The sequence below is a fragment of the Molothrus aeneus genome, chromosome 5 (assembly GCF_037042795.1).
Source record: "Molothrus aeneus isolate 106 chromosome 5, BPBGC_Maene_1.0, whole genome shotgun sequence".
Taxonomy (NCBI): Eukaryota; Metazoa; Chordata; class Aves; order Passeriformes; family Icteridae; genus Molothrus; species Molothrus aeneus.
This window is the reverse complement of record NC_089650.1, coordinates 17,464,616-18,041,331: the sequence shown is the minus strand read 5'-3', so window position 1 is coordinate 18,041,331 and position 576,716 is coordinate 17,464,616. Positions and strand designations below refer to the sequence as shown.

Sequence of the window (576,716 nt, the reverse complement as noted above, 5' to 3'; positions counted from 1 at the left end):
TTGAAAATTTAAAAAGGTTTATTAAACCTTGACAAAAATACAGCAAAAGACTACATAAGGAAAAAGCTGCAGTACTGGGAACTGCCCCTCATGGATACCATATAGCCAGTTCATCTTCAAGATGGATGCTCAGTCTTTTATACCCCTGGGGGTTTGCATCAGCCAGCCCTGGCCCCTCCCAAAGTCCATCAGTCAGCTCTTCTTTGCCATTTATTGGTGGACACTGCTTTCTTGTAACTTGGTTGGAGGTCAGGTGTTGCCACGCCGCACCCCCTAAGCACCAAGCTTTTCCATTCCCAACTGCCTGCAGCAAGGGACACATGTGCAGCCTTCTTTGTACCTGTCCTAGACAACCCAGGCTGTCTGATGGCAACAATACAGGGGGGGAGAAAGGGAACTATGGGGAAAACAGAGGACTACAATAACATAACTATACATCACTTGTAGCTTTTTTAAATACTCACACAATAGTTATCTTTTAATTGCGAGAGCCAATCATCTCATTATCCATCTATAACAATGGCAAAGTATGTACTTTTTCTTTAAGCCAGCCTAAGCAACTGCTATGGTCGTTGGAGTCACCAAAATAAGTTTCTTTACTTAGATCAGCTTTAAAATTTTTTGAGTTTCACCAGTTTCCTGGTTAAAGATGAGGCAGTTGAAACTCAGTTCCTTGCTCTAGGTAATGCTGTGCCCAACTGCTAAATTGTTTTATGCCTTACCTTTTTAGCATGTAAAAGAGGGAATGTTATATGAATAAAACCTATGATAAAAGAGGGGTGTGATGGAGGCAATTTTAATTATTCAGCTTTGCAATGCATAATGACAGTCTCATTTTCTTTATTTCTTCAAATGTCACTCAGACAGCAACAATGAGCAGCAACAGAGCTGCATGGATGAAAAGCATCTGACTTATTCAGCCTTTGTCTGGCACATCAATAGGACTTTCCCAGGACTGCTTAGAGAAGAGACATAGGTGTTTTCTGTGTTCACCTTCCATTCCTTGGAGGAGCTGGTCTGGGCCTCATGCAGTGTAACAACAGGTTTCACAGGTGATCCAGGAGAGCAGTGCCTTTGTATAACTGCTCAGAGCAGCAGGGTGACTGGGATTGCAGGGCAGAGCCTGCAAATTTGCCAGGATGGAAATTGCACAGTCTCTCTGGAAGATCCATTCTGGTGCTTAACCCCCCTAATTGTTAACTCTTGTTCCTTATCTCTGCTTGCACACTTTCTTAGTTTCAGGTAACTTATTCAGGGTGGCAGGACTGCCAGTTATCTTCAAACTCAGGACTTAAGTAATGTTTTCTTCCTCCCCAGAGGTTTGTGCATTTCCAGGCTGTGTCCTTTTGCTGGGATATTACATGTGTACAGGGCAGAAGAGTGATACCATGAGCTGGAGCTGATCAGGCACCAGAACTAGATTCATGGACTCATCAGTGAGGTGCTCTGGAGCTAGTAGTGTATCTTGTACAAAAAGAGTGAGAGACAAGATTATGGTGAGTCACCTTGGCCCGGAACAAGTCTTCTCTCAATCTGGCTGCTTCCCACAAAGCTCTTGTGCCACCCTGAGTCTTATTCCCAAACTTTGTCCTCTTGTACTGGTAGAGAAAAGCTTTTGTTCTCCAGTTTCTTGACAGGAGCATCTTTTTTAGAAAGACCTGATTTTTTTATATTTGTTGCCGGTGGTTAGGATTTTTCCTTTTGTTGTTTTTTTTCCTCTCATAGAATTTTGTCCCATCTGTTGCTAAGCAATAACAACAGGTACTTAAGAGAGACAAAAGAAATGGCCAAGGTGGGGGACCGGTGGAGCTGGCTGCTCTACCACCTGCGGGTTTTTCTCTTGGGAAGGCCGAGGTTTTGGCCAGATGTGAGGGGCGGGGCTCCAGGCGCTGAGGGGCGGGGCTGTGGGTTGTGAGGGGCGGGGCTTCGGGTCGTGAGGGGCGGGGCTGCAGGTGTGAGGGGCAGGGCTGCAGGTGTGAGGGGCAGGGCTGCGGGTTGTGAGGGGTGGGGCTCCAGGCAGTGAGGGGCGGGCCTCCAGGTGTGAGGGGCGGGGCTCTGCTCCCCTCTCCCCTCCCGCCGTCCCTGTGTGAGGGTCAGCCGGCCACGCTTGCGCCCCCTGTCGGCGCAGGGAATCAGCGCACCCGCCCTGCCTGGCCGCGAGCCCACAGCGCCCCTGGCGGCTGGGACCGGACCTGCAGCAAAGGGAAAGCGCCCGTGGCCCAGAGACGCCTGGGGCTGGTCTGTGGTCCTGTGTGCTCGCCTTGCTATAACATGCACACCAGTAAAGAACTGTTATTTCTTGTCCCAGATCTGCACCTGAAACCCCCTTAATTTCAAAGTCATAATAATTCAGAGGCTCTTGCCTTCCTTGGCAGACACCTGTCCTTCAAACTGAGATATTTGTCTGTAATGTTTTCAAGCCATCAACTGAAACACTTAAAATCCACACCATTTCAGTGGTTGCATGCCAGAAGTTTTCAAGTCTCTCATTCAGTAATCTGCAACCAGATGGAGAGGAAGGGAGAGGAAAGGATCGGCAGAGCAGAAAAGTCACACTGGGGCATCCCTGAACATCTATACAGAGAAAACTCAGGCTGAGCTTATCTCAGTCTTGTTGTGAGGGAATAAGCAGGATCTCTGACAGGAAACTTAGAAGTACCTCATATTTTTGTGATTGATTGTACACAATCTGCACTCATCCCTTCAATACCTTGCAGCCTCCAGAATATTACGGTTGGTTCCCTAATCAACTGTGTTAGCTTTAGCTTTGCACATACCATTTTTCCTACATTACCAAGGACCTGATTTTTGAAACAAGTTCTCTTTCCTTTAATAAAATCTGAAAATGACATTGCAAAAATAAAAGGACTTTTATATGCAGAGCTTTTGCACTTAAGGGTTTGACCAAGGGCTGAATGCTATGACAACGAGAAAGTTAGAGTCAAGGAAACAATAAAACTAGGAAAAGTGCAAGAGTATGGTTACAGAGTTTATTAAAGTACATGCCACTTGGACTTAATCAGGAAATTTGTTTATTCAGGACATCTCTTGGAGCAAACCTAATTTAAGCCTAATGACATTTAATTGTGCTAAGTCTGGCTTGGTGAAGATGACAATTTCATTTAATTGGGATGCCTCCAGGTGATGCAATGGTGTTTGTGTTTGTCTGTGACAACTGCAGGCTGGTTCTGACTGTTTATATACCCAGCAGCAGCCTTCAGTCTCTGTCTAGCTGCCAGGCACTAAGGCAGCCCAAGAAAAAAGGTCTGAAATTCCTTCAATGCAGCTCTAATTTGGTAAAAAACATAACGTATTCACTTGCCCCCAACGATGTTAGTTGGTCTCTTGGCTTCTGTCTCCCTGTGTGCTTCTCCCCAGGAGTGCTCTATTCTTGGCCACCTTCACAGCACCCTCCCCTAATGTCCCAGGACCCATTCCATGCGTGTAAGCTTGCTGCACAGCTTCCTGAAGAGTGACATGAATATTGCAATAGCATCTGGTGTCAGATGGCAATTCAGGCTCATCAGGATGAAGGCCATCCACAGGGGTGTCCTAGAGAAGAGACTTCTAAGACAGATTGCCAACAGTCTCTGTTTTAGTAATAGAGACTTTAACCTTCATAGCTCTTTTGGAGCCACTGCTGTTGAATTAACAACCTCTGTGTTTGTCTGTGCTCTCTCTGCAGCACCAGCATCCAGCTTATTACTGAAAAGCTCTTTGGAATATCTTGAATAGGAAAGTGTCCAAGAAAGCCAAATTTCAATCTTTTATAACTCTTTTCTCAGTCCCAGTGGAGGGTGATTGTGAGGAAAATTGGCCATTTCAGTACCTTCAGTAGGACTTGCTACATCCACAAAGCATAACACTTAGATCTTGTCTGCACACAGAAGTGGTGCTGATTTAAATAATCAGGTTTTAAATTAATTTAACTGAACTGGTGCAACCTTTTTATGTGGACTTTAAGTCAATTTAAAAAGAGCCTTTTATCCTTATTGCTCAAGGGTAGAGTCAGATAATCATAAGTGATTGAGTTAGAGTGTGTCAAGAAGTTATTGTCTCTTCAGATGAAGGCTACTCTCCTGTCTGCTGGAAATGTCATACTACACCTCCCCAATCCACCTTAGCTGGAATTGAGCCTCTCACACATTGCCCCCCTGACTTTGAAGGTGTTCTCAGTTCCCTGTACTACAATTAAAAATTAAAGCTGGTGGCTCTTCCATGACTAAATCATTGGCTTTCTGGCCTCCACGGTGAAGCATCATCAAAAAGAGCAGGGGGAGTGGTTTCACTCTGGGAAGCCTGGATAGCAGCAGTAGGAAGAGGAACCTTAAAACAAAAAAATATATAAACCAGAACAAATTCTTTAGTGATATAAAGAACTGCAGATGTCTTGATTACAATGAAGTTTAACTCATTTGTATTGGTAGAGAATATTCTATAAAAAATTTTCAACATAACATCCATGAGGTGCAGGAGGGGAGGAAGCCAAGAGAAAAAGACATGCAACCAAAGATGTCTGTGCTCATTCTGTGGGTGTTTTCTTTCCTCAGTACTTGGGTACCATTTGAAAGGGGGCATGATGTTCATAATGCTTATGCTCTTGAATTAGTGCTGGAAATGTCACTGCATACAGTGCAGAACTTCTGCTGAGAGAAAGGTGTCCTGGTAAAACACAGGCAGAAGAGTACTGTGACTAGAGAGACATGTGCGGTTGAGTAAGAATTTTAATAACATAATGAAAACTGGTAATAGTGGTTACAAAGAAAAAAATTAATAGTGGTTACAAAGAAAAAAAATGTTAATGCAGTTGAGTAAGAAGAATTTTAATAACATAATGAAAACTGGTAATAGTGGTTACATGTCCCACCTCATGTGAGACATGATTTGAATTTTCCATGTGTTCAGTTGGATGAGTGAATGGATCTCTCCTGAACTTTTTCAAAATACTGCATTTTTAAATAGGTGTGTAATTTCCCCCATTTTTAAACTAAAATTTACTTTCTGCTCTAAACCAGAAAGGACATCTTGACCTCTTAAATAAAATATTTTGATTGAAAAGAAGCCGCCATGTTATGCCAAAGGAAAATGCCAGAGGAGCTAGCCATTTTCTGCAAAAAGCTTCATTTTGATGAATCAGCATGTTCTGACAAGAATTTATACAAAATGTGCCTGCTCTGCTCCAGGCCTGAATGCTGGTTCTCCACTGCAGCTTCTCCAATGCTAATATAGTAGATCATATCCAGCCTGCTGGGTGTATTTGGCTGATAGCTAGCAGTGTGCTCCTGTAATAAGTCAGATACAAAGGGGAGGCTTACACAACCTTCAACATGGGGGGACATTCATCTGAAATATAAGGGGACACAGGATTTTAGTCCTATATATGTGTGTGTATATACACACACAAGTGCATATGTATACCTGCCTCAGTATGGATATATATGGGTGGATTGACCTGTCTCTGCACTCATGGTATAGTGTCTACAAGAATAATGGAACTGCCTTCATTTTTTTCTTTAATTTGCCTGAACAAAAGGAACACCTGCATTCTCACTCCAGGGTAGGAAACACCAGAAATACTAGAAACTGTCTCTCCCAGCATCTGAAGAAGAACCTCCTAACACTGAAGAAGTTCTCATTGGATGTGATCTCCCTGACACTTAGCAGCTCTGTCAGAGCAATATTTCATTGGTATATTATTATGCACAGAAGTGCACACTCAAGCCATTTCTGTTTACTCAGAATAGTGTTTACTGAAATATGTTCTGCAGTTTGCCGTTCCTTACGGAAGATAATATTGTATATACAAGAGCAAATTGAATATATGCTGTGCAGTAATTGCCATCATGCCCAGCAATTTGATGTGTTTGAATACTCAAGATAGATAAGGTTTCTCTAAGGATTGCCCCTCAGCACATTCACCAAATTTAATTTTGTATTGTTACTTATATTTTCTTCTAGCATATTACTCATAAAAGGAAAAAAAATTGCTGTGAATACATTCTTTGAAAAAATGTTGCACATGCTTCCCACAGTCTCTACCCTTGGGATCTTTGGAAAGCAGTTTTATTTTTCCTCCATGCAGTAATGGGTTCTGTCACTGAAGAGCAATCCAGGGCCATTATTCTAGAATGGGGCTTGGGGGAACCTGAATGCTGACTATGCAAATCCACACCCCTCTTGTACTTTGAATACCCTGATGTATTTGTTCAGTATTTGGTAAAAGAATTAGGTGCTAAAAAACTGACCTAGTTACCAGATCCTGCTGGGAAACAGTTTGAAAAACAGTCAGCATTTAAATGAAGATATGAAGGAGTATCTATGTGAAAGGAAAGGCTTATTAAAAAAAAAAGAGAGAGAGAGAGGATTGCTCTGTCTGTGATTCTTACGGATTCTGATACATCATGGCAGGAAGCAGAGGCTAGAACAAAACACAGTGAAAAAGATATAGATAAGTTTGTCTGGGCAAGGGTTGTGTTTCAGCCCTGGTGTGAGTGTACTTGCTATGCATACGCATGTACTGACCTCTCCAGCATCACTCACAGCTTCCCCATGGCCCTACTTGTACTCCTCCCTCAATACCCCTCACACTTTTTTGGAATTCCCATTCTGTTGCTTCCTCCTTTTCACACAGCCTTCCATCTCTCTGTCTTTTCATCCTGAGCCCCAGATTTACCTGAGGAGTTAGCACTATGAATGAGTACCTGTTACAGAGTGATATCTATTAAAAACCTTCTCTTAAAATCTAATCTCTTAAAATCTAGCTGATTGCAGCAGTGTAGGTGTCAGTCTATGTAAAGCATAAAATTTAGTGACCCAACGGAAGTATTTCTAAATAACACTGTGTACTCAGTGTCCACCATTTCTTTCTGGAGAGGATGGGAGAAGGGCAAACTGCAGATAACAGGCAGACAACGTCATCTGATGGGCCACCAGGAGGGACTTGAACATCACTGTCAGAGGGATGTAAGAACTGTATGAACTGGAAAGCAGAGGGGAAGTGCCACTTGCCCCCAGTTTCCAGTAGTTTCTACGTCCCTTGTGTTTTGACCCACTGATCTGCACTGTTCTTGCACCACTGCTTCATTATCAGGAGGTCCTGCTTGGGCCTGCTCCATCCAGGATGTTAAGACAGTACCAGAGTTTCTCTCTCTTGTCCTCCCTTCCTCCTTTCCTGATTCAAGTAAATCCACTTTCATGTTCCTTCTGGTTCTAGCTACTGGCTTTGAAGTCCCCTTCTTTCTCTTCCTCCCTCCCCTCTCCCTCCTCCTGAGCCTTTCTGACAGGAAGAAAAGAAGAGAAGGCTTTTACAATAAACAGCAAGAGAGTTTTGTGGCACTAATCATCATTTGCAAATGAAGATTAACAAAAAGTGCAAACAAGCCTATGTGATAACTCCACAGTCTGACCTAATCTTAATGAAATCTACCAGATCTATTTATACAAATAAAAATGAATTTTCTTGCTTTCAACGTGGTGCAATTTGCGCATGTAGATTACAAGTGACACACACAATTGTTTTCCCTGCGTAAGTTCCCCAACTTTAAAGAGCTTACTGACAGCTCCCTGCAAAGTGAAGACATGCAGCTGACAGAGCTGTCTCAACTTTATTCAGCTCCAGCAGGAGGGCTCCCTTGCTTTTCTTTTAAAAATCCATTCCATTTAATTCCTTGCTTCCCTGAGGACATCAGGCAAGACTAAATGCTGAGAGGAGGGGGATGTCTGTAAGCTGGCCTGATGGCATGCAGTGGAATAAGGACAGAGAGGGATAATATTGTCTGAAGAGCTGTGGGATTTCCCATTTGGAAGTGTGACTTGACCTCATGTTTTTTTGCATATTACCGACATGGGCTGAGCATTGTGCACATAGAAATTTAACTTAAAAACATTTAAATGGGACAATCTAGCAAAGCTCTGACACTCTGGCCACATATGAGGCAGAAGGACCACAAGGGAGGAGCTGGTAGCTAAATCAGGAGATGTCACCTTGAGGGAAGATTCAGTTTCCTTGTGCACAGAGTTTACATCTCATGTTGTGGGAAACTTGCTCATTAAAGGTGTCCATCTACCCAAACAAATATATTATAAGGTGAATAGAGAGCAAAGTTTTCAAACTGAGGGCAAGGAGGTCTCTGAAGACAAGAACTTACATGTAACTGCACAATTCTTTATATCACTCTTCCCCAGAGGAACTCCACAAGCATATGAAAGTCAGACTTCTCTGGTTACTTTATCTCGATTCCACATGTTTGTTACAACTTCAACTGTAGTCTGCTTATCAGAGTCTGGGGATAGTGCTTAAAAGTGTTCTTTAGTTCTACAGGGGAAAAAAAAGGCCCTTACCCTTTTCTCAGCCATATCACGACTGACAGGTACCAGCAAATTAAGTAGGAAAGACAATGAGTAGTAAATAAGGTGGTTTCAACCTTTCCCAGCAGTTACTTTTGACTGCTGACACCTTAATATCTTATGAACCAGTGAATGGAGGTCAAGGGGAAGGAGATGGTGGTAAGAGAGCCATGGGAGGCAACGATTTCACTGCAGACATTTTAGCATCTTGCCTGCTGTTCTGCCTGCCCATACGTGGCAGACTGCTGCTAATTTAGTTTGACAATAAACTTTGAGAACTGTCAAGTGCTGAGATATCTCTGTGTATCTGCATTCATGTTTGCTCATTGTAACCCGTCAGATAACTTTCCATCCCACGGGTTAAGAAGAAAACCTACTTTTCTACTTGGTATTGCCTTTGCATCATTCATGATGGGCTTTCATGGCAAATTAAATTTTGAAGAGTCACGAGTCATTTACCACTGCATTTGCCTATCTTTCATAGACAGCTACTGCTTACTGCTGTGGGCTATCCATCTGTTTCTCTAGAGATCTGCCTGCCATATATTTTCCCCCTATCTACATCTGCAGTATTTATGTTTACCATTTTTGTGCATTTGTTTATCTATTTCTATTCCCTCTGTCTTTTCTCATGTATGTGTGTTTATCTAAGGAAAGAGTGGTATGTCACTATCTGTCTTCATGCATCAGCAAAACCAACTCAGTTCCTTGAGAAGAGAAACATGAAGAAACAAAAAGTCTTGGAAATCATAGGTACACATACAATTTATTCAAACACTCATTAAAGAGACCAGCTGTGGCCCTCAAGGGGAAGCAGGTGTCTAGGTGACTTTTTGTCCTCATGAAAACCTGTTTCAGGGTCTCACTCTTCCTCTGAAGACACCAGGGGCCTGAAAGTCTCTCTCAATGAAGAAAAAAATGGAAGCATCCACCTGCCTAGCTGCTCCATGGGAAGGTGGAAGCAAAAGAGGCAGTTGGACAGGACTACCCAGCACAGCAAGGTGCTGAGGAGATACTTGGCTTCAGGCCCTTTGTGAGAAATATTTCATATATCTTTTGCCTGTGGGAATTACAAAGTAAGCAAAAAGCTAATTTTGGTACTGATGTCATCTTCCCCTTAAAATCCAAGGTCAGTCCTAAGATTTCAAGTCAAGAGAAGGAACAAAATGAAAAAAAAGCCACTGGCAAAGACTGAAGTGGTCACTAAAAGCATGAAGAAGCTATCTTTTCACCAGCTCTGATGAGCATTGTTATTTCATGTTTATTGGTTGTTATGGCTTTAATCATATGCTGACTGTTCACAGACAGGTATTTCTGCCTGGAGGTGGATAGTACAAACTCAAGAGAAAGAAGAAAATCTGAGCTCTCTATTCAAACATATCCCATAGCAGAAGATGCCATTTATGGAAGAAAGAAGATAAATTGCTTGGTTTTATTGGCCTCCTTGAATGAAAGCAGAGGATGAGGCAAAACAGTGGGTAGCAAAGAAAAGGGAGGATGCATGAGATTTCACCCTGGTTTTTGGTTGCATCCTCAAGCAGTTTATATGAAGCTGTTTAGACCTACAGATGACAACTTCTACACATTTGTTTCCTTGGACACTGTGGTTTTTCAGGCTATGTATCTCTGATCCCTAGCAAATATAGTTAATGTCTCTAATACAGGGGATGTAAGAGTTGCTTATACACCTAAAAATAGACCAGACATCACAGAATACAGATTGAGAGCTGCTGCACAAATACATACTTACATGTAATATCCAACATCACTACTTTGTAGAAATAAATGAATGTTAAGCCTCCTCCCTGATATCTCTGCAGAGTAAAAAGAAATGATTTAGTTCTTGTTTTCAAGTTTTCAAGAAATGGAAGGTAGATTTAGAAGACACAGTAAGGAGCTATTTCAGTGCAAACCCAGAAGAAATCTGTTACAGGAAAATTGCAAGTTACTGCCTTGGGCACAAGAATCTGACATGTCACTCTCCAGAAATGAAAACACACTCCTGACATTCAAGCTTTTCCTGAAACACACATAGTGAGATTTTATCTAGTATTAACAACATTTTTTAAAGCTTAATGTGTTACAGAAATAATCACTTGCCTTGTAAAGAGAATTTATACTAATTCACTACTGAATTATTTCTCACTAATTCAGTATCATGGATGCTGGTTTGTATCAGTTGACACTAAATGGGACAAAAATATATAACATCAATGCAAAATGAGTGATTAACTACTCCAAATAGCACTTACAGCTACTATACTCAGTATAGAGCTTCTCATTTAACAATCAGTGTGTACTTCAAAGCTTTCAAAATATACCTGCACACCAGCAGATTCATGGAACCAGTAAGTAGGACAGAGAAGCACACCTCCCTTTTTCACTGAAGACTAGAAAAATATAACTGCAATTTGGTTTATTTAAGGGCAATTTTCAACAGCTAAAAAATTGAGTAAGGTGCAAAGGTCAGGAACAAAAGGTTATAGTGCATAAGGTGACATCAGACTAGGGACCTGTCACTAGTGGGGTTCCACAGGGCTCCATTCTTGGCCCTGTGCTCTTCAACATCTTCATAAATGGCTTGGATGCAGGACTGGAAGGGACACTAAGCGAGTTCACAGATGATACAGAACTGGCAGGAGCTGTTGCCTCCATTGAAGGCAGGAAGGCCCTGAAGAGAGACCTGCATAAATCAGAGGGCTGAGGAATCACCAGCTGTATGAAGTACAGAGATGGAAAGTGCTGGATTCTGCACCTGGGATGGGACAATCTTGGATGTACAGACAGACTGGGAAATATGATGCTGGAAGCAGTGACATGCAAAGGGAGCTGAGGGTCCTGGTTCATGACAAGTTGAACACGAGCCAGCAGTGCCCTGGCAGCCAGGAGGGCCAACCCTGTCCTGGGGGGCATCAGGCACAGCACAGCCAGCCAGGCAAGGGAGGGATTGTCCTGCTCTGATCTGCACTGGGGCAGCCTCACCTCCAGGGCTGGGGGCAGGTTTGGGAGCCACAAGAAAAATACTAAACTATCAGAAAGCACCCAAAATAGTGCCACAAAGATGATGAAGAGCCTTGAGGGGAAGCCATATGAGGATTGGCTGAGGTCAGTTGGTCTGTTCAGCCTGGGGGAAACTGAGAGGAGACCTCACTGCAGTTACAAGTTCCTCATGAGGGAAAGAGGAGGGGCAGACACTGATCTCGTCTCTCTGGTGACCAGTGACAGAACCCAGGGAATGGCCTGAAGTTGTGTGAGGGAAAGTTTGTGTTGGATATCAGGAAAAGGTTTTTCACCAGGGGGTGTTTGGGCACTGGAACAGGCTCCCCAGGAAGTCGTCACAGCACTGTGCCTGAAAAAGTTCAAAAAGCATTTGGACCATATTCTCAGGCACAAGGTGTGACTCTTGAGGATGGTCCTGTCCAGGGCCAGGAGTTGGACTTGATGATCCTTGTGGGTCCCTTCCTACTCTGCATATTCTGTCATTCTGTGAAGGTTGCTGATGTTTTGTCTTCAATTCAAAAGTCACATTAAATGAAAGGCATTGGAAAACTTCTTTCTCCCTCTCATCTCTTCATCATTAAACTGAAGTTCATGAGGCTCGTTTATATTCTGGATGAGTCAAGAATTTCTTGTAGAAGTGCAAACGGGGAAAAGTCCATGTTTGTGTTTAGAGAGAAAAAAAGTCAAAGACCAAAGTATTTTGGCACAAAACCAAACAATACATACTATTTTTGCCAAGTCATCTGAGAGGTGGTTTAGATCCTTGATGTCCCCAGCTTCTATGTAGGAAGCTCACTTCTTGAGCCACGCCTCTTATCTAGTGTCTGTGGTTGTGGAATTATAGAAGCAAACTTCTTTTGTGAATTAGATAATGACAAAAGGAGAGCAACTACAACATGAAATATCACATGAGGCTACTCAAAATTCAAGAGAAGCTAGCTTTGAAGGTATTTCATACACACCCCTGGCATACTCCCAGAAGCAGATGTGGGTATTCTTACAATATAAAGTCCTATATTTCTGCTGAAAAAACCTCAAACATTTTGCGATACAACTTCTGACCATTGGTTTCAGCCATTGAGATGAGTCATCTGCTGTGGTGGGATTTCAAGGTTTACCTCAGAAACCCGGGTCCCTCCCCTGAAGATTCCCTCCCAGGTGTGTCAATCACCTCTCTTTTCCCCACCCTGACCCCTGCCGAGCACTGTTTGTCAATCTTGGAATTCCAGAAGGGCATGATTTGCAGATTCAAAAGATGCCTCCTATGCCCCAGGGGAGCATTGGGCCATCCAGGTGTCCTTTGTCCCTTAAGACCTCCTCTCAGGTACCTGGTTGGTGGGCTTCCTACCCCTTCCCTCTCCCTCTCCCCGGGGTTAAAAGAGGCAGCAACCACGCAGTCAAGAGTTCTGTTGGAGCTGTTGCTGGATTCAGCAGCCTGTGGGCCAGAATAAAAACTCTGGATTGAAACCCTCCAGCAGAATTGACTCCTTTCCTTCACCATCACCTTAAAGCTTCCTTGCCAGAGGTAAACCCGAGGAGCAGACCCTGTTACGGGGCGAAAGCTCCATCCCGCAGCCACCAGAGCATCTGCGTGGCTGGACTCGTCTCCAGATGTGCCCAGCTGCAACACACAGCTAGCCAAAGGTGTCTCTGGGGTGAAAACACCACAGTGCTGCTATTTGGTTCAGCAGCAAGGGCCAGACAAGCTCAGGTACGTTCCTTTCAGCAATATTGGTAAATTCCAATAGTCATCCATCTCATACACAGATATCTATTAATATTTAAATTTATATAAGGACTATCTATTAATATTTAAATTTATATAAGGACTATTTGAAATGCAAATGAGCTGGGAGGCATGTAACAAGCTTCTATTTACTTATGTTGAGACCTAGCTTTATGGTTATCACATTCTTCTACTGTTTTTTTTTTTTTTTAAGTGGTGAGGGAGTAAATTTTGCATGAACACTGTCCTCAATCACAGATATTTTAAAAAAGCATTTTTTGTGTAACATGTTCTTGAAATTTTCAATGTAGGCTCACAAAAGTAAATGAATGACGTTTTCTATCATAATGTGTTTCTATTATTAGAATGTGTTTCTAATAAATATCTCAAGAAATTCACATATGCAGCCTACAGCATAAAGCTCTGTAATTATCTGACAGCTACCTTTTGGATTTTTTTGTGTATTCCTTCTTGCTAAAGCCACAGTTGCCTGTTATCACTGCTATGCTGTTTGCTTTGTTCAGTGAGCTTTTCAAGCCGGATGGCATCAACATGGTGATGGTAGAAGATGCATCATAATGAAAAACCCCTTTTCTTCACTCCTAAATGTCTCTTGAGTGCTCCCCTGATGTTATGAGACTGGGAGACCAACAAGAACAAATCAGAAAATGATTGTGTGTCTCAGAGCATGATGGAGTTAACAGAGGAGTCACAGACTCAGAAGCTCCACGCACCGGTGTAGTTTGTGTGCCATGGTGATTATTAATAGTCCCTATGTATTAAGAGACTAATACAGATTTGGTGCTGTGTTGTGGTGTGTTTTATGTTTGTTCGGTTTCCCCCCATTGTTCTCTCAGAAGGTCCTGCCCTGTTACCAGTTTGTGTCAATCCCCAAACCCCTCCCCAGTTGTCTTGGCGACTAAATGTATCTTTCTTGTTTCCCACCCCTGGCTGCCTGCCTGTCACTCGACACCCCTGCCTCTTTTTCTAGAAAGTTCGGGCCAGGGTGTCGGGTGATTGGGTTAGGGGCCAGGGTCCCCCCCACAACTGTGTTTGATTGGTTCTCCGATTATGCCAATCCTTAATGTATCCTTCTCTGATTTGCTATCTTTCACCCCTCCCACCATCTTTAAAACCCGAGGCTTTTCCTGCCTTGGGGCTCTCAGCTTCTTTCTCTCTACCCTCTGCGTCACCTACCAATAAAACCTCCTACCCCAAAGAGACTGAGAGTCGCCTCTTCCTTTCATCCTGCGACCTTGGAGAATCACAGCGGCCAACGTCCGCAAGGCTTGGAATCGTCTTGGGCACAAGGCCCTGACTTCGTGTTGGGGAAGTGCCTTACTGGCTGGAGGTTGGCTGGACACTTATCTAGCCTGGGTTTTTTGCTTTTTATTCGGCCACTGCTCCAGTGCTGGCTTGTGACTAAAAGAACAGCTGGCTGCAAGGAAGCCAAGCTCCCTCTCCAACAGCAATACAGCAATACAGACTGTTGCTGTCTATTCTCATATTTTGTGACTACAGAAACCCATAGTGTCAGTGACAAACTCAATAAGCTATTTCAGATCCCATCAGGCAGCTCTGCTGTTTCCAAATTTCCAGGGGATAGCTTCCAAGTTCACCAACCTTCTCCTCTTTTTATGCAGAATGGGAGGGGTGAAGACCTTTTGAATAAATCATATTTGAAGTTTCTAGGCCAAACCATTCATGAGCTGTTGCATGACAGAAAAGCAAGAATTACTTCATATTGTTCCAGATATGATTGACATCAAAAATTTCAAGCGCCCTATTTTACAGGCTGTTTCTCTGCTTTTCTTTCAGTGTACCCACAAATAAATTACCCCCCTTCTGGAGACTATACACGTGACAAACTTTTCAGAATATGAAGTGAGGCAAACTAAATTCTCAGAAATTCTGCCAGTGAGTGCTTTGGAGGTGCCTTCATATATTATCTAATTAATGGACTATTAAATTAAACTGGCTCAGAATAAATAAATTCTCACTACAATCTTAATTATGCAGAGGTTACTTCTTCTCACTAATCAAAATCTTGACTGAAGCCCAAGTATTCACAACAGGTCATCATGATCTGAATCAGTGAGTTGTCACAGGTGGGATGCTAAATTGTCCTTCCTTCATTACATTTAATGAAAATGTGTGTGCCGAGGAAATTGCTTTGAATAGAGATGAACAATTAAGAGAACCAAATGTATATAGGCAGGGGGGAGCAAAAAGTGTTCCTGCTGAATGTGTTGGATGTGTTTAGGCAAGCTTCTCATTTCAAAGCAAAATTCCTGTTGCTTTGGTTTCTAGATTGTAACAGCAGAGCAGAAGCAACTCTGCTGGGATACAAACCTTCAGGGAGGGAGGAATAATAAAGATATTCCCAAGAGAAAAGTAGGGTAGGAACAGGGAGAAAGAGTTGCAACAGTGAAATGAAGATTAGAGGAGAAGGGACAGCAAATTTATGAGAAGGGAAGATGAGAAGAAAGAATGCAGAAGGGTCACAGAATGATTGTAGTTGCAGCTGCCAACTTGGGAAATTCTTTATTTAATTCTTTTTTTTTTTTATATGTACACAGAATGCACGTAGTCTGTCTGTATGACTTCAAATTCCTTCCCCCAATGACTGTTGAACCTGCTGTCTGGTTTCAATCCAATTTAATAAAAAATGAAAGAGACATAGAGGATAATTAAGTTCTTAATTTTTAAATGCAAATAGCTGCTAAGGAAGAAGAGACTTTGAGAGCCATAAATGTAAGAATAACTGAAAGAGAAGTCAACATTTTACTGGAGTGTAGAGAATCCATGCAGAATCCATCATGGATCGATTACCCAAACACATGCAACTCTTCAATCAGAAGTTATATTCCCCTGGAAATTGCAGCTGAGCACAGTACACAAATCCAAATAGCTTTTTCTGGTATTCATTTCTTTGTTATCATAAATGAAAACTCAAGTAGCCTCTCTGGGTTTTTGAAATTATGTTGATAGAAGGACTAAGTTTTTCAGGGTTTTAGGCTCTACAATGAGTGTGTAGCCCAGGAATTCTTCCTCAGACATAGAAACTACCTTTTGGATGTGATTTCTGCTGACAATGTACAAAGGAGTTCCACATACCTGTGTTTAGGACTGCCATAGCATATATCTACTTAAAAATGCAAAATTGCAGACAGCAAAGTAAGCTCTCAAGTTGCTGACACTTAAATGGCTACATATAAAGGAATACATAGCTTAACATGAAACCCAGGTGAGGTATTTCTCTTTATACTTGTATAGAAACACTCCTGGTAAATTCCAGTTGAGTTAATTATAAATATTTACAAAAAAGCTTGCAATTTTCAGCCAACTACTACGTGATCATAACAGACACAAACCTTGCACTAATTTGGTTTACTTTGCTAGAAGAGATTTAAGCACTCTGGATGAGGTTCTCAGGTAGTGAAAACCACTGTTTCTGTGCTGATTTTCATTAATGATGCCAATTAACATTAGCAGAGAATGTCCCTTCTTTTGTTTATTCACCATGTCTCTCATTATCCCTCATCACGGCTCCTAATATGGATACAGCCTAATGAAAAATATTCAGTTCATACAAAACAACAAGAGAAACCCACATACCCACCAGCTGCATTTCTTTCCCTCTGCCCTTTATCCAGTTTTAATTTTCATAAAGGAAATAAACTATAAAACCGTGAAAGGAGTCAGGGCTTTCTGCAAAGAAAACACTGCTACAAGCACACTGTATGACTGCTAGATAATTCATACAAACTTTCAAGGCCACAGGAGTATATTGGTCCTTTAGCTCCAAAAGAGCTACACAGTTCATCATTCTCTCCTTCCTCAATTTACAATACCCAGAATCCAGGTTTTTTCCCTCTCCCAGCTTCTAAATATGCTTGTAATTACTATACTAGCCCCTTTCCTATTTCTAGAATATTGTGTCTGGGGTTTCAAAGACATAAGGGAGTTAGATGCATGACTCTCTGAGGCTGCTTTAAAACTTCAGCTTATGGCACTCAGAGATTATTTATTAGGCAGTGTGTACATACATCCCATATAGGCTCATAAAACATGTGCTAAACCCAAACTTCCATACATGAACTCTCCCTAAATTATATCTTCTATGCATTTCATAATTCAAATGGATTGGATTGATCACTCTAATAGATATAGTATTGTGCTGCTTCACCACATAATACTGTACAAGATTTGACCATCCTCTGACATAACCAAAATAATCCTCTGATTATAGTCCATCCAGAGTCCTTTACAACCTCTTTGAGAAAAACCTGTAATTGAAGTCCAATGGTGTACTTCTTTCAGAACCAAACAAAGAGCAGCAGAAAGCTTATAAAGGAAAAATAAATTAAGAAACTGTGGTGGTAAATGATGGAGGGTTATGTAGCAATGGGGTACATGGTGACAGATTGCAAACTGTTCATCTTCAGCCATTCTGACTTTTTTGAGCAGTAGAATGTCTGTAAAGAAAGCAAGATAATGGTTTTCTGATCACTAGCTGGACTGTAGCAAAATGCATAACAGCCATAACTCTTCTAGTGAAGCTTTTTGTTTGGGAATAATGCAAATTATCCTCATTACAATCAGATGGGATGGTTGTTAATATCTTTGCATAATTAGAAGCTATTTTCCTTAAATACAGTTTATGCATGAACTTTCCAAGGAGATTTATCTACTGGGGTAACACTGAGTCATTTTCATCTGGAGGGACATGCTGAAGGTTACACAATTCAACATTTTAGTTTAGTTTTAAAGATGAACCACCTCACACCCTACTTAAGGTAAGAATTTTGATCCCAATCCAGGTATGTGCAAAGGGCACTTTGCTAAATTCAAGTGCATGAGTGGTCCCAAGGGCAAACACGCCAAAATGAATTTCAAAGCCATAAATGATCAGCACCCAGCACGAATTATGCCCCCTCACTGCAGTATTGAAGTGCTTCCTATGCAATTGAGTTCACACGAGGTGTCAGGTGGAGTCACTTTCTTGTTTTGCAGATAAGCCCCCCTTTGCTTTCAGAATAAATCACTTCTAGGACTAACTATGAAGAATAAAAAATTATTGGTGAGAGAGAATCTTAAGGGATTTGATCCAACCTCTGTTAAAATATTCTTGAGCCATATATTGTGTCCACTTTTGTCCCAGCAAAGCCAGTGACAATAAAATATTTTCAAGGCTGTATTTCCCCTATTCTGCATTCAAGCAAGACCTAGGATCAAAATTGCAATTCTGTGCCTCTCTTGGCTACTAATTTTTGTGCAGAAGAGCACAATTCTGCCTGGGGCCTCTGAAATGCCAAGACCAAAGAGTAGGTCTGCACCCAAGTAGTTGTATCAACTTCAGGGGTGCTTCTGAGCATAAGACTGGAGGGTAGAAATGTTTGGGATTGAAACAGGGGATGTGGGTCAGTATAAAACAACAAATCTCAGCATAAGCTAGACGCAAAGAAAAGCTTTTCAGGACAATGCATGCTCTGAGCAGAGAGCCCATCAAGTGACAACAGACAAGACAATTGCCCCTACTACTCGTCTTGAATTTTGAAATCATCATTGCTCAGCCATGCTGGTGAGACCTCTCTTAGCCAGAGCTACCAAGATCAGTGTGATTTTATTTGGTTTGGCATTTGTTTTGTGGTTGTTGTTTTTTTCTTTCCCATATAAATGGCTTCAGCTGTCCATGAGACTGTAGTTATTGTTTGTTATCCTTGCACAGCTTGTGCCTAAGTACTTCTAAGGACAAAAGAATGTCTACCATAAGGCAGGAAGATAAAACAAAATGGTGTTCTTTAAAATAACAAAAAAGGCCTGAAATAGGGTTTGAGATCTCTTGTGAAATCATCAACCTTGACTGTGAACCCTGCAATGAAGTGAGTTTTTGGTAAGGGTGGTGAACACAAAGTATGGCAGCAAAGGAGGGACAGTCTGCCTTCTTCCCACATGGTGCCTTGGGCAGGGGGACAAGCTGCTGCAGACAAGCACCCAATGATGCTTCAAATGTGACAACTCACCCTTTCTGGGAAATAAAATGTCCCAACTTGATCTTCAGAGGGAGAAGTTTCCCTTTGTAATGGACCAAGAACAGTCAAAGAAGTTGAAAAAATAAAAACAATAGGGAAATCACAGCAGTTAAGAAGGACTGTGGAGGGAGGGGATATTCATTCAGGGAAAATTAGATGAAAGAGTGTGGGTGGCTGCTGTGAGATCCTGATTATAGTACCTTCTTCTGGAATGATTGGCTGCAGATCTATGAGCAGCTTTTATGACATAGTTTTCCCAGTCATTTTCTTGATCTCACGATGGCCTCAGGTTTGGGAGCATAGTGGCAAGTAGAATCTGTGCTGCTTTCATTTCAAGGAACAGGAAATTTTGCTACTGCCTATCTGCTGTTCAGAGGAAGTAGACTTTGTCACTCCCAATTTCTCCACAAGGGTTTTGGTAGAACTGTGATGCAGAGGTATCTGCCACAGGGAGTGTGCCATGTCCTATCCCTTCCTCTGCCAGGATGCTGGTTGGGATGAGACATTTCTTGGGAGCAAGAGGCTCCAAAGATATGACAGGGCCACTGAACCTGCTAGGAGGTCCTGCCTTTCCTTTAAGCTCTTGAAGGTATGAAGAAGGCCTCCAGAGGTGAGAAAGGAAAGGCTCTCTCACAGAGTTTGCAAAGCATGGTTTTCCCAGTGGCCCCAAAGGGAAATTTGAACCTCTGAGCTGGAGCATTAATTGCCAGAGTTAAGACTGGGTAAGATAAAGAAAGATATGACATTGTATATTTAAACCTGTCTTTTCATATCTCTCTGGACATAATGTGACTTGACATCACATCCTCATCCAACAGAGCACCCAGAGATGGCAGTGGAAATAGCTTGTGTGAGCACTTGGAGACACTGAAAACCCTAAGTACATCAGGGGCTCAGCAAGTTAAAGGGCAGCTCAAGATCCCAGCACACGCACTGCCCACAGCTGAAGTGAGATGAAGAGGCTGCCTTCTGGGGATGTCATTCAGGGTCATGAGGTGGCATTCACACAGAAATCAAGAGGCCTTGGAAAATCTTCCTGCTGTGACCAAAAGCACTGGACAGAGTTCGAACCCTTTAGGAGCCAGACATGGCCTTATGGGACACAAGAGATGGCAGGAGGTGCTGGCAGCTGCCAAGGTACCTGTGGTATAGCAGGAGCTGGGGTTGGGGCCAGACAACATGGCCAGGACTCATGTCACTGCTTCAAAACCTGCCACCTATCTCCAGCCTGCCTGATTCCTGTGGAACATCAGGCAGCTGTGAGATCTGGTGCATGGTTATAGCTTACATCTCTCTGCAAAAATGGACCACTGTATAATGGGTATTGAAGGGAAAAACTGCACCATTCATGTTTAAAGTAGCTTGGTACTGTGACAGTGTGTTGTTTTACTTAATGACATGTAATTAACTGCCAGTCAACTATATATTCAGGATCAATATCAGCAATACAATGGGTAAATAAGATCAGGCTCTTAAAAATAGTACTGTGCAAACTCGATTTTGCAGCATCTTTTTACAACTAGTCCTAATTTTCAAACTATGCATCCGCCGGTAGGATCCCTCATCACACGAAGGACATGCAAGTTTCCCTCTTCCTTTGGGGGCTACAGGTGCTTGAGTGTTTAGATGTATCCTTATCCCTCCCAACAATCTGTAAGTGCTGATGCAAAAGCGCCCCATGAGGCCACACACCTTTGAACCCCTATGTACCAGGCTGCTCCAGGGGTGCTGTGAGTGTGCAGCTCTCTCTGGCATGGGATGAGGTCACAATCCCACAAGGGTCAACTCCATGCACAGTCAGACTAAGTTGTTCTGCCATCAACTGTGCCTTGTACAAGCTATTTTGGTACAGTGAATATGCAAGATGATGTAATGTGTTTTGTTTGCTGACTTGTTTCTTTTAACTACTCAACAAATGTTTGCACTCTGTTGTTTTGCAGGTTCAATTTTTAAAGTTAATAGGGAAAAGCTCACTTGGCTAAGTCATGTTTGTGGTCTCTCCTGCTCACTGGCTAAGAGTGCAGTGTGTGTGAGAGAAGAAGAAATCATGTGGGAGAGAAAGAACTTGTTTCTTTTACAGTAGAGAGGATATTCTCTAAATCATAGTTGTATTTTCGGTGTCTGGAAGAAAAGATGCTTCCTTCTATGGCAGTTCTTCCATATGAATGTAAATATTTAATTCCTCATAATCTCAGTACCTGTTTTTTTAAAATGTGACTTTAATAAAAAGATATTTTCCTTCAAGTGGGTTGTTTAATCTTAAGTGAGAAATTGAATGGATGTAATATAGAATATAGTAAGGTAATGATTTTAAAATAGCCCCATCAAACCAGTTATTGTCCTGAGGTGTTAAAAATAAATGAAAATGAACTGACTGTGTAATGCTCATATTTACTGTCTTCTTACTGTAACTGCTAAAGGTTCCTGTGTCTGTATGGTCTTCTGGTAACCCTCTTTGCCCCCTGACTTAAGAAAGCCAAATATATGTGTTCTTATTCAAAATCCCAAAGCAGAGGAGTTTTATGAACAGGAGAAAAAGGGAAGGGGCTGTAGTCACAGTAGGGATAAAGCACTGGGGGCACATGACAGACCTCAGGTGAAACGTGCTCTTCCTCCCATTTCCAGTGCGTGATCCCCTACAAAGTCCCACATCAGGGCCTGGTTTCACTCACACATGTAATGTTGGACAAAGTGAGAACAAGAGCTGTTAGAAATACCATGTCTCCTGAGCTTTTGGGCCAAAGCTATCAGCTACATTTTAGCTATTCAAGGGGATAGTTCCAGATGCAGCTCTTGGAATGGTTCTGCTGCTTATAGTGCTGCTCTGTGCCCAGGGACTGGGGCATGTGTTGAATAGGCTTGCAGTAGGCATCTCTGAAAGCCAAGATGCAATCACTTTGTAAAATTAAAGCTCATTTCCTCCACTGTTAAAGACAATGTACACGATCACTGCCACCAAGTGATTATATTTAATGTCAAAGGATGCAGAGGGAATGCCAATTCTTTTGGTCTGCATTCAGTCACAGCTGCGAGGGATTAAGGGTTGTTTAAAAATCTCTTAAATGCCTGCCAAAAGTTGCCAATCACTAGAACCAATAGGTGCTTATCATTCCATGCATTGTTTGAGATATTAGAAATTACACAGCCATAAATGACCGCATTCTTCACACAAAAGAAGTGTGTGGGAAGTCCAGCAAAAAGGATTTGAGGGCCTTCCATCCACTTTTACTATGTTCATTGCTGGAAGCCTTTTCATCTGCATCTTCGAGCATCTGCACAGGAGCAAATATTAGCCCAAATTGTTCTGTGGCTAGACCCAGCAAGCCTGTGGAGCCTGAGTTTAACCTGGAAAAATCTACAGAGAAAGTGAAGAGTAGAAAGAAAGTTGTGTTCCTTTCCCTTTACCTCTTTATAGATGTATATGCATCAGTGTCTATGTGTTAGGCCGCAGCACTTCATATTTTCTTTAGAACCCATTTTCTAAAATGTGCAGTTTTCAAGCAGACCATCACTTCTCTCTGCAAAACTTTGCAAAAATTAAGTTTCTTCTTTTAAGCAAGATGAAGGGAAAATTGGTAGTTTTGCAGAGTAGATAAGCAAAGTAAAGGTACATAGCACCAGAGTAACTGGCAGTGCTGAGTAGAAATTACAGGGTTCATGTGAAGTCATATAGCAGACTTCAGGATTCAAAGGAGTTTCAATTTCACCCCTCTCTTTTCTCTTGGTTAGCCTTCTCCATAACAAGCTGCATTTTCAGGTGAAGATGCTTTTCCACTTCATTGTTGGCTGACAGGTGTATTTTTGTGAGAACATTTGAGGAAAATCTGTTCAATTTTCTCAGCTCTGGGAGAAGAGCCCTATTTACTCATCTCACTGGGTTTTGTGTCACTTCCTGCAGCAGGCAGAAAAGAACTCCCCTCAGCACGAAAAGAAAATCACCACAGTTTCTTTCCCTCCTTACGTACAAATAATTAAAAAACTCCTAAATCTGCAGCTCAGGGTGTCTGTTGTGAGGTTGCATAAGGTGCACGTCCATGTTCAGCCTGCAGAGAATGGGCTAGATAAGGAAATCTGAAAGACTTAAATGTTGCTCACAGTCAATCAGCATCAACCAGGAATTTCGGCAGACCTAATCGACCTTTTGTGACACCACAATGAATATAGCTCTGCCCAAAATAGCTGCCTCTGGGACAATTTGCATGATAGATATGCATGCATTCACATCAAACTGAGCAGCTTCAGATGGAGAAGCTTAAAAGCTCAAGTGGTGAAACTTTTAATAACTCATTTCAGCTTCCTGCCCCCAACTTTTCCATTAATATTCCCACATTCTCTCCCCTTTAAATAGGAACGTTAAGTGCAAATAAATAAAACATTAGGCTGATAAAATTACTTATATTGTGGCAGCAGCTGGAGGCCCTGATAAATACCTCGTGATTCTAGGTCCTGTATGAACAGGCAGCACAGAGACAGTGCTGGCTCCAGAGACAGAAAGCTGAAGTTTCTGACAAGGTGCAAGCAGCCAATGGGGACGGAGGTGAGGAAAGATGGAACAGAACAGGCAGCTGTATTTTCTTCCATTAGTAAACATAGAACACTTTGGGGGTTTTCACTTTATGTTCTTTATTTGTATAAGTAGACGTAAGCTATTATTTATTGCGCTATATATTGTAATTGAAGATTCTTTGAACACACTGGGTGTTATGAAAAATGACTCTTTAGAATTACAGGTTGGGTGCCAGAAGCTTAATACTACTTTGGACTCCTGTTTGCTATTTGTCAACAGGGGAAGAAATTTCTGAATGTAGCTGTTCAGAAAAGCTATTAACGTGACTTCTGGACTGTGTTTTTAATTATCCAAGTAGAATTTGCATAAACAAGCTGGACAGTCAGTGAAAGAATTGTCACAGTAACACGGGTCAGAGTATTGCAGCAAAAGGCACAGTTGCAAGTGTTCCAGGGTGCTGGGAGCAGGCAGTCAGTGCTGGTCACAGAACCTGACAAATTGGATTTGTAACCCCATATTCTGTTGGAACACACACAGGGAAAAGAGAACATTTGAATTTTTATGCAACCTAATGTTTCTGGATGAAGAATTCCATCTTTGTGATCTCTCTTAACTGCACAAGTTGCAGAAGGAGCCTTCTGTTATATGGTCACTGTAGTACATGGTAGAGATAATTCATGCTATTTATGTATAAAATATTGTAAAATCCAAGCTATGTCTTTGACCACCCGACCCCAGACATTAAGATAATATCAAGTCTGTTAACGTATGAATGAAACCTTCCTGAGCCATGATCACTGACTTCCCTGCAATGCCCGGGCCACTCAAGAGTGATCTGCTCTTGGAGATTGCATCTACTACTGGGTGCCACCCTTTACATGTGAATACTGACTTCTCCGGAGCGCTCTGACATCATCTAGACACCTGGAACCGGACTTTTGTCTACCCCTGCACATGTATGGCCCCGGTTCTGCATGTGAAGGGACACAAAGGAACATTCTTTCTGCCCCAGGCAGAATAAACTGTGTATAAGCTCGCTGGGAGAAGCAGTCGGTGTGAACAGGGGCAGACTCTGACATTCGGGGCTCAGATCCATTTGTTCACCCAGTGCTGAAACCCGGGCTTGACGCTGACTCTTGGCTGTGGTGGTTGTTTTTCGAAATTCTATTTTGCTGATGATCTAATAAATCATTGCTACATTTTCTTATAAATTTGGCTTCTGATTCGATCATTTATAACAGTCAGTAGGAAAATGTATATAGGCTGGTGGTTGGAGTAGAAGAGAAAAGTAGAGTATTTGTCCTTTTGCTTAAGAGAGGCATTTCTACAGACAATCTAAACAGAGTAATATATTATAATCATTGGTACTTGACAGTGGCTATTGCTATTATCCAGTATTAACTTGCAAAGAAACTTGCATCAATCTTTGGCCTGCTTTGTAAAATAAAAGAAATGTCTCTGATTACTCTGTCAGTCCATTCATACAAAAAAAAAAATCCAGAGCCATTCTCTCTTAATGCATCTTACTTTGAGAAAGAGGTCTCAGCTATGTTTTGATCATTCAAGCTTCACTAAAATACATGCTCAGAAAGAGCTTTTCAGTGTTGCCTATGAGCAAATCTGCCATGTGAGCCCTGTCCAAAGAAGCACACCCTCATCCATGCCCTCCAGGGCAACAAAGGCTTCAGTTGGAGGTTTCATATTCTGAAATTACTGTAAATCCAGTCACGAGACACGAGTCAGTGAAAACCCAGGCTTTGTTAGCCATACTGCCCACAGGGCCAGCTTGATTTTTAATAGGAGGATGAAAAAAAGCTATTAAAAACCTGACTTTATACTCTGAAATTGGTTCTCTTCTGTGCTGTGTGAAAATTTGCATGTGGTTATGCTAATCTGGGTTTCCCAGTATGGGAGCTGCATATCCTGCTTAATGGTAACCACACATAAGAACGAGACTCTGAGTGTGATCTCCTCAGTGCTGAACTCCTTTGAAAAACTGCAGACTTTTATTTTGGGAGCCTAATAAAGACTTAGAAGTCCAACTCCTGGCACTTCTTTGTGCAGATTTTTGTCCTTCATGTGTCAGTTATAGTACCTGGGGGCTCTATGCCCTTGCTGTCAGGGTATTGTAGGTACACACTGCAGGTGGCTTTTCCTGCGTGGTCCCCTTCATGCAATTCCTCCAGAATGAATTTCAGGGCTTGGCTAGAAGAAAACACAGGTGGTGTGGAGCAATGTGTCTGCATCAGGGAAGAGTGCTGCACTTCTGCTTCTTAAAAAGCAGCTTCTGCAGGAACCCTGCCTCCCTGGGTTGTGACTCCTCAGCCTGGCAAATCCCACACAACATGAATTCACTCAGCCCTTCTGGTTGGATTTCACTTTTGTCCACTTCTGGCCCCATCTCTCTGCACTAGCATGCTCCAAGCAGTGAGTGACAGCTGGGTTACTGAACTACAACAAAGGACCTCTTAGGGAAATTGGCCCCTCTTTCCCTCTTCTTCTTTCTGACCAGAGAGATACTCATTAGTTCAAGTGATACTGTGAGCTTTATCACTTTAATGTATTGCCTCCTCTTTATGTTGCAGTAGGAAAAAATGATGCTATCATTAGAAGCCTATCTATTATAAAAGAGCCACAGAAGAATCACTTTGGAAAACTTAAAAAAAACTAACCAAAAAAATCTCTATTCCTTTTGACATGAGTTAAATTATGATTCTGAAATATCAATAGAAAGCTGAGACTCAAACAGAGCATTAGATTTCATTGCTGATGTTGGAAACAACCGCTGAGAGCATAAAGCCTTTTCTCCTGCAAAGCTAAACCTCTGTCAAACTCAGAACATTCAACAACAGCATTATTTTGTATGGGGTGGAAGAGCAACAGGATAGGTTCTAATGTTGAAACCCTGTGACACAGCTTACAGCAGTGTTTTGGGCTGGTTTGCAAGCCCTCTTCTTTAAGTAGTACAATGACAAGGGGTAAGAAGTTGCAGCACCACCAGCTCTTAGGGTATGTTTGTGAATGGTCACTCACAAAGAAAGGAGCAACCTGAATGCTCCATGTGTGAACCTTTCAGGCATGCAATGATGCTGTAGAGCAACATCAGGATTTGTGCCACAGCAGCAGGGATCATTTTACAGGTGTTATACCCTGAAGTGCCAAGGACAGCCACCCTGAAAAAGGAGAGATCTGATTTCAAACCACTACTGAGAAGCTTGCTCAACTTTGAAGGTCAGCTCCATCAGGAGTGAGAAATAAACTTGGAGAGGGGACAGAAAACATTGAGTATCTGTTTCTTGCAATTCTCTTATAAATAATGAGGAACGGGGAGAGTGAAGTCCTGTCCTTGCAATAAATCTTGAATTATGGATGGGCCGAAAAAAATTAGAAAGTAATAAGGAAAAAGCAATATTTGTAAGCACAGTATATTAAAGAGGAAAAATCCAACATTGTAATGGTAAAGGAAAGGGCAAAACAATTAAGTAATTTTATGGAATCAAGATTAACTCCCATGTTTTTACATGTGATTCTTCAAGTTCCTAATATGCCAAAACTTGATTTTTATAAGCACCTGTTTTAGAAAGCCCCATCCTTATGAAATATGACATGAAAGTGAAAAGCAACCAGTGAAGAAGGCACTGTATTTTGTATCTTGCTCAGGTGTCCAAGCCAAATGGTCATCATGCTCCTTAGAAGAATGCTGTCCAATATGTTTGTCTTTTGTTTATGTATTGCTTACAAGCTAACATAAAGACAAATTCAACAACTAGTTTCTTCTTCCCATAGGGTTTTCTGAAACCTATCTTAACAGAAAAGTAATGCATAGAAAGTCGAAATCAGGAGCAAGGAGGCTGGAAACAGACTAGAGAGGGTAGGAAACATGAATGTTAGAAGATGTGTCTTGAGAGGCTTATCAAGGGTGTCATTTAACAGGGTGCCCATGATACCAGGTTATGGGGCTCTCAATGACACAGTGCTAAGGTCCCAAGACTCTGGTAATGATCTCTCACGTTTCTCTCCCTTTAATTTCTCTCCTCCTCTGCATTTAGGAAAACAGGAGGCACATCAGCTCACAAGAACACTTCCAAGAGATATTTTCCCTAAAACAGACCTTCTTCCTTGAAGGACTCAGTGTTTTAACTGGAGGATGGCTTTTACCAGAGGGCACTTTGTATTGAAAATATACTGAATTTCTAATATATGCTCTGATGGAGAGAAGCTCTAACTCAGCTGACACAGAGAACATTCCAGATTGTTCTGGCACAACATTAGGTCCACTTTTCACAGTAATTAATTGATTTTCTACAGGGGAAAAAACTTTGTCACTTGGTTTTGAGTGAGTTTCATCAGATATACTCTCCCCATCACTGTCTCCATGGCAAAGACTGAGCTGTTCTGCAATTACTCCTTTCTCCATCACAATCTCAGTGAAACAGACAACTTAAAGCTGCTGAAGCTGAAGCAACAACTTCAAGCAGACAAAGCTAAGTTACCACAATTTTCCTTCCCCTGATCATCATTCATGTCAATGACTGTTTTTAGGAGTCAGGGAGGGAACTTCTTAAATGATGCAAAGGCTGAGAGAATGAGTTGGAGGAGTAAAGGAAACAAGATTTAGATTTTGGAAGGAAGAAAGGTGTTATTCAGAGAACCTGATTACTCGTCTCTGCCACATTTCATGCTTTTTTAACCTGCTGCTTTAAAAAAAGATGTAAAGTGCTTTTAAGCTACTTTACGAGCACTAAGCTGACAGCAGTGGAGGCCAAAGCTTTCTCTTTAACCTCTCAGTGCTGAACAGGCTGTGGTAGCCTGTCTCTTATTGTGCCAAATCATCTTTCCAAGTCCACTCATAATGTTTAGTGATGGCTTGAAAATGTAATGTTTGGCCACTGGAACTTGTGTCTAGTTGGCAGCTCCTCTTTTTCCTGGCTTTTTCTGATGCAATAGTTGATGTTAGGACCATTTGTGGTGTTAGTAAATATAAAACTTTAGAAGAATAAGATCTAGGGCTATTCTTAACAATTTTTCCATGAAAAATTTGGTTTCCAAAGTTCAGCATACCATCTTGTAAATTGTGTCTTCTGAATAGGAGGAGAAGCAAAAGTGCTGCTATTCTGAAGATTTTAAATGAAAAGAGACTGTTTCACCTCCAAAACAGCCATGTGGTGAGCTGAGGAACAGTAGTTCAGGACCCCACACTCTACATTAATCCTCTAGGCTGGGCTTATATGGTCCCGGTTCCCATTTTCCACTAGGATGATGCAACTGGCATGAGGCATCACCAGCTTCTACCAAGTTGGAGAACATGATGCATGAGATCATGAGATGTCATTCTTGTAGGAAACTCTGTGTAAAGTGAGAACTACGCAGCAGCAGGTACCTGAACTACAGTTTCCATATCATTTCATAAAGAAAACATTTGAATTTTGAAAAGATATCCTTCATGTGTTGATTTATTTGAGTTCAAAGCACTAAACCTCTACATGTTTTTGACAAAGCAGACTTGTTTGTACTCATTTCAAAACTTTCTGCATTGTGTTTTCTGCTGAGGCCTGGCAAGAGGCAAGCCATGAGCTCTTTGCATGTACACTAATAAAACAACAAAAACTCTCTAGCAGGTCAAATTCACCAAAGCAGACAGCTGATTTTTCCTGTCTTAAGAAAGTTGCAATTGAAAATAGTATGAAATAATTATCACAATCAATAAAGTCCACTTTTATTTTTTTCCCCAAAAGATTACCTGCAATGGAGCAGATACAAGAGATTTAATCTAGCAATACCTATTAGGGCAATTTGCTGAGAGCTCTTTCAGCAGAGAATGGTAATTCAAAACACTTCAGTTCTGGCTTTTCCTTATGCTTCATGCTTTAATCCTTGCCCACATGTTCATGCTCCTATGTGCACCCATAAACTTTCCTTAGATGTGGACCCATATTTATCTTGGGTCTGATTCACTTCCCACATGAAATGTACTTAAAAAACCCAGGAATGTCGAGGCTGTGATCAAAATGAGGGAGTCAGGCTTTTCCCACTGTTAGAGTGCCTTGTCTTCACTCTGTGGGTAACACTGCTTTTAAGGAGCATTGCCCAAGCCAGGAGTTCTGAAGCAGGGTTTTAATTCCCACTCTTCCATAACCACAGGATACAAAGCTTGATCTGCCATAGACCTGAGGAAGGAGTAAGATTCTCCTCTAAGGACCTAAATAAAAAGGGGAAGAGATGCCAGCGACTCCTCCACCATTCTCTCTCATGGGCTCACTGCCATTATTCCCATGGCAAGGGGAAAGAGGGGTCTTGTGACTCATTTTCAGAAGGAGCTTGTTCACATATTCAGTGACAGGGCAACCTTCCTTACTTGCCCAGAATGTGAAATCAGTGGGGGAATCACAAGAGGATGCAAAGATTTCCAGGATTAGATCTATGACTGAAGGTCATAGATCCCAATAGTCCATAACTTAGGACACTTTGTAAAATTCCTAAGAAAAAATCAAGGGATTCCTGTCTGGAGCAAAGACCCGTGTGTGTGTGTGACCCATGCTTGCTCTTCCTCCATTACTTCCTCCTGCTGCAGTGAGGATCAGATCTCTGGGCTGCACCTGGCATTGATGGCAGAAGTGGTCAATCTATGTCTGGAGCAGCGGCCAGGGAATGAGTGAAAAGCCCAGGCTAGGAGAGAAGTCCAGCCGGTCTCCAGCCAATAGGGCACTGCCCAGACTCGAAGTCCGGACCCTGTGCCCAAGCGATGTTAGGCTTGAGGGCAGTTGGACGCAGGTGGAAGGACTCCAAAGCTGCAGGCGCGGAAGAAAGGGCGACTCAGATCTTCATAGGGAGGAAGGTTTTATTGGAAGGGGTAGTGATGGGTCGGGGAGCCGAAGTCTGAGCCCTGAGGCAGGGAAATGCCTCAGGTTTTATAGGGAATGGGTGGAGCCAGGAACAACAAATCAGAAGAGGGGTACAAAAGATACATTGAAGACTGACAAACATAAACAGCCAACTGGAGATGGTTGCGGGTGGGGCCTTGGCCCCTGAACCAATCACGCAACACCCCGGCCAGAAGCTTCTGGAAAAGGAGGCAGGGGTGCCGAGTGACGGGCAGGTAGCCAGAGGAGGGGACATAACAGGTAACTAGGGGAACAGGGGAGGGGCACAATGACTGACAAATACCCGAACACTGGACTAGACCATAAACCTGAACCAGAGGGGGAAACCAAACAGGCAAACGCAAACCACAACATCTCCCCCTTTTTTGTTTTAAAAAGAGAAAAAGAAAAGGGGGGAACAAACGAGTCTTTTAAAACTAAATGGCTGTCATCTCGCGTGCTGTCTCAGAGTCCAAACTTCCGTTGCTCGCACTGTCAGAGCCCACCGTTGAGGCAAGGTCCTCTTCGACCTCCTGGAGCTCCAAATGATTTACGTTGATTGTTGGTGCCTTTAACAAGAGTCTCTTAATCAGTCCCCACATTAAGGAGCAAGCGGCAATAATTACAGCCACAACTAAAACTAAATACAAAACGGATTTGAGCACGGACCCGGCCCATCCCGACAGTCCCCAGCCTTTAAACAGATTCCCCAGCCAGTCCGATGTTTCATTCTTAATCTCGTGGACGAGTTCTTTTATCTTACGTATGGAGACCCTCGCATCTTCGGCTTTAGATGATAGGTTCAAACAGCACAGGCCCTCGAATTCCTCGCAGCTATGGTGGTGAAGCAGCAGGAGGAAATCGATGGCCGCCCGATTTTGCAGAGTCGCCTTCCTAGTGATCTCCTCGTCTGTGAGGAGGTCAGTCAAAGCAGCTGAGGTAAAATTTGCTTGCTTCGCCACCCAACACTCTAGGCGGCCCAATTCGCCCAGAGACTTTGCGATTGACACCCATGGCAGAAAGATGGTGAGTGCAATCGATTTTGGTCTGGCCCAATGTTCGATTTTGGAATCACAGTCTGGGTCAAAATCTTGGAGATCTCTTTTAGAAACAGCCAATTCAGACTGTGATTTTTTGTACTTCCAATCTCTAATTTGGGTAACGTTGGGGGAAAGCAGCGTCAGCTTGCCGAAAGTACAGACGCCTCCGGCCAGACGAGGGGGGATGCCTGCCCACGCCCGGTCTCCGCAAATAAAAAAGATTCCTCTGGGCAGCGCTAATGGTTTTACGCCAAGGGTGGAAGCCAGCGGCAATCTGATGGTAAAATTGCACCATCGCGCTGCCTGGTACTCCGGACTAGATGGTCTGATGTCCGAGTATTTCGAGGAACCGAACAGGGGGGCATACTGAAACCAAATACAAACAGAAGACTTTGCGGAGCCAACTAAATGAAGCTCTGGAGGGTCAGACTGCAGGGGGGTCAATTTCCTGAGCCCGTCCCTCCAGGCGTTCTGGGCATCAACCATTAGGGGCGGATTACGATGAAGCAAAGAACCTAAAGTAACGTTAAAGGGGTAAGGGAACTCAAAAAGCGGGAGAGGGATCCCCACTAGGCAAGACGACATCGGGTCTTCAGCCAAGCCAAGGTCCAGGCAGATGTGCTCCTGGCCCATGGCCTGAGCGAGGGTCCTCCACACGTTCGCCCTTGGCTGGGGAACAATCCAGGGACTCGCAGATGGTGGTAGAGTCCCGACGAGGAGGACTATCGGGAGAGCCACGATGACCATCGGGTCCATGCGGGCGGAGAAACAACTAAAAGCAAACAGAGATCAAATATGAGAAGAGGCTGAAATAAGAGGTGTCTAGTCCAGGATAACGGAAACTGAAATCAGGGTGGTCCCTTTCCTACGGCTTCCGCCGCCGCCGCCGCCAACACGCTTCACTGACTTGATTCACCTTTTCTGGTTTCGGACCCCTCTCAGGGCGGAAGGGCTTCACCCATTTAGATGGAATCCATTTCGGACCCGAGGGAGTGGACACGCAAGCGTACCCCCTTCCCCAGGTCACGAGATCAAAGGGCCCTTCCGTTTTCCAGGTCTCCGGATCCCTAATGAGGACAGGAGGCCTGGCCCTGGGTTGCAGCTGCTCGTGCTTCCCGAAATGTCGCACTATGGGCGGATTTAAATTTTCGAACGAACAATTTAGGAAATTGATCGTGAAAAGTGCCCGTGCGAGACGGATGTGGGGGGACTCCACCTTCACAGCCGAGCGTTGTTGCTCTAAAACTCTTTTTAGGCTCCGGTGGGTCCTCTCCACCACGGCTTGGCCTGTTGGGGAATAGGGGATGCCGGTCTTATGCTCTATTCCCCATTGCTGCAGGAAGCTTCGCAGCTCCCTGGATTTATACGCTGGGCCATTGTCAGTTTTAAGAACCTTCGGGATGCCCAGGACAGCGAATGCTTGAAGCAAATGCTTTTCACAATCCGCTGCCCTTTCCCCTGTGTGGGCGGAGGCGTAAACTGCGCCAGAGAAAGTATCCACCGATACATGAACATATTGAAGACGGCCAAAGGAGGGACAATGAGTAACATCCATCTGCCACACCTCGCAGCTGGATAGGCCTCGGGGGTTCGCTCCAAGGGGGATGGTCGGGAGCTGGTGGGACTGGCAGTGGGGACATGTGGCCACAATGGCCTTGGCCTGTTCGCGTGTGAGATGGAATTGCCGAACCAGACCAGGCGCATTTTGATGGAAACGCTGGTGGCTGATCTTCGCTTGACCAAAGAGATCAGGAAGCGGGGCGGCTTGAACAGGAGCGGCAAGGGTGTCAGCACGCCTGTTGCCCTCCGCAATGAACCCCGGCAAGTCAGTGTGCGACCTGACGTGCATCACATAAAACGGTTGCTCTCGGTGGGAGACTAGATAAACAAGTTTGGAGAGCAAGTTGTATAAAGGGATGTTTGCCACCTCCTGCAAGATAGCATTTTCAGCTCTGGATACCACACCGGCGACATAAGCCGAATCAGTAACTAAATTGAATGGTTCAGAGAACCTCTCGAAAGCCCTGACGACTGCGTCTAACTCGGCAACTTGAGGCGAGCCCTCTACTTCAGTGACATCGGCCTCCCACCTCCGAGTTCGAGGATCCCTCCAAGTCATTACTGACTTGTGGGATGCTCCAGACGCGTCTGTGAAAATGGTCAGAGCCTTCAAAGGGGCTCTGCTCTGAACAGATTTTGTAGATAAAGTAAATTCTTGGTTAAACAATTTATGGGCCGGCCGATCAACTGCAACCCGGCCGGTGTAACTATCCAAAGCTAGCTGCAACATTTCGTTGGTTTCCAGGAGATGGTCAAGCATTTTTTGTTTTAGTTGGCCCGATTCGAATTTCAGAGGGATGTGAATGCACTCAAAATCGACACCTGCCAGCTCCCTGATCCTTGATCTAGCTTTTCTGATCAGTTCCGCCACCAGCTCGGCGGGCCGCGTCATCCTTTTGGACCTGTGATGGCTAAGGAACACCCACTCTATGATCAAGAGGGGATCCCTTAAGCCCCGGTCCTTGCCCTTGATGTTATTGTCCCATTGAAAGATCACCCTGTGGAGGTGCGGCAGTCTTCCTAAAATAACAAATTTGAATGGCAGGCCCGGGTGACATCTGTGGGCCTGCCTGGCCGAGATGGACTTTTGGATTTTCTCCAGAGCAGCTTGGGCCTCTGGGGTGAGGGACCTCGGAGAACTAAGCTCCTCTCCCCCTTTCAATAAATTGAAAAGGGGGGCCAGGTCTTCAGTTGGTATACCCAGCCAAGGCCTCACCCAATTCAAGGACCCACACAGCTGGTGGACATCCGCTAGGTTTTTTATGTTTGTTTTAATAGTCAATTTTTGGGGAACAATGGTCCGCCTGGTTATCTCAAGACCCAGGTATTTCCAGGGTGGCATCCTTTGAATTTTTTCATGCTGGAGCTCAAACCCTGCAGCAACCAATGCATTGATTGTCAGGTCAAGCACGTGTGTAAGTAGGTCCGTGGTCGGGGCACACACCAAGATGTCGTCCATATAATGGTAGATAATTGCGTCTTTTGCGGCTGCGCGAATTGGGGACAGCAGGGAAGCGACGTACCATTGGCAGATCACCGGGCTGTTCTTCATGCCTTGCGGAAGAACCCGCCAATGGTAGCGCTTGCCTGGGGACTCACGGTTGATGGCGGGAACCGTGAACGCAAAACGCGGGGCATCGTCCGGGTGTAGGGGAATTTGAAAGAAACAATCCTTAATATCTACAACCGCCAAATTCCAATTTTGGGGGAGCATCGTTGGGGACGGCATCCCTGGCTGGAGAGGCCCCATGTCTTCTATAATATTATTAATTTGGCGGAGGTCGTGAAGGAGCCGCCACTTATCCTTGTTGGGCTTTTTGATGACAAAGACTGGGGAGTTCCACGGGGACATGGTCTCCACCAGATTGCCCTTAAGTAACTGCTCCTTTACGAGCTCGTTGAGCGCCGCCAATTTTTGTTTGTTGAGCGGCCACTGTACTACCTGTACTGGTTTATCTGATCTCCAATTCAGCTTCCAGGTAGGGCGCTCATCAGTGACCGCTGCCCGAAAAACCTGGGGAGCCACTGGGAGGTCGATTCGGGCTCCCCATTGGGCCAAGAGGTCTCTCCCCCACAAGGGCTCCGTATAATCTAAAACGAACGGGCGCACTGATGCCAATTGCCCATCTGGCCCCGTAATTTGCACGATGCTCTTCGATTGCTTAGCCAATTGTAAACCCCCGACACCGCGGACGTGTCCTGGCGCGTTTTGCAGCTCCCAGTGTGACGGCCATTCCCGAGAGGGAATAATCGTCACATCTGCCCCTGTGTCCAACAAGCCTTTGAGCGGCTTGCCTTCTCCCCCTTTTGAAATATAACAACTAAGGTGTGGTCTCTCTTGCCCCAAGACTTGGGCCCATGCTACCGTAAGACTTTGGTCAGGTGGTGGATGACCAATGGCCCAAGTCACTTCAGGGACAGGGATTGCTTGCGCAATCACCTGCCCTTTGGGTAGGAAGACGGGGGGTTGGACACAATGCAGCCCGACAGCGAACATCTCCGGGTCCGATGGCAAGAGACCCGGGATGATGTTCACTGCCAGTGGTGTGTGCTTGGTGTCGCCGACCACGACGTACTTACATCTGATCCGTCCCCAGTTACCTGGGCATTCCGGGTTCACAGCAACGAGGTGAAGATCGGAGTTCTGAAGGTGTAGCGACTCCGAAAGCTGCAACCTGAAAGGTCCGAAAGCAGAAAAGGTGGTTAGGATCGGCTTAGCTTGAAGTGTGTTTGCAAAAGTCACGTCCGGTAAAGAAATGTCTGATTTTGCGGGCGGCGGTCCCTGATTCCTCCCCGCCCTGCGAGATGTTATCTTTCCCGCCTTATTTATGTCCTTGCGCAGGGGGGAACTGCGCTCTGCTTTTAGTTTTTTGGCGGGAGTGTCCCCCTCTGTCCCCTAGCTCTCTTGAACTCGTAAAATTCCCGCCGCAACGGGCAGTCTGGCATCCAGTGCCCGAGCTGGCCGCACAGATGGCAAGGTGCGGTGGCAGCGGTAGCTCCAGGGGTGGGTTGACGGCTAGCGGCTCCGGCGAAAGCGTCTCCCGGCGTCTCCTCCACAGCACCGACTCGGGGCGGTGGTGGTCTTCTCCTCTCTCCTTCTCTAGCTGGTATGATGTGGACCTTCCAGGCGCAGACTTCGAGCAGGTCATGCAGCGAGGGGGCCGGATGCACCGGGAGGCTAAGGATGGCGTCCCTACACGCGGTGTTGCAGTTGGAGGACGCCACCTCCCTGATGATGTGTTCCCGGGCACCTTCGTCGGCTACCTGCTGCTCGACAGCTCTCCTCAACTTCTCAACGAAGTCGAGGAATGGCTCTTCTGCGCCCTGGAAGATCTTTGAAAAGGAGAGAGAGGGGGCCGCCCCCGGCAGCGCCAGGAACGCTTTCTCGGCCGCACGGGCCGTCACCCGGAGTGCCTCCTGGGGTAGGGTACTCGCCTGCGAGTGCCCATCCTCCCAGTTCCCGGTCCCCAAGAGCTGGTCAACAGCCAGGACATTGCCCATGAGGTCCACCCCAGTATGGGGTTGACCCCACAGGCCCGGGAGAGCCTCTGTCACTCCCCTCTTCCAGGCGACCTCCCACATAGCCCGCTCGGTAGGATTGAGCAGGCATGTGAAGAGGCGCCGGATGTCATAGGGGGTGACATCGGCCTCGGAGAGTGTCGCCTGCAACACTCCCCGGAAGTACTCGTTGTCCCGGCCATAGTCTTTTTGGGCCTTGACCAGCTCTTTGATTTGAGTATGGTTAAGGGGGACCCATTGCCTGCGCACCCCACCGTCCCCCTCAGGGTGGTAAACGACCGGGGCTGCCGATGGTATGGCAGCAGACCCCGGTCCCTGGTTCCCGACCCCCCCCCCCCCCCGGACCCCGGACTGTGGGAACCGGAAGAGGGAGCGTGGGAACCGGAAGAGAGGGGGGCAGGGGCGTGGCTGGGAACCTGGGGAGGGCGGTCCGATGTTGAAGGACCCTCCCAGGAGGCGGAGTCAGGAGGTAGGACAGGGTGATCGACAGGAGGCGGAGAGACAGGGGGTGGAGTCATGGGAGGTGCCAGGGGAGGAGCCACGGTGGGAAACGGGGGAGGAGAAATGGGTGGGTAGGTGGGAGGAGGAGTGGGAGGTACGGAGGAGGGGTCTGGGAAGGAGGAGGGACTAGGAAAGGGGCAGGACAGAAGGGCGGGACTATGGGAGTGGCTGAGTGGCAGGAAGGGGTTGGGACTCTGTAGGAAGGGGTTCTGGGAAGAAGAAGGGGGTTTTCCCGCCAACTCAGCCATGCAGTCGCCTCCATCTTGGGCTCCCTGGGAGCCATTTTGAGTCATTGGAGGCAACCGGGGATAAACTGGGGATTCAGCAACTGGGGAGCATGAACTTGGGGATCTAACAACCGGGGACTGTGAACACGGGGGTCCAGAAACTGGGGATTTCGGGACGGGAACTGGGGAAACAGGAGAAGATGAGGAGCCCCTAGGAGTCTGGCCAGGACTCCTAGGGCGGGGGGACGGGGAATTCCGAAAGGGGCCAGGGGACGACTGAATCCCCTGCGCCTGGCTGGAAGGGCGAGCTGCACCCTTCAGAATCCCGGACTTGCTTTTAGGGTGATGGGGAGGAGGGTTAGGGGTAGAGGGAGCCGAACTTGAACTGGGGAGACAACTAAACGTAACTCTTGGTCTCTCTGAGTCCCCTTTTGCTCTCAAAATGTTTTTAATTTGAGCTGCCAAAAATGCCAATTGGGAGAGCGAGGCGTCCCCTGACCTAACCAACTCCGAGAGTCTCTTAGAGACTCTCCGCCAAAAGGCAGGATCTTGGATCAAGGCAGGGGAGACCTCGGGGAACTCAGAGGAGATCCATTTAACTAATTTCTTAACTTCCTTTTTATTAAACGAAACACCCCCCCCAACAAGGACACCCGCAACTTGGAAAAAGAGCCCTTTCTGGGCTGCTGAGAGCTTAGCACCCATAGCTCTATAAGGGATTACAAATCAGCAGCCTCAGCCAAGCCTTCCCCGCACCAGTTAAGGAAAACGAAAAAGCAAAAAGGGTGCCACCCACCGGCCCCTGTCTGGAACACTAAAGGGAAGGTGACAGAACACCGGGGGAGAAAGGAGGCGACAGGGAGAGAGACGGAACACTCACCAGTCCGGGGGGTGGCAAACAGAAAACCGGGGCGGAGAAGGTCCTGCAGCAGGGACGACTCCGGGTGCTGGAGCTGCCGTCCGGGGTCCCCGGGGAGCGCTGCCTCAAAAGTGAGGTCTGCTCAACCTCGGGGTAGTTCCGCGACCAAGGGATTTTGTAATCCTGCCCGTGGGGTCCGCAGGCCGATGGTCTTCTGAGCTCTACTGACCCGGAATGCTGGTCAGGAGCTGTCTGACGAGGGGCCCCACGTTGGGCGCCAGAACTGGAGCAGCGGCCAGGGAATGAGTGAAAAGCCCAGGCTAGGAGAGAAGTCCAGCCGGTCTCCAGCCAATAGGGCACTGCCCAGACTCGAAGTCCGGACCCTGTGCCCAAGCGATGTTAGGCTTGAGGGCAGTTGGACGCAGGTGGAAGGACTCCAAAGCTGCAGGCGCGGAAGAAAGGGCGACTCAGATCTTCGTAGGGAGGAAGGTTTTATTGGAAGGGGTAGTGATGGGTCGGGGAGCCGAAGTCTGAGCCCTGAGGCAGGGAAATGCCTCAGGTTTTATAGGGAATGGGTGGAGCCAGGAACAACAAATCAGAAGAGGGGTACAAAAGATACATTGAAGACTGACAAACATAAACAGCCAACTGGAGATGGTTGCGGGTGGGGCCTTGGCCCCTGAACCAATCACGCAACACCCCGGCCAGAAGCTTCTGGAAAAGGAGGCAGGGGTGCCGAGTGACGGGCAGGTAGCCAGAGGAGGGGACATAACAGGTAACTAGGGGAACAGGGGAGGGGCACAATGACTGACAAATACCCGAACACTGGACTAGACCATAAACCTGAACCAGAGGGGGAAACCAAACAGGCAAACGCAAACCACAACATATGTCAATCCAGAATGGTCCAGAGCCTGCTGGTTAGAAATCTCTCAAGAAAGAAAGGTTCAGTTCCCATGTCTTATCAAGTTCCTCACTCCAAGGAATCCAGGGACATTTAAAAGGTTATGAAAAGGTTATCTGCAGTGAAACAGATGCAAAGAGAGGGGCAAATTTTAGGATGCTCCTGTCCTGAGAATTACCTGTAACCTAAGTCTAAGTCTGGGCAACCTGGGCTTAGCTGGAGTCATGGATAGCAAACCAGTTCTTCCATCTCTTTCTCTGGACATGCTGTTTTGGATCTGAAGGTCAGATGTGTAAAGGTTAGACTTCTCAAGACCAGATTTTTGTCCCTGAATCCTTTCATAAAACGTGTTGGGAATAATGTTTCATTTTTCTTTTCTTTCTTTTTTTTCTTTTTTAACCTAGCACACAAAAAAACCCTCATTTCAAATTTCATTTGGTGCACAATAAATAAAGTGTAACATTGCAAATCATGAAGTTCAAAATTCAGGTGGAGGCTTCAGAACTACACAGGTGGCCAATGAGTCAGCACTGGCCAAAAGGACACTTACATACCATGCCTTTGTCTGCTTGTTGCCATGAGCCAAGAATTAGGACCCCTGAATAAACCACACCAGAATTATGAGGCACCAGTGCAGCATGACAATGCAGACATAGTCTCTGACAAATTGGCTTGCTCTCTGGCAACCTGAATTAAACAAGATGTAGCATTGGGGAGACATTTTTGTTTTGTGGCTTTGTTTAAAGTGAGGTTATGCTGAGGAAAGTGGTGATAAAAACAGCATTTCATGCACTAGGTCCCCCTGACTTAATGGCAACCCTTATTTTTACTGACACAAATAAAATCTTACTACTGTCAGCACTGTAGTCAGGCAAAAGTGAGTTCTGTTCCATGTTGCCACATCCATCATGAAAACACACACTCCTCCTCCTCTTTGACCCCAGAATCATTGTTGCTAGTGATGATGTATGAAAGAGAAGGAACATAACTTGATTGTGAGAAATTGCTTTGAACTTATATTTGCTGGCAGGTAAAAGCCTTATTTTTGAGTTTTAAATGAAGCATGTTTCATATGAAAGTCACTGAGAGGGAATAAATAGGAAACACTAAGAATTCATTTTACAGACTCACTTTTCAGACCGTAAAAAGGAAAATGGCCTGAATTTAAACTCTGATGAAGGGCCCTGGACTGACAGTCCTGTGGAATAATGTTCTTGAGAGACACTGTACTCATAACTTTTGCCACAGTAGGAGTGTGCTAATTACCAGCTAATTACCATCCAGTCTAGGGGCTGTTTCCCTTCCCTTCAAACTCCCATGTCATGTCAGAATGCCATTCTCAGGAGTGAAGTCCAGAAATGGTGACAGGCGAGGCCAAGACTGTAAATGGGTGTGTTAACTTACCTGTCATATGCTCTTGTAGTGCAGTGACTTCAGATAATAACAACAGCAATCTGTGCCTCTCCCTAGTGGCCATTTGAGCTGGGAGGTGAGCTCAATGTTAGTGGAACCACATGCCTTGCTCTGGTCAGCAACCTATTGCTGGTCAGCTTGTTGGTCCAGCAGCAATAGGCTGGGACAAGCAAGGCAGCCACTGCATTTTCATCCTGTCTCATTGCCCTGATTGTTTTCTGCAGACAGAGGGAACTGAAACTGTGGCATTTCTAAAACCTCTGTCTACAAAGAAATTAATTTGAGACAACCAGCTTGCTCAGGGCTGATACAGAAATGATTTACAATCACCTCATCCTGTTTGCTAGGGCTGCTGGGGAATGGGGAGCAAACACAAATCTTCTCAGAGTTTGCACTGAACAGTGTCTCCAAGAAAGGAACTGCTGCCAACCCTTGTGGATGAGTTGAAGGACATCTATATCTGTTGACTACTTGGAGATAACCTCTGTGTTCATGAGTCATGCAGGTGACACCCTTTGATTAACTAAAAAGACAGCATGCAGCTAAGAAAGATCAAGATGTCACCAGTAGAATAAGCACAGGTCTACAAAATAACATGTGTACCTGCATGAGAAAGGGAACCAGGGAAGCTAATTTTCAGTATAATTGGCTTTTTTGAATGATTTTTTAAAAATGGACTTCCTAATTTCTCCATTTAAACCTGCAGTATTTATTTTCTCCATTTTTTCTTTTTACCCAAATAACCACATTTGCCTTATTTACATTGGAAATCAGACTAAAATATGTTTATAAAATGGGGCATTTCTTCTACCCTGTGAACTACTGCAAATCACTGCCAGATGCCACAGTGAAAGAGCGATACAGACAAACCTGAAATTCCACCAGATCCATTTGTGACGTCACTGTTCTGACTGCTGTTAGATGAAACAGTGGTGGCATGGTACTCTTTGACATGTGCACACAGCCTTGTTAAAGCCTGAAAAAGGACAGGTTCCTGAGGGAGCTATCAAAGGTGCAGGGTATGTGGTTCTTCCAAGACAGGCAGACAGCAGCCTTCCTGGGACGTAATCCTTCTGACCCTTCAGATGTAATTTTATGTTGCTGCATAGTACTTCCCTTTTTACTTTTTTCCTTCTCTTTTTCCCCCAAGGTTTAACAAATACTGTTTGTGACTTTTGGGTAAGAAATGTTTCTCTTATTCTCTCAGAGTCCAAGGGAGTAAAATTCTCATGCATTTTCACATTTTGGATACTGCTGGGGGAAAAAAAATCGCTTCTTCCCTTTTTCCCCTCATGATTTATATGGCTTGTCTCCTCTGGGTTCTAGCTGTGCATTATGCCTCTCATTTTCCACCTTTAGTTTATGACCACTGAGTCTGTCTGGCAAGTGTACGCCTTACATTTGTATATTGCAGCACACAGAGGTCTGCTGGTGTCATGAATCTGCATGGGGATCTGTGGCATCCCACAGTCTTTTACAGAGTTTAATGAGCATTTCCCAAAGATTTGCATTTTGGTTCAATGCCTGGGCATTGTGTGTGTTTCTCAGCTGTGTTGATATTCTGACCTGCTCTACAATGCTGCCATGGATGTGGATAGACTAGGTCTCCTTCGTATGTAACCCTTCTTACGTCAGACCAATGATTCCCCAAAGAACAATTTGGTGAGATTTTGTATGTGGCTCTGAAAGATGAAAAATTTGGGCTAATCTGGAAGAACAAAGTACAATGTTGTCTAGGGTATGCTCAGAGCCAACGTAGCACCACCAGGCAAGGGTCCTGCTTTAGAGCTTTAACACAAGGAAAGTATCTGCTGCTGCTGCCCTTGCCGAGAGAGACCAAACATATTTTTCCTTCAATGTATTCGGTATCTCAGGAGGCTGAATCAATTCAAAAACATAACGGTCCTAGCAGTTTAACAGCAGTTTAGACCAAAACTTCCTGGTGTTTTCACTGGAGAATTCAAAATATACAGGTTGTTTTCCTCATCAAACCACACAGGCAAAAGCTTGGTACCACCTGAAAACAGAATTATCCTGGTTTTTAACAGGGAGACATGACAAACTCTCAGGTGGGTGACTGTACTCCAGAACAAATGGCAGAACTTTTGTTTTTAGGGCAAGAGCTGTTCAAGGTTAGCTAACAAGTTGCTCATAGCTAGACACAAGTGATTTGAGTTGAAATTACCGGTAGAGCTTAATTTTTAATAAGCTTTTAGACTTTCATTTTTTATTTTACATGTGTTGCCTACTATTGCATTCAAACACCATCCCAGCTCTGCCCACTAGTTTGACTTTCTAGCAGAAAGAAGGACCAGATGGACCCTATTTAAGAAAGTCTGTGAAGGGGAAAATAACTCCTTAATTTTGTGGATAAGGTGGGGGAGGTTAAAACTTTTGTTAATGGTATCTGTAAGGTGAAGATGTTGTCCATGGTTCATTTTTCAGGAGGGAAACTAATTTGGCTTTTATTAATTATGTTGTTAGTGGCCACAGACGGTTTCATTCTTTATCAGAGTAATAGTCTAGGGGAACAGATTTTTGAAGGAAAAGGACAGAATCATCTGCTCATGTAGCTATTAATACAAGTATCTGTGCAATTACTTTGCTTGAGAGTATCTCTGCTTGAATATATTGGGCAAATTAATCTGCTGCACTGTATTTCTGAAACATGTTAGGGCTTAATGTTTAGAATAAATAAATCCTGTGTTTATTCAGGCCCACGTTTCAAAAGCTCATTTCAGATGTTGCCGACATCACATAATTTTAAGAGTTTTAATTTGTAGAAGTTGCCCTTTTGTTCCTGTAATACATCAGCGGTGTCAAAGATGACATGACAGTCATTACTGGTCTTTTCAAGTTTGCTCTTTTTCTTTAGGAAGCTGGTATTTTTATTTGGTGTTGGAATTCTAGTTTCACAGTTGTCCTTCAGGTATTCTATCTAACTTTTACCATTCTGTATCTTTCTCCATTTAAACTCTTCACAGCTCATGCCATTTATACTGCTGCAGTGTGTTCTGTGTTGCTAATTTGATGATATGGGGTTGTATCTAATGAGACTTTTGGAAAAAAAAATTCAGGCAGAATATAATTCCCCATATTGCATTTGAAGTGTCATGTTAAGCTGTTTTTCACTTGCAAAACAAGTATTCTAAGTAACAAATATATTTTTCACTGGAAATAAAAATCACAGGATGCTACTGAGAAATATCATTAAAACAGTTTGAATACATGTTTTTTACAATTTTACATGATTTTAGAAGTTCCTGAATCAAACATATTAAAAAGGGTGGGAAATATTCCTAAAATCCACAGTAAACTTTTCAGATAGGCATGCAATGCTTCTGGCATATTGTTTTTAATTCTGAATATATTATCTCTTAGCTTAACAAAGAAAAGAACATAATAATGTACATTTTTTGCCTTGTGCCAGACTGCTTCCCCTCTTTTACAAGGAAGTTTCTCATGTCTCATGTTCTTCCTAATTTTTCCCATTTATAAAATTGTGCTATGAAAAAACAAAAAAATGTCAGGAGAACTCATTAAGGAATTACATATGTGCAAATAAGTTGTAAAGCAGCACACCATAAACTGCTCTCACAACTATCTTCAAGAAGTATTTGGGAAAGAGATTTGCATCTTAGATTAATGTTGCCAAAATGGTAGTCCAAAGTTTAGGCCTAAATAGTTTGGGCCTAAATAATTTGTTCTGCATCATCGTCTTTGTTCTCTTCCATTGTGACCTGCTGTGCCCAAGCACAGATAGGGCAGAGAAGTGGTGGGTACAGATGGTGTGTATTTGCCTTCATTTGATATCAGAAATAGTTTCTGAATTGGCAACAGGCTCAGGAAATTGCAATGAATGGATCAGAGACAATCCAGTGCACAAATCAAGGAAACGTTGCCTGTGCTCTTGCAGGCATCTGAGGGAGTTATTCACTGGCAATAGGAATATTTCTAAGTTTTTGCTGACTTGAATGCTACTTTGGAAAACAGCAACTGTAAAGAATTATTACTTTATCCGTCTGTAGTATGGGCATGGCCTGCTTCTAGGTTTGCCAAGAAATTCCAGTAGAGAAGAGCGTGATGGAAATGCACATTAAAACACTGCCTGGCTTGTTTGCACATCTGTGGGTTCAGAACTGCCAGAATAAACAGTTATTGCTTCTTATAGCCATGATGATGCAAACCCAAATTTTGAGTAAAATCTGAGAGGCCCCTGCTGCAATGAGATGGTGCATTTGCTGAGGCTGCAGTTCACTCACGGGCTGAGAAGAGCCCGGCCACACCAGGAAAATAAAGCTCAATTGACATTTTCCTGCTGGGACCATTTGCTACCCCTTAGGGCTGCTGAACTCCAGAGCTATTTCTCTCTTCTCCTGTAACAGCCATCTGTTAATAGCATGTTTAGCACATTGCACTGGGAACAAGAGGGTGACAGGGTGGTAGTTGAACTGTGTATATGAGGAACGCAGCAGTATCATGTGCTTCCTGCTCTCCAGAGCCTGACAACAAAACAAAACAAGAATGCCATTGAGAGCTGTTGTTGCAGTGGAACAAAGCATAATAAAATCTCTTCAAAGAGCCATCTGGACTGTGCTAAGGATGCTGCTCCATGCTAAATGCATGTCTTTTAGCAAGCCTGTGTTATGATCAATGTCTAGGGTTCTTTGATCTTTTCAAGCAGACTCAGGCTGGAGAGCTGCACAAGTTGACAATAACTCTTGCAGATTATCTTGATGATAACCCTTGGAGGTTTGATTGCAGACTGTGCTGACCTGGTGTGAGAGGGCTGAGTGTGAGAGGAATGTTCTTAATGCCTTTTCACATATTTATTTTTGAATTTTTTGAAGACACTCTGTAACATATCCTTGTGTTTTTTCTATCCAAATGACTAGGTTTGGATGTGAGGCATGGGCTTGAGGAGGTTGGATGACAGACTACCTTTAGTCAGCATAGCAGTCAAAGTCATACAGACTGCAGTGAAGAAGAGGTTTTACCTCTATTTGTAAAGGTCAGCAGAAAGACCAATAGTAACAGAGAATAAATCATCCTATGGCTATTTTTCCTTCAGTGATGAAATCCAGTTACTCTATAATCCATGCCTGCTGAAAGGTGACATTTTAAGTACTATTGTTCTCTTACTGTCTTGAAATCAATTGTCATAAGCATTTGTTGACAGTTCCTATTCCCTACAGCAGAAATAAAATAATAAATTATGTTTAAAGTCATTGCCCTTTTACCTTGGGCTAATCCAACCATCCCTTGTGTTTTCTGCCAAGCATTCAATGTTGTGGTTCCCGTCCTCAGTGCTGCAGAGTCAGCTCTCTCACTCCTTCATTCTTGTGCCTCCTTACCATGGAGAACACAGACAAAGCCGAAGGAACTAGAGTGTCTGTGATATTCCCACTTCACAGCAGTTCTTGTCCTGCACACAGATTTGTTGGAGCTACTGGCAAGGTGACATGGCCTGTAAGAAAGGTTGTTCTGGATTTTTCAAGGGAAGCTGGAGTCAAGGCAAATAAATCTCAGGATCAAGAAGATTTGAGAAAGTGTTTGTGCCTTTGAAAAACTTTTTCCTCAGATGGTTCTTCATTTCTGCCAAATGAAGTTCAGTGTTAATCCAAGTCCAGGTGTGTTGTCTGTGGAGCAGGAGAAGGCCTTGGTGGGAATGGTACATTACATGTCCTGGATGTGAAGAGCCAAAAGTTAAATGTGTACAGTCCCAATAGCCAAGTGTGAGAAAAAGATGATGCAGTTTGCCTCTTTGAGTTTTGACATTGAAAGAAATAAAAATAATTTCTCTCCTCTGGTCTCTCTCTTTAAGTGAAGCTGATATACAAATCATGCAATTACTGGCTTTTTTATCCAGACTGCTTTCCTTAAAGGGAGATATTATACTTGCAGCTTTGAAAGCCAAATATTAGTTATGAAATGAATACAACAAATTGAAAACATTATTAACATGAGAATTAATGAACCTTATTATGTCTGTCAGACATCCAGAAACCCAAGGGGTATTTGCACTGATACGAGCCAGTGACCTGAAAAGATTAAGCATTACCAGCTAATTATGATGTCCTTATAGCAGGGATCCTTTGCATTAATACTGAGACTTTCCCTTTTTTTGCCACAGACCTTATCTGGGCCATCAGAACTCCAATCTGTGAGTGTGTAGTTACTGCCTTTTCTATTTGCTGAAGAGTAAATCCCTGTGCCAATAATAGTAATTGCCTGTATGGGAAAGAAACATCATGAGAGCACTTAAATGTATTTGTAACTATTTCTAACTGTTGGAAGTGAAGAGAAGGAGCCAGAAACATGTGAGGAAGCAGCTGCTGTTGGCAGCCAGTCCCGTGTGCTCTGTGGGACACAGTCTGAGAACCTCTGTGTTGGAGGAGGAGGCTGGGTTGCAATTGCAGCCTGTGTTGAAAAATATTGCCAGCAGAGCTTTGCCCACTGAAATGACACCAGAGAAAAGTAAGGAAAAGCTTTACTACAGAGTAAAGTAGTATTACTCAGTATTGAGTTAGTAATACTCAGTTAGTATTACTCAGTTATGCACCTTCAGGTGTCTTGAAGCTTTAGTCCAGACTTTTTTTTAATCACAAATAAATTATATTTTCTAAGCTGACTGCAATGAATCCTCTCTGGGACAGCTGATGAATCCAGTAATTAAAAGAACTGTTGTGTTGGAACAGACCAAGCAAAGATTTCTCTCTCATGTAATCCTCCCTCCAGTATTGCCCCAAGATGGAAGGAAAGAATATGAGAAACAGTACATGTGGAAGGCGTGTCCTCCTGCCATACCCTTCATTCTTCCAGAGAAAGGAAGCTTAGGAACTCAAAAAATCAGCTGTTGAAATCCACCACAAACACATATTTGATTTGTGTTTCACTCCACTCTTGGCAGCAGCAATTGCCTCAGTTGTCATTCAATTATCCAGGAAAATGTCAATTTTGATTAAATCTCTTGTTGCATTCTGCAAAGCTTTGCCCTAATCCCAGAACATTTATATAAGCTTCTGTGATGTTGCTGTTCCAGTCTGAATGTCACAGCACTCCCTCCCTAATCTGACATGCTCTGTGGCCTGGCGCATCCCCGTTGTGCTGATTTTGGCTAGGGGAGAGTTAACTTTCTTCACAGTGGCTGGTGTGGGGCTGTGTTTTGGATTTGGGCTGAATACAGGGTTGATGATACAGAAATGTTTTTGCTATTGCTGAACAGGGCTTACACAGAGCCTGGCCTTTTTTTACTTTCCTACTGCCATGCTGGTGGGGAGACTGGGGATGCATGGAAGGCTGGGAGAAGACACAGCCAGGACTGGTGACCCCAACTGACCAAAGGGATATTCCAGACCAAATGACATCATGCTCAGTATATAAAGTAGGGGGAAGAAGGAGGAAGGGGGGGACATTTAGAGTGATGGTGTTTATCTTCCCAAGTCGCTGCTATGTGTGATAGGGCCCTGCTCTCCTGGAGGTGGATGAACACCCACCTGCCCATGGGAAGCAGTCAATTAATTCCTTGATTTGCTTGTGTCTATGGCTTTTGTTCTCCCTATTAAATTGTTCTTATGTCAACTTACAAGTTTTATTTTGACTCCCCTTCCCATTCCTCTGGGTTGAGGGAAGAGCAGGAGATTGAGAAAGCAGCTGTGTGATGCTTCATTTCCTTCATTTTAAGCTGGGCTTTAACCACAACACACTTCCAGCAGGACTTTCAGGGTTAGTCACACATCTTTGTAACTAGCATGAGGAAATCTTGTCAGTACTTCTTTTATCACTACCTTAGGTCAAAACTATCATATTAGGAGGACTTTGAACCAAATAGGCTGTCCCTTTTTTTTTAGCAGGAACTTCTCTGAAACAGGGTAGATGTATATGAATATGTGCATCACAAAACTTGTAGTTCTCCCTCTGCTGAATGGGAAAGGCAAACAGCAGACTCAGTAATGAAAGCTAATTCCCTACTCCAGAGGCAGGAGGAGTTCAGTGACAAGGACACAGACACAATTAGGAAGAAGATGATTTCTATTTAGGTATGTCTGGGGGACCATCTAACCAGTGCAAAACTAAAATAAAATTTATTACACTCAACTTTCTTCAAACTAATGTTTTTTACTTTGGCATGAGGAAAACAGCACGCAGGACTACATTCCTCCATTTTATTCTGATTCATGCATACTCAATCACCCTGAAGCCTTTTTGATAAAGGTGTCATCACTGTATGGAGTGGATATTTCACAGGAGCAGTAACTCTCAGTGGGTCCCATAGCCCTAAAGCTTGTTCAGGGAGCAATGCAAAAGGTCAGAAGAATTGAGAATCCTTTAAAGAATGTTTAGAGAAGATCTTTAAAGAAATAGCTCTTCTTTCCATGAAGTTTCCTAGAAGCTCTCCAAGGCAGAGCTGGGAGGGATGGGAGCACTAAGAAAGTAGAACAAGATTATAGATCAGTTGTCAGACTGACAAAAAAATCTTTCCTTCTTTGGACAGATTGTTTGCTGAGGATCATTAAACATTTAGGACTTTTTTTTCCTCTTTCTTCCCTTAATTTTTTTTGTTGCAATTCCTTTCAGACCTAGTGATATAAATATGAAACACCATTATGGCAAAATAATATCCCATTTGTTTTCTGAAGCCAATCTTTCAGTTCTGATTAGAGAGAAGAGGTGTTGGAATTTAATATATTCAGTCGCTCTGAGAGCAGACTGCTCTGTAGAGGCATTTCAAGGTCTCAGTAAACAAACAGAAATGTAAACAGTGCTCCTGCCATTTAAACTTGAAGCTAGCCCTATATTTCCAGTCAAGGATGTCCTCAAGCTTAGCAGAGGAAGGAGAAGGAAAGAGGGATCCATCTCTTCTCCAGTGAAATCTGTCCAAATCTTGGAGCTAGGTTCAGTGTGATTAGGGCATTTATGTGCCCATTTTCGACTTCAGTCATTGCCAAATGGTCAAAATAGAACCATCATTTCCACCACCTACCTCATGATGAGTTCTCTATTCAGTGTCAGTAATGATTAAGTTATTTTTGGTTGTGAATGTAATTTTTTCTTATGCAATTGCTACAGCAATACAGTCCCTAGAAGGAACAAGCCTGAAATGGGGTAGGATTATTTCTATCAGTACAAAGTATGAACATACTGAAATGGATATTTCTGTATCTCCATAAACAAAGTGATAGCATTGTGCTGATTTGGAGAGGGGTTTAAGTTGTATAAACATGGGAATCTGACCCAAGTGGGTGAGGGAATAGAAGAAGGTGTTGGATGACACAGGAAAAATGGGAAAATGTAAAATCAGTACTGCCTTGAATGTAAAGAGAAGCCTGTATGAAAGTCAATGAATCACAGACATGAAGATGCAGGAGCAGGAAGAAGAGCTGATTGGAAAATCGTTTTTTTACTCATATATTTTCTGGTAGAAAATGAACAAACCTTGAATAAGGATCATTGTTTGAGACTTTAACTGGAAAAAAATGAACCACCTACCACATTTAAACAAATGCTGGCTGTCACTATTGACAAACAATAAATGAAAACTGAACTAACATCTCTGCCCCCCACCTCTACTTTTGATGAGAAATGAACCTTTCCACAGAAATGCATGTGGTAATAGAAAAAACCAAGGCAGGGGGACAGACCACAATGAATAAAAAATTTCAGACACTTTGGGTTTTCCTTTCTGCTATGCTTCCTGAGGCTGGACTGGTTGCTTCCTAATCTTTCTTGAGGTCCAGCTCCAGAGCACAGTCTGGACATTAGCAAACAGCCCTAAGGATCTTTTCTGTGCTCCTGCACTGGGTGTGCACAGCACTTACACTCTAACAGGAGCTGTGCAGGCCTTCAGGAGCTTCAGAGACCCCATGAAACCCACAGCACAAACAAAGGTGCCTCAAAGCTGAACTGTACCTGAGCCTGGCAAAAATATTATTCCAGCATTTCCCATTGATGATGCTGTTACTGAAGGAGCACATCTTCCCATTGCAAACCCTTCTCTTAAGCTGAATGCTTTCTAGTGAGGCTCAAGTAGGCCATATTGAGAATATATGGGTTAGTTCCTGCCCAGCTAACACCCAGAAACAGGGTTTCTTTCCCAGTTCTCTATATTTTCTCACTACTGAAGTGAGAGAAGAACCTCCAGAGGTGATCTGCTGCATCTGTGAACAAGTTTTTAAACTTTCTTCCTAACAAGCAGGAAGAAGGCCCTTTTAAGAAGATTCAACATAGTTTGCACTACACGTTTGCACAGCCAAAACCTGCCAAAGTAAATCCCACCTGTATTGTTGGCTAACTCCTGATGTTGCACTCCTTGGATTTAGTAAGTCCATGTGTTGCACTCTATTTTCAAAATTAGGAAAATGCTCTTCACACATAGGAACAGGCTCCCCAAGGAAATGGTCCCAGCATCAAGCCTGACAGAGTTCAAGAAGCATTAGGACAATATTCTCAGGCATATGGTGTGATTCCTGGGGTTGCCCTGTGCAGCTGGACTCAATGATCCTTGTGGGTCCCTTCCAACTCAGCATATTCTGTGATTCTGTGATTGACAGAGTTCCCAACCTCCAGGAGCCCAGAGCATCCTTCCCCAGCTCTGCAGCTCCACCACACGCCTGCGCAATAGACACAGCCTTTTGGCCATCTCTGCAGATAAGTCGTCATCCCTGTCCCCCTGTGTTGTAGGGCCTTGTTCATGAATGTAGGTTGGATTTGGAAATGTTCACGTACCTCTGCTGACTTCCAGAATTAGAATTAACTCTGTTTTTTGTAAAGAAGGCAGGTTAAATGTTACACTTGCTACACCCAACTAGTGCATGCCATATTCCTGCTCCTCCTCTGCTCCCAGGTGACCCACCAACCTGGAAGGGCCAGGTCTGAAAAGCATGCTTACCAGCTGTGACCTCCCTCAGAAAGCTGAAAATCACTCCCCATTGCCAAGAGCAAGAAGATAGGCTGCAGCTTTGAGGCAAGCTCCTATTTGCATAAGAAGAATAACCAGTTTCCTGCTATGTCAATAGGAGGCAGAGGCTTCTATTGTCCAGCTAAAAGCAAAAATAAAAGGTATTGCTTGGCTGTGACTGGGTCATAAACATCCTGCAAGCACTGCTGGTGAGCTGGGCAGAGCCAATGGGAAGCAACAGCCCTTCCTGCTCCCCTTTCTCCCAACACATCTGTGCCCAGCAGGTGTGTGAAGAGAAGGCACTGGGCCCTAACTTTCCTCTCATGGCCACTTTACAGGATGGTGAAGTTATTCTTGGTTGCAGTACTGGTCCTGTGGCTTGTGAATGAGTAGTGCTCTGCAAGGATTCTTTTTTTATCACTTCATAGCTAATGGGGTGATTTCAGAGTGTTCTCGTGTACAGTGGCTGCAGTCTCATTATATATTTAAGTGCAATTACTGCCTTGGTTCCATTCTCACACAATATCTCTCCTCAGGCTGCATTTCTCCCATTCTGTTTTGTCACGTTTGCTAAGCAAAATCAGCAAGAGGCTAGAATTGTTACTAGCTGTGCAATAGCCCTTTGGAGCTCAAGATTCCTGTAAATTTAGCTTCACCCCTCCCAGGTGTGAAATTGCTTGTTAGCTCAGGTTTAGTAGGACCCTGGGAGAATGGAGGGTAAGAAGAAACAACCAAGACAGGTGTAAGACGATAATGAGGGAAGACGTGACACAAACTGATTGGCACATGGGAGTAGTTAAAACAAGAATGAGGAAGACAGGCATACATACATACATATGTGTATATATATATATGTATATATGTATGTATGTATGTATGTGTGTGTGTGTGTGTAACAGAACCATAGACTTATAGAATAATTTGGGTTGAAGGGACCTTAAAGGGACCTTAAAGATGCTCTAGTTGCAATGTCCTTGCCATGGAGAAGGGACACCTTCCACTAGACCAGGTTGCTCAGAGCTGCATTCAACCTGGCCTTAAACTCTTGCAGGCATATATATTTACATGTTTCTTCCCAGGGAATCTCATGATTTTAAGACAAATCTTGTGGACCCTACGTGTTAATATGCTTCTGAAAGACTGACACAGAAAGCAAATCAGTTTGAAAATATTACAAATGTTACAGAACAGCAACCTGGTAAATTGACAAGACTGAGATGAACCCATTGTTTCTGCTTTAAGTTACTGAATGTCTTATATAGAAGGTACCTTATAATTCCAAGAGTTAAACTTCAACCAAAATACAGTCTTCAATATAACAGGATTTTCTCTGGCCCACCTCAACCACACCTGGAAGCAGGTTCCAGCAATGCTTACCTCACAGGTAATTCCCAGCTTCATTGAAATTAAAAGGTTGCTATAACAACACGATGCATTTGTTTCCATATAGCTTTCCTTTGCTTATTTCTCATCATCTCTTTTTAAAATATCAGTTGCCATAACAACAGAACATAGTATCTTAAGTGCACCTTTCATGTATATTTATATAGTATAATTAAAGGTATGGGATTGGGTCAAGCTTTGGGTTGGTTTAATTCAAATCTCTTGCATGAAACATTCCAACACTCCCACTCTTAGAAGTAAGAGTAAGTTCAGATAGGCCCAGATTTGCATTGACACTGCCTCTTGCAGCTGTAAATATACTTAATTTTTCAATGCCTCCATTGTTAATTAACTGTTGATGAGTCTGCTAAGTTATAAGCTACTGGCATGGCTCACTCTTTGGGTCTTTGTCTAAGCAGCGATTTCTACTAATTATAGTTGTGTTTCTGTTCTTACTAGCTAAGCTGATCACTCTCAGAGGAATATGAGGCTTCCCTGAGTGAAGCAGAGAGCTGAAATAACCAGCCTGCTGTCTCGCTTTTGGAAGGAGACTGACAGGCAATTCTGGCTCTGCACCCAGGTTTTTTTCACCACTATAGTGGTATGACCCAAAATCACCTTGAAAAGAGAATGGTGTCTCCTCATGCAGATGGAGCTATGTCCCTGAATTTTCTTTCTACACCAGAATATTCAGAGAAAGAAGTCATGATGAGCTGGAACAGAGCACCCAGCTTCCACATGCTGCTGTACTGGCTGCGAAGTGCTGTGAGCAAGAGCAGCTCCAAGTTACTTCATTCAGAACTGTATTTGTCAGTGGGGTGAGCACCACCCTCCATGGGGACACAAGCCATATCCAGTCTGTTCCTTTCGGACCTTGTGAATTCCCCAAGGACACATTACAGGGCTCACTCACCTAGAGGAGGACTCAGAGAGGAATAGCACAGGAGGAAGCAAGGAAGACACTGTGATAACTGCATCTTTCATTATGACTGTGGGGACAGTTACTATAAAAGGAAAGTAGTGATTTCTGGTTTATGGCCAATATCAGTACTTTTTTCATGGAGAATATTGTGTGATCTGGAGTGCTTTAAGATACAGGGCAAAAGCTGTATGAAAAATGAGTTATGGAAATGATCTCTCTGACCTCCATGCTAACTGTTAGTATGAACACGAAAATAATCATTGAGGAGGGGAATAGTAAAAGATAGAAGTACTGATACTTTCAATTTTAGTCTTTTAACATTGACACAGAGTCACAAGTGCAAATTACTGCAATCACTGCTCTGAGTGGCTAGGTCAGGTTGATCCCACACTATTCACATACTTCTTTAGAGAGAGCTCTGCTCTGGATACCAGAGATTACAAGGCACCACAGGCTATAAGCTCTCTGCATGACTATCAGAGAGATCCAGAGTCCCTGCAAAATCCCAGCTGGAACATTCTGTGATTATCAAAATGCAAAGGATAGGTCTTTATTATTTCTATTCTGCTCTTTTTCAATAAGACAGTAGGGCTTTGACTGAGGTAAGCCAGGACTTCTATCAGCCCTTCAGCCCCTGCTTCAACAGTTTTCGGTGTTCCCCTTGACACCTGCTGGTTTCCCAGGCAGCTGCAGTTCCAGCTGTTTAGCAATGAGGGCAGATGAGGCACAGCTCCCCTCAGGAACACCCTTGGTCTTTTCACTCAACCATGGCATTCTGCCACAGGGTCATGGAATGGGGCATCTTGAGGACGCCTACACAAAACCCACCATTAACCCCAAATGCCACCTGTGGGATGTCTCTAGATAAAATGGAGCTATAAAAACAACCCAGTCTTAACATGGACAGCACTCAGAGAAGTAAGTTCATCCTCTACAGGCCTGAAAATTTATAGGGATTTTTCAGGCACTTAGTACTTATTTAGCTTCTACTACACCATTCAAAAACATAGGCACATCTGTGTCCTTGTCAAACCCATATTAGTCACACAATACTCAGTCTGTAATGTTTTAGTGGGCACATCAATTCTTCAGACTCCACTGTGGGGTTGGTGCTTCCTTGCATCCACATTGAGGTTGGTATTAGAGGATTACTGAGAAAACTACAAAGCATTCCCACCTCACTTCCCTGAGCTATTGGCAAGAATTCTTTCAGTAGCAGATTCCCTAACAAGACAGATGGATTTGTCCATTAACATGATGGTTACAGATCTGTGACTTCTTATTAATAATCAAAAAAAATTGTGCAATATCCTCTCCTTCTCTCCCACACTCAGATTGCCAGGACCAAGTGCTCTTTCATCACTGTGGTTAGTACCTCTGCATCTGTCAAGCTGAGCTTGATCCTGGAGGTCATTAGCAAAGGGAAGCAGCTGTGTAATCAGGTTGTGCGTTAATGATCTATGGCCATATGTGACTATTAAATGGATGTAGGCATGCACCAGACAAATTAGGATTTCAAAGTTTTTCCGGGGGAGAGAGAGTGCAGTGTCTGCTGGTCCAAACCCCTGCTGGGGTGCAGCAGGACTGTGTGGCTGCAAATCTACAGTGCAGTGTCCTGTTCATTGCAAACTGCTTGACCAAATGTGCTTCGTTCTGACCACACACACTTAAGTATTTGTCAGTCTTTTGTCATAAGGCCATCTCTGCATTTTGAGTGTAATCCATGTCCAGCATGAGCAGGCTGCTCTTAAAGAGAAGGGGAGCCAGGAGTGGTGGGAGCAGGGCAGAAGGGACAGTAGCCTCACAGCAAGATCACAGTCCCCCAGTAGTGAAGCAAAGCAAGCAGAGCAAGTCTAGTGAGGGCAACCAGGATCATCCTCCAGCTCAGCAATCATAGTGACAAGCAAGGTCCAAAGCCAGGCCAAGAAGATAATTCAGCACATCAAGGTCAGGATTAGCAACATATGAAGATCCATGTAAGTGTACTTACAGTAAAGCTAACAAAAGAACAAGTGCAACAATTTAAATATGAATATGAGTCTAGAAGCAAAGGAAATAGCAGAGTTTTTACTTGTCACAGCTATTCAAGATTAGGGTGCTTTTCCTTCTTTGGAAACACTGGTCTTTATTAGTGGCAGACTTTTTGTCCCGCTGCAGAAATGTTCCATAAATAATCAAGAACCATTTGCCTGACAAAGCTGAGTGCTGGCCCTCAGGTAGAAAGGAAAGCAGTGAAACCTACATAGTAAGAACTTCAGTGATGGGAGTGGCAGGCTGAAATCACTTTTGTTTCTGACACTGACAGAAAAAAGCAAGTTCTCCTGGAATAGACTGTAAACCAGTTCAGGTTTCAGGTTGCTATGGTAGACGCCTGGGATATGTGTCACAAAAGTTAGTGTCTGCCTCAAGTCCCTTGAAAAGATGAGTCACTGTGTTTGCACTTTGGATGCAACTGGAGGTGAATCCACCTGCTTCTCATGAGCATGTGCTGGAGCTTAAACACTCTTCATAAGCAAGTATCTCCTTCATGTAGAGGTGCATATTTCAGCAGCACAGCTGAGCAACTGGTCACTTTTTTGAAAATTGTAGCCCTGTGAAAGAAGACAAGAAGAAATAAACATGCAACAAATCTGGGAAATATTTAAATTCCATAAAACTGATTAAATAAGTGAAGACAGATATTTCATCCTGATTCTGCGAGTTGATCAGTCATGCTGGGAAATGTGACCACTGTTTCTTAGGATTTGGTCTGTGGCAAGAAAGTTAAAGACAAGGAGAAACTGTTTATTCGTGTGCTTGGTCTTCATATGTGTGGTCTATTTTTCTAGCCAAAGAACTTAAGGTATATATGTGTCCACATGCATATGTGTATATATCTATTTATCTATCTCACATAGCTAAGGAGATCACAGTTTTATCGAGTTTGAAGGTACTTCAGAAGGTCATCTGGTCCACCTTTTAAGTAGGATTAGCATTGAATTGAGGCCGGGTTGTAATATATCCTCAGCTTTCCATTCAGAAGACAGAAAAGGGTAGCTCATGTGCCAGCTCTTTAAACTTTGCATTTTCAGCAACTATTTGTTCAGTGCAACTCCTTGGTCACCTGTAGAGCCCCAAACAAACAACAGAGTAGCTACTCTTCAGAAAAGCAAAGTTAAACTCTCCTCAGCAGCTGCAGAGCCATCCCTGAATTATGCTGGGTGTTTTAGAAATGTTACTTGTCATTCAGCCTCTCTTCTCCTTTCTCAGCTTGTGGAAAGAAGGGGAAGTGAGGGTGCTGGGCTGTTAGAGCAGATGAGATGAAAATGACCTTGTCATCATCTGAATTCTGCTTTGAGCAGTGCTGTGTATCCCTTAGAGGTGGATTAGGTTTCCGCTGACAGGCTCTGGGAGACAGAATTTCCATTAGAATTAAGGGAAGAATATCTATTAGATAGATACAGCTCCTTATCTACACCTTGTCTCCTTCTCAAACTGTCTGTGTGCTATCTCTCATTCTCCTTGCCTGCTCTCACAGTTCCTCTGCTCATCAGATTTGTCTTGCTCTCTTCACCTCTCCCTGGGCTCTTCCTGCAAAGATAAAATAGTTCCTTTTGCCAGACATGTTGTGCCATTGCTCGTCCTTCACTTTCTGTCTTTATCTTCCAAACTAGGGGCTTCTCCTGCTGCAAGACGACTGGACCAAGCTGCATGCAGACTGTGCAAACCCACAACATGCCTCTGTTTCCAGCAGACACAGTGAAGTGCTGGGGTAACTTCTTGTCCTGAGATCATCCCAGCTCCATACCCAGCACCATTAAAACTTCTTCAAATTAGGCCAACAGGTAAATGTAGGTTTGTACTCCGATATCACACAGGGGTCCCAGCCTTGTTACACGAGGTCATCTACTAGTGCTTAAGCAGAAGGGGGCCTGAATCCTGGAGCTTTTTGCACTCTAGTTGAGAGCTGTACTGGAATAACAGAAGTAGCCACAAGGACATATGCAGCCATCACTCAAAGCTGTGTTCTTATTCCTGCAGTCCCTGTTGGACTCTTCACTAGGAGTGCTTCTTGTGCATTGAATACTTTTTCCAAGCCAGAGAATTCTGTTGCCACCAAACCTAGGAAAAACTGATTTTACAACAATACCCATAGCTGAACCTGAATAACTCAACCTTCAAAATTTCATGCAAAACAAGACATACTGTTTTAACTTTACAGAAAGCCAAGAACCAGTGAAGATTAAACCACTCTTGTCCTGACTTTTGCAATATGTAGAAATATTCAGCCAAATATTGACACTAAATGCCAAATAAAAAACACTATCAAATGGAAAATTATAATGTTCACTCAAGAAAGAGCCAGGGGAGAATTTCTCACACTTAAAAAAATAAACTCTCCTTTAAATTGACCCATTTGGGTAGAATCACAGAATCCAGAATATTTCCCATCAGTACCACTTGAAATTTTTCTTGTGGGCAGGCTGATGTCTGCATTCATGTTCCTATGAAAGTCAAAGTACATTGTGAGTAACTGTGAATTTATAGGGCACCACACACCAGTTTGCACCTTGATCTCTTACGTCCACAGGACCCTTTAAAATATCTGATAGCTATGCTTGATAGAGCAGTGGGGCTACAGAATAACAAATACCATCAGCATTGCTTCAAAACACAACATTTTCTGAAGCCTTCCTACTGGGATTGGCAACCCTAAACATAGCAATGTTTTATAATAAATATCCACTCATGGATATTCATGCATGATAATTCTGGCAGGCTGAACAGTTATTTTGCGTTTGTGTTCTCCAGCCACTTGCAAAATAAAGTCTACCCTCCCTCCCATCCATATGTTTTCATGACTAAGATTAATTCCTGCACAGCTCTCACAGTCCCTCAACTCTCATTCTTCACTGATCTTCCAGAATTGTTGTCTTTTGAGAACTGGGAGCTCCTGGAAAAAAAAAAAAAAAAGGTATTTTGAACAGTAGCAGTATCAATGATGCAAAAAGCTGGAAACTTGAAAGCAAAAATACTTTCATGTGAAACAGAACATTCAGATAATTTTGTGGTAAAAGAGGATGCTGCATTAAACATGTCATTGAAACCTCCTTTCTAAATACCAACCATATTGCACTGCTTTCTCCTTTGCACTGCAACATTCAAAATTCATTAAAGTTTTCACTTGGGAAAGCTTGCTAGTTTCTCTCTCCATTGTATGCCATTTATGAGTCCTCTCTTTGTTTTTCCAAAACAAGCATGGATTTGGTACCATGGGTTTGGTAATTGATCCTCATCCCCTGGGAACCTTTTCTGTCAATAAGATACAATTAGGAATGCCAGCCTGCCCTGCTTTGCAAAGGAAACTAGCAATACCTGTGGGTAAACGTGCCATGTTCATAACAAGACCTGGCCTCATCAGCTGCATGGATTGAAGCAACTGCTGCAGATAAAAAATATCCTCCAGCTCATTCATGATGAGTCAATGTAGAACTAAGTTGCAAGTATGGGTATTTTATAATACTCGATTTAACTGTAATGTTATTCCCCCACCCTCTACCCTCAAAGTTCTATTGGTACCACAAATTAATGTCTTATTTCAGAGAGGAAGAGCTATAATACTCTTTTTTAAAATACAATAATACCTTTCTTGAAAATGCATCAGATAAAAAAGATAATTGAGCCATTATAAAAACACCAGAGAGAGAATCTTAATATTCACAGGCAAACCTTACAAATTAGGCAGAAGACTTAATTGTGGCATGCTGTCTCCAGATGCATTGATTTATTTTTGTGCTCAGAGAAGCAGGAAACTCCATCATGCCTTTTGGCCATTTTTGGCCATTTCTGTTGTCTTGCAATCAAAGGGATGGAGTATTTGCTTAAAGCCATGCAATGGGACAAGGAATGTAAGAACAAACAGAGTTTTCAGGATTTTAGTGGGCAACGCTAACCAAAAGGACATATCTGAAGTACTTTGTACTTTGCAGTATCTCAAGGGTGAGAGACTGATGAGTCTCCCTGACAAGAGGTTGATTCCTTGTACACACAAGAGCCACACAGTAGAGATCAACTTTTATTGTCTTCTGCCACCTCTGAAGCCACATAATGGCAGAACTGCATGTTGCATTTGGGATACTTTTAACTTGCTGAACTTTTATTTCAGTTGCAATTGACTACCAAAGCTCCCTGAGGCTGGGAAACAGAGCATGGTGTAACCCTTGCTCCAGGGTAAAGGGGAGAAGGATGTAACCAGTTCCTTTTAACAGCCTTAGGAAATGCCAGGCACAACAGGGTCTGGCTCAGTTAGCTAATTGAAGCACCAGTTTCTAAACTGTATTCTTATCCTGCAGGTTTCCCCCAGAATTTAAAGTATGTCAGAGTGGGCAAAAGCCCACCCGTTCTCAAGAGAGGGTCTGTCACTGGTGAGGTGGAAGTGCTTGGTTAAAAAACATTTAGTAATGTTATCTTAGTAGACTTAAAACCCAACATTATGACCTCATCACAGTTTAAAATAGACTCTAAAGTAACACCAGGAACATCTCTTTTCCCAGACAGAGATAAACAGAAGGGCAAGATAAGTGCATGCTGTATCAGAGCGAAAGGGAATTGGCAGGTATAAGGTGGCCGTATGGACAATCTCTGGTCTTGCTGATATTTTAGAGAAGATTCAGTACCTTGCCTGGGAAAATATTTTTGAGAATTGTTATTGATTTGGAGTCTTGGCTAGAAGTTTTTTAACATGTAGGATAGCCCTGAAAATGCAGAGCTGCTTTCCTCAGAATATGCCAGGAAGATAAGGAAAAGAGAAATGTTTTGCCCCCACCCACCATCTGCAGGATTTAGTTGTTGTGAACAGAATGCAGTATCAGAGAACCATACCTTTGCCAAATATTTTATGTACAAAAGATCCCCAGTCCATAGAGGGGTAACTGCTGGACCTGAACCTTTCTATTTCTACATGTCTCAGGAAAATGCTTATGAGAGCTTAGTTTCCATCATCATTAAAGTTTGATAATGTTGTGATATTCTTCTCTCAGTCTTTGTAAATCATGGTTCAGATATCTCTGTCTTTCTTAGAGTAGAAAAACAACTATAAATTTGGTTTAACCAGTGAGACAACTTTAGCTTATGGCTTGTTGCCTTACAGTAACAGCACAAAGCAGCCAGAGGACACAAGAAAATCTGGCCTTATATATCAACTGAAAAGGATGATTTAAGGTCTGAAGCTAGCACAATCACCAGGGCTATTAGATGCATCCCTGGTACCCTAAGGTTAAAGATATTATTCTTTCCGATTCTGTCCCTCCAGGTCTCCTTGAGACCAAGGCCCTCCTTGCTGCTGTGAGAGTTGGACGGATCTTGTGCTAATGTCAGATGGAGATTCAATACAGAAAGTTCTGAGGGCTCTGAATTCCCATTAATGGTTTGTAAAAATGTACAGTGTACTCTGTGCACAGAATTAGCTCAGCAAAGCCCACCTTATGTTCTCAAAATATAGATTAATATCTTCATCTTTTAAGAGTCAAATTGCAGTGTGTGAAATCATGATTTGTTTTCAAAATGCAGTTTAGCTCAGTTTAATTCAATTCAATCAACCTGGTCTAAACCAGAGGGCTTTTTGTGGGAGCCTAATGCAATGTTTTATCTGTTACAGTACTGCAGACTGGAGTTTACATTTTGAGATCTGCTTACTGCTGTCTTTGCACATCCTGACTCAGGGCACCTTTCACATGAGCATCACATTAGTATAAACCAGCCCCAGGCTTAGTTATGTTCCATCTAATTATACTAACTTAGGGCAGCTTTATATAGAAATTTGCATTCTCCCTGTCTTCTTCCTTACCATCACCCTTAATGCTCCCAAATGCCCCCTAAGTTAAAGAAGGTCTGGAGGAGAAGGAGTCTGGCCAGCTGTGCAGCAGCTGGTTCTTGCAGGCCATGTCCTCATTGCCCAGGTTAGCAGCAATGAATATTCTGTGCTACAGATGCTGCACAGGACCCCAAAAATGATACCAGGGATTCAAGAAAGCAAAAGACTGAAATTCAAGTGGCCAGGTTCTGCTGCCTGCCATTTTGTCTGATTTCCATAAACTGATCATTTCCTTGTAGAAGTAAAACTTTTAAAAGTAACCCCATTCTACACAGTTCAGATCATTTTGAGCATCAAAGTTTGAAGTCTTAGGATTAAACTTTTCATTGAGATCACATGGTATTTTGCAATTGAGAAAAGTAAATCCTGTTTAATCCACCAGTAATTCCAATGATTTATGTTGTTTCAAGAAGCTCTGTTGGTAAATTTCACCAGTAAAAAATGCTGGCCCAGAATAAAACTGGACGTGCCAGAAGATATTTCACATTATTTTTGTGATGTTTGTTTGCTTAAATTTAGGGAAACTGAAAAACATTTGAAGTGCTACATAATACAAATTCAGAGCTTTAATTTTTGTTTAGTCAAAGCTTTTCTTCATATCAGAATTTCAGATTTCAGGCATGAGAAAGTTTCATTTCTGATGCTGAATATTTCTACATATTTCTAAATATTCAGCATCAGGTCATTCTCCCCCTCTGCTTTGCTCTTGTGAGACCCCACCTGGAGTTCTGCATCCAGGTCTGGGGTTTTCAACACTGGAAAGACATGGACCTGTTAGAGCAAGTTCAGAGGGGACCAGTTAGTTGATCAGAAGGCTGGAGCTCCTCTCCTGCGAAGACACACGGAGGCAGTTGGGGCTGTTCAGCCTGGAGAAGAGAAGGCTGCAGGGAGATGTTATTACAGCTGTCAGTAACTAAAAGAGGCCTGCAGGAGAGCTGGAGAGGAGATAGGTAAAGACTTTGAACTGAAAGAGGAGAAATTTAGATTAGATTTCAGGAAAAAAATATTTCTTGTGAGAGTAGTGAAGCAGTTGAACAGGTTGCCCAGAGAGGTTGTGGATGCCCCATCTCTGGAAGTATTCAAGGCCAGATTGGACTGGTCTTTAAGCAACCTGGTCTAAGGAAAGCTTCCCTGCCAGGGCAGTAGGGTTGGAACTGGATGATCCTCAAGGTCCCTTCCAACACAAGTCATTCTGTGATTCTATGACTGTAAATGAATATACCAAGCTTATAATCAATGTTTAAAATATAAAAGTGAAATGCTCTAGAGCTATTTTATCATTATCACAGCTTAAATTTCTACCCCAAATAATAAGCAAATTATAACTTGTTTCAAAATGAACTATTGGAATCTAACTGCATAACTATTTTTAAACAGATTTTTTTCCGTATAAAAATACCTTTTTTGTCCCGTCTTTCCCTCTGTCCCATTAGATGATGTTCAAATCTGCATTTTCTTATGAGAAAACATTAGATTACAAAATTTCTGCTCAGCTCTGTTGATTAGACCTTCACGAGCACAGTTCAGTTTTTGTCATTTGAAAACTAAGATGTTTACTGACCTCTGGTATTCAGTTTTATCTTGTTGGGGAAGTTTAAGGAGGGTAGTGAGTCAGGCAGGCAAGAGATGGAGAGTGAGGAAAAATTAAATATAACCCCACCAATTTAATTCTATTTACAGGATTCTGGTTCAGTAAAGACAAGGTATTTTAGGATTTTGTGTTCCAATAAAAATATGAATTAATATTTCTACCAAGCCTGTGCTTTGCATTTCTCATTATTTTTATTTTGATCAAAGGAAAAACGTAACTCTAGCACAGAGCAGGAATAAAAGCTGTCAGATTAAAGCATGTTCAAGCAAAATGCACTGGGCGTATTATTATTGAGCTTACCATGTGGCACTATTTCCATATTACTCATCAGAGCCTTTTGGAAATTAAGCCATCTTTTTGATATGTGTCCTTTAAGCAGCAGAGCAGGAAAATGTTATATTAACCAACATTTGCAAAAGTGTGAAAGAATGCAGTGGCAGCTGGGGGCATCAGGCAATGGGTATTGCTGAACTTTGCTGAATATAGTTGTAGAGAGGCAGCTATAGTGCGTAGAAGCCTCCTGTGTAATCACTTCTGACATCAGTTAACTTTTCCATTATCATCCCTTCCAAACATCCTTTCAGCCTCTTTCTTCCAGACATAGAACTTCCTTTTGTTTCCAATCCACTGCAATTTTATGTTGTGCTGCTGCAAACAAATGTGAAATCTATTTTGTGTTTTTCAGCTTGTACTCTCCTTTTTGTCAGGCATCAGCAAAACTAACATCAATTCCAGGGTGGTTCAACCTTATTTAAAATATTCACCACTTAGAAATTGTACTAGGCTCTGTAAAAGGGGTGGAGAAGGTAGCCTGGAGGTGGTAAACACATGAAGCATCACCTGAATGCAGTTAAGTACTACTATTAATATTTCAGAAGTCATTCCAGACCGGACCAGCAGAATTATTACAGAGAACACCAGACAGTTTCCAGGGTACCTCAAGTTGTCTGTAAGACCTAAAATAGATAAAAATACAGAGTGAAGAATAGCTGTCCATGACAGTTACTGTTACCTGTACACCACCTACCTGGTACTTATCCTTGGCTTTTAGGTGCTTTCCCAGACATCATCAGACAGATAATGGTGTGACAGAAGACACAGAAAAGAGTTTCTGTCTAGTGACAACCAAAGTGCAGGGCATCTTTCAACTACCTTAAGACAAACCACAGCCAGTCTAACTTAAACTTGGTTTATCAAGAAAGGAGAAAGAGGAGATGTCAGCATAGAAATGTTCTGTGGGAAGTAACCAGCTATAGACATTTTAAGTGAGAAAGTCAGACTACTGAGGTGCACCCAGTTTAGTAGAGAGAAGAAAGATGCCCAGCATCTTCCAAAAGAGAAGAATGTATTCTTGTAGGGTTTTTTTTTTGTTTTGGTGATATATTTTATTTTTCTTTTAAGCCATATCTGGCAGGGCATTTAGGCAGGTCCTGTGAGGTCCATTAATGAGTTTTATCCTTCCTGTCATTAGGTTTTGATTTTACTTCTTAATTTTTAGATATATAATTTCACTTTTGTTGATGTGCAAAACTCTGAGTGCTTCTTACTTCTCCCCTTCTTACATACTACCTTTGTCTCATCTTTTGTCTCTAAGATACATATACCACCCCCCCCACACACCTTTTTGATCTATTTTTGCTTTGCACTGACATCTCCTTCACACAGCATGCAGCACTAAGTTCCTGCTCAGCTTTGATTTCTAGTACTTTTCCATCTTCCTTTGTCTTCCCAACTCTGAAGACCCACTCCTGACAAGACCATAGAGTAGGGTCTTCCAACTTCTTTTTTTTAATTTCTGTATAAGAAGAAATCTTCTAGATGGGCCAGACAACACTTTCCTAACTGATCTCCAGATGAGAGAGAAGCTACTGAATTCAGTTCCACTCTGAGGAGTCAGGTTTACATGGTTTTCAACTCCCCATTACAATTATTGCACTTTATGCTAAGCACATGCTATTGACATCATATCTGTCATGTTTACCATAGAATAGTAGAAAAGAGAAAGCACTCTTCTCTGATTTACAGGATATTGACTATACCAGAAATTTAATCAAGAACACATTTGTAATGAGGCTGAAAATGGCCTGTCAAATGCTAGCTGATGATTTCTTAATTAAAAACAACAATCAATCTTCTATATGAGAGGTAAGAATATTTTATTAAGGTATCAGTGTGGGACCACATAGAATACATAATGAAAAACAAAAGGAAGAAACCTGAACATCTGCCCTACCCTCAACCCCCCAAACAGCAGAAAAATCCTCATTTTAATTCTATTTTTAAAAACATGCACAAATACCAATCTAAAAGTAATAAACCAGGCACGACCAGTACCTTGGAGGGACTACTCAATAAATTGCTGTAAAAACATCACCATTCCTGGTCTGATGTTTATTGCTAGAACTCAGCTCTTGTTTTCATGCCTTGCTTCAGCAGTATGCAAGCTCAGTGGCAGCCCTCCTTTAACAGCTATCGACTTCGTACTTTTAAAAGGAAAGGGTTCTTAGAATTCTCCCAGGGACTGAAAAGTGAAGTCCAAGATACTTAATTCAGGCAAGGAAAAAGACTGGGTATCTTGCATCAGTCCTTCACATGCTGTCGATGAAACTGATCACAAATATTTATGTTGTGGTTTAACCCCAGTAGGCAACTAAGTACTACAGCCCCTCTCACTCCTCTTTGTGGGATGGGGAAGAGAATCAGAAGGGCAAGAGTGTGAAAACTCATGGGATGATACAAAGGCAGGTTAATGGGTAAAGCAAAAGCTGCACGTTAGATAAAGCAGAATTTGCCTACAGGATTTGTTCATCATTTCTCCTCAGCAGGCAGGTGTAAGCCCGCTCCAGGAAAGCAGGGCTCCATCATGTGTAATGGTGACTTGGGAAGAAAAGGTGACTTGGGAAGAATCATGGAATATTCTGAGTTGGAAGAGACCCACAAGGATCATCAAAGCCCAACTTCTGGCCCTGCTGCTACTGAAAACATTCACCCTTCCTGCTTTTCCCCGCAGCTTTTATTGCTGAGCAAAATGTCATATGTTGTAAGTTAAAAAATCTCCATTTTTTCCATTGGGTTCAGCTGTCCCAGCTGTTTCTCCTCCCACCTTCCTGTGCACACCCAGCCTCCTCCCTGGCAGGCCAGTGTGAGAAGCAGAAACAGCCATGATGCTTTAAAGGACTGTCCAGCAATAGCTAAAGCATTGGGGTGTTGTCAATGCACAAATCCAGAATACAGCACCCCACAAGCTACTAGGAAATTAACTCTATCCAGGGAAAACCAGTATGATTAATTATCTCTTCTCTTTGCACCCAATGGATCACTATTCTACTTGTTTATCTTTCCCACAGATGTCTGCACAAAGCACACATATTTTCCCAAAGGAAAAATGCCTAGTTTTGACTATGCTTCCCATACAAATCTAATCTGGGCCCCAGTGGGGCTGTTCTGTTCACAAGCAAGACCACAATATACAGATAAGATTTGTCATACACAGCCAAATCAAATTTACAACTACCATACAAGTCCCACAGGCATGGGCTGTGCGTGTCAAAACAAGACTCTGAGCCCCCTGTCTCCTCAGCCATATCCCTCCTGTGCTGTTTATACAGGGTAGGGATTGCCACCTTCCAGTCTGAGCCATCTTCTAGACTAAAGCACCGCCTGCAGGACCTAGAAACTCTTTGAGAATATCCAGCTCCAGATGCCTCCAAACACCACACAGGAGCAAGTCTGGGGGCATACACACATCCTTACCTCTGTGCCCTGATGTCTTCAGAAATGAAAACTGCTCGCATTGTCCAAATGAAATCTGGGGTACACATCAGCCAGCTCTCCAAGAAAGGGGATGGGGACACTGGGATTCCAGGACATACCACAGTTCCCTGCAGAGCCTCTCCTGCAGAGCCTTCTCACTGCCTCTTCTGCTTTGGAGGTAGAGACCACCTCAGTCATAGCCAGGAGGTTAAGGGAGCATTCCCCTTTACTTGGCCTGAGCCTGCATGTACAGCATTCTGTCCAGTTCTGGATCCCTGTTGGAGAGAGAGTGATAACTACATCAAGTTTGGCAGAGTGTTATGAAGATGGATAGATGGCTGGAGAACACAGTCTGTGAGGAAAGATGGATGTGGCTGCATTTCTTCATGCTGGAGAAAGGATGGTGGAAAGAGATTTAATTCCTGTCTGCTACAACTGGAAGTAGATTTATAGGGAAGATGGAGCCCATCTCTGAGGTACACAACAAAAAACAAAAAAATCAATGATCAAAAGTCTCAGAAAAAGTAAATCTGACTGGATATAAGGGAAACAACCTTCAATGTTGAGAGTGGTTCAGCACTGGAACAGGGGACCAGAGAGGCTATGTATTGCCCATAAACAAACTGGAGAACTATTCACTGAGTTGATGAGAGGATGGAAAACTTGTGGGGCTCCAACAGTAGCAATCCACAGTAACAAGTCCAGCTGATAGTCTTATCAGTGGCATCCCACAGGAACTAGTACTGGGACACAATAATTTATTATTATTGTTAACAACCAGAGTGATGAGAGAGAGCTCACTCCTGGCAAGGCTGCAGATGATGCCAAACCAGGGGGAGCAGTTTTCATGAAAGAGGGTGTGATAGCTACTCAGAGGGACATAGGCTGTAAAAATGACAGGACCATGAAATTCTAGAGAGGCAAATACCAAGTTCTGCATGAGGGGTGGAATAACCCCATGAAACAGTGCAGGCCAGAGACTGAAGGGTTGGAAAGCAGCTTTGCATAAAAAGACTGAGAGAACGGAACATGACTCCACAGTGTTTCCTTGTAGCAAAGGCAGCCAAATAAGCACTGGGATGTTTTAGAAAAAGGGTAATCAGCAGGCAGAGGGAAGTGATTATTCCATTCTGCCTGGTACTTCTGAGACTGCATGTCCCTAGTGCAAGAGCTGTTGACATATGGGAAAACTTCAGATTTCACTAGTCAAGACATTTCCTCTGCATTTTCTTAGCTTCCGCAGGTCAAATCTTCCAGAAGTACCACAGGCACCCAGGAATGTCAGCTTGACTGACTTTCCATTGGATGTATTCCTTAGGATACTTAGGTGGTTCTGAAACTGTTGCATTTAAGAAGGAAACTGAATCACTCTGCAAGAAAAGACAAAACAGGTTGCAGAGCTGGCAAAGGAAACCCAACTGAAAATATGTTGTATCAGCTCCTCGCCCATATGCTTTTCTTAATAGAGCTGAAAAAGGTTTTGTACTCCCTTCAGCTAAACTGCTCCTGTCCTTAGCTCATCAGTGTAAGGAGATCCTCTTGCTGACCAGGAGTAATTCTCCTCTTTTCTTGGCCCCTGCACTTGTAATTGGAGAGAGTGAGACAAGCAAAAAAAGAAAAAAAAAAGTTTTTTATTATAGAACAAAATTTGAAGATGAGACAGGGAAGGGAGATAGGCTGAAAAGATCTGTAAATTTTTTTCATATGTTTCTTGGTGTAGAAGGCACTTTATAAAACCCAAAATTCTGCACTAAATGCCAAATTGAGATGGTTCTTTCCCTTTCTCATATTGGTTTCTCTTACATGCAGTAAGTATTTACCCACATTAGACATGCAGTCCTGAAAAGACAGTCTGAGATATAATTTCAAAAGCCATGTGTTGCTTCCAAATCATTTATAAAAAGAGACTTTATAAATATCCAGAGACATCACTACTCTGCTATGCAACAGTAACAGATATGTTCAATGCACCTAATGCAATTAAAGTGCACAGGAGAGGCAAAGATACAGCAGTGTAATAAAAGTAAATGGCTGCCAATGCTTAGCAAAGTATATAGTGAAATTATAATATAATAAATAGAGTAGAGAGAGTCCAAAACAATGATGGTTAGAAAAAACTCATTGTAAATAACCAATTAATTATATCTCACATGAAATGGGTACTGGTGCTTGGCTCACTGGTGCTTTCTAATCTTCCTTTTTGGAAGTCCTGTATGACTTGGTGGTTTTTCTCCCATGAGCAACTCAAGCACACAAACAGGAACAAATGCTGCATTTCTAGGTCTGCCAGTAGCTCCAGCAGGATAGTGACTTTGGGAGAGTATCCACAGGCAGGTGATACCAGCACCACTTGGCCTCTGCTAGAGGTCCTGCTGATGGCACCTGTGTGAGTGGGAAAAGAGGAGAGCACCCTGCCATGAGATGGATGTTGCACCATGTGAGCAGAGCACATACCGCCCGAGATGTGCTGTGAGGAATGGATGCAATCCTCCAGCTTCCCTAAGGGAGTCTGCTTCCACACTCACAGTGCTGTTACAAAGAGGAGGGATGAAGTCCTGACACCATCAATGTTAGTAATAAGAACAGAATCCACAGAAAGAAAAGTGAGAAACCTGCACTCTTTCATCCTATTCTCCACCTGCTCCCACATAAACTTCAACACTTTCTTTTTATTAAGCTCCACTGTTGCTGCCCCTGTTCTTGGGGTGGCTGTTGCAATGTGCAGTCTGGGGTGTAAGGCCATAGTCCCCAAAATTAATGAACATGTTGGAGACACAGAAACATCCTACATGTCTGGCTATTCCTGTTTCCCACTGCCTTTTTCTAGATTATCATATCTTGACATTATTGTAACACTGCTTTGGAAACATAGGACAGAATACACTTAATTATACATTATATTTGTAGGCTACCAGGATGACAGCTTGTTTTTAACAACCAAACACTTCATGACAACCAAACATAATTTTTGAGTTTAGCTGACAAAGTGCCAGCCGGAAGAAGCCCAGCAATGCAAAAGATGTAGGGACTTCTGCAAACATGGAAAAACTATCCATCCACCTGCCTGGCCATAAGGTGAGGACCCCAGTGTTGTGCTGCCCACCAACCTCTACCAAAGTGCCGTAAAGAAGATTTAGTTTCTGGAAACTTTATTTTGACAGACTGTTGAGAGACAATAACTCCATTTCTTTTCCTTTTTCATAACCTCCTGTGAGAGCCCTCCATATTCCCCTACTCCTGATTCAGCATCCAAATATTCTCACTGATGTTTCTTACCTGGTAAAGACTGAGCAAGGACTATCATCTGAACCACCCACAATGACTGGAAGATTCTGAAAGATCATGACAGAGAAGCAAAAGCTCTCTCTATGGAGATATTTCACCTTTGTATGATTGCTAATCTCAGATAAATATCACATCCGGTTTTCTTTCCAGACAGATCTGAATTTATCCACCTCTCTATACTGCAGTGCTTATAAAAGCAGTCTTTCACATAAACCCTGCATTATATCCAGAGCACAAATGGAAACTTTTCTGTATCTCCTAAGAACTTTCAGCATATTCCTAGTGCTTTTTGTAGCCTTGGTCAGCCTTTTTTTCTCTGGTGGCCAAATACTGGCTGCAAAATCCCAGACTTTTCCATAGATGCCTTTTATCTCCACTGATAGTCAAAGCTCCAGGTACAAACACCTCCAGGCTCTCAGCTTCACAGTCTTTGGAAGCAGCCTTCTGTGTACATGCCTTCACAAGCCATGCCTAGAGACCTCTCTCAGGGCCTGAAGCTAAGATGCTCTTCTGTGACACATCCCACACTGACAGTGCAGTGATACAATGGAAATTATGTTTCTTGTGACTGCAGACCATCGCTGGACAAGGAAATACTGACACAGTGAAGAATTTTTGGAAGCATTAAAATCAATTTCTCTCTATTCCTCTCACCACCTACATGAAAAAGTAGTTATTTCATTCCTAAGAAGGAAAAAAGGAAAGTGATTCTCTGTGATATCTGAACCACAATAATCAGAACAACAAAAGATGGAGAACAGTTGAGAGAGAGAGAGAGAGATTTGTCAGTACTGCAAAATTATTTACTCTGGTTTATGTAAAAACAAATACTATATTATGCAATCCTCCACAGGAATGAAGACTCTTTCAAAAGCCTCTCTGGACCTCCCTTCTCTCTATAGGTTCACTTCCTTGTTCATTCCAGATGGGCTGCTTTCCTGTGCTCTTGAATTTCCCTCTTTCCTCCTCTCAGAGGACAGCATTCCTGGATGACTTTTCCCTGTCTAAACTCCTGATGAATTGCTAGCTGACAGGTCACTGAGTCTCTGTAGGAAGCCAGAGGATGAGAAGTTGAGTTCCAGCTCTTCCCATGGCTTTTCCCTATGTTATTCATAAGAAATCAAATTGCCCCTCAGCCAGTTACTCCCAAGTCCTGTTGTAGCAACAAAGGTCTGTAAAACCTGGTGGGGGGGTGCTCCATTCCCTGGCACCAGGTGGTGATGCTGGCGTGGACAGGCTAGGTAAGTTTGAAAGCTTTAGGCATGGTTGGTGTGAAGCTCCCCTTGGCAAAGCCTCCATAAGCACAGCACGCACTGCCTCTGCTGGGGGGGCCATGGGAACTTTTCTCTGCCTCTCTTCACTGGATGCTCAATGCTCAGCCCTTCTGCACAAAATTTGGATCAAGGTCTCCAATGGATGAATCATTCTGGAGTAATATTTTTGTCCAATTTTTCCACTGCTCAGCCTTGGAGTTGTGATAAAGATCTAACTATAGCATGAAAAAAGTACAAATATAGTAACAGTTCAAAAAACAGTTCCAGTGACAGCCCCACTTTCAGGGGAGAGGAAGTAAGTTAAGACTGAGGTACGTGTCTCACATTTACCTTGTAACTTGACAGCATAGGAGGACTATTTGTAGTACAGTTGTGATATTATTTAAATAAAGTAATTTTGAATCTGAATTATAGATGATGTTTTGTACTTTAACAGATCTCAGTGGCTAAATATTTATCTTTTCCTCTTTCAGGTGTCTCCTTTTGCTGGCAGATTTCCCGTTCTCTCTGCATTGCTTCTCTCCTTTGGAAATAAGGCACTGAATAAGGATCTCTCTTCTTTGGAACTTGACTCCTCTTTCACTTGGCTCCTGGAGTGAAAGTAATTAAGAGCAATTGATTGCTACAGAAATATTAATATTTATTATTGGTACTGCAGCAATATCCTGAAGCTTCAGCAGCTGTGATATAAATATATGTGAGAGCAATAATTGTGGTAGGGCAGCTGAGGATTATTACATTGACCACAAGGTCAGTAACTCTATCACATAGCTGGGCTCTGAAAAAAGTGAAGTAAGGAACCTCCCAGAAAAAAATGCCACAAAACATAGTTGCAATCATTTGCAAGCAACACAAATGCAATCATTTTCAGCCTTATTTCTCCTAAAAGGATGTCTGGGAATGGATATCTATGACTCAGTCTTTTGAGAAGTCAATGAATATGAATTGAAAGAAGAAGAATCCTCCATTTAAACTTCTTTACCATGGGTCTGCCTAGCTTCTGCAACTGTGCCACATGCTTCATTCTGCTTAAAGTTTCTGCAACCATCAGAATAGTTTGCCATGACATTAGCACAGTAGAGAAGAATTTCTATATTGCTGTGCCTGGACTACCAAAACACCATGTTAGAACATTAGCTGCTAATATTTCCTCTGAAATGTGTCCTATACTATCTTCCTTTTGAGGAAGAATAAGTTGGTGACATTTGTGAAAGCAGACAATATTCATCCCACCTTTCTACCACTTCTAGCTGCAGTATCTCTGACTTTGTCCAAGAGTGAAGCAATTTTCAATGTTCTCACTCCAAAATGTTATTTTGTCCACAAAGTCAGCAAGAAAATCATATAATTGCAGTAGGTCCCAGATGATACAATTTCAAGGTACCACAACAGAAGGGTTATGAGAAAAACTCACACATTAAAAAAATAATAAAGAATGTTTGGGATATGTTTAGTTTTTGAAATCACGATATAATAGTTTGAAGAACATGAGACATTTCTCCATGAAAATTCCTATGCCTTATTCCTTTGTCTGGCAAAAAACCACTTTAAATAAAATTTCACCCTATAGTGCATTGGTATATTCCTATTTATGTACACAGAGATTAAGAAGATGGACACATCAGGTATGTGTTTGAGTGAGTTTTTAGCAGTTTTATCTACTAATCCAGAGTTGAGATGATCATAGTTAGATCATGGCATGGGATGACAGTGCACTTTAAATATATAAAGACATTTTATAAAAATGACAAGGGCAAATCATTCTAATTAGCCAAGAAAGAGAGAACAAAACGTAAAAGGATTAAAGGAACATTGTCAAATTACATTTCTGAAACCAGCTAATTGTAAAAAGTCCGTATTATGACAACTTACACTTTTAATAGCATGTCCTGGTTTTGAGATTATTTAAAATTCTCTTGAGAAGGAAATTTCCACTTCCTGTTCATTTTTCTAAGAAATATGAAAACTGGTTTCTCGCCATAGATGTCTCATAAGTAATTATATGTTGAACAGTTTATTGGTTTTTACATAAATAAGTTAGAATAAAATAACTTCTTCAAATCTGCCAATTACAGCCAAATTTTCATCTTAGTTCCATTAAAATACATGGGTTTTTTAAAGAAATGTGGCATTTCTCTACCAGACAAAGAGAAATATATAGTGCTGTCTCTGCTATGCTACTGCCTGTGTTCCAGTAATACAATTTAGAACATGTATTCAAAAAGAAATATTAGTTCTGGGAATCTCCTTTTTCAACTTCCAATTTGGGACAACTAAAAAAGCCCATTTTTCAAAGTTGTAGTACTTAGCTCTTTCTGAAAATGAGGTTCCAGCTCAATGTCTCAGAAAATGAAGGTCCCTGAAACAAACAGCTTCGAAAAACTTTGGAATTTTTTAGAATTGCATAAGCTTTCCAGAAGTAGCATGTGAGGGAGTTAAGACGTATTTGGTGTCTTTTGGTATTTTCCTTCATATGTGTCATCTTGTGACAGTAATTCTTCAGAGGAGTGATGGACTAACTACGGTATGCTAACACAATTGCAAATATCCTCTTTCTTTTTCCTGCAGAGATACAAATCTAGATTTAAAATTCTGTTATGTAAGTGTATTAGCTAGTCTGCCTTAAAAACATTGCTGACAGTCTTAAATGTCCCAGTTCAAAATATTTTTCAGTGACATCAAACATTTTGTGGATAATTTCTTGTTTCCCTTGCTTTTTACTTCTTCTGCTGCTTCTTTTTATTTTTTTTATGCCACAGAAATATCCCACATGTCTAGTTAAGTACTAAGATAATTTTTTCTTTCAGGATAAATATTTACTATTTCCTAGCCAGCCAAAATGTTTTCCTAGAGTAGCCCTGCCATGGGATGCTGTAAAGTACCATTGAGAACTGCTTTCCATTCCAGGCCCTGCTATTAAAATCGAAAACTTACTGAAAAATATGAAGAAGTGCAAAAAAGTGCAGTAGAAAGCAGATATGCTGGGATAATAGGAGAGCTGGGGATGAGCATAATGAGTGCAATGAGAGCCAAGGATCTTTTGGATAACTGAATGACTCCATGAACTGGCTTACAGACAAAGATGAAGGAAGCTTGGCACAACTAGGTTGTCTAAAAAAATGAATGGTCATTGGCATAATCTGTTACATGTATTCATAATAAAGAACAAATAATAAAGAGAGAAGAGTACTGTTTAGAGGGACATAACTGGTCATGACTTGACTATTGCCATAACCTGAAGATCTTCACAATGCAAATCATAACAAGGGAAACTTCCTGACAAGATCTTCAGGTTGTTCAAAATTACAAAGCAGGTCAAGGAAGCTGAGTGCCTTAGGCTAGACTGGGCAATAGTTCAACCTGTTGAGTACACATTTTACCATTTCTTGAATTTCCTATCAGGAAATTCTAGAAATGTGTTTTAGATGGCAAAGCCAAGGTACAAACAAAGAAATGTTCTTTGGAGTTATAACTGCTGACCCTGTTCCACTAAAGCTCTGCAGAAAACTTTCAAGAAAGGATCTTTCTGTGACTCTCAGCTTCTGTCACTGGTACAAATAGACAGTGCAGCCTTAAGCCTTTGGAGGAAAGATGAACTAGATGATGCAATAGATCTTATTCATCTCTATTTTTCATGAGCGCACAAACAAATATTCATGCCTGGGAACATTAATCACTGTTGGGTAGAGGTCTAAATCAAAGAAGGGATATAATGTTTTGTACATGCTCAGCACACACTGTTCTAATGTTTATAAGTATGTCATTTCCAGACCAAATTTCTTCAAACACAGCAGTGCATCATTCAGGAGTACGTTCATTTTCAAGGGTGAAGTTTCAAAACAAAGTTGTTTTGAGTTGCTGGGGCTGAAAAGCATATGAAAAATGCCTTAAATGGTGAAAACAATTTTTTCCCTCCTCTTCATTGGATAACTTTGAAAAAAATATATAAACAGCTGGATTGATGTTTATGAAAGTTTCTAAAACCAATTGAGTCTTGAACTGAGACTGAGCATGAAAAATTTGAGACCCAAAGGTAATATTTTTTACAGAAAGTTATAAATGGCTGTGATTTAGAATTGAAATGTCATTTCCAAGCTTGTCAAGATCATCACAACTGCAATGCTACATTAACTTGTGTTGTGCAAAGCTGTAGCAATAATAGAAAAACAAATTCTCCTAATTTCCACTGACCTGCAGCAAGTTCTCTGTCAGAAATCTGTCACAAAACCAGAAAATGGACAGTAAGAAAGAGAGTCAGTAGAACTAAAGAAGAGAAGGAGAAAAGGAATAAGAATAATGATAATTGGGGGAAGGAAAAACAAAACAGAAAAAAAAATAAAATGGAGCAGAACAATTTATCTTCAATTCCTCTATTTCCCCAGGGGAGGATAAGAGTTCTTTGGTCAATGTTCATTTATCACCACAGAGTGGTGAAAACCACAAGACATAGAGGTGGTAAAGAGGAAGATAAAAAGAAGATGAAAATTAGAGGGAAGGTAGGAGAAGTGGATAAAATAGGCAGCTTAAAAGAGAAATGATCAAGGAAAGTAATTTTGGAGGTATTGCCAGAATTCCTTGAAGAGTCCTGGAATGATTCTCTCAGTTAGAATTCAGTGAGAGCTCCACTTATAACCATTTTTAGAAATCTGCAAAAGCAGGGCAAAGAGAGAATTAAACTGTGTGGAGCCTGGGTGGAGAAAGAGACAGCCTGGAATTGTCCAAGGCTGCCAAACCATGCTTTTTCTTCCTACCACTTGCTCTAACAGCATAGATCTGAAGCCTTACCAGTTTTCTGCTGATATCATTTTCACTCTTCTCAGATGCAAAACGTGCCCTATATTCTGCATATTCTACTTGTCACCAGATAGTATTTTGTCCTAGAGTGACGTTATGATGCTTGTATCCCCATTCATGTGCTCTGTTTATGCTGGATATTATGTTCTGTGCCTTCAAGACTGGCTCTGAAGAGTGAAAGTTTTGTGTTCGCTTCTTATCAGCCGCTCCCCCATGGCTGGCAGGACACAGAGACAGGGCAGTACATGGTGCTGCTTTTGTTTTTTGCTTTTGCTTTTCTGCTTTTGCTTTTCGCTTTGCTCTCGCTCTTGCTTCTGCTTTGCTTCTGCTTGCTCTTGCTTCTGCTCATTAGCTAGTTTAGCTAAACAGTCCAAATTCCTTCCTGGACTGTTTCTCCTTTCCTTTTTTTTGGACCTACTCGAACCTGCTCCGGACTGGGACCTGGGACACACCGAGAGTTTGCACCTTGTGGCTGCAGCAGCTGCCCCAGCGCTGGAGGGACTGATAACAGAGCGACCACCCCCAAGAGAGACTTTCTGAATTTGTCGTGTTTTTCAGAGTGGTGAAAGAGTGGTGTCACCTGGTATTGTTCATTCTGTGTGCTGGGGAGTGCTTTGCCTGTTAAATAAACAGGTTCTTTCCACTTCTCTCCAAGGAATTCTTCCTGAACCAGTTGGGGGGAGGGGCCATGTGGGTTTGCTTTCTGGAGGGGCCCCCCTTTGGAGATGCTCTTCCAAATTTGCCCTAAACCAGGACATATTCAATGAAGGATTCCTCCATGAGTTTGAGACACAGCCTCCACTTTTATCTTCTTCCAAACCACCCTCAGGGGTTGAGCATCATTCCTAGTCTTTCCCGGATAAACCAGTTGTCACATTACAAACACCCATTCAGGTTCTGATTTGTATAGTTAAGAGTGAACTAACTGTTTGCTGCTTTGTGACCATAACCTCATATGGACAGACAACAACAGGAAAAAGCAACCTCCCCTCTCCTCTGACTACAAATATTCTCTCTCCTTCCCCTACTCTTATTTTAAACTAGCCATCCTTGCTCCCTAGCCAACAGCAAGAAAAGTTCAGTGACTCATTTCACCCATTCTGGTCTTGCTGACATTTAGAAACAAATGTCAAGTAGATAGCTTCTCTGGGAGACAAGAGAGAGACATTGTCCTCTGCCATTCAAAGAAGCTTGATGCAACATTCTTAGCACTTTGTGCAATATTCTACATATTACGTATCTTAAAAGGTATAAATGATATCCAACTTCACCTTTATTTTAGCAAATTCTGAGCAGGTAATAAAAGAGTGTATAGCAGGCACATCAGAATTAAGGTAATAAAGCTGATAAGAGAGTGCTTTGATCCATATTTCTTTCCTTCCTTTTGGGAACATATGCGTATGCTTATTTTAGGGACATTTTGTACCAAATATAAGAAGCTTCTCTTAACCCTAAGGATGCCTCATGAAATGGGTGTCACATAATAGAGCCCACAAGCAAGCATTAGGTGTGGTGTGAAGGTGATGAAAGGCAGGTATCTAGCAGCATAGATTCAAAATTCTGCTATTTGAAAAGTTTCCATTGGGAAACTTTTTCGAAGACAAATATCTCTGACAAATGTGTGCACATAAATATTTTGATCTGGAAAATGCTGATTCTGTAGAAAAACAAAGCTCCTTAAAGCAGAACACATCTATAAATCTCTATCCACATCTACATCTAAATAGAATGAATTTTGGTTCTGCCATACATCAATAACCATAAAGATGCATTGTGGGACAGACTCTGGTTTGTTGAAGTTCAAAATCTCTGTATTAGTTTGAAGTTCCCTGGAGAAAATGTATAATTTTAAGTCTTCTAAGAGACTGTGAGGCATTCCACAGGCAAATAGCTCTATAGTGCTGTGGTATGGCTCTGTTTTATGCATCTCTGAGACAAACAATTTTTGCACCAAAATATATGGGGTTCAATTTTTCACAAATACTTAACAACTTACTTCAGAAAGCAAAAATAATATTCAGCTTAATTCTTTAGAAAACAGTAACATGTCTAGTAAATGTGAGCTCATACACAGGAGTTTTCAGCAATGAGAAGACTTAACATGAAAGTTGGTGTAGAGGTTACTCTGCACCCCTAGGGGGAATGGGTAACAGGTACAAAACTTCACAGGACTGTGGTACTTGTTGACTCCCTGATGTAAAAAAAGAGTGAGAAGCCTCTCTGTAGTGTAAGTCATTCCCATAACATGGTTTTGCTATTTTAAGGACAGTTAAAAATTCTAGGCATGCTTTATACTGAGAGATATATAAGGATAAGATGGAATTTCATTTAGAGGGAAGCTTTTAAGGATAATTAAATCAGCTCTTACATAATTTAGGTGAACGACCTAGGCAGGCAATTAGAAATGTATCCCAAGCTCAACAGCTCTATGACAAAACATGCTAAGACAAAGTGGACTTAATTGCTTTTTTTTTTTGCATTAAAATTCTGCCAGAGGTAAAGTCTAAGAAACATTAAATAATTTGTCCAAAATGTCCCCAAAGTTGATGGAAACACAAAAATGGCATCTGACACAGATTCTATAAGAATAATACTCTATGCAAACTAAGTATGTCTTCTGGGTAGCAATCACAATGGTTCAAGTCTGCCTTGATCAAAGCCAGGGTCTGATGGTAGGATGAGACCTGACAGCCTCATATTTAAAAGATTTGAAGACTGTGCAGTTAAAAGTTACAATGGTTATCTACAGCAATGGGATCTATGTATCTTGGAATGAAAACAGGGTCTGTAATGACATCTAGTCACTTCTGGTTTTAGTGAAAGCCAGAACAGCTAATCCTTAACTTTCTCTTCAAATGGTGATACACTTTTGATCACAAAACAAAGAGGAAAAAAGAATGCAGAACATGCACTTTTTAAGTTGGTTTGTTTTTTGGTTTTTTGGTTTTTTTTTCTAGAGAGGTACAAAGGTTCTAGATGTTTTCAACAGATACTTTGGATCACTTAGTAAAGGAAAATATTCTGGAAATACCAAGAGCAGTACTCCATGTGATAGCCTTCAGCACAAAAGATGGCTTAAGATCTTTCTGCCCACTGCCTTCTTTCCTTCCTCCCTCATCTCCAACACTCTCTTGGTGCTTATCAGTGCCTTACCGGTGCTCTGTTCCATATTGCATCTATGAGTACAGTTTTCTTTAACAGAAAGGAATCTCTTACAGAGAGAGAGTTTTGGGTTAAAAACACAGAGGTTTGTGTATGCATGTGTGTGAAACAGATTTTTCCGTATCTTTAAACCAATCCCACACAAGCAGTAGGATGGAAGGAGGTGAAGGAGTAACGTTTGTCAGGATGTAGTTCACTTAAAATAGCTCTGCCACCAAAGGGTTCTTAACATGAAAAAAATATTTGTAACACTGCTCACAAGTAGAGCAGCATTTTCCAGTCTTAAACAAAACATGCTTCTCCACACAGACTGATAGATTTTTATTGAGCTTTCTGATTGTTCTATTTTATCACTAGAGGCAAGCAACAAAGCTATTAGAGCTTTGTTTTAATTGTCTATCAGGTACTATTGCAGTCTTTTGGGCCTGTTTGTGCTACAGCATTTTTAATTAAGAGGTTATGGACCTGCTCACACCCATGAGACTCCATTAAATGCAGCTGGATGGTACATAATGTTCACTGAATTACAACACAAAATCTGTGTGACTGTAAACGTGCTGTCTTAAGACATGTCCAGCAAAAATGCAGTGAAAAGTTTAATGAAGCTTGTCAGCTTGTCTAATAAAGAGCCCTGCCACTCTGTAAAGAGCTGGAAAGCACAGAAAATTTTGTCACAGTCTTTTTGTTAGACAAGATGAGCGCTGAGGCCCAAGCTGAAGTATAGACTAGAAATAATTGCTTTTCATTTGATAGAGTTATGTTGCTCCCTCAAACAAATTCAGAAAAGATGTGGAAAAGGGAGAGCTATGAGTCTGGAAGGAAAGAGAGAGAGAGAAGGAAGGATGTAGTTTGCATTTTGAAATAGGTCGGTAAGAGGTAAAATGAAAGGAGGGCTGCTGGTGAACATCTGGTGAGTCCAAGAGTTCTGAGTGTTAGCAACAAAGAGTTTTTGGGTGATCAGACTTGGAATGACTGCTTTGTTGGAAGGGCCATCCATTCATAACTGGGTCCTAGTCTGCTCCAGGAATTTGTTGTGCTGTGGGGTGCTTGTTACAGTCCACTGCATGGTATTCGTTTCAGTCTGAGAAAAGCAGGGATTCATGTATTTCATTATTTCTACTGTAGGATCTCTGAAAATCTTACGAATATAAGAAACCAGTTGTTTTTACATTTGTTTCTCTAGCACAATGTGATTGTTTCTTTAGCACTATTTATTGTTATTTGCCACACTCACTTAGTGCTCTTTATAGGTGACTGGTTTGTGGAGGAATAAGTGGCTGTGCTGGGGGTTTTGAACATGATTGTTCAAAATACATTTATTTTGTAATGTTAATCATGATAATTAGAAAGTTGAGGTTGGTGAAATCCATGGACACTCTAATGGCCTGGTGGTTAATAAATTGTAGAAGAAAATTGCTATAGGATTCTTAGGTTTTAGGTCAGATGAAGAAATTATCCTCATACAACAGAGATGTCCTGCTATATACAACTTCTCACAAACCTCTTAAACCATGATTTTCTCTGATTATTATTCCTTCAAGAATAACTGCTTGTATCTTTCCATGGAAATTGGTGACACTCCAAGTGAGTGAGAAATAAATGAGCTATTTTGCATTATGCCCAGTTTTAAAATCTGCATGCTGCTGTGTTCGTCAATGTCAGATTGATGGTAGAGGATCCTGGTAAAATGCATGGAATGCATCATATACTCTGAATGATCAGAGAGGTTTTATGCTGAGAAATTTTTGAGGTATAGTTTGTCTGAGAGAAAAAAATGCTGTCTGAGTAAAAAAACTGACACAGACATTCTATGTATCCGACTTCTATTGCAACTGTGGTTGTGTGTGATGCAACTACCTGAGTTCCAGTATTCATCATTATTGAGAAATGTGTGGAAAGGTGTAGGGAACAGGGGTGGAAAAAGAGAGCTGGTAGTGCAGCTTTTTGTTGGAACTTCCTGAGAAGTCATTAATAGTGTCTCTGAGTTTAAAGACACAGAAGTCTATGTCTTTTTGCCTTGAGTTCCTTTTTGTTCTGAGTATCAGAAAATCGCTTGGTTGTCTTGCTGATGCAGTCTTGCCTGATGCATCATTTCTGTAGCTCTTACAGAACTTAAAGATCCTCATTGTTTTCAGTGAGAGGTAAAATATAGCTTGAGTGGAGATTATTGGTTACTCTCATCCATCTACATGAAGATAAGGTCAGATTTTGGGCTTTCAGATGTGTGATTCCCAAAGCAATCTAATTGAGCTTGACAAGAGGAAGAGTGTCTAAAAGCAGAAAATATTGTTCCAGGAAAAGAAGTTATTGATATGTAGCTATAGGAAAGAAGACTAAAATCTGTTGTACCATAAAAGTCCCACCAGCTGGGCTGGCCATCACACACCATGAAGGATATCAGGTCATCCATCCTCATTAGCTCTCTTCCTTTTCCTACCACTAGCTGTCTGCAGAGCAGGGAGCATCTAAGACAATATGGGCCAGAGATTTGGTGGAAACTCCCCATTTACTCAATCTGTGTGAACAAAAGAAACTGTGTTGGAAAGATAAGAATGGGAAGGACAGAAGTGTGCTGGACAGTTCCTCATCAGTTCCCCTTAGCCCACTGTTCTCCCACCTTCACAGGAAACAGAAATGGAATATTTTTCAAGAATAAATAGAGAATAGAGAGAGGTCGTGCAGGGGGAAAAAATGGAGCGGAAGGAGAAAAAAGCAGCAAGAAAAATACTGACATTTGCTACACTGTGGCATGGCCTGAAGGTCCCATTTTGTTTGTGTACCCTTCTGTACGCCATTATTTCAAACATCACAAAAATATAGCCATTACCCTGGGAGTGTAAAAATAAACAAATCCTGCAAGAAACAGGGGAACCAGATTTACTGTCAGAGGTCTGAAAATGCTGGTAGCAACAAAACATGTTATAGGGAATGGATATAATAAAAGAGAACTGTACAGTTCTTAGTCAAACCCACATAGATTTCAACAACACCCTGCAAGACATCTTTCAACACCTTCAAAAGACAAGGAAAAAAGTTGTCCTTACTGAAAATAACTTTCAATGTGCTCAATGGCACAAAACATCTTTTGGTTGCTGGGACCCAGCATACCAAAACCTAACTGCAGAACTGTAAAATATTTTCAGGTATCAGCAACGATTTAAGAGAGATGGAATCAGGCTAGTCTATCATTGTGGGATATGCCACCATGACAAAATCAAAACCAAGTCTGCTTTGAACAAGCAGAATGAAAGAGATTTTGAAACAAGTTATTTGAGCTTTTTTGTCCCCCAGCTACTTGGGATCTTGAATTCTGATATGCCATACCCTGGGAATATGTGTGCAGTTGCTGGAGGAGAGGCTTTGTGCAACTGGAGTCCAGTCTTTGGTAAAGGTAGGAGGAAAGACCAAGCATCTGCCAGCAGCTGTGCAAAGATCACATCTCACATAGCACGTTGGTCTTTCCAGGCAGCTGGTCAGAGTTCACCTCTACTCACCTCACTTTTGGAAAAATGAGGGTTATGCTTGCTCACTGGAATTTTTAAGCATTTTTCCAGGAACATTTAGCCCTCATATGCAAACACATTTGTCTGAAAACCTGAAGGAAAACTTTAATTTGTTCAGAAAACTCCAGCAAGTTTTTTTAATGCATCTGTTAGAATCTCTAAGAAAGCCAATGAGGAGAAGAGTGAATAAGCAAATAACAGCTGATTCTAAGGTTTAACTGTAACAGGGAAACTGATATACAAAGCAGGTACTAATGCCCTTGGAGTAACAGTAATATCATTATATAACAGCCAGAGAGAGCAGTAATGCTCATTGCTATACACTGTGCACCAGTTACTATGCTAAATATGCCTTTTCTTTTCTGTTTAAGAATTTATCTATGTAAAGTAATATGCTCAAAGACAATTAATATTTTCTCTAATTGCAGCAAAAGGTGTTTCAATCCTTTTAAGGAAGGTGAAAAGGGAAAATACTCTATTCCTTTGTTTTTCATTAATGAATTAGTTCCATTTTTATTTTTTTAAAACAAATTTTCTAATGCTAAACACAGACATGACATTTGCTTGCTGGGGGAACTGGGAAATAAAAAAAACCCCTTTGTTATGACTGACAAAATTTAGTACATTTTGTAAGTCAGAATTTTTACACTCATTAAAAAATCTCTGTAGCTACCAAACTCACTTTACATTTTCCCTATCTATTGTTCATGTTTCTAAACTCCCCTAAATCATCTCTTCTGTGTATTTTGACTCTCATAACACTAAGCCTTCCCACCTGCCAGAAATATGAAGCAGCATCCAGAGGTGTGGAATCCCCCACTGCAGAGACCTTGCCCCTCCAACAAATAGTTTTAGGTCACAGCTGTGAAATGTGTGTCAGCTTCCACTCCTGTACTTAGGTTTCACAGACAACAAAGGTCTACTGACAATATCAGTTACTCCATTAGCTGAAAAAACAGGGATTCATGTTGGCACCCAGCCTCCCAGGGAAGGAAAGGGTGTTGTTCCACTTGCAACAGTTTTTGTGGAAAAACCAGTGTGCAAATCCAGTGAAAAAATAAGCTGGCATGCCAATATTAAAAGTCTGAAGAGGCAAATTGTGAAGCTGAGGAAATGTCAGAAACAAGCATACATTGCTCTCTACTCCAGGATTCTTGTTCAACACACAGAGTGGATAATGAAGTAGATAGGAGCTGGCGAGAACAGAAGAGATGTTCTCTGTTTCAAAAGCTGGATGGCTGAGCTTTATTTCAAATTCAGCTGCCACCTTTGTACAGGATGATGGATAAAAGTGTAGCAATAATGGATATAGGAAAGGTTGATTATGTTGTGCAACTCACTTTGACTCAGCTTGATTGTCATTTCAACCTCAACCATCTTTTAATACATTTCTTTCAAAAAGCATTTTAATGCACTTTAAAATGAGTCTGTTTCTTACACCCTGGAGGGCCTGTTGGCAGGCTGTCCAATGCCAATCTGTTGCTTCCAAGGATCTGTTTTTCATTCTACTGCAGTCCTGTCTGCAGGAGTCCTGCCATCTCAGTGCCTCACTTACCCTGACACATATGGCAGTGTGTCTTGATGACCATGTGGAGCTGTTCATGGGCAGGCAGAAATCGAGCAGGTTTTAAGCCACTGTAGCCAGTGCTATGATTTTAATCTAGTTCTCACTCGTTCTTCACTAGAAGAATTATGAAAACATAAAATCATCTGTATTGTCCATCTGGATAAACCGCAAAAAGTCTGATCAATGGTAAAAAGTCTGAATAACAGTAAAAAAAAGTGCAACCAGGCTATATGCATGCATTGTTTGGAGATGTGTATGTGTGCATGTATTCATGATGTATTACAGGATCATGTCATAACCTTTCTGCAAGAACACTTCATAACAACATACTGCTTTTTACCTTGTAGTTGACTGAGTTTTGCCATTTTGCAGAATTATCAAAGAGGAAAACACACTTTTCCTTCAGTTGTTTTTCTCCTGATATTTGTGAGAAGGCTGGAATCAGCACTGACTTGTGCTAATAGGAATCACTAGCCAAAACACCACAGCTGAAGAGATTGACCTTTGCCAAAAGTAAATTCGTTTTGTGGAAACCAACGGACAGGGACAGAGCAAGAGAGCAGGAGACAGCTCCAACAGTAATGGGCTGTAATTGAGTTCTCAGCCTTTCTGTAAGTGCCTTGGTGCTATTGTGTGTGAAAGTTGCTCTGTTTTATGCTCTTTGTTAGGTTCTGTTAAGCCCCATTTAAAATAATGAGGCACCTTCACTCACTTTCTCTCCATGTAGTTCGTAGCAGACAAGAGAACTTTCAAAGGAAGAACAAAAACTTATCTGCAGAGAAGAGGAGGATGTTGTTAATTACTGATGCCCAGGATTCTTGCAGAGGCAGTCAGCCAGGTGTGACCTTGACAAAGGGCAAATTAAAAACACATTGTCCAGTACTTTCAGCCAACACCTTCTGTTCCCAGGAGGTTCAAACTCACTCTGGATGCCCTATAGAGCTCATGCTCTCTAGCAGCCTATCACACATCACAGGGGCAGGATGGATATAAAGAATAATGGGTCTTAGAAGAACCTTTATGAAAGTCGTGTTTGAATTCAGTGCAAAGGCCATGTGTGGAGAGGTGCTGAGCACTCACAACTATGCAATTCTCCAACAGAGCTGAAATGCCCATAGTTCCTTTGCATGTAGGACAGCTCTGCTGTGAATTGATTGATCTCATGATCAGGTGTGTGTTGTAACTATACACAACTGTTCAGGGTGCGATAACCTGCATGTGACACAATATCCATTAGCTGATCCTGCTACAAGTGGCACTAATGAAAAGATATCTTAATCACCTTTGAACAAAATGTAAAATATTAACCATTGTTCTGAGATGAAGGTGGGCACAGGTTTAATTACAGCTTCCTTCCCTTGTACTAAGAGGATGGGAAATCAGACTCAAATCCAGCTGACTGCATGATCTTTACTGATCAAAGTAGGAGCTTAGGGCTTGAAGGTGGAATGGTCTATTACTTCTGGGCTGAGGAATGGAGATCCACTTGGTTTGTCTCTATCACAGCAGCACCAAATTTCAGCATCTCTCACTTTATAACCCTGTTTTGAGAAAGGGGTAAATACATAAAACTCTAAGATACAAGTTTCTTTTCTTCTCCAGAATGGGAAGCCAAAATAAATTAGGTGATAGAGTGAAAGCTCTATGGAAAAGACATAAGTATCTGGCAAGCAGAACCTGGAAAAATTCATCACATGACACCCATTCTAGCACTGGGTTTGCTTGCAATGTATGAACAAACCATTAGATGTCCCTTTGCGACTTGCAAAGCTCCAGATAGGGCATAGTCCCTAGGTAAAAAAAACCTTCAAACAGGAAAAAAAAAAAGCTGGAGCTCATGCTGTGCAGAAACCTTTCTGCCTTTTTTGCCTGTAGTGGTGCCTTTCAGTAAATTCCATTCATTCAAGAAGGAACATGCTTCATGGTATAAACAAACTACAGGCATTCTCCACTCTCTATGTTAAGCATATCCTTCTAGTATGTTGGCCAGTGTTGAACTTCAAAGGTATTGGAGCAGTATGTTGCTATTGGAGCTATTATCTACCTCCGCTCTGGACAGGTAGATAATGTGCTCTTGCAAAGTTTAAAAGGAAGTCCAGTTCTGGAGCTTTACTTTGCCCTCCTGCAGGAGGAAAAGTTATCCTAAAATACTGAAACAACAGCAACAAGTGCATCTGCCAGAAAACATGGCAAGCAGCATGTGGCTAGGAGGAAAGGTTTCTCAAGGTTGCTGTGGTCCAGAAGAGGGACCCTCTGTAAGGTATTGAACAACATCCTTTCTTCACAGGAAGCAAGAAGATGAGTTGTCTGTATTCTGGATGCTTGCCTCTTAACCCATCTACTTCTGTGTTGTCAGTAGTTTACCACATTCAGCATATGCCTTAGGTATAAAGAAAGGAAGCACAGTTTATTATTTAGTCATAAGTGTAATTTTATGATCTCTAAATTGGTGAAAAGACAAGGATTGTTTGCTGTTCCAGCTCTGATCACATGTAGAGCTGCAGAAAGAGACACAAGGCTGAGTCTGCAAGAAACCTTATAACTCATTGCTAACTATCCCCAGAGCTGCTGCTTTTCTTCCACAATATTGCTTTTCAGAATTCATAATGTTTTCTTCCTTCTTTCCTTTTGAACACTTTCCTTTTGTATTTTCTCAAAGATCCCATTACCAGTATTCCCACCTTGCTTCTACCTATCTCAGAATCAGGTAATTTATTTTTATATTGGGTTGGGGTTTTTTCCCTCCTTTTTTGGTGTATAACTTTGTTCTTCTGAGTATAAGAAGACTTAGACAAAGCATTATGAACTCCAGTCTTTAAGTCTGGTGTTTATTTGCTTTCTGGTTGGTTTTATCTTTAGAGCTATTTATTATTGGCTGTTCTCAATAGAGAAGTCCATATATTGCTGCACCTTAGACACTTTCCTGACATATTACTTTCTAGGTCCTCAAAAGCTCCAGTTCAATGGCCTCTGCTGTTCCCTCTCAACTTGCCTCTGGCTGACTTTCTTGTCTAGCATGCAAAAGACTCTTCAGATCCTGCCAGACACAATATTTGGCCAGGTCCCACACCAGAGCTTTGAAAAGGGAGCATGACTTTCTTACTTCCACAGAATGAGACTAGCTTAACAGGGAGAAGATGGTGACAAGATCTACTTGGTAAAGCTTTCCTCATATTTCAGCAGGTCTTTTCTAGCTACTGATATAACCTTCTGGTCAGTGAGGCGTGACCGACTTGACTATTGTGGAAAGACTTAAAGACTACGTCTCCCTTAAAAGAGAAACAGGACTTGTCTGAGCCTTCAGTGATGATGCTTTGTGGGGTGTGTGGGACGCTTTGTGGAGTGTGTACCTGATGCTGTGAGGGACTCTGGGATGTCAGATGTGATGTCCCTGGGAGCTGAAGGTAGCAGAACCCAGATGCACCTCTCCAGGGCTGGGAGATGTGAGTGCTCAGAGAGTTAGTGGTGACTGCAGTCACCAGTCCCAGGTGCATGGGAAATCCCAACACCACATTACAGACCCGTTCTCCCCAGGGCTTTTGATGATGGCTGTGGGAATATATCAGAGAAATCACTGATTGTAATTGCATACTTGGTCACTGGTGCCCTCCCTTGCCCACTCAGGACCTTCCAGTGCCTTGTCCATTTGGTCTCCAATGGCTTTCACACTTCAGTGCACCCCTGGGACAGACCAGAACAACCCAGTGCCCCCACTTAGAGGAAGCATTTTTCTGGGGGCTTTCCCAGGCTTCTCACTCTGTCCAATGTCCTCTCACAAAGAAGTCCATAGGGGGCACCAAGCTACCCTAAGACCTGGGTGACTGGAAGCCAGGCTGGTGGTTTTGGTGCCATCCATGACTCTCCAGCTGCCTGCTCCCCTACCTCTCCTTATCTGGCAGAGTGTGCACTCTGCAGCAGGTTACTCACAGCACAGCGTGATTAACGTGGCTGGGAACTCTCTGGCACAATGTCCTGGGAGATTTTAAGTGCCAGAGAGTCTAATACCTGCAAATATATTTATCTTCCTTTGAATATTTCATCAACTTGGAATTCATGAACTGGATCGTTTAAACAGGAGTTTTATGAATTATGTACCAGAATCGATGATTCTTCCTACTTTGCCCATATTTTACTTCATCTCAAAGCCACTGTGGGGATCACAGCCCATCAAAGCTGCTGCAGCAATTAGAGATGAAATGGCATTGAAGGAGGCAGGCATGTGAGGCCCAGAGTATTCCCCCGATTCGTGGCCCAGGAAAAAAGCTTTTCTTAGTGTAGTTTCCCATCTCATTTTTCTGTATTTCAGCCTCCCTCTCCTGTCTGCCTCGCTATCGTGGTGAACATGGGGTCACTGGGAGCTGACTCACCACTGCTACTCATCAAACACACCTATCTGGCCTTTACCTCTCACCTGTGACACTGACAGGGATGCCAGCTGTTCCTGTTGGGAAATGGCTCTTGTATCTTCCCTGCTGGCACTAACTATGCTGGTAGCTTTCTAAAGGTTAGTTTTTAGTGTTTTTCAATGGAGAAATAAGTGCTATGGGTGAAGATCACATATGTTACACCACGCTGGGTTATATTATGTCATATTCTATTACATTGTCAGAATGCTTCTGGCTTAGCCATTAACAACCCACCATCTTCAGTATCAGGAACTGAAGATCTATAAACTTCTAGTTCTGCATTTAAAGTGTTTAGTTGAAACCACGATCCCCCTGTGCACAGTGGAGGTGGGAGGGAAGAGAAAGAGGCACAGTTACAAGATGCTAATTGTGCAGCTTGTTGTGCTAGTGGAAGGCATCCTGGTACTGTGCTGATGAGAGCAGTATAAAAATAGCCCAGATAGAAGTGAGACTTTCATCACTCTCCTGCTCCTCACCTTTCACCTGAATCACTTTTGCAGGCTGTTGCATTGCCTCTTATGAGAACCTCTATGTGAATGGAGTTTAATTAAAACTGAGATCAGAGGCATGAGAAGCTCTTGCAGGCTGGCACATAAAGAAGCTTGTGCCAAGTGATTTGTAGCAAAGTGAAAGAAAGCCTTCCCTCTAGATATTTTTTTTTGCATCCCAGGTTTTGCTGTTGGGAACTCAAATGTTCTTTCCATACATTCCCCAAATATCCAAGTCAAACAAAGTGAAATCCAGATTACAGTTAAAGAGTAAGTGGATTCCTTATAAATATTTCTTCCCATATTCTTCTTTCTTCCTAGAGCTATGCCACTCATTGAATCCCATCCAGCTCAAGGGGACCTTGTTGACTTCTTCAACTATCTGCCTAAGTCCTGTTTCTCACAAGGAACAGCTCTTTATATTACAGGGATTCCTTTCTCCTCCAAACTCTAATGTGGAATTCTGACTTCCTGCAGTGCTGGACCAGTAATCATAGGAAGGCAACTTCATTGCAGCTTCAGACCAACCAGTTTTGCAAGAAAGTGGACCTTTCTGGATGTTGCACTGCCTCACAGGCCTGAAAATCAGCTTAAGCAAGAGGATGCTCTAGTACTGAGTCATAAAATCTCACTGGAGCTCGAGACTGTCAGCAGAGACTTCCCTGCTTTTAAGATTGAGTTGAGGATCTCAGCATGGATTTCATATTTCTGCAAATGCTGTACTATTACTAGCATGGCCCAGCCACCTAACTTCTGTTCTTTTGCTACTGACTTGGCTACAATAAAGGAGAGAGGATGATCACAAATGAAGGTGGGTGGTTTTTTGCTTAAAATGCAACATTTTTCTTCCTAGAACAAATCTTTAAACAAAGAACGACAAAAGTGCAATCCATCTGCAGTTACAATACTAATGAGTCTTGTAGGAATTGGAGAATTGGTTCTTAGATGACCAAAGTCAAGCCACTTCTGAGAAATTACTGTAAATAGACAAAAGCTATTTACTTAAATAAAACTTAAAAACAAAGCTAAAACTTAAGGTGAGTCCAATAACAATAATATGACACTGAATCTCTTCCCTAGGGGATGATGCTGCAAGCAGATGAGTTAGTCTCCAAGCTTCTGCTTGGCTACTGCAGTGAGCACCCACACTGAGGAATATCAGAGACTCATGGCAGAGCATGTTACTTGGTCAGCTTTTCAGACAAGCCTCAAGTTAGGGTGTGGTTCAGGTAAAACAGAATTGACAACCTGTCCCCAGACCCTGGACAGTTTTTTTCAAATGTAACTCTTAAATTACTGGTGTGGCACTGATTGTACTGCAAAAATTTCCTCTGGGTATTTTATGTGTGCTTTCTGCCTTGAGCTTGGGGTGTCTGCTTGGCAGGCAGCCCCTGTTGTGCTGTTCTGTGCATGTACCTCCAGAACATTATTGCCCTGTAGTCCTACACTACCGCCCAAACCAAGTTCCTAAAATTTAATGGATGAGGCTATGTGAGCACATAGTTCCCAGCTCCCTAGTTCTTCCACAGACAGCCTTAAGTCATAGTCCATGTGCGTCTTGTGCTGCAGAAAGCCCTGAGCAGCAAGACGAACAGCAGTTTTAAATGTACATGAGCAACATAAGCAAAGTAAAAAATAATAGCATAAAACATTGTCTTAGTAAAATGCAACCAAGCAGTTGACAGTAAGCTAGTCAGAAAGATGAGGAATGTAAAGTTTTTGTCATTGCAAATGCCACTTTCTGTCTCAAATCTGGTGGCTCCAGAACTATATCAACAACACCAGTGCCAAAGAGACCTTCTAGGCTGCTAATAAACAGACAGCACAAGATATCTTCCCTTCTTTATACTGTTATTATGAGAGAACAGTGAATATAAATTTCAGCTGGTGTGTATAATAAAGGAACCTGAGTGCCACCACTGAGAAACACCAAAGAACTTAGCTTATGAACTACTGTATTTTTGGAAGGAAAATTTTAGATCTTGCCTGGAATAAATATTCACTTGTCCAATTTTATATATGTTTTAGCTTTATAGCTCAGAGTTTCAAGAATATGCATGTAGCTGTTTTCTGTTTGCTCTTCCTGGATGTGAGTTAAAATCTCAGATTATATGATGGCAAGAGGCAAGGCCAAGTCCCTGCAGTGATGACATCAATGCAATAATATTTTAATGTTTATAATAAGCATGAACTTCTTACTCAGTATATAAGTGTGTGGCTGAGAAAATAGGAGTCAAAAAATAGAATTCATGGGAATTCAGCAACACTGCAGGAGAAAAACAGCCAAAGATAATCTAAGAAATATTTTGCAGTAATCACCACTGATTGGTAGCGTGCCCCAATAATGAATTTCTTTGTATGCTTCTTGGTAGGTTTCCTAACCAGTGTTGGAAATGGCTTTCCACTGTAATTCTGGGCAGAAATCCATGAAGTCTCAGAAAGGTGTCCATATGCTCCTAAGCAGTCACAGCCATATAAATGTAATTACAAAGGTAAAACAAACCCAGCTGGTGAGCCAAGGAAGATGTGCTCTACCTCTAAGAGTCAGTCACCCAGTGCCCACAGTGATGGCAATCAGATCATCCTTTCTTCTCCAGATCAGTGAAGACTGAACAGTTGATATTTGGTACAGAAATGTCAACTTTCCCTAATCTTCAGATTCCAACCCTCAGGACAGGACAAGTTTGTCTAAGGTCAAGAATCAACTGTTCCAGAATTGCAATCAATGTCTTCAGGAAGGCAAGGACTGTCTTAGTTTCTATTTTCTTCTCTTTCATTATTAATGCAGCTAATGGGCCTAGGGTAAATAGGAGCAGAAAATATTGTTGCCAAACATCTTAAAAGGTTTTCAGCTGGAGTCCTGAGAGCTATTACATTTCCAGAGAGCACAGAATAATTTGTTTATCTCTTCAGTAGCTATACTCTTTCATTCAATGCAGTTGTGAGTTGTTTTATTTTATTATACTAGTGCAAACAGATCCATAGAGAGACTATTTACTTTCAAAATGAAGTAACCTATGTGTGTACATTAAGATACGAGCATGCAGACTGAAGAGTACTCCAAAAGGCTAATTTAGGTAAAAAATAAAGAAAATCAGCCTGCTCAGTCTTTTTCCACAGTCAATGAAGTGAGAGAGTTCTTCTAAGCAGGGCAGCTCATGGCATTTAACATTACATATGTAACCATTATCTCTCCACAGGCTGTAAAGTGAGGCTGGCCTGCCCCATATTATCATTATTCTCGTAAATACCCCTATGGCTGGAGCATTTATTGACACAGTGACATTGACAAAGGTTAAATCCAGCTTTAAAAACCAAGTGCATTTATAATGGATTAGATAAACTGCATTAAATCCTTGCACAGCCTCTGGAAAATGGAAATAAACTGAACTGAATAAAAGCTACATTTGTTCTGAAGAAGCATCCATCACAAGGTTTGAATGGAGTCAAATGGGCTTTAAATTTTTTTTTCTGAATATTACTATATGGACAATATTCCTCTAAGTGTCAGCACAAAGTATATCACCTGCTGTAAGTTTATACCCTGATTTGCTGTACCCTGCTTTTTCCACAGACAGACTTGAGAGTCTAATGCATCCACCCTGGAACTGCTCATCTGATTCCTACAAAGCTATTGCTATTGCAGAGGGATCTCAGTTTCCAGACTTTGCTGACTGACCTGGAAAGACCTAGACAGGGTAACAGATTATCAAGTGAAAGCGGTCGATTTTTTTACCTCTCTTTTTATTATTTCTTACACAGCATCTTCTTTGGCAAATTGTGCCAGGTGATGTTTGTCTGCATTTGCCTCAAGATGTGGATTTTACTTTGTCAAAACTTTTCCCTTGTTATTCTTTATTTGTGGTCTGGAAGCATTCAGTAGGTACAGATGAGCATTATCTCAATATCTCACTTGTGATTTTACAAGAATTATGGCTTTGACTAAAAATACAAGTGAAATAAAAATTCCCAAAGAACACTGCAGGTGGTGCATGAAGAAAGATGTTTTTGAAACAGACCTAAACTGGCATAATTGCAGATGGTTTCCTAGGTCAGAAATGACGTGTATCATCAGAGCCATCAGGCACAGTTGCAGACATAGGAAAAGAAGGAAAAGTTCTGGTGACTGCCTGATGATGGTCTCATTTGCTTGCTCAGAGTTTGCTTTACGGTATTCCTTCCTTGTCTTCTCTTCCTTTGGCAATCTGATTATGGAGGAGTATACAGATGTTCACTGTAAAATTTGCAGAAGCATATTTGCTATCTTAATCTTTGAAAGATCTAAATTGCTGTGGAGACAAAAAATGCTATTTGAAATGGAACTGATTTAGGATGCCATAAAGTAGACTTTCTTCCTCGTGCATTCCACACCCCTTTTTTCATCAGAAAAATATGGTATATGAATAAAATGAACAGAAATACCCCTGATCACAGAGTATGGGTTGATAGAGCAGATTTGTCTGCAGAAGATTGCAGGTGGAAAAGATCTCTTCCAAGTTGAGAAGCATCACCCAGGAAATTTCTATAAAATTAATTTAATGCTGTTGTTTGCCTGACACTTGAACTAGACTTAGCATTAGTGGCCAGTGTCTCACACAAGAATGTGCAAAATGCAGTCACAGCAGGGCACTTACTGGACTTTTCATGGACAGACAATGTCTCTCTGTTTTGCTTTAAGTACTTTAATTCTGTGATGGGCACAAACAAGATTTAGTACAGAACTGTCAGTCTGGCACTACAGGACACAAAGGAAGATTGAAGTTCAGTTATCTTGGGATGAACAGCTACAGTATCAAGTACCCACTGTGTATCAAGGACCCGCTCTTGAAGGAGACTTTTTGAGATAAGCTAAGTTTTACAAACCTGAGCACTCATCAGTTGCATGCAAATAAATAAAGCAGCAAATCTCCTTTCAAAAGAAGACCAGGAACATCATAAAACATTTAACAAGGCAAACACAACAAGGTTTAAAGTGAAATGAAAAACTAAATTATCTGCTGAATGGCACTTCACCAGCTCAGCTTTTTCAGTTCCACACCAGAGATGGCTACTTATCAAAGAAAGGCAAAAGATTGCACCTGTACAATCATAGGTCAGATAAGAAGAAAAAGTGAGACCTGGCTGACTGTGTGGTTAGATAGAAACAATAGCATCAGTGGACCCAGCAGTTCAGTGTATTTTCCCCACTACCATGGCCCAGGTCTCCATGTCCTCTGTCTGACATTTTGTGGCACAACCACAAGCATGGCTGTCCAGAAATAGCTAGATTCACAGACAAAGCAGAAATTACACAAAAGGATCAAATAAGGCCTTAGTTTTGTGCCAGCCCTGATGATGTGTTTGTGTTTTCATAGAGGCTTTGTTATAACCTTGGGGAATGTCATGCTACTTTTAATTCCACACAGGATCGAGATGAGCTGTCAGTTTCCACCACAAGACACAGTGAATAGCTTTAGAGGGAAAAAGTTCCCACTGCAAATTTGAAAGACCAGCCAAGCACAAAATCTGATGGTTTATATCTAAATAGTGGGGAAGGAGACATTATGGACAGATTCATCTCACCTAACTTCCATGTGACTAAAGACCAGTGACTGTGATGCAGTAGGATATATCTGAATTAATGACCTTGGCTTCCCTTCATAGCTAAATGAGACCTCATCACTGTAGCCAGTAGAGACTGGACAGCAATTCTTCCTTTTCCCAGCTTTTCACAGAATATTTTCTGGTAGTCCCAGAACCTGTGTTATGTAAGGTATTGACCAGTGTGAACAAACATGCTAAGAATCATTACTTTTCCTAGAGTATTTCTAGTTTGGTTAGTCAAGACAGAAAAAAAGTGAGAGAAAAGCATTATTATCATGTACTACAACTGTGCTATTTCTTTCCCCTTGTTCCTAAGTGACACAAACTGCATACAAATTAAATTTAAACCAGGGAGCATCAGGGGGATGTGAAATTGCATTATTTGGAACAGAATTCTGAAGGAAAGTGTGCAATGCATCACTAACTGTGGAGAGATGCAGCCAGACCTTCAGATCACCTTTCTTGCAGGGCCAAGCATACATCAAACTGCTTCATGGAAAAATACAAAATACAAATACTGTTTCTTTCCAGCAAAACACATTGATGGCTCATGCAAATGGTCACATTTAAGCAGTGTAAAAATATTGTGGAATGGCAGATGGTCCACACTTGCAGACTTAAACTCTGGCTAATCCAATGACAGTAGACTGAGGTCTGTCATGGTGGGTTTTTTAAAATAAGGTATGGAGAGGCACACAGAGAGTTCCAGAAATTTCACAATTCAGTTGGCCAGCAGAGGTTGATCATGTGTCTGAAAATAAGATTTAGGGGGGATCTACTCTAATTTGTGAATATTGCTGTTACTTTGCACAGACTAGGTCTTATTCCAAGAGTATTCCCATCAGGCTTAGGTGCAAATTTTGCCTCCATTTGCAAATATGCAAAATGTGAGTAGAACAATGAAGAAAAGACAGCATGTTGCTGCATGTCTGTGGAGGAAGTAAAATTGCTTACACAGGAGGTAAGACAAGATGTCCTGGTGATTCCTAATGGCCTTTTAATCCATGAGACCTGAATGTCTGAGAGGGATAAGGAAGATAAAAATCAGAAAGGAATGTAAGATTTTGCTCATAAGTCTTGACAAGGTTAATTTGTTTTTAAATTTGAATAACAATAACCACCCACATGATCATCAGATAAATCCCACTAAGAGGGTATTTTTTTCTACAGTGAAGATAGGATGTGCCTTAGAGTATCCCGACTGAAATTTGGCAAGAAAAGCATCAAATTGACTTTTTTTTTTCCCAACACTGTTAATTCATCTTTCATAAAAATCAGCAAACAGCAGAAGGAATATAAGTAAAGTTGACTATCCCACCTTTCTTTGGATAGAGCCAAAATTAACCTTTCCTGAGTTTCTTGCTGATGGAGGTGAGAGTAAACAAAGTAAATTTTGCATTCATAGTAATTTTCCTATTTGCATTCATAGTAATAAGCTCAAATGACAGAAATCTAGCTTGAAAAGTGTTAAGAACTGAAAAGGCATATGGCTATATTTGTGCGTGTATACATATATAACTGGAATTACAGCTGCCTTATGGAAGAGTGTAATATCAGACACAAACTCCATACCCATAGATGGTATTTTGAGAAGACACTCTATACTTATTCCTAGAATGAGTCATTACCTCCAGATAACTTATAATTGCATAGAACAATATATTAAATGGTAGAGAAAAGAGGTGCATGTCTTCTTCACTCCTTGAATTTATGCTTTATGAATTGGCTAAAACAAATTTTAAAAACACATTTCAGCACTAATTTTATAACCCAGACATCTTTATCAAGAGAATTCAGGAACCTCTATTCCACTTACTCTCAATAATCTCTTAAGGGCCTCTTATTTTGAACATGGGACTTAACTCCAGATCCTCAAAGATATTCAGTCCTGTAGCTTCTGGTCATTTGAATGGAAATACCTTTGATAATATGAACTCTAATTCTAAGAAAGTACATGTGAAAATGTCACTCTAGCATTATGGACGTATCTCCAGCTAAAAATTAAACCACCTTCAACTAGAATGTACATTTGAAGTGTAAGAAATATTCTGGAACAAATCTGTAAATAAAAATGTATGATCCACCACCAGCAACCTGTGGTATTTTAACAAACTGTTGACTTATGGTCACACTAACACTCCAGTGGGGCAGTTTGTGCACTTGCTGCTTGTGAGGCAATGAGGTTTGATATGGAGCATCATCTGACAATATGAAAATTAGTAATTTTTTCCCCCATAATCTGGACGTGGGTAAGCTTACTCAGTGTTTTGCTTTCATTCCACTAAATTCACTGTCCAAGCAGACCACATTAAAGTGAAGTGGCACACTGTTACTCTTGAGTATGTCTCTACCTAAATCAGTCTTTCAGGTAAAACCAGGCAGTTCAGCCAGGCGTCTGGAAACTTAGGTTTCTTCTAGAGCCCATAAAAGTGGTGGAGAGATATAACCATGCCAGAAGGCAATTCATCCTATTCAAACACAGCATCTAAGAGCCTCTATCGGCTGGAGAGCAAATCTAGGCAGCCAGGCTGCAGAAATCATTTACTGTTTAGAAGGCAAAGGTAAGAAACATTAATCCCATCACAAATGTCCAAATACAGAGCTGTTTGGAAATTGCAGAATTGGGTTTTTCAAGTAATGCACAGGGTAGCTTTAAATCTTCATAAACTAACCACAGTGATATGTGGAAGACCAGATACAACAACCAGTGCATTTCTATTCTAAAATCCTGGGGGGGAAAAAGGTGGTGCTGTTGCCTACCATGTAGTATGTCAGGAATAAAAGTAACTGAAATAGTTTAAAATTTTCTGGAAAATGCAGCACTTATATTATAATGCAAAGATTAGAATGGGAGGTGAGATTAGAATGGTCCATCCCTCCATGATTTTCTTGCATGCCAAAACACTACATTTTAGGGTGGAATTTCTAAAAAGGTGGCTGAAATCATCATCATACAAAATTATTTACTTGTGATATTTTCTCATTAACATAGTGTATCTCAGCTTCAGACTATAGGCTTACAAATGAATTAATATGAGCAGTTTACTGAAACATCTAGTCTGTGTCATATCTTTATCCTGGGATGATTCACACATAGTAGTTACCCAACTGAAAAGCAGATCTTTCATTATCAGCTAAGAAAGGTTAAAAGCTCTGGAGTTAAGGTCTTTGTTCAAGGGATCAAGCAAATAGTTAAACTCTATCTGCAATTCATTACAGTCACGCTCTTTTTGCCACTGTAAGAAAAACACAAGTCAGTTCTTTTGAGTTCTGCTCATCAATATGCAATGCAAGAAGGAATTTATCTTATTTTTATCACTGAAAAAGCAGAGCTGTGTAACTTTACGAGGATACCCTGATTTTCACAGTGACCCAATAGCTTCAGTCACATGGTCCTGGAAGCAACTTAAAGCATTTGAAAGATTGTATTTTTGTGTGTATGAAAGGCCAGAACTCTTCGTGATCCTGTGCAAGTAAAATTCAACTTCCCTCATATTGGGTTAATAAAACTATAAATGTTGTCAATGCTCCAAGAATCATTCATTCACTTTTAAATCTACTGCATTTGGTTTGATGACCTTGTCTGGCAGTAAACTAACTCTATAGATCATTAATTTTTATTGGGAAATATTTGTATATGATTTCAAAGCTGCAAATAATGCCTCACAGGTATGAAAAAAAACACAAGGAAAAAAGGAAAAAAATACAACCAAAAAGGAGAGAGATTCCAGTTCCATGGTTTCTTTTTTTTTTTTTTCTCCCTCCTGTCATGCTGCAGGGAATTTTCTCTGATGTGCAAGGCTTTCCACTAGGGTACTAGGAACTCTGAGGCTGGACAAGGAACTGGCCTGCATGACTCACACCATCTCTTGGAGCAGACCACACTATGTATTACTTACACTCAAAGCAGGCCTTGAAGGCAAAAGCAAATTAAAAATATTTATTTACAAAATCCAAGGGAGACCTTAGTTAGAAAGAGATATATAGACATGGGTGACAAAATGGAAAGAAAACTGTATTCAATCTATTTATCCCAAGATGAAATCTAAACTTTGTTGTCTTCCCTTCTGTGTAGCTGACAAGCTTTTAGACAAGCTTTTTAAACCCACATGGTTAGGGAAACAGTCCTTGGGGACAATCTACTCCTTAACTTATATTTATAGGACATATATACTTGAGCTGCAAAAATATGTTAGATTTTATGTCTAATCATTTCTTTCAGTTTTACTTGGAGGTCAATGTAGACTCTTAAATCCCTTTCTCTCTTCATTTCTTCCCCTTAAGGATTACTGATCCTTAATTAATTTCATATAAATATGTCAAATGACATCTGCATTTTATACAGACTTTTTTCTTTTCCTTATTAAGCCTAGACATAAGATTAGCCAATCACACAGAGATGATGGCAAATCTGGATGATTTTTCTCCACCTTTGTTTTTACAGGATAAGGAATAGACCCACTTTTTTTTCTTCGTGTATATTCTATTCTGCTGGTTGTGCTGAAAGAGCAGCACTGTTTCCTTTCGTTCAGTGAATGGGAAGAAAAAAGAATGTCTGTGTCTAAAGCATTCTGGTTAACATGACCCAAAAGTTCATGGACAAGTCGCTGCAAGAGAATGAGTGCTCACCACTGCTGTTCCACCTGGGGACCCCTCTGGTACCCCTTCACCCTGGCCCTAGGCTGCAGTAATCCCCTACAACAAAGGTGAGCTAGCACTGCAAATTATACCCTTGTTCATAGTGTGGGACCCTGGAATGGAGGGAAAGGTGCTGCAGGGAGGGAAAGAAGTCTATGCCAATTCCTTTTACAGAGGCCTCCCAACCAGCTTCATGAAGAAAGGCTCCAGAGCTCTGTTCATCTCTCTCACTGCAGGCATCTAAAGCCATCTGAGATGCCCTGCAGTATTCTCCCTGGCTTCTAGATGCTGCTTCAGGGTGTCCCACAGGTCCTGGGCCATGTCTGTCAGACCTCTGGGAATGTTTCACTTACTCCTGGGGTATTTCAAATGTTCCTAATGCTTATGCTTGGAGGGAGTCAATTAAGTGTTCAATATCTATGATCACACCACTCACTCAGAACAATGACATTTGCTATTTGTATGCTCCTCTCACACCTCTTGTTCTGAAGTTAAGGACCTTCACCAAAATCAGTGTCTCTGTGTGCCAGGAGTTCTATACAAAGCTAATGAGAAATAGTCCCAGACCTAAAAGGATGGGGGGGAAAAAGCAACATGCCTTGCCCAAACTTACACAAGTGATGTGCTGCAGAAAAAGCACATCACATCCTCAGAATACAGAGAATAGCAACCCAGTCCAGACTCTCCTTTTGTAGGGTACTTTTGCAATATCTCCTTTATCTTGTCTGCAAGAAATCTAACACCTTGCAACCCAACAGGGTCAGTGAAGGAGGATTGTCTGAGTCTGTAAAATATAAGCTGAATTAAGACAAAACCAGGCCTGCAATGCAATTATCCCTTTTCTGTTCCTTGAAATATCTCCACTCTCCCTGCCTTTTCCTACCTTCATTTCATGCCACTTGGAGTAGGATTTATTTTCAAGCAGAAGTAGTGAATTATGTCCATTGTGCTGCAGCCTCTCATACCCTATATATCACAGAAAGCTCTTTACCAGCAATGTATTGCTGAGAGTATTTTTGCAAAAACTTCAGCTACTCCATGGGGATTTCCTTACACCCACACAACGGGAAAAGCAGTTCAATGTTATGATGCTTGTATCTTTTATTCTTGTTCTGCTTTCTCTGTTCAGACTGGAGGCTGTATTTTGGGGACCTAATGGGTGTAAAACGGGACTGGATTTCTTGGCAATGACTCATAATCCCTGCCAAACTGGAATTTTGAACACAAAGGACCACTGAGAAAACAACACAACCCTAAATCTCAAATAACTTTGGAGAGCCCCACATTGCCTTGCTTAAGGCAGAGTTCTCATGGATTCACTCCCAGTTTTACAAGAGAAAGAAGAAAATGTATGCATAAGGGACTGACCTGTTGGGCAGTTGTGAGATTCAGGTCTAATGCTGTGACTCTCAGGGTACCACTTGCTGGTAACGACTTTGCCCTGCATCATCTGGCCTTTGCTGCACAGATCAAGCTCAAAGAAGCACTGCAAAGCTCTGAGCTTGCCTCAGGCTCAGAACAGAACCATTCCTGGCACCCAAACACACAACATCCATCACCAGGTAGTGTTCCACAGAGCTGAACCACGGGTTGGCAGCCTGCTGTGTGTGGATGGCACAACCTTAGCATGAAGGATTAAGTGTGAGCTTTGCCCTTGTCAGTGTTGAGGTTCCATGTGCTTCTGTTTCCATTTCCCTCTAAAACTATGGGCACAGTTTTTATTGTCCACTCACTCATCACTGGGAGATGTTCATTCACAGGTCTCTCCACCCAGCACATCCAGCCAGCCACCACTTCCATAGTGAGAAGGAAAGAGGTTGAAAAAGAGAATGGAGCAGAGTTCCACTCCCATTAGGAAAATATGGAGCAAATGTTTCATAAAATTAAGGAGGCAGGCTATAAAAACGAACAAACCAAACACCTTGCCCCACTTCAGTTAAACTAGCAGCAAACATTCAATGAAATGTTCTGAAACATGTATCAGAATAAACAGAGACAGATAATAACTCGGGGAATTGCTATATAATGCCAAACCTCTTACCTCCACTTAGTTTTGATTTGTTACCATTTTTAAGCAGCTAAGTGCTGCAAAGACTAGGAGACCATGCCAGTTAACACTGGTTTGCATTGCCCTAGTCAAACTCGTAGTGAAAAGGCAACCTTGTGACAAAACACTCTGATATAGATTGCATTTCTGTGGAGTTTCCATCAAAAATAAGTTGGTTTTGTAGCTTCTCATTCTGAGAAATGGTCTGATCAATCAGATATTGCTGGGGAGTGCTGGCGAAAGGATTCTTGTGCTGCATAATAGAAAGTACTCTATGGACACAGCAATTAGTCTGACATCTTCACTAGCATATGACTGCCAAGAGACTGCCACATTTCTAAAGGAGTCTGGATGTCTGTGTACTTCAGTGTTGTGAAGTTCTGCTGTTTGTTGTAGTACTTCAATTGGAGATAACCTACTTTGGAAAAAATCTAGTGCTAAAGATTTAGTCCTTCGAGTCTTTGATTCTGGCTGTTGGAAATAACTGCACTTAAAAAAAAAACTGAAGGAAAAGGTTTATTTGCCTGATGAATCCCCAGCAGGGAGTTGCAGACAGATGTAAATTAGAATCCTTTTTAAAAAGAAAAGAAACAAAACACAAAAGAAAAAAATCAGTACTTGCAAACCAACCTCAAAAAGCCAAATTGAAAAATCAACTAACTGCAAATCAATTACATACAAATAGATAAAGAAAAGAGAGAAAGAAATTGGTTGTCTGGTTGGTTTGCTTTGCTTTACTGTCTCTTGTCGCAGTGGATATGACATGCACATTAGCCCCAGATGGATTTGTTAATGATCAACACAGTCATTACATGACTTAACAAATTAATAATTAATGAGTGAACAGAGAGTAGAAAGCATCCCTTAAATCAAGTGGTGGTCAAGGGTTCAGCACACTGAATTGCCAGGAGGGAGCAGCAGTGCAGTTGCTGTTCCCAGCCTGCAGCTTCCCAGAGAATAGGAGGGACCATGACCCAACATTGCTTGGTTAGTGTCTGCAAGGAAGGCAGCTCTTGCACACCATTTAGAATAATCTTCCTCCCTAACTGAAGACTGGCATTTTGTGGCTTCATTCAATGTTTGCATCCCCTATTCAGAAAAATGCCTTTGAGTAGTACAATATCACAAAGAGGAAAATGATGGGACAAGGCCTCTGAGCTCATTAGCAGGCACTCAGGCACACCAGGATCAACAAGTCAAACAAAGATACCCGGTGTGTCAACCACAACCTGAAAGAAAAGAAGGCATTATGAAAGGAACAGTTGGTTTGCTGGAGCCACCCAGGTCCTTCACTGCCTGCAAGAGATAAAACAGCTCCCACCTGCTCTTCCAAACTGTCTCCCACGTCTCCTAAGCTGGCTGCTGCCAGCTGGATTCCTGGGGCCTGGAGCTCCACTTTCACTGATCCCTACCACCACCTGTGGGACACAAGCACTTTTGTACTGTGGGGCTTTAAGTGGCTCTGGAGTTAGCTCAGAAAAGGTTCCCAAGGTTCACCAGGCAATAAACACAGCTCCATTCTTTAAACAAGCAAGAACTTATAGAAGGCCAGCAGAGACAAGTCTGGGAGTTTTATTTTGTCACAGGCACCAATGTGTCTTCCTTCTTGGATAACATCTTCCTTTTTCCCCCTTCTTAAGGGAAAAAATTAGAGATGTTTGCAGAACAGTGTGGAGGAATACTTCGGGGTTGTTTCTTTGTTGAGGAAGTTTCTGCTGGAACAACCTTTCTGCTTTCAACAGTGGTTATACAAGGCAAAGAAAATAGAGATGCTGTCATCCCTCAATTTTCCTCCCTTGTGTGCATCAGACTTTTTAGAGTTGTGTCAGGAAAGAGTTTGGAGTAATTTGTTTAATTTATATCTCATCTCCTGGTGCTTTAAGGATTCCTGAGGTTTAGATTTCCTGAGGTCTTAGTGAGCAAATTAATATTTTGTTTTCTTCCCTTTTCCATTAGGTCAATTAAAAAAAAAAAAAAAAAAAAAAAAAAAACCAAAACAAATCAAACCCACAAAACCTCATTGTAGCAGTAATACATGGTTTTCAATAGGTAGCAAAGGCAGTCAGTCAAATCTCCTTTATTAGCCACAAAGGAAAAGGACAAGGGAAGATGCTGTGCAAGGGCAAGGGGATTGACCTGGGAAAATGTGAGACAGGGGACCCAGAGGTTTTGGGAAAGGGAAGGGAGGGGAGGACTCTGCCCACATGGGGGCAAAAGGGAAAGAGAACAGCATGATCTGAGGGTGGGAAGGCAGACTGGGAACCATGGGGGAGCAGGGCTCCTTCTGTGACTCAAAGCCCTAAATGAAGGGACTCACATGTTTCACTTAAACTGGAGAGAACAGCAGTTCTGTTGCCAGTTAACTTGATACAGACATGCTGTCAAAGGAATATTTGTGCTCAGGGAAAAACCCCAGTGATGGCTGCAGCTGCGTTTCTAAACAGGGCTCTGTTTCATCGGTGTGAAAGCTGGACTCTGCATGGAGGGATGGCACAGGCAGGGAGGATTCAATTCCAAGGCAGAGGTGCCCTCACTACCTCTCTGATTTGTGCCTGTCTTAGCCTGCAATGCAGGGCTGTGGCTGGGGGTTGCTGTCTCTTCGCTCCCTCATATGTTAGTCCAGCACCCAGAGAGTCAGCGCTCAGCAAAGAGCAGCTCTGCTTGTTTGATTTGCACCCCACTGACATGAGAGAGGTCACAGAGCGCTCGTGTCACTGGCCTCTGAAGCTCTCTGGGGTGGAGGCACGCCCCAGAGTGCACTGGGAATCACACATCCCTCATGGATGGCGCATGGAGGGTGGCACAGCCAGCCCAGGCAGCAGGAGGGTCAACTCCAAATGCAGGGGAAGGAGAGGCCATCGCTGTTTAAGTGGAGATGTCTCTGATGTGGGTACCACTGGTGTCAGCCCAGAAACAGGTCTGTCAGGAGACCAGAGCAGGGGATGGGCAGCTACTCCCTTGTCTTTGGACCCCAGGAGACCAGACCATGCTAAGGGGAGACAGCTCCTCAGAAACCTTCATGCTCTCCCACAAATCCAGCCTGAGCTGTGGCTGGTTTTACAGGCTGAAGCAGCAGCCTGACTAGTGTGAACTTTCTCCTGGCTTTTAAACACCCCACAGGTGATGAAGAGACATTACTTAAGCCCAGTTTAGTGTGCTCAGCTCTCAACTCTTTTCTGGCTGCACTCACACTGCCATGCAGAGACAGGAAAGACATGGCTGGAGAGGGACTGACCAGGCAGCTTCAAGGCCTGGATGCTGAGAGCTTTCCTGGGAGCTTCCATGTGAACATTTGCCCCCATTACAGGGTTTCATAGCTCACATCTCGCACAGATTGTATTTTTCCAAGAAGGAAGACTCCAGACTCAAGCACCTACAAGATGTACTGCGTGGCTCAGGACACTCCAGGAGATATGAAGTGTAGTTTTTTATTCTATTCTCAATTCTGCTGCTACTTTTCCTTGGTACCATCTTTCAAAGGCCAGCTTGTTCTGTCTTAGATTTCCTGGAAAAGGATTGAAGAAACAGACCAGGAAGGTGATGAGGAAAAAAATAGATGAGACCCTCTCAGTCCTTGCATGGCAGCTAAAGTCCTTTCAAGTCAGGGAGGGTGAGACAGCAGCTGGGTTGGACTTATTATACTCCTGGAAAAGTTCAAGGAACACCCCTTTCTCATCTTGCTCTGTCTCCAAGTCTCTTGAGAAACCTGCTGCTGCTGCTGCAGCCGTGTCTCCTGGCCAGACCTGATGGAGTTAGAAGGATCCAGCAGTGCAAAGAGAGGAGTCCCACAGTTTCCAACAGGAGAAATTCTGAGTTGCTGCCAGTCAGTTCAAGAGACAGCAGCAGGCAGTCATTTTACTGCCTTTCATCTGGAGCTGTTTCAGTATTTGTATTTATTTTCTTGCTTTCTTTATGTCTTTCTCCTTATTAAAAAAAAAAAAAACAAGAGGAGAAATAAAAGAAAATGGGATAAAAGGGAACAGTTCTTGTCTTCTATTAGATTTGAAGGTAAGGAAATGAGGATGCAAATTAGCAATAACACATCAAAACAGAAACGATGATAACATGTAGTTAAGTCTTTTAAATTGCTCCTTCAGCTCTGGGGGTAAGACAGGAGTGTGGCAGTTCAGAAGTCTGAAAAAGAACTAAGATTTGTATTTAACTTTCAACTAAGCAGCAGAAATAAATACTCAGGAGGCACTTAACTGCACCCCTGGAAACCCATGCTAAGGGCTTGTGCTCAGGAAGCATGTGGAGGGGCTGAGGGATGCTCCAGAGGAGGCTTTCTGTGGATGTTCCCTCTTCCTCCACAGGTAGAGACAGAGGAGGGAACATGATTTTTTTACTGTTCCAACTTTTAACAGTAATGAGAAAAACTTATAACTCTAGCCAGGGTATTTCACTCTTATTGTGAGCTTCAATTAAGAGTCTGCTCCCTCCGTCCCCCTGTAGCTCACCCAGAGCAGCATGCACTGATCTGAGCTTCAGGTGCCAGCAAATGATCACTGCCATCCTCAGCTGCTGGATGCTGCTGGGGCCAGGGCTGCCTCATTATTGAACTCTCTTTCTAGGTGCTCAGAGATGGCTGAGTTGCCAAACTGCCCTATTATGAAAGCCACATATCAAGAAAAAATATTGTGCCAACTTATTTTTGCCTCCTTTAAGACCTATTTTCTCTCTTTGTTTCTGTCATTTGCTTCAGCTACTACTGAGTTGCCAGTACATTGTCTTTTCCCTGTCAGAGATAATCTGCATTCTTACAGAACTGCCTGTTTCTTTCCATCTCTCATTTATCACTTCTACAGCTGCATGGATAGCAAAATAATGTTTTCATGTCCAATATCTAGAGTAGTAGTTTTCAGCTATTTGGCTTATAGATGCCTATCAGGTCAAGTAGATGCACAAACAACTTCAGAAATTAAATAATAATCCATTTCCTCCACATCTTTTTTTCAGTGCCTGTGAAACATCCTACAGACAACAGACATTTTGCAAAAAAAAAAACCAAACAAACAACCAGTTCTCTAGAAAGACCTAAATCCTCTTTGGGTACCTATGTTCCACATTTTTTCCTTTTTCTTTAATTTTCCTTCCTTTTATCTTCTTCCTCTTTTCTCCATCTGGTTCTGGTTCCTTTTCCCTCTCCTTTACCTACTCTTTTCCATACCTACTGATATTTATCTTTTCCCTTTAGCTCTGTTGTCAGAATGGTGGAAAAACTCTTCAAAAGTTCTACTTCTTTGCTGGTTAGTGTCTTCTCCCATTGTAATATCAGGAGTGTTCCTGATGATCTGAATACATTTTTCCATGCAGCAAGGAGATATTAATATCATGTGCCAAGACTTGTGCCTAAATCCATTTGGATCACACCAATATGGCTGCTCTTGGAAAGGCAATAGCTCACACCACTCAGTTCCCTGTGCAGAAATGGGCCAAGCAAAAGGGTTTCTCTTTAGGACAGATTTTCAGTATGTATTGCTTGTTCCTGCCATAATGCCAACCATCTGTGGGATTTAATTAAGCTCAAAAGTCAGAAACGTGTGAGAAGAAAAATTTAAAAGGAGAATCTGATTCCTGCTGAAGTTTTCTCTGGAATACTCGCATGCACTAAAATTGCACAGCATTCAGTTTAGCTATCTGGGTAGATGTGGATCTGGATTGAGGTCCTTAGGACTTTCAACTAGCAACTTCACAATAGGAAAGGCTAATCTAGATGCAACACTGCCAATCCAAAACATTCAGATAAATCAGGTCCATTCCCCAAAACCATGAGATTACCCCTGCAAAAAAATTATAAATCTCACATCTGAAAACAATAATTTCCTCATTTCTGTTTCTTTGAATCACAAGCAGGAAGTAGGAACAAAGCCCTGCTGGACAAGACCTAGTGTGAATGCAAGATATTTAATAATCTGCAAGTGAATTGCCCCCCATAGAGGAATGATTGGAAAGAGGATTTGGTACCCATGTATCTACCACTGTACTTGGTTGGCCCCCATATCTCAGCTAACAGTTGTGTGCAGGCTAAGTCTGCAGAGATCAAACCCACGCCTCATTATTACAGCCACGAGGTTTCTAAACTGGAGCTAGATTGCATCCACATCTGTGGGCATGGCCAGCTCAGCCTCTCCACATCTGCCTACATGAAGGTGCCCAGAGATGCCTACAACCTTTAAGCTATCCCACATCCCTTCTTTTCCTGACAGTCATGTTCCCACATGATTTACTCCTTCCTTCTCTCTCTGTTGCATATTTTTCCTTCATCTCTTGCTTTTTCTCACCAGGTAGAACTTGGAGTCAGAAGTGGTACATGTTTCAGGGGAGCTCTCCACAATACAGAGATCCATAGCAAAGGGAAATTCACAAGGCTGTAGCACTTGGCCTATGACTAGTCAAAGTCTTACCTGTATGCGTTTAACTTTAGGCACTGTGAAAGTGCGCTTCAGGCAGCACTGAAGTCAACTGAACTGCTCACAAAGCACAAGGCGCACCGCATGCTGAATGCATTGTGTGAGTGGAGCCTGAGGCTAGAGACACTCTGGGGCAGGACCTTTCTCCTTGCAGTTATTTCTATCAGAATGCTATCCCACTCAGACAATATGTTTCCCTTTTCCCCAAGGTGCATTACAAAGGAAATCAGCACCAGGTGCATTTTGCAGCAGAAGCAGCAGAGGAGCAGGAAGAGCATGCGGCACTAATGAGTCCTCTCATGTTTGCCTTTTAAGCCCTGTCCCTGCAAAGTGCCTTGAAATTTGAAGGTACAAGGTGCTCTAAAAAGCTGTCTTACTTCCAGTCTTGCTAGTTTATGTGACAGATATGCTACAGCAAAATATGATCTTCCAGGACATGAAATGCTGCTTTATTCCATGAGTGACCCAGCTTGAGAAGCAGGCCAGTGTTCTGGGATGCTGGGCAATTGATTCTGTCAATATTACACATCATGTCACTGCAAAATGGCCTCTCTTACTGCCAAAGCTTGAGAATGCCTCTGCTAATTAAAAAAAAAAAATTAAAAATATTACACTGGATTTCACAGTTTCTCCAGGAGACAAATGTTCCCTTCAGTTTTGGCTTAATTTTTTTTTCTTGTAGATGTGCCTTTTTACAAATTGAATTGCTTTGTAACTGCATCAAGCAAAAGGTGGCTGAGTTTTCTTCAATGTTTTGGAACTGCTATACAATTTTTAACCTCTCTTTTCCATATTCCCCTTCCCCTCAAATGAATTAAATTTTAAAAAAAGTGCAGGAGGCAGAGGTCCTCCCTAGAGATATAGGAGTAGAGCCTGCCTTTTCCTTTGCAAGTCTGAGCAGATAGTATAATCTGAACACACAAATCAGAGTTATTATGCACTTTATAAAAAGGTACATCTAGTCTATGAATAAATTTAGCATAAAATTCACTGTTCTCCTGAAACCTTAGGAATTAGTACAAAATCCCTTGCTGATTCCAAACAAATAGTCATTATAAGTTTTTTTAAGTGATGACCATGTTTCCTTGGTGAAGCATCTGGTGAAATTACCTAAATCAGCTCCCACTGCTTAGAGTTGTAATATTGTCACCATTCTGAAAATCTTTTTAAGGAGTTTGGGTGAGAGTGAAACTCCAGGTATGATTTCATTCTCCATCAAGCAAAATGTTTCCTGCATTGTTGGAAACTTGGTATTGCCAAATTCAATCAACTTTGAAGTCTTGGGAAGCTCCAAAATCTTTGATTGTATTAAAAACTTCCTAAGATTTTTAAAGAAAAAAATAATGTGATATTTTTGTTCCTTTATTTTGCTGCCAAAGAATAACCCAAGTTTACTCAAGTTTTGTGGCAGTGGTGGGAAATTGAATCTTGCCATCTGAGCTGAGATAGACTAAATTGCTTATGTCCCAGAAAATGAGACTAATGAGAAAAATTCTATAATCCATATGTTTCATGTGTCAGAGGTCTTACAGAAAGTCCATTGGTTTCCTATGGACAAACCTCTCATTGCTTCCTGTGGGCTGCCATAGGATATAACTTTTGTGTGCCATACATTTGCCTTCTCTAATTGTCTAATTTTACCATAGTCAACAACAGTACCCTCAAGAATGCTCAGGTAGGACCAAGGCATGTGAAAATAGGACCTGCCAGTAACCTCTGCATTACAGATCTATACTACAGATTTTCCAAGAATTATGAGGACAATTATAACAAGTACAGTACATTGAGAAGAATTGGCAAGGAGAGGTTAATTTTAAAGAAGCAACCTGAGGACAGGTTTAAAAATTTATGTTGAAGCACAGACTCTGCACAGGTAGTCTGAGGCTTCTGTGCATGACTGGCCATAAGGGATATGGCTCAGAGGGCTTACTGACCCTGGGAAAGGGAGCTAGAAAACAGATCCTCCTTTCCTCCTTTTCCCTTTCTCCCCTACTCCAGCTTCCAACTCTGAGGCTATCCTAATGATGGCAGAAAACACATTGAGAAGAGAAGGAAGTAACTACCCTTTTGTCAGTTCATGGAGCTGAATCAGGTTGCTGATGACTTGGAGGAGAGCTGGACAGGACACAAAGTAGAGGATGGGCAGGGATGAGCAGGACAATCACTTCACAGAAGTCATACAGTCAGCACAGGCATTTTTGCCTACTACACCTTCATTGTAAACCCCTGGCTGCACTAATAACAAAGCATCATCAGTGCATATTTCCAACGCAGTCACCAGTAACTTGTTGGTTACCTACTACCTACCCATAGACAGACTCCTCCTCCCACCTTCATGACTCTGCTTTCTGGAATATATTTTCGTCAAGTGCCACACTCAGTGAGCAACAAGCCTCTTATTGTAGCTAATTGGAAATTCCCTGCTTAGTTCAGTTTTTCCTTCCTACAGAAGAACTGCTTATTCATCAAAAATAAAATTATTCTTTGAGACAGTTTAATTGCAAATGAAGTTGCTGCAAAACCACTGACAGGCTTCCAAACCTGACTGGAAACTTCATCTGGCCTGCTACCAGCCTGCCTTTCCAACTGGAGAACAAGAAACTTCATTTTTTGGACTCCCCTCTGCTTGACAGTTCACTCTCCTGTCAAGCTGATAAGGGATGGAAAGCCCAGACCCTGTGGGATACTGAGTTTACAAGCTTCAAAGTCCTCAGCTCCCCACCTCCTGCCTTTCACAAGGCATTTAGGCTTTTATTACTCCTGGGCTTTAGGAATGCTGGATTGCAGCTAAGAACTGGAGCTGACAAGGAACTGAGAACCTGGAGGCTCCTTATTCAGCAGATACCGTGAATAATTTCTTGTTTCTCCTCCCCAGAAGAAGTTGGATTTCAGTAGAAGTGGGATTGTTCTCACTTACCTCATGAATTTGAAAACTTTTGATTTTCTAGGTTTAAAATGAAGACAGCAGCCAAACCCTGGCATAAAATTTCTGTGTAGAGTTGCATCTACTAGTATCCTTTGTAAATAAACAATACAAACTCCTGGAACCTCTCTTGGGTAGAAGTCTACAACCTGTCAGTCACAGTTTTTAGAAGCATTACTGCCCCACGATAATTATAAAAATAGTCATACTCATCTGTTTAAAGAAGACAGAATTCCTCTCAGAAACTACAGTTATTTAACCAATAAATGATTCATTGTGGATCCTGCAAGGATATTATTTTGCATTCACTTTTGTCACAGCACATACTTATTGCAAATGCACAACTCATGAAGGAAGCCACAGGCTTTACAATTACTTATGGGGTTATTTTATTTTATCCTAATTTCTTTTTCTTTGCTGTCACTGTGCTGTTAAATGTAATATTATTACAGCTTAAGCAAGGCTCCTCTCTGCTAGGTCAGTTAACAAAGCAGAAAGCTCAGATGTGTCTAGAGAGTATTGCCCTAATTACTGAAAAGCTACCCTTAAATGAAAATCATGAGGATCAGAGATAAACATAGGAGTAATGAACACTCCCCAGAGGGCCACCTTGCTTGAAAGATGCCATGGTGTCATCTGTATTATGCAGAAAAATGTTTCTTCCATAATGGAAGGTCCATTTTCAATTCTTTAATGGATCCAGAGGAAATATCTGTACCTATAAAAATGTAATCAAATCAATATAAAAGTGCAACCACACCAAGCAAAACAGCTGAAACAAGAAAGGCTTTGCTATTTCTATTTGATCCCATGCCAGTAGCCCCTAAGGCACCTGCATCCATGGACAACTTGAGAATTCCAGCCTTGCCAATATCACTGCTTGCATGAGGTTGATTGCTCAAGACAATTTCAGAGATGGCTGCCATGAATACTGATCATGTAGTGACAAACCAAGTTATGTCCCTGACAGCAAGTATTTCAATATAACAAAGACCGAGACATAATGAAACATTTGAGAAGACTGAGTTTGGACATAGGGCTGACAGTAGAAGTTTATAATGGAAGTAAATTGCAAATCAGATTCAACACATCAGAAATGTTAGTACAGTAGGAACAGAGAAGCCTCAAAAAGTCCTTCATCTGGGTCTGAGAACAGTTTTACTTTGCTGTCACTTCCTCTTGTGAAGAACATTTTCTCTCCCTCCAGACTTTGCTCTGTGGGTCTGAGTAACAGGTTTTTCATTCTGCTGCCTTAATTCTTCTTTTTCTCATATCTGTCTAAGCTTTGGTTTTTATCTCCATGTCAACTTTAGCATTTGAAAAGTAGGCCACATACTACCATGTAGAGACTTATTGCCCTCTGCTAAAAGACAGATATTTCTGTGTTCCTTTGTCTAGTATGTGTTAGGCATCCAGGGTCCATTACATTGAAGATAACACCAGAAGACAGTTGATTCAATTGACGCTGGGAAGTCTCTGAAAAGGGTGGAGGCCAATCTGAGGGGCTGACAGCAGCCTCTGTAGCTAAGAACTCAACATATGAGGTGGCTGAGATCCAGTGCAATGTAATGGAAGTGTGAATGACTGAGCCCACGGTTCACTGACCAGGAGGACCAGACAGATTCTGCTACCCAGAAAATATTACTGAAAACAAATCACAAACGTCAGTATAGGTCAGTTTAGTACAAGAGGCATCTAAAAATATTCCTACAGTATCAGCTGAACTGGTGACTCTTGGGTGTGTGCATTCAACTCCTGTGACACCTGCTACTGTAATTTGCTACAAATACAACAAAAATATCAAATTTATTAACTAGTACCTGTCTTTCTGGAGCCAACACGCAAAGAACTGTTTGAAAATACAGTCGGCACTTGACCTGGGTAGTAGTGTAGCCATAAGTGTTAACAGCTGAAGAAATACCTCCAACCTTGTAGCAGACCTGGTCCTGTGTGATCACCAAATGGCTGCAGGTGGATTTGAGAAGCAACAAAGGCAATTGTCACCTGTGGTATCTATGAGCTCTAAGTATGGTTCTATATCAAATTTAGGAGACCCCAACATCTGGGAATGATTGGCATCTGACTCCATGATTCAGAATGCTGAACAATTGCTTTATTAAAACTATAATATATTACATTAATACTATATCATAACTATACTAAAGAGATACTATGCTATACTATACTATAGAAAAGAAACTAGTAAAGAAAAATCCATGACTGTCTGTGACAGTAAGGACACAGCTTTGACCCAATTGGCCAAGAAAACAAAATAATCCTCAGCAGAATCTAATTGACAAATCACTTCAGGTAAACAATCTTCCTAATACATTCCACACGTGCAAAACAACAGGAGCAGCAAGCAGAGATAAGAATTGTTTCCTCTTCTTCTCTCTGCGCTTCTCCAGGAAAAATGCTGAGACAGAGAATTATGTCTCTCTCTGTTCAGAGCATGTGAATGCCACAGTTCTAGAAACTGAGAGATGCATCATCTTGGCAAATTCAAAAAGGCACTTAACCATTAAATAAAGATAAGGAATGAGGACCATGGATGACAATGAAATTAAGCTGGATCATATTCTGAATCAAGTTTTATACTTGGAGCTGTCTTAAACTACCCATTTTGCCGAAAACTGAGGATTAACAGAAAAATACTTCTCTGTTCAAACTGAAGTTGTCATTGTAAGAACATCAGCATCTCTATGAAATTTTTGTCAGAAAGGTTTCCAAAGCCCAGGGTAGGACTTTAGGTCACAGCCAGAAACAGAGCGAGTAGTTTCATCCTGATGCAGATGAGGAAACAAAATGTCAGTCTTTGATATTTGATGATTCTTTATGGGCAAGTCTCCAAACCATGATTTTTTCCTCATGAATTTTTAATATCTACACAACGTAGAACACATTAAAAAACAGGGTCTGATTTTCTACTGTCATTACCCGCGTATTTTCCTGGGTTAGTCCAGTTTCACATCCATACTCTGAACTGTTAAAAGCAGAGGACTTGATTGTTGGTGTTCTGGGGGAAATTTGAGTTCTCAGAATATTTTCTGAGAGACAGACAAAGTCATGGATTGCTTTAAGCACCACCACTGTCTCCTGGTTAAAACTGGAACTGCGCAAATAACATGTAAAAACATAGTATTGTTAACTGTAAATTAACTTTCTCCGGAGCACTTTGATCTGTGCAGATCCAAAAGTGAGCCATGAAAGCTCTGCAAAGCAAGGCATTAATGACAATTTTTAATTCTGTAGTAGAAAACTTGCTTCAGAATCCCTATAAATAGTAGCTAATGACTCTGTGAAATAGCTGTAATAGTATTCTTGTTTTAGGAGAGGGTATGATACTTTTTTGTTGTCTCCCACCACATAAGCTATACTGCTGTGAGAGGGACTCATGTTACCACTCACATGCAAACACTGGGGCAAATACAGTTTAAGAACAGTGGTCAGGTCCTTAAGCTAAATCTGCTTAGCTTGACCTAAATTCTCCATCATGATTCAGTTGCTCAAATACAGACTAAAAACAGAGAAGGTTTTTCCACTGCTTTGGCTTGTTAAGCAAAGAATGAGAGAGGATAACTCTGCCTCTAGACAGGAAAAATCAGGACTCCGTTATCACCAAGTATTGGAGATACATCATGGTACCATTAGGGTATCCTTTCCAGCTCGTCATTGTGGTGCTGTTACACCAACACTATCACTTCTCACTGTAAAGACTTGCTCACAGGAAAACTATTTGTATTTTCACCTCATCAGCAGCTAGAGTTTATCATCCTTGCTATTTCATCCTCATTAGTATTATCTTTTGTTAACCTTGGATATATAAATTTGATAGGGCTTCAGGAAGATATCTCAAAAATATGATGAAAACTTGGCCAAAGCTTATCATCTATTACAAAACATTAAGACTTCCTCGTGTTGCTTGCTATGCTCTGTGCATAAAATTTGCCCAGAGCCTGGTCCTCAGACTGGGAGAGAAGATTTCCTCTACTGACACCACAATCAACCTGTTTTGTCTCATGGCTGTGGTGGCTGCCAAGAATCCTACATTCAAATGGGTATATTTCTCTCCTCTATCTCTGGGTGTGTGTTCATAAACTATAGAAGTAAAATGTGCTGTCATCCCTGGAAAAGGTTTAAAGGAGAGATTCATGAAGTGTTGCACGTGGCTTATCATCATTTATCACACAAAGGAAAGTTGACTTCACGGCAAGTTACTGCAGCATGCGTCATAGCTAAGCAGGGGTGCATGAGTAAGGCACAGCTCTGCTTGCAAGCATCCCTTTGCTCTCAAGGTGCAGGAAGGACTGGAACATTGCCAGAACTGCATCATTTTCTCTCCTAAATACCAAGAATGCCAGGGGAGAATGTGGCTCTCTGCTCCCTCCGACAGGAGGAGCTGTCAGGGGTCCCTTGGTCTCTCCATTTCTGTTCACAGGTCTTTTGGTTTTTCAGCACTGAATCTCATTCCCCTGAAGCTTAAATCTTCACTCCTATGGCACAACAAGTATTGGAGATTATGCTTAAGTATCTCATTAGGATAATGAATGAGGTAAACAATGGGAGATAAATTATGCAAAGAGGGTCAGTCTGAAGAAACCAAGGAAAGCATTGACTCTTTGACTAATAAATCTTCAGCCTTTTGTGTTATTATCTTTAAATGTATAAACTAAATAATTTTTACTTTTCTTGAAGAGGCTGTCTTTGAAGATCTGCACCTCTGTATACATCTCAGGAAATGGGTAACTTACAATTCATATGACCTTTGTATCCTATAAGTACTAATTTTGTGTGATATAATGAGGTCCTGGCTGGGTATTTACATAAAGCCCAGTTCTGCCTTTTGGCAGCTCTACATAGTAGTTTACATTAGCAGTAATGTAAGCCCTTCACATCCATTCAAGACCTTAATTTAGCCCTAGGTAATATCACATAATTTCATGGTAAATTATTTCTGTCTTTTAAGGCACAGAGCAAATTGCAGGTAAATTATTAATAATAGTACTTAGATCTTATCTTCAAAGGACTTTACTAACAGTAATTAATTCCTGCATTGCTTTGAGGTAGGGAGTTGCATTATTACTTACATTCTTTACAGAAGGGGGAATTAAGACAAAGGCAGGGTGAGATCCACCTGCACATGCTATGGGATGCTGGCTACCTGGCAGGGGTGGGCGAGCATGCAGGACCAGATAAAATGCTCTGCCTCTAGCAATTTGCCATTTTACCCTGCTGGAAGTCACTGCTTCTAAGACAGACTGAAAGACAGGACTCAAAGTCAGACCCTGTCCCAGCCCCTTCAAGTCTGGCACTGTTGTATTGCACTAAATAGTTTATTTAGTAGTTGTTCTGCACTGGGTAATGGGAATTTTGTACTGAGTGTGGTATGTCATGTAGATTATTCCCCCTTCCTCATCCCATGGTTTCTCTCCATGCACTCCTTCCTACACACCTGGTGGTCTGCCCCATGGATCCCCTACCCTCGCCCCTCCCCAGTGGCATCCCATTGGCCACGGTCCTCTTTCCCCGCCCCCTTTCCCCTGGGGGATAAAACCCCACTGCAGGTAAAGGTTCGGCCTCTTTTGCCACCTGGGTGGTTGCTGGGCCCAGCAGTGTCCCATCCCAAGCCAATAGACAGGACACTCGCTCTCATGTGGGAAGAGCCTTCTCGTCTTTTATCTTCAGTCCATGCAGGTCCGTGTGGGCTAAGGGTTCGAACTTGCCAGGTCGGACTTACATAAAGCCCAGAGGACCACAGATTACTGCATGGCACCTTTAGGTAAGCGTCCCTTTTGAGGAAAGCAATTAGGGGGCTGCACAAAGTTCATTGAACCTTACTCTGAGGCTGATTATCTCAATCAGTAGAGAAACAATGCAGCTGGGCTAGCATCATTTTAAACCATTAAAGCCAAATTTACTGTAGGTTACTCACTAGCAAGCTCAATTTCAAATATAGAAGTAGAATTCCAGAAAGAAGAGAAAATGAATCAGACTTCCAAAAGATTTCTTTTTTTGATCTTCCAGTATTTCTTACCTGGCTTTCAAAAATAATTCCAAATTTTGTGTGGGTTTTAAAAAATCATTTTAATTAAGACCATATAACATTTGTTTCTACTGCTGATGGTACATCAAAGTGAATGCAAGTAGTCATTAAAATATCCTGGTATTTGTCTGCCTTCAATTATTGAGGGCAATCACATTGAGCTAATTGGAGTGTCAGCTCTTTTTGTGAATTGGATTAAATCCTGGCTTCATTAATATCCAAGAAATTGCTTTATTGTACAAAAATTAAAATGAGAACATTTCAACAGTGATCTCATGAAAGAAGGCATACACAAAACAGAAATATGAAAAATGCATGGAAAAGTAGTACCAATACAATTCCCCTGTTTCAAACCAAAATTTTGAAATGGGATCCTAAATCTATTTTTATTTTAAAAATGTTTTCTCCTGCAGGAATTCCACAGAAATTCATATGGTTTTGCAAAAAAACTATAAGACTTAATTAAAGGCTTCTTTTCTAATGAAAACTGTCTGGGAATTGTTATCTAATCAGCCTGACTCCAGATAGCTTCCAGGATTCTGCTCACACCTCCACAGCAAGCTTTGTTCTCCTTTGAAATTACATGGGCCTGTATCATCTCCTTCCATAATGAAACCTCTGTTAAATAGCCTCAGGAAAGGAAATCTACACAGCAGTGCCCTCACAGAATTATAATATGTGCACAAATCAGAGCTTGTCTACTGCTGGGGTTGGATTTATCCTCCCAAAATTCATCTGTCAGCAGGTACAGAAGAAGAGCTGCTGGGTTCTGTAGTCAGGAGTGCTGCTTGCACCCATTGCCCTGTGTGGTGCAGTCTGCTCCACCCCAAACCATGGGCTGGAGATGCTTAGCTCTATAGCTCTGTCCTTTGGCAATGAAAGAAGCCTGGGACAACTTTGGTCATGCAGATAAATGCCTGAAGTTGGGACAGCTCTGCTATAGCAGCTGTGCAGCTGAAGGGATTCAACCGTGGCCATGGGGAAAATATATAAAGTATTCTCTGAACTAGAAGTTGATGTGGCCCACCTGTGTTAAGGATTCAGGAACCTATTCCAGAGGGTCTAATTCCTCATAGGTATCTGCTGACTATTTACCATGGAATCAGAGAATGGTTTGGGTTGGAAGGGACCATCAAGCTCCATCTGCTCTACCACTAGACCAGGTTACTTGAAGCCCTGTCCAGCCTGGCCTTGAACACTTCCAGGGATGGGGCACCCACAGCTTTTCTGAGAAACCTGTTCCAGTGTCTCACTACCCTCACAGCAAAGAGTTTCCTCCTAATAACTGATTTAAACCTACTCTTTTTCAGTTTGGAACCATAATCCTTGGTTCTATCACACATGCCCCTGTAAAAAGTCTCTCAGATCAGAAAACCAAATTAAAAGAAGTTCCCACCGGAACACCAGTAATTAGGGATCTAGGATGTGGTGCTTTTTTCAGATGTTGGTGCTTTACAGAGTGTGATCTGCTAGTTGTTCCAGCTCTAACTAGGGAAATCACTCAGCACATACCTAAACCCATCCTTCTTCAGCTCAGGCTTTAGTCCATGCCCAAAATGTGAAATTATTTGTTTGGAATAGGTCACAACAAGCAAAGCCAGCCTGGTAACAGCTAGGGAGACATCCATCTCCTCCAGTGTTGGTCCAGACAGTATTCCAGCACTGGAGACTAATCATTTTCAGTGGAGGAAGTCCAGGGATCTGTTATGAGGACAAGCCAGCCACTGTCCCATCCATCTGCACCCTAAAAATGATCTAGTAGCAAACCAGAAAAAACTGTGCCTGATTCTTAAGCAGTTATTTAAATTCCTGTTGCACTGGAAGCAATGGAGCTGTAAGCAATGGAGAGAACACAGCCCTGCTGTTCTTAAATGCATTTTTTTTAAAGTTTAGTTTTACTTTTTCAGTTTTCATGCACCAGGAGACCTTCACGTCGTGTATAATTCCTCATTTTAAGGGGAAAGCATGTGACTGTGTGCCTGCACACACACTCAGTGTCTATAACTACCACTGGGAAAGAGCCAGGAAATAATAAAAAAAAAAGCCCACAAAGTTTTACTTTCCTCACACTCTCAAGCACATTTTAAAGAGTATTTTTATAGGACAGGATTTAGGACTGTTTAATACCATCAGCAACAGACTGTCAAACAAGGGCAGTGAAATTTCAGTTTCCCGTTGTGCCCTGCCTGGGCCTCTGTTGAGCAGTGGGAGAGCAGCTGCCTATACAAGGCACTTTATGTCTATGTCTAGATAGGTGATTCAGACACCAAATGAACATAGGTTTGGTGCCACCATCTTTTACCAACTCTTGAAGTTTAGTTTTGTTACATACTTTTTATTGGTGTCTCCAGCAAATCACACCATTGTCACCCCCTTCCCTTTTCAACCGTTTTTAAGACAGGGAATATGTGTTTGGTTGCTGACAGCACAAATGAGGTGATTAAACACTGCTTCTAATATTAAAAGTGGAATGTTTAGCTCTGGACTTCTCATAATAAAACCAGCTGAAATAAATATCTAGCTTGGTAATGTGTAGTCTTGAAATTTTTTGTTGTTGTTGTTTGCCCAATAGCTTCGACTATGTACAAAATCCATCCTAAACTGCATTTACTTCTCTGCAGGTGCCAAGCCTTTGAGGAATGGCACAGATCTCAGACGGACATCCCAAAAGTCTGACTAGATGTCCACCTACATACTTTACTGTTTTTACAGGAAGGAATAAAGAAATAAAAACATCTATCTATATTGAAGCTGAGGCTATGTAAAAAGCTTTATGAATCTGTGTAGCTATTCCTCAGAGTCACTTCAAATTTAGTAGTACCTGAGGTATTAGAAGGCAGATTGGTACTTTGAGTCTCAAACAAGCCAGCAAAAGATAAATTGTTGAAATGTGGATCCATATCATCTCCATTTAATGCCCAGCATGTGGTGTAGGCTGTTCTTGCATGGCATTGCAAAGAGAAATAGCAGTCACCTGGGAGAGAGGGATGAGAGAGAGAGGAAGAGAGAAAAAGTAGAGACACATGGTACAAGGAAAGGAAAACATAAGCTTCCAAGACATTCTTCTGCCTTCTGTTTATGTTTCCAGGGCTAATGTGCTTGTGGGAGCAAGTATGCCTGGAAAAGGCCCTGTTCTTGACCGGCTCCTTTTGTGTAGCAGCTGCTGAAAAGAGCAATGCAGTGCAAGATTTTTGTATTGCACTAAATAGTTATTTAGTTGTTTTGCACTGGGTTCTGTATTATTGCACAGAATAGTATGTTTGTATCCTCATGGAATTCCTCTTTTATATCACATGGCTTTTCCCTGCCCCAGAAGCCCTGGTGGTGATGGTTTGTCCCAAGTTTACTCCTCCCTGAGCCCCCTCCTCACTTGTATCCCATTGGCTGTGGTCCTCTTCCTCCGCCCCCCATTCCCTGGGTATAAAAGTCTCTTGCCATGAGGCGTCTGGTCTCTTCTTTTTCTTGCCTGGGGGGTAACCTGGATGATCTGGTGTCCTATCAAGGAAATAAATTTAGGACTTTGCCCCCACGTGGAGAAGAGCACTTCTTGTCTTTTGCCTTTTGTCCTATGTAAGATCATGTGGGCTGGGGTCCAGAGCTAGCTGGATTGGACTCGAACTGCCTGCCCAGACACAGATTCTTACACAAGATGAGATCAGAACTCTGATTTGTCTCCTATTCTCAGCCTCAGTACAGGCTTGAGTGTCCTGTCTCCTGCACATGCAGCCTCTCAGGTCAGTCCTGCTTCAGCAAATGAGGTGTGAGCATGGGTTGGAGGGGGAAGAGAGAGCACAAGGTGCAGCTCCAGTCATACTCAGGCAGGATGATCTGAACCCGTTCCTGACAGCTGAGATCTGTTTGGGCAAAATAGCAAACTGTGTGAAGCCAAAGCCCAGGGCTCAAGTCTAGGATGAAAAAACAATATAAATATAACCATTCAGAGCTGTGGAGCATCTGGCATGCTTGGGAAATGCCAAGGGCATTGCGCAAAATCTCTGAGTGCAAGTATTGGAAAAATTTCAGGGGCATTAGCTGTGGTCATGTTAAAAAGGCAGGGAAAATAAGGTCAAGTAGAACTCTTATTGGGATGAGTGTCAGAGCCAGTGTGGGCACTTCTGAGCTACACTGTGCTGTGCTCCATGGTGGTTTTGATGTTTTGGTGCCTTATCAAAAATGCAGCCGCATGCTTGCAGTTCACCAATCCTCAACACAGCAGGGCAGCAAAGACTGAGACCCTCTGAAAGCACCATAGGAATATTCCTTTTCAAGCAATTCTATAATCTACAGGAGTATTCTTAAATTTTCCTTCAAGTGATCAGGACAAAGAGGAGTCTCTCTATTGGTTTATTTACATGAAAATAAATATTTGAATATAAGTGACCATGTATCTCTAGTCCTTTTCACACAAGCTTGAATCCAATATTTTTACCAGGAATACCTAATACAAGCTAAAAAACAGATAGATTTATTCCCACTAGTCTCACTCTAAGGCAGGTAAATGAGACAAAGATTGATTACATGACTGGGCCAGGTCAACCTGCAAGCCAGTGACAGAGCTGAAAGCAATGCTGTCATCTCCTGAGCCTCATCTGGATCCATCAAACCACAGCATCACAATGCACAAGGCAAAATTCTCATCTTGTTTAAGCTAGAATGACAGACTACACTCAAGTGGCCAAACATGATGCCTTGACAAAGACAAAATAAAAAAAGGAAGTTGCTTCAAAGCCTAGCAGAATAGAACTCTCCTATTATAAAAAAGAATTCCTTTTCCCAGAAGGCATGTATTTTCCAGTCACTCTTTCTCTCCATACCTTCACATACCCAATCAAGACTAGGGCTTCCCTCCATCCTTCTTTCCTTACTTACATTTGTATAAATATTCCTCTCACCTGTCTTATATAATAACTTATTTTTAATTCAAGCAAGACCCTATGTCTGGGTCCTTTTACTACCATAAACCCATTCTGATCAGAGAGACATTAATAAAACCTTCCTTTGCTTTGCTTGGTTTTCTTTTCTTGCTGACAGGGTGCATTGAGCTACATGACAAACATTTACAGCCAACAGTAGAAAAGAAATGAGGACTGTAATAGGGTCTTGCTTTCTGTGTTTCACTCATAAGACTTCAGCAAATATAACTCAGGCTGCAGGTACTTTGGTGGATTGGGTCCCCAGTTCACCCTTCTGTGGTCTCTAACTAAGATCAGCCCCATACTGTACCTCCCATGGGGGAGAATCTCTCACCTTCATTTTCAAAGTCACACAGGTTATAAGCACCAGAGAGGATAAGCAGTGACAGAGGGGAATGGTGGGAGAAGCTGGCAATGCTTTCTGCATAGCAGCTGGCAAAGAACCAGTGGTGATTCTCCCAGTCCTCAGCACCCATCATCACCTCCTTCTTCAGCTCCTGGTGGGTGTGAAGGGTCAGGAAACGAAGGGAATGTGCAGGGTAGCACAGTTAAGGCATACTTTAAAGCAGTTTCCATAGCTTCACAATAGATTCAGCTCTGAGATGATAATGACTATGTCTAGCAGTTTATAAAGCTGGAAGAGGGAATTGAGACATCTCCAAGCATGTCCCTAAGCCTTGGGAAAGAAGCTTCATTCAATATGGTTTTGTTTGCTTTCTTTTCTTATTGCTGTGGGATTAGGAGCCTCAGTATTTGTTGAGGAAGAATGAGAGGAATAGTCAAGCAATCACAATGCAATATTAGATCTGACTCAGGGAAACTCAGGTGATGATGGTTGGGCAGGGAATCATCTGGAATACTGGAAAAGAATTGGAAACCAGAAATCAGGGTAACAGTAATGCTAATGGCAAGCAAAGTTTAGAAGGGACAGTGGGCTATGGGTGAAATCAGCATGCTGGCAAGGAAGGCACTTTTAAATGCTGATGGACCAAAAGAAACTCAATGGTGAAGAGGGAACGTGCCCTGTACTGGAACCAGGTCTGGTGCTGTTAACAGAGTACTTCTGCTGCTGCCCAGGTTCACTGGGCACCTTGCATCTCAGAAGATGATCTAGCATTTATTCTCTTTTTCAAACTGCCTTTCAATGGAGCGACTCAACATTCATTTTAGGGTTTGTTTCCTTCACTTAATACTAGAATTGGAAAGACTGTCCAAACCATGAAAGATTTGTATGATACAGTGAGAGTGAAAAGAGCAATTCTTCTGAAGTTCTTAAGAGTGGGAGATACCTGAGAAGAGATGCAAGATCACACATAGAGCTGAAGGCCTCTTTATAGTTAGATGCCCTGGTAGAGTCCAGGAAGGAACTGAGCCTGTACAGAAGACCAAGGACATTATATTATGATTTTTTTGTTTTAATTGCAAGGAAATTATGAGGAAAATGGCAGAACCCTATCACTTGGAACTACTTGAATAAAGTCTTAGTTAATGAACCAAGAACAGCTCTACATTAGGAAGATGTACTGGGTAATTATTTAGTCTCCAACATGTTTTTTTGACAAACTGCTTGGACAGATCTGTTATTTAACCTCCTGACTCTGCAGAACCACCTCTCTACCTCTTTTAAACTGCTGCAGTACTATTGACTTTAATGAAACAGGGCCAATTTTACCATCTGGATTGGCTCATGACTACTTTTGAGAAAGGAATTCTTTTCATAAAGAAAAAAAAATCCCCAATATATATAGTAGATTCATGTGCTTCTCTCAGCTTAACAAAGCACGTGGATGAGAAACAAGTTGCATATGCACAGTTCAATCACTGTTGCAACCTACAAGGTAAAATCAAGAGTGGAATATTAGCAGGACACCATTCTAGCATAGGTAAAAAAATAGAAGGAGCAAAGATTCTCCTAGACTCATGTGTGTGACAGCTGCACAGTAAAAAATTTCTCTCCAGCATATTTGCTGCCATAGGAGAGCAAACGATGGTTGAACTATGTCTGCTGATTTATTTTAATTATGACACATTAGTTATTCTCCACCTGCCCACTTGATTTCTTTTAAATCCCAGTGGGAGGTGGGGTGATGGTCAGCACTGAGACAAGGATGTGCAGACTTCAGGCAGAGATGAATAGGAAGCAGGGCTCTGCAGGGCACACTTTCTGTGACAGCAGAGGCAGGTGTGAGGACAGACTGCTTAGCAGCTCACTGTACAGCACATCCCTGTGTTTACCCCTGAGAACCATTAAAGCCCATGAGGCTCTTGGATAGCATTAAATTTACATTATTTAGGAATACAGCCTTCTTGGCATACAGCATCAACAAGAAACTGAAAGAAGGAGAGGCTAAAGGCATTCTTAAATTCTTAAAAGAATTCTTCAGGTCCTGAAGATTTATCCCCTATGGAGAAAAACTCCTCGGGTGTTGCTCTGACATCTGTGCTAGCAACTCCTCCAGGTTTCCCAGGTTTCTGTAGTGAACTTGTCTTCCTGGAAAGCCTTGCTGGGAAAAGACAAGCTGCAGCCTGACCCCTGACAGCCCCAGGGAGTGCATAGGAAAGCTTCACCATCACTAAGCAGCAAGGCATACTTTGAGTTTGAACCATAGCATTCCAACTAGCTATCTTGCAGGAAGCAAAAGGAGTGGGAGATAAATGGGAGGATGCAGAAATAGCTTTCTTTACAGAAAAAATCCCAAGTCCAAATAACAGCATTTGAGAAACTTCCAAAACCATTTTAGAGCCACAAAAGTACCTCTTTGAAATTTCAAAGGAGAGGTGTCTCCATGCTGGCACCCGCTATTTACATGTAGTACCTGCATATCCCATTAATGCAGATAGTGGAAATTCAGTGCTTAATATTTTGTCACAAAGCAGAACAGTAAGCAGGCTTGAAATTCTTTGAGCCAGCCATAAAAGTGGAAAATTGGCAGATGGAAATAGAGTATTTTCATAACCGCATCACTGCAAGGAAAGAAATGGTAGCTCTTCATTCAGTGCTTAAAAGACCAAAGATGATGTGCATCACAGCAATCCCCACCATTGTGGAGCTGAACTCTGTAGGGATTTTCCATGGGAACCACACACAGCAAAGGGAACCTGCACAGAGCATCAAACATGTAGGAGAAATTAAAAACTGCAGAGGTATTTCAGAACACTCTCTGTTCAGGTCCTGACTTCTCTCATGCCTTTCCTTCCTGTGTTATCTTCAGACTATAAGATTGCCAAAGAAAAAACCTATTATATCTATCTACAGAATTGCTTTTACTTGTTCGGGCCTTCTTAAATTCAATGAGAAAGTATTTTTACTGCTTTTATTTTAATAGGGAGGCCAGACACTGCCTCATCTCCAGGGATTTCATTTCCCACTTGCCCTGTGATGGGCAATGAAAAAAGAGAAGACACAGTACACTTTGCTACCCACTGTAGGTAAATAATTCTCCAGAGCTATTAAGACAGTAACTTTCACTGGAAACAAATTCATGAGTTTGTGAAGTTTCCTTTTTTCTATACATTTTGCAGTCACCTTTAGAGAGGTGGCAGAAGACAGTTAGCCCTGCCATGCTGGCAGAGGGCCAGAGTGGGGACTCTGTAGCAGATACCTCTCAGCAACCTGCACATGCTCCTCAGGCCTTTCAGTCTCTTCAGTCACATCGAAGCAGACTAATGTTGCCCTCCAAAAATTTTAAAACATCTTTTACTAAATGTGGAGTCACTGTATTGTTAGGCTCATTCGATTCTCTGAGATGTGAGAACTTCCATAGGGGACTGAACCCTGGTGCACTGTGAGACACCTCTCCCAGGGTTCATAATTCAACCCTGTTTCTTTTCCAGGTTTTGCTATGCAAATTCAGATACATAAACCTATGCCAGGTCAAGCATATGAGCTCTGCAGTTTCCCATGACATCTCAGGCACAATATTTACTGTGACATGCACATTTCTTATTGTTCTGCCTCTATGGTAGAAATTAATGTGCCATTTAAATCTCTTGCTGGCATTATGGCAAAATTGGTTTAAACAGCTGCATTGTCAGTTTAGGAGTTTCTTTTTTTTTTTTTTTTCTGTGTCGTTGCAAGCAGAGGAATGAGCGGACAGGTAGATACATCTTATAAATGGCCTTGTTACCCTTTTCTTCCCTGCTGGCCAATTTGGGGTCCTTTCTGCATGGAATGAAGTGTCCTTGTGGTAAGTAGCTGAGAAAATCTCTTGGAAGATTACTTTGCAATTGTGGCTGGCAGTGAAGAGATTAAGCAGATACACAAGGAGTAGAGACAGGTCTGACTGGAACTCTGCGGCAGAAATCAGGAAGGAGGACTAGCATCAGCACTGAAGTGAGAATAAAATCTATTTTAAGAAGCTGTTTTTAAATAGCTGTTCTTTGAACTGATGTGCATTTTAGTCAAGCTGAAACTGGTTACAGAGTTATACAGAAAAAGAAGGGGAGAATGATTTATTTACTTAAAGGCAAGAAAAGACCTATCTGCAGAGTTTTCTGACTCTGTATTCTGTTATGTGGAGGTTGTGCCTACAATATAATTGGCTGGGAGGGAGGGCTCCTGGAAGTGGGCAGAGCCGCTCAGGTATGAGCTGGAAGAATGGAACGCCATAGCACTGTGGGCACACGAACACTCAGGTACATTACACAGAATACTCTTAATAATTTATTTTTTCTTCTATTTTCATATACAACTGTCCTTGTCCTCCTACTGAATTTCCCAGGAGGGCTGAATTTGGATCTCCCATAGCAAAAATGATGAGTGAATCTATTATTGATTAGGAGCTAGGGCACCTCTGGGGTTAATGTTAATCTCCTGTTTAGGCTACCAGTGGAGAAAGGCAAAGGCTGTCCCTGTTCAGTAAGAGTTGCCACCACAGGGACCCAATTCCTTATAAGTGATCATCATAGAATTCTTCAGGTTCCTTTATGGAAATTCCTGTACTTGAATGCTTACTCAGTCGAATGAAGTCAAGAGTGCTGTCTGGAAAATGGACCCATGCACAAGAAGAGCTGCAGCATCATCCTCATTGCTGCTAATGCACCACTGCATTCCCTTCAGCAGCCACATCTGGATTTCACCAGTGGTGTGAGCTTTTCTCTTTTTCTATTTCCTACACATTCAATCTTTCAAATGCTCCTCTCTAATCAAGAAAAACAAACCTTTGCTATGCTAAATGCTCAGTACATGCACTGGCTGGTGGAGCAGTTAAAACACCTAATTACAGTTAAAACTGTAATTAGACAGTTTTCAAAGCTTTTCTTTTCCTTCTGTTCTTCCCCATCCCACTCTGATAAAACCACTCTTTCCTTTCTCACTGAGGGGGAACAGAGTTCTCCTCCCAGGCATGCATTGCTTCCCATTAGTGGCTGTGGGAGTCACAAGAGCTCATCAGGGGAAGAATAAACCCTTAAGCAAAAAAAACCTTTGACGAAATCCAGCCACCCTATGCTAGGTCTCTGTATGAATTCTAAGAAGTTGGATGTAAGGAAGATGAGGGCATATTTGCCCAATAATTTCTCTGAAGTACAGAAAAGTCTGTTTTACTCTGTTGTGGCTCTGAATGTGATGAAAACCTCAGATAAGGTTTTCATCATACCAGTGCTCAGGACTGGTATGTTGCAAGTGGCAACCTTATCCAACTCTGGTAAAAACTGGAGAGAATGTAAAAGATAAGTTGATCCCTTTCCTGTGGTTTTGCCAATGTCATCCTGGCCTGTGTCAGGAAAAGTATGGCCAGCGGGACGAGGGCAGTGATTGTGCCCGTGTACTGGGTCCTGGTGAGGCACACATCAAATCCTGTGTTAAGTTTTGCACATCTCACCACAAGAAGGACATTGAGGTGCTGGAGAATGTTCAGAGAAGGACAATGAAGCTGGTGAAGGGTTTGAAGCACAAGTCTTACCAGTAGGTTAAACAGAACCAGATGTGTGTAGGCAACAGCAGCCTAATAAATAGCCTAATGTATATCTGAGTGAAATATTTACTTTTTTGAATCATCTCTGTTAGTAACAAAACACTGATGTGATTCCCTTCTCCTAATTACCTCTGGTTCCCAATTAACAGAAGAGTTATAACCTCTGTAAAGGCTATTCACACAGCAGCCCATTAGGAAGAGGCCAATGATCCAAGCAAAGGAACCTCATTAGTTAAACCACACATTAGTCAGCATTCAGTCACATGCAGGGACCAAAGGGAGCCAATCTCATAGCCTTTCTCCTTCTGAGAGAGAAATCAGGCAGTACTTTGTGTATTTCCTTACTGCATCATATCTCTGCTGTCTTATGCTGGAGACTGGCTAACTCTCTTGACTTCTTTGGAGTTCTTCCAGATTTACATCACACAGCTCTGGATCTCAGCACTCCTTTTCTAGATTAAATGGAACAACACTTCTGATATTTGTTAATTTCTTTCATTATAAGAGGATAGCTTTGTTGTGTAATTAACATGCTGATAATTAAGGATGCCATGTTGATGTACTAATTTCCCTCTCTCTCTCTCTCTCTCTCATACACACACTCTTTCAAAATGTTATCAGCAGTAATTGCATTAACATCTTTTCTTTTCCTCTTGCCTTTGGGAGTTTATTAAGCTTTCACTTAGTCTTTTTCTCATTTCACAAATATACACATTTCCTTCACTACTCTGAAAATTTGCTTCAGACTTGTACACTTTTGAGTAGCTTGACCCACTTCTGTCGCAGACATCTTTTCATTAAAATCCTTTCATTAGGATTTTTCCTGCTGAGAAGTTTCAGCAAGAAGATGTAAACAATGGTTATCTGCTGCTGTGGAATGCAACAGGTCCATCTGTGATTGGCCAATCTTGGATGTTTATAATTAATGGCCAATCAAGGCCGAGCTATCTTGGACAGAGTTCGAGAGAGCTGCCTTTTGTTATCATTCTTTTCCTATTCTATTTTTAGCTAGCCTTCTGAGAGACAAAACCTTTACCTTCTATTTCTTTTTAGTATAGTTATAATGTAATATATATATATCATAGGGTAATAAATCAAGCCTTCTGAACATGGAGTCAACATTCTCGTCTCTTGCCTCATCCAAGAACCCCTGTGAACCCTGTCACACACTTCCTGTGCAAATACAGGGGAATCTTCAGTGCCATTCATTTTTTCAAACTTTTAAATGGAAGATGAAAACTTGAAAGTTATGCTCTGGTTTTTTTTCCATGGATAGAAGTTCAGATAATTCTTGTGATAGCAAGATCATTCATGTAGACACACCACATCTAGCAAGTCAGCAGAAATTGAGATGGATTTATGACTGTGGATTACTATCATGAAACTCTAAGGAAGTCTTAAAACTGTCCTATGGACAGTTCATTGCTTGTGGATCTTAAGTCAAGGTGTAGAGGACTGTAAAATAATCAACAGTTTTTTCCCAGTATGATAAAATGCATAAAACAAAGTAAGCTAGCAGACAGCAGAGGATGGTTCATCATAGTTCTTATTCATTTTCTATCATTTCCTTAGACTTTTAAAATATTTTATTCCAAGTTTGAACTCTATGGCTGAAAGTTACAATGGGGAGCTTAGTCTGGGTTGGTAGTGAGTTTAAAAGCTAAAGCATAAGCCCACAATTTTTGTGTTCAACCTTACAGCAGTTGTCCCCCCCACCTTGGTACCCATGCAGCAGCATTGCTCCTATGGTTGTAAGTTACAAGCAACATAGTCTTTTGCTCTCACTGTTGGTTTTAGCTTTCTCTTTTCCAGCTCTAACACATTCCTAGGACAATGATGTTAGGGATCCAGCCCTGGTAAATCCTTGGTGGTCAGTTGGACATCCTCCTTCAAGCTCATTAAGGTGTAGCTTCACTTTGTTTCTTGGAGTTTAAATGTGTGTGGATCCCTTTAAAAACAGTCCTAGTTTCTAAGGTGAGATATTAATATTTAGTATTGCCCTACTGCCCTAGCTGTGAAGAGTGAGGAGGAAACATGGTCCAGACTTTGAATAATAAGCTTGACTCAGGTATTGACCTTGACCTGCAACTTCGACTTGTCCAAAGTCAATTCCCAGTACATGCCTGAGTCTGAAAATAATAGCTACCCATTCATCACCACACTCTGACAAGAGTGCTCATTCTTTTTCCCTATCCCTTCACTTTCTGCTGCATTTTATCTTTCATCTGCATTTATTAGCCTGTCTCTGTTTGTCTGGGGAAAACAAATTTGCTGAAATCTATGACCATAGTGGTAAAATCACAGTGTTTGGTTGCACGCCAACTTGATGCTGCTTAGATGATAAAATGGGCTGGGAAAGAAACAACTAGCTTTGTAGCTCCCTTATGTGTATAAGTTTAAAAAGGAGTAAATCTGCATTTTTTTCCTCTTCTATGACTTTGAATTTTGCCTGAGATCACAAATGTGATCCCTGCTTATGTTCCAGGCCAGAAGGAAGGGAGGAAGAGTTACTGTCACTGCCAGAGCAAACCCAAGATTCTGTTTCTGGGAGGTGAGATTTTGCTGTATGGTTGGAAGGACAAACTTGAGGCAGCTGCAGTTTTAGACCTTTGCAGAGAATGCCCACCCTGTACAATGTGGGGGAACACAGTCATATCCAAGCTGTTTCAGGGATGGAAGTGATCCAACTGTGGTACCACAGAACTAATGCCAGGTGGGCTAATGCCTTCTTTTGTTATCTCTTTGCTTGAGGTAGGAAACCTCTCATGCCGTGGTAACCTGTGTTACACAAGTATTTATGCAAACTATTTCAAGTGCTTGGGAGGTAAGAAATTACTAATGTTGATGGGATAGAGCCTGATGAATGGCCTTTTGTTTTGTCAGGTGAGATGGCTGGTGCTGATGCCAAGAAGAAAACTACACCTAAAGCTCTCCTTGCCCATGCTGCCTAGAGATGAACCTTTCCATTTCCACTGACAGGCTGCAGTGGGAACTACATGCTAAGCTGATATTTGGTTGCTCATTTTTCACATCTTAAGATTTCAGTTTCAGGAGTAGACTGATTTCCTTGGGAGGGTGGAAGGACAGCATATGAAATACCAAAATACCATCTTAACTGAGCCACACAAGGATCCTGTAACTAGTGGAGAAGATTACAGGACAGGGGAAAACCCCAAAATTGATACAGAAAAGCTGGATATATCAAAGAAACATGTAGTTTGTTATACATGATTAAGCTATCAGTCCTTTAATTTATCTATTATGTATTTAATGCTATTTATCCGGGAATAAGGCTCTCTGTGGGATCCAGTCAACTGAAATAAAGGCTGTATGTAGGACAAGGGTCTCTCTGCTGAAGCAGAGGTGGGGAAAGAGAGAATCTATGATAAGAACATTTGGGATTTTTAGTCTGAATAAAAAAAAAACAACTTACTGCCTTTGCAGCAGCCTTATTTTGTTTACTTTTATACAAATTACAGTGTGCCCTCCATTACTCTGACATGGGAGAATGCCCTCGAAACAGCAGGACTCCATTTCATTTAAACTCTGATGCCCAATTTCCCTGTCAAGCGGAAATCAATGTGTTGGTAACAGGAGACCCATTCAGAGTATCATTTAGATATGTTGCTTGTGCAAAAGTCTCTGGAGGAGTGCAGTGATCTGCCCTACCCCATCACTCTTCACCTGGGCATGATCCACTGCTTCACTCTTCTTTCCTTTCTTTCTTCTATTTTGTCAGCATTATCTTCAGTTGCATTGTTCACTTTCTCTGCCTGACCTCATGTAATTATTATCCTCCCTGTCTGGGGGGTTATACAGAGAGAGGGGGAATTGGCAGTTCCCGGGTAAGTATCCCGGTTCTCTACCCAAAATCAGGAGCATTCATGTAACTGGGAAGTGAGGCTTATTTATAAACTGGAGCAAAAAAATCTAAAAAAACTGAGAGGCAGACAGAATTATTTAAAGACAATTTTTCATGTCCAGCTGAGGGGGGAGGGAAGAGAAGGAATGAAAGAAAAGGAAGAGCCATGAGTTCCTTGCAACACATCATAGCCCAGATCTTTTTTCATTTTATCATCTCAAGTGCCTCAAGCAACTACCTTTTTTGTCCAACTAAAATTGGTCAAGAACTTTAGATCTCTTTATGTGGATCCCACTACTTAAAGGTAAACATGGTGTCTTGCGTGGTCCATCCCAAAGCATGGGCAGACCGAGAGAGCACTGATCGCACACTTCTCAGCTGTCCACCTTTCACTGAGGAACTAAAACACAACCAGTATTATCCACATCTCTACTGAACTCCAGCTGTCAAGATCAGCTCCCAGTCATGTTCCTCTGTCTCCCTGATGTGCTCCAAAGGCAGAAAAAGCCAGGGAAGGAGCAAAGAATGCACTATGTTGGTGTAAAAATGGGAAGGAGCTGTGAGACAAGTGTGGTGAATGTGTTAATATTCTGCAGGGTGAAAAGATCCCTTTAGAGAGCTCCTTCCAAGAGGAGGTAATGTGGAGGGCATCACTGCGGGGCTACAGGAAGATCACCACACCAGGATTTCTTTCCTTGAAGCATTCCCTCTGGCAAAAGCTGGGGACACAGTCATCCTCCAGGGCTGTGGGTCCTGTGCTGTGTCCTGAGGGCACATCATTCCCATGAGGGACACACCCCAGTAGCTCCTGCACATGATGCTCTCCTTCCAGCTAAATATTCCCCTGCTGTCATGTCTTTGTAGGCATGAACCCAACTCCTCTCCCCTTGCCTTCATACCCGCTCTTTGCCTACACCCACGTAGTTGCAGAAGGACCTTAGCTCTCTCTGACATTTTTAGGTGGCCCTTGGACTCTGCAAAGTCCATACAAAAGGTGCCACACAGAAAAGCTTCTTTTAGTCTTCAAAGCCTGAGAGACCAAGTCTAATCTTAGAAGGATTTCAAGAATGATACAGGGGTTTGATATTCAGAGTATGAGCTTTTTCAGAAATGTAGTTTATCCAGCCCTTGCCATCAGGTTTTTTCTTTTCCCGTTTTCTGGGTGCCTTCCAGGCTATAATATATTTTTAAGCGTGACCCTCAAAGAAAGGCATAAGTAATTCAGACAATGGTGTCAGAAAGGGAATTGTTTTAATGGGAAAGGGGATGCAGAAGAAGGGAGATGTATTGGGAGGCTAAAGAATACACCCTAAATTAATGTACTTCAGTATAGATGAGTGTAACACCCTGGAGCCCTGGATTCCCAGTCCTGGCCTTTAATCACTGCATATCTTTTCTTGTCTTAAACCGTAAGCAAATCTTAGGCTGCAGATAAAGGTTTCAAGCTAATCATAAATTACTGTCAGTCCTTCCCCTTGGCTGGGATAAGGGCTCAAGTACACATACACTAATCTTCCTAAAGGCTATTTTAAAAAGATTCTTACTTTTTAAAACCTTGTTAATCTTCTCTGCATATGTATCTTGTATCTTTGGCTGCTGGCTAGTGGAACCTCCTCCGGCCTGCTGCAACTGCATAGTGTGGGAAAACAGAGAAGTCCTTCTTCTTGCATAGCTAAAACAATGGAGAAGCAAGATCAATTTATCTCAACATAGTAGCAAAGCAAAAAAATCAGACCGCTAGTTTATTCCTGTCAACCTCACTTCAACATTAAAAATTACACTTTCTGCCCAGCCTGTCAATCAGGAGCTGTAATGCATAGAGGAAGGTGCTTTCTCTTGATGAACAAACATTTTCAGGGTGGGAGGAAGCAGGAGGAACCTGACCAGCATCACAATAGGGTTGGGAAAGTTTCACACAAGAAAGACCTTAAGACCTTGCAGTGCCAAAGGCAGCCAGGAGCAGAAAGCAAACTGGAGACAATGCTGAAGAAAACTTAACAGAGAGCACTGCTAGAGTCCAGCTGTTCTTTGTATTTCAGAGGGACATTGCCTTTTGTTTACTGTGAACACCTGCAGCATTGCCAGGAAAGCCCAGGTGATCTCTGCACACCCTCTGCAACCCCCCCATGCCCCATCCCTGCTGTTTGCAGCTTTCCCAGTCTGCTCCAGCAGTGGCATTTCTTGTGCTGCGGAATGTGCCTCTGAACCTTTTCTGCCACTTGACATAACATGCTGCATCAAGATGTACAGAAGGGACCATTGTAGCCTTTAAATGAATCAACTAAGCCCTGTTCTGTCATGAGTCAGGTTTATCTTCTGTGGAGGAAGGAGAGGGAGGGCTTTATGATATAGGACCCATTAGGTCCCCAGTTCCATTAATGAGAAGAGCAAAAGATGCTGTTAGTTGCAGGAGGTTTTTCCCAATAGAGTCATAGAATCATTTGCCCTAGATAGCCTGTTCTAATGTTTGATCAGAAAAGGGAAAACTGGGAACCACTGAGTTGGGAAGACAGAGGTAGACTAGGACAGAGAAATAACATTGTGACAATGAAATTTGAAGGGCTTGAGACAACCCCTGTCCCCACAACTTGCCCTCTGCAACTGGAATTCAAAAATCTCAGTCTCACTATTTCAGAGTGCCTGCAAGTACCCATGAAACCCACAAGCAGCTCTTATCCCCTGCTAGCCCTGCAAGGCTTTCCAAGCATAGAGAGAAATAACAGCAGCCACAACAAAATTAATCAACACCACCACCATTCAGAATTATAAGACTTGAAATTCAAGTGGTCTGCCTTAGGAAATGCAAGAAATCACCACCATACAAAATTTAACTCCTCCCTAGTTCACACATCTACTTTTCTCGGGAGTGTCTTGTGTCTTGTGGAGTCTTGTGTCTTGTGTTACAAAATACTACCCTTTTACAATGAAACCTGAGCTGCTGCTATTATTATTATTATTACTATTATTACTAAATTAATTAATTTGCAATACACATTTAAATCCAGTTACAGTAAGGCGACATAACTAGGATCAGGCTTGTCTGTTCTGGAGGCTATACTGAGAGGAAAAAACCAGGCCTATGTCTAGGGAACTTTGATTAAAAATCCAAGTTAGTACAAGGAAACTCCCATGGTTTTTTGGTGACAAATGGTGATAATTGCTCTTAAATTTGCCTGGATCAAAGTGGAGCTGGAAACTAGCTGTCAAGAAGCAGTTCTGTGGGTTCTTGCAGATTGGCAACTGCTGTGTGGAATTGACAGAATTACTATCTTTAGCACCAGTGTTTTGCTATCTCTCTACTTCCAAGTAATTTTTGAGCCAGAACTCTTGTGGAATAGAATAAGTGACATCTATCCATTGAGCCATGATCTGAAATATTAAAAAAAATCTATATATTCTCTGTCTGATAGGAATGAATTTCTGTTTTCCCTGTGATGATATAGGATTGTCTTTTAAAGGGAGAAGCAAGATATATCGAGCAATGCTAGTGAATTCAGAAGCATCTCATTTGAATTTGCCAAGAAACTGGTAAGCAGAAGTTAGGAAGAAGTGGGATAAGCTGCATCATCCCTTCTGAAAAATCAAAAAATCTATGTTGCTCTTTCCTAGCCACTGAAACTGGGTCTGCCTGCTGCTGCCATCACATTACCACCACACCTAAACAACTTCATGTTCTCTCTACCTTCCCAGAAAGCCACAAAAAGTGGACAGATGTGCTGCAATACACAGGATGATTGGACAGAAAAATTATCAGTGTAAAACAGGTAGTTCAAGGAAACAGCTAATTAATTTTCTGAACAATTGTTAGCTTCCTGAAACTCTCAGAAAAAAGTCACAGAAATTATATTGGCTAAACATAGAACCTTTGTCTTTCTGTGATCCTTTTCTTAGAAGGGTAGTTCTAGTGTCAATAAAAGGGGAATTCTGACACTTAATGTGGTTTTCTCTGTGTGTGTACACGTGTGTGTTTGCAGATAATAGAGGGATTTTCTTATTAATGACAGCTAACTAATATATTCTGCATGTCTAAGGCATCTCTAACTTAAACAGCCACTTTCTAGAATCATGCATGCACAAAATTTTAGAAATTGGAAATGTTGTGTGATTAATCCTGAAAGCATTTCTCAGTACATTTTCATCTGAATTTTGAATGTAACAAGCTGCATCATTGTGATACACACCACGATGTTTTTATGTGGCCTCCCTTGGCAAACCAGAGACATTGGCTACTGTCTGACCATCTGTAATTTGAACAGACTATCTAAATGAACACCACTATCACCTTTGATCTGGGAGTGACTGACACCTTGCTATATCTGGCATTCAGAATGAAATAAGTTGTTCCAGCTGGTGCTGATAATGCTATGTTGTGCTTATGCCTGGCAGCTAACTGCTGTCCTCCAGTGTGTTAGATAAAGCTTATAAGGTTGTTGATTTATTAAGAATGGATTAATTATCCTGATAATTAGATTAATTGGTTTTGTTTATATCAACATAAATTAAAATAAATTGGGTTAATATTTATTTTATGTTACACTTCCTAATTACTTGATTTCACAATTAAAGTACATAAAATTGTGAAACAGGAGGACTGGAGGATGAGTTTTTTTCTCTATCTGGAAATCAGGACCAGATCTCTGAGGAGTCCTGAAGAAGGTAATACCAAGCAATTGTGTGTCCCAATGATAACATCTGCAATGAATCATTGGTTACTCTAACACTTGTGACACCCACCTACAGAAGAAATATAGGCCAGGTTTGTAAAGATACTTTGGTACCTAACAATGCATAATGAAATTTAGTTTTATTTTTTTAGAACTGTGTACACTTGTCTGCATCTTCAGACACATTTGATATGCGACACCTTTAAAACTCTAGACCAATTAACTTCTAAGAATGCCAGAAAGTCTGGGACAGAAATAGTTTGGAGAGAACCATGTTTCCCAACCAAAGGAGGTAAAATTTATCACATTTTCAACTACATTTTTAAATTTGAAAGGAGAGAAAAAAATCTTTAACCTTTTTCAAACTGAAAGATTTGGCAACTCTCTTTTTTTCCTTTCATTTTGGGCCAATTGTCAAATAGGCTGAATTTTCAAAGTGTTGATACTTGGGAGGAAAAAGAAGCCTGTTAATATTCTCAGTCAGCTTTGATGCAATCCCACTGACAGCACCAGCAATGCATGTCTGCTGTATTTCAGATTTGTAACTCCCCCCTCATAATGGTAATGATTATCAATATGGTGCTGTATAGAGATGCATATATATACAGAAACTCTTTTAGATACATATGTATGTAGATATCTAAAATACATAGGAATGCATTCCACAAACTGCACAAGGGAAATCAAAGAAAACCCACAGAAATGAAGGTGGAAAGCCTGTTCAGCAACTCCAGCATAACATCTGACATTCCTCATCCACCAATATGCTCACACTCATCACACCACAGCAAACAGAAATGCTTCTGCTGCCCAGGTCAGGGTGACCAGAGGCACTGGAGGAGCTGCTGGGATGCTACAGAGTTCATAATAGTGCCAAGAGTAGTGCTGGTTTTCTTGACTTAGGTTTGCCTCCTGACACAGCTGTTGCATCTTTCCAAAGCTGCATAAATGGTAGTCCACAGCAAAATGAAAGAACCCTGCAAGTGGTAAATAAATATTGTATGACCCTGCAGGTATACGCTCTGCTTGCTTTCCAGATCTGTTCTGGTGATTTAGTTAGCAGAAATGTTCTGCCAGACAGCTGCAAGGGAATATTACATAATGGTTATGAAAAGTGAATTTTGAACTCTCTAGAGACCTTCATCCCAGTGTTACATTTCCCCAGCACAGGCAGAGAAATACCTCCATTAAAAACAAGTCAATGTTCCTGTGAATCCCTCCACATCACGTGTGCATGGTCAGTCCTGAAGCAGCAGGGGAAATGGCTTTGGAGAGAAACAAGTGGACATTTCACCAGAAGCTCTCTCCTGCCCTCTTCTTGGCCCCTGAGGGGAATCAGTGACTGGTGACACCTGGCCCTTTGGCTGCTTTCAAACAAATGAGGAAGTGAAGGAAGGGATTTCCCTGTGTGCCTGGCCAGTGATGGGGCTGCATCTGGGAAGGAGTTGGAACACATCAGGTGGAAGCCTGAGTGAGACTGTAGCCATGCTGAGAGCTCAAGCCCAGCCAAAGGGCCATGCACAGCCAGCAGCAGAATAAGCAGGCACAAAGGATTTGGATCTCCTGGGAGGCACCAAGGTCCTGGCTTGCAGACTGGATGCATCTGTCACACAGCTTTGGTTTTGAACACTCTCTAGGGGACTGCCTGAGGATAAGCTACACATGCAACATCGCTCACGGGAAATATTTAGGGAGTAATGTATGACTGCAAGGATTGGTCCTCACACTGCCTGAGAACAGGGAGGAGATGAGACAAATTTTGGCAAGTAAATTACTCATCATAAAATGCATTCTTCCATCCACCCAACACACACCAGAGTTTGTCCAGAAGGTGGCTATTGCATGTACAAGAGAAATGGAGGCTCTAAGGCCTTTCATCAATTCAGGGCTGCCTTATTGAGTCATCCTGATGATGAATGCCTGTAGCCTGCACCAAAGTGCAGTGCAATTACTGCTGAGTAATAGCAGCAGGTGGAGCTTTTCAGCTGCAGCTGGCATGTGAGAGGTGATGGTGAATCAATCAGTGTGGAAGAGACCTTGGTTTGGGAGAGAGAGGAGAAATATGGAGGAGAGTTTTTCCTTGAGTAGCCCCTGAATTTAGGGAAGAGAGAGCTTAAATTGGTTAAGAGCGTTATGAGTGACTGGAGTCAAATTTATTGTTCACTAAAGCTACACCTGAAAGGAAATATATTTGAGCTCTGTGGAGCAAAGTGGTAACTATACCAGATTAAACAAGGAAGAGATAAAAACTGTAACCAGGCAAAGGAAAGAAGTGAGAATTGAGCATGCATACTAGAACAACCCCAAATAATTACAGCAAGTGCAGTCTGCTGATTTTTCCAAGAGCTCCGGGACCTTTGGGAAGGCTGTTTTGGGTGCCATGAGGTTTGACAAAGTAAAATGCCAAAGAAGGTCAGAGACTGGGCCCTCATTTTCTTTCAGTCAGGATATTATTTAGTGTTTTGAGTGATTTTCTCCTTCTTCTCTGGAGAACATGAGCTGCTGAGTCTCCAAAAGCACATCACTGCCTACAGTAAAAAAGGCTTGGATTTCAAGGCTTGGCTGGTACTTTCATGATGAAGAATTGCCCAGCTGTGGCTGACAGCTGGCAATAAACCAGGCAAAAAAAAGGCAATAAACCACTGTTATTTATTGCATGAGGAGAGATTCTTTTTTTATGCTTGAGCTAACCAGTAAGTCCAGCCAAGGTTGCAAACAATCAAAGGAGCAGCTGGAGCCCAGCCTGTACAGGTTGGTATGCTGAGGCTGTCCATGTTTCCTTCACACCCCACAGCTCCTACTAGAGAGCAGGAGCAGAGCAGGGCTAGGACTGATGGGCTGGAACAATCCCTGAGATGCTCTACTCTTCACATGCTCCATGGGAAGAATGGCATGTCTGTGTTCTGCTGGTAGTTGACATCCTGTGTTGGACAATCTGATCTGGAGAGTGACAGAAAACTCATCAAAATCAGATGATAGAGTAAAGAATAAAAAACTTATTTAAGAAGAGGGAAGCAGAGACCATGGATAAAATTGATGCCAAGCCTTATCAATCTTCTACTTGAAAATGACAGGTGATGCCTATGAAACATACTTAAAGCTCCTGTGTGTAATAGGGAACATTCTTTTTTCCAGAATCCTAAAATAAACTGGACAATTATATATTAAAACAGATTCTACTTCTGTTCACCTGTGTTTTAGATGTCTGAGCTGTGCATGTTCGATGATATGTCAGGCAGAAACAGCAAATGGATTATTTATTTCTCTGTAGGGAAAAGGCTTGACCAAAAGCAAAGGAAGCAGAAGTTCTCTGCTGCTACAGTGCTGACTGGAAATGAGGAATAAAGTCCCACTTTGTCTGGCAATGGGCTGCCTTAAGGAGTGTCACCCTGTGCTCAAGGCACCAATGTTGGAGCCTAGAGAATTGTGCCTTGGTCCAGAGTTATGCCAGAGGCTATGAACTACGTTGGGATAGTTGCTTCAATGCTCTGCAACACTGCTTTTCTGTATGTAAAAGAGGAGAACTGGTAACTAACTGATCCAGAAAGTTATTTCAAGGTTAGTGCTGGTGAATGACTTCCGTACCTTATGATAAAAGTTACTATCGAAATGCTTATGATCATAACCTCAGTCTTCCCCAAAGGTTAATACTGGCAGAACATACTTGCCATCAAGAGTCAGGATGTTCATATTTAGGCAGAGACTATTTAAAGATCAGGCTTGTATATTTCATTAATTTTTCATTAATTTATCTTTTTTTTTCTTCTTTTATCAATAGGAAAAAAAATAGGAGGTGGTTGAATGAAGAAAGACTCTTCTTTTTCCCCACCTCAATGTCCTCTTCATTTGCTCCGGTATTCACTGCCAGTCTGCTCTCTAAGAAAAGGTGAGCACATTGACCTATTTTAAGACATATATTCTTGCTCTGGGGGAGATGGAGAAGACAGCAAGAATACAGAAGCTCTCTAAAGTCAGTTCAAACAATGCATGAATGTATTTAATAATTGTCTGATCAGTGCATGAGGAGGGAAACAGTTAATCACTAGTGCTTCCCTTTCTTTGTAGCATGTAAATAAGCCAGATATGCCTTAATAAAGGGGTAGGTGAGAGAATGGGCCAGATAGACACACTGGAATTGAAATGGCTCACAGCTCCCCTGGCTCTGGCTGACTGGAAACACTCTTTAATATTCATGCTGATACTGAGTGAATGCAAAGGAAATTTCTTCCTAAAAAATGTGGAAAGAAACCCAGAAGGTTAATGGTAATGACAAAGTTTGAATCACATGGTCTCACTTAAAGGAAACATGGACCCTGAATCACTGCCCTTTCCCTCCAACCTTGCTGGAAGGAGAAATGCTTATTCTGCCTGGCTACAGTTACTGCTCTGGGCTGAGAGGTCTGCAGCTGCAGACTAATCAGTGCAGCACATGTGACAATCCCCCTTGACTACTGCCTTCCTGGGAAAAATGAGACCAAAGACTCTGATCTTCAGTGCTCTTCTTGATATGCAGTGAAAGGAAAAAATGAACAAAAAACAATCCTCTGCAAGTTTGTTTGTGTTTTGTTCCTATATTAATACCCATTGTGGGAATGGATAGAAGAGGATTAACAGTGGCTATCCTCTCTTCAATCTAATCTTCTATTGACTGAGAAACATCACATTGGGACATCTTGAAGGAATTAACACAAATCCTTTTAAAACTCTTCAGTGCCTTCTCTTTTCCCTTCCCCCTCCTCAACCCCAGCCCCTTATCCCTGTGCCCCCTTATACTGAATTTGTGGCAGAGGACATGGCCAAGGAGGAACATGGGTACTCAATTAAGATGCAGACTTTACCATTTGAGATGCATTATCATGGTCTCACTGACACCTCCTGAAACAAAAACTCATTCTATCACATTGCAAATGAATTCAAAGTGGAAGATTAAAGAGGCAGAGAGGCACATAATCTCAACATAGAATTCAATTAAAAAAAAAAAAAAGATGGGTGAAGGAAAAAAGCACGAAAGCAGGAACAGCAGAAAGAAACCTGCTCCACTTGTAGCCAAACTTTACCCTCTGCCCTATAATTCTTCCAATGGAATCAGATAGGAACAAGGATAGTTCAGGATAGTCTGAACCATGACCTGGGTAAATAAATGGGGTTTTGTCACTTTGAAGTACAATGAAAGCATTTGCACACAAAGACACTTCTCTGTTTTCTATTTAGCCTCCCCAAAAGGATCTCTCAGGCACAAGATGGATGGAATGAATGTGTATTTTTTTGCCACCTGTGGTCATTCCAGGCCAGCAAAGCACTTCACCATCAGTCTGGGGTGAGCACCAGGGAACTAATAGTATTCAGTGTACCATGTCTTCCATGGCCACGAGCCTCTGAAGTACAAAATGTTTACTCCTCTCCAAGAGGGTTGGTGCTTGTCACTACTCATCACCATGACTTTAGAGAAGGTAAATCTACTGCAGACTAAAAGCAAATATGTAACTCTTGTTATTCTGTCAATTTTACAAAATTAGTGTAGATACTTTTACTGCCTTATTGCTTAAATTCTCATTATCCCCTTGCCTGTCTTCAAAGGTTGAGATGAAGATCTTTCCCACCCTGTCCAGCATTCCTCAAAAACCATGGCATAAAGAAGAGAAAAAATTAGAAGAGATTTTAAATTATGCAAGGCCTTTTCTTCTCCTCTCTCAAGTTTTCTGCAATTATTCTGAAGTATTTGTATTTATGAGATCAATACCATAAAGGCATAAAGCTTTGAGATGAAAACAGAACTAATACAACTTAAAGCAGAACTGTGCATAACTATGATCAATATGTAGGCCAATCCACAAATAAAGCCCCCAGATCATATTCCCATCTTTATCTTTGCACCCTGGGGTTGTCCTTAGAACACATCCAAATTCTGTGTGTGGAAATCAAAGGACATGTAAGATTGAAGGCAGGGAATGAAGCTGAAGTTATATTTTGGATCAGTTTTTACCCATTCCAGCAAGGACTTTGACTTTCACTCTAGAAAACCGCTGTCTGCTAAAACCTGTCTGCCATTTCTAACTTTCTCGTAAAAAGCATAAGGAGCAGTGGTGAGTCTGCTGAGGAACTACACTAATTACACAGCTGCCAGAAAAATATATGTCCTCTTCCTTTAAAATTAAATTGTTATGTAAATCCCACCATTGGGAGACTACATATGTCACAGTCTAGAGTGGCTGAGGTAGCAGAGGGAAAGATGACTGCTAGATTTGCTTGCTTCCCATCTGTTTGCTCATGCAGAGCTGGTTAAGGAGCCCTTCCAGCAGACAGGAGACAGGCACACGTAGAAGGTAACAAGGACATGCTGTGGGTTCTTTATCAGCCATGGCTCAATTTGAGATTTATTTTAGTGCTGGAATTAATTTGATGCTCGTGAAGGGGACAGGCTGTCAGCACTGACAAAAGCCTGCTTGACAGCAGGAGGCAATGAGTGGGTTTTCTGTATACAGCCTTTGCCAGGACCCCTGCTTGCTGGTGTGCAGCACCAGCTGCCCTGATCTCTGCCCCATTGCTATGCAGCCAGCAACAATCCTGATCTAAAGTTTTTTCAAGTCCTAACATTTTCAGTGAAGTATTTGCCTAACCTTTATTGATGGGCAGGGTAGAGGAGGGAGAAAAAGAATGAAAGGAAAGAATTATACAACCTGTAAATTAAAAGAAACATTTCCTCTGAGCTGCTAAGGAAGATCAGGAGTCCCAGTGCCTTCACCTGGAGTCCCTGGTTTAGTGACTGGTTGAGTTATCAGTCACTGCTGGCAGTGTAACACTATAACAAGAAATACTCTATTTTTCTTGAGTTCTCACTTAGAAAGTGGTACTGAATTCCTGGGATGATCTCTCCTGAAAGAAGGTGCTGAGGAGAATCTATGTATGTGCTGTCTGAACAATGAAATTGTTTCTGTTTCCTGTTTCTGAAGTAACTATTTCTACTTTTGCCCTGTGCAAGGCAAAACATTTTTGTTGACTTTTTGTAAAAGCAATTTCTCTTGTAATTCTGTTTCAGAAAGCCTAAAATGCTTCAGCAGACAGTTCTGGTTTAACCATTTTAGAGTGGATTTAAAGGGCTTCCAAAGTAAACACAGTGCTCAAAATTAGCCTGAAATGTTGTACTTTGTATAATCCACTTTGGAAGGCTCACTCATTACTACAAATATGTCAAATATTCAGCCTCTGGAAGCATATAAAAAATTTTTAACAATGCACATCAATGTAATGACAAACTGCCATTTACGGAGACCTCAATGTCAGTTCTTATTCCTTGCTAGCATCCCTTCAAGTATTGATGCCTGATTTTACTACCTCCACTTGTGGAGAAGGCAGAAAAGACTGTCCCAGTAATTACCTCCATCAGTAGTGACTTCTAGATTGTAAGGAAAGAACAATTGTCCCATTTCCTGTCCTCTCCCGGCCTTTCTTTTTCACTCGAGTAGGTTAAAAAAAAAGAATATATAGTGGCCTTCTACATTTTTCTGCTAAAGATTCACAAATATTTCAGAAACATGGAAAATTGTTATGCACAGTGCTTTTATTTAAAAAAGGGAAGAATACTTTTACTCTGCCTCATCAAAGGAGCAGAGAGGAAATCCTACAGCAAAAATCCAGACATAATCTATCTTTTTGAATCTGCTGTGATGCATCTGAAAAATAAGGGGCTAGCCAAGAATTTTCTTTAAAATAAGAGCAATTCATAAACTGGGCCAGACACAGCCCCAGTGTGGAGGTTTTGGCTGCATGGCAGTGCAATACCTCTCTTGTCTCACAATCAGAAGCACACTTATTTAATCAGGCAGCACTGGCAGGGAAGGAGAGAATCTACATCCCATTTTTATTTTACCCCAGTGAATCCATTCCCAGGAATACTGATGACCCTTCATAAGAACCATCATCTGCCCAACAGAGAGGGAAAAAAAAAAGAGAAATGAAAAACCAAACACTTGAAAAGAAAAATTATAAGCTTGAAATACATCAGACTCTTACCATGCTAGCACACAAGGACATCCTGAATGCAGAACTCTGTTTCTTCTGTGATGGAAACAGCGGAGCAAAGGAATTTGGGTTTCTACCTACTGTTGGGTGCATTTCCATTTCCAAAACAATGCCCTGGTACTTCATTTTGTTTTTTCAAGGAGGCCTTCACACACCTGAAATCCTTCCATCGTCCCAGAACTGAGAGAGAAGAAAAGGAGTTGCAGGGTACATATTTTGTCAGTCCATATTTCTGAGCATGCTTTTTGATAGTTAAATAGACTCAGAACTACAAAATACATAGACCTGAAAAGCCCATACAGAGAAGATACCCATGTATTTCTTTACTTTCTTCTGCTTTACTTTATACATTTGTCTCTTGCTAGTCCTTTATTGCATTCTGATGAAAGATATGTAATAAGGATCTTCCCTCATTGAAGTTTGTTGTATTACATTAAGATATTCCCCAATTTCAAAAACAATAACCCATGCTGGCTCAATGCATCATTCCCCTCAGCATGTAAAATTTTTTTGTTTCTGGAATACCTGGCTGTATTATAAATTCAGACACCTACGTAAAAAAAAAAAAAAAAAAAAAAAAAAAGGGTTGGAAATTCAAAACACTACACTGTATCGAGGTGGGGTTTTGAAGGGAAAAGGTTCCCAGAAGTAGGCCATTTGTCTCAGGAAGCTGGGAAAAATGCCAGCTGCATGCCAAAAACACATGCATGTGTGTGGAAACGTCATACTGAGACATTCAGTAGCTCAGCTGTTTTGAAAAGCCTGTTTCTAATTTAATTTTGAACAGAAAATGCCTCAAACTAACTGACTTCTATAAAAAGCCAGAGCCACTGAGACAGGATAATTACTTTTGCTTCACATATTTTAGACATCAGTGGTCCTGCAGAGGTGACAGGAAGGTGTGCTGTGACAGATAGGTAGATAGCTGTGATGTCTTCACACCTCTTATTCTAACTGTTCTTTATCCTTCTGCTCTTTCTTCTTCAGTCTTTTGGCTTCCACACCCATTCCCTTTACTGTCTGACCTAAAAAGACCCTACTGTTAGAATCTGCTTGACCCCCACCTTGCTGCCAGACAAATCAAGGCAGCCATAATAAATTAAAATTAGCTACCAGGGTCCCATTTCAGATAGAAGAAAAGAGTCACTTAAAAAGTTAAATCTATAAGATCATAAGAAACCATAATAGTGCCAAGCAACTTTAACACCTTAAAAGACATTTGAATGGTCACTTCTCAAGCCTGAACTCTCTGGAATTCCTTTCTATCACATTTTAGATACATTTTTTTTGCTGATTGAGGAGTTCTAGAGAGCTTTTTACAAAGTCAGATGAGCAGAAAATGTATCCATCCTATTTATATCTTGGCAGCACAGATTCGTTTTTATTAAAAAGGATCTACCTTTTCCCAGCTCCTCCTGCAAAGTTATCACCTTGGTTTGATACTCCCATCACAAAATAACATGACTTCCTGGCCTCAGCAGCCAGTCCAAAATATCAGAGTTTTGCAGGTTCTTGCTGTCAGGAAATGAAACATTTGGATGATGAGGTTCTTTGGACGCACTCCTGTAACTACAGTAGGATGCATCACAGTCCTGCTGTTTTAGAGGCAGGAGGAAGTGAGCAGTCAGAGCTTATCTGCTCACCTGCTCCTGCAATTTGTGCACCGGCTCACAATGCACTCCCTCCCTCTTCCCTTTCACGTTTTCTGGAGGCACTTTTTGCCTGTTCTTTAGACGCATTTTTTATACCAACTGTTTGTATTTGATCAGTTCCCTGGAGTTTTCCTTAATTCTCTCTTCCTAAACTGTTCCTTTTAATTACATGGGTGTACCTGTCCTCTCAGCAAAGCTGTTCCAACAAAAAAATCTTCAAAATTCCTCAGCTGCTTGGCATTTCCCCCCACTCTGCATGACAACTGTGTGCTTGCCTTTCTGGTTTGGGGATTGCATCATTGCCAAAGCTCCCTGCTTTCACAAGAAGATTTAGGGATCCTCTCAAGCAAATAATTAACTGGTTACACAAAATTTTGGTAGACTTAACACTCAAACCATGATAATATTTTCCATTTTAAATTTCCAAAGGATTTAGTCAGGCTAAAGAGGTTTCTAATCCCTGTATCTTTCAGGAACCTAAACTGGGTACAATGTATATTTGTATGGGGAATTTATGAAACAAAAGAGCCAGCAATTGTATTCTGTTCAAAGCATAGGAGGAATAATACCCACTAATTGGAACTTTTAAAATTTCTTCACAGGCATGTTTTACAAATAAAAAAAGAAAAACCAACCAAGCCAAAAAACCAAACATACAAACCAACAAACCGAAACACCATTATTGGAGATCTCTACAGGAAAAAAAGATATGCATTCAATTTTCAAAACTGAATAAGACCAAATAAATTTATAAAGAAAGAGATTATTTATTGCCAGAAGGTTATATCCATTTTTTCCTTTTGAAAAACAATAAAATTTATTATTATTATTATTATTATTATTATTATTATTATTATTATTATTATTATTATTATTATTATTATTATTAAAAAAGGAAAATCCTTGTTTGGATAAAAAATCACTTTTCACTGGAAAAACTTCACAATGAAGACCCACTAATCCCATATGCATTTTAAAACAAGTAATGTGAACATAAATGGGTTATTAGTTACAGCAGACATCCCAGGACAAACCAGTTTTTAGGACCAAATTTAACACTGTTATAAGCATTGGAATTTAACAAACTGAACAAAAAATAAATGTGGAAATTGCCTTTGTTTTGCATTTTTTTAGCAGTGAGACAAGTGCCATGAATTCATAGCTGGCTGTCATTCAGAGATGTGGAAAGACTGGAAGTGTTGAATTTTATTTTTACCTGTATTTTGTAATGAGGGTGAAAACATTCTATTTTTAGTCATAATTTCTCCCACAGCACCTCCTTTTTTTCCTATTTTAGCCAGGACTGACGTTTCCCAGTGCAGCCCCTCTAGCCAGGTATCTGCAGGACATTTCAGATCAGGAGTTCAAACACGCTGCAGGCTGTGCAGTGACCAGCTGAATGAACTCACACCTCCCACAGAGCCAGTACCTTTAAAAGTACAAATGGAACTTCTGACAACTCAGTGTCTCAGACTGTGCAGTTTCTTCAAGATTTGCAAGCCTGAGTCCATAAAAGCATCTTTTCAGAGCTGACCTTTTCCCAGCTATTTCCCAGCTTCCCTGACACTGCGTGAAATAAAAGATTTCCTTGTAGATGCTGCAGCCCCTGGCTCAGAGGGGGATTATAGAGCAGCAGCTCCTCTCAGGACACAGACCTGCTTGGTGCTGATGCACCAACACACACTGTGATAACTTGTGGGTTTAGGGGCAGTGATTCCCTGGTTCTATTTACAGTGTGCTGGTCAAGATGACAGTTGTCATGAGAGACAGGACATCCCCTGGTGACACACTGATTTCAGGCAGCAACAGGCACCCGGGGTGAGAGCTTTGTGAGAGCCCCATAATGAAGACAGAATAAATAGCTTTTCTGGGCATGGATTTGGTTTTGTTCTAGCTTCAAACAGAGGCAGGCTTTGCAGTGCCATCTGCCTTCCTGTGCCTGGGGCTGCCCACTAGTGCCTATGACTAAGATGCCACTGGACCTTTGAACCTGTCAGCACAGGGCAGCAGTGTTGCAAACATAGGGTGCCTCCATTGAATGACAATGACTAGATACCTGCCAGCTGCAGTGCTTCTTTACAAAGCCTACTTTTCCTCATAATCTGTACTTAATGAATTAATTTTGCTTTGTTTTCCACCTCTTATAGGAAAATAGGTCACGTGAGTTATAGATAATAGAATTTCCACTGTCCTCAGAGTAGATGTTTTGAAATGTTTAAGTAAAGGATTTTTGTCCCAGGAAGAGGCTTCTGCCACTGAATTGCTGACAAAATAGTTGCTTTCACCATGAAACAGCTGTCAAATAGAGATTTGTCTCACAAGTAGTAAAATAAATTATAATTTGCTAGGCAGCAGGAAGATACTGGAGACCAGGATTCATGGGCCTACCCTGGGCATGGGAGGGAAGTGTGGTGTAGAAGTTACAGGCAACACTGACAACATGACGCTTGATTTGAAATGCATCAACCAACATCAGCTAAAGCAATTTACAAGGTGAAAGATCTACATTGAACCCCTAATGCAGCCTGAACTGTCTTCATCCATAAAGGGACTTTGCAAGAGAAAAAAGCTAACAGGGCCTGTCTGGTGGGCAGTTTTGGAGATACAAGATTTTTGATTAACATGAAAGGCTGCAAAGGGCATGGAAATAAAAGAAGTGATCCATACAGGTATCCAGCCAGCACAAAACACTCTCATTACAGCATTCTGGATAGGAACTCTTACTCTGCTGTAATTCTAAAGCCCTGTCATCCTTACTGACAAGTTCATTAGTCAGTTTGTGGTCCCTTGGGCAAAACTCAGAGACATGTGGGGGGCTTTGTCATCCAGACAGTTTCCTAGCAGTTACAGAGACTTATAAAATCATTTGTTGCCGCTGACGTATTTCTGTATCTGCTTAACATGAATTCACATGCTCTTTGTTTAAATGTTTGCAATATACACTTGATTTTGGTAAGCCCCTTGAAGTCTAGAGTAATGGAATGATGCCCCTGTATCCAGTTTGTTCTGTTTTCCCATTGCCTTTGTTATATTTCATTTAAAAGCTAACAGCCTATGGCTGTACAGAGCCACACCTCATGCTGCTGAACACTGCTAACAGACTCGGGCACTTGTCTCCTACTGGGCCCAAGGGGTTCACTCTTGCACTCTTTGAGGGAAAGAAACATTACTAGCACTCAACTCACTCCCTGGAGAGAAGCAGTTGTCTCTGGAAGAGCCCTGAGAGATGTGGCAGGCTGGGGCTGCCTGGGTAGTGAGCCCCATCCACAGGCTGTGGGGAAGACCACTTCCATGAAATGCTAAAACGCTTTAATCAAAAGAAAGGCCTCATGATGCAGTTTAGAAGTAATTTGGCTGCCCTCAAAAGCATCATGCACTCCCCACACTACTGTCCAAAGCCTTAGGAAAAGCAATCATAGGCAACTGAGTGCCACTTCTGGGCAATGGTCATAGCACTTTAGAGACCAGCTTCTGCCTAGAAGAGATGGTTCAGATTTCTTACACATTTTTCATTTTCTTCTCCCCACAATAATGACTTTATCAGTTTGTTGAACTTTTCAGCCTTTCAAATTACATGGAGTTTTCATTAATACTCTAACAAAAAATATATTATAATAATACTCTAAACTTTTTTGCTACAGGTTCTAAATTGTATTCAGAAATAACTCAATAAGCTTCCACCTGTTGCAGAATGGTTAAGCTTAATCTAGCAAAATAAAAAAGCCTCAAAAATCAAAGATATTTCGTATTTTTCTTATTTTTGAACTACCTATATCTTTAGGGAGAAGGTAAGTGTATTGTGAAGGAAGGTCCTATTTTCTCCAAATCAATTATCATAAGGATTCTGGATGACTGGATATTGATTTAGTTGAGGAATTCTACAGAATTTGTATGCTTATCATCAGCACAAAAGTCCTGATTTTTTAGGCACGCAATTCTTACTCCTACTGCCATTTAGCCATGGGCTAAGTTTCACTTCCAGTAAGTTTTACCCATTAATCACCATTGGCCTAAAATATATGGTTAACTATTCAATTGGTCAGGAGTTTGGACTGAAACAGCACACAGCCTTTCCTTTGTCTTAAGAGATTTACATTAAATATTCTAATCTGAGAAAAAATAAATTGTGCATAATATCTGCAGTTGAGCTACCCACTCACAGAGCCCCATCAAATTCTTAAATATTTGCAATTTCTAAACACACGGAACAGAGAAACACAGTTTAGCTGATGATGAAAGTGCAGTGAGTAAAGAAAGGCTGTTTCAGAGATGAAGAGAGAAATATATCAGTGTTTCTTCAGTGTCACTGATTTTGAGCCCTGAATAAAGGTGTCTTTAGCCTCTTTCTTGAATTTTCTACTTGCAAACAATATGTGTAACTTCTTGTGATCTTGCTGCTTTTCTATATGACCTTAGGAATCTCACTTCAGTGAGCTGTGTTCTACACTGCTGAAAGAAGCAGGCTATGTCTGGTCGCAGCCTCCTCATTCTAATAGCCATTCTTACGGTTTCCAGGATTTCATCCTGAGCAGCAGTGGTAACAATCACTATCTGCCTTTCATCTGCCAACAAACAGCTTTTAGGCTGCTTTTTGAAGTGAAGACCACCATACCTGTGCTATTGCACTTGGCATGTCAACTTTTTTATTCTCTCCATGCATCTTGCATTCCTAACTTTTGAACTCTGGCTGATTTCAGCTAAATTACCAGAGGAACAGTCACCTGAATTATTTTAAGTTCATTTAAACTGCTGTTAATAATCTTGAAGAGAACTATATTGTTGGTATCCATGAAAGGAGAGAAATGTGAATGGTATAATTTCTAAAGAGTAAAAGTCAATTGACATTCACGCCTTTAAAAACCAATCCAGAAAGTTTTATGGGTAACCAGACTGCCTTTGATCTGCCACTCACAGGAAGACTTGCTGAAGGCAGTCTCAGTTTGCTTACCTGTCGAGGTATGGAAAGAGTCTAAACAATTCAGCTTCTCCAGCCCCTTCTCTGCCCCTTACATTTGCATCCCTACTCTGTTGTGCACATATAGCATCACTCTCAAATTGCTGATTAATGTACCCAGGCTAAAGATGAGTTTACCTGTAGCAACTGTCTCACTTCCTACCTTTTCTGTCCTTGCAGGCTTGCATGTGATGCAAACTAGCTGTGTATATCTTGCTGCTTTAGCTTTCCTCCAAGCCTAATGGCTTCCAGAAAGGCTCCCTCTTTTCTAGTAAATTCAGGCTTTTTTGAGCAGCTGTAGGCAGGAACTCTGGCTCTCTGAAGTTGCCAAAGGCCCTCGGCCATACTTTTCTGCTGTTTTTTTTCTCAGATCTAAATGTTATCAGTGTGGAACAGATTTTACTGGAGAGTACATTTCCCAGGGAAATGCCCTGACTTCCCATCACATGCCAACTGACAGTTTGCCAAAACCATACCCTAAGGCAAGAATTAAATTTAGGCAAATGTAAGTGCCCTGAGAAATTCCAGCCAGAAACAGAGCGGACACAGCAAGTGGACAAGAAAATATTTGATGTCAGCAAGAAAAAAGATCTCTAACTTGGGAAGTGTTTCCATTTTAATGGAAATTTGCTTCTTGTGCAGATGTAAATCCCAAAGAAGAGACTTACTCCTCCCTTGGCTAATGTGAATATAGCCTTTCTGTCAGCAGTTTTGTTGACCTGAGTTTAAAACCCTTCCAGGACTGTTTGGCTTTACAGGAGGAAAGAAAACAGCCTCAAGACCAATAATGATGGGGAATTTGGGATCCTTCAACTCTAATCTACACTCAGAGCTTTGCAGTTCCCTAAAGACACCCCCATGTGTAACTACTGCCCTCCTGTTGTTGCCAGTATGATTGTTTAGACATTTATCACTGTTAGTAGGTAATTATGATCTGGTATCTTAACAGAAACATCATTAATTCCCAGAAACTGTAAAAATAGCTCTCTAACCCTGGATCCTCTTGAAATCTTTCACCTGTTTGTTGTAATTTTTGTAAAACCTATAGTTATCTATTTTATTTTTAATATGAGAAAATATACATCTTTGTTATAGTTTAATAATTAGCCATCCCTTCAACAAAAATTTTAGAAGCAATAAATGTTTGACAACAGACAGAATGTCAAAATACAGCAACCATGTAAATTTTATCATCTTTTGCGCACCACTGCAAGTAAAGCAGAGCAGAATTCAAACTTCTTGTGGCTTTCATGTACGATCTCAGTGGTTTAGTTCTGCAGTGGTTTTACCTGCTGTGCTTCACAAAGAAGGACACTTTGCTTTGTTTTAGATGTGGTATTCAGAAATCCCTTGGCACTAAGCCTTTGGACAGTTCTGCTACTGTTCCAGGAAAGCTCTGTGACCTGACTAACTGTTTTTGAATCTTAATATATCAGCATGTCCAAACCTAAGCTTCCTCTTAAATGCACTTTTTTTCCTGCCAAGGTCCTTTTAAAGGCACGGCGTCCCCATCAGGGTGATCTTTTCTCCTGCTTTTGCAAAATCTATGAAGCATGCCACATCAGTGATGCCTTTCAGCCTCTCTCCTTTCTTCAATTTTTCAGCTACTTCAGTGGTGTTTAAACCCTGTATCTCAGCATTCCAAGTTCCAAGAATTAAGGGTTGTCATGCTATCTTCCAAAGTAGCAAATAGGGAAACCTAAGGCCTTTGTCAGCTCAGGTCTGGGAGTAAAGGATGTTGTCTAGAGCAACTGAAGAATGTTTAATTACTCATTTTTCTGTCTCCCTGCACTACTTCTACCTTCCCCTTCAAATATTTATCCACAATCTTCTTGAATCCTTTCTGACAGTACTAATGAATAGCATCTCAGGGAGCTTTCCCTTTCTCTTTTCCAAATTCTTATGTGTTGTCTGTCCCATAGCTCTTCTAGCTTATAGTTATTCTTATAGCTATTCTATGCTATCCACAGTTCCTATCCCAATGTTCTCTTCCCCATGATTCCCATTCTCTAACCAAGCCCACAATCAGCAGCTGACAAGGCTGTCTTCCAAGGACAGTTTTCATTTTCCTCAACCCACCACCACCTAGTACCATCCTGTTTGTCTTCAAGGACAGGGATTGCTCTCAAACTAAGTATTTCTGATAATTTTCTCTCTTTTCTTCACTGGACTGGATATCTAACTAAGGTAGGAATTCCCTCTCTGTGCAGCCAGGTTATACCTGGCTTGTCACTATTAGCCTTGTGACAAGTCCTTCACTTAGCACGCAGCTCCACAACTCACCTTACTATAAGTCTGAAAATATTACTCATTTTTTTCATCACTACAAAAGTTCAAAAACACTCAGTCTAGCAGATGGACCTGTGTGTTGACATCAGTGAGATGATCCTTGACCATCCTGCTACCAAAGCAATCATTCTGCCATTATTAGCATTGAGCTGTGAGGAGGCACCCCTAGTTAAACACTGAAAAACTAATATTGGGCTTGCAGAAATCATTCCTTAATGATCTCTCCCAACCCTCCAGAAAAATCTCATTAGCAGCAGCAGAAACCCTGGAGCTGTGCAGAACACATCCAGCATGTGTCGAAGGAGACCATTATTTTGCCTCCTGATGAAAGAGGCCCACGAGTCACAGTGTAGGAGTCACTTGGGGGCCAACAGAGATTTTGAGAATAGTGAGAAAGGACATCTAAGCAATCTAAGTGGAAAACCAGCAGCAATAGAAAAGTCACAAAAAGGGTAGCTGTAGACATTCTGAATGGAGAAAAAACAAGCAGAGTGTCAGGTTCAATATTTTTCAGCTTTTGAGGCAGAATGCCAGTTTAAGTTAATTTGGAGGAAATATCAGCATGCAGTAAAAAATTATCTCTGCTACATATTATCCCTTCAAAGAGAAGGGTTCAGCACCTTTGGTACGAACTTGGCCAGAACTTGTTCAAAGTTGTTCTTTCTCATTGGCAAAAGCAATGATTTTACTTTTCCAGTGAGTAAAGTTCAAGCAGGAATTATTCTGCCTTTATCCCCTCAGTACAAAACTAAAACATCCAAATGCACAGATGTCAAAATACCTTCAGGATATTGTAAATACTTTTCAAATTCTTTTGTTTCAAGCTATATCCAGTTAATGTAGCTAGAGATGCTGCGCCAAAATCACACTTCAAGTTTTGACCTAGGTGTCTTACATTTACATTCCTTGGTCACCCTTATTTTTAATGATGCTCAGGAACATTTAAGAGATTCAGCTACTTGCATCTCTCCATTCTCACCCTCTACTTCTCTGTCAGAGTCAGCCTTCATCTTTTTCAGGGAAGCAATACTTGCAAAGTGCCAGGTATGCTCAGCTGACATTTAACTGAACAGAAATTGGGCTGCTCAGTCTCCTGAAATAACTGCACAGATCTTTTTAGGACTTTCCAGATATACTGACCTACCATGGACTAATTGGAATTGGAACAAACCCTTACATTGATTTGGCTTGAGCTAAGCAGGAACAAGAACAAAATTCTTCAGAGATGATGGCTATTCTGAGGTCCTTGCTGCTTATTCTCCTATCTGACACAATTCTCCTATAATCTGGGTTTTGTTGTTGGGTTTTTGGTTTGGGGTTTTTTGTTGGTTTTGGGTTTGATTCTGGTTTGGTTTGGTTTGGTTGGTTTTTTGGATTTTTTATTTTTTTTTTTTTTTTTTTACATAAAAGCCACCATGTCCCCAGTCAACAGAGTGACATTAAGGCTGAATATTGCACTGCCCAATTTTAAGATTTTATAAGTCTCACACTCTGGTTTCTTGTCATCTTAGGTAGCTTGCAAACAAAAGATTAAAAATTATCCTTATGAAATCTAAATGCCAGAAAATCAAATAAATGGAAACCTCACCTTATTTGTGTCCCAAAATTCAGCTGCAAGCTATTCAAAGAAGGCTTAGGACTGGCGATACCTGCTGACTTTCCATAGCTGTTTCTTTGCAGAGTTTGTCTCCTGTAAGTGTGACACAGATTCACAGAGTTATCCTTGGTCATTGACATAATGGTGTTCACCTCCCAGACTCACCTATTTGCAGATAGGTGAGTTAGAAAGTAAGAGGATATGCCTAACAGCAACAGACTGTTAGATAAATCACAACTGCATTAGACAGTCCATGCCCTCTTTATCTGAAGAGGAGAGCGTAGGATACAAACTTGGTGCATACTTTCTCCTGTTTTGAAAGTCCAAAGAAGGGGTTTAAACCTGCCAACAGTAATTAAACTTTTTCTCATCCATTTTCTGTTTAATTTTCTGAAAATGAAACATTTTCAGATGCATCTCTATCTATGCCTGGTGACAAATATTCCCTACCTTAGCATGATCTTGCATGTTAAGAAGTGGTTGCTACCATCAGCAGAGCTCTCCATTTCATGGATACAATGAGGCCTTGACCTCGTTTGTTCTCCACTATGTCTTAGAATCATAGAAATGCTAAGGTTGGAAAAGACCTCCAAGATCATGAAGTCCAACCATCTTCACCACTAAATCATGCCCCCAGCTGCCACAACTGGGCACTTTTTGAACATTTCCAAGAAATGGTGATTTCATCAAATCTCTGAGCATTCTGTTTCAATACTTGACCAATCTTTCAATGAGAGAACTTTTCCTAATATCCAATTAAACCTCCCCTGGTGCAACATGAGGCCTTTTTCTCATCCCTTCTTACCTGGAGAAGGCATCATCTACTGATGTGGCATGAGTGGGTCAGACTGCCCTGAATGCCATGAGCATAGTTATGCACTTAGCAGGCTGTCAAAGGAAAAAAGGGAAGACAGGGTAAATCATAATCTCTTCTTTTGCCAGGATTTCTAGATACTTTGAATGGAAATTGTTTTATGCCATAATGGCATGGCTTCCATGTGCTGGAAGGGACTGAAGGGTGCACAATGGCACATTATATCAGTTCTGGAAGACACTTTTCCCACACAGAATGAAGAATCTGTTATTGAAATCTCCATGATCACTGGTGTTTTCTCCACAAACTCTTTCTATCTCTCTCCTTGTCACCTAATTTAGATTTCCAGAGTAAAGTTGATGGCAGGATCATTCTACCTGATTTATCACCTTGGTCTGATAAAACCCTGAAAAAGGATGGAGGCAAGCTAAGGGAGAGAAAGTAGCCAGCATCAGACTGTGAGATGTAATTTTTCCCACTCACACAGCATGTGCCTGAGAGAAAGCAGAGAATAATGAGCATGGCAGTCTTGCTTTAAGGGTTTGTTGCTTCTTTAAACAGAAATTAGAAGGCAAAACAACTCTGTTAAATGTTGAATGTTGTATATCCCTTTGCATTTCTGTTTCAGAAAATCTGAAATATCCTGTTGGAGCTATTGTAGCTCTCTTGTAAGTGGGACAGAAAGGAAAAAGAAAAGAAAGCCACAGAAAACACAATACTCCTGGAATTAGATGCCAGATACTCATAGAAAAACCACAGCATCAGGACTCAGAAAAATAGGGCACAGATACCTCTTTTTCTGGATCACCTGGAAGGTAGCTGTCGAATTAAGCATCTCTGTCTTACCAATTTCTGGAATGTGTTTATGCTCCATCCTCTCCTCCATGAAGTAGCACAAAACAAAGGGCCTCTCTCTATGCATGGCATTCTGAATCAAGGCCACATGCCCAAGGATGGTACCACTAAACTATGAGTGGAAAAGTTACAAAACCTCTTCAAAGAAAGCTTCCCATGTTGCTACTTCTTGCACTCTGTCTCATGTGAAACTGAATTAGTGAATGTATACAAAATCTTTGGCAAACTTCCTCCATAACTTCCTCCATGTGGCCTCTGTGTAAATAAATCCTTGTTTTGAGCACACAAGGGAAAATACATAAATACTGAATAAGTAGGGATTTGTATAAGCCAAAGAGAGAATGCAGTGCGAGTAGATGTGAGCATCTGAGTCCATGACTTCCGTGCAGTTACAGATTGTTGCAATAGAAGGGGAAAAAACATGGATAGGACCAAATAGTGATTAATGAGGGGACAGCCTGTGCAAGAGCATGAGACAGAGCATGACACTGAGAAGAAGAGGCATGTTAGCATAGAAGCTAAAGATGGAAAGCAAACCATTCTGATGTGAAAGGGAGAAGGAGCACAGAGACAGAACATTACATAACTCTGCAGAAGTTTGCAGAGTCTGAGGCCATCCCTCTAAGTGTTCAAAACATGTAGATAGGTCACTAAGAGATACAGTTTAGTGGTAGCCTTAGTAGTGATCAGGTAATGAATGGACTCAGTGATCTTAGAGGTGTTTTCCAACCTAAACAATTCCATGATTCTTTGATTCTGCAATTCTGTGAAGTGGCAGTGCTGTTAAGGGAATGTCCTGTTTGTTGAAAGAAAGTGGAGTTTGGGTCCATTTGCATGACACGTCATCTTCTGCTTCCTTATAGAGTTTAGGGTGGCTGTCTCCAACACAAAACTTCAGAGTACAGAATGATTTTTCCTCAGATGAAATAACAGAATGAAAAGAAAAACTGAAAATTTGGATTATTCTAGAAAAAATAGAAGCAGTGTGAAACCAGTTTAAGAAATATTTCATGAGACATACAGGAGGTCTGTGGCACACATTTAAGCAGACAAGGGGAAAAACAATGTACACTAATGGCAACTTATATGAATATATATGTAAACATCTTCCAAAAATTAAACCAGACAATCAGAATCAATGAATGGAAATTACAGTCAGCACCATGGAAAGGCATTGTGACCTAAGAATTACTTACATGCAGTTCTGAAAACAACCTTACCTAAGTACATGCTTAAATGTTTCAGCAAAACAAGATTAAAGCATTGCCATTGTCCAAAGAGACTCTGTAACTAGAACTGGACTCCCAGGATAGCATATAAGGATGAAAAATTCTCTACCTTTTCTTTTTGATCACATTTCTTTAAAAAAAAAATACTCAGAAGAGTTTCATTTACATGTCACAGACAGCTTGATCTATATTCAGAAAGAACATCATGTCCTCCTAAGATGTCAAAACAATTTTATCTCTTAAACCTGCGTTAGTAGTCAAACATCAAGGATGCAATGCATGTGGCTCCCATTAAAGTGTTAATCTATAACACCTGCAATTCACAGAAGTTGCTATACTTTAAATAAACTAAAACTTTCCTATTCCACTGCTGTGCAGTGCTTAGTTGCAAATTGTTTTTCTAACTTGACTTCCAACTTTGAAAAAAAATGCAATTTGGACTTGCTACCTGTGAATCTTAATTCAATTTCCTGTTCCATCATAGATTCCCTGTGTGTCTTTAAGGAAGCCACACAGGCTGTGATTTAAGAGATAGATTGGAGCTTTGCTTCCCTTTAAAATACTTTGTAGTTCTGGCCTTAGTCTCTATGACTATCTATAATACATATATAATGATACAGACGTAAAATCCCATTGGATATACCTTGTAGTGGATTAAGATTTTTCTGCCTACTGGCTATCCATCATGAGCCTCTGCCTGTTTTTGTAGCCAACCTGCATCATGAGGTTGTGTGAGTGTTTATAGCCTGCTTCAGTACAAAATCAGCTAGTTTAGCCTAAATTGTGACTGAAGGCAGTGTGGGCTATTAGCACAGCTCAGGGAGCTGAGGGAGAAATAACGCCTGAAAGACAGTCAATTCAATAATAAACAGTGGGAAAAAGGATGAGGCAAGGAACAACTTGATCAGCTACATTTCTGCTTCAATACAGAGGACATCTCTGCCTTTAAGCATAGTCATGATCCTCAGTACTAGGCAGCCAAAAGCACGATGAGAGTAGACAGGTTGGGATTATGGTACACCAAAAAACCCCATCAAGTCAGTTTGTCTTAAGACAAAGAATACATAAACAGCTGTACCAAGAAGGGACACAGTCAGAAGTTTGTGTGTGTGCATGTGTAGCAGTTAAACACCAGCAGGAATTTAAATTCAAAATAAGCTGCTCTGCTACCTCTACCCCTTCTGGTAAGGGAGGGACAAAAGCAGAAACTATGGGTTGAGATAATAACTTACTGAAAGCACAGAGCAATGGAATAAGAAATGCACAGTAACAACCGCAATATTAATAACTAAAGTGTTCAAAAGGACATGTTTTACCCACCAGAAGGCATTGCCCATCAGGAACAAAAACAACATGGCGGCCACGCCCCCTAGGCCGCATCCCCGGCTTCCCTGGAGAGAGGTGAGATGGCGACTGCCCCCACAGGCCACAGCGCACGGCTGGCGGAGACAGAGACGAGATGGCGAGGGACTCCCACAGGCAGCATCCCCCCCCCAGCCCAGAACAAAGGACAGCAGTGACAAACAAACCCCTGGAAGGGAGGTTGGCTGAGCTGGGTTCCATGGCCGCTCCACTGGGCTCAGCTCCTCTCAGGTGCCTGCGCTGCCATTTTGACTGCTCCAATGCACTCTGAGGGGAAAAAACCCAAAAATTACTGAGGAAAAGCTCCCTTCTACCCTGTACCTTCTGACAAACAAGGATTATGTCTGAGATCCTTCCTGAATATAAGCAGCTGACTCTCTTCCCAGGCTGCTGAGATATTTGGTAGATATGTGAGATTGGAGGATGGTGAAAAACACATCCTTTGTGGGATTTTGTATCAACATATTAATTTTCAATCAAAGCAGCCACTGTTGCCTGGAATCAAAAGAAAAATTTTCCAAACAATATTAAAGTGATATTATAAAGGGCTGTTATTTAATGAAAGCTTTCGGGTGCACAAAAATAGCTATGAGCATGCATGGCATAGGATTTCTACAATTTTTATAAGGTTAATGAATTAGTCTATCTAGCAGGTACATCCAATAGGAGAGCAGCTGCCCTGGTGACCCAGCCTTGGGCCTGCCCCTTGGAGTGTCTCCAGGGACTTTTTTGCTTTATATCTTGTTTTGTCTCTCAAATGCTGGTGCAAAACAAGATGTCCTTGTTAGAAATTATTTTCTTGGAAATAACACTAAACAAAATTTCAAGAGTGTAACATAATCTGTTAGAGAGGGTTAGCTATAGTTCTACAGTGTGAAAAAGACGTAGAAGGTGGGAAAAGGGTAAGAAGGTGTTAGAAACTATAAATATATATATTAAATTCTACAAAGCTACAAATATATGAAAAAACTAAAAATCTTTAGGCATCACAGGTCCTCCAGAAGTGAGATCCATGTTAGAAAAGAAAACAATAGATACTTCTAATTCTAAAACATTCTGCCCTAAATATTTGGAAGCTAGGAACTCAATTTTGGGTTTATCTGAGATGCCTCTTACAAATCACTAGTATTTTAGATTGTCCTTTCCTTCATCTCTGAAAGATAAGTTGTGTTTGTGTCACAGAATTACTAAAGCTGGCCAGTTTCTACTGACAAATCTAACCTCCAATGAACCCTCATATTATTAAGCTGTGTTTTCTTTAATGAGGTCCTTACACCAAGCATAGAGACTGCTTATGAAAATTGCTTTTAATGAGGTCAGCGTTACCACCCAGCGTTTGGTTGACCCTGTGGAAAGGTAAGAATGAGCTCTGGTGCTGCAACGTTAGCAGATCTAGCATAGCAATTGTTGTGAAACCTGGTGTCTGACTTTATTCTGCAGCTCCTGAATGTTTGTGACTATTTGGAATTCTAATTTGTGGTAAAAAAAAAAAAACCAAAAAAAACAACAGTTATGGTAACAACAGAATTAATAATTTCTGGATTTCTATTTACTTGCATCCTACATCTGTTCATCTTTCTGCCTGCCCCTACCACGATTACCCCAGCTAGTCCTCTGCCTACCCCAAGTCCCTCCCATGCAATCAAACTTCAGGTGTATAACTTTATATTTTTCATCTACTGTGGTTAGTTCAGCCCATGCTTGTGTTTGTGATGAAGCTTTTGCCTCAATGACAGTATTAATCTGAGGCTTCCATTTTTTCTCAGCTGTCAATTTTTTCTGAAATTTGTCAGACCTTTGTAACTTGGAGATACTTTGCCTTTTTGCTGATTCTGGTAGCACCAACCAGCTTGGTCAAGAGGGTGAGAGAGCAAAGAGCAAGCAAAGAGGTGGATGGACATAGATTTCAGTCATATTTCCTTAAAAAGACAACATTTCGACAAGTCATTATGATCATCAAAGAATGCTCACACTAACCCTAAGGCTTAAAAGTTAATTTGCCAAAAAAGGCATCTCAAAACTGTTTTGTAATACCTAATGACTCTGTGGACAAGATTCATTACATATTTCATCAGCAAGTCTGTGTAAGTTATATGTCTTTGTGACCTCCTCTAGCCTTTTAGATAGCTAGCTTTCTGCTAGAACATATCTTTTTTGGAGATAAGTAATTGATGTCGCAAAGTCTCATTCTTGTTCATTTGTTTCAAAATTATTTTCTGAAACCTCAGAAGAAAGAAAGCACCTTTACTTCTGCTATCCCATAGGCTGTAGAGTGTATAAAGGCTGCCAGTCCCTAACTGTGCAGTGAAAACTGCATTGCGATTTTACTTCTCTCAACAGAAGGTAAAATATAATAGGTTTTCCACTATGAAATTACCCTTACTCTAATGGTCTTCATCTTCCAGGTTTAAAGGTGCTATCTACAGCTCCCTCTCTTATATTCAGCAGAGTTCAGTTTTGCTCTCCCCATCACTTCTCTTTATGCATTAGTGCTGGCATTTAAAATTATGAAAACCCTGGGAACTTCCCCTTAGAAGGCAAGCTGATTCTTCCCACAGATATAGCTCCTGACTGCCTCTCACATGCTGGCATGTATGTGAGAAGAGGGTAACAGCAGCTCATCCTGCCCTGGGGAGTGCTCACATCGATGCCAGGGGCAATCTGAGCCAGAAACAAAGCATGAAAATGCTTTATAACCACTCCACTGGGACAGCAGGAATCTGAGCCAAGGCACTTTGCTGCCCCTGGAAAACAAGCCTCCATCAGTGCTGTCTTCACAGCTGCTAGCACTGCAAACCAGCTTGTAAGCCCAGCCCCAGAAAAACAACAAGGCTTAGTTAGGGGTCCTCACCTGCCCGAAGAAAACAGTGACTCTGTCTGTGCAGAATCCTGCCAGGTATATACAACCAAACCCCAGAAACACTGGATTCTCCTGTGTCTGTGAAATCAGTCAGTCTGAGTCTCATGTGCAAACTGTGTCTAACTCGAGCTGCCAGTCCCACAAATCAAAAAAATACAAACTAAAATGGCATGATAATCTCATAAATCCTGATATGCACTTTACACCTTTTGAGTCATTTTTGGTTCTTGAAGCCTTTGGGGTACCCTGACATTATCTTTTCCAGCTTTGCTACAGAAAACAAAATGATGAGAAACTGTGTTTGTAACACTTGAGGGGCTGCCAAGGTTCCTGCTCTGGCTTGGCAGAGTGGACAGCTGAACTTCTCCTGCCATTTATAGGCACAGCCTTAAGCCTGACATTTTATTGCAGAGCAAAATCAAGCTGTAAACTGCAATGGCTCATGATAAGCTTCATGAGCACTTCATCAGGAATGGGGGGTGTGAAAACATAACCCCAGCAGCAGCCTGAGGGAAAACTTTCCTATTCATTATCTCTTAGCTCACTAAAATTGGGGGAAATCAAGAAATTGCAAAATTCACAAGGTTGTGGGGAGATGAAATAGCTTCAGACAGTTAAATGGTTTTAAGATTCAAAATACTCTTTAGACTTGGAATCCCTCACTATACTTATGCTCTCGCTTGCCTGATGTCTCAGAAACACCTTCAGCCAGGAAGCAGGATAAGATTATTCAGAGAACAGTGTTTGAAGTGTCATGCAATTCTAGTGCCTATTGAAGATTTTCCGTATGGTGTCTATGCATCAATTTTCATCATTCATTGTGACCTGTGTATGTGACAGGTCTGCCTTGAAAAACTCACAAAAAGAGAGGTAGGGTTTTGTTGGTCAAAAACAAACATTTAAAGTCAGAAGGGGAAAGGAGAGTCTGTGACTTTTCCAAAGCATTACTGCAAAAAGAGAACAAAATTAGAAAGAATAATTTTGCTGAAAAGCTGATAATGGGCATATTAATCTTTGATTTTTGTGTTCTGTCAATATATCTCAGTCTGAGCCATGAGGTTTCACAGGTAAAATCCAGAGCTGGTGAAGCTGGGATTCGGGCTTTTCAGACATAACAGATTCTTGTATAAGTCGAGGATAGTGAAGTCCAGAAGATTTAGAATCTTCCTTAGGGTTTAAAGGATTATTAAGACTTACACATTCTGCAAATGGCATCTACTATGCAGCTCTCTAATAAATGAAGTAAGATCTGGTCATCTATAACAATATAACATTCATAGCTGAGGACAGAAAGATGGGAAGATGCTGCATGATATTTTCATGTGAAGGCTGTCTTTTTCCACATTCAACAAAGACCTGTGTGATATATTTTCTTGTCAAGTTCAGACTTCAGAGGTATTTAGGAAATTACTGTTTTTTTTCTGTAGTCTATAGGATACTTTTAAAAAAATTATTTTATTTATATTTTTATTTTGCTACTCTGTACCATTGGTTGATACTGACACCACAGCTGTCTCTAACTTTACTTCATATGCTAAGGACAGGTCTGACAGCAACTTAAACAGAGTTAAGCAAGTACTTTACTGATCCCTCAGGAACCAGGTCTTTTAATGTTAAAGAAGAGAAAAAAAAGATTAATAAGTTTCTCTGTGATTTGAAGTTCCTCTGTTTCTTGGAGCCCTTCTGGAAATACTTAAGATAGGCTTGATTTGGGTTATTTTGTTGTTGTTTGTTTGTTTGGGTTTTTTGTTTGTTTTTGTTGGGGGGTTTGGGGGGGGGGGGGGTTTGGTTTTTTTTTTGAGAAACTTCAAAACTTCAAACCACCAGGCATTAATTAGCATGTAAGCAAATCCTCACAGTACTAGAATCCAAGTAGGTTGCATAGTAGAGAAATATTTGGTAGTAATTTAGACATGTTTCATAAAATGTAATGAGTGATTACCTAATATTCCATTGTGGCTTTCCTGCAACAGCTATTAGAATCTTTTGAATACAACAGAACATGAGATAACGGGTTAAAAAAAAAAATTAGATCGAAAGATGGCAATGAAAGCTGAACAGGCAACTGCAATCTACCTGAGACAATGAGGCCAGATTTCTTGCTGATAGCAATTCTGCATAGGAAAAACCATATGTGAGGGAACTGCAGCAGGGCAGAGCTATTAGCAGGAGTTCAGCTGTTTCATATTAAAAGCAGTTATTGGGGTGATAGCTTCCAGTAACTATCTAGGCATTCTCAAAGGAAATAGAGGATGTAGACCCAAGATCAAGACTCAGCAATGAGAGTTTCCCTGCTGAAGGTCAAAAGCTGCATTACCATTACCTGCTATTTTACAGAAGAACATTTTATCTTGCAGATGCGCAAAGGAGTGACTGCTCCTATTGTTGCCAGAGATATTTTTGTGTACTGTGGGAATAGTCTCCTCATCCCTTGAAGACAAGAGCAGTTTTATAGTTCAGGCCAGGAACGCTGGGCCTGATGTTAAAGCATGCCAGCGTCTGCTGGCATTCTTGTTCAGCAGATCTGGACAGAACACCAAAAAAGTTATTCCAAACAAATAAATTGAGACTATTATTATAAATAATAATATTAATTGCTAATTAATATTATTATTCATAATAATATAAATTTATAATAATATTAATAAATCAATATGCATATATTATAAATAAATTATTTATAATTGTCTATAATAAATTTATTTATATTTAAATAATTAAATATTAATATTAAATACTAATATTTAATTAATTATTAAATAATAATCAATGACACTATAAGTATCCAATTGATCTTTTGCAAATACCTTATAAGCACTTGTCCGCAAAGGATGTTGCTGAAAATTAATGTATTTGCACTGTCTTCAGTATTCTTAGCAGTGTAAACTTCAAGCAAGCACCAGGAATTCAAGAATAAATTTTTAACAGGCAGAATCACAATGTGTGTCCCATTTAAGATGGTTCAAAGGGCCCAGTTTTCCAAATGACCAGGACTTAGGTCATTATCCGAAATGCTGTAAGATGTCTTACTTCTGAAAATACAATACCAGATTCCAAGAGCTAGGCTTGTTTATTCAGGGATTAGAAAACATTTTAAAAACTTTGCATTTCTCAAGTCTCAATACCTGTTTTTCATTAGTATTTCAAAATCTTAGTAAGTTTCTGTATTCATTACGGAATCTGTATTCATTAGTATTTCAAAATCTTAGTAAATTTCCTAGTCCACAAATTTCTTGGTTCTCAAAGTCTTCAAGTAGATCTGGGATGCTTCTCCTACTAAATGAACCCAAGAGATCATTCTAGAAATAAGAACCTTCCAGTTTCTCTGTATAATTCACATGTGACTTTAAGAGGGCATTTCACAGATGCAAATATGAACAAAGATGTCTTTTCAACTTTATAAACTTCAATGCACATATTTGTTTTGTCTTCCTCCCTCCCTCCCTTCTCTCTCATTTTTCAGGGTCTAGTCTCAGTTGAAAAGTTGCTTTGTACTTTCTGAAATAATGTGGGGTTTTTTTAAAGCAAAATACCAAGACCCTCAGGAATCTCTTAATGAATGAGACTTGAAACAGTATTTGTCAGGCTAATTGCATGCTGTAAAAGATTCCAGGTTGAATCGGAAATATGTGGCTTGAGGTTGCAGTGTTATGGATGAAACACTAAGAATGTCCTTCTTCATTATTACCTGGCTTATTTCTTTGAGCAAATAATAATAGTCTAATCATTGCCCTTGGATATACACTTGCAAGTCACTCTGAAGACAACAGGATTTTTGCTTCATGTCCCAGGGCAAGGTTATGCCCTATATTTCCAGTGATAATTAGTATTTTAAGCCCATTTGTAATTAATAGTTCATCAAGAGTTCTTTTTTTTTTTTTTCCTTTCTTTCTTGTGGATAAACTGGTTAAAATGTCTGAAGTAATAATGGCATATGTCATTCTCACTGGCAGAAAGGCCAGTGCAGCAAAAGTGACAGGCTTTGGTTTCATTTCTTATTCATTATGAACATGACTACATGCTGTTCATACATCCTTACCTGGATGGCACGGGCACAGTATGGTGATATCCTGTTGGGATTTAGTTTGTTCCTTGCATGTGTAACAAAACTGAAAGATTTAAATTGCATGTAATGAATCTATGCAACTTTTTCTTGCTGAATAAGTCAAGCTATAATTTTATCATAATAAGAGATTGAAAACCCCTTTTATGCACTGCATTACCTATCTGTCTTTGGAGTGTTTCCCACAGTGCATATGCTGACATTGTGATCAGCTTAATTTTAAATGTCCCAGGTAATACGACATCAAGACTTTCCCAATGCCATAATTCTCCTGTAAAAAATCCCAGTGTCAAGAATTTGCTTAGTTACAAAATAATGGATTTTTTTATTTTCCATCATTTAACAATGTACAATCCTATTGCCTGTGTGGGTGCTTTTTGAGTGCTTTTAGGCTACAACTGTACCAGAATCTAGCCCCAAACATAGTTTTGTATCCCATTTGAGTGCCCACCTTTGCCCATGGCCCATCCCTGATCCCTGGCTGATGCCAAATGCCTGGGACTGTCCCCAGTGTCCTGCTCCCTGGCTGGAGCTGTGAATGGGCCCTGGCAGCCAGGACTGTGCTGCCTTATGGCTATGCTATCTACAGGGTCTCACAGGTAAAACCCATCTCTGCATGTGCTTGTCCTGTTACTGATGCCCAGTGTATGAGGATGGGATCAATACTATCTTGGGGATGAAGCTCTTACAACAGTTCGTTGGCCTGTTTTGATTTTCACATGAGGAAATGAGAAGACAATTGCTGTTAAAAAGTCCAGCTGGGGGTCAAAATCAGAAGAAAATCAGAAGCCCTGGATTGTCAACACTCTCAGGAAATGGCACAGCACAGAGAGAGCCAGGCTGCAGTTACTGCAGCTCCATCACACATTCAGCCCAGAGGGACATCTGCTCCTGGTGAGCAGAGTTGCTCCAGGGCAGAGCTGCTCTGGATTTCATGAAGATAATGCAGGAGCAGTTCAATTAAGAGAAGAGATTAATTAGAGAATTGCCCCATAATTACACTTCCTGAGGCAGCTGCACTCTCTTTGTGTGGCTACAGACATTCCTTCACTCTCTAGGGTGGCAGAAAAGATGGGTTTACTTCTTACAACATCTCCAAACAGGTCTTTGTATATCAGGTGTTGATCAGGGGATGAATCAATCCCACTGTGTAAATATTAAATAATATTAAATAATAGGAACAGAGCGTGACCAAAGAAAGCTGTAGTATTGCCAAGAGGAATAAAATCTTTCAGTGGAAATGAGGGGAGAAATTCTAAGATCGATCAAACTAGAGAAATTTGCAACACAATAACAGATTTATTTTAGACAAGTGCAAGGTAACCAGCACTGGAAGGAACCATTTAAAATACTGATATATACTGATGGATTCGGAATAAGCTGTTATTTCTTAGGAAAATAGTTCCAGGCATCATTACAGATCATTCAGTGAAGACATCTGCTGTGCATGAAGAAGTAGCAAATAAGATGTTTGGTTGCATGGGAAAGGAGATCGTGAATAGCAAAGACAAAATTATATAAAATGCCATCGTATACAACTGGTTCTACAGCATGTCCTTTCTTTGAATACTACATTTACTTTTGGTCAATTCAATTAAAGAGACCATGAGAAAAACAAAAAAAATATTTTGAGAAAGGGAAGTGAAACTTATTAGAATCACAGCAGAGTATTTCAAATAGGAATGAAACAGAAGAGAGCTAGATCCATTAATTTGGTGAGGAGGAAAGTGATAATGCTGTGGTTTAACTCCAGCTGGCAACTCAGCCCCACACAGCCAGTTGCTCATTCCTCCCCAGTGGGATGGTGGGAGAGTAAAGATGAAAAAGCTCATGGGCTGAGATGAAGACAGCTAAATAGGTAAAGCAAAAGGCTTGCACACACACAAGGAAAGCAAAACAAGAAATTCATTCACCACTTCCCATGGGCAGGAAGGTGTACAGCCATCCCCAGGAAAGCAAGGGTCCAGAATGCATAGTAGTGATTTAGGAAGACAAACACAATCACTCACTCCAAATGCCCTTCTTCCTTTTTCCTTCAGCTTTATATGCTGAACATGGTGCCAGTGTGCTGTAGAATATCCCTTGGGTCAGCTGTCCTGGCTGTGTCATCTCCTAACTCCTTGAGCACCCTCAGCCTCCTCCTCACTGGTGGGATGAAGCAGAAAAGGCCTTGACTCTTTGTAAGCACTGCTCAGCAGTAACTAAAACATCCCTGAATTATCAACACTGTTTCCAGCACAAAACTAAAGCAGAGGCTGGTACCAGCTACTGTGAAGAAAATTGTCTATCCCTGCCAACAATAGCACAGATAGGAGAGAGCTCTCCAAAATACTGAATAATTAGAAAATTAAGCATATTAAACTGTCTCAATTTTTCTCTAATGTAGGTATACTCAAAGAATGTTCTAAAAGAACACAATGAAATATCATTAGATTGGATATCAGTAAAAAATTCTTCACTGAAAAGGTGACCAAACGTTGGAATGGGCTGCCCAGTGAAGTGACATGATCACCATCCCAGGAAGAATTCAAAAGATGTGGTGCTTAGGGACATGGTTTAGTGGTGGACTTGGAAGTATTGGCTAATCTTTGGACTGAAAGATCTAAAAGATCTTTTCCAACCTTAATGATTCTATGATACCATGATCATTCATAAAATAGCCTGCAATGCCCTGGGATGCAGGATGAAATTACAGCAAGAGTAGGTCGCAATTTAGGTTCTAATTATCAACTAATGATAATGACTGTCGTTTATGGGAGGGTCTCAAAACAACTGCAGGAATGCTCTGTAAGTGCCTTACTAGAAAGAAGAGTAAGTCACTTATTAGAATAGGTGAAGAGGCAGATTGGGCTAAAATTTTCTGGAGTTCAGAGAAGATATTAAGGTTTACAATATCTGTCACTAACCCACTGCTGTGGACAAAATGGAAAGGATGACAACATGACACACAGGATCCTTAAGTTTTGTTAATGTAAAATTTTAGTTTGCAGCACTGAGCATCAGCCCCACCTGCTAGACTAACTCCTGGATTTACAGAGATATCCCCAAGAAGCCCATAGCACCTCTGTCCCTCCATAAACTATGCTCATTAATCTCTGTGGGACATTCTTCTGCTGATCTCTGTGGGACATTCTTCACAGTTTTTTAACCCACAACTGAATTTAGAAAGGTTTTCCACCCCTTTGCAAAAACTGGCAGTGAGGCTGAGGACAGAGGGAAATTAATGTCTGGGACCTCACAGAAATGTGGAAGATGAAATTAAGGAATAGACACATGCATGTGTTGGGAAAGGGACGTGTTAAAGTAAAAAAATCTTCAAATGAATGATGTAGGGAGAAAAAGGTGAAACATCTGAGAGACAAGAGGGTACAACGAAACAATAGAAAGGGTGAAGACAAAATGGAATAGAAAGAGACTGGAAAGAAAAAGGAGTGGAAGGAAAAATTATAGCACAGATTATTCAGAGGCCACAAAGAGTAGGAAATAAAAGGGCATATAGATTTGAAGGAAAATGAAGGTAGGCAAGTACAGAAGAAGCTGAGAGAAAAGGCAAAGGAAAGGAGACCTAAAATTAAAAAAAAAAAGAAAAAAAGAAAAAAGAAAAATATGTGAAAAGACAGCTTGAAATTTGCCACAGAATAAGTAAGAAAGACTGTTTCCATAGAAATAGAAGTATCAGCAAAGGTTGTGGACAGCCCTCTAAATGGCAGAAAGCAGATAGACTGAATTGAGGATGCATGTAAGGTGAAATTTGAGAGAGAAAAACATGCACTGCCATTGCCTTCCAGTGTGGAACAGAGAATGACCCCTGCCCCAGCTGCTACCTCCAATTTGGAGTTTCTTCTGTGTAGGGTCAAAGTAAAAGATTCATAAAAATACAATATAATTATTATATCTTCGTGGCATAAATGTTTGACAATTCATAATACGGTGTATCTGAGAGAAAATTCTGCTAACCATCTTAGAAGAAATTGTCTATTTTCTGTTGCTAATCCCCAGGGAAAATATAAATTCTGCAGAAGTGCTACAAAAATGGACCAGTTTTGTGTCCTTCCACAAAAATGTAAAGCTAATGCCTTGTGAGTTCTAGTGCACTGTTATCTATGAAGTAAAATTAATATAAATTAATTTTAGATAAGTTTCAAAATTCTTTTAAAAAGCTGCTCAATATCTAATTATTTCCTGATTTTAGAATATGACTGCTACTCAAGGCATAGGAACAAATTCTACATTTCACTGACTTCCATTCCTTCCTGACATGTGATTTTACAATGCAGTTCTAAAACTCTGTGTCATCCACTCTGGCTATTTCTTACTCATTAGGGCCTGAGATCCAAGAACAAGTAAGCCTGATATCTGTTCTCCTACCACTTGCTTCAACAGGCAAGCAGGTTGGCAGGGAAACAGACCTAAAGGAGTAGATCTTGAAATTTTGGTCACATTCTTGGGAGATGTCTTTTGTGACTTTTTACAGTTATCATTATCAGTGTTACCTCCCTTGCCTTTTGCCCATTTAGATGGTTAGCAGTTTCATGCAAGGCATTCTACAGCATACCTGTGCTTAAACACATCTGGTCATGCTGCAGGGCAAGGAGGGTAACCCACTAAAGGCAGTTCCTTGGATGCTAATTGCAATCTGCTTAGGAATTCACTGCTCTCACGACACTTCTTGTCCTGGTCCAATAAAAGCACAAACATCAGATGTTTGGCTTTTTTTTCCTATGTATTTAATCAAAATAATAAGCATTTGACTTTTTTTCCTGACCTCCTACTAAGCTTGAAATAGAGATTTATACTGCTATTAGGATTTAGTTAACAACTTCCTGTGAGCCTTTCAGCTTTTTCATTTTTGCAGGTTCAATCACTGTCAAAACCCCACTTTCTAGAGATTATTTTTTGGTTCCTGAAGAGACTTCAGTCATCTCCATAATCTTTTTTTTATTTTGCTTCATTTAAAGTTTGCAAATAATTTTCAGACTGGAACAATGAATAAGCCTAAGACTAGGTGGGAATGGTAAGGGTTAAGAGACTTTTTTGTTTCTATTAGATCTCCTTTCTATTCTGATTGATTTTCAGAAGTAGCAACCCCTCTTTGAGTTTCCAGTGTTGATGAAAAGGTGAAAAAAAAGATGGAAGAGACAAAAAGATGGAAAGAAGAGTTGGTTTAAAATGCATATTAAGAATGAATTACTATCTATCATTTAATATTACTTATTTTTTCTACTCACGGATTTGAAAGACTGATTTGGTGTAGGCAATTTCTACAGGTCTTTGCTAGAGACGTCAGAGTCAGGATTTTGCTGCTGCTTGTCCATTTCGTCTGGGGCTGTCTTTTACTTCCCTTCTTTTTTTATCCTGAGCAGTAGCTCTGCATCCCCCATTCTATCCCCACCCCTTGGCAGAGCAACATTTAATGGAAACAGAAGTGAAAATGGGATTTACCTTCCTCACAATATTTAATTATCCATGAGACATACAGCCAGACTCAACTCTCTGGACTTTCCCTTAGTTATACCTGACCATCCTGGTTAAACTCTTAGATTCCCATCCTAACAGTTCTGCATTCTGTACTCAGCTCAGAAAGGGATGGATTTCTGTTGCTGCTCTCAGCAATGGGGTATCTGATGCCCTGTGAGTCTTGAATCATTTATACCAGTGGGAAAGGAAGTCTAGATTTAAGCAAATCCTCACGGACAATAAATTCATATCCACTGAATTTAGCAGAGCTGCATCAGTGTTTATAACTTTCTAGCCTTTATCTGCACTCCACTCACAGCATTAAAACAACTAGTTTTGTGGCTCATTTTATATATGCTTGTTTATCATTCCCAAGAATAATTTGATTTTATTCTTTGCAGACCATTCTCCTGTGGCATTTTCCTGTTCAAATTCACCATTTAGCAGTTATGGCTTCAGTTCAGCAAAGCACTTAAGAGCATGCTGAATCAAATACATTCTAAACGTGTAGAGACATATGTTGCTGATATATCATTAGTACTTAATATTTATATGGACACACTGCCTAGCAACCCAGCCCTGTTCCAGGAGTTCTGCTGCTGATGTGTGTTGTGCTGCCACACAACAGAAAGACAAACACTGTTCCCAGAAGCTTCCAGACCTGAGCTTGATATACTCTACGTCCCTTGAATGTGTAATGAATATTAACCTGTGTACCCACTGCATTATGCTGAGGGTTGGAGAGCTAAGGTAGCTCCCTTTTGTTGATAGGAAAAAATTAAGCAGCAGAACAGTTGTCAGTGTCAGCCTTTTTGCACCAGCACTGCAGCTGAGCCCATTACCCCTCGTGGGCTCTATCTATTCTTCTGGATTTAGGTTTGGCAGCTATACCAAAGCACTGCTTTGGTTTAACATCAAAATTGATTCAACATCAAAATTGAACATTTTGGTCGTCGAGAAAAAAAAAACCCATCAATGTGCTATATTGATTACATGATCATGGAGGATTTGCAAGCTCTTAAATACGTGGTACAGCAGATGACAAATCAGTGTTACAAAGAAGACCAACCATTATACTAAAATATCAATTTACATCCCAGCATAATTTTGTTCTTGCATAGTTTATTCTGTTATGAATTTCTACTAACTTTTTGTCAGGTAATCAGTCTTTTCTTGTTTTGACAGTCACTCTGGAAAGCTTTATTTTAATTCTGTCACAAGATGGGTTGAAAAGGCCATATTTGTTTTTTAAGTTCTCACAAACTGGGCTTTAGAAACTCAAACTTCTATCAGTGTGTTTTATATATATTTCATCTTGCTTGCCTGACCCAGACAAGGCAGAGATATAATTTTAGATGCAAAATGGAGAGTAAATTCCTCCTCCTGCCTCCCTTCCCAGCTTATAATTGTTAAATGGGAATGGCTCTGTAAGAAAATTATTCTGGAACAGCTCAGCTCCTAAATTACTGTGCCCAAACTGCCTTGAACACTCCAGCGTTAGATCTGTCTAGTCATTTGAATGTTAGGCTGGTACCAAGAAGATATTCCACCTGCTCTGGAGAACTCCACACATCTCTCTCAGGTCATTTTCACAAGCAGATCAACAAATTAAAAAGCTTTTGTGTTTAATCCAGCATGTAAACCTCCTTAACCAGTTACGAGGATTTGATTGTGCCCAATCTGATGTGATGATCACTGCTGGTCCATCTATTTAACACCCACTAGTTGTTACTGTGAAAAAGTGCTGGGACCATCAGGCCTTTGGTCAGGTATGGTAGGGACCCTTCTGTGGTCCAGAGGCCAAGGCAAATCTCCTTGTTTTAGCTTGACCTGCAGATGTTTTTCAGATCTATTAAAACATTGCCTATATCCTTGTGTACACTGACACACACACAAAAAAAGGATAATTAAGATGTGCTCTTGTGCCTAACAAGGACGGTATTGCAGTCTCCTGGCTCTCATTCTGCTTCAGGTGGGCTTTAACCCTACCAAGACAGTTCCTGCTCCCAAATCCCTGCTGCAGAGCACCCAGCACTGCTTGCAGACACCACAGCCATCCTGCACCAGTGCTGCCCGCAGAAGCCTCGTTCACACGTTAATGGCAGGCAACTGCTTCTCTGTCACCTTCCATCTGAGCCTGCCTCTTTCCCCACTGGCATCATGGGTGGAAGCCATTGCTTTTGCATTCCACTTCCCAGTCCCATCTCCTTTGGGAGATTTTGATGGTTTTTAATCAAATGCTTAAACTCATAACATTTAAACTGAATATTCCTATCTTCCCAACACTGTTTTTCTTTTATACTCCAGGGTTTATTTCCTTTTTATCTTTTAAAAAAGACACCAAATGTTTTTAAAGCCGAGGCAAATAAAAGAAACTGATAGGCTGAGAAACAGATGCAGCAAGGAATCCTGAGAACAGAGTTTGGTCATCAAAACAAAAAGAATGTGCAACAAGAGCCTCCAATTCACTAAAAGGCTTATTCTTCCCTTTTTCTTTCATCCAGAAGTAGCCAGTAAAGGCAAAATAGTAAAGAAGGCACAGAGAAGCATACTGACCACAGCAGCCAAGAATCCCAAGGAAAGATTTTTGTCATAAATAAACATGAATTTGGTGTCTCCTGTTTAGCTTTTCTTTACAAGCCTGAGCCATACACATTTCTCAAATGGATAATTATTTGATAACTAAAATTGCAGTTTGAAAACTACTTACATTTTTTGCTAATCCAGGTTGTTTTTTAGCCAAAATGAATAAAAGAAATATATAAGGGGGAGGGTGGGTAAAATTGAAATGTTTCAATTCCACATTTTTAACAAATTTTGATTTTTGTTTGTTTTAATCTTGAAGAGTGCTTTGAAATCAAGTGGAACAAAATTTTTATTATTTCCCTATTTTCCATTTCAGTGTTAAATAAAATCATCATTATTGAATTTTTTGTCTTGGTGCAGAGGAAAATTTCAAGTATGTTTTGACAAGAATATTTTCTTTATTAGTTTCAAGCTATCATCCTCTGTAATCTCCTCCTTTCAATTACAGAATCAAAAGTTTCATTCCAAAGTTTTAAACACTAGAACAAATCACAAAATTGTTTTGTGCAATCAGCAACTTTGTTTGACAGAGAGAGAAGATTAGAATAGCAAAGGGACAGATATTTATTAACAAGGTCTCTGGAGTACAGTTGTCTCTGGCACTTGAACTTGAGGAGCTTCAGGAACAGTGCTGCACACAGAAGAGACACCAGACTGGCATGGCATAAGCAACTTAATATCAGATAGGGAACAATATGTTAAATTAGAGGCCAAACCAAATGAAGTTCTGGTAATTTGAATTAAGATGAACTGTCACAGCTGAACCAGATCAGCTGGTATAAAACGCAGGGAAAATCAAAGGTAGCTTGTGTGGTTAAAAAAATGAACATGCCAAGCCTAAGATTACATCTTTCAGACTATCAAGGACTGTGCAAGCTTCACATGCTGTCTGTGTGTGCCACTGCCACCAACTCCTGGCTCCCTGGTACTTTAGCAAGCTTGCTTACTCCCTGGAGCCCTCTGAGCTGCTAATTGTTTGGCCCACAGCAGTAGCTTCGCTCCTTGTTTTCCAGTGATAACCAGCCCCTGTGTCATCAGCATTAGCTGTCAGTGTCATCAAACAGCAGTAAAATCTGGGTCTGAGAGTTTTTTCACAACAGCTACCTGTGGTCTGACAGGGAGGGAAGCTTTCCAACTCCACACTCTCTCCAATGCATTTTGTATTTTGAGTCGTGTTCTTCACCACCTAACAGAACATACTTCCAAAGCCTTTGGGCCCTTTTGCAGGGCTTGAGGAGAAGGATGAAAATGACAGAGGTAGCTACAGGAATTAGAAAAGAGGAAGAGAAACTCTGTAAAACAGCAGAGGTGGCTAGGCTCATATTTCCACACTTCCCAGCCAGTGGCCAGCACAGGTAGGAACAGACTGTTTCTGTGAATGTGGTCAGGATATCCTGAGCAGTACTAAAACTTTCATAGAGTATTGGCAATTTCAGCAGATAACCTGTTCAATATCACTTTGTGTTCAATGCAGTTCTGGGATAACTGTAGAGCTGCCACTTCACACCTCAGTCTCTCTGTGCTCAGCACACAACTGACTCTCCCCAGACCTGCACCCAGGTTGGCATCTCCAGGGATAATTTTCAAGCAGTTGGTAGGAAGAGTATCCTGTGAGTGAATGCACTGCATCATTGTGCTCAGGAGTCTCAAGTCATTGTAGATTCCCTCCCGCCCCTATCGCTTTTCCAGATTAGGCAAAAAGAAACCTCTTACAGTTAAATATTCATACAGCTTGAGTGGGAAAATGTTGCTGCTCTTTGCATGCATTAGGCTCATCTTTTCAATTGAGAATGGAAAAACAATGTTCAATGTTCAAAATCCGTAAATCACTTACATTAATACCTTTATCCCTTAACATGCAGAACATAAAATTCAAAGTTTCACTGAGACTTTTTCAAAATATGTAGAGGTTGTTCCTGAATTTTTGTTAGAAAGACCACCCCAGGGAAATTGTATAATGACTCTGGTGGGAAGTCTGTATGCTTAAGAAAAAAGAAATAAGAAAGGATCCTCATATCTTCAGCTTAGCAGATTCACTGGCTTACCTATGTGGTTGCATTTAAAACTTGGATATAAAGCTTATATGTATATGTAGAAGTGAGGCTCTGTCCTACAGACCCTGTGGACTGTACATCCATTGCCCACTGAGTGCAGTTTTACTTTGGATTCTTGTTGTGACACTGAAGATGAAAGAGCAGGCTTTACCTGAGGAAGAAAGAAAAGGGGGAAAGTAGAGTAGGGAAAGAAAGGATGGAAAAAGCAGTAGGAATGAAAATGTTTGATGTTGCATTTGCTATCTTTAATTGAAAAAGGTAGAAAAGCTGTGCAAAATCACATTATCCTTATCCTGAGGAATAGGGGTACTGAAGATGTGGTTGCAGCTGGGTGAGGAGAATATGACTTCAGCACTCTGCAGGGTTCACGGAAAAAGATGTGTGCCCCACACAATGCTAATAGGTCCTGGTGCTGCTCAGAGCACCTCTAGCAGCAGCTCCTATGTGCAGTTAAGATGGTGCTGGATCCAACATAACCTGGGATACGACCTCAGTGTGTTAACCTGGGCAGCTGAGCTGGTGCTATTCTGGTCCCTGGTCCTTCCAGTCCTTCCAGGGACATCACACTAGAAGCAATGGATCCCTTATGTCAGCCAGTCTATGGATTTCTCTGATTAGAAAGAAAGGCATACCGTGAAAGGGAGACAGAGTGCCATATGAAATGTGTGTAGTTCCAGGGGTTTTTTTACTTAATATGAAGCTAGGGATATCCCCGCATATTTGCTTTCTGTTATTGTTTTGACTTCCTACTTACATTAAATTGCCAGAGTTTTATTTCAAATTTAGTAGGTCATGTTTCCTTTGCTGTTATCTTTTGTCCTGACAAAAATAGGTCCAAATCAACTTCTCTTATTGAGAAAATGGGCTCCAATATGTCACACCTTCTGTAATTGCTTCCCTTCCTTCCCTTTTTATCTCGGTCTTTCTACAGCATTTTCACTCTTTTTCTTTTCCTTTTTTTTTTTTTTTTTTTTATGGCATATCCAGGAAAAATGAAGTATGATAAAGGAGTAACCAAAAATAAATTAATGTTTGGTTATGGGCATGTCTGTATTTGATGATGGTGAGACACAGAGAAAATCATCTACATACAGCAAATTTGATAGCAGAAAGCTGAGCTTTCCCAAAATTATTCAGGTCCACATTTGGCCTATCAGCATTTGCTTTTTGCAAAGGAAGTGCATCTTTCCATTTACAATATCACAGAATCACAGAATATGCTGGGGTGGAAAGGAGCCATAAAGATCATTGAGTCCAACTGCTGGCCCTGCACAGCACTATCCCCAAGAGTCACACCATGTGCCCAAGAGCATTGTCCAAAGGCTTCTTGAACTCTGTCAGGCTTGGTGCTGTGACCCCTTCCCTGGGGAGCTGTTACAGAGCCCAATCACCCTCTAGGTGAGGAACCTTTTCCTAATATCCAACCTAAACCTCCCCTGATACAATTTCAGGCTATGCCCTGTCACTGGTCACCACAGAGAAAAGATCAGGGTGTGCCCCCTCCTCACCCCCTCACAAGGAAGTTGTAAGTGCAGTGAGGTCTCCCCTCAGTCTCCTTTGCCCCAGACTGATTAGACCAAGTAATTAAGCAGGTTGCAGGTTGGTATTTATCTGCATCACTGATGTTAAGTCAGTCTCAGCGCTGGTTCATCCATAATGGTGAAGCCCAATTTGTGCAAAATTCCCAACTGGCAAATGACATCTAGGGACCTCTCTGTAATGTAAGGCAGGGATTCCTAGGGAGCAAACAGCGTTCAAATAGTCACTTAGCAGACTGGTGATGGGCCAGATATAAGCCCAGGCAGACATGGAAGTGTTATTGCTCCCACAGGAGACAGCTGGTGCCAGCTGGATAAGTTTGGGAACAGTTCTGCAGTTCAGACTACAGAGTAATCCAGCCCTGAGCTCAGCTTTGACTTTTTCCTTCCCACGTGTGATTTCCAGCGGCCCACTACCAGGCTGACATTTCTTCTCATAGCTGCTCATGGATGGCTTCCTTGCTGTTTGGAAACTCCAGTGGGGCATTGTGACTGAGCCATGTCAGGGGGGTTGACAGGTTTGTACACACACTGGGTAGAGGCATCCAAGAAATACTGATGATATTTCACATGGGAAGGCAGAAGAGAGAATGAATTTGCTAGGCTGAGGAGCAACCAAAATAGGCTTCAGCCCATGAGCCTTGAGGAGGCAATCTGGCCAGTCAAGCGTTTGAATTTGGTTCATGGGATTACTGAGATGCATGAAGGGAAGGCAAAGAAAGATGAACAGACTGAACAACCATGGGAAAAGAGAGACATTAGATTAGCAGGAGAATTCAAGGAAGAAGAACAAAGAAAAACCACAAAAGAGTATCTTCCTTACCCAAAGATGACTGCAGTGAGCTTTGCACTTCCTCCTTACCACCCCCCAGGAAAGAAATTACATATGACTTTCATGCTTTCATCACTAGCATGCCCAAAAGGAAGAACAGCCTTTTGAGCTAACATATTCACAGAGCAGAGCAAATCTCGTTCCTGGCTCCAGTAGGAGATTCTTATCACTCTTCCTAAACTGTCTAACAGAACACTTCTTACATATGTCTAATATTTACTGCAGGTCTTCCCCACAAGTTCAGTGATACAAGTATCCACTGTCTTAACACTATCTCACCAAGAAGATAACACGACTGACCCTGAATTTAAGTCACTGTGCTGCTAATCCAGGAGGATAGGCTGAGTACCCAAGTCTGCTAAAAGCTGTGGAGTTTCCTTTGGTTGCCATCTGCCCACTGTAGAATGGAAAATAGAAACACTCCTTTCTTCCTTTATTCAATGGGAGTCTGTACATGGGTAGATCCAAGAGATGCAATCACTTCTCCTCCAGCTTTGAACCTGTGGAACAGAAAGCAGAAATGCCAAAATATCTGTGAAAGGGTAGCCATGAGGGTAGCCTGGCTAAATATTTCCTCTTGGTGGGAGGAAACACTGAAAGGGCAGTCCAGGATTGGTTGGTCTTATCTAGTTTGGCTGTAACCTTTTGGAGGAAGGTAGTGACTGCCAGTATGGGCTTTACCTGTTAGGGAATTATGATCTCAGTTTTCTCTCTTGTCTTTTCCTCCCTCATCATTCCCCAAGAGCATTGTGGATTTCAAAATACTTTCTTGGCAGCTTTGTTTTGATTTTTTTTCTTTGTTGTCACAAATGTCTAAAGAATCATCTGGAGGTGTATATGCAACGTGAAATTTCTCACAGTTTGGGCTGTCTTATGTCTGTGTTTTTAGCAAGGTCAGCTCTGAGAAAGGATTTGTCTTCTCTCGTATGCAAGCTTTGTCATTTTACCATTTGTGCTGTTCACCAAGTTTCACTGAAAAAGTCAAGCTCTCTTCCAATCCTTGCAAATCAGGGCAGCAGCCATGGCACTGCACTGTGCCCGCATGAAATGCATGTGTGTCTGTGGGGAAGGGAAAGCCACCCCTTTATGGCTTGTGTTTGATCCAGCCTGCTCTACTTTGGACACTAGTTCTTCCTTCAGCAGGGTCTTGTATCAGGCAGTATCCAAGAGTCGCTTCTGACCTAGGTTGTTCCCTGATTCTGCCTCAGTGAGAGAGGCTATAACACACAGAATACCAGATACCCTCATTTGCTCTGCCATCCTGTCCTACAGGGAAAATCTACACCTTTCAAAAGCCAGTGACTAAATTTTAGCTCTTAATTCCAGTCACTCTAACAAAGTAAATAGATCACATAGGAGAGAACATCTGTTAATGAAGAAGTGAATCAAGGCCACTTATATATACATTTTTCACTTTAAGCAACCAGTTTGAAAATCTCAGCATCCTTGAATACAAGTGTTGTCTGTTGAGACAGCTGCTACTCTCTTTCCATTGTCTCTCAACCTTCTTTCAGCCTGATACATCACAACAACACAGCTGAAAGCATCTCTGGAGGCATTGTAAGAGGCTTCTCAGCTCCCCTCTTTCCTCCCATGCATAGCCCATGTAACCATTGTGCATGAATTGATGACACTGTCTGCCTAAAAGCTGTTGCTTGAGAAGAGGTGGGTATATTCCCAAAGACTGCAGCTTCTGCTTTAGGCTTCTTTATTTAAGTATATACATGGACTGGAGGTAAATTTGATCCAAATCCAAAACTCAATATGCATCTGGAAGATTTATTTGGACCTCTGGATCTCCTTTTAAAGCCATTTGGATCAAAATTCCTCCAAGTTTCTAGATGTATACAGTGAATAATGTTGGAGCAGGTGTGGTAGGAGTCCAAGACACTATAAGTGTGGAGGCAGAATTCTTGTTCCGAGTAGGATGTCTTTCATTGTTTAGTATGGGACCCCTTCAGGGATAATAAAGTTCAGATTTGTGTGCTCAAGGAGAGCCACTCCTTGCTGATACTGCCAGCAATGATCTCCTTCCTGTGTCCATACCCTGTGCAGCAAACCTTCATGGTAAGAGAGTGTGTTCTCCGCCTGGAAAACTACTGCCAAATCTTCTGTATTAAGAAGAGAGCACTGACTTGGACAGAGAAGCTGAGGGAAACAGAAAGAGAAGGTGATTTCAATTTTGCAATAAAAGTAGAAACAATTATGCTAAAAAAAAAACCCAATTATTTTTCTTTTAAAAATTGGTTGAAAAGCACAGGAAGAAGTTTTTCTGTCTACTCCTTGACATTTCCCTGCTCCTCCAGGAATTCCTATTTAGCCTAATTAGGCTCTATTTCTCCTTCATTTGGGTTCCATAACTCATTAGCTTCCAGCTGGGCAACTCATGATTCTAGGATGTCTAATTACCTTCTTCTAGCAGATATCCTGATTGCCTCTGGTCAAAAAATGCTGATCCAGTCCCCTCAGCTGATCTGAACTGATCTCAAAATGACTTGTGTCATTAGCCCCTTCTAATTTCAGCCATTCTTTCTACTTATTCCTCTTGGCCAAGATCAACATCTCGTGTGACCTGATGTGGCAGAGTACCAAGAATATAACACAGCTGGTATTTTAAAGGGGAGCACTCGCTAACTCTATTGGTCTGCATTCTTTTGAAAATATGAAGAAGTTTAGTTTGAGGTTACCGAGGCCCATAGATAGGTAAGTATCCTCAGCTCTTTCTGCCAACCACAGAGGCCAGCTTTTTTTATCTTCTTTTCAAGGGTGACATTAAATCCATTTTAATCAGGTATGAGACCCTAATTCAATTTTGACTCTTTTCTGGGACTGTATCCAAAGTTAATTTGTCACAGTCACATTCAAGTTTAGCTCAGTCAGATTCAAAGAAAGTTTATAATATTCTTTTAAATTTAGATAACTACATCAATGTACATCTAGACTTTATTAACAGGCTCATTCCATTCTTTTGGCGTGGTTCAGTTTATTCAGATTTAATTGACCGATTTTCTCTAAAGACAAAAATTCTCTTGTTGCAAGAACTAATCCTTATTTATCTACACAGATAATAATTTTTGTCTGTAATAAATGCCCCAATCACAAGACATCTGTTGTAGCAGGGAAGAATTGCACAGTTTGAATTGTTAAGACAGATCAGGATGAAAGTGCTTTGTTGATTTATTAATGACAGGTACTTAAATGTCGGTCAGCAAAATAAACATTTGGGGCATAATGTCAGCAATAAACCAGCTGATAAACCATAAGACCAAACTCTTACACCCTAGAGCTTTGTACACCTATACATTTCTAAACATCTTTTTACAACTAGTCCAAAACTTCTAATCCCACCAATATACACACACAGAATTAACTTTCCAAAGGTGGGCTGTGTGGTTACCTCCACACCCAACTATTAGAGAGCTATAGATTATCAGTAGCTGGGACTACATGAGTGAGTATCTACAACATGACCTCTTATGTTTGCTCTAAATGGCATTAAATTATGTTCTCTCTTTCCAGTGGCCTCTTCCTTTCTTGCTTTCCCAAGCTTTATATAACGATTTCACTTGGGCTGCAGAGAATTTTGAAGCCATTCCAGAGAATCATTTTCTTATTTCTCATTGCTGTAGACTATTGTTTCCACACTAAAGGCTGCAGCTAAAGTGTCATTTTCCTATGTGAAAAAAAAAAGAGACTCATCCTCTCCCTAGAACAAGTGTCTGCCTATTGTCTGTCATGAATAAAGGCAGCTTTATTCTAATATATCCTCACTAATAATAGAAAAGTGCTGTGCTGATATTCTGCCACTCACCATGCTCTGGTAATTCTGTCACTTGGAGGTGATGAAGGCTGTGCTTCAGCTGTAATTGAGACAGTCCTTCCAAATCATTGCTCAGCAGCTGGTCACTGAGTACAGGGCTGTTACCACTACCCTAAAATCCCCGCTCTCATCCAGGTGCTTATGGATACAAGTGACTTGAGAAAGTGGCTTGTGTTGTCATTTCCAGAGTAGCACCAGTATTTCAGGCAGAGCTCTGTATTTATGTGGCAATGATATCTGGAGTGAGCCAGGGACACGGCAGTGAATTCATACTTGTGGTGTCACTGCAAGCACATCAAACCTGCTTTTCAGGTGTGGAAATTGATACCTGGAAAGGTGACTTATTTAAGACCACACAAACTAGGTCAAAGGGATTAGACTCTGGAAAATATGTTTAACCAAGTGAATACGACTTTCTTCCTGTCAGGATTCTGAGTTTCAAAACTGGGATACATTGAACAGATGATGTTCAAATTAAAGCAGTAGGGCTGATCTTAACTTTTAAGAATTTCCACCCTAAGAACTGTATATTGACTTCATTTTCTCATTACTTCAACAAATATTTTGATATCTAGTTGTGAATTTAAGTTTCCCTTGAGTTGTTACATTTCCCCATTAAATCCAGGTGACATTAAGTGACAATTTTTCATCTGTCATTAAAAAGCATGTCATAAAGACCCTGACTATGGCATAGAAAGAAGATGCCTTTATGAGGATAAAATATTTTTCTTTTGCAGCAACTGTGTTGTCAAAAATAACAGGGTTTTTCCTTCAAACTACTTTGATAGAACATTATTTCTCTTATGCCTATTTATTATAACCTATGATTTGGTGTTTTTTGCTTTTAGTGGAGATAGTTAACTCCTTGGCTTAGACATGTTTACCACTTTGTCTAAGTTCACATGGGTTTGTCAGGTATGCAATTGATAAAGTCCTCTTGCTGACATAGACGAAATGTGGTGTGTCCTTCCATAAGTGAAAAGACAGATTTTGCTGTTAAAAGGATATAGCTGATGCTACATATTTCACTATTTCAAAAGAATAACAACTTTGTAAAAGTAAATAACATCTCTCCAAGCAGTTACTGCTGCCTCTTTAGCTGCAGATGAATGTGCTCCCTCCCCCTAACACTCCAAAAACTGGGTTAGCTGATATTTTGCCCTGATGTGCCAACAATAGTCTAATATGATAGATTAATCCAAGGCAGTTACAATTAATTCCTCACCAGTTTTAATTTAATTTTCCTTTTTACATAAACCCAATTTACCTCTGTGGAGGTGTGACATGTCTGATTACACACAGAGATGCTGGGAGCAGCCATGCTTGGAGAGGGAGAGGGAGGGAGAAAGAGACAAGAATGAGCTCTGTGCACAATGTGATAAGAGATCAAAGCTAACAGAGCTCCTCAATATTTCTATTAGCAATAATTCAAAGGAACCTGCATTCCAAATGTACCTCTGTAACTGCTTTAATTGCAGAGATAATGACTCTGAATCCTGGTAAAGAAAAAGAGTCAGGGGTCGGTTCTCTAAGCAGCAGAAATTATGGAAATTAGAAAGTCTAGTTAAGGTAAATAATCCTTGTAGCCTCCTGCTTCCTCCTGGCTTTAGAGTACTTGGATTTCAGCTCATAAGAGAGTAGCTGAGCAGTGGATGGTGATGTGCATTGGGCCTCTTGCAGGAATCAGAGGCAGGTTTTACAACAAATTTTAAGCTCTGCCACAGGCTTCCTGGTTTTCCTTCCATACCAGCACCAAGAACAAGCTTTTAAAGCTTTTTCAAATTTTCCTTTCCCTTGGTAGCATAGGCTTGGTTGAGCATGTGTGTGAGTTGATGTGTGTGTGTGCACCCCTGTGAGAGCCCATGGCTTTGTAGTGATTTCTAATTCTTTAAAAGCTTATGGGCCACATTCCCAAAGCACAGTCTATTTAAATCATTTCATTCAACTGGAATTACATATTCCAGAAATTTGAGAAGTTTAGCAGCAATGGTGGCTTTAAATATTTTAATATATTTGAAGACAAAACCTTTCATTGTGGCTAGGTTTAGCCCATGTGAATTTTAAGCAAGAGATAAAGCTTAAATCACAGGAGCTGTTGCTTGGCTGTTGTGACACTCCAAAGCGAAGGCTAGAAGGCAGGAGACTGACAGGGATTTTAACTGTCCAACACTCACAGGCAGCCCAAGGGCTTGGCATGGTGAGAGACTTATTGGTGAAAGGGGAAAAGGCTTGCACAGGAAAATAATCATAAAAGTGACACCCTGCAGGGATATAAACATCCAAAATCAAGTGGAAAGGTTAATCAGTGCCAGAATTGTGCTAGGTATTGGGGTACAGACATATTTCAAATATTGAATAGTTTAGATTCAAAAATCAGACTTTGCAGCCAAGAGCTGCACCTGGTTGCCCATTCAGAGATAAGCCCCTGTCACACTGCAGCCTGGTTCTCACCTGCACTGAATGGCTTTGACCTTCCAGACCTCAGGAATCTGAACACACTTCCTGACAAGTATCTTGAAGCTCACATGAAAGGGGGTTTGCCAGCCTGAGTGTCAGGGAATAGGGGTGGCCCACTGTGTGCTAAAGCTCTTCCCTGTGTCTCATGATCTCTGTCTGGAAACGCAAGGGCAGCCACAGATCTGCTCTATCACAGACCAGAGCCTGAGGAAGACCTTCAGTAGTTTTACAGATACAGGTCTCAGGAAATCATTTTGAAGCCATCATTGCCAGATCCTTTCCATCTTTTTCCATCTTACACAACAGGAGGAAGGGAGAGCCCTGTCCTCTCATAAGTACCTGATTCCCATTGACATCAATGGGAATAAGGCACTTAAATACCTTGGGGAATCAGGCAGTGAGATTCTCATTGCTGGAATGCATCTGCATGAAGCAGTCACCACAAAGATGTGTGTTTATTTGGCAAGGTCATTTCTGACACCCACTACCAAAACTTGCTCAAGAAAGCTCAGCACTTGTCAGGCTTGTAAACGCCATGCAGACAGTGTGTATGAAATCCTCATCCCACTGGATTCCACATCTTAGTCCATACCAGGGTTTTTAAATCTCACTATCACCAGTCCATAGTACAACGCTGTGAAAGGTGACAGGTAGCAACCCAGAAAACCTTCAAGAACTAATGGCTTTGGTCAGACCATGTAGCTCCACACTCAGGGCCACAGGAAGTGATTTGCTGGCTTTGAATTTGATAATTTCTGAATCCAGAAGCTCCAAGTTTTAGTGGAGCTGAACTAAAACAGGTTGCCCAGAGAGAGGGATGGATACCCCACCCTGGAAACATTCAAGGTCAGGTTGGGTGGGGCTCTGAGAAACCTGGTCCAGTTGAAGATATTCCTGGTCATTGCAGGGGCATTGGACTAGGTGACCTTTGATGGTCCCTTCCAAATGCAACTATTCTATGAGTCCATGATTTTATTATTGCTTTTCTCCTGTGTTATTTATCTCTAAGCAGTAACCAGGGCTACATGACGTTAAGAATCAAGTTTTGGGTATGTTTGGCAAAGACTGAAAGCTACAGCTAAAGCTTTCTCTTTTGTTCTCTTTCCAGTTACTCTGTCAAGATTTCCAGCTGTTTTAGAGATGATTGCATTGATCCTCAACCTTCTCTGTCCAGTTTTCTATAAATGCAGAGTTCAGACTATCTGGACAAATCTTTATCTCATTCATTTGATTTTGTCTACTCATGATCTAGCTTAGAACAATTTTATTAATAATAGACCTAAAACTTTTGCAGTGCTTTCCAGGTGGACTGTGGAGGTTCAAGTGTTAATTTTCCTTTTTTCTCACACACTTCACATTTTCAGAAACTAAGAAAAACCTACCTTAATGGCTTCTGTGTCAAGCACTCTGTATTTTCACCATGTTCATTCAGTTCCATCCTTTAAATGTGTGCTGGAAAGCTGAAGGTTGTGACATATTTAATGTAGCTTTTCATTGAAGTGGGGCATACGCACATTTTTTAAAGCCCACATACAAGAAGGATGCCGAAAGTTTTATTACATTTGGATTTTGCTTCCCATTTGCTATATCTGTCACTGTCTCTCTGTTCAGGAACAATGTTATTCCATACAGTTTCTGTGTCAGTAATGTCTATCTGCCATGCTTGACTGGCAATTACCACTCTTCTCTCTCAGCACCTTGCATTCTTCACATTATACTCCATCTTATGCACCTTTTCACCAAAGGAGAAGAGGGTCATCCTGAGAAAAACAGAAAAACAGTGAAAAACCAGAGAAATTAAAACTAAATATATAGCTCTCTACCTCATCTTGCCTTTTTCTGGGCCATTTTGCAGAGCCTTGCAGATGTAGAAAAGAATCTTTTTGGGGATGATGATGGTGATCTGTAATCAAATAGGCATTTACCTTGCTTAGGTACCTGGATTTGCAGTCAGGACCTAGCACTTTGGTTCCAGAAATCTTCTTCAGGTCATCTTTCAGCATCCTTGCTGACTTCATTAAAGGTTTAGAAATTCATTTGAACAGTGGAAATCATGACCAGAAAGCAAACAGTCTTTTTCAGTATTGTGCTATTATGACATCCTATTCTTCTCCTTTTATATAGAAGGCCAGGTTTTCTACTGGATACCTTTCTAATGCATATCTATTTTAACCAATGTCAGGTTTCCTAAATTCTACCAGAAATCCTTCCATCATGAACATATTCAGGCACAAAATGGCCTCTTAAATTATTGATCAAATGTTTGGCTTTTCTTAATTCAGTGGGAAAAAAATCTGCAATTGCATTTGTAAGTGAATCCCAATGGCCTGTTCAGTTCTGTTTAGACCAATTATTATGTTTATGGCTCCAATCAATAGCATATGGCATTTAGTAGAAAGGAGATAAATTTAAAGTATATACACAGCATTTGCATCCAGAATTCTGAATGAGAAATAACAAACTTCAAAGTAATTATTCGCAGAGTTCAATACTGCACTTTATCAGGGTTGACTTCATGCTTCTTAAATGAACTTTTTGAAAAGTTTAGAGGAGAAGTATTTGTGTTTGCCTCATGCTGCATAGTGGCTAGAAGAACAAAGGGCAGATATTAACTGAGTATATGAGTTTACTTAGTAGCAAGACCATCCTGACTCTCGGGCTCAGAGGCTGACCTACTGATAAGGTAACCAAACTGGTGATTGGATGCTTTAATTATAATAATTATTTCCCCATTAGGAATAGGGATCTTGCTGCCTTCAGCACTACACATTAAGGCATCAAGGTGACCCTTTGCTCAAAGAGCTCTCTAAGATGTTAAAAAGCAGCTGCAACATGCACAATAGGGAGCACAAGATCAAATCCAGGCTACGTGAGCAGGCGTAAACACAGGACCTCCACTCAGCTTGCTGGTACTGCCCAGTGCTGCGCTGGCAGGCTGCCTCTGCCCCCAGCTACTGAAAGTCGAGTGTGGAGGAGTCTCAGCAATCTTCAGCACTGCTCAGCTCAGTTATTATGCTGATATACACGAAGTTCTAAGAAACTTCAAAGAGGATGTGAGATGTGGTGCTGCACAGTGCAATACACTCAGTCTTCATGCTTCCCAATCTCCATGTATTTTTGCTCCATAGCAGCTGCATTATAAGATTTACCACTGGTACTGCAGCACTTCTTCCATTTCCTGTTGCTCCCACAGACCTAAGATGGGACAGGTGACTCTCATTTTCTATGAGAGCCTTAAAGGTTTTGACAGTCCTACGGAAGGAGCAGGAAGTTTTTAGGTGAGACAATTCTAGTATAAGTATAAAAGCAAGGAAAAAAAATCTGTTTGAGACTAAAAAAGAAAACTTTTCACTTAAACAGATGATACTTAATGAACAAAACCCTAATGCTGCTCCTGAATACAATGTTTTTTGCTCCCTCTGCTGGCTCTGACACGGCAGCTCAGCAGCACGTCTGCCAAAGCAAGCTGCTGGTGGCTCTGGGCACAGGGCTCAGCACAGCTGCTGTCTCAGGGAATGGCTGCAGGAGTAGCTGCTGGCATGACTGACATTGTACCCACCCCTTCAGGGAGAAATAAAAAAAAACCAAAAACAACAAACCAGCAACCCTGAAAGCACAAATCTGGTAAAAAAGTCACAAGAAATCATCATTACAGCATTTTAGACCATGCATCAGGCTTGCAAATCCAATCACTTCTCACTTCAAGGCAAAATTAGTGAAAAAAAGGTGAAGAAAGTTTGCTCTCAGCTCACACAGAAAATGTTGTTGTGCAACATAAAAACAGACATAAGATTCTCACGTAAATACACATACTGCTAAAATAATTTCCTATTAGAAAGATAATCCCTCCCTTAGTTGAGAGATTGACTCTATTCAGATCTCACCATGGCCACTTCTTCACTGAGCAGTTACAACCCTTATCCAAAACGAAGACTGAGTTAATTACATTCACAGGTGATACAAAACCAGGAATTGTTGCAAATCCCAAGGAGAACAGAGAAGTAGTGTGGATTGCATTTAATTCCATGTAGCTTCTTGTACTTGCCCTGTAACTGTCAAAGCTGAGAAAGAAATAGAGTTTGAAAATAAAACAAAATTAGATTCAGCCTGGGAAAATTCACACAGGGGAAAACTCTTCTGAAACTAATTTTTTTTTGAGGAAAGGGAAATACTTGAAGAGCTGACTGGTAAGAGATGGATGGTGGGAATGAATAAATGAGTTACAAGTCTGCAATGCAATGCACTGAAGAGAAAAGCCAATGTGATTATAAGTTTCTTCCACCTGAGGTTATGCAATCATGCAGGAAAGATTAAAAGATCTAACTCAGCCAAAATCAGGTTGTTGCTTTTGATGGGGTTCATTTTGTCCCAAATGCATGCCTCAGCTTACAGAGTTTGATTAAACTGGGGGGAAAGTAGCATCCACCAAGCATGGTTAATTTTGCTGATCCTCTATAAAACATCACTTGTTGTAGTGGGTTTTTATATTTTGTAATACTTTGAAGTATTTTTGTTTTGTATCCCCATATTTTTCCCAAATGGTTTATCCCAAACTGTACCCCCCTCCCTTTACCTGTGTTATTCCTCTCCCGGGATGAGATCATCCCCAAACCCCCACCCTGGCTCTCTGTCAATCACTCAGCATCCCATCCCCTCCATCCAGAAGTTTTTGTCCAAGTCGTTGAGTGATTAGCCAGAGGCCAGGGGTCAGCCCCCCAAGCCTTGCCCCATACACTGTCCTATGTGTCTATCCCCCAGCATTTATCCCTTAGGGTCACTTATTGGTTGGTAAAATGTTATCTACTTTTGGTTTCCACCTCCCTTTAAATGTAACCTTGGCACATCTCCCGGGGCTCTCGGCAGGAGGCCGCCTGAGGTGCAGGAGCTCCTTTGGGACTCCTAATAAAACTTTGGATTAACCCCTGCTAAGAGTCGGCCCTTTCTCTTCTACCGATGTCTCTGGTGTCTCTTGTGCTGCACAGGCGACCAGCCCAGGTGCCCTCAGCACCCTCGGGGCACACACAGAGAGTGTCTCCCTGCTGTCAGCCCAGGTGCCCTCAGCACCCTCGGGGCACACACAGAGAGTGTCTCCCTGCTGTCAGCCCAGGTGCCCTCAGCACCCTCGGGGCACAGAGAGTGTCTCCCTGCCAGCCCAGGTGCCCTCAGCACCCTCGGGGCACACACAGAGAGTGTCTCCCTGCCAGCCCAGGTGCCCTCAGTACCCTTGGGGCACACACAGAGAGTGTCTCCCCCCAGCCCAGGTGCCCTCAGTACCCTCGGGGCACAGAGAGTGTCTCCCTGCTGTCAGCCCAGGTGCCCTCAGTACCCTCGGGGCACAGAGAGTGTCTCCCTGCCAGCCCAGATGCCCTCAGCACCCTCGGGGCACACACAGAGAGTGTCTCCCTGCTGTCAGCCCAGGTGCCCTCAGCACCCTCAGGGCACAGAGAGTGTCTCCCTGCTGTCAGCCCAGGTGCCCTCAGCACCCTCGGGGCACAGAGAGTGTCTCCCTGCCAGCCCAGGTGCCCTCAGCACCCTCGGGGCACACACAGAGAGTGTCTCCCCCCAGCCCAGGTGTCCTCAGCACCCTCGGGGCACAGACAGTGTCTCCCCGCTGTCGGCCGTGTTGGGGCTGCCCCCCCCCCGGTGTCTGCCGACTCGGGACTGGCCCAGGGCTCCTGAGAGGCTCGCAGAGGGACCGAGACAATCACTCAAAGCTCCAGGGGGTCACAGTGAGCAGCACATGTACCTTGCAGAGCACACTATGGGGAAGTACTGAGAGTGGACCACGCACAGCTGGTGATAGGGTTTTCCCAGGGATCCTGTTGTGGCACTGCAAGACCAAAAATGAAAGTGGACCAGACTTTCAGATCCAGAAAGAGAGATAATTTTGAATTGCATAAAAGGTGTATGTTTCTTGCCACCACATAGGTTGACTATCTATGACTAGTGTATCTCTAACCAAAAACTAATCAGCAAAAAGAGAGGGAGAACTGGGTCCATAGGGGGTATGACTTTAAAGAAATGACAGGTAAGTGAGCAGAGGATTTGAAGGACAATTTATACATTGAAAATGTTCTAGTAAATGAGCTCTAATAGACTGCTGAATAATCCCAGGGGAAACAACAGAAGCAGTTCATACATTAAAAAAGCCCTGGTCAAAGTACTAATGAACAGAAAAATAAAGGACAATCCTGCAATGGCTATAGAGAGATGACAAGACAAGCTGATACAATCTTTAACTCACATTATTCTATATCAAAACATCACTGAGCACACAGGAACAGGAGTGAGGCCAAATTTAGCCCTGGTAAAAGCAGATTAATCTGTTTAAAAGACAGGAGATGGTAGATTATGTGCACTAAGCTCCTGACAAATATTGTCACCCAGTAATTCTTGAACCATAGCATTTTAGTTGTTTTCAGTATTGATGGAGAAATTCAGAGTGCAAGATGCCACACAGTATGTGGAAAATGTGTTATATCTTTTGATAAGCTAATTCAGCAGTTAATTATCCTGATTCTTTAAAACATGCTCTTTGCTTACAATTTGATTTTTTTACTCCTGTTTTCTAACGATTGGGCTTCGTCATGCCTTTACTAAAGAGCCTTCAAATACTTTCCTTCCTGCATAGGCAATGCAGCCTACAAACTAATCTCCATGAAGTCAAATTAAGGCATTCAATCCCCAAGAGAGACGTGATTTAAAACTCATCCCTCCTGTTGTTTTCTCCTATTGGCTAATTTAAGTAGCTCTCTTCTCAGCATGCTGGCTCTAGTGAATTCTGTTCCTTAGCACCCAACCCTCCAAAGTGTTGTTAAATCAGGAATGAAGGGTTTGAAAGACAGGCACTGCAATGTTCAGTGTTTGCAGTGCAAATACTTCCGTTGATCTGTGCCCCAGGCTTTGTAACCCTAAAAAAAGAAGACCTTAACTAGACATACTTATCCTATATGGATCTGGACATTTCCACACCAATATTTCAGGAGTGCTACCTCTGTAATTCCTTTCCTCTAAATCTGAGACCTTGCTTTATGGAATATTCCATTTCAAGTTATAGAGAGGGTATTTAATGCCACTAGTAATGGATCTTCTAATAGACTTCTAGATAGTGAGCCACAGACAGGAACTAGAGAATTATGAAGAGAAGAGGGTGAAGTAAATTCTGACATGTTATAAATGGATGCAGTGACATCAGGTTCATAGAAAGTCAGTTTTAAATCAGTCATAGGTCATAGGTTGGGCCTCCGCTTATTTTGTGGGTCACAGTAAAGAACCACAATATGTAGAAAGATACCAAAAATTGGCAGGGCCTGCCAAGGATCTACCAGATAGGTCAAGAGCGGGTCATTCACCTATTCAACTGGAAATACCTTAGTAGAATTATTTGACTGAAACCTACTGGAGAACTAGTTGCTTCATGGCTCTGCAGGTGGAGGAGGCAGCTGGAAAACCTCAGCAGTAAAGAATCAGGAATTCATTATGAGATATACAAAGTGCTTCACAAGCAGACCACTAAGCTTTGGGTGAGAGACAGAAAGAAAAAATGCAGGATTTTATAGGTGAAGTTTTGATTAACTGTGGGACTTATCAAGCTCAAAAGGAACCAGTCTGGAGGCAGTTCAGAGGCACCATAGTTGGGAGACTTAGCCAGCTGGTCAGGTTGATAGACAGCTGCAGGGAGTGATTCAGCCCAGCTAAGGTCTGATTCACCCTCTAGAAGTGCCAAGCTTTTGATTTAGATCTTAGGTAAGATTGACTCACTCCCTGAAGGTGCCTTTCCCCAAAAGCGGTGGAGAGACCCTTCTGTCTTTTAGAAGGGGCTAAATGACAGCTGGAAGGGCTGGGTCTACCCACAACTGATTTTCACTGCAACCTGTCCTAAACAGCTGAGCCTGAGGACAAATGCCTGCATGATGGGAGTCTGGAAAAGGGTTTGTGCAGGTGCTGAGTCAGAGAATTTGGTGCTTTCCTGTGAGAGAAAGTCATGATAAGGGAAACTCCAGGGAAGTTACATCCCAGCAGAGGGAAGCACATGATGTCAGTTTGCAGATACCTTAACAACCAGCCTGATGCTCCTCACTAGGAGCAGATTACAAGAATTGCATGAATGCCAAAATCGTGATGTACATTTGGCAATTTTATAGCTATAACTAAGCATGTGTGTTTCAGCTGACTCTGAAGAACCAACTTAGAATAGGTCATACCTTTCTAATCCAAACCCAATAATCAGTATTTATTCTTTATTTAAGGAAGAACTATTTAGTTCTTTTAACTATTTAAGAGATCCGTATTTTTGCCTTTACACATCTTTCTCTCTTGATTCCATGTGGTTTTGAAAGCTATCAGGTAAAACATACACTGCAGGATGTGGAACGCTGATCTTCCTACTTGGTCCTATCTTTACTATAATGGGGATTAGTTGTTTCTTAATGCTATTGTGAAATTTTATTACTTTGTATGAGGTGCCACAAGGCTCTTGAGTGGACAAGACAATGAATGACCTTGTAAAAATTTGTGTTTGGATGGTGTATAAACTATAGAGTTGACAGTCAAGTCCAGGGATTAAATATTGCCTTTTACCTGCTCCATGAAGAGAGGTACAACACAAAAATTATTTCACAATCATTTCTGCAGATAAAACTCATTATGACTTTCTCAATTCTTAATCAATACTTTAAAGGCCCTCTGTTTTATAGAACATCTCATCAATATTTTATTTATTTTAATAATTTATCCTTTATTACAGAACCAGATGGAGCCTGCGGCACACTTGTCCTCAAGAAACCAGAACAAGGGGGAGAAGGTGCCCAGAATGCACATCACCTGGGATGAAGACTCGCATTTTCCTCCCTTCTGTCCATATGTCAGCTAAGTCTTGGGTTCAGTCACAGGAACTAACCATTTCCAGTGGTCCTGCAGTCACACTGTCACCTTGGGATGGCAGGCTTGTGGAGAGGAGATTGTTCTGCTCTCCTTAACACTGATTAACTGTGGGAAATGCCATCTGTTCCTGCAGAATGGCTCACATCTCTCAGGAGATCTTAACATCATTTGCCAGGTTTCCCTGAGTGCTCTCTGGACTTGGGGGAAAGGAGTAAAGTGTTGTGATGAAAAGGTCCATCACATTCATTTCTCCGAAGCTGGGAAGCAGAGTGACAGTCATCTCAGCTGAAGGGTCTTGGGTTTTTGTAAAATTGCCCCTCACCCTTTCCTGCATGTATTTATAAACATGTATGATACCAATCAAGAAAAGGGATTTTTTTTTATTCGAGGTGTAGGTCTGAACTGAGGGGCAGGTGAAACTGGTGAAGTAGAGTAAACAAAGGCAATAGACAACAGAGCAGCAAAGGAGAGCTGGAAATAGAAAGTGCAGAAAACAACAAAAAATCAGCCCAACGAGGCAGGTTGCTAGATGTAAGATGTTGACACAAATGTGTTCCAACAGTGTTGTATCACAGGGAAACCAGATTAAATACAAGAACAGTATAATATGAAAGAAATTGTATAGAATATAATGGCAACAGATATAAAGAACAGGAAAAAAGTAAGGGGAAGGAAAAGAAAATCCTAAAGCCATTGAGACAGAAAAAGCACATCACTTTTTATTGTTTTGCAGTGCAAGAACAACTAAAATTGGTTCCTTGTAAAATAGGCAAATTGGAAGACAAAAGGGTAAGATTGGACTGACGCTTTTCTTCCCTCCCAGGCACAGATTCATCCTGCTGGTAGTTAGATGCCTGACTGTGCTCCCTAAAGCCTGGAATATTATTGCCTTAAAACCACTCTGTAATCAATGACTAGCAAGACAGTACCTCCAGGAGGGAATTCAGACAAATCCATCTCTCGCTTTTGACTGGAAGGACTCCAAGGTGATGAGAAGCCAGGTCTCAGTCCTCTGCCTACCACTCAAACATTCTTCCTTACTACCCCACAAGCCTTAATCTCTGTGTCCCTCAATTTATTTATGTATAGAGCCCTAATCTGCACACTCACAGCCATTTCTCATCCTCAGAGCAAAGGCTACTGCCTTTGCACAGGGGAGCTGTGCATGCTGCCACTGCCTCTGTTGAACCTCTTTTGTGAAGAAATATAACATTTCAGTAGGTGAAACTGCTGATACATGTCAGTCACAACCTGTGGCACTACATCCCCCACACTACACTATGATCTCAGAAATGTTCCTTAGACCTCAGCCTTGAATAACAGCACTTGGGCCAGCTCCTCTTGAGCTTATCAGAAACAGTGTCTGTTCCCAGGAACTTGTGCTATGTCACGAGCTTGTTTTTTAACAGCCTTGGAAACTTACTTTTCTTGCCTGAGTAACAATGGAAGTGGAACAACAATTTTGAACTTTTAAAGAAAGTTACTGAACAGTTGTGGCCAAGATGGAAAATTGTTACAGCTAAAGCCAATTCTCTTGCAAACCTATAAACAGCAGTCCTAAGTGAGACCCTTGGAAGTCAAACCAAGAGACCTTTCTTGTGCTTTAACTTTCATATTAAACCTGCTTTTGCTGATACCTTTGGTGGTGATTCTCTGAGCAATCTAAATCACCAATTCATGATGCATCTTAAGACACTCTCCAGGTAAAACCACTCAAGGCTTCTCTAGAGCCAGAGAAGGCCACATACAACCAACTCTGCTGTGGCAGGAGAGTTCAGTTGGAGCTAGGAGAAAGCAAGTCAGTCCCCTATGCTTTCTGAACTTGATTAGGATTTAAGCACTTTTCCAGCTGTGAAGAAATTGGTAGCTGCTCCAATCCCACTAAGTTTGGGTATTGCACATCTTACATATTTCCCCTTCAACAGCTCCATCCCTTTCAACAAAATGCTTCATTAGAGTCACTAAGCTTAGTGGAGCAGCAGAGTTATTCTTTCACTTGTCCTTTCCCTATCCACTGCCCGAGCCTCAGAGCATTTCAAGTCACAACACATGAGCCCAGTCAGATGCTGACATGGTGTGACAAGCTTTGCTTCTGTGGCATCTCTTTTGTTTAAAACCCTGTCGATTACATTTTCTTCTAAAACACAGGCTGATTTCCAACTTTACGCCCACAGAATGATTCATTTGACTTCTGAGTTGTCTGAAAGCTTATGTAGATACCCTCCCAACATCCCCTCAAAGGGAGGAGGGTAAAAAAGGGGTGAACATAGTTATTTCTTTTGCTTCCAGAAGTTAAGGGCATACTCAAGCTTGATAAAGGCTCTCCTCGTGCTTAGTGGAGGGTTTACTAAGATGGAGCAATTGAAGTCAATGTTTAATTTAGTCCTAATAATGCAGACTCTTCCAGTTCCCTTGAAACCTGCCGTACTAGAGGCAGATGATAGCAGTGGTTTTCACAGCACCAATGGTAAATGTATGCAAATCCCTACATCATTCAGATTAAACTTTTGCTAAGTGGAAGCAAAATGGTTTCTTCTGGACCTAATTCTCACAGAAGCAAAGAAAAGATCCATGCAGACAAAGGCTCAGTTCTTCCAATAAGAGAAGGGCCAGGTGAAAAAGCAAAGATGCAAAGCTAACCACCTGTTTATCCATTACATGTAGAAAGGATTCATTTACCTTAGAGAAAAGGAAGCTCAAAGGATGGGAAATATTCGAATCCATGAAAAAGCTTGTAAAACAGATCTATCTATAGAATATCTATTGTTTGTAATATGTCTGGCAAAGGACAATACACAGACAGAAAGGAATTCCCTGCCCAAAGAACCTACAGTCTAATATTGGTACTTTCATGGCTAAATATTTTTTAAAAAATCTCTATGGTAACAGAAGTTCACAGCTTTAAAGAACACAGTGAAAGTGTAGTGCCTAAATCTATTTATAGAGATGTGTAGGAAACACAGTTAAGGAGAGAGACAGTATATTAATGGGAATGGCTTGGCTATTGAATTTCTGGAATTCAGCACCAAAATGAAAGAGCCTCAAGGGAGAACATTCAATAAGGGCTGAAGAGTTCAGAGGGGCATGCAAATAGTACCTTTTACTCAAAGACAGATTTCATCTGTACCACAACTCATCCATCTGAGACCTTTCCAGTCCAAAATTTCCTTCCCTAACCTTACAGTTCAAAGAGCTGCTGGGCAGAATCAGTCAAGTGTGGTGAATTGGTTGACCTTGAGCAATGTGCTGTTCACAAGTAGTTCAAACAGGTGTTGGTAAGGGATATATGACATGACTTACAGTGAGAGGTAGAAGGGAGAACCGTGGAGTCTGGCTAGTGGATTACCTGAAAGGAGTACAGGAAAATGAAGCCACTATCACTGGTCTACCTGGGATCCAGTTCACTACCCACAAAGAAATGGAGAGGTGCCCTGTAAACCACCCACCTCTGAGCTGCTTTTGATGTACCCTTCTGCTCCCCTGGCCCTCTGTGAGCTGTAATGTGTGTCAGGACTTAACAAAATTCTGCAGTACAGTTTGCAAGATCAATGGAACTGACCCATCTCTCATGGGCTGCTTAACAGAACAGCCACAGAGACTACCCCTTCTGTTCCCCTGGACATTATGCTCTTTTATTTGGCAAAAGGAATCAAAATTAAGAGGATTTTAAGGAAAAGGGTGAGCTGCACACAAGCAAACACAACTTTAGGGGGCAAAAAAAAAAAAAGAAAAGAAAGAATAAAACTAAAAGGTTAAGAAAAAACAGGATTTTGAGAGTTTAAGAAAGAAATGAGCATCTGTGTGGTGGGAATGGAAAAATCTGCTATTGCATGGAGCTCACACCACATCCTCCTTGGGGTCTGGCTTTTTGGGCTCAGGGTTAGTTTTGCTAAAGCCACTAATCTCCAGTCTTGAAGTTAAGACAGAACTCCTTGAGAAGCTTTTGGGGGAGCCTTCCATTACCCATCATCATGTTCTTTGTGGCCAGAAATGTACTGACAGTTAGAAAAGATATTTTGCCCCTTCTCCAATAAAATGAGATAAATAGTTGATTTAATGATGTAATGACATCTACCAGTCTGGTAAAAAATGGGCTGTAAGTAGTAGCTACATATAGAGAAGGGTAACTTTATAATTGAAAAATTTTTATGGAAAGCACTATTTTCACTGCAGTCAGAATATTTGCCTAGAGAATCACTGTTAATCAAATCTTCTTAACAAGAAATACAAGTTAGCAAGCTAATTTCTTTCATATAAACTATCTTTTCCAGAGAAAAATATGTTCCTTTTTCTTTAATGAAAAGCATTTATTTTAGGTTGCCTTTAATGCATTGTTTCCAATTGACAAACTCCTCTCTGAAGCAGAAATTCTTATTAGTCCCCAGGCTCATGATGGTGTAGTTTAAGGTAGTGGCTGTCATCCTGTTCCTGTTATTTCAGTCCTTAACATTGGCCACTTGTCCCTGTAGCATTGCTTTCTTCTCCTGTACATTGAAAGCATTTCCCAGCTTAGTATCATTGAGGAATACCTCCTATGAGGTAGGAATGCATCACTTGGGAACAATGGCAAATGACACAGACCTATGTGATAAATCAGTCAGAGGGTGACCATGCCTAATAAATGTGATTGTGGGATACATCCCCAGTAAGGAGACAGAAATACTTCTGCCACTGTATAAAAAGGTGGTGAGGCTGTTTATCACCCTCACTGTTTTGCAGTGAGCTTCTGGAAGAACTTAAGAGAGAATAGAATGGCTGCACCATTAAAAGATGTAGTACTGACACTTGTACAAAACAACAGGACTGTAGGAAAGATGGGCAGGAAAAGAAAAAGAAAAAAAAAAAAGCAGATACAGAGGGGAAGAGAGAAGGAAACTGTTCTTGCAACAGGTGAAAAAAATGTATGTAGGTGGAAAATAGATGCAGTGGAAGAAAAATCAGTGAAAAGGGACAGATAGAAAGAAAACAGTAAGACCTATGGTGGTTTAGGATTGTATCTACTCTAAAATTTTGCCCCAAGAAAGGCGTTTGAGAGCAGCAGGGAAAGGCAAAATGGCACCTTAGTAGTAAAACACTTGAAGTGAGCTGGGCCTGCCAGGGAAACTGCTGTCTGCCCCAAGGTAAGTTTACAGGTAGAAAATATCTTCTTACATTTGGAGCAGGAAAGAGATATTTTTCATTTGTACTGTCTCTTATTTTTCCCTGTTGATTCGATTCAGTTGACTCATTGTCCACCAAATAACTTGAGAAAATGAACAGAAAGTGGAAAGTTGAAGCAGTCTGTTTTGGCAATTTGTGAATCAAACTCTTGACTTCCTCCCCGCCCCCACCCCCACCCCCCCCCCCCCAAACTCTCTTGTTTGGAAAGTCCTAGGATTTTTTTTTTAAAGACACAGATTTAACTCCACAATGTAACATTCTGCTTGATCTGAGATGAAACTTTCATTCTTAAAAAGAAAAAAATGTTTGCAGGTGGTTTTGTCACCAGTGGTGAGCCCATAATCTGCTGCATCTCGGATGCACATTCGGTGTGGATGGCAACATGGCACTGAGCACTTGCAGGGCTGCATGTCTTTGCAGAAGTGATCACACATTTAGTGAAGAGGTATGGTAGCAGCAGGCAAGCCATCCCCTTGGTGCCAGGAATATGGTCCTTCTACATGGAAGCACAGGACAGAATTCTTAATAAGCCACTCTCGCCAGTTTCCTTATTTATAACCTCTTTCCATTTAAGTGCTGTCTCAAGACACTTGGATGCTTATCTTTCTGGGTAATTTTTCCATGCCAACCCATCTGACAGTGTGATTTTCTTTACTTCCCTAACAAGTATCTTCTGAGCCTTAAAAAGTGTATATAAGTGAACTGAAAAAACAAGGAAATCATTTGGATGGAATGGTCAGAGGGGGTGAGAGTCCTCTAACCCTTTCCAGTGTTCCTCAGAAAAATTTAAGGTTGAGGGGCTGTTGGGGGATTTATTTTCTTTTCTTTTTTTTCTTCCTAGTGATTTCTGTTGTGGTAGCAGATCTCTGTCTAGTGGGCAGGTAAATTATGAAACTATCAGGCTAAAAAGGCAGCAGAAATGCCAGATCAGATTTGCAGATCTCTGGACCTGCTAACACAAACAGACAGGCCACAGGCAATAGCCATTGTTGTCTGTGGCAGGAAACCACCTCGTGCCTTGACTCTGCCCACATCACACGTGAACAGAGATATCTTTCTGATTCTTCCTATCCTGAGCCTCTTCTGTGGACTTTCCTAAGGGCCATATGTAGTCCAATCCTGACAATAAAGGAAGATATCTCTTCTCTCCTGATCTCACTTCTGCCCAATTAGACAGTCTATTTTTCAGGGCAGGAGGAGGAAAATAATTTGATGATACCTGAGAACTCCACAGTTCTTTACAGGATCCTGGTGCATTTTGCTAGGAAGGCACAGTATCCAATAGATCAGTGAACACATGGCAAAATCACAAATGAACAAGAACAGGATATGAGGGAGGAAACCACATGGAAGTGAACATCCATGTGTGGAGTATGAATGACTACAGAACAGAGAAATCCAACAACTCTGTAAGAAAGGAGGTGGGAGTTACAGCAGGTCACGAACTGAACATGAATCCAGAGTGTCCTGCTGTTGTGGAGAAAGCAAATATCCTGCTGAGCTGTATAAACAGAAGAATCGTTTGCCAAGTCCACAAAATAATCCTGCCACTTCACTCAGAGATGTCCATGAGCCAGCCTCAAGAGCTGCAGCTATGTGTTCCACCCTAGGTGCCAAATTCCAACAGAGCTTTTAGAAAATCTCCAGAACCGTAGACTTTGTTTAGATTTGATAACCTTCACCGAATGGCAGCTTAGAAGTAGTAATTTTGTTCCTAATACAAACAGCCTCCCCACTAGCAATAAATATATTTTTGTGCTATAATACTTTACATAAGCATTATGTATTTATTAGCCAAAAAAAGAGTTTAATGCAAGGCATCTAACAAATTATGTTCCCTGTTCAAATGTATCATAATCATGAAACATAATATTTTCTCTTTGTTAAAACATATGCATGCTTTAAAAACTTTGAATCCATATTTCAAGCAATACATTAATTCTCCTCTTCCTACTTCACATCTTTCCTGAAATTATGATGAATATTTTTCTCTTCTTCATCAGTTGTTTGACTAGATCAGGTTCAAAGCTAGCATATCTCTCAGACACTGCATTCAAGTACACTTCCCTGCTTACCAGAAGGCTGAAACTGAATCACATTTCCAAACCCCTAAGATTACTGGGGTTGTTGTTGACAAAGTCATCCAGCCCACAGGCAGTACTATCAGCTGTTCACCCCTAACTCTGAGCACAAGTTCACAGTCCAGAGCTCCTCATCAAAACCCTCCTGAAGGTTTGCACACAGCTCATACTGCATCTCTCTTGTATAGTGAGAGCTGATTGCCTCCGCTCCATCCCTTTTGGCACAATCAGTCTGAAAATTATACTCAGGGAATCAGACACTCTGTTTTTTAGTCAGCAAGGTTCAGCTTATGAAGAAACTGGGAATAAGCTCCCACTTTTCTGTAGTCTCAGGGCAAAAAAATTAAATTCATTGCTTATCTTTGTTCCCTTTACAAAAAATATTAGGTCTCACAGGTTCACCCTACTTGCAAGTTTACCAAAACTGTTGCTGCCTGGTTGGGCATGCAGACCAGCCTAAAGGATCAATAATGCTCTACCTCTACTACTGAGTCTCACTCAGTCTGCATTTCAGTTTTCTACTGGACTTTTTGAGGGACATTGTTGTTAACCCAAGCCGGTACAGAGGACATCCATCTTCAACAACCATTATAACTGATTTGTATCCACCATCTGATGAACAGGTAAGGTGAAAAAGTTAAATTTCTTCAAGGATATATTGCAACAATTAGATTTATGTATTGTAAAGAAGAGAGAAATGAACAAAAATATAACTGTCTCTAGAAATAAATATAAAACTGCTGCAAAGGAAAGAATCAAGTTTTGTTCATGTCCATGGTGGTTAAGGTGGGAGATAATGAGGAAAAACTGAAAGCAAGGTAGTGTTAGAGAAGTTTTAGCAGTAAGGGTAGCAAAGCATTGCAATAGATTTCCTCCTTTACGGCAAGTTGTCACAGAACTATTCTGTTCTCCAAGAGATGTGGAGAGAACTCTCCAATAACTTTACTGAGGGCTGAGTAAACTCATAGTTAAAATTCTTTCTTAACAACAGACTGAAGTTGGAAGACACAGTTTGTCTGATTTGGAAGCCTCTGTCTCCTTTGAGAAAGCAAAGTTTCATATTAATATATTATTTGAAATTCACCTCCTAACCCATATCAGACTGAGGATCTTGGAATTCTCTGTGCCTTTGAAAATTTCTTCCTTGGACAAGTGGTCCTGAGGCCCTTAGCAGAGCTGAATCACTTCACTTGCTTCAGTCTCAGTGAATGTGACCTGCAGGCCTGCAGTCTCATCCAGTGTCAAGAGACGTTAATTTCCCAGGGTTCAGATTCGTAAAGGCATTTAGGCTCTCCAATAGTCTTATACAATCCAAATGATTGAGGAACCTAAAACTTAATTATAAAACTAATTTAAATGTAAAGCTTTAAAACTAGAGTACTTTGAAACGCCACAAGACCTTTATAGACCTAGACCCCCCAAGACAAGAAGTATTTAATCTTCAGTGTTTTCACTAGAATAAGATGCTAATCAGTACCTAGGTGTCTTTCAAAATAAGACTTTATTTTCTAAATTACATATGAGCTTTCAAGAAATTGTCCATTGACCTTTATTTCAATGCCTTCAAAAATGCTTGTAGTCCTTTATTTTTATCAGTCATCTCTGTGTGAAAAACTCTGGAGCTCTAAATAGTCCCTGTGTAGTAATTCAGAACACAACTCAAGATGTTTAGCATTAGCTAGAGGTTTGGGGTTCTTTCTTAAGCTTTATTTGTTCTCCAGCTTTTATGGAATTTATCAGAATTTATGTTCTTGTATGTGTAAATAGACACCCTGCTGCCGTGGCAGTAGATGGTCCATAAATCAGGGGAATAAATAAACAAACAGACTGGGCCTGATTCACCAGGATGAAGGCATCATATGAAGCTCCCAAGTGTTTCCTCTTGTTTTAGCATTTCTTTTGGGATCATCACTTGAAACAGCTTACTTTGCTTTACAAAGTGAGTATTGCTATATTTTTTAAATTTGTTGTTGTTGTTGTTGTTGTTGGGGCTTTGTTTGTGTTTTGGTTTTGTTTGGCTGCTTTTTTGGTTTTTGATTTTTGGTAGTAGTCTATCTTTGGAACATCCTGTTGAGATCAGTTGGAAGCACTAGGACTCCGAGTGTCTTCTAATCAACAGAGAAGACCTTCCATTGTCAACTGCTTCTCCAGCTTAGGAAGCATCCATGGCCAGGAGCACAAGTGTGGAAGAAGAGCAAAGGATTTCATAAGTCTGCTGTTGCAGAGCAATGTCCAGCACCGGGTGTCTAATGGTACTTCCATGCATGATCAAATAAATTACCATAGTCTCAATTTCAAAAAGGTCAGGATTGACTTTATCAATTGTGTTACTATTTTGATGTTTATTCCTCACATTTCTTTGAATGGAGGCTTGCTGCTATCTCCCAGCAGATATTTGTTCCAATCTGCTCCCTTGAACCTTAGCATCCTTTTCAAATTTGGGAAAGCATCAGTGGATTGTATGCATGCAGCTGTGAAGTAAATACCTCCTGTAGCTTTGTTTTTCTTTGGTGGTTTTTTGTTTTGTTTTTCTTTTTAACAAAGATGACTATTAACTGTTGTGGAGGGCAGATCTCATAACTGAGTGTGGGAAGTGGTTCACAGTTTCCATCTACTTATTACTGTGAAATGCTGACCTGCAAATTTTGCAGGCATTCCCACAACCTCTGAAGTAGTACTCCAGCAGGACATAAATACAGCCCTTCTGCTGTCTGCAGTATCAGAGTAGATTCTCAGCTTATCAGCAGGGAAAGCAGAGTACATGTTGGGATACTGGGAGCCCAGAGAGCTAATATCTTCAGAATTAAACACACTTGCATGAAAATTACCTAGAGCACACCTACACTTCCTAGTTACACATCATCTGTATAATCCAAGGGTTTAACTGGGATTTTGCTGAGCCTGTGCTGACTCTCTGATGCAGAGAAAGCTTCAGCTATTACTACTAGTAGTGATTATGACCTCTAGATATTGAGATTTATCTTATCCATACTGGTTCAGATAATGTGTCAGATTCATAATGTTGCTGATGTTGCATTCTCATGGAGACTCTTGGAATAAATACAACATGCCAGAGCTAAGCAGAGGAACAACATTTCCTTCAGCAGTAGCAGAGTTAAAGTGAAACAAGCAGCATGGTAATAGTCTCTGCTATTTCAGTGACACTGGGCTTTTTCTGCTTATGTTACTATTTCTGATAAACACCTTTGCAGTTTTTACTCTGCATGGCACCTTCACCTTTCAATAGGTTCCCATTAAAACCCACAATTACTTTTGCATTGTTTTCCTCCAAAGTCACATTAAGGCCATCAAAGCTGTTGACACCCCCCCAAAAACCTTGAGTCTGGCCGAGCAGCTGCTGCATGTGCTCTGGCCATGGTTACTGAGCTCCTCATCACTGTCTCACAGCCCTGCGTGCTCAGGGAAAGAGCCATGGGTTTCTTTTGTGTTTGTATAACCCTTAGCACAGCAGAGTCCTGGTTCAGAATTAGGATGGATGGATAGATCCTCCCACATTTCAAAAAAACAAATAATAATGACATTGGAAAGAAGGAAAATGTACAGCAGAAATAGCTGCATTACCAATTGATGCAAGTCAGAGGGATGGTATTAAATTTAACCTCCTACAACACTCCAGAGTTAATTTGAGGTCCGTGGGATTTTTAAGAAGAAACACGGCCTACTTTTCTGAATACTTAGACAAAAGGGTTTTTGTTAAAATGTACTAAACTTGCATTAAGAACAAAATAAATTTAAAGATTAAAATTTCCTCAAATTAAAAGCTTGAATAAGCATTTTGGGGGAAGGAAGAGAATCTCTGCTCCTGGATTTGCATAAAACCTTTTAATGGAGGGTTTTATTTAAAGCCCCCTGGTAACTCCTGGGGAGCTAACATTTTCTTTGGGAGAATGGAAGAAGTCAAATGCTGAAGTTTGCTTCTGTGACCATTTTTACTGAAATTAATTCTGGGGTTTTGTGACAGAGACAGCATGCATGTTTTTATGGTTGAGCATAAGGACTGATGATTGCTCCTATATATGGGCTTTTTTATGCTTTTCAGGCTTATACTCTGTTTTGTGCCTTCTCTTTCTCACCTGAGCTTCGTGTAAAAACTCTCTGAAGCAGAAACCAAAACTCCAATTGCTCCTGGCCTCCATAACAGAGAGTTATCTTTCTCTGGTGAATATTTAAATGTGTATCCTAGTAAAGGAAGCAAATCAAGAGGAGGTTTTGAGGGAGTATAATTCTTAAGTATCCTGTAACCCAGGGATAAGGGCTGGGCTGAACCTCCTGATCTGGGGAGGGGGTGGAGAAGGTTCCTGTGATTAATTTCCTTTAGAAATGCCCTTGTATGAAAGATAAGAAACTAAAAAGAAGAATCTGAGCATGCAGGAAGAGAAATTGTTACTCAAATGAAGCTTTTGCTACAGCAGAGACATCAGTAACAACTTTCTCCTGAAGATTTATTAGTGGTGAATAAGACAGGGTGGAAGAGCCAGCACAGCTGCCTTTGCATGGCAAAAAAGACAGTCAAGATCTTGATAGAGGGAGTGGGCACTGGAGATAGGGGAATGGAAGCTGGAGCCAGGTTGTGGTTACCTCATGCTCATAAACTCTTTGGCTTGCACGAAAATTGCTGGCCAGGGGTGCAGTGTGAGCTGTAAGCAGCATCACTCCAGCAGAGCAGCATCATTAAAAATTCACGTGCTGAAACATAGCTACTGTGGCTCTACATACATATCCTGGGCTTTATGAGACTCAACAGCTTCAGGGAGGTATTTCTGAGCTTAATCCAGTGTAGGGATTGCTGATTTGCTCACCAAACAGTGTGGGGAAATAGCTTATAATGCTTTGCCCTAAGATCCCAGCTGTGAGGTGGATCCCCACAGTAGTTTGCATGGAGGTGGGTGAGGCAGAGCCATGGGTTTTGCCTGCAGAGCACTACATTACTGCAGCAGGATCATCTGACAGATATTTTAAAGAGATGCTCTTTTGCTACAGCAAAGAGGGAGTGGATAATTGCACCATAGGGACACCCCTGGCATCCAGCCATTTATAGTTAATCAGAATTATTCATCTGTTTGGTAAACTTTTATTTCTTTTATAACAAGTGGGAAAATTGACTAAGTATGCAACAAAGAGTTACAGTAAACACACCAGACTGGGAAGCCTGTGGAGACAAGGTAAGGAGCATGCAAAGGAATCATTTACCAGGCTTGTTTTCAGGTGGAAATGCTGAGCACAGGAAGTCTGCTCCTATTCTTTATGTTGAGACTGGTCAATGTATCTCCACTATATCCCTGAGATGGGTTGTATTTTAATAGGCCTGGCTTCCACAGAGAGCAGCTTAATGCTCCACCTGACAGATGATGCTTTGCTGGAAGGCTGGCAGCTCCTGCCAGGGCAGCATCTTGCTGAGGTGGAAGTGTGGTGTCAGCAGCAGGGAAGAGTCCAGTTCAAGGTGTCCATTTCTCTTGTACACACACACACACACACACACACACACACACACACAGCCTGTCTTCTGAAAGGGTTAGCAGAAGGGAGGAGGAAAGCAGCAAGACCTATATATAGGCACAGCTGGCTGATGCTGTAACTTTAGCCCTTCACAGCCTATTTGCTACAGTCAGAGTTTCAGCTTTAATGAGTATGATGGTGAAAACTGATCTTCTCTGTCCACACAGGCATTCACAGGGGTGGTTGAAACCAGAAAAAAGCTAAAAAGCAGAAGGGGCCAAAAGCAGGGTCTCCATCTGCCCAGCTGGACATCACACATAGATGGTTCCCCATCTAGGCCCATTCTCACCTGTAGCATTTTCTCTAAACCAATGGTGGAGTTTCCTCAGCAGAAATCTGCTGTATTATTCTAGGAATAATATTTCCTCATTATCAGCCAAGAGGGTCTGATGGACCAAAGGGAATAAGTCTCTGCTGAGAAAGAAAGACCGTTGGTCTGGCATGTGGCATTCATGACCCAACTGTGAATCACAGGTGTGTGAAAGACCATCGACCTTTCCACCCTGCTGGGCACACATACCCTGTTTATTTCCTCTCTCCAGAACTAAGCTTCCTTGCTACATGAAGAAGGAAAGAGCACAGAAATAGCAAGTAGAAATCCAAGAGTTGCCAGGATAACTCCCTATTCTCATGATAGACAGATTTATTAAATACTTCCAGCCATCTGAGAAGCCCAGACCAAGGATCTTACAATGAGTCCTATTACAGGGAAACAAAAAATATATTAAGCTTTCTACCATTATCACCGATACCTGCAGCTTGACTCTTGACTATTTATTTGTTACCCTCATTTCCTGAGGAAACAAGCCTCATCAAATCATTCTTCTGCCCTGCTGCTTTCCTACATCCTAAAGCCATTGTCCATTTTCAAGCAACCTTTCAGGAGGTTTCAGAGATTTGAAACACCTGTGCCTTGTAAGAATCGGGTAAGAATAGAGGGAAGAGATCCAAATCAATGTCATCATAGCAGGATAGGTTTCAGAGTGAGCTCTGTGGTTGCCTGCTTTGCTCAGCCTGCCCATGCAGGTCTGTTGCCCAACGATTTTCTCTCCTGGATTAGGGGCACAGGAGGAGATGCAAGTCTCATGATGCAGCCGAGGAAGTGGACAGGCTATGAAAAGTCCTGTAAGCAATAACATTGTACAGGAATTGGGGAACAGAGAGTTGGGGGCGGCTTGTAGAGAAGGGGGATATTAAGGCAGGCATTACTAATCCTGCTACTTCCAGAGCATGGTATTTGTGGTGGTATCAGCAGCACTAGCTCCACCACAACCCCAGCCATAGGATCTGGTCATCCATAGGACTGATTAAAAGACAGTCCCTCCCCCAAAGGACTGCTCACTAAAAGCTTCCTGGCCATTTTTGTGGAGTCATTTAGGTCTTCTTTCATTGCATTTAAGCCTTCTTTCATTTAAGCTTATCACCCATCAAAATCATTAAAAGAAAACCCTTGGCTTCATCTGGGCTGTTTTCCAAATCAGATCCCAGGCCGTGTGTCTGGTTGTACAAAATACCTGTGCAGTGAAGTGAGGAGTGAGGTGGTATTGTGGTAAATACCCCACACAGGCCTGAGTGGTGTGCCCTGAGTATCAAAGCAAACCTGTGCAGTTAAACAGTGTATTGAAATTTCCAGTAACAATTTAGGAACGTACAGGGCAATATTTCAGATAATGAGGCAAACTTATCTACTTGTCAAAAGTCAAACCTGTAAATTTAAAGGACCCTATTCTATTTTGCCTGAAAGGAGAAAGGAGTTAGGAGAGATTTTATTGAGGTATTCATAATTACATGAGAAACAGTGAAAACTAATCAGTCTGTGCTTTTCATATTGTCACATAGTGCAAGAACAAGGGGACTCTTAAAATGTAAATTAATAAGCAGTACATTTAGCGCTCAAATGTTTTTAGTGAATCATGTTACAATTATAGTATATATAAATAATCCACCAATTTCCATAAAACTATCTGATAAAATTCACCCATTACAATAGTTCATTTCCCAATTCACTTTTCATTATTCAAAATCCTTTAGAAACCCAAGGGAAGCTGTTGGCCAGGGATTGTAAAAGGCTGTATATTTAGAACAAATCTGAGGAGTGGACTGACTTGTGCAGCATGTACTCCTCTTTACAAATTCACAATCCTAGGAAGCTAAGGACACTAATGCAAAGACTGTTTAAAAGGAAGGGAAAAAAGAGCCCACACTGGATAATTTCATGACCATTAGTAACATTTGTATCTATACAAGCTAAGATAATTATAATGGTAATCATATCTCATGCTTCAGAGCCTAAAGTGATTGCCTACTGAGGCCAGGGAAGCCTTGGAGAGTTTCCATTGAAAGGAGGATTAGAAATGCTTAAGATTATTTAATTTGGTCATATTGGACATAGCAGAAAGAAGCCACTTATTTCCCCTTTTAAATGCTTTTCCTTTCTCTTTTCTGAATCAGTTTCTTCCCTGTTTGCTTGACCTGTAACCTGGTATCCCCACTGGCATCTGCACTTTTCCTTGCCCATCTGTTTCGTGCCTGGGTCTTCAAGTTTTTTCCCCAGACCAGTCTCCCAGTATCTCAGCCCATTCCTCTCTTGGGCTCATTCACTAGACAGCACCCCTTGAATGTGAAGAAGCTTTTCTTGCGTCCAGTGACCTTGACGAGACTTCATTAGCAATCCCTGCTCTCACCCAGCTCCTCCCCAAGCAGCCTCAGCCTGTCTCCTTTCTTTGTGTGTGAACAGCTCCTTCCAGCATAGGAACCTTTTCAAAGCAAGTTCTCCAGCTGTTGGTATTTCTCTGCCCCAATCATTCCCCTAAGAGCCACAGTCTCTATTATCACAATACCGGCATCAAACAGAACAGTCTCATTTTACTGTTTTAAAGACTAGAGGAAGTGAGTAAAGAATTGGAAATGCCTCATGTTGCCTTTTAGCCATTTCAAAAGTTACTGCAGGATCTGATCATCTGATTTTCTCCTTTCCTATCCTTCTGTCTTTTTGTACCTTCATTACATGATGAATCCATATGGGGCCAGATCCAGAAAATCTCTCACAGAGAATTTTAGATGCTTCCACAAGATTAGATCTCCACTGACTTCAGTGAACCTACGTGTGTAATAACACATGTGAGAGAATGTCAGAAAGCAGCCTAAGGCAAAGAAGATGTGGTCATTCTCCACACTTACCAAAAAAATGAGACAGGAAAGAAATAGTATCCTTTTATTACTCTGTGCCACCTGCTCACAACAACATGGAATAATTGACAACAAAGGCCTGCTATTTTCCTCCCCATGCATTGCTGCTGAGCTGGAGCTGCTGAGCTCTTTATGCCAAAGATGTGACTGTAAGGTAGTTCACTTTAAGACATTTCAGAAGAAGAAAAGTAATAACTTGAGAACTGAAGGTAGCTGCGATAAAGGTATGGAGAATTATAAATAATAAAAGGAAGGCAAAGGAAGCACTACTAGTCAGCCTTTTTGATAATAAAAGAGAAATTGGTGGCCTTTGAATGAAATTACAAAGCAACACATTGTGAGTGGATGAAAGGCGATGTTTACAAAAGGTATAATTAAACCATAATATTCACTGGTCTAGATATTGAGAATGATCACTCCCCATGTTCTAGTGGTTCAGCATTTATATAAATAAAAAGAACATCTGCAAGGACACCAGCTAAATACAATTACAAGGGCTATCAATTCTCATGCTTCAGGGCATGGTTACCTGCTGAGGTCAGGAAGAAATTTCTTCATGGTATAGCACTAAAAAGTAAAATCCATTATTGAGCATTGATGAGTATTGGACACCTTATTAGGAGGACCTTTAATCTGCTCCCCTATGCAATTTTTTTGTTCCCCCATATAAAAAATCAGTGAAGCATTTAGGTGTGTGCTTAAATTCCATTTTAAAATCAATAGGACTTAAATGTGCATAAATGTAAGTGCTCAATTAAGATGTTTCCAGAATAGATATATTAATCAACTACTTCGATTTTTAGAGGTATTGAAGCAGTTTTTGGTTCTTGTCTGATGTTTGGTGTCCAAATAAACCTGTAAAACTTACTGTATCTCTTATATTATCAACTCTGCAGAAACTCCAAACAATAACATGCTGTCAGTTCTAAAAAACTTAAACCTTTAATCTCAAAAACTCAAAAATTTGTGACTATAGCTCTACAATTCATGTGTACAGGTAGTCCAATATGTATACAGACATAATCACACAGGTCTAAAATAGGGTATTCATCTCTGGGTTTTCTTTTGTGGGAATAAAATGAACTTTGACATCTGCTATAGTCTCCTCCCTCATGTTTGTATCCCACTGGTTTGTCTTGCAGTTCTAGGCAAGGTGTCGGCCAGACATGGAAGACATTTGAAGATTTAAGCTGGCCTTTAAACTTTGAAGCCCATCCCTTTTTACCCTTCTTTCTTCTTAGAGGAGATATCATTCAACCCTCACAATTTTTTGGAGTCAGTAGGTGGGCCCTGAATACAGAGGAAGCACAGCGTTGATCTGGTCTCCTACAGAGCCAGGACATAGCAGATACTCCCAGTGTGGGAAGGGCTTTGATCTGGAGAAGGTCACAGAGAAGTACAAACAGAAGCTTGAGTGTTATTCATAGTCCTTCTCAAATGTTGCTGACAGGTGGTTAAAGGGTTTGATAGATAAAGGAGACAGGGGTAACTGAAGAAGCTGAAAAATAGATGTTACCAAAAAAACAGGATCTTGCAGCTTATAGATTTACTCAGTGAAAAGGCAACTTAAAATATGGCCATAATGGCAGGAGAGATTCCTCCCCTATGGGTCTGTCTCCTCTGTTTTCCTCACTGGACCAATTACTCCTTTTGGAGAGGCTGTGGCAGGTCACTGGGGGTGGCTGGGAGAGCTCCAGCGATGCACAGCAGGCAGTAATTCTTCCTTCCAGAGGCTGAACGTTCAGCCTGAGCAGCACTCAGAGGGACCTACACGCTGAGATCAAGGGAACATTTCCAATGACTTATGGAGGAGCTGAAACTAGGCCTTTATGGAATACTAAATAATTAAATCAGACCTCATGGAGACCTCTAACACTTAAAAATCAGCACTTAATATCACACAGAAAGGCATAATTTTCAGATCTGTGCTAATAAGAAAAACCATAAATTGAAGGATTTTTCTTAAACAGCTCCTTTCTTCCCCTGATTGTTAAACATAACAGTAAAGATGTTGCCTGCAGTAGTCAGGCATACATCTTGAATTGCTATTTTCTACCAGCTTCATTTAAGATAAAATTTAAACTGCTTAATTTAAATGCACAACCTTAGATGCCTATAAAAGACTGATTTGCGGGAAGTATTAAGCAGATGCTTTCTGCAAATCTGTTCTACTTTAGTCATTTCTAGTTCAGTGTTCAAAACATTTCCAGCCTGGTACCTGACCAAATTGAATACTTCTGTGATGAAAGAACAGGCTTGGTAGATGAGAGGAAAGCAGTGGGCATTGTCTACCTGGACTTTCCTAAGGCTATCAAGGAAAGCTTAATCCTGTAAAATCCTCATAGACAAGTTGTTGCAGTTTGGGCTGGATGAGCAGACAGTGAGCTGGATAAAACTGTCTGAACAGCTGGGCCCAGAGGGTGGTGATCCTCTGGCACAAAGTATATGTGGAGGCCAGTAAGTACCAGTGTGCCCCAGAGGGCAATACTTAGTCTGATTCTGATTAACATCTTCATTAATTATTTGGATAATGAGGCAGAGTGTACCATCTGCAGGTTTGCCAATGACACAAAACTGGGACTAGGGGCTGATACTCCAGAGGGCTGTGCTCCCATCCCAGAGGGACCTTGGCAGGCTGGAGAAATGACCTGGCAGAAACCTCACAAAATTCTACAGGGGAACCCAGGCACCAGTAAATGCTGAACATTGTCTTGCTGGAAAACAGCACAACAGAAAAGCACCTGGGATCCTGTTGGACGTTGCGTTGAGAATATGCCAGCAGCATGCCCTTGCAGCAAAGGCCAGTGACATCCTGGGCTGCATTAGGAGCAATGTTGCCATCAGGTCCAGGGAGGGGATGGTTCCCCTCCACTCACCACTGGGGAGATCACATCTGGAGTGCTGGGTCTAGTTTTGGGCTGACCAATAGAAGAGAGACATGGACACATTGGAGAAAGTCCAGTGAAGTCCACTAAGATGATGAAGGGACGGGAGTGCCACACATGAAAGGAAAGGCTGGGAAAGCTGACACTGCTCAGCACAGGAAAGAGAAGGCTTGGAGGAGGATCTTACTATTTTATACAAATTTCTATAAGGAGGGTGCAAAGAAGATAGAGCCAAGCGCCCTTCAGGGGTTTTTAGTGACAGGAGAAGGGACAATGGGCACAAACTGAAACACAGGAGGTTCTCTGTAAGCATCAGAAAATACTTTTTTGCTATGAGGGTAACGAAGCACTGGCACAGATTGTCCAGGGAGACTGTGGAGTCTCCACCATTGGAGATATTTGAAACTCATCTGGAGATGGTCCTGAAGAACTTGATGTAGGTGGCCCTGTTTGAACCAGAGCAGAGACAAGATGACCTCCAGAGGCCACTTCCAATCTCACCCGTTCTGTAATTCTCTGGTAACCAAAAGTCACAGATACAATTGCATGTCTTAGCCTAGACTCTTCTGTTTAAGCCAAGAGAGAGTTAAAAACTTTCTGAAGAAGTTTCCATGTATTAGATTTCCTTTATCCTTTAGAAAGGCCTAATATGTTGAAAACTCCCTTGCACATGTAATGTTCTCCATAGTCCTAGTAATGTAGAAGAACAGAATTGGCTCAGAATTTCCTAGTCTTCTAAACCATTAGCATTTCCTATAGAATAGTATATTTACTTATGATTTCATTTTAATATGGGATTTATAAAGACAGTATCAAAATGTGTACAGCACTTCTAAAGAGTTCATCTTTCTGTATCTCCACTCTGCTGTCATCAGACAGAGCTCTACATCCCTTTCCTCTGCAGGTCTCATTTTCTGGGAGGGCTGCAGAAGTTCAGCACTCTCTGGGTTAACACTCAACAGAAGTGAAAATCTTTATCTCACAGTGTGTGGACAAATTGGTTTTGAAACAGCTACAGAGGGTCATCAATTCTTCAAACAGACACGGCGTGAGTATCCCATAAACTGAAACAGCCGGTGCTGCACGGATTCATCTGGAGAGGTTATTATTAGGGAACTGGGGGTGCTTTCAAATGCAGAGATGTAATTTATCATGACCAGGTTTTGTTAGGAAGGAATTTAGACAGTTTTTGTTACTGCAACCTAATAAGTCATTTTATCAGCATATTTGTTTCCTCGACTGCTGACACCTTGGCAACTTTCATACCTTCTTAGTATCACACAGCAGGAAAAAAACTGACAAATAAAGAGAAATCACTGGTTGTGAACTCACTGAAATTGCATATTCCATCTGGGAAGCTTGGATAATGCAGTTCAGTTATAAAGCAGAGTCCATTGAAGGTACACAGGTCTCTTGCTCTCTCTCTGTGTCTCATCTTTTGCAGTATAAAGAAGGAAGACTCTGTAACTAAGGGAATATGTCATGGAATCCTTCCCAGATGCTTAGCTACTGTGTTCCTCAATACAGAATAGGCAAGGTCCTTAGAGGAAGCCCAGGGTAAATGACAGCACAGCTGGGCCTCCCTGCTTTACTCCTTCACCAAATATTGGAAGACATACAGAGGTATCTGCCTTACCCTAGTTAGATCTCTGGACCTCTGCATAACCTAGGGTGACAAACAGGTGTTTGCTCCCCTTAGAAAAATCAGCTCCAATTACGTCCTGGAAGATCAATTTCTCCTCATTTAGCTCATCTCTGCTATTGCTGAATAATTAACCACTTATTTGACAAGTACTTTGCATCTTCCCATGCCCCTGAATCCCCAACCACACACACAAACAGAAGGCCAATTAAAAGTTCATTTACCTGTGACCCTCTGGGATGGCCACATGCTGTGAGAGTCAATATATTTTTCTTCTATTAGGGTAGCAGAGCAATTTCTGAGGTTTAGGAGCATCAAGGAAAAGTATCGTGCAGACAGAATGGCAGACCTCCCGTGTGGAGATTAAATGGAGAAAAGCCCCAGCTTTTTTTTCAATTGCTGTAATGAACAAAACAGCCTTAGGAAGGGAAACCACAGCCTGCAGCTGGAAGGGCTTTGTAAATCAGAGACAGCTTCTCAAAGTGTTCCTAAAAGCTGTGACAAAGCTGCAAAAGTACAGAAGGGATTTTCCATTTCCTCTGACAACCACAACAGAGTTAGCAGGCAGCCGGCAGCCATAATCAGTGACACAGGGTCCAATTGTAGCCTGTCACTAGTCTTGTCCCACAAGGTCCAGAACTGAGCCCAGTATTGCTTAACTTGTTCATCAATTACTTGGGTGAAGTGCACTGATGACACCAAGCTGGGAGGAGTGGCCAATGCCCCAGGGGGCTGTGCAGTCCTTCAGAAAGACCTTGACAGGTTAGAGAGATGGGCAGAGAGGAGCTGTCTGAAATTCTGCAAAAATAAATGTAGGGTCCTGCACCAGTACAGGCTGGGGTCCAACCTGCTGGAAAGTAGCTCTGTGGAGAAGGACCTGGAGGTCCTGCTGGACAACAAGCTGTCCATGAGCCAGCAGTGAGCCCTGGGGCCAAGGATGTCTGTGGTGTCCTGGTGTCCTGGGGTGCATTAGGAAGGGAATTTCCAGCAGGTCAAGGGAGATGATCCTGCCCCTCTATTAACCCTAGTGAGGCACATCTGGAGTGCTGTGTCCAATTCTCTGCTCTGTCCAGTACAAGAGAGACGAGGCACAGGGAGGCTGGACCAGATCACTGATGGGGATCCTTTCCAACCTGACCCATTCTCTCATTCTGTGACTTAAGTGAAGTTACTTCTGGTTTTACACCAGCAAAAGTGAAGTTGGAGACAGTGTGAAAGAAATCACCAATGAGAAGGGACAGCTCAATCCATCATTGGTGGACTTCTGCTCACCAATGGCAGTTGTGTGCGCAGGAATGAATGCTCTACTATAGTTAACAAAACCATTTATTATGAGCATACAGAAGTAGTTATGCTCTATTATTTAAGTATTCATAAATAAGCAATTATTTCTTGCTGTACTTTGCAAAAAGCCCCTTGCTTTTCCTTCCAGGTTGAAATTTTCTGGTCAGTTCTGGAAAGTTGACTGGTCAGAAATCCTTTTTGCTTATCTGTAAGCTCTATTTGATACCCTCGGTGTCATTTCAGTTTTAAGGAGAGCACCTGTGTTGAGCTACACTGCTGGAGCTACAGGATAGTCAAAGAGAAGAGCAGAAAACAAGTGGACTGTGCAGGTTATATCCACCTGCCAATGTAAAAATAAACCCTGAGCCAGCCTTATTTGTCTTTTCAAACCACTTCATGTCAGAGAGCAGAAGTCGTGTCAGAGCACAGGACCCCTGCCATGAACAAACAGAGGAATTAATGTTCTCTGTGAGGCAGGGATGGAAACAGGTGATGTGGCATTTGTGACAGCTTCCCTCATCCCTGGGAATTCACAGCACAGTTTTATATCAGTTCAAAGTGAAAACTAAGAACAGTAGGAGAGGCAGAGCTAGAAAGAAGCCTTGGCTTTGGGTGCCTATATCTGAAGTCAGGATATCATCATCGCAGAATATTTACCATGTACATAATTAAACCCCTAAGTGCCAGCTGAACTGGAAATCATGCTGTGTGGTGCCTCTCCTACCATCTGAATGACTGTTAGACAGTTGGCTCTGTTTTGACACAAAAAATGCAGTCCATCATAGGCCCATTCATCTGTCATCTGTTGCCTGCTTGTCTCTCTTCCCATTTAGTTGTGTACAAGATGAAATATTTTCCTCCTGATGCTTGTCTGGTTTTTTTACACTTCATTTTCTTTGCAGTTTTTTACATACCCACAAAGAAATAGCCTCGGAAAGTCACACTGCCAGCCACAGTCATGGATTGACATTATATTGGCTTAAGTAATAAACAGCCATCCTCATATTTTTTCTTTCTCCTTCTCATTACAAAGCTGAAATGAACAAATTGTTAATTAGATGCCAGCCTCTGCCCCTCCTCCCTTCACTTTAAATAACTTGGAGACAAGCAGGGGAAAAGTTACCAGGCATTGTTATGCATTCATTACTGTGACATATTAAGCAGAGAGCCAAAGTAATGATAGAGTACTGCAGCCAAAGAAAATTATCTGTATTGTTACAGGCAATAGAGGCACAGTCAGTTACATGTACATAAACCACAGGTATTATTTAAAGAGCAAGTAGTTATGGGGCCAAGGGACAAGGAGTTTAAGATAAATACTCTCATGAATTATTTATGGGGAGACTGTGGAAGATTTTTTTCCCAGAAAATAATTGCAAAAAGTCGGCACAAATCAGGCTATTTGCTGAGCTGGTCTAAAGGAATACATAAGTATGTTGTGTTTCTGTGCTGAGCTGTGCCAGAGCTGTCTGACCCACTCTGGCAAGGGCAGAAGTTCTCATTTTGTCTGTTTTTACTCCTCAGTGATGAAGAAAATAAGATAAGTGTTTATCCAAGAATTTAAGCTCTACGCGACCCTCTTGATTTGCAAGGACAAAAACCTCCCACATTTTTTTGGAATATTGCCTTCTGGCCTCCTGATGTGTTTTTACATACCACATAGACAGCTCCTGAAGCCCACTTCTTCCTAAAAAGCATTTTCCTTTTCAGTCAATGAAAAAGATGAAGAAACTTTTGAGAACCAGTGTACTCATGATTCATCATGAGTCACGATGCCTCAGTTTTGGAGCACACTAAACATAAAAGTTAAACTTATCTTTCACTTATTTAAGGAAAGAACTGGGAATGGATTTGCAAATATTTTTAGTCATCAGAAGATTCAAGAAAATGTTTTACAGCACCTTGATGGGCACCTCCTGCTCCCAATAGGCACAGATGGACATAATTTGTGCTGTGCTCGTCACAAGACCTTCTCCCTTCCCCCAGTCTCTCTATCTGCCAATGGAATCATACTTCTGCAAAATAACCTGAGTATCTTCTGAACAAAAAATAAATAACTCAGTAAAATGACAAATAGTTAGGATTGGGCACTAGCAACTGCTACATGCTTATTGTACTATGGGCGCTGATTTTCTGGAGGAATCTGTGTGTAAAGATGAAGATGCTATCTCTTAGAGATACTCTGACACAAGGTTCATCAAAGCTTGAAAAGCCACTATATTGCTATCAAAATTTATCAGACCGCATGCCAGACTCCCACTGGCTCTCACCCAGATTCCAAGCTATCTGAGGAATTATTAGCTTAAAAGCTTCTTTAGATCTTGTCAGCGGCATCTAGCTCACCATGGATGTAGATAAAATTCACAGTTCCTGACAAAGGAGATGGGATCTGACTCCAGGGCTCCCTGTCCTATTTTAAGAATGCAAATTCTTAATGGCTGTAATGAGGGATGAGGGTGTTACAATTAAACATATTGAACTGATAATTTTCAGATTTTTTTCTTTTTGAAACAAAAGCTGCAAGTTAAAAAGAGTTTTATGAAATTCTCAGTGAAGGAGAAGGATCAAAATATCAGGGATACATAAGAGATAGGCAGCGAAAATCAAATCAAAATATTTTAACATTATTGAAATGAAATAGATCTCTCTTACTTGAACTAGTTTTTGTGTCTGGGGAGGGTTTCTCACAGCGAACATTTTTAAGAGATTGATTTTTTTATTTTTGCCTAGGTTTGGAATAAATCTAAAATTAAAAAAAAACATTTTGGGACTTGAAGTGTCTCCCACTCAACATCATTAAAAACAACAAAGTAGAACTGCTTGACTCATGTAGTCTGGGCAACATAAACTTTGAATACCTCTGCTTGCCCTGACCAGACTAGCAACATGGTGATTCTACTTATTGCACTTACTGTCACACAGTTAAATTTACCCAAACAGGTATTTAACACTCTACATGGGACCTTGCTAATGGTCTTGATTAACCATCCTCTGAGAGTTTCTTGCATTCACATTGGAACTACTGGTGATTTCAGGCAGTCAAAATATGCATTTATGAAACAGTGAAAAGACAAATGTATGACTGTGTGGAAGAATACAAGCTTTTAAGTTTCACAGATTATGAAAAAGGAAAAAAAAATCCAACCAAATCTCTCTGGGGTTTGTCTAACAAGCTTAATTCAACAGATGAAACAAGATCTTTGCAAGGGGAGCTGCGTTCACCACAGTGTCAGTTCATCAGAGGTGAGGCGGCAATGCTGCTGCCACACGCAGCCTCCTGGATCCCAGGCAATGCCTCACCCACCTGCCTCTCTGCTGACTGGAGATGCTGCCATTTGGGCCTGAGCTGCCATTTGGGCCTAAGCTGCCATTTTCACAGAGCAGGACAACTCTGCTCCTCTCCAGGGCGCTGAGCCCCACTGCGGGCTGGCTCCCGTTGCCAACCTGCTCCTCCCTGCGCAGCCCGGGCGGCTGCATTGGATTATCCAGCTCCTGTGCTTCTGTCCTGACTCCAACTCGGTCCCCCCATGGTCCACACTCTCCTGGGTCCTGTCACAGAGCATCTGAGCTGCTTAAGCACTCTCTACTCCACTAGGGAGACTGGAAGCACAGGCTCACATTCCTGTTTCGTTCCCAATTACTGATCTTTTGCAAGCACCTTTAAAAATGTCACTTACCTGGGTTTCCTGTCACTTCCCTTTGTAGGTCTTTATTTTCAACTTCTACTCATTTCGACTGCACTGATGTTTCCTATGTGGGATTTTTATCTCAGAATAAGCATATGCATTTTTTTAAGGTTTGACAAAAATGGTTGAAAAACTCCCTGAAATGAGGCTAAGGGGTGAAACCACTGGTTTTTTGCCATGACATCAAGTAGGTAAAACTTTATTGTCAAAACTGTGGTGGCCCCATTCTTTGGAGGATGGACACAGTACCTGGTAGAGGTGGCCTTTCCCCCTTCTACTGTTCCTATGGAAAACTGCTTTTATTTTTTATTTATATTCAAGGTTGAGCATTTGAGACATTTAATTTGTGCTCATTACAGCCTTGTTAGAACTTGGCTGCTAAATGTTCGAGATGTCTATGCAGCCGGCTCTGTTGTGCAAGCATTGCCCTTGAGGAGGGCCTGGGTGAACTCTCTCCAGGCAGGAGAGGCCAAGCAGCACTCCAGGCAGGCAGACAGGAAAGCAGAGGGTTGAAACCTGGTTTTCCTGCCTTTCTCAGCACAGAGATCCCTCCAACAGGGAGAAGGAAGGACAGTGCAGCACATAGTGCTGGTGGGAGGGGAATAGGGCTCTTGGTGAGAGCAAATGCACAGAGAAGTCCAAAAGACGAGGAGAGAGGAGAAAGAAATGGAGGAAGAGGAAAGATGAGAAAACTCTCCAGTCCAGTTCTGGCTGCTGAGAATGCAGTCTTTTTAAATTTGCTTTTCTTTAGGTTGTTGAGGAAAATTTCCAAAGTAGCAGGAGATAAGTTCAAACACTTGCTCCAGGATAACAGTAATATCAAAAAGCATGTGCTGTATTGTGTTATCACCAATTAGCAATTGCTTCCACTGTGATAAATGATCTTTGAATTTCCAAACTTTCAGGGCAAGGAACTCCAAGAGAGTAATTGCGAGTTGCATACATCTGAAGTGTTTATGTAAATGCTTATTGTTAATAATAACAACAACAATAATGACAATAGAAAATCCCCTGGTTTGTATGGTTGTGGTTGTTCAGAACAGCTGTTTTGATGAGACATCTGCCAGTGAAACAATTTAGCCTGAGGATAATGAATAACTGTTACTTAACTGAGATAGTATTAGCATAAACTCTGTTTAATGGAGACACATTTGGCCAATGAATAGTGATTTCTTGGTACTTATCTAGGTGTTTAATAGTGAAAATTACAAGATTGTGGCAAAAATAAATGAATTAAGGAATAATCGTACAGGATATACTGTGATTTTTTTTTTGGTTACTTTAGTTTAAAATACCTTAAAGGGATCATGGCAGAGAGTGAATTTATTCAAACTTAGAGAACCTTTGTGATGGGTGTTAGAAGTGGTGAAATACAGATGATCATTGAGAATCAGTGAGAGAGACCATTGGTGTTTATCTTCTCCTCCAGAAACTATTAAACTATTATGGAGGTATGATAATTTGTACCCCTGTTTTATGGCATTGTTTTCTCTCATCTGAATCTTTCCAGATATCCATATCCATTATGTATGTATATATATATTAAAATACCCCCCCCCACACACACACGTGTGTGTGTGTGTGTGTGTGTGTGTGTGTGTGTGTGTGTGCCATACATGGTTCACCCACCTGACTCTGGATTGTTTCCAAGTTGGATAACTGAAGCATCCAGAATGGGATTCCAGGCAGAGAATTCTGTTCTGATAGAATCTGCTCAGCAGAATTCACAAATTATTCTAGTTCCTATTTAGATGTGTTTCAGAGTGCTGAGGCAATGGCTTAAAAACTTGTGGGCAAGAACAGGGGTATATTGGGATCAATGTTATACCTGTGATTTTTGTAGACTATGATAATCCATGCAAGGAGTAAAACCTTGCTTGTAAGTCATAATGTCATTTTCTTTCAAGGGAGATGGACTCTGCATGTGTGTGTTGGCTGTTATTCCCTGGCTTTAAAAGAATTTTAGCAAAGACTGTGTTCTTTATGAAATAAGCTAAAATAATGAGGTAGAATGAGAGACCAGTGCAGTGTGATTCAATTTGTTGAGCCAGACCTATGAATGAAGTTAATATGAACCATAGGACCTTTGAACACTGTGAAAGGCTAACTGCTATTTCTCTTGAGTAAACTGAATTAATTCTTTCTCTCATAAGAAAAAGAGGCTGTTACCATATTAGTGGCAGAATTTACTAGATTTAGAAGATTGGCAGATAGTCCCTCCTCTCATTTTTTTTAACTGTCTTTTCCTGGATATAAATAATGCATTTCCTGTCATGGTGAATATAAAGGTAGAAGAGAGGTCTTGGGATTTGGAAGATGGAGAAGTCTTTGTTGATCTGTGAGTGACTGATGTTTGGAGCTCTCTAGAGAAATATTCATCATTTGGTCAGTAAACCTAACATTCCTGCCTTCACTCTGGAACCCAGAAATTATGAAATTACCATGTGGGTAATGTTCATAAAAGAATTACAATTATTTCAAATGCATTGAAATATGTAATTTCATTATACTGATTACTTGATATGTCAATATAGCTGAACATACATGTACCATTCCTATTGTGGTTTGAGTGTCAGAACTGTCTATGAGAATCATTTGGAATGAAAACATGTATCTGAGCAAGGCAAGCAGACTGTCTTTTAAGCAGGAATTTTCGGCTGTGATTCATTTGACCTATTTTAGACACCTACACTAAGACAAGATGAATCTGGAGAAGTGAATCATACCCGTCGTTTCTATATCACTCTGGACTCCTGTTGAAACTGAAGCAGAGTTTCTGGGAGCTGCTCTAATTTCCTCAAGATAGAGCTCCCCCAGGAAAGTTCTCCAGCAAGCAACAAGAATCAGGGGCACCTTTGGAGTCTCTAGCATAGCTATGTTACTTAGAAATAAGAGAGTCTTTCTGCTGCTGGCTTTTCTGACAGAAGCCCTAAAATCAGTTCCAAAGGCAGTTTGGTGGGACAGCAATACTGATTTTGGAAAGTAAGACAAAATCTAGAGCCAAAAGACTTCTTTCACAAAGACAAGTCTTTCTTGTGTACACTTAGAGTCTGTCATGAGCAGGGAACTACTACTCCTTTCAGCACCTGAGGTAGGACTGAGGAAACTTTGAAATGTACAGGAAGGAGATGTTTTTGTTTGTCTGAATGTAGGTGACTGCTGCTTGCTCCAGAGCTGAGATCAGCACTCACAGTTAGTGGCCTCGCTCCATAGCACTCCACCTTTCACCAAACATCTGTGTGAGTGAGCTGGGATGACTTTTGTTGGTGACCTGGTCACTTCTACACCAGCTCTAGTGAATCAGGGCAGTCTGACTTTAATTCAACTTCACATCGTACTCCTTGTCATGCCTGGCTTCTGTGAAAAACCGCAGAACACTTTAGATGGAAAGGGGTCTCAGCTGGACATCAAGTTCAACCTTCATGCTTTAAACTGACTTCAAATTTACACCAAGTTCATTAAAGCCTTGTCTAGTCAGGTTTTCAGTATATCTGTGGATGGATATTTCAAGGTACAGCTGTATTCACTATAGACACTGCAAATTTTGCTTACCTCTGTGCAGCCACAGGCTGATTTTAAATAAAATGTTGCATCGTGGCCTGGTGCAAAACCACAGGTGAAATGTGCCATAACTTTAGCATGTTACAAGGCACTGTCAAAAGGATATGAGACTAAAATGTCCAAGGTCAAAAGGAGAGATATTGGCCTGTAAAGAAAGGGCCTTAGGGAAACTGGTACAGTATAACAATTTGGGGAACTGGCACTGAGCTGAACTGAGCTTTTACTTGCTCCAACTTCACAGACTTACTCTTGGCCAGATACCTAAACCATTTGGCTCAGTGTCATTCCAGAAGCAGCCACATTTTCAAAGTGATGCAACAAGGAAATAAATCATATTTATTATGTGAAAAGCAATCGCAGTGCAGTCTCTGAGGAAAAGAAATGTTGTAAACAGGAGGATGCATTTGTCTTGGAAAACTCAGATTCCAGTAAGTACAGGTGATTGTGCATGACTAATTATACATACTGTCTTGTGCACAAACTTATATACAGAAAACATGAGTCTTTTATTATGGTTTGAGGACTTGTTGAACAGCTTTGAATTTCTTGCTGGAACTTAAAAACTAGTGCTGTGGCTGGCTGTCTCAAAGGACAACAAGTCAGATATGAGCTGTCAGGGTTGGTAGGAAATATTTTAGCCTCAGTTATTTTAAGAACTAACTAAAAAACTTCATTTTCTTGTTTCTTCTTTTGCCTAACCTCACCCTCCCCACACCCCCCAGATACACACAGGTCCTCTGCACCCTTTAGAAACATTGAAAATACCTGATTTCATGCAGGATGTGCTTGGCTGTCCTAAGGTACCTGTTCTTGAATCAGAGGGTTCACACTAACTGCTTCCCCTGTCCTTGCTTTGGAAGAGCATCAAGCTTTTGTGTTCACTTGTGTACACGAAGGCTCTGCTGTGCTCTCATGAGCCTCTTGCTCCAGTCACAGAAAGATCACACAGCTGGTGAAATTGCTTTAGCCCTCCCAACCTCTGGCTGATACAAGGTTCATGTACTTTGACCACGGAGGCTTCTGAAGTCCATTAATGCCCTGCTTTTTATTATATTTGTCCCCATCCACAGAATAATTACCAGGGACCTGTGCTGTCCCTGTGACTCTTCACAGTTGAGCTCTGCCCAGAGCCAGAGGACAGTGCATATTCATAGTGAGGAAATCAGATCAATTCCTCATCTTCACATGGCATTTTCACTGGCATTTTTGGAGATAACAGGGAAGGACCTTCTGCATAAAAAAAAAAAAAAAAAGAAAAAAAGAAAAAAAAACCAAAAAAACTCCAAGCAAATCCTTCGGTAAGGGGTTATTTGTTTCTTATTCTGTGTCTAGTCAAGGAATATGCTTATTTATTGACTTTTTTGTAAATTAAAAGCAATTTTTTTGGCCTGATAATTGCTCTGTATAGTCTCCTGAAGACTTGTAAGATCTCCCAAGAAGGGAAAGTGTGAAATTATTTGTACAATTGCTAACAAAATGTGTTCTGACTTAGGAGTGGAGCTCTCAAGTGTGCTCATGTTAAAACTAAAAACAATAAGAAATGTCATCTGGAATGATTGCTGGAAGTACCATAAAGGAACTCTCTTCTGACACCTCTGTTTAAGAGTAGAGGAGCTTTCTTTCCCAGATGCACGCACACAATTTGGGGACCATTTCCTCTTGTTTTTGACTTTTTTCCCCTCTGATTGAAGTAACCTTTCCACTGTGAATGTATAGGTCAACAATCCTTCCTTCTGCTGCAGGAACTCAATTCATTGCTGAAGGGAAGAATAAAAAAAGAAACACATTCTGGCTCTAAAGGGAACAAGACTACAGGTCTGAGCAAGACTTGCCCTTGGCATTTCCTCTTGCCCTGCTCCTGCAGGCAAGCAAGGCTACAGGGGCCCTCTGTCACTCTTATGGAAATGCATTTCATTTGAAGTAGATGTTACCCTGGTCCACTGATGCCATAAAGAAAAATGTTGGTCTAAATTTTAAAGGAGTGATCTCAATTGTGGAAAGGGCAGTGGCAAATTTGGGGAGGCATTGCTTTGACCTCTCTTGATCTGGACTTTTTTGATTAATGCACACAGAGTGACCCAAAAAACAATCCAATAATAAAGTGATTAAGAATGCTGAACCCAAGAGTCCCCCTGACTGGCCAAATGTGTGTGAAACAGAGGGACTCCTGCTCACACCATGTTGTGGGTGAATGTAAAACAAGATTGTGGGGACTTCACCTTCCCTTTTGGCAAACAAGATTCCTGACAAGAGTTGTGGAAGGACTCAAAGGAATCCATTTCAGGGATGAGTTTTAAACATGTCAAAAAATCATAGCACTGACATGAGTTTTTTTAGCATTTCTCACCAGTTTTTCCCCATACTATACATTGTCATTAAAGAGTGTTTCATGATAATGGCAAATCAGAATTGAATGCACAGTACTCTTTCTCCAGGAAGTCAGGTTCCACTCTCTCAGGTAAAGGAAAACCTTTAACATACACGTGATCTCCCAGCTATCCAGGAAACTTACTGGAAGTTCCCTGGTTTAACTCACTCTATGTGCAAAAGCAAATTGATGACAGGAGTTCTCATGCTAAAGTTTATAGTTTAAAAGTACTTTTAATCTACACACCTATTTTGGTTTTATCTTTTTTTTTTCCCTCTCAAAATGTGCTCTGGCAAACAAACATTATAAAATCTCTTCTGAATCTTCATGAGTACCCTAATCTGGGCATTAGTGAACCAAAATTCCTTGGGTGTGGGATGCTGACACCTTGCAGACTTTTATGAAAGGATAAGAGAGACATAAAGAATAAGGACAATTCTGAAAACCCTCTCCTGGCTATCTTCACACATCAGAAAAAGTGAAAAAAAAAACTTTTCACAGGAAATTTCTGTTGCTTTTATTCTACTCTCCCACCAATCATCACCATGTGGGAAGGCTCTCCTATTCCAGAAGCAAATAATCTTGGAAGGTTGAATATTGCAGAAATTCTAGGTTTTAATGGATTGAGGGATTCTTGCTTTCATTCTTGCTTCCCCATGGTTCCATGGCACAGGAAGAGAAGAGGAAGCTCTGCTTGCCAGAGATGTTTACAGAAGCAATAGAGGCTTGCTGACTTCCAAGGAGATGTTTAATGCAGTATCATCATCACTATCTTGGGAATGCAACAGGAACTGTCAGCAAGATCTCTCCATAGGTGGAGAGATCAGTGCATAAAAACAAGTGGCAGTGTGCAAGTATGTCAGATTTCATTTGAAAAGTAATTTTATTATGTGGTTTCCAAGGTCCTATTACTATTCCAGCTAAAGGAAGGAACACCCTGAATTGATAGCATCCCATATCTTAATTGCTTGAGCAAGTACCTGCCAGTGTGCAGAAGGGCAAGAGTCTTTTAGAGTTATAATGAAATTACCTGCCCCTACTGCACATTCCATGAGTAGATCTCAAAATACTTCACAAGAGGAAGTCAACTTCGCTATTTCTATTTCATAGAAATGGTTTATGCAGTTGATATTACACTCTCTTTTTATGCCTCCATACACCAGGAAAGGAATGGAACAAAGAATTTTGTAATGGGTAAATCACTAATATTTAATTAAGATAGCAATGGGTGATGCTCATCAGCAGTTTTAAAACATTCCTGACTCCACACCTTTGGGAATATCACTTTATAGTCAAATAAGAAAATACACAAAACATAAGATTTGCATGGGAGCTTTATTATCTCTTTTATTTCCATAACTACCACTACAGTCATTCCTCCTGGACAAGGAAGAATAAATATCCTCAATGCAGAAAATTCAGTGAAGTGGCAGAATTATCTAATGGCTAATTTAAAGATGCACATAACCAGAGCAAAGAGGTGATAGTTCTATATACTAGCTGAACTTGCATTTCCTGAATTCCTCTTCAGAAGAATGGTGGGTGTCTTTGATCACGGCACTTCTCTGAATCTCTGATTCTGTTGGGGCAATGATCTGTTAAAAGTTTGACATTTTAAAGAACAGAAGAAAAGCATCTTCTTGCCAGCATTCCAAGCATTAGCCGCATTTGATAATGCAAGGTTGATATTTTATGTGTGATTGATACTGTATGGTATGCATGTGCACTCAGGGAATTTACTGATTTTGAGGTGCAATTTCTTGCTTCTAAGAGTGTACCTTTATAACGAATATCTGGTATCTTGAGTAGGTATCTCTACTTTTGTAGGATGGCAGCAGCTTCCTCTTTCTGCTCATCTTGTTCAATGGTAAAACCAAAAAAACATACCACAATAAATAAATATCTACAGAAACCATCCCCACATTATTGTGAAAACCTCTTCTTCAACATTTGTAACATGTAAATATTTTAATTAAGAAACATCTTGTCATGCAGTTTTACAGAAACCGTGGGTGAAAATACCCTGAAGGTGATCCCACAAGTAGTCAGTGTCATTCACTGCTCTGCTCAGCAGGCGTTTCAAACCCAGCATAAGATCTTGTGTTCTTTCCCTAAATCCCAGGATAAATTAAATATAGCGGGAGAAAAAAGAGAAGAGTTTGCTTCCTTAGTTTAGAGTGTTATTAAATAAAGCATTTAAAACAATCAAAGTGTAGTTTTTTCTTCTGTTGAATGCTGTACTTTTCCCACTAAGTGAGACCTGTTGTCTCAGAGCACAGTTTGTTCCACTGCTTTGGATTTCCCATAGACATACCCATGCTAGCTTTGGACCCTCTTTCTCTAATGCCAATGGCAGTACAGAATTCAGCCCAGAATATTTGAGCAGTGTTAACTCAGACCAGTTTCACTTTCTGCTCTAAACTTAGTGCTACTATTGCTATGCTGATACAAATTTCAATGAGCTGTAGTTAGAGCTATGACAATGACTTTGTAAACCCTATTTTTTCCCCCTCAAAGCTTGTTTTCATCCAGATATCTATTTTCTTTTGATCACCTTTTTAATAAGTTTATTTCTCCTGCAATTTTGGGGAAGGAACAGAGAATAACTGCACTACAAACCTATATGGCATATCTTCTGGAAGAGCGTATTCTATAATTGCTGGTGCCATTGGATCTTAGAAATTGTATGTAGTCATCAGTAATGCCACAGGTGAAGAAACTCCAGAAGAGGGTGGCAGGGAGAGGAACTGGGGAGGATAGGCCAAGTGGGGTTGCTTGGGCAGTGAGGTAGCCCTCTTGTTTCTCTGCCATATCTGCTAAGCTAATGCCAGGAAATAATTCCTTTGTCATGGACAGTAACCTCCCAAACCCTAAGAGAGCACACAGGAGCTGTTCCACAGCACCCTGTGCCTGCCAGCCCAGACAAATATGTGATGGGATAGGAGATCATGAGTCCAGGGTGAGAAACCCTAAGGATGTATCATTCATTAACACCACCCACAGCCTGCCTGCAGATGTGGGACCTGAGAACAGAGTGCTCATGTGGAGAATGTCAGGAAGCAGAAGCGTGGTAGGCTGCCTGTGTTGGCAAGTGCGAGATTACCTAACCCATGGTTAGCATGCAGTGTGGGCAGGTTCTATTAGCAAAGTTCAGACTATGATGTGCTAATTAAAGAAGAGGTTGTCCTAGTTGCTAAGGCAATGAATGCTTTCAGTATTGCTGCTTCTACCTCTACAAAGCATGTTCTCAGCTGTCCCTTCAGTTGTGTTTGTCAGATAAAGGGCTCAGGACTTGTTGCTTCAGTCATTACAGTGCTCCTGAGAGCTGATTTACAGGTCAAGAGTAATAGGTGAAAAGAATGCCAGGGAAAAGTGGTTTAAAATGCTACTTTATCAGGTACCTGTCTGGGGACAAGTACCTCTTAAAACTATGGGTTTAGGTAACATGGTTTTGGTTTTTTAAGCTCAGTTCTGCTTCTTTTGGGAAAGATGAAGACAAGATGAGGAGATTTGTATTCTTTAAAATTGGTCTAACTGTCAGCTTTCTGTGAGGAAGAGGCTGACTGAGTGCTGGAGTCACCCCTAGAGTGAAGGAGATGTAATGGTTTGAATTTTTTATTAGTAAAGAAGCTGGCTACCACCAGACAGGCATCTTGCTTAGCTTAGTCTCATGAGAAAGCAGTCTCTGATTCATTATTCCCCTACCACAATACATACTGTGCACAGGCAGCTGCTAGAAACAGAAGGATGCATCAACATCAACAGGACTGAAAACTGCATATTGTGAAGTTAATGTGGAAGTGAAAAACAGTCTTTGTGGGGTGGTCCCACTTGCAGCTGGCTGCAAGTCCCACAGCAGCTCCATCATCCTTCTTTCTCCGTGTGAGATTTACGTCAGTTCCAGCTTAAGACTTTACATGATTGTGTACAACATCTTCAAAGCAGTTTTTTTCTCTTTTAGAAACCCTCTTACCAGTGCTACAAATCTTTTTCCTCTGTCACTTTCTGGGGAAATGGTTGTCTGGCTGTAACTTTGTGAGATTCCACAGCCATGATCTTCCTGTGTCTTGGAGATGGGTATGAACAATAAAATTCTCAATAAGAGAAAATTATGTCTGTCTTTGGGAGATGCTAGAGCTCTACATTCATCTCCAGTTTCCAATATGCTGGGCCACTGTATTTTTTCTCCTTATGCTTTTAATTCCTGACATAATTTTCCTCTAGCTGCCTATTAGACTGGAGAAAATTCCCTTTACTTCATCTTCTCCCCCCCTACCTCAAGCTCACATTCAAGCATCTGGCATCATCCCTCCCTACCAGCTGGTTTGTAACTGCATTCTCCAAGGAATAAGCTACCATTTTCCAAAGACCCTTGAAGCCACTGAATTTCACTTCTAACTTCCTGAGAACCCCAACCCCAATGTGACATTTGCTTATCTTTCTCTTTAAAATGCTCCCTCTACAATTTTATCTGGTCTAATTTTGCATTGCAAACTCTGGATTGTCATTTTGCTAACTCAAATGTTTCATCTGCACTGCATTCTGTGAAATCCTCACAACACAAAAATCTTAACTGTACCTCAAATTGTACTTTACAAATGAGCAGAAACCTCTTGCTGCCCCAGACTCATAACTGAATCTGCCAGAATCTCCTGCTGGCTGCTGGAGGCAGATGTGGACTGTTAGATTTGAATATTTGGGATAAAGTTCTGATAAAAGGAATTCTGTCTGGCAACAGCAAGTCTAAGTTTGTACCCTGAGTTAGTTTGTCTTGGTGGTTTGGTCATTGATGTGTTTAGGGTTTTTGGGTTTTTTTAGACAATCTGGAAGCAGAAACTATGAGACCTTGGTGGTATGACTAAAGCAGCACTTTCATTTGCATTTTGGTGGGGGCTTCACCAGTTTACAGGGAGAGACAAAAGCTGCTGCAAATATTCTCACAGTCTGCTTTGAGGAGAATTGTGAGTGCCCACACAGGAGAAACTTTTGCCATAACTAGGTATTATTAGTCTCAGTGGTCAATGTTCATCAGGAGTTCATCCTGCCTGATGCAGTCTCGGTCTGTGATGAAGCCTGGTGTGCCAGTCCTTGCCAAATTAACAGGAAACTAAGGAAAACAGATATTGCTAAAGATTTTTGCTGCATATAAAATGTACTAACCATTGTAAAACCACTTGGAACAATCTGCTTAGATAAGATGCTAATGCATTTATTGGATTTGCTGACATTTAACAGAGGAATTTACTTTGAACATAATCCATACTGAATACTAAAAGGGACAGGAGTCCTTGCAAGAAGCCAAGAACTCCAGGAAACTGGGGATTGTTTTCTGTACTGTGTTTATAAATCAAATATATCAGTCCCTGCTTATATTCTGTGTTCATTTACACTTGAAGCTGATATTCCTAAACTGTCCTCTCCTTTTCATGAGAGATCAGATCAGGGATAGGCTCAAATCTTTTATCTTGACTTCACTCTTGTATGTAACATTTGGAGACTGACTGACTTTAGATACTGCACAAGCTCAGAGTGGGAAAGAGCCAGCATAGATGTTTTGCCATTTCCATTTAACCTCTACAGAATGATCACTGTTTTACTCACTAATGTTCCACTGCCATCACATTTATTTGTCTTCCTTTTCAAGTTGGTTACTGATGGGACAGTTGGGCTCAACAGTTAATAACTTGTCAAATTAACCACTACTTCCACTTGTGAGGCACATCTTTAGTGGTATAAAAAGTGTACTGCATTTCCAGGGAGGAGGTTACAAAATTAACTAATGGTATTTTGAATATTTCACAAGTTGAATGAGATTGTTGAGTTAGTCATTCAGCACACTGGGAAAGTTGTGAGCTGCAATGAGGTTTGTAGCCTTCCATGTTTATTCTCTGTGATCTTCTCCCAGATTTCATCTTATTTACTTTCTTCAGCTCACTGAAACAGCAACTAATGTTTTTCCTTCATTATTTTCATTTATTTTTGCATAGGTCTCTGGCTCCATTGTTCACCTCCACCTTTTCTTGCTTTCTTTCATGCTGCAATTTCTTCTTTCTGACCTATTCCTCTCTCCACCTCCCTTTTTCCCCCCCTTCATGTGTTTTTAATACTTATTTTCGTTCAGTTTTGGAGATCTGCATTCAAGGACCATCTTCTCACTCAGACATTCTCAACCTCTTCCAGAGGCCAAGTATCTGTCACTGCTCCTTAATCCTCCACCAACCCATTCCTGCTTATGGCTGGAGCATTGGCTTCTTGTCTTAGCTGAAGAAGAAAGAGCAACAGTGACTTTTAGTGTTGGCAGCCATCCTTCTTTTCCTCTCATGTGTTTCTTCTCATCTAGCAATTGCCATCAGTTCTGGGCAAACCATGAAAAAGTCACCAGACTGGCAGTTTTCCATTTTCCAGACTGCTGTTATCACCAGCACCTTAGGGTCTGAGTTCTGCGTTAAATACCAAAGATACCAAAGATATATTAAGATTATCTACTGTTCTAATCAGGTTGTGTCTTTTTGCTAAAGGAAAAGATCCTCTTATGGGCATTCCCTATGCTTTTTATAGAATAGCACTGTTAAAAAAAGGCTTGCTAAATTTCAGTGCCTACAACAGTATGAGCATTTAAATGTGTCTATTCCCAGATGAGAACCAGCATTAACAATGAGTTAGCTCTTAGACTGTAAATCCCACCAACGCAAGCCATAAAAGGGAAAAAAAAAAGAAGAAATCAAGAAATAAGCAGCAAAGTTTTTCAGTGATTTGTCTGTGCTCCAGACAACTGTTCTTTATTCTGGCTACCTTTTACTCCCTCCCACTGACCAGATGTTTGCACTTGCAGCCATGAATAACTGCTTTTAAAAAATCAAGGGAATCTGGAAATATATGAATAGATGAGAAATTTGGAAAAGGGATTCCTATAACTACAGAAGTACAGAAGTCAGGCTCATTTTCTTCCCCTCTGAAAAAACGTGTGTCAACTGGAAAATTACATTTGTATCATATAGAGATTACTACCTCAGAACTTATTTTCCAAATCAATATTTTCATAACAGCAGTAGTAGATTCCACCGAACTAGTTCTTTTTTCCTAATGCACCTTTTGATTCCCTCTGGAACAATTTCTTATGGAATAATTGTTTCAGACTGTTTAATTCTCTTCATCCTGGCTGTTTTCTCAGTGGTGATAGCTGCAATCACAGCTGGTTTTCCATGGCCCTGGTATAGAGAACGCAGCCTGCTGGGCCACAGCTCACCTGGTCTACACATGGTGCTATGGTGCTGCTCTGTTGCAAAGGTTTACATAATCCTATAAAAGCCTTCTCGATTTCCCTGTGAAAATATGCTGACAATATGCAGTGTTTAGTATATCTGTATATCTTTTCCACAGCTGTGGTCTCAGTACCCATAGCCTTTGGTGACTCACTGAGGCTAGGAGATGAGATCTTCAGTCTTGTCCCAAAGAGTGTCAGCAACAAGCTCTGGAAAATTTCTGAGCTCTTACAGCTTGACATCACAAAAATATGAAACTATAAAGAATCTGTTTGAGATTATTTGCAGTGACTGGTGAAATTAACTTTTTTTACCAGCAAATTCCTTTTCTCTGAGTTCTGCTCCTTGGGACTTATTTTACACAGCCTGTTCGGAATCCTATCTGATTTCCATTTGTTTGGGGCACAGCTTTTAACATGCATACCAATTAGAAGCGATGTAATTTTTCTCATTAACAGCCTTAACCAGTCAAAAAGACCTTTGTGACCACATTTCCAGCAACTACATTCCAGCCTGGTGTACTATTGTGTTCATTTCACCTAAACTTTGTAAATGCATGATGCAGCTCTTTGATTCCATCCTTTTTGCTCACTGCCCAGTCCAAGTCCACACTGCAGTGTTATTTCTGGTGTCTGGTTTGCTTTGAGATGGTCATCCCCCTGTTTTAAATAGCAAATGTACTGCTGATGTGCTTCATTAGGAGCTAGTGTCTAGGTCTAGGAAAGCAGTATGTGTAAGCAGCAGTGCTAGAGACAGAGCTGGGAACAGTCAGGAAGAGGCTAAGGAATGAATTGCACATTATACCCAACTCTAAAATGCTCTATTCTACTACCCAGCTTAGCCTAGTCAGGCTGACAATATCCTGTGAGATCCTGGGATCCCCAGGCAATTTTTGTTTGCCCTCAAGTACTGCTGAGGTCATATGGAATTTAAACACTCAAGTTGACAGTCTGGTGTTGAAGAATGGATCTGCCAGAAACATGGTAAGGTTTCAGCACTATCAGCTGAAGATCTGGTGCTCAGTACTCAGGAGACAAATGGAGTTTCAAAAGCTGCAGATGGAAATTTTCTTTTTTCTCTTACCTACTCAGAGGAGTAGGTGTGAATTTAAACTGGTGGGGACAGGATATTTTTAGCACTGGAGTTTAGTGACTTCTACTAACTACTTGTCCTCCTGCATTTGCTCTTCTTACTTCATCCATATCTTTCGGTCCCTGGTGAAATGACACACACAAAATGGAAAGTATATTGCCGCTATCAGACTCCTAAAAGGAACAGTCCTGCTAAAAAAAAAACCCAAAAACCCAAAACCAAGAAACAAAAAACAAAACAAAAACAACAACAACAAAAAAACTACATGTTTCCACCAAAATTAACTGGCAAGTACAGAGTTGTGGGGCTACTGACTTTGTTGTGCAGTCCTGTCATTCAAAGAATGTTGATCAGTCCAATATATGTTAAGGTTCTAACATAGAAAGTGTCATTTTCTCACTAAACATGGTGTGGATCTGCACAACTACCCTGTGGACAGGCTGGAGACTGGGTCTACTGAAATTTTCTTGAAAGGATGCCTTTGAAACAGCATGTTAAGCATCAGTTATATCAGGGATGTACACTATGCTGAAACTCCATTGCACTGCATATTTGAGGCATATTTGTGAAGTCTCAAGCTCTCTGGCCAACCTAAACATTTTGTGACAAATAGCTTCAAGCATGTCCTTTTTCTGAAACTATTCTTTGCAGCAGAGGAAACTAAAAGTTAGTATTTTCCAAAAGGCTGCCTCCTTTCCCAGCAGAAGGAATAGGTCTAGAAAATCAACTGGAACATAACATCAATTCAGCTGGTATAATTCCTCTTTAAAATCAGCCTTCTAATGTCTTAAGACAGCATTCTCTGCTTGCACCTCTGCTGGATTTCACATTTTCTGACCTGAAGTTAGTTATTTAGAGGTTTTTCCAGCCTAAATGGTTCTGTGGTTCTGTGTTATGGACATTCTGCTATCAGTTACAGGATAGGTAGGCCACAACTTTCTTTGTTCTGAGCCTAAATTTGTTCAACAATAGAAAGAGAGTTTATCAAATTAATCATTGTGAGCACCTGGTTACTAGCACATATAACAACTGATCTACTGAGGTAATGGGGCAGATGGATGGAAGTTAAGCAGTAACAACTGTATCTTCCAGCATCCAGTTTGTCATGCAGGTGTCACTTGCATGTAAGCCTTTAACCATATGAATGCTCGTTGCTAGGATTGTCTGTCTGCTCATGCCCTGTTACACCAATCCTGTCAAAATATTCTTCAAAAACTGTCATTTATTAATGAGCTGGTTTCTTAAAAAATGCTTAGAAAGGAAAATATCTGTTGTATTATTTCAGGAATCAAATCCCAAATCTGATGGCAGAATTCTATTCTAACTGTAGCCCACAACAAATACAAACAGTTTGGACTATCATAATATTCTGAGACCTTCAATGATATCTTGGCATCTGATCTTTACTTGTGCCTATTAGTAGGTTTTGGGGATTTTTTTTACCATAGGTACCATCATTAGAAAGAAACTATGAAAAAAATCTTCCTGTTCATATAGGCACTTGTGAGCAATGCAGTCAGTACAAGCTTGAAGCAACAAAATCTTTAAGACTCCATCTTCTCCATTCCTGCAATATCCAGCCTTACACACCAAAGCTACCTTAACAGAACATTGCTGTGGTTGCAAACTCAAGTATTTAAATTTGACAACTACATTCTCACATGCAAACAGATTTTTTTTCAGATTATAACATGATTATTAATTACATGATGACAGAGTGATTTCCACCAGACCCTTACTTTCTTTGACGTGCAAAAGGATCAGGTGCCAATTTCACAGAACTCTTAAGATATCCATTTCTATCTTAGCAACATGTGATTTCTTCACCCAGACAATCCTGTTTTTCATTTTGTATCCCAACACCCCATCAAATCTCTTTTGTTCTCTTTCTCTCTCCTATTGAAGAAATAAACTCACCATTGTAAATTCCAGTATCCATCCCTACCCGGGCTTGATTAGAGAGAGATATCCAGTTTAGAAAAAACTCAGTTTTTCTCTTGCAGTGGTGAAGAGTATATTTTTTTTTAAACCATTTGCTGTCAGGGATCAGCAGATGTAAAGCCTGGTAATGATTCTGAGGAGAGTGAGCTTTCTTAGGTGCTGCGTTAGTCAAGAAAAAAGCAGAGGTCTGAGCTCACTTTATGGGTATAGATTCTTTAATGATGCAGCTGTTCCCTTTTATCAACTTTCTACTAAGCACATACAGATTTCTAAAGGGTCAGTTAAATATTTTTTTTTCCTTTAATGTTCCCGGACTGGTATCATTGTTCCCTAGAAGAATTCGGAAAGGATTTATAAACCATCACTAGTTCTGAGGCTCCAGCTGCCAATCACCCAATAGTAAATATTCCAACACCTCTCAAATTTATCACAGATTATGGCGCAGAAAGAGGACTTGCACTAATCCTTCCTTTCAATCAGCTAATTGATAAATATGAGGTAATAATGAAGCTGAGTGATTGCCCTAACAAAGCTACCACTGCACTTGGCATAAAGCCCACTCCCAAGGAGTGGCTGCTTTTTCACCTAGATCTGGGAGAAGGCAAGGAAATACAGTTCCTCCTGCTGATGATCACTTGTCTTGGCTGCATCTATTTTGCACCTGGTTATGCTGAGTGGAAGAAGGTGGGCAAAAGTTTCCAAAGGCCATTGGCATCAAGTCTAGTACTGGAGAAATCTCTCAAGTTATAACCTCTCACTGGAACTGTTGTAATGTCAAGCTGACATATGAACAATAAAATATCACACTTGGAAATATTTTCAAAATGGGCAAAGGGCACAGTGACAGGATATTTTTTTTGTTTTCCAGCACTGAGCTCTTGTATGTTAGTTGGAAAAGTGTTGTTCAAAATTATTTTCTCTGTAGATGAAATTCTTCCCTTAATGGACCTAAACATGTGCTGATTTCACTGGAAAATTTGCTTGGTCTGGTCATTTCTTTCAGGTGATGCAGGAACTGTGAATTCTGACACCATCCATGGTGTAAGTATAAGCTTATGCCTTTCCTCAGTACACAATCTGATAGAGACTGCAATTTCAGAGGAAGTAGCAATGCTAGCACCCCTGTGGCTGCCGAGCTCTGAAAGACAAGTACATGCACAGAGTGTAAAATATCTTAAATTTCTTGGGCATTTTTTGTGGCTGATGTTGGATTCCTTCAATGTCACCTTCAGACTCTAAAGGTCTGTCCTGTTTCTGGCCTAGTCTGCTTGGCCTCTAGTAGGTCTGACAGCTTTAGCTTCACCCAAATGAAAGGAAAACCCCCTACCATGTCAAGACAGAGTCTGAAGCACAGACTTATTGAAGTGTTGAAGTACTACTCTGGAAAAGAGGTGTTTAATGTTGACAGGTTCATTGGCACTAGTATTGGTCTTGCCTTGTTGCCTGACCTTAGCATCATCTTCCCTGTAACTGCTGTTGAGACTGAGGATTATCCTTGTTACTGACAGTTTCATGCTGAGATGGCATGACCCGCCCTATTCTTTTGCCAATGTAGCAAGTCCAGATCGTAGCTCACAACTTCTGAAATGTCAGCAAGAACACAGAAACTTTCTTCAGCACTGACAGTCCTGCACAGAGAGCAGGATGAAGCTCACAGTCACACCTCATCCCCAGAAAAAGAACATTTTAGTTTATTCACAGTACATTTCTAAGATACACAACCAGTTGTGACCACTTAAATAAGTCCATGTTAGATGCTCAGACTATGCTCCCTGTTTATATTCAGAACCATGTACATACATTTTCAGTGTGCTTTTGTCTGACAAGGACATGAAAGTGGACTTTCTTCTACAAATTTTGTTAAACTGCCAGAAAACTTTCAAACTGGGCATTCCTATTGTTGCAATGGCCAAAAAGCAAATAAGCCTGAGTCATTAGTCAGGATCTGGGGTTTATTTTACTCTCTCTTCACTGGAAAGTAGCAGCTATAATGCACTTCTGCTTTCTAGAGAAATCCTCCTAGAAAATATTTAAAATACAACCTTCATGGGAAAAAATATGGAAGTTCCAGGGTTTGACTGTCTTTTATTCTTGGCCAGAAACTTTCCTTTTTGGGCAGTGATCCTTATAAAAAAATGTGGGGGTAATTTCTTTTCCCTTAGTACCTATTTTCAATCCAGGTACTTTTTTCATACAGATTTTAAAGGCCTGACCATCAATACAAACCTTCAAATTATTTTAACAAGTCTTGATATCATGCTTTAACTTGTAATAGGATCTGTGTTTTTATTATTCATCCATCTATTTTAATTTAGTTTACATTTTCTATTTACACTCACTCTTTAGTCCTGTATAGATTTTTTTTTTTGATCAGACTTAAAGCACGTTTAATATAAAATCAGTGTAAATGTGACAAAGGCCAGATTACTACTGACAATCTGGGTATCTAAGGAAGCAATCCAAGCACTCATAAGGCAACCTCCAAACATGCCCAACCCACTGAGGCAGGGACCTTGGAGCTGACACAGACTGTTGGTCATAAAGGACATTGCTTGAACTGCACAGACCTTGAATGCACATCTTAACATTATTTACATAATCATTATTAGGCTTACTATTTTTGGTTGTCTGAAGAGGTTGTTTTATTGTGGGAATCATTCATTTCTCACAGGTATTTTCTGAGTTCATACAACTGGCAGTTATTCCTACATTCTGGAAGAAACACTGTCAATGATGGAATGAGCTTTCCTGATCTTTTTTAAAAAAAAAAAAAAGACACCACTCTTCAAACTAATCTAAGGCCAGTTTTCTTTCTAATTAGTACCCTGGCTCTGGGGAGGCCTGTATTGGTAACACTTTCAGAAGTTAATGAAGCTGTTCTGGAAACAATTAAACCTTCCATATATAAAAAAGGTATTGCTAATGGAAAAAAGGTCTTCTCGTGATCAGGTAGAGTATCCTCTTTTTCACCAGATAGTGAAAGGTGTCCTCAGATGAATTAAAATCTAAATGTATAAGGCTAAGACTGGAGGAATAATACATACTGTGCTTTAATATTTCTAGAAAGGCTGGCAGATATTAATTATACATGTCTACAATTCAGTTAAGGCTTTTCTTAGTCTCAGCATTCACAGCTCAAGGTAATAAATGGCCAAGTGTAACAAAGGAAACACAGTAACAAGAAAGAGACACTAGATCCACTGTTTGCTTGGCAGTGAGGTGAAGCAGTCAAATAGAAACAATTATTTAAAAAAACCTCATAAAAGTGTGTGTGTATATATGTTTTCCCAGAACACAGACTAGGACATCAAGGATATTTCAGCTCGAATAGCAGTGAAATCAATGCAGCTGCTCCACGGACCTTGACATACTTTGATTTATGCTTAAGAGTGCCTGGGTCACTGTCCCCTTCCTAGCCAGTGAAATTTGAAATTATTTTAAAGTTTGTCCAGTGATACTTTTATTTCCCACAGGACTCTGTAAAGGCAATGATACGTGTTAGCACAGAACAATTAAGGTACTGCAAATTATCCAGAATTTTGTAGCAAATAGCATAGGGGTTAAGATTCCTTGGCATAAAAAAAATGTGAAAAAATATATAGTGTATGAAATTAAGTTTTTTCTAAATTATGCACATCATATTATCAAAATAGTAACGATTATTTCTGTAAGTAGAAACACAGGATATTCTTCATCATGCTAGGCCAAAATTTATAGAAGCACTATCATGTTGCAGTGTGATGTAATATCCTGTTTCAGCTATCCCAGTCCTTTCCCAGGTGTGCCAATACCCTCTCCCTTCCCCTCCCCTTGCCTCCTGCTGAGAGCTGTCCATCAATCTCAGCATGCCAGCAAGGGCGTTGTGTGATTGGCACAAGTTCAAAAGATGCCCCTCAGCCCTGGGGTCATTGGGCCATCCAGGTGTCACTTGTCCCCTGAGCCTTCCCCCCCTCCTACCTGGTTGGTGGCACACCTACCCCTTCCCTCCCCCTCTCCCCAGGGTTCAAAGACACGGCAACCACACGGTCCAGTATTCTGTTGGAGCTGTTACAAGATTCAGAGGCCTGTGGGCCAGGAATAAAGCTCTGGATTAAACCCTCTGGCAGAACCCGACTCCTTTCCTTCACTTCGCCTAAAGCCTATCCGCCAGAGGTAAACCTGAGCTCCTGCTTGCCTGGACTTGTCCCAAGTGCCAGCTGCCACTTCCAGCCAGCCAGGGGTGTCTCTGAGGTGAAACCACCACAGTTGCCATCTCTGGTCAAGCAGCAAGGGCCAGAAGAGCCCAGGCACGTTCCACCCAGCAATATTGGGACCTAACTCCAATACTATCAACCTGAAATCTGATTATCTTCATAAAATTAAAGTTGCATCATATTTGTTCTGCATATCTTCATTTGTTTTTATTGGTTTAAAATCACTAATCCTTAAAAAAGACCAACCAAAAGAACAACCAAAAGAACAAAACCCCCCAACTCTTCTCTAAATGACTGAATTACAACAAATGGAAAGTAGTAAATGGCAACAATGAAAGAAAAGTACACAGAGAGTTCTGTCAGAAATGTAAAGCAATATATTTCCTTCACAATATTTTTCTTATAAGGCATAATGCTAGGTAAGCCTCTAGTTATGGGGGTTTACCGTTTTACAGCTAGAAGTAAAATTGAAATCTGGGAGAAACCAACATGAAAATGAAATCTTCTGATGTAGCAACACCTGATGTAATGAGAGAAACACAGAACAATCTGTGTTAACTATTTATAATCTAAACTATTGTCTAAATTCTATTTTGGTATAAGAGAAGTAATTTCTGAATTAATAAGTAAATTTCCTTTGCATTCTTAAAGTTTTAGGTTTTTATGAAGTTTTCTGGCTATTTAAAGGCATTCAGTTTACCAGTGTTTATTTTTCTCCAGTTCCTATGATCCAGCAATCTGAATCTTGCTCTTTCTTGGCTTTTGTTGTTTTTTGGTTTTGGTTTTTTTTTGTTTTTTTTTTTTTTTTCTGTAACAGGAAAATATCCATTAAATTTTAATTTACTGCCCATTGTGGACAGCATATTAAACAGAGCTTCTACTTCATGCTCAAGAACTGGGAATTTATTTTTCCGGAGTAGATTAAATTTCACTTATTTCTTGTCTAAATGCCTTTTCCTACTACAAGACAAGCCAGACAGCCTGTTCTGCAGTAGTGCTGTACTCATTGCAGCAGCAGATGGTAACAAGCATCTCAAGGGTTAGGACTTGCTTCAGACTTTTGGTCTTGCTCTCCATGCTCTGATACTATCAACAAGATACACAATTTAGCATTTAGAAGAAAAGCAATTCACAAAGAGTCACAACCTTCTGTGGATCAGTTAGCACAATTCAACTAGCCTGCCAAATCAGATTTGACTTTCTGATCGCTGTGACAACACCCTGAATGGTTGATTTTATGAAAAGTAGCTATTTCATCAACTCCACATAAAAGAAGGCAATGGAGAACTTGGCTTTGTCCGTGCATATCCCATATCTTGAGTGTGACAGAGCAGCATCTACCTCACTAGGTATTCAAAATGCTGATCAGCCACAAGAGTGTGTGTGTAGGAATGGGGACAAAATAACCTCCTGGTTTTCAGGAATATTTTAGCTTCTATTTCGACTGGCACAAATTGCACTATTTAAAGTAGTAATGCACTTTTCAGTCGCCTTCTGAACAAAGCACTGTCTTTTTATCTCAAAAGACCTCATAGTGGTTGAATTTAGCTAGAACAATGAAGCAACTGTAAGAATGTAAAAAGGACTTCATTGGTGTTAAATGGGAAATGAACTTCATGCACTTTTATAAGTTTGAATACTTGTGGGCCTAAGACCTCCCTTTCACAAGAAATGGTAAAATGGAAAGTAATTTTATTCTTTTAATCAAAAAACAGATAATCTGTAAGTGTGCAGGGTCTTATGATCAGACATTTTAACTTTATTTACTGATGTTCTGGTGTAGTAACACCATAATCTCTTTGATCTTCTGAACCGTTGTGCCTTATCTCTTGCTCCAGTAAAGAAAAAAAGAGACCAAATACTCACATTATAATTTTACATCACTATAAATCAATCCTTTAACACCATTACAAAATTGACACATTTCTATTAAAAAATAAACATCTGGTTTATAAAATTTTTAAATAAGAGGACTATTGAAGCTTTGAGATTTTTACCTAATGAAACAATCATTTAAAAAAAAGTTATATGCTTGGCATTACTATAGCTTTTGCTTTTTTGTTTGTTTTCTTTAACATGCAAATAGACATCTCACTCCAGAACCTGTGTAGTTTCTAGAGAAACCTTCCTCCTGGCTGAATGACATCTGAAGTGCAAATATTTGCATCTAATTTCTTCTACCTGTCCTTGGCATAAGTATCCTTCTGCACTGCTTGTTTACTCAATGTCCAAAGCAATTGCAACTTCAGGATTTTCAAGGACAAAGACTGATAGAGCAATTTTATTGTGACTGTGAAAAAGAGTACTTGCTTATAAACACAATTTCTGAAAAACTCTATCTTCATAGCTAGTCATTCTTCCTGTCCCTGTCAGGTTTTGTAACCTCGTGGTAAGCATTCTCAGCGGGAGCCTCTGACAAACATTGCTCTGGGTTTTGACAACTGTTGTCCTTTTGTGAGTAGGTCACCAACCTGACAGATACAGAGCAATTGGAAGTAAGACATTTCGTCCCAGTATGATGTTCTATCATTTGTCATGTATGGTAGCATATTAGATAATCCTAATAATCCATGCTGCTCTTAAACCCTAAGAATTCTTGTGGGTTCTGAGAGTTTCCTGTTCTAAACAGAAGATAAGAACATTAAGAACCTCCAGAAATTGTTCAATATTATGTAGGATTCGACTCTGGCAAGTTAGTAGTTTTGAAAACATAGCATGAGGCTGGAAACTATGGAACTGCTGAAAATTATAGTAACAGAGAGTGGACAGCCTGGTTTTCTTAATAATGAAGCTGTACACAGCCCTGCTTCGTCCTCCCTACATCCCCAGAAATTCATTCATTGTGACTGTCACCAAAGCAGTTGCAATCCTTCCACAGTGCAAAAGAACATTATTACTTCAAGGCTGATCCTTTAGCGTCCCATAGGAGAAAGGAGAAAATTAGTCAGTTCAGTACAGCTCATTTCTGGCTTTGATTTGCTCATGAAAATAAGCACATAGACACTAATCTGTATGCAACCACAGCTATTCCAGAAAATCCTTCCTAAAATAACTAAATTATTTTTACAGATAAGGAGAGTTGGGTTTTTTCCCCCCTGCAAAATGCTCTAAAGATTTATGTGTTATCAGTGGCATGTCCAACATCATGATTTACTTCAGTTCATCTGATATCATGCTTGACTAAAGCATCAGGAAAAGGATGCTGCTGGTGGTAGAATAATAAGCTTGATGAACCAATACCTTAATCAGGTCTGCCAAATACTATCTTGCTATGAATAACCTGTTCCAGAGTTCACAATACTTTGGTACAGTATACTGCAAAACATAATTTTTGCCCGATAAAGAAACTTCTGCATGAGTTACAGCATCCAAGCAGCTGATGTAATGAGAGAAATTAGCATTCACGGTATCTTTTAGAGAACACTAAACTATTCCCTTATCTTTCTAGAAGAAAGCAGTTAAGTCCTGATTACTAACCCAATTATTCATACTTTTGATTATTTACATTGCTACTCAAAGCACATGTATACTTTGCTTCGTCTTCCATTCTAAGAATGGATCAATGCCTTTCTAAAATGGGATTGTATGCACATTTGTTCATTTCTGTTCTCCTTGCATATTCCTACTGGAATTTCAGGCACACTATACATCCATACACACATCTTATCATACAGTCCTCTCAGAATGCTGATGTATTGCAAAAATCCATTTTACACTGCTAATGAAGTACAATTATGAATTTTAAAAAAAGGCGTTGATGGTTGCTCTATGATAACGGCGGGGAAAAAAAGAGAAATAACAAAAGGTGCGCTTATCACGACTCTCAGCAGCTGCCAGCACGAAAGGACACATCGCAGGGACACACTCCTTACAAGCACACATGTAAGCCAGAAGCCTCATATTTATTCATTCCTGACGCTGTACCGGCGCTCGGAGTTGGGTCTTCCACCGCCGCCGGCGCCCGAGGCGGGGGCCGGGCCGGGCCGCTCCGCGCCCTCCTCGCACTTACCCGCGCCGGGCGGCGCTCGGGACCGCCGGCCAGGCGGCAGCGCGGGGCCGGCGCTTCCCCCGCGGGCCGGGCTGGCTGTCACGGCGGCGGGGCCCCCTCCGCGCTGCCCAGGTGTAGCGGCCCGGGGCGCCCCGCTGCGCGGGCGGGCACTGCGCGGCGGCGGCCGCCGCTGGTTGGGCGCTCGGCGCCTGTCGCTGGGCGGCGTGAGAGCGGGCTGGCCCCGCCTCGGCCCGCGCCTCCGCCCGCCCAGGCACAGACATGACACAGACTCACGGGCGCTGCAGCCGCCGCTGAGCCAGCCCGGGGCAGCGCGGCGGCGGGCGTGCGGCTCCCGGCACCCGCCGAGCGGCAGTGGCGGCCGCTCCCGGCTCCGCCTCGGCCCGCCGGGCGGGCAGCCGCGGCCCCGGCACCCGCAGGCACCGGGCGCCGGAGGGAGCCGGCGGGGGAAGGCTGACAGCGGGGAAGGGGCGGGAGGCGAGGAAGGAAGGAAGGAAGGAAGGGGAAGGGGGCAGCCTGGCACTCAGACTCGGGGGCGGTCTCCAGGCACGGGCACGGAGCGAACCCGGTCGGAGCGCGGCACCCAGCGGTCGCTGACTCCGGGCCGGCAGCAATAGCAGCCACCGCGGCGGTGCCGGAGGGAGCCTCTCCGTGCTCGGCTCCGCCGTGCCGGTGACCTTCCCGGAGCTGATCGCCAGGCCGGGGCAGGGCCTCCTCTCCCCGCGGAGAGTGTGCACCAGGCCCCGGGGAGCGGGCAGGAGGCTGGGCCGGAATCCCCCGTTGCCCCCGGGTCCTCCTGGCCGCTGGCGGGGCCTGTGCGCCGCGCGGTTCGCCGCCGGGGAGAGGGCGGGGGAAGGCGAGCGGGACGGACGGACGGACGGACGGACGCGGCCGGGCTGAACCTCGGGACAGCGCGGGGCGGGCAGGCCCCGGAGAGAGCTGAGCTGGGCGGCGGAGGACGCGGCCACCTCGGCGGCGCATCCCGGGAAGAGTCGGGACCTCGCCACCGCCCTCCTCCTCCTCCCACCGTTAGCGGCTCCTCGTCCCGCGGAGAGTGGAGCTGCCGCTGCCGCCCCAGCTGGGACCCGCTGGCTGACACCTCCGGAGCGCCGGGCTGCGGGGACGGAGCTGGAGCTGCCCGCCTGGAGCGCAGGAGGGGGAAGGAGCGCTTGCTTGTGCGGAGCGGCTGGCGCTGAGCGCCCGGCCCGGGAGCCACCCGGGGAAGGTAAGCACCTTCTTGTCGAGTCTCTGCCGCTTTTGGAGGCCACGGGCGGGGGAGGGCAAGAAACAATCGGTGAGTGTCTCCCTTCCAGCAGCCCGGGGAAGGGGGCACCCGAGTCCTGAGGGCCGGGCTGGCAGCTTTATGTGCTGGATTTTAATCCCCATCAGATCCGGAATTGAAGAGATGCTCAGGCGGAGGCGCGCGTGTCGCTTGCCGGCACAAAGGGGCACGTCCCCCCGGGCGAGGGAGGTTTCTCCGCTCCGCTCGCTGGCTCGGCGCCGCGCGCCCTCTGCTCCGGCCGGGCTCCGGCTCCGGCCCCGCCGAGTGCCGCTGCTCCGCGGCCGCGGCCGGGAGAGCCGGGGCTGGCGGCCGCGCCTGGGACGGACGAGCCGCGGGGCGTGAGCGCTCTGCCCTGCCGAACGGGACCCGGGGGCAGAGCCGGAGTTCGCCTGGGACGCTGAGCCGAGCAGGGTGATTTCCCTGTCACCCGCCAGCCTCCCCTGCAAGCCTCCAGCCCGGGAAGCGCTCCTTTGGGAAAGCTTCTGCTATTATCTCCTATCGGAGAAGTGTGTCATTTAGATCATTAATCCCTGAGCACCGGGGGATGGGGGAAAATAGCAACTTGCGGCCCTGTGGAGGTGACGTGAAGTTTGGCAATGCCTTATGTAACACTTTTTGGAGAGATTCCTAGTTTTTCTTTTGTGCCCAGTTTTAGCAAGCAAGTGGTTTTTCTTCTTTGTAGAACATCAGACAAGCGAATTTTTGTGTTTTCACCTGAGTACAGTGTCTCCTGCTTTGTTCAGCTTAAAACAGGGGTACTGGTACACAGCATATAAAGACTACTTTTTCCCTACATGCATTTTTAAATGAAAATTAACCAGTGGAGGCATTTGAACAGTTGTTAGAAGGTCTTACCTTTTTCTGTATGTATTTCACATAGCACTCTTAAAAATACGACAGGAAACATTTTCACAGCACTGATTGTCATGCATGTATTCTGGAATGTATGGATGCCAGGTTGGAAATGGCAATAAATTAAATGTCTTTTAAATATTCTTAGCCTCTTTTTAGACAGTGTCAGTGCTGGAAAGGCTGGAAAGACTAGAAAGCACCAGGCTAAACAAAGTGCTATGTTAAAATCAGACCTGGCAATTGCCAACAGGTCAGCATATTTTATTTAATGGTATCTGCTGGATACAGATTTAATTTTCTGTGTACAAAATATTTTTAAACTTGTTCAGCAGTAGAAGTAGAGGAAAATTTGATGAATGGGTTAAAATGTTGCCTAGTTTCTGTAAGGGGTTATGTCTTCTACCAGGGAAGAACCCCAAAGCAAAAATAGAAAGCTAGCCTCACACACGAAAAGAGAGAGTAGTGATTTGCCACATCTCTTCAGACTCCCACTGAGTCGCTAGGGGGACTGGTTTGGATGGGCTTCTTCCCCTCATTCAGTGGTGAAAATGCATAGACTGTTGTGATGATACCTATGAAATGTTCTTTTTTCTAGCCTTGTGGAGCTCCATCATAATACTGTAAGCTTAGAGGAGAAATCATATATAGGAACTTAGGTGATGAGTTAAGGGCAGGGGTCTTCTAACAAAGTCGTTTTGCTCCCTGCTGCAAAGGAGATAGACAATCAGAGGTTAGTTTATTTACAGGAATAGGACAAGCTAACAAAAAAACCTTACACTGAATGTCTTCACTGTGTTTCAGTATTTTAAAATGGAGAAAAGTGGAAGAGGTATCCCTGTACTTCTTGAAAACTGGCAATTGCTGGTAGGTATTCCGAGTTTGAAATGTGAAATTCTTACCACTTAGGTGTCCTGTGACGGCCCTTGATCAGAAAGGCTGCAAGTCATGTAAGAGCCACAGTAGCTGCAGAGTCTCTGATGGATAATTGGATTGGTAGGTTGGTTTTGATTTTTTTTGTCTTTTAATTGCCTGCAGTAGTAGCTGGTGCCTATTTTCCATCCTGTTGATGTTTAATTCTCATGATTTTTGGGTTATGTTGTGTGTGGCATCTTTTGTGTTTGAAGTATATACCCTCCTCTCAGTTGCTGGTAGGTAAAGCATAGCTTGGAGGTATTTGACGGGCAGTATGGAGCAAGATACTTTTTTTTTAAATGTCTGAAATATACATGACAACTTATTTTCTTTGTTGTTCGGATGACGTGAGAAGATTGTAAGTTTTCTCAGGTCTGAAGAGATATGCACTGGTTTTCTATAAAGGAGCACTGAAAATAGTATTACTTATATCTTGAATTCTCTGTGCCAGCTACTCAATCTGCAGAAATTCTGGAGTACAGTCCTCAGAAAGCCAAAGTGCCGAGCAGGGATGAATGACTGCATGCCTGTTAGAAACATTAAGATCTGTCAGAGGCTTGATCTGAAATTTCAGTGCGTAGGACTTTAATATTAGTAAAAGTAGTATTGCTTCTGAATTAATTATTTTAGAAAACCGTAAAATTAGGTATCTCCCAAGTGCACTTAACTCACTGAACTGAAGTGTTCTTAAAAACAATGATTTTGAACTCGTGAGACTACTTTCTACTCAAATGTGTGGCTTTTGTTTTTACCTGGGATAAACAATCAGTTGTTAATAGACCCTTACTGAAATACTCCCTCTTTTATCCTTTGTCTGATTATTTTAAAGTTTTTATGTGGCCTTATAAGAGCAATCTTAAAAAATAAACACAAACACAAAACCAACAAATACCAAGCTTTTTTTTTTTTTTGCCTGATGTTTATAAAGTCTTATAATTGGTAAAATTCATAATCTGACTACAGAGTCTTTGCACTGTATGCTAAACTCTCTCTACATGCAAACTCCTATTGATATTGATGGAAGTGTTTATCTAGACCCTGAAGAGCAATTAATTTTTTTAAAAATGTGTGTCTATCCTTTTTCCCTGTCTTGTATGAAAGCCTATGTTAATGAGCTCTTGTCAGCTTTGAAGACTTTTCATCATCTTTATTAGAATAAATCAACAAAATGTCTGTTTTAAGGATGTGAGATTTCTGGTGTATCTTCTTCTCCTGTAATGTGTCTGTGCTGATAACGTTAAGATTCATCTCAGAAGAGAATATAATGGTTAGTGCAAATTTGCAGTTGGTTATTCCTCATGAGTGTGTCTCTATTCTCTTCAGAGTCGGATCTGTTGGTTATTTGCCTAATGCTATGACTAAAGAACTTTCTCAAAAGTAGTTTTGTGTGAGGAAATGTACACAATGTCCATTGCACACATCCATTGCAAGGAAATGTACACACGTGTCCCTTGCACTATTTTTGCTCTGTTGTCTGGGTTTGGCTCATCTTCCTTTTGGTAGTGAATGCTAACTTTAGAAAACAACCATTGTTGATTAATGCTGGCCTTAAAAACAGTCATTGTTCATTATGCCACACTTGGCATAATTTAAGAGCTGGAGAGTCAGAACCACCTCAAGCAAGATATTTTTACTTTTTTTTTAATTTCCTTTTCATTGAATCACTAATTTTTCTCTTCCTTGTGATACACCCACCTGAAGATAAAGGTTAAGAAATGGGGGTTTGTGCCTTGTAGGGATTCATTACTCTTTTGGTGTTGCTTGGTTCAGTATTTGAAGGTCTTGTATTTGTCAGAGCTTGTACAGTGCATGGCTGTAGAAAGGGAGCAGCAGATAAGAAATTCTATTTTATTTGGAAGTTGGTAGCTCAGAAATTAAGGAGAAAATTGCTAGAAAGGATTATCCTGGCCTTGGCACTGACTTTGAAGAAATCTGCCAAGTCTGGAATCCTTGTTTAAGTGCCATCTGTGTCAGAATTAGAAGCAAACTGTGCAAAATAGTTCCATTACTCATTCTAATTGGCAGATCTGACCAGGTCTGATAATGTTTATAGTAGTATCCACATCACCTTCTTTCTCGGCTGTCGCTACTATTTCCACAACACGGGGTTAACTGGGTAGAAGCTACACTTAAAACTATCAAAAAGAGCCCCAGCAATGTCCAGCCCGTACTGTAGCAAAAAGTCAGATCTGATCATGTAACCCTAGTGGTGGAAGAAGTTGGAAATCTCAGCTGATGCAGGCAGAGTGCAGCCTTCATCCCTAATCCCCACGTAAGATAGGTATGCCTGAGAATAATAAAAAGAAATAGATTGTTTTTTAAGGCTGGAGTTCCCTGTCCTCATGGCTCTGGTTGCTTGACTAGTGAATGCTAGAAGATAGGTGCCATCACCACTCTACTCTTCTTCCATGCATTTTTGTGTATTGATGAGTCATTTCTGTTACTCCACGTCTATACCAATTTTTAATCCTCAGGGAATAGTTGCACATAATGACCAAGACTGTATGTGCTGGCTGAGAGGCAGCTTGTCAAGGGTCAGATCAAGGAAGAGTGGCTTGATTTTCTGTTTTCCCAGAAATCTGTGAATATTAGAGAAAGGATAGCAAGTTCTCATCTGCTGTTGTTTTACCAAACTGCCACTAGCAGTGGTAACACCAGACCCAGAGCTTTCTTAAATAAGGACACCACCCATGTCAGTGTTAACCTGCTTTCACTCAGCTGTGCTGAGAGTTATATATGTTAAGAAAACATGTGTTAAGGAAAAAAAAAATAAATTTAAGCAACCCTCTGCTTCCTTCACAAGAAATATTCTGCTGCTTAAAACTTCAGGGAAGTTAAGTTGTTGACATGCATCTCTCAATAGCTCCTCTACAGTTTATCCCAGAATGAAATATTTACATACAGAGTATCAACATTTCATTTCTACCATTAGCTTTTAGATTTTATCTACTGATAGGCATTTGGCAGCTAAGACTTAAGATTGGGAGAAAACTAGAAATTGTTACTGAGGAATCTTCATTTAAATACAAAGTAGAATGAAGGATTTTGTTTTAGCAGGACACAAGAGAAAGGGGAGAGAAATGAAGGGAAGGAGTTGTAGAGTTTTATTTATTAACTGAAATATGAAACTGCTTACAATTTATAGATGGATTTGGGAATGAATTTAAGTTGTTAGCTTGGAGAACTGAGTATTTCTCATTGTGGAATGTCAAGTGTCACTGAATGGTGGAGTGGGGTGAGCAAGAAGAATTGAGAACTAGTTAAGTGAGATGATGTTTTCAGTTGACACTTAGATTTCTCAATCCATCTTCTTTGGTGAGGTTTCATTGTCTCCCTCTTTCTGATTTCCCTGCTGTGCCCCTGAACCCCTCAGTACTAAATTCTCTTGGTGATTGTTTTCCCTTCTGTCTTCAGTTAATGCTGCTTCTAATCAGTACTGCAAATGGGATTTTATGTTTAAAAATTACTGGACTTCACTGTATGAATCTGCTTAATTCAATATTTTTCATGTCAAAGGTTCTAGAAAGGTGTATGCCATTGGATAGAAATAAGAAATGAAGCCCTATAATTTTAGCATTATTAAATACCCAAATGTATGATGTTGTTCTTAATAATATTAGCTTTCATTGTTTTGTTAGCAGAAGGGATGTATGAGGCTTCCTGGTATTTTTATATAAATTGAACTGACATTCACCTTGAGGCTCTTAAAGCAGTAGCTAAATTCTGTATTTCTGTAGTCTCATCGTTTTTCAGTCCTAAGACTGGTTCTAGAATGTGACTCAGATTTAAACCTGTAGGTTGTCATTCATGTAAGACAAATTTTCAAAGATAAAATATTGGCTGGCATGCTTGGGAATTCTGAAATGAGATAAAGATGGTTCCTACTGCTTTGAAAGGGTGCAATTGTTTGTATTTTTGGATTCTTCCATATTGAGCATACCGTACAATTAGATGCTGTTTTATCAAAGTAGAGAATTGGAGCATTGAAGTAGGTGAGGTCCCTGTAAAGGTGGACATGTTTTTGTTGCTATTATTGGAATGTTATAACTTACATTCTTGATCGTGATCTTCCAGAACCCTTTAATATCAACTGCATTATGAGAAATCTGTTCCTTTTCAGAGGAACTATTCCAAGTAGTAGAAATCAGTAGGTGATGATGTTGTGAACCATTTTTCGTACTAGAAGAGCTGCATGTTGGCATTAACTTCCACAAAGCAAAAATGAGTTTAAGAAATGGTAGAAGCTTTTAGTTGGTGATGTCTTCCTCCTTGAGATTTGTGTTGTCAAGATGGGGGTGCTATAAATGAAGAAAGAAGGGAAAAAATTCAGTGCTAATAGTGAGTGTATTGTACTATGGGATGTGCTAGTGGCTAAGCCAAACCATTTGGTGATGAGCAGGAACTTTGAGAAAGAAAAAATGTGTATGGGAATAAATTCTCATCCTTCCATAGTTGTTCTCAGACCTCAGATGTGAAGAAGGGAGAATAGCCACAGTAGCTTAAATTCCTACCTTTCCTTCCAAACATTACAGTCTGCCTGCCCTTTCCCTTGTTCCCACTATAATGCTACTGCAGCTTAAAGGCTGCTAGATTAAAATAGTAGCTTCTAGGAAACTTCTGGGGTCATTCAGTCTTACATCGTTCAGGTTAGCCATGTAATCCTTCATTGTTGGAACACTTCCTTGCCACCTGAAGGCTTTGCTTTGGGAATGATTCCTGCTCAGCCAAAATCAGGATGCTTTCCAGCTGGTTTGGAGAGTGGAGAACCATGCATAGTAATGTCTTGCAATATGGTTATCAGTTTTGGGATTCACATTTCTATTGTTGCTATCTGGAATCTTTCCCTTGCTTTTGTGTGCTGTGCTGGGGAAGTTGGACTTAAAATCTCAACTTAGTCATACTGCCAGTTTCCACTACTCTCAGCCTGGCACCTGAGGTATATCCAACTCCATCATATACTAAAAGCATCTGAGGTGCTGTTTAGTAAGCTTAGATCTTGATTTATATTACTGTTGCAATGTGAATTAACTGTGCACAGTTGGTGAAAGGGTTGAGAAATATGTTCCTAACATTTATTCTTTATTAAGATGAGCAAAAATAGTAATATTGTGCCACTAGTATGTAAGGAACGGAAACTGACGGCAGTATTTTTCATATGCAGAATAACTTTGCCAATTTCCTAGTCTTAGACGTGTTGTGGAAATAAATCAGTAGGTTCCTGAATGCTTTACAGAGCTGCTTAGAGTGAGGAAAATGACCGTATAGAAAGATAAACCCATTCTGTGACAACAAACTGATGCACTGCAGGTGAAGTGATTTGAGCAAAGTTGTCTAAGTGGTTAATAAAAAAAGCAAAGAGCAGAACTCTGGTTTCCTGAAGGAGTCACTGTCCTGTGCCTTAAATATGTGAACTATGTGAATAGTTCTGTCTTTGGCAAGAACTACTGCTTAATATAGTTGTGCCTTAGATGATGAAACCAAGTCCCTAATGATACTTGGCATATAATAATTATGTTGTGTACATATTCAGAATTTATGTTCATCTAAAAACAAACAAGTGAAAGTTAATTGACAAATGGAAAACAGACTAAATAAATGGATCAAAGTGGAATTTACAAATACTTTTTTGTTGATATAGAGGCAACGCTGTGACCAGGGGAAGAAAGGAGTGTGTTTTACATCTTGAAAATGGAAAAGAAGGAAATAGAAAAATGCTTAAAGGTGTAAATTAATATATGTCTTGGTATTTAAAAGTTGTAGGTTATTGTTCTTTAAATATATGGAGTTTGTTTATGGTCAGGTGGTGCTAACAACCTAGAGAGTGTAACTGGAAAAGGCCACTGCCATTTAGAAGAAAAGCTGCCATAAATGAACAGTAAGGAAGCCAGAATTTCCACTGAATTATTGACATATGTTAACTGGATTAAAAATATGGCAGTTTTATTGATTGCATCATTTTATATCCTCTTTGACCCATGATGAGCAGGGGCAGACACAGCATTTATCTGAACAGAAAGCTAGTGCCATGTTGCTGGGCATGTTTGTTAAGGGTGCAAGGGTGGGGAGAATGAGAGAAACAGCATTAAGGTAAATCCATGTTTGCCAGGTGTCTGAAGGTGATAAAATTTGATAGAGAACAATTTTTTCAACATCCTAAAGCTCTTCAAAATTTTCATGGTGAGTTTCTTCCCTTTCTGTTCTCAGTTATAAAAATGCTGTATTATGCATCAGCAGTAAAGATTTCTGGATCTGAGGTTAGTATCAAGATTTTTTTAAATAATTAATTTCACAACATATTTTATTCAATGTGTTTGAGTTTTGTTCCTCAGTTTCATCTGTCCTGCTATTGGACACTGATATATTAAGAAAGGCCCAAGTTTTGTTTCTGTTAAGATTTTTTATTTTCCTTTTGTCCTTAACTTCATACTTTAAGTTGCTGTATATGAAAATAATATGATATGAGAAAAGATCTATTACATTCAAATTGTCAATGCAATACAGAAAGCAGTTGTTTTTTAATTTTATTAAAATGCCTAGGGGCTCTGGTTGAGAGAGGGCTCATTGCATGCTGGGTGAAGCACAAGTACACTGAGTGTACCTGAAGGATACTCTATGATCAGGAAGGCTGGTCTAAACCAGCAGCAAAACACTGGTTCGTGGCTGGGAGTTTTCTGTAACAGCAGTGCTTTGAAAGAGTCAGTTAATGGTTGAGGTTGGAAGGGGCTGCTGGAGGCCATCTGGTCCATCACCCTTGCTCAAGCAGGGCCACCTAGAGCCAGTTGCCTAGGATGAAATCCAGATACTTTTGAGTATTTTCAAGGATCGAGACTCCACAATCTCTCTGGGCAACCCGTGCCAGGGCTCACCCTCACAGTGAAAAAGTGTTTCCTGATGTTCAGAGGGACTCCTGTGTTTCAGTTTGTGCATGTTGCTTCTTTTGCTGTCACTGAACAGGATCTGGCTCTGCCCTCCATTCAGATACTTATTCTTGATATTCTTCACTAGTTTTAGCTCCAGGTGGGCTCTGGCTTTCCTGACTGCATTTCTGCATGCTCAGACAGTGTCTCTGTACTCCTTTCAGTCTGCCTCTTCCTGCTTCCTCATTTTGTATGCTTTCTTTTTGTGTTTAAGTTTTGCCAAGATCTCCTTTTTCATCTCTATAGGCCTCCTGCCATTTTTGTGTGACTCTCTGCTCTTCGGGATGAATATTTCTTGAGTTTGGATCCTTGAGTATCAAGCAGTTTTCTCCGATCCGTCTTTCCTTCCAGGGCCCTGTTCTGTGGGCTGTTTTCAAGCAGGTCCCCAGAGAGACCAAAGTCCGCTATCCTGAATGCCCGGACTGTGATCCTTGGTTTTTTGCTCTTCTCCCTCCTATTGGTGTTGTGAATGCCACCAGGGTCACTGCAGCTTAAGGCTGCCTGTGACCTTCATGTCTCCGAGGAGCCCTTCCTTTTTAGTAAGTATGAGGTCCAGCACACAGTGTCTTGTTGTTGGCTTCTCTATCATCACTTGGGTCAGGAATCTATCAGTGCTCTCCAGGAATGCTCTAGATGCTTGCTTATCCCTGGATAAGCATCTAGTGTTGTCCTTCCTGCAGATACCGGAGTGGTTTAAGTCCTCCCCTGTGAGGACAGGGCCTGTGATTGTGAGGTTGCTGCTTCCTCTCTGTAGAGGGCCTTATCCACTTGATTTCCTGGCCAGGTGCCCTGTAGCAGATGCTCTCTCACTACAGTGTCACCCATTAGCAGATGCTCTCTCACTACAGTGTCACCCATACTGGTCTGCTCTCTAATCCGTGCCTGTAAACTCTCACCTAGCTTATCATCCATGCCCAGACTAAGCTCCATGCATTCTGATGCCTCTCTCATGAGAGGTGTCTCCAGCTCCAGGTCCTTCTGACATGCCCTTCCCAATGAGCTTGTATCCCTCCTTTGCAGCACTCTACTCGTGCAAGCTATTGCAATGTGTCTCCATTCATCCCAGCAAAATTATAACCATGAACCTGCATATAAATCTTGAATTCCTTGTGTTTACAATATTGATGTTTATTCATGCAAAAAATAAATTCCACAATGGAGGGAAGCAATTCAATTGAAAGCACTGTTTTTGCCAGCATAACTGTGACTAGTGTGGCAGCTTCTGCTAGCCAAGTGACATCAATCAGCAGTCACTCTTCACACCATCAACCAACATAGTTGGAGTGTCAGAAATTCCTAACACAAGAAAGCATTCCTGCCCAAAAGTGCTTAGAAAATACAGCAGAGTATGCTGAAGTGTTTGAAAACTGGTAGTTTGTACTTTCCCCTTTTTCAAATTTCTTGGACTGTACTTTTAATCTCAGTAATTGTTGTTTGAGTAATGCATGCTTATTTGTTGGTGGCTTAGTTTGTTAAAATGCCTTTGGAAAAAATACAGTTTGTGTTCCTGTATTGAGATCTACTGAAAGCAGCAACATGGGATGATTCTGAAAAAAATCACTTTAGTTCTAGGACACAACTGATTTTCTCTGTTAGACTGCATTTTTTTACACTGATATGGTATTTTAAGTATATTTTTATATTCAGTTTGAAAGTGCTAAAATCAAATACTAGAGTAGTATTTAATACCATTTTTGTATTATCTAAACAAAAAACCTTTAACAGGATTGAGACAGATCCCACTGCACCTGCCATGTGATGGTAATTTATGAAGATGAAATGCATCTAACGTGGCAGGAACTGAGTCATTCATCACAGATAGAAAGAAATGTAAGTCTCCTTGTACTTTTTGTGTATTTTACCTATATTCACCATGCATCTCAGAGTTTGTGATACAATTGTACTGATCACCACAAACTCATTCCATTTGGTCTGTTTTGAGTCAGGTACTGAGATATTTTTTAGGACTTGGTGTCTTTGATTAATCAGAACAAAGTGGTATTTCTGGTGGAGTTTTAGTGGATTGAGCGCTGATTTTGCAGCAGGTCAGAGATAAAAATATTAAGACAGAAGCATTTTCAGGATCTGTTTTAATATTAATTTCCATCTTTCTAGTGAGAAATGGCTCTAATTGTTCTAATTTTCTCAGATCCATTTTCAAATCCTCATTACTTCTACCCAAGGAGATTGCTACATGATACCCTAGGATGTTTTCAGTTAGATAGTCCTGTCAAATGCTAACCTGGAGCCAATTTCCATGCTTTTTCTGCTGACTAGACCTTTCATCTGAATTGGCTGAGGTAACCCAGTGCAAATTCCCACTAGTAATCAAGCCTGCTGAACTGGGCTGAGCAGTGGGAGGACATGAAACCTGTGCCTCTTGCTCTTAGCTAGCTTCTCTTCCTTTATCAATATCAAGTTCAAGCTCTGAATTTTTCAAAGCCCTCCTCAACACCTGAGTGGGAATGTTTCTGCCAGATTCACAGGGCTTCAGGCTGTGCCCTTAATGAGCTGGACATTAAATACTGAAGTGAAAAACTTGGCCATTCTTGCCTTACTTTTTCTATGATCTGTCTCCCTCAAATCAGTGCTGCTGATGGTGGAGTGAGTGAGGTACTAACCAATGCAGATGAGGACCTGTCTGAGTCCTGGTGTTTGAGATTAACTGGCTGTCCATTAACTCCCAGTGTTTTCTGTGGGGGAATACTGGCATGCATGCAATGATGCTTTGGGATGGCCTGGAGCTTTCTGAAGAGATCCCAACAGTGATCTACATTAGTAGTGTGTGACACCCCAAATTAATATGAATGTAGCAGATGATGCTTTGTGATGAATCTTTTTGCATAACTCTTTCCTATTAGAGGCTAAAGAGCTACACAGTACCCTATAAAAAGAAAATGGAATTCAGAGCATGCACTGAGCAAACTTTAAAAAATGACGTCTTTGTATCTATCATCTTGACTCTACTGGGCAGGTGTGCCTTTGGAAAGGCAGTAATGGGAACTGCAGAGGAAAAACACGGTTCTTAATAAGATTGTAAAAGCTTTTTTCATGGTGGTGTAGAATAAAAAAAGGTGTTGCAGGTTTAATTTGAGAAAAGCAACAGGAATTTCAGTGGAAGAAGTATTAGAATCGAAATTAGGCCAGGTCTGCCAGAATCTCTCAATATTCAGTAAAATAGCACATCTTTGTTCTAGTAGTGCAGAACGTGTTTCAATGCATCAGTATGATGGAAATGAAGCCACAGTTTACAAAATTAACATAGCAGCCATCCATCCATTTTGCTACCAACTTCTGCATCCTCTCTTCTTGCTGCCTTTGACTGAAACAATGGCGCTTTTATATCTTGGCATGTTAATATTTGCAAGTGTTTTTGAAAGCTGAAATGCGCAAGAAAGGTGCTAAGTATTCTTACTTTCATTTAAAACTATATTTCCTTCGAGGTGTTCTTGTCATGGCTTATACTTTGTGTGAAAACTGGAGAGGATGCAGTGATTCTAAAAATTTTGGGCTTATGGAGAGCAGAGCTTTTGCTCTTAACACTGTGGCTCAGGAGTATCTTTTTGATGCAGGCAAAGATCTGTATTGTAGAAGCTGCTTTGCTAAGGGCTGGCATAGGAGTGTATCTGAGATTGTTATATCAGAATGCAGAATGGGCTTTGCTTGATGCATTAAATTAATCTCTTTAAGCATCACTGGATGTCCAAGGTGCTGTTTTGCTTAGTAGGGTTTTTTCTTTTCTCTCCCTGCATGTCTGTAGCTAACAGGTGGACTGAAGTTTTGGTTTCATGTGTATTTATTTCTTTAAAAAAAAGAACATTCAAATAAAGTAGAGATTTTCTAACCAGACTTGGAACAGTTAAAATTTGTTGCCATTGTGAAACTACATATGGGAGGAAGAAGTTCTACAGAAATCAAATTAGAATGCTGACATGTCTAACTGCCTGTCCCATGTTTATATATTAAACTGAAAAGTAGTGAATGCTCCAGGTCTTTTAGGAATATCTTCCTTTGAGGTGAAGATAAGTATGGAGTGTTCCATAGTCAAAATTCTCATCTGTAAGGTCATTAACTCCAATGAAATTATTTAGAATGAATGGTGATCTGTAGGCAATTTTCAAGTTGCTGTCAATTGCCTAGGAGATGCAGACTCATCTATGTTATTTTCATCTGCATGTGCGTCTGAAACATTCAGGAATTGACAAACTGAAATGAATAATTTTTAACAAAGTGTAAACTGATATAGGTCTAATTTCTGTAAATACAACTTAAAAAATTTTATTAGTTGTATTGCAAAGCCATTGAGGCTTGCTCCAGCTATGTAGACATGTAACAGCATGATGTTTGTAAATTTAAATTTTGGAGCAGGACTTGAATACATGGTCCTCAAAAGTTGCAATAACTGCGCTCTTTGAGTGTTTTCATTACCTCTTAAATTTTGCCTTCAGTAGTTGTCTTTATTCAAGTGTATCTTGGTTTAGAAATGGTATTCCCCAATGAAATGTTCTCACTGAAACACTCCAAACCACACACTGCTTGCTCACTTTGCCTTTTCTTGTCCCCATCTGGCGGGCTTGGGAGGAAAACTGGAGGCACAAAAGAGGTTGAGATATGAACGATTTATTGGAAACAGCAATGAACTAGAAATGAACAGTAACAATCCTAATGATGGAGTGTCCAAGGAAGAGGTGAATGTACCCAACTGTTCCCTCTGCCATCCTGTGATACCCTGGGAAGGACCCTTTGCTCCATCCCCAGAAAATGACCTGAGGTGGTGCAGAGTAACCTCCAGTCCCGGACATACCCCTCCTGGCTGTTGCAAAAATTAACCCTGTCCTGGCTGAAACCAGGACAGAGTGCATATTTATTTACCAAAGGAGGTGATGGAATATTTCACAGGACAACTTCAAGGCTTAGATGGTGTTATATCTCCATGTGTTTTATGGGAAATTTCATGTTGTAAGAAGCATATTGCTTCCTGTACAAATGTGAAATTGTGTTGTAAATGAAATCTCTTAATTACTGCTGAGCTTTGCTAAGCATTTTACTTTAGTCAGCAACTGCCTTGCTGAAAAGTACCATAGTTTTGAAGCAGGAATTTAGGACTGAAGATTTCCAACCAATTTCTTTCTTCCTCATCGTTACAAGAATAGTGGCTTAGTAGTCAGGAAGAAGAGCATTCTGGTTTTATAAATAGTATTCAAGTTTTCCTGTATTAGTAGATTATAACAGCATGCTTGTATTTCTTCTTCACCTCCTCACTGGCACTCTCACTTCTGATTTTGCTTCTAGTTTTTGTACCCCAACTTTCACTATACTGCTTCATGTTTTTACTGATCAGGTTTTGATTCACATTTTGGATCACATGTGTGTATGTGTCTGTAGGAAAGAGGGCTTGCCTTGAGACCGAGTTTTCACTTTCTTACTGGGGGAAAAAAAAAGAGGTTGATGGTAATATAAGTGTTTGGGATGTTTTTATTTATGTATTCTGAAAAGTATTCTTAAAAATTGAGAAGTGTATGTGTCTGTAGTGATGTCTGTAATTTTAACGAGGTGAGGTGGTATGATGACCTGTATAAGGTTTGTAGGCTACTTGGTGAAATCTTTTAATTGTCTGCTTAGGGTTGCACAGAGCATTGATTTCTCATTGTATCTGGAGTTCCAGGTTAAAATCTGAATTTGTGTGCTGTATAATTCCAGCATATTTTCTTAAGTCTTCATTTTGACTCAGACTGTGAGAAGTTTACACACTGTGTGTAATGAATATTCTAAATTTGTCAATGACAGTGGTGGTCTTGTTTGAGAGGTGATTACTCCCTTGCTGCATCCCCAAATGTGTGGTGGCTGCCGTTTAGTCTACAGATACATATTTCCCTGGTTTAGCCACTTGTTTCCCTTACCTTTGGATTTTGTGAGCATCTTTTAAACAAGCATAGTTTCTTCATTAGATGTTTGCACCATGGTGAGCAGAAGAGCCGTGGGTCTTTGGTGGTGCCTGGCAACCACAGTCTGTGGTGCTGAGCATGGTGCTCTGTAATTGAAGCATACACATTTGGACACGACTGGCAGAGCTCATTAAAAGCACACTGCTAAATCAAGCTTACTGAGTGTACCTTTAAATCTTACCCCAGACTCTATCTTAACCTGTGAGAGGGTTTTTTCTGTTTGCCATTCATAACTATAGGGGACTGTGGCCTTCAGATAGCAATGGTAGTAACAGCTACAATATGGAAACAGAGATGGAGGTACTAAAAGCAAAGAGGGACAGTGCAAAAACCAGCCTGTAATCCTCTGGGATAATGGCCTTAAGCCACATATCCCTGTGATTTATGCACTTGCTTTATTTGTTATCTTGTACAGAAAGCTTTGTCACTGAAGAGATTTGATAATAGCCTGTTCACAATGATTGTAGTCTCTTGAATTCATGTAATAAACCAAATAATTTTGGACCACTTATGGGTTTAGTCATCCTTGCCTGTATGCATTTCACCTCTGATTTCACTTTCAATAGCTTAGATCAAGCTAGATAAGGACTTTCTGCTCACTTAGCTCTGTTCCATGGTGGAACTACATAGAAATGTCTTCCATTTTGTGCTTTGATATATTGGAACTTTAGTAAGATACACATGTACTGTACTTGCAAGTATGTGTTATGTGTAGTTGGCATATGTGAATATAGGTTGGTAAAACTTGCAACTTGATGTATTTTGACAAATATTGCAACCACTAAAGGCCTATATTAAGATAAGCAATCAAAAGCAGAAGAAAAAAAATGAAAAATTTCTTTACTTTCCAACTTTACTGCAGCTGCAGTTTTACAGTACTAAATGATGCATTAGTAGAATCTATAGGGAATGGAAGTGAGTTTCAGATCTTAGACACTCAGCTTATTCCAAGAGATGCACACTCAAGTAGCTGAGGAAAATGTATGTGGAAGAAAGGTTACATGCTGGAGCAGGGAATCCCGAGATTGTAGTGCTGTTTTTGAGGTGGGAAATCTGTCTGAGAGGAATTTTTCTAGGAAGGAATTTATTCTGGAAAGAAGTACAAATGACGCTTTTACCTTGCTTTTTCTCTGACTGTGCATCTTCTCACTACATTAAAACATTGCCTTTGTTTTTAATCCATAACCTTGTGATGAAAAAGGTTGTTCTAGTGTTAGTCTTTTATGTCCTCTAAACTGAGTTGGCTTCCCTGCTGTGACTTCAATAATGCATCATTTCCTAAGTTCAGAGGATTTGATGTGTTTAGGGTGAATTTGTGACTTGCTGTTAGATGGTTAAAAGGAAAATAGCTGTAATGGGTAGGATGCAAAGCTGCTTCCCCAGCTTCTCTCCCATCCCACCCACTACCATGCAGAAGCATCTGTCTCTCATCTCCTCTTTGCCTTGTGCTGTGTGCAAGTGCATTTAGACAAAGATTTTATGAACAGAAATCTTTGAAAAACCTCTGAGACAAGCTAGCAGTGGTGAGAAAGGCAAGTACTTCTGCCTTACTAGATAGCTACTTGTGCAATAGAGGGTGATGCTATGGCAAATAAAAATATTTCTGTAGTAAATGTTACTACAGCAAATGAACCTGTCTTCTCTAGCTCTACTGAAATACAGCATCTCTCTGCTTGTAACTGTTACAACTTTAAGAACAATGCAGGAGATTTTGGCTGCTATCCCTCATATAGGTTAGAAGATGCTTTTCTTTCTATGTTGTTTCATGAATGTGTTCCGTCTTTTGAACTATCTGAATGCCATGTAAAGGAGGATGTTTTCCATGTAAAGGAGTTGAAGATTTTAACTGTGTGGTGCTTTCTTTTTAAAATGGCATACTTTTTATATTTGCAGATGGAAATGATGACTGAAATATTTTCCGTATCCTGAAGAAAGACTGATGGTGGGCAGACATTCATAGTAATCTTAGGGGTTGTTTTCTATATGTGCAGGATACATGTATTGCTTTATTATTTGGAACATGTGTGTCTGGGTGCTTTCAGCTTGGGAGCATAAAGGTGTGTAAACCCCTACTTTTACTTTTTTTATGTGAACTTGCTGCAGTGATTTTAATTGTTACTTGCTGATATGAGGAGGTTTTTTAGATAACACACCTGGAAAGAATGAAATAGTATGTTCTCAAAACACCCCCAAATCTTTTGCAAGTAATGCTGCAGAGAATGGCAGCAGTGTCAAACTAAATACTTTTTCTTGTTCCTCACTGTGTGTCTCTTTGCACTGATATGCCAGAAGTTCATTACTACTCTATTTGCATTTGGAATCAGCTCTTTGCTTGCTTGTACTGTTGCACCTTGAGTTGGAAAGAGGTATTATGTAAATTCAATCACACTTAAAAGCAATCCAGCAAAAGAAAATCAGAGCAATAAAACTCATCCTTTTTTAGCTACCTGAGATATTTATTTTTTGTGAGTACTTTGTCAGCTCCTTGTGGAGGTACTTTCTGCATGGGAATGCCCTATTCAGTGTGTTCCAGTCACTCACAATAGGCAGTAGGGCTTCTAGCCACAAAACTCCAGTGGTATCAAAAGTAGTCCAAGTAGACTCAAAGCCCAAATATTTATGTATCTGGCTAGGAAGTGTCACTTTCAGATTTAAAGGACTTGATTTTAAACTCCCTGCAAATTTGAATAAAATGCCTCTGTAAATTTGAATACTCCCTGTAAATTTGAATAAAATAGCTCTGCCTTGCTTCACTGACAGGCTTATGAGATTCTTTAGGGTACAGATGATTTCTGTAAGAGGAAACCTTTTCATCCTACCTGGGGAGAACATTTTGTGGACTTCTCCAATGTGCTGTAGTAGTAGTTTGGCTTAACTGACTTCATGCTTCTATGTTAAAAAAAAGAAGAAAGTTGTATAAAGGTTTGGCCATAAACATGTGATTTGACTCTGATTGTTTGAGGAGAAGAGATAGGTAGGCTTCCTAATTTATTTAGGATTTTTATTCTTTGCATATGCACTTACTGTTGTGTTGCTGTAAGATGCAATTTTGCTTTTATTAATGTATTTTGATACAGGGTTTGTATTCAATTTTATTTCAATTTGATCCAGTTCTGGTTTTCTGCTCCTATAGTTGTAATATTGACACTGACTGTTATCCAGGATCTATTTCACTGTATATTGTCCAATTTGAAAGCAACAACATGACAATAAATTGTGTAGTGTTTTGTTTTCCCCCTAGGGGTAGTTTCAGAGATTTGCAGGACTATGAAATAGTAGGGGAAAGCATCTGGAAGGTAAGACTTTCCAGATGGACATCCTGTTGAGATATAATAGGGGGCATGCTTGGTATTTTTGTTTTGTTTCATTGTTTAGGAGTGTAGGGTGCTCTGCATTTCTTAGTCCTTTCATTTCTAATGTTTTTCTTTTTTCTGTTTTTTTTTGGGGGGGTGTGTTTTCCATAATGAGATGTTTGCTAATGCCAGAAAAATCAATCTGATTATCTGGCCTGATGATTCAGGCTGTAGAATTCCAACAGCTATTCCCCATTACAGGAATTTGGAGTCCATAAATAAAGGTTAAACTAAATCTAATGCTGACTTTTTCATCTTTTAAGATTTTGAGTCAAAGAAGGTCTCACATTTTATGGTTTGATCACTGATGGTTTTGTCTTGTGTTATCAGTTGTGTTTCCTGTTTTTTTTCCCCAGGTATTTCTGTAGGAAGCCAATTGAGCAGTATTGGCTAGAAGCACAGACGATTCAGAAAACAGTGCACAAATGCCAAACTGACCTAGAGAAACCACTAAAAGGGTATTAATCTGATAAAAAACTGTGGAAGCTCAAAAGATTGGAGGGACAGCTGTACCTGTTCTGAGGTTAGTGGTAGAAAACACTGAATGGCACAAATGATCATGATTTTTCAAAGAAGCTTAAGAATATGGCAGCACATTTTATTAGTAGCTCTTGGAATAAAATAGGTCAGTTGGAATGAGAAAAGACTTCACATTTCTCAACAAAACAAAAGATAACTATATCCAGCAGATATTGGGAGAATGGGAGCCAGCTAAAGTTTCAAATTAACTTCTCTAGCAAGATTAAATGCTGCATGGTACATGAAATTCCTCTTTCCCACCACCCTTCTAAAATTCCTTTTTGCTTTCTGGCTGGCCCAAGACTTAGTATTACCAGTAAAAGAACATTATCATCCCACATGATGACTTAAAATTGAAGAAAAAGCACAGTTAATGTTTCAGTAAGAGTTCTTAAAATCCATTTATTGAGATTTAAATGAACCTGTCCTGTATCTAGAAAGAAGCAAATTCCTTTTCCCTGTAAGGCTTACCCTTTATTCTCTAATCCAAGCATTAGCCTGGTATTTTTCTGAAAAAAGTAAAAATCAATAACTGAACTTGGACATTCTGCTCCCTTTATAACCACATAGTCTACTGTTATTCTCCTGCATTAGAGCATTAAGTTGCAACACAGGTCCTTTTCTGGTTAGAATAGAAAATCCTTTATCATTTGAGTTTTCCTCAAAAAAAACTTCCTTTATAATGTGAGTTTTCTCAGATGCTTTGTGATAATTGGTCACTTTGTATGGATTTTTAGTATGGTTGCCTGAGTAATCTTTATAAGAGCGTGAGAGAAATGAGAGGAGGAGAAGAAAAAGGAAGGCTACAAGACTGGCTAAATCCCAAAGCAACTCAAACTTAAATGTTCTGTTACTGGGGTAGGCATCTGACAAGAGCCACCCCCAGCTGATATCTGGGGAGAGTGTGATCAGCTTTCAGCCATCCCTGAAATTCACTGTGGAAGCAGAGGTCACAGTCAGTATCAGGTTCAAAAGATCAGTACTATTCTCTGTTACCCTCAAGAGGTTTATTAGTAGGTAAAACTTCACTAAGGCACATTTGTGTGCAATTCCCTTCAGCTCCACATCAACTACATCTTAGCACTGTTTAAAAAATTCAGAGTGGATTAAAAACCACACAAGTTCCTCCCTGAGCTTTTCATTCAAAGGTCTGTTAAGGAAATATTTTCTCTTTCTGTCCTGGGAGCGCACACGTGACTTTGGGTTGTATTTGTGAGATGTTTTTCCTAGGAATGACAGTGGATCTCTAATGGAGAATTTTTTCTTCAAAATTGATCTCCTTTTGCTCTAAATAATTGCACTGCTCATGTTCTAAAAATATGTGTTTAGTTTCATCTGCATGTGAAAAATACTGAGCTGATTTATGCTTCATGTTTAAAACTTCAGAGGGCTGATGAAGAAATAAGTTTGTTTCATAGATGGAGGTAACTCCTGGACCAAGCCAGAATTACTCTTTGACATGTATTTTCTACTCATATGTTGTGTGCTAGAGCCATTCCATTTATTACCTCTGTTGCAAGAGGTGGTTCACTAACTTACAGAACAAGGATTGCTTTGCATCTTTCCATTAAATTTGCAAACACAAACAGGGAGCAGGGTGGATTAGTTGCTTCTCCTTAAAAGCTTCACATTTCACATTAAAAGAAGCTGAGAACCTCAGTGTCTGCAAATACTGAATTTTTTCTTTTTTTTTTTTTTGTCCTTCTTTTCACCTCATAGAGGCTTAAAAATATTTACTTAGTCTAGACTTGGGAATTCAAGAACAGACTGCTGCATTAGCATGTTTGGCCATGTTTTGCTTTCTTTTGCCAAGAATTGTTTTTGTATCTATTAATTGGAGCTGTCGCTGTCCATGCCAAAGTAACAGCAATTTTTACATGCAGAACCAGCATAACAATTGGTAATTAGCCACAAGTTCAGCATCCCACTCCCTGGTGTATTGGTAAAGGTTCACAACTAAAGTACTGCCTTCATCTCATGGATTCTGTTTGTTTCTAGTTGGTATTAGAAGCCAGGGATAGTTCATGACAGTAGTTCCCTTGTAAGTGAGTGTTAGAACCAAGTTAATAAGCACCATAGTTTAAAGAAGGGTGGTCTGTTGGGGTGACACTGGCCTGGACACCGAGTGTGTAAATATTCCTTATGTTCCTACATGGGAACTTGTAAAGGATTCTTGTTAAACACAAAAGAAAGGGTATGTTTAGTTAATGGTGCATTTTTCAGCTACTGATAATAAAAGTTTCATAAAGTTGATAGCTGTGCTGTCAAATTTCAGGCTGTAAATTTTATGATCCTGCTTGAATGACTGAGATGTTGTCCTCTTGGATAAACTGTCCTTACTAATTTACACAAAATACCAGGACTACTGCAGGGGGAAAAGCAAGAGTTTGCAGATTTATTTTCATGCCCAGTGGAGGACAAAATGAAGTGATATTGTCTTCCTACTCCTCAGATTATATTATTTTGAAATCATGGCCAGACTGCCTTTATGATGATTTCAGGCTCTTTAAAACCTGAGATCCCTCTATCAAGTCTGGTCTCATTGCACATCAAGAAAGTGGTAGATAACAGCACCATTAGACATACTTGACCACTGCTGGCATACAAGTAGAGATTTGTAAAAGAAATACTAACATTTTATGAGTTTGATATGAGTGGTAATGTGTGTGTGCAGAAGCGCTATCTGGCCCAAGCAAAGCAGTTAAAAGCATGGAAACAATCAATTTCCTTGTGTACTGTTGTCTTGAGATTGGCTTTGGAAGCTCTTGCTGATTTCATCAGAAGATAAAATTCTTTTCCTTTTACAGACATTTAAGTTTTCTTTGTTTTCTTGATCTTTGTAATCAATCCAGCTGTTGGTGAACTCTTGACAATACATAGTATGCAAGCCAAAAGTCTGGCGGACAGGGCCTTGCTCTGTTGAACATCTTCCTTTTGTACATTTTGTTTGTGTCACTCAAGATGTTTAACTAATCTTTGGACTCTTTGTACTTTCAGTCACTGTCATATGTGGCCATTCTTGAGGGTGACGCATCTGTGTAAAGTCCTCAAGAGCCTTTCTAGAATTTTGTGCTTTTATCCTACGTTGGTTGGGGAAAATATTTTTGTTTGGACTTTTTGGCTCTTGAGTATGTTACTGTACACTTGCAATCCCTTTTTTCATCATCTTGTCAGGTGTTCTAAAGGTTGTGGCTCCTAATGGTGTGGAATAAAGGCAAAATCAGTGCTCCTTCAGATGGCTAGTGCACAGCAGATACCCATGAATGTATATTTTATTCCTGACTGGGACCTGCCAGGTCCTCTGCTGGGACCTGGAGGCAGAAGCAGAGGTGGGTTTGGGGGACTCTATGAGACACTCCCGTGCAATTGGGCTGTGAACTGACAGTAGGCAGGAAAACTGCTGTGTTCTGCCAAGCTGGAATAGAGATTTGGAAGAAATTGTTTCCATTTTCTGACCAAATTACAATTAATTATGGTAATTTTGCCTGGAAGTGACTGATGCTGGGATCAATGTGAGGTGGCCATGTTCTCATCTGAGAGAAAAAGCTGTTTCCTTGTAGGCTGCAGGTTGTAGAAAAGGTTTCTGATGGCACGTGTGTTTGACTTGTATTTCTTAGAAATTTCTACCTTTCCAGAACACGGTACCCATTGCTGTAGAAAGTAAGGGGTTTTTTGCTAAATGTCTTTATACTTTGCAGTAGTTTCAGCATGTTCTTTCTCAAAATTTTTGTAGTTTATTCCTTTGGAAATGCAGACACAGATGATGGAGAATAAACCTATAGCAATTATTCTTTCTTTTAGGCATTGCAAGAAAAGGCCCTGGTTGGGCCATGGGGCTAAAAGCAGCTCCAGGATCTCTACTCCCTCACATTTCATGTTATGTTACTTACCCATCTGCATGTTAAAAGAGAAAGTGTGTGCTTCTCAGCTTGTTTCTCTCCAGATTTCCACACAGGGGACACTACTTCAGAGATAATCTGGGTCAATGTTATGGACACCTGAGATCCCAAGTTTATGGCTGACAGTGTGTGCCAGAAATATGCTCTACTGCTAAAAACTGCTGTTGAAAAAAACAAACCAGTGTCAAGCTATGTGAGAGGAAAAATCAGTTAAATGAAAGAGGGTAATCAGTGTTGAAATTTCTTGGATGTTATTCTCTCTTTTTTCAGGGGTTTTAAAAATTAGTATGTACTGAAATTTATACAAAATTGAGAGAAAAATGACATTACCCCTGGAGTGTTTATGCTGAGTTTAGAATGCTTAAATTCTCTTCTTTTTTTTTAATATTTTGGTGCCACTAAAGGAAGAATAATGGAACAATAAACATTGGTATTTGGGAATCCAGTAGCAATAGAGGTACTGCATGTTAACTGTTGAACTGTCAAGTTGCTCAAAAATGTGTCACATTAAAAAACGTGAAAGACTAAAAAATCAAAACCAAAGCACTTTAAGACATGTCAGAATTAAAGTTGCCTGTGTGCCTGCTGGTTAAACATGTTGTGCAGGCATTTCCTGGAGGAGATTGTGAGCAGATATTTTACCTTACAATATGATTTGACTTGACATCTTGGAACTTTAATGAGCATATTGTTCTAAAGAACATTTCCACCCAATCAATTTCTGTGGTACTTCACAGTCAGAAATTAAATTTTCTATTTTACAGGCTGAAATATTTTGTTTGGGGCATTTGGGTGGCTGTTACTCTAATCCATGTTTTTTCCTATAGCACCTGAAAGGTTGGCATGTTGATTGATCTCACTGGTTGGACTGCACATTGTGTGAGAAGTGGTCATACAAATACTTGTTGCTCAGTGGTTCAGGACAGAAAATGTATGAAGCTCAATCAGCAGTGATGAAATTATACAAGTGATCTCCTTATGCCAGATTTAAAATTGCAAAGCATGGTGTAAGAATGTGAACAAACTCAGAGGGTGGGGAGACAGGTAGCATTGAAAACCCCTGGGATTTTGGCAGAGCTAGAAATGAATGGAAACAGGACCTTGTGTTAATGGTTGTGTTTATTTTCCAACCTGAGTTACCACGTATGCTCTCTAATATTGGATAAGCAAGCCTTTATTCCTGTCTTTTGCAGAAAAAAAGTTATTATATTTGTTACACTTTCTCCTCTTTCATACAGTTTTCAAAATGGTTTAAATATAGAATTGAAATACAGGCTGGTCCTGACTAATCACTCCAGACTCATGCCTCTTTGTGGGTCTGTTATAGCAGGAGAATTTCTCTTTCTGCTTGTTATCCTGAACCACTTAAATGAAATGTAAGTGTGCAGAATATATTACTAACACTGGGAAGAGCTGAGTAACCATCATGGTAGTTTGTACATACCATTTTCTTTTCTTCTGTGAGAGATTCATAAACCTTGTTCCCTATAGATTGAAGTGATGGGATTTTTGGGGATAGTGGTGATGTGTCAGTGGGAAGAGAAGTAGTGGAAGTGGTAAAATGAAAGGCAAGAAGCTCTTTAAGAAGGGCTGAGGTTTGTCATTGTCTTGATCAATAGGGCTGCAGTGAAGAGCTGAGCTGTTCTGCAGTATTCAATGCACTGTAACATTTGAGTTCTGCTGGAGGAGACATGGTTAGCAGTGGAGTGCATTTAGAGAGAAAAAGTTGAGTTCCACTTGGTCCCTATATTCATGCCTTACAAAAATATGAATGTAAATGCTTTCAAGTCCCACTTTCAAAATCATTTTTCCATGTTAAAATTGTCTAGATTTTTTGGGGGAGGGCAGAAGTCTGGGATGATATCTATTACTCTAGAGATATGTTTGAAGATTTTGTTCATAATTAAAGACTAAAAAGCTGAAGTGCACAGGTTGGAAAAAGTAGGCCCTGCAGATCTACAAGAACTCAAGTTCTTTGGGGTCTGTATATCAGGGGTTTCTGTCAGCTGTGCCAGGATCTTAAGTGTATGATACCAAAAAGAGGACTTTGCCAGCATTTGTACTTTTCCCATTCATAAGAATCAGTAGGCATCATGCAATCTTTATTTTTTTTCCTGGGCAGTCTTATTGGAATTATTTGCAGCTTTTGACAGCATTTCTCGTAATAAGAGAAAGCACCAAAAGGTTTTAACTTTACTTCCTGGAGCAGGGAAGAGTGCTCCTTTCATCTCCAGCAGGCTGGTAAGGAATTAGTGTCATCATTCCTGCCAGTTTGCCCATTTACTGGTGGGTGATAACTTTGTTTAGTGAATAATGAACACTCTAAGTTGTGGGGTTTTTTTACTGCCCCTAACTCTCTCAGTGGACAACTGCCAGCTTCATCTATCCTTAAAGTAAGCCAAGAGAATATGTAAGCTTTAAAATCAGCCTCTATGTAAGTGCTGGAAAAGAAGCTTTTTTCCTTAAAATAAGAAGTACAAAAGCGCATAGAGTTGTAAAAACAAAAAGTGCTGGTAATAAACTTATTTTAGAGGATGACAAAATTCTTATTGTCTGAAACCCAAATACTGCCACACTGACAATATGAAATTTAGTCTGACTTGACTGAGTTTCATTATCTATCTCTTCTTCAGAGATGAGCAGAAAACAAGAAATGGATTTCTAAGGTACTTAAAGTCTTCTTAATTTGCCTTATGTTAATAAATTTCTTTGGAACAGATAAGTCAACCTGATCATTTTAGTTAGAGAGACGTGTCAGTAGTAACGCTAATTCTTTTAAGCCCTTATTACTTCCTGAATATAAACAGAGCAATGCTGTTTGTAAAAAGAAAAAAAAAATGAGAGAGAGAGAGAGGGAAAGAAACGATATACCACAGTTTTGTATTGTATTTTAATATATTTACTGTGGCCCACATTTCCACTGTCCTTCCTGAAAGCTGGATTTCATGGCATGGGGGACATATGTACCCTTTATTATCTCAAAGATTCAGTGCAGTGTCTTTACCAGTGGTGGAATTTCAGAATCCTAAGTCCTGGCACTTAATCCTAAGTGGCTGGTTAGAGTTAGTGCCTCTAACCAGCCACTGCGTTTAGCTAAGTTCTTGTACTTTGATTATTTTCTCTTTTAGAAATACATGTCCAGTGGTGTATATAATGCCATCTTAAACAGTTTTCAGAGTAGAACAAAAATAGAAGGCAAAAAGTATTTTAGAGTAGCAAGTTGTCTACAGGCTCCTTTATTGTTCCTAAGCATTATGTCTAGATTGATACAACTTTATCTACCAAGCTGTATGGATCTTCATCAATCTGGTGAAACTCCTGCAAGAGCTTCCCTAAAACTCTCTAGTCTTCCCTTCCTTCTGCAGTGCCATTTTGAAGTTGTCATGGAAATGTTGATTGTCTTGTACTCCCAGGTCTCTAGATGTCCAACAGCAATCTTAAGACTCCCTTAATGTTTTTTGTGGATTTGTCAAATAATTTGGGTTGGAAGGAACATTAGGAAATCATCTAGTTCTAGTCTCTTGCTCATGATTCAACTTAGATTAAACAAGTCAGATCAGCTTTTTTGCTGATTAACTATTAAGACAGTATTAGACTTAAGGAACATTTTTACAGCAAAATCCCTACAAATGCCTAAAACACATTTTATAGATGTTTTACTTTTTCTTGGTTGTACTTTATGAGCCTCTTAATTTTCTCTCCTTTCAAGCAGTACTTTCCTGAGTGTTCTGTTTGTAGCAATGGAAATTCATCCTTTTGCCTAATGACTTCTGTTAAGTTGCAGGCAGCTGGAACCATGGCTGCCTTTCTCTGCCAGTGTGGCAAAACACTGGGAGGAGAGACTCAGTGTGGAGAATGAAACAGAGAAAGGAGACATGAGATATGGAACTTGTGTTCGGTGTCATTGCAGTGTGTTAGGGTGCCTTTTCAAAATGTGTTTGGGAGAATCACACTCAATGGTGTTTGCTGGCAGTGTGCAAAGAGCCTGTAAGATTAGAGTTGGACATGCAGCACCACAGCTTGAAGAGGGTAACTCCAGCAGTGAGGGAAAGGGAAGTACTACCAGCTATGGGACACCTGGCCATTCTCTAAGATGATGGTTTTTTTGTTGTTGTTGGGGAATGAAAGTTACTAACAATTTTAAGTGTCTAGGAGCAAGTTGGCCTGATCTCTTAGTCTACTTAGGTTTTTCAGTACTGCTGCCTGTTTTATGAGCACTAAAACTTGGTTGTGCTTTAGAGGAAACTAAGCAAGATGTTGTACTATTTCAGTTACTAGACAAAACAAACTAGCCAGTGTTCATGGGAAAGAAACTGCTTCCACAGGGGCTTAAAAGGAAAAACAAGGAACTTGTCTTATCTTGTGTACCATTGAAGTGATGTTTGTCAGTGAAATAGTTTCAGAATTTGATCAACCAAGCTGAAGGGAAATTATTACCTGTATATACATAGCATTCTGTGAAGCTTTATAGTAAAGCAAACATAACAGAAATAATTGCTAGTCTTGGAGCAGTATGTGACACCTAAAGGGAAGGTTTAGCTGGTATTGTATGTATGATTCATAGCAGGAGCAAAAGATAGGAAATGAAGGCGGTAGTTCTGGGAAGCTTTCTGATATATATGGATTCCAAAAGTAGTGTTCCATTTGTTTAAACAAAAAAGAAAAAAACCAGTGTTTTTTTCCTCTGTTGGAGATGCTATACAACCTCCCTTTTCTCAGGGGCCAGGAGACATGAAATATTGATGCAATGGGAGATACTTGTGTAGCATTTTTGACGGAGTACCATGGGGTAGGTCCTTTTATCCCTTTTATGGCTGATGTGAGTTCTGAAATTCTGTTCTATAGCCAGCCAAGTTGAGCTCCCTTAGGAAGTGGAAACTTCATCAAGTACTGGTGGTCATTCTGTTAAATACTCTAATTCAGGAGATAAAAAGGGGAGCTGGAGTTTGTGGAAGGAGGCCTGTGTCTGATTTTGAGAAGACGAAGTTAGGTTGCTTCAAAAAGAAGAAATAATCCCTCACACCCCTTTCTGTTGTCTCAGGCTGCCTTTTTTGCTCCAGGGAGTGACAGTCCTACAGCAGGGCTTTGAGTATTATTGCAACCTTATGATATATGTAGATATGTATGTAGATGAAAATCTAAGATTTGCAGAAGGCAATAAATCTTGTGTCCATTTGCCTTGCAGAGTTTCTGATCCACAGGTGGTGAGTGGGTGAGTGTATTTGTTACTGGCAGAGCCTGTTGATTCTATAATATACAATTGTTTTAAAGAAAGTGATATTGTAATCCAACTTTCTAGAATGTTTCCCAGTACTAAAAGTTTTTAAAGAAATGCACTTAGTTTAGGTTGGAGATTTTGCCAAGATTGGTTTCCCTGTCTGGGAGTTGGCATGGTTATAGCTGTTATTAGATACTCATTTTACTGATGGTGCAATACATTGGTCTTTCCATCACTGAAATTATTTATCCTGATCCCTTTATGTGAAATATTTTGATCTGCCTTTCTATCTTGCCTTGTCTTACCAGTTCATGATGTAACCTTTTTTATTCAGATCAAAGACAACTTTCTGGAGCTTTTATTTTTAGATATTTATATATATGTATTTATTAGTATTTTCATATTCAGTGCTAAATTAATTTTGGGAATGTGCAGTGATCCTTGTTTTCAGGATGAGCTGTTATTCTTCCCTCCTACCTCACACCTCCAGTATGTATGACTTGTGAGTAAGCTTCCATTTCTGCCCTCTCATCTTTGAAGCTGGCAACCTTATCTTTTCTTTGTCCTATGCAAATGTACATAACTGCAGTCTGCCTGTGCTGTAGAAGCTGTTTACCATAACTTCTTTCAGGGGAAATTATTTATAAAGATGGTATATAATGCCAAAGAATTGTCTCATAAACCAGAATATCCTATCTTGTATTCCTATCAAATATGATTGTCTGCAGATAATCAGACAGTCACATATTGCAATTCTTTTTCATTAACATGAATATTTTGTGTTTATTCCTTGCTGCAGGAGGGCATCAGAGTATTTGAAGTGATAAAACTTAACTCTGTGCTGTCCAGACAGAAATGGTTAGGAATTATTTTAGTATGTTGTTTTACCATGCCATAGGTGTCAAAAGCAAGGGGTATTTGATCTTTTGACCTGTGATATCTTGGTTAGCTTTATAATTTAGTCACATGAGTAGACACAGTAGGCAGCAAGTAGATTGGGTCATTCTGAGCTACTCCTAGAAGAGGAAAACCTAATCTGTAATTCTACGTAATTTAGGATTTGAGAGGTGCCTAGGAAAATGGTGTTTCGTACCTGTGCCTGGGTGTTTCGTACCTCAGAATACTTATGTGCCTTTGTAAATGGTCTTATATTGTGGTCTTGGCTACTCTGCTGTGCTACTATTCCTTATCCTACTGTAAAAAGGAGGTTTTAGATTAATTTTATTTTGGTCTGAGTTCACTTGAGCTTACTGTCCAGTTTGTACAGGCAGTATTGATATGGAGGTTTGTTACAGAATTTTCTTTTGATAGAGGTTTATTCCACATTAATATGACTATTAATTCTTTGTTAGTGAATCCAAGTTATCCCATACTGATCTTTTCCCTTCTTTTCCTCAAAAGCATGCCTTCATTATAGAAGGGCTGGAGACTGCTGGGGAGAAGAGAGGAATTTGGTCTTTTTCTGATAATACTCTGAAAGTCTGAATTCAGTGGAACAGAAAGAGCAGGAAGAAATAAAAATGCCTTTCCTCAGCCACAGATGAATTTTCGAAGAACAACTGTTGTGCGTAGGAATTGAGGGATGCACCCTTAATAATGTGTCCCTTCTGGAGATGTATGTAAATGCCATGTTTTTAGTAGAATGTTAATAGGAGAATGGTACTAGGACTGTTAAGATTTTGGGGGAGTTTTCAGCCTACATTTTATGCATTACTCAAAACCTTTACTGTGCTGGTTGTGAGGCACTGGGACAGGTTGCCCAGAGAAGCAACCTGCCCAGCTCTGAGCAACCTGGTGTAGTGGAAGGTGTCCCTGACCATGGCAGGGGAGTGGAACCAGATGTCATCTTCAAGGTCCCTTCCAACCCAGACTCTCTCATTATTCTGTGATCTACAACAGGTATGTCTTAACAGAAGCTCCAAAACTGGTTTAGATGGGGAGGATCCTTTTGGAAGAATGGTGATATATGATATATATTCTTAAATAAGTCAAATTCAAATGTGTCTTCTTGTGCAGCAGAAATTTTTGCAGGTCTGAGTTTCTTTGCCCTGTGTGGAAGGCCTGCATTTCATACATTTCATGGGAGATCTGTGTTTAAACTGAGGAGATACCTTTGCTTCTCTCACTGACTGATTAAGCCATGACCTGACAGTACTAGACAGGGAGTGCCTGAACCCAGCTCCTTTCTTCAGGGGCTGTGCTAAAGCAGTAATGACAGCTAAGTCAGCAAGTGCAGTCAGTGCTCCAGATAGGACCTTTCATGCCTAAGCTAATGCTGTCACTGATGTTGTCTTAGGTTCTTGTTGAAACATCTTCACTGAAAATACAGGCCTCAGACAGTAGGCTTACTCCCAGTGGCTTTCAGAAGGAATTTAATTCCTGATTTATATCTGTGCGTTTGAAAATCCCCCCCCCTTCAATCTTAGAAGTTCAGTGCTTCATCAATGAAGTTTTTCTAAACTATTGAGTTTAATTAAAAAAACATGATAAATCACTAAAACAGACGTTCTTTAAGACAATGAAGGAGGATAATGAATAATCAAATAGGCATCTGTCATTCTGGTAGTTGGAAATAAGGTATTCCTTGTCCTTTTATTACCATAGTGGAAGAAAAATCCAAGTTGTTGGAAGGGCAGTTTGGTTAAATCCACATTCTTGCCCTCTGCTCCTCTGTAATTGGCATTGCATACGAGTCTCAAAGCCATAGGTATATTTGAGAGAAATACAGGGTTCATTTGTCACCTAGACTCCATATTGTGAGGCTTGAAATCTCTCTGAGAAAAAAGATTCAGCTGGAGGTGTCACTGTGGTGCAGTGCCTTTAATTATGTGCATATCCTCACAAGCTCACATACATCTATAAATAGATAAAACTGAAGTATGTACAGTCTTTCACATCCAAGTCAACATGCGAGGACATAATTTGACTCTTCTGACTTTATATGGAAGTTGCTGGGCAGAGCCAGGGAATCTGAAACCCATGTAAGTAATTGCATGTGTGAAATTATGCAAAGCTATGGCAGATAAAAGCCACTGTTAGGAGGTGTGATCACAGCTTCTGCGAATAAACACGTCCCAGATTTAGTGAGTGTAGGAACAAGCAGAGGGTGGTTTGCAGGTTTCATCAGCGATGGCACTGACTAGTCCAGGGCACCTGATTGTTGTGTACTTGGCCACTGAAACCTGAATGTGCATGTACCCAGTGCATGTCAGATGTGTTCTACAGGCATGTTACATCTGTTTGTTCAGGACAGATGTTGCAACCCACAGGGAGATTTTTGGGTGCATTTTTTTTCTTCTGGAAGAAGAGAGCCTTGCTGGTATATTCTAGCTAAGCACAGTGACTGATTGTTACTTGTATGACCAGGTGACCCACCAAGTGGATGAGGGAAAGCCTGTGGATGTATTCTGCTTGGACTTTGATACCGTCTCCTACAGCATTTTGGAGAAGCTGGCGGTCCATAGCTTAGGCAAATATGCTCTTCCCTGGGTTGAAAACTGGATGGCCAGGCCTAGAGAGTGGGGATGGATGATGTCACATCCACTTGGCTTCCGGTCACTCATGGGTTCCCCAGAGCTCAGTATTGGGTCCAGTCCTGCTCAATATCTTTATCAGAGATCTGGATGAGGGGATCGAGTGTGCTCTCACCAGATGCACAGATGACACTAAGTTGGGCAGGAGTGTTGATCTGCTGGGGGCTGGAAGGCTTTGCAGAGGGATCTGGACAGGCTGGATACATGGGCCAAGGACTAATAGTATGAGGTTCAATAAGGCCAAGTTCTTGGTCCTGTACTCTGAGCAATCTGCTCTACTTGACGGTGTCTCTGCCCACAGCAGGGAGGTTGGAACTGGATGATTTTCAAGGTACCATTTCAATCCAAACCAGTCTATGATCACAACCACTTCAGGGAGTGCTACAAGCTGGAGGAAGAGTGGCTGGAAAGCAGCCCAGATAGAAAAGGACCTGGGAGTGCTGGTCAACAGTAGCTGAAAACTAGTCAGGTGTGCTCGGGTGGCCAAGAAGGCCAGTGGCATCCTGGCCTGTATCAGCTGTAGTGTAGCCAGGAGAACCAGAGCAGTGATTTCCCTCCTGACCTAAGTAGTGGGGAGGCTGCACCTCCAATTCTGTGTTCAGTTCTGGTTCCCTCACTGCAAAGAGGACACTGAGGTGATGGAGTGTGTGCAGAGAAGGGCAGTGGCGCTGGGGGAGGGGTTGGAGCATGAGTTATATGAGAGGCAGCTGAGGGAGCTGGAGGTGTTTAGTCTGGAGAAGAGCAGGCTCAGGGGTGACCTTATTGCTTTACAGCTGCCTGAAAGGCTGTATCCAGGTGAGGATTGGCCTTTTTTCCCCGGCAGCCAGTGACAAGAGGAAATGGCCTCCAAATGGCACCAGGGAAGGTTCAGTTTGGAAATCAGAAAGAATTTCTTCACTGAAAGGCTGTCAAGCAGTGGAACAGGCTGCCCAGGGAAGTAGTGTAGTCACAATCTCTGGAAGTGTTCAAGAAACAACTGAACATGGGACTGAGTAGCATGGTAATGTCTGGTCAGAGCTTGAACTTGATGATCTTGAAGGTCTTTTCCAGCTCTAATGATTCTGTGATTCTATGATGTGAATTTTGCTCTTATTCCATGAGTTCCAATTCCATGTCCTGAAGCAGTGAGCAGTAAAGGATAAGCAATCTTTGAGCTGAGGCTTCTGTAAAAATTTTATGTGTGAAGTCAAGGATTGCACACATGGTGACTCTGGAAAACAGAGCTGTATTGTTAAACATGTCACTTCTTAAGAAGTTAGTTTAACTTGATTAAATCTATTCTGTGGGTACTTTCCTTTTCCAGTTGAATTGTTTCAAGCCAAGCAGAGCTTGTGATTCTGAGCAAGCATGTTCACACAGTCCCTAAATGTAGTCCAGTTAATCTACTCAAATTCCACGTGTGTAGTTAACACGAATTGATTGATTTTTCTCAATGTCCCCAGGTAGACAAACCAGTCTCACTGACTTTTATCTGTTTACTGCTAGCACTGATTTCTGAAAGCCTGTCTAACTCATACTGAGGAAAGTCAGTGTTTCTTCTGTGCTCTGTACCAACTTTAGTCCACAGAAGTTAACCAAGTGAAAATGAGTTACCCTTTATCTTCTTACAGCTGTCAGTTTTATCTTTAATGTGATGCTCAGCTGAATACCAAATTTGCTCCTATGCTCACTGACCTTTCCTCATCAGCTTACCAGGATAAAGATGGGTGGTGAAGGGCAAAATGGAAGATGCAAAGTAAAAATAACTCCAAAGTAAATGCACCTGTTGAGTAACAATCTCCTCAATGAATTTTATGTAAGTGCAGGCACATGCTTTAATGATAAATAACATGTGAGATGAATGTGAATGTGAGAGAATCTTTGAAGCATAAAGAGAAACAAAATCATATTTGTATTTACAGAAGTATGATTTGCAGCCCACTCAATACCTGATTGCTCTGGGACTGAAGACCTCCGATATGGAAGTAGGGGGTAAGAGCAGCCCAGGCTATTTTTGCAAATACTGCATTGTGTTTTTTACTGTTAGGCTTCTTCTATTCCCAATATGGGCTTTTTCTTCTGTGGTAGTTCTAAACTTCATGCTTCATTCTATACTTCACCAAGTCATCTTTGCAGTTGTTTCTTAAACTGACAACTGGTTTTATTTTTCAATATAAAATGTAAAGAATATTATTTCATGAGGTCAGAACAGAAATTTAGAATCGGAATTGCATAAAATTGTTAAATGTGCATCCATTTATACTAAGTTTTCTAAAATAACAGTGATGAGATGCTCAAAGCCGGAACTTTGCAGCGATGAATGTTGATTGTATAGAATTGACAAGAGAACCATGACCAGTGGCAGAAGCATGTAATTGACACTGTCCTTACTGGGCTTCATTTGTAATGTCTTTTCAATAGTGTAAAATTTCCTCACTCATTTCAGCTCATATTGTGTCTTTTCACCATTCATTTGACTGTGTTGCTGTCCCCTAATGGTTTTATCAGAAATGGAACTTAATGTGGCATACAATGTGTTGATGTTTGTTTCTTTTATTTGCACGTGATAATCACCAACTATCTCAGCAAAGATCTGGTAATAGTTTCTTAGCTGCAGCTGCAGAGGAAGTAAAAAAATAAATGTATTTGCATGTGTCCTATGTAAACGGGCTTTTTGAAAAAATCATTTCTCAGCATCTTTTACAACGTATGAGAATTATTTTATCTTAGAAGCAGATTTCTCAAGACTGGAAAATTTTTCCTGTTGCCACTTCTTTACAGCTATTATTCGTGCCATTTAGAAGGCAGTATTTTAACCAGTGCTTGCTATATTAATTGTGAAAGGGAAAACGTCATCAGTGACTGCCATAACAAGCAGTGCTATCAAATAAAGGCACCTGAGAAAGTTCCCAGTACTGCAGATTTGGAGCAGAATGAGTTAGACTTGCTGTAATTGAAGCACTGTGCACGCTTTAATTGTCATCTTGGTTAGATTAGTGGTGGAAATGTAATAATTTTGGTAGTTAAGAAAATAAATGCTTATAGTACAGTGTTTTCCTGAGGCAGATGCTGTTCTTTGAGCTATTTCATGGTGTGAATTTTAGGTAAGGTTAGTAGAGGGTGCTACAGCAAGGCAGCTGGTGAATTGATACAAATCCTATCCTCCATATACTGCTAATTGAACTTAGAGTCTCAGTGCCTTGCATTCCTCTAAGGACTACATTCTCTTCATCCTGCTGATATAGTAGTATTGAAACTGCCTTGCTGTGGAGCTTGTTTTCTCACATGTAGATGTTGATATCTGGCTTTAGTCAGAATTTGATACGTCCTTTGAAAGGTTAGTATTGCTGTTGAAAGCATAACAGAATACATCAACTTTTAGGTATTCTAAAAATAAGTACATTATTGAATCAGACACGGTTATATATATAGTAATACATACAATATATACTATAAAACCATGGTGATCTCAAGGTAGCTTGTGGAAACTTTATTAGAGTTTCTCTGACTCTTTTTGTTGAGGCAAAGTGTCTCAAAGCAAAATCCCATTTAAGCAGTGGTGTTCTATGTGCCTCTCACCTTATTTTTAGACTTGGCTCTCCTGAAAATAGAAAGGGAAAGAGGGAATGAACAAAAAAGCCCCTCAAAATAGTAAGAGCACAGATTATTTCTCAGTTTCCCCAATTATAAGCAGTTTGTGGACAGGTGGTTACTGTTCTCTGTCTAACACAGATAGATGAAGCTTAGCAATCAAAAGCAGTTGTGATTATATGTTGTCACCTTTTTCTCTTGGTGCTACTCTAAATGTTATTTATATTATTGCAGTCACAGATTGTTTTGGATCATTAGGGCCACAGTAAATGCTTAATTTTACTACCAGTCTTTTAGCTGTGATACACATTTTGAAACCTGCAGGTCATAACAGTCAGAAATCCCAACCAAAAATCTGTGCCCTGTGCCTCTGTAAACATGTTATGAGAACAGTCCTTCTTGGAAAAGTTAATGACCTAACAAAAAGGAAAGTTGGACATAGGGTTAGGGGAAAGCTAGTGTTATCTCATGGTGTAAATGGGAAATGCAAACAACTGTAATATGATCAAATTGTGTAGGTCTTGATCCAGAGTTATAGGTAGAACTCTTGCCTCTTAAGTCACAGCCCATTGTATTTTTCTAGAAAATCATAATTGTTTTTGATCTTAATCTGTCAGTTAAGAAATTTAATGAGGAGTTTCTGTGCCACTGAAAACTGCACTGAAGTGTAACTGTAAACTCTATGGAAGATCAAAGCAGAGGAGGAAGTGCTATTTTTCAGCTCTTTTATTTGAATTCCTTGCCTGATCATCATAAGAATTTCTATACTTCAGTGCCCAAATCTGTGCTTTTTCACTTACCTGGTCAAGGAAGCATTTCTATACTCATCGTTGTCCTGTATAAATACCAGGTCAAACAGTCATGGTTTAAACCTTATAGTGTTACATTTGAAATTATTTTTATCTTTTTTGTCAGTAATTCCTCCTGATTGATTACACATTTCTGTCTGTTTTAAAGCCATGTACTAACTTGTCTATATAAATACATCCCATTAGAAATGGCTTTAAAAGTTCTGAATTATGATTGTTGCCATAGCAATACTCAGTTAAAGATTCGTAGAATGGGTTTTTATTTTCTTCCTGCCATAGGGGAATTCAAAAAGTAGATTCTAAATCTATTTCATATACAGGGGCTTCAGTAGTACTGTGTGCAGAGGAGATTGCTGGGAGGAAGGGAAGAGTTGTCCAGAGTTTAAATCTGTTTCTGGAGCACTGATGGTGTCTGCAGTGATGGGAAGGCTTATGGTATGTGGTCCTATCTATTTGGGTTTCAGGGGACCTTGTCTTAAAGCTGATATGAAAAAAAGCACCTACAGAAGAAATCAGGGTTCTTTGCCCATTCTTGTTTTCCCACCTAAAATATGATGTGCATTTGTATTTCTTTCTTTGGAGTTCAAGAATTTGAAATGGTGTCATTCTTCTGTGGTTTGCGATTGTAGGCTGGGCAAAAACTAGGAAAATCAATATTTTGTCTGTATCTATTGATAACAGAAGTGAAAAATAGTGTAATATCTGTGTTTACATTTTCCAATCAAAAAAGAAAAAAAATAAATAAAAGCTTGAAGAAATACTACTATAATCCACAGTGGCCTTGCTTCTGTTCAAGCAGAGTATCTTTTTTCCCTTCTTTAATTGAAAAAAACCCCTCGACTTCCGTTGTTCTAGGAAATTCTGTTCAAGGTTTTGTTATGTTGCATTTATTTAAAGGGTTATTGGGAGTTGGGGGAAATTATTCAATGCTGCACTTCATGGAAGTTCCCCAGCTGCTATCAGAATCCATGTGCAAACTGAGAAATGAGATCAGTCCTTGCAGCACACTCATGTAATTTTTAAAATCAGAAGGTTGCTAAAGAAAAACGTAGCATTTTAAAATAGATTCTTCTTATTTACATATGGGTTTTTGAGCTGTTATGGTTCAATTCTTCAAGCTCTTAAAGCTCTTGTGATTTGGAAGAAGAAAAACAAATATCAGGCAACTTGTAGTAATTGCAAGAGCTGCAACACTGAGATAACAAAATATTCAGAATGCAATCCCTCTTCACTGAGGCCCTAATTCTGTAAGTACATGAACCATGCTTCACTTCAGTAAATCAAGCAATGCTGTAGAGAGTGGACAATTCTTGATGTTGAAGTTAAGCATCTGAAAAGATGTTGCCAGGATGAAAGCTGTAGCTTTCTTGGTTTCAAGGGCTTTTGGGTGTTTCTTTAAGGTACTGACAATTTAGTTTACTCTGAACTCATAGGAGACCTATTGTCATTTAAGTACATGAGGTCCAATAATTGGCTTGTTTGTAGAAAGTCCAGGAGAACTGTTAAACAATAATTTTACTACAGAATGTGTAAATCTAGAGGAGGAAATGTGAATGGGAGATGTTGCAAACTGCAGACAAGTCCTGATGCTGATCTCTGCTGACCAGTGACAGGACCCCAGGGTACAGCAAGAAGCCAGGTCAGGAGAGATTTTGGAAAAGACATTAGGAAAAGGTTCTTCCAATGTTTCGGTTGTGGAATGGGCTCCCCAGGGAAGTGGTCACAGCAGCAAGCCTGACAGACTTCTAGAGGCATTTGAATAAGGCTCTCAGGCACATGGTGTGACTCATGGGGCTACCCTGGGCAGAGCCGAAAGCTGGACTTGATGATCCTTATGGATCCCTTCCAGCTCAAGATGTTCTGTGATTTAGTTTTCTTGAGCTTGGAGGTTAGCCAGGGTAAAACACAGAAAAATTGCAGGTGGGATCTCCATACTCAGGCTGTGTTTTTCCTGGTTCACATGTAACTAGGAATTCTTTTCAGATTCCTAAATTCATCAATTGAAACCAAAGCTCTCATCCTACTACAAACTGCATGGGTGATTCCACATTAGAGGAAGGGTATTCCATATACCTGTCTCTCTCTGCCTTGAGTTGAACAAGAATCTGGTTTGCTACAGAATAATTTTCCCCATCACCTAAGAATGCAAACATAATGTTTCCTGCAAGTCTACAGTAATCATGATGAGCAGAAGAGTGAAATGTTTCCTTTTACAGTGTTACTGTCAGTTCCAGAATTACATATCATAAACCTGCTTTCCCTCCAAAAAGCAGTTATGAGATTCGAACCCATGGAAATAAGTACTGGGCCTTTATTATTTAAGTACTTCATCTTTTATAATTTTATTTTTCTCTGCTGTAGTTAAAACTGAAAGTTACTTCTTAATAAAAGTGTAGCTCTTCATTCAGTGATTTTGTTCAGAGTCTGTGTGATTGCTGGAGACTGGGGGTCAGGGTTAAAACTCTCCATCACCTAGAAGACTTGGCATAATAGAAATGCTTCTCTAAGTGCAGCATTGGTTATGGCAAGTAACAGTGTGATCTTTGAGAACTGTAGGTACTTCCTTGTTTCTATTGTGGCTCTTCCTTATGATACCAGTAAGGAGGTTTCTGATTCAGGCTCATGCTTTGAGTCCAGGAGAGGTTGAAAGTGGGAGGGGGATAGGGAATAAAGACTCCTGGATTTTTGATGTTTCAGAGCTGGAATAAATGAAGTGTTGATACTTCTCAGGAGTGAGAAAACACTTGGTATTAAGTACTTCTAGCAGGCTTGTTGATGTGGTCACAGAAGGACTCAGGGAGACCATAAAAAACCAAAGATTTAATGGGAGAAGGAAAGAAGATGATGAAAAAGTAGACTAGGCAGCAAAAGAAAACAGGAAAGGAGAAGGACAGAAAAGGGCAAAGAGAAGGCATTTTTAAGTTAACAAATCACCATGCTTCTTCCTGCCACCTATAAATTATTTTTGAGAAAAATGTCTGATCTGCAGACCTCTCTTGTTCTTTATTCCTTTGGCGCTTGGTGCAGCTGTCATTCATTTTTCCTACATTCAGCTAGTTTAGAGGTTCAACTGTTAGATTGTGCTAGGATAGGTGAATTCTTTATCAGTCATTCTTTGTGCAGTACATCAGTAAAGAACAAGGTGAATTGAAGACTGGCATATTCAAATTGTTTTAAGAAAATTTCTGCATTAACACAACTTGTGAGGATGTAGTTTGTTTTAATGAGGTAAATAAAACATGATCCTGGAATGGGATCCTTTGTTTTAGGAATCACCTTGTTTGGAACAGTAAAGGGTTGCAGAGTCATAGGTGTTGGTCATAATAAAATGTTACACAGAAATTAAATTGCAATAATATAAATAAAGTAGCCATTTCTATATTAAAAATGGCTGAATTAAAACAGCATAATTTTAATAGAAAGAAACAAGGTCTGCAGTGTCATGGAACCTGTTTTGAAAGTATAAGAAGAGCAAGAAATATTTATCAGTTCTTAAAAAGTTTTAAAAGGCTGCTTTTAAAAGGCTATTATTGATTAATTATTATGAATCCAGATACTCTTTGAATTCCATATCAGATGTTCAGGTGCATATTCATGTGCGTGTATGTATAGAAATAATGTATGTGTATTTTTCTTTACGGATATCAGTTGTTGAAAAATATTTTTATTGACTCACAGAAAAGAAAGCTTGCTGTAGCATTCACACAGTATGTTCTTTCTGCTGGCACATTTAACAAATGGGGATTCTAGAGCAGTACTGCTCATGGGAAGACATAGACATTTATTGTCCTGTATTTGATAGAAGGATTTTGGTAAAATGTGAATGAGGAACTACATAAAATTTAGCTGTGTTAATTTCAATTTTTATTACAGATACTAGGGAGAAAAGTAACTGTGTCAAAAATAAGACAATAAAAGCGGTAGGAGAAATAACCACTTGTATTTGAGCTTTAAACCTGATCCATGAATAGCTGAAAATTTGGGTTCTTTTATTTTTCAAGTTTATCATAGTATCCTGGTAGATGCTGGGTAAGTGTGGAAAGGAGTTTTGACCTATTTGCCTTGATACTCACATGATTAAATGCCAGCTTCCACAGCCAGTGGCTGAGGCAGCAGTTTATTGGCAGTTTTGGATTCAACTTTGTCAATCAAACCAGGACCATTTGTCTCTGTCATGGTACTTTTTTTGAGATGCACTGTGCTGAAATCCCAGCTACAAGAGTTACCTCCCATGTTGGAGAACCAAGTGCCCTTGCAGGCAGCAGTGAGTGTTTCTAGTAAAAGAGGCCAGGCTACATGATAGACCAATTGTCAGCCATCATCTGTACAAAGTTGGGAGAACTACCAACAATCGCAGAGGGAAGTGCAAGGGGCCTTGCTATGATTGAAATAGCTGAAAAATTTGGAGCAGCCAGAGATGTGACAAGTAGTACAGCTCATGGAGTGTCCAAGCTCTAATTACTGTTTGTCAGAAATGTGTTTTGTTTTTCATATTTTAACTTTGTATGATTTGTAACCCTAGATGGAACAGACTCAGAAAAAACTTCAGAAATGTTGTGGAAAACTTCAGAAAATGTTTCAAAAACTTCAGAAATGTTGTGGAAATACAATCACGTAAACCATTTCTTGTGTTTCAGCCCAAAGGAACTTTCGTAGTTAGGATTTTATAGTTGTGATAGAAAACAGGTGCATCATTAAGTGTTGGTCTTGCACATCTCTTTCTGATGTGTTACCTGTTACCTTGCAGAGCAAAACTGCCTGGAAGGCTGGCACGTTGTTATTTCCTTACTTCACCAGCATGACCTGTTCATTCCTATTTTATGCAGTGATTGCATTCTCTTCTTGCCTTGTCATTCTCAAGGGAAAGTTTCTGGTTGACTAATTATGCCCAGAAGAATATGGTAGCAGGGCAGCTTCATGCACATTTCCAGTATCCTTGCCTTTGAAAAAGTTTAACAGCACCATTCCCATCTCCTCTTGAGGAATGGGTATTACTTTTTTCAGTGCATGAGAATATTGTGTGTGATAGAAGGGCCCTTGATTAGTCACGTGGCGGGCTCCCGTGGCAGTTTTTTTTTTTTTTTTTGATGGGGCAGAAAAAAAGGAAGTGTTCATTGTTTACAAACACAAGAAAAATGTTATGTTGAGAGCAAAAGAGATGAATAGTAAAGTGAATGTTTGTTCACTGAAGGCTTTCTGGAAAAACTGGACAAATGGGAAAAATCTAAATTTTCTCTTGTGCCTGGATGGTTTTCTGTAGGTTCACAGCTTGTGGTGATTGGGAGTGGGGCTGTGGCCAAGCCTCATCCCCAATGGGCTGCAGCTGTGAGCAGCATTGACAGCAATGAGCCATGGAGCGCCCAAGGACACTGACCAACCACCAAAGGGAGCAGAGGGCACACAGGTGCAGTGTGTGGACATGAGTGGTATGGAAGTTTGGGCTAAAGAACAACAGGAGCAGATGCTTGCAGCCTTGTGGAGTGACATGCTGTTATTCTGGATGGGCAGGCACCTGAAGCCTTCCGATGTGGTGTGGTGTTACTCTGTCTGGGCAAATGCTTAAAGCTTTCTGAAATTGTATGGTGATACTCTGTGTATTGTGGCTGTTGCAGCTGTGACATGTGCTGTGACAATTTTCCATTCAGAAAGTTGTACTTCAGGATAGGAATTGATCTGGGAAACGGCATGATTCTGGATAGCAAGGTGAGAAGATCATTAACTGAGCCATGTAAGGTCTTCATTACTTAACTTGCTACTTGGTTATAACACACCTTGGCATGTTCAGTCCGTCCAGGATTCCTGGGGTAATTTGCCATTTCTTCTAATGCAGATATGGTTTTTATTTTGACCTTGAGAGAAGTAGCAATCTCTAGAAAGTCCTGCTGTTTTGATACCCACAAAACTATATAGTACATAGCTATTAAAAGAGACTATAATGCACAACAGCAGCTAGGATCTCAGCACTGTCTTGGAGTGAGAAGCAGAATGATTCTGGAAAAAGATCTGTGGACAAGCAAAGGACTTGTCTCTGCTCATAAAATGGTAATCAACATAGTCAGTGAAGTGTGATGCAAACCACTGCGGGACATGCCCGCAGTACTTTACTTTGGATTTGATAATTTGCAAAACAGAGCTTACTTATTTATCACCAATTCTGTCATATTGCATTTAGCAATTTGACTTTCTCTTGTGGCTTGGCTTTCCCTGCCAGATTCTGGATCTAGGAGTCCTATATTCCTTTCAGAGGATTTTCTAGTGTGCGCTCAATTTGTTTGAAACCGTCCAGTCAATTACTGCTGTTGGTGTTTTTTACATCTCTGCTGTTTGTGTTTTTAATGAGGATAGTCAATATAGCACATTCTCCATGTTTAGCACATTATCCAAATTCTTTTATGATGGAGATTGATTTTTAAGCAAAAAACTGGGCATGGACATTACTTGTTACTGTTGATTTATGTGGTAATACATTGTGATATTTGGGTTTATGCTGTACTACTATATAAAGTCTCTAATAATTTGGTTTCTAAGTACTATTGCATCCATTATAGCATTATCAGTAAAGCATAAGATAACGAGGTAATTTACTCATACATTTTCAGGAAAACGTGTTTTGTTCTTCATTGCTTCTTGTTGGGTTCTTAAAATGTTTGTTATGTGACTGTCTTAGGTGACTGCTCTAGGTACTAGATAACTTTATGTGGAAAGAACAATATATTCTCATATTTTCTGTGTGGGTAACAAAGAGAGGATAGACATTGGCATGAAGTTGGTCCTGGTTGAAGTCTGTGTATATAACTGTGTATACAACTCATAACCCTTCTTGCAAAGAAAGGGTATAATGAGAAAAGGTAGAAAATGGGTTTGCTTAATTGTAGGTTTTAGTTTCTGTAGTTTGAGAGACTTCACTTCTATGCTTTCTAGTGAGTAAAACTTCATTACCTGCATAGCTTGCATGAAAAATGGAATGAATTATTAAATAAAACAATAAATACAGGCTTCTTCAGAAGTATCAGTTTGGGGTTGAATTTATTTTTTTTTCATTATTTCATGAAGCAGAAGTACAGGCTACCCAAACTGAGTCAGTAGCCTTCTCCAGCTCAAAATTGTTAAGGTATTTGGTTTAAGACCCCATTTTAACCTTCTTTAAGAGCATGGTTTTTGCACAGACTAGCTCAACATGTCCCTGCTCTGTGGGTTCTACACTAAGAATTTTAGAAGAAAAGTTAGCTTTCTAGCAAGTGTTGGACATGAGATCTGTGAAAATGGGAAAGAAAATCCCAAAGGATGAGAAAGAAATCCCTTTAAGGTGAATATCCTGTATATGCAACCTGTTTCATGTGGTTGAAATGCTCTTTAGAAGTGTAGTTGTCTAGAGCTTTGTTTTCCACCATCAGTGGACAGGAGAAATATGTTAAACATGGTCAGTGCCAAAATTTCCATCTTGCTTGTGAGTCTGCTCTATATGATTAACAGCAGCTTGATCCAACTTACTGTTCATGGGCCAGTCTGGCCTGTAGCTTGATTCCTTCCATTCATCCTCCCACCTTTTCCTCGGAGAAGATGGACAGTGACTCTTCTGGGCTGGAAAGTCAAATGATTCTATTTATATAAAGGCAGCTTCTTGGAGCAAGACCTACTACCACAGCAAGACTGAATAAAAAGTGATGGGGATTAAACAGTGGCATGCCTCACTATCCATGTCTTGTGTGTTCCAGTCAGAGTTTCCCCTAGAGTAGCTTACAGCTAGGATGTAGGAGTCTCATAGTTTTTAAGTTACACAAATGGAATCGTGCAGATTTACGTTATGATTCTCTGAAGACACATACTCTAATCTGAAAGAAACAGTGCTATAGATAAGGGTAGGAAGGTCTTTACCTGAATAAAGAATAACATCTGGCTTTACATGGAGACGGTTTGTGCAAGACTTTGACAGATTTTTGCTTTGTTTTTGGCTGAACACCTGTAGGGGTCGTGTTAACTCAGCTGAGGAATTACTTGCAATGTTTTCCAATTGGTTTTCACCTCATTCATATATCATTTATTCTGTGCTTAACACTGTCCTTGATTAGTCCCACTGAGGTACAAAGAACAACTGTTGTGTGTTGAAGTACCTTTACTATTGAACTAATTTTTTGGCCATGCCCAGAGCTACCCAACAGCCATCAGGACATTTGACAGCCAGGATGCTGGAAGTCTTTGCCTGTACCATTAGTCCCCCTTCTTCCCTCTCTGCCTGCATTGCTGCCTTATTGTCAGTTTTTCTTGCTTATTATCATCTTTTCTCATGTTGCCTCTTAGGCTTAGAATTTCTCTCTGCATCAGAGAGCTGTTCTTACCTTATATGTATTTGTAAAGCCTGGTTTTCTTGACTGAATTCCTCCTTAAAACACACATCCTCTGCGACCCCATCGTGCGTGAAAGAAAAGAATAATGTTATATATATTAAACTAAAATCTATCAGTTTCACTGCCTGTTCTGTACTGAGTACCTAATTAATGTTCCCTCTTTTTGTTGTATATTTTAAGTTTGTTTGGGCAAAGGTCATCTCTTTCAGTGGCTTGCAAAGTGATATGTTAGTTGACCATAGTAATAGGATCCTCTTAAAATTTAGCTTTTGCCTTTGATGCTGTAACTGTCTTACAGAAGGGATCAATACCACAGTATTCACCTCCAAGTGAAAGAGTTAGTTGTTCTTATTCTGCCGGACAACTTTTCTCAACTCTAATCTGTCTGCCATAATCTAGAACCCCTTTTCAAGGGAGATCAGTAACTAAAATGAAGAGTTATTGCAGATCAAGAGAGAGGTGGCTTGGCAAAGCTGCGTGAGATTAGCATACTGCAGGCTTTTCTTCTGTCAATGCTGCAGTTTCCTCATTTTGTGAAACTTACAAATCAATGTAAGGATAAATAAATAAAATTGTAAGTATTGGCAATTACAGCATTGTGTTTGGAATAATTGTGATGAGTATTTACTGGGGATTTTGTACTGCTTTTGACCTGGCTTACTAATATTGTGTCATATTAGCACTGCTGTATTCCTCACTGACAGTACCTTTCCTCCCCAGAAAAGTAATCTGAAACAAGCAAATTTAAGTCTGTTGATAACATATCCATTCTTCTGAGTTACCTCCTTTGAACTGCTTCAAATTAGTCCACATGTTCCTGCGGTGTTGCTACAGGGTATTTGGATGACTGAGAAGGACATAAGAATTTTGCATAATTGTACTTTTTAGACTGAAAGTATTTAGGGAATGGGGAAATAAAGTTGTGTTGTACTGATTTTATATAGGTTTTCTCTTGTGTTGTAGATCCCTTGAGTAATTATCCTGATAAATAGGGCACCATTTTTTTATTTGCCAACTGTAGAGGTCCGAAGATGACATGATTAGTGTATAAAGCTATTATGTAAATCCTCTTTGCCCCAGTTTAAGTTAATGCTCTACATATGGCATGCCTGGTAGGATGAGAATTCTCTCCTTATTCAATAACTGTGCTGCTCTTGGTGTGTTGCTAGAATAGGAGAGCTGGTCAAGGGGTTTGTAAGTACTGAAGCAATCATTTTAGTTTTTCATGTACATGATACAGATGACTCACTCGTTCTGTGTTTTAGCACTGACATGAGACTGTTCTGTAAATAGCACATGTTCAGAAATAGGACGTCTCCCACCCCCATTAGTATGAAATCAAGGTAATGTAGCTATTTAGTTTTGAAACAAATAAGCAGGAGGAAATTTCAGCACTTTTGGCAATCTAGAATTGCTGTCTGAGATAAAGGAAAAATATATTTCCACTTCTTGACAAGAAGTTAGATTACTAGCTATCATCTAGTAGATAAAGAAAAAGAAATAAGGGTGACTTAAGTTCCAAGCGGACTGGTAGGAGAGGAACACAGGGTTTTCTTTTTTTCTTTTGAAACAGGACTTCAAGATTTTGCAGTAAAGTCTGAGAGTTTCTGAAAAGAAAAATGTATGATTAGTGAAAATGGCTTACAGGTCATGTGCTGATAGCTGGAGAGTTTGAAAGATGTTTTGTTATGCTATATGCTTTTTTTTTTTTGGTATAAAATAGTCATGTTGTGACTAAGAATTCCTCGATTACACAGCTGAGAAAGGAGAGAGTCACACCTGGATCTCTCTCCTGCAGAAATTCTGGATTCCTATCATATTTACCTGTGTCTCTCAACTTGGATACAGAGGGGGAATAAGAATGAATCCAAATCAAAGAAGGGAATGGAAAGCAAGCATGAAGTCCTGTGCCTGACATGGAATTAACTCAGAAGTAACTACAGGATGGGGGCAGACTAGGTGGAAAGTAGTTGTGCACAAGATGACCTAGGAACCCTGCTTGATGACAAATTGGACATCAATCAGCTGATGTCCTCAATGCAAAGCAAGACAGTTACATGCTGGGTTGTATTAGCAGGAGTGTAGCCAGCAGGGTGAGGTAGATGATGATTCCCCTCTGTTAAGTGTTCCTGAGTCTGTGTGTACAATATTGGGCCCAAGTTGAGGCTCCACAGCACAGAAAACACATTTCCAGACTTGCACGTGTGTAATGGTGAGCTACTGATAACCTTTGAGTAGATTTGGAGGATTCTGATACTTAAGCAGATTAATATGAATAACAGGATTCTGTATCCCAGCTACCTGTGCTGATTGTGTACATGCTTACCCTGACTCCAGAACGGTGTCTGGGTGGCAGCTTCTTTGTCAGCTGAGGACTGAAGTGCCTCACACCTACTGTGTTTCGGTCTAGGGTACAAATGTGGATACTTGTTGTTTCTCAGCAGTTGGTAAAAGTTAACTGCCTGCCTCCTGGTAACCTGTGCACACATCACAGGTGAGAATTAACCTATTTAGTTGTACTTTGCAGCAGCACAGCTACTTTGTGAATCATTCTGAATCAAGTTCACATTAGTATTTACCTCATATGTTCACTGCTGTGAAAGAATGACCAAAATCTACTCAAAGGCAGAAGATCCAGTTTTATTTATGAAAATATACAGTGTATTTAAAAGCTCCACAGCTGCTGCCTGGACATCTCTTTTACTTCTTTACACATACTTATGCTCAGTCTCCATAGCCCAGTTTTCGGGTTGAAGGGTGTACCACTTTCAGGAGTTCTTAACCTTCTTCTCTTTTTTAGGATTAATTCAGTGAGTCCCATGGTGAATGAGATTGTTCCTATTTATAGAATAGCCTTCAACACATGTTCAGTGCTGAAGTTTGTCACCAATGCAGAAGAGTAGATCTTTTTTGAAAGAAAGTGAAAATACAGAGTAGACAGCTCTATAACTCTTAATGTAATGAGAGGATGAGAAAGGAAACATGAAAACACCATGCAGAAATGATTAGGTGGTGATTAAAGTGTAATCTACATCCGGCCTGAAACCTTAATGAATGCTCTGCTGTTGTTTACAGTACAGATGATAATGCAGGGTGTGTAGGGAAGGCAGGCTAGCTCTTGGGAAGGGGTATATGTATAGACATGAAAATTACCATTTCTGAGGTGAAAGCAAACTGCAAAGAATTTAATGTGTTGGAACTGAACAGACCTGAAAATCCCTACCTCAGAATATTGAAGTAACCAGCCCATGAAATTGTAAATCTGCTGGTTAGGATTTTTTTAGAATTGCCAGATAAGAGGTTGTTTTATGTGGCTAGAAAAGGGTAGCTATGGTGTCTCTCTTTTAAACCAGAGCACAGATATTCCCTTGACTGCATTCCACTTTTTAGTTTGATCTCAGTGCATTAGTTTAGAACATACTTTGAGGAAGGCAGTGCTTACAGACATGGAGGTGAACAGCAAATGATAAAAAATGCATCAGGAGTTTAGCAAGAGAGGTGCTAATACCACACTAATCTGCTATCTAAAACGGCAACTAATTTTTTAAAAAGGAGCAGGAGTCTTTATTTATTTGGATTTCAAAATGTGATGCCCTGTTACATGGGTAAATGCTACTGAAGATGAAAAAATTCAAGTTTAAAATAAAGAGTGAAAGGTGGCGAGAGAAATGACTGATCACGTGGAACACTGAAATAGTAGACAAGTGCTGGACAAGAAAAGAGATGAATTATATGGACAGCATGCAAATGTAAAGCCCCCATTTATGTGTTGGAAATGCTGTTGTTTGAAAATGACCAATGAAGGGAAAGAATGGAAGGGGGTTGTCAGCTGCAAGGTGGTTTTGAACTGTGTATGTGATGCAATCCTAAAGGAGAGCAAATATGATCTTGAATCAGGCAGGAAAGGTTTTTTTGCAAAGTTGGGAAATACTGAAACTATTGTACTTCTGTAGCTTCCCTGCAACGCTGTACATTCAGAACACACTGTGTTCAGAAAAGGTGATTGTAATGTGGAAAAATGAGCAGAGTGGAGGTATTGCTTTGGCTTGTCTGGTTATTGAGGTAGTGGCAGAGGAGTGGTGTGCTGCCTTCTATGATTGCCTTGTGGAGAGAACAACACAGCTGTGGGAAGAGCTGTGTCTGCTGAAAGGGAGGTACAGTGCCATCCTTGAGGTCTAAAACACATTGCCAAAAATAATTTTCTGGATTATGAGAAGATTTAATTTTATATTCTATTATATTTCTAGTATATTTATGTTTATACAGTATATCTTATATATTATTATATCTATAGTAATAAATATAATAGTTAAATATTTGATATAAATGTTTGATAAGATTGAAGATAATATTATTTAAGTGTGTTAAAAAGACTGCTGACCTTTTAGGAGAGTCCCTGGTAAGTTTGCGTGTTTTCTTAGAATGGACAGCATTGCTTCTCTAGGAGAACAGGATGTTTCTACTCTTTCTCATTTTACCTGGTGGCAGGAAAAATTACAGTTGCAAAGTTAGAATGTTACTTGGCTTGAAATGCGCAAAGTAGATGTTGAGGGCGTTATCTGGATACTTGCATTATTTATTGAAGGAACCTCTTTTAAACTCTGAACTATAAACAGAACTGAGAGAGTTCTTGAATCCCTTCTTCCTGACGTTCTAATTTGGCGTTCATTCAGGATGGCAGGGAAGCTCAGATCTCTGCTTTCATGACACCCTCAACTAGTTGCTTTTCAGACTCCTGTCTGATACCTCTTTACAGATCTTCTGGGTTTTATATCAGTAAAGAGTTGTCATAACTCTGACTAAATTTCTCCCTCTTTTTTTGATGGCTCAGTTTTCAATCTCTTCTAATGTCAAAACACTATTTGTTCTGCTAACCACAGTGCTCAATAGTACACTGAGTATGGAATTTAAATGTAAAACAGGATGCTTCATAAACAGCTGAACTAATGAGGACTGATTTTCTATTGAAATGTATTTTCCATTGAAATGTTATCCTAATTTACCTCTCTACAAAACATTCACAGATCCCACTCATATCACCTACTTACTTGGAGAATTAACAACAGACAGGGTGGTTAGTGCAAACCCATTTACATGCTAAAGTGTTGGATAAAGGTTGAGGTGTAATTACCTTCCTTCACTGGGAGTGCTCACTTTCTTCTTCTTTTTATGCTCTCTTAGTTGCCAATTTTCAGAAAACTAGCAAGAATTTCATCTACTGAAGATGTTGACACAGTCAAATTTAGATGAAATTATCCAGAAGTTATGAATAGGAAATACCTAGAGAGACAAGCATTCCTTTTCACAAGAAAAGAAGTTGAAGAACTTCAGAGGAAACAAATATGCAGTCATTTCACGTCTCAATCATACCTAATAGAAGAGGTGAAAGTCTCTGTGTGTTTTCCTTCACAAATGATTTAAAAAATACAGCTCAGAAAAGTCTTGTGAGAGGGGGAAAAAAGGTGATGCAGAAAGTTGTGTGGTGCAGGAGAGACAAGTTCTGATTATGTCTCTATCTCAGTCCTATGTGCTAGATACTTGCAAGCAACAAGAGCATTTCTTTGGAGACATTGAGGTATGCAGCTTATTTGAATCTGATTTCAGACATTAGGAGTGAAGGACTGGCAACCTTGTAGGAGATCCTGGAGAATCATAAAGGACTTGTTCTTTTTCCCTAAGTCTGAATTATATGGGTGGGATCTAGATCTTTGCTTACTGACATTGTTGCTGTATAACACTGAGTTGACAGATTCCACTGGATCTACTCTGTATTTGATTCTTAGTTTCTGATTCTTAGTTTTCACCATTCTGGTCAACTGACTGGCAATCAACTGACCCATCTTTCTCTAAGCTAACTAAATGATAGAACTGAATGAAAGAGGACACATTTTGAGATAATTTGGCTCAGGAGGCTTGCTCTCTCCTTTTTACCATCAAAGTGGACAAGCTGTTGATGTTCTTTTAAAAGTCCTTATGATACATGAAATATCTGATGTTTTTTAAGACATTTATATCCTGCTTCTAAAAGTACTGCGTGTATATTTTAAAATATGTCCGCCTATTTATTGACTCAAATGTGAACACTGTAGATTTAAACAGGTTGTGTATATTCTGTTTAATACAAATGTAAACTGTATATATACAGAGTAAGAAGTGTGTATGTTTTTTTGTCATGTCTGTGTATAATTTCATGATTCCATAGGTGGGTTGGATGGCTTTGGAGGTGCTGAGACACAAATAAAATTTTGTTTTATGCTTCCAAATAATGGGATGCTGTTAACGAAGTTCCTATTTTTGAAGTTCTGGATTATGTGAAAGTGAAAATATTTAGGATAAATTTTGGTTACTTGATGTTTGCAGACCACAAACTTTGCATGTTAGTAGAAACCAGTTATAACAGCAACTGAATCTTCCTTTTTCTATGTGCTTTGAATTTATTGAAATTACCAAGCAACTTGTACTTGTAACCAAGTACTAATTGGGACAGTTTGACTACTTTTTTGGCCCCAAATGCTTTTCACAGCCAGAATAAGGAAAATGGGAAATGGAACAGAGAGGATGTGAATCCTTTCACCCTTTTGGCTGGGCAGAGGCTGGATGTCAAACAATTGAATAAGGGGAGGAGTTCCTACTAGTCTTCTTGACTTAGCTATAGATTTCATACACCTGCTGTTTCTGGTGTTGTTTTTTGGCTGTAAAGAGAGCAGGTGTGGCTTAGTACAGTATATGATACAATTCTCCCTCTCCTCCTAAATTCTCATCTCACCTTGTCTGTAGATTTACTGATGATCCTAAATGATCTGTGCCTCATGTTTCCCTTCTGTTTGGTGGATGACACTGCTTTCAAGATGTGATGAGCAGCAGTCAGGAGAGGGCCTGTGGCTAAGCAGGGGAATTGAAACTTCTATTTTTAAGCAATGTATATGTTGCAAAGGGAAGGAATCTATGTTCTGTAGTCCTGAGTGAGTATAAAACAACTATTGCAGAAGATTAATTTTCAAAAATTCATTTGCTTTTAAGCACCAGGCAAGATTATCAGTCTTGAGTGTAGGTACCTCTAGAATAGTACCATTGTTTACAATTTAGACTTAGGATTTTTCTTCTGTTTACTTTGCTGAAACATGTAAAAAGGAATACGCATAGACTTTAACTCAGGCTACTTTTTATTTGGAAGGCTTCATTTTTATGAAGGGATTAAATTAAACTATATAGCTATAAAGGATGCATTTTGGTTCTTACAGGCTTTTTCATCCTTTCCCTTTGCTTTGATTTCACAGACAGCTCTGTATGAATGATTCTTGGAAGAAGAACAGTTAAGTGGTAAAGGTGCTTTTCTCCATAGGATTGCTAAAAATGGTTGTTCAACTATGATGCTACTTCATGTTCTAATAGAAAACTTCAATTGAACATTAAGATTAGAATTCAGATACCCTTCAGAATAAAACTGAGAGCTTGTTTTGTTTTCCTCTAGATGAGTAGCAAAACTTTTATCCTATTTAGCGAGAGTATAGCTGGGCTTTTACTGAGCATTTCTAGAGATCTCAATTTTATATGTTGTCTAAAGAAATACTAGGGTGGAAATGGAAGATTTTTCACACAAGGATTGAACAAACCAACCCTGTCTTTTTATCTTTGGGAAACTGGCCAAATGCAATGAAGGTTACTTGGATAACCTTTACTCTGTCAGCATAGTGCTGCCAGCTTCTCACATCAAGCTTAGCTGATCCTGTGCGCCTTGTTTTGGATGTCAAGTTTTCAGTGAACTGATTTACAAAGTCTCAGATGAATTTTTGTAAGACTTCAGATGTCTAAAATTGGAAAAGTTATGGTAGGTTTTGTGCACTGTAAGCAAGGATTTGTACAAAGTATGTGTTAGCCATATCCAGTTTTGTTTTTGGTGTTCTTCCCTACCTGCTTCACAGTGCTATTCAGTCTTTGTACCCTGAGAAGTGTGTGCTAACTACAGAGATACAGCACAAAACCTTCCCTTGTATCATCTCCTTAAAATCATGGGGTAGATGGTCCAAAAATTAAAAAACTAGTGGCCTACAGAACCTTTAAACAGACAATTTTAGAGGCAGGTAAGACCTCTGCTGCAGGGACACGCGCTTTCTTGATGGTTCTTGCTTTTGAATGGTGATACAAGAATGAAGGAAGGATTTAAAATTGATACAAGATGCTCAACAGGTACTGAAGTTATTACTGACAACAAAGTAATTGCACAAGCTTTGTTCCCCTAGGAAACTTAATTAAAAACACAGGTGAGGTTTGGCTTTAACAAGGTAGTAGCATGCATTTTGCTCATGGCATGTGTTTTCTAAGAATGAGAACATTGTAATACTTTTGTAACAGTGTTACTCTAGTTCTGTTTTGTGTGCTGGAAGCATTCTTTTTCTGTTTATTGAACTTTTCTCCACCACAGGTTTTTTTTTTTTTTTCCCTTAGAATTCTTTTCCGTTTTTATCAATTAGCTAAAACTGGCTGCATTTGTTCTATTCCATCTTCTGTTGTCCTGTGGACTGAAATGTGTGTTGAGCTTTTAAACTCCTTGGACTGCCCAGAGACCTAATTGTTTGTGCAACCAGACTTTTTTAATCATGGCGCTCAGTTGGAATGAATATTTAAAAAAGCACATCATCTATACTATAATGCCAGAGGCGAGCTCATGCTCACATTGTAATGTGAGAGGTGTTTAATATGAAAATTATATATGTGTAACTATATGTACAAGGGTTTGTTCTCCTACTTAATATTGATGCTCATTCTTTTGTGCTCTTAAACTGGTTAAAATTCTTATCTGTTGATAGACTACAAGCATAAAGAGCAAATCAAATGGCTGTGAAATTACTTTCTCTCAGAAATTGTCAACAAAGAGCTATTCTCTCACTAGATCATGTATATCAATTTTCTTGCAAGCATGATATGAAAATATGAATCTTTTAGGGTTTTTTGAATGTTTTTCAAAATGTTGAGTATCGTTGCAGTGGAATAGATTTTAAGTAGACATTGTTTATTTTGATTAGATGTAAATAATATATGTAAATAATATTATTGGATTTCCCAGTAACTTCAGACATTGCAGACATGTGTACATAATTCAGTAGATTCCTTGATTTATTTTTTTTTTTTTTAAGAGGAAAGGTAGTAGGAATATGGATTGCATCCTCCTAGCTTCTACAGTAGGAATTATTATACTACTGGAGTTAGGGTTGGCGTTAAGTATGCAGCCCTTTCATTCTCCTCTTAGGCCTTAATATTTGGGTCACCAGGGCAGAGGACTGGACTGAGAAGAGAGTAACTTCACAGACTGTCTTCTAAACCTTACAATATGTCATCTTCCAAGTACAACCACATCTCAAAGGAATCCTGGTGCTTTATATACATTATCAGTTTGGCTACACCTTACTTGATTAGAGCTTTTTGAGTTACTAGTATTCAGACCACTGTGATAGCAACTGGTAAGGGCTATAATGAGTGATTTGTAGGAAACATGGTAATAATGAGAGCTTTGAAAGCAGGTGACTGAAAGGGCAGCGGGGTGGTCTTTATTGGTCTCCACATATGGTAAACAATCTTGGTTAACCCCCAAAATAACTCTTGGGCAGCTGCTGCTCTTTCAGCTGTTCATTAGCTGCTACAGGAGAAGTCCCTGGACTCTCAGGGAATGTTACTGTATCCTGCAGCTCTGGGTACCTCCTGCTTAAGCCAAAGCTGCTGAATTTCAATTCTGGCTTGATATTTACAGGCCCCAAATGTGACTGCAGTGTAGAACATGTTAAAATCAAAGCTCTCTGTCATTAGGGCAAGGTGCAAAAACAGCAGGAATAGGAGTGAGCTGAAGGTGGCTGCTTTACACCTCTTCTTCTGTTAGCAGTGGAGTATAATTTCAATTAGAAAAGTTGGTATTTTTTCATCCCCTGTCCTGGATGTTACCCTTTTGAAGGAGGTTGCTCCTTCCCCATCCCCAGTAGTGCCCTGGCATTTGGATGTGGGAAGGAATTGTTCTATTACAAACAAAAGAACATCTATTAATGGTAAATGAATGTTAATAAATTTCAATGTATATATTATATATTTTTATTTTTAAAAGGTTCTGTAGAAATAATTTTAATCAAGTAAATTATAGTCCTGATTTAATTTTGTGTCAGGCAAAGGATTTTATCAATAAGAATCCATGTTTCCTGACTGGAAAAAAGAATTCACAAAAAGAAAACCTGAAAAATTATCTTCTTGTCTCAGAGGGCTTCTGTTTTCCCATCTCTGTTAGTTGTGCCTTGCTAACAACATGGGTTTGGGACCTTACAAAACCCTGTGCCAAGCAAAGTGGTTTTTTGTCTTTCCAGACTGAATTCCCATGTAAATGGTTTCGCAGTTTAATTACTAATACCTTTTATCCTGTTTGATCTGGTTGTCAGATATGGAGACAACTGCAGCATTTATTCATATGATTCATATGATTAGACCCTTGACCAATCTTATGGCCACATATCAATAGTTACGATACGTCATTTATATTAAATAAATCAAGCTCCATTGAGGATTGAGACTTAACAGTAGGAACTGCTGAGTCATGATGAGACAGCAAAATAAGCTCCTGTCTTCTACCCCTCACCCCCATAGCTTATCTCTGTAACCTCATAGGCCACTTCTTCTTGACCCTTACTATTGGACAAATTTGGATCCCCCTTTACCCTATAAAAAGGGGCTCTTTTAGCCCATTCAACAGAAGAAAAGCTGTCGCTGGAACCCTTCACAGACTCCCCAATAAACCATCACTGTGGAACCGCCAGGACCTCTCCTTCTCCTCTCTCGCATCTGCTTCTGCCTCAGCCAAAGGCGCCCTAGCAAGCAAGCAAAGAGCTGAAATCCTAAGAGAGCTGATGATCTCTAAAGAGCTGACAATCACCAATCTTGCTAAGGGTAGCCTACTGCGACGAGCTAACTGGGTATTCAGGCACTCTGTCTCCCAGAGGGACTGAGTTCCCACACCATCCTGCATTGCTCGGTTGATAAGGCCAAGATCAGGGCTTTATCATAAGGCTTCTTTCTACTTTCTTGAAGATGGAAAAAGTACGTTTCATGAGCTCTGTGTGGGTTTTATATATGTGCTTACAATCTGGTCAAGCCATCAGCAATTTGTCTCTTAGTTTCAGTGGATTGAAACTGAGATGGATGGAATTGTGATTTTATTCTTAAAAATGTTTTTTCTTAGTATCAGAATTGATAAGACCTTGTAGAAAATGAAGAAAATAAATTTCTGGTACCTGTTGCTATTCCAATATTCTGAAGGAGTCACCCAGCTCATTATCTTTCTACCTGATGCTTAGAGATATTGGGTTGGGTGTATCTCCTTCCTACCTGCTGTTCTGGAATTCATAGCTTTCTTAGCAAGGCTAAAATTGAGGTTTGAAACCATAAGGAAAAAGTGAATTTTAAATTCTACTACAACATGGTTGTAAAAAACCATATACAATGTTAGAGTGGTTTGGGGTTAAACCACAACATGATTTGTGTTTAGCAAAGTTGTTCCCCCAAGTTGTTCTCACATTGTCCCTCCTCCCTCCTCATTCTCCCCTGCTCTGTTTTTAACTTGGCTTTACTAAAGGAGTGGAATTGCCTCAGTTGTTAAAAAAGCATTTTCTCAAGTACTGATCTCAGCCTGTAGTTGCATTGCTGGAAAGTAGAGATGTGTAAAGCCAGATCTAGTGTATTTGCAGTCTTGTTTTGCTTATCCTTGGCAAGTTCTGCTCTCCTCTTCTTTCAGAGACTGTGAAAAGGACTGCACTGACAGTAGGTAATACTGAGCCTATTATTTAACTAGGAGATGCAGAAAACACATGCAGAGTTTTATTTACAGGTTCAAGGCCAATACTGTGAACCGTGTTGACAGCATCCATGACTTAGTTGCCTTTCTTCCCCTAAAAGGTAGAAATGACCATAGCAAACAAACTGGAACATTTTGAAAATGCAAGGTTCAGGACTTCATATGGGAGATACACCATTTAGTAGAACAGTGTGGTATTTAGGCAGTATTTAGATTAAATACATTAAAGACATTAAATACAAATGTCTCTGCTGTAACAGCCTGTGTTCTTGTATGTCGTAATATCAGGCCCATTCATCACACCAGTAATAGAACAACTTGGATTATGCACTTCATTGTTCATACTTTGTGTCTCATCATGGAATGCACAAACAAGGTTTTTCAGTGCTCAGAGGGGCTTGTTTCAAATATTGTTCTATTCCCTTGACAAAGAAGGACAGGACAGCTCCATCCATGCCTGAAGTACTTTGTTTAATATATCATCTCTTCAAGACACATTTTGAAAGGGTGCAGCCTCAAATACGGTGCTGTCAAGGAGAATTATGGCTACAACTTTTATTACTGCTACTTTCAAGAGCAAAGAGATAAAGCACAGAAAACATGGAATAACGATGGACGTGTTGTTCTGATGCATGTTGCTGTAGCTGCAGTCACTGAGCTTCTGTTAGTGAAGATGCTTCCCAGAATATAATAGCATATCATAGTCAGAATGCTCATGGGAGGAATTACACCATTGGAAAGTTTTGTTAAAGAGAAAAGAAAAACCCCAACATCTTAACAGCTGTTGGAATTATGGCCTTCCAGCAGTTACTGAACTGAGATGGAAATATGGAAATGAGCCAAAAACTAGACCTAAAAAGAGTTCTTTGCAGTTACCAGCTTTTTTTTTTGTTTTGTTTTGTTTTGTTTAATCATAGGGATCTGACTTAAGTAGCTAAAGTAGTGGCATCAGTGTTTTGGTATCTCCATGGTACTTGCACTGTCGGCCATCCCACGCAAAGCAGCAGTCAATTTCTTCCAGAAACTGCCAGCTACAGAATGCAGCATCTTCTCAGCACACAGAGCTTGTGCAGAGAACAGGAGTGGAGGGTGTCCTCAGTGCAGAAAGCTTCCTGGTGGTCCCACTGCACTTGGCGTAACGGGAAAGGTCGTACAGCAAGTGCGAACAACTACTTGTATCGCGTCTTTCTCTTCCCATCACTTAAAAAGGCACTCGGAACGAATTGAAAATAACTGTCTGGAATTCTGTGATACTAGCTGAGGCTGCTCTTATGTCCATGATGCAGCTAGCTTTCTAAAAATACAGATCTTGCAAGTGAACCCCAGAGTGTAGAAATGCAATTGATGCTTTTAGATGTGAATTTCTGCAATTTCTGCCACCACCACAACATAAGTTTATTTGCCCTTTGAGATTGTTACAATCTTGTGTCAGCATCTTACAAATGCTGAACATCACTGTGAGCACTGTGGAAGAGTATGATATTTCTTCCTTTGCTTAGGCTGGAAAGAGATGAAGTTTGAGTAAGAAATGCAGAAGCTATGTGTGGATGGCTGAACACTGGGAGATACTGTTCTATAATTTCTATAACATTAGTTTTCTGCATGCCACTGTTTTAAAAGTTTCACCAATGATAGAAGGAACAGTTAATCCTTTAAGTCAGTGTATAAGAGTGAGAAATACCCTTGTCTGTTGCAGTTTGTTCTCCCAGCGTGCAGTGTGGCAGTGGCATATGTCTATATGCTATTGCCGTAAAGGCAGCTAGAATGGGATCCTTACAGCTCTGGTGTCTCAGTGCTTCTCTGTTCCTAGGGAGCTGAGCTGCCTTTGATAACAATCTCTCATTTGCTGAGAGATCACAGGAGACTGACTGTTGGAAGAATCACTCTGTCAATGCTCTGGCTGGCTGCAGTCCTTGTGTGTTGTGCCTAGGATGTCCTGACCCCTCAGTCTCTGTACTTGAGTGGAAGTCCTGACAAAGGGCTAGAGCATCTATCAAGCAAGCTTCTCAATGTCCTGCCCCTCTTCAGTTCCTGCTCCATTTTCCTTTACTGCTTTTTCACCTTCCACTTCTTTGCACCACAGTAGCCAAGAGACTCTGAGAATGTTTGATTATGTTAAATTATATTTGATTATGGGGGGAGAAGGTTGTGGATAAAGTTGTTCTCAAGCAAATGATCAGATGGCTGCAGCTTTTTTAGTAACTTCCTAACTTTTCAATTACCTAACTGCTTGCTAGAGTATCTAGTGTTCCTTTGAGTTTTCATGCTGATTTCTCAGTGATGCTTTGTAAAGAAACTTGAACTCTGCTGTTGTGCTTTAATACTTACGCCTATGAAGCTTTCCAATAAATTAAATTTTGATTCAAAAGGAAGTATGCAGAGGTCAAAGAAAGGTACACGATGTACAAACTCAAGAGTTACCATGGATAGGGCTTAGGCTCAACATTTCATGACCACAGTTGAGGCTTGGTGGCATAAAATGTTTCAGGGGCTAGGTTGCTTCTGTCAGCAGTGATGCAAGAGTTTTCCTCTGCAGAAAACTCTGATTTTCTTGCACTTATTTTTAGCCTGTCAGGCATGTGAGTTTAACTAAAAGAAGCCTGATTTTCATGGAATACTGAATTCTGCTCTATGAAAGTGGGACCTCCCACTAGGATGTCTTAAATTCGATTCCCAAAAGTAATGATTCAAAAAGCTTTGCCACCTTAGGAACTGTGTATCTCTATTATGGAATAAAGTGGCAGACAATATTGAAGGTTCAACAGAGGTATGCCAGTTGAGGTATAACACTTGAAGAAATACATACAATTCCTGCTTACAGAGGGTCTGTGCTGTACCATTCATCACTACATAGACATTTTTAAGGATGTTAAAAATCTAACCATTATTTGAGACAAAGATGAAACAAACAGGCTTAAACTCACAAGTAATGTGAATAGGTAGAAGTTTTAGAAAATGAATAGTATTTGAAATGACTCAATACGTGCTATCAGGAGGACTCTGGAATAATCACAGCATAAGAAGCAAAGAGAAATTACTTTTATTCATAGGCACTGCTGCTGTATAATTATCAAAAGGCTGAGTCAAAACTGAGCAAGTCTGTCAAAAATTCAGCATGTGTCAGGAATTATTTCCTAGCTAATAAATAACATGGCAAAAATCTTCCCCTGAAGAAATTACCAGCTCCTTTGCATATCTGAATGGTATGTAATGGGAATAAGTGAATACAGAGTCAGCAATTGTGTGAGGAAAGAAGCCACATTACTCCTTTTCTTTTTGGCTGTGCCTGAGGTCAGAAGTTTCTTTGTTCTTTCTTTACCTCCCATTAGAGCAAACACAGACTGCTTCTTTTCTCTTAAGGCTCTTCTTTTCCCCGTTCAACTTCTTTTTGTTTTGTTTAAATAAAGTAAAAATGTCTATCTGTGTTGCGAACTATGACTGTGTGGGCTCATTATTTTCAACACTTGCATGTTAATGAAATGTTGCCTTATCCTATGTTGTAATAGATTTCAAAGGAAAAAACCTTATTTCAGAGGCAGAGTAGTGGAGCTGTAATTTATTGAGTTAAAGCTTCAAACAGTAATACTTAATGTGCATGTTGTTAAAGCACTAACTACACCGAGTGTTTACAGTATATAAGGCTACTTCTGTAGTAACATGCTTTACTTACCAATGCTTCCACAATTTTGCATACTAGAACTTTGTGGGAAATTGACTCCCTTTGTTTTGCCTTTCAGCTTTTAAACTCTTTGTGGCCCATGCTATTGTTTGCTTAAAAGTTGTTACTTCTCCATCAAATGCAATGGGGAGTCCATTCATTTGCTTACAGCTGCAAGAAGTTAAATAATATAATTGATTGTATACGTGATGCTGTGCTTGCAAGCATGGTTCCATCTGTGGAACTGGAAGGAGAAGCAAAAATGTTTCTTGGATCACTGTTAACCAGTGTCTGAACTGTAACAAATGTGTAGCTGTTTTGTGTTTGTCACTTTGTCTTTACCATGGCCGTATGGAATTTTATAGTAACAGCAGGGGCAGGACTTGGATCTGCACACATCACAGATCTTGGCCTGTTGCTGCTGGAGGAAGGACTCTGCCTGGTTTGGTATTCATGGATGGAACTCCATTAGAGGAAGCTGCCATGTGTGAGAAAAGGGAATTAATTACTGCATTAGTACAAGTAATAACAGTAGCTGTTACTAGCTTTTATTGACGGTACAACATTTAGTTGCTGTATCCTTTCCTGGTTTCATTTTATAAAAGACAGCAAGAAAAGGCTTGTGTGACAAGGGTGTTTATACTTGAGTGACACATAGCTCGTTTTCCTTTTTATGAACAGATTTCCCTAATTTTTAAAATCCCAGCATGTAAGATGCTTAGGGATAGTTATTTGATTGTGTGGCATATGTTTTCACATGAGACTATGCAGTAAGCATGCATTTGTGAATGGGATCCTATGATTCAGCATCCCCAAGCATGTTGGCTTCTGCAGTAAGTAGGAAGTTTCCTGCTGTGAACAAGGCATGGTATGGCTTTTTTCAGTGCCCTGGCCTGGGAGCACAAGTGATCCCAGGCCAGGGCACTGAAAAAGGATTAGCAACTAGTGTCACAAAATAGAATAGGGGAAGGCCCATAGAAAGGACAGGTGATTTTACTTCAACAAAACACATTTTTCCTTCTCATACTTAATCTTTCACTGATTTCACTTTCTTATCGCATATTCAGAAGCACCTAGATGTGGGATCAGGTGATGGGGCTGGGATTACTTACAGGCACAGGAAGAATAGAAGATGTTGGCTATTAAGTCCTCATCATATCTTCTGCATTTTTCTTCTTGATTGGTGATCACATGGGGTTTTTTGACTGTACCTTTTGTACTCTTTAGGAGTTGACAGTGATTGCAATCTTGGCCCTTTCATTCTGTAGCATTGCTGTAAGTCAATAGGCAATGCTGCTGATTTCTGTACTGTACTTGTCTGGGTGGTTTATAGCTCTAATCCTGTTCTTCCTGTCACCTTCTCTTAATGATTTAATTTTGTCCTTTATTTTCTAAAACCAGACCTCTTGAGAAGCTGCATATGGAAGTGCAGTTGATAACTGGTGTATTTGGGTGTGCCCATCAACATGTGAGATCTCTTACTGATTTGTTTCTTTTGGTCCTTTCACAATGTTTCCATTCATCCTTCATCCAAACTCTTTTTCATAGTCGTGCTCTCTCTGCATTTAATTGATTGATGGGGTGAAAAAAACATCCTTTGCTATGTGCAAGGAGTTCTGTAATCCCTTTGATCTCTCTAGTTCTGGAAAGGAGGAGATGCGTTGTAAAAGCTGTAGGTATATCCTCTGTTTTATTCTCACACAACCATGAGCAGGGACATCTTTTACTAGACCAGGTGGCTCAAAGCCCCATCCAACGTAGCCATGAACCCTTCCAGGGATGGAGCACCCACAACTTTTCTGGGCAACCGGTTTCAGTGCCTAAGCACCCCCACAGTAAAGAATTTCTTCCTAATATTTCATCTAAACCTGATCTCAGTTTGAAGCCATTCTCCCTTGTCCTGTTACCACATGTCCTTTTAAAAAATCCCTCTCCATCTTTCCTGTAGGCTCCCTTCAGGTAGCAAAAGGCTCCTATTAGGTCACCCTGAGGCCTTCTCCAGGCAGAACAAACCCAGTTGTCTCAGCCTTTCCATGTAGGAGAGGTGTTCCATCCCTCTAATCATCATTCATGGATGGACTCACTCCAGGTCAATGTCCTTCCTGTGCTGTGCACTTCCCTCACCCTGCCCATGGTATGATTGGCTTTCTGAGCTTTTTCTGGTCCTTTATTAATTGAAATCTTTGCCTGAAAAATGAGACTTTTATGCTCCCTATGAAAACATCCTGGACTAAGAAAAAGATAGAAGATACTGAATTCATTAGCTTATATTGTAAACAAGTGATCTGAAAGAGAGGAAGAATGTGCATACGTTATATACATAATAACCAGAATAGATAATGTATTATATGGGAGAAATTGCTTCTGTGAAGAGGTTGGAAAATGTTTATTTATTTTTCTAAGAGGCATTATCAGTGATAGAAACGTGAGTCAGAATACCTATTCTGCAATAACAGCTAATCTTTTATAGAAGATTTTTGTTTCTTGCTAATATATATGAGTGATTGCAGATTATATGTCTTTCCTTTTTACAGATTCTTGTATATTATGATTAGCTCTTGCTTTTCCAGGGCTAAGATCACAGCTAGTGAGTGATGAAGCAACCTTGCTTTTATTTGAGCTCAGATGGAGAAAAGGTCTTTCATTTCCTTTCCAAAATCTTGGTATTTGCCAAACAATATGAAGATGATTCAAAGTAATGTGTAAAAAAACCCACTAAAATTAAAATAAAATGGTAAAAGATATTTTTAATACTTCTACAAGCCCTGTCTTCTTTTTAGCAACAGAAGGGGTGACTCGACCTTTCCATTCTGGGGCCTATTTTTGCATTATAATGTAGGTCATAACTTCTTAAAACCTACATATTTGAAGCTAGTTGCTAATTCTATCTGTATTAATTTTATTTCTGAATTTGAGACTTTGTAAGACCTTGTTTTGAGTGCATATAACTTCTGTGAAAGTCTCTAAATCTAGAACTTGTGACCTTTAATATAAAATGAGCATTTTTTTCATAAAATCAGAGAAAGAGCCCAGGTTAGGAAGGGCTTAAAAGGTCATTTGCTCCAACCTTTTATGGAAAAGGGAGCCTAGATTTGGATATCTTGTACTCTGTGCAGTCGTGTCTTCTTCAGTCTTTACAGAAGTGGATTTATTTAAAAGGTAGACTTCCCACAATGGCAAAGCATATTTTAAAAAATATTTATTTTTGGACTTCCTACAGTATTGGCCTCTAGATCCTCAAAAAAGCCATTGTAAAAATAGTTTTTTTTTCCCCTAAACTGTGATTGTTACCTTCCGTTTCTGCAAAGCTAAAGCATGGCAAAAAAGTCAATGAGCCTTTTTTAAGGTATTGTCTTTTAACAATTTGATAAAGGTTAATGAGAAGATTGTCTTCAATAAATAACTAATAGTCTGTTGTCCATTATTTGGGTCTAGGCTTCCATCTTCTATTTGTTTGCTTTGCATTTTGATTTTTCTGCTGCCTTCCTAAAAAGCATTAAGATATCTCTCAGCCACTGCTTTCCATCTGTGAAGAATTTGGAGGATAATGATGCTCCCACAGGTTCTGATAAGATTTTCAGGCTGTCTAAATGTGAGAATTTTGGAGGTCTAAACTAATAATTTTGTGTCAGACTTTAGTGTGAGTGTGGGAAAAGTATGAACTAAGCATGTGTGGAAGGAGGTGTCTCTGTTTTGCAGTTTCCAGGTATCAAGGGAAACAATGATTGTTGACAATATGTGCGCATTACAGAAATTTATTTTTTTTTTACTTGGCAGCACCTTGTAAGGCCATTCCTGTCAGCTTTGTTAGTGTCCTTTTTGCTTTTGCTGTCATCCTATTTGGGTATGGAAATGTGCTAAGCTATACTAGCGTTTTGTTTGCAAAACACCTATTCAGGCTGTAACCTCCCTTTTTCTTATTCTCTGCAGAGCAAAGTCAAATGCTGTCTCAGGAAAAGTGACGTTAGCTCAAGAGTTTATTATTGTGCATAGCTCCCCTATGAGACTGCTTTTTCCTCTGTATGACCACAGTCCCATGTCACAGCTCTGGTGCTGTGCCTTAAAACCACAATACTGTTAACTAAACAAGAAAATACTTGGTTTTTCCTAAAGTCTAGATTGTGAAAATCAGCCCCACAACTCATAAAAAGGAGCATCCACTTCCATGTCTGTAAAGCAGAAATGTAAACTCAAATTGTTTCAGGTTAGTTCTCTAAATTATTCATGCATGTAACATGAGACACCTACTTGTATTCCTGTTCATATGCATAAGGTGGCCAATGTTAAATTAAAACAACCCATGTAAGCTTGGAATGAAAGAACAAGATGATTGTTGTAATGCCAGTTTTTAAATACAATAAGAATGTGCATTGTCAATGGAAAGGGTATGACTAGGCAGGCAAAATCTAGGTCTGCATTGGGTTCTTAGGTAACACTGAGTAGGGATGGACAGGAAAAGGTCAGACCTTCATGATCCCTAGGCTAGACGGTTCTGACCAGTGGCCCTGAGCCCTGTCTTTCCCCAGTACAGGAAGAGCATACTTTCTTTGCTTTTTGAGTAGCATCAGGCAGAGCTGTTTTGCAAGTGTTTTCTGTCTTTTTTTTTCTTTGCTTTTTTAAAGATTGTGTTGGAGTTTCCTGTGTGAGATCAGTTCTGACTGGTTTGTTAAAAATGGAATTTATCCCTCAATACATTTATAAACTGCTGTGAAAAATGTCATTTCTTTTGGAAATGATGTTTCATTTATTTCCCAGAGCTGTAATTCAACACTAAATACTGGGCACATGCCAAGTTATAGGACTGCAAAACAGATTTCTGGAAATAATCCTTAGAATTTTTTTGTTTTAAAATGTTTGAAGAAAAAAACCAAAAAGTGACTGTTGAAATGTGACACTGAGAACTTCCTAAAAAAATTAATCCCCAAATAATCATGTCTTAAAAAAAAATTAGATGCAAAAAGCCCTAAAGGAGAATTGAGGTGCTTTCTTAATTGTTAATTTTAGACTGTGTGTAATGTCCAACTGTGTTGCTTAATAATTTGTTGATGAGTGAGAGAGTCTGAGCTGGTAGGTTCTCTTAGGTGGTGAAATGGAAAAGAGCATGCATGGCATGCATGGCTCTGTGATAATAATGCTTTTAAAGAGGATAATTTGCAGTTATGGTGGTGGACCTCGTCTTTGGAATCCATTTTTAAGGTCACGTTTCAGGCTTAGTCCGATAACAGGCAAGGCACCTCAGTCTGCCTTGTTATGCTGCACTATGGAAGAACAGAGTATTTTTTTTTGTCTGGATGCTTTTAGTCTGTAAGGACAAGAGCTTGCTCTGTTTGCACATCACTTATTAGATATGATCCTCCTATGCAGAGCTCCATAGGCTTAGTCGCGCGAGAAGGAGTTTCTGCGCTGGAAAGAGGAAAAATGTAGAAATTTTGCCATTTTGACTGTAACTAAGTTTCTGTTAGCACAGTATTACTGTTATTTGCACGACATGGGTAAATCAGCCGCTCGCTTCTAGCATTGGGTGGGCGATTTTTTCCCCACTGCCCGGCTGCTGTGCCGTTACCCCGGTGGTGCGGCCGGCGGGGATGGATGGATTGTCGCTCCTGTCCCGCAGCGCATCCCGCGGCCGCGCCACCTGCTGCCGGCCGGCCGCGCACCGGGAATCGCACGGCTGGCTTCCCAACCTGCTCCTCCTGCTGGAGCTCGCTTACACGCTTAAAAACGTCTAGGAGGGCAGCATCGGAGTGTGTCATTTCGCTATGTCACCCTCCTACCTGCAACTCGGTTGTTTGCTTGGAAGCGTTTAGGACGGCAACAGCAGCCTGAGTAATTTCTGTATGTCTCAGTTAAAAAGTTTCTTTGAAGTACTGGGAGTTAGAATGTATCTCATTCGTTGCTACCTTTGAGGAATTAACTGGTCTAGAATTTTAGATTTGAAGTGAAAAAATGTTGATCCTAAGTAAGTAATTTGCCTCCTTTGCCTGCTGTAAATGCAAACACAGGAAAATGCCCCAAATAAGCTACCTTTATCAAGTATCTAATTAGCTGAGCTGTTCTGTTTCAGCACAAGACAGGTTATGACTGGGATGATAAAAAAGGGAATTCTTTTATAGCCTAATTTTTAGATGAAGAAAAAACTTGCATTTGATCACAGCTGTTGATTTTTCTGACAGCTCCACAGCTTGTGACTTGTTCCTCATTAATACAGCTATATGAAACAGTTCTTTTCCACTTTACCTCTTATTTGGTGTGGCTTCAGCATTTTCTGCAGCTTGATGTGGTACAGCTTTGTCCATGTTAACAATTACTGAGGCCCAGCAGGAGTGGATGTGTAGAGTGAAATAGTCAGTGCAGAGGACCAGATACACAGGCTGCATTCATTCAAGGTTTTTACAGTGGTCTAGTTGCAGTCTTGTCCCAGCAGCTGAGCATCCTTTAGCATACTCTCTGGAATGTATCTTCTGGTTTTTTTCCATCCTAAGGATATCCAGTTTGTCCCGTCTCAGACTCCTCAGTGATGTAGCTCAGTCTAGCATAAGAAGGAATGCTTTGGGAGTTTGTGTCAAAAAGGATGAAAGTGTTCCTCCTCTGAATTAGAATGCTGATGTAAAATGACTTATTGAATTATTTCTCAGTTGTAGCTGAAACTGCCTGCTTCCCTGTGTTTTTCCACATTGATTCACCAAAAGGAATAGAGGTTGAATTTGTGAGACATATGTCATGGTAGCTGTAGGGTTTCAATTGATAATATTACTGCTATTAGCATGCAGATTGAACTTTTTTCCCCATAAACTTTAGAATTTTTATACCTTCAAGTCATTTATATTCCTCATGTAGCAAAACAATTTTAGATGTTCTTATCCAATATCTCTAACCTCACAGATGGCAATAAAACCTAAACAGAAAATCCACCATGTTATAAGAAAAAAAGCCTAAAAAAACCCCATGAAATGTGTAGATCTGATTCATTAATCTTTGTTAGTGGCACTTAGACAATATTATTGAGTTACTGTGGTAAAATATTAATGAGGATTGAGGTATTGCTTAGATGAGATTTTCACTGCAGTTGGGCTCTTTGGCTTCTTTTCTTAACTTTACCATTGACTTGCTGGGTAATGAATTTTCCTCAAACTCCTAAATTTTTTACCTTAAAGACCCAAGGAAACCCAAAGATATTTAAATATTATGACATTGAATTTAAAGATTCAGGAATCTTTATATCAATATATGTTACAGGAATGTTGGAAATACAAAAAAATTTGAAACCCTCAAAGGAGGGATGAGAACAGCCAAAACAATTCTATTTCTACTGCTAAAGTATTTTAGCATCAAAAGTAGTAAAATATTCTTCCAAAGAACTGTTGTAGTGTTTCATAGTTTTTCAGCTGATAAACCCCTGTGTTTGTTTCTGTTCAAAAGGCAGTTTTCTCCCAAATTTTTTCATGTAATTATTTGCTAGCATCACTTTAAGTATTAGAAGAATGACACATACAGTGTTTGATCATATCATGGAATATAGCTTTGAAGGTGACAAAAAAATACCTCAAGTTGTGTTGCAATTCAATATTGCTTCTTCCAAAGTGTTTTTAGACATTAAGAAGACATGAGTCAAGCTTTACCATTTTGCTTTATTTCATAGAACTGGTTTATAATATTCATCCATAAATGTCTTAACATATATTCTTACCTGTATGTGTACAATTGGTAAGGTCTTCTCAATAGTTAAAATATTCAAGAACCTCTACCTTGACTGGTTACAAACTACTCCAGGCATCTGTTTGTTAGAGTCTATAAACATTTTGTCAGCATGGTATGTGTGCTTGGAAGTCAGTTAAATACAGCAGATGCATTCTGCCTGAATCAGACTCAGAAATTCCAAAAGCTGCATGATAAGAGCCTGAAATGAGATCAGTATCAAGTAATGGTTGGCACTCGTGTCCAACAGATCTGTGCATTTCCAGTAATGCCTCCAACAGTAGTGCTAACCCCTGTGATTTTCTCAGAAGCCATGAGGAGGTGACATTTTATTTCAAGATCAGTTCTTGAAGTTCTAATAAACTACAGCATTTTCCTAAAAAAGGAAAACTTCATGTTTTTGTAGTTGCAGATATGATTTGAGATACTAGCTTTCAAAGCTTTCCAATCTGAAGGTACTGTTTAAGAAAATGAGAAGAGCAGTCCCTTCTTCCCCTCCACAGCTGGTGGGAACTATATTCAGTTCTGAGACACACAAGGTTGTCAGGCTGCTAATGCATGTTGTTGAAATGGCCACTTAGGCAGAAAGAAGATATGTTACCTTAGTTTAGGGTATTTTACAGGAACACCATTCTCTTTAGCATATTTTTCACTGTACTGTACTTTTTAGTAGTCATTAACCCTGCTATCCATAAGCTTCATTTTCTTATTTCTGCTATATATAAGCTTCATTTTCTTATTTAAAATGGTGCTCATTGCTGCTTTCAGTATATTTCACTGTCTCTCAAAATCAGTTTGTAAAAGTCTTTGGCTGTAGAGATGCTGTAATTTTAAGGTCAGCCATATCAATAAATATTGACTGGTTTCTTTAATCTCTCAAAGTCTATTTAAAAAAGTAAAGTATTCTTCCAACTGCTGTATGTGAGCTAGAAACTAATATATATTACAAGTTTGCAAATGTGGGACTTTATTCGATAAGAGAGTACATAAACTGTACAAAATACAAGCAATGAACATCCATATTAGTATTTCATCAAGTTGAAACCTTTCAGGAATAAATTTGTTTTCCTTTTAAAAGAATATTTCCTTTTAGAGAAATTGAATCAAATGTAGATGATTTTGCTTGATGCCATTGAAATACAAAGCCAATGGGTATGCATTTTGGAGGTAATGCCTATTACTGGCACAAGCATTTTTCTTTTTTTTTCCTTCTTTTACAGGGTTTTTTTTTGGTTAGATAAATAATTTTAAAAGTTGTGGCCAAAGAATCAACCACTCAGAACCTCATTTACCCTTTAACTACAAAATTATGTCTAAATGCCAGTAAATGTCTGAAGACTGCACAGGGCATTTTTAGCATGTTATAGAAGAGGTATTTCAGCAGCCTTACTGTTGAAATTTCAAGCCTTGTCATTCTTAACACACTCAAAGCATACATTTGGGCTGGCTTCACTTTATGTACCAGAGCTCCTTCTAATAACTAAATACATTTTAAGTGTCTCTCAGTAGCACAGTATAAGAAATGTAGTCACCACAACGTATACCTTGACATTTCCATAAAACAAGGCAAACAAAATGAGTTTTACAATTTTGAACCTTTTGTGGCAAATAAGGAGAAATAATTGAAAGTTTAACTTCAGGACTTCCAAGACCAAATTCTAAGTTGCCTGTAAAATATGTGCAGCTCATATTTTCCCAGGAGTTAGTGGTGAAAAAAATACTCTAGTTTTCTAGAGTAACTTTAACTTGTGTATCCCAAACCTAACATTAGTACTGTGTTCTGCAAATTATGACATCTTTTAAAAATTTGGACCATTTAATTTGTGCATATTCTCTAAATTTTCAAATATTCTCAATGGAGTTTCATGGTTAGAAATAAAGGATTTACCTTCTCTTTCAGCTCTGCAATAAAACATATAATCACTGCACGTATTTTATATATCCATAGGTCTCATCCACAGCAGCCAAAAAACCAAAGGCATCCAAGCCCTTTTTAGTCTTTTTTAAAAAATCTTTTTCATCAATTGAAAAAGTAGTTATTAGAAGCTTGGCAATAAACAAAACTTGTCCTACCAAACTGTGTCCTCATAGCTGTGGGTGAATTTTGGAAAAACAGTATTATGTAATTTGTTGTCAAAACCAACCTGTCTGCATCACATTAGCTAATAATAATAATAATAAAACTCTGGACTACTTTTCTTGCTCTTCAAATAACTGCATTGTTATGTCCTATATTTTTGCATCTCCTAGCAACAAAAAAAGTTTCAAAAAGTTTTATTTTTAGAAGTGTGCTGGAATTGTTTTCCCAACCATTATATTTTCATGCTGTATCACTGACAGGTTCCCTTGAGCAAGTGAGAAAGCTCCTCTGCTGAAAGTGCAGTCAGTGATCTATAGTGGTTACTGCTCTCCGTTGCAGTAGATATTGAGGTATAGCTCATCTTGATGGTGAAGCATTGGCCTTGGGGTCAGTATTGTGATCCCAGTCTCTGTACAGTTATAACTGAATTGACCTCATTTAGTTTATGATTGTTTAATCTGCAGTTTACATGGCCCATAGATTCAAAATATTGTGTCCCTGTGTCCCGTAGGGTTATGCAACAGATAATGTGATGCTCGTGATACAAGAATAGAGTAGACCGTCTGTAGGTAACAAAACTGACATTATAACTATGAGAGTTGTACTGCAAAAGGCATTGCCTCTGGAAGATGTCCTGGTCTGCAGGCCAAGAGGAGGAAGGGCCTTGCTCCTGTGGAACAGACTGCCTACATCTGTGTTGTGTAACGTGCTCTGCTTGGATCCCAAGGGAGCGCTATTTTTATGTCTTTGTATGATCCACAAAAACTGCCACAGTTCACCCAAGTCGTGTCATGGTGCAGAGGGGTGTGTGTGTTGCATTTCATGATGGCAGTGCCTGAAGGCAGCAAACCTGCTGAGGCAGCACTGGGGGAGTGTTACAGTGCACACGGAGCAATCTTATCTATGCTGTCTGTAGGGAATAGCCCCTGTGGGAAATGTTGTTCAAAAATTCTCCTGCTTTTGTGTCAGAGAACCTACCTGTCTGTGTCTCCCTGAAAGGAAGCCCAGGAACTAAGGGATACGTGGAGAACCTTAACAAATCACAGATCTGGAACAACAAGCAGGGGAGCCAAGTTATTAAAATATTGGTACTCATGGGATTATTTTAAATGCAGCTCCATTGCTTAGACTAACTTCTTAAAAAATGTATTTCAACTGTATTGTCTTGGCTTTGGTATCAGTTTAAGTAATATTTATATGTATGTGTGTTCTTAAGTTTTTTTGTATAAAGACATATTTAAGGATTTCTTGGTTTTAAACTATAAAGATAATATGGGGAATGTTCCAGGAATCAAACTTCAGTATAGAAAGCTGAAGAGTCTTTCAGCTTTTCCTTTGCAGCTGTGAATATTCATAATAAAACTTTCAGTCATTTCTTCTTGACTGTTTAACTTGGGTGAAATACTTTCATCCAGTTGACAACAATCTTAGACTTGAGAGTTAAGATCTCTTTCATCTAAATTCTTCTGAGACTCTTACCCAGTTTTTGTCCTGCTCTCATGAGACTTGCTATTGAAGTCCTTCAGGGTAGCTTAACTTCTGCTCTCTTAATGATTGCCAGACACAGAAAGAGTCAAATTGTCTTAAAAGATACTAGAATATAGAAGCAGTTAGGAGAGAGAATAAGAGGTGTTCATCCTCTGTCTCTCTCCTTATCTCCACCAGCCAGTGCAAAGCGTGCTTTTGTTTTATGTACCATGGCCATGCCTTTACGTTCCTCTACATCCTTTCATGATCCTCAACATCATCATTATCCTCTTTTTCTTTCATTAGAAAAGGTCTGGCAACCTCCCTTTTGCTCTGAAAATTACGAATTATAATCAGATTTAACATGGAATTGTTAATTATGTGAATTTGAATAAGGTAATCCTTTTCACTGTATTAATGTTCTTTTCAAGAGACTTACTAAATATTTTATATTTATTATTTCTGTACCTTCATTTAATTGCAGAATTATAGGAACTTAGGAAAACAATGGTGATGATAATGAGATCAGTAGAAATTACAAACAGTGAAGTTTTCACACAGAGATATAATGAAATGTTTAGTAAAAATCATTGCCATTTCTGGAAATGGAGAGAACATAGGAGCACAGAGTCCACTACCCTTTTTTCCAGGCAAACCACCCTCCCTCAGACAGTAGTTTTTAAATGAAGAGTAAAGAGCTCTGCAAATGATTCGTTGGTTTGAAGGAGCATTATTTAACCTGTTTTGTAGAGGATTGGACTAAATGACCTCTAGGCGTCCCTTCCAACCTGAACTTTTCTATGATTCTATTGAAATGCTGACTCCACACATGGAAAATTTGGATTCTTTAGAAAGCATTTTTGCCAGGATCTCCTCTTGAGGCTGGTTTCTACAGCTTTGTTTAGCTTTGGTAACACCTTTCATGGTCCTTTTGTAATTAGAACTCCTGTGTCATCGTCTAATACCCATATAGATCTGTGTAGTACTGAATACGAAGCCATGAGACATCCGTGTTTATAAATTCCAGTTTATCAAGTTGTGTTCCAGTGTTCAAGAACGTGTCCTATGTGAAATAACCTAAATCCACAGCTGCCTTTCCTATTTAAAGTGTCTGACACCAAATTATTCTGCAAGAGCTTTGCTTTTCTGTCAGGTAAAATGGAGTGTGGGGTGTAAGCACCTTTCCATTAATTCGTAGAGAACCCACTCAGCCTTCAGAAAGCCTACAGAAATAAAAAATCCTTATATCCCACTTGGATGGTATAATATTTAAGAAATAGTAAATATTGGACCTTGAAACACAGGGATTTCTGCTGGAAATTTACAAACAAAGGGTTGCTCACAATTCTTGCTGCTATTTGATGTTCTGTAGTAGCATCAAAGAGCTATTGAGACTGTATAGTGAGCTTGGTAAATCAGCACTGTGATTGTAGCAAAAGATTTGTCTTCTGCTTTTGGTTATGGTCACATATTTCCATACACTACACTTCATTACCTATTTGGTGATTCTTGATTATTCAAATAGGAAATTACCAGCAGTTCTTGGAATTTTCATTTTATATAAATATGATAAAAATATTTCTGGGTTTGGTAATATTTAGGCAATAGTAATGAGGTGAGAACTTTGTTGCTTATATTAAAAATGCAACTTTTCATCAAGTTTGGGAGACTTAGTCCATAGTTTTTGTGAATTGATGCTAGTTGAATTGATTTTACTAAAACTATATTGATTTGTACTAGCTAAAAGTTTAACCTGGGATTCTCTGTGTGTTTCAAAATAATTGTTTATGTGCATGTTCAATCATGCATAGCAGAATAACTATTAGTTTGAATTTTGAGGATTTACATTAAATGGCCACTATTTGTTTTATGCCTGGGTACAAAATTGTGGCATCAGGAATTATAGAGTTGCATTTGGAAAGGACCTCTGGAGATTGCCTAGTTCAACACCTTGCTTTAAAGCAAGCTCAGCTAAAGGAGGTTGCTGGAGGCCAGTTGGGTGTTGAATGTCTCCAAGGATGGAGGCTCTGCAGCCTCTTTGGCAGCGTCACTGGGGAGCACAGACCTGGACGCAGCATTCCACTTGTTTCTCATTACTGCTGAGTAGAGGGGGATGATCTTAAGGAAAGCTTCAGGTATTTCAGCTGTTCTCACATACAGAACAATTCCTCCTTCTGATCTTCTTGGCTAGTCCTCCTTAAAACACCTGTATTCAACCATTACCTGATTGCTGCAGCCAGGTGTCTCCTGTCACTCAGGACCAGCTGCACAACTGACTTTTGACCCATGGGATCTATGCACTCCTCAGCTCCTTCCTTTTTACTGTCAGGATTGAGGAGAGAGCCATCTGGGCCCATTTCTCTCTTCCTTTATTTTTTAAAAAAATTAATTTGCCTAATTTAATATAAATATGTAATAAAGATCAATTTATAAGTATGATGCCAGCTTTTATTTCCATCTGCCAAGTAAGTAGCTGCTGTAAACATGCTATGAATATGTAAGGATGTTATAAATTCTCATGTAAAACAAACTTGTAGTTTGAGATCTATACAGTAAAATAAAAGTTAGGGGGGTTTTTGTCATGCTTTTTAGAATTTTTTATAGTAAGACTTTGCTTCATAGAGATGATTTTTTTTTGTCAGGGAGGAACAGTTCAAGAACTAATTGTTCTCTCCTGAGCAAAACTTTCTAATGAATCTTTAATCAATTTCCTTGTTAGAGCAGCTTTATACATAGTGAATTCTAATGGAGGTAAACACTGCTTTTGAACAAGCATCCAAGAACTTCAGCTGAGAAGCAAAGTATTAGCATAAAAATTGCAGAGAAGGGTTATGTATGATGCACATAGTGCCCTACTCCTGTTTTAAAGAGCATTTTCTTTTCTATGTGGTTGTATGTGCACAAGGTGAATGGACAAACCCATGGCTTTGATTATGCAGTAGAAGGAGGCTCTGGTGTAGAGGTTGGCAGAGCAGTGATGCACCAACAAACTGATGTTTTCTTTGAGGTTAAAACAGATAGCATATTACCTATTTTTGGTTTTGGTTTTTTTTTTTTTTTTTTAATTGCCTTCTGCCACTACTTTAGGTGGAGATGCTTGGATTTGGAAAGTTATGTCCTTTTTATAAGTCTGGAATTCATACATGTAATAATGCTGTGGCCTGGCTCTAGACTGTGATTGAAGGAGAGCTGCTTTTCTGTTGCCAGGTCCTGTATCACAGGTATGTGATACTGATGGCTGGTCATGGTCTCCAGTTTGTTCATAATTCAGGGGCATTGAGATCTCAAATTCTAAGGTACTCTTAGTACATGTACGTAGGGCCTTGTTAGAATTCTGCCATACACAAACCAAGCCAGGCTCTATTTCACTTTCTTTGAGTTGTGCTGAGTCCTTAGATAAGATGGGGAGTCAGGAAATACTGATGCTGTATGCCCATATAGCTGAGAAAGTGGAATAAAGATGGGGTTTGGAGAACTCCTTAAGAGAAAAGAGGTCAGTAGCTGCTTTAAAAGTAAGTATAATTTATAATTCTTTGGTTGCAAATGAAATGTTACAGGCAAGATAAATCTTTCTGTCATGATTGTATTTTGTTGCTTCTGTTTGTTCTCAACTGATTGCATTTTTCCCCCGTCATATTAACAGTGACATTTGATTGGAGACTTAGGAAAATATTCTTGTCCTGCTGGTCTTAGATTGTTTTATTCCTTAATAATAATTTTGGAAGTTGCAGGCTTTCATTCTTTTGAATGAAAGTGTATGCTTGAAAGGAAAAAAGAATGCCATTACAAGTGTATATATAAATATATATATGTACATGCATAAAGGGGTACATGGAAATGAAAGGAGAAAAATGTGAAAGCGTTTTATTTATTTGCTTCTCTCTGTCTGTGACTACTGTCAAGAGAGATTTCATTCCTGTGGTGGTGTTTCTTACAGCTGGAACCTTCTAGAAAACTTTGATTAACAAGGCACTAATAGAATTTTCCTTAAGCCACAGCATGTACTGAGTGAAGATATAAAAGATGTCAATCCTGTGTGCCCTCAGAGCAGTTAGCATAGTTCCAAGGCAGAACTCATTTGTGCTGTCAACTTACTGGCTATTTTCTCTCTTACAGATAGGACTGCTTCCTTGTAACTAGTTGAGAAAGAGTGCATTTGGTAGCATTTGGACCTCTGCTGTAATCTTTTACTTTAAAGTGGCTTCACTTCTTTAAAGTCATGGTACTGTAGGATTAAGAAGTCTGATTTTGAGGTTCTCCAATGCCAAGGAAATTTGGAAATTGGGAACAAAAGGGGCCTTAGATTTGTTTCTGCATTAATTTCTTCTGGGTAGAAGAAGAAGAGATTGATGGGAGAAGAGATGGCATTTTCTTTCAAGATGCTGTTTCTCTTCTAAAACCTTGAGAAGTGGAATATATTCACTATCCTGGTTTTGACTGGAATAGAGTTAATTTTCTTCTTAGTAGCTGGAACAGTGCTGTGTTTTGGATATGAGAATAATGTTTATAACACCCTGATATTTTGGCTGTTACCAAGTCATACTTATTCAAATAAAATGTTTTTTTCAGTTTCCCATGCTCTGCCAATGAGAGCTGCACAAGAAGCCAGGAGGAAGCATGGCCAGGACAGCTGACCCAAAGGCCAGAGATATTCCATACATATGACAACATGCCCAGTATACAAACTGGGAGAGTTATCTGGAAGGGGCTGGCTGCTGCTTGGGAATAGGCTGGGCATTGGTCAGCAGACAGTGAGCAACTGTATTGGGCAACACTTGCTTTTTCTTGGGTTTTATTCCTTTCTCTGTCTCCTTTTCATTACAGTTACTGTTGCTGTTATTGTAATAATAATGGTGATTATAATAATAATGTTTTGCCTCATTTGAATTATTAGGCTGTTCTTGGCTCATCCCATGAGTTTTCCCCTTTTCTGATTCTCCTCCCCATTCCTCTGGAAGGATGTGTGGGGAGCAAGTGGCTCTGTTGTACTTAGTTGCTGTCTGGGCTTAAACCATGAAAATTAACAGAGAAATGTTTAATTAAATAAAGATTTATAATTTAATTTTTTCATATTGAGTTTACTCTACAACCTGCCTTTACGGTACCAAACTTTTCTTTAATATTACAATGTCACATGACAACCGGCTCCCATAATGGGAAGACTGCAAAGCTGCAAGGTAAAATCTGTCAAGGAGTAAACTCATTATAAACCCTCATTACCAACATGTAAAAAAAACCAGAAAAATACTGCATAAGATACTGCTTTTTTACTTTATGTTATTAATGTTTTTGACAAAAATCTGAAAAATTTCCCATAAGGGATGAATACCACATTGATACAGAGCCAAGGGAAAAGCTTTGCAGCAGAAATTGTTCATTGACTCTGTGACTGCAAGTGTGCAGAAAGAGAGCACAGAGACTGCAAGAGCAAAAAGAATTGGATAACATTAATTTAAAAAACACAACAAAGCCAAGGCACAGGATTGCTGTGTAAACAGCTTTAACTGTATATATTTATTTCCAGTGGCTCTGAAAACAAATGGAAGATTACTGGGAAAAGATTAACTGTAACAAATGCAAGGAAATGTTTGAAGCAGTTAGAAAAGCTTTTTATAGTAGAGCAGTTAAATCTAGTTAATTGTGTTTGATTTTTGTTTTCATAATTACTTCCACTGTTTCACAGAACTCCTGCTGAATGTCTGACATAGTCGAGTTCTCATGCCATAATTAAAAGAAATAAATGTATAGAAACTGAATACCAATGTGATTAGTGTTGTGTTACATACTTTAATATATGTGTTGCTCATACTGGTTAGCTGCTTCATGCTTAGCTGAGGAGATAATCCATAATTTAAAACAAAGAAACCACTCTGTTAAGTTTGTGTAGTTAATGGAAGTACTTGACTATTTGTGAAGGTAAGAAAGGTCATTCTGGTCCAGTGGGTAAGTCATGAGTAAATCTTAGTAATGAGAACCCCAAATTATTTTAGTTCCCACTGTGACCCTGCACACTGGCATTGTCCAAGCCTTTTGGAGCATGGTTAGCAGCAGTCTGGGAGGGGTGAGCTGGCCCCTGGTCACAGCACAGTCTGTGGAGCTGCTTCTGTGCAGTAGGTTTATAAATCCTGAACTGTTGTGTCCTAGAACTGTAGAGCACCTGACACGCTGACAGCAAGGCATAATGAATATGATGTACATGCAGCTAGCTTTTGTTGGTAGTATTTCCTGAGTCATATTTCTAAAATATGATTATATGATGCTCTTGGAGCACAATTAAAGAGGAAGGTAGAACAATATCTTGCAATGCATGCACTTTTTAGTATCTGTGGCACAAGCAGGAAATCTGATTGTGGCTGGAGGGGTGTAGCTGAGACTGTGTTTGAAACTGCAAACATAAATGCTCCCTTTCTCTCTGGGTCTAATTTTGGTCTCTCTTGCTTTGAGATAAACCCAATAAGGATTGATAAAGTTGCAGATGCTCTTTGTGGCTCAGATCTAAAAATGCTAACATTGGGCAACAGGAAAGGAGCAACCACAGGCTGTTTTTTCATCAGAATACCACACCTGGATGCTGTGGTTAAATTAGCTGGGTTATTCCTTCATCCTTTGTTTTACAGTTTCTGATATATTTCATGCTGTGTATTTCTGGGTACAGGTGTTTAGTTAGCATAGCTGTTGAGACTGAAAACTGTCAGGAGGAGCACTGCACGGCTTTGTGCAAATGAAGTGAACCATTTTACTGAAAAGATGAATGTGCATAGCAATGTCACATCTGAAGTAGCTTCAGTTTTAGCTTGTACCATGAAACTGCTTTTGAAGAGCTTTTAGGCAGGTGACAGACTGATTCAGTAGGACTGTGGCAGTTCTACTGAGGAGTGGTGGAGACTGTAGGAGAATTCTGAAAGGTATTTGCAGGCTCGTATGGCAGAAATGTGCAAATGTGTTTTGTGCTCAGCCCTTGGTCCAGCCAGTGTCAAATCCCTTTCCTTCCGTAGTGGATGTCAATCTGGCACTGTTGAAAAGAAAATCAAGTCGAAAGAGCTGCAATGTCTTCTTTCAATTTATTTGACAGTGGTATATTAGGTAACATTGTTTCTGAGTAAAGCCAATAGTGAATACATGATTGAGTCCAAATCTCTTCCTGTAAGCCAAGGATCTTCATTACCATTCATGGACCTTTTATGTAATCGCTTGTGTAAGGGTTGCACATGATGCATCATCTACTTTGGAAAAAACTACTCAGCAGGGGCTGTGATTTTATACACTAAAAATGAATATTTAGGCCCCAAGAGAAGCAATTCACAATTTTGGGAAGGTGGGGATATTGTAGAAGCATAATTTAAAGTGGCTATATGGCTCTTTTAAAGCACTGTTAAAAGATGTAACATTAACATTTCCTAGGGTGATCCATCACAAGCTGACTTGTCTGTTTAGGATTTTCCCAAATGTTTTTCTAGTTAGATAAAAGATACACATGAATGTACAAAATGATTTGGCTGTTTTGTCTGAAAGATGACAATTTGTAGAAAACTGAATTTGCCACGTTTCTGTCTTTCCTTCGCAGCTGAACTGGTGTTGTGCCTTATATCTTTTTGATTTGTTAGAGTAATTTATATTCATAGAGCAGAAAAGCTGGATTCCATCCTCCATATCAACCTGTTCAGAAACTTAACTTGCATGGATATTTAAAAGAATATATAGGAAAAATCAAATTATTTCTTAAATATGCCACCCCAGGATGAATTAATCCACTAGCAGCACTGTAACTCAGAGTCTGTATGTTGTTGCCCTGGAAATTTGTATCAGCACACTTGTAACAGTTTGATTTCAGAAACTGTGGTGTTGACTCTTAATTTGTTACCTGTAAGTTTTACAGGCGTCATTGATAGGGGCAGTATCCAGCCAGTGCATGTTTCAGTGCAAGATGTGGCTATTTGCCAACGACTGTGCCTGGGAGTTTATATTTTCAGAGGTTTATTTTTCTTTGCACAGACTGATGTCAGTGGCGCATGCCAGTACATTTAAGGAAAAAAAGGAATTCCTACTTAAAATAAGTGATTCTGTGCATTTTATAATATACATGCTTATAAACACAGAAGCCTGGGAAATTATCAGTGTTTGTCAAGAAGGCATGTAAAGGACTCTCTTCAGAGTTGTACAAGTTATGTGCTATAAGGAAAAGAAATGAAATGTAATCATTATCCAAATGCAGTGAGTAAAGATAAGAGCTTTCCATAATTTATCTACCAAATGTGTGTCTCCGTCTAACACAGAGTGACTCTAATACCACAGTTGTAATATTAAGTCTGCCCACATATTTTGTGCAAAATCTCAGTGGTGAGGCATTCATTGCCTTGAAAAGCTGACACAATGGAATGCTTTTTGTGCTGGCTCTGGACAAATTATAGTCCATTTTATCAGTTCCAAGGTCAGAGTACTATCGTGGCTCTTAAACTGTATTGTAGTAAAGTGGGCTCTATTGAATGTTCAAGGAACAGCCGTAAGTTTGCCTGATTACTGCAGCCAGGTATCTCTAGCACAAGAGACTTTTTGTCTGAACCTATTTCTCTTGTCTACATTCTCATTTTTGCTGTAATTTAATTTCAGAATTGATTTTTGCTGCAATATATATGGAGTTGTAGAGCTAAGACACTCTCAAGACACACAGCAGCCATTGTTAACATGCCACTGTAGAAATGATACATTGCTTGTATCAGCTCGAGTGCTGGTTGAAGCATAAGTCAAAGGGTGCTGTTATTAAACCCCTTGTACTTCCAGAGTCTCTTTCTTTCCCTACCATTCTTGTAGACTACTTCTATTCTTAGCATTGAAAATCTAAGCCCTTTCACACAAAACCTGAAGTAGATTTGCATGGACTGAATGCTTCTCTTTCCTTTTCTAACTTGTCTGCTACTAGCCTTTCCTTCCCATTCAAAAAAACATGCTATCAGTATGAAACATCGTTTTTATGCTCTGCATGCCTCCCCTGGTGTGGGAATAATTGTTTTCCTGTGAATAAAAATCATAATATATTTTTTCTTGGCCCCTCTGAAATGCAGAACAATTATTTCAAATTAGGATCGGATTTTTTTTTTCCTAATAAAAACTGCATTATTCAGTAGAATCAATTTTTCTCATGGCATACAGTCTAAAAGCTCCTGATATACCCTATGTGAATATGAATATTTCCTTGCCCATTTTGCACTTTCTCTTCTCCCCTTTTACACAGCAGCTCATCAGCACTGTTTTTTGGTGTGCAAAGTGGGTAATTTCAGTAACATCTCTCTACCCCTAAACTTCAGCTTTCCTTTTTTTGGTTCACTCTCTTGAGTTCATGACCAATTGCAATGCATCACTGATTCAGTGGTGTGACTTCTGCTCTTTGAGAGCTGGTGAAGGAATGTGGGTGGCTTTCTCTTATCTGCCATGGGACCCCAGCACACATGGGCATCAAAGATCTCAGAGTTCCTGTAAAGTAAAAATGAGGACAAAATGTAAATAAAACTGACATCTCTTGGTAAGATGGAGCTTAGTGTGTATTTAGGTGATATGATGTGCTTTATTTACTTACTGTCTTAATTTGACTTCTAAAACTTGCTTTATTATTAAGTAGTTGTGGATAATTTTGAAATGGGTACCACCTTGCAATTGCAGCAGCCCTTTTGTAGCCCTGTTTTTTAACTCTTTTGGAATACTGGCATAGTCTATAACTTTCTGTAGAGTGATAAGCTGTTGAAATATTTTTTCCTTTCCTTTTCAGGGAGTAATATGTGGGAGGCTGTGGACTATTTGCTTCCAACATAGGAACAGCCTTGAGTTGGGATTCTGCACTCCTGAGAGAATGCTGGGAATCTGCAGAGGGCGACGGAAATTCCTGGCTGCCTCTCTGACCATCCTTTTTGTCCCAGCAATTACGTGGATTTATCTGTTTGCTGGGAGTTTTGAAGGTAGGAGAGGAATAATGGCTGAGGGGAGGGTGGTGGGGTATTGGATGATTTGTAGCTGGGCAGACAAATGTAGATCAGTCATCATTGGTTTTATTTAAATAAATTTTGTTTGTTTGGCTTGCATATGAAATAGTTCCCAAGGTGCAGATTTCAACAAAAGGCCTTCGTTACCATGTTATCGCTACTGAGGATGCTCAGTTAATTACTGGCCACAATTACTTGGTTTTCCACTCACCTTTGAAAATGTGCAACAACCCCCCCCGCCCAGTCTACTAATCTTTTCTCTATATTTTCTAATTTTTAAAAGTTGGTCTATCCTATGCCCTGTAAGATTTTTAGCATCTCATTTCAGATATGCTGAACACAGAAAATCAATGCATATCTTTATAAGGTTTCTTTACATAAAAGTAGTTTGGATCAACATCCACCTGACTGTCAGTGGATTCTTTTAGTTGGAATATCTTTCTGTCCCCTTCTTTTTTAGATGGAAATCCTCCAGTTTATAGGTACATTGACTTGCAGCTATGTAATGAGCACTTTTTAAAATGAGACAGGGAATAATCACTACTTTGTCTTTTACATTACCTGTCTGATGAAGTTTTTTTCCTGGCCTTACAGACGTTCAGCAGTAATACTTCAGTTAGGGGAGGATCAAGGATTCTGGCTCTCCTGCTCTTTGCTACTTTGTAGCTTTTTAAAATTTGTTTGTTTTGTTTATTGTGGAAGTGAAGCATTTTATATTGGACAATAGGTCTGTTATTTTGGCAAGAGTCAAAAAACGTCGTTTGGCCTTTGTAGTTGCATTAGCATGAAGAAAGGTGTTCCAACCTTGTAAAAACTGTTCAGTCACTAGTTTACAGTCTGATAATTTTAAAAAGGCATTGTTTAAAATGTCAAACTTCTTTCATGTATCCTTGGCTGACGAATCCGTGCTGTGTTTGGAAACAAAAGAGGTTTCCATGTTAAATCACAAGTAAGAGCATGTAAAGATTTTCTCTGTGTGTTGCATATGATTCCGAATTAGTTATATTCCATGCACAAATATTTGTTTATGCAAATTTATTCAAGTACTTACAATTCTACCTTAATGTGCAGTAACTCCGTGAGCTCATTCTAGAACGAAACACTTGTGGGATTCATGTTAAATTGGAAATACGAGGGGTGCTAGCTGCATACTTAAAAATAATGATCTGGCAGGCAGAACAGTACTGATTTTGTTTGATTTTTAAAAGCTGAGCAAATGCAGGCCTCACCTTTTTGCTTTTGGAAGAATATTATGCTGCTTTGTCATAATGACTATTTTAATTGTGTCCACAATTGATAATGCCACGGTGTTTTAAATTCCTCTGTGAGTAGAATCCTTTGTTTTTTCAGAGAACTCAATACAAATCTTGCTGCTATGGGGTATTTGAAGTGACTTAAAGCTCTCACTGTGAATTAATCTTAAATGCAAGCTAGGGAACAAAGCCTATTACATTGTAGCCTTGCACTGGAAAAGGACTGGAAATTATGTACAGTTAGTAACTATCGGTTATTTTTCTGTGTCTGTTTTCTTTTTTCTTAGTTTTGGATGGGGATTATTGAATGTTTCTTGGTTAAAAAACTAAGATTGATTATTTATTTAACCAAATAACAGCTTGTATTTTCTTAACGTGTAAGTATTAAGACAAAAAGTTAATGCCATTTTGATATTCTACATGACTTCTTGGGTTTTTTTTCTCCACAGTGGTTCCCACAATTTACTCATGTTTGAGCTCTCTGTGGAGGTTGTAGTGAGGTGGGGGTGGCTTTTTTCTCCCAAGTAACAAGCAGTAGAACAAGAGGAAATGGCCTCAAGTTGCACCACAGGAGGTTTAGATTGGATATTGGGAAAAATTTCTTCATGGAAAGGTTTGACAAACATTGGAACAGGCTACCCAGGAAAGTGTTTGGGTGACCACCTCTGGAAATGTTTAAAATATGTGTATATGTGGCACTTAGGAACATGGTTTGGTGGTGGACATGGCACTGCTGGGCTAATGGAGGGACTCAATGATCATAAAGGCCTTTTCCATCATAAACAATTGCATCATTCTGTGATTCTCTAACTGAGTAGAAAATGGCTCACAACAGCACTGCGGCTTGATTTGAAAGCGTCACGAATGTAGAATCCTCTCTGCCTCCTGGCACTTGTTTCTTTTGTTAATCACAGGGCTAGAAATTTTCTTTTCAGTACATCTGGTTTTAGTTTTGAGTAAATGATTCTTGTTAGACTTTTCTCCAGCAAATTAAAGAAATCATCAATACTTGGTATCCTCATAGATTGATTTAATTATTCAGTGTGGGAGGGGCCTCAGGAATTCTCTTATTAAACTGTTGCTCAAATCAATTTTGGAATCAGGCAACATTTTTTAGGCCTGTATTCAACAGTGTCTTGAAAACGTCCAAGGACAGAGAAGACATGGACTTGCAGACACACCATGAATTAGTGCCCCCTCTATTTGACCCCAACATTCTGGATAGTTTTTCACACATCTAGTAGTCCACCCATATACAGGGTAAAATCCCAGCTTGGATACAAGAATACTGTGCTTAAATTCAAGGGAGATTGCATCAAATGGTCAAATATTCATAGTCATTTAATCACAGCAGGCAGTCAGGTTGGTCAAGCATGATTTACCCTTGGTGAATCCAATTGCCATGCCAGGCCTGGGAATGTTTCTGTTTGGAAATACCTAAGTACAGTAGTAAAATCACTGTGGGCTTTTATTCACTAAGTGAAAAGATTGACCTAGCTGAGTTGCCATAGCAAAAAATTTTGTGGGGATTTTTTTGTTCTTCTGCATTTTTTTCTTTGTTTGTATGTTTCAGGGCTCTAGACTCAAATGTCTGATATGAAATCTGTAGTGCTGTGTCTGCCTCGTAAGTTCTTGATGTAATTAGGAATAACACTACTCATCCATGTGTTTATATCTAAGAACTTAAGTTATTCATTTGCCATAGCATGGGAGTGGGATCACATTAGAAACCCTTAAGAAGCCTTGTTAGTCAATCTGTAATATAAAATATGCCTTGCTGCAGTCTGTTCCCATGCCCTGCTTTTTGAATAGTTTCAAATTCCTTAAGACGGTTTGTTTTGTTTTGGATTTTGTTCTCTTGTCAGAAAGTACATGGCAGCCTGCTACTTCACAGTTGTCACTTGACACTTGCAGTAAGACCCTTCCTTTAGGATATTCATTGGAGGTGGTGTTACCCAAGCTGTAACAGCAGTAGGTACTAAAAGTCTCATTAATCATGGATAAATGTCTATTAAGGTTATGAAGAAGAATATTAAAGATGATATTGAATATTCTGTGGCTTTTGAATATTCCTGGTTACTGTTGTTTTTAATAATGCACAAGGACACCATAATTTCAGTTATCTGTTACTTTGAATGAAAAAGCTAATTGTTCCAACATTCTTAGAATTAATTCAAAAGACAAAGTAATAGAGTAGGAAGAGTGGAGTGCATTTAAAACAGAGAAGAGAAAATAATCAAATAGTACATGATGAATTTTCATTAGAAAGAAAATAGCAGTTTCACTAACTAATGGTAGCTCCATAAATAGCTTAATTTTTCAAGCCATATGAAGCAGTTGGCTCTCCCCCTTACCATGAAGGTCATGTAAATTGGAGATTTGGAACTGTAATTTGACCATACTTTCTGGATTACTGATTCCTCAAAAAAAAAAAAAAAAAAAAAAGAAAAAGGAAGAAAAAGTTCACTGTGGCTGTGTGACCTCAGCAGATTTACAGTCACCTCCGTTTCGACAGGATGAAAATATACTTGTGTTACTAGTCCCTGTGTGGTGGATCCACTTGAGGCTGAAATCCTACAGTATGTGTGTAGAGCTCCTGTGTGGAATATATTTCCCAGGAAAGACAGAGCCAGTAATGTAACCTTAGGATCAAAAATTGAAAGTTGTGTGAGATCCTGTAGGGACTCTGTAAAGGAGTAGTTGACTTTGGTTTCTTTTAACTGCTCGGGTAGCATTTTAAAAAATAGAGCCTGCCTTCTTTCCTGGGACTTGCTTTCCTTGGTTGTCCTCTTTTCACTCCAGTGTTGGGCAGCTATCATTCCCTAACAAGTCATTTCAGTCAGAGTCATCTGTAGAGACATGATTGAAGCCAGAGTTGGGCAAACACCTCATAAAATACAATAAAATAAATTGAAGGAAGGCTGCAAATATTCATCTTTGTATTTAAATGGATTCACTTTAATGCTGTTCACACTCTTTTTGTGTATGTTTCCATAAATATCCTAGTGAATATGTTAATTGAGAAGACTGTCTATGGGAACAATGAATATCCAGTTTTAATATTCATGGCAAGTAGATTTTGAAATCATATTTGTGAATAATTGAATCAAAAAACTGATTCTGGGGGTTCAGCTTTTTTCAATTAAGTGCCAAAAGTTTATCACGTGATCTGTGTGCATGATGAAAACTGCCCAAACTTTTAATGCTTGCATGAAGTGGCTCATAGAAAGAGGCAAACAAATAAGTAATTACTAAAATGTCTATCAGACACTTGCAACTGATGAACAATCATCAGAAAATAATTCCCTCACAGACAATGTAATCAAAAAGACACAAAACATACCATTCCTTTTTTTACTATGTTTCCTCCAGTTGGCCTGAATTTTATCTGTTACGTGTCTCAACAGAATTAAACATGACAACTTAATCCAATGTCCATTTAAAACAGAAGCTTCCACCTTTGTATTGATCCTGTCTTTTTAATAAAGTTCTGAGAGGACAAGTCTTAAATGGGTGCCTCTGCATGTAAGTAAGGGTGCTTCTGTGATGAGTGCCTGAACAGGTGTACAGGAGGTGGATTTAGTGAATATTGGCTCTCCTTAGTCAAAAAGCCACCCCTTCCTTTCCATTCTGGAGTTAATAGTGCTGGCTGACTCCTCTCTTGTTACATTTATTCCAGGTGATAGAGAATTACCACTTAAGCACCTCTGTCTCTACTGCAGTTGCTATACCTTCTTAAATATGTTTGGGAATCCTACCAGAGTACCATCAATTATGATAGCAAAGACCTCAGGCTTATGAGAAGTTTTGTTGCTCCTGGAAAACTTGTCCTTCTATGAAACCCTGGTGATTTGGCTATACAGAATGCTGATAAAGGACCAGAAGGTCCATGCTGTGAAAGCTGGAGAGCTCGTTCTCTGCTCATCATCTTTAACTGAGGAGTCAGCGATCCTATGATTTTTTTTTACAGACTTGAGAAGCCTTATATGTCCATCACTAAGAAAATAAAATTAAGTGAATATGGAAAGAATTTGACTCCCCATTTTATAAATAAATAGCCTTCTTGTGAGCAGTGATAGGATATTTGAAGTAGTTTCTTTACCAAAACAAGAATGGCCTTGCATCAGGAGTGTAAGCCAAAATACACCATGGCCATGAGAAGCTTTTGGAGGTCAAATGGTGGAGTTAGTGAGGAACATGGACTTTTTTTTTCTTCTCAACCTTTATTTGATTAAACTTAGAATTCTGCAATACAATTTTATCCTTAGCTAGTAATGTCCATTCCCACTGGAATGCTGAAGTTGAATGTCAAAATCAATGCTGGGTTTTTTTCAGCTTGCCAGGAGTTCACATTCTTAAACCAATACCCTGTCATCTCAGGAGAAGCCTTGAATCTTGCAATGGCCACTTCTTCTGTCAGTGTGCTGTGCCAAGGGAAAGCAAGCCTACATTTCTTTAAAGAATTCCAGTAGAGAGGGCACACGTTTTATTTTGATGCTCATATTTTTAAGTACGTGCTTTCAGAAAAACAAAGTAGGCTGTGGGCTTACCTTCTTTGTTCTCTGTACAATCTCATGGTTGGATGGAATGTTTCTTTGCTTCTAAACACCACTTTTCTCTTGGCTTTCTTTTCCGTGACAGCTCTTAATTTGTCATTTCTGGCAGAAACATAAAGGTCAGAATGAAAAGGAATTCTTTGACAGGCGTGAGGGGCCAGCTTCTTTGGAACAGCAGCTAAATGAATATAACCTGTGGGATTTCTCAAGAGTTTTGTTTCATCTTGGTCTTTCTCCCTCTTTGAACAAACTTTTGGGAAAAATGCCATCTATAAAAGTTGCATTACACAAAAGGGAGCAAATTTCTCCCAAGAAGAAGAGACATCTGGATGCCCAAATTCTGCTAGGGCTGTGTGGAAGACTTAAAAGTAGGACTGCTATTTCCTGATCATTCCTTCTCTGTTTCAAAGATGGATAGTTACTCACTTCATCATCAAAACATGTTTTTTAGTATAAAAACGAAAAGCAAGGTGAGCTTAAATGTCTTGCTAAAAATAAACAGAAAAACAAACCCCAAGAAGCAACACTTGGCTTTCTGAAAAAAAGTGTGCAATTTTAAGTACATCTGAACTCCTTTGTGTGCTGGAACTAATGTAGCCTGACTTGCTGTGATTGATACCATGCAGCTGATTGATGTTGAAGTTGCTTTTCCTACAATTTATATAATCTAGCTCCCATATGGATCTCTTGGTGTCTAAATAAATCCTGAGCTTCTGCTGCAGTGTATTTCTCAATGGTAAAATGTTTGGCATCTCTCTCTCTCTCTCTCTGTGTTTCTGGCAATTGTAGAAGCTTCATTACCTCTGACTTCTTTCCCTCTAACAAAGTAATTTGAAATTAATCAATGAGCTTTGGGGGCATACAGGCAAGCAGGTCAACAAATGTATAAGCATAAGATGAAAAAAAAATCTGAAAAAGAGATGCTTTAAATGATAGAAATGAAAATTTTGGTTTTGATTCTCAGAACAATTAATCTGGGCTGTTTAATTTTTCTGAATTTTTTGTATTTAAAATTTGTGGGGTGTTTTTCAGATCAGGAAAAAGTTTGAAGTCAAAATCTTGTCTTGTTAGACAGCAAATAGTATCTGAAGTGCCTTACAGTACTTTTTAAACTCATATTTTGAATATTTATTTAAATGTATATAATACTAGAAGGAGGAGGAGTCTGGTTAAAAAAAAATTCAGATAATTACTTCATACACTGTGTATGGTCATTCTTATGTTCTGCAGATTATGCTCTGGAATGGTTTAAAAGCAACTAAGTGGGAAGGTTGATACCCTGTTTTTGGGTTGATCTGTTTTAGGTATGGTTAGCTTAACAATACCAGTATCTTCAACACATTTCTTTTATTTAAACCTTCTGTACCCTTTTCAAACGTTTTTCAGACATGACAGCCATTGAATTGTTCAGCTGATTAATTTTTTCCTTCCCTTGAAGTTTTACTTCTCTTGTGTTGCTTTGCAGTTCTTGTTTCTAGACTTGAAAGAGACTTTTTTTAATCTATCTAGATATCCTTGGACTACTGAGTGACATGCACGACTAAATTCAAAAACATAGCCTGACAGCAGTCATCCTGGTTCACTCAGCTTTGTAGATACCAACAGAAAGAGGAAAAGTTGGTGACCTGGAGACTGATACGTTTTTAGCCTGAGATTCTCTTCCAGTTTAACCCTGTTCAAGCTATTTGAGCCATCCTGTGACAATAATTCTTTCTAACCTGTGGTATGACTGACATTCTCTATAATTCTGTGAAATGGTCAAAGTCCAGGATGTAAACATCAAGGTTTTAAACCTTTTTTTTTTTAAATTTTATAATTCTGTTTGTCTTTCAAATTGCTGAATGTCAGAGTTTGCAGAGATGAGGAATTGGGGTGGAGAGATGAAAGTAGTGAAGTTAAAATTACAAAAAGAAAATTATAGAATCATCACATTTTCCTAAATTAAATTCGCAATACAAAGGAGACTGTGCTTGTTTGGTATATATTTACTTTAAAAAATAATTATAGACACAGTTAAAATATTTTACTGTATAAATGAAGTGTTTCACAATGAGATACTTTTTCCAATGAACTTGTAATAATGTCTGTACCTATTATAGAGAAGAGGTGTGTGGTTTGTTCTTTGCATAGTGCTTCCTCAACTTCTGAAATGCCCAGTGAAATCACCACCACCAATAAAAGCATTTAAACACCTGGAGCAGCTTACAAGCTTGAAGTTAGTAACACACCAGGGTCCTGATTAGAAAACCAAAAATGTGTATCTACAGAATGAACTGAAAGTGTGATTCTAGCACAGTCAGCCCTGCTTGTGTTGGCTGTTGTTGAGCAAGCACAGACCCTGTCAGGGATAGAGATGCACCACCATGAGCAGCAGGGGAAGCCTGGGCAGCTTGTGGGCTCTTATCTGGCCATTGAAGCCTGGGCCCCTACATCTTCCAAGTGATTATTGTTTTTCCTAAGCAGTTTAAACCCAGGGCAGTTATAGCTGTTGGTGCTACACTAGGATCTTCATTTGGCTCATGGACACAGGATTGGGGTTGTCATAATATAGTTTAAAATCAAAGAATGTTGCATACCATTTCTGTAATATATAAATTATTTCTGGAGCTGAAATAAAGCCATAGCTAATAAGATGGTATTATTCCTATATGTTGAAAAGCACTTGGGGGAATTGGTGGAATAAAGAAGTGTGAAAGTTATCAGTTTCTTATGGGATTAAGTAGAGTGAAAAAAAATACCCCGAAGTTGTTGTGTTTCTCCCCAACATTTTCTTTCCCTACAATTTTTCCTACTTTATCATTCACCTTTCCTTATTTATGTGTCATTGCATCTCTCCTAGACTAGTTACAACAGTCTTTGTTTAATTTGTTTCAAAATGGACCTGACAGACAAATTTGTAGATTCTTCTCAAAATTACACAGAACAGTTACTGATTGAAGATTTGTAGGTTTTTACCATCATAGTGACTGTTAACAGTCAATGTCTCTCACATTTTGCATAGCACAGACTGTATTATGTTGTAGAATTGATAGAATAATGCTGGCTGGTAATTCCTGCATCTGACCCATGTGTTCCAGATACACCAGAGCTGTTCTTCTAGCCAGATTTCTGCAATTGATTTTAAAGCTGCTGGAGGATTCTAGCACTTCTCTGAATAAATTATTCTGTCTTGTTAAAAAATACATGCTTTAATTTCTGTCCAGATATTTCTGGCTTTAAGGTAAGACGTGAAAGACAAGAAGTAGATGATAGGGAAAAAAAACAGAAAAGGATCATTTTTACAGTTTCAGTTTCATGTAAAGTGAGTAATCATGATTATGAGATATAGCAGTACATAAAGTGAGCTGCAAAAATATCACCTTGAGGACTATAGATGAGAGTGTTACAGTGCTACAGCTCTCACAACTTATAGCTGTTTAAAAAAAGAGATAAATTCATAGGATAATTGCTAATCTTCCCATAGCTAGTAGAAGCTAGTTATCAGGATGATCAGTTGCCATCCCAGTCCAGAAAAACTAATTTCCCAAGCAAAATATTTGTTTTGGGCTCCAGGTTAGTGTACGTTTTCAGTTGTGAAAAATAACCCTTCAGAAAGGATCAAATCACAGTTTCGATTGCAGGTTAAGCATGGTTATTAAATTTAAGAAGAAAGATGTATTTCAGCACTAATTTGGCAACCAGTTATTCATGGGATCAAGGCTTATAAACTTAAAATCTATCAGTATTGTATTCTCAATTTTCCAAAAAAAACATAAAATCACTGTAGTGTTTACAATTTACCTTTAGAGCATTAAAACATGGAAGATTTCTCATCCGTTTCTTTCCCAATGTTAAGGCATTCAGCATTCTAGAATTGTACTGGAATCATATTGCCACTTTAATATTTCACCATCACTATATTACCTGGCTGTCATTGGATTTCATTTAACCCAACTCTGTGATTTTGCTTGTTAACTTTAGCAGGAGTAATGTTTTCGGATGAATGAATGCTATAAAAGTCTGCTTTTTATTCTCTACTAATCAAACTGTTATAATGTGTATCTCAAGGGATCCACACTGACTTTAACAAAGGATTCTTTTGGTCTGAAATATAATACGCACAGAATGTTTTCTAGCAGTATTAACTATAATGGATTTAGCTATTTCACCTCTTGCTTCAGTGCTTTACAAATCCCAAAGGGTTTAAGGTAAAAATCTCAACAGTGAGGTTACATTTTCTATAATATTCTTATAGGAACCAAGTTTACAAATCCATCTGCACAGCTACACGTAATTATTGGTTTCCAGGGAACTCCAGCTAACTTTCTTCAAAGCTTTGCCAATATACACAGAGGTAAGTAAGTTTGAAAATAACAATTATCTGACTTATTTGAGTTGGGTGAAGGCATTAGTTGCTTGTTCATGTACACTTGAGTGGAGATGTGATGAATTAAGTGATCTTTCCCATAGAATGCAAATGCAGTCATTTAACCAAATGATTGAAACCTACTATTTATCTGCTTTAAATTGCATTACTTTGTTTGCCCATGAGCTGCCTCATAGTAACCTGACTTCAGAGTTGCTGATGGTGACTCTCTGCTTCATACTGAGTTTCCTGCTTTTGAGAGACTTAAGAGCAGAACGTCCCCCTGTTGTTATTTGCGGTCTTTATTTCCTCTCCCCAGTTTTAACTGTTTGCATATGCTCCCTTTCAGCTGCCATACAGGTACCTCAGTGATATGATATTAATAGCAAAGATTAAGCAGTTTCAGCTCACCAGAGAAGAGATTAATCATCATCAGGCCCAATGAGAAGTTTAATTTTCTCCTCTCTTTTTTCCACTAAGCTCTGGTGGCTGCCACTCACACCAATGTCTGTGGGACATTTAATAACCTGCTTCTGAAGATGCATTTCAGTGGTTTCTCTCCTTTTATTTCCTCTGTCAATCTCAGAGAATTTCATCATTTTAGGCTTTAATTGAAGACCACTGTGAGGAGATGGAGGCAAGAAAGTTATTTCTTGAACAAAGGTACTTAATGGACTCATGGTTTTTACTGTATTCAGGAAGAAGATGGGTTAAGTCAAGATACTGAAAACTATGGGAATTGTTGTTTTGGTATGTGACTACCTGCTCCCCTTAAAAAATTCCAAATCCTCCTTGTCCTCACCTCCTGTTTATATGCATTTATTTATTTGTGCCTGAGAAGTGTGGTTAGATTTGTGGTGCAGTATGGATGATGTGGAGCACACTGAATCAGGGAATGACAAGAAAGAGTCCACATTGAAAACTTCATAAAACAGCTTCCAAAATGACATCTGTACTGATAAAAGCACTCATGTGGGGTGGTTGACTAGTTGACATAGCAGTTGCTGTTCAAAATGGCACACCTCAGACTGGCACAAATTTACCTTACAGAGAAGCCCTAAACTTAATTAAAATTCTTCTCTGAGATGATGCTACTCCTGTCACCTGTTAACTACAACCAGACAGTGAAGTATTGATAGATGATAATGTGCAATCTACATAGCCCCCTACTTCTGGAGTTTTATCAGCTTCTAAGAGGTTTTAGGAGTGGGTCTCCATTAGGAGCAGCAGGAGATTACAGTTTTCTAAGTTAGAAAAGGGCAGATCAGACTAAGATAAAGCAACACACAGCACAAAAGAAAAATGGTTTGTCTTTTCTGTGGTCTTCAGATAGACCTCATGTATGAGGTTGTGGATGTGTGAACATGTGGATTTGTTGGTTGAACAATGAAGTTGCAGTTTCATTTGAACAGCACATGATGTGAAATCACTCAAGTAGCATTTTAAGCAGGTCGTAATTGTGGATGCTGCCATTCTTGCATTTCTGGCTCTGGCTGCCTGGTTTTGAGTCAGTGTTTCCCCTGTTTGAAAAACAGGTCCCTTCAAACTTGAAGAGGCTCAGGTTGAGCACCTGAGATCTTTAATCCAGAATCTCTCATTGCCTTTTAAAATCTCTTAGAAAATCTGGCTTCCCAGCCTGGTACTTTTCTGTACTGGAGGTATTGATTTATTCTATCTTGCCAGGAAGACTCTTGTGTAGCTGTACTATTTTAGCTTCCTAAAAGGCCTCTATCTACATTGGTCACTTGGGATGAACCCTGGAACTTCAGCAGGCCTCTTAAGTTTTCAAGTCACAGAAACTTGCTGAGCTGTATTAGAAATGGTCTTTTTTTAAAAGAAGTTTTTTGCTCTTAGTAGCCACTTTTTCATCTTGGAGACTACACACACAATAGGCCAGTAAGTCTAGATATTAGCTTAAAAAAATAGTTTTACACATTGCAATTGCTACCACCAAAGAAAGGACAGAACCCTTTCCACCAACAAATCTACAACAATAGTACTGTTTTTCTTCAATTTAATTTGTAGGTTGATTCAGGGTAGGCATATCTAGAATGGTATTGTCAACCTGATGCAAAGCATAATCATAATTTTGTGGGGAAAAAATATTTGCACCATACAACAATCTATGAACACATCTGATGTGTAGAGGATGAGACTCGCAATTTCTTTAATTGTTTTATTAAGGACAAGGTATTGCCCTTGCAAACAAATTGTTTGGAAAAACATTTGCATATTTAAATAGATTTATACATTTAATAGCTAATAGTTGTTTACTTTGTATATCCATCATTACATTACAATGAATAGAAAGACCTTATATTATTTCAATCTTGTTTAGAAATACTCCGCTAAGGTCCTGGCACATTATTTGACTGCACGTAAGATTGGAATAATCTGAGCCATTCCTGGACAGGGGTTATTTTCCTGCTAATTACTGTTTGATTGCACTAAAGTAAGGTGCTTGATCTAGGAGCTGTGGTGAAATAGCCTCTGGTTAGAGGCAGACAAGTAATGGAAGACTTCTACTGGTGGAAAAATTATCTGTGGTAATTTCATGTGGTGCTTGTTGGAAGAATCATTTGCAGTAAGTGAGAGTAGCAATCACGAACAGAATTGTTGAGAGTTGGAACCTGTTTTTAGTGGATCTCACAGAAAAGAAGTTCTAATGGTATGGTGAAAACTGAGAAAGTGAGACCTTAATTAGGAATACAGGAGCTAATGAATGAGAGTGAGGAAGGAACAGTTCTCAGGTGTTACTGTCGCTTGTCATAAACTCCAAGCTGAATGGAGTTGCAAGCTGGCTTTTTTCAGTAATAATCCAGGCAGGAAGAAAAGACAAAGGACAAGATATGCATGCATTGCAAGTAGTGGGATGAAGTAAAAAAGTGGATTCATATGGAAAAGAGAAGGTATTATCTTGAGGAGTCAGGAAGACATGGAGTTCTGTTTTGAAAGCACCATTTGCAGGATCACTAAAAGCAGCCTCGCTGGGCTACACACTATTCTTGTATTTGAGCATCATGTATGTGTGAAAAGATTCAGCACCATGAAAATGTGGACCTTCAAGATTATTCATTAGGTTTGTAGATTTTGAAATTACAGGAAATTTTTCAATGTGAAACCTATTCAGAACATAAAAGCTACCAGTCAAACTTGCAAATTTTTGATTAGTATTTGGTAGTCATCAAGTGTTTATGGATTTAACTGAATGAGTGTTTTAAAACTGTAGGAAATCATCAATAATTGTTAAGAGAGAATTTGATGTTACAAGGAATATGGATAACCAGCTTATTTGGCCCTCTCAAGAGCAAATACAACATTAGATGAGCAAGATATTAAAGAGAAAGAGAAAAGTGATCCTGTAAGTGAGGCATTTTTGGTGGGGGCTGATGGTGGAAGGACTATTTAAGGCTAATTCAAGTCTCTTTAAACCTCCTAGTACTTTCTATTATTAGTCTAACTCAAGAGCAGAGGCTATACATCAACCTTCTAGTAAGGCTACTGATGGTTATGTGGTTAAAAATAATATGAAGAATAACGAAAAGACAATGACTGCAACTTGATAAGGGGTTCATATTCTGCCTGTGTACTCTAATGAGCAGTTCCAGTGTACTACAAAGAAAACTGAAGAAGTAACTACAACACGTAAAGTTTTGGTTAATTATTTTATATTCATATAAAAGGCAAAGTACATTTCTGGATACTGAAACAGAAGTAAAGGAAAAAAGAGATGAAACTGAGAGAATCAATATTGTTTCAGGATGTCCTGTTCAATGAAAGAATGGCTTTGAGATTCCAGACTATGGGTAAAACCACATTCCTCTTTATCTTTAGACACAATCTATAGTATTAACAGCAGAATGTTGTTACCAAATCGGTAACAATTTTTACCAAATTGCCAGCTTATGGGTATGGGAGAAAAAAATGTAAGTGCGAAGATCTTTGTTTATTCAGATAGCAAAGGTAGGGTAAAACAGATCAGAACTTCACATAAGCAGTAATGCAGGATGTTTGAATTATTATTTCTGAGGATGTTTGTTGAGAAGGTTCTCTTAGTACAGTCCTAAAGCATATGGTAGAAGGTCAATCCTCTTCTCTAGCTGTTTAAAGAGAGAAAGGTTGATAAATAGTGAAATTCTCAGGAAGACAAGGACTGCACATTTGTATTCAATGCTGCAAGCTGACTAGACTTTTCATTGCATACAAAAGTGGATTTGATCAGAACATAGCAAGTTACAGCCTGAAATTGTAGCAATGGGAGATTTAGGTAGAGTTAGACAAGAGGAGAAGTAGCTCTAAACAGAAGAGAGTTCTGTGTCCTGATAGATTGTGAACAAGAGTTGTGAAATCATCACCGCAGATTTTTTTTAGAGCAGAGCAGTACAGTGGCAAATTAAAATCAGTGTTGGTAAGTGTAAACGTAAGGCACCTTGGAAAAGAGTAGTCTTAATACACTATAGTGGATTCTTAGCTGACCATCTGGAACTGAATCTTGGACTTTGAATAAATATTTCTAGTAAAGTTGGATTTGATACTGGGGGATAGTTGGTGATGTATATATGATGTCAATAGCCACAGGCACAACTTGAAAGGCTTTGCTAGATATTAGGATGGGAGACTTAATTGTTTTTTCCTTTCCTTTACCAGATTGAGAACTTTCTAAATACACAAGATGGGGCAGAGCTTTTCACACGAGCAGATACTGTTAATACCAAGACAAATGTGTTTTATCAGATCAATAATGCATTTAGGAATGCAAATAGGAAGAAAATATCTGTTCATCAGATCAGTGTATTTCTGACACAGACTCTCTGTGGTATTAATGAAAAATAACTCTCGCTAGTTTTAATGCAAAACTCAAGCTGTTTAAGAAAGGGCTTATATGATATTTCAGCCTGGGACAACTGGACCTGAGCTCAATAACTGCAAAGGTCCCTTCTAATCCTATGTGATATCTTTGCAAATATATTCACTATTTGCTTCATGGAGCTCTCTTGGGTTCCACTGAACAGGAAATAAATAATCTCCTTTGCTAGAGAAGGTGTATTATTTGGAGATTATGTTTTGGCTTCTTCATGATTTTAAAACACCATTTTTAAGGATTAAAGCAGCAGCAGAGCTGATTATTTAGTGGTTATTACTTGATGAGGTAATGACACTTGGCTTATTTCCTAAGCACTTTTTGATCTACTGATGAAAAACGCTCTATAGGCTAGGTAATATTATTGTTAACAATAGTGGAGTGTTGGGAACTAATTAGTCTCACCAGCCTTTTTAGGCAAAGGCAAAGAAGTGTTGATGGAGAAAAATGAATGCTGTTAAGCTTTAGGAATGCTTTTTTTGAGTGACAGTCTCACTTTGTAACATGAACTACTCCAAGCTCTTGAGTGCACTTGTGTGAGAAAATGGATTTCTTTCAAAGTGGGTGGTTCAGGGTTTATTCGGGGAGTGTGTGTGTGAGATCAAGTTTTGGTAGTGTGGGGAGTAACAGGGATGAGTGAATTCCCTGAGAAGCTCCCCTTACAACAGAGCCTGTGCCAGCCAGCTCCAGGAAGAGCTTGCCCCTCGCCAAGGCCAAGCCCATCAGCCACAGTGGTAGCACCTCTGGGATAACAGAATTAAAAATTAAGAAAGGAAAAAAACCCAAACTGCCACAGAAAGAGCAGCTGGAGAGAGGACAGAGAATATGTGAGAGGAAGACAGATGGGGAGGAGAATGAAACCTTCATAACCCCAGAGGAAATCATTAGCAACCTGCTATGCTACATATTATTTATAATATATTCTGTACGTAGTTTTTGAAAAAGCTTGATGTTGATGAAACCTGGTTCATGAAATCCAAATCTGAGACTTGATAAGCACTAATGAGTTATTTGTTCACCATGTAGACCTTCAGTAACCTTCAAGATATAAATGAATTCATGGAAATCCTTTATTACAGTTTTTTGTGAATATGACAAATTAAATTTATTGTATAAAATAAATATGACTGTCAAAAGGTTAAATGAAATAACTCTTTTTTGACAGTTTGAGTGCCCATGGGGAAGTCATCCAGCCTCTTGGCTTTAATACTCTTAAAATCTAATGAACTTGAGACTGTCTTCAAAAAAACCATAACAAGCAGTTTCTCTGCCATTAACCCCATGAAATGAAATAGCTTCCTCTTTTTTCTACTTGACATCTTACATAGGTGGGAATTTTCTTGAAACTCTTGGAAATAGTACCAGTTTAAAAAAGGTATCCTGTAGTCTGTGTGATAAAGAGGGAAAGAAAGAGGTGGTGCGTCAAGACTGTTACCGGAATAAGCGGAGTAATTTGACCACCATAACTGTTGTTATCCAGATAAGTACTGGAATGCCTCTGTTTCTTTAAGGTTTCTTTTGAAACTTGAATTCTTCTGAATGAGGAAATATCTCCTGGTTTCATACTTTTATGTAACTGCAGCTGTGTTGCTGTGGTGGGTTAACCTTCACTGACTGCCAGGCATCCACTGAAGTCACCCTCACTCTTCTCCTCAGCTGAACAGGGGAAAGAAAACATAACAAAAGGCTCATGAGTCACCCCACTACCAAAACCTTGTCATGCAAACCGAGTACAGTGGTAGACCTCTTATTTAGTCTTATTTAGTCTCTATGCCTTACAGATAGTTGTACCTGATGTCTGTAGTCCCTAATTTCTCTGCTCCTAATTCCTTGCTGAAAGCTTTATTGTGATTCTATACATATGTTTGGCTTCATAGTAGACTGTGACAAGAACAGTTCATCAGAGAAGTGAGAATTAAGTGCTCAGTTGCTCTTTTGAAGTTACTTGTTGCCTTTTGTTCCGCACTGCTCTTTTCAAAAGAAGACACTGAATGGTCATTCTGACTACCTCAGCTTACTGGACACAATTGAAAGCAATTTCCCAGTGCCTTGTTTATTGATAATTCTTAGTGATCACTGTGGCTTTTGTTTCTTTCTCACAGGGTTGTCTGGAGTGTTTTCATGTAAAACTCTCTTTTCTGATCAATGATGAGGGTAAAAGCAGCAACAAAAAAGAAATTAAATGGAACTGTTTTCAGTTTTCCTACTTTCACCATTTCTTACTGCATCACAGCCTGTCACTGCTGTGCTCTGTTGCTCACTTGCATGCTCACCTGCACCCCTGTTTTCTCTTTCACATTTGTGCTTGCTTGCTCTCTATCACTTTCAGCCTTGCTTACTCAAAATTCTGTATTGTATTTGCAGGGAATGCCCCAACGAAGGCAGGAATGATAAATCTGACTCCATGTTCTCAGAAGGCTAATTTCTTACTTTATAATACTATATTATATTAAAGAATTATTAAAGAATACTGTACCATACTATACTAAAGAATACAGAAAGGATACTTACTGAATGCCAATGAGTCAAACCAACTCACACCAGAAGCCAGTGGGACAATCAATCACCTGTGGGTAAACCATCTCCAAACACATTTCAAAGGAGCAAAACACAGAGAAGCAAATGAGATAAGAATTGTTTTTCTTTTCTCTGAGGCTTCTCAGCTTCCCAGGAGAAAAATCCTGGGTGAAGGGATTTTTTCAGGGAATGTGAATGCCACAGTCCTGTACCTGTTTTCAGCTTGCACTTGTGCTGGTTCACGTATCCCTTACACTCTGACTTCTTCCTCAGTGTTTCACACCTTGAAGCCTTTTAAGCCTTTGTGTGGCACTTTTTTGTGCTTCATTTCACTCTCTGTCTGTCACACATGTTCAATTTTCTCTGTTTCATTACTGGATTCCTGGGGACATATCTGCAGTGCTGCCTAGTGGGAGTAGGGGCTGCTATTCTAGTATATCTCTTGATAGTGTTTATATTCCTTGTTCAGCACCAATGATGATGTGACCAGAAAATTTTAACCACTGCTAGTTTCCCTCCACATATACATCATTACTTTTTGCTCTCTCTCTTTAAAAAAATAGCATCACTTGCTTTCTTTTTTTAAAATTGATTTTCACTAGGAAAAAAAAGGGGTTATTGTTGCTTGGTTTTACATCTCAAAATTGTTCAGCAAAGTTATAATGTGTTCTGTCTGAAGGACCCAAAGGAGCCTGGAAATAAAACTAAAAGAAGAGTGTTGCATCCCCCAGATGCAACAGATAAGTTCCAATATGGTTCAGATTTTCCTTTCTATACAAGGAAGACATTTCAGACTTGAGAATTCATGCAAGTCAGATGGGCATAGTTCAACCTGTCTAATGCTTTCCTATGCTGCATATTCTGCTCTCTAAATACCAGCTTAGCTATGCTTAACATAAAAAACAAAACTAGAGAAAACCCAAAAAACCAAAACCACTGACTGCATTTTATGTTTTTGTTTTGGGACACTTTCTTGTCATTAATTATCCCCTTTATGAGTAAACTTCTCCTGACCAATGTAGCTTTCTGTTCTTTTTTTCCTACTACTCAGCTATATGGGGATTTTGCATCTGTTTTATTTGCACAAACTTACATGTTTGTATTTAGGGCTTTCACTGAATAAAATGTGATGAGAAATCATCTGGCTGGTTAAGAGAAACGAGAAAACAAGATTTTCAGATAGTTAAAAATTTCCTCACAAATCTATGTCCTGCTTCTCTCTGCTTACTTTTAGTCTTCTTCCTGCTGGAACAGGTTGCCCAGAGAAGTTGTGCATGCCCCATATTCAGAAGCATTCAGGATCAGGTCGGATAGGGCTTTGAAGCAACCTGAACCAAGTGATTGATGTCCCAGCCCACTACAAGAGTATGGGACTAGATGACCTTTAAAGGTCTCTTCTAACTCAAATCATTCTCTGATTCTGTATTGAACTGTTAGTGGAGGGTGTTTGTCCTTAGTTTCAGCTAGTTGCCAGATGGTTTAAGTGTTATTTCACTGTAGCTAAGAATAAATAAAAGATACTACATGATTTTCCTTTACAGGGAGAAGAAGCTGTCTTTTTTTCAGTCATTTATGATAAAAGGGAAAAGGGGTGCTAGGAGGGAGATTTTCAGATGTTTTATAGAAATAAAGCAATTCAAATAAAACAATTGTGGCAGGATATCAAAACTCAATGTATGTCTACATTGCATTTAGAAGTACAGTTGAAGAATTGCCATCACATATGCAGTATCCACTGCTGTAGGTAAGGTGGAATATGGATATTTTGGGAGTCTGTGTGCAGCCTGAAGTGATCTAGCCTTACTGGTGTCAGTGTCTGAATTAGTTAATGGAAACATCTCTGGTGTGTCTGCAATCAAACTGCCATTACCCATGACCAAAGTTACAGAGATAATGGTCAGCCTGATAGAAGCAGAGGCAAGAAGGGAACCCTAACAGTAGAGGGACTGAAAAAGCACTGGAGGAGACCAGAGGCCTTTCCAAGTGATCCGCATGACTGATCCATCCTGTTCTGTCTTGTCTCTCAGCCGGCACCTGCTTGCTTCCTGGGACGGTTTGTATCTGCCACTGGTAGGCACAGAGGGCAGTTTCTCTCCTACTTCCCCCTATCAGAAGTTCACAAAACCTTGGGGCAAAATAATAATCAAAACTCCCAAATTATTCATTAGTTGTTATTGGAGCAACCACTATTAGTAATTATGGGATATTATTTTAATATATCTTTGTAGTCAAAGTAGAACTTTCACTGTCCGAAATGCAACTTGATTTAGAAGATATTTAAAGGACTATTATGAGTGGCATACCTAAAGGCATGTCCATTTTTCTACAGTGACAAAAGGATACATTTTTGCATAATGAAGGTTTAAATAGATTATTAAAGTTTGAAATGCATTTTACTTTGGAAACAGAGTTTGAAAGGGAAAGAAATGTTATTCCCTGTCTCTAATGCTTTCCTTGACTCCTGGGTTGTTTGAATTTCCAGTAAATTTGAATTTGCCTGTGTGACAAATCTAGAGCAGAAGCCCATATTACCAGAGGAATGAAGAGCAGTTTGGGCTTGCTAAATGGCAAAACTGTGCTTGTGTTATGCCACAGCTGCAAATGGGGAGATACTGCATGCAGATAGGAAACCTAAACATGCTTTTCCTTGTTGTGGCCAATACAGGGTGAGATTTTGTGGTAGCCGAGAGAGGGCATGAGCAATTTATTCTGTACTACCTCATGTCATTGCTTGGGTCAGACAAAGGGACTCTCCAGGAGAAAGGCTTCCTTCCTGGTTGAGAAAACGTGGAGGGAGCTGTCTGGTGTTGTCAATTATCCGGGAATTTTTCTCTGTGAATAATTTGTTGTAGTTTTTTTTAATTAATCTTGTTACTGTTACTGTTTGTTTTCTTATCTCATTGCCATTTTCAGTAAATTGTTTTTATCACAACCCATGATCTTTGCCTTTTGTGCCTCCAATTGGAGGTGGGTGGAAGAACTAAGTTGGGGAATACCATTCCTAAACCATGACAGCACTGTATATGAAATGGCAGGAGATAATGTGCTCCGAGCTTGGTTTGGTTACAGTGGGAATTCCTCCTGCCAGCTGCACTCTGGGATGTGAAATGCAGCTGCTTTACTGCAGAGCCTGACATGGGCTGCCCATCCTTCCCTCTGAACCCTCCCTGATGGCTTTCTTTTGGCTTTTTGAGATGTTGAACCAAAAACAGACGTGTAGTGAGACAGCAGCCTGTGGAGAGAGATGCCTGATATCTCTGCATTTGCAATTAAAGTTTTCACAAGTCACTATCTGTAAAAATGTAGCGTGGTTTGTTGTTCATTTCCAAGTCTGTACATCAAATGTGTATAAAACTCAAATGAGTACTAAGGAAGGGAATGAGTTATCAGCTCATTGGAGACAAGGAAGGGAGGACACTAAGATACATTCTAGCAGACAAATCAAAGTGGACCTCTCAATTTTCTTGAAATTTATCAAAAAAGAAAACTCTGTGCTTTTTTTCTTAATTCCATTCATTTCTTTAATGAATATTTGAAAATCTTTAACCTTCAAGAGTAATTATTCTCTAAGTCTTATCCATTCTTTCCGTTGTGTAGATATTTTTCTTCCTTAAAAGAAAAAGAAAAAAACAGATTAATTATAAGAAGATGGATACTTAACTAAGCTTCAGGCTTCTTGGTGAGTCCTAGCCTGTAGCTAATAAATGTTATCTCTGGCAATTTAAACATTTTTTTCTTTTAATTAACTTTTTTAAAAAGTGGGGATATGTTAAAAAATTGCACAACAAGGTGATATATAACTGTCATGAATGAATTAAATTCACCCATAGTAAAGCTTCATTATGTACCTATTTTCAATGACAGAAAAATAAAAGAAAGATTATATCTATTGTGGTGTGAACAGAATCCTTCTCATTCTTAGTCTGTAAAACAAGAAAATGTAGTAGTAAAATCACAAAAATAGGCAAAAGGAGAAAAGAATTGATATAATTCCTCAAAACTTTAAATATTTTAAACACTCTCAGTTTTTAAATATTTAACAGAATTTAATTTGACTGATGGTGTCTCTTTGGCTAGAAAAAATATCCCATACAGTCTTGTCAATCCCAAATATCTTAATATCCTGCATTCTGAATCACAAAAATCATGACATTGAATTTCTAGTTTTGTTTCAAAGTGACTCTGCATCTGTTCTCCTAAAAATAAGTCCTCATTAGCTACCATTTAGGTTATGAATTATTAGATCAGAATTTATAACTAGATAATAATTTCAAGTTTTTCTTTGGCATTCTAAGGAACAAAAAAAAATTATTGCTATAGAAAAGAAACTTTGAGTAGCAGTTCACATGCGCATTCACATTAATTAAGACTGTAAAAGCTAAACTGTACATGTAAGGCAGGTACATGGGATTTTCATCTAAGTGAATTCTGGGTTATTTTATCTGTCTTAAAGTTCTAAGGAAGATTCGTTGAAGAATTATGACATCTCAAGTAGTACTTAGGAGGTGCATGTTATTTTCCTGTTCTCTGTCTTTACTACTTGCAGTGTGGGAGTGCTGAGTGCTGTTTCTCTCTAACTCCAAGACACAGGAATCATTAGTTTTCAGAAGAACAGCCCAGGGTATAGCAGCTTTTGGGAAATTCTGTGATAATCCACAGCAGTTTGCACTGTAATATGCAGTTACCAATGGTCACGCTGCCTCTGGGCAGCTCAGTAGGATTCATGGAAGTTGGCCATCCGTGCTTGTGGCAATTTCCTGTGTGCTTACTTAGGAAAACACTTCGGAGATGTCTGCTTCCTCTTTCATGGGTTGCCTTCCAGGTAAAATATGGCAAGAGAGACCCTTGTGGATGAAGAGCAGGAAATATGTTTGTTTAGACCTTGTGTGCAGAGGTGGGATAGGTAGTGTGGGGCCTGATCTTGTCAGCAGCAGCAGCTTCAATGAACTCTGTCAGTGTGCAGTTCTCAGGACCAGTTCTGAACTTTGATGGAAGTCATAGTTAATTGAGTTCAAAGCCATTAAGGACAACTGGACATTGTCTCAACTGGTCTTTGATGGGAAGCTTGTGTAGTCATTAGTCACTTTCAACTACTAAAATGTGTACTCCATTTCACATTCAAAATTTGTCTTCAACTTGGTGGTTCTTGCTAAATCATTTTCCGTAAGATTAAAGGACTCTTCCATTCCTGCTCTTTTCTTCGTGTGGAGGAACTAACATAGTTCAGTCAACTCACTTCTCAGTTTTCTTCTTGCAAGCTGAACAGTTTGATCTCTTTCAATTGTGGGGCATTATCTCTAGTTTTAACTTTTTTGCTGGCTCTCTTCTAAACCCTCTCAAGATTTTCAACTTACTTTAAAAAATGCACATGACAGAAGTCATGGTGGTATGAAGTAGCATTCTCATCACCACTACATAAAGAGGTACTACTTATATTTATAACTTCCTGCTCATTACTCCCCAGTTATACTTCCAAGTACCAAACGACTTACACTCCTGCTTCTTAAAACTCTTTTTAATTATCTTCTTACCTATGCTGATTTTAAGTCCCTTCCATGATCAATATTTTCCAAAATACATTATTCTTTTATAGATATACTCTGCATTATTTGTTCCCAAAAATATTCCTTTGCAGTTGTAGATAATGAACTGCATTTTGTCTGAGTAGGCAGGACTGCCCTGTCTTTAGCATAATTTTCACTATTAACTTGGTGCTGTGTGTAAAGTTTTGGGGGGGGGTTTGTTTGTTTTGTTTTGTTTGTTTTTGTTTTGTTTTGTTGTGTTTTGGTTTTTTTAGACATCAGTAAATATTAAATAGGAACCACTATATTACTGAGTACTTTGAGATCTCAGCAGGTATTCCTGTTTCAGTAAACTTGGTGCTTGCAGTCTGGTTAAGTAGCCAGATTTTAGTTCTTAATGTAGAATGTCCTCGTATTGTATCTTTTTAACAAGAAAATATGTTACTTGATCAGACACCTTGCTATGGTAATTTGTACATCTGTGAATAATATTTAGTTGCCAACTTTAAATCAGATGTAAAGATAAAATCAGTCTTACCAAATTGATATTTATAAAAAAAGGCTGTCTATCTTTAATTATATTCCTATCAATTAGTTTTCTGTCTTCTGACTTCTGGTTGAACTTTTTCATTACTTTAAGTGGAGTTAGTGCATTTGGCATCAGTGCAACAGGCCCAAGAATCATCATGATCATTTTGTTTCTCCTTTTTGAGTACTGACACAGAATAAATACTCAAATCAATAAAACAGCCTGTCCTTTCTGATAGGTATTAGGTAGTAGCTTTGGCTGTTCCTGGCACAAATTCCTTCCTTTATTTTTGAGCACACTGTCTTCCTGTGCATATTTAGTATGGACTACTGGATAGAAAACATCCTGGTTTACGTTCCTGTTAACAAAAGTCAAGTCTTAAAGTTGTCTGCAGTGCAACTAATCATATTATGTAAAATCACAGCACTTATTGTGTTCAAAAATGACAGACTCTCTAAAGTCTCTAAATAAGAGAGAAGGTCCCATTCAGTTCATTTAGTCTGCCAAACATGCACTGTTTTCCATGACGTTGGTATGTGCTGAGTAGACATTTCTGATCTTTTCTTGTCAGCATATTAGCTTCCTTCATTTTTTTAGTCAAGTATCAGAAGCTTTTCTTGAGGGGCTACCCTTCTAGCTTGAATCATATGGCTCAAGACCCCTTTTGAAATTTTTCTGAAGCACCATTATAAGCCTGTGTTGGAGCATCATGGGCAAAGGGGGCACTGCAGTCCAAAGAACTGAACGTGTGTATCCTTGCACAATAGCTCTACCTCAGTGTGACTAAAATGGCTCTTCCAACTATTCACCACAATGAGGCTTCACAAGGGAAAAATTATGAACTTTCCAATCTCCTCCCTATCTTTCTAATTCTCTGTCTGTTTTGTTAGTGCAGATATCATTGAGAGATCAATGACTGATTTATAGTTTTCATAGCTCTTGATAAACCACACAAATTTAAAAAGGGAAACTGAAAAATGTTCAATCTACCTTACGCAGTTCAATCTACCTTACACACAACGTTCTTCAGTAATCTTGGAGTATATACACCTGACTCCCCTTTAAAAATTAAATGGAATACCTTTGTAAGCAATTGCTACTACTTACTGCAGTGAAGTCACTGTTTCAACACCTCCAAAAGTGGTGTTGAAACACCACTCTGTCTTAGTTTTCCTTGGGACTTGGATTTTTTCCCTGGAATTAAACTTGTAAAGCCTCTTGTTCTTGTTCCTCACAGACAGGACCATCTGGACATTGTTATGTTGTAATTGTGGAGAGCCTAATATTTTTGTTTGTTAGGATTATGGGATTAGTCTGGCTTTTAAATAAAGTGAAACAGACATCATCTCATTAACATTTATATTACTTCTTTTTTACTTTGGTTGCAGCCAGTAATACTCAAGTCTAAGTTCTGTGTGATTTTGTAGATTTTGGTGCCATGAGATATGGCAGCAGATTAATGAAGTTTGGCTTTGGCTGGCTTCACACTGGAAGTGTGGTAGTACTTCAGTAGTTCACATATCTTAAACATTTGGATTCCTGCACTTCTGAATTCCTCTTTGAAATTTCAGAAATATGGTTCTCCAGGCAGGGGCTATCACTGAACTCTGGGATGCACACTTTTTAGCTTGTCCACATTTTTTTTCTTATTTGATTGTGCTTTCTTAGTCCTTCACCAAAATCATTGACATTAAGGAAATTACTAGTGTGCCATGTAAAAAGATGCAGTTGGAGTCTTCTGCATGACAAAGGCCACAGGATGTTTTATTGCCTTTTACAAAAACTTGTTCTTGATTTTAAAATACTCAGAGACAGAAAATTATTGGTGATTTTTGGTGAGTTATGTCAATGCTTAATTACTTTTTTTGCTCAAAATTTGGACTGTGTTTCTGTCTTTCATTTTTGAAAATTCAATTATCAATCTCTGGTTCCTGTACCATGCTCTTAAAATTGGAAGTCTTGTTGGAGTGAACTTTACTATTTCCCTAAAGGATATGAGCAAATTGCCTATTAGCCATACTTCTGTTTATCTGAGTAGATTTCTGTCCTTCAGCATTTCAGTCTGAAATAGGTTTTCCAGCACTTAGGCCATTCTGTAGGTCTTTGCATAACTCAGCTTACTGAGTTCCTTGTTAAATAAAGATCACCAGAACAGAGCAGTATTCCACATTCTCCAGTTATCTATATTGTACAAATACACATATGAAAATATGGAAGTGTTTTTATAAAGAATTGAGATTGACAAAATGTTTCCATTCTAAATGTCCTTTTAAGAGGCTTACAGTTGTTCACAGACTGTGACTGTTCAGGATAAAATTTTACATTTTGATGAAAACCCTATGCAAGACTTTTTAATTATTTGAGAAAATTGCTTATTTTCCAAGAGAAAATAATTTTCCTTGCAAATATTATTCAATTGCTGTTTAACTGTAGCAGGAAATCATTTCATTCTTTGTCCCCATTTTTGCCAATTCTGACTTTTAAGAAAGTTACCCATTGAGATGAGGTATCCAGCACTTTGCTTAGAATTTCATTTACTACATGATGAGGAGGGGACAGATACAAAGATATTAATTTAAATGCTGTAGAGATTTACAAAGGAAAGGGGATAAAACAATGTTATCTGTCTTGTTTGGATTTTTTTTTTCTGTGAATGAATGATTTCAACACAACTGGAAAACTTTATGGGTGTTATGAATAGGACCTTTCATAAGGGCAGATGTCCATAATGTTGAAAAAAGCCCAATGATTTTAAGAAAATGATAGGTATGAAGATGAAATGCTGTGCAGGAGTAGCAGTAAGTGACCTGCCACTGCTGTTTCAGAGTGTTCTGAGAAGATAAGCTATTTGAGCAGGAGATCAATTTGAGTATTTTGGTTATATACTGTAAAACAATTACCTAGAATTGAATTTCAGTGCAAGAAGAAGCTTTGGTATATTGCTATGACTGTTAATTTAAAAGCACAGAAGCCAAGAACTTTAGAGTTACAGCAGCTGTGGGAAGCATAAGTTGGTAATGTTTACATACACTTCACAGCATTAATTTTTTACCATAAACAGCAATGCAAAACACTACATATGTGCAAGTGGAGAGAGCAGTGGATACTGTGAGAACCATGGATGAATTTGAATTTCTGGACTTTAAATTTGGAACCCCAATCCTGCACTCACAGCTTGTTTCCCACTGAATATGTAAGACACAAAATGAGTTACATCCTGTTCTAAAATACAAGACCCTGATTCTGCATAAACTTAAGTGTTTACATAAATTCAGTCATCTAAGTAACCACACTGCCTGCTGGAACTTCTTCATAGTGGTTCACATGCATGTACATGTTTACTGGGCTTAGTTACTGCCATCCTAGAAACAATGCAAACCAAGAAATGAAAATGAACACGGAATGTTACACAAAGTGCATTTTCTGAGGCAGGGCACCTAGGTTAAGATACTTGCTGGTTTGTCAGTTTGGCTTCAGCTTCCTGAGCTCCCCACCTTGAGCAGCAGAGATCAAGGATTCTCCTTGACTGGATACTTTTGCTTTTAGGTAGTAGTTAATACTGGCTGAGAATCAACCTAATTCATTTAATGCTGTCTAAGTGTCTTTATGGCCTGTAAATCATGTAGGACTGGTGTCTCTGCTATTAGTGGTTGTTGGCTCTATTCATAGTAATTGGTAATAAAAGAGAATAGGTTTTCAGCTTTTTGCTCTCTCTTTAACCCACTATTCATCCCTTGGTTGCTCAGGGAGTCTGTATAGTAAAATTATCTGTGTCCACTGGGATTGATTTATTCTCTGTTAAGTATTGGGTCTACGTATTGTTGTGTTCATTTCTGACATGTTTTAGGGTGCTAGTTTGTAAATACACTGACTCTAATTTTCTTCTAATCCATCAAGTCAGACTAATCAGTAAGAAATAATTTCTCTGTTTTGAAACATGTTTCTTTTGAGAACATATCAGTATTTCAGTGTGTTTTTTGAGGCCTTCCTTCTGATGCTTGTTTTGATATGAAACCTCTAAAAACACACCAGATCAGCAAAAATCAGGGAACTTAGTCTGGCCTCTTTGCCTATATTTGCTGAACATGGTAATTTAAGAAATAGCTGTGACAGCATGTTGCCTTTTTTAAATAGTATTTTAAAAAATAAAAGATAAAAATATAATTATATTCGTGATATAATGATTGTTATTTTATTATAATTATTTTTGTGATTTAACAGAGGCTGAAAGAGACCGTATCAGAAAATCTGAGGTTTTACCATTGGTATCAATGGGCTTGTTTCAGAAAATCTTGGTGGGTGGTGAGGTGGAAGGTTTATTTACTCTTTTATTTTTAAACCTTTAGGAAACTACTTATCACTTTTTCTCTACCATTAGCAGGACTAAGTATATTTCTACTCTCACACATTACCTGAGATTTTACATAGCTGCACTATGGCAGCTGTGAGAGCCTGGAGAATATCACCAATTATTTGAAACTGATGATGTGAGTTTCATGTCAGTACTAGTGATGTCTAGGTGCTTCACCATTGTTTCCTGTTAAGAGAGTTCATTATTTTCTGCTTCTCCTGAATGGTTGGCAGTGGTTGACACAAGGACTGGATATTGTGTCTTTGTGCTCTCAACTCCGCTGCGAGGTAAAATTTCATCAGTGTGTTCTTGGAGAAGCTTTCAAGGCTCTTCTCAGCATGCTTCACAATACAGTGATCAAAATCCTCCATCAAAACATGAGCTAAGTTCACATGAGCTGCCTAGAACCCTAAATGGCAACCCCTAGGTTCATGGGGGAGATGAACAACTCAGGCCATCTTCTGTCTGGCAGCCTGACCTCAGTTCCTGTGAGCTTCTAGGATGAGGATGGCTTAGCTGAAATCAGTGCATTGCCATTGGCAATCTGAACCAGCCCATGGCTACCAGCAGGCATTTGCAATCTGAACCAGCCCATGGCTACCAGCAGGCATTGGCTATCTCTGAACCAGCCCATGGCTACCAGCAGGCATTGGCTATCTGAACCAGCCCATGGCTACCAGCAGGCATTGGCTATCTGAACCAGCCCATGGCTACCAGCAGGCATTGGCTATCTCTGAACCAGCCCATGGCTACCAGCAGGCATTGGCTATCTGAACCAGCCCATGGCTACCAGCAGGCATTGGCTATCTGAACCAGCCCATGGCTACCAGCAGCCTTTCTAAGCACATCACAAGTAGTTAAGTACCAGAAGCGAGGCTGTGTCTACTGGACACAGTCAATTTTTCTCAGCCTTCACAGCCTCCAAGAGGGAGGGACAAAGCCAAGAGAGAGATGCTCCCTGCTCCCCCGTACAGCCAGGATTCTGGATGAGGTCTCCCACCTATGCCATGCCAGTGGTACTTTGGCCATGTTCAGCCTTCAGGGATTTGGGAGGAGGAAGCAATGCAGAGGAGCTCTGAAGCTTGCTGGTTTATAGCAGCTCTAACAGATGTATGGCAATGTGCTGTGCTTTGGCAGCAGCCAGCAGCAATGCTGCCACTTGCCAAGACAATTGGCAGCAGATGGCTTTGTCCAATTCTGCCATGAAATTCATTTAAACTAAAAAAGATAGAGTATTGTACTTGGAGCTGATTCATTGCAAGAAAGTGAAATTTCTTGTATTTTGATTTTATAAGTTGTGAATTTCACAAGTACTGATGAGAATCCAGATTATTACATAGCCTCCTCTCCAAAGCCCAGCGCCATGGTCATGCAAAAGTGAGAAAAGTTCAGTTTTATTCTTCAGTGATATCAAAGGCAGATTTTCTATATTTGCCATAGCTCCTAGGGTAACTTTTTAAAGTGGATCACAGCCGAGGAAATTTTGGACCCACAGTTCCTAATCTGTTTTTTGTAAAACTGTGTGTCCAAATCTTTATTTTGGCAGCTGACCCCATGATGAAAACAATACCACATTGCAGGAGTACATGCCATCTGTGATAACTTTTTAAATATAATTTTTGCTGCAAAATAGCAAGTGCCTAATGTAGTCTCTCCTCTAGCTTTTCTTCTGTATTGATTACTAGAATTCTCATATGAGTTTGAACTGCTGGTCTTCATGGAACTTAATGAGAAAAAACAGTAAAAGAAGGACAGTATAGAAGATGTCCAATTTATATTTTTTTAGTGCTAACCTGAGCCTTACAGAATTTTCTATCTCTGTAATGTTTTTAGTTTTGTTTATAAAATATATTCATATAAGTAATAGCAATAAATGCCAGAAAGCCATGCTATTTTCTGATGAGAGCGATCTTTGTCTCTACCATTCTTACCGCTGCCTAAATCCAGACAGTCTCTATGTATTTCTTTCTGATAGTTGCTCTTTAAAAAAAAAAAAAACAAAACCAGACCTTCATGAATTAATATCATTGTTGGCCAGTGTCTTTTTAACTTTGGTGAAAAATTGTCCTTATGCTTTCAAAAGCTTGGAAAAAATCTGCAAATTCAACAAAATGTTTTGGAAAATACATAGTTTGAAGAAAAAAGCAAATCAGTGATTTTGGGTATGCAGTAGTTTTTGTGCTTGGATTAAATGCTGTTAATATCAAAAATAAATCTATTATTCTGAAAAATACCTAGAAAGCTAAACTAGCTGAACAATTTGGAATAACTATCTAATTTGTGTTAGAATTTAAGTATTAATTAAAAAGGCACAATCCTGACCATCCTATTTTAAAAGTCTTGAAGACTATTTATTTTGACTAAGAATGTGCTTTTCAGTTGTACCCAGGTGATTTAGGGTAAATAGGTGAGGGGAAATAGGCCCACATTACAGGTTCAAAAGTATCTGAGAGATTTAGGAAGATGAGCACATCCTATTTGTTCTTGTAACTGATGACTGCCATTCTAAAAATCCCACTCCATCTCCCAAGCTTTATTTATATGTAAATTGCTGGTGATTAAAAAATGCTATTTATAGAAATCCAGAGGAAGGAAAGTGTAAAATACTGCAGTGGTCTAAGGAGTGTATTTTCTTAGAGCACCTCGCCAGCAGACAATAATTTGTATCTTGTACTGGTGAAGCATTTCCAGCACAGAGGCAAGTGCACCAGTGGAAAAACCTCTCTGTATTGATATAATAAGCTGCTTCCCCACAATGGAATGTACTGCTGGTGAGCATGAACTTTTTTCTGATGCAATTGTATGTACTCACAGTGTTTCCACAAGGATAGCAGTTCAGTCAGGGATTAAACATTTTCATACCCCATTTCATGGCTCAGGAAGTCTCTCTGGAAGCTCAGGTAGGCTGCCTGAAAGCCTGAAAAATCCCTTCAACAAGGATTTGGTTGTTAGCTTGTTACCAAATAAGAGGACTTTTAATATAAAAATATAAAATGAGTAAAGATTGTTGTTTTGTTTTTAATTTTCCTGACCTCGCTGGGAAAAAAGGTACTCTAAGGACCTCCTCTTTTATTTGGAGCTAGTGAAGTGAACAGGGAATGTTTTCATTTTAATCAGTAGTCTTACTTAAGAAAAACTAATGAACTGTTTTTCCAAAAATCTTATTATTAGTATTTCATATTCACAGTGTACCATCACATAAAGATGTTCCATTTGTGAGGCTGCTTGTTATTCTTCTCTAAAATATGACTTAACTGCTGCATGGTAGCACAAGAAGTTCTGTTCTGATTCTGAGATTTCTGAGCACAGGCAGCCTCAGAGCCACTGTAATGAATGGAGCAGCCTAAAACTAGGCTACATTTATCAAGACTCACACTTAGAAGCTGACTGAAATACTTTGGTCTGTTACCTGCACCAAGCAAATGATCACTCGTAGGACAGGGCACTAGCCTTTCTCATTTATTAAAAAGGAAAGAGTGTTCAAATTTGAATTTTGGCATGATTTTCATTATCAGTATAATAGATGTAAGGCAGAAGTTAACATCTTCCAAGTCAAATTGTTACAGTACTACCAAAATAAAAACTGGATATGGTCAAACCCTTCAGTAGCAGCCACAGGCATAAAAACCTTGTTTCAAGTTTGTGGGTTTTCTTCCCCTCTCTTCAGCAGCCCTTGCATTTCCTGAGGCTTGTGTGCTTACAGAGCATTGGCAGGTGCCTGCCCATCAGAATGGATTTGTAGTGAGTCCTGGGATAAGGTGTTGAAAAGAATATTAAATCTCACGTTCAAGAACAAAGTTAGGCTGTTATGACTTTATTTTTAAAGCCATTTAAGCAATTTGAATAAGGATAGATTCCTAAAAGTGTACCTACCTGCAATCTGTGCCTCTCAGGCTCCTCAGTGACTATTAATTTTTATGGTATGTGGTTCTAAATCATCTACATGATCTTCAAGACCTTATTTTTTTACAAAATGGTAGAAAGACATTAAAAAAATTCCAGATAATATAATTTCATTGTAAAGTACCCATATGGGGGATTTTAAAAATGAAATAATATTCATCTTCTCTATCACCTAAAGAAAAACAATAATTATGAGTGCTTTTCTAGCTCATCATTCTCCTTCTCCTAGTCTACACTTGAACTAGGAAGGAGAAACAAGAAAAAAAAAAGGAAATTAAAAAGTTTTTCATTGCTAGACTTTTCTTGACAGCTGGGGAATAAATTAATTTCAAAAAAAGATAAAAATATAGGTTTGGCAGAGCAAGCTGTTCTGGGAAAGAGTTCTCAATCACTGTCTTAATAATTTTGGCCTACTAGATGCGTGGTAGGATTCTCCCTCATCTGAATTATAAAGGGAGTCACCACTCTTTTTACTGACGTTAGTAGTTTTATTTTTCTCTCAAAGAAAGTGCTGATGAATATGTCACTGCCTATGGAGAATTGCTCTTCTATAAATATATCCATTGGTTTAGATTAATTTCTTATACCTCTGAGTAAGTCAACATTACAGAAGCTTGAGGTACTAGTTTACTAGGATTTCATTGTCCCCTGAAACTAGGATAGGTGAGTTTAGTAATATATTGCTCTTTAGGTTTCCCTAAAATTGAGAAGTCTAAAGAGTTTCTATGCTCTTTTTTTTTTTTTTTCTTTTTCCAACAAATTAACCAGAAGTCTATCAGATGCTTTTCCTTAGTAAATTTGAAATTAGGGTCAGCATCTGCCAGCATATGCTATGCTATCTCAGACCCAATAGGTGTTTTTGACATCTCTGTCTTAACAGCTCCATCTCTGGGTTTTCACTATGTTTTTATTTTTTTTTTCTGGTTCATGGTCTCTATTTTAAATTGGATTTGTGCCTCCTTCTTGCTATTTCCATTTTACAAAGCCAGATATGAAATGTGACCTCAAGTTACTGATTTTCATGTTTCTTGGAGCAGCGCTTCAGTGCTCTCTGCATACTCCATTGCACTAATAGTTTAAGCTCTTTTTCCTGAAGACATATATAAGCCCATCACTGTACTGTGCCCTGGGTTCAAAATTTTCCAAGCACTGAAATTCAATTGGCAAGATACACTCATTGTGATTTATCGGTAGCTTTATTGGGGGTCAGAAAGGGAACAATTTGCAGAGTGCCCTTTATGCTACCCTTGTGGCACAGGAGGAAAGTTCTCATACACCACTTGGAAGTGCCATTGCCGTAGCTGTCCTAACCTGCAGTGCTCATGAAGCCTTCATGCTACTGCATTTCCAGAAATGTTGCAGCTGAACTGATAGCAATTCCAGATGGATGTTTTTGTTTCCCTCTAGAAGCATTTGGTAGACATGACTATACCATACATGCAGCAGTCCCATATGCTCCATAGTGTCCTGTTTTGACCCTGGTGAATCAGTTCCTGAGAGAGACAAAAGTCTCCAGTCATGAATTTTTCTCCATTACTTCCTGATCCATTTTTTCTTGTTCCCAGTGGCATAAGTCAGCTTTACTTGTCAGGGATCATATTTTCTAAGACTTGCAAGTGGCAGCTCTGCTATGACTGTACTCCAAGCCTTCTTTCTCTTTCTTGAGCTGCAGAAATTAGTCTTTAGAATATTTCTGCTTTTGGTCCCAGCATAGCCTTTGAGAACAGCCCTGCTCAAGAAAAGTGTGTGCCACTGGTGTTGAAAGGATGTAACTGAAGGCAGATTCCTTCAGGCTGTGCCCCAGCTCATTTAGGAAGTTCATACTCATTGACTGTGCTTCTACTCTTCCTTCTAAGGAGCTGCTGCAGTCCCTTCCTACAGAGGTTTGTAACCTTTGTGAGGTTGTGCTAAGACCAGCATTTAAGTAGTGTCCATTAAAAATAGTCCTTTCTTTATGGTGGTGGGAAAAGAGCTTTCTTAAGCACATGTATCATGGCACTGCAGTTTGCCAGGTCAGTGCCCTGCAAACTGGAACCATTATTAGGGCTTGCATGTCTCCTGGTAGTACATGCAGGAGTGCTTTTTGCTTTTATTTCTTTTATTTCTTTTATTTCTGCTGTACACACATGAGCTAAATGAAGGCAGAAGTACTTCTGTTATTTTGTAACTTACACTTGCTTATCCTTGAAATTCTTGTATTCACTTCACGTTGTACTTTTAGGTATGGCGTGGCATCGTATGGTATTGCTATGTTATGGTATGTGGAGGAGCAAGAGCTACAAGCATTATTAGGATTTAATTTGTTTCCTTTCTGGACAGGGATTTTACCTGTGGCAGTAGCACCATCTACATCCCTGTTCTCTAAAGCAGTGTGTGTTCCTCTTCTCTCAGCTATGCAGCTCCAATTCTGAGCATTCCAGAACAAAACAGTATTTTCCTTACCATCCTTCATCTGCACTTATCTTGAGAATTTGTTTATATATCTATCTGTTAAAGAGAAAATGAATGAACAGCCTGCAGAGCACTAGCAAATAATCCTGATTAGTTTTATCCATGAACATGATTCTTGTCAGTTGAAGCTATGCAGAAGTGACTGTTGGTAAGTAAAAAAGATTTGTTTTCATTGGGTTTTCTTACATATTTCTCCTATAAGTAGACCATCATCAGTAGGTTAAAAATAATTTTTGGCTGTTTCATCTTAAAACCCGTAGCCACAGTTCTTGGTCATACCTGTAGCTCAGTGACAACTTTGGATTTGATTCATGGAAGGAAAAGCAAACATGGAGAGAAAAAAGAAATGTAAAGTGTTAACAGTACCTCTGTGGTGTCTACTTCACAGGTTTTATGGTAAAATGTATTTGCTGTAATTGGTTTTTTGCTGTGGTGAGTACAAACCAGCCAGGATTAAGAGAGGAAACAAGCTTTCCTGAGTTGACAAAACAGCCTGAAGAGCCTTTCCACAACAGATAGAGGAGCATTTTGAGCTGTAACTGTTTCAGAGTGGTTTTGGTGACTGCTACTAATAGGCTCTCAAAAAGAAAAAAAAAATATTCCCACCTTCTACAGCCACTGTGTCACTGGGATTTGTGCCCACTTGAGCAAGTACTGAATTTTGCACTATGTCTTAGAATATTTAAAAGTGAAGGCTCAAGCTGTTCTGTTTTAGGTTGCATTTATAGATGAATTTCAATCTAATTTAGAGAGTCCTCACCCTTATTAGATGCTTTATATCTTGAATATTTCTGTCACTTCACCCCCTACTTAATTACTTTCATTCTTCCCTAATTGAGTTTAGGGTAATAACTTTGATAACTCAGACACCATCTGGCATGGGAATACAGATTTCACAAGAAGAAAGCAGCAAAATTGCACTTGAAGTTCAGCAATATTTCTTCCCTTTCTCTTTTTAAGAGAAATAATCAAAACCAGGCATGAAAATATTGTCATTTCACAGTTTTCAAAGAATCTTGAGCCATACCAAATCTAGAGATGTATAACTACAGAGTGTACCTTAGAATTCCTCACAAGTGCTCATTCTGTTAAATACAAAAAATAATAACACGGTTGTGGCTATGTGACTGAGGCTTGAAATTAAGCTTATTTTCACATCTCTTGTATGCAGCTGATAAAAGCCAGTTGGTTAGATTAGATATACCTGGGCTGCTCAGTTTGGAAGGTACGAATTCGTTACATAGGCATTTTACACTGCTTAATCCACAGAGCAGGATCAGCATCAGCCTAGTATGAGGGATTACACTCTGCACAGCCACACAGAGGATGGAGATAGAATTTGCAGAAATTTCAAAATGGAGAAAGGAATGGGAGAATGCTGGGCTCTGAAATCAAGGCATTAAGGATCATCAGGACCTGATTATGAACCAAATGCAAGAGGCTTGAGCAAGAGAAGCAGAAAAAGGTGGTGGTGCTGAATCAAAAAGGGAAAAGGCACAGCTGTGAAATTAAATACATGGTAATTGCTGTCTAACAGATTTGGAGGTTTATATGCTTGGCAGAGCTAAACTTCAGCTTTTTAAGTACTATAGTGGGACACAGTAGAAATGATGGCATTTTACCTTTATTTGAGCATTCTTTCCTGCAATCTGTACATCTTTTGAATGCTTCTCCTTTGGAGAAGGAGATAACCCCATAATGAGTACTGGGGAGGGATCAGTGAAAATAACATTTTTCAGTACAAAACTTTGCCTGCAGAGCCCTCTCAAGGATAGTTCCAACCAAAATAAACAAACCCTCAGTAATTCAAATTCATGATAAATACTTGTTAATTTTGTGTATTATCAGGTATAATTATGTTGTCTTTGAAGGTCTACTGAAGATTACTAAAGGATATTTAGATTCCTTTAAATGCCTGACAACTCTGAGAATTCGCTTAATTCTCTTTAGGCTGTATTGATGGATTCCCCATAGCTGTTACAGACATGTCACAGGTGCTGGCCCTTCCATTTACCCAGCCTACCTGATGTATCTGCTGTCATGGTAAAGCATAAGGCATTTGAACAATCCTAAGAAAAATTTTGCACTGCTAGTTCAAAGGGCATAATTTACTATATCTAAAATATAAGTTTTTAAAAGCTTTGTCTTCTGATTTTTTTCATCATGATAGGTGATATTTTTTCACCTTCTGCTGCAGGGATGAAACTGAGATCTTAATGCAAAAGAAACAAGCAAATAGCACTGAAATTTTCTCATGTAGCTCCAAAATTTGACTTTCCAATAAATCTAAAATATTGCAAGACTTTAAATACAGTTTTAATACAACTTTCCCTGTTGATTTGATGCAGTCAGATTATTCAAGAAAAGAAAGAAAAGCATTGTCTGATGGAATCCACAATAAATATTTTTGCTCATCAAATAAGAAACCAAATCATTTCCATAGAACACGCTAGGGTAAGGTGTTAGTGTGAATTTTAAATGTGTACCTGCTGAAGTTACAATTTCTCAAGAGAGAAAAGACTGTCTCTCAAAACAGGAGAAGTCACACTGGAATGTCTTGTCTATTGGAATTTTACCATAAGGGACAGGATACATATTATATAATGTTAGACATACAGGATCTTCTTCAGAGGAAAGCATAAAGTCACGAGTGGTATAACTCAATATCTGTACTGTTTTAGTGATAGTTAAAACCAGAAGGCATAATTTAGAAAGTAAACTTTGTAGTAATAGGACTATAAAGTGTTCTTAGTCTGTTGCCTGCCTCAGGTTTTCCTGGGTAGATGGTCGTAATTAAGAAGGGAGAAGACCATGTCATAGATGGAGATTCCTTAATTTCTGTAAGGGTATGTTTGAGAGAAAATATAGGTGATGGAAGCAATGTTCTTTAGCTTTCAGTCCTCAGCTTTATCCAATGTCACTTATTAACAGCTGATTTCCATATCTAGATTAGCTCAAATTCATATGGAATATATAATTAAAAATACTGAGATCCTTCCCTTTTCCTGAAACAAGGTGAGAAAGGAAGCCACCTTTTTCTCTGTTCTTTTTTACCAATCAGGTTGTTTCTTCTTTTGCTCGACCTTTAAAGGATTTTTAAGGTTGTAGCATTTTTGTTATGTAGCTGATCTATTGTTTTTTTCCATGTCTGATTGTTCTTTAGGCATAAGGTACGTTAATTTGTGTTTTTTCAATATCAACAGTTTTGGTCAAGTCTCTGTCTATTCCGCAATGATGTTAAGATAAAAGATATTTCAAATGGTAGAAGTGAATAAACCTATAATTACACTAACAAAGGAAGATGGAGAAATACATTTAGTGAAAATCTGTCAACAGAATAAAGAACAATTGTAGGACTGTAATTGACCTCTAGACACAACACAATACAGTAGTTTTCGTAAATGCCTCTGCCTTCATCTTCCCATTACTCCAACACAGAAACTTGTCATAGACATCAATTAGTTTGTAGTATATATCAGTGTAGAAAGTGATGGCCATTGGCCCTGCATTCAGTCTCACCTTACAAGAGCATCCTTAAAAATCCTATGTTGTCTGTGCTTACTAAAGAGGTGTCATACTGCTTTTGAGAGGAACACCTGGAGGTCATGAAAACTTGGGAAACTAGACATCTATTTGAGAAAAAAAAAAAGGAAATGTTTACTTAAAAGCATGCAAATCCTGTCAATATTGAGCCCTACTGCTCTGAGTAAAGCAGCTTTCTTTCATATTAGTAAATAAGTGTGTCAGTAGGGCTTAACCTCAGTGTTGTCATACACAAGAGTAGGCATATTCTTCAGAAATCTAGTTGAGGATCCTAAGTGTGCATTAAGATGTTTCTGTGGAGCACAGCAGAAATGTGAATTAGTCTCCAAGATCCCCCTCATCTGTTACAAGACAAACCCTAAGTAAGCAGAACAGCTAAGTCTTGCTCCCAGTTCGCTGGTTTTAACCTTAATAAACTTTTGGCTGCTTGAAAATGAAAAATCTCCTTTGCTTGCTTCACAGGAAGCTCAGCAGGTTTGTGATGGGGCACAGGGGACATAGCCCACATTCTAACCTAAAACAGTACAGCACTGGGTGTATTTGTGGTGCAAGATAAAAATGAGTAGCACCACCGTACTGTATGCATGCACATATCATGCAGTGTTAGACCTACGCTTGTTTTCATCAGTCACCAAGTTTTGCCTTTTGCTTACTTGAAAGAGGATTATGTTTCTTATACACTGTCTTCAGTTTTGTAACAAAATAACAATATAATAAAAAAGAGTATTTTCCTCGTGTATTATAGGAAACTTAAATCACTGATAGAAATGAAATCTCTGTTTACCTGATACAGCAATCAGATACATCTGATAAAAAATCACTTCTTAGAAACTTACCATATCTTTGTAGAAGGAGCATTTCCAATATATTAAAACTAAATACTTTTAAAAATGTAAATGTTGAGTAAGTTAGTGTAAAAATGAGGTTCCATATTACATATCAATAGAGTCTGATCACCAAAAATTTGTTGTAGTCCTTGGATAGATATTTGGCCACATTGAAGCTAATTCTGAAAGTACTGTTGACTTCCACAAACAACTCATAGCTATTTAACACAACTTTAACTTCTGCAAATAACTAGCTGCCCTTAGCTAATTTATGTACTGTTGTTGTAGGGGTATTTCTTCTGCCATGACTGATTTTTACATCTACTGTTTTAAAATGATGTGTGTTTCATTTCTGATGTCATAGCCGTGACATGTAACCTACCATCTGTATCACTGCTGAGATGTTTCTTTCCTCTGCAAAGTGTGTTAGCAATTTTGCTGTATATAGTACATGATTATCTGATATGACATTTTTCTTCATGAGGAGGACAGGAAGCTAACTCCAGAGTTATTTTATCTCTTGTCATAGGTGAAGATAAATGTCATAACACTGATCAGCCTTCATGTATCCTGAATGTGCAGTTATTTGCATTTTCCCTTCACTTCTCTTTGGGACTGAAGTGGCTGAAATGGCATTCGCAGCAAATGAAGTGCTGAGAATGTGTGGGGAGAAAAAAAGACTCAACACTGAACAATACTAATAACTTTAGCAGTGTTACATCATCAGAGGAATAACACTGTGTGCTTATGTAGTCTTCAGATATATTTATAAAGAAGAGCAATCACTGATCTGAAAATTTTTTCTTTGCTACTTGACTTTATGTATGTATGCTCATAGCTGTTTTTGTTGTTGGCTTGTGCTCTATAAGATTTGAAGGTTTTTACAGATCTTGGTACTACTAAAGAAGAAATGCTGTGGTGCAGAATTTGGATTTTTTTACTTACTTATTAATCCTTGAACAATCCCTGATGCTCAGTGAGTGTTCAGTCTCCTTTTTCAGCAGCCTGAATCAAAATACGAGCACATGGTTCTCTGATGGCATCTCTGTGCCAAGGGAGATGAAGGGATGTAACAAGCTTTTGAGCAGGTTTCAGCATCACCAACCAGCCTGAACTAACACTGCAGCATTTCTGTTTATGTGATGAAAGTCTGTTTTGCTACCAGGTGACTTCCAGCAAGGCACACAAATTTTACTATTTACTAAGTTTTAAACCATTACTTAAAAGAGAGTGGCTTTCCCAGAGGCTGACCACCTGCATTACCTTAGACCTCCCTTTTTCAGCCCATTTCCCATGTTTACCTAAAGCCAAACTTTTGGTTTACTTTTGCTTTATATTTTTATCATCAAATAAATAGATCTTTTGCTTTACTATTCCTTGTTGTCTGATAAAAAAAAAAACATTCAGGTCTGTTAATAGTAAGCCTACCATTGACTCAAACCAAAGTGATAGGGTAACTACATGGAGGCACAAGGAGTTTTCTTATAGATTCCACAAAAGTCTTCCCTATTCCTTTTCATGTTTCCTTATCCCTAAAGGGACTGTGCCTCTGAACTCCTTGGGTATTAAGCAGATCTGGGCATGTCTTATCAGTCATGGAATTATGAAAACGTGGAGAACTGAAGAGATACATATAATCCAGGCATGGTGTGTGTTTATCTGTGTTCTTGACACTGCAGTTAATCAGGGGGGCATGGCTGTTACTGGTGACCAAGTATCACATTCAGGAAATGAAATTCTGACCTGAAGGAACTAATATGAGAAAAAGCTTAACAGAGAATCACATAATGATGCTGAATTTTCCACCGCATCTGAAAGGTGGTCACTGGGAGCTAATGGACCAAATCTGGAGTTAAGGTGACCAGGCTACCTTGTCACAGACAAGTTGTTGCATGTTTTTAGGTTGTAAGGAAGTTAAGGTAAATGTTTAGAGGAATGTGCAGAACTGTCTTTTGTATTATTCTGGTTGAAATGAATTTTTCCCTTTTGTGCAGGGTTAGGATTGTTTTCCACTGTAGCTTGTAGATGCCAGTGTGTGCAAGTGCATTTCTTCTGAAAGGTTGGCCTGATGAGGGTGAGGAAGGATATGCAAAGCAGACTCTCTTGCCCAGGTTCCCCAAATCCAAGAGCTGTACAATTAGGAAATGCATTATAGCATCCATTGTTGCTTCAACAGGGAAAGCGTGCTTTACATATGCAAATACTGCTCAGAAGTTTAACTTAATAATTATCAGCTGGAGCCTCTATTGATGAGCAGCTGAGGCTAATTACCAGCAACAGAATTGGAATTAACTGCTGCTAGGCTTGCATTGAGCATGCTTGTCTCTACCTTGTGGTTACTGTGGCAATTGTAGAAACATAGATATATACATTTTCTAAGCCTACATGTACTTATTTCTTCTACTTTCTGTCCTCTTAAAAAACACTGTAAAATGATGCATTTTAGGCTTTTCCCCTTCCTATCTCTTCCACAGTTTATTACTGAGCAGGAGCCAACATAGAATAGCTCCAGTCTCTTACATCCCATGCCATGAATGATAGTCACAGTGGTGTGTACAGCTGCAGTGACACATTTGGGCACATGCTTTACCTCAGAGAGCTGTAATGGCTGCCTGCTGCTGATTATACATTGTGCTATATCAGGGCCAGTAGTCACCTTAAGACAAAACTCACACCTGAGCAGGGAATACCTGGGTGTAAGAAGTCCAAATGGTTAATGAAAAAAGAGATGCTGCTTCTCCATAGGAAATTTTCAGATTAACAAATCCCATTGTTTTCTCTCCCACTTGTGCTCTACACCAGGGAAATTCAGCTGGCTACAAATACTTAGCCTGCAGATATCATTCATATGCCTTTTCCTAAGTGTGCTTTATTATTCACATCACACTCTTACAGGCCCTCCACAGCTTCCCTTCTAATTATTCCCTGCTTGCCCATTCCTATGAATAACCAGTGGCATTCACCCACATTCTGCCATTTAGGACGTTTAGTAGTCCATCCTACTATTAATTGGATTTCTCATTTTCCAGGAGGTGCCACAATTTATTTAAATTCATCCAGATTGGAACTCTAAAGATTTATAATTGAGTTGCAGAAGGTTTCAGCTTCAGGGCACAGGCATCCACCAGGCACTGGTTGTCATGGAGGTGGTAGAGGGGAATGCTTCAGGGCAGAGGCAATTGGGCTGGCTCAGACCAGCTAAAGCTGAGTTGGATGTGTTGCACTGCAGGAGGTGAGAAGCTCTGTGTGACCCTCTGGGTCAGCTTAAGCTGTGGGAATGGTAACCTCTAACTGAACAGGGATTTATGTCTGTAACTGACCTAAAAGATCTCATTTATTTGTACCCCACGTGTATACTGCTAATTGTGATGAGGTTGTTTATGACAAAAAGTCACTGCTAAGGGATAGCCAGTCATTGCTTCTGTAGAGAAGTGTGTTTGCCAAAAAACCTCACAGGCAACACCTCAGGGCCTGGTAGCATGGTCAGAGGACAGAAGGGGCATTGACCCTCTCTCTCCTCCTGTCACCGGGTGCTCTGCAGTGTGCTTGCTGAGTGTTGTTGTAGGGGATTTCCCTGCAATATGCCTTCAGGGTCCACACATATGAGTCTTTCTGGCTGTCACATTGGCAGTCGTGACCTACTGCAAAGCTTTTGAGCAGAAAGAGAATACCCCTCTACCTTTGGGGAGATGGAGCTTCTTTTCTGCTCTTTCTCCCCCGCTTCCCAACTGCTAAAGAAATGGTTTGCCAAAAAAATCAGCATCTTTACAGGAATGGGACTTGGAGAAAATAACAATTTGTCAAGAGCACAGATGGCTTATTTAGAATCTAATAGGTATTAAGACATTATTTTCCCCAGGCTTTACTCCTGATATTGATAATGTGTTATCTTTGCCAAGTTCCCCTCTTGATAACATGTTATCTTTGTCAAACCAAGTCCCTGATAAAATCTTATTTTCCCTCAGTGCTCACTCTGATAAGATATTATTTTCTTACATCTCTGCTGCCAATGGAAAGGAGAGAAATGTTATTTTTAGTCCTTTTCTTGAAGAGGCATATATATTGCCAAGGCAATGCAAAACAGGGAAAGAAAGAATGAGAAGAACAAACAGAAGAAATGTTACTTTATTCTAGACAAGGAAATGAGCAAATATTTTAAGACTTATGGGCCCTTGTTTTGAATATGCTAATAAGCCAACATTCATAACTAGCTAATGAGCCTATATTTCTTTTGCAAAAACAAACTATTTTTAAAAAGTCACATCTGTTTCCAAGAAGGATGTTTATGTTTAGATCTTCTTCCTGCATTCTGTTGCTTCATGCTTTTTCTTTACCTGGTATCTTTTACTCTTTATCATCCCTATTAGAGAATCCCTATCAGAATTGCATTTGCTCAGCCAGCACATAAACAGCTCTCTGCAGTTCTGCAGCATGATGCCATCGTTGATGGTACAACTGCAAAGCCTTTCTGAAACACAACCCCTTCCCCGTTTTGCATGCAGAGCAAATGCAGCAATGCAGAGAAAGTGGTTCTTGAACCCCTCCATTTAGTTAATTTAAGAGACTGGAATTTGTGTCATGAACAAGGCAGGGGACAACTTTGTAATTTATGAAGTCAAATTTGCCCTGAGGAATTGTTTCTGTCTCTACCACCGAGTTCATTACACGGTGTTCATAAAACAATAATATTGCAAGTGGCTGCTAAGTACTTTTCCCCACATTTCCTGGATTTCCAACTTGCAGACTCCTGCATTACAGAAATGTTAAGCTTATAACTGTTGTATATGTAGCTGTCCTCTGAAAAACTGGAGTGCAGAAAAGGTGATTATTTGTTGAAAAACTGTATCAGACCCATCTCAGCTGTGCATCCGAAAATGGTATTTTCTGTGAGTGTTAAGGACTGCACAACTTCTTGCTTGACTGCAAAAGAGGGACTCACAGTACCACCTTTCCTTTAAAAAACTTGTTAAAAGACATCACTGATCCCTGTGCTGCATTAAGATGGATAGTAATGAACATCATAGGCCAGTGAGGGAATAAATAAGTAGGATAGGTATGCGTGGTTACAAACAGAATGATGAGCTGAAACAACCTGCTAAATAGCTATGATCACCATCCATCCTCTGCACACAATGATGCTGATATTCTTTGGAAATAAAGTGGTGATCATGCAGGATCCTGTCAGCAAACAGAAGGGAATGACAGCAAAGATTGAACAGGAGACCATCATTCTCACATTTCCAAACTTGTGTTTGACTTCAGTGGATGCTTGACCCTGGCTGGACACCAAGTACCAAAGCTGCACTATCATTTTCCCTCTTCAGCTTCACAGGGAGAGAAAATATAATGAAGAGCTCATGGGTCAAGACAAGAACAGAAAGAGGTCCATTACCAATTACACAGGCAAAACAGAACTTAACTCAGGAAAATTAATTTTATTTATTACCAATCAAATAAGAGTAGGGTAATGAGAAATAAAACTCAGTCTAAAAAGCCCACTTTATTTTCCACCTTCTTCCCAAATTAAATTTACTCCTGCTTTTCTCTCACTTTTTTCCTTGTAATGGTGCAGGAAAACAGGGAATGGGGCTTGTGGTCATTTCATCACATTTGATCTCCTTGCTCCTCACACTTTTCCCCTACTTCAACGTGGAGTCCCTCCCATTGGAGATAGCCCTCCACAAAGTTCTTCCAAGAGAGTCCTTCCCATAGGCTGCAGTTGTTCATAAATTGCTGCAGCATGGGTCTCTCCCATGGGATACAGTCCTTCAGGAACACACTGCTCCAGGGTGACACCCCGACACGGATCACAAATCCCACCAGCAAGCATGCTCCAGGGTAGGCTTCCCCACAGGGTTACAGCCTCCCTTGGGCATCCACTTGCTCTGGCATATGGTCCTCCAGTGGACCTCCATGCGGACCTCCATGGACTGCAGTGGCACATCAGCCTCACCACGGTCTTCCCACAGCTGCAGGGAAATCTTAGCTCTGTACTTAGAGCACCTCCCTTCTGCACTGACCTTGGTACCTGCAAAGTTGTTCCTGTCCTGTATTCTCACTCCTCTCCTCTCTGGCTATAATTGCTTCTGTGTAGTAACTTCTTACCCCTTCTTTGTGGTCAGCCCATAGGCAACCACTGCTTGTGATGGGCTCAGCCTTGGCCAGCAGCAGGTCCGTGTTGGAGCCATCCAGCATTGGCTCTCTAGGACATGGGGAAAGCTTCCAGGAGCTTCACACAGAGGCTGCCCATGGAGCCCCTCTGCTGCCAAAACTGGCCAAGCAAAGTCAATGCACTTGGCAAGTTTGGTGTTCTGGGGGTGAAGGTTTTTTTGTATGATATGTTTGATTTCTGAATCCACTGCTTGTAGAGGGCTATTTTGTTCAAGGAAAGGACACTGAGAAAGTCATTTGCCTGTATATGAATAGCAGGCAATAACATGATTCTTTAAGTAAGGCTGACCTTCAGTGGAATTGAATGGTTCAGGTTTGGGTTCAATAAACCATCTTAATGTGTTCTTAAGTACCCTTAACAACAGTGGAATTGAACACAAATTTAGTACTTAAAGAATTGCTGAAGCTCTTAAGTGCAATTAGTATTGACTGAGTCCAAGCCTGATGGTTGATTGGTTGATTGGCATCTCCAGTGCAAACAGCCTCTCCTAACTAATAACAGGTAACTTAACACATGTGTTGTCCATGCCAAATCCTGAGAAGGACTTAATAGTGATGGGGAGAAGTTCTTCTGTCAGAGCTGAGGAAACTTGTGTGGACTGTATGAAAAGGCTTCTTGTTACTTCTTGTGCTGTCTCTGTCAAGTGAACATCAGCCTTCGGTGCACTTACTGTGACATCTTTCAGTGTTACAAGTTTCTGCCTCTGACACGTGAAAAGCAGGAGCATTTAATTGGCTCATATCATGTTAGGATGAAGAAGTTCTGTACTTACAGACCTGAAGTAAATTGCTTGGACTATGTTTCCCTGTTAAAATGGTTGTTCAGGCAAGGTTTTCTACTTCCAGCTGACATCACACTGCAGTGTTTCACAAAAAGTTGTTGGAGAAAAAAAATTGGTGTGAGAATAGGTACTTTGGGATGCCTTAGCACCTACTCATGGAGGCACATATCTAAAGTACCAAAGTGTCAGCAGGAATAACTTCATTCATAGCTGCCCAGATAGCCAGGACCTACCAGAGCAGCCAGCTGAGCAGCAGTGCATGGAGTCCTAAGATATTGGGTGATTAAAGCTGAGCTAGAACTCCAGAATAGAAAGGATAGTTTATCTGCTTACACCTGGCTTTTATGTCTCTGTAGCCTGACTGCAGTCTTATGGTTTTTTTTTACCTTAGAGTCCATGGAGTTCTCCACAATGGTCTTGATGTGGCAAAAAATAATTCTGCAATGAACTTGAAATGATTTTGAGCCCTTATCAGGAGGAGAGTAATGAGCATGGTTACCTGCTATCCCATTTCTTTCTGCAAAATACTGGCTTTTCGTTAAAATTCTTATGCTGCTAGTCTTCAAAGTGGGCAGAAATAATGTGAATTTTCAAATGTTGACAAATGTGAAATGGAAGCATATCTTGTATCTGTAGTCAGACTGAAACACTGTCTCTGGGCACCATAACTTCCCCTTACCTAAGGAGCAGCCTAGAGTTCACTGCCATTAGTTTGTTTTAAAGGCATTGCATGCTACTAGGCAGGGGATGAGTAATGGCTGAAACATATAGAAACCTCTAGACCTTGTCAAGATGCCAAAACACACGTAGTTTGTGCCTTCTAACAAATGAAATGTAAAAAGTTTTTAAAAACCCTCCCAAAACATGCTCCATAATTTTATGGGCCTCAGTTCCTAACACAATTGTAAGCATTTTAGTTCAGATCTGGGTTGTCTGGAAAACTTGGGATGCCTGCTTCTGCATTTTTCTTCTCTGAATCAGAGAAAATTTTACTTTCCTACACTCTGCTTCTTTCTCTATTACCCAAGTAACCCTTGGATAAATGTTCTTTTCTCTATGCCTCTTTCCTTGGCAACTTTCCAATGCCACTGGGTCCTTTTCAGAACTATCACCTCTCCCAAGTCTGGTAACTACAAAACAAAGAACTTGGCTTTAATGCCTATCCTTTAAGTTCTGTATGTAAGAAAGAAAATGCCACCGGTTCAGTCCTTCTCCTTTCAAATTAATTTTGCTGGATTGCTTTATGATTGCTTTATTTTGTCCAGTGTCCTAGGCATTCTGCTTAAGTTAGTATTAAATGAAATCTGTTACTTTAAATTCAAGTGATTTCCTATATGCAGAAAGATTCAATAATCCATAGAATTCATAACTTACATATTGTCAAGTTTTCTGAATTGTGTGAGAATAAGTCATTGACTGCTGTCGACCATGAAATAATCATTCAGCTTTGTGTTTGAGTTTTGTTTTGTGGACAGTGGAATTTTGCAGGTCTTTGTAGGTACTGTTGCATTAGCACAAGTCTGAAGTAAAAGGCTTGACACAGAAAAAAAAAACTAAAGTTGAAAATTGAAACTGCCAAAGTTCAAAAATAGAGCAATAACCCCAAATGAATAATAAAAATAATAGCTATATTATTATTTATCACACCATTCAAAAGTACACTACTTGCTTCAGAGCACAGTAATGTTCCTTGTTGTGCTCCCTGGGACATCTTCAGTCCCAAAGTCACACAGACCTCGTTATGTGTTATGTTATTTTATCTTGATTTAGATTAGATAAAAAGTGCCTAGACACCAGCTCAGAGCATTCTGCCAGTTACTAAAAACTATAAAATTCAAGTGCAGTGCAATCAGTTTAACTCTTCTGCCAAGCAACACACACAATCAAACGTCAGTGGTCCCTAACATTAATCCACTTACTCCTTCTTCAGAGATGAGATGAACCACACAGAACTAAATCAAATAGTATCTTGTCACCAGCCTTGCCAGCCTCAGATGTGCAAAAATTATGAGTTGTGCAATCTCTGAAGTTATTAAAAATATTACTTTATTTCTGAGTATTAGGATCTCTGTTCACTTTTGGTTTATAATTTTATTTCACATGGGTCCTGGAATTGTCATGTTATCATTTGCAGCAGAGAGAGCTGGGATGTGAAAATATACCTAGTACATGATACACCCGAGAACAGTGAGCAGTATTAGTAACAAAACATGACTTGTCCAGCTGTACAAACTCAGAAGAGATAATTTCAGAAAATATCTTGGACTTGGCAACTTGTAATAAAACATAGATAATTTCTGTAGTAAATCAGTTCATTTCAACTAGTTGTACATTTCAGATGAAGAGCCTAGCTAGCTAATTCCTGAGAGGATTTCCTTACTCCTTTTACATACCAGCAGAAATATTTGCTACTGGGAGAACAGTAATGGAGTTACTGGCACTTAAAGCCAAGGCTGCATAAAGACTGGGCTGCTCTCATAGCTGCTGCAACTTCAGTCTGAGGCAGCGAGGTGATATTTTCTTTCAGTCCCTTTCTCAGACTATGCTGTTTCTTCTAAATACTGTGTAGAAACACTTGAACTTTTCTGATCAGTATATCTGCAATTGTTCAGATGTACAAAATGGTATCCTTTTCTAAAAGATAAGAAAAATTTTAAAAGTTTTAATTTTGTAAAAGCAGCATTTATGATCTATTGATTTATGTCTGTAGAATAGGTAAAGATATGTTTAATTTTTTTCCATATTTTGAAATGTTGATGAATGTTGTTCTGAGATTCACTTCCATATCTTGCTGCCTTTTCTGGTAATTATCTGAAGCTAGGAAAATTCAGTGACAAAGGCAGGAAGCAATGAGTTAATATCTGTGTTGGCTGGATATTCACCAAGTGAGGAGTTAAGATAGCCAGTGAAGTCCTTGGCTAGATTTGCAGTGTAATTGTGTATCTGTTGATAACACAGATTGGTTGTTCTGTGGGTGAGAAAAGGTGCCGTTTTTCTTTTTATCTCAGAGTGTCTACACAATACACTCTTGCTGTCCAGTAATGGGGATGCAAGAGAATCACAACCAAATGAATCTTAGTTTCCTTGAGTATCAGCAGCTGAGAAATAACACAACTTCAGTTCCAGGTCCTCCAAGCTTGCTGGAGAAAGATAACCCAGTATTCTATTGCATGTCTAATTGTAGCATGGCTCTGTCCTTTATGTTGACATGTTGACGTTTCTCTGTTGATGCACCCATTATTTTCGGGCTTATCAAATATCTCATTGAATTTTGAATTAACTATTTGCTAGAGCATTCAAGTTACAACATGTCAGTGGCCAAATTCCAGAATTTGTCTTGAGACGTTTTTCAGTCTCAGATTTATCCATAACCTTTGCTAATGATAAATTAATAAATTACAATATTTTTGTAGAAGATAGCCTGCAAGAAATGCAAGATAATCTATCCAGATGATGATGAAAATCAAGATAATGATTTATATACATAACAGGAAGTGTGTATACCTGTATAACTCAACAATGTGAATTAGAATTGAGGATTTGATTGCCATACCAGTTTTTTTCATGAAGTCAGTTTAGAGGACTGCTCATCATTCATGTTAATGTGAAACAATGAAAAAGAACAAGCAGTGAACAGGTCTTTATAGCAGGGAGATAGTTTTGAGTTGGTAGGTGAAAAACGTACTTTTTAGGGAGAATTTCTAAACAATAACTGCATGGTTTCCATTTTATACACCACTCAGGCTATTACTTGTTTGATAAAACCAATGGGACTGTCTGCACTGGAAAAAACATTAAATAGCAAACATGTCCCTGTACTTGGCACTGATGAGGTCACACCTTGAATCCTGCTTTCAGTTCCGGGTATTGAGGTGCTGGAGCATATCCAGAGAAGAACTGTGTAGCTGGGGAAGGGTCTGGAGCACAAGTCCCATGAGGAGAAACTGAGGGAGCTGGAGGGGCTTACCCTGGAGAAATGGGGGCTCAGGAGAGACCTTATTGCTCTCTAAAACTGCCTTAAATAAGATTGTAGCCAGGTGAGGGTTGTCCTGTTCTTACATGCAACAAGTGACAGGATGAGATGAAATGACTTCAAGTTGTGCCACAGAAGATTTTGTTGAATATTAGGAAAAAATGACCTAATGGTCAGGCATTGGAATAGGCTGTTCAGGGAAATGGTAAAAGCACAATCCCTGGAAGTGTTAAAAAATGTGGATGTGGATATGGATGTGGTTTAATGGTGAATATGTTGGTGCTGGATTAGCAGTTGGACTCAATGACCTTAGAGATTTTTTCAACCTTGCAGTTCAATAATTTTGTGATTTAACACATGCAAGTACAAAATTACATCAGAGAAATACTTTAGTATAAGATACTCACATATCATCACTGCAAAGGAATTTCTTGCTAATTGTGACACTGTGGATAACTCTCACTGTCTTTTGCTTTGCTTCAATTTGATTTTCATTAAACATTTTTGAGACACTTTACTTGAAGGTGTTGAATTGAACCTTTTTATTTTTTTGAAAATTCCACTGAGTCTTTTTAAGCCAGAATACTTTCCAGAATTTGGCCCACATGTGTATTGAACATTTCTGCCTTGAACCTCTTATTTTTCAGCAAGCACATAATACTATGTCGCTGAATAAAACCCATCTGTTCCACACATATGAATCAGCTGGGGCTACTGTTTGGCACAAAATGGTTGCCAAAATTCTGTCATTTGACTGTGAAGGAAGTGGGGTGGGAATAGCAAAATTATTTCATCTCGCATATATTTCTAAAATATATTTAACTGTATATTAATTGCCTTTGAATTAAGTCCTAATGTTCTTGACTGTCTTCCCAGACTAGAGACTGGCAGGCAGCCCTATGAGAACAAAGAAACACATGCTTATCTTTTGGTGTGATTTGAAAATTAGTAGGACCTGTAGCTTGTAGAATTCAGAATTTGTCCAAGTTTACCGTGCACTTAAGCATGGCTTGGGAGTGCCAAGTCTGCATAAAACATGGCTGTATGTGAAGCGCATCTCTGCCTCACAACACCAATATTAAAGGAAGATGCAGCTGGTGTGTTCTGACAGAAGTGCTCTGTTTCCTTGTGGTGCAGATGGGAAGCCGGTGTCGCTGTCCCCGCTGGAGTCGCAGCCGCACAGCCCTCGGTACACGGCGTCGAGCCAGCGGGAGCGCGAGAGCCTGGAGGTGCGCGTGCGGGAGGTGGAGGAGGAGAACCGCGCGCTGCGCAAGCAGCTCAGCCTGGCCCAGGCCCGGGGCGCCGCGCACCACCGTGCCAACCACTCCAAAACCTACTCCATGGAGGAGGGCACGGGTGACAGCGAGAGCCTGCGCGCTGGCATCGTGGCGGGGAACAGCTCCGAGTGCGGCCAGCAGCCCGTGGTGGAGAAGTGTGAGGTAAATATGCCAAAGGAACATGCCAGAAGCAAAGCCTGGTAGATGTGGTCCCTTAAGGACATTGCAGATCCCCGTTTCCTTCCTCTGAAACCTTTTCCTCCAAAACCAGCATCTTAAAGGTCTGCTGCGTGCAGCTTTTCAGATAATTTTTTATTATTCTTTTTAAAAAAGCCTTTAACACATTTGTCATCAGAATATCTTCTGAGTTATTATTTCATCACAGCTTTTTGTCTTTTTCGTTCTTGTGTCCCCAAACCTGATATAAAAATCAAAGCCTTGCTTCTAGCTGACTTCACTACAGCTCTGCAGATAAAGACCTGTGGTGAGCTGACCCTGTGTATTTTAAATAATAATGACTCCAGAGTGCTTAGAAAAGCCTTATTTCTTTGTTTCTGTGCCTATATTGAAACAATTCAGGGTTCATGATTAATTAAATCGTGGTTCGTGGAGCCAGCCTGTGCTTTTGACTCACTTTGAGGAGTGTGTCTGGATGTTGCTGTGGGAGCAGGTGCTTTGCGTGAGCTGTGCACTAGCAGTGTGCTTGGCTGCAGGAACAGGCAATCTGCTTCTGAGACCATTTTGGTGTGGTTGGTTTGGTTTGGTTTTTGCCATTTTACGTCAGTACTTCTGTGGATGTCATCCAGATACTTAGTTGTGAGATGTCTGAATGATGACAGGTCCAAATATGAATAGATCCAAAACAGAAAGTCTCGCTTAAAGGCCTTGTGCCAATCTCAGCTGATAAAGTTATCAAAAATAACTTCCTCCATTTATTTCTACAAAGAGGGTAATACCATATCACCACCTATCTTGCTTGCTGCCACTTGGAAGATAAAAGTTGAAAGAAAATCGGTGTGAGAGGAAAAAGAAATCCTAACTATCTCTTAATATAAATTCTATTCAATGAGAAAATATCAAGCACAGTTTGAAAATGAACTGCTGCTTTCCAGTTGGATATCTTTGTCCAACAATGTAGAAAAAAGGAAACAATGTTATTGTAAGGAGAGGGAAGAGGACGTTTTTGTTTTTCATTTTCCCTCCTCCAGATAGAGGGCCTGATTTTCCTCAGCGTGAGATTTTTGGCATTTCTTTTAATCAGGCCATCAATCAGCAAACCTTACTTTTCCCTTATTATTATATTAAGGAGTGATGAGCTGAATCTCAGTTCTTGGTTGTTCAATGTACCAACCAATGTAGGACACAAAAACAGTAGCTTAAAGTAGGGATAGTTTAAGTGGCCTTACAGTTTGTAATGTGTTTTGCCAATGAGTTTGCTTGCTCAGTGGGGTTTAGCACTCTGCTGGAGGCAATGCTTGTATAAAATACGAAATCTCACATTATTTGCCATCCCCCTATTTCACTGCATGCTATTTTGATCTCAACTTCTTACTCTTCTCTTAAGGAATTCAATCAGTAACTCAGTTACAGCAATGGAAGTGAAAATGAAACTTCCCTGTTACCAGATTTGCCAAGGGTCTCATCATTTATCCTGTTAGTGTAGATTCTCGTCCTGTGTTTTTGTGAGGGGCACCTTGATGCCTTTCATTCTCTGGTTCTTTTCTGTGTTTCAGATGTGTAAACAAAGGGTTTTTTTAGCTTCTGACCCTGGAATATATCACAGCAAGGGTTGACAAATTAGGTAGTGAGAAACAAGGGTTCTTAGGAAGAAGACTCTTGCTCTGGTGGAGACTAAGAGTGCCAGCAATGGGTTGCTCATTTCATTGAGTCTGTTCTTAGAGATTTACTGGTGGTAACGTTTCACAATCTAATTTGGGAAGGTCTTTAATGGTGATTAAAACATTTGAAAATGCAGTTACAATGAATGAACATTAAATCTCTGATAAAGCATCATCTATGTGATGTTAATTGTGATCTATATCAAATAGCTGTGGGTTTGTTGCATTCCAGCCACAACTTTCTACTCTTGCATCACAGGAGAGCTCTCCTGATACTTTAAAATGGACCAGCATTATACTGCAAGAAAAAGATCAGACACCCAGACAAGGGGCTTCTCCCTTGAGCGAGCAGATGCCCATCATGCCTTCCCAGGAGTAGACCATTTGAACACAAACCTTGGAAATATGAGTAAGCATATTTCCATTACACAGATGTCAGAAGTAACAACAGGCTTCAGAAGGAGAGCATAATGCCAGTGGAAGATAACAAAATTGTATGCCTTTTCCTTACAGTGTTATCCCTGTATCTTTCCAGTTTGTGCCTCTCTAAACTGAGCATTTACTTGAATTGTGTATTTATAAATATTTTTGAAAGATATTATATATTAGGAAATTGATAATTAGGAGTATAGCATTTAGTGGCTTAGCAAGATACTTAACATTTGATGCATTTTTGGAGGCATATTTGTATTGTTCCTGTTCTCAACAGTGTTGTTCAGTAGGGTTAAGTGTGTAGTGCTCCACAGCCATCAAGAACAGATCCTCACCAACATCAGCAGTGTAACACATGTAAAGCAGATTTTATCTGCCACTGGGGGAAAAAAAAACAAACAAGTTTTTCTGGAAAAATTTTCAATTCTGAAAACACAAGTATTTTGTAACATACTTGTAATATCTCTTAATCACATTCAACAATTATTTATGAAGGATTAAATATCTACAATGGAAAGCCTACTGGAAAATTACTGAGGTATGGAATGTCTTACCAAAGATTATTTTTAACTATAAGGACTAATACAGGTTTTTTAAACTCATTATTTCAACATTCCAAAAAGTAGCCCAAGGAGAAGAAATAGTTATGCATGCTTATCTAGGCACTGTTTACTCCTCATCAGTATGGATCTGGGGCCCAGTTCTTCGTGTAGAAGAACTGGGTTTTGGATATTTTCTTCACAATAATATTATGCCAGAACATGAAATACTGCATTTAGAGACAGGCTTTTCCTGGTGTGTAGTGGCTGAGGTAAGAGTTTTGAGCATATACCTTGGTATGACTTAAACTCCCTTTCCTAAAGAAGCTTAGCTTCCTTAAGTACCTTGAACCACGTACACCTGAGTGCTTCCTAAACTATTTAAAATTAAAAATAGTGCAGTTGGTGTCCCTGATCCTCAGCCTGTAGGGAGAATGTTGTGATGCACTTCCACAGTGTTTTGATTACCTCTTCATATCTCTGTTTATAAACAGAGGAAGAATTCATTGACTCTGTATCGTCAGGCGTATCATCATTTCATTTGTTGCTGCAGTGAGTTACATTATCCAAAAGCATCTCCAGTGAATGACCTGAGTCCAAACTGCTGCAGCAAATGGTGAACATACCCATCACTCACTTTGAAGAGAGCATTGTAGGAAGATGGACACTTTGAATGCTCAGTTTGGTCCTGCAGCGATTTCGAAATATCCAGGCTAGAGTGTGACTAGTGTTATCTAAAACTATCATGGAATGCCAACAGTAAAGGGGCAAGTGTAACATACAGAGCCTTGTGTGAGAAGTTTGGTGGGACATGTTGAGCCAAACAGGCAGGCTGACACTTGCAGTGGAAGTTGGAGCATTCTTTGGTCATGTGGCTTTAGTCCTTGGTGTTAGCTGCAGTCATTGGGTCTGGAGGTTGTGTGAATCACAGTGGCCAGTTCTGGTGGGATGGGGGATACACTCTTCCAGCCATCTGCAGATGGATAAAAGGAATTTGGGAGAAGTGACAATTTTCAAAATCTGAGAGGTGATGCTTACAGTAGTATGCTCAGGAGGGTGCAAGTTCTTTCAAGTGCTTATTCCAGCCATAACTTGCCAGAATCTGGGTACAGCCAGCTGTTCTCAATCCAAGCATGCATTTGGAGCAAGAGTGGAGAAAACTGGAAATAATGATTTTTCCCCTTGGGATGCAAACATCTGCAAGCAGTTCAGGCTGATAACTTCATTTGGCTTATCTGTTTTTCCACTGACTTTGTTTAACAGTTAAACAACAAGAGAGAGGAAAGTTGATGAAGGAAACGAGAGGAATAGACTGAGCCTTGAAGCATGCTGCAGGAAAAAACTTGGAACGAAAAGGTCTTGATTTCTGTTCTCTTTGAGGATTATTGCTCTGTTGTTTAACTGATTGCAGGCAGGAATAGAAGTGATATGTAATATCAAACACCACAGAGAGGCTGAGCAGAAGGTACATGAATGCCTGTGTCTCTGTGCTGGAAGAGAGCATTCAGAAGCGTAGTAAATGCTGCTCTCACTGTGTCCTGGCTGAAGCAGCATCCAAGGCAACAGCAGCTACTAGAAGACAGCAAGGAATGCATGCCTTCAATTCTGAAACAAACTGATTTAGTAAAAGGAGAACAGATGTGGGTAAGAACTTGACAGAATAAACCCTGATTTGGACAGAAGTTGTAAGGTAGAGGGAGTGGCTTTGAGGAGAGCTTTTCTGGCAAGTGTAGGTGGTATAAAACAATGATGACTGTATATGACAGTGCTATTCTGTGGAAATCCCTAAAATGTTTGTTTCTGGTCTAGTGCCTTCAGGTGAAATGTTTAAAGCAAGGATGAAACTGTTCTCAGTTAATTTGATTTTAACTGGCACTGAGGGGAAGGATTTTAGGTCTTCTGGAAGCCTGGGAGGGGGACCAGGTGACAATGAGAGAGGAGGCAGTACATGTAGGATCAGGAATCAGTGCACCCACAGCAACCCATGCCAATGAGTACATTACAGAGTCCTGCTGTAATAAAAGTCATTAATAAGCAGTCTCTGTTCTCCCCTCTTATCACAAGAGAAGAACACAATCAATTTTTGCCAAGTGTTGAGCATGCTCGGCTCCCATTCACTTTAACATAAATTTAAAGTGCTAATACCTCACAGAGTGGCTGCCAAAATGTACTACAGTACATTCTTTCTCACACCTCTCTGGACAGACAGCTGTCTTATTAATTCAGGTCCTCTTAAAACATCAGATCTTAAATATGCCTGAGCTTGTGAAGCACAGCAGGGCTGGAGGGAGCTGTGATGTTCATGTGGATGTTCCACTGTGGCACAGCCACTTGGCACTTGTATGATTCAAATTGTGCCTTGTTCCAGGGGATCTTAATGGATGGGGCTGTGGGCTCTTCAGATGTGCCCAACACATGGCACTTCTTGTGTAAATGTGCTTCTTTTACAAGCCAGGCTTTGGGAATCTGTGGCTACGTGAGGAGACAGAATTCCTCATTTGTTCTCAGCATAGTGGGCATTCTGTGGAAAATGAGAGCTATGTGTGTGAGAAACCAGCTAACCAAGCTTCAAATGGAAGCCAAATGAGGCTTCCCTGCAGTTTCACAGCTGTGTCCCCAATGGCAGCTTTGTGATGACAGCATGGTGAACTCTGCTTCATTTCTGTGACCACTAAGAAACAGAAGATCACAGAACCTGGAGTCAAAACTTGATAGGATTAAAATTTTTTTGTCCCTAGGGAGCAGAAATGGCTACTTTTTAAAAGCAGAGCAGAGTAACGTGATAGCATTTTTCAGATTAGTGCTTACTGCTAAATAATGACTCGTAGCGCCTTTTCAATTTTCCCTTTCCTCCTGAAGAGATGAGGAAACCTCTGCCTCATGTTAAAAGGGAGGTAAAAAGGCACAGAATAAGTGATAATTTACCAGTGTCATGAGGTGGAGAGAATGTGTTTGTGGGGGTTGTGTTTAACTTCACATTAATGCTGCTAGAACAGGCCATGCTGGTAGTCACACGCAGGGAGGTGGCCTCTTGCCATCACAGCCTGTGTCCCATCACATCACTGGGATGCATCCAGCCCTGGCAAACCAATAATCACAGTCATGTTCATCCATGAGAGCTTGCTCACCCTCTCCATAGGGCCTGTGCATAAGACAGAAATAATTCAAAATTTCTGAGATCATACCTGCTTCTAATTATCAGACAATTTTAAACTTTAGTTCAGAAGATTAAAAATATCTGTATGTTTGCACACTCAGGATTTTGTGTGCTGCTTACTTGGGGAGGGTCTGTGTACATACATGCACACATATGTCTTAGCTAATAAATGCAATTCTACTCAAACATCTGATGTAACGTAGTGGTAGTAATGACTTTGGAATGATGATGGTGCTATAACTCAATTAAGATGTTTTTAGCAAACTGCCTCAAGTGGGTTGCAAACAGCTGCAAAACACCCACTCAAATCCCTAACAATTGCCGCACTGAACAACAGCAGTGTCATGTGTGTGCTCTCCTTAACAAGTGATGAGCACAGGAGCGGGCTTTAATTTTGTTGTTTTTGTTCCTTTTCTCCCACAGACTATCCACGTTGCCATTGTCTGTGCAGGGTACAATGCCAGTCGGGATGTTGTCACACTCGTCAAGTCTGTCTTATTTCACAGGTAAAGGAGGTTTTCTTTTCCTGTATATTGTACATCTGATTATCACTACATGAGCTTTTTGTACATTTACTATGTAACTTCAGAAGAAGGTCAGACTCCCTTCCCTGGTTCCTTTCTCTTTTTAAGAAATGAAACATTTAATTCATGATCATCTCAAATAGATTTCACCTGTGTGAAGATTTTCTACAGTGAATAAGAGAGATCAGAGATCCACCTGCTACTCCTGTTGCATTGTGGGAATAGGGATAGTATCTATCTTCACTGTAAAGCATCTACACACTCCTGAATGCTGGAAAATAGTGATAATGGTAATAACAGTGTTGTATTCATTTAGCCTATTTCTGGTATCAGTTTATGGCACAGGTGTAGATGATAAATTCACACTGGTTGCTTAACTGTCCCAGATTCCAATTTTGACATTTGTTTTTGAAGTAAACCTGCTGTTACAGTCAGTATATACACTATTTCATTAAATTCAGGTGCTTTATTCTGGCTTTGGAATGGCTGCTGACAGTCCCTCAGAAGGTTTTGCAACCTGGTTTTAGCACAGTTAGCTCCCAAAGTTGAGAGGCATAAATGTACAATGAAAACAAAATAACCAATTCCCTTAATAGACAGCAACTCCAGAAAAAGAGAATTCACATTAAACTCTGTGTGGGCATATGTGTGTATCCATTATCCAGTTTAGAAATTCTCTCAGAAATGCTTTCCAATGATGTTGCCAAAAGTGGATTAAAATTGGGGAAGTGATCAGACTGTTTGATTCGAACAGGTTAAATAGACTAGTAAAATATGCTTACAGTACAAACAACTTATTAAGGGAGGTAGTTTCAATATGCTGCTTTTTTTTGAAAGACAATTTTGTGCAAGAGTGAATTACTTTTGTTCATGTCATGTGGTAATATCTTCATGTGTCTATCATGAGTGGGGCATTCCAGTCCCACACTTTGCTCCTTATATTTGCCTCCAGTCTCCTGCTGGAAGCCTTAGTAGTCACTCCCTGACAATGGTTTTAGTACACCATTTTATCATTTTTGGTAAGCTTCCTAAAATAATATAAATGCTCATCTTGTCCAGTATGAAAAAAGACTCCATAAGTATTGTTTAATCAAAATAGGAGAGCAGCTTCCATTATTGACACGCAATCTTTGCAAGTCTTTTGAGAAGTAGCATGTTCATGTTAGATGGGGGTAGGACCAGAAGAACAATGCTAAAAAACATAACAAAAGCAAAAATACAGTAAATATCCATGTCATTCTCTTTGGGGGATTTTACTAAATGTTAAAATTCTGGTAAATGGTAAAACTATATCTATTTCCAATTAGAAGTTTGAATTGTTCAGTGTAAACTGGGTTTATATTGCAAAGTTGTGGGGAGGTTTTGTATTTTTTTTGTTGTTTCTAAGGGATTTAATGGAAAATCATATTTTTGTGGTGACATGAGTTATCCTATTGCTAAGCTTCTCCCTGTTTGTCTATCCTAATACTTGCATCCATTTTGAGAAGGCTTTAATCTCTCTGTTTCCAAATGTTCTGTAAATAATAGACATCTCACAGCTCAAAGGTTTAAACAACCTCTCTCTGCTCTTTAAAGGAAATGTCCCTGTTTTACTTAAGGCACTCCTCTAAGCAATTAGCAAATTTATAAACAATACTGTCATGTAATTAAATTATTAAATAATAACAAATTAAAATGTTAAAACAAAAAAACGGTAATTAATATTGGTATTTCTAAGTCTGATGGATTCTGCCTCTGTCAAGAACCTACTGGTTTTGGCCTGCACTGCTGCTCATGTCAAAGGATTTGTTGAACTCAGCAGAGGTGGTCAAGATAAAGTCCAGTATAGCTAAGGAAACCTGAGTACATTCCAGATAACCTATCTCCCTTGTTTGCTCAGAACATACTTAAAGACAAGTCTAAGTTCATTCCTGCCTAGAACTAGGGTTTCACACTAGGTATTAAATTGTTTGTTAGAAAGAGAAGATTTTCTCAGAAAAGAGACAGAGACAGACATTTCTTTGTTATCTTCTAGAAAACACAGGCTTCTTAAGCATCAGTTGATGCTATGACTCCATGGCCATGCTTCAGTAGCACGCCTTTCTTGGATCTTTATCTTTGGAATGGCAGTTCTGTAGAAGGATGCAGAATGAGCAAAAAGAAACAACAAATTAGGCTGAATATTGATTTAGAACTAGGTTTCTTTGCTTTGGTTGCCATGTGCAAGCAGTGTTATTTTGGAAACCACTATGCAATTTAGAAATGGTGGTGAATGGAAAGGCTTCTTTTAGTTGCTATGATCTATTTAATTATAGGAATGCAGAATGGAGACAGGTCATGATAGTGCATTTAGGAGGATTGAATTAGGAGAGTTGGAAGTGGTTGGTTCAGATAGTTAGTGCTTCATGATGTCAGCATCAAGTTTACCTCTGGCTTGAGGGTCAGTGAGAACAGGCATGGAGATGTCACTTCTTCTAACCCTAAATATGCACCAGAGGGTGCATCCTAGCTTGCATTGTCCAAAAAGCCATTGTTTGAAAGGTCTGTATGCTTCCAATGGAGAAGTTTGCTTAACAAGAAGTTTGTTATCCTAATCTCTAAGTTAGGCTACTGGTCCTTCATTTCCAGTATCACCACATTCAATCTTAAAAGTTTTGCAAGAACAGAAAAAATATGCTGCCAAATTTATTGTCATAGAGATTTTGTTTTTCCTTTGACACACCCTGAATTCAATCTACTGATTAAACAACTGACCCCTTAAAGCAACCAGGCTTAATGTCCTCACCTGTCTTCCTGCACCTCAGTTGGTGTTTGTTGTAAGACACTGATGTCAGTGAATCTATCTAGAATTCATGAAGATGTCATGTCCTTCTTTTGGCATTTCTGTACAGGTTAGTAATTAAGCAATTTGGCATTTCTGTACAGGTTAGTAATGTTTTAGCATGCATTTGGATACAAACCTATATACCTAAATTCCCTACTTCCATAGGAAATCTCTACTTCTCTAATGGAAAAGCTCTGAGAAAAGGAGGCCATGTCAGTCTAATCCCAGGGAGCATTAACATATTTGTTATACCCCCAACTTTAGCTAGAGTACTAAATAGAGACACAAAACAGCAGGAGTGCTGGGTCATTAAGGATAAAAGCTACAGGATTTTCTATCGATAGAGTGTGCTGTCTCTTCTCTCTTGCAGGAATGTACTGCAAATCCTGCATATTGAACATTTCAGCTCTCCACAGGCCTAAAACACCAAGATTTGAGTCATACCATATATATTATGAGACTTAGGCAAGCTACTTGTTCAGACCATTTGAGAAACCACATGTATCTTCAGATTCCAGAGGGTGGGAAAAGGAGAGGAAAGGGGTAGTGTGATTGATTCCACATAAGAACACCATAGTTCAGAAATGAGTTTCATTCCCAGTGATAAAGGAGCTTGATTCCAGTTTTGTCTTTCAAAAACGTATGCTCCAGCCACAAAATCCAGCAGCTTTTAACACCCAGTTTGACATAACTGACAGTCTGTTCTCAGGAGGAGACTCAGCAGAGCTGGGATAGTGCAGGGTTTGCAGTCTGATAAATATGCATTGGCAGCACTGCACAGAGGGAGGCTGGTAGAATGAATACTCAGTCCTACTCTGCAACTTTGCTACTTTCCTTTCTTGCACATCCAGTTCCCAATTATGACAGATTTTATAAAGCCACTGCAGGGGTAAAAAAAATTATCTGAGTTTAACACAAGCATATCACCGTGTCCTTAGAGCAGCCTCACTTTAATTGTTCCAAACCAAAAGACTAAACACTAAAAATGTATTATATTGGGTTAAATAGACAAAATGAATGAAGTGCAAATACTTTTGGAAACAGTGATTATAGTGGTAAGCTAAAAAGCACCTGCATTTCTTTTTCAAAATTGAAGCAGTTTTCTGTGGTTGATAATGTTCCTTGAATCTTTTGCAACTATTGGTCCAAGTTACATTGGTGATTTTTTCAATGTTTTACTCCATTTCTGAAAATTGCAAACCTTAGAGTGCTACAGAAACAGCCCACAATCCTAGTTACATATTAAAAAGATAATTTCTCAGTTCGGGTAAGTCTTAACTTGAATAAGAGCTAAAATGGTTTTTAATGTGTCCTTTTTCAAAAACATGTCTAACACTATGTTTCATTTGGAAACAAAATAAAAAACAAACTTACACAATTATGCATGTTTCTGGCAGTTAGGTCAGCCTGACAATCTGTAAACAATTAACTTCTCTTTTGTGCCAGCAAATACTGTGTTGGTTTTTTGTGGCCTTCTGTTTTTTTCCCCCACTATGTCAGTCCCTCTTCTTCACAGGAGACACTGCATTTACTTCTTTGGCTGAACTCTCCATTTATACTACAGCAATAGTGGCATAGGAGTGTGGGGGCTTTGGAAGAAATGTAAACAAAACCAGACAACGAGACAAATGCTTTTTAATATGAAGTTGCCTCTCTGCTTTAAGAAGGCTGCTTGTAACCTTAAAGTTAAGTGTATGTCAGAGCATTTTTAAGAACAGGATATGAAGCTGTGTTACAGAATGCTGTATGAATAATGAACTCTTTTTTTTTTTCCTCAGAACAAGTAGAATAAGACAAAGCAAATGAAAATCTAAATTAAATTAAAAGGATGACATGTAATTTCCAAGTAAAAGTCACAAGTCAACACTGGCTGGTAATTAAAGCTTATATAATCTAATGGCTATATTCCATTGAGACCACTTTGCCTTAATGGAGTTAATTTGAGAATTCAAAACCTCTGACAGTGTTTCCAACTTTTCTAATGTGTCAGTCTATTTTGTGTGAGGTTATTCTGGCAAAACACATAAAGTGTGACCTGGTTTCTCTGATCCATATGAATGCATCAACAATACACACTTTTTGTTTTTTCTAGCTGTCCTAACAATAGAGCATAATGGAGAAAGCAATGTTTAAAAAAATCTGCTCATGATTTACTCTTAGTACTTCTCAAAGAAATTCTGTCAGTAAACACAAAACAAGAAGATCCATGAGTGATGCAGCAAGTGTGTTTTTAGTCTCTCTCCAATACTTTGGGAGCATTTTCATCAATACTGGGTGTGAAGTGGTATAAAAACATCTTGAAGATTTTCACATTAAAATTTTTCTCATATGAGAGAGGGATTGTCATATGGGCATTAGGAGAAAAAGTTTACCAAACTGCCTTTTATAATTCTTGTTTGAAGTTCTTGTAACCATTTGTTACAGATATAAGAGGTACTACCTTGTTGTGCTTCCCTTGATAAAGTATAGGTTTTGGAAATAAACCCCCTCGGCTACTGACCTTTTTGTATTCTTAGAAAATAAAATTTCTCTGTTGCAGAGAGAGAACTGTGTAACCAAGCAGCCAAGGAGCTGCCTTTTGAATTACTAACAATTGAGCTATGGAATAGTGCAGAAGGGAATAGTGAGCCTTGGTTCACTACTCCCTTTTTCAATTGTAGATTTCCGTATTTAAGTCTATGGCAGTGGCTATTTGAAAAGAAAGGGCCACAAATGCTTGAGCAAGCAGATCATAAATCTGATGAAGAATAAGAGGTTTTGAAATGCAAGAATAAGACATCATGATAAGAAAAAATGTAGAGAAATGGGTACCTTGGAATAGACTTCTAAATTCATGGCCTGACTTTTAAAAAATTGACGTCTTTTCATTTTCCTAACTTTATAGGACGTCAGCAATTTTGAAAATGAGGGCATTCATTCAAACTCCTATATTTAGGGCTAAGAACCTATACTTAAGCATCCATGCTTTAAAATCTTGGCTAGAATCTCCCTTTGTTCACTTTTGAGGAAAGTAATTTAGGAAAATAAATGTGTGCTCTTTACATATGGTTTACTTCGTCAGATAGTGTTCTGATCTTAAGATAAGTGGAAATAAGTTAATATAGGGAGATTTGCAGTTTTCTGAACAGAGTACTTAGAACCTTAAGTTTCCACTTGATGGGAAATAGCCATATTTTGGAACTACATTTTACCAAATTAAGACATTAATGCATCAGCATTTTCCATGTAGCAGAAACTGTGAAAAGTTGTAGTTGGTAGAAATTCAAATGTTCAAAATCATTGAAGTAAATAAGATTAAGTATTTCTGGACCTTGTGAGGAATTCTATGGCTGTTACAATAGCTGCTTCTGCAGTAAGGAATCTGGAAGACCTGGGGCTCATTGTTCTGAAACCTGGGATACTAGAAACATTTATTCCTAAACAGATTAATTCACATGAATACTGAGGATTTTCCAAAACCTGTTAGTTTTGTGTTAGAAGTTTATCACAGTTGCCTTATATTGACCCATGTTATTCCATAGTTGAATATACTGTCCCCAGTACATTATAGGGATTTCTATCAGTATAAGATACAACCAGCCTTTATGTGTGTGTTTTTTTTATTTTTCTTGATGTGCCCAGTGGAAAATGAGCAAAATGTCCCAGTTTAATGAAATTCAGCTTTCAGTGGAATCCTTCACAATATCCTGATTGTCATCCCCAATTCTTATAGCCACTGATTCAATCATGTTGTCAGATAATCATGACATCCCTTTCATACATCTGTTGAGAAAGATTTCTCATCTTGCAGAATCTCTTCTGTATCTGTTATAATGAATGTTGGTTGATCTTCAAGCTTCTAAACTTGTTACTTAAACACTTTGAAACAATCCATATCTTTTAGGCTTCACATATTGCAGACAGCAGAAGAGGTGAAAGATGTCATCTGTGTGTATGCTAGTCTTGTTACCTTCAGAAGGTCTTCCAGCTTTGAGGCTGTGCACTGTTGGCTTCCAGCACCATGCTAAACCTCACATTTCACAGAACTGAAATCTTGTCTGGAGTAAAATTTTCTGTGGCTGATGCACATTTAGTTGCAGATGTCATCAGGTCACCATACTATTTTGGGGATATATTTTTGTAAGTGATAATCTTTTGCCTTGCCTCTGACACACACTTTTCCTTCCAGCTGAATCTTTACCATGAGGCTAACAACTTGAAAGACATTTCTGTGTGGGAGTACAGCTATCCTTTTTTCTTTCTCCCAACAGGAGATGAACTAAAGTAAATGTCACCCACTTGTTCCCATATAAGTTTCATACACTCTGGGGCATTCAGATAAGTATAAACTGCTACTGAACATCTGAGTGTCTTTGTGTCAGATTTTTTCTTTTCAACTAGTGTGTTTCATCATGAAATATTTTATATAAATTCCATTTAACTAAATGATCATTTGAAAGAAGCTTGCTTTTTTTTTAACTGAATTTTTACTCTTCTTATTCTACTTTAGAATATAAGATAAATAACCCAGAATAAAAAAGGGAAGGAAATTACTGAAGAACACCAGCTGGGAAATAGTCCTACCAGAACCCAGACTCAGCCCCTCCTTAGCAGAGGGAGCTATGTGGGACGTGTATGTTGATATTGAACATTTATTTGTCTTGAGATACTGCTCTGCCGGTACCCAAAGCCACCGGTGTTGTACTTTGTTTCTCTTGGCCTTGTCTCTACTAATGAGATGTATCTCCTGATCACTGCTATTTCCTGATTTTTTTCTTGGCAAGGTGCCTGGTTACTGCGGAATCTGCATGAGCCAGGATGTCCTCTTCTACTCTCCTGCTGGGCTGGTGAAGTAAATGTAATTGCTGTGATCCCTTTAGCTTGGTAATGGGACACTCAGCAGCTGGCAGCTTGTGCCTTTCCCCCTCCCCTCCTCCCTCCAGGACAAGCTGGAGATTGAAAGACCTTTGTCTTCTGAAAAGCGTGTTGTGGCTTAGTGGTTTGGATATTGTTTAAGGCAGATCAGCTTCAGTGGGTTTATTCTGCCATCATGATTATCTCATATATAAGGCTGCTACCCAGCCCTTTTCTGCTTTTCCTGTAAGCACATAATGTGATCCACAGTGTCCTTGAAGCCAATACAGCAGCTTCACTGGCAGCCCTGAGTGCTGGGTTGGATCTGCAAAATCCAGTCATACACTGCTTCTCTCTACAATCTCCTCTTTCTGCTGAGGGGTCTGTTAAAATACTATGAACAAATATATGTATTTTTACATTTTCCTGTGGACTTTGTTCAGTGGGAAGCAGTATTACTCATCAAAGCAAGAAGAGAAACATTGAAAGGAAGGCACACATTTTTTATTAATGTAGAAAATGGAGAAAAAATAACCTTCATTTTTTGGGTTAAGCCCAAAAATGTAATGGAAGTATATTGGCCTGAGCTAACATAGTTTTCCTCACTTTTCATTCACACTGAAGAATCTAGTAGCATCACTCATCTTCTGCTTTAATCAACATCTGAAACTAAATACTTCTCTTGTTAGATGAAAAATACCAATTAGCAAGTACACTCATTTAGCTTTACAAATTCCATAGGAATGAGAATCCACTATTCCACTCTAGGGATCAAAGAAAGCTTGATCCCATGCTGAAGTCTAAACAAGCATATTTTCCTCTTAGGAGTTCTTTCAAAGTCTGTCCTTTTTTGCTGACAGAGAAAGTTGCTAAGCTAGGGCTAAACATGGAGGACTACAATTTGTGAGTAATTTCCACTGGTATGTTTCCTACCGCAGAAGTTAAGATCAAATTTTGTTGCTTATTTTCCCCCAAAAAGGGAGGGAGGTTAAGGGAATTAAACAAGGTATTTATAATGTCTAAGTTCACATTAGTATAGAAAAACCCATACACTTTGTGAAAGCTTGCCAGTCTTGCTGATACTGGCTTCACCCATCTTGTTTTGAAGCTTTTCAGTTAGCCTAAGTCGTGTGATTTCAGAGGTGAACCCAGATCTGATGTTTTCAAGTAAAAGGCACTCTGGTGAGTGCCTTTCTTTAACCATTAGTAAAAAAGGATATGCTAAGATTTGCAATTTCCATTCTGTTCACTATGCCAGTGAATAGCTAGAAGGCACTCACCTGAAACATCTAATATTGGGCTCCTATGGGACAGCTGTTGGTTCCCCAAGATTGTTTTGTAGAAAAGTTCTATGTAAACTCAAGGGTCCCAGAATTTCACCTCATTTAAATTGTTGTATTTAACCTAGGACAGTCTTCTTACTACAAAGATAAATTACCAGGTTCACCTAGAAACTGAAACAATTGTTTCCAAAACTCAAGTCCCCAAAGGAATATTAACTTGGCCTTTTTTTAAGGAGCTGGTGCATGGGACAAGACTCTTAGGTGTTACAAATCATCACATTCTGCTGGAGTCAAAGGTTCTGTGTGTTCATGGCCACCCAGAAACTGATTGAGTATTGTGTTGTGGTCATGTGTATTCAAATTGTGTCTCAGTGTTTTGGCCACAGAGCAGGACTCCACCAGACATGCTGCACACTCAAAACTTGACATGGTAGACAGAGATAAAACTTTGTAAATTATGATGTTGTCCTTTAAGAACAGGAATTAGAAACCTTTGAACTAACGCGTTCCTCTCCCTCCTCATATCAGGCGGAACCCACTCCACTTCCACCTCATCGCAGATGCAATTGCCAAACAGATCCTGGCAACTCTGTTCCAGACGTGGATGGTCCCGGCGGTGCGCATAGACTTCTATGATGCAGATGAGCTCAAGGTAAAGACACACAGACACAGGTGTCAGTCATATACTTGTGATTTCATGTCACCCTTTGTTCCTCATCTCCCTTGACTGGTGAATTGCAGGGGAACTACTGCCTAAAAATATTCTCCCTGATGACAACTAATTCTAGCTGACATGGCTGTAACCCTGATTACACGTAACTGGAAGATGCTAAATGGCTAAAATCAGTGCAGTTCTCTAGAATGAGAGCAGCTAATGAAATGTTTTGTGTAGCAGCTTAGAATTTTACTTGCTAGCAAGAGGATTCTGGCTGTCCATCTGATCACACTATGTTTTTTTAAGGATACTTCTTCCTAGTAGCAATGGTGAAATCTTAAGAATCTTGCTCAATAAACCCAAGTCTATTACTGGAAACACCTAACTGCCTTGCATTCCTCAAGCACAGGTGTGTGAAACTCTAAGTACACACACTTCGACAAGGTAGCATTAGTACAATAGCTACCTTTTTTGTATGGATGCCCTTCCAAAAGAAATGATTATTAAAAGAGTTCAGTCAACGGGGTGGGGAGGTTGGGAACCACTCACTCAAAGTAATTCTCTTTTCATACTTAAAAAGTTTAAATCAGAACATGGAAGCACAGCATCAATTTGGAGCTGTATGTTTTTTTTTTACCTGTGGAGGTAGAATGAAGTATTCAGACTTTAGCATTTGAAGTTGGTGGCAGTAATTTTTATGACTTACCAGATTGTTCTGAACAGGACCCTGAAACAAGGAAAAAACCTTAAATTTAGCAAATTGCTGTACTTACTAAAGGGGAAATTCAAAGCACAGCACGTTGGGAAATATTGAATACAGAAAGCTTTAGAAAGAGATGGAAAAGGGAAAAAAGTGATTCTTGAGAAAAATACTTTGTTTCTGGTTTTATTTTTCATTGGTTCTTTTACATGAAGCCATAAGCTGATATTAACCTAATTAGCCAGAGATCCCCCTTCTGTTCTTTATAGCTTTATAGCAAGGAGGAGGTTTTTTCCTATCAATCTCGTACGTGTCTATGTTACATGTGCTTTTCTGCAAATTGTAGGGTTTTTAATTAGCCTCTCAGCTGGGGAAGACAGACCTCTTAGTGTTTTCCTTCTGGTCATTTGGGTATGGTCCAGTCTAGTTAAGTAAATAATAATCAAGAGAGCTTACTTCAGTGATCCCCAATTTCTGATTTATAGGCAAAACACTGAGTAGATATGAGGCTACAGAGCAAAACTGTTTTATCCCTCCCTCTTCAATCAGCCTTGATTTTTATATGACCGGTGACCTACATGCACACTAGATTATCTTGCATGCAACCCATAGGCTTTAGGTTGAGGACCAGTTTCTAGCTGGATGCAGGTATTGATGCATAAATAGGTCTTTCCAGGTTTGCCCCTCTTGTTCAGAGCTCATCATTTTCCATACCAAGCAATTTCCCTGGTTTCAGTGGCCAAAGAATCACCGTATATAGTACTGAGCATAGGAGAATGTGATAGACACTGGCAAAGGAGAGCAAAGAGTTATAAATATAAACAGAGTTTTAAAAAAACAGGAATGATGCTGGCTCATATCCAGATAATTTTGCAGGTTTTAGCAAAGACGACAGAGGAGCTGTTTACAGACAGCTGTAGAAGCTCATCTCATTTGTTTCTTATGTAGCCCCTAGAGAGGATTTAATGATTGGTTTAGGTTCATGTATTTCACCTGCACTCTTGGGAGCTGTATTTTGCTACCTGGTGTTAAGAAAACATAGAGCTGATGCTGGATGTTTACTAGAAAGCCTGTCTTTCTCTGAAGTGATCTATGGATTCACTGTTACAGTATATGTTATGTTTCAGTTTAAATGACCCTCCATAGTTCTTTTTTAAGCCTGCAATCAATGCCAATTTCTGACTTTTAAAAGGGTTTAAACTGAGTAATGGCATGAGAACTTTCTGCTTAGCTTTCATTCACTGATGTTCAGTTGTTTTGGAACACATTTTAGCTGCTGCAGAAAACATTTCATTTCATGTTTGTTTTTTTCCCATTGGATATGTATGAGCTTCCAGCCTCTTCCTTCTAACGCAGCAGGAGCTGGCATGTTAGATTAAGCCCTTAAGTCCTAGGAAAAGTCCTGCTTCTGCTCCTGTTCCTGCTCAAACAGTGGAAGAGAGCACATAATATTAGATCCTCCATAAATAATATGGATGCTTTTTTGTTTTCAAGTAGCTATTTAGAATTCAGGCAACAGTTTCCAGTAGCATATTAATTTTTTTAAAGGCAGAATTTAGAGACTAAAGTATTTGGTATTTGGCAGTGTTTCTTAACATATCCTGCAGCTCTTAAAATACATGCTGTATAGCTAAGAGATACCAGTGTCCTGAAGAAAGGCACAGAAAATTAGTCTTGGCTGTGGCTGTTGTTTTCTCTCAGGTTTTAGAGGAAAACTGGACACTTCACTGCAAGAAAGGGAAGACAAGATATCATGGATTATATCAGAATTTCTAGGGCCAGCAAACCAACATATCTACTTTGCTGCTGTGAATTAAGCATGTCAGATGTTCCTTTTAAAACTTAGAGAAGACTTATTTTTCCTTTTGCAAGGTGACACAGCTGTTCACATTCCTGTTGCACCACAAAAGCCTAGGTTCATTCTCTCCCTAGAAGCAGATGCTGCCAAAATACCAGCAGCCTGCTTAGAAGAGAGATGGAGCACAGGAAAGAATGGCCAAGGAAAGGTATATCTTTGCTTGGGGTACGTTATAAGGGATGGGATAGAAGAGGAGGAAACTTAACTGTGGAGCTGAGCCAAAATAACAGCATTTCCAGGAACAGGGTCAGACGCAGTTGAGATGTCAGCTTGCTGGATGTATTTCTTTAAACCAGTTAGTTTGAAGATTTTAACAGCCAGTTGTACTAAGATGCTTGTAACCTTCCCCAACATAACTTGGCCTGTCTCCTCACTGCCTTGCCAAAAACCTCAAGGAACACGGATGGGTGCTTAAAAGCTCTCCCTCAACTCATTAGCTGTTAGGATTTGGAACTCTCTCCCATTAACTAAACCTGCTACGTGCAGTCAGTAATCAGCAATAAGCGTCCTTGAAGTGTAGGCTGCTGATAATGGTGCCAGTAATTGAACTATTCCACAGCTACATACTTCATTCTTGCACTACTCAGTATGGCCCACACAAAACTCTTCCGAATTTATGTGGCCACATATGGCTGCGACTGCAAACTGGAAAGTTACTTGGCAATGTAAATTCACTTTATATGATCAGTTTAGTTGTGTTAGTCAGCTTTGGTCCTAATGCATAGACATATCTAATACAACAATGCATCCCACAAAATAACTGGAAACTGAAAATGGTCTTTGAGCATTAAATAAAAGGAAAAAAAAATACTTGTGAAACATTCATCTATTACAGCTGTGATTTGCACATATGTGGCTGCAGGGTATTGTGTTTTTTTCAGTTCAGTCTTACATGAAGAAGCTGCAGAACAAACTATTGAAGGTGTGCAGCTTGGGCACTTGGCTTCTGCACTTTGTTGTTAAACATGGAATCGGTGAGTTTGTTTTCCCACCTTTTGCTTGACACACTGGTGACAACATCAGGTGAACTGAAGAAGGCAGAATGTAAAATGAGCAGTTGCCTGCTCTGCTGTGAGTAAATGGCCCAGATACACAGTCCTTTAATCACTGATAGAGCAGAAAAGCCATCTCCTTTAAATAGTTTAGTGCATATGTGCTGCAATTCATTTATGAATTTGAAGGGTTGGTGAATAGGGTTTTGTAATAGATGAACATTTGAACTGAAAGAGAAATATGGAAAGCTCCATTCTTTGCTATACATATAGACAATATTGCAGCTTTTACTGTTCCCCGAAACAACAGACCACAAATCTGAGTACCAGTGCTGCATTAGGTGATTTCCTATCAGAAATGTTGACATCTGCACACTCAGTCAAAATCAGTAGTCTGATACAACACAACCAAACTCAAGTAATGCATGGCATAAAGATCACCTATCTCTGGGCATTTGCTGCAGTATGAGGTGTGAATTACTTCTTAGCCACTTTCATCTGAATTTTGAAGCCAGTTCACTAGGTCGGATATTGACATCATTTAGACAGACATCACAAAATACTCTGAGTTAGAAGAGACCCACAAGGATCATTGAGTCCAGCTCTTGAGTGAAGGGTCTGTAGAGAGATTGAACCCACAACCTTGGTGTCATTAGCACCATGCTCTAGCCAGCTGAGCTAATGGGCAAGGGCTATGAGACTTAAGCAGGAAAATAAAATTTAATTCTTTAATTATGATTGTAGCATAGCTGGTTCTTGGGGCTGTGCCTGTGTGCAACCCTAGTGCACTCAAATTCCCTCAGTGGTCCAGGAACTCCCAGGCTTGTTGTCTGCACAGGTGAGATAAAGGACTGGTTTGAGACAGCAGCCCAAGTTGAAGCTAGGTGATTGATGGAACTGCTGGCACAAGAAGTATTTGACAGCTTGTTACAGGAGTGGTCCTGGTGGGAATTTCAGACAGTTGTTGAGATTCCCCAGGCAGACCCTGCTGTGGCTAGACCAATTTGTATGCTTAAGCATGTCGATTAACATCCTGGGCAAAGAATCTGGCTGTCTCAGATATTCACAGACAGTTCCTGCTGCAAAGTTAATCAATTGTACAAGAGTAAGACAATCAATCGGAACAGTTCCTGCATGCGTAGAAAGGATCATGTAGGACAGTCTATTGTACATACTTAAGATAGTTGGGAAATGTTTTGTACATAGGTGAAGGTGATCTATACTCACATATAATACATATCTTGCAGTGGTCAGGTAGGACCATGGGTCAGCTGGGTTACAAAAATTGTACAGAAACATGTTTTAGGGAGTCTCACTCAATCCAACTAAGATGACCCTGTAAGAACCCTTGCTATGGAGACTCCCTTTACCATCCAGACAGCGAGCAAGTGTCCTGTCTGGCACATTGTATTGTCCATGCAAACATTACTGTAGGTCAAAATCCCAATAATGTTAGTTGTTTTAAAATATGCTCAGTATGTGAATGTCTTTGCAGCAAATTGCACCAAAAACAGCTCAAATGCCATGAAATCTTTGGATACCAGCAGAAGCTCTTCCATTGAATAATAGTAGTGATATGGCTGTATGTATTGCAGTATTGCAATATACCAATTTCAGAAGCATGATCAAACAAATACTTTCAACAAAATGGCAGCTACCACTTTCTGAGCATGGGAGAGAGGGATTCTGATTGCCAGTTGGGAAGATATGAGAGTGTATTTGATGAACAGATTATTAGCTTGGTGGTTTTCACATCAGTTTAAGAAGGTGACAACGATAGCGGTGTTGATAAAGCCTTGAACAATAAAATTGGTCAGCATTCTCCTGCCTTCCATCATCTTCCTAGTAAAGAAGTTCCACTGGATGTTGCAGCCACCTATAACAATCACAGTAATAGTGACTGACTCTTAAACTATCATGGACTGTAAGGATTTGACTGTATTTGCATTGCACTGCATGCAGATTATATATTGTTAAGGGCAGCACAGGATTGTTTATCTTATAAGTAGTTCTCTGTGTGCCTCAGAGGCAAACACACAAAGTTATACAGGAGAAGTATGTTACTTCCCTTCGTTTCTTTTCCACTTCATATGCAAGATCTAATTGCTATTAATGCAACTCAGAAAGAGAAACCCAGCATCTGTTTATGTTTACATTCATTCACGCAGCAGTAAGTATTCAGTTAAAGTGTTTCTATGGCACTGAGGTTTTGATCTAAAATTCTCACGTGTCATGGGGGGCTTGCAGTGCTCCTGCATTTCACCAGCCTTTTGTCTTCCTGTTAACTGGCCCACTGCACATGTCAGTGAAATGATAGGCATTGACTGGTGCTGCTTCCTGTCGTGTCCCCTTCTCTTTATTTTTTTTAAATATGCAAATCCAAGATACTGGAAAATGAAGTCTCTAATCAAAAGATTTTACAGATTTGTATTACATTTATGACTTATTTTTAGATTTGAATTTCTACTTTATAATTGAGATTTTGTGTATTTGCTAATGGACATATTGAGTGCTAAAGGCCTGAAGTCTCAGGTGATAAAAGATGCTTGTGGTTGTGATGCAGTGCTGCCATCTTAAGAACAGTCTTTTATCAATAATTTTCAGTAAAGATGACTGGAAATTAACAGACTTGGTTTTTTAAGCCAAGATATTTTCTTTCAGACTGTTTGGGAGGAAATTAGTATCCACCAAGAAACAGATAGCAATTCAAACTCCCCAGCACAGTGGAACCTTTGTGAAGTCTGCCTCCTGTGTTACATTGTGCAGTGCTTCCACTACTATTCGAGAAGAAAGCCTCATGTCTGACTTTGTAAACCCATTGTACTTTCCTGCTGCTGCTGGTGCTTTGAAAAAACATTGGCGTTCTTTGTTAGTTTTATAATTTAGTTCTAATTGCTGTGGGCCTCTCTGTAGCTCCACCTTTTTCTTGATTCTAGGGAAAAGCAGTACAGTTGTTCTGTTCTGTGTCCACCAGGAAGATGGGGTAGCTGCTCTGTGTAACATATGTGGAGTGAGGACTAAGGAGCCAACTCTCTTCCTCTTAAAATCACCCACATTTGTATCATAGTAGCTGACTGTGACATTTCAACAGCAAGGATTTTTGTTTGGCATTCAGCTTCCTCAACAGTGCTCATTGCAGCAACATGTGCTGCACCTCCAGGGTAGGCAATTTTAGCAGAGAATGAGAAAAGGATGAATAACTTCACATGAGATTTTCCAAAAATTATTCAGTTTGACAGAAATTAAAAAGCATGCCCTGGAAAAGCCTAAAAAAGACACGTCTCAAACTAACTTGGGCAGCTGTCGTTTGTTCCATGCATCCCCATTACAGCAGCTGCCTTCTCAGAGCATTATCATCCACCTATGAGAAATGAGAGCATTTTGCTGACCTAACCTTGGATATACAGAAGTTATTTGAACACTTTGATCTGCATGAGGGATGTAGGGTGTATATCCCCTGTACTTGCTGGAGAGAGTTAATGGTCATCCTGTGCTCCAACACAATTTCTTTCTTTGGCACCTGCAGGTAGAAAGCTGGGTAGACATATAATGGCTATAGTTAGATGGTCTTAGCTCTTAATGGCTCTTCACTTGCTCACAGGGACACCTCCCTGTCAAAGGGCATTCAATAACTCACAGAAGAGCAGCAGTGAGTGCTCAAGGCATTCCTAGTGAAGATCAGTATTGATGTGAGCATTTTATCAAAATGTTTAATGAGCCTTGTTTCTAGATTTACAAAGAACTGAAGTAAATGTATTTCCATGTCTGATTGATAAGCTGAAAAATATAGGAGGCTGCAAGGACTCCAAGAATATTCTTGATTCACAACCTGGGAGCTGAAATGGTTAGATTTCCTCATTTGTTAATGATGTTGGCTTATTTGTGGTGTTGGCTTATTTCTGAGAAACAACTGAGATTCAGGGAAGTGTTGGGCAATAGATCAGATGTGAGCTACTTCCCGTGGAGCAGTTCAGCAGGCAGTGTAGGAACCAAGTCTTCTGAAGGACTGGGGCTGAAATAGTCATTCTTGTGGACAGAAATAATGTTCACCTTGTCTAGGCACACATTTTTGTGTGACAAGTTTTCACAGCAGTGAAAATGACAGTCATGCTGTGTGCCTGGCACAGCACAAGCACATGCTGAAGTCACTCTTCTCACAGGTCTGAAACCATCTCAGTCCAGGTAAGGGTGTACAGGCTGATTTTAGTCTCAACACTTGCTTTAAAGGGGGGGATAGGTAATAACATTGTTAATGAAATGCTATTTACATCATCTCTTTTTGAGTCGACTTAGTATGAGAACATTTGGACTTGTAAATTGAGAAATTTTGTTTCTTTTAGTGAAGTTAACACTTTTCAGGTCAGTCTGCTGTCCTACAAAGTTTGATTTTTTGAAATACGTAGTAAGGTTATTAATGAGATGCCATTGATGGTAGTTTGACTTGAGTCATTTCTCTTAGTAGAGCTACCTCTTTTCCAATCAAATTTTTTAATCCTGTGGAAGTTTCATTCTTTGAGCTTAAGTTGATGGTGTCTAGGTCTCACCCTTTCAGAAAAAAAGATGAAAACTGAGTAGTATTTTGATCCCCTGTTAATTTTCCCATATACTCCTCCATTACTTGAGATTCAACCCCTTTCACAGCTGAATGGATTCCACAGTTTTTAGCTGACACAGATGAAAGCCTTTAAAATAGTTCCATCTGTATTGTTTTAATGAGACATTTGGGACCTGTGTTCACCTGTCTGATCGCAATTTTATCTGACAGTCTTTAGGGTGAAACTCCAAGATTACATGGAATTAGGGTGCCACTGGTGGACTTAGCCCTCAGATGTTTCAGGAAGTTGTAAGAGTTACGTGCCTGCTACATGGACACTTCATTTAAACACTACTCATGCAAACTCACTGTTATCTGAATTATTTGATAATTGATAATTAATTGCCCTGCCCTTAACCAGAAGCAGGGCAATTAACTAGACTGATGTCATGAACTTCAGTGTTTCTTGTTTTTGAAGGAGCCCAGCTTTCCCAATGTCTTTATTTTCTTCAGATTGTTTATCTAGTTAATGCTGCATTGTTTGAGAGACAACGTAGCTCTTTATAAAAAAAAGGAAAAGAATAATTTTTCACCATATCACATTCACTGCTTTTTGCACTAGGTTATTGTTAGTTTTGCTTGTTCGTAATTGTAATACCTTTTATCCTTTATTATTCTTTTTATTCTGGATGTATTCCTGGAGCATTGTAGTCCCTAGGAGTTTTGAGAGATGGTAATACTTAGCACTGGAGAAAAGAACACTGTTTTATGTAATTTTTATTCCCATGAAGCAGTAATTGCTATATAGGAAGTTGCACTCACCTGGCCTCCAACTCTGCAGGGTGGAGGTTGATTTGTTTTCCTGGAAGTTCTTTGCTTTTGGTGAAAAAAAGAGACATAAGAGTTCTTTATGGGATATAGCATTTATTCCACTAGTTGGATGTGTGTTCCACCAACTAATGGCCTTTTTTTGTTGCAGCATTTTCAGCTGTTGAAGTTCTACTATTCTTACTCTTTAGGCAGAAACAGTGTAAGTTTAGGTCTGGAGGAAGGTGATTTTACTGATGAGATGCCCAATAGTAAGTAGGGATTTTCTTCTGAAAAGAAGAATGGATTCTTTTTCTCATAAGCATTTGCTATGTTTTGACTTTGTGTTAAGATATCAGATATCTGGTGGAAGCTGCATTCCCACATCCTTTCCACAAACCACCCTAGGACATCAGGAAAGTTCTTCACTGAGAGGGTAGTTGGTCTCTGGAACAGGCTCCCCAGGGTCATGTCGCCAAGCTCGTGAACTCTGGTCATGACTCCAAGCCTGACCATGGATGAACCTGTTAGTCATAGGGATTAGCTTTAGGTAGTCCTGTGAGGAGAAGAGAGTTGCACTCAATGATTCTTATGGGTCCCATCTAACTTGATATATTCTATGATTCTTTATTTTGCAACTCTGGCTGTCAAACACTGTTTTGTAAGGATACAAGCTGGATGGGAATCTTTCAGGCTTAAAAGGGTGGGAAGGCAGTCCCTCAACATTCTTGGTGTCTGGTTGGGAATGTTTTTGTGCATGATAACTAGTGTTTTACACCTGCAATCTCCTTTCTCAGGTATTACTTGGTTAGCAATAGTCACTGTAACTTCTGCAACCTTCTTTGATAATCCTTACAAAAGGATTTTTCATTTGGGAGAGAATCCCACTTCAGATAGGTTTTTGTCTCTGAGTTGGAGCTTTTGTCTATCCATCAAAACATGTTTATGCAGCATATGCTGTTGCATTTTATCCTGGATAGTGCATCTTGATGACACCTGTTTGTTATCCTGACATCATGCAAAATGCAGGTTGTGTTGCTGGGCTTTCACCCCAAGAGCTGCATGGAAATGTGCTAGAACATGGAATGGCTGCAGCTAGTGTGTATGTACTTGCATAGTTACTGAAGTGGAAAAGCTTCAGTACATCAGACAGTGATAATATTTTCATGGATTAGTATCTTCCCTGATGAATTAGCACAAAGAGCTTGTTGATTGAGTTCACTGGCAATTAAAGCAGGCAATTGATCTTTCTTATCTTTCCATACAGATGAAGCGAGAAGGGCAGCCCTGAGTTTTCACCACTGGGCGAGTTCTGGCCAGATCTACCTGTCAGTCAGCTTTTAGCAGAAAGCTCTGGCTTTCTGCCGTTTTATCTACTTCAGCTTGTTTGTCTCTTTTCACTCATTCACTGACAGGAAGAAAAAATAAAAAGGCTTTATCTTATCTTCTAGGGAAGATTTGTTCTTTTGCCTCTTCTGGAGAGGTGGGGCTGGAGGCTGGTGTTTGGCTGGTTCTCACTGACCTCTCTTGGGATGCTCAGACTCTTTTAGGTCCTCCACCCTTGACTGCTGCACTGGAAACAGCTGTGGTTGAGGCCAGGGGCCTCAAAGGAACAAGAAACAAAGATACAGCACTAACTGAGACTGGCTAGACTTTTTCATTCTGCAGTCTCATTTTGCACAAATGAAGAAAGGAAAACAAAGAGAGCATTCAGCATTTTGGAGATAGCAAGAAACAATGAAAAAAATTAGAAAGTCTCAAATGAGAGTAAAGAAAAGGACTCAAATAGAAACTGGCCATTTGAGTTTTATGGGGCTAAATAAAGTGGGAGAAAAGCCAGCTAAATACCTAAGGGGAGGGAGATAGTCCTTAAAGATCCCAGTAGGTGAATTACCTTTTGGTCCTTTCTTTTCTGAAGAAGCTGTGTGGCTGAATGTTTTGTTGCCTAAGTGGCAGAGACCAAAAAAAAAAAAAACCACCTACATCAGTTTTAGTTTATGTCTGCAGTTGTATCCGTATAAAACATGGATAAGCTCTTGGCACCCTCATTTAATTTTGTTCTTAAGGATGTTGTTTTGAAGAAGCATCCTTGAATCAGGTTTTTCCCACTTGTCTGCCCTTTGTGTGCATGTGTGTATTGATGAGAGATTTGGAAGGAAAATATAAAAAAAGAAAAGAAAAAAAGTCCTCAACATCAGTCAGACTGTGTTATGGACTTTGCTACAGAGATGAAAATTAATTTGCAGTTATTTTCCTTTGCTGTATGCTGATGCTGATTTTGGAGGTTTTGTTTGTTCTGCCTTTTTAATATCTAATCTCCCTTTCCAGTTGTGGCTTGCTCCACAGTTTCTGCATTTGCTCTACATTATCCAGGACCCAGAGGTTCAAATAATCATCCATTTCTATCTCAACCTTTTTGCTCAGTGTTATTTGTATCCAGACTTGTTGCACACATGTGTGGAAGATACCATCTGTTTCTTAAAGTGAAAGATGAGGCAGAATCCTATTAAAGTCACCAGTGCTTCTGTGATGAGCAAGAACAGCCTCAAAGGCCAGCAGAAATAGAAAAATAATTTTAGCAAAGATGTATAAATTCCTTTTTTCTTACAATTGTTTCTTAGAGCAAGTTATTATTTCTTAAAATACTCAGAAACCAGAAATTCTGAATCCAGAAGAGTTACCCAACTTTGCTGTATTTTTGGTTTCCTTGACAACCATTCATATAAATAGTAAGGACTTGTTATGAGGGGGAATATCAGTATAATCAAAACATGTGAATCACACAGGAAAAAACTAAATTCAATGTGGAAGTTACAAGTTATCCAGCAAACATTAATAGAAGAGTCTGGTTTTGTTCAAATAAGGCTCTTCTGTTAATGTTTGCTGGATGCCTGACAAGGATAGAGCAGATGCAGTGATTTTCTGAAGGTAAGATGCAAGGAGATTCCTTTTGGCTTTCCTTCTAAGAAGACTTGGTGATGACAGCAATCCTCTTCCTCTCAGGATCTGTGAGGATTTAGAATTTCTCAATCTAGGTTATTATTATTATTATTATTATTATTATTATTATTATTATTATTATTATTATTATTATTATTATTATTATTATTATCTGTAAAAAAAAAATGTGCTAAAGACAGGCATGAATGCTTACCCAAATTTAAATGGTAACCTACTTTTCCCCTTCCTCAGTGATTCCCAGTTAACCCAGTCTCTGCAACAAGGTGTTGATACCTCTTCCCTGGAAGCAAGAGAGTGAGAAAGGGGATCAGTCACATGTCCCGGCAAAGAAGTTAGATATTGTGAGGTATAGTCAATGTAAAATGGGAAGGATTATCCTGGAACTAATCCTGAGCTGTGCTAGTGCTGCTGGAATTGTGACTCAAGTTTCAGGAATGTGGGAAGAGGTATGGCATATATTCACAGCAGGATGAAATTCTCCCTTTGTGAAAAACAGTGATGAGAAAAACCATGCATAAAGAAAACTTCCTGTCCTCTGCCAGCAAATCAATATTGATTTTTTACCCCCTCTTTTTATGCTTTATGTTACAAATCACAGAATATGATCATTATTAAAGTGATGGCAGTATTTTCCTCCAGTTTAGAAGTGACATGAAAGCCCCAGTTCTGTTAGCTTTGTCTTAAATGAAGGCCACATGATTTAAAAACCAATATCTTGCTACTTGTAGTGTTCATAGTAGCAGCAAAGCACTAAGCAAGTAATGAAAAAGCTGTGAAAAACAAGTTGTCAGCTGTGTCTAGAAAGTTATTTATCCAGTCGGAGGAAATAACAATTTTTATTGTTACCTGATTCACACATCAGAATTTCAGGATTGTTCCCCATGCCTAGGATATTTGTAAGGGCTGCCTGAAGCCAGCAGCTACAAAAGACTTTGGCTGGTTTTGCTTCACAGAGATCCCTCCTGCTGGAAGTTCTTTCACCATATAGATTGAGCTGCTTTTCAGATCAGTGTGAGATACAATTCATCTACAACTTGTGCAGATTTAAAACACTCTGTGATTTTGCTGTGGCCTGGAAGTTTTGCTCTGCTTTCTTTTAAGATTTCAAACTTAGTTTATCATGTGACTGATGCAATTTTCAAGGAAGATATTGCCTATATTGAAGTTGTTTAAGAGCAAGTAGATGCCAATTACTTTTGGATATCCATGTTTCCATTGAGTCATTTATTACAAAACCTGATTCACATTTCTCTTTGTTTTAATTAGTCTGTTCTAGATGCTAGGTATTTTTAGTGGTAAAACCTGGCATGAAGGCTCTGGAGAGGCAAAATCTACAGACTGTATTTTCTACTTCCCTCTGCCTTTTCTGTTTTCTTAGTTCTTCTATTTGCTGCTGGCTGTTTCCCCAGCACAGGGAATCTGCAACCATTAGTCTGGATGGTGATGGAATTGGGTTCTGTTTGATCCCATTTATGAGCCCACCTCTGAGATGGGGAGGAGGCATGGAGGTGGCACCTTGTGCCTCAGGGCTGCTGATTCTCAGCCTGGTGCCTCACCCCAGCCAGCCTGACCTACAGGCTCCTGCAAGGCACTGACCTGGTGGTGCTTTTGTGGAGTCAGCCGAGCAGCACGGGTGTCTTTGCTCTTGAGTGGGCAAGGGGATACTATGTCATAGCTCTGCCTTATTTTGATCGATTTTTTTTTCCCCAAGCATACCTAGGAAGATGCGGTGAATGTAGTGACAAAATCAATATGGTATTGGAGGTTGCATTTTTCCAGGATAAAGTGTTTAAGTATATGCTGCCAGGGAAACATTTTATCAGCCAAAATTCCATCTTACCACGCTGAGCGAGGGGCACTTCTTGTACCTCAGAGTGTTCTGTGGTGCTATATATTCTGTGGGACAGTGAGGAATTTCATTAAGTAAATGGCAAAAAAATACTATTTAACAGAGAAGGAGGTCTGACAGGAGCCTTATGAAGTTCAACAAAAAGTGCAAAATTTTGCATATGGGAACTAACCCATGTACCATGACATGCTGAGGGTTGCCCTGCTGGAAAGCAGCTTAGTAGAAAAGAATCTGGGGGACACCAGGTCAAACAAGAGCCAGGAATTTGCCCTTGCAGCAATGACAGATACAACATTGACACCAGGTCAAGGGACTTTTCCCCTCAGCACTGCTGAGGCCACAGAAGGAGGGCTGGGTCCAGGCTGAGTTCTGGGCACCTCAGCACAAGAGAGACATGAAAATAATGGAGAATCCAGCCAAGGACTACTAAGATGATGAAGGGATTGAACCACCTCACATGCAAGGGAAGGTGAGAAAGCTGGGACTGTTCATCCAGAGAAGAGAAGGCTTGGAGGGGGATCTTATCATTGTACATAAATACTTGGAGGGAGGGTGTGAAAAGGACAGAGCCAAGCTCTTGTCAGAATGCCCAGAGACAGAACAACGGACAGTGGGCACAAACTGAGATACAGGAGGAGCCCTCTGAACATCAGGAAACATTATTTTACTGTGAGGGTAACCAAGCACTGGCTCGGGGTGCCCAGTGAGAATGTGGAGTCCCTATCCTTGGACATAGTCAAAAGCCATCTGAACATGGCCACTGGCTCTGGGTGGCCGTGCTTGTCAGGGGGAAGTTGGACCAAATGATTCGCAGAGGTACCTTCAAAGCTTGTTCTGTGATTTTGTGATGCTGTATTGAGTACAACCTATTCATCAGGAAAAGTCAGGATAGAATTTTCTTCTGGTAGGGAAGTAATCAGAAGTCTTTAATGGGGGAAATGCTTTTAGAAGGGAAACTTCTATTTATAGAAAGGAAATGCAGTCTTAAGTTTGTGCAGTTGCTAGCTAAAAGTTTTGAGAGCTTTTTTTAATGGTACTATTATATATCACCTTCCAATCCAAGAAGCATGTAGCAAATCAGGCTATTAGGCTTTCTGTCAACCTCTAGTGCTTCAGAGAAGCTGGTAAACTATAAGAGAAACATTACATACAGTCCTACAGTCCCATATAGCCTTAATTTATCTTTCCTCTGGCTATTGTTTTGATGCTTCACTTTGTGTACATGTAAACATGTATTAAGGTAAGACAGCAAATACATAATTTCTTTTCTTGTGCTTCATCTCACTGCTCTGTTTATCATGATTTTAGTAATGTGGAAAAGAGAAGGGTGAGTGCAGCAAAGTCATATTTGCAAAGTGTCTTGGTATGCAAGACCTTTAAGAGCATGAGGTTTAAATATATTATATATATATAGATATAAATATATATATATAATATAATATATATTATATATTTTATATATATGTTATATATATGTTATATATATAATATATATATTTTTATATATATTATATATATTTATATATTTTTATATATATATAAATATATATATTCAATATAATGAATTGGACTTTTACCAAATATGAAAGTGTATCCTAATTTGATCTAATTCACAGATGAAAAATCCACCAAAATTTATTAACCAACAATAATACCACCAGTAGCTCCAAAATTTGGTGCAACTCACTGCAGGATGAAAATATATATGGGAGCAGTATTGGTATAGAATTCCCCTGGGTTTATATTCTTCAGTAGGTACCTGCCACCATCTACTGTATGGTGCCAGCTACTGAGCTCAGTGGGTGATTGATCTGACACAATACACAAAGTATTGTGTCAGAAGCTCCAAAGTTTTTTGTCCTTCTGTGTTGGTCACTATCATTCTGTTCATGCTGGTACTTGTTTCATGCTAAGTGTGTAAGTCCAAGCCTCCATCCCTTTCAAAGAGGCTGGGGTGACCTGTCCTTGTACAGATACTTCACTTACATCTGTGGAACAGTCAGTATTCACCAGGGAAGCCTGGGCAAGTTGCCCCATCATCTCTTTGTGGGAGAAAAAGAACATATTAAAAAAGTCATGCAGTTCCATAAAGAAGTACAGTGTAAGAGTCAAAGTCTGGCTTGATGTATTTGTGATGACTTGGTACAAGAGTTGTGCTTGGTGATCGTAATGTGTGAGCAATTAGACTCAAGTGTTTTAAAAAATGAAAATACCTAAATGCTTGGGAACGTAGCCACTATACAATTCATTCACAGAGAATGAGCCACCATTCTCCCCTCTCTCAGTCTCTATGTATGAGACTTCTCTGTTAAAAATGACACTAATTTAATGAGCATTTATACATTGGTAGCAGCTGTGAGAAAGCTGAGTCAGGCTGTGCACAGCAATTGTGATTTGGTCAGCTTTTCCCAGAGATTCAGCACAATTAGGGAAGAGAACTTGCTGGTGAGGTATACCTGAACATAGAGACTGTTGCTCCCATCTCTCTGGCATTTATCAGGTGATCAGTTACGTGCTGCATGGAGACTCATGGGCTTGTGATTTTTATATTCAAATAATTTAGATATTTTAGTTTGTTTTCAGTCTTCAATTACGAAAATAATAAAGATGATTCTGATGAAGGACCTTTAGTGAGTAGACTATTTCACTTTAAAGAATCAGTGTCAGTACCAGCTAAATGCTTTTCTTTGCTCTTCTCTCATGAACAAAAACACAGATCTTGAGAGCTAGAGATCCAAGGTGTGGTGTTTCTGCTGAACTAGGAATTACACAAATGGCAAAGTATGTCACACTGTTTTGTTTCACTCTCTTTTACTAACTCTATTTTTTAATATTGCTGATGTATCTTCTAGGAATATTTGTTCTCTGAAGCCAGCTCTGATCTAGCTTGTTAGCATATGATTCACAAACATGCCATATATGGGCCATTTTAACTGTGCTAGGCAAACAAAATTGTATTAAAACTTACAGAAAGTATTTAGACAATATTTAGAAAAATATTTTTTTTGACCAGAAGCCACACTCTTCTTCTCAGAAGGCAGAGTCCCTTCCCCCTGCTCCCTGCAAGGTTTTGACATGATACAGAATAACCTCCAGGTTGTGGCCAAAACCAAGATAAGGACTAAGCACTTGCTCCAACACCGTGCCAGTGTATTTCCTCACGCAATGTGGTGAGCCAGAGAATGAGCCTTCACAGCTCTTTCGTAGCGCAAGGAGTTTTCCTTACCGTGAATTTGGAACTGTTACATTATTCTTGAATAGCAAAGCCATGAAGAAATTACACTGGGGGCTAATTAGGATCTCCGTTTGCATCTTAGTCAACTCTGTATCACAGGAGAAGAAACTGGGGATAAATTGGACTGATTGGGAGTCCAGGTTTCAACATGTCCTCAAATCCAACACATGCTGGCCAGCTGTGATGGACCATTTTGGAACTGGGGCTGCCCCTTTCATTTTTAAAAGTGGTGCCTTCAGACATCAGGATTCAGGATGGCAAGCTTTTGCCTTCTGTGTGCCAGATCAGAAGGAACTGTCAGACATGGGTTTCTTCTCTGTGGTGATACATGGAGAGCAATCCTTTGCTCTCAGGATTCCCAATTTCTAACACCAGATACATGGTGTTAGAAATTGGGAATCCTGAGAGCAAAGAAAATAACTGCACTTTGAAGGTGATTTGCTTTTCCAGCCACCCTTTACCTTCCCTGCTTGTGTCAGGCTATTCATGCAACATATGAACCCCTACCTTATTAAACTTATTTGCATAAGCACAGTGGGTGTTTTTCTGGAGAAATATTTCAGCTAATAAAATGAAGGACATGCCATCCAAAATTAATAACATAGCAATGGGTAAAAGCAAGCTCAAGTCTGTAAATGTCTAACACTTTTAACATGTCAGGTATGACTGGTCTAGCACAAGGATATCAAGTGGCAGATTCAGAACAGTATGGTTTGCAGAAGCAAAGTAGATACTGTTTTGTATAAGTTAAATACAACATGATGTGATGGTCCATTCCAAAAGCCACAATGTGGGAAAGCACGGACCACAAATAAGTAGAGTTGTGAGGGTGTGAATTTGAAATTATCTCTATTACACACAGAAGATATTTCTGGGGAGCATTGAGTTTTCAATAAACCAACCAAAACTTCATGCTTCAGTTTGCACTTTCTGGTTTTATTCTATGAGAATCTGCTTTTCCCGCCTTTCCCCTGAAATTCTTGTCTTTCTCCTTAAAGGTTTGTTCTACTTCCCTCTGTCTTTTTAATGAACTTGGTAGTGGGAGAGAGCTCTGCCCTGGTACAGGAATCCTGAGAATACAGAGAAAAGTTGTGTGCCATTTAAAAGGGAATAGAGGAGGTCAGCTTACATCATCAGAGGCCTTGTTACTTTATATTCAAAAAGAAATGTGCTCTAAGCACCTATTATTAGCCTTTCTTCAACCATGCTTCCAACTTCGAAATGTAGGAACTCACTCTCTTACAGAAGGTCTTCTCTAAGGATTTTGGGGGAATTTTTTTTTTTTGTGCAAATGTTATTTCATAGAATAAAATTTACAATGGCAGTGAATAGATATAAGGTAGTTAAGTAAGAGAATAAATCTCCTCAGTTTTATGAATACACTGAGTTTCTGCCTACTTTCTCCAAAGCGTAACATGCCAGGACAAATCCTGCAATCTGTTTCACTCAAGATTTTGTAGACAAAATACTAATTTAAGTTATTGAGAGCACTACTCCAGGGAAGACATAAAATCTGGGAATTGTAGTGCATGCCTCTTAAAACAAACAAGGAGTTTCAGACAGGGAAATAGGAACTTCTCAAAAATTTCTAATATCCCACTTTAAGCAGAAACTTTTGAAATTTGAGGACTTGAGTCTCACAGAAAGAAAACTAAACACAGCTCATGGAATATCCCAATGTCAAGAGTACAATGCATTATGGAACTTAGCCTCCCAACTTTTATTTTACAAGCTGTACAATTTTTTTTTTAGCTCTTACTGAAGAAATGAAAATGTTTGAGTTTGTCACATTCAGTACATAAAACCAAAAAGTGTGGTTGACAATTTTCTGTAAATTTCTCTACTTTTGAGCATGTCTGTGGGACCTCAGTAGTTTTAAGTTAAAGATGTAAGGCTTAAGGAAAATTCGCATTTGTAAGAAACAATTTTTTTGCAGTTTTCTGGCCCATTATTTCAAATAGGTGGCCTTTTGAAATTCTGACCACCAAATCTATAAAAAAATATAAGGAAAATATCATGCTTGTTACTTCTGCATCAGAGAAAATTTTGAGATGACAACTTCTTTTTTGGTTGAAATTAAAGTAATGTATGATACACCTGAAGTTTTAGACTAAAAATGTATTTCAGTTTTATAAGGATACATGGATGTCTCCAAATGAATTCTGCCAGACCAGAAAGGCTCAACTAATTTTAGTTATATTGTGTGAAGGGGTTGCCTGAAGGAGCTTTTTTTCCCCAAGCTTTCAGAAACTAGTGTATTTCAGCACTTCTGAAGTAAATTTAAATACAGGCTTTTAGATGACTTTCCACCTCAGAGATCTTCCACTATGACAAGAAACTAATTTCAGGAAAATTTTCTCTTTCTAATAAAGATTATTTTTTCTTCCTCTTTCCGACTTCCCATTTCCTGTCAAGTCTGAAGTGTCTTGGATCCCCAACAAACACTACTCTGGGATTTACGGGCTGATGAAGTTGGTTCTGACTAAGACTCTACCTTCCAATCTTGAGCGAGTCATTGTCCTCGACACAGACATTACATTTGCCACTGACATTGCTGAGCTATGGGCCGTCTTTCACAAGTTCAAAGGTATTTTAATGATTTTTTTACTGTCCTTATTTGAGGGGTGGGGGGAGAATGATGAGGCAAGCAATACAGTGTGGGTGAAAGGGCTAGCTGAGATTTTGTTAAATGTTTTCACTCTTTCAGTTTTTGGTGTTTGAATGTAATTGTTCTCTTTGTGATCTCTTTTCTCAATGATATTCTGTATAGATTAATTGGCAACACTGATTGTCTATGTAGTTTGGTTTATTGGTCTGATTATTTGGGGCAGGTGTGAGCCTGACAGTACAGTAGATGATAAAGAATTATGAGCATGCTGTAGTTATGTACTGTTCAATACCTTTTGGAAGAACTTGGGTTTTATTATTTTTTTTAATAATAAAACTTAATTATTACTTTCAATTTAACTGTTCCGTGTAGCCACTGAAAATGAATGAAGTTGGGATCATTCTTGAACCAGGGAGGAAGAAGAAGGGAACAGAATTACACATGTGAATAGAAATAAGTTGCTGTTTGGTCCTCTTAATAAGTTGATAAAGGGGTCTGGATTCTAAGCACCTAAAATAGCTTTCCCTACCTATTCCCATTTCCCACAGCTCCTTGAAAATGTATTTCATAGTCAGTCTGAGAAAGGACACTTTTAGAGTAACTCTATAAGGAGATGATTACAAAAAAGTTCCCCTACTACCCTGTCACAAAGCAGAGCACTTTCTGGCTAGCACACCACTAAAACCATTTAATTCTCCCAGATTCCAGTGTTGCCAGCTGTTCAGAGTCAGAGACATACCCTATTGTTCTCCTCTTGTCCTCAACATATGTATTGCAGTGCTGGTAAGTGCAGAGACAATCCAGCATCCTGCTTGAAAGGTTTACAACCCTGTAAAAGTGTAGCCTTGATGTGTTTCATCATCTCTCTCAAAATCATCTCAAGCTAAGTCAGCCTAAGCAAATGGGAGTATTTATTGAGAGAAGCCAAAATACAGCACTGCATTAGGAGGGAGCCAGGAAAGAGCACGTTTACTGTACTTATCCCCTGCTGAAATCCACAAGGCCTGCTTTTCTCAGTACCCAGCTCTGGGACAGGACCTGTTATTTTCAGCTCTATGTCAAGGACTGGGTTCTAGTGCTTACTTCTTCATGCATTTGTTTCCATTCCCTTCTGTGGATACACTGATGTCTTTTCAGCAAGCCAGAAGCAGTCACCTTTTTGCTTAATTTAATTATTCACAAGCTTCTTTTATTAAGGAATATACAATTTTTCCTCCATGTATTGTTCAGACCTCTTCACCAAGCCTTTTCCTCCACTGAACCTTGAGTTTCTTGTAAACAAACAAATACCCTGACAACCTTAGGTAATATAAATGTATGCATAGAAAGCTGGGCTATTGTACAGTCTCACTGTGTGCAGCTGTCCCATTAATGGCCATATTTGACTGACTACAGTGAATAGCATGTCATAGCAGGAAAAGAAATGTGGATAAACAGAACTTGGGGATAGAGGGCTGCATGGTCAAAGAGAGCAAAATCTGAGTTGAGACAATGAGCGATATTGCCTCCTTGCTTATAATTTCTGTCATAACTTTAATGAAGATCCCTTGCTTTTATTACAGGGTGGATAAAACCAAGCATAAAGACTGCTTGTAAAAAGAGGATTATGGAGTAGAGGTAGATGTAAGGCAGAAAATATGGAAATATGGAGAAGAATAATTAATGGATGTAAAATGTGTGTGCAAATCAGTTTTCATTGAGCTAGGCAAGAATGTTTGTCTGATCAGAGCTGTGAAAAACTCTAACTTACACATGGAGACAGAATCCCTGTATTGCTGCCCTCTTAACATACATAGCACAACTCCCAAATAAATGATTTTGTAAGTTGTCCCGTGTTCTTTTCAATTCCAGCTGATCACCTGCTTCTCCACAGTTTTTTAATCTTGGCAATAAATTGGTCAGTGTCTACATCTGCTCATCTCCCAGGCAGTTGTGCACAAACAAATGAGTAGATGAGACAATGCCGTAGCTCCAGGTGTTGAGCTGGGATGGGAGAAGACTTTGGATCCTAAATGCTGCGGAGGAGAGAGGAAGTGTCCAAGCACAGGCTTGTTCTCCAGCCCTTGTCATAGGCTGCAGTTCCATTAGCAAAGGGGACTTTGATGAGAGTTGAATGTTTAGGGTAAGAATCAGAGGGAGAGCCAACAAAGCAAATACCATGGTGAGAGTCTGTTGTAGGCCACTCACCTGGGATGAGGAGGCAGAAGAAATATTCTGTAAGCAGCTGGGAAGTCTCACAGTTGCTAGCCCTTGTTCTTGTGGTGAGCTTGAGCTTACCAGAGAGGTAAGTTGAACTTACCTAGCAGAGGTCTGCTGGAAATACAACACAGGGGAGAGGAAACAGTCCAGGAAGTTCCTGGAGTGTGTGGAAGATTATTTTCTGACCCAGCTGGTGAGGGAGCCAGCCAGGGGCAGTGCCTGGCTGAATCTGTCAGCAGATCTTGCTAACCAGGGAGGTCCCAGTGTGCTGGAGATGAATAAATGCAATGTCCATTTGCAGAAGGGGCCGGAAGGAGAATCTGGGGAATTAAAGGCCTATTGGCCTGACCTTGGGGCCAGGGAAGATCATGGAACAGGTCACCTTGAGTGCTGTCCTGCAGCATGTGCCAGATAACCAGGGGATCGAGCCCTGTCAGCATGGGTTTGTGAAAGACAGGTCCTGCTTGACGCACCTGAACTCCTTCTGTGACAAAGGTGGCTCTCCTTAGTGGATGAGGGAAAGGCTGTGGGTGTTGTCTACCTAAACTTTAATCAAACCTTTGACATGGTTTCCCACAGCATTCTCACAGAAACTGGCTTCCCATGGCTTAGACGTGTTTTCTGGATAAAAACCTGGCTGGATGGCTGGGCCCAGAGAGTGGTGGTGAATGGAGCTGAACACATTTGTCAGCCAGTCACTGGTGGTGTCTCCCAGGGCTCAGTGTTGGGGCCAGTTTGATTTAATATCTTTGTCAATGATCTGGGTGAGGTGATCGGGTGCACACTTAGTCAACACCGAGTGGGAGTGTTGATCTGTTGGAGGGCAGGAAAGCTCTGGACAGGAAGGATCTGGACAGGCTGAATCTATGGGCTAAGGCCAGTTCTGTGAGTTCCAACAAGGCAATGTGCCAGGTCCTGCACTTGGGTCTCAACAGCCCTATGCAGCACTACAGGTTTGGGGCTGAATGGCTGGAAAGCTGCCCAGTGGGAAAGGATCTTTGGGTGCTTGTCAGCAGCAGCTGAACATGAGCCAGTGTGGGCCAAGGTGGCCAAAGAAGGCCAATGGCATCCTGGCCTGTATCAGCAATAGCATGGCCAGCAGGACCAGGGCAGGGATTGTTCCTCTCTCCTCAGCACTGGTGAGGCCACACCTCAAGTCCCATGTTCATTTCTGAGCCCTTCACTGCAAGAATGACATCGAGATGCTGGAGCATGTCCAGAGAAGGGCAGCAGAAAATTTCTTAACAGAAAGGGTTGACAAGCATTGGAACAGATTGCCCAGGAAGTTGTCACCATCCCTGGCTGCATTTCAAAGCTGTGTAGATGTGGCATGTAGGGACAAGGTTTAGTGGAATGGACTTGGTAGTGTTACTTTGATGGTAGGATGTAAAGGTCTTTTTCAACCTAAATGATTGTATTGTTCTATCATTCAATGGAAATGGAAGGAAGGGCAAGTAATTTGGAGAGATATGATACTCTTTTACTGCTTTGTAAATGTTTGGCTTAATTCTGTGGTGATTCTCAATTTTTCTGAAGTGTCTTTCTATTTCTTCGGCCTGCATTACAAAAGATTGTCTCATGTCAAGAGCCCCAAATATTCCTCCAAAGGATATTTTACTAAACTAATGTTTTAATCTCTTCCTTGTTTCCCTCACAGAAGTCCCTGGTAAGTTCGTGAAGATTTCTTGGGGGCAATCTAGAATGTTTGTTGAAATATTACATAAACAGAAGTACAATAAAACTCCTATGAAGGGAAATGCTAGTCTCCAAAGGAACCTCTCATGACACCCAACCCCAGTTAGGAGGGCAGCTTTAGACCCACTGGGTCTCCTTCTAGAGATGCTTCAACAACCAGTTGCTGGCTAGAAGGCACCATTATAAACCTGCCTACACCAGGATGCTTTTTGTGCAAATTAAAGAATTTTTCACATCAGTGCAGGAAAGGCAAGAACTTCTGTCTCCAGGTTGCTGCAACATAACTGATGAGGCAGTCCAGAATAGCCTTTTCCAAATTGCAGCCACACACAGAGGGAAGGTACTAGAGTCTGTGATTCTTTCTGTGCCTGGGAAGAGTTTTCTTCCCAGCAAAAACAGTGATGAAGGGAAACCAGTAGCTCAGATTCCTTTTTTTTCGGACACCATGCTTGGAAGAATCTCATATTCAGGACTGTCTTGTAATCTAACCAGGTCTGATTTGCTGTGTAGAAGGGCCTACAGTATGTTTTAAACAGCACCTGCAATACCCAAAGTCCTTGTTCTGCAAAGTTTCTTATTCCAGTTATCTTAAGAGTTGCTGAAAAGATCAGACCCTTACATAGTAATTTAATATTTTAGGTGGTAAAGGTACTACTCCATTCACTCTGTAGATGGAAAAAAGGCAGTAGGATTTCTTTGTAAATTATTGCTCTTCTGCCCTTTCCTGATAAGCACTTTGCATATGCCCTTAGAATAAGTGATCCAGCTGTTCTGTAGCAGAGTACAGAAATTTAAAAATCTCTTCTTTGAAATGGCAACCTAAGGCTTTGGGAGAAATTCACACCTCTCTTTGGTAGCCTGAAACAGTGTCTCGAGCAATGTAACATTTAACAGTTTCTCTTAGGAGCCAGTTGGGGATTGTGTAATTATTAATAGTTTTATATGCAAACTTCAATGTCTATGCATAAATATGTCTTTGGGAACCAGTAACTTTCAAGAGGCATATTCAGCTTTTCAGCTGGGGTTTGAGCATTTCTGCTTTAGCCTCATTCTCCAGTACTCTATAGATAGGTAGAATATTTTCCTTTAGGACTGAGATATACCTCCAAAATATTGACTTCAAAGGTTTGAGTCTGCAGCCAGTCTGGTGAAGATAACCTGTCGTGCATGTTTTCTGTGACTTAGTTGACACTGATTATGTCTCCTATTCATCTTTCATTAGATTTTGACAGTTCTAAACTTGAGAAAGTAGCTAGCCTAAGGGCAGAAGTGTGGGACTGTGGATCATAGTGTATTCTTGGATGAAGTGTTGCAGAGTGTTTCAGACAACAAGGATTAGTAACCAATATGTTTTTATTGCAGAAACTGTGGAAACTCTTCTGAGAAAACAAGGAGTCCAAAGCTATGTTCTGTGCCATCAATCTTAAAGTTCTTTTAAAGGCCACACCTGCTAGTTGTTTCATTATTCTTACTCACCCAAACTTCTGGTCCTGCAGTGTGGATCCTTTTTTTCCAAGGTTTTGATTTTTAATTTTACTGGGTGTTAAATATGGATTCTCAGGATTGAATTTATTTGCGACCTGACAACAACAGTCATCATAATTATATGTCTTAGAAGTTGCAGTTTCAGCCTGGATCACAGTCTCTGTGCGCTGGGTGCTCTTCGTGTAAGTAGCAAGAGACTCTCTTCCTGCTTTACATTGTCAGGTGACAATTCCTGTGTCTTGTTCCTTTAGGATATTGCTTTGCATGAGTCACAGCTGGGACTCACAAATGAGACCTGAATAATCCCTGTAGAGATCAGTGTTGAGGAGCTCTGTGTTAAATTGAATGCTACATCAAAGGGCGTTATGATATTTCTAAGTACATGTCAAAACTCAGAGGTTTTATTGAACAGTGATGTCTTACTACTACTGCATGTTAGCCTCACAATCCAGCTAGCTGATACAATGAATATTTTAAGTGCTTTTAAACAACAGAGACTGGGTAATATCCAACTACTGCATTTCAAATAACTCTACTCATAATCACCCAGAGAACATAAGCTACCATTGGTGTTCATCTGTGCAAGTAAGTCTTCCCTGGAAAGCTGACATTCCATTAACCAAGCACACAAGGAGGAGAAATGGCACAATTGACAGGAATAGTGAGATTCACATGTTCATACTTTGCATGAGTAAAAACATGCTATAGAAGCTGTTTGCTTTGTGGCAGGAGCTCAAATAATGATAAAAATCCATACTGACATCATAAATACCAGAAAAGGTCAGCAGCGATTTTGGTGCAGGATCAGGTGCCCAGAGCTAAAGAGGGACTGGCACACAGTCAATCCCAAACTTGAAATTTGCAAACACTCAGCATGTGGGTGCTTTGGCATATTGCTCTGCAGAAAGCCTGAGGTAACAGTCTAGGTTCATATTATTTTTGCAGCTTCTTCAGGAAAAAGTGCAAACAAACAAACAAACAAGAAAAAAAAGGAAAAATCATAACCCTCACAAATTTAAGCATCTTGTGTAGGGATTTTAGTAATTATATTCCTACAAGAAGTATTATACATTAGGTTGCAATGTCAAGTGCATGCAGAACTTTTCATTTGTATGTGAATTTAGCATGCCGGAAAGTGAGATGCTGATGGCACTGGTGAGAGGCAGGCAGAGTCAGCAGGTGCTGTATAAATTTCCCTGAATTTGGCTCTATCAGTGATGCCCTGTTTTAATAAACTATACCTGTCATAGCCCTTGACTCTCCTGCAATGATTGTGCTTTTTATAGGTGTGCTGTTCTTGTGATGATGTAAAATACTTGGTTGTTGCCAAGATTAAAATTTAAAATTCATTGACACCTATGGCTCAAGGCAGGATTTGAGCCACAGAATTGATTCTGGGTAGGTTGTGTACTTAAGTCTGTCAGTTTACACTGAGTAAATCATTAAAGCTTCCAGATGATTTTGAGACAGGATATCTGCAGGCTGACACAGTGCTCACGTTAAATCCTGCAGAGATCTTTCTGTTTCTTCTGGTCAGTAAAACAGGCTTTCTTTTCTTACTAATCAAGAGGAAGACATTAGCAGCATGCACCTTAGTGTGTATAAAATCCATGGTATGAGTCAGTCTTTTTGTGAAGGAAACAGGATCATATTGTAGCAGAGTGCATTAACAAAATTGTCAGGCAGCTATTAAAATAGCTTAAAATTATCTGAATTTTTATAAGTGTCTAAAAAGGCCGAATGGCACTTGTCTCTGCTCATAAAAGAAACATCTGTTAGCTTCTGAAAGATTTGTGTAAGTATTTATTGGTTAGACTACAGTGCATAGCTCATCCTAGGGTTATCAGACAAATGAAATACAGTTTCTCTTTGAAAAGGTCCCTGTGGAGGCTCTATCTGCTTAAGAATTTCCATTCTTGATTCTTATATTGTGGTGCATTCTTCTTTTTTGCTACAGAATCTTTGAAGCTTCATTGATAGAGAATTCTGTAAGTTAGCTATAGCTGATAGAAATATTGAGGGGTGTTGTGCTCCAGTGTCTCACAATGCTGTCATCATCTGTGTGTGAAACTAGGAGAATACTGATTTGTTTTGGTAAAAAGAGAAAGAAAGTAAGGGGTTAGGATATTTGGGGGAAAAAGACAAGTTTCTAACTGTGATTGGGGGTTAATTTTGGTGACTGTAATTAGGAGAGGATCAAACAAAGAGGTGGTGCTTGCTGATTCTGTGGGTCTGGGGAGGAACGCTTCTCTCTCTCCACACTTGACAAATAAGCTGAGTGGATGGAAGTTCTTTTTTTTTCTTTTTTTTTCCCCCTAATTGCAGTTTGCTTTGCTGTGGTATTCCTTTATTGGGAAGCCAGTATGTGAGAAGGTTGACCTCAGTAAATGAGCTCCAAGGGAGAGAGTTTATTATATGGATCAGCATGTGCACATTCTAGTTTATGGATTTTAATGTGACAAGGGACATAATCAGAAAATTCTGATTATGAATTGCTGCCAAAATAGAATGGCTGCAGTTTCTGAAACATCTGTAGTTCTATTTTAGCTGAATGGTTCTTTGTCTGTTTCTGCCATCAGGCAGAAATGTTTAGAGGTGAAAGGCCAACCGTGCATAGAAATAGGGTATAACTCATGGTGGGGTAAATTGTAAAATAAAATAAAAGATCTGAGTTCTTTATTTTTCCATTCTGATTTCCAAGGGATACCCTTTGGTCATGTTTTCAAGCTTTTTCCCATGGAAGATAGAGATGTTTTAATTATAAATGAAAACTGGTATTTTCTGTTCTCTTTTGATACCACAACTGGAGATTTTAGAATAAAAACTCTCCACATGCTACAAGATTTGTAATAAAATTTTGTTTGTAACACTGTAATTTTGAGGACTTTTTTCTACCTTCTCAACCTCAGTTTAGTGCTTTTTCTACATTATTGTTCTCCAGTCTTTGTTAACCTGCCAGTCATTCTACAGCTGTCTTTTTGGCTTAGATGCTGTGATGTATCAAACACCCAAACTAAACATTGTATGACTCACACAGTGTTAAAGAAAAAAAAAAACCAGTTTCTCTTCTGAGCTCTTTCTTCAGGATTTAAAGAGACTTTATTAATCTCCAGTACTCCAGCTGTGGAGAATGGACCTAGAGCTTTTTTGAACTGCCTTCCAAATATTTATTAAGAGAAATCAGGGCAGAGCATGGCATCAAAGGAGCAAAGTGCATATCCCCATCTCCCTTGACTAGCAAAAACTGTGCCTCCTCAGAAGCTAGAAAATCCAGCTCCCACAGGGTGCAGACTTGCAGAAGGAGCATTTTTGCTTTGCATGTTCGTTATTGGCAGAGGAAAATGTATTTCTGGGAATGAGATGCCAGTAGGCTATGCTAAAAGGAAAATATATGAGAACAAGGGGTGGGAAGAAACCAAGGAGGAAAATAATAACTCCCCCATCCAAACTAAAAAGGAGACATCAATCAGGAGTTGCTGTCCACCACTAAATGTTTTAGGCTGATTGCTTTCTCCTTTAGTCTGTTCACATTCTTCTGCTTCCTTTCAAGTGCATTCAGTACCCCTGCCCTGTCAATTTACAACTTATTTAATTATATTTTGTTTAGAGTGCTATTAACAAAACCCCAGACATTGGGTGGAGCACACAAATTAAGCTCATATACTAATCCCTCTTCATTCCCTGGGTGACAGTAAAGCAGAGCAAGTGCATGAGCAGGCAGTGAATATGGAGGGAGTAGCAGCCTGTCCAGGAGTTATTAATATCTAATGATAAGTTACTTCTGCATGTGGGAAAAAGCCAGGTGGAAGAGACACATGGGTCATTCACCTAACAAATGAAGTTTACTCTAAAATTTGATAGTTGTATTAATAGGACTAAAGAAAGAATGATATTTAATAGCTAGATTTCCCTGCCTAAGGCCCTCATTCTAATCACGTGCAATCTATCAAGCACATACACTTTTCACTGCTCTCTGTGACATGCATTGTAATAACTTGATACTCTGTTTTCTCCCTCTCCAAACCAGGCACATTCTCTGAACCTACCTTGTTCTGCATTAGCAATCCATATTTTTAAGGACCTCAGGCCCCATTTCCAATTACAAATCTCTCATTCAAGATTTCACCTTTTTGGTTTTATGCTGCAAATTATGCCTGTAATATTGTCCTTGGCAGCACATGGATTTGCATAGAGTAAAGTGGTGTAGAGAATATCTGTCTCTCAGGTTCAAGCTGGAAGGTAGCACATATTGCCCAGAGGTCAATGGCATGATTATCCCATCAGCAGGGTGAGTGCATGGTATTGCTCTCTGCACAGCCAGGGAAGAGGAAAATGTGTGTACAAAATTAAACCAATTTATTACATAACTGCACTAAGACTGTGTACAAATGTACCATGAGCAAAACCTGGGAACAGCTACATGAACTAGAAGTCAGACATGTAAATGAAATCAATAATCAGTCCAATTTAGTGGGAAAAGTAGAACCTCCACATGCTTCTTTTTTCCAATTAATTTAGAGAATCAGGGATGTTTGAACCCCTTATTTTAATCCTAGCAATCGAAAAGGAAAAAAGTTAACTCGGTCTGTAATGGACCACTTCACTCTGCATCTCTCAAGGGTCTTTATTTTACTTGAATTTGAAACTGGCTCCATTCCATGTTCTTTGCAGTAATCTCTAGCTGCATTTAGCATGGGCCAAGCAGTTTGATTAAACAGAGGAACATTACTCCCTCTGACTCCTCAAGGTAAATATTTTTTGTCCTTTGAGATACTGCTAACAACAAAAAGAATTTTGTCCTAGTCCTTCTAGATGCATACCAAAAGGTGATTGATAAACATACAGTATGACTTGAGGACAAAATTTTTTTTGTCCCCACAGCTTTTCTGTATTCATATTTTATTTCCTACATTTAGTCACAGTGAAATTCATAGTCCTGAAAAGAATTTGGACCTTTAGTGCAAAATCCATAGTTGCAGTAAATTTTGCCCAAGTTCATGTCAGTAAAAGAGATGCACATTAGACATTTTCTGGTGAAAAGTGAGGCCAGTTCCTTTTTCCTTTGCAATAACAAATAATACTAATACTAATGCCTAAATACTTAAAAGAGTCTCAAAATCTAAGCTGATGGTATTCCTGCTTTGGTGTAACACAAACCCTGTGTCAGCTGCTTCTGGTATGTGTGGTTCTGGGATTCATTCTGGAGCTGGGACTGAACATGTCAGCAGAACAGATTCTTGAAAACCATTAACTGCTGGCACAACCAAGTGAAATCCTGAAGCTACTTATGTCTGTGTTTGGGGATGCAGTGGTTTTTTCCTCTCTGCCTAAGGACTGGCAGAGCTGTCAAGTAAGTACTGTTCTGACATACCAAGGGAGTTTGTGTGGTGGGAACAGAGGTGGAGGTGGATAGCAAAGGAGGTGATACAGCATTCAGTGTTGATGTTGACAAATGTGTCAGAGCATGAACCATCTGAGGATCTAGCACATGCTTACTGCTTCTGCCCTGCTGAGATGTGTGACTTGAAGCAGGTCTTGAAGCCCTACAGCAAAGTGAGCCATCATACTTTTTCTCTTTCAAAATTGTCCTTGGCTGACTCAATGCCACCACTCTTCTGTCATCAGCACTAAATGTCTGCCAGTTTATGTTCACAGCAACTTACTGAAATGCACATCGCCTCTGAAAGTGGCACAGGGTTTCCTGAATTTCATTCATTGTCTTCCTGCACATGTTCTGCTTAATAGACAGTAATGCTTTTTTTTTTTATGTGCTTCAGGATACCATTATTGCAGGTGAAAAGTGACTTCTCTAGGGCTTTGCCAACCTGCTGCAGAGTCATACTGGCACCAATGTTTGACAGTACTTGGAGGTTCACGCTCATTCCCATACTACTAAGAAATGATGATATGAATGTTGTCGCACTGGTGTTCTAAAATCCTGAAAGAGTGCATCTCATCTGATAAGAACTGCCTTTATCAAACGTTGGAGTGAACAGGATGCTGCTGACTTGCTATCAGTAAAGAAGTCTAGTTGCTGTATTCCCTGCTTTATGTAAACATTCCTGCTTTGAACTTACAGCTTATTTTTTTACTAACTAAATAAAGATATGAATAGTTGGAACAGCAATCTTTAAATATGTTCTCCTTTCAACTCTAACCCCCTGTTATGGGTCACAAGTAGTAGGTTGGGTGACCTCAGACAGATCTGATGTGCACAAGGACTGAAGTGGTAAGCAGGGCAGCAAAGGGATGCTCTTCTGGGGTATCAGTTTTGAGGCACCTCAGCAGATTTAGAAGAGGATGTTCACACACAGACAATTCTACTGTTTTGTTCATTTAATTCTTTCAAATGTAGTAATGGGAAGTGGATAAAACTTCATAGATAAAGGAGAAAGCAACGTGGAAATTGAATAGAGCGAGGATACTGAGCAGGAAGAAGGAATAGGAAAAGGGAGAGGTGGCAACATATCCCAAGTTAGTTGAGATGGTATATCTTGAAACCTACGATTATTTAAGAACACCATATATCACAGTAAATTTCTGTGAAGCTATATAGAGGCAAGCACACATATCTAGAATTTTTCTGCATTTTCTTGGCAGTGACATCTGGCTATAAAAAAAAACCACTTGGTGAGGAGATAATGAAGTACATAGTAACATTAAGGAGTTAGCACAGCATTTAATTCAATGTAATTTTGGCCTGTCCCTTCTACCATCCCCTCTTAGCTGCAGTCAGCAATTAGTCTACTGTCACTGCCACCACCTTTTTATTTGTGTTGTCTATGGTGCCAGAGGTTTGTTTATGTACAAGCACTTCTAGTCATAGTTTTATTTAAAAGAGTGGTAAGATTCTCCACACACCCATTGCTGTGAAGCCAAGAGGTTTTCTTTATCTTCCTAAAGTGTTTTGATCACTGTAACATTCAATCTAGGTTTTGTGGGGGGAAGGACAACTGAGAATTATTTATAAAATTGAGAAGAGTAGTGATGAAGCTCTGTTTCTGGGCTTTTTTTTTTGCTTTGGTTTTATGCTATTGCTTTTAAAGATTTAGTTGCCATAACAACTCAAAGCTGTCCTGTATTACCATAGAAACGTGCTGTTGTGGGTGACAGTTTTTATGAGAATCTTTTTTTTTCCTTCATGTAATGTATTTAACGCTGGCCTTTTGCAGGTATATCACAATACACTACAGCGGTTTCAGAAAGTGTCAGAATGACATAATAGGCAACAAAAATGAGGCATATGCTTAAACCCAGGAAGAAAGTCTGGTGTCATGGTTGACTGAGAACAGAAAAAGAGTAAAAACAAATTCCTGTTGCTTAACTTGGAGGTCAGAAGTATTAAGCTTAAAGCAGGGCTGGCTAATCAGTCTACATGAGTAAATACTCAAAAAACCCCTAACAAAACAGGAGTTAGGGCTTTGATTGTGTACCGGGGAATTAGTGTAAAAACAACTTGCCATGATAATTGTCAATGTGAAATTATGGGGCTTCTCTAAAGTTCTCTGCATGGGGCTGCTCCGTGAGACTGTTGGGAGGCTGAAGTGAGAATTGCAGAATGAGGCAGCCTCTCACAAAGCCGAGAGGGGTTCCTGCTGAGAGCTGGCTCCAGCTGCATACTGATAGCCTGCAAGCCTCAGGTGCTGGCTGGGACCTGGCAAGTCCCTAAATTGTTTGTGATCTCTCTGTATTGAGGACTTTTGCCTCTTCCTTTGTGATACCTTTAATGGCTGTGCTCTTCAGAGCCTCTTGGTTTTGAAAGGAATGGAGCTTTTCTTTCCACTAATCTGCATTTCCATCTACTCATTGTGTAACTGTCCAGAGCAGTGGACCACTGGAGCATATCAGCTCTCCTAAGGTCTGATAGATTACTGGGCATCTTTGCTATCAAACTTCAAATTGAAGTTACGGACCCATTGCAGACCATGTACTCTGCCCCAGTAAACAGAGTGCACAGTACAGGTTCATAGTCTTGTGACAAGCCACACAACTTCTTTGGAAAGAGAATAGAGAAGCATAGTCAGACAGCTGTGGAGATTGTTATTGATCACTATTTTTATGGGGAGGTACAGGTCTATCAGTTTCCTGTAATCAGTTGCATCAATGATGAAAAAAATTTCATTCCTGGATATGCATGTTTTAAAGAACAGAAAAGTTTCCAGCTGGGATGTTGCCAAGGTCAAGGAGATAGCAGGAATTGCTTTACAGTTATGCTTTATGGTTTCTGACCCCTCTGTAAGCCTAGACAAGTCTGCTATTACTTCCTCTCATTTGACCCTCAATTATCCAGTCCTGCTTTCTGAATGCCTGCCCCTAACATGTTCAGAGAAGTGATACCCTAGAATGGTTCTCGCCCTTAATTTTCATTGTATTGGAAAGCCCCTCCATGATCTTGAAGTTTCCAGATCAGATGTCTTCCATCTAATCTAAACAGGATTTACTGGACATTATTTCCTTCTAGTTCTTCTTCAAATCCTTTTTCCAGTCAAAAATTTTCAAATTTAATAATCAATGCTTAAATGTTGTAAATACTTACTTCTCCTTTTTCTTTATCTCCTCATAACATTGATGTTGATTTCTCCTCCATGAAAAAAATGTAGCCAGACTTCAGAGGGACTTCTGTACTGCCTTGAAATTAGTACCTGTTTCAGTTAAATTACTGAATACTTACCACCATGCAATATGATTTCTACTCTTTTTTTTTCCCTCACTTGCTTGAGATTGCTGTCTGAGATAAACTCAGGTAAAGAAGCAAGATTGCAGTGTCAGGAATCATGTTGGGGGGGGAATCTAGATCTGGATCTGGAATATGTACCTGTTCAGAGGGAGAATTTGGGGAGATTTCCTTTTAAAGTGAAGCAAAGGTAAGGAGGGGCTGGAGGTTGCAGTAGGCTCTTTGCAAACCCTGTAATGAAGCAGATGTTGGCCTAACCCACTGTATTCCCCTGGGAGTGTCAGGATATTGGCAATAAAGAACATAGAATCAGTACCACCTTGCCTTAGCCAGTACAGTTGGTACTGGGTAAGCATGGGCAGCAAAAATGACACTTAAATATCAGTGTGCTTCAGTAACAAGAGTTCTTCATGTGCTTCAGAGCTGTTTTGTCATTGGGAGTGTGACACCAGTGTTTGAGCTGCCTTGTTTTTCACCTTTCTTATGGTTTACAACCTGTTTCATGTCTTCCCATCACCATGTGTTTTTAACAGAGCTCTGAGGTCCATCTGCAGTTTCTTGCTCGAACACACTCTCTGAAATTGTGAGGCACACTTCACCAGAGAGCCAGTTCTGTACTTTCCCCAAAAAGTAGAAAACCTTGCCCCAAGGTTACCCAAAAGGTAGAAAATTATGAAGTGCAGACTTACTAATGAAGGTCACTGTTTAGTGATACAATAAATAAAAGACTAGAAATGGAAATGTCATAGCTGCCTAGCACTAAGTGGTATCTGATATAAAGTCACTGATTCTTTTTTTTTTTTTTTTTTTCTAAAATACTAATGGATTAACTATTGTGAGAAACCTTACCATGGATCAGACACCATCTGTCTTTCCGTAGTAAGCCTAAAGTCAGCCCAAGCTCCAAATCATGGGTTCTGGCTAATGCAATAGAAATGTCATCTGTGCCCACATTTGACTGTATATGAGGTTTGCTCTGCTGGGTGATTCAGTCATGAACAGAACCTGGGTACTAATGAGCTTGGAGCCATGGCTGGACTGGGGCTTGGACTAACTTGGTTGGAATATATTGTCCTAAGGTACCTTGCTATGTAGCTCTGGCTTTCACGCTGAAGGCAGATGGGAATGCAAATTTCTTGTGATGAAGTCTGGAAGGCAGATTCTAAAGTAGAAGAAATTTGATTTTCATTATCCCAAGCTGTGATTAGTCTTAATTTATCCCTTGGTAGAATAGGAAGATGTTTAATAATTTCTCTAACAATATGTAAGGTTTCCAGGTTGTCAAAATTAAGAACTAAAGATTAGTTTAGTAATCTCTGGAAAGTGTGTTGAGACCTGGAGAACACCTTTCATTATTTTTGTCCCCTTGTGACCAATGCTTGACAAAGCAGTGATAAACTCTGAAGGAATTTGCAACTAGAGTAGAAAGCAGAGATAGGAGAGCTGTCATTTAAGGCTGAGGGCTTTTCAGGGGAGAAAAAAATAAAAATCATGCTTACACGTCCACCTCTGCAAAAATGCACTGGGGATATGCTTCTTTAGATGTCCAAAATAGCTGATACTTTTTGTTCCTCTCTCCAGAGACTTCCTCTGTCTGGCCTAGCTGTCAGGCAAAACATGAGCTTGTTCCAAGGAGCTTTGTAGCTCTAATGTCTTGTTCATAGTCCATTGTGAAAGGGCAAAGAGGAGGCAAACTCCTTCAGATGAGTCAGGATAAAGAAATGTCACAAGTGTTTTATTAGCCTGAAAGCTTGAAGCACCCTTACCAATTCCAATGCTCATTTCTGGCCCTGCAAGTGGGATTAGTATCTCTTAGCAGTGTATTGAAATCAACTGAATCCAGAAACTGCCATGAGTGAAATTGTAAAAAATTAGTACTAATGATACTTGAGGAGGAAGACAGGTGTAGTTGCATCACAGTTTTCCCTTATAGGCTTAGAATATATACAAACTGAAACAAGTTACTTAAATATATGTTACAGTTGTATTTCTAGTGCTGTTGCTGAGGAGGTATATTGAGATTGCATGGTGTTGTAACTATTTTGCCTCAGATCTCACAGAAATTTAACAGTAACTGTGTGGAATTGATGTATTAAAAACACCATTTTTTCCTTCAGGGGTTCTTGCAAGAATGTGGTGCATTTTTCACTTAAAAAAACAGTGTTAACAGTGTTACTAATGGAGGTCTCAAGGGAGACATTCATGAGATTAGGCCAAGATGCTTGTCTCATTTGCCATAGACTGAATCTAGAGCAATTTCATTTCTTTCATTTAGGCTGTCCTTGGATTTATATTGGGGAAAATTAGATGAGAATCCAGCTTTTAATTAGAAAACAGTGCATGTGTGGGATGTAGAGTGGGGTTTCTTTTGAAGACAAAAGACTTCAGAGACCAGCAGAGGTCTCCTAGAAGTATTCGTACCATCTATGCTGAACAGATTAATTTTTCCTGAAAGAAAAAATGCGTGAAATTATGTTAAAAATCAAGAAAAAATGAAGGAACCACAATTTTGGAAACTGTGAAATGTGGATAAATTTGGTGATTGTGCAAGAGAAGTTGTGATAGCTTTCATTTAGCTTGGAATAGCTTGGAATTTGTGTACTTACATCTGAGCTGTAGTTTAAGGATGTCCTGTGTTTATTCCACACACTATAGACCATGTTAGAGTGGCAAAGTCCTGTTCCTGAAATGCCATTTCTCTGTCAGTGGCAGGTTAATAATTGCTCACTTTCAAGCTGATGTGATTTCATGTGAAGAATCGCAAGGCGATTTAGCAATGGAGTGCAGGAGAAACACCTGAATTTGTCTGAGTGTACAGCTCTGTCACAAGGGCATTTTAGAAATCTGGTGCTATACAGATGTGGTGTGGCTGTCTGCTGTCAGCAAGGACCAGCAATTTTTCTTTCCACAAGTTACAAGTTCAGGCAAGACTGAGCACTAGAGGCAGGAGGGTCTAACTTGAGCAGGGGCTGAGTGCCAGGCAGCCTCACAAGTGAAACAAGAACCAAGGATTTCCTGTCTTTCAGTTCCTTGTGAAAAGCACAGCAGATTGTAGCTCTCTATTGTCTAATATACTGCTTTCCACCTGTTTTCACCTCATACAGTATTTCTCTCTGGGTTTCTATTCCTCAGGCTTATTAACTTGTAACTTTTGCATGATTATTTTTTTTCTAATTTCCCCATCTGCACTGTTGTCCCTGTGTAACAGGTCTCCTGGTCTGGTGGTGTCTGCAATAGCTCTCGATGTAATTGCATTTACACTGGTAATCAAGGTGCTTTGTACCCCACTTTCAGTTTTGTTAACATTTAATTGGTCAGCCTCAGCTGTAAAGAGTAGAGGCATTTCAACAGCCCAGTGTATCACAGGTCAGGTTTTGTGGACCTGGCTAGAGGTCAGAATGAGGAGCATGTATGGCATCAGCACACACCTTTTGTAGCTGTGAAATAACTACAGGATTCTGTTTTTATTTAATATGCCGTTCTTCCCTTCCCTCTCCTTTTATTTTTGGGTTTAATCCTCTCTTTAAAATTTTCCAAAGTCATGGGTTGTTATTTTCATAGCCAGTTCAGCCATTCCATTATGAATGCTTCTCCTTTTATGCTGAGTGTCAGTGGAAAGGATGTATCTGACCCATCTCCACTGCTCACTAAGTCAGCTGCCTTTGAAGTACACATAATAAACTTTCTCTGGTGGTAAAAAGAAAAGCCTCATTAGTTCCAGCCCGTATTTGGGACGCACCTCTAATGCACACTTGTTCTGCTTCATTCTTTTTAGTGTTTAATTATTGATACACCTTACATGACTCATGCAGTCTTATACTGGCAAGATACTTTCCTGCATTTTCCTACCCCCTTTAACATTTTCACTTCCTTACTCAAAAGCTGGGTCACATTTACCTGAGGGTCTGTGAAATATCTGTCAAAAGCAAAAGAAACCATGTGCAGTAGGTTGTGATGGCTGAACAGGGCAGTATATCCCTCCTAGCAGATTCTCAGGCAGAGAAAGGTGACAGAACTCCAAAGAGAGGCAGCTGCTTGCAAGGAGGTATTGTGTCCATGGAACACTGGCAGGTCTCCTGAAGAGGTCATGGTGCAGCAAAACCCAAATAAAGACAAGATGTCCAGGACAGTAACTCTGAAGCTCACTCCCATGTGTTTAAATGTTTAAAAACATGCTACAATATTTAGCATAGCTTGGACTCCTTTGTTTACCAGTCTCATTTAATCTGTGCTATATATTCAGGTAACAGCAGGGAAGCTCCTTGAAAGTCCGGAATAATTGTCTTCATAGCAGTATATATGGTGTTGAGGTTTAGATTTTGGTAACAAAACAGTGCTGGTGGCACACTCATGTTCTGCCTTTTGCTGAGCTGTGGTTGCACAGCATCAAGGCCTTCCCTGGTTCCCACTCTGCCCCCACAGTGCCTGCTTTGGTGAGCACTCAGTAGGCTGGGACAGGACACAACCAGGCAGGTGACTCTCACCAACAAAAGAGTTATTATTCCATGGCATTCAGCATCATGCTCTTCTAAAAGGGAAGAGAGGCGGCTTTTGGGGACTAGGCATCTTTTGATTAGGATCTGGCTGGGCATCAGTTACCAATAGGAGTAACTGTGTGGCATCACTTGTTTTGATTTGTTTCCTTCCCTTCCCTCTTCCTCTACTTCACTTATCAAACAATTGCTTGTTTGTTTTGGTTTTTTTTCCAATCTGAACCCCCAAGTTTTCTTGCTTTTAATCTACCTTTCCTCCTCCCCAGTCCCACTGAGGGAGAGGAGAAGTGAGTGATGGACTGTGTGGTGCTTTTTTGCCCACTGGTGTTAACACAAAACACAGGTACAAGAAGTGCTGCCAGTTAGCTCTCAGTATGGGACCGGTATTTCTTCATCTCTCTTGTATCCTGGTGAGCTGCATGAACATTTAATGGCTACCAAAGTGATATCACTTTTGTTGCAAAACCCTGGCATTGAAAAATATGCAGGTAGCTGTGCCAAAGAAAGTAAAGCTATCGTCATAGCCTTCTGCGCACAGGAGAAAAAACACCTGTGTAAGAAGGGATATGTGAACCTGAAATACTGACTTTGAGAGGTTAATTCCTGAAACCTGATGTAAATGGAATAGTCTACCATGGTGAAACCCTCAAAGATATCAGGAGACCTACTTAAAAATGATGATGTCAAGAAAAAAAGAAAGTATCCAGTTCTTGTTTGTTGTCTGGTTCATTGATATTACACTTCTTTGCTTTTCATAGCAGTCATAAGAGCAAAAAGCCTACTCTTTAAAAAAAGCAGTAATCACCAACTTTTCCCTGTTACTAGATACTTCTAGAATGTGCAATACTAATAAACACTCCCAAGGTATTTTTGGGGCCCTGGTGCCTAACCCCGCAGAGGAAGGAAGATACTGTACTAGGGAAACATAATTAATTGTCGGAAATTATTTTCTTCAATGTTTAGGAGTGTTTCCAACCCCTGCCACAAAGCACAGTGTGTTCAAGAAATTTCACAGTAGGGACATTTTGAGTCCTCTAAACCCATTTCCATTTGGCAGGAGGTGTAGGTTCTGCAGATCTTAAAATATTAGGCAACATTAAAAACAAATAATAGGAGTCAGGGGTTTATTAACATATGAAAGTATGTTAATAATCTACTTTTAATTGGTAGTGCTCCAAAATCCTACCTGAAACACACATTATCAGAATAGAAGCTGTCATTTTAGTATACAGGAATTAAGTGATAACATAACTAAGTGATGATGGTAACATTAAGTGATAACATGTTTCTGTGAACAGAATGAGCTCAAAAACTCAGTGTAGCAAATATCTGGCATAATCAAGCCTCTGTTGCTGTACTTTTGAAAGCTCTTGTTCTGCATTCAACACTTCTTTCCCATTTTTTAGCATTCCATAGTAAAATCCATCCACCAATGTCGACAACTGATGTCTCTGCTCATTTGAAAGTCTTTTGTAAGAGTAAACCTTGGAGTTCAGCATGGCCACAGTGAGGTTAAACTAAGGTAAAAACCCTTCCTCCTTGCAAGAAGTTTGTTGATTCACATCCTCCACTAGGATTAAACTTGAAGCCCATTCTGTTAGGCCCCTTTAGTTTTGGCATCTTGTCTCTTCCAATTAATTTTTAGAATCTTTTTGAGAGTGTCTTCTGTCTCTGCTGTTGAAGGAAACTACCTCTGCTGGGACCACCTTTTCCAATCTGCTTCTGGAGTCAAAAGAAACGAAAAATGTATGCGCCACTTGGAAGCCATGATGCAGAGGCATGTGGCATCAGGAGGGTTAAAGAGCCAGATATGTTCAGCAGGTAACTTTGTTCACCTGGCAGTTGCCTAGCAGGTAACCTGTTGACTTTTTCTGGAAAGGGTTTGGAAAATTACTGGGAAAACTGGACATGTACAAATAAGAAGTGGTGCAAAGGGGGCATCTCTTTTTTACAGTATTTTCTTTAAAAATTTACCTGCTATGTATGCTTTCAAAGTGGTAAGATCAGCACTGGGTCTGGGACCCTAGGAAGATAACGCCTCTTTCTGATACTCAGTCAAATCCCTAAATAAAGACCCCTTGCAAGGGAGAAGAAGACAATTTGGCCAGTTTTTCAGAAGTACTGTTACTAAAATTTGTGTAAGCTTTTGGTGTGTTTTGGCTCCTTTGAGAATCCAGGCTCTCTGGAGAACATTCACACTCTTTTTTCATAGCAGGTCTCTTATTTTTATTCTCTATTCTCTCACTGTCTTTTCCCAACAATGTAACACTCACAGGTCATGTGCACCCAAAGAAGAGAAGGAAGGGCAAAAGGTTTAAGGCAATTCCCTTTCCCAGTCACTAGGATCAGGTAGAAAGAAGCCTTCCATTAGTGACCTGCCAAATCTGTAGCTCCTGATTCAAGACTGGATTGTGCTATGATTAATGAAACGTGTTTAGTAGTCTCATTTGAGCTTTTAATGGTCTGTTATCTGCATTATGGCTTTAGCATACCCTTCATTGTGATTGATAGCCTGTTTGGGAGTAGGAAGCAGGGTAGAGGGCTGCTTTGAGGTGTGCACACTGAATAGAGAAAAGTGAAAATAGCTTGGTAGTGTTTGAAGTGCCGTGTTAATCCTTTAGGAATCCTTTAGGATATATCTCTGTGAGGGCCAATGTATGCACATGTACCTGAGCTAGTTAACTGCACTGGCAAAATATTATGTTGCACTGATAGTTCCTGCTGAGAAATGGCAAAACACTGCATTAAGCCTTACACTACATAGTTGTAAGGCTTTTGCTACTTCAACCAGCTAAGGTTGCCACACACTGTGGTATGCCAGGTTCATCCACCTTTCCTTTCCTGTGTGTTTCAATCTTTTCTACAAGCCATAACATGCTTCTGTTCTTGCCTACATCAGCAGTAGGGTAAACACAGCTCCCTCTTGAATCAATCAATTTCCTGTGTCTTAAGTTCAGTGGGAGGATTGCTGACATGCAGATTTGGATGTTATTTAGCCACTTGTTTTGCCAGCCATGAGCCTGCAGGGATTATGTTGCAGGTGAGAGAACAACCTTCAGGAGTACCTAGCAAGCATCTACAATTTAAATTTAATGACCTTATTTAGTGAAGTACTTAATCATAGGCTGAAGTGTTAAAGCTCATGAGTAGTCTCATTGACTTAAGCAAGATTGAAAATGATGATGCAGTGAGATACAGCATTGAGTTAGGGCAGATAACATCAGAGCCTGTCCTGGCTAATGGATTCAGGGCCAAGTGTTGCTCTCCACCAGCATCCTCTTTTATCCCCCTCATTGAACAGTATCTTCCAAATGTGGTCTTTCCAACTGCAGAGGATATGTGAAGTACTACCTTCCTCTTAGGCCTTTGATGCTGAAATTTAGGCTGAAGTTTAAGATCATTGAGTTCAAAATTGGGAAAAAGATGGAGCAGTCAGCAAAATGTCACAGTTGACCATGACTAACTGCTGCTGCTCCCCACTGGCACATGCTGTGGCAGATGTTGCATGCCTGAGGCTACAGAGCTCAGTGATCCCTAGGAAAAACAGCTCCTGCCCACAACTCGTAAATTCTTAACACTAAAATAGTTTCATAACTAAACTTCAGCAGGTTAAAAGTGTTTGCAGCAAGAAAGGGAAACTAACTGGAAACCTCCAGTTTCTATATAAAACTAGTTTTGGCCTCTTTTGCTTTAATTTTTGAGCTCTCATATGTCATAAACTGTTAGTATAACCATTTTGACCAATTTTTTATAAATATTAGGAATATGTCACCTCTGTCCATCTGAGCATGGACCTGTCAGTTTGCTTGTCACTGGTCTGCCCATTGTATTATTGCATGGAAGATGTGAATTTTGTCATCCATTTCTTCATCATCTTTATTCACGTTCATGAATTATTCTGGTCATTTAATGCATCCTAGCTCTGCATTTTGTGGATATCTGTTCTTGGTAGCAGCAAATCTGTCAGTTTAATTGCTTTCTCTTTAGACTCAAACTTTTTCTCATTAAGTCAGTGAGTAATCATCTTATGTTATTGAGGATACTAGGGTGGAAAAGTTGTTACTGGTTCTCTTTGAATTCTTTTATTTAATAAAATGAACTACCTAAATAATAATCCCTCCCCTCTGTTTCTGAAATGCTATTACTTCCTTTTAGGCACATGGGAGCTTCAGTCTATTTGCTTTTTAATTAAAAGTAAGTTTTCAGCTGTGTCTTTTCTTCATCAGAATTTTCTGTCACCTTGAAGTGAAGGCTCTGGCATTGTCTTTTAAATTATGGAGTACTGACCAATGAGGGGAGTTCAGTTTAGAGTATACATTAATCTTCTTAACTACTCTCATCAACCTGACTGTCCAGTCTGCTGTGGTTTCAATATTCCTGTTTGCTGTCCCTCCTCTGTCTACCCACCAATATGTATAAAACATCAATATAATCTCTCCATGATTGCTAATTACTGAATCCTGTATTCTTTGTGTTCTGACATGTTACAAAACACTTCCCAAGGTCGGGTCTGACATTAATAAGTTGGTGCAGAGAGCTTTTTCTTTGCCATTTTGTTACCAGAACTTGGAGTTGAAAGCAGCTTTGCCGGGAGAGTGGCTTTACTCCCTCTGGGAAAGTGTGTCTTTTTTTTTTCTTTTAACTTCACTGATATGCAAAAGATCTAAAAAGTTAATCCTTTAAGCAGAGATGAACTAATTTGCAATCTTAGCAGCTATTTAGACTCTTCTGTTGAAACAAGGAAAAAGGTTCATGATTTATACACATTAACATTCTCACAGTGTATTGGCAAACTTTGTTGCTCGTGAAATAAGTTGATAAAAATCCATAGAGGGATTGAGAAGGAGAAGAGCAGTTCCACCAAGTGGAACAGCAGGGATCTGAGCTCTGTTTCCCAGCTCTGCTGCAGACATAAGTGGGCACTTTGCTGCCTCTGCAGTCTGGGTTCTGTTTGTGGGTTCCTTTCTCCATCCCATTCTATCTTGCCTAGTCATTCCAAGGGGTGTGTGTGTGTAGAGGCCCTAGCTCTGGATAAGCTCCCCCTGTCCAAATAAATTCCTCACAGGAGTAAATATTTTCCTCACTGAGCCCTTTTTACACTGGGAATTGATAGTTGCCTCTGATTTATCTCATGTTTAGCCTCAGTGGAATAATTGCTGAAGATTTACTGTGAATACGTGAAGTCATAGCTGTCTGGTTTCATTGTGGTTTCTGAGGTGCCATTTTCACTACACCTGAATGATTGCTGTCAGACACTTTTAGAGGGCAAGTACTACCATTTTCTATGAAATTGAACATCTAGGGCTGCACATGATTCTGGTGCTTTCTACTTGCAGAGTTTCTCCCCATGAAAACATCACATTGGATGTACTCTCAGTGATCAAACAGCAATATACACATCCATGCTGGTAGCATTTCCAAAATCATGGTTGGTTTCTTTTTCACTTGAAAAGTGAAAGTTGTTAGTTTTAGTTTAGCTTGCTCTTCTAAGGAGCTAAACTTGGGTTATTCTGGATTAGAATTCATGAGGCCCAGTTTCCCAAATGGCAAAGCCTCTCCTACACAGCATGTGCTCCATGGAGCGTGCCTTGGCCAGAGGGTGCCTTGCCAGCAATTCTGTTCTTGGTCTGACAACTTTCCTCACCGACTTGCCTGGAATGGGAAAGTGGGAGGTTGCTAATTGGCAGCAAAGACCAGCAGCTGGTGTTTTTATGAGAAAATATATAAAACCCAGAAAATACATGAAAACTACTTCATTCTTCTGTAGTATAAATTTACTGAGCCAAATTATAACCTGCTACAAGTTGGAATGGCTCCACTTGGGATAGAAGAGTCATACCTGCTTGCTGTGTCTGAATATTTACTCCTTCAGGTGAATTTGTGAGGGTCAAATGGAGGGTCTTCATTCCCTGTCACACAGAGTCCCACCACTGAATCACTTCATCAGAACTCATAGTAGGTGCTATTGCTGACGTATAAGACCACCCTGTAAAGTATATTTTATTCAGTTGCCCTTTAAAGCCAGAAGTGCTGGCGAGTTTTGAGGACTTTCAGTACTGGTGTTCACTGGAGCACCCTTGACAGATATCATCCAAGGACACACATGCCTGTGCAGCAGAACACATCAAATTTTAATGCAGACCCAGAGACATAAGATACAGTTCCATTGCTCAAGTATGGTCTACAGTGCAAATTGAAGCCGATAAATGGAAATAAATCTGAGAAGAGAGCAAATCCCTTGTGCAAAGACACAGGGACCAGAGATTTTCTAGTGTCAAGTCCAGATTGAACTTAATGTTCAAAGCTACTGCAACATGGCTGTAAAGTGGCATATTCTTTAGAACAGTCCACTAAAAAAAAATTAAAAATCAGTGAACTAAGTTATGTACTGAACTAAGCCTGAAGTTATGAATCGAATTAGTTAATCTTCAAAAAGTGATTGACGTAATCTTAAAGTCTTTATTACCCACAATAACCTTAAAAACTTTCTCACAAGCCTCTGTGATTATCAACTCCCCAGCAAATTAACTGTACCATAGTCGTGTCTTCCTATAGTTACTGATTAGCCTAATCAAAGCAAACATATATAAAGGAAAGTTGGAAATTTTCTCCCCTTCCCAGTCAAATATGACCCACTTACCACTCTTACTCAGGAATATGTCTCAATCTGTCACCATGGAAATAATTTGATGTCACAAATAAGAGATTTTAGAATCAGTTAATATGTCAGGCAGGTAGACCAAGACTAATTACAAAGGAGAAAAATTAATTTTAACACACATGCATTTATTGACAGTAAGTAATGATAGGAAAGGAAATTAGGCAGCAGCTCATGATTGTTAAGTGGTCCAGAAGAGATACATCAAACTTTTTATGAAAGCTGCTGTAAGTATTTAAATCACTTTTGGATTATACTGTGGAAATATTTTAATATGTGCAGTATCATACACCTTGGAGCTTACAAGAGACCTTCACTCTATAATTCTTCGGTAGAATTATATTATTATTATTCCATTAGCAGTTTCATATGCTTCTTTCCATATTTCCCCCCGCTCCCTGGTACATGTTATTGTTACAGGCATATTTATAGTGTTAGTTTCTCTCTCATTCACAATGACTTACTAATAGAGTAAATCCAGAAATTATTAGAATTATTAAAAGAGACTCCTTGTTTTTTAACATTGTTCAGAAGGGTTGATCTAGTTTCTGCTGCATATGGACAAATGCATGTGTATAGTTGTGTGAGCAAAAACTCACTGAAATTACTGAGTGTTAGGTCTTGGTTTTTATTGCACATATACTCACGCAGACTGTTTATTTAATGACTATTCGCATAGAACATTTATTAACTGGTTTTGCTGTTTTTGAGAGCAAAGTATCCATAGGCTGTTTCTGAAACAGTGGAGTTGAAAAGAAATCATTATAAAAATTTGTAATATTTGTTTTATCTAACTTTCCTTCTTTTTCCCTTCAAAAATTATTTATTTTACCATCTATGCAGCACAGGGAATAATAAAGTTTAGCTGTAGGTAGATTTTTTATCTTTATTGTCATTTGAAGAGATTATGACAAGGTTTCTTAGACCTAAAAATCAATTCACAATATTTTATTCTTTGATGCATCTGTAACGGTTTTGTAAAAAAATTTTTTTTTTTGTTATGGCTTGCAATTAAAAGAAAAGAAAAAGGATTGATTTGCTTTCTGCTGTAATAAGTAGACATCCAGTATGAAAAATGACAGCACCTTTCTCTTCTGAAGGGAGATAGTAAGGATTTGCATTAATAACCAACACAGTTCTTCCCCACTGGGATTTCTTCCAGCCAAGATACTAGTCCAAACAGAAAGAAATAGCTTGAAGTCATTCCATCCTAGTTGACAGTGGCTAGAGAATTAAGTCCAAATCCTTGCATTTTATCCACCAGTAGATTATTCCATTCAATTCTGCAGCCAAATGAAGTCCAACCAAGTTCAGGTATTCATTACTCAAAGCAGTTTTCTAAATGTGACTTTAAAAACACTTTTATGGAAACATTAAAATTTCTCTCCCAGATCAACCATGACTTCAGATGTTCTTCAGTGCAGTCCATAGAAACACTAGGTACCTGTCTCTCAGTTCTCTCTCCTAGGTTGGCTGTGTCTCATAGTTGCTGATGGAGGCCTTGAGAGACAGAGAATATTTTGGACCTTCTGGCCTTAACTGAGCAACCCCCCAATGTTGGTTCTCCCTTCTGGTACTGCAGAAAATACATCTCAGGAAGCAGCTATGTCTTAAATTTGGTGGGTTTTCCCCTTGTTGATTTCAGGGGTGAAAAAATCCTTTGTTCTACACAAACTTAGTCTTTTCTTAAGAAGGAAGGTTTCCTTATTTTCCATTGTTTCTGTGAAACAAGAATATTACAATCCCTTTTCTCCCTCAGAGTCCTCTAGGAGAATGCTAATGTTGAGTAAGAGCTCATTGAAGTGACTGGCACCTTTACTTTAAGAAGAATTCCTGTGTCTAAATCTCTCGTATCATGGAGGGACAGTACCTTTCTGGTCTGGAAGCGGTCTTTTTCTCCAGTCGTGCATTTGCCTGATGTTGCAACCATCTTGGCTGGAGGAGAAAAATATGCAAGGAGATAACTTTCAAGGTAGTTCGATTTATCGTAATGCTCTTGCCAGTGAGTCACTGCTGTTTTGATCATTTTGGTTTTGAACTACAGACTCAATAGATTGTAAGAAGCAAACGAAGGGAAGTGTTTTTCTCTCTTGCAGCAATTTAGAAAATGATTTTCATGTTTCATCTACACAAAGATGATTTAATTAAATACTTTAATCCTGGCCACAAATAATTTGTGTAGTGGTTCAGTGAGAGAAGTTCAGTATTGTCTTGTCATAGAGCGTTTACTTAATCCTGTCGTACCTGCTCGATAATTACTCTCTCAGATCTGTCCTTGCGTTAGCTACAAAATTAGCTTAGAGGATTTGGAGGAAAAGAGGAGGGAAAAAATCCTTCAAATTAGTTATAATTTATAATTGCTCTTGAGTCAGCCTTCCTTCAATCTTTCTGAAGGGTGAACCTCCCCATCTGTCATGAAATGAAATAGCATCAGTACTTTTCAGTATCTAGAGCTGGTCAGAATCTGATAATGATATATAAGTCTTTGCTCCACTTCCAAAACAGATAATGACCTCTTTTTAATGCCTTTGCATCTTAAGTCACATTTCACATAAATATTTCTTTCTTTTAGTGCAGACATACTCCTAGAGTTCACTTCCTTGCAGCATTGATCTTGTGAGCTTAAATAGAAAATTGCTTATTTTTCTTTAATGGAAAAGATGGGAGCTCAGTTGCTCTTCATGTGGTGATAAAAACTGGAAGGTTGTCCCAGAATCTGATTTATGCCTTGGAGTTTGTTTCCTCATGGAATTAATGGGCTAAGTGACAGATTAAGAGCTTTAAATTCAACCAGGTCATGTCTTACTCTAGAAGGACAGAGACTAGCATTTCATGTGTTATAGAGGGGGTCTTGTGTTCTGCTCTTTTTTGTTACTTTGAGTAAGTAAGTGCCACTGAAAATGATCCTTGCATTTCTTATTTCAGTTTGCAAAGCACAATTGACCATCCATATCTTACAGCATTGAACACAGAGAGAAAATCTTAAAAATTAGACAGAAAACATACTTGTAAAGAAGAAGTTTATTTCTGAAAACACTTAGGGCATGACAGGAAGCAAGTGTAGGTCCAAGCTAAAAGTAGTGCTAATGAAGTGTGGACTTAAGAAATGACCCAGGTGGTCACTTACGACACTGTAATAGAAGGTGACTGAAACTGGATGGATTAAAAAATGAGTTAATTAGGACAGACTTGAAAAAAAAAAAAAATCTGTGCACAGATGATACTGCAAGAGTTATTCAGAACCACCTACATTATCTTTTGTTTGTGAAGAGTACATCCTAGGCAGGTCTGTCTGGGACTACACAATTGGATTTTATAAGTTAGTACAATGTTTGTGCACCTCCAGAAAAGAATCATGGAAAAGGAATATCGGTTCTGCCTTCTAAAAGGACAGAGGTGGAAACTGAAGTGAGATACTGAAGGGAGCCTTGCACAAATCTGCCCTCAGTGCTCCCAAAGGATTTACCTTTTTTAGAGATTAGAACAGATTATCTGTAAACGTCCCATTTACTGGATGCTTTTGGAGCAATAAACTGATGTCCTGACAATTCTGTTTGGAGTGATTTAAGAAATTATTGCTATCATCTCTTCAGTATTTTTCCATGAGCTAAATGAGCAGGCTTTATGGGGACCTACTGTCCCTCTCACTCTCCATACAGCCATTGTGGAGGAGCAGTGGAGAGGGCTGCAGCTAACCCAGATAGCTGGACACCGAGATGCTGGGCAGTAACTCCTGCCGTGGGATGGTAATTTCTCAAATTAGTGTTCTTGCTGCTGCAGCATTTATGTGACCTAGGTCTGAATTCTCACAGTGTTAAATCCAATGGAAGTAAAGATTTCATCACTACATTTAACTGGGTCTTACTGATCTTCCTAATATGCAGCCAAAATTGTCTTCTATATCGCTCTGTTTTTTCTTTGACTTACTGCCTTTCTAATCTGCAAATGCATATATAAACTTTTGTTGGTTTTTAGTACTTGAAAGGCAATCCATTTTTAATTTGCTAAAATATTAAATATGTTTATATTGTAATTTGTATTTATTATGGCTTAATGGCTATGCAGCATGACTGACAAAAGGTGACATCAGTTTCCACTACATGGAACTATAAGCCAATAAAGGGTCTAGTCTGACATGTGATTATCTGATGAGTGAGGGATTTCTTTTTTACCTACCCAAGAAAGACTGAGAGGGAAGCCCTTTGTTTTGTAATTTATTTCTTCTTTATCACAGAAGAGGCTTATGATACAGATAGGCTGTGAATAATTTTCTCATACCTACCTCATGGATTTATTTCCTTTTTTAAGAGCAAATACAGTGTGCTATCTGACATTTGTGCTTATGAGGGAGTGAGTTAGCTAGGTCCATTTTAGAGATTTCAGTTTTAATTTTGTTTTCCATCTAATCCTTAAACAGGTGAAGACGAAAATGAGTAAATAGAAATTTACTGCCATTTGACTTGATGTTTTTACCCTTTTGATTGCAAAATTTATTGAGATGCAAGATAGATTCAAAATTCATAACAGCATTTTACTACTTCATAAAGCAGACGTTGCTTGCACTTCATGCATTAGTAGGGATTAAGGGGATTAGCGGATACCAGAGCTCCCTGCCCTTTGCATGCTTTCCTGCTGCAATTGCACACTTGGCTTCCTGCTTCTTGATGTCCTCAGAATTCTTAATTCTTTCATGCATCTCTCTCATTTTACTGTGGAAATATGAGGGTTTTTCAATATTTGAGATGATAATTTTGATTCTTTAGTATTTTTGAATGAAGACTTTAGTGCTAAACCTTGCTATAAAAGTCACTTTAAAAAAAGCAGTAAAAGTAGACTGGGATTAAAAAAGGGATACTGTTGTTTAAATTTAAATCTAGATGGAGTTTCTATAATTAATAAAGAAGTTCACAAAAGTTTTTCCAAGATGCTGGTAAGCACCTTATTTTTAACCACTCGGGCATTTAAAGTTCTGCTGCTGTGACTGCCTACAGATGCTGTTGTTTTGCTGAAGCCCAGCAAATGCTAGCTATTTTCAGCCTAAATCCATTTTACATCTTGCCTCTCCTGCACATAACCTTTTAGAAGGCCACACAAGTTGACCTCATTACAGGGGGTGAGTTTGTGGGGTTTGTGGAGTGCTAGTATGCTGTTTTCCATACTAATGTAGGGGAAGGAGCACTCAGCCAAAAGAGGGAGGGAGGGCCTGTGTGAGAAGTTGGAGTGATGAATTTTCATGGATGCAGATGACATGTGAGGCAGTCTGCAGTCTGACCAGGTGCAAAGCCCTTCAGCTTCCAGGAGGAGAACCAGAAAGACCTTTCTAAACATTAGGACCAGTAGACTTCTGCACTCTTCTTGCTTTTTATCATATAATGTCAATGTTATCCAGTGAGCAAACTCCCAGTAATGAACTCTGGGTCTCTCCCCATCTGTCTCACTAAATGCCATTTGGAGCAAGCACCTTTTCATTTGACAATAAAATCAATGAATGAAATATTAGAGGCTTGAACAATATGATGTGCAGAATACATTATGGGACTTGTGTTTCAGTGGACAGCAAGTCTTGCCCTTTCTTCCTGTTATCACCAACAGATCTACTTAGTGAAACTGGTGCCTTCTGCTAATCTCTCACCTCTTTGCCTTTGGACTTCAACTCTTTGGCAACACTTCAAAGACTCTCTGACTCAGGGCTGTGTGATAAAATTCTTTATTTCCTGTGCTCTATCGGCCTCACATTTTTCATCTGTTTGTCTTAATTAAAGCCTGACCTGCACAAACTAAATAATTAAACAACAGAGAGGGAGAGGGAACTTAAGCTGATTTTCATAACACTTATTTTTATCCCTTTACTTAGTTGAGATAGCCTTCTTCCTTTTTGCTTGAAGATTCTTCAGAACATCAGGAATCACTCATTACTAAGCCAATAAACAGAGACAAAAAGGAAATATCAGTGCTGAGACTCAGACTAGTGTTAAACATCTGAAAACCACTGGTATTATCCACAGAGTGATCTGCAAAAGACTGAAGAATGGGGGGGTTATTGCTTTTTCCAAGCCTTACTGGATTCTGCATCAGGAATATTAACCATTTTGTAGTCATGCAAGCAAAATGTGTCATATGTGTAGTAAACAGCCATAAACTAAGAAAGTAAACTAGCTAATGCTTGCTAGCAATCTACAAGGCATCCTGCACAATTTATTCTTAGAGCAGAAGGTACTGAGCTCAATGTGAGCTCAAGATGGCTTCTTATTTCACCTTTGCACCCTCCATGATTCTGTAGTATTGGACGTGCTGGCAAAGCTGAGCCAATGCAATGTATGGTTTCAAGTTGGGTTCACAAGTAAACATATTTTCAGCAAGAGAACATCTCAACCACTTTACCCTTTAAATCCAGATCTCTCCAGAGTACAGATTGAAAGAGAGAGAAGAACATAGAGAAAGGATGGTTGTTTTAAATTTAAGGCAAATTCTCTGCACATTTATTAGGTATTTGCAGTGGTCCATCTCTTGCTGAGAAAATAACTTACAACACTTCTGTTTTTCAAGTTGTTTTCTTCTTTTCCACTGCCTGAGTGCAGGATCCTATTTAGGGAGACTGCAGCTCACTGAAGAGGTGACCTGTCTCGATTGCACAGACGGTCAAAATAAGAACGAGGAACAGATCCCAAGACTCTTGGGCTCATCACTAAAGCATGAGATATCTGAAACAGCCACTGTTTTATAGCATCTGGCAGAAGCATCTCTTACTCTGTAGGCTCAAGATGCAAAACAGCAAGTTGTTGTTTGGTATCAGAGCTCTGTCCTATTTCTGATACAGGTTTAATTGTGCTTAATCATTAGGCGTGAACAAATATTTGTTGTGTCACCTTACTGTCTCATACTCCTGATGCATAAATAATTCCTAGCAATAGTGTTTGTGAACTCTAACCTGTCTTGAAGCCAGTAATTAAAAGGATAAAGTGAGCTGTTTACACAAACCAATTGTCAGTGTAGTAAGTGTGCTTAATATCATTGGATCATTGGCAAGAAGTGCTAGGCAGGTAGCATCATCTTATTGCAGTCTGTGTCTACTGAAGAGACAACTCCTAAATTTTCATCTAGAAGAATTTGCAGAGGTTGATAAAGCCACATAGCCAGAGGGAAATGCAAAGCTTGTTTATTTTTTTAACAGAACTGTACCCAACAGAGGGGAAAAATAATGTCAACATTGTTGGATTTCAACACAACATACTATAACTTGGCAACCTTTTTCACATTAAGCAGATAGCTACAGCCCTTTTCTATATTTTTTTCTGATTTGTTTTGATTTTTTGAATTGTCACTAGAAAACCAACCCTTTTCATATTGTTCATCTTGGGCAGAGGGGGTTCTGCCTCTGCTTCTGCATTTTGGATTTTTCTGATTCTTGGGGAAAGTACTTATGATACATACACTGATTTCTTGCTTAAAAACATTCTTGGTGTGTTAATCAATTTAAAAGATTTGTTCCTTTTAAATAAAAAGAAAAGGGGGCTAATATCATGCTGTTGATACATGATAACTGCCCAAAAGGATCTAAGTAGGAAGCTGTGCAGTTTCCTTGAGCAGTCTTTGGAATATTAAGAAGCTCTAACTCTCTTTCTCTAATTCCTTGCTAGCAAAGAAGTTTACTATTCCAACAACCTCAGACAACAAACACTGAAACCTGATGAAGAGTATTGATGCAGTGATGTGGTGAAAATGAGGGACAAACAGACAGCTTTGAACCTCTGTTACCTGGTGCAAATATGAGTTAAGATCTTTCAGCTAACATCACTACTGAAAAATGCAGCTGCCTGAACAACAAGAGGAAAGTGATGAGACATGCCTGGAATCCCAAGGGATGTACCCAAAGTAAATCTATGTCAGGGCAGCACATAGCATTCAAAGACGTGGCAGGGAAAAACTCAGCCATCAGTGGACCCAGTGAGCTGACAGCTGCTCGAAGGTGAGCTGAGTGGGGATTTCTGAGTGATTACTGGCAGTGACAGTTTAGGCACTAGGCTCTCATTAGGGACAGTTTCTCAATGTCTAAAATCGGTGCTCTGGGTCTCACAAGTCCTGGCACCTGTTCCTAGATCACCACTCACCACCCCAGTGACCTTGGAAGTGTCATTCCATCACCATGAGCCTCAGTTTCTCCTGCTGTAAGTTCTCCTTAATGAAGTGCTGCTACTGAAAGGCATCAGATCAGAGCCTTATTGATCACACACTGCATCCTGCTGCTCGGCTCCCCGTGACTGAGACACGTTTCACAGATGGGCTTTGTGCCAACAAAAATGTGCCTATCAGGACCTTATCCTCTTTATAAAATTGATGCACTTAAGACAGGCAGAGTCATAGTGCATGGATAGTTACTTTCCTGCTCTTCACAGTTTTATTGCATTATCTTTGGCAGCAAAAACAAAAAATAAAACATTTTTTGTTCAGTGATCACTTATTCCTTCATAGCCCAAATTCAAGCAGTGGTTTTAAAACCTTGCCTATTCCTGAAACTCTGAACCCTTTCTCTCAAATCAATGCCTGAATATTAGAAGGGGTGGATTTGAATTGAATTTGTTCACAAGGATGTTTTGCTGCTTTCAGAGAAAGAAGTTTTCAATTTTACAAGAGTGTGGAGTTTTACATTGAATAAATAAAAAATTTAAAAGGAGACCATGATAAAGGAAAAGCCATTGGTGTTAGTAAAAAAAGGTGTGTAGTCAGAGCAGTGGGTACATCTTGCTGACCTCCTGCAGCCTGGTTATCAAAGTATTTACCAGCTGGAAACGGTTTGTGTGACATCTCCTATTGCCTGTTAGATATCTATTGTTAATTAGATGGCAGTTTTACTGCTGGGACTATTTGTACTATAAACAGTAACATGAAAACAGAGGTGAGGAAGGACTGGCTCAGCAGCCCATGTAGCTGGTATGGGCCTCTCTTCTGCTCAAGCTTACAATTGCACAACCATTTCATTCTTCTCCAGACTCCATTCCAGAACACATTTCATGGCAATGAGTTGGGCATGTCACGGAATGGGTCCAGGTTGGAAGGGACCACAGAAAACCTCAAAAAAGTTTTGTTGCAAAATGAAAGGCTTTTTTCCTATGCTTACCCTCTTGTACTCAGCTGCTGAGAATTCATTTCACTGAAATTCTGCAGATGAAAGCGCTGCAAACATTAATGATAGATTTACTAGCTTTGCTGGGTTTTTCTGGACTTCTCACTGTCCTCTTAATTTTTCTAACAAGCTCCTTGGAGGACACTAGAAGATGAGCGGAAACCCAATATATTTTCTTCTCTTGATTGATTTCATTCTTTCATCTTTCCTTATGAGGATCAATCAGATCTAGGTCTTCACCCCAACCTTTCTCAATCCAGTTCTGTATGCTTCATCCTCTTGATCACCTTTTATGTATGCCTTTTGAATCCTCCTTCCTACCACATACAAAATATTTGTCATGTTTCTCTCTGTATAGACTCCTGCCAAGTTATTTTTCTTCTCCACTCTGATTTGCTTTACCTTCTTTTGTCCTTGTCACCTCACCATCTCTGAGTACATCCCAGAAGTCAGCTGATAACATTGCTTTACATCCTTGTTTCAGCCTTGCCAGAGTTTGCCTTATTCCTTTCACTTGCTCTTTTCTCTTCCATTGAGTCAACCTGGCTCATCTTGACTTTCTCTGCCCTTGATTTATTGTATCTAAATCTGCCTTATTTGTCTACCATCCATTCTTAGCAGGTATTCACTGCCTGTATCCTCTCTTCTTCTCCTGGCACCAGTGTACTATGCACATGATGCTCCTGTGGAGCCATCCTCTCCTCTTCTGAGCCGGTCCTGCTGTACCTTCAGTGAGCTTCTCCTTGGCCACCTTCTCATCCAACCTGGGCCTTAATAACTGTCCGTGCAGTTTCTCTCCGTGACTATTTAGTCCACTAAGGAGGAGAAATGGTTGCTGGGGGATAGCAATGTACTAAATGCAAATGAGATATCAAGCAAAAAAGTTTAACTTTTGCAGGAGGCATTTTTCCGTGAAACTTCCCATTTCCGTATGTAATAATGACGTTCTTCACAGCAGAGACTATGTATTTGCACACACTTACCTGTACATATTTATGCATGCATTTATGTATGTGCATGTGAATATGTGCATACAAATGTAATGCATATATCTGTCCCATGTTTGCACACCTCTGAAATAAATGCACAGCAGAGGTTAAAGCATTCAGTTCTGCTGAACACAGTGTGTCCTGTACCATACAAGTGTATGAGACCGTGTCAGACTGTGTTTATAGGGTCTGGCACACTTGTGTTATAGAGCACCCACAAAATTTTATGTGTGTACTATACATTGGATTCATGGTAAAATTTCTAAAGAAAATTTTGGAGGAAAGTCCTGAGGGATTTTGTGCTTGAAATAAATTTTCAGAGGTAAGTCAGGGCATTTGTTGCATGAGAAGACAGAGTCTCTTTTAGGAATGAGAGAGGACATGGCAGTAGAAGAGAGAAATGAGCCTGGGAGCAGGAAAAAACATGCATTTATATAGACAGTGCAAGAATTGCAAAGGGCAGTGATAGTGAGGATGAAGAACTTGAGCTTGACAGTGATCTGAAGAGGTGGATGAGAGATGTGGGAGAAGTGAAATATTGTGGAAGCCACTTATTTTGTATGAACCAATATATGGTCGGGGCAGGAAGGCCATCAAGAAAGAGTCACTCAGGCAAGATTTATTATGCAGTGCAACACATTCAACTGTATTGGTCAGCTTAAGTACACTAATTTCATTGAAATCATGCTGATTTATACCAGCTAAGGATGTGGCCTCACACATTTCAGAAAGGAAGGGTGTGTTAGGCAGGTGTTTAAAGGCTGAAGAAAAAGAAATCAGGAGAAGCCGAAAAGAAGCAAAGGGCATTAATCAAAGATTTTAACTCTGAATCATGCAGAAAATAACTCTGCTTCATTGCACCAGTATAGATTCAACCAGTATAGATTCAGCTAGTCCTGACAGTGTTCAGGCTTGCTACTGGCCAATTTAGAATATTTCCACATTGAGAAGATGTACGTTTTCCCCTCTTCCCTTCTGTCAGTTTTTTGTTCTCTTTTTCTGTGTCTCATTTTGGGAGCAGAATGCTGCAGTTCTGAATCTTGCCAAGCTTGAATCTTAAATTTTTGTTGAGTCCTTCTCCTCTCTTTCAGCTTACACTGAAGACCTGCACTGCTCTGGCAGTATCTGGCTGTAGCTCCAGCATTCATGTCTGTATTAAATTCCTAATTATCTAAACCATGAGTGTTAGAGTAGTTAGAAGTAGCAAGACAGAGTTCTGCTCTGTTCTACTTCAAGAGTGTCCACAGTGTAGAAATTTCTTACTTATGTTTTTAGAGGATGAAAACTACTTTGCACTTGATTTAAACTTTGAAGGCTTCTACCAAATACAACTAAACCTTGCAAATCCAACAACCAGGAGAAGTGAGCTGAATCTTTTCAGTGATACCAGCTCATCCTTTGGCCATGGGAAATCAGGTGACACTCCAGCCTTTCCTGCCCCTTTATTTTTGTCTTCTTATTTTCCTCTTTCTGGAAACAGTCTGATGTCCTGAGAGAGTGCAATTCACACTTAAGTGTTAGCAGTAGGTTCAGTGCTCTTACTTTAATTGCAGTGGAGTCATGTAAAAGCCACTATAGGTTTAAAAGAAAAGAAAAAACTTCCACTAAGGAAGATGTTGAAAGTACCTGAAGTACCTGTAATAACTGTAATTTTTTACTACTATTTTTATTGTTTTTTATAGCAAAATACATCAATGCAAGAGCTCAGGTTAAGGTCCTGTGTACCATAGACTGCAAAGAAGATGAAATCCTCTAAAAATGGGAAAAAATAGGGCAGAATAGGAAAATATTATTCACAGGCACGGAGACTGGCACCAAGAAAAAGCAGCAGGTACCAGACCCAACATGAAAAATAGCTGATACTCCTTCAGATGTGTCATGTGCCATGAGTCACTGTATCCTGAGGACCCCTATTAAGAAGAGGCACCATACAGCTGCACTATTGTGCTCCGTGTTGCACAGTTGCTCCTCCCTGCTGCTGGAGACAACTCCGTGCTGGATGGAGCTTCAGCCTGGCCACACGCTGCTGCTCTTACCCTTCCAGTAGAAAGTAGCATACACTTACTAACGCTGAGGACGTACATTTGCAACATGTGAGACAGGCAAAATGGAAGAGGGGTAAAGTTTTTTTCAGGGAGAATTGAGCAAGAGGCTGTTCAGTGTCACAGCTGGGAGCTGAGTTAAGGTCTGGAGTCCCCTTCAGTGTCTGAGTTACAGCATAATGCTTTCCCCTCCATTAGCCACCAAAAATCTGTGAAGCAAAAGCAGAATTAATGGCACTGAGTTGTCAGCTTCAGAAGTGTCTGTTTTTCCATGGAAACCTCTTCTCAGCAACAGCCAAGCTTCTCATCGTGAGGGAGCTGTCAGGCAGCTGTTCTGTGCAAAATGCTGTAGCTGCAGCTGCTTTCTGGAGAAGTCTCAACCCACAGCCAGGCAGCACACAGCCCCATTTCCAGCAATCCAGCTGTAATTCTGCCTGCCTGGTAATTTTTCACAGTGGTCATGCCAGAATCATAGCCTTGTTTTCTCTTGTCTGGCTGTTAGTGGTGATGTATGAAGAAGTAAGAAAGACAGCTTAATTTTCATAAGCTAACTTGTGCCTGGAGTAACAGAGAGTGAGAGGAGTGCACTTAATCATAACTGCAGGACCAGAACAGAAAATGATAGAGCTTTTGCTGTTAGTTGTGGTATTTTATTATAATAACTCTTAGGAAGAAGAAACCAGCAGCTCAGAATGCTGAAAGGTTCAAATCCATTACAGCAGGCACCGTGTTCTCATCTGCTGGAAGAATAGCTCACATAACTCCTTTATGCTTGCCTTTTCCAAAAGGCCGTGCTGGGAGGGAACTCTAGTCTATGCTGCCCAGAAAACCTGAATTCAGACTGATGTATGATCAGAGGTGAAGTGAAGCTGGTGATATTTCCTGCAGAACTGTGAGCACCTTGCAGGGGAGGCACAAAGGGTGGCAGAGGGACAGGCTGGTTGTGGTCAGAGAGCTGTTCAACGTGCCTGCTCGACACCATGCATCCCTTCATCCAGTGCCTCATGTCTGTAACTTTGTGATGCACTTGAAAAAGTAAATAACTAAATGAAATAGCTGGTGCTGGACAGATATTCTCACAATGACTCTTTAAAGAACAAAATTGCATTAAAACACTGAGTGAAAGCTTTTGAGTGAATTTTTAGTTGGTTGTAATTGGAAGGACACAACTTGGGATTTTTTTTTGTTTGAACTTTGAGATACATGGAATAATGTAATCTATAGGGTATATATTATGCATCTGTATTATATGTAACATGAGGATGGTTGTACATTCTTAGATGCGATTTTTATATCTTCAGATCAAAATATTTGGGGAATGTCTTCCAGAAAATATTTCTGATTTTCTTTTTTTCTGTATTGATTCAGAATGAAAACCTTTTTGGAAACATTAATATTTGCTATGCAGCTGAAGTTCTATTTTCTGGATTACTTCTGCCTTAAATCAAGATCACAGAGACAATGTAAAGGGAAATAAAATATATTCTTTAGCAAGATAGCAACACTATTCCAGCCTAGAGAAAATAGAAATATAACTAGAGAAGATGGAAAGCATATCTCCATAATTTTCTCCAAGGTGACTTGGGAGACAAGCTATCACATCTGCCTAATAGGCTTTTATGCACCAGTAAGAGCTACAACAGCCTGACAAGTTGCATAATGCTCTACCCTAGGACAGTGTGTGAACGTGTGCACATTCCCAGGCCATTGCAAGAGCAAAGCAGAGCATGTTAGCTCATACATTTTACTGTGTGCTTGTGACAAGCTAAGAGGGCATGTACAGCAGTTTTTCCAGCTCAGTTAATACACAGTAAGTCACATTATCTGATCCATGTATCTGAGCCTTAAAGCTTACATGATGTTCATTTCTGCCTTCATCTGTGTCCCATATGAAACCTCAAGGAGTACTGGTGAAAGTGAGGTTTTTTCCTGGTGTCATCAAAAATAAAGGGAAAATACAGAAAGAAATTATACAACTACAGTAAATACATGCCAACATAATTTCCTGAACCTTTTTTAGTTTATCTTGGCATGAGAAATAATAATTGAGAAAAAAGTATTTCAGGGGTAAGTTACTGGAACTGAGATTTTGGACTGGTACGTGGGAAATGAAAACCATTGACAAGCATTAAGGTTTGTTCATTTTTCCTTATCCATTGGTTTAAAGGCTGAAGTCTGTAGCATGTTGGGAAATCCATGAGGCTAAAATAATGAAAGCAGATTGATGCTCTGTGGTAAAGAAGTTTGGTATCTGCTTCTTGCAAATGGAATTCTGACATTTCTTTTGATGGTAGCTGTACTATCCTGAGAAGGATCTCTGGACTGCTGAGTTGTGAAACGTGCTATTAGATTATGGGCAGGGTCAGTCTCTTCCTACCAACTATGCCAACCCATTCCAGCCCAGCTACACCTGCATTTTCTATTGGTTTGGTTTTTTTTATTTCTCCTCATCCCTTATTAGCCAATGTTTCTTATCTTGATTTATTCTACTTCAGCTGTAAGGGAGTGGCTATAAACAGGCAGACTTCCAGCTGGGAGTCAACAAGTGTTGGTTTAAATTGTGTCCTTCGGCCTCTTTTTGCCTTAGGCTCCTTTCAGCCAGTTGAGATCCCTTTCATATTTCCTCACAGTATATGGCTTGTGAGTGATGTGCTCTCCAGTGTGTCCCATGTGTGTCACATCTCTCACAGGTTGAGAGATGCTGTCATTTATCTGTATGAACAGAGCTGCTTAGGATGTGTTTGCCTCTGGCTTGTAATTTCCTTCACTTGCTTGTGCATTGCACTCTGTTAGTATTACCAGTTTTCAGTAGCACCAATGGGTTTGATATGATCCTTTTGCTCTCTCCCAGCTTTTCCACCTTCTTAAAAATTTATTTATGGGATCTAACATGAAAAAATTGTATATACTGTATAATAAATATGTAAGGGAATAGGAGATACATCACTGGAAAATAAGGTGAGGAGTGTCATGTTGTCATTAGGATAGAGCAGGATGATGCTAGAGTGGTGTGGGGTGGATTTGTTAATCTCTCAAAGTTATTTTTAGATTGATTTCCATTCACTCCTTGAAAAATTTCCTAGTGTTCTGGCTTGGTTTTTTTATTTGCATTGGCCAATCACTGCTGCTTACACTCTTTGAAACAGCATTCAAGACACATTGAGGTTACTGACATTCCACTGAATTGCAGATACCACAGAAGAGTGTATTGCAATCACCTTTCAAGCCAATTATAAAATTGAGTTAATCATATCTGTCTTTGTGTCTCATTCTCAGCCCAACCTTTGTATTGGACCATACTGAAATAGCTGTGGTTTTATGTAAGCAACATACAATGGTCATTTCAGGCTTGCAGTGCACTGCTGTGACAATACACACAATTTTACAAGCATAGCTGGGATTTGAAAACGATGCTTCAAAGCATGATGCTTAATTGCTTTCTCAAAAGATTGCAAAATAATTTCCAGTACTAGTCTCAGTGCCCTCACTGAGCATGTCCTTTCAAAGCACCATTCCTTTTACTTTCTCTGACTAGATCCAAATGCAGTTCTCCCCTTCCCTCCAACCTCCATTACCACAGCATCCTTTCCATCACTTCTCTTATTTACATTTTATACACCACATTTTAGGATACATAATTAAGTCCTTATCTATACAAACATTCATTTCTCGGTTGATTTTTAAGCAGTGCAAACCTTCTAGACACATTTGATTTAAAATACATTTTACTCTAGCTGAAGCCAGCTGCTAATCAATGCAAGAGAAACTGAAATAAAACTGAAGTCATAATTTCTATGCAGCATTCTACACAGGCTCACCCAAATGACTTCTAAATTACTCTCTTAAATTAAAACAGTGCAACTTTCTTATGTAGGTAAACTTTTCAAATCCAGTATTTTTTGAAGCAAAAGGGAGGGATGTGTTACTCTTTTTTTCTCAGTCACTCTTTGTGACATTGAGCCTTGTTCTTCAATTATGTTTTCTCCATCAGAGTATGAACAGATCTTCATATTAGATGATCATTTTACCAACACTTAATTCTCACTAGGAGGATTCTCCATCATTGTATTCCAAAATCAAGCGGCATTCAGATTTGTCTGGATGACATATTTCTGTCAGCGTGACAAAGGTTCCCACAGTGTTTAATTACTCAGGCTAGCCAGGGAAGAAATGAGCCATGCTGAATTTGCTGTTCCACGCCTGCTTGTCTGTTACATAAGCTGGCTTCTTCTGAAGGCATGGAAGGAAGGCAGCACCCCATCTTCCGCCTTCTTCCACTGGTTGTCCCTCTCCAGATTTCCTGTGTTTTTTCCATTTATTGACTGTCTTATATCTTATGATATTCTTGCAATTTGCTCATTTTCCAGGGCAGCAAGTTCTTGGCTTGGTGGAGAACCAGAGTGATTGGTATTTGGGCAATCTCTGGAAGAACCATCGGCCCTGGCCAGCGCTTGGGAGAGGCTACAACACAGGTAGGACCTGAGGGTTTGCTTTGAATTAACACCTGCAGTCAGTCTCCTGGTATAGAGAGTATGAGATGTGGTAACTGGCTCCTCCCTTCCTAAGCTACAGCTAAATTTATCTTTCTGAAAAGGAAAAATGATGCAATGTAATGCATTTTGGAATTTCTGGTCTTCTCTAAATGGTGTTAGAAAAGATTGTGTGACATTCTTGGGGAGGAACAGAGCTTTTCAGCAATCTGACAGGTCCTCAGCACATCTACAAGATTTCTGTCCACAATGACTTGTGACTTGTATATAGGCCCAGCAAGAGGGAATGAATAGGACTTGATAGTTTTCTGTAGAGAAATAAATGGTATCACAAAATGTTAGCCAAATAAACATAATAACCCCTGCAGGACACCAACCGGGTCATAATTGCCTTATAAAATGCAAGCTACTGGCCATCAGTGTCTGCTGCCATGAGAAAGGAATAAAGGCACTAGATCAGAGAATTTATTAGCTTACAAGAGACAGGTCTTCCCACTGATTTGTGTTTGGTATGTGAGAAAACATACCAGGTGCATACAGAACACACGCATACACCTAAATCATTTCATTGCAGACCTTTAAATGCTGATGCAGTGAGTTCGGTTCTCTCTCTCTTTGTAATAAAAGGGCAGAACAGATGGTGAAGCCTCCATTTGGAACAGATGAGTCCATTTAAATATCCCTGAACTATCAGGAAATTACTCACCATAAAAGTGATTTTGCTTCACAGAAATAGATTGGATTAAATTAAACAGACTAACTAGAAAAAGGATTGAACAAGTTGTGTGGTTGGGTCATCTGTATTTCTCTATTCCTATGTATATATGTGGGAATCCCACTAGTTTTTGTGAATTCGTAGTTTAGCATCTGCAGAGCATCTCTGTTCTCTGGAAATGTTCAGAAGAATAGCCTAACAGAACACAGATTAGTGTGGAAACAAGATCTTGGCATAATAGGTTTGTTTCCTAACTCTTCTTTGCCAGAATTGCAAATAGAAAGGCTAGGTCTGCCCATCCCTGTTCCCCAGCCCCCTCAAAGCATGAGACAGAGATAAGTTTCATGGATTTTTTCTGAAATTTGAAAGCTTGTGTTATACACAGTTCAACTTGTTGGTGTCAATTCAGTTCACTGTTACACCACAAAGCAGTATCTTTTGTTCTACTGAGAAATGACCACCTTCTATAGCTACCTTCTTTCTGCTGTATTTTTGCCTTTTCCTTTCTGACATATTTTTGCCTTTTCCTTTCTGCCATTTTAATGCTGGCAGAGAGAATCTGGCAGAACCACATAAGATCAGAATAATGCAGTACTGTATGGTGGATGGTATAAAATATATATATTTATTTCTAAAATGTTAACATTAAAAAAAAATCTGTGAGGCTTTAACTTATGTTGTCTTAACTTAATTGTCCAAATGGTTTCTAGGAATACCAAATGTCAGTATATCACATAAACCTAACACTGAAAGCAAAAATAATCAGATATCTGCAGTCCTTCACATACACTGCATGTGTTTATTCTTCTATTAATACATACCTATGAAGCCATGCAAAATCCCATAATCCTGCACTCCTGCACAAGATTTTATTTTCCTCACAATTTCTTTCTTCACACAACTTACCTTGTAGTTATAAAAACTCTTTTTTTAGAAAGAAAACCAGAAGGTAGATAATGTATGGAAGATTGACAAGTGATCATAAGAAGTGGAATGTTGTTTTTTCAAGGATGTGGAACAAGAGTGAAACAGTGCAACCTCTGAGAAGTAGGAAACGAGGTTATTGACAGAATCAGCACCCTTTAATATAAATTCCGTGATTGAATTAATTGTTTGCCTCAGTAATCTAGCAGAGACTGGAGGTATACATTTCTCAGGGAAGGTGAGACTGGGTCTTGTGTAATGGGTTCAGTAAATAAAAATAATTGACACTGAATGCAACGGTGTGGCTAAGGAGGATTCAGAAAACTAAAGCAGGGGGACTCTGAAAAGAGGGGCAGTATCTCTAAGCAAAACACTCATGAAAGGCAGCGGTCCAGGAGGGGGAAGGCATGGAAATTAGTGCCTAGAGCTGTACTTAGGAACTCCAAAAGGGACCCCAAACCCCTGAAACTTTAATGAGCTAAACAGAGCTGGACCATGGGGAGGCTCTCAGACAGACTTTACTCTTGCTCTTGGGAGAGTATTTACTACAGACCTAGGATACAATCCTAAGGAAAGAGATTTTTATGTGAGCCTCTTCAGCCAGACCTAACCCTGGCAGATTTGATTTTGAAGCACCTCTCAAAGTCAAAAGTGTTCTACTGCTCCTAACAGTTTCTGAAGACAATTTCTCTTTCACTCTTATCTTTCTATGCCTGAGCCTCTCTGGACAACATATAGGTTGGGAGAGTCCCAGAAGGCAGGTGTATTAAAGGCAAGGATGTGTTTGTTCCTTCTTCGCTGGTTCTTTAAACCCAGTAAGCATTTGCAATCCTCTCTTCCTTGTATGCCCAGAACAGATCTCCTGACAGCCAGTACAGATTTTCAAGGAAAGATTTTATTTGGTTGTTTTTAATTCTTCCTCATTTGCACAGGCAGATAATCCAAGTCATACCTTAGTCAATGATAATATAATTGTTGAAAAACCAGACCAAACCGAAAGTCAGATGATTTAATTAGTGTTTAAGGTGTTCTTAGTTAGAACCATTCTTTATTTGTGATAACATTCTCTTCCTCAAGCATTTTAAACACAATTCCTTCTGTACCACAAAGGTTTCCAAGTTTTTTTTCTGTACTCTACTGGCAAACACTCAGTAAGCTGCTTAATCAAATGCCCTTTTTATGTATCATCCACTCCATGCTGATTGTCTGCGCTGAGTTAACTCTTCCAGATTCCTCATACACTAATTCAAGCACAATTTCTTGCTATGTAACTATATTATCTTTCACTGACTAAACTGTGCTTTTGAAAGTATTGCTACACTATGATTTTTCTTTGTACAGATGTTAAACTTACAGCTTCAGAGTTGCACTGTATAGTTTGATGTTCATTTTGGGAGTAACAGTCATCTTAGTCCTCAGAAAAGTACCTTATAAAAGAAATTCTAAACATAAAAGCTTTTAGTATTTTTTTTAGTACTTTTTGTCTGTCTAATACTTTCCATCATGGTGGAGAATAGCTTTTAAAAGCAGTCTCTGGTGACTGTTAAGGCTTCTGACCACTTTTTCCGGGGGGTGATTCACCCCTGGCTTCTCTGGCTTTAGTGCAGCAGAGCCAACTTCCATCAGCTGAGAATGGACCCCATGCCTGCCAAATGGAACTTTGGGATAAATCTATAATTTGGGTGCTGGGGGTAATTTTAAAAAACTTTGGCCCTGGGGATTTCAGACTCCTAGACTACAGAAGCCCATACTGAAGATTTGAGGCTCAACTGAAATGCACTGCCTCAGTGGAACCACCAGAAACTATAAGGAGGTGTCTCAACAGCTTGAGCTGAGAATTCATACTCCTACACTGGGAAATGTGACATTACCAGATTTGTGGATTGGGAACAGAAGGGAATGGCTAGCACCTAACGATTACTAGGCTACATGTGTACTGTGCCTTATTACTCCTGTGTTTGTAATGACTGGAAGAGTGCTAGAATTAGTCTCTCTCCTTTATTGTTTCCCTGAAGAAAAGGACCTGTGGAAGTGGAATTGGAAATGGATAGCACGTGTTACGTCATTTTTGCATTATATTTAACAAATTTGAATGATGAAAGACAAGCATAGAACAGACTGTTTATATGAAATAAGCCTGGATCATGTCTTGTGCTCCTTCATGATGAAGCTGTGCATCTTCCGTGCAGAAAACAAATGACTGGTGAAGCAGTGCAGAGTGGGCTGTTGGTAGTCATGGCACTGCCTGTGGTCCTGCTCCAGAAACCTGGTAACAGCTTTCCACCGAGCTCCACAGGCTTCTGCTCATGGCATTGTGGTAATTGTAGTCAAGTATGTTGGCTGCTTGAGAGAGGAGGATGTTGTCAAATTGTCTCAGTGAATGAAGAAGTCAGAAAAGTCATGGTTTATAGAACCTTTTAAACCCACCATGGTGGCCTGACCAAGCTTAGCCATGCCCCCTCTAAAGCCATTGCAATATTCCTGTCTGCCATTAATTCGAACATAAGTGATGTTTGGTTATAGAAGACCTGTCATTAGGGTTGGGTCAAAGTACCTTTGGAGCCTTTGCAAACAGATGAAAAATGTATTTTAATGATTAAAAAACCAATGTCCAACACTCATGACAAGTCAAAAAGCAGCACTTTCTTCATCTGCTTAGGTTCACACTGTGCCAGTTTTTTGGATTAGATTTTTCTTCCTTTAGGACACCGTGAGTTTACTCAGTAAATACTGTTCTCAGTGCAAAGCATGGTGATACATATGAGCCTTATACGTGTAAAGGTGCCTTTGAAGTACAAATACTGTGCACATTGTCCAGGTAGCAGTTTAGGAATGCCAGCCTCTCTCGTTGCTTTCAGTCTCAACAGGAAGTATTAGTCTGTTAGTCTGTTTGTGTCAAAGGTGGGAAGCTAAAGCAATAATTCTGCTTTTTGATGACCCCATGCCTATCTTTGTTGTCTATAATCTGTAGCTTGCACTTAAAAATAAGCTATCTTAAAGCTGACTATCCTCAAAGAATAGCTTCATTTCAGGTCTTTCTCATGTACTTTCTAAAGCATGTGATGTACTGAGAACTTGTTTACAGCATGCTTGACATTTCTGAAATGAGGGTCAATATGTCTTTGATTTTGAAAATGAGGTCTCTAGTTTGAGAGGCCTATCCATGTAGTAAAGGCATTACTGTGGCTGACTTAGTCTACTGTTCATGGCATTCTCTCAGATACCTCCTCTACTCCTTAGCAATTTCATGTCTCAGCCCCTGCAAAAACTGTTTTTAAAAAACACCACCAGACTTGCTTTGAAACACTGAAAACATTTATCTTGTAGGAAACCTGTGATTAAAAAAGATGGTGTTTAGACAGTCTATACCAGATTCTAGTTGTATTGGAGTAAATAAAATTTATTTCTTTTTAGTTGATTAAATTGTCTTCATTTTGGGAGTTTTATTGATCTGACCAGAGTCCATACTGTAAAGTTCTCCATGTAATGTACATAAATCAGGCATTTAGAGGTAGCATTCCAATGTAATGATTTAAAAAATCATTTTGAAGTGTTTTATTTTTAGCTTGATCAAGGCAGTTCTTTATGTGAACATACATACCTTGATCAGTAATTATGTTGTCCAGCAGTCTGAAGTGCCCTCTTTATTGTAGAGGGACAATGATTAGCAGGTTAAATTTGGATGAAAGACTTGCACATAAAAGCTTAGTAAAGGCATTGAGGTGTCTACACTGAGAACAAAACCTTCTATTATATGATGGGAGAAGCCCAGACAAATGCATAGTGATAGTAAAACCAGTACGTTTTCTTCTGAAGTGCAAGTTCACTTTCCAGGTTCTCATTGTGCTCATAAAAGTGATTGTGGAAAGACAGTTCCTTTTTGTAGAGACAGAGACAGCAGATTTAGCCACAGTCCTTAAACAAAGAAAAGAGATATCACAGTTGGACTCCATCTTTGGACTCTTAATAGGGAGCTTGGTGCCTGTCACAGAAAGTAGCAGAGTGACTAAGATGTCTTTCTACCCCGTGTCAAAGTCATTCCCACTAATAGAGTGCCAACAAAACCAGTTGGATTTGGTCATAGTCGGATCCTCTTAGGATCTCTTAGGTGCTAGGGCAACCTAGCATTTTGTGTTTGGGCAAACTAAGTTCAGGACAAACCTTTCCCCTTTAAAAAAATACCAAGAGACTTTAAAAGAGAAGAATCTGCAAATCTTGTGGACCACACACAAATCTCAGAAGAAGCAGCTCATTTCTTGCCTTTCCTCATTGTCTTGTCTTTATGTTCAGCTATGTCCTGGCTTTAACTGTTCGTGCTGTAGCTCCTCTGCCTTCCCTTCTGCACCAATCTTTGTCAAAGTGAGCTCAGGGGAGGACAGGGGTGCTGCAGTACACTCTATATGCAGATCTTCTCTATACAGTTGTACTCAAGAAAGTCACAGACAGTGAAAAGAGAAGTTTTCCCCAAGTAGAATTGTTGAATTATAGGCAATTTAGATCAGAAAAGATCTCCCAAAGTCTTTTGGCCCTCTTCCCATTGAAAATCAGCTCAGGTTGCTCAGGGCCTTTTCCAGCTGAGTTTTAAGTGTCTTCATGGATACCTCTCAGAGCAGCCTGTTCCTGTATTCAGCCACTGTTTTTCTATTCAGTGAAAAATAAAAGTAAAGATTCATATTTGTAATTAGATTTTCCTTTGCTGCAATATGTGACTGTTATCTCTCATTCTGTCTCTGTGCATCTGTTAGAAAATTATTGCTCCATTAAGTAGTTTTAGAAAGCAACAGGAAATCGGTCAGTCTTCTCTTCCCCAGGCTGAAGAAGGCCAGTTCTCCAGCTTATCCTTATGAGTGCCAGGCCTGTGACCATTTGAGTTGCTCTCTGATGGATCTACTTCAGCGTATCAGGATATTTATTTGACTGAGGAATCCAAAACAGTGCTTCTCATGTGGTCTTAAAAGTGCTGAGCCAAGAGTGGTATCACCTCCCATGACCTGAGGGCTAATCTAGCTCAACACATGGAATATTGCCCCAAGGTTGCACTGCTGGCTCATGTTCAACTTGCTGTCCACCCAATCCCTTAGAACTTCTCCTGGAAATCTCCTTTCTATCCACCTGTCCTCCAGCATGTACTCTCCATTCAGGAATAGTCCTTTTCAGGACTTTCTGTTGAATTTTAGGAGCTTTCTCATACCCACTTGTCCAGTCAAGGAACCTGTGTAGCTGCCCATCCCCAGGGGATTAGGCCACAGCCCACCATGTGGTGTCATGTGTTACATTGCCTAGGACACATTCTATTCCATTTCCAGATCATTATTCTGAATGCTTAACAGTATCAGGCTCAGTACCAACTCCTGTGGAATACCCCCTGTAACTGGCCACCATCTGGGTGTTTTATTGTTGAACACAACCCTCCAAGCTTGGCAGTCCAACTTTGCAATCTCCTTACCCAAACTGTAGCGCAGTTTGGTTATATGAGCATGATAAACAGCTCCTTAAGCAAATCTCTCTATTTCTGTTGGGAACCTAATCCTTCTCTCTGTTACTAGAAAATAAGTGGTTGTGCAGGAAGGATTATGTTTCCTGGGCTTTTTTTTTAAATGCTGTAGTTAATTTCCAGGCTTGTTCATTGTGTGCTGCTGCTTTCATTCCCCTAATCCATATCTTAGAATGTTCTATTCGTCCTGAATCTCACTCAGTCAATAAACTGCCCATTAAGGGGGGCGGGGGGAAGGCAGGGGGAAAGTATAAGGCAGATACTGTTAATATTAAAAGCCAGCCAAAATAATTAGCACCTGTGCAGGGTGCATTTTTCCTCTTCACATAGTCCCAAGTGGAAACCTTGTAAAATTGTTGGTATTTTGACCCCTATTGAATATGATGCCTTTGAGAGGATCAAAACCGAAAAGCCAAACATAATTTAAAGCAATGGTCCCTGTTACCATTCACTTTTTGCTGCTTTCTGTGGAAGAATAAAACACAGATAAGTATCATAGATAAGGTCCAGATCTGATATAAATGCCTGACTCTTGCATTAAAGAGACTTAAGCTGATTTACAAGAGCTAAGAATTAAGAAACAGATTATTTTTTTCTTTTAAAGGTGGATGGTTCTTTGGTGGAGAGTCTAAGATAAATTACTTTTGGAAGATATACTTGCTTTTAACGGTGTAAATAGCCAGCAAATTTCAACAAACCTCCTCAGTTTTTATCCATAAAAACCAGTTTTGTGTGATCCCTTTTTCCAAACATGCCTGCACATGGAGATGCAATGACTGGACCTCCTGCACAGTAACCCTGGACAGTCTGTATTGTTCTGTGATTTCTCTTCAGCACAGCTCACCCAAAGTCCAGTTCCTGTGGCTTTTTGTAGAGTTGTGACACTCACTCACTCACAATTCTGTGTTTTGAGGCACTGACATGAAGAATTCTATGTTCAGGAAGAATTAAGAGATGCATGACAATCATCCCTACCCAGGATGGGTAATTGGATGAACTCCAGGTTTGTTACTGACAAAATACTTTGTGTGATCAGTGGATGTACAAATAGCGTAATTTCAAGTATGAGTACAGGAGATGAATTTGTTTTGTATGGAATGGAGGCTTTTTACTCCTGTCACACCCGATGTCTACACTGCCAGGTAACTTAGCTGCTCAGTTCATTCTTCACTCTTGGCTCCCTGTTTATCCACAGGACAAAGAAATTAGTTGGTACCCTGTCTTTCTCAGGAACCAAACTGTCTTTCATTAAAAAAAATTAAATTTAGTGTAATTTTTTCATTGTTCACTTCAGGAAGTATTTCTGGAAGGTAGCATGGATAGGACTACACTCCATTTGGCACCTCTTTCTAAGCCCCAAGTGTGGCCTCAGAAGATTAATATTTCACATGCACTGATGACATTCTCCAATGCACACAACACAGACCCTCTGTTCCTTGCTAAAAACACTCCAGTCTAGAAAACTGTGGCATGGCTCTCTCATAATGTCATCCACACTGAGAAATGCAAACAGGATAATCGTTCTGTCTGACAACTGAAGGAGCATAAACCAGACCTCAGAGACAAGTGCTGTGCAGGATGGATGTGGCCAGCAGGGCGTGCTCAGGAAAGAGCCAGGCCCTGAGCAGAGCATGCTCACCCCCAGTTGTACACACACAACCAGGGCTTTGGTGCTCTGGGTGCTGGGGATCATTTCTTGGACTGTATATCTTTTAAAATGTAGATTTAGCTACTTGTCCAGGGCTAAGCTTCACAGGTCAAAGATGACCACTCAAAAATTTGCAAAATTCAGCAATAATACTGGAAACTTTCCCATGAAGTTTGGAAAAATGGCTCCAGGAGCTTATCTAGGACCAAGTCAAAGGATAATTTGATCCTAGGTTATTAATATTTGGAGGAGAAAATAACATTTCTTAATAGAGGGCTTGCCAATTTAGCAAAGGTTCAGCAAGATCAAATGACTGAAGGTTCAAAGAGATGTTCAAATTAGAATAAGGGAAGCACCCTGCATCAGGGTAATTACTCATTGGAATAACTTATCAAAGTTTGTGGTAGACTATCCATTATTGTAAATGTTTAAATCAAGACTGAATTTTTTTTCTAGAAGTTATGCTCTAGTAGGCCCATAACTGATTTTGAAAAATCCTATGACCTCTGTTATACAAGAGTGAAAAATCATCCTTTCTGACTCTATCACCTAAATAAGTATTTAATCAGGAGGTTTTTTTTCTGTTGAAGCCACCTAAGCACACAGGCAAATGAAGCCACAGTTAATCTTGTGTGTAAGAATTTACTGCAGCTTTAGTATTGAAGAGAAGAAAAGTTCTTTAAAACTTGGTAAAAATTTTTGACATTCACACCCCTCCCCCCAATATCACTTTTCATTTTAAATCTCACATTTCAAAATACTTTATAATAAGATGTGTACCTGGCCATCTTTTAGCTAGGGCCACTTTTGGCATCTTCATGATGTATTTCAGACATGTGCAGAGATGTCAGCTGATCCTTGTGCATGACAGTGCTGTGAGATGTCCTTAAGACAGATCTCCACTTCATGTGGCCACTGCCATGGTGATACAGTGTATAAAGGCTGAAACCTCCCTCCTCTCTCCCTTTGCAGGTTTGAGATTAGATTGTTTTCTCTGAGGTGTAAAAGTGCTCAGAAAAAACTTTCCCAGTCTTTTGCATTTTATGAGATTTTAATGATGTGCCTCTTACAGGGTTTTTTCCCTTCTTAGAAGCCATTTCCATAGTTTACCAAATGAGAACTCCCTGGAATATTTCTTTTTTGCCTCTAAAATGTAATTTCTCTGTGCTATATATTCAAAGGGTCACAAAAAGAAGCCATGTAAGGAGCTTCTTCACAGATGGTTTTTGTCTCCAACAACCCTTAGCACAAGGTTCAGGATACAGGGTTTTGAGAAAGGTTACTATCCTTAATGTCTTCCTTGATGCCCAAACAGCAGCTGGGAATAACCCCTAGTTTCCATTTTTTACTTTTCTAATATTTTTGTTATTTCCCAGCCATGTTGTTTTCCATGTTAGGTGAATCTTTTCAGCAATTTGGGCTGCTAGGTGTGTGAATTTTTACTGCTTGGGATTTTATATGCTTGGGATCTGTGTGAGAGAAGGCCAATTTCTTCAGGTCTAGAGAAGATTTTTCTTTGCTGACCTCTGAAAGGCCTGTGGAATTGTTAGTTCTCACAAGATTCTGGGAGATAAGAGGAGAGAGCATTACTGAACAGGATGGTCTCTAAGTAGCAGAGGTATTCCTCCATAGACCTGCAAAAAGTCTTATGGCTCATGTTTCCTCTCCTCCAGACCTTCTAGACTCTGGAATCAAGGAAATTCCTCTGTAGCAGCTTTGGGGCTTAAAGAAAGTTGGAGAAATTCCCCCAGAAGTGGAAGTAGTTAAGTAGAAGATAGAAAACATGTTTATCTTCTTCCAAATTGCTCAGGAAGAATAGCATCTAAGCAGTAAAGAATCAGAAAACTGGGACATTCTGAGCTACAGTGAGCAGCTCTATAATAAGAAGTTAGAACTATGCTTGAGTAAAACATTCATCTTAATTCTGCCTAAGGAAAAGTACCATAATTGGGAAGAAGAGAATAAAGAAAGTAAAAGTCTTCTATTTAATTAAATGGTCATCAGGAAGTGTAAACAAAATGTTTATAATGCTTCAGGAGGAACCAGCCTCCCAACAGAGTGACTGCACAACATTTCAAATTGCCCTCTATGACAACTTTCATTTTAATACATGTGCAGAGAAAACGAGGGCTATTGCATTCTGTCACCATGCCTGGAGGGACGCACACTTTCTTTCAAAACAGCTTCTCAGCCTTGTTCAGTTTTCTGAGAGGAAAGTTCCAATGTGGATCATCATTTATTCTCAATGAACACATTGTACATCCGTGCAAGTTTTTTATTAGTTTGGGTATTTTAGATTGTGAAAAGCTTTTTTGGGAAAAAAGACTGGTGCATGAAATTCATAGTTAAATAATGTATCAGGAGGCTCCAGAAATGTGCTAGAATGACAGTCCTTTCAGTCACATCATGTTAAAAGCTATAGAAAAATATGGCTTTATTACAGTAATGATATGGCTGGTCAAATTATGAGCAACAGATAGTCCATAAACCAAGTGAGATAAATGCTGTGAATTTCATCCACACAAAGATGTACATTTTAAAACGTGTGCAGTGGCTTGTTTTGGAATTCTAACTTTAATTTAATGTTTTAATCCCTAACAGCCATATACTTAGGTTTTTCTGTTTGCTCTTGATACTGTGGGTAGAAGAGAGAGGCCACAGTCAGTGGTGTGGAGCTGTGGCTCAGTGGATTCCAAATGCAGTCCTTAACTGCTGGTCATTGGAGCCCTGACCAGCAAAGGCATAGTCACATCCCTAACATTGCACGCTGGGACAGTTTCCATTGACTTCAAGTACAATAAATCAGAATTAAAAGAAGTTGCAAGTATTTGCTAGAGTACTCAGCAATCAGCACTATCATGGAGCCTCTCCTAGGATAGCAGAGCTACACGGCTCTTCCACAGCACTTAAAATGGAGTTGAAATTTTTGGTGCCAAATCTCTTTCGCAAAACATGGTAGATTACTGCCCTAAATGTCTGGGTCAGATATTTATTACAAAATCTGCATAATTTCAGGCCTGTTTAAAGTGATTTCTTACAGACTCAGTTAGTTCATTATTTCTCTCAGACTCAGTGGTTTGGTTGGTGTTGGTGTGCTGCTTAGCTATAGCAAAATCCCAGTAATTTTTTAAAACTCACTATTGCTTTATGATATATTTTGAAGTGTGTCTTACCTGTCTGTTTTGGATATTATGATGATATCTACTTGTTATTTGTCTAGCTGGTTCAGTGTTGCAGGCCTGATTTCAAGAAGAACTTTTAAAAACCTGACAGGGATAGATTCTGAGGTGCTACTCATATAAGATGGCATTGCCTCAAAGGCTCACAAAAGCATCCTGTTCCACCCAAAAGGAAAGGCAAGATCCTACAGAAAATTATTTCTTAGGAGCTACATTTTCTTCCCCCACAGCACTGAATGTTTTTTTCAGGCACTTTAAAAGGCCCATTGTAATAAATTGATTGAGTTTGAAAGCTTGTCCAGTTTCACTATAACGTCTCTAAGTGATTCTGTTTTGTCTTAAAATGTTGTTTATTACTTCCAGCTCTACTGTATGTTCCCCTCTGAATTTCAGGAGGAGCTGTTGTCTTTGTTCTAGAAGCAAGAGGTGGGCATGTTTGGTAGTATTCCAAGGGAAATGGCTGATCTTTCTGTAGACTTTAAATTTACTGTTCAGAAAAATGAAATAAAATATTTTGTTCTGGAGCAGATTAACAAAAGCAAACAAAAAAGAAGAACAAATTTGCTGACATGTCTTAAAGCATCTCTGGAAACCATTGCTTAATGAAAACATTGGAAGATTAAATGAAAAAATGGGAAAAGGATGGAAAAAGGGACTCCCAAAGTTTGGTTAGACCCAAAATAGAAAATTTATTTTCCTTTTCAGATCTTGTAATAATTTTCAATAAGATTTTTAATTTGTATCAATTTTGAGATTAAAATTATTTTCAAGTAAATTGAGCTTCAAAATGTACCAAAAAAAAATTTGCAGTGTTTTCCAACTGAAACATTTTTATCCAAATATGTTAATTCAGGTTTATTGTCCTGTTTTATTCAATTTATTCACCAATATTTTTTTTTTGTGCTTAAGGGGAGTTTTTTTATTTTGGTTTTGGAGCTGGGTTTTTGTGTGTCCTTAAATGACATTTTTGAGAAACTGCTTTCTTTGTTTGTTTGCTTTCTTGTTTGTTTGCCTGTTTGAGCAGTTCAGAATCTGTCAAATTTTGGTAGTTCAAGCAAAGTCTCATCAAGCAGCAGGAGAGAAATGCCATTCAAGTTATAACAAGACTAGGATGTTTTCCACAAATTTAGTAATAAAGCATTCTTTTTCTCCTAGATCTTTGAGATATTTACATCTCTGGATATGCCTGAACTATTTCCTCAGGACAAAGAAAATAGGGTGTTCTGTGGCTAATCATAATTTGTTTAATACTCATGAGATGTTTGGGTTGCCACTTCTCTCTTTTTCTTTGTTTGCTGCCAAGCTTTCCTTCTGTTTTTCTCAGGTAGGTTACGGCAGGAAGATGCTGCACTTCTCAAAAGATCAGAAGTCCTGCTGCCTGGGGCTAGATGTTAATAAAATATTCCTTTCATTTCTTGTTTTTCCTGCAGTCTCTTCTTCCCCCAGCACAGCAGATGAGAGCGAGTCCCTTTTCCCCTTATGTTCAGCTGTATGTCATCTTGAATTTAGTCTGAGATTTCACTCAATTTGACTCTGAGGGAAGCGGATCCTGAGGCAAATATTTTCCTTTCCTTATTTCAGACACTTTGCCTGCAAACTAATTGTGTAGATTGAAGTTAGTTCATTTGTTATGTTTGCTTTTGGCAACACAACAATATAGACAAGAACCTGAAGTTCACTGTTCTGAAAAAAATAATTTTTCCTCTGTGTGAACTGTTATAAAAGTTCCCAAAACACATGCTTTTGCTTTGCTTTTGCACTCAGTAACACTTAGTGAATAGTATTAAATTCTCCTCTTAGTAGAAATATCTTATTCTCACTAATACTAATGAATAAATATTTAAACTTGCTATAAGTATTCTCTGGCAGCAGTAAATTAAAAACCTAAATAGAAACTGTACAAAGGTGTTAAACTCAAGCCTGCAGGTGAATTAAAATAGAAATCACATTGAAATCAGTTTTAATGGGGAAACAGTAAAACTTTGTGAATATTTTCAGTAGCCATTATTGCATTATAATTTAGTACATCCTTTCTCACGTATATTCCAGTTTTTTCACTCCATCTGCCTCTTCTACTCTCAGCTGCTACCATGATAGCCCCTCAGGACAGCATAATCTTGTTAGCTGCAATGCCATAATCTGCTGCTAGGATAAGAGTGGAAGTCAAAAAAAAAAAAGAGAATACTGCACATATTAAAATATTTCCCCTTTTCTTCCTCCTTCCTAAGACTGGAGGCTTAGAGAAATTAAGAAAAATCAGCCTATTGTCTATGAATTATAAAAACTATTCTATTACAGTTATCTAACCATTATTCTTTATTTTTTCTTAATAAAGAACCTTCTCAGTTGCATTTAACTGCAAAGCTGACAGTTCTTGCCAGCTGGAAAAAATCCTTTGCTGGAGAGGAGATCTCCCACCCAGTTTATTGCTGCAGCACAAGGAACCTGATGTAGAACCTGTTTCACACTGATGTAGAATTTCAGACAATGTATAATGGCTCTCTTAGAAGCTCATGCATGCACACTACATGCTCCAAAATAGGCTTTTCTTATGCTGGAGAGAAGACAAACACACTGGCATAAATTAACTGTAGCATGTTGTGACAATGCATCCCTTTAAAATCTAACAGCTGGAAGCAGAAAGGTTGACTGAAGATGAAAGGGGATCCCTCCAGCACAGGTTCCAGCATCCTTGGGAACCAGATGGACTAAATGGAAAACACAACTAAAATAGGCCACAAAATGCACTGCCAGGAGAGGTTTTCTTTTTATTCATAGCAGTGCCAGGTTTTACTAGAAAGAAACTTTCTATGTCATAGAAACTAAATATAGGAAGCAACTGGAACCACCTATGTCCTCTCCCATCCAGAGCAGCACTTTTCCAGGTACATTTTCTAATCCTGGTGTAGTCTGATTTGGAAAGACTCGTGAAATAAAGTAGTTTGTCTGCCATTTTTAGTTTATTTCACTGCAGCGGTTTTAGGAGAGTTTTTCTTAAGCATTCAGACTACATTTCTTTTCTTTTTCTCATTACTTTTAGTTTTATCAACTTGGACTCCCTGAGGCAGCTTTTCCCTGTGCCTGCTTTTTGTCATTTCGTATTCTTCTGTGTAGCTGCTACTGTTCTCTACAGTTGCCATATTTTTTGTAAGGCCTCTTGTTAAATGTCATTTGCAGATGTCATTACTGTTCTGTTTACTTCCTCCCTCCACTAATGAAGATATGAAACAACACAGAACCCGTCATTGATTTTACTAGGTGGTTTCTGTCAGCCTGCTGTTTATCAGTACTCCTTCTTTGTGGTCCTTCAATCTGCATTCATTCCCCATGACAGCACTCTTATCTGAGCCTTTCCCAATTTATGTTTCAAGCAGATTTTTCTAAGACACTGTAGGAAAGGTTTTGCTGGTGTTTCAATCCAGCTTCATTGTTTCCGCTGTTCTCCCTTCTTGTACACTAGGAATTTTGGCCAGCCAAAAAGTAACTGAGGAATACAATGAATGTTGAGGTACCTTTCTTCCAACTTAAAATTTCCAGTTTGAGGATCCTGTTCTGTGCACACTTGGTGCCTCAATGGCGGGTCCTGTCAAGGTCTAGATTGTAACCAGCATTGATAATTTGTTCCTCGGAGAAGTTTCAAGGGTTGCAGTCAGGTGTGTCAGATAACTTTATGTTGTGTTTTAGCTGCTGAATCAGCATGTGGGCAGGGTGGGCCTTGGCTGGCACGTGACATCATGGGTTCCCTTTATCTCTGCCCCATGTTTCCCTTCAGGGGTGATCTTGCTGCTCCTCGATAAATTGCGGAAGATGAAGTGGGAGCAGATGTGGAGACTGACGGCGGAGCGGGAGCTGATGAGCATGCTGTCCACTTCATTGGCTGACCAGGTGAGTGGGACACTGCAGGACTGTGGCACAACCACTGAACCATGGGTTGAGGAAGGAAAGAAAGGGAGAAGGGATGAGATGTGGGAAAAGGCAAGGGAAAGCTATTGTGCCTGTAGTCACCGTCTGTTGAATCATTCTGGGCAAAATGTGGAAGAGAATGGAGATTTAGTCACAAGGTTTGGTTCCTCTTACTACACTGACATTTTTACGTCCTCTGCTCAGATGATTCATAAGAGGGACAAAAGGGGTTTTCAAGCTTTCATTTTCTATCCTCCCTTCTTTAACAGAGAACCCTCCAGGCACCAGAAGTCCAAATAAACTGTGTCTTTTCCCACTGGTTATTGTCTAATCAGAATTTAGTTTTAAGAGTCTCCTGAGATTTCTTTACTGTTTCTGGCAGATGAGTCCCAGATGTCTTTTAATGTACTCCTTGCCACAACAGCCCTGTAAAGACAAAAGTGCTGCTGTCTCCCTGCCACAGATAGGAAGCTGAGGCCTAGAGAAGAAACAGTGTGCCTAAACACAGAAATAGAGTTTTTCAATTTGTGCTTCTTGCCAGCTCTCAATTTAGACCCAGAAACAGAATGTAATACTAGACTTGAACCAATAATTCTTGCTCAACAGCTTGAACATGTTAATTCAATACAGCATCATATTTAGATATTTGTTCTCCTTCTGAGCTACCTCTGGCTGCTGACCAGTCACCACAAAGGAAGCACGCTCCTTGCTGTGCTCATGGAGATGTGCACTCTGTACAGCATCTTTGCAGGGTGATCCTGAGGTTCATTTAAAAGATTCTTGCAACTTCACTGTGTTTTCAGTCAGGTCCTGAGTTGCTGTCTAATACCTGCATGGGATGGAATTTTGCAGAACAGAGGAGGGCTGCTTGAGTCTTCCCCTAATACCTTACCCTCAGATTGTCCTTTTAACTTACTTCTCCAACGGAATGACTGCTTATGGTAAAACTTTCTGTCCCTCATGGTGTAGGCTGCTCTGCAACCTGTCCTACATGCCTTCTCCATAAAGTACCTGTGGTACTTGTTGCAACAATAAAGTTCTACCTAAAGTCATGTCTAGTAATTCACCTTGAAGCAATATAGCTGCCAGATTCACTTTCCTGCCCTTTGTTAAAAAGTGGTGCAGTATTCAGTGCCAGCAGGCACTGTGTGTTTTACTGCCTGTTACTCTCCCTGGTGACTAGAACAGGAACCACACCTCATGCCAGCAGTACAAGATGAATGTTAGAAAACTTTGCTGGAGTGCCTTAGCTCTGTGTGTCAGGAGAGCTTTTTGCTCTTGTGTGGATCTATATATCACCCCTTAGATTAACAGCACCCTCCAAGGCAACAGAATTATGGAGAAAGGTTTACAGACTTCACCTTTCATCACCATTGGAATTTCTGCCTGTGAGGGGGAGAAGGAGAGTCAGCTGGGGGAGGAGTTGAGATCACCTCACGCAGTAGAAACAACATACCCAAATGTTTCTCTGTTTGGTTTTTTTTCTGCTAGGATATCTTCAATGCGGTCATCAAACAAAATCCCTTCCTTGTCTACCAGCTCCCATGTTTCTGGAATGTGCAGCTTTCTGATCACACCCGTTCTGAGCAGTGCTACAGAGATGTGTCTGACCTGAAGGTATGTTGCAGAGGAGGTGTCCTTTGGGACAGAGAATGAAGGACTGCTGCCAGAGAAAGATAAACTGCCTTAAGTAGGGGGGAAACTAACACATACTGTTTATATAGACACCCAAATGGGGAAAGGAAGTGTGACTTTGGTTTTGTGCATTCTGACTACTATTAGAAAATTCAAATATAGATGCTGCTTTGGGGTTTGGCAAGGTGTTAAAGAAATGCTTTGCCTTCTTACATTTTGCACCTGCCACCTGTGCCAGTGCAGCTTACTACTGAATTCTTACTGCTTTCCCAGGTCTTAGGTCTTCCTAGACAAAGAATACAAAACCTTTCATTTTTGTACTGGACAAGCTTGAAACTCTTTGCTGAACACCATTTAACAGAGTGAAATTCAGAGAGGATTGGGCAGATGCTAGCTAGAAATGCATTAGGAGAAATGTAAAGACCTTGCTCACTTCATATTTAGCCTTTGCACACACTTTACCCAGTCATGTTGCCACTCATTTTCCCATGTTTTGTCCTGAAAAAAAGAAGACTGATTAAAAACCTATTAATTTAATTAAATGAAACTATAGTGTGAGTTTATTAGCACATTTTTCACTATTAACAAGTAGAGTATTAAAGCAGGATGAATTTTAATAGATATGGGTAAGTGAACATCAATTGTGCCCTGGCCATTTTGAAAGACTGAACTCAGAGATTCAAATGTAGCATGCAGAGAGTTCAGAACTGAAGCTTGGTTGAGCTTTGTCCGGGTGTAAGAGTAAGATTGTGCAGCAGTAGATTCCATCAAAACAGCCTAGTGGCATCAGAACATAGTAAATATTAGGTAGTTTTCAGTGACTGATTTTAGAATTCAGTTAAGGTTTGTATATTTGGACTTAAGTTTTGAGAATGCAAATGAGGTTTAAAAAAAAATCAAAGGCACAAAACTATGGAAGAGGTTGCAAGGGCTCTCTGGATACTATCCAAACCCCACTTAATGCAGGACCAACATAGATAGACCCAGCTGCTCAGCATCTTGTACAGATGAGCCTTGAGTCTCCAAGCACTGAGGTTTCACATGCTCCCTGGGTCCCAGGTTCCAGATTTTGGCCACCCTCTTTGTACATCTAAACCTAACAAAGTTTTCCCTTGTAGCAATTTGTAGAGTAACAGCAGGAGTGTTCAATATGAACACCAGATGCAGGATGAATATAGAAAATCAATCACTCTCAACACACTTGCAAAAGATGTGCTTCCAAGAGACAAAAGTTCTACATGGGTTAAATGACCTGTCAAAACTGGCCATCATTGATTGAATTTCATATATAAATTATTCACAACTGTCTATTCAGGTGTGATCCATAGAGGACAGCTTTTAAAGTTAAATCACTGTACTGTCAGTACACTAGTCACTAAATGGTTTATAATACCTGTTTGTAGGGCAGGATCAACACAGGCACTTTAAAAGCATGATGGTTTTATGCCTTGAAACAAAGTACTGATAGAGATTTTTGTACTGCATTCATGTTGAGAATCATGTTTGACAGTGCTTGCAGGGCCTGAAACAAAAAGAAAGATGTGTAACAGGGAAAATGTTTCCTAAAATATGTACTTCAGAAAAATACACATCCCACCTGTGACATATCACAGTATTTTGCTGTGAATTAGATACTGAGATTAATTTATGTTATTGAGACACTGAGACTGGACTCAGCACAAGGTAAAGACACAACCATTTACATGAGGAAAAGATACTGAAGCTGGTAACAAGGATCAAGGGTTTGGTTCCATTGCCTAAACATGGTTTGAGTCACCACAGGGACTCTGCAGTATCCATATAGGAGTGGCAGATAAAACACAGACCTACAGGAGATGTCCTCTTGGCAAGGCACCTGATGGGCCAGCAGGATAACTGTAAGGTGCTTTCAGGGATTGAGATGTACACCTTGCTGTACATCTGGATTTAGGCAGCCAAAGTGTCATCTTTATGAGTGGATTTGGAGGCTGGAGCTCACCTCAGAGCAGATGTCTGATCTTCTGAGTCCAGTGACTGTGTTAACTCATCTGCTTCAGGTGTGGGACATCTAACTCATATGTAACACCTACAAGTAAGCATTTGACAGTATTTTAAAAACAAATTAAATCCTTTCTTTCTTGTCAATTAACAAATTTATCTTTACAGCTGTAATTCAGGCTTGGTCATTGTTGCTGTATATTGTGTCACACTGTCAGTTCCATTACAGCATAGGCAGTGAAGTCTAAGATGTGCAATACTCTCCACTGATTTTCTGGCCTGAAGTATTTTAACTCAAGAAGGGGTGAAGACACATAAGCAATTTCTTCAGCTAAACTGGACTTATTCACTCTACTAAAATTATCCCCTACATACTAAATTTGGGCTGAAATTCTTTGCCTTGAAAGAGAGGTCAGAGCCTTATCTGGTGCACATAAAACCCCATGGTTTCAATAAAGCTTTTCCCATATTGAGCAGTTAAAGAACTGACCCTCAGGCAGCACTGTTTAAAATTCTTCATACAATTAAAAAAAAAAGGCATAGACCAATTAAAGTTGTGAATTTGCATTATGAAAATAATCAAAATTCTAGTTCTGTAAAAAAACCAGCTGGTTAGGTATCTGAGTCTCACCAAAACTTAACAAATGTCATTACTCCAAGTTAAAAATTTCACTCTTAAAATCACCCGAGTTAATCAGTTCCATGACATTTAATATAAATGGTACAACACAACAGATTTGGCACATTCTTTATTGCATGGTAAGACTGGAATGAGAAACAAGGTAGAACAAACCTTGAGGGTAAGAGGGAAAGAAAGACAGATTTTGAAGTTTGCACTGGAGGATAAAGAAGAATAGCATAAGAAAGAAGGAAGTGAATGGAGAGATTTAAATTCAAAAGGTAAAGCTGACCCAGTCAAGGATTCTTCAGCCAAAACAGAGTGCATTCCTCCTGTCAGACTGAAAAGGTGCTGATTTGATTCCATCTGGCCTCAAAGTCCAAGGGAGTTGAGGATTTGTCATCTCTTATACACAGAATTGTGTCAAGTAAGCTTGGACCCCCAGGGCTGTTCAGAGACCTCTGTGTGCATATGCATTCAGACACTTTGCTGCTTTCTTCACATTTATGCAAGGCTTAGGGAGAAGTTGAATATTTCATATTGCCTGAAGAGGATTCTGATCACCTTTTTCTCTTTTTAGACCACGTTAAATTGCATCTCTATCCATTTTACTGATTTTTTTTCCTTTTCCTGGGGGATTGGTCTGAATCTGAGGTTCATTTATGTATTGCTTTTGCTGGATTAGTCCCTGCTTTTGCTTGCTTCTTGGTCAGTACTTTGTTCCTGTCTGTAAGGAAATCTCAGTTACTATGATTTGGCACAAACCTAATGGCAGGAAAGTACTGTGAAAGAAGGTACTGAATTTTGATACCTCTGACAATGAATCATGACCTCACTGAATGAGTCAGTCATAAAGTCTGGTTGTCAAGGATACAGATGCTATTTACATGCAGACAATCTGGTAATTCACAATCACAGAAATCAGATGCTTGACTCTTCAATGGGAATGTATCAAATTATTAGAATTTACACACACTCTTAACATGGAAAAATGCTTTACAACCTATTGATGGCTTTTCAAACTGGTTTTGAATACAGCTGATACTAAATCAGCAGATAGATAAATCATGAATCTCATAAATTCCTCATTGGGAACTTGTGTTCTGTGATTCACTGTGTCCTCCCTGGGAATGTCCTCCACACTGGAATGACTTTGTGATATTGCTTACAGAAGTTTTAACAGCTTCTTTTCCATAACTGTAATACATCATTTCAGCTCTGCCTCAGACATGACCCATTTCACCTCTTTGTGTTCCAGTCCCTGAGCTGCCCCATGCTGTCCAAGCACTTCTGCTCTAATCTGCAGCGCTTCTGGCATTCTGCAGCCTTGCACCCTTTAATGCCAACGAAGGAAGAGCTGCAGTGAGAGGAGTGAGGGCTCAAGAGGGTTAAAAAACACCCCTCCTTTGAGTGAACATTGGAGCCAGTCAGATGTTTCTGTCCTGCCACACAGGAAGCACCATGGGTTTTTATAGGGGTGTTCTCGCAGGCAGGAGGCCTCTCATTAAACGCTGGCACAGGAGCTGAAGGAAAAGAAGTTGAAGAATCCTTCAGAGGACAAATAATGACCTTTGAAAAGCACAAGGCAGGGGCAGTCTGTCAGCTTAGCTCCATACAGCAGTGGCAGTAAGCAGGGGAGTAAAGTAATCCCTGGGACCATGGGCACCGAACTAGGCAGGTCAGGGATTTGAGTCCCACATCCCAATTAGTGTTGCTGGCTACTTCAACTCGAGTCTCTTCCACTTAGGTGTTTTAGAATATTACATTAAAATCTCTGTGATGGCATTCTTATGAAGTATATGAACCTTTCTGAGGAAATTGGTTCTTTTATTAAACCATTCATTTCTGATAAAACACACTTTAAAAAATAAAGTTTCCAGACATTTCTAATCATGGCATAAGTTACACATGTGGTGTATATTTGCAGTGTGGTTTGGGGCATATTTAAGCTTCTAAAAAAGCCTATTGAGATGGCATTAAAGTGACATATATAGGTGGCTTTACTGTGCAGATTTGCCAAATGTTTAACTCCTATTGATTCAATGAGAAGGGTCTGGTTGCCTGAGTCCAGTTTTTTAGCAGAAAAGCGTCCTGTTTACAAAATACCACTTGTTTACCTAAACTGTGAAGTGCTCATGGGCTTAATTAAGGATATCTGTTCAGTGCCTTGCAAAATTAAACTTCTTTAAGCTTAAATTTAAGCTTAATTTATTCTTATTTCTTGCCCTTCAGCCTGGAAAGCAGGTATATAATTATACAGGATATCCTTTGCTCTCTGATTCTGGAAGGGCTGAAGCAGAACAAGAAAGTATCAAGATGTCTCTTTGGGTGAAAAAATGGAAGAGATTGTGGTTAAGGAAACATTTGGCTAAATACATCTTTTTGAGAGAGAAAATGCTTCAGGGGAAAAAAATGGTTAAAGGTACCTATAGAAATAATGTATTTATGTTCATTGTTTCATGGTTTGAACATCATGTTTGAAATATTTAATCTTCCCAGAGATTAAATGCAGATGGTAATGTAAGGAGGTTTGCTGGAATTTTTGTTTTCAGTGTATTTCCATCCAGATAACTGGTTTAGAGCCTTCCTAGACTCCTCCAGCATATAACATCCTTTCTTCCTTCCCATCACAGATCCCACTGCCAGTCCATGAGGCTCCCACTGTGTCATTCACTGAGTGCCTTGGGTCAGAACCTTGGGAATAAATGGGAACTATGGGTGCAGTTAGCCTGGTTTAGGCCACAAATGTATGGAAGTGTTCCAGGAGGTTGGCTGTGTGTAATCAGGGAGTGGTAATGGTTGCTGATTAACTAGGGTGGTATTAACAGAAATGTGGATAGTGCCAAATTGCTTAATGACAACTAACCAAGTGTTAAATAGATGTGGAATTTTAAGTTCTGATCTTTCAGTACTTAAATTGCTAAATGAAGATTAGGAAGTGTATTTTCTCGTAGTCCTCAGGAGGCTGTGATCAAGAGTGGGAAGGCCCTGTAGGTCAGCCTGAAGGCTAGCATTGTTCCTGAGGTGTCTACCCAGATAATGGCAGTGGAATTTTATATTTCTAGCTGGAACTTCCTCTGTAAACCAGCAGAGCTTTGAAATAACTTAGAAACTAGAAGAAGAAATAAACACAGTATTATGGTGTTATTCAGTCTTGGAACAGGGATGTTGGAGTAATGAGATTCTCAGTTTCTAGATTCACTTTCTCTTTTTAATGTGGAGATAACAGTCTTCAAACAAAGTGGGTTTTTTTTCCTTCTGATTTCCCTGTAGTCTCTTGCAAACTGATCTTTTTTATTTCTCCAATCAATTTACTGTTGTGCACATTAAAGTCTTTAATGCAGTGGCCATCGCTTTACCTGTGCAATCTTTATTGTGTACCTCACTGACGCCCATGACAGTCTCTACAAGAGTGTCTTGGCCTGCACAAATTCTGCTGTAGTTGATGGTGCAATAGACCATATCAGACAGCCAGAACTGAATGTGAGTTTGTGGGCTGACATAAAAAAGCACATGGTCTTTGGATGTAGTGTTTTAAATCAGGGTGAAAAGTCTTGTTGCTTTTTGTAACTTGCTGTTCTTTTTTATGCTTTGGTATATCACATACTATTTATCTAATTGTGTTACATATGAAAAGCAGCCTGCTTTTTTGCTAGACTTGTTTTGTGGTTTTTCTACCTCAGGTCATCCAGATGGTTGCATAGTTAGTTCCTTGATGTTCTTTAGCACATCATATTAGCACACATTGGCATGTGCTGTCCTTTTTGATTAAAAAATCAGCTTGTTTAGATAGTCATCAGCTCCATTCAGCTGTGTGCAGTTCACTCCAGGCTCCTGACATCAGTGTACATGCAGCACCCTGACACGTTTCAAATCTGATCATATCTGAGCCACCAGCTAAGCCCTTGACACTTTCCAGCTTACACACACAACAGATCCTGAAGCACAGCAGCAAAGAGACTCTGCACTGACAACTGCAGTTGTCTGGGTTTGAAATCATCTCCCACGCAACTGGGTAGAGGCATCAGCAAAGGCCTGGCTGTGATGTGACACTCTGTGTGTTGATGGGAATTTCCTGCACTACCTAGGAGCCTGTCCTGTGACAGTTTCTGAGGTTATCATCATTAGCCATATCTGTGTTCATGGTCCCAGATCTCTGGGTGCTCAGAGTGCTCAGCAGCATTAGGATGCTTGTGAAGATGAGGATGCTTGTGGGTATCTGTCACGGTTTGATGCTGGCACAATGCCAATGCCCCCATGAAAATACAATCTCCCTGGTGTCTGCTGTGAGATGTGACCAGGAATAGAGCAAAGCAGGCTCCAACTTAGGAATAAAGAAGAGAAAACTTTATTAACCTACAACTATATGTAAAAAGAAACACACAGAAAGAATGAAAACCTTCCAAAAACATTCCTCCTCCCCCCACCAAATTTCTAATACATCCATCCCTCATATCACCAACTCTCAGTCCATCACCACCCTTTAGATTATCAATTTTCAGTTCATCAGGAGGAGAGGAGTCCCTCTTGTGCCATAGGCTTCCCCAGGAAACACAGTTGAAACCTCGTGTATTTCCATGTCACTCGTGGCACCACCCGGAGAACATCTGCCATCGTGACCTCTTCCTTCCATGTACAGTGCTCTCACCACTGCGCATGGACCAGAGCTGCTTCTTTTAAGGGTGCTTTGTCCAGTTCCAAAAAAGAGCACAGTCTCTCACTTTCGGGACGCCTGTCCCCCCCAAATTTCACCCCCTGGGGCCGAGGGGTCTCAAGAACAGAGATCTTCTCCTCCACTGAAGATCGAGGGCACCAACCACCCTCCTCACCCGTCACCTCTGTTCACGCACTCCTTCACATAACATCACTGCACTCTCTTGGCTCCAAGCCATTGCCTCCCCCCAAATGCAGTCTCTGTGTCACAGGAAAAATGGTTCTGTCCATGGCTATACAAGAAAAGTCTAGCCAAAAGCCACTCCATCACCTCCTCCCACCTAAGATTCTTCTCCACTTCTCTCGTGGCCCATTTCCTCTTATCTCATCTCTATCTCTCTTCTCATTCAGCTCCAGGAGGAGCTGCCCTGCCAGGCACTTTCTCACCACAACCCCCCCCCCCTTCTCCTTCTCAGCCGGCCATGCTATCAAATTTCAAGGTGGCACAAGCACAGACACCACCGTGTCCACCGTCTCTCTCTCTCTCTCTCTCTCTCCCTCCCTCTCCTGCCGGGGGGGGGGGCTGGCTGCCCGATGTCTCTTGGTGCCCCTCCACCCTTCCATCCTCAGGGCCAGGCCTACCTCACCTGGCCACATGGCTTCTCCTCCCCCGCCCAGCCGGCAGCTGGGCAGGGGGAGTTCTTTCCCTACCAGAATCCAAGAGAGGTTTTTCTGGGAGTTCTCTGCTTTTAACCCCCGTGTTCTCAGAGGCGTATCCATGTCCCCAGTGGCCACACCAGGTGCCAATATTCAAATCTGAGCACCTATTGGTTTGACCACAGCATCCCAAAAAACTCACTTCCTCTCAAACCACGACAGTATCCAAAAGGAAACACATGAAGACTAGGAGCAGTATGGAAAGCACACAAAAGGTTTTTCTAGCAAGCATTTTTGTCCCATTTGCCAGCTTCTTAGCTTTCTTTGATCCACTCTTAAATAAGTACAAGTTACCAGCAGACAGTTTCCATTCTATGCCTGCTTGTAACAATGCATTCCGGTACCCTGTAAAACTGGTAAATAGCTCTTTAGGTTCCTTCAGCCCTGTGCTTCTGTTACATGTGCCCATTTCCCTGAGGTAGGATTCAGTTGCTGAGATTTTTTCAAGCATTAATGCCTTTTGCTGCAGTTAAATACAATGGAGGAAATATGTCAAGTTCTTTTCAAAGAAAGGAGATTTTGATGATCCATTTTTCAGTGCAAAAAAGTCCGTTATCCTAAGTTTATGCCCGTACTTACCCAAAGCTCTTTTCATTTATGTGGTGTATTTTCACCACATGATGCAGCAACATGTTTCTGCACAGTTAGGCTATGCTTCTGAACATCTGGACAAATGTAAAACCAGCAAAGAATGTAGCATTCCTTGGACAAATATCTACACCAAGTAAGTTGGTGCAAATAATTTCCCAAATTCATGCAGTGTGTGGATGCATCATAATCTTTATTTAAGGTGCTCCTATAATTGGGAAAAGCAATTTGCTGATATCTGAAATTTTCTTCTTTCCCTACAGATGTTTTTCTTCAAGAGCTTGTATGGTTTTCTGACATTCTAGTAGGCTTACCAGTGAAATCCCAGTAATGGATAAAGCTTTTCTTATCAGGAGATATTTCGTGGGTTTTGGGTGGGTAGAATAGAGTGCTATAGCTTTAATGGCAGTATAAACACTCAGAGGAGTGACCTGTTGTTTGCTGTAGTCCAGGCAGAATTCAGGCTGTGTCCTGTTCTTTTCCTCACCCAGTCCACTCACTGGGCAACAAATACCATGGTTTCAGAGAACTCCCTGTTCCTGTGGAGCTGTGTTGCTGACACCAAGGGAGCTGCATTCATCTTCTCCAGGCTGCTCCTGCTGTGTGTGCAGGGCTTCAGCTCGGTGTGTCCCTCCCTGAGCCATGATGTTCAGAGCAAAGCTGACCATGGTGCTGCAGCTCTGTGCTGTGTGTGAGTGACATGGTGTCTTCACACAATTATCTTAATGGATTCAGAGAACTTCCAGAACTTCGAGCTTGGAAACATTCCGAAGGGAGACTCTTGTTTTTAACCTCTTTAGAAGTCACAGGAATAAAACTGAATACAAAGCATTCAGTGATTTCTTTCTTATGTCTAAAATATAGCCTCTATAAAATGAAATCATTCCTGCAAGCCACTATCAGCTCCCTCTTGGTTTTTCCTTAGGGTCCTATTCCCATTCACACTGGCAGCAGTGCAAAGTTGCCTCAATGCAAGTGAGGATCAGGCCCTTTATGCCAGCATTAGAGTTTAAGTCTAGGCCACAGTCATCTCCCATTAGCAGAGGATAAATACCTGCTAGAAATTGGAACTCAGAGGGTGAGAAGTTGTACTGCATCGCTGTGTTGTGTTAATCCAACAGAGATCAGTCTTGTTTAAATTAAGCAATGGCAAAAAGGAAGTTAGATTAAATTCAGTCCTTTTTGAACTATTTAAATGGGTATGGGAATTAATTTCAAGCTGCTTCTTCTCAATATCTAAGCAGGAAAGAGGCTGCCTGGCCTGAAACAGGGAATCATTTTCATTAGCAGAAACAGTCATGTGGAAATCTGAGATTAATGTTTAAACATCACTGTGTCCCTTGTCATTCCGTCTTCTTCAGCAGAGTCCATAAACGATCAGCTCCATGATTTTAGAGTTGTGGCAGCACTTACAAGGTGCTGTTCTCAACATAGAGTATGTTGAGAATGTGCAGGTGATACCGTGGAAGAGTTTCCAAGCACATCACCTCCAGAGTGTACAGTTACTTGTGGAAGACATGGCAAAGCCTTCCCTACAAAAAGACGGAAGTGTGGGTAGTTTGAGGGTTTTTTTTCTTCTGTTTTTAAGAGGGCAGCACACTGAACACGCATAAAAAGAGCAGATAAAGCAAATCTGTATTCTAACAGCAGGATGTCTTTTCTCTTTTCTCCCTCTGAGGTGATTCACTGGAACTCACCGAAGAAGCTGCGAGTGAAAAACAAGCATGTGGAGTTTTTCCGCAACCTCTACCTGACATTCCTGGAATATGACGGGAATTTGCTGAGACGGGAACTCTTTGGCTGCCCCAGTGAAGCAGATGTTAACAGTGAGAATGTAAGTGGGATGTCTAAAGCTTGGTGATAAAAAGGGTGGTTCAGACAAGGCACAGGATTTCTGCAGACTCAGAGTTGGTTGTGGGGGTAGTGCAGGGCAGTGGAACTCAGGAGAATTAAAGGCAATGCTCAGCACCCTGAAAGACACTGTGCAAATCATTTAATCTCTCTGTGTCTCAGTTCCTCACCTGTAAAACCATTGTATTAATCCCATCTTTACCCTGGCTTTTGCTGGTTTTTTTCTGTCTCCTTTGCCCTTTTAAAATCCCCAACATCACAAGCTGAAAATGAGGGTTTGGGCTCTTATTCCATTAGGCAATCTCACCCTTAAATCTTGTAGTGATTTCAGCTGGGATAGAGTTAATTTTTTTGCCTTAGTAGCCAGGGCTCTGTTTTGGATTCAGTATGGCAGACCTATAACTTTCCAGGAGGTCTTGTTTCTTGCTGTGTATTTGTTCGATATACAGTGATGTCAGTTTTGTCTGGTAGATACTAATGCACAAATAATGAAGAAGAAAGAAAATACCAAGACTACTGGTATTTAGGTCTGTGAATTTTTGCTGTGCTGCAGACTGCAGAATGAGCAAAGGCTTCAAGGTACACATAGGCTGTGAGACTGCAGGTTTTTTATATCCCTTAACCAATCAAAGCAGTATTTATGTGTGTCTGCATAAAATCTGCAATCAGAACCTTTCAGACTAAGCAAATCTTTTAAAATGATTGAAATCAAGGATGTTTACCCACAGATGTACGTGTATGTGTATGCCTGTGCATTAGTACATATAATTCCAAAGTAAAAAACTGTTAACTGAAATGTTTATACCCAGATGTATATGAACTCCTTGTGTATAATATGGTTTCTGGAGATTTGTAGACCAAGTACTAATTTTGCCTACATAATCTGAAAGGAAATAAAAAGGAATCTGTAACAGTTTATTCAGGAAAAAAAATATTTCTAAAATATGCAATGTTGTCTACATAAAAATCAATTAAGCAAAGCCAGTATCATGTACACATTAGCAATTAAGAGGTAATTGACTATCAATATCATCATTGAGGCTGGTAGTGTTTGCATTTAGCCTGTGAATAAAATGATCACAGGAGATGCCATTCCCATATTTTTAGATACAGCACTAAGAGATTGGATAGATATATTTTAACCCAAGGCACAGCTTCCCAGACACTTTATTTTACCATCTCACTGTCTTCTGAAAGGAGTGGGGCTTAACTGGGAGAGACAAGGAGGTGAGGAAGAGCAAGAGAGAGAATGAGAGAGAGAGAGGATGAGTGCACCAGTAAAGCAAAAGCACATGGAGGAAGAAATCCTCTGCAAGAGCCTTTTAGACAATCAAGTGAACTCAATGTGATAAAAGACCACTAAGAGCCTCGCCCTTGGAGACATCAAGATACAAGAGACAGAGTAGAGGGTAGAATAGGAAGAGAAAAGCTGACTGAGACATTAAAAGAAAGACAACAATACACACCTTTATAGCACTTTGAGAATGCAGGTTAAAATTGTACTGAATTCACAATATGTTGTGTGGGTTCAAAGAGCATGAATGCAGTCACAAACTTCTTGCTGTATTTTCCAGAGCTCTGTAAATCCTTAATAAACAGATTTATTCAGACACCAAGTTCCTTGGGAGCAGTGCAGAGCAAATGCAAGTTCTTGCTGAAAATAGCAGTCCCTAAAGTTTAAAACAGCACATTTTACTGAACTTGTATCTGGTTGACAGACACTGGAAATGACTAACTGTTCAAGCCTGTTTCTTATTCAAGACAAGTAGAATGCAATATGGTATATGGTATGGCTTGTGTCTGAAAAAGAAATGTAACTCATTCCTCCATTTATAAATCATATATATATATATATATATATATATATATATATATATATATATATATATATAAGATACTGGAAAAGAACAAGCTAGGCATACAAAAATATGTGATTCCTAATTTGCCAAGAGGCACCAAAAAGTTAACAGCCTTCTATCAAAACAATCTGAAGTAGGAAAAATCCAACTTCAGAAGACTTCAGAATAGTCACTTAGGAGAAGACATTTGTATTAGTTGCCCCTAATATAAACTCCCCTCTAGACTTGACTATGTCCTTTTATTGTAGAACATAGCAAGCAAGTTTCAGCTTTGAAGTTATGAGACCCTAAGAACAGGATTATCTTGGAAACAACTCTTGCTCTATCTGCTGTAGCATATACAGTGTCATAGGTGTCCTCTTAAATACAGCACATTCCCGTGATCTATTGCAGGATTATCTTCAGAAGCAGAGCATCTTGTGAGGTGAGGAGGAAAGCACTGTCATTTCTCCCTGTACAAGAATTAGGGGGCATGAAGTGGAAACAGCAAGTAGCAGGTTCAGAACAAAGACATTTGTTCTCACTTCATCACAATGTGATGAAGCTTTGAGCAGGAAGTAATGTTTCTAAAAGTATACATGTCCTCAAAAGTTACTCTTCTCAGAAAGCAAATCAATCAGGAGCTTTTAAGCTTTGGTGCTGGAAGTCCTTGAGCCACAAGTTGAGGTCTAGGTTAGAGTTTTGAGAAATCCTCACTTTAACACTCCCTAGGCAGTCAGCTCACAGCTGGAGAGAGGATGCTGGCCTAGGTGAGCCTTCAGTCTAAGATGCATTCATAGAATTCCATTAGGATTCATAAGCTTGTATCTTACATGAAAGGCTATAATTTTTGTTAAGTCAGGTATGTATGAGTTAGGAATTGCTGATTAAGTTATCTTTTCCTATTTTTTTTTCCTTTTTTTTTCCTGAATTGAGACTGGCACCCCCAAACACAACAGGGCTTTCTTACGTTAGGCAGTGTACATGGGTAGAAGGTGCTCCCTCAGCTGCCTGTGCTTCTGTGCACTGTGGAGCAGTGGAAAAAATGTCAGAACAGCTCTGCTATTTATAATTGGAGAGAATTACTTGAGCACTAAATGCACTGAGCCCTGCTGTGGAAGAAGCAGTGGCTTGGTGTGAGTCTCAATCGCAGTCTGGCTGTGTCAAAAGATACCCTTAAGGTCCTGTTCCAATATACCAGCCACTGTTTTTCTACAGCTTAATATTTGTAGTGATGTTTTATTTACAATTCAACCTGTAATTAAGGAATTCCATTTGTAATGCAAGTATCTCTAGAACAGGAAAAGGAAGTGTGGCAGTGGGGACCGCTGGACTGATTCTGTTTCTCTAAGGCCCCTTTACACTTCTCATCACTACAGAGATGGCCTTAAAATGAATGTAAATTACATATCTTCCTTTTTTAAGGACTCTTAACAGTGCCAGAGAGATATAAAGGGGCATTAGTTTAAAAGGTAATTGGATCTCACTTCAATCTCTCTCACCCTTCCTCTGTGTATGCATGTGAATACATGTATGCTTAAATATATATTATGTCTATATACATGTGGAAGTACCAGTACTTTTCTTTTTCTAATGTTTGCTACGAAAGTATAATACCACAGAGTGAATTTTAAGAGGTCTGAAGGCCATCTTCAGATGATATACTGCATAGTTCTGATTTAATCAGATGCTGATCTTCAGTTAGACCAGACTGAACTCTTACTAGGTTCCAAAGCACTGCAAAGGAGTGGATAGAACAGATGGGACTCAGAAACTGAAATACTGGAGGCAAAAAAAACCCCATTGAATGGGATAAATTTATCTGTTTATGTAAAAATGCATATATGTATGTCTATGTGTACATGAGTGCTTCATCCTTTCTTGAAAATAGTCAAGCTACAAGACCTCTATGTGGCAGGAGCAGGCTGGGAGCAGGAGCCTGCCGTGTGCTAAGAGTACCCTTGTTCAATACGTGCTTGAGTGAGGTCATGCAAAGCAGACTCTTCTCTGTAAGTTGGTATTACAGTCATCCCTTTGTCTTCTGTGCAGATTCTGGGTGGAAAATCCAGAATATGAACCAAAGCCTCCTGTAAGCACAGTCATTGACTTGAGTGGGCAGCATGTCCTTAGTCACTCTATCCTACTCATTCCATGCTATTTCCCCATTTCCACGCCCTCTTTCTTATTTGGATGCAATGTGGAAGATTTTTGAGAAATCCAAAAAAGAAATCTCAAATAATAATATAATAATCTCAAATTTGAACATTTTCATTTGGCTTTTAATGCTTATATCCAGCATTTCATTCTAAAGGACCTACTGTAGAGCCTAGAATATTTCAACAGGATCTTCCAGCCAATCTCTATAGTTACTCTATGAGATAGTTACTGTCAGCCTGATTTTAGACCAAGGCACACACTCAACCTTTCAGCATTCTTATAAAACTTCTTTCCTGCAGACAGCTTCTCACCAGGTACTTCTGCCAAGTATCTGAAGGTTGAATGGAGCATCCTGTTAGTGAAGCCTGTGTCCTGATCCAAAACCCCAGGGCAAGGTCAGTGGGAAGTGTATCACTGATTCTGCTCAGTTTAAGGAAAGGACAGTAGAATCCCATTAGAGAAGACTTTCAGGAAACACAGGAGAAAAAAAAAATGTCTGCATGTTTTTCTTCTCAAATTTTCAAATCAGCAATACAAAGAAACAGTGTAAAAAAACTCCAGCTGTCCCCATACAACTTACTTAGATGTGTACTTACATACTAAGTATGTTTTTACTTAGTTACTTCTTTTGTGCAAAACCAAAGATTCCTAATATGAGCAAAAGGCTGTGCATGCCAACTAATAGTATTCACCAGAAAAGAGGGAGATTTCTACCAAGGTACCACGCAGTATAAACAGAACTAACAAATTTAGCAATTTCTGAGTGGCTATAATAGCATGTAAATGAAGCTTCCAAGTCAGTATCACAGCCCTGAACTCGCAGTCAGACTGATGCTTTGAGTACCCTTTGCTCCTGCTGAATTTCAAGAGTACAGCCTCATTTGTAGAACTGCAATTTAAGGTACTATTTTGTGATGTCATAGTCTTTCTCTAGTAATAACAGATGGTATATGGCAGTTTTGAGGTGAAATCCTGACTCCCCCAGCTGTGTTGTTTCTATTATTGTAAGTGTTATTGTTATTAAATGCTGAGCTGGCATCCTGTTACTTGCCTGAAAGTTGCCATTATACTGCTTTCAACTGTTTATAATATTATTAAGTGAAGGAGCACATGGACTGGGATTTTTTTTCGTCATACTGTTATACCCTTTTCTTCTTTTCTCACATTTTTTTAACATGAAACATGGGGGAAAGCTTTGAGGTTTGTCCACACCAAAAATTCTGATGACCTCTTCATGAAAATACTCCATACCTCAGAGAAGGAGCTGTTTTTGCAAGCCTGGTGACAAATTAGGCAAATTATAATGCAGAAAAATTATGGCTTACACATTGCCAGTAGCGTTTTCTTTGACTTTCAGGAGGCTCAGGTCTCAGGAGACTCTTTATTAGGAATGTGCATGGATACATCTGACCAGATTATACATATCCCAGTGACACAGCAGGGTTGGGCATGCTGCAGGCAGGGGACCTGGACAAAGAGTGGTGTTTTCTGTGATTATTTCCTCTGAATCCTTCATGCCAGGTTCTGACTCTCAGTAGAGCTGAGAGCAGGAACCTGTATTTGGTCTCTGCTCTGAGGGACATCCATTGCCCTCAGCGATGACCGGACAGTAGGGAGGAGAAAATATCCAGATTCACATACAAAAGAGATGAAATCCAGGTCAAAGGCAGAAAGGAAAGAGAGAGTGTACCAAGAAGAGGAAAGGACAGTTGGGTACCTATAGGTATAAGGAGCTGGCAGACTGCTTGAATAGGGATCATGGGATGAGACACAGGACTGGGACTGACTTAGACCCATAAAACTTCCCACACAAGAAGGAATGGGTCAAAGACTAATCTGGGGCAACAAAAGCAAGGTGACCTACCTGTCAAGATAGTGTGCTGCAAGGGGGTCTGGGAACAGCTCAGCCAAAAATGTTTGTCAAGGGTCTGGGGAAAGGAGATGAAGAGTACTCCCAAATGTGATATCTGCAGCTAAGATCAAGGGGAGCTGTACTTGATATATACAGAACTGTCTGAGGTACTCCACATGCCTAAAAATTGTATTCTCAGTTGTGTTGAATATTTGCAGTCAGGATAAGCCATCACTTCCATTTAGCAGGAGTATTAGTGGCTTTCACACACTGCAGCAAAATTCCTCCTGCCAGGTGGGTTTGCTCAGGAACTATCCTCTTTGTCCTTAGCACAGCTTTGTTTCACAGAAGGCTCATTTTGACCCGTAGCAAATGTGCAAAATTTTATGGTGTGGGAGGAATAAAAGTTTAATTGACGTAGAATTAGTCTGGCTTTTATTACTGATCATTGGAGAGGCCAGAAGGACTTTATGTAGGTCATCCAAAACAAGACTCAGTGAATGCTTTTTCCTCTCTACATCATCATCTGTTTTGTTTATGCCATGCTAAAGGCAACTGTTAATTCACGCACTTCAAAATGCTAAATGTTGCAATCCAAATTGCCTACTGGTGGGAACTGGACAGCTACACAGGAGAAAATGAAACTGCTGCAGTTTATAACCAGGTTTTTGTTACATCCTGGGCTGGTGTCAGTTTTCATTTCAATGGCTGAGTTGATTTTGTACTATGAAACTTAACTGCACACATCTGGGAAAAGGAAAGATGATCTGAAAGTTCTGAGTTTCTGTCTAAGCTGCTCAGTTCTTTTTGTGTTAGTGGGATATTGAGCAGGTGACTTAAGCCTAGTGTCATCTCACCTCAACTTAAACACTTGATGAGAGAGCCTACATTAGGGGTATTATCCCTTTCCCCAAGATCTAACTGGCCTGTAGGCACATGACATTGTTTGTTGGTGGGCTTTGATCTTTTTTTAATAAATAATCCCTCAGAAAATACTTCTGATCTTGGATTTTTAATCTATCTCATCTGATATGAAGTCCTGGGTTTTGGTGGGAAGTGAATTGTTTCAGTGACACAGCAGTTTAGGAAAAAAACTAATCCAATGACAGATTTGCTTACATTAGGAACAGCCTTAGGAAGGAAGATTCATGAGCAGAGTCACCAGTTTGCCAGTGAAAGGTACATGTTGTGTTGCCATGTATCATACAGGTCTGCCATCTGTCATAGGGATACAAAACACCTCATCTCACAGAAATGTGTTAGACAAGTAGACCTGGAAGATCAAGGCTAAGTTATTTCTCTGACTAGCCTAGCTTCAAAGACTACTTTTCCTGAGATGGAGCCTGATCCCCTGCCACATCTGGTGTCCCAGAGAAATAATATAGCCCGTATTTCTTTTATGTATTTGTCTCTTCATTTGGGCCTTATGCATATCACAATTCATTTTTCTTTTTTGAACCAAGTTCTGAACCATAGTTCATTTTTATTTCTGAACCAAGTAGCACCATGATGCTAATGAAGGCAGGTGTTGTTTCCCACAACAGTATTTGCTAGGACAGTATCTACCCCACACAGTCAGAAAATATTTTTCAACTGTGAGAATGTTTCCTAGGGGTGACATTTCCCACATGCTAAGTGGCAAGTAGCCTTAGCATTGAAACTCTTCTAGAAGCACACAGTCTTGCTTAGCAGGGTACTTGCTTAGGAGAATACATGCTTTTTCTCTACAGCTGAGAAACTTTTGCTGGGTTGGGCGTATCATTATCAATGTAATGGATGCATCCATAATGGGAAAAAAATCCAGAATGGATTTTATCAAATCCAGCTGATGTTCAAGTCCTTATTTTGGTTGAGCACTGTATTTAAGCATCTGTTTGCATAGATCTGTCAGCATTCCCATTATAAACACATCTTTTCAAGAAGACAGTGTGGGAGCAAACTTCAAACCAAGCTAAGAGTTCTTTGTCTTTAAATAATGGATCCACATAATATGTGTGCAGTAGAAAAGACTATATTAGAGAAATTTTATGTTGTCTCCTTCACCTCCATCACCAACTTTGTGATTTGGTGAGCTTCACCATTAAAAAGGTGGGACTTCTCAGAAGCTATGTCTCCTCCTCTTCTCTCACCCAGGATTCAATAGTGAACAAAGCTGTAATTTAGCTCCAAATGTTATTCTTGAATTCATAATTAAATATTTTAGCCTCTTAGCTTTCAACCCAAGTGCAATCTGATAATTATTTGGTGACTGCCTGATTAATAACTGCTGTGCAATTAAAATCATCTGGCCTGGTCATTTGTACATTCAGAAGGATAGTAAGGTACCCCTAAAATGTGCATTGCTGTTGTTTTAACTATTTAAATTTCAAAATTTCAATCATCTTTTTAATAATTCTTTTAAGGGAACACTAATGTCCTTTTCAAGGAAGAAACAGAAAGATATAAGATGCTTTCTAGTCATTGTTGTAAATACTGAGTTTAATTCAAATAGTATTTGAATGTGATTTTGAAAATAGAGTGCAGGCTCAGCTGAATGATGGTTTGTAAAGCCGAAAGAATGAAACTCCAAGGATACATAAAAGAACTCCTGATTTCTATTCCACCTGAAAGAGATCTTGATACCAATAGAAGTTTTGCCTGAGTAAAGATTTGTGAAGATTCAGACTCTCATCTTTCTAATAGCAGTCCCTCTTGAGGGGTGTTTTAAGATCTGTGCAGAACAATAGCAGAGAAGAATGACAGCCTTATCCAAAACTCATTGAAATCAAAGTAGGTATTTCCATTATTCAGAAGAAGATTATAGAGTGATGTACAGGAAAATATCAGGAATTATTCCATCAGCCTTCACAGGAAAACAGTCAGTTGTAAGTATTGCTGTGGATGGCAACCATTATGCTTATAGTTCCAAGAACAACAGCTCTTCTTAACACAGAACAGAAAATACCTACATTTTCCTTTTTCTTTTTTCTTGAAGATGGTGAAACTATTACTTTATTCATTCTGAGCAGGACAAAAAGATGTCTATAATTCAATAACCTTTTTAACAAAATAGTTTTGAGGTACACTGTGATTTTTATCAAAATTTGTAAAATTCCTATATAATTTTTCTCATTTGCTGATGAATGTTTCACTAATTGGCTATTGTTCTTACAGATTGCTTTTAAGAAATCAGATACAAAAATTATACTTTATTTGTAACCTACATTTTAGAGCAATAGATACTGAACTCAATTTCAATGTTAAAACCATAAAAAATTTTCATCTTCATAACATTTTATTGCAGGTGTGCCTGTTTTTTTCCTTTAAAATTAATGCATTTTCAATATCCTAGCTAGATGTTTGGCTTTAAAATCAGAGAATCATATAATCATAGAATAGTTTGATTTGGAAAGGACCGTTCAATGATCATCTAGTCCAACCCCAAAAATAATTAGTTTAGGAATGGAGTTGGTGATGTGCATAGACAATTGGTCAGTTTTTCACTTCTACCTTTCCCTAGAGCTAAAGTTTATTCTCTTAAAGCTACCTGTCTAAGAGACTTGGGATTAGATTGCTTTGAGATGCCCATTTTTTCTTTGAAGAGGCTTGGTTTCCATGGGAGCCAGAAAGTTATCATCTACCATCCTCCAGATTTCTCAAACTAGGTATCCAGAAGCATAAATCCCATTTAAAGGCTTACTTCTGGCACCTCTGCAGTGAAAAGAACATAAATCTCAAGAGGAGGAGTAATGATCAGTTAAAGATGTTACATTCCAGCTCTCTGTCCGTGCTGGTAGCAGCAGTTACTGTTCTCCAGCAGAGGCACTGTTTCTAGTAAGAATGAAATTATGCAAAACATTGGAACATTAACTCTTATTCAAACTGGGATTGGTCACTGGATCTTGAAAGCATGTAATACAGTTAATATAGAGAATATATAGACCATAATACAGTGTCCTTGTCTGCATTATGAATTTACCTGCAAGCCCTTCCTTCTAATTTCTTGTGCAGTAACAAGGGAAACCTCAGGAAAACCCTGCTACTCTGTATATTCATTCCTCTTTGCATCATTCTGCAATTTCCCAGCCTCCTGGTTCTCTCTGATGTGCTAAAATAATTACAAGGAAACGATGTTACTGCCACTCTTTGCTTGCAGCTCCAGAAGCAGCTGTCTGAGCTGGACGAGGACGACCTGTGCTATGAATTCCGTCGGGAGCGCTTCACCGTCCATCGCACTCATCTCTATTTTCTGCATTACGAGTACGAGCCTGCTGCAGACAACACCGATGTGACACTGGTGGCACAACTGTCCATGGACAGGTAGGGAACACCTCTTGTTCATCTGGGAGCATGAGACAGCTTTTTGTTACAGGGAAACCTGAATACCGGGTGCTTTGGAGAGAGGAAAAATGCGCGTCCATGGAAACCTAGATGTTGTCTGTGCAGTGAACACACTGTGCTACACTCTACATGAGTAGAGTTCATGAGAAGGTGACTCCTGGAGCTGAGAAAGTTGTTGCTTTATGGGATTGTCAGGCATTATTAGTCCATGGAGTTTTGCAGCAACTTAGAAAAAACAGATGTTTGTAATAGAATTAGGCAAGCAGTTGTAGCTGACCCAAGCTTTTGCATGTGTTTTTCTGCACTAGAGGAAGTTATTTTTGCTTTCATTGGCATTTTCCTTGCAGAAAATTTCAATTAATGATTTTTCTTACAGTAAGAATCAGAACTAAATATTCTAGTTTCAAATTAGGAAATTGAAAATTATACTCTTTTTATTATAATGTGCTAGTGTGAAATAAAGAATCTCCATCTGAGCAGTCACTGCATCTTTATCCAAATGTTGATTCTCAGAAGAACATTTGAGCTTTTAGTTCTTAGGTGAAGTGGAATTTAATTTGGGGTAATTAGTATTTAATTTGGGGAAAAAAAATCCATTTCGTGACAAGTACCAGATATACCTTTCTGATTCCCACCATTGCATTTAGCTGAAATTTTTCAGAAGCTTTTTTTTTCAGAAATTTTCCAGAAAGTGCAGTCTGGGTCAGCCAGTTTTGTGAAATTTTGTAATTGTCAGCTCTCTTTTTTTTTCCTCCAGCTTCTCAGTTCAAATCTAGTCCAAACTTTGTAGTTACTGCCATCATAGTGGGTTACAAAACAAATCAGAAGTCATTAAGTATTATCCAGAAACTCATCATTTCCTTGAGCATAGCACTTACAGAATACGACATGGCATGTGAATAACACCACTGCTACACTAGTAGAAGGTTAACAGTTTTCCAGGAGGGTTACAGGAATTGAGACAAACAAAACACTTACAGCCTGTTTTTTAAATAAACAAAAATGAAGAAGTGGTATTCTATTCCACTGGTGCCCCAGCACTGCACGTTGTGTTATGATGTGCTGTGCACATCAGTGTCTGTTCTATTGATTTTTAATTGAGTAAACATTTCTTAAGTGTTCACAAACCTCTGAGTAAAAAAATAAAGAAATAAATTGAACCAGACCCTGAGTGAGTGCCACAGTAAATTAGTAAAGCCGGTGTGTGCACATGGTATATTTTTCCCCCCAGAATATAATTAAAAAGAATGAGCTGGGGCTCAGTGCTGATTCAGTGGCACTGATGCAAAGTCTGAGCATCTGTTTCCCTTTCTGGATCCTCACTGGGGCACATGTTTTTATTGATAGACAGAACCACACATTTTTATTCAGGAAGAACAGCCGTCCTGGTTCTGTACAGGAAAAATGTTCCCTGCTTCACTGGTGTGTTGCTATAAATTATTGATTTGAGTTGGAAATACTTTCTTTCAGCTAAAATCAATAAATAATAACCTACCAAAGAACTGCTTAGCTGCTTTGTTTCCTTTCACATCTTGCAGTTACTGCCTTATCTTTTTCCATCATCTTTAAACTGCTTTTATTAAACTCCTCTGGCACAACTGTAGGCATTTCAGAAGAGTGTCTCAGCTGTAAGGTGACATGGACATAAACAACATGCTGTACACTACATTCCTGAATTATTCTTTGAAATTTTTATTGGAGATGAGGAAAAGCAAAAAAACAACTCCTAGCACTTCCCCTTGTCCTGTTGGAGGTGAGATTGACATGACTGTCATGACAGATTTAGGTTTACCTGTCCTGTAGGCTTGAGGAATGGAAGAGAGGGATGCATTCTGCAAGCTAACATTATTGTTTTAGGTGGAAGTTTTGAGACAGACTTCATTCAGGGTTGTTCATTATTGGGTAGTTGTCATTTTTTGCAGTGATGTGACATTTCCTTGAATAATGGCTTGGTTGCTTCAGTGTGATTTTCATGCACGTGTTTTGGCTAAGCAGGCTTTTTAGAGACTCAGTATGTACCTGAGGTTCAGAAATCAGAGAAGAACGTAAAGAAAAATGAGGTCTGAATGGGGAAAAGGAAAGACATTATTAGCAATACACTGCTTGAAATCTGAGAATCTGAGAATGAGCTGGAAATCAGTTGAGAATTCTTAAGAAGAAAAATAAAAATAAAGAATCTCACAAAACAATTGAATTCCAGCAAAATTCAGTTAGCTGAACAGACCTTTAAAAAATTTACCAACTAAATTATGGTCTCATTATTATGCAGTACAGCAGTACATTTGTTTTCTCTAGAGTCCTTAAGAGAACACATTCCTCAAGTCCACTAAAAAACCCAAAATAAATTGGTCATGTTGTGCTTAGAAACTCATAATTCTAAGTTTTGTGGTCAAAAGAGACATAACAACTTATAGAGAGCAGATTATGGAGGATCACCTAGCAGTCCCTGTATCATATTTATGGATGTAGAGCCCGTCAATGAGAACAACACAGTAAAATGGAGTATTCTGAAGGGTACTAAGGTGTCCAGCTGGGAACTTGTACCACCAGAAGCCAGTTTCCACCTCAGTATCATGAAAAGGTTTGCATTAGCAGGTGTGCTGTTTAAATAAGTTATATATGCTATTAGTCCACTGCATGGAGTCCTTAGAAGGCATTTTGCTGCATTTTTTACTAGGCAAGTTTTCCATTTTTAAACTGATGCCCTAAATTTGAGTGCTGACAGATTGGAGTCTCCTGATTAGCAGATTTGTATTATGTTGGAAAGAGGCAAAAAAATATATTTTCCCCCTATTTATTATTTGTGTAATCAAAATTCTAGACCCCTTACATACCTTTTAGATATTTTTATATTGATTTGTGTTTCAAATTCAGCTGTATGTTTCAGGCTGATAATAGCCTTTGTTTCAATAACAGACAAAAAGAAAATTATGTACCAAGTGTAGACTAGTAAGGTAATATCTCGTATCTAAAAAAAATATTATATCATCTTGGTATCATCACAATCATTCAGAAGGCAGACTGTTTACTGGTATGAGTATATAATTCTTTTTTTTTTTTTTTGCAAATCTTGGGGAGATAGTAGGAGGGGGAAAATATTTTCTCAGATTATGATAATGCAGAAAACTTGCATTTTGTATAATATTAATAGGAAAAATTCAGTAATGTGGATTTCAAACAGAGTGAAGATACTAATTTTGCATCATCTACTCTTCCCAGATTTTAATAGAATATCTGGCTAGGCTGCATAGGTCATTTCCCTTCATATTAAATCAAGAGGCTTTGTAATCAGTCCTTGTGGTACTTTTGGGTGACACATCTCAATCTCTAGGCAATAAATTACCCAAAACGTTTAAATGTTTTTGATCAAGTTGGGTTTGATTTATGTTTGCAAATTAAATCTTTCCTTGTCATTTTCATCAATAGTATTGTAACTGCTGGAATTTTTTTAAAAAATATACATCAATACAATCTGTTTAAGAAATTATTTAATGAAATTTGAGATAGTGTGAACATACACAAGTTAGTACTTTTAATGATGGTTTTCTCTGAAATGTTCTTTTGATATTCCACAGCAATGCCATGTCTGTCCTTCCTCCTCTCCTTACTCCCTACTAATAGTAAATCCCATTTCTATCAATGTGTCACCCCTTCTGTCCTTTTCCCTGACAGCAAGCCTTCTTCTAGTTATTGCACATTTTCACCTAAGGCACTATCCCATTGACCTGTCTCTTTTAACAGCCTTTAAGATCTGACTAACTGCCTTGCAAAAATTTGGGGAAGGTTTTCCTGACAGGAGGTAAAATGATCTGTGGGTCCATACACCTCTGTCCTCCACAAGCTTGTTGAAGAGCACTGTAGTGTGTTACTGTGTGGGAATAGCTTGACCTGAAATGTGAATTGGGCACTAGACAGAGTTGAAGTTTATGAGCCCTCTATCCTCTAAGTAGATCCACATGAACAGATCCTTGCAATTGCTCAAAGCTCCCACTAGATAAGTCCTGTTATCCATGTGGGTTTTCCTGTGGCATCAAAGCTTTAGACAGAAAATGATGGTGCTTTAGGTATCTGATCTAGGGCCATCTTAGGCTACATTGGATTTAGTGAGATTGGTGCATCCAGGGTGCAGGCCATCTGTCCAGGAGGAGACCTCTACTTACCATCTTAAATAATGAATTACACTGTAGAAATATTTACTGCTTTCCACAGCATATAAAGCATCCCCAATCTGTCTCACTTAGAGAAAGATATCTGCATTTGGTCAGGTGAACACAGACACAGAGTCCCAGACAGGGAAATAGCTTTTTCTTACTCTCACCCTTCCTCTTCCAGGCTCCAGATGCTTGAAGCCATCTGCAAGCACTGGGAAGGTCCCATCAGCCTGGCACTCTACCTTTCCGATGCAGAAGCCCAGCAATTCCTGCGCTACGCTCAGGGCTCGGAAGTCCTGATGAGCCGCCACAACGTTGGCTACCACATCGTGTACAAGGAGGGGCAGTTCTACCCTGTGAACCTGCTCAGGAACGTGGCCATGAAGCACATCAGCACACCATACATGTTCCTGTCCGACATCGACTTCCTGCCCATGTATGGACTCTACGAGTACCTCAGGTAATGGACAGTAAGGGAATTCCCACTGCCACCCACCATTTCAGCCTCTCCACTCCCTCTCTCCACTACCCTTCTCACATATTCCCAAAACAAAGCAGTTTGAGCAGATCTGGAAACGGAAGCGTATAATGATCTGAGGTGTGACAATGCCCAGCAAAGAGCAAGAATTTTTAGAGTAGAAGAAGGGACTGTAACTGGAAAGTAAAGCAAAATAGTTATGAAAGAAAAAACCCAGGTCTGAATGTGAGCCTTGTTAGCCATTAGAATAATTCCTCAGGGCTGCAGAGGAACCAATTTGAAAATTGAACTGGGTTAAGTATTATTAAATGTCCAAGAGCGTCATTTATTAGCAGAGATGTGAAACAGGCAGCTTCTCTAAACATCTCTGGTGTTAATTCTGTTCTTAATGTCAGTGACAGAAAAACATGCAGAGCAGTACTGAACTTGTTGTCCATGTGACACACTCTTAATTCAGTTCCTTATCTTGAAAAGAGTCTAACCATCTCAAAAATATGACTGCAATGCCAGCACCTGTCAAGGCAAAGTAATTGTCATAAGGAAATAAGGAGGAGTAACATCAGTGTATATTGTATCATACTGCATGTGAGCAGGTTGGGCTGAGCAAACTACAGACTTCCAATCCATTAACTGAGCTTTTTTTAATTAAGACCTTTCTGCCCTGCAGAGGCTGGTCATCTGAGGCCAAAGCATAGAGCAAGGAGGACACCCTGTGGCCAGACAGGAGGATGTCAGTTCCTTTATCCTGACCAGTTTACTTTACATCTCTATTCTAATTTGGTAAAAGTTGATCAAAGTGTTCCAGTGAGGGCCTGCCTGTAGGTGTTCCCTATCAGTTCATAAGCCTGGGGCTTTGGAGTGTAAAGGAAAATATGCCTTCTGGTATCATGAACTTATGGAGGAGTTTCTTTCTTTCAGGCTTAACTCTGTAAGACATTTACAGGGCCAAACTCACTATTCAGAGGGGTGGAGTACCTCTTCTATGAGGAAGGGATCAGAGAGTTAAGGTGTTCAGCCTGGAGAAGTGAAGGCTCCAGGGAAGCCTTACTATGGTCTTCCAGTATATCAAGGGAGCTTAATAAGAAAGATGGGGACTAACTTTTTTAGTAGAACCTGTTGAGATAGGACAAGGATAACTGGTTATATACTAACAGAGAGGAGATTTAGATGAGATGCAAGGAGTAAGTTTTTTGCAATGAGGATGTCAAAATGCTGATACAGGTTTCCCAGACAGGTGGTGGGTATCCCATCCCTGTAAATTTTCAAGGTCAGGTTGGATGGGGCTCTGAGCAGCCTGATCTAGTTGAAGATGTCCCTGCTCACTGCAGGGAGGTTGGTCTAGATTATCTCTAAAGGTGCCTTCCAACCCAAAAATTTCTATGATTTTACAAAAAGAGAAAGTAGGTCTTTCAAAAAACCAAGATAAAGCTACTAGAAAAAAAAAGGGCTAGATGACCTTTGGGTTCCAGCCCAAACTATTCTATGTCTTTCAAGATGCTGAATTTCAGTTGTACACAGTGTGCTAATACTACACAGTGTGAAGTATTAGCACACTGTGTAAGCTTGTTTTCCTCTTACTTTGTTGAAGTCTTTTCAAGTTGTGCTAGGAGCACTCCAAAATTATTCCTTGCCCACATTAGATACATCCATGTATCTCCAGATACGTGGATGAAGAGTTATTCTTCATTTCTCTATTCTTCTGTTAGTGTTGCATAGTGGTACATTTTTTCAGATCACTGCTGGACACAGTAAGGATGGCAGCTGTTGATACTGGCATTAAGTGCTAGATAAGGAACTTGTTCTCTCATGCTGCTTCACAGTGCACGGATGGGAGCCAGCAATTAAAGGAAGAAAAGAGGAGAGAAGGCAGAATGAAGTACCACCATTTCCTTGAGATATTACAACCACAGAAATAATTCTCATAGGGTGATATTGTATTACAGAACTAAGTGCACCATGACGGTGCATTGGTGATGTTTCAGAAAAAAGCAGAGATGCTCTCTGAGAGCTGTTACCTCTGAGACTTTGTGTTACCCTGCCAGCCTTTTTTAAGGCCTGTACCACCTCAACTCTGACTGAGAGTCTCTCTTGCCTGGGAATATTGAAGTTGCTTATCTGCTACTACCAGCTCTTTAAAAAGTGATTGGATTGTTTTTTTGGTTTGTTTGGGGGTTTTTTTTGCATGTGCACTAGATGCTTTTGTGTAGCTTTTTCTGTAACAATTTTTCTAAGCAAAGTAGCAGGGAGTTGCATTGAGATTATTTTAAATATGGATACCCTGTGTCTTTCTGCATTGACTGTTCCCACTGCCTCTGCAAATAGCTGATTAGCTATCTGTCTGAATGGCAGCAATTGTTTGTTAGAGAGACGTAAAATATCTTTATCCTCATTTCCTCAGATAGAACAACCATAAACAAATGGAAACAGTGTGGTATTTTGGGCATCACTTTGTACAGAATAAGCCAGGAAAGTCCTACTCACTGAAAGTTTGCTGATTTACATATATTGCATATTATGTCTCTGCAGATAATATATTCTCGGAAAGAAAGGAATTTTGAAAAATATTTTCAACTTATTTTGAAGGTGTCATATGATAAAGGTTACAACCAGTTTTGAAGGAGAAGCTGATGGAGCTGATGGTTATGTATCCCTTTATTTATCTGTTGCTTTGCACTTAGATTTGTGCTAATTGAGCTTTTTCATAGCTGCTAAGTAAAACCATTTCAATGTTTTTATCTCAATCAAACACCCTTTTAGTCCTGCTTTAGTCTTCTGTGAAGTACAGAATGAAATGTATCATTTAAAGATTTCCTGTTTACCAGTAGTTACTGAGGTCATCTTGTCAGTGCCCCAGAGGTAAAGGCTTCTTCTGGTTGCTGCAAGTAAGGTGCTTGGGTCATCCTAGAGTGACTTCTAACACAAAACAGTGAGACAGGCTGCTTATCTACAGCTGTCACAACTAGCATTGAAGTTCTTTCCTGACACATTTGTGTAAAATGTGCCCTTGGCTTCCAGTGACACATTTAGCATGAATTGGGACCCAGCATCCCAGCTCCATCCATGGGTTTTGTATCTGTCCCCTACATCATGAGTTGTGAAGTAGTTCTGCTTATTTTTCAGCATCTCAGCTAGAGAGACAGTTCAGATTGTGTCTATTGGGGTTTTTGTTTTGGTTGCCTTTGTAGTCTATGAATTCGTGTCTTCTGCAGAGAGGAAGAGCATTCAAATGAATTTAACAGTGGTTGGCAACTCTCCAGTTCTGACCACAAGCTCAATGACTGACATATTTGTAACTTGCAACCAACTACTTTCCAAATCCCGATGATGGACTCTTTTTTTTTCTGAGTGTAGTGCTTTAGGATTAGGTTGCTAGCTTTTCTCTGTCTGAGCTTCTCTATCCTCCAAAAATGGGAAGGATCTTACTATCTACTTATATGAGGATGAGAATTCTGTGTTAATTTTTGAAAATAACAATGCAGATTAGAAGATTGATATCAACATGCTGGAGTTCATTCAGCTTGTGAGGGGACTCTTGTTTTTTAGGATTCATTTCTTCACTGCTTTGTGAAAAATATTGTTGATTAGATTTAAAATTTAACCCAACCTTCACTGTGTCAGAATGACACACATAGGTCTTAACACAAAGATAGCTGGAAAATGGTTTCCTGGACAACACTAGCACAAAGAGAGCTAGCTGTTCATAGTCATAAATCCTTATTTTGGGGTTTGAGGGAAAAGGATAAGAAAGGAAAGTGGATACTGAATCAATACTACTTAATCCAAAAAAACAGCCCTCATCAGGATAGTGCAAGAGTTACGTAGTTTACCCAGTGTTAGCTTGCAAAATAAGCAAATGTATTCCCTACATTCCAGGTATCTGGCAGCACCAACAAAATTTTCTTATTCCCAAATGGTAACAGAACCAGCCAACCAACAAATAGCACCTCCGCTCAAAACAGGAGAAAAAGTCATCCCACAGAAAAATGAAAAGGTAGATTTGCTTCCAGTAGGAAGAAGTTAGAATTTCAGCTGGTTGTCCAACTAGCCAAGTTATGAGAAGAAAATGGAAGGTGTTTTTTTCTCTAACAAGTCCTCCCTGCTATTATCACAGTTTAAAGGGCCTCTGTTGTCCTTTGTCTCTGAAGTTCAACATCTGGATGTCAGCAGTGATTTCTTCTTCCCTTTGCATCAGTCTTTTACATCACAGAGTCCACCTGAAGGGCAGGTGATTCTACTCAGAGATCAGTGCTGCTCGGCTTCTTGTCTGTGTGCCTCTGCTCCCAGCTTCATTTTGGAGAGCCCTCCACTTTACCTTACCACCTGCACTGGTTGTGGCTGAGCTGGAGGTCTTTCCCTGTGTGATGGTAGCATCCCTCACAGTGCTGTGCTTTGCCTTGGTAGCTGGAAAGGTGTTGATGACACACCAGTGTTTTGGCTACTGCTGAGCAGTGCTGGCACAGCATCATTGCTGCCTCTCCATCATTCTGCCCCCATCTGGGAGTGAGCAAGATCTTGGGAGGGGACACAACTAACACAGCTGAGCCAAATTGAACAGAGAGAATCCATGCGAAATGGTGTCCGCTCAGATAGATATAAAAGCTGAGAAAAGGAGGAGGAAGGCAGGACATTTGTTATTTAGAATGTTTGCCTTCTGCAACAACCACTATGCGTGCTGAAGCCCTGCTTCCCGAAGTGGCCAGACATCACTTGATGGGAAGGAGAAAATGAAATCTTCTATTTCTCTCTTTGTTGGTGCATACTCAACCTTTTGGTTTTGTTTTAGCAAACTGCCTTATCTCAACATACAAGTTGTTTTCCATCTTATTTTCTTTCCCATACCCAGCAGAGAAGGAGGGCTAAGAGCAGCTTGGTGGGCACTTGATGTCCAGCCAAGGTCAACCCACCATACCAACATGCACGTCATGAAATATTTCATGCATCTCTTGAAAATACTTCTGCAGAGAATATCCTGCTATTTTTTTCACTTTGGAGGTATCTCCACATCTCTATGGTAGCCTGAATGCACCTCAAGTATCTTGTTTCCAGACCTCTGTTTCTCTTCGCTTACCTCACTCTTCATGTTGACCTCTGTCAGTGCAAGTGATTTCAGGCTGTTCTGTCAGTTTTTTCCCTCTGCTTTTTGATTTCTTCATGAAGGTACTATCATTTATTCCTTCTAATAGTTCAGGCATTGACGACTGTATGAAATTTGGAGGTGACAGGAGCAGCAGGGAATGTGCAGAAAGGATTGCTGGTATCAACAGCATTTTTGTGGTTATATCCCATATATTAGAGAATAAGTCACATTCAGCACTAGATTCATCACAAGTTGCTCTGTCTGACAGTTTCTGCTGTTACTTGTGCTTGATACCTGTACCTGCTGCAGCTTTGGTCAGCTTCAGACTGTAAACTTTGGTGGGCAGGATTGTTTCCTACTCTTGGACAGTGCAAGCACAGCAAGGCTTTGAATTTTGCCTGGGCCTTTTGAGCTCTCCATAAAACAAAGTTATAGTAACAGCCATAAATGGAAGCTGCTGTTCCCTTTACCTGCTCCTTCCTAGAACTGAATCCCCAAAACTGTACTGCTCAAGGCTGATAGATTGCACAGAGACCAGAAAGACTTAGATTTTGGAAAAGAAACTGTATTAGTATCCCCTGCTCTCAGAAGTGTGAAAGGGAATAAACATTTAAAAGCATCATAAAGACTGTATACTGGCACTGCTCAACAACTTTGGAAGGTCACAACTGCTGGTTGTGAAGGGTGCATCTATTGACATGCAGGTATGTTGGCCTCTAGTGATGGTGAGGGAGAAGCTACAAGAAGAAAGTACAGAACCATTCATGATAAGATGCTGTTAAAATCCTTCATTTGTGAAAAGTTAACTGGAATGTGTCAGAGGCTCTTTAAACAATGCAAACTTTGCAGTAAGGAGCTGAGAACAGATTGCTTAATATAGAACAGGCCTATAGGGTGGTATGAATTTCCTAAAATTCAGATTTTATGAAGTAGTTGTGCTCATCTTCGTTTTCTGTGACAGCAGTATAAATGAATTCTAGGTGTTCTGGGCTTAGAAAAATGGTTTGTTTGCTTCTTCTGTTATTAGGATAGTGATCCCAATTCCTTCAACTTAAAAGGCTGTAGAGAGTTTGCTGCTTGTCACCATTCTCCTTGATTGCTTGTTGCAGTAACATAAAAGTCAGGACAGTGAATCCTGTTAAGGGGAACTGACTTTGACAGGGAGAGAGAGGCATATTTCTGGTATGAAATATGGAGATAATGAAATAAAAATTGAGACAGAGTTATTTCTAATGACAGGTATAGTAAGATTCAGTTGGGGGATGGAAAAAGTAACTTCTTTTTCTTTGAATTTTAGTTTGTTAGAAAAAAATACGCTGAACACCTCTGGCAGGCAGGATGAGACAATGCTAAGCTGCTCCTCTGCTGCAACGATCATCCCAAGGCCCCTGCCTGGAAAAGAGCCCTGTGTGAAATACATATGTGCACACACACTCACACACCCAAACAGTATCTGCACTGAACAACTTGCAGCAAAAAGAAGGAAAAAGAGAGGCATCCCAGTCCATTCAAGTGTAGAGCACTTCTCTGCTGCCAACAGTCTGATCAGCATTGATCAGTCAAACACACAAGCTCATTTGGAATTCTGTTGCTCTTCCTGCTCTTAGAGCATCAGACCAAAAGGAGAAGAAAATTTGAAACACATGTAGAAAAAGATATGGGCCGTAGTTACATTTATAGTATCCTAACTACCCATTTTTTGCACTTTATCTTGAAAAGCTCAGTGATTTGCTCATTTGAAAATTTTCCTGCTTTTATTTGTTGTTTCTCTTTTGCCAGGAAGTCTGTCATCCAGCTAGACCTAGCTAACACCAAGAAAGCTCTGATTGTACCTGCCTTTGAGACCCTGCGCTACCGCCTCTCCTTCCCCAAGTCAAAAGCAGAGCTGTTATCTATGTTGGACATGGGAACCCTCTTTACATTCAGGTAATGGAAAGTACTCTTTAACCTGTGGTGATTACCTCTGGTTTTTATGTTCTTCTGAATATTTGATTCTTCTCTTTCACTGTCAGGTGCATTAAGAAACTTACTGGAATTTTTTTCCCTTTTCGAAGAGAGGCAGTGAACAGAATCATGTGGATATATTCTGTCTTTAAGCTCAGCATTTTATCTTGTATTACAGTCCTCTACTGAAGGACTTCAGTTGTTAAATCAAATTTGTTTTATTTTCATCATTTTTTATTGCACTACAAAATCAAGCGTGACCATTACACTCAAGTGCGTGTAATTTACTTTTTGGCTGCCAAATACTATCTGTGGAGCTGTGTCTTCTCATGTGACCAAAAGTAATGTATCTCTGCCCATTGGTTCTCTTCCTTACTGGAAAAATAAACACAGGCCTGTCTTATGCTCTTTTAAAGTGTGAAACAGCTGCTTAAATACCTAGAGTTCCTCCGTGCAGAGGTAAGAGAGTACTCTGACTAGAGGCTAAGAAGCAAAGAACACCTAAATTTGGAACTCCTCTCGGAAGCAGACTTCTTTTGTGGCTGTGAACAAGTCACTTCTATTACCTGCCAGACTCCTCAGTTTTAAAATGCAGCTAGCTGGGGTTAACCATCTCTTAGGTGTGTGTGGTAAGGTCTGATTAGCAGACATTTGTAAAGCATCTCAGCAATGGGAAGAGTACAATATGGCCTTATGATGTTGCACAGAGAGGGGGCTTAGGAGACTTGCGTTCTTGTCTCAGCTCCACTGCTCCCCTGCTGAGAGGTGCTACACGAATCACTTTGCTTTCTTACATCTCTGTTCCCCTTCTCTGAAATACAGGTAACAATGTTCACCTCTCCTTTTTGCAGTATTTTGAGATCTGAGATAAAAGCTATGAAAAAGCTAGGCATTATCCATGGCTGGAGGAGCTCCATATCATACCTCTCTCATCCTTCTCTTACTTTAGAGCTTTCCTCACACTTTTCCCATTCCCTATATTACACACCTCTCTCGTTGCAGCAGCCACCCTTCCCTCATGTGGTTGCATACACATACCATAGCAGACAGCCTGTGTGAGTCTGAAAAACATAATTCTGATCAGTGTCAGAATTCTACCAATAACTGCCTTTAAACAGAAACTTGAGGTGACTGAGAGAGGCATGCCTCTGGAAAGTTACTTAAGGATACTGATAAAGCAAGTGCTTTTCCCTCTGCCATCATTCTTTAACATACAAAAGACATAAAAATTAACAAGAGATCTGATAAAAAATAGTTTCGTCTTCCATAGTTGAGAGAAAAAGTCTTTCCAGTGGAAAATAACACCCTCAGGATTTTCAGATGTTGCATTCCACCAGCAGTCAGCTGCACAATGGTGGCCTTCCACTACAGATTTCATCTTCAAGCTAAACAGCATGTCGGTGTGTTACATGCACAGTTGGATTTACAAATCCTTTCTCAAGTCTCACTCAGGCAAAAATGTCTTGAACACCAGTGGGAGTTTTTCCAAAGCAAGGTTAAGTAAAGTAAGACTTGAAGGACATGCAGTCTGTAGCCGGTGTACATATTAATGTAGGATACATTTTACAAATGCTTCGTCAGTTTGTTTTGGCTCATTTCATTGCTCAAGTCTGTAGACAGCCACAAAGCATCTGGGCTCTCAGCTCTGGGCTGAGAATTTCCACCTCCACCTTCAAGGTGCTTTAATAATGCTGCAATTTGCTGCTGAACAGGTGGGAGTGAGCTGGGGAGGACTGGTGTGACAGTGATTGCTGAGAGTGCCTGCAGCATCCCAGTCCCTCACACCACACGGTAGATTACAATCTTTCCCTCACTGAAATTGCTTTTGTCACCTCTTTTTGAAATGGTGACCTTTTCTACCTCTGGGCAGCTAAGAAGTACACAACCGCTCTCAATTACATCCCTCAGTCAGCAACAGAAGAAAAGAGAAGACAAGTGAGCATCTGTGGCTGGCAAGGTGTGCTGTGTGAAACCCTCTGCCACAGCAGGGGCTCTGTGCCAGCTCGCTGGCTCCCTTGGCAGCTGCTGGCTGGGAGTGTGCTCCCGAGGATGTGCCTGCTCAGGGCCTGGATAAGAGCTGATGGACACAAATGTAATCCCCACACACATCCAGGCACAGGGGAAACCACAGCTGGCAGGAGACACATCATCGCAGTGAGAAAACATAAAAACCAACAGCTGATTAACTAATTAACTGATTGCATCCACAATCCAGCAAAATGTTGAAGCATCTGAGAACAGAAGTGGGAAAGTTCTTCTTTCACTCATCTCTCTTACTGAAGCGGGAAACTTAGAGGAGGCAGGGAGGAAGACTACTCTGAGAAGAATAACTACTTCATTTTGCTAACTTTAGCAAAATGAAATTTTATTTTAAATAAAAGCAATCAGGAACACAAGTAAAATGAAGCATTGGATCCAAAGTGGAGGAGGAGGGGATGTGGTGTGTTCCAGTTGTTTTCCATGAGCCGTGGGAAAGAAACTCATCGGGATTTTAGGGAGATTGAATTACTTGGTTTGGATTTGTCAAAAATGTGAGCATAGTGAAAAATATATTGTTCCAAATTTTCATTAAGTACTCCAGGGATTGTCAGATTGAGTGTGGCCTTAAAATTCAATGTGTATTTAAGTCTTGAGTTTGAAGGGCCTGAACAGAAAATTGCATTTATTCATTTGTCCTGTGAGATGGGATACCAGTATAGACAGTGAACCTCTTCTCACAACTGCATCACTGATAGTAAATAAAGTCTGTTGGAATGACTCATCCTTTAATGGGAGCTGCCTCTCTATGGACCTCCATGGAATGGTGTCTGCTTCTCATTCTTTGCAGTACAGTTCATGTAATCAGCCATTGACCAAGACCTAGTTCCAGCAGATTATCTGTGTATGAACCCATATATATTGTATGTACATATGTAATCCAATAATGCTCTCACAATTCTTTTAATGTTCTCACAATTAGATTGTTTTCAGTCTAATTACTCCTCCATCACTATTGTGTGTACACCTCATTTGAGCATCCAATATTCATTTACCTCTTTGTCAGGACCTTAGCTGTCCTTTTGCCTTTCTCTTTCCTTCTACTCACATCAATCACTCTGAAGAGGTAATAAAAAACTTCTGTTGTTATTTAGTTTTGTACTATCAAATCTACCCCTTTCTTTCTTTTTTTTTTTTTGTTGGTTTTTTATTTGTTGTTTTTGGTTTTGTTTGGGTTTTTTTTTTGGTTGTTTTTTTTTTTGTCTCTGCAACCCCAGTTCCATATTTTCTCTTTATTGTCTCTTCCCAATTATTTATTTTCCCCTGCTAGTCGGAGTTGGCTGTCTTGACTCACAGAGGTTATACTTGAGCTGCTATAGGTGCTTACACTGATACTTCCAAAAAGGGTGGAAAGAAATGGAATTATTTTTATGGTTAGCATCTTGTTACCCCCTGTTTAAATCAGTGGGAGAGTGTTACTAGAATAACAGCAGCATTTGGCTGCTTCTCTGCAGGAATCTCTCAATTAACCAAAGTTTGTTCAGGGCTTTGAAGATACAAATCACTTCATAAGTATTTAGCAGTCATTATTATTATTATTATCATAATTAATTTCAAAATGCCGGAGGTAGGATTTTAGAAGATACAGCACCCTCCACAATCTTATATCATTTTAAACCCCACATTGTGACTGTTGGGTTGGGGTTTTTTTCCAGCATAGATTGCTGCACATTCATGACTGGCTAGGTTAGCCACTCATCACCAAAAGAGGACAAGAAAAGGGATAGGCTTTTTGGCAATGATTCCAAAGGGCATTAAGGGTTATAAGCATCTTTGTGAATCTGGCACTGCTTACTAATAATCTCTGGAGAATTATTTCACTGTCACTGTCATTATTTCACTGTTTTTTAATACAAAAGGGTTTTGTTTCTCCTGGTCCCTAAGTGAGATATCTGAAAGTGGTAAAACCTATTTACAGTTTAGAAATGCAGCATACAAAGGACCATACATTACTTGTGACCCCAATGCCATGGTAATAATTCAGTCTTCCTGCACTTCCCTAAAGAGAGAGTCAGTAAAGATGAACACCTCTGATTCTCCTGTTAAAAGCCATACAAATATGTCCAAATGAAAACTCCTAGGCTGTGATTTTATATTCCTGTTTTTAGCAATGGCTTACAATGTTATGAGAATTTCTGGGATTTAAGCATTACATCATGCTGTAATTTTGCAATATTTAATGCTCAAATCCCTTCACTTTTAGCATGTGAGTCATCCCTGTGAATTCAATGTACCTTAATTTACAAATTGGCAGGATATTTGTTTTGTCCCTTCTGTTGCCTATCTGTCTCAGAGCTGTAATACAGATACCTGCTATTCCTTTGTTTCATTAATTAATCTGTGAAACTGAAGAAAGAGCTTGTCTCATTGATTTTTGGAAAGTGTTAGAATAAGTGGGCGAGAGAGTCATTGACCCTGGCACTAATGGGGTGCATTCAAGCTGTGCTAGGAAGAGACCTGCTGTGACCTAAAGTAGATTAGCAAAATACAAAAGGATCTTTTTCTGTAAATCAAATTGATTACCATACTGAAGATCACAGGAGTACTCCCCACAATGTAGAACTTAGAGCAGAAAGCCTTTATGTAATATTTTACTTATTAATGTAATTATGCAGCTTGGTTCCTGCCATAGTAATAACCATAATTAATAACATAGGACATCTATCCAGAGCTGCAGGTGTCTCTCATGCAAATTATAAAATTGCCTATAAAACAGATCGTGAATATCACCATGGTGGGGAAATGGCTAATTTTAGGGACTTTATCTGAGCTGCAGATTTCCACACCGATTTTAGAGCATCGACTGATGCAGCTGCTTGGTTGCTAGGAATAAGACACAGCCCTTGTAGTGCAGATGAACTGACAGGGTACTGTGTAATGGTTTCTCACATTAGCATGAGGTACTGTTTTCACACTATCCTTCACCAACTAGATGTGTTTAAGCATTGAGCTCTGGGAGGCGTGCTGGAAATAGTCCTAGAAATTGCCTCCGACACGTCCTGAAAATGATGATGTGAACTGTAAGCTAATGTCCTTATTTTTGAGCATTTCATCTAACAGGTAATATTTCGTTTCCTCGCCAAGATGCTTTCTATCTAATTGCCTCCCCACATCCCTGCCGTTTATGTCTGTTTCAGGTACCATGTCTGGACGAAAGGGCACGCGCCAACAAATTTTGCCAAGTGGCGAACGGCCACCACTCCCTACCGCGTGGAGTGGGAAGCAGACTTTGAGCCATACGTTGTTGTCAGGAAGGACTGCCCGGAGTATGACAGGCGCTTTGTGGGATTTGGCTGGAACAAAGTAGCTCACATCATGGAACTGGATGCACAGGTGAGAAGATGGCACACGAGTATCTCACCCAGGGCTCTGCAGCAGGGTTGTTCCAACCAAGGCTGTGTCCTGTAGGAAGGCGTCACGCTTTGCATCACCAAAGTGCTCATCTGGCCTTACTGAGCTCCTTAATGAGCACTTCTTGAGTTGGGAACACTCTGTTTGATGCTTGTCAAGTATTAAATGAAGAGCTGAGTCTGAGTTCATTTATTTGTCAGTTTTAAGAAATTAATTGTTTTGCAGAGGCACAACCCCTGTAGTGCTTTCATCCTGACCAAAGCATTGAAGCAGTTGTTGCCAATCCCATCACTTATTAAGGAACATGTAGACCTAGCTGGGTTTTTTCCTTTAAATTGAGGTTTGTGAGTCCCAAATACTAATTTACAATTCAAAAACTAATCTTCAGTTGAATTCAAGGCAAGCATCTTTAATTTCTGGCTGGAATTTACAGCACATTTCTGCAAAGATGGTCTTTACATTTCCAAAGTCTGGGGCCATGGTGCTGACTATAAAGGATCCAGGTACTTGAGCCTTGGGCTACCTGCTTCTTGGATCTGTGACTTGGGATGAAGCTGCTGGGCAGAATTTATAATAATAAGGATGCAGAGAAAGCTCAGGAGTCCCAGACTGGCACCAGAGCTCTCAGAGTTGCCAAGGTCCCTGCTGCCAATCTAAATCTTAGAGGCTGGCAGTGACTATGGCTCCATGGGAGCCCAGTGCTGCTGCTCACTGAAATGGCAGGATTTGCATCACCCTGCTGTTCTTGGATGAGGAGTTACCCACTGTGCTCATCAGTAAGGTCTGGGTCATGGCATTTCTTTTTAGTTTGGGTTTGTTGTAGTTTTTTTCAGTTTGGTTTCAATCCCAGTGTTTGAACTAGTAGCATTTCATGCTAACCAAAAAAATAGGTTTTGGTGATCTTTATCCTCTTGTGATAGCTTCTGCTATCAATCTGGAATAGAGCAGATCCTTCTTTGCTCAAGTCTTACCAGTTTATGTGAAGTAGAGCAGCTCAAGGTTTGGAGCAAGTTAGTGGGAGATTGTGTCTCTGGGGTGTGGGCTACAGTGTATTTGTGTGCAGGCATGTGTGGGAAGGATATTTTCTACTGCTTACAAAACCACATGGTCACCTTGGGCTGCCAGCCACTTGCCCTCTGTTTGCCAAGGTCATTCCCAACAAATTTGTACCTACTTACATGACAAAAAATTATTACAGACTAGAAAAAAACATTTTCCCTTATATTAATGTTAATATTACTTTGCTATAGCACTGTAATTTTCTAGTGCACTTTCCAAGCACTAATTAATTAACCATCAGTTGTGGAGAGTGCCAGGGTAATGGTTTATTATTTGTTAATATGGGTAACAAGTCTTATGTTCCCAGTGGCAGCTCTTATGTAGCATTCAGGATTTAACTCTTCTGTTCAAAGGTGTCTGCTCAGCACAGAGATTAACACATGGGAAATGGAAACAGTTTTCAAAGTTGATCATAGTGCAATTATTTTAAATGACCATTGGGTTGGAATTAACTCTGGGAAATTGTTCTTCTCACTCTTCCAGCCTTGAGCACAGTATCACATTTAAAAGAAGCTTCTTTTTCCTCTGTAGCAATTTGGATATTGGCAGGTTCTCCCACAAATGAGCCTAGAGGAGACATGGGATGGCACAGCTACTTCCCCTGTGGCATTCCTCTGCTTTGGGGTGTGCACAGATCAGGTTGCTGCCAGCTGCTAGGCTGGCTTCATTACCAGCAGGCAGAGGAGCTTCTCAGTTATTTTGCTGCTCCTCATGACCGCAGTGTCTGTCAAGAGGTCTGTTCCAGATCCCTTTCCAAGAGCCTGTGCCACTGCCATCCCTCAGAGCAGGACATGGCATGGAGATAATCATCATTGTTATTCTGGGAGCATGCAGGTGTCCACTGAGCTGGATGCTGTACAAATGCACAGATAATGCTAGTCGCCATCTAAAGAATTTGTAATCTAGGAGCTAGGGACAGAGGTTCCTGCTAGTGCATTGCCTTCTCAACAGAGGCTTCCATGTAGTAGGGAGAGGTCATTAGGAAACCTTTCCCTACCTTTCCAGTGACTGTGCTAGACTGTAAGTGTCCCATTTTCCAGGACCCTAGCCCAGCATATTTCAAAGGGGATTATTAGCAGTAGACTCACAGTTTTTTGAAAGGCTTTATGTGTCTGAAGGCCATTCAGAGGGATGAGAACGCTGCTGTGCTGAACAGTTAGCACTGCAGAGTGTAGACAGTCCCTGACCTGCAGTATTACAGACTTGAGATGCAAACAGAGAACAAAGAAAAGGTTGTATGAGGGGAATGCATCTTCCTCTGCAGCTCCAGCCCATAGTTTTAAGGTTCTTTAGAGTAATTTTCTGTAGTTTGTAGTTTATCAGCTCTCCTCGCTCCATGGTGCCAGCCTTTGGTTTCACATTTGGTTCCCCATTAGTCCTAAGCATCTTCCAGGTGCATAAATTCTGCATGTGAGCATCAGCTTATTTTGCTCTTGCTATACATTTTTCACCCCAAACAGAAGCTCAGAGCACCCCATTCCTGTATATGACAACATTGTAAATTGGCACAAAGATTTACCACTTTAGCACTGTCTGTCAGGGAGCAGGCATTCTTATAGGGAAACAGGAGCTGCATCTGCACTTAAGCTGCACATACAGGTGAAACACTAAGGTTTATCAGCAGACGTGTGGTTTTTTTCCCCACAAATCTCTACTAAAATATTTTGGAGTACTCTGCCTTTCTGCAGCAGATATTCTTTGACTCTCTACAGACTCCTAAATCTACAAGTGACTGGGAATTACAAACCAGGGGGAGTTTTGCACCACTTCCTGTAAAGGCAGCATGCTCTGTGGCTGTTCCTTCCCTGGCCAGTTTCTTTTGTTAATTGGTTAAGGAGTCCATCCAGCAACAGCTGCAGATAGAAACTGTGTGAGAAAATAGGAAATTTGCCTGTGGAGGCTTCAAAGTTTCTTTATCATTTGCATCCAATACAAGTCTGACTTCTTGAAATTCCATATGAAAAAAGTGATTAGGGTACTTCATTTGGCTACAGAATAATGAGGTTCATATCTCTTACCCAGTTCCTTGCAGAAGATACCTGCTTGTTGCATATCCTACACTAGTGAACTTTCAGCTTGTCTAAGAATCAGGCTTTTTTGAGCTTTGCTCTAATCCTTATATATTTACCTGTAAAAATTGAAAGAATCCTACAGGCATAATGGAGACTTAAATCAACCATCATTTTTTTAACAACAAGAATTGTCAAGAACTTGGTCAGATATAAAGAGAATAAGTGAAGTAGTTTTACAGGAGAAGGAGAGTTAGCACAGTATTTCAAACTTTGTGAGGAAGAAAATTTGAGTAAAAATGTCTCAAAGCATATGGAATTAGCAGGTTCATTTTCACACATTGCCTAAAAATGACACCATATTCTCCCCTTATTTCAGGTTTATAAATAATTTTGGGCAGTTTTGTCTCCGTAAGTATCTTAGCATATAGGCAAAGCAACATATGTCATGCAATTTTGCCTTTGTAAATGTAGCTTATTCCATTATCCCAAGCAAAATAAATTTTAGGGGCAAAGCCATGTTTTTGCATGGACACTTAAGACTCATGCTGTGTACTCACAGCTGTGTTGTTGCAATCACACTGCTGAAAAATCTGTGTGGCAGACATGGCCTCAGGTGTGCCTTTTGTACTATTTCCCCATTATTTGGCTTATATGGGGTAAAATGTTTTAAAATAGCTGGGGTTTTTTTACCATGAGGGTGGAAAACACTGGAGGAGATTATCCAGAGGGGATATGGACCCTGCCTCGCTGGAAATATGCAAGGACAGGTTGGATGGGGCTCTGGCAACCTGATCTAGTTGAAGATGTCCCTGCTCATTGCAGGGAGGTTGGTCTAGATTGTCTTTAAAGGTGCCTTCCAACCCCAAAAATTCTATGATTTTACAAAAAGATTAGGTAGATCTTTCAAAAAACCAAGAAAAAGCTACTTGAAAAAACAAAGGCAGCTTGTTTGAGATCCCTGACGGGTTTGTTGTTCCTGAGACACAAACCGCGCCATTCGGTGCTGGAGCATGTTTGGCTGAGGAGGAGCCTTGTGGGAGGCTGGGATCCCCCTCACAGCCGTGTCTTTGTCCCGCAGGAATACGAGTTCACGGTGCTGCCCAACGCCTACATGATCCACATGCCGCACGCACCCAGCTTCGACATCACCAAGTTCCGCTCCAACAAGCAATACCGCATCTGTCTCAAGACGCTCAAGGAGGAGTTTCAGCAGGACATGTCGCGCCACTACGGCTTCGCGGCCCTCAAATACCTGACGGCAGAGAACAACAGTTAGCAGCGTGGAGCCCCTGCCTGGCCAACAGGGACACTGAGGCAAGAGCCGCTCAGCGTTTGGGGCCTGGCCTTCGAACTCCAAACTGAGAAATACTTTCTGTTTTTATATCATACTTGGCAGTTCTAACAGTAGAAATTTGAAGTGACATATCTTCGGATGATGCTCGTTCATCCCTTCCCCGACTGCCCCGGCTCTGTCGGCTTCAGCGTTTGTGAGGTGCCCGTGAGCAGGGCCGGCCGGGCACCCTCCGAGCCACCCGAGGTGGGACTGGGCAGGGGCTGGGATTGCACTCCGCTCTCTTGACTGCAGAGCACAGACAGACCTTCAGAATATAGGATTTTATGTTGCTATTTAATAATTTGACATGCTTTTTATCTGTAAAGGAAGATCTTCGGGTCGCTGTCCTGTGAATTTCAAATCTGCACTACTTTAAAAGGGAACTTTCACCTGTGAACTTTCACAGGGGCCCTGTTAACAATGGATGACCTTGTTAATGCAGGATGAGCCAAAGGTCTGAATTAGCCTTGAAAACACAGGGGACACTTATACAAAACTGCACTCCTGAGAAGGTGTGTTACTGGTTCAGTTGTATACATGATATCGGTTGGTCTTTTTTTTCTCAAATTAATTGTTTTATCAGGAAAATCCCCTATATCCCACCCTGCCTTGGCCCCAGTCCTAAATGCTGCTCCTTTCCTTGCCAAGGAAATATCTCCCTTGTGTTTCTTTGCCATCTTCTGTTTTGGTGGTCCAGTAAAGAAGATCAGTAGCTCTGCCAGAAAGTGAACAGAACTTGTCACTTTAAAGTCTGTTTTCATCAGAGCAACTTGTTCACATGTGTCTCATAAGATAAAGGGCCTAGCTCTAACCCTTTATCTCTTTTAGGCAGGAATTGGATTTTACCTATAAGGCACATTGTACCAGGGGAATACTGATTTGTAGGTTCATTTCAGTGCTGCCCATCCGTGAAGGCTCTGGGCCTTAGGCTTTAAGTGGACTTCTTTGCTGAACAGTGAATATAAACGAGTAAAAGGCAACTAGTAGCCTTGGTGCTCTCCTGCTGCCTGCTGCAAGGTCTCAGAACTACTTCGTTAAAGGAGTTTATAATTAAAAGGAGCAGAACTGTTAGGAATAAACTCCCCATTGGACGGGGAGAAAAGAATGTGTTGGGAATCTGAGTGAGTGTTTGCTTGAACGTGGACTGGTCAAGTTCACAACATCGGTACACACAGGAATTTGCTGGAGGGCGAACAGGAACCTAACAAGCAAAATGCAGAAAACAAGACACTGGACTTTTTGCCATTTTCTTTATCTTCAGTATTAATGTTGTGTTTACATGGGAGGAAAAGATGAGGTGCACTACCCCTTTCAGGGCTATTTGTAATTTCTGTTGCAATGTTAATAGAGAAAGCAGAAACAACTCAGTGAGAAATGTGTCTGTCTCCCTGCCCCAAACCCCAAACAACCACATGTACCAATACCACTGCCTGAGCTGGGAAATGGATCCATATTGCGTTCTGCTCACGTTTTTCCATTTTGTTTTTCAGCCACTGGACCTTCTACTTTCCTCCCCACCTCATCCCTCTAGAGCTTGGTTTTATTTCTAACCTGACATTTTGTGAGAGATTTCTGATACGGTGGAAACCATGCAGTTAAACCAGACATTTAAACTACAAATATCAGTTCATCATTCTGTGTATATATAAGAAAAGCCAAAAAAGGCAATGTCTTTGACAAGAAATAAAAAGGGGCGGGAGGCTGTGTGTAGTTTTCACTTTTTCCCCTGGGAGTGTTGGCTGCATAAGAATATATCACTGCATAATTTTCCAAAGAGCTTTTTTCTCTGTTCTTAATGGCTTTATGTAAAGATTTACATAAAAAGCTGGAGAGAGCTGGGAAGAAGTGATATTAGTGCTCAGTTCTGGCCAAGATACGTTCTTTTAAAAACATCAAAGTCTTAACTCCCCAAGTCCTGTATTACCATTAAATGCAGAGGTCATTGTACTGATTGAGAATGAGAAGAACCCTGGAGCACAGGGACTGTTGATTAGCCAGTGTTTGAAAGATCCCAAAAGCTGATCTAAGAGAGGCTACCATTCATTATACCTGCATGAAATCTCCAGTCAGAGCTTCAGTGTGGCCACCATTATGTTCCATATGCATTCCAGATGTACATTTCTCCTTGGCTTAACAACGTTGCCCAAGGGTAGGCTGGATTGCCCTACAGCAGCATAACCATTATTTGGCTGTTCCATTATAAGCATTCTTCTCATTATTCTCTTCTCAGTGGTGAAGGATGGGGGAGCAGGGAGGTAATGATTTGCTACTTGCCTATAGGTTGAGTCTTGGGACCTCCTGGGTAGGCTTAGGTGTGCTGGCTGGTGTAACCAGCTCAGAGATTGGTAGTAGGTACAAAGAGTCCCTTTTTTGTCCTTATAGACACTGTACTGACTTGTATCTGTCATGTCATATTTGTTTCTGTGCTTCATAATTAGAGAGGTGTGGGTCTTGGGGGTTTTTAGCACATTTCAAACAATCTACCTAATGGCAAGTTAGGATTACATATCTGTCTGTAACTGCCAGGGCTCCTCCAACACCATGAAAAAATCCACCACAGACAACAAAAAGAATTCCCAACTCCGTTATAACACTGGCTGTCTTCCAGTCCTCTGGTGTAGTAAGTATTTGCTAGGAACTTTGTTACTTAATTCTCAGTTTTCTCCTGAAATCTTCCAGAAGTAGCAGATAAACCTGGTAACATAATGCCTTTGATTTATTGATTTGTTCCAGCAACTTCTCTCTTGAGTCGTCAATCTATGACCTCTCCTTATCTTTGATATTTGGAAAGTGTGAGTCTCTCGTTTAGATACCACTCCAGCACCCTCTCAGTGAAGACTGATGCAAATAAATCATTTAGATTCTTGGCAATGTCTTTATTGTCTTTAATTGTTTCTTGTACTTATTTGGGGTGGCCTGCCCATTATCTTCACTTTCTGCTTTTGGTGTACTGGGCAAATGTTCATTTTCTGTTTTAACTTCCTACTGTTTGCTCTTCAGATTCCCTCTTAGCTTTCTCAAACTCCATCTTAACTGTTACATACCTTCCTTTCAGCTTTACACAGTTTTATTTCCATTCTCTGAAAGTTTCCTATTTGGCCTGAATAACTTCTAAAATTTCCCATTTAGTCATATCAACATTTCCTTGTCATTGTCTTCCATTCATCCAAGGGGTACCATACTCCATGGCTGTCTTATCAGAGCCCTTTCTATTTTAATCTGAGGATTTCAGCTTTTCTAGTCCGTTTTTTTAGAGCCATTGCTTCTTTAAAAAGAAAATTATGGTTTTGTTTTTAAATTTACCTTGAATGTCATCCTACTAGGTTTTGAGGGTATTTTCCTCTTTCACCTTCCTAAATGTGAAATTTTTCTAATTTCCTAATTAGGGTATCAGAAATAAAGTATTACAGAAATTGGGCTCTGTATCTCCCTTTTCCCTCTCCACTACAAACATTGACATTCAGGAGTCATTGCAAACTATCAAGTCCCAAAGCCAGAACTGTGTATTTTCTAGCACCTTTTGACATCCCACCACTATCAGACATAATTATTATTCCAAATAATAACCTCCTGCCTGGCATCTAGTCCTCCTATTTTTGTTTTCATGCTTCTTCCTGTGATGTAACAGGCTCTGCAAGCCCAAGTTTTGGATGAAACACTTAATTGATACCTTATCATACCCTTCTGATATGTTTCCATGATTTTTCTCTGTTGTCACAGTAGATATATCTATGTATAGAGATAAATACACACATCTTCAAAAGTTTGGCTGTAGTTTCCATCATACCACTTTCTCTCAAAGGATCATCTACCATTTGCCTACACAGAAAATGTCTCTGTTTATCTGGGATAGTTCTTAGTATCTCTCAGGTTTTTTCCCAAGTCCTACCTGTAGTAATTCCTTCCAGCCTTGCTAGTTTTCCTGTGTAAACAATCTGGTCCCACTTCATAATTTGCTATTTTATTTTTCTGTTTGTAATCATTATCCTGGATGCCATGGCATAAAGGAATCAGCAGCTGTACCTGCAGTTCCATCGCCTTAGTTAGACTGAATCTGACATATGCTCCCATTACTCCTAAAGTACTGATTTTTTACCTGGTTGGCTTCATGTGGTTTGTTGGTAAATTGTAAGCTGCATTTTTCTTTTACTGCAACAAGCAGAGGCACTTTGTAGTGTTATTTGCAGTAGCTGTTGCAGCAGAGTAAGCCCTGTGTTAGAGGGAAAAGCACAAAAACCTCATCAAAACTGTAGCTGCTGTTTCTCTCCACAGGGGAAAATAAGGGCCTAGCACAGCTGAACAGTTTTATAAATGCCCTGCACAAAGCACATTGCACATCATTTTCTGGTAGGTATAATCATACATCGTCCAATTAAATATGAAAAATACATTTTTAATGTTCTCATTTTTATGTGCAGCTCTACCCAGAAGATAATGCATTTCCTTCTCTGTCTTGCCAGTTTCCCCCATTACTCCAGCCTGCCTAATAGCCCCATCTGTTTTCAGCTGAGAAAGATTAATGGCCAGAAGCACTGGGAGTCCTGGCAAATCAGCAGAGATATTACTCTTAGGCATTGCTCAGGACATTCCTTCCTGCTCTGCCAGATACTGTATGGGTGTTCCTCAGGTTTCAGGGCAGCAGCAGCAGAACACAGCAAGTGGGGTGAGTGTCATTATTTATGAACTTCAACCAGGTCTAACACTTTCAGTGGTGGGAGTGCTAGAAAGAGAATGCATCATTGTTAGCTCAAAACATATTTCAATATTAGGGAAAAAAAAAGCAGCTAAGTTTTTGCAACTCCACTAGGTGAAACTAGAACAAATAAGTCGCTAGTAGAAAATGCCAGCCAATAGTCAGGTATTTCCACTGCAGCACTGAAAATGTAGAAGCATTGATAGCTCAATGAAGTAATTTTTACAGTAGTAATTAATAATGTATATTTAGATGATGTGTTTACATCCAAACACTTAGGTGTATTGTGGATTATTTGAAGATTGTATATTGTTTCACGATATGAAATTGCTTGGAAAAGCCGCTGGCTGTGCACAGCAAATAATTGCTCAGAAAATGCTTACAAACCTGGATTTAGAAAAATTTTGCTTTTATAAGAGTTTGGTTTTATGAGTAGTTATACACTCCCAAAACAGAACATAAAGTCCTTGAGAATTTCAAAAGGAGCTGTGTATGTGTCAGTTGGCTGGAACGTTTTCTTCTTACCCTTACTTGGGATTTGGGGTTTGTTTACAGAGAAGAATTAAGATGTTGAGTTAAAAAAAATAATCTGGGAATTAGAAAACCAGCCAAATATTTATTTATGTGGTCATTCATATGAACATATTTGTTCAGACATGTTAGTGGTTACTCCAGTGGAAGTGTTAGGTCACTGAAAGTGTCAGGATGCAAACAATCTGAACTCAGGCTTAGAGTTTAGTATCTGGTCAGTCATTGTGTGTGGCTTCTCCTCATATGGTAAGAGCAGCTTGCTGACTTCTAGCACATTACTATTTCTGTAGAGGTAAAATGTCTTAAATCTCTGCAGCATGAATTTGTGGAAGTCACTGCACAGGTAGGAAAGGCTGCATTTGAGAGCTCCATGGTCCACTGCCACAAGACACAAAATTTCATTCCCAAAGAAACAGCTCTGACCAGGGATTTAGACACCCTTACCAGGTATGTTCAAGAAGAGGTCCCCAAACATATTAGGCCAGGTAATTCAAGTCAAGCTTAGCCTATTTCTGAGTATTATGGCAACATAATTGAGACTCAGTGGAAGTGTGAATTTTCAGCTTTAACAATTACATCACAAGTCTTGTGATAAGGTTGCAAATTCAATCACATGAAAGTTAGAAGATCTGAAATTTCAAGTTGGTAGTGGTGTTGGTGATTTGCTCATAAAACTTGTATCTGTCCCCTCACATAGATATAGTAGGATGTAGTCTGTGCACAATTCTTCATTCAGGTTTTTTTGAGGGAGTTCTCTTCCTTTCTTTGCAGAGAATGCATAATATTTGGGTGAATGAAGCAGCTGGGTGTATGATACTTCTTTTTACTTCTTCTTTCACTGAGGTTTTCATAATGTGATAGCAGTTCTGATTTTGAGCAGACAGGCTTTTTTTCTTTCCCCAAAGGATAGGTATAAACTGATTTAGGAAAATCAATTATCCCCCATGCTCTCAGGCTTTCAGAGCAGAATACCTGCAGTTCTGTTCTGCGGGCTTTTCTCATGTGAAGGGGATCCTCTGAAGCTGATGGAAATCACACATTCAGAGGCCTTGTAGCACTCACCCCCAGGCTACAAATGCTAACAGCTGAACTTGCAAGAGTGATGAATCCCAGCTCTGTCCAAGCATATCTGCTCCATCACTGGGACCACTCTAAGGACTATGAGCAGTCTGTCAGGTAAGCAAAGAAATATGAAGTAAATAATTGCAGGTGGGGATATGATGGGTTTGTTTTAAGTAGCCAGATTTTCAGAGGAATGAGGAAGACATAAGCATTCTGAAGTACCTCAGAAGATTTGTTCATAGGATGTGTGGGCTGGACTTACCCCATTCTGGATTTGTGGCATTTCTTACCAAACACTGGCCAATGCATCCCACCTGCAGTAAATTCTGTGGATTGTAAAATTATTGAAAGCACTGACAGTAAACCATTCACAGCTCAAAGATATTTAATTTGTTTCAATTCTTTGAGTTTCCATACTGATCCTTTGGTGCCCTTAAGAAAAAGGAGAAAAAGAAAAAAGATAATAGAAGCTTGATAACAGTAGGAGTCTCGACTATCCAGCCATTCTTAAATTGTCAGCACTGAGGTCAATGGTTGGGGCAAAGCTAGAGTTAGTGAGGTTCACAGAATTTCTTCTTTTGATCTGCCTGTGGAACTCTTGTTCCAGCAGTGCTCTCCAGTGATGCTATAAGGGAAGGAAGAGCTGTCCAATGCAGATTGATCCATGAACTCTTCATCCAGTCAGACCTCAACAACAGCAGCAGGAAGGAAGGGGCACCACCACCTGGGACTGTTTGTAGATGGCAATAGTGAGTTCAGTATGAAATCTCTTATTTTGATGATAGATTTCACCGAGCTCTTCTGCATTTTTCATGTACACTTGCTGTGAGTGACAGAGGCCCCTTGGGGTGAGGAAAAGATGGGACTCAGCAGTTTGCTGGTCCAGAATGAGAACAAGAGATGTGTGTATTTTCCCTTGACACCTTGCTCAGTGTTTATTAATTATATTAGCACCAATTAATCCAGCTCACCTGAGACTCAGTGTTCAGGCCAGGCAGTAAGCTTCTGCTGTGTTGACAAGAGAATAGACAGATAAGAAAAATTATGTTTTCCATCCATAACATCAATGAATATTTCTATACAGGTTCAAACGGCTCACAGAGAGTTTACATCTTGTATTTTTCACTGTTAAGGCTTCTTCAAAAAACAGCAAAGGCAATTAAAAAAAATAAAAAAGCTATTGAGTACTGTAAGGACCCACAAGGATTAACATTCACAGAGAGTCATCAATATAAAATATCCACCAAGTTAACCTTCCAGCTTCTGTCACAAATGCAGAGAATACAGGCACTATCATCATCTTTCTCTTTACACTTCATAGAGCAAAAAAAATACATGCACTAAAAAACAACTCTGAATCACATCACCCAAGACACAAATATTTTCTGAATTTTAGTGCTTTCATTTCTATTTTCATAAGTGAAATTAAAAGTTTGCAAAATATTTTTATTTATGTTATTCAATTTAGATATTTATATTCAAAGTTGAACACGAGCCAGCAGTGCCCTGGCAGCCAGGAGGGCCAACCCTGTCCTGGAGGGTTTCAGGCACAGCACAGCCAGCCAGGCAAGGGAGGGATTGTCCTGCTCTGATCTGCACTGGGGCAGCCTCACCTCCAGGGCTGGGGGCAGGTTTGGGGGCCACAGTATAATAAAGATCCAGAAAGATGCTGAAGGGTTTAGAGGGGAAGCCATAGGAGGTGTCTGAGATAATTTGGCTTTTTCAACCTGGAAAAGAAGGAACTTGGGGGGAGACCTCACTGCAATTAAAACTTCCTCATGCAGGAAAGAGGAGGGGCAGACACTGATCTCGTCTCTCTGGTGACCAGTGACAGAACCTGAGGGAATGGCCTGAACTTGTGTCAGGGGAGGTTCAGGTTTGATATCAGGAAAAGTTCTTCACCCAGGGGGTGTTTGGGCACTGGAACAGGCTCCCCAGGGAAGTCGTCACAGCACTGTGCCTGACAAAGATCAAAAAGCATTTGGACCATATTCTCAGGCACAAGGTGTGACTCTTGGGGATGATCCTGTCCAGTGCCATGAGTTGGACCTGGTGATCCATGTGGATCTTTTCCAACTCAGAACATTCTGTGATTCTATTCTATTTATTTTAATATGTTGCAGCTTTCTTCTGCATCTGTCAGACTTGAAAACATTACAGCATTGTCTGTGGAGAAGAATAGAACTGAGGGGCCATTGAGTTGTCCTCCATGTTAGTGCAGGGAAAGTCTTTCCTGTAGCCTGGGGGATTTTTTTATTAGTTTGTGCTATCACAGGTTTTACTTCTACCTTAGCTGTGTCTCTTCCAATAAGTATGAAAGTCTGCTGGCTCATACCAGACCACTGCATGATTTCAGTACTGAGCAGTGTTTCTCACATGGCACCTAAGCCTCCACACAAATTTATTCTGCAGGGTTTGTTTTTTTTTTCAATCTTAATCTTCAAGCTACACCTGATAAAAAATTTATCATTTTAAAGCTGTAAAAACGGGTTCACTATGTTTTGGTTTATTTTTAACATACTCATTTTGTTCAAAGTTTTCTGTCTACTACATCCATAGACCTTCCAGGAAAATACTGTTTTGAGAGAAAGAGCATAATTGTAAATAGTCCTGTGTGGCTGGAATCAGCAGCACTATGAGGGTTAGTAATCTATTCAAGCCAGGAATTTCAGCACAGGTTTCCAGTATTTACAAATTTCCCTATTTCTGTAGGGTTCCATTTCAGGATCCTTCTGCAGCCAGCCCATTCTTGCGTTTTCCACTTTTTCTCCTTGTTCCCATCTGCTGCAGCCCTAAATCCTACCTTAGGCTGGTGTTGACAGGCATTTTAAAGACAGTATATACAACATCCACAGTGCTGAGATCTGATTATAATTATTACACAGAGAAAAGATACCTCTCCATTACTGGCTCCCTTAAACTATGAATAACATGTTAAATTAAAAAAGAAGAGAGCAAAAAAAAATTAGAGGGGAGGGGAGAGGAGAGAGAGAGAATACTTAGGCTTCAAATGCCATTAATGCAAAAACAAAACTTAATCCACTTCTCCTCCCTAGGGTACCCAAAACCTGATGAAAGGTAGCACCAAAGTGATCTGAATACCAAATGAATCTCATAATGCCAGAATCCTTAGTTCTTAGGTGCCCAGTTACAACCACTCAGGCCCTGATTCAGCCCATACAACTTGGCAACTGTCTTGAGACCCATGGTGTGGGAGTTGGTCATGGAATCATTTAGGTTGGAAGAGAAATCTATGATCAAGTCCAGCCATTAACCTAACACTGCCAAGTCCACCACTAAGCCATGTACCTAAGTGCTACACGTACTCATCTTTTAAATACTTCCAGGGATGGTGACACTTCCTGGGCAGCCTTTTCTGGTGATTGACATCCCTCGCAGTCCCCTTTGTTTCCTTTGAGAGTCAATGGAATGAACAGGACTTCAGAAGAGGGCATTTCAGTTCACTTCAGCACCACATCACCCCTTGCTCTGTGAGTAGCAGAAAGGGTTACAGTGCTGGTAGTGAGCATCAGTTTTAGAATTGCCACATACTCATTTAAGATTGCAGGTGTCAAAATCCTCTGGAAACTAAGCAGTAAGTGCTACAAGGCCTTATACTTAATATTAGCTGACAAACTTGAGAACAACAATCCATGTGACAGAAAAGGTGTGGGTGGATCAGCCACGGGAGGGGGATGATTTGTGGACTCCAGAGACTGTGCTGCATGTTGTGACAGACAGTTTGTGCTAACAGCAGAAAAGCACTCATTTTCAGCCCAAAACCGTGGGCTTCATAATGGTGGGTAAAATATTACCCCTGGCATTGGTGGTCGGGTTGTGCCAGGTCTGTGGCAGTGTGTCAGCCAGCACATTTCCAACAGTGCAGGTAAGAAACTGTGAGAAAGGGGTAAAATCCCCCAACAATGGCTTTCCACGTGTGTTTCTTCTTAAGACACAAACCTCATTCTTTTTCTCTCATGGCCAAGGTGATTCTACATTCTCCAGGGGAAAACTGGAGTCCCATGACCTTTAGGGTGAGCTATGCATGAAACAAGGCTTGTGACATTGAAGATTCTGACTTTCCAACCCAGCACCTTGAATTTCCCAATATATTACCTGACTGGATGTCCTTCTGCTTCAACTCTTCTGTTTCTCTCCCCAGCTTGGGGAAAGATTTTTAAGTAATGTTTCAGGAAAGAGAAAAGAAAAATATGTCTTCTTTCCTTATGCTGCCTCATCTCCCAAGCACCTCCCCCTCCAGACTGAGGCAATTTGACTTAATTTACACATAAACTTCAGTCCGTGTGTAAGTTTTCTAGGTGACAATTTTACTGGGGAAAATGCTGTTTAGATTGTGTGTGCAAAGTAAATGGCTTGTAAATACTGGAAAAAAAACAGGTTAATTTTCAATTGTGCAATAAAATTGTGAAATAATCCTCTCAATTCCTTTCCAGCGTCTGACTTGACAGGTGCTGATTTTAAGAGCATACCATTGTTTCTTCAGATGGGAACAAAAAGAAAGAGGTCATGAGCTGTTTTGCTTTCAACTTCAAGCTTTTTATTACTTTTTAATTTTTGCACTGTCATTCCCTTTAAGTTGGTTTATCCTTCCAGCCCTGGTTCAATCAGACACATTAGTACCAGGCTGTTCCCACTGAAGACAGGTGAGTCATCATCTGCTCTGAGTTAATCATGTTTATCTGCTTTACTTGACCTTGACCTTCTTCCTGCTGTTGTCTCTCTGTAATGAAAGCCAAAACTTTGGCAGATGGGGGCAACTTATTCAGTTCCTGTGTAAGTATGACAACAAGCAGATGGATCCTCTGCAATGGATGACAGCTCACCACCAGCATGGCAGCAAGTCTAACAGTTTAGTATTGCAAAGGCTTTATGTGCTGTGTGGCAGCATGGATTTTACATTATATAGGAGTCCTTCTCCTCATAATGGAAAAAAAAAAACTATCAAAAACCAGAAGCCTTCACTTTTCTTACTTAACCCTTGCTGATGGGTTACTTAACATTTGCTGATGGGTTTTTCAGGTGCTCAGAGCTGCAACTGCCCCTCCCCTAATATAACTTACAGCTGGTGTGTCCTTAAGCACTAATAGGCAGAACCATGGGGTTACAGCTCTCTCCCTTCCTGCTTCCTTTCTACTTGGTGGCCTACAGCCTCTCTGCAGACATTCATTATCAAGAAAGGAGACTGGGGCAAGAATGGGAAGAAAGGTTAGCTGCATAATTCTTTGTGGTTTGTTTTGGTCTTCTGTTAAATCAGAATTCAAAGTAGATTCAACTATAAAAGTGTGTTTGCTGGGGATAACACAGAATTTACATTCATAGGGACATCATAAAAATTGGATGTCCCTGGATGTAGGACATGGAGCATCTCTCAAAGATTGCATAGAATATGAAGAAAAACTAGTGTAAGTGGGGAAGCTAGCTGAGTTTTTAGGGTGTTTTTGGACAACTGCAGAATGAAATAGGTTTTTTTAGAGTACATGAATGGGCTGCGAGTCCAACAGGAGTTAGAAAAAGAGGGCTTTGGATTCATTATCAGAAGCATAAATACTTGGAAAAGCATATATACATATAAGTGGGTGGGAAAATAATTGGCAAAAAAGGAAGATGAAGGACTGAAAATGTACAAATGGGAGTTTTATAAGCTCAACTCTGCAGTCATTGTAGAGAAAAAGAAAACCTGCAGGTGTAACTCCCTTAAATTCCCTGACTTTGCAGCAAGGCAAAGCTGGCTTGCACTGGGAAATGAATGATTGAGCAGGTGCAGGAAGTGAATGGCATTAACTGTGTAAATAGCAGCCGCTTTTCAATAATCAGGCTCCCAGAAGGGATCCTCTGCCTATGCCATTTCCATATTACCCACAACCCTTCCAATCCATCCACCTCTGACAAATTAGAAATAAAGAACAGTGCTTCCTTTAGGATTTATGTTGGTTAATAATATCCAGGACAGGTGCAGTAGGGCAGATTACAGTGTGTTCAGCCTGGGCTCAAAAGTTACGTTTCATCAGAAGGGGGAAGTTGAGTTCCCAAGACTGAAGTAGTGATGGGGCATTCATTCCATGCCAACTCTCCTGCAGGCTCTCTCTCCCTGTCTGCGTGATTTCTGTGGTCTTTGTGTAACTACATTCATCTTCAAGCTGTTTTAAGAGAGGAGTTACCTGGTGACTGGGAGGGACAGACAGATGTGGGATGTGTGTGTGCTTGCTGCCTCAGGGTATGTTATGCTGCTCAAGAGCCAGGTGTGAGGATGGAGATGTTGATGAGAATTCTGCCACATATTTAGCCATTCAAGTGGCATGAAAGAGGGCTATATATCTCCCTAATTTGCCACTTGAGTTTCCATCTCAGGCTTCCACAGACTAAATCTGATTACAGTTCCTTTATTTTCCTGCCACACAGCAGCACAGTCTGTGATTTCCCTCCTTCTCCCCCTGCCCAAATTATGCCTAAAGAATTATGTTGCACGATGGTAGTATGAGTCACATGCTCTATCTTGACTTGTTTGGCAAGGTACCCAGAGCCTGCATGGAAAATGAAAATAAAAACCTCATTCACCTACCAAAGTGTGGATTTCATAACCCTGATGCTGGGATATCCTAAAACCTTGAGCCTTGGTAATTTTGTGTTGCAGCATAAATAAAAGCATAGGTTATTCACAGCAAAGCTGAGAAGGGGGTGTCAGTCGTACAAACCCAAGTACTGCCTGTGGTGAAACCACACGTATCACCTGGTCACTGAATATCAGTCTTTGTATACCAGGAAAAAAAAAAATAGCATTTTGCTCACATTTCCCCCCCAGTCTGGCTCCAGAGCTGACAATTTCAGGTGGTAAATGGCAACAACCCCTCAGAGTTCTTGTTCCAAGCTTTTGCTGATACAGCTCCTTCAGTTATGCTGGTTTCTGATTTGGAAGGTTAATTTTGCAATTATAACTGCTGTACACATTTTGCTAAACAAAAGCCACTGTTTTGAAGTGGCCACCAGAGAGAAGATTGAACAACTCTAATGGGTTCAATTCATCCTCTGCTTCAGGGCATAACAACATTTCTTAGAAGCAATTGTTCCTCTTTCCTGAACTGCATAGGCAAGTGTGAGAATCCATATAAAGTTGCCTTTCCTTTATCATGCCCTTGGATTTGTCTTGCACTGGAGAACTCTCATGTATTTCTTCCTGAGAAGAGCTCCTTCATGTTGTTTTCAGGGAGCAGCCCACCTGTTATGGCCCTGTTAGTTTCATCACTGCTCCTAGAGAGACCCAAGTCCTTGTCCTTTCTTCACCTGGTTACTCTTTCTTGTTTCTGGGGGAGCACATGTGCATACCCACACATCTGCTCATTACCTTTTATGGTTGGGCAATGTTTGCAACAAGTGTGAAACCTTTACTTAGGTTTGTGGTGAAGAAATTGGGAGATCTGTACTACTGCTGTATATTTTACTGATGTGCTAGTTTGTAGTAATCTGGAGGAAGTTTGTGAAGTTGGGTTTGTCCATCAGGATTGCCTGGGCAAACCATAAGGGAATCTTAAAGGAACAAAGCAACATTGAGGTACTCACAGGCAAACCACTGACTGAGACTGCAGGCTCATCATAGGTGTGTGTCTGTCAGTCCTCAGAGGGTCAGCAAAAGGAAACATAGATGAGATGCCCCCCGAACACAAATCAGTCAGCTCAGTTCCAAAATAACAGTTGTGGTAGTATATAAGCATCACACTCAGAGGACTGCCACAGTGCTCCATCAAACAGCAGAGACAGCTTTCAAGGACCAGAAATGTCACTTTGTACTGACAGCATTTATTTATTCCTCTATTAATTTTTTTTTTAACCTAACAATGCCTGTTCTCAAGCCTTAAGCAGCATTCTTCCTTGGAGCTCATTTCTTGTTTTAGTGACACTGTCTTCAGCCTTTCTTCACTTCTCTTTGTGTTTCCCATTATGCTGCTGAGGTGGTGAGGCTATGTGTTCTTATTTGGGTAAACTGCAAGCCTGCAGACCACAGCTGGAAACAACTCTCATGGCAAATTCCTCCTTGCTCTGTATGCTACTGCACTCACAGAGGCGGTTTTTACACAATGTCCCTCTGAAGTGCCACTGGCTGGTAGAGAGTGTGGAAAATCTTGGGTTATTTCAGTGAGGCTCCATGGTTTCCCTGGGATTTCTAGGAAGGGAGAGAGCAGTGGCACAAACCTGTGTCACTGTGTTCCCATCCAGTGACCCCATCAACACAGCAGCATGATGCTTTTTTTCTCCGGCACAGATGGGGGATTTGGTACCATACATTGAGGCGGTTCATGGATCAGAACTTCTCTGTCTGGGAATTGCCTTGCTGTAGGAACATCTGCCTATGTGTAGTCTGGCTTAATTTCATTGTATTCCCCCTGCAGTGAGGAAGTTTTTTAGAAACAATCCACCTGTTCTGTTCATTGCAGCTGAGTGTGAGGCATAGGACTTTAACTTCAAACATCTTTTAAAATAACAAGATGCTTAATTTTCAGCTGGAGCCTTTAAAAGTCCTTCTGCTGCTGTACTACAGCTACTCCCCTCAGCTACAACACAACACAGCAGAGACCCAGCAGTTTATCTGCCCTTTCCCAGCACACTGAGGAGCTGTCACAGCCCTGACCCTGAGCTGGATGACTGCTTTCTTCACATCTCTGGCTGTCAGGAAAGGCAGGAACTGGGAGCTGGAGGCCCCTTTCAGCTCAGTGTCTCAAGTTTTGTGGTTATTTATCACACCTGAATCTTTGTAAAATGTCTGTTTCATGAGAAACAGATTTAAATTGGATGGTTCATTGGTTTGATTAAGAAAAGTGATTCGTATGGCAGGGAAACCATGTTAGTCAAAGATTTTTAACCCAGCTGTTGTGTGGAAAAAAATTGAATGGGATTCTACTGCAGATTCCAGCACTCAATGCAGTTTGCTTTATAAGCTGTTGCAAAGCTGAAGGCACAGGAACTGGAGCATTTGGTTATTGACAGGGAAAATATTTTAGCCTGTCACATCTCTGCTTGACTTTGACTAGAAGAGAGAGGTGCAGGGCTGTGCATGTTCATGTGTTGTGACAAGATGAGACATGCTTGACTGAGTCTCTCCTTTTGGGGAAGAGATGCCATGCCAAATTTTCCAAGAAGCAGTGGTCTGCTGACAGCCAAGATGGAGGTATTGTGGAGAGGGATTTTGTAGATCCTTTCAGTCCTGTACCTATCCCAACTGCAGAGTTCAGATGGGATCAAGACGAGAAGCAAATGCTGAAACCCTGTGCTAAAGGCTGTAATATTTTGTGTCCTCTGAACATTCATCCTTTGTACAGAGTCCTTAATGGGAAAGAGGGCATACCCATTATAGAGCTGAGTTATCTGAAGCGAGTTGAGGTTGTGATTGCAAACTGTGAGGGTGGTGAGACACTGGAACAGGCTGCACAGAGAAGCTGTGGATGCTTCATCACTGGAAGCGTTCAGAGCCAGTATGGATGGGGCTTTGAGCAACCTGATCTAGTGGAAGGTGCCCCAAACCACGGCAGGGAGGTTTGAACTAGATCTAAACACCTTTTAAGCTCCTTTCCAGCCCAAACAATTATTTGATTCATTTAAACTCATCCAACTCATAGAGAAATTACTGCAGCTCTCACCGTTCACTGCCGTACTCTGCCCAAGCACCTGCCTGAATTTCCTTTCTGTTGGCACCTCAGTCCCAACTCCTTCTGGGAGTTCAGCAAGCCCAGGCACTCCCCTGCTCTTCCAAGTGCTCTCCCTGCACACCAGCTCTCCTGCCCTTGTCTCTCCTAGCTGTGCTCTGTTCCTGTCACTACATAAAGCAGTCCATATTGCCATGACCTGAAACTTCTGGTCATACACAGGCAATATTTTATTATGTAATGCCTGAAAACCTTTGCAACAATAAAAAATCTTGACTGCTTTGCTTTGGGGGACAGCTGACAGGAGAGGCAATAGCATGAAAGAATGACCATGGCTGTAGCTCCTAGGTGAGTGAGTTCACACCCACCTCTGTTCTGTGCTGTGTTAGCTGGGACTGCAGTTCTGCTTGGCACCATTGAGGATGTCAAGCTGCACAGTCCGGTGTCAGAGGCTCCACCAGGCATATTTTAAAGTACAGAGAAATCAAGCAGCACAAAACTGCTTATCATTTACCTGCCTCACAGCTGAAAGGCAGTGGATGACAGCTCAGACCATTGTACATAGCAAGTGATTCAGGAAAGCCAATTGCATGGCTGTGGGACTGATGAAAAATAAAAAGGTTTTGTATTGAATGGGCCAGACATGCACTTTCAGGTCCCTGTTTCCCCATGCCATGGCACACAGAGCTGCTCAGGGCTGCATAAGTAAAAGGGCAAGCACGAGCACTGCTAGAGTGCCACAGGTCTGCAAAGGGGAAATATCCTATTTAAGTCACACTTTTCAGATAGTGTTGGGACACTGGTTGGCAGACAGGGCCACCCTGTTTGCTTTTGGAGTGGTGTGTATGTGGGCTGGCATTGCCCTCTGCTGGCTGCTGCCCCGAGTGGGTGATAATGAGCATACAGGGAGACTTTGCCAGCTTTCTTGTCCTGCTCTTCAGTCTCTCCTTCCCTCTTTATGACACATAGCCTAAGAGCAGTTGTGCTTTCCTGCTCCTCTGGTGGCAGCTGAGCAGGGTACAACTTCACCCCTTTGTAAATGACACCTTTTCCCACTTACTTTTCTCCTGTGGGGGTAGTTGTGGCCTTGTCTTCCTCGTCTCTCTCTCAACACAAAAGTCATTGCCCCTCTGCGTAAGGAACATCTTTGGAACTGTGTGGAAATGCTAGAAAGTGTTTTTAATAAGTCATCTAGCAAATTTTAAGCATTGCAGTGTAAAATGCTGGATGAACAGGGCAGGAGCCCTTTGGAGGGAAAGAATCAGGAAGCTGAAAGATTTTCCTGTTTCACTTACTTACAGTGTACCCATTAATGACTTTTTCTGCTCTTGCCTAAGTTCCTGGGACACTATTCCCTGATAAGCACAAGCCCATTGCCTTTAGAGGCATCACATTAAATAAGAATAAAGCTCACATTCCCAACAACCCTAAGAAGAGTCTTTAGTGCTTTTTTCCATACTACATTTCAGGCATTGCATTTTGCTGTTTCTGCACTGCTCTCAGCTTAGGTTCCCTTCCATGGCTGCCTGTGTGACAGAAATGCCTGGAGATGGGAGATCTCTCTCGTGCTGAGCAAGAATGAGCAGTGTTATTCTGCACTTGCAAAGATGCTTGGCCACAACAAAAATATAGATGGTAAATCGTGTAGAACTTGAGAAGCTGCTGCCCTGAAACTTTATTCTGAAGGGTCATCAATAGAGTGATGCTAATCTAGTCTGAAAACAGCTGTTCCTTGGGGAGCAGAAGATAATGCTGTTGGGGAAATCATGGGTCTGATGAGTTGTTTTTTTGTTTTTTTGTTTTATCTGAAACTTTATTTGCCTGTTTTACATTTGGGGTTGGTTTTGTTTTCAGCAGAGAACACTGTTTTATCTGGAGTCACACGTCAGTGCACACTTATGATATGTGTTGCTGTGTGCACTCTGAGAGCAAGAGGCAGAAGGAGGGAAAACAAGTTTTGGTTAATTATAGCCACTATTCTGCCACTAGAGACTCCTGGAAAGTATCAGTCACCTTCCTGACTACCTCATAGCAGTCACAACTGGTTTAACAACTCAAACAAGGTGAAAGTCTGTATCAGGTAGCAAAATCTCTGAGGACTCATTGGAAACACTTGGAAGAGGGTCAGTAATATGTCAGACTGACATTATTGTTGGAGATAAGGTTAACCAAGAGACATCCTTAGCAAAGGACCCAAGGACTGAACATCTGTTCCTCTGGGAGCCTGGGTCTGCTTTCTCTCACATAACTGGTAGCTTGGGAAGCCCAGCCTGGAGCATGGCCGTGGTGAAATGAGGTTCTGAGCTTTTGTGCTTGTGCAGGACAGTTCACAGGGCACAAAGCTTCCTTCACTCTCCGCTCACTCAGGCCAGAGGACAGAAGTTCTGATGTTAAGGCCTTTGGGAGTTGTCCCCACCATGGGGTGGCAATCCCATACCTCACCTTTGCAAAGTTCTGTGCCAGGATAAGGAGGATGTTTCTGGGATGAGGTAACCAGGGGAGTTTGTGCTGCTGCTTCTTGTGTGGAGCTAAGGAAGAAGACTAAGTTTTGTTGGCCAAGTCCTTTGAGAACCAGTAGCCTGGAGCCTTTTTTCATGGGAATAAGGAAGTACCTGGAAATGGGGTTCAGGATGTGCTGACCAGGGAAGACTTTGCAGAGCCTTGTTTTAGTTTCTTCTCTCTCAAAAAGTAAAGGGGATCAGGTTTGGTCCCTCTGCCTGTGTCTGTCTCACATACATGATGGCACAGGAACAGCACGCCTCTCCAGATCAGGGTGTCCCAAGCTGTTTATATAATTTACATCTTGGATGGTTGGATTATCTGCAGACACCAGAAAGCCACAGGTACTTTAAGCAGTGATTGCCACTTGTTTTACAGGTTATTGTGGAAATGCTCTCAGGGAGACTGAGCCAGTCAGGATTTTCAACCAACCAAATGAACTAATTCCTATCTGCACAGCCAGACCAAATAAAACTATACACAGCACAGCTGGGTTAGCTTGTACAATTGACAGAAACTTTACTCATGATTGAAAGACAAGAGTTCTGCAGTGGGCTTGGCTGAAGGGCGTATAAAACTGGGAATGTAAATATGCTTTGTGCTGCTCTCCAGTGACTTGCATGCCTGGAGTAAGTAAGCTAAGACAGGCTGTGAATCTAAATTGCATTTGTTGTTCCTGGATAATTCTGCAGGAGGCCCAGTGTAATAAATGTTTTATCTCAGACCCACTTTGATTTCTCTGCCTGCACAAAATTCAGTAGTCTTCTCAAAACAGGAATGTTTAATTCTATGTGAAACTACCTGATGTTTTTAACTGAAGTTTCCACTTCATTTATCACAGTGGGCTCTCTATCCCTCTGTCCTGGGCATGCACATCATTTCAGGATGACAAAGAAAAAGTTGTCTTAGGAAGGCATGTCCTTTTGCTCCAAATGCTATAGTGAAATGTCACCTCTGGAAACATTGTAATTCAAGTAAGTGGCCTATATGGGAATAGTTGTGAGAATTTGATTTGCTTAAATCTGTCTTTGTGCCCATAATCTCAGATCCTAGCATTGCCCTTTCAAAATGCCAAATGCAACAGCTTGGATCATTAGCACACTTTGAATCCTCTTACTTGGGTCGTGCAAATGTGACTCTTGTCCTTTAGACAGACACTTTCATGCTGTAGGGAGAACAGGGCAGAGAAGAGGGGATAATATTTAAAATACCATAGGACAATTCAGATCTCATGTACAGTGTTGTAACTCCTATGAAACCTAATAGACCTATCCCAAGCTTAATTGACATGAAAAATTTGCTCAGGTGTGAGAAGTTTATCACTAATCCATTTCTCTCTTTGAAGTTTCATTTCCCCTGCAATATTTCTTATCAAGTTTGCTCACTGCATGCCCAATTTTGAGATGTATTTTTTCTCTAGGAGTCTAATTTTCTTCTGGATAATTCCATACAGAAATCTTATTGAGGAGGAAGAGGAGGCAGAGCTCTGGGCAGCCTCCTTGTAGTTTGCACAGGCTGCCACAGAGTCATTTAGGCTGCAGGTAGATGCTTCACTGAGCACTGTGGTAATCACAAACTCTCTTGGCCTCTGCTATCTGTTGTTTGTGCCTCTCTTAGTTTGGATTTTCTCTCAGTTTCATGGAGCAGTTTGTAATCAAAGTTATGCTAATCTGTTGCCTCAGTTCTTGCCAGTAAATTGGTTTTTAGCTGAAAGTATTGGGCTGTGGAAGTGGAAGGGCATTCATGGGGCTCTTGCAGTGATGACAGTAAGATAACACAGTAATGATTAAATGCATATGAGGAAAGCAGAGGAGAAAGTTTTTTTGAGGAAAAACTGGAAGTGTGTGTGAGGAAAAATCAGAGAGAAAAAGAAGGAAGGATAACCAGAAGGGATGAAAGGAGTAGAAGCAGAAATACAGAAATCAAGAAGCAGCAGTACAGGATGCCACAAATAAGGCAAAAGAAGTGATCCAATAGAAGGAAAAGCAACATCAGGATGAGGTAGTAAAAAACAAATTCTAACAAAGTTAATGCCAGAGTGCTACCAGTCATTGCACATAACACTGAATGAATGTTGTGCTGTTTTCCATAGGTGTAACATACACTCTCCAGGGTGGATACTTCTAGCATTGTTTTTTATCACGCACCCGAAAATACTTCATTCTTTGTCTATAGAAAGCTTTGGGGGCTGTGGCTATTTAGGCTTTTGTCAGTTTCTCCAAGTATGGATTGAAGGCACTTGAGACAGCAGTTCACGTTTGGACTCAGGTGTTTATTATTTCTTATCGGTGAAACAGTCTCACCACTGTGAGTTTGGCAGCTTTTCATTAGAAAGCAGAAAATGGCTAACAATCTCTTGTTACAAGGTCTTTTAAGACTAAACTATCCAATTAAGAACTGACACCTAGATTATTTTCTCTTTTAACCCAATAACTGACCCCAAGGAGCCCCCAATGCAGGCTTTCCTGCCCAATTACAAAATGCCACCCAAACTCATGAAGAAGAAGGAAGAAGCAGCATGAAGAAGAAACCCAGGATGACACCCTGTGCCCTCCATCTTGCATCCATCCACAACATACTAAAAATCCTAAAACCTAAATTTCTCACCAGGTGATACACCTACACTACTCTCTATAAAATATTTCACACTTTTGTGGATTCTAGGGTATCTTGAACTCTAGGAAACTTTCTCCATGAATGAGGGTCAAAGTCAGTGCTCCCCAGGGGATCAGGGCACCCCAGAGCAGACCGAGAAATATTCCCAATGCCCTGGGTTTCCCCAGGCTTTTGGCCAGCTCTGCTCACATCCCCATGAGTGAGTCTGTCCCTTTGGTATGTATGTGATGGCTCCTATGTGTGTGTTGATAGAGGGAGAGCATTTGCTCTGCTGCTGCCAGGTACTGCCCTGAAATGACTTCTTGTGTTTGCAAAGTACCTTGTAATGCACTGCTCAAGCCCAGTGTTGTGGTGAAGGGACTTAAATCCAGATGGCAGCCAGTGATGAGGAGTGCTCCCCCCGGCTGCTTTGGGGCCAGTCCAGTTGAATACCTTCACTGATGATCCAGACAGGGGATCAAGCATACCCTCAGTCAGTTTGAAGAAGACATTAGGTTGGGTGAGAATGTTGACCTGCTGGAGGGTAGGAAGATGTTGCAGAGGGATCTGGACAGACTGGATTGATGGGACAAGGTCCACTTGTATGAGGTTCATCGAGGTGAACTGCCACATCCTGCACTTGGGTCACAACCACCCCATGCAGTGCTACAAGCTAGGGGAACAGTGGCTGGAAAGTTGCCCAGTAGGAAAGGACCTGGGGGTGCTGGCTGACAGCAGCAGAACATGAGCCAGGTGTGCCCAGGTGGCCAAGAAGGCCAAGGACATCGTGACAGTATCAGCAGCAATGTGGCCAGCAGGACCAGGGCAGTGACTGCCCCGCTGTACTCAGCACTGGTGGGGCTGCACCTCCACCCTGTGTCCAGCGCTGGGCCCCTCACTGCAGGGACATTGAGGTGCTGGAGGGTGTCCAGAGAACAGCAGTGGAGATGGTAAAGCTCTAAAGCACAGGTTCTGGGAGGAGCAGCTGAGGGAGCTGGGGGTGTTTAGTCTGGAAAAAAGGAGACTCAAGGGGAACCTGATCACTCTCCACAACTCCCTGAAAGCAGGCTGTTGTAGCCAGGTGGCATCCAACTTCTTCTCCCAGGCAAGTATTGACAGGACAAGGGGAAGTGGCCTCAAGTTGTACTGGGGAGGTTCAAGCTTAGAAAAATTAGGAAAGGTTCTGCACTGAAAGAGTGATTAAACATTGCAACGTGCTCTCCAGGGAAGTGGTAGTGTCTTCATCCCTGGAAGTGCTCAAAAAATGAGTAGATGTGGCACTTCACAATATGGTTTAGTTGGCGTGATGATATTCAGTCAAAGGTTGAACTTCATGATTTTGGAGGTTTTTTCTGGCCTTAATGATTCTATGATTGTACATGCAAATAGAGAAGTCAAACTAAGATTTTATCTATACCCTAAGTTTTGAAAATCTCCAGCTTTCTAATGCTTGAATTTGCAACCTTGATATTTTTAACATAGTCTTTTCTCTGTGATTATAAACAATACTTTGCATTTCTGTGATGTGTTATGCCCAAGAATTTGATAGTGTTCTATAAACATTTTTTTGTGATAAGCCATGACAGTGGCCTTTTGAATTAAGTAACTATTACCATTATTTCAGCTTTTGAAATGAATACATGAGGAGATAATACTTGACTGAGCATCAAACAGAATGCTGGTAGATCAGAACAGAGTCTCTGAACTTCTACATCCTGACCTGTGTTTTGACCTTCATCCACACTTCTTTTTCAGCTGAAAAAATCCTTTTTAAGATCACAGTGTTGCTTTTGTGACTCTGCCTACGGCCGTCTCTCATCCACAGTAAGTCTGAACAGGATGTTCATTAACCAGTAGCATCTCCAGTCAGCCTGGGGTTCACTGCAAAGGGCCAGATGAATAGTTTATGAATAGTAAAATGGTTTGGAAAAGTTTGGATAATGGAAGTGATGTCTTTTGTAAGAGCTATCTGAATTACTAATGACAGCATCATTAAATTCCTGTTAGCTGAGTTTAAATTTGATCTCCTTGAAATAGTTTCTTCTGTGTCCATCAGTAAAGGTCTTCTGTGCATCATGTTGCCTTTTGATTGAGCAGTCCCTGCCTGTTGGTAAGCTAATTACTTATATTTTCATCCCGCCTGGTAAACAGATCTCCCCTTGTTCTTATCACAGTTCACGCCTCACTTGTTTTCTGGTAGACTGCTTTATTTCTGCTGTCGAGCTATAAAGGCCTCTTGCTATAAAGGCAAGAAATAATAAGCGTTAAAAACAAGTGCAGACTGAAACTTTATAGTCCTTTGGCTCTGTGCAGATAAAATACTTCATTAATTCAGAGCAAACAAATCTTCATTCTGCCTGCACTCACTCACCTTTTCGCTCCTTTCCTCTCACTATGGCCTCACATCTCACTTTTACTGGTTCCAGTTTCCAAAGAGGTACCTATAGTTTTTCCATCTCTAATGCCTGCAGAAAGCTTTTTCAGACCACTTTCTTTGGCTGTCTCCTAGCACAGATCTTTGTCTTCTCTAGACCCAGCCAGCTTGGTTGGGTGCCATCCCTGGGCAGTGTTGCAGCCCCTTTGAGGAGCCAGTGGTGGTAGCAGCAGCAGCAAAAGGAACAGGGCTTCATGTCCCGTGCTTTAGGCTAGCATGAGTAATTGGGGTATGTGTCACCTCAGCCCCCAGCCAACAGCAGTCCTGCAGCACAGTTACAAACTGCTTTACCCAAATTACTCCTCCCTCACACCTCCTCAGAAACAGACCTTTCTTGACATCCTATCTCTTCCCTCCTCTTTGCATCCTCTATCATGTGAACTGGACTGATGGATAGGCTGATGGTGTAAAGCAGCCTTTGCTGAAATAAGGGGTTCATTGAGGTGTAAAACCTGGTGTGAGGATCGTATTTCTACCTACGAGCTTTGGAGTTCTGTCTTTTCCCTGCTCAGTGATGAATGGCAGGAGGAGGCAATAGGAGGAGTGGGAAGCCCTGCTGCTTTCATCAGGGGGAGAATGCTTACTGTGCAGTAAATTTCTCATATTTCCAGATCATTCTGGAGCATGTTTGCCAAGATTTAAGAGTTATAGACCTATAAGTCAAATACCTTGCGAAATAGGTGTTATTATTCTCCCATTTTTCACCCAAGTTTGTAAGTAGGCCTCCATATATCTTTGGGTCACTGCACAGCACAGATTTCTTCCGTGTTCTGTTCCTTATGTCAATTAAATTCCAGCAGAGAGGTGATGTATGAATGTTATTCATCGAAATAATCACATCCAGAACCTGGTGACGGTGCTTCAACAGAAGTTGTGTCACAGATGAAGCCTGCCAGGAGGTCTCATCAAAACTTACTCTGGCTGTACCCAGCCTTTTCTACTGGCAGCCCTACAACTGCTTCATCACAGCAGAGATCAGCATGTGTCAGGTGAGACACATGGCCCACATCCTGCCACTGGAGTAGATGAGCATTGTTACTTTCCAAATTCTACTGACACGGGGAGTCTCTTGGTGATCCTCTGGCTAGCCCTCACCTCCTGGCCCGTGCCAAGAGCAGCTGCCCCCTATCCACCCCTTGGGCCGGTCTGGGGGCAGTAGAGCAGAGCTGCCTAACTCCCAGAGGCAGCAAAGCTGCTCTGGGCAGCTGCTGATAGGAATCCCAAGCTGAGGAAGCCAGAACAAAGGAGACGAGAGGGGCCACTTGCATAAGTTCTCAAGAGGGCCTAATCTCCGAGGAAGTTCAGGACAAGTGACAAGCCCCAACAAGGTAAGAGCAACTTAAGCACAGGGGAGGGTACTAGAGGAGGATAACACGTAGTAGAACAGCAGGGGAGGAACATAGGCGGGGATCAGACTCTAGGTAACCAATAGGGGATAACATGGGAGGGGATCAGGCTTGGCACACCAATGGAACTTTGAGAGAAAGGGGATAGACAAGGAATGTTCTAGAGAAAGGGGTGGGGTTACATTTGATGAACAAGGGAAGAAGGCAGTACTTCAAGGATTGGGAGGGAAGGGTCTGGAAATCAGGGAGGTGCAAGGGAGATTGACATGGGGACTGACATAAGGTTAGGCAGGAAAATAGTAGAAAACAACTTCAGGGCAAAACCATTGGGGGAAACCAAACGGGGTACATGGAACAAACCACTATAACATCACAATAAGGAACACCTTAAGATTACAACAGAATAACAATCTACCACACTCTACCCCACCCTACCCTTCCCCACCCTAACCTACTCTTTTGTTGTGAGGGTGGTTTGCCACTGGAACAGATTGCCCAGACAGGTTGTGGAGTCTCTACCTTTTGAGATGTTCAAAATCCTATCAAGCTTGGCCCTAAGAAGCTTTTCTGCTCTGGGCAGGAAGGCTGAACAAAACTGTTGCAGAGGCAACTTCCAAACTTTGCCCCTCTGCCCTTCTGTGCCTCTGTGGTTCATACAGAGCTCTTGGGCCGGGGTCTGGCTGCAGATTTCTTTCATGAAGTGTGAAGCAACTTTAAAACTGATTTTATTTTCTTAGAATTGGGAGAGAGCAGTGTTGTCCTTCAACACAGACTTGACTTGCTTTAGGTAGGTCTGGGTTTTTAGAGTTAGATGAAAGCTTATGGCCCAGCGTAGGCACAGATCCACTGATTTTTAGTGAAGGCACTGAGGGGTTTTTCTGTACTGTTATGATTTGTCTGGAAATATCCATCTTCATTGCTGTGGTGTGCTTCTCTGAACTTTGTAGTTGACACTAGGTCACATAAAGAGGGAAAATGCTCAGTCAGATCTTCTATATGCTCACTGGCTTTTTAGTAGGCTGTGAGCTGAATATCAAGTTAGATCGTGCTGTACTCTCTGCTACTACCTCAAAACAGCACCACAGTTTTTTCTAGGTGCAGTGACTTTTTCAGATGCCTTTTAGCATTTTTCTACTGTACCAACTCTCTGAGAGACCCAAGACAGGTAAAATGGTTTCATGACTCAGACACTTGGAAAATAAGTGCTTGCATTACCATAGGACTGAATTATCTTGTCTCATCTGATAGGCTTCAGCCAACAAGAAGTACCACTTGATCAGCTGGTTAAATTCTTCCTTTCAAGCCTACACTACACAAAGTGAGTCAAAGTGAGTTGTTAAAAGATAGAAGAAGAAATGAGAGACAGCCTGATGCCTGCTGTTTTGGAGGGAATATAGAGGGGTTTTCCTCCCAGCCTGTACACCACCTGCTTTCCCAAGCAGTGGCCTGCAATGCCGATGTGCTGTCACTAACCTGGCAATATGATGTTGTATGGACTCCCCAAGGCACTTTCAGGCCAGCATCCCAGCTGGGGATAGGTAGGTACAAGCATGTTCCAGCCAGATTCTCCCTTTACCCTCATCTGCAAATGCCAAGGGCACTGTGGGCTGTGCACAGGAGCAGCCCTTGCCCACACTCACCTTCTGGGGCTTCCCTACTGAAGGGTTAGACAGCAGGACTGAAAATGTGTCCTGAAACAGGAACTGTGTTTCTTGACATCCAAGAAGGGCCATAGTTATCCCTTGGACATAAGAGTCTGAGCTTTTCTAGGGGATGGTATCCAAAAATGGCTGTCTGAAGTGAAACTTCTCAGGGTGTGCTTAGGCATCAAAAAAGGGTGGGTTTTTAAAAAAAAGCAAATGTAGAATACTCAGTTTGATGTCTTCCCAAGCCAGGCATCAGAATGAAAAATAAGTGTTGAAATAACACCATGGTTTGTAAAGCTGTCTTACAGGCTGAGGTGAAAAAATAAATTGAGGTTAATAAGAGAAGTCAGCAAAGGGGGGAGGCAGGAAATTAAACCTTACTGTTCTCAGCACTTATTTAGAGAAAAAAATTAATAGCATTTTGGTTTTGAAGAAAGCATATTTCACAATGGTTCCTATCCACTATCAGCTACAGATATATTGCTTTGTCAGAAAGCTGGCAGGCATCAACACAAGGAGCCCAGATGGGAATGCAGAGATGGAAAAATAACCAAAATGTATTCTGGCTTAGATCTCAAGTATGTATAAGGTACTGCCCTGGTATCTAATTATAGGCTGTGCAGGAAATAACAGCTATTGTTAAGTTTTCTTGCTGTTTCCATCTGCATGTCTTCTGTTGCTTTCAGCGTCAATAGGTTGTTTAAGCTGCTGTTTTCTGTTGTGGGTACCTGCCTCTGGCTGAATATACTCCAGACAGAATCAGCCCAACTATTTCAACTGTACTTTGCCATCTTAAAGAAAACATCTGCAAGATTTGGGTTTGGTTTTGGATTTTTTTTTTTAAATTTGGGATTTGGGTTATTTTCAGTCTGAATTTAAAGATACAGCCCTGTAAAGGTGTTTATTATTTTTGACACCCACAGTTACTGAAGTAGTCCTGCTTTTGACCACCGTTTAATACCGAAAGAGGGCTCCCAGTATAACCATGGTCCTTGCTAGAGTGGAGATGAAAGCACGTTAATACCTGTCAACAAGCCATAGATGGAGTTGTAAGCTCCCATTCCATAGTGTCTCCTCCTCCTTTCTTGAGTTTGCAGCTGGTCACTGGGCTCGGCTCTCACACTGGCCCCATGCAGAATCTCTGTGCTCCTCCCAGTCTGACTGTGCTCTGATCCTGCCCTTGCTGATCCCAGTGGCTGACACTGGAGGGTTCCTTGCAGGCTCTGGTAGGAAGGCCAGTCTGACTCAAGACAGGTCAAAGTGTGGCTTTGGTGGCACCCTGATAGTTCAATAATTTTGGAAGGTTTCTTGACAAAAGCATGATGAACCTGGAGGAGTGCTTCTAGTGCAGAATCTGCAGAGAACACTGAAAATAAATGAAAAATTTATATTCATTGTTACAGGTGAGGAAATGTTGTTTATTTTATATTCTTTAAATAAATATGTCTACAGGATGAAAATGCCTTTGGAGAGACAGTATAAGGAGTAAAGGAGCTCCTTTCTTCTTTGTATGGAGAGTAAGGGCCAGAGTACAGTGCTGGTAGCTGAATGTACAAAATGTCAGTGCCAGAAAAAGTTAAACCACTGAGAGGGGAAAAGTGGTGGAGAACTCAGAGATGCAAATACACAAAACCTGCTCAGCTCTGCAATGAGACACAAAGTGAGGCAAATGCCTGCAAGAAAATTCTTCATCCTTTTCTTGGCTCAAGCATTACTGAAAGAAGCTGGGCATTATTGTCCCTGGATGATCTGAGAACACCATATATAAACAAATCGGTGTGAAAACTTTGTTTCCAGTACTGTGCAGGATCATGTGATTATAGAGCACTATATTTCCTTCAGCTCAAAAAGGCTTGTATGTGAAATACTCATGCCTATAAAAGGCAAATGCAATGCGGACTAAAAAGCTTATTGTCTAGAGGGCTTTGAATGCAAGAAAAAGGTAACTTGACTGCCTATAACTAAATATAAATTGCAAATACTAAGAATTAGGTGAGGTGCAGTTTCTTACTTTCTATCAGCATCTCCTTTTTTTGGCTTTCCTGAAGACAGATAGGATGAGGAATACAAGCAGCTGTTAAAGGGGAAAACTGTAAGAATCATATGGTCTTCATACTGAATTCTGCATTAAATGGGCACATTATCAAATAGAGTTGCTCCTTCTGACAAAACCACCCGGGTTTTGATGTCAGGATCTGGTATGAAAACGTCACTTTATTTGAAAGCCTAATGGAGATCTTGTGTCTAGGAGCACCATTTGTGGCTCTGGAGCCAGGTCAGGGTCCAGGAGCAACATCCCTGTTCTGTGCTCTCCCTCAAGTGACGCCCAGCTGAGTCTTTTTATTCATCTTTTTATGAAGCTTAGTTTAGTCTAGAGCCTGTGACTCTGGTGAGTAATGGCTTGTCAAACCTCTTTCTGCAGGGCTTCCTGTCTATCCTGTATTAGGTTTCCTTCCCTGTCTGGAAGGAGGTGGAGAGTGCACACTTAGCAGATGATACGAGTTGTTTCTGTAAGTCTGCAAGAACCTGCAACTAAATGAGAGACTGTGTTTTCTAGACACCACTAGATGGTGCCTCCGGATCGCTAATCCTGGGAAAACAGTGATGCTAATCCAGGAAAACAAGCAGCTTCGTGGCCAGCAGGTTTAGGGAGGGGATTCTGCCCCTCTATCCCACTCTGGTGAGGCCCCACCTGTGGTGCTGCATCCAGCTCTGGGCTGCCAGCACAAGGAGGACATGGTCCGGTGGGAGCTGGTCCAGAGAAGAGCAGTGAGGATAATCAGAGGGCTGGAGCACTTCTCCTGTGAGGATAGGCTGAGAGCTGGGATTGTTAAGATTGCAGCAGAGGAGGATCTGGGAGATATGATAGCAGCATTTCAATACTGACAGGGCACAGGTAAAAAAGATGCAGACAAGTGTTTTGGGAGGACCTGTTGCAGCAGGACAAGAGACAATAGTTTTAAACTAAAAGAGGGTAAATTTGTGGAAGGAATACTTTTTTTACAGTGAAGGTGGTAAAACACTGCAATAGGTTGCTCAGAGAGGTGGATGGATGTCCCATCCCTGAAAACGTTCAAGGCCAGGTTGGATGGGGCTCCGAGTGTTTGAGCTTTTTGAGGATGTCCCTGTTAATTGCAGGGCAGGGCTGGACTAGATTACTTTGAAGGTCCCTTCCAACCCAAACTCTTCTCTGATTCCATGGAGGTGAGTGGGGTGGATTTCACAGCTGATGGCAGCACCAAAGGCTTGGTCCTGCCTGTGCTGCACAGCAGGCAGTGAGTGTGCACCTGGACATACAGAGCTGTCCCTTGCAAAGGCCAGTGAAAATTGCTTTGTTTTCTTCTTTTAAAGATGCTGAAGCATTAAACCTCTGTTATGTGATCTCCCCCAAAGAAGAAAAGGTGCTTTAGAGAGAACTTTTGATTCTGTGTAAATTGTGGGGGTTTTTTCCTTCCAGCATAGAAGGAAATTCAGTAACTCATACTTGCAGGAGGACCACGCAATTAGGTAAATCACAGGTGCAGAGGTGATCCCTGGATCCTGTGGCCTGTTAGTGATCTGAAGGACTTAAATTATTCCATTAATAAGCCAGGTGTAGGGAGAAGCATATCCAAAAGAGCTGGTATACAGTTATGTTTGTAGTAACAATATCAGCTAAAAGAAAGAAAGCAAAAAAATTAGGAGCGTCAACTCCATCTGGAAAAAAAGTTACTTCTGAGCAGCTTAAACATCACCCTACATATATTTTAATTTTAAAATAATATTTTCATTTCCTGAACCCATGATCTTCCATCCTAATATCAGTTTGGTCCGTAAAAAATTCAAGGCCTAGAATCTTTTTTGGTTAAAATAAATAATAAAATTGAGATCAGAGTAGCCCAGACTTGTGTCTTGGATGCCTATCACAAGTCTGAGTCTGACCTTCTGACTATGGGGCCATAATGAGTTTACTTTCTACAGTGACTGTCCCCTTCTCCTCCGTGGCAGCGTTGCCAGCTCGTGTTGCCTTTGGTAGTGGAGGAAGCAGGGATGTGGAAGAGTGTGGGAGTGGATGGAGGCCCAGGAGGGGAAGAGCTGCACTGACCTCTGCTTTGCTGTTCATATCAGGTCTGTGCCTGCCTGAGGACTGGTGTATTGTCAGAAATACCTCTTAAATGCTCAAGGACAGATTCTGGCTCATGTAAGTCTGGGGTTACTTGCATCAATGGGTACATTCAAAGATTGGGAATAAAGCCAGAATGGGACCTGCCACTTGTCTGACAAATACATCTGCAAAACAGGTATGTATTTGACCATGTTCTCAATGCACCAGGGCTCAGCCCTGTTCTTGATCTTGACCTATTTTCCTTCTCCTTTTCCTGTTTCTCTGGTGCTTACTCTCCTGCTATTGTAGTCATGCTGCTAAAACAAGTGTGTGTTCTGCTGGGGGATGAAAGCCTCTGTTCCAGACACGTCATGCTCTGCCACTGTGTTTCAGTGCTGTGGTTTATGCCAAGGCTGGTGGGGAGGAGAAGCCAGGTCTAGAAGCCCTGGAGGGAAGGGTGTGCTCTTTCCTGCAGTACACAAGCAAAGACAGGATGTTGCTATGTTTAGCTTGGGTTCCTCTTGGCAATAAAACACTTTCCGTAAAGTATATTTCCCAAACTTTGGGTGGAATGTTGAAAACCCATCCACAAGACTGTGATTCCAATAAAGAACATAGTGAAATCAATTTGCTGTGTAAGTGTGTTGGGAACATATGATGAAAATGCATAAAGCTCTGAAAGTCAATTGTTTTGGATAGTGAGTAGCAATCCAGCAATTAACAAGTCAGTAAAATGATAACCTGTAAAGCAGTAATGCTGTCACCTCTTATTAAGTCCCTGAATGCTTTTCTTTCATCAGTCTATGTTGCCTACATTTCCAAAAGGATAATTGGTGGTGGAGGAGGTCGGGAAAGTTCAGAAAATGTTTGAGGTTAATTCACGAAAATGTATGCAGCAAAATCCATGCTTAGTAAGCTTGTATGAAAAAGGATTAATGTGCTGTGGGAATCTGCAAGGTGATGAGTCCACTGCTAGATGGCTCTCTAACCCAAGAGAAAACTATGATGCACAGTGGTTGGCACCTGAAGTGAGACAAAATCAGGCTAAAAATCGAGTTCCAGCTCCCAACAGTGAGGATAATTGGTTAATGGGGTGACTAATTGCAGGGAGGGCATGAGGCCTGTGACTTAAATCTTGATTAAAATCCTAGCCCTCACTCTCAAAGTGCTTTGCATCCCAAAGACTGGGCTTGGGCTGGATGCAGAGATTTCCACAGACCTTTTAGGTCTGCTCTGCAGAGGGCGAACTTCAGCCTCTGAAATAAAGCAATTCTAGAAGAGCAACTTCAGAGTTGGTACAAGTGTGGTTGTGTAGGAACTGAGTAGGAGTAAGGGATTGTGTGACGTGGATGAGGCTGAGATGAGATAAATGGGTTTTGCATGGTGACACCAGTCACTAAAACATGTGCACAGCGGTGTTCCCTGGAGCTGAGTATTGCAGAGGAGGCCGTGCAAGGTTTCTGCTGTGCCTTGTTGGCTGTGCACTGGCCGGCATCCACGGGCCGCAAGAGGTCAGCTTAAAATTTCCACTCTGGATTACAGGTGTACACTGTCTCTGGCTCTGGTCTTTCATAGAACATGAAGTACCAAAGGGAGCTCCTCTCATCTGTGGTCTGATATGTCGCTACAGGTTGTCACTATTCTCTCTCCATGGCAGTGGCAAGTAAGATTTTGTGAGCTCACTGGTTTGGATACCTATTTATAGTAGGACACATTTCTCCATACACCTCGAGGGCTGTGTTGATGCTCAATCCCACATGAACTGGAGTCAGTGGTCTGTTTTCATCCACATTTCTTTCCTTTCTGGAGTTCAGAGCTCCTTGCTTGTCTCAGATCCATATCTGTAGCTGAGTTTGCACACCTGTGGTTATAAATAAATGGAATGGCATATCCCAGAGAGGCTGTATTGGTTTGCAAAGAGTGGTGGGATTTACTGATCAGGTTTTGTTATACTGCTGTTTTCATCAGACTAGAAAGGAGGGTTTCTCATGCAGAGTTATGGTGGTGTTTGGAAAAATCCGCTGGAATGAAAGGAAGCCATCTCAGTCTACACCACGTGGAGGGATATCATCTGGAGTTCCCTGAAAACTGTCTTCTCAGCTCTGCTGACAGGACTCTGAGCATTTGCCTGCAGAGAAAAGCTCAGTCTGTCTTGCTCAGAGTCCTCCTGTGTTTCTCCAGCCCATTCTCTGTTACACTCTGTGGCTAAACCAGACAACTTTTGTCAGGAATTTTGAGGTCTAATGAATGCATCCATGTAGGATGTTACTCTGAAGAACAGCAAGTTTGGAGAGGAATGGAAGGGATGACTGCGATAGGTGCAGGTTCTACGTTGAGTCATGAAGTCCTCAGGATTGCGTGGTGCTCCCATCAAATAGGACCCTGTAATTGTTGCAGGACAGCTCTGCTCTGCTGTCATGAGCAAGTGATGTGATACTTCCAGACCTCTTTAAAATTCCTACTCACAGAATAACCTCTGAAGAATTTCCTTTGCTGGTGTACCACCTTGACTACCCGCTTATATAATTTTCAGAGACCTGAGCAGTTTCTCCAGCTGCTGACAGCTAGAAGAGCTCAGCTTTTGGAGTTCCTTGAGACATAGCAAAGATATGCAGCTGTCTGCTGAAGCTGGTCTGAAGGCTAGCTGGAGTCTTTGGAGAAACGGAGAACTCCTGGCCCTTCAGTTAAGTGACCACAGAAGACCTGTTGGGAGGCAATAACCACTGCATTAAATAGATTTTTCTCTGGTGCATCCTGCAGAATAACAGATACAATGACCAGACACCTGAGATGTGAACTTCATTGCTTCCTCCTGGTGATGCTTGCCAATAGTGTCCTGGGCTGCATGTGAGGAAGTGCAGCTGACACTTGGAGGGAGGGGATTCTGCCCCTCTGCTTTGCTCTGGTGACACCCCAGAGTGCTGCATCCAACTTTAGAAGGACATGGACCTGCTCAAATGAGCCCAAAGGCCATGAAGATGGCCATGGGGATGGAACACCTCTCTTATGAGGAAAGGCTGAGAGAATTGCAGTTGTTAGCCTGGAGAAGAGAAGGCTCCGGGGAGAATTTACAGCACCTTCCAGTACCTAAAGGGAACTGCAAGAGAGCTGCAGAGGAACCTTTTAGAATGGCAGGACAAGGAGATAGGACAAGGAGGAATGGCTTTAAAGTGAAAGAAGGTTGTTTTAGATTAGATATTAGGAAGAAATTCTTTACTATGAGGATGCAGAGGCACTGCAACAGGTTGTCTAGAGAAGTTGTCAATGCCGCATCCCTGGAAGTGTTGGACTGGATTTTGAGCAATCTGGTCTAGTGTAAGGTGTGCTCATGGAAAGGGGATTAGAGCTACATCAGCTTTAAGATCCCTTCCAATCTAAACCATTCTGTAATGGTTTCAAATTTGCCTCAATAATGTTTCTAAGCCTCTCTAGCTTCCAGATGATGTAAGCTTTATCTATTTGCTCCCAGGGGTATTCAGTGGAATTTTTTTTTTGTAATATTTAAATACCACACACACTCTCTCTCTCCACTGAGTTTATGAACAAGCCCAGCTTCTAAACCATTTGTAGGCTTCATCCATTTGCAAAAACACCTCATTGCAGAGACTCTGCTCTCTCCATGGTATGAATAATGCAGAAGAATTTCTCTGTTGAAGCTGGCTTCATTGTTAGTTTAAGCTGAACATGAATAATTGAACACATTTTCTTTTCAGGGACAAGAACAGCTGCCATCTAAGCTGTTTAACCCAATTTGCCTTCTCACATTTCTCCTTAAACTTGCTAAAGCCCCTCTGCTCAGCCATGCCATATAGGAATGCATCAAATTCATTTGGGGGTTTTTACTTGTTTGAGGTTGTGTCACAAATGATCTGCTATGCTCATTAAGCAGGCCTAAATGAGGGCTAGTTACAATTATTGTGTGTACTGTCCTCATCCCCAACTTTAACTCCTTGGTTGCTGGCTTCCCACAGGATTCCACCTGGACTTCTGCAGCAGGGTGCTGGGCAGCAGTAAGTGCTTCAGAAAGCTAAAGCTTCAGCAGTCAGCAATATCATTAAGAGGTGTTAACAGATTAAATATTTAAGCAGCTGATGTGGAAAATATAGAATAAGTAGCCTGTTAGTTAAGCCTTCAACGCTATTACAGACTTCCCATGGAGCATAGGCACCATGGTCCCATTAGGTGAAAGAAGGAAACCTCTGATGTCTCTTCCTGTCTACCTTTTTCTAAATGGTACTTGTCCATTTGAAATTATGGAGGTGGCTTGTCAAACTGAACTTGTCTGTTCCATGAGAAGTTCAGTGTTTGTAGTTATCTGTTCTTAACAAATATTGGCTATGCAGGGAGAGCGTGATATTCTAATTAGATGGGGAAACCTGAAGGGAGGAGGGATTTTTTTCAGAAGCCTCTTAAAGGAGCATTAGAAAGTCAAAAAAGACCTGTAAAATGTTCATTCCAAGAACAGCACAAGAGCATTCAAAGGAACAGTGTCATAAAAGTTCAGTCTTTCAAAATGCTTCGTAATTGCCCAATTATATTCCTTTTGATGTAGTAATTTCTTCTAGATACTTGCAAATGCTATATATTACAAGTGTCTGTAACCCTGGGAGTGTACTATGCATTATAATAAGCACATATTAAGACATGTTCATATTTCTTAACTTTTTCCTCAGAATTTTTTTGTTTAGTAAATCCCTCTTAATGCATGTTTATGAAGCATTTATTTCAGTGCAAATTTCCTCTTTATTTTTTTAAAAAGACAGCACAGAGGTTTTTTTCTGCTTCCAACATATTTCACTCCATCATAGAAGCTTTGTCCAGCAAGAAATGTACTATGGTATGAATGGATAATTAAATTTATAAAACTATGATTTGCATAGTAAGTTTTACCTAATGTTAGTGAGGGAGTTATTCTGTATGTTACATGTGCTGACTGAATTATACCCTATTTTTCACATGCTTACAGCAATGGAGTTTGATAAGAAAGTAGTTAATTATGGGTATTTAATGTGTCTCTGAAATACGTTTCCTGAAGGAAATCAGGGAAGGTGGGTGTGGAAGGGTCTTCATCCTTAGAGAAATATACTTCTAGCAATGAACTGTTTTATATTTTAGGTCCCATAGGTTGTATGGATTCTGTGGAACTGCTGGCATATATCATGGCAGAAGGCAGACTGCTGTGTGGTGTTACAGGAAGGAGAAAGAGTTCTGTGCCACTAGCTGTGCAGCGGCTGCAGGAGGAAAGCTGTGATGTCCCTCAACCTGCCTGCTCCTTGTGTCCTATAGTCCTCTTCAAAACTGCGGGGTCTCTTGGCAAATGTTCCTCTCTCTGCAGCTGTGAAGTTGGCTCTCACTCTCTTCCAGCTTCCAGATTGGATGTGTTTTAGTGGTATCGTGGCATTGACCCTGTGAACTTATTAGTACAGCATGAGATTTCTGCTTTAAACAAAAAAAATAGTGAATTGTTGAACTAATATGCTTCAGGATAAGAACTAGGAGATGAAAACAGGGGACCTGGGGTGATCTGGGACCCAGTACCTGTTATTCCACCAAAATAGCTGGAGATTCAACCTTCTGCATTAGACCTGTGCCTTGCTGGGGGCCTGGCCATGGTGCATGGGGGTACTGCTGACATACCCTGAGTTAGTAAGGCTGATTACAATGCAGGAAAGATCCTGTGTGTGATGTTCATTTCATACTGAACAGGGCTCTGGTGAGAAGAGCCAAGCTCACAGCTTGCTTTCCAGCACACTCCAAAGAGCTGTGGCTTCTATCAGCAACATTTTTGAAAGGAGTCTAGAAAAGGCTTACTTTCCCACTGAAAGATTTTTCTTTTCCACCAATGAGGAAGCATCACTAAAACCTTGAAAGCTGATTGAACCATTAATTTAACACACTGGTTTAAAGCTTTTAAAAAAACATGTCTGCCCAAAGCCTTTTCTGTGCAGATGCCTTAGCCTTATCCTGACTTAAGTTTCAGCTAGTTTCAAGTAGCCCATTTACTGAAAGCAGTGAGCTAGCTGAGCAAAGGCACTTAGGAGTTTAGTGAGAAAGATAAAACTTATATATGAGCCCTTTAGTCCTAACTTCTGAATAGTAAACAGCCCCAATGAGACCAGGGCAATTTCCCTCTTCAGCATTTTGCCAGTGAGGCAGAGAGATAAGTGTAATTCAGCTGGGTTTGTTGCAGGTCCAAAAGTGATTTGCAGCCCACACTGGCTGAGCTGTCTCTCTAACTTTTGCTGAAAGGTCCCTCTTATTTCTTTTCTATTCTTTTTATTTTTTAAGCAGTAGTAGTCAATGCAAAATGTGTTTTTGCTGTTCTTCAGAAAGCTCTCAAGTTGCTACTTGCTAGTCAGTAAATTGGTGAGAAGTGAATGAAACAGCAGAAGTCATCTCAAGTAATATAAAAAGATGGGCTCCCAAGGCACTAGAGAGGCAGTAATTGCCACAAGTCAGGATATGAGTTAAAGTCTTCCCATGGCTGTTTCTTTGCTCTCTCTTTAAATGTGAGGCTCTGCTTTTTTGATGGATAATGTATGTTTCTACTCCTCAGTTCCCATTTGTGTTTAACAGGCTCAGTTCAGTTCATCTGGGGGAAAGACACCTGAAGGCATTGCTGTTGCTGTGGGTTGGATACAGCAGGGTGCCCTTCACAGTCCATCTCCTTCCCAATAGATGGGAAAAATGTCAGAATGATTGGTCTGATAAAAGGATCAGAGGTAACAGCTGGGCTGTTCAGCAAGAGAAGCGTTTGAGTTGTGGCTGTGGTCTTTCAGACAAAGTAGAAGTAAAAATGGCACGTTCATTTTTCACAGCCTGCACGTGGCTCAGTGTTTGGTTGTCTGCCCTTGGCTGCACAGCAGGATCTGGTGTGACCAGCACTAATGCATGGTAGCTTAATTGCAAGAAGGAGATGTCACAGCTTGAAAGGATAAATCTCTGGATATTCTGAAGGTGTTCAAGACCTCTCTAATCTTTCTGATTGGATGAGGACAATGTTTAACAGCAAGAAAACTTCAGCATTTCTTGTGACAAACCTTCTAGGTTGAGTTGTGCTCTAGCAGGGAAGCAGCAATATGCAGTGAGACATGCTAATGCTATGTCTGTAGACCAAGTGAAATCATCTGTTTGCAGCTGAGTTGATTCCTTCAGAAGAAAGTCCTGCTGAGCCTCAGGAGTGCAGTGCCAGAGTATCTCACTTCACCGGCCTCTCAGATACATAGGGGGCTCCAAGTGTCAAAGCAGAAAGCAAACTGGGCACTAACATGGGATATGACATGAACAGGCTTTCTGTCTCCAGAACTGATTTTTAAACCTCTCAGTGGTGTACTCTGGTGTGCTTGGATGGGGACACAAAGTGAGCAGCATGGCCTCCAGATCTGCTGCACTGAGAGCTGCACCAAACTGCTTGGTACCAGCTGCAGAGCTCTGACAGACTGATCTGACTCCCATGGCAAGCTCCATCTCAGGAGTGAATGATGATGATCATCAGCACCTCACCCTCATAACTGCTTGCACCACCATTTGAAGTGTGGGTGTTTGTCCAGGAAGAGTGTGATAAGAGCTCAGCTTAAACTCCCAAGGCCAGCAATAATCCTTGCATCACTTATTCTGAAATCCTTTTCCTTACAGGCTGTCCAGCTGCACTTCTCTAAGCTCAGACAACACATTGAATAGCAATTGGTAAAAACAGTTTTTATCTGCTACTTTCAGCTACTCAACCTCATAAACAATGGGTTTTACACTTGAATTTGGAAACAGGATTACCAGGGAACTGCTTTGCCTTATCCTTGCTCTCAGTAGCTGTTCATGATTTCCTTTTATTTATAAAGGAAAAGCATCCAAAGATGAGCATCTTTTTAAAGGATATACCTTCATAATTTCATTTCTTTCTTTCTGCAAAATCAGTGGAGTGAAATCTGCAGATGTATTTAAATATGGGCCTTACTGCAAAGCACATGAACACTCTGGCAAGAGGTGGGCTTTGCTAATGAAGCCTTTCACACTGACCCAAGTCTGAATCAAAATATTTTGCTTGTGCCTGATTTTTCTCGAAGTTAATAGAAGTCCCCTAGAACCAGCAAGAGCAAGCCAGGCTGCTGAAACCAAAATTTGAACATTATCTCTTTCTGATTCATTAGGGAAGGGAGGCACAGAAATTATTTACCTGTGTGTCTCCTCATTACAGCTAAATGTTGATGTTTTCATGACATTCAGCAGCTCATTCCTCATGGCAGCAGCAAGCTCTGACTCTCATGGTGTTAGAATGGAAGCAGCTCTGTGAAGTCTGCTCACTGCTAATTTAATGAGGTGCAGCTCAGTGGTGCAGCACCAGCTTTCAATCATAGTGAAAGGCAAGGAATCCCCTGAAGGCAAGCTGGAGGAGTTTGGCTCTGGCAGTGGCATACTTCCAGCTAGGAGATTAATTTTTTCTGGTGGGTTCCATGAAGACAAAGGAACCAAAATTAGTAAATATATATTGCCTGTTTGGCAACACATTTATCAATAGTTGTGATTTCCATTGCAAACCCAATGAAAGACTAGAATCTGTCTTCCACCCTGCTCCCATTTTCCCATCAGTGGTGCCAGTGTTTTGTCTGGGTGGAGGAAGAGAGGAGTTACCAGTTTCTTTCTTGTCATTCATTGGAAAAGTTAGGCACAGGTAGACCTTGACAGTGATACTTAAACAGTTACTTTGAAGTATGTAGGTTGTCCATTTTTAGCTGCTCTGGGCGCATGTGTTGCACACTAATCTCTCCCACTCTCTCAGCTCTTGAAGCATCCTTGGCATGCAGGCATGCTCTTTTCTTCCCTTTCCCAGCAAGAGCTAGTCCTCCACACACCCTGGTCCTCCTGGCTAGCTGAACTCTGGTGTACATGAGATAGGCAGCAGCTCTGTCTATTCTGCTAATCCTGGCATGTACCATCCTGGCTTGTCCCACCAGTGGTCAGCAAAATACACTCTTAACTGCAAATAGTGTCTGAAAGTGGGATTGTGTGGCATGTGATATTAATCCTGTCATCCCAAGTTTATATTTGTATTCCCATAGTACTAAATTCCCACCCAGAATGGGAAATGTTCAGTCCATGTAGCCGGGCAGCACAAGCTGGGAAGAAGAGCTGATGCACCTCTGACCTCCAAGGGTGAATCTTTAGGTGGCTGCAGAAACCAGCTGCCCAAAGCCAGAGTGTATCCCAATTTGGCTGTAGCAAGCTCCTCAGGCACTCAGCTCTCTGTCCTGCTGTCTTACTGTGCTGAGAGGGTCTCACTGCCTGGACATGTGTGCTCCAGGTGAGCCTGCTGGTGTTTGATCTCTCCTCCTGGGACTCAATGTGGGAACCGATGGAGAGGGAGGGACATTGTACCCTGCAAACAAGGAGTCAGATTCCCAGAAGCACAGAGTGACTTAGAGGCATCTGCACAAAATGAGTCTAACTGAAGTGAAGATGTGTAATTTGAGAGCCATGAAAATTTAACTTAGTGTCCAATACTAGGAGAGTGAGTGAGATTGTTAAGCAACTTCCAAAAATTTGGGAAATATATTTTCTTTTTTTTTTATATATATTTTCCTATTTTTTAACCTGTTCTGTTTATCTGTCACATCTCTTTCAAGGAACTTGATCTGAAGATTTATAAAAAATATCTAAAGCTCAGAGCAGAGGAGGTACCTGGCATTGAAATGCTCAGTAGTTCCTTCTGAAAAGGGAGTTTCTAAACAACCTTCTGGGGGAGCTTCAATTTAAGGAAAAGACACATCATATTATTTTGATTTGTAAAAGCAGAAGTAGAAAAAAAAGTTAATCAGATTCTCAAAACCTTCTACTGCCCTCAAAAACTTTCTACTTTGTTTTATTACAGCAAATTCTGCACTGACATTAAAGAAGCTGCATATAGTTCACACCTAGCTGTTGTATCTTAAGTCCAACTGACCTGGATTATCTAGCTGATGTGACTGATCTAGAGTTTCAGTAACTCATGTGAAGATCTCTTTGGTTGAATATCTTTTAGTCCTTGCTCTAGACTTTTAAGCTTTTATCAATACATAGTTTCAAGTAGAGCATACTTTAGGTAATGTTTTCTCGCCTCACTATGGGAGTTGAGTATAGAGATAAGTCTGTTGTACAATTTTGCATACCTTCTCTAGCAAGAGAGAGTAATTGAATTAGGCCAGGATTCAGTCTTTTAACCAAATTGGCACCCTAACCATGCCCACAGAGTCCATCAGAATGCACTAATGTAGTATTTTCTTCAGTTTCTTCGTCATTAATAACAATATCAAACATACACTGAAGCATTTCTTTCTTTCTTTCTTTTCTTTTCTTTTCTTTTCTTTTCTTTTCTTTTCTTTTCTTTTCTTTTCTTTTCTTTTCTTTTCTTTTCTTTTCTTTTCTTTTCTTTCTCTGTCATCTTTCAGAACAATAAACAAAATTTAGAAAATATTGCATGAAAACACAGAAAATTTTCCAGCCTTCAGCCTGTGAGAATAATTGTCTAGTCTGTGGAATTAATTTTTCTACTTGAAATTGAAATGCAGCCAATTTTCTTTAGGCTTTTTGCAATTTTAATTTTTATGTTTGTGTGTGCAGCCCCACATAAGCTCTATTTTTCTGTGTTCTGGGCAGTTTCCTAATGAATCTTCTGCAAAGATAACATTAGTCTCTTTGCATATAGCTCTGACATGGAACACCAACACATTCTGCTGCCACATCAGCTTTGTTTCCCCTCTTGGGGAAGATGAAAAATGCACTTGCCTGAATTCAAAGTTCAATGTGTATTTTATTAGATCTCCTTCTGACACAAAATTCCTCTGGGTTTTGTATCCAACTGCTGCTAATCTTCTGTAAAAGTTTTGCAAATAAACAGATATGAATTTTTTTTTTTTCAAACTCACCCTGATTGTGGCATAACACTGTTGGGAAAGAGCTACTCTAAGACAAGACAAAAAAAACCCCAAAAAATCAGCCTGATCTTTCCTAAAAGACATGCACATCAGCAGCATGAAGTGATTTCCTGAAGGACAAAAATGCCTTCACTGCTGGTGGTCCCTGCAGTACATCTAGCTATTTTCAAGTACCACAACGTTTTTCTGGAAATGCCCTGACTGGCTGTGCTGATGGGACTCAAACCTGCACTCCAGATAGTGGCTAAGCTGCCTGTATTTCCTGCCAAGTAGGTTATAGTAAACTGCTAAACTGCCATGGGATTGAGGGTTTTGTCAGATGTCTCATCCCATTTGCTCAGTTACTCTTTGACCTTATGGCTTTGCAGGTTAATAGAAAGGTACATAGTCTGAAAGCAGTTCTTCAGAAAAGCTACATCTTTTTGAAGTATTTTGGGCTGAAGTTCTCTACTTCAGTGGATGCCAGCTTATTGTGCCATGCTGTGGTACATAATGAGGAGGCTAGACTGGTGCCTTCAGTTCAGCAGGCTCCCTCAGAAAATGCCTTTCTGTCCTAATAATTACCTTCATTAGTCTGCTCAAGAGCTTAAAAATTTGTGTGGTCTAATTTCAGACCTCACATCACTCATTCAATGCAATTTCTTAAGTATATGAATTGGAACTTGTGCTGGAAGGTTAATTGTTCCTCTCTAGTGAATAAGCTGAGATTTAAAAATAAGGACAGGACTGTCAAAATAAGTGAGGCTTTTTTTTTTTTACTTGAAGAATGCTAGGAAAAAGAAAAGACAAAAAAAAGAGGACGAGACACCTAGGAAATTCTAGAGCACTTCAGTGTACTCTTTAACTGTTTTTCTGGAAATTCATTGGTTCTGAAGGCTTTTTATGACTTAGATATCACCCATCCACTGACTGTATCACATTAGCTGCTTTCCTTTTTTTTTTAAAGCTCACTTTATCACCATGTGCTATCATGTAGCAGAAGTAGTAATTCTATGACTACACAAACCTTAATTATTTTTTCCTTTTTACATTGCTTATCTTTGAGTAGACTTAAAACTCTTGCAACTTTTTACAGCTGTGGCGGTTAAGAAGTATTCTTCACCTCACTGGCCCTACATTGTAGCTATTGAAATGTCTTGCTTACCCTGGCAACTGTGTTCGTATTTCATCCACTTTTTCTGTCCATACTTTTTCCCTAATATCCTTATTGCTAGTGTCAAAACTGTAGGACTTCTTGGAGTCTTCCTGCCAAAAACCCCTTACAGGCTGCTGTCTCTGAACAAGAAGCACCACTGGGTCCATGTGTATGCTCATCTGTGGGAGGGATGCTCCTTGTGGAGCACCTTTGATTGACTCACCTTTGTTCCCTCACCCAAAGTGGGGAAGCTTCTTTATGGGGTGCTGTCTGCAGTGAAGCCACATCCTCATTTCTTCCCATCAAATTCAGGAGTCTTCTGCCCTACTCTGTTTTAACATGATCCATGAGTGTTTAAGATATAGAAAGAAGGGTATCAAAGGTCTTCATCCAAATCCAAAAAATTGCAGGGTTTTTTTAGCATGAGCTTATTTCAGGTGAATTTGAGGTTCAGTGCCATAGGTAACTTAAGCTAATACTTTTCTAGAGTTTACTTATTGCTAGGGTAAGAAAGATAAAGTAGAGAATCCCTTTAAAATAACTGCAATTTTAGGATCTTCAACATGAATGAAGCCCTGCCATGTGAAATAATCAGCATTAAGTAAGTTTCAAAGCTAGAGTTAAACACGGAGTAGAGGATTTCAAAGACAACTTCACTAAAAATGATACAAAGCTCCTTTAATGCTTTTTGCTTGACATTTCATCATATCAAATCCTATTGTCCATTGAAAGCTTTAGCAGGAAATATTCTTATCCAACATCAAATTGATCCAAAAGAAAATTTGGGCTATTTAAAAGGAAATCTTTTTCTTTGGGGCTTCTGAACTTTTCTGAAATCTAGACATGCCTTATGGGAGCAGCAAAAGAGGTGCTTCATGGCAACATGCCTTTTGAGTGGATTGAGTATCTTGGCCAAATTTATTCAGTGAGGCACACTAAAGAGGTCCTTCCCCTTAGAGAGTGTTGAAATTGTTCCTTTTGACAGGGAATATATAGAACCTAGATCCTGAATCAATGATCTTCGATTTTTTATTGGCCTTTCAGTCGATACATTTGGCAGAACTCTTTGCAGTGGTTGAGGAAAACTCTTTAAAGTGATGTCTGAGCTGCTTCTGGTCCAGGAAAGGAAAGTATAATATATGTCATGTTAAAAATGACTTAGTGAAAATTTTGTAGGTTTGTCGCTTCTAATCTCAGCCTATTAGTCAGGCATTTAGCATCAGTCAAAAGGAATTTGCTGTAGGACATATCTATATATTTTAATGACAATTTAAGAAACATAGCCAAGCTATGGCTTTCCTCTTCCCTGAATATTGTGGATAGAGGGGGAGGAGGAAATATCCTTTATTCTCCTAACCAAACAGTTTTGATTTTACATTTGAGACTGTGTCACATATCTTGTGCCAGCTTCATGCTGTGCTAATATAATTTACCAAGCACACAATGCTAAGGAAGAACAATACAGTCCAGAAGAAAATCAGCTCTTTTCTCATTTCTGCAAAAGAAGTTGCACAGCACAGTTTATTTCAAAATAAAATTAAAAGTCATTTAGCTTTGTTCCTTCAAGCAACAAATTAATTACAGGAGAAGGATGTAATTGCACAATAGGATTACCCTTTGCTTCTGTAGACAGAAGAGCAGCAAATCAGGATGACAGAAATGCTGTGAGGAAAATGGTAGGCGAGTCAGCAGATGACCCTTTTTCCTACTGATGCATTTGCATTAGCGTAATCTCATCATTCTCTTTTGTTGGATGGAATTCTAGCACAAAGAGTCTTGGCCTGGGGTATGTTCATGCTTCTCTCTGTAAGAGAGGTGAGGAATTGCCTCAGACATGTAACAGAGTAAGAGCTAAGTTCCTGCAGGAACTGCTTCCCCCTTCTTTCTTGGTTAGGAGATGTGAATTCCTCAAAGACAGGAGTGCAATTTACATGATTTATTTAATGCAAGGGAACCTATCTTAGCCTAGTTTTAGGTGGTGGGTCATTTTCTTAAGTGAAGAATGAAAAATAATAGCTGCTGCAATTTTATCCTTCCTGGTATTATAGAGACTGCCTTGCCAGTGGCAGGGCTTGAACCACGGCTGTGGGAGCCCTGCAGTCTGGTTTTGCTAGAAGACCTCTAAAGTGTAGCAAGTGACCTATTCAACCTAATGTTTTTCTCACAGCAGGGAAATACATGGGTTTATATGGATTTGGGTTTTAATTAACTGTAAAACACTGGTCAATGAGGTCTTGTTTCAAGTGAGAACCGTGTCTGTTAAATGCCCACACATCCTACAGGCACAGTACAAATGGCACAGGACAGCTGTTCAGGAATACTTAATCCACCCCATCTCTGGTGCCCAGCTAACATTGAATATTTTCCTCTAGTACATTATGGACTGCTTTTCTGTTGCAGTACTTTGGAGCTGATATATCCAGATGGCTCAGAACAGTAGGGATCAGCCTCGTGGAGACTTTATGATGGTAGGAGCAGGAGAGTTATCTGTACACGTGCCCAAACAACAAACAGCCAAGACATTGCTTCCTGAGGGATGTCTTTTCTCCCTGGGAGGGGGATCCAGTGACCTATTAAGGGCAGTACTGCCTTCATGAGGGAACAGGATAGTCAGGAAAGAGACAATTGCTGTTTAGGCAGGCTGCCTTCTCCTTTAGCTGCAACCTGCTCGCCAAGTGTTGGAGTGTACCAGAGCACTTCATCAACAGGGTTGAAATAAGCCTACACTTCAGACATGGTGCTGTGGCTTTGATTTAACATTTAGTAGTCCCTCTCCAACCCTATAGACTTCTCTAAGTCTCCCTGCCCACTTTTGCCCTTTTATGAGAAACCACCCTCACTGTTTCCCCACCTGCAAAGGGGAAAAAAAGGGCAGAAAATTACTGTGCTCCTTTTTCATGAGATTGCCCTTCAGTCTCCAAATCTAAATGTGTTAAATGTTTCAGACTAATTGAAGTATCCATAGCATTTGTTATTCAATGTGTGTACATGAATGCTTACCTCACATCTGTGTATATGTGAGACTTAATTCTGGCTGAGCCTCAGCATTTTCAGCTAATGGCTAGGCATATTTTATGATCTTTAAAGGACTCTTAGAAAAATGGCCATGCTGTGGGAATGCCAGCTTGTTCTATGCATGTCAGCTGCTTGTTCACCTTCCAGCTCTTTCCTGAGCTGCAGATCAGACATTTGGTGTGCAGCAACGGGGACTCTCTGAATAGTGTGTCAGAATTGATGGCTGCCTGGCAGCCTGCTGCAATCTCTCCTCTGGAAAAATTACCAACTGTTCCACTCTGTTGACATGAAAAATACATCCTTTCAGCTTTAGCAGCTATAAACCGGGGCTGTCCTTGTGTCAGGCACGTTCAGACTCAAGAACCAGTGACAGGACAGGGTTGATAGGGGTGGCAACCATCTTGCCATCTGTCATTTCTGATGTAAACTCTCTCAGTTTGGTGGCAGCTCTGTGTGATGTTAAACTCCATGACCAAAGAGCATAATTAGGCTGGCTTTTTTCTGTGTATGTGAAAGGTGATTTGAAAGCTTTTTTTTGGCACAAAGATCAAGTGGCACATAACATATTCAGTAGAGCTGGTCCAGAAATATCTTCCATCCCTGGAAAGCTTAAGCATTTAAAAATTAGCCTCTCCTTTGGTCCACAAAGGCAGAAATGAACTGAGAGAAAACACTTTCTGAAAGTCTTCAAATTAGAGATGCTGAATTCTTTTGATCAGAAATTGCACCTTTCATTCTGACAAGGAAAATTAAAGGGTTGTCACTTCAAGTCTTCCTATATACAAGTTTGAAAAATTGTACTTTCAAACTTTTCTGAGAATTTTCAGTACTTTTAATGCAAGACTGTTGTTTCTATCAAGGCTTCAACCTAAATTTCAGTTGTTAAAAATCCCCAAGTTCCTAATGTTTTGACATATTGCATGTGAAAATTCAGAAACCATTTAGGATCAAGATTAAGACTGTTGCCAGGAAGAAGTAGAAAGCCTTTTAAGCTCCCTTCCAGCCCAAACTATTCTATGATTCCATGATTTTTCTGTTATAGGTGGGGTTTTCAGGTTTGTACTCTATGAAGTGGACTAGGGGAACAAGATTTTTTTTAATGTGCTGTAATGATAATTAGAGTGAGACAATTAGAGATTCACTGTGGATTAAATTCCAGGCTACCTGTTTTCACAATTTCATTTCTAACCACATTACTCTAGAATTGCCCTTCCTTTAAAGCTAATAATATCAGATTGGGAGAAGTTGTTAGATAATTTCAGGGGTTACCATTCTTCTTTTTTCAGGACTGAAATGTGATTTTAAAAGTTCATAGAAGCCCCAGAGCTAGGATACCAATAACACACTGAAGATTATCTGACGTTCGTGAAAGTGCCTGCATTGTTTACAGATAAGAACCAGAGATATCTTCTTGGACTGAGATTGAAAACTGCCAAATCTTTTGGTGTATGTCCAAGTGAGTCGTGGAAGACATCAGGAAAGGAAAAGGATACAAAGGGGAAAATCTGACCCTTGTATCCTGGAGAGCCTGAGCTGGTCAGTGTGCTGCACGCCCTCTGTCATGGGAACAAACCTTGCCCCTCTCTCCAGTCTCCAGACCAGAAAAATTGCAGACAAGAAAGGCAATGACAAGTGTTCTGTTGTCTGAGCTTACCTGTTGGCTTTGCTACAATACTGTACATTCATAATCCAGAATAGTACAGAAAAACCTCATTAATACAGTTTTAAAACATTATACAGGAAATTGTGTGTTAGGGGAAAAGGGTGTGATGATCTTCCAGAGTGCTCTGGCTTTCTCCAGGAGAACTGTGCTGTTTCTAGTGGGTATTTACTCCTCTCTTTCAGGTGGAGGTGAATGGTGTTCGCAGCTATTTCTTCCTTAGTCTTGAGCTCCTGTATGGTTTATTTTTTAATAACGCCATTTTCATGCTCTCTTTTAATTGTTGTCTCTAAAACTTCTCTTACCCAAACAACAGGAGCCCACATTTCCATAGTAGCCATGCAATGTTCATTTGCAGTTGTTTTCTGGGGACTGGGTGCAGGAAAAGCTGAGGAACATCCTGCACTGCCTGTGGCTCTTCACAAGGGAGTCGTGCTCTGGGTTTAGCAGAAACCCAGAGGTGGTTGGTCCCAGGCAGCCATGTGCACAGTTATTTAGCTTGTTCTTGCTTGTTCAAGTAGAGTCATATGTCTTGCCTTGTAGTCTTGGTGCAGGAACAGTCAGATTTGAGTTGCAAAAGCCTTTTGATGTCAAAGCTAGACAACAACCAGCACTGTATTTCAGCTGTGTTGCTACCTGAAAATGGCTTGCAGACTAGGAGATATTTAGAGGGGTCTGTATTAAGTAAAGTGAGCATTGAAGTGTTTGGATTAAAGGAGGTGAATTAGGCAGCCAGAGGATTGAGCTGCTCACCCAATACATTCGCAGTAATGAATGTTCTGAGTATTGAGTGTTGCAGGCAGCAAAGTGCAGCTGCCATGCCTGCTTGCAGGAGGGGCAAGGGCAGCAGAGCTATGTTCTTGTTTGGAGCAAAGAGGAACCCTCAGGAGCTCTGCAGTCATCTGAGAGAGTGTCTATACACCCACAAGGCTCTTTGCTTTCCCTGCTTTTTGTCTAGTTACTTGCATGCTGCAGGACAGGGTGGTGAGTGACAGTGCAGTGCTGCTGGCCTGAGTGACAAGTCCTGCAGAGGAAGCCTTGTGTGTGCAGGTTACTGATAGCACAGAGGTGGGGAAGGGTGCAAACAACACAACACGCAAAAACTCTTTGTTACTACTCTAAAGTGAAAAAAGTCAAAGTTAAGTGACAGTTGATTTCCTTGTTGCTCGAACATCCTAAAATAAGCTTACACTGGGACAAGTCCAAACAATTCCTGTGACCCTGTGCTGTCAGAAAAATACAAAGTCTCCAGCCTTTAAAGTCACAGTAAAAAAAATCAAATTTATTGGGTGTTGCAACAAATCTTGGTGTCATGAGGAGGGGGAAAAATATCCCATGTGATGTAAGTACATTTTTCTCTAACAGGACCGTCTGTAATCTAGTCAAACTGGCTAAGTGTTTCCTTTATATTAACTCAGTTAGGCCTCATTATTTCTGCTTATAAAAATCTTTCAAGCTAGAATATGAAAGTGTTTCCTGTGTTTGCACACCCCATTTGCAATTGCCTTACTGTATCCACTCATCTTTTCCTATTTTTCTTATACTGGCTGCAATGGGGCTTAGGTGGCTAGAGAATAAATGTCTAGCAAAAGCCTAGGTGCACATCAAATTGCTTTTTGAACCACGACAGACCTTTAATTTTATCTAATCCCTCTTCTTGTGTGCTGGGAGCACTGCAAATCAAAGGACTAATCTGTTTTCACAAACAATTCTTACCCTGAATGGCAAAATGACATTACATGGCAGGAACTGTTAATGAAAGAACTTTGTGTGATACAGAGAGAAGCAAGTGCTTGGTGTGTTCTGCTAGGCCCAGCTTGGACTGCATCCACACAACAGTCAGTCCAAAGACTTGAGGAATAGTAAGATTTGAAGTGCTGTCACTTTCATGCCTGGAAGCTTAGCTTGGGGAAACCTTGGCATTTGGAATCAGGCAGGAGGCTGGTTGGATGAACGATGTCAGATGATTCATGACAAACAGAATATCTATTTCATCAGCCACTAATGAGACTTCTAAAGATCCCTGGCCATTGCCATGAGCCAGGATAAACATTTGGTAGCCTTCAAGCTATCAATATTAAGGACACAGTGAGTGAGAGCCGCTGTGGCTGTGCTCAGGGCTGTGCTATCCAAGGAGAGTGCACAACACCTAAAGAAGAAAAAATATTCATTGTGAGAGGTGGGTGGGATGGCAGCACAGTTCCTCAGGAAGACAGCTACAGTACTTCAAAAACTGCTTGGAAAAGGAGACTAACCAGCAGGCTGGGCTGCAGGATCTGGGTTCAGTCATTCACAGGATCAAACATCTATGTTGCTGTGGGTAATATCTGTGTTTAGCTTGCCCTTTCTTCTGTTAGACTCTGCTCTGCTTTGTTTGTTTTTTTGTTCATCTTAGTGCCTGGGGGAGGCAGGAACTGGGACAATTTCTTGTGGTCATTTCAAATGCTTTTTTCATGCTGGGTAAAGGGTGGTGGTGGTATTGCTGGCACAGGAAAGATGGAGTTTAGTAAAAATAAATTGACATTTGGCCCCTCACCTCTGTCCATCTGACTTGCCCATGCCTGCTTGCCAGCAGGCAGAAACCTGGAGCCTCAGAGCTGTCAAGAAATTCCCTCCACTTGCACATCCTCGACAGTTCAATAGACCCTCAACATAAAGCAATTACAGCAAATTGGAAGAAAAACTCTGACAGTGAGTCAACAACAGTTGGGAGTGGAGGAGGAGGAAATCCAAGTTATAAAAGTATAAGGAGGGGGTGGCATGGGATTGCCTTCTGGTTTTACAAATAGCAAATGCTGATATGACTTGAAAGCTTTGTTTTGGGTATTAATGTGACTGGACTTGAATGCTTGAATAACCCTTTGACAAGTGTTTCATAATGGTTTTCCAAGAGCCTGCTCTGTAAACATAACTAGAAACTGCTCAGAGGAGCCTCCTGGTCGACTCTGAAAGCTGTTGATAGTCTTCCATGTCTCTATTGAAGTAAATAGCCTTACATGAGGCCAGGCTTTATGTTTACAACAGTCCTACACAAAAAAACTACTTCTCATTATCCCATGGCTAAATTCCCAATTCAACAAAACAGTTACACTCTGAGGTGTTTGGCCAAATCTCAACTTAAACTGGGCTGGAAGAGTTTAAAGCAGTTAAGAAAGAAATCATGCAGCTTTGGGCTCAGGGGATTGAACTCCTCATTGATTGATTGTTTGACCATTATGTGATTTATAAAAACATGGCTGAGATGAGTCCATGCTTCCCTGTAGAATTGTGAAGGATTATTCAGTTTGCCTTGCTTACAGTTCCTCTCCTTGAGTGCCCTTCATCTGCTTTCTTGTGTGACAATGACATTTATTGACTGGCTTTATGGCAAAAGTCACATGGCAGGGATCAGTTAGAGAGAAGTTGATAAGTAGGTACATTTATGGATCCTGTCCAATTTGAGGTATGCTACAGTTATTGCCACAGTAGTCTAAGTTTTGTAGTGATGAAGAAGACATCCTAGAAGGGAGGTACATGCACTGTGTTTTACATACAATGAAACCAGAGAATGTTCTAATTCTTCCTGTTTGTCATCAAACTGCCAAAGCTTTTGTCTCTGAGACATATAATGAAAGCACATGCCTTAAGTTGCCTTTGTCTGTGTTACCGTGACAGTCTAGCATCATTGATGACAAATGGAAGCAAGATGGCATTTGCATTAGTAAGAGATTTAATTACATTTTTTCTCATGTCTGAAGATAATACCTTATAGTGCTTTGCCACATGGAGGTTTTTTTCCCCTCCTTCCTCTTTGGTGGTTTTTTTTCTGTGATACTTCTCTTGATAAACTCGTAAATTTGCTGAATGGAAGCTCACTGGCTCCTGCTGCTCATTCTCCTGATACAAAATTGAGTTTTTGCTTTAGTGTGATAAACATCAGGCAGGTCTTCTCTCACCAGTTTTCTCCCACTGCAGCTCCATTGATTTAAAACTCAGTAGTTACCTTAATTTAGAGCACGAGAGAAGCTTTTGAAACTACAGATTAAAATCTGGACTTGGTTGACTTCTCCGTTCTTTCTGAATAGCTGTTTTCAGTTGCATATAGTTTTCTGCAAGGTCATTTCAGTTCAGGCTTTCTGAAAAACAGCAAAAACTCTTCAAGTCTGGCAGTACTTGTATAGCAGTCAAAGACAGCATTGTTGTTTCAGTTAAAATGCCCAGACCCCACTGGCCTTTACCAATGACTTCTCTGTCCTGTTCTTGGGGTACCCATGGAATGTCACTATAAATCAAAAGGTGACTGCACTTTGTTATTGCTACAGACTCTACCAGGCAAAATTTTGGTTGAAAGACGTCATGTAAAGCATTGCTGTTCTTTATCCATGAGGCAACAACAATGGCTTTGCTGTTAGGTCCTAGTGGTGTTTTGTCAGCTAGAGCTGGTCGGACTGCAAGACCTGGGAAAATATATGTGTATTCTCATCAGCATTTTATTTTGGTCACGGTGGTAACTGCAACAGAAGCTTTATCAATGATAGTTGCAGCTGCATTCCAGTGGCAACTGGATTTGGCACGCTGATAAAAAGGTTACTTGGGCCAGCACACCTGAGACAGCTGTATAGGTATTTGAGGCACAGTTACATCCAGTTTAATAAATTGTGCATGTCCAGGAATTTCCCTGGGTATTGAGGCCAACTGACATGGAGTGGCCTAATTCTGTGACAGTAAATACTGCTGGACTACAAACTAGCATGGCTTGTACAATCTGCCTGCTGGGAACACTCCCAGCAATGCCCTCAGCACGGAACCAGGTGCAGGGATGGCTGGTGAGTATCCCAGCAGTTTGCAGGCAAGCTGGATGTACAAATGTCCTCCCCTCAGGTCAGAAAGATCCTGCCCATGCCCCACTTACCCCATTGCAACTGACCTGCTCTGATTATGGAACATCTGCGCAGGGTGACCGATGCTTCCACTGCAGACTTGGAAACAGGGATCCCAAATGTTTGTGACTACTGAACTGCAGCTACTTCTTGAGAGGAAAAAATTTGTGAGAAATGAGAAATTGAGAAATGTTGCACTGTGAATTGTTTTCTCAGCTAAATTAAAATTTCAAAATGAGAGAAGGAAAAGGCATGATGTGATATAACTGACATAAATACACACTGAGAACTGAGTGGTGTTTCCCAAAATATATCATGCTTGAAGGAAAAACAGAGAATAGGGGGCTGCTAGGAATCAGGCTCTGGAATATCTTGCTTTCTTGTGCAGTTGGTGTTGTTCCCTCTTTGTGTGACAAAGCCTCATGTCTGTATGAGCAAGTGAGAGATCCACTCCCCCTGCCATCTGCTCTCCTGCCTGAATAATTAGAAGGAGGGAACAGGCCCAGCTCGGGAAGAGAGGGAAGCAGAGAGCAGGCTAATATGGGGAGAAAAATATCCCATCAAAACTAGCGGCAGGCTGGGAGGAGGGGGGAGATGAGTTTCCAGCCTTAGGCTAGTGCAGCCTGCAGTGAATGAGGCTGTTCACAAAACAACCTGCAGCGCTTGGAGAAGGAGAGCTGTGAGGGAAGGGAGCAGCACTCCAATTCCAGACAATGCTGTCCTCACACACACACTTGGGCAAGCACTGCTGAGGATGCTGGGGCTCTTTAGGCTGTCACTGCAGCTCAGGATTGCTCTTTGTGCTCTTTGAGGTATCCTGCACTGGCCAAGCAGGAGGACGGAAGATGTGGTGCCCTTCAGAGCAAACTTGCTCTCAGTATGCCCTGTTTTTACCCTCTGAGTATCTCAGTCTTGCATTTAGTTGATTCACTTCCCTTTTCAGTTAACAGTCTCATGTCATTCTTTATTTCTCAGAGCAAGAGATTTGTATTCCACCTGGTCTGGTGGGATGTCCAGAAACAAGCACCAAAGACATTCTGCACAATGTGACTGACTAATGTTGACTGTTCACACAGAGGGCAGTGTTAGGAGCATTGCAGGACATCTGAGCTTTCTCTGGTAGCTCTGCTTTAGGTTCTGTGGGTTCACATCTAAATGATGAATCTTTATCACCTGCATCTCTTAATGTAAAACCATATTTCTTTTGAGGAAACCTAGAACCACAGAAATGCAAGAAAGAATACAGATATTCTTCTGGTGCTTCCAGTGAAAAGATTTGCAGACCATCTTACAGGAAACTAAAGAAGGCAATCACTATTCTAACTGTGGATTCTGCAAAATTCTTCATTGCTGGCTAATACTGCAAGTATATAGTCAGCAATTTCATAGCCCAAACTCAGTATTATGGCTTCTCCCCAGTAACCTTTAAATGCAAATGTGAGGAATAGCACTGAGTGAGTTCTTTCTGGTCATCAGTCAGGACAGGGCACAGCCACCAATGCTTGTCAGTGCCACTGTATATAGTACATGATGTAGGAGGGACAGACCATGCAATGTCCTCTGGTCTCAGAGCTGTGGCAGCAGGCAATGAATGCAAGACTGAAGATGTATGGCCATGGGCAGGATTGTCATTATCTCTTGTCTGAGTGGAGATCTTTGGGTTTGCTTTGGGATGTTTGGATGTGCAGGATGCTGTTCCTGGCTGCTTTGCCCCTAGGAGGTATTCCACTGCAAGAGAAGAACCTCAACTCCACCTGTGCATGCACAGGTAAACAGATGATTGTGTTCACTTTTCATCCTGTAAAAATGACATTTTCACCACTTCCCTTTGTCATGTACCTTCAGTATTGAAGCGCATGCATCTCCTGCCCACGCATGTGCACAGTTTTACAACATACCCTTTGAGAGCCTTGCTTCAGGGGAAAATATTTCATTGGGCTTGTTTTGTTGGGTTTTTTTTGGGTTTTTTAATTCTTTAATCACCCACTTGATGGCAAAATTTCCTCCAAGTCTGCAGCTGCCCTTTTCATGTGTGACATACCTTTCTAGGAACCAGTTGTGCAGTTCTGTATATCTATCCACTCTTGCTAGCTGTGGTTGATCTTTATTTTTATTTGATTCCCTTTGTGTAAGGTTAGAGCAGGTTTTTTACCAAAAGAAAAGACTTCTAGAAGTTGCCTCAATATAATTCCTTTCTTCTGCAATAACAAACTCCAGCTGCAATTCTTATATTTTTGTTTGGTAGTAATGGGGCCCATTTTGGCTATCACTAAACAGAATGTACATATTTTATCTTCTCTCTCACCTTTACCTCACCCTTGTGGTTTCTGCTGATTATTTGAACTTTTATTTCATGCAGTAATTAATGTGCTGTAATAAATTAATTCTTGGCTTTCTTTCTTCCTTCCTTCATTAATGCAGGAAATGCTTTGTAGTTCAAAGAGGTTATGTGTCTGCCAGATTTCACACAACTCATTAAAAAGGAGCTTTAAATACTGCAAACAAATCAACCCTCAACTCACACAGCATGGAAGGCATATGGAAAAGTATGGTGGTTCTACTTTCATATGACTCTCTCCCTTTTGCAGAGGTAAGATTGTATTTTTCCTAACTGACATTCGCAGGATTTAACTTTTTCTTTATTTTTTTACTTGTGATGTACGTATTGGAATCAGAGATCTGCAGTACATAATCTCTGTTTAGTGACAACAGTGATCTTGTATTGCAATGGTTTGAAAGCCTGGAGGACTTAAAGATATTTCAGAAGTCCTTAAAATGTAGAGGCTTCATCCACCCACAGTGTTTTAGCTTTTGCTACAGTAAAGGATCCTTGGGTGTTTTCCTTCTCTCTTTAATAAGAGCCGACAGAAGACTTCTCTGAGGTTCTGTGGCTGTTGAATTTCACACATTGCTTTATTTGGGTAAACAGACCCCATGGAGAAGAAGTCTCAGCACAAATAAATTGGTGAAGCTCTTTTCTGAAATATAAATCTCTCTGTTTTACTGAGAGCTTAGCATGTAGTACTGCTTAGCATGTAGTTGCACTGGGAGGATATTGCAAGATGTTTCTGATCTTCTGCTCCAATGCTGACTTACAGAATGGGCAGCAATTCCCCAGCAATGTACACAAAGAAAGCTCAGGTGCTACAGCTACAACATTTGGGGTTCTCAGTGTTGTCTTTCCTTCTCTGTAGGGCTCCTTAGAATCTACTGACTGGAGAAAAGAGGCTTGTGTGGAAAACAGCATTTGACTGAAATGTCTAAAGGCACCTGGGAAAGAGTCCTGGGTCTGGAAGGTATAGAAATCTTGAGTCTGTCCAGATACATTCAATCTAAATGCATAAAGAACTGGAGAGAGAAGTATATCTAAGATATAAATTTAAAAACCATGAAAATGAGAAGACGTTAATCTTTTTCTCATTGTGTCATAAAGGCAGGAAGTCATTTAAGCAGCAGCAGAAGTAGATACAGTTAAGAAATAGGGAAGACCCCATGGTAGAGGCCTGTGCCAAGTCTGACTGAGCTGTAGATATGAAAGTCTTCTCCTGTTCAGGAGCCAGGATTACTGTGTGATTCTGCTGAAGTGCATTTGCAGGACAGCACCCATGAAAACCAGTGAAAATTGATGAGTTTTCATTACCCCTCACTCACAGGCTTTATAGACACCACATATAACTAATTTTTTCTACTGAGGCTGTAGACAATATTAATTTGCACCACAGTCCCTAAAGCCAGAGCTGCTGCCTTATGAGAACATGGAAGTGCACTTGCACGGCACAGAGCACTGTGCTGCAAACACAGAGCTGGGGCTGCAGCAGCACCAGAACCAGCAACACCAGAACCAGCAGCCCCAAAACCAGCAGCACCAGAATCTGAATTGCACCAGTGTGCTCTTCTGTCCAAGTGGATTGGCCCTGCTCCTCATACAATAGCTCAACTGGAATGAGATACAAACCTGAAGGCCTCCTCACAGGGTGCTGGGTGCTTCAAAGACATAGCCTAAGAAATGTGAAGGAAAACTGACTTAGCCAATCCCAGAAAAATTATCTTTAATGAAGAACATGTTATTTCCCAAATAACTGTGAAGTCACACTATTTATAATACCCTACAGGAGACACCAAAGGTACTGAGAGGGAATAGTGGTCAATATCTGCGCTGTTCTGCTGTGTTGTTTGGTCCTAGCCATTCTGTCTGCTGCTGTAGCATATACCCAGCTCTCTCAAATTCCTTTCAGCCTGCTACCAGTGTCTCCTTCTTCTTTAACATGCTCAGAGGAAGACATTTAACCACCAGCATTAAGAAATGTGTTCATATTTTTACTCTCATTATCAGTCAGCAAGTAATTCTCAATTGTAACTTTTCTGTTAACAATTTCTGTGCTTAATTTTGAAACCTTTAGAGTATTTGATTCCCAGACCCCTCTTTTAAATGCAGTTGTTTCTTGCCCACTGCACACTGCTATTTGAAATGCTCCCTTAGGATATCTGCACCTTTGGAAGAATTTATTCCCTCACCTTTCTTCCTCACTGAACAAGTCTTTAACCACTTCAAACAAGAGGAATCTGCATGGCTACACCAGATTCCTTCCACATCACCTCCCTGCCACTCTACTTGTTCACCATCCCCTCCCTTCACAATTGCCTCCCCTGCCCCCTTGTATTCCCCCTCCTCATTCCTCTTGCCTCAGCCTGCCCATTGTACCCCCTGGGGTTTGGGACAATGTGAAATCTGCCCCATTCCAGAGCCCAGCTGGGCCACCAGGGCTGAGGCTGCTGCACAACACTGCATAGCTGGGAGCACTGCAGAAAAATGTGTAAATGTGTCCAGGCAATCCTGCTTATCCCGTTCTTTTCAGGAAATCCTTTCAAACCCTTTTTTCTTATTCAAGACATTTCTCTCTAGAGCCAGCAAAAGGATAGACCATTTAAAAAAACAGCAAGGTTTGCTTGCCAGTGGTCATAATCCCATCCCTACCCTTCTCTGAGTAATAGCAGGGACCTTGAGATTAAAAAGGTGAAATTAATACCTCATTAGAATAGCTGTTTTGTTTCCTACCAAATTTGAAAGATTTTTAAAAGGACAAAAAGGTCAACTCAGCAAAAATAAAATTATTCCTAAATCCTGGTTTCCTTTCCTTAGTCACTCTAAACTTAATTTTCCACTCCAAAAACTGTGAATGCACTTTTGAGATTTTTGTCATAGAGTACTGCTTTGTATTTTGAACCTCAGCAGAAAAGACAGCAAGCCAAAATTTGACCTTGGATATGACAAGAAAAAGCAAAAAAACAATCAGGAAAAAATTAACTGTCTCTATTGGACTGCTAGAGGATTGAAGAAGAAACCTGCTTCTAGGCTGGATGCAGTTGTTTAAGAAAATCTCAAGAACAGCAGAATTCAGAATTGGAGCTTTGCAGTTGTGAAATTATTTCATTGCTACTAAAACTCAACCTTGGTTGAGGTGTAGGTGGGGGAGGAAGAGCACTTCTCCTTTCCTCTGAGAGCAAAATGTGAGTCTGTTCAGGGACTGGCCATCTAGATCAGTACTAATTAATGCTTGTGTGCTGTATAGAAATAGCAGGTGGGCTCAAAAGGGCTGGGAGGGAAGAGTTCTGGGGAAAACTGTAGAAACTCCTGAGATTTTGGGGATATGTGGTAAAATGGCTGTGTGAACTGTGAACTGTGGAGTCTGTAGGGAATGATGCTAGGTTGAATGGCCTCAGGGTACAGGGTTTATCAGTTTAGGCAGCACAATAGAAAATAGAAATGGAAAACTTTGCTTAGAAAAAATGGCTTTTCTGGCATGATATATGGAGTTTGAGTATAAACCAGATTTTGGGGTGTCTTAATAAGTCTCAAAAATATGTCTGAAATACTGAAAAGCCTTGAGAATTCAGTAAATTAAAATGAAAAGTGATATTGAAGATGGTGAAATGGAAAATTTCTTCTCTTTCTTGCTGGATTCAGTCACAGAGGATAAAACTTTGCCAATTAAGCTAGTTTTGAAAGTAAAGTCATAGATGTGTGTGTCTAATCTTCCAGGTATTTTTTTAATCTGACTTTATACCTCTGGTTAGTTCATGCCATCATTTTTTAAACTAAATTACATTTTGAAATACTGATGGTTCCAACCATCAGATCCCAAGGGGCAGTTATTCATAGATTTGAGATTTATCCCTCAATTATAAGGAAGCCAGATAAACTTGGGAGAATGAGACAGCCTTTCTCGCACCAAGTTGGCCAAGGGACTTCATGGATACCAGTAAAGGGCTTTCTGCTTCACTTTCTAGTGGCTGATCTCAGTCCTCTTCTATAAGTCTCTGAGCTTTTATGAGCAAGCACATTTCTGGTCAAAAAATGTTGTGTTTCTCTTGCATTAACCCTATGGGCAAACTGTTAAGTGCTGCAAACACATGGCTCTGGCCAGCTACAGCAATGATCCTCAGCTGAATGGGATGTCTGCTATTGGGAAATCTCCTGCTGCACAGGCTGGCAGCTTCTGTGCCTGAGCTCCTTAAACTGTTGGTCTGTGGAATTGATGGGAAGTAGCTGAGCCACAGAAAAATCTCAGAAGCAAGCTTTGAGTCTGTGAAGACATTTGTTTTGGAAATCATGGATATACATCACTTGCCCCACAGCCAGTGTTCATGCAAAGCAAGGTCTCACAGTGAGATGTTGCCTCCAAAGCCAAGGCCACTTTGCCCTGGAGCATTTTCTAGGAAAGAAAACCCTAACCCATGCAGTGTTCCACAAGGTGGTTTCCTCTAGCGTGCTCTCTGGTCCTTTTGTAGTTGCCTGGCAACCAGGAAAGGGAGGAGGAGGAGAAGGAGAAGGATGTGAGAGCATGGAGGCATCTGAAGAAGCAGATTATTTGTAGCAAACCAGTCAGCACACATTATTATCTGCAGCAAATCAGCTCTTGGTTCTCTTGAGCTACTTAGGTCATTCCTACTGGCCCTCCTCAGATGGCTATCTGCCAAAGGTGACGACCATGATTCTGCTGTAATTTTACAACAGTTTCATCCTAGTGTGAATCCTTTGGCAGTGCCAGAACTCTTCTTCTGCAGTGGGAACTTACCTTTTCTGAGGTAAGAAAAGAGCTTTGACCATTGCCCAGAGCTTCCCTGTGTTGTGTTAGGTATGCTGTGTGACTGAGCAGGGCCTCTTAGCTAAAAGGAAGCCAAAGATGAGTTCGGCTCAGTTGTCCCTTCTGAACATGATATTTAACCTCAGATCTTGTATATGATGTTTTCCTTAATTGTCAAAAGGGCTAGAAACTCTAAAAGGTGAAGTAGGTTTTTCTAATCCAAGAAAGTAAAGAAACAGAAAGGTAGAATTTTTCATCTCCAATTAAATATCCAAACAACAAATCCAGTGTAGGATTTGTTGTTTGGATGAAAACACGCTTAGATGAAGCAGGAATGTGGGAGAAAGAAGTCAAACCTGTGCTCTGTGAGCTACAAGCCAGAGTGTCACATTCTCATGAGTGTCTTGGCCATTGGTCATCCAATTGGTCAGTATTTGGCCCAATGTTGCAGGGTGTCCAGACAGTAGAATAATTTCTGTGTAATGATAGTCTCTGCTCTGAATAGCTGACAAAATTTTGGTGCAGTTACTTTCTGTGCTGGGGAGAACCCAGAGGTGAGCCTCCTGTTGGCTTTGTTCAGGTTTGGGCCCTTTGTTTCCTTCATCCTAAATGGGTGCTATAACCTTTGGCATATTGCCTATGCTGACATGGAGTTAGGGCAGGTCTCTCTCTTTTCTGATCTTTGGGAGGGGAAAATCCATACCATAAGTGAACAGGAACACTATTTTTGCCTTGGAAAACAGCCTAGAAACGATGCTTTGCAAAGCGTGGCACAGGACTTGGTGAAAATGTGATGTATTTTTAAAGATGATTAAAGCTATTAAATAGATTTGCACTCACAGAGCCTCATGGAAAAAAAATTATATTTTTGCTTTCTTGTGTAAGAATAGCAGAGTTGGATAAAACATGGCTTTTAAAGGCCTCATTGCTATTGTCTTTGAGATAGCAAGAAGTCACTGCAATGAATAAGCTAATTACAGAAAAAATTTAGTGAATCATGGAATCATAGGATCATTTGGGTTTGAAAAGGCCTCTAGGATCAATTCCAACCGTTAGCCTAACACTGCCAAGTCTACCATTGAACTGTGTCCCTAAGAACTACATGTACATGTATTTTAAATACCTCCAGGGGTGGTGACTCAATCACTTCCTTGGGCAGTGTGTTCCAATGCTTGACAACCCTTTCAGTGAGGATTTTTTTCCTAATATCCAATCTAAAGCTCCTCTAGTGCATGCAGCTTGAGCTAGTTTCCTTTTGTCCTATTGCTTGCCTCTTGTGAGAAGTGATCAGCCCCCACCTGGCTGCAGCCTCCTTTCAGATACTTGTGGAGAGTGATGAGGTCTCCCTTGACCCTCCTTTTCTCCAGGCAAAGCAACCCCAGCTCCCTCAGCTGCTCCTCACCTTTACTTTCTGAAGTAAGTAAAGAATACCAGTAGAAAAATTGTTTGCTTTTCTTTCCCTAGATTAAGAGATGATACCTAGAAGTTCTTGAAAAGTTTGTTTGAATAAGTCACTATTGCTGACGAATGAAAAACCATTTTAATTAAGGACATGTTTAGGATAATAAAACATGTTTTCAATGGGCTGGTAATATGCTTTTTATAGAGACCACCATACAGATATGCAGTAGCACTGAAGCCTCAGAATAATGCCTCAATCTGACTAGATAAAAGAAATTCAACTTGTCCCACTTCAGAAAATAGCATCCCAGATACTTCTAAGGGGCCATTCCTCTTCTGCTATGCATTGCTCTTTTCTTCCTATCACCCTGTTCTCTGTTCCTCAGGCTCTTCAGATTTATTTCTGCTGAACCTGGCCCTTGAATGCCTCTGTTCATGCCATCTCATGAGCACATTTGCCAAATTGACATCTGTTAAAGTAGCTGTCACAATATGAAAAAGAAGCTCACTTCAACCTCATCTCTGCCATGTATTGTGGGTCCAAAACAAGCCTGCCTGGCTTGTGTGCAGCCCAGCCTACTCCTGCTGCTACAATGGGATTACCTAATAAATGTTTTGTGCAAGGCTTTGGCAAAATGGCAAGGAGGGAGCAGGAAAAGGAACAGCCAGTCTCATTTGCAAGTAGATAATGAATTAAAGCCTTGTTTTCTGGTCAGTTATAATCGATTAGGTGTTGGACACTCTTAGCAACTTGTGTATGTGGACACCCAGGCACTGGGAAGAAGACTCCAAGATCAACACTGACTCAAGGTGTTGAAATAATGCCACAACATTCCAATTAAGGCAGACTGGTAATGAATTTTGGGGCTCAAAAGATGAACTGAACATCAGGTATGAGAACACTTGTATAATGAAAATGCATTGTTTTTATAAACAGGGGTTTTTTTTCAAAATTTCTTGAACTTTTGGATCTCTGTAGTATGTGTGCTTTTGCTTGGCAAGTATCCTGTTTGGACTGTAATGCTCACTACAATACAATCATTTATCTATCCTTAAATTTCTCAATTGCTTCTGGTTTTCATGCTAAACACAGTTCTTCATCTGGAGATGAAAAGAGAGGACAAGAAACTTTTGCAATTTAACTTCATTTGTCCAAGTGCTTAAATTTCCCTAATTTTGGGTCTGCTCCCACTTACTGCTGCTACTCTCCAAAAGGGGCTTATGCCCAGTAAGGCATCATTTCAAAGGAGAATACCAAAACTTCCACTAGCAATACATTATCTGATCAAAAATAATTATGGGAAAGGAGAGAGCTTCTATGACAACTACAAAACTGTCTGTAATTTTTCCAAAATAATGTACTTTGTTTTCAGCCAAGAATACCTCAGCTATTGCAAATGAGAACCAGAAGACTTCACTGAAAATTTTCTATTAAAATAGTGATTTTCTTAGAAGGCGCGCAACAGAAAAAATATTCAGCTAAAAGAAAAGAAAAATTAGAAAGAGAGCCCGCTTTGATAGAAAATATTCAACAATCCTACCAAGGATTTAATTCCATCAGAAGAGCTGTAGTGTAGTAGCCTGTCTTCCATTTGTTTAGTTTGTCAGATTCTCTTGACACCATCAATCCTGCAATTTGTTTCTCTTATTTGCTTTAATTCGTTCCTTGGGGTTAGCAAAAGACTTTGCTCAGCTTGTTTCAACTTCCAGAGGGTTTCCACCAGAGGTGGCGAGGACCCTTCTTCCTTCTCTCCCTCTCCCTCTACCCTGTGGAAGTTGTCTCTCCTCTTAACTGCAGCACAGATTCAGGGTCTCTCTGTCTCTCTCTCCAGTGCCTGTCTGCAGTGAAGCCCCTGCCCCTTCCTCCACCCTGCTGCATATGTGCTCCTGTGGCAGGGCTGCCACCTCTGTGATTGCTCTGTGGACCACAGAGCTGAGCACCTCACAGCAGAATGAAATTCACATTAGTGCTGGGAGGGCTGGTTTGTTCCCTCTTTAGCCAAGCTTTGCTCCCAGTTATTAAAGCCTTTGTCAGGGAGGCTTTGATGCTAGGAATTAACTTGAAAGGAATTTGATAACCAAGGGCCATATTCATGATGCAGAGATCTCCACTGAAGGGCTCTCCCCCCCTCCCCAGCATCTCCTGAATTTTGAGTAGATTCCCTAGTTGTCATGGCAACAGCCTAATTTGCTCTCTTTTTGTGGTTTAAGTAAGCATCATGTAAAAGCTCCTCAACAAATGATGCTAAAACATCCTGAGCTTTGGTAGTGACACTGGGCAACTTGCCACATGGCTTAGTTTAATTGCTCTGAGGCTACCACCAAGTGCATAATTCAGGCTTTCCTTTAACACAGGAAAAAAGTTTGGATGGCTGGAAGGGAAAGAGGAGGAGGAAAAGTGCAGCTGCCATTCTTCAGAAGTGAAGCAACTTCAGGAGCAAGAGGGCAGTTTTGTCCCTTTTTGTGGCAAAGAAGCCCATAACAGAGAAAGACAAAAGCTTAGTTGAGACTGTTACTTTTTCACTCTTTAGATCACTTTGAACTTGGTGAGAAGGGCAAAAGCATCCACTGATCCTGTACTCTGTTCTCCCAGGGAAGGCAGCATGGCTCGATCCTACTTTGGGACTGAGATGGAGGTAGATAGCCCAGCCATTTAGGAGGTAGCAACCCCCATGCATTGTCCCAGCTTCCTGCTAGTCTTTCAATGTGAAGGCAGTGCATAAGGAAACTTCTGGTCTGTCACCAGTGAACTGCTTTTGTATCTTTGCTGGTACTTGGGCTTGACTTCACCCTGGTGTCCCTGTTGCCTCTGGAGGCAGAGCTGAGGCTACCCAGCCCGCCAGGCCTGGGAGAGGAGCCAAACCAAGAGCTGGTGTAG

General features: G+C 40.4%; 1 protein-coding gene and 1 long non-coding RNA gene across 3 annotated transcripts; one reads left to right on the top strand and one right to left on the bottom strand.

Moving 5' to 3' along the window:
• Window positions 1-144,400: 144,400 nt before the first annotated feature.
• Window positions 144,401-155,772, bottom strand: LOC136556394 (uncharacterized). The gene is made up of 3 exons (XR_010783674.1): window positions 155,689-155,772; window positions 154,875-154,976; window positions 144,401-144,571 (listed from the first exon to the last, which is right to left on the bottom strand). It is a non-coding gene; the product is annotated as an uncharacterized lncRNA (long non-coding RNA).
• Window positions 155,773-244,050: 88,278 nt separating this feature from the next.
• LARGE1 (LARGE xylosyl- and glucuronyltransferase 1) lies at window positions 244,051-516,111 on the top strand. Of its 2 annotated transcripts, XM_066551015.1 has the most exons (16): window positions 244,051-244,785; window positions 246,601-246,687; window positions 325,199-325,385; window positions 376,131-376,432; window positions 382,660-382,742; window positions 392,208-392,331; window positions 411,686-411,857; window positions 453,602-453,706; window positions 469,457-469,569; window positions 471,079-471,204; window positions 481,455-481,610; window positions 491,610-491,773; window positions 496,127-496,405; window positions 503,280-503,426; window positions 508,619-508,814; window positions 512,982-516,111. In XM_066551015.1, the coding sequence occupies exons 3-16, from the start codon at window positions 325,280-325,282 to the stop codon at window positions 513,177-513,179; spliced, it is 2,271 nt and encodes a 756-aa protein (XP_066407112.1). In that variant the 5' UTR covers window positions 244,051-244,785; window positions 246,601-246,687; window positions 325,199-325,279; the 3' UTR covers window positions 513,180-516,111. The 2 variants fall into 2 exon arrangements, with proteins under 2 accessions (XP_066407112.1, XP_066407113.1); XM_066551016.1 differs by lacking the exon at window positions 246,601-246,687.
• Window positions 516,112-576,716: the final 60,605 nt, after the last annotated feature.

What these genes read in the sequence shown, in the direction of transcription:
- LARGE1 (XM_066551016.1), top strand. Translation starts at nt 325,280, where the DNA reads ATGCTGGGAATCTGCAGAGGGCGACGGAAATTCCTGGCTGCCTCTCTG. An exon ending in CCACTTCATTGGCTGACCAG is followed by an intron (nt 469,570 to 471,078) that starts GTGAGTGGGACA and finishes TTTTTCTGCTAG; the next exon opens with GATATCTTCAATGCGGTCAT. An exon ending in CAGATGTTAACAGTGAGAAT is followed by an intron (nt 481,611 to 491,609) that starts GTAAGTGGGATG and finishes CTTTGCTTGCAG; the next exon opens with CTCCAGAAGCAGCTGTCTGA.